The sequence below is a fragment of the Esox lucius genome, chromosome 12 (genome assembly GCF_011004845.1).
Source record: "Esox lucius isolate fEsoLuc1 chromosome 12, fEsoLuc1.pri, whole genome shotgun sequence".
Lineage (NCBI taxonomy): Eukaryota > Metazoa > Chordata > Actinopteri > Esociformes > Esocidae > Esox > Esox lucius.
The window spans coordinates 6,751,500-7,328,215 of record NC_047580.1 but is presented as its reverse complement, the minus strand read 5'-3'; the positions used below and the strand labels follow the sequence as shown (position 1 = coordinate 7,328,215).

At 42.8% G+C, this 576,716-nt stretch overlaps 7 protein-coding genes across 12 annotated transcripts; 2 read left to right on the top strand and 5 right to left on the bottom strand.

Moving 5' to 3' along the window:
- Positions 1–375: 375 nt before the first annotated feature.
- On the bottom strand, positions 376–1,447 carry LOC105025745 (uncharacterized protein SCO4629-like). The gene is made up of 3 exons (XM_034296096.1): positions 1,200–1,447; positions 948–1,071; positions 376–613 (listed from the first exon to the last, which is right to left on the bottom strand). The coding sequence occupies exons 1-3, from the start codon at positions 1,404–1,406 to the stop codon at positions 456–458; spliced, it is 489 nt and encodes a 162-aa protein (XP_034151987.1). The 5' UTR covers positions 1,407–1,447; the 3' UTR covers positions 376–455.
- A 1,221-nt stretch (positions 1,448–2,668) lies between these two features.
- mtg2 (mitochondrial ribosome-associated GTPase 2) lies at positions 2,669–7,061 on the bottom strand. The gene is made up of 6 exons (XM_010896678.3): positions 6,472–7,061; positions 5,512–5,659; positions 5,113–5,228; positions 4,752–4,970; positions 3,316–3,454; positions 2,669–3,227 (listed from the first exon to the last, which is right to left on the bottom strand). The coding sequence occupies exons 1-6, from the start codon at positions 6,700–6,702 to the stop codon at positions 2,827–2,829; spliced, it is 1,254 nt and encodes a 417-aa protein (XP_010894980.1). The 5' UTR covers positions 6,703–7,061; the 3' UTR covers positions 2,669–2,826.
- Positions 7,062–12,805: 5,744 nt separating this feature from the next.
- LOC105025743 (SS18L1 subunit of BAF chromatin remodeling complex) lies at positions 12,806–31,532 on the bottom strand. 6 transcript variants are annotated; one of them, XM_020052030.2, is made up of 12 exons: positions 31,174–31,224; positions 30,603–30,744; positions 28,094–28,170; positions 27,867–27,951; positions 27,593–27,740; positions 26,747–26,971; positions 25,095–25,268; positions 18,894–18,995; positions 17,400–17,492; positions 15,762–15,881; positions 15,338–15,524; positions 12,806–15,167 (listed from the first exon to the last, which is right to left on the bottom strand). In XM_020052030.2, the coding sequence occupies exons 3-12, from the start codon at positions 28,168–28,170 to the stop codon at positions 15,041–15,043; spliced, it is 1,338 nt and encodes a 445-aa protein (XP_019907589.1). In that variant the 5' UTR covers positions 30,603–30,744; positions 31,174–31,224; the 3' UTR covers positions 12,806–15,040. The 6 variants fall into 6 exon arrangements, with proteins under 6 accessions (XP_019907589.1, XP_019907590.1, XP_010894975.1 ...); XM_020052031.2 differs by lacking the exon at positions 31,174–31,224 and adding an exon at positions 30,993–31,145 and having other exon boundaries at positions 30,603–30,721; XM_010896673.3 differs by lacking the exon at positions 30,603–30,744 and having other exon boundaries at positions 31,174–31,532.
- Positions 31,533–31,672: 140 nt separating this feature from the next.
- Positions 31,673–37,333, top strand: LOC105025742 (proteasome 20S subunit alpha 7). The gene is made up of 7 exons (XM_010896671.4): positions 31,673–31,904; positions 32,302–32,428; positions 35,987–36,111; positions 36,184–36,306; positions 36,400–36,519; positions 36,651–36,713; positions 36,826–37,333. Exons 1-7 carry the CDS (start codon positions 31,809–31,811, stop codon positions 36,907–36,909), a joined length of 738 nt encoding a protein of 245 aa, XP_010894973.1. The 5' UTR covers positions 31,673–31,808; the 3' UTR covers positions 36,910–37,333.
- A 74-nt stretch (positions 37,334–37,407) lies between these two features.
- Positions 37,408–41,083, bottom strand: lsm14b (LSM family member 14B). The gene is made up of 9 exons (XM_010896669.4): positions 40,841–41,083; positions 40,274–40,437; positions 40,055–40,187; positions 39,626–39,808; positions 39,275–39,352; positions 38,973–39,134; positions 38,648–38,777; positions 38,304–38,480; positions 37,408–37,858 (listed from the first exon to the last, which is right to left on the bottom strand). Exons 1-8 carry the CDS (start codon positions 40,959–40,961, stop codon positions 38,318–38,320), a joined length of 1,134 nt encoding a protein of 377 aa, XP_010894971.1. The 5' UTR covers positions 40,962–41,083; the 3' UTR covers positions 37,408–37,858; positions 38,304–38,317.
- A 739-nt stretch (positions 41,084–41,822) lies between these two features.
- On the top strand, positions 41,823–71,265 carry LOC105025740 (transcription initiation factor TFIID subunit 4). Its single transcript, XM_010896668.5, has 15 exons — positions 41,823–42,136; positions 42,294–43,088; positions 49,960–50,114; positions 57,857–57,997; positions 58,072–58,194; positions 59,317–59,406; positions 59,504–59,752; positions 60,479–60,614; positions 62,390–62,504; positions 62,647–62,816; positions 62,897–63,027; positions 63,232–63,357; positions 64,125–64,181; positions 64,345–64,464; positions 70,564–71,265. The coding sequence occupies exons 1-15, from the start codon at positions 41,905–41,907 to the stop codon at positions 70,726–70,728; spliced, it is 2,805 nt and encodes a 934-aa protein (XP_010894970.2). The 5' UTR covers positions 41,823–41,904; the 3' UTR covers positions 70,729–71,265.
- Positions 71,266–90,973: 19,708 nt separating this feature from the next.
- On the bottom strand, positions 90,974–391,413 carry LOC105025739 (cadherin-4). Its single transcript, XM_010896667.5, is given in 20 exon segments — positions 90,974–95,217; positions 96,497–96,661; positions 97,875–98,014; positions 98,861–98,888; positions 98,890–99,098; positions 99,433–99,556; positions 99,559–99,651; positions 99,653–99,675; positions 109,120–109,262; positions 122,015–122,268; positions 125,543–125,728; positions 129,469–129,606; positions 133,200–133,372; positions 134,968–135,112; positions 142,448–142,603; positions 166,138–166,335; positions 177,841–178,067; positions 267,548–267,571; positions 389,406–389,511; positions 391,161–391,413. Coding segments are annotated over 20 exon segments (2,796 nt in total). The 5' UTR covers positions 391,218–391,413; the 3' UTR covers positions 90,974–95,010.
- Positions 391,414–576,716: the final 185,303 nt, after the last annotated feature.

The following is a 576,716-nucleotide window of genomic DNA, read 5'->3' as shown; positions in this document are numbered from 1 at the left end:
GAGAACATCATTGGGAAGACCCAGAATCTACTGAGTGTAAATACACCGACAATAACAAACTATTTGTACCTTATTTCAAATAAAATCTTACCCCAATACCATTTATCATATAATTAGCATTTTTCTTTACAAATGAATCCTTTAAGAATACAATTAAGGCTCGACCTAAAAGTGCTCCATTGTTAAATGTGGGCTCTTCTTCCCACTAGCTGTAGAATAATGCAACAGCAATAACCAAAAGTTTTCAACTCCGGTCCTCTAGTACCCCCAACAGCACACAATATTATGGTAGCCCTGGACAAGCACAGCTGATATAATTGTCAACTAATTATCACGCTCTCATTGAGTTGAATTGGGTGTGCTTGTCCAGGGCTACAACAAAATTGTGTGCTGTTTGGAATACTCGAGGACCGGAGATATACCCATAGTTTCTTCATATCTATAACGAGCAGAGTCTAACCTGGGATGTTATTCTCCTTGAGCAGTCTGTAGGAGAAGCGTATGTTCTCTCCGGTGTTGGTGGCCTCAGTCTCCAGCAGTATGTTCTCCCTGGGAACCCCCATCTTTAGAGCCACATCTAAGAACACATCAGCCTCTGGCCTTGTCCACACACCTGGGACAGACAGACACACACACACACACACACTTTAGGTATCTCTATCCTTTTGGAACATAAAATGCTTTCTCTTTCAAAATCCAATCTTCACTTACAACCCAAAATCTAATCCCAATCCTACCCTCTAATCCTAATGTTTATCCTAAACTTAATCCCTAAGACAGAAATAGCCATTAGTACCATAGGTTTTCAATCCCCCATCAAGTTAAACAAAAATATTATATTGTGATATTGTATAGAAACACTGGAAAAAAAGCTATGCATGGAATCATGTATTAGTTTGTTTTTCTGAATGGGCCGGAAAAGTGTAAGAGTAAGACGTCTTTCTGACCAGCAGTCTGGTTGCCTAGGTAGCCTGTGAAAAGCAACCAAGGAGCCCATCCCTCTAGGAAGAGGACAGCTGACCTCTCCGCCACACGCACGTCATGGCAACCAAGTCCAATTATGACATCACTCTGAGAGAACATACATTATGATGTGAACAATGGAGAAAGCCTTGATAATTAAAATGACAGAAATAACTAGAGCACGACATGGAATAAGAAATATTATGTGTACGGACAATTTGGTATAAAAGGCATGCCTTTTCCAGAGGTTGCCGCAAACAAAGGTAGTCCCACAGAACTCTGGCCCACTTCTCACTCTCATTATCCATTCCTCTCACATGCTGGCCTGTGGAAGAAAACAAACACACTTCAAAAGTAGAACCAACTGAAATAACTAACACCACCCACTTACTGAACGAATCTAACAACACGCAACACAGGCATTTCTCACAGGTCAACAACATCCTCTCGTTAAATACATGCGGTGTGGAGAGGAGGCACTAGGGCTCACCTCAGGTTAGCGCAAAGAGCAGTACTGGAGGTCCTCTCCGTTGACACAGAAAATGTGAAAAAGCAGCATCAAAAACAACAACAGCTCCCTGAAGGTGATGACGTAGGCGATCCTTTAAAAGCACACTGCAGTAGTAGTGGCTCAGCACCGCACTGCAGCAGCCAGGCCCAATGTTCAACTCACCAACACCCCTAAGCATCACTCAGAAGCTATCATCACATCCGTTCGATTTTCTCATTTGTCCCAAGGATAAAAGCTTGGCACGGTGTCTTTTTTTCTCTCCTCTCAGTGTTTGATTACTGAATGATACTTTACCCGGGATGCAATGCCAGTTTTCAGGCAGATTCCAGTCTGACGTTACCTAATCTATATTCTATCCAGTTACTCTCTTTGTCTGTCATTGGCTAGTTTATGTCATAATGGTTTTTTTCGATTTGACTGCCTGATTAGGCCTTCTGTCTCAGAATTGGTTTGTAAGTCCCTAGTAAATAACTGTTCTTGTATTAGTGGTCAGCACACCGACCATTTCTATGTAATAGTCAAAGTACATGTTTATGACTGTCTATAGAGAACAATCCGGGGGAACGCATTAGCGTGAGGTATACTGCAGCGTTGAGAACACCAAGCATGTACACCCACTTTGTTTTGTTATTGTGTTGTTCACACAACCAGAACAAACCCTACCCACAACAAATGAGGCATACATTTGGTTCCAAAACATAGCTCCACCTCACCTAGCCGTATTGCTTCTGTCCAGTCCTATTCCACCAGTGAAGGGGTGTAAACAAGGACAAATGGAATGAAAAGAACGCCTGACCTGACCCCGTACGCTCTCACTGCCTTTTGGGAGTCCAGTCAGCTGCAACACATCGTAAACATCTGCCACTGTGACCTCAGGTACAGAGTTCAAAGGTCAGCCCAAAGCCTGATTGTTTTTTTGTTTTTTTTCAACAAAGAAACACTTACAAAAATCCAGATTTTTCTGAAACAAAAAACCCTAACCTAAACCTTACCTTACCTTACCAGTTTTAAGTGTTAAATTCAATAAGGTGATGTTAGTGTGGAAAGCCCAAAGTATACTACGAAGACTATTTAAATGTCTAACATGCACCAATGCCTGGATTTTTTGTTATTGATAATTCAAGGGAAAACACAGAACATTATGACATCTTATGTGCAAATATGACATCACAATAAAAAATACTAAAAACTGAATCATGCTTAATGAAAGTAATTTATAAAATAAATACATTCCATACGTCACACTTGACAATAGCATCTTTAGTTGTTTAATTTGAACAAACTACATTAGGCGGGTATAGAAAAAGTAAGGAAAAGGCATGGAAGTCTGACAGTCCACAATTCCGGCAGGCCTACCACTTGGTAGGTTTGTCCTCGCCACTACTCAGTACCTGGGTCACCAGGTAACCATCATACAGCTCCCTGAGATGGAGGATGAGCTCCTCTGTATTCAGGCCGGTGAGTGCCGACACAGGGATCACCCGCTGCTCCACATGGTCTCTAAGAGCCTTCAAATTAACCCCCGACCCGGGTAGGTCCATTTTGTTGGCCACAATAGCGTGAGGCCGGTGGGAGAGACCGGGTTCATACTGGTCCAGCTCGTAGCGCAGATACTGGAGCTGCATCCAGGGTTCTGGCGAGGACATGTCCAGGACATAGAGCAAGAAGCGACAGCGCTCTATGTGGCGGAGGAAGGAGACCCCCAGACCTCGGTTTAGATGGGCCCCACGGATGATACCGGGGATGTCAGCAACTAGGCACAGCGAAAGAGAAGGAAGGTTAACTACAGGACCGACCTGAGGCCAGAACATAACGTGCAACAACAAAACAAAGCCTTTTACCTGCCACTTGCTCGTGGTCCCTGTACTTAACAATGCCCACGTGGGGGTTGAGGGTAGTGAAGGGGTAGGCAGCCACGGCAGGCCTGGCATTGGAGATGGCCCTCAGGAGAGAAGACTTCCCAGCATTGGGAAATCCAACCTGCAGTGGAAAACACACACACAAACAGGTAAATCACACACACAAACAGGAATACACACACACAAACAGGAATACACACACACACAAACGGCTAAATCACAGAAAAATGTATACACTCTGGAAGGCTGAGAGCACCCCACTAATACAGCACCCTTTGTAAGTACTGTAGAATAGAAGTTTATTTTATAAATTTTTTAGACTCAGTGGTGCAAATGTTTGGGATTAAGATCAAACAATTATTATCAGGTTAAAGTATAGAGTCTGTGGTTTAATGAAAGGGGATTAGTGTACGTATTGGTTTCATTCACCAAGAAGTAATGAAATACATTTGTATTCATAGCCCCCCTGTTTCAGGGTAACAAAAGCATTGGAATAAGTTCTTTGTGGTCGTTCAGGGTATCTTATTTCTGCAGGCACATGGAAGCAGTGATTTTGAACTCTTCAGGGAAGGCTCTGTATTGACATTGGAGCCTGCTAGTTTAGCTCAGACCATTTGCTTTTGAAGGAGTACGGACTGATGACACTGTCAAGTATGAAACTGCAGTAAGTCCCAGTCATTGGCAGTAAATAAGTGAAAAGAGAAGCAAGCTGAGGTAAAAAGGGGATTTGCAAATTCATTGATGTTGTTACTGCTAACGATCAAATATTTATTTTATAGTATCAAAGAAAAGTCCTGTCTGCTAATGTACACACAAATGCCTTCAAACTCACTGGATGGAAGGACAACAACCCAAAAAAGACTGCGATAGCAACTAAGAGTTTCTCAGGGCCAAAAAGTGGACTGGTCAAGTCAATCTCTCAATAGAAATCCAAATTAACATGTCTTTCATAAAAATGAGGCAAAAGGCAAACAGGTTTTATAGCTAAAAATAAAACTGAAGATACAGGCCTGGCAGAGCATCACCAGAGAAGACACCCAGCATACGTTGGTATCAATGTTTTGCGACTAGTTAATTAATGCAAAGAACAATGTCACCAAATATTAAACATAAGCACCCAACTTAGACATTCCATTAATCTAAAATGGCAGAACAAAAAAGTAGTCTCATTTATAAACGGTAAAACAAGTATGTACACATACAAAAACCCTAACCCTAAAAGAAAATCTAAGAATCTATACTTCAACCTTACGGTATTGGTTTGATTCCAAATCTTGTTTAGGATTACGGAGCCAACCGGAAGAAGAAATGCTACTCTTCATTCTTCCAAAGGGCGGAGCATTCTTACAAAGTTCTAAGGCCAGGGCACATTATGCTAACCTAATCACTGGACACTGAGTCACGCTCCCATGTCTCACCAGTCCAGCGTGGGCCATAGTGCGCAGCTCCAGCTGGAGGACTCTCTCCTGGCCTCTCTCTCCTGGGGTGGCAGTAGTAGGGGCGCGGTTCTCGTTAGACAGGAAAAAGCGGTTGCCCTTTCCCCCAGCTCCTCCAAACACGGCCACGTACTCCTGGCCGTTCTGGGAGAGGTCCGCCACCGTCTCCCCCTGCTCCTTCACCACTGTCCCCATTGGCACCTGCATGGCCCCACCACACCCCCAACGTCAGTTACACTTCATTTTACCCTCTGGGATGTACTGAGTAGTCTCACGGTAAAATGACAGTCATAAAGGCACAAGTCAACAGTTCTATAAGAGCCCATAATTCAATGCGACTTACAGGGATGTAGGTTGTGCCAGCGTTGCGTCCGTAGCAGTTTTTACTGCCTCCTGATTCACCATCTTCTCCTTTGTAGACGGGGGCGACCTGCGCTAAAGATTTCACCTGCCGGTTGACTGGAGGCACGCAAATGAAATAGGACTTCAGCGTCTCAAGTGCGCATATGAAACCTGTCTTAAAAGTCATGGTTAAAATGTCCCTCGTTTGAAAATGTCAGCCTGCTTACATCCAATCTTAGCTACGCCTATTATGGATCTGAACACTAGCACAGCTTTGACCCGGAAAGCCAAATGAAAACCAGTCAGAAGTCCGATCGAGGCTTTGAAATCAGAGGGTAATGTAATCAGTATGCTGGGGAAGAGTGCAACACTGTTGACAGGAGCAGACTTTCTAAGCCACCTTTGATGATGATGTTTCCCCCGTCTCCACCGTTCCCCCCGTCCGGTCCTCCCCACTCTTTCCGGGGCTCACTGTGGAAAGTGGAAGCCCCTTTCCCGCCTGCTCCAGCCAGTAGCTTCACCTTGCGGTGGTCCACAAAGTGCCGAGTCTGAACGACAGAGCCAGAGAGTGTAGAAGAAACACAGTTTACAGCGTGACATCATAGCCCACTGGCATGAAATCCAAATTCAAACGTAACATTAGTCATCTTGTTCTTGCATACTAGCTTCAGTCTATTTTACAATTGATTGGTTGAAAAGCATTCTGAGCCACAGTATAAAAACATGGGCAATCCTATGAAGCATGATGGGATGTTTATTTTACTTTTGTGAGATGTAATTGATGATCCATTGTCCAAATCGGCCTGGTCAGTAAAAAGCATCTAGGAATTTTATGACACTGACTGCAAAATCATCAGTGTTGTGCAGCCAACAGAGCATGAGGGGATGTGGTATAAGACAATATACTAGGCTAAGAGTTGTTCTTAGTCATGATGCATCCCTGCAAAGCTTTACTATATTATCCATATACCCCATAGCCCCTTGTGCCCTGTGGCTTACTTATAAACTGGTTGGGTTCAATCCTGAATGCTGATTGCCATGGCATGTAACCGTATACGAGGGGTATGACATAACATCACTTTTTCCTGCTCCAATGGCATCACAAACTAGTTCATAAGTGCAATAAACCACAGCTAGGCTCTGTGCCCATGCACTCGGCAATGTATTGAGCCTAAGAACAGCTCTTAGCCTTGGTATATTAGCCATATATCCTACCCCCTTGAGCCTTATTGTTTACATCTCAGGGTTTGTGCTAAATGGCTAATATGATGCAACTAGAGCAGCAAAGCGATGTCATACTCGTCTTAACCAGCTAAACTGCTAGGATGTTGCTTTACAATTGTAAACAAACAATACGTACCAGTTTTTTTTCAGAAAGCTCTTTTTTCTTAGTAATTCCTCTAGGTTGGGCGCACACTGGACAGGACGTGGCGAAATTTCTGATTACATTTGTTACCCTCTGTGCTGCCAACCAGCTAGCTTTCAGCTCGTTCTTAACGCAAACTTGTGCAAATATTCGGCTCATCTCTTGGACCAACCATCTCTGCTTTTGAACCTTGGCAAACGTGTTTAACATTGCAAAAGAATGCATGTAATGTCAGAAGGACACAGCTAGAAATGTTGCTATGACCTCAGTTAATTAACATTATATTGAGCCGCAAACATGGGTACTACAAGAATTTTGTACTACAACTAATTTAACCAGCTAAATCAGCAGCAGTGTCATGACAGCCAGCTATAGCATTTACAGCACATTATTGGTTTGTAAGAGTAGAGTCCCTTTCAACAAGCCGACTAATTAAATCAGCAATAATCCTTACTAATAAAAAAATTATAATCTAGATGTCCTTCATAAAACTTCGCCATTTGCAACTAACGTAACAAAGCTAACTGTTAATAATGTGACTTCAATCCAGGAGCTTGCTAAATCAGCATCAGCGTCCTCTGATCTGCGTCTTGTGAGCAACATTAAAGAAACACTTCCGGGTCACGAAAATCTGGAATTTTCAAAATAAAAGAGACTAACGAATGACTTAACTGAGATAAATTGAGTTTATTAATTGTTTGAGAACATGTACCTCTCAAAACATTGACAGCAATTCAAATATGATCATATTTGAGTAATTTCGATAAAAAGTGGGTGTTAGTGGGTGTTAAAACACGTTCCAAGGGTAAAATTCAGACAATGCCAATGACAGAATATGGAATACATATTGCCTCATAAATAATAAACTATTGAATATTCCACAGAGAAAGCAGTGTAGGAAATGTCCTTTTTACAGAAAAGCATCCCCAAAGAATGATGTTTCCACCTCCAAGCTTCACGGTTGGAATGGTGTTCTTGGGGTTGTACTCATCCTTCTTCTTCCTCCAAACACGGCTAGTGGAGTTTAGACCAAAAAGCTCTATTTTTGTCTCATCAGACCACATGACCTTCTCCCATTCCTCCTCTGGATCATCCAGATGGTCATTGACAAACTTCAGACAGGCCTGGACATGCGCTGGCTTCAGCAGGGAGACCTTGCGTGCGCTGCAGGATTTATGACGGCGTAGTGTGTTACTAATGGTTTTCTTTGAGACTGTGGTCCCAGCTCCCTTCAGGTCATTGACCAGGTCCTGCCGTGTAGTTCTGGGCTGATCCCTCACCTTCCTCATGATCATTGATGCCTCACGAGGTGAGATCTTGCATGGAGCCCCAGACCGAGGGATATTGACCGTCATCTTGAACTTCTTCCATTTTCTAATAATTGCGCCAACAGTTGTTGCCTTCTCACCAAGCTGCTTGCCTATTGTTCTGTAGCCCATCCCAGCCTTGTGCAGGTCTACAATTTTATCCCTGATGTCTTTACACAGCTCCTTGGTCTTCACCATTGTGGAAAGGTTGGAGCCTATTTGAGTGTGTGGAAAGGTGTCTTTTATACAGGTAACGAGTTCAAACAGGTGCAGTTAATACAGGTAATGAGTGGAGAACAGGAAGGCTTCTTAAAGAAAAACGAACAGGTCTGTGAGAGCCAGAATTCTTACTGGTAGGTAGGTGATCAAATACCTGTTTCATGCAATAAAATGCTAATTAATTATTTAAAAATCATACAATGTGATTTTCTAGATTTTTGTTTAAGATTCCGTCTCTTACAGTTGAAGTGTACCTATGATAAAAATTATAGACCTCTACATGCTTTGTAAGTAGGAAAACCTGCAAAATCGGCAGTGTATCAAATAATTGTTCTCCCCATTGTATGTATATATATATATATATATATATATATATATATATATATATTGTTTTGAAAATATGTGCACATCCTAAAACCTTCATAGTAAATTCTGGATATGGGCTGTTACGTTTAATCTAAATACATCTAATATGAGTCATTATTACTCAGAACTTACCTTAAACAACATGCAATATAAAATATGTACTAAATGATAGTACATAAAGTTAATCAAACCAGTTACTCACCTTTCTACCCAAGTTGATCTTCCGTCTTGGCAGTCTTAGAGTTTATGATCCTTTGGATGGGCACTGTATTTCGAATGTGGCCAATTTTTTGTTGCATAGCCGGAGCCAAACTGGTACAACATTCCTGTCATAACTGAAAAGTAAACATTATTTCCGGCTGTCTAGAAGGAGAACATTTGCTTGGAGACAAATATATTACAGGACTGCACAATGTTGGTCCTGGAGGGGCAAAACACTTCTGTGTTTTGTTTCTTAGAGGAAGTTAGCACTCAGACTGACTCAACTGTACTTATTTTGATGGTATCCCCCATCAAAATAAGTCAGAAAAGTGAGAATGAAGAGCTGGGATTTGGCCCTACGCGACCAACATACAGGGCAGCCATATGCTATAAATTTGTTAACATAGAGATGTCCATTTTGCTTTAAAAACCTCTCTGGTAATTTTGCTATGAATACTTAAAAAAAAAAAAATTGTAAATAATCTAAATAAGCCAATAAGAAGAAGCTGTGTGTATTGATTTTCAGCCTCTACATTTATACAAATCATTCAATCAATCAGAATGTGCTCAGGCAAACGAAATTAACAACATAATCATACCAACATGAATCAAACAGCAACACCAACAAATTGAGAAGAAATTGACAACCTGATACAAAAATGAAGCCTCTTCAAAGTCGCTGAGGGATTTTTTTAACAGTGATTCAGTACAAATGTAAGCGGATCCAAGCAGAGTCCAAACAAGGATTGTCTGCAAATGGGGTTGGTCCTATTAACCTGGTTGATGGGACAAACCCTCTCATATTACAGGCCTATCAAATGAGAGATTTGTGAATAAGATGCTACCTGGCAACTGAAAGGATGATTGGGATAACTATAGCACAAGTAAATTTAATAGTCAAATGTATAAAAGTATAAAACTGATAAAAAGTACAAAAGTAATCAGAATGTTTTGTATGCATAGAACTGCAAACAGTTCTATAGATGAGCAAAGAAACCCAGTCATGAAGCTAAAGTTATAACATTTACATTTTTCTAAGGAATACAGACAAATGCTGAGCAGTGAGCTAGATTTTGCATAATTTAGTTCAATTTGTATTTACACTACATATTGCAGAATAGCTTGTTACTTTGGTAGTTGGAATATAATTACATGTTGGTGTTTTCAGTAGTTAAGAAATGTTGGTACTGTTCTGATGTAGCTAAAAACTGGAACAACAACAACATTTCTTAAAAAGAAAGTAGGCAAACATTCCCTTTCTTTTCAGTATCACAATAAACATACATTTTATATTTTGACAGATAAAATTATACATCAACATCTCTAAAGGTAATACAGCAGAATAATGGCCAGTTAATATAAGTCACTGACTACTACATTAGATCATTGGCTGAATTGTTAATCACCTCCATTGACAAAAGGAATAATGGATCTAAATTGGCAGCTATTCAGCAATTTGGAATGTGGCCAATGGTATGAGCAGAGTAAAATGCCAGCAACAATTGCAAATAAACAGTGGCCATTGATTTTTTTTGGACATAATCACTCTATAGAGTCTCCTGAACATTTCCTACAATACATTCACTGCGGCGTATAGAATATTGTTTTCTGTATGAGTCAATATGTATTTCATATCCATCGAGTTCCATTATGGCCAATGGTATGGGCGGAGTAAAACACCAGCAAAAATTGCAAATACAGAGTGCCCCTTGATTTTTTTGCATATATTTACTCTATAGAGTCTCCTTGACATTTCCTATAATACATTCACTGTGGCGTATAGTATAGTTTTTTCTGAACAAGGCAATATTTATTTAATATCCTTTGAGTTACATTGTGGCCAATATGATATAATATGGGTGGAGTGAAATGCCAGCAAAAATTGCAAATACACAGTGCATTATATGCAAATACCTTGATTTCTTTGCATATAATTATTCTAATCACTCTCCTGAATATTTCCTACAATCCATTTTTACAATAGACAATAAGCAAAGTGTCATAATCGATACATTTAATATCATTAAAATCGCGTTTTACCGCGGACTTCTATTTTGAAGGCAAAATCCGAAAACCGGAAGTGTTATTGTTGCTACGGAATCTCTAATTTTGTCAGCATGACGCTTACTGATCAGCGTCTTGCGAGCAAAATTCAAACACATCCGGGTCACGAAAATAAGGACGTTTTCAAAATAAAAGAGACCAATGTATTACTTGATATCTGACATAAATTGAGTTTATTAATTGTTTAAGAAAATGTACCTCTCAAAACATTGACAACAATTCATATTTTATCATATATTAGAGTAATTTATATAGAAATTGGGTATTAAAACACGTTCCAAGTAATTATATGCAAAGAAATCAAGGGGCACTGTGTATTTGCAATTGTTGCTGCCATTTTACTCCGCCCACACCATTGGCCATCAATATAAATCAATGGATATGAAATACATATTGACTCATACAGAAAAAAATATTCTATATGCCGCAGTGAATGTATTGTAGGAAATGTTCAGGAGACTCTATAGAGTGATTATGTGCAAAAAAATTAAGGGGCACTGTGTATTTGCAATTGTTGCTGGCATTTTACTCCGCCCACACCATTGGCCACATTCCAAATTACTGAATAGCCATCAATTTAGTTGCATTATTCATGTTATTAATGGAGGTGATAATCACCATTTGGTGATTACTTAACAAATTAAGCCAACAATCTAAAGTAGTTGTCAAGTACTTACAATAACTGGCTATTAGCCTGCTGTACAACCTTTAGAGATGTAGGTTATTTTATCTGTAAAAATATAAAATTAATGTTTAATTTATGAATACGATACTGAAAAGAAAGGGAATGTTTGCATACCTTCTTTGTAAGAAAAGTTGTTTTTAGCTACATCAGAATAGTACCATAATTACTAAAGTACTGAAAACACCAACATGTAAATATATACCAACTACCAAAGTACCAAGCTATACTGTAAAATGTAATTACCAGTTGAACTAAATTATGCAAAATCTAGCTCACTGCTCAGCATCTGTCCAAATTGCAATTTTAAGTGTTATGACTTCAGCTTCATGACTGGATTTCTTTGATCATCTATAGAACTGTTTGCAGTTCTATGCATACAAAACATGCAGATGGCTTTTGTGATTTTTATCAGTTTTGTTCTTTATTTGACCATAAAGTTAACTTGTGCTATAGTTATCCCAATTGTCCTTTCAATTGCCAGGTAGAATCTCTTTCACAAATCTCTCATTTGATAGGCCTGTAAAATGGGAGGGTGTGTCCCATCAACCGGGTAATTAGGACCAACCACATTTGCAGACAATCCTTGTTTGGACACTTTGCTTGGATCCGCTTACATTTGTACTGAATCACTGTTCAAAAATCTACTCAGCGACTTTTGAAGAGGCTTTGTTTCTTTATCAGGTTGGCAATTTCTTCTCAATTTGTATTGCCAAAATGGAGAGGCTGAAAATCAATATACACAGGTTCTCCTTATTGGCTTAGTTAGATTATTTACATTAAAACTATTAAAACGTAGTCATAGCAACATTCTGTATAGGGCAATATGTATTTCACATCCATTGAGTTACATTGTGGCCAATGGTATGGGTGGAGTAAAATTCCAGCAACAATTGCAAATATAATCACTCTATAGAGTCTCCTAAACATTTCCTACAGTACATTCACAGCGGCATATAGAATAGTTTTTTCTGTATAGGACAATATGTATTTCATATCCATTGAGTTACATTGTGGCCAATGGCATGGCGGAGTAAAATGGCAGCAACAATTGCAAAGACCCTTGATTTTTTGTGTGCATATAATCACTCTATAGAGACTCCTTAACATTTTCTTACAAAACATTTTTACAATATACACTAAGCAAATTGGCAAAATTGATTCATTTTATATTATTAATACCGCGTTTTACCGCAGACCTTTATTTGGAAGGCAAAATATGAAAACCAGAAGTCTTATTGTTGCTACGGAATCTCAAATGTTGCCAGCATGACGCCACTTGCACCGTCTTCTTCCTTCAGATTTATATTGGTGTATTATGCTTTACCGAAAGGTGCGTACACCGCCACCTACTCCATTGGAGTGTGAGGGGCCATAAAAATGGAAGCATCATCTGAGTTTTTTTTCATGCAATGATTTTGTTAATGTGTTGCCATACTATACAGTTAATCAGACCTATGTGAAGCCAACCATAGTTACCACATCAAAGCAAGTGGTGAAAGTCAATTTATTTTACATATTAAACAGTAACAAAAGACAGCAGAGATGAACAAACAACTTAACATTCATATTAGGTTATGCACAAACAAACCATTAATGCTGTGCAACACACTCACACGCTTTTTACTATCCTTGTGGGAAACCGAAATATTACAGTGGCTTAGGGTGGTCCAGTGCTCAAAGCTGCTGCCTTTGTAAAAAAATACTTCCAAATTATCATTTTCCTCTAACCCTAAATCCTATCCTTTAGCCTAAACTTAACTCAAAGTCCTAACCCTATCCCCAATTGTCTAAACCTCACCCAAAAGCCAAAATAAGATTTTTCCTTATCAGCAATTTTTTCCATTTGTAATGTTCTTGTAGGGATTTCTGGTCTCCGCTAGTTTAGTAAAACATGAACACACACACAGACACACACCTTATGATTGTCACTGTAGAGTTGAGTTAACACACAGTCTTTGAGCTGTTTGACAGCCAGATACCTCAGGTAGATTCCAACTGCAACATACTGTAGAAGTGTAATGAGTTGTGCTGTCCCCTTTTGAGATGAATATAACTTCAGCACCATATAGTGAAGTTCCATTGTAACACTGCCAGGGTAATTATAGGGGTTATATTACTGATACCTTGCCTTATACAACAAACCAAAACTGGATTTTCAGAAAATAATCCAATATTGAGGTAAATAAAAACAACAAAGATTATTTCGATCTTTACACATTGATATTGAAATAATAAGGCAAGTCTGTTTGAGGGAATAATCTATGTGACACTTGTCTTCAACAACACTGCTAGAGACTGCCCCCACTGCAAAAAAACAACAAAAAACAAACAATATAAACTGTAATATAGAACATAACAAAAAAAAGTTGATTTAACATACAATTGTAACGCAACCATCTGCATTCTAATTGTGAGTTCAGAGGAAAAGGTTTGTAAACATTTTTGAACATCCCATTGTAGCTGGTTGCCTACAAGACGTTGAATCAACACACAGTATACAGTACATGATCACTTCAATTTAGTAAATTAAGCAAGCGATGACAAACTGTTGTTGCAGCAAACATACACCAAACATGTATTGTATTCAGTTTGCACTCACGCATAGGCTACCATCACATCACATTAGTTAGAACGAAACACTATTCAAAACGTCCCTCTACATGGGTTAAGACGGTTTGGCCAAACACATTTGGCAAAAATAATACTTTGGATAACGTACTCAACTAAACACAAAGCTAATACTTTTCTTTTCTGTACCCTAATAAGCTAAAGACTCAATAGTTTATGGTAGCAAAAGCTAGCAATGGACATTAAGTAATTCAAGTCCATTATTAAGCCTACAGATAATCTCATCCTCTGCTCCAGTGACTGACTGTATTGCACATATTGAAAAAGTGTTGTGCCGATTGCCAAAACACATTCTAAAATCCACTTCCTAAGTGTTACTGTACTTTGGCTGTTTAGAAATAATCTCTTAGAAACAACTTGAATCACACTACATGAATGAAAAGTGCATGACAGAGAATGAGACATCGTGAATTAAATAAAACAAACTGTGCATGGATAAATAATTAAATCTAGGGTGGAAGATTTTTAAAGTCACTTTAAAGATTCTAATCTTCTTACACAGACAAAGTGGTAATACAGAACAGTAACACCACACACCGACCTACACAACTTCACACATCTTGAGACGAACACAACCTGAACACATCGGGTTAAACAATACTGACAAACCCAACGTTAACCTTATCAAAGTATGATATATCTCACCTAGAGTTAATGCTAAGTTATTCTTCACGCGCTGGATAAAAGACGCAGAATGTATTTCATTAGCCCAGTCTCATGTGACCAACTTTCATTTGTGTGACCTAATTGGCACATTTACAATCTTAAAGACAGGGGACAGCAATTGTATGGTGCACCCTGCGAAAGACAAGCACAGAAATGGAAGATAAGTGGAAACCAGATGGACGGTGACAGAAAGGACAGAGACCAGGAAAGGAACCTTTCATTCAACATTTAGAGGCAGGGTGGGATTCAATAGTGGATACCCCCCTAAGTTCAAATCCTTAGAGAGAAAGCAGAAATACTTTATTCTTAATCTTCCCAACCGGCTCACCTCTACTCAGATAGATAAATAGTGAACAGGTGGAATAAATCTGACTAGCCTTCTAACCTGCGTGTTAGCAAGATAAAACAATTCAGAGCTAAATCTAACTCATTTACTCATAGACTGGTTTACACACGACTGTTGAGGGTTATTCACAGAACTGTTCCCTTGCCTAACCGGTCCGCCACTTTGCCCAGGAGGTTGTACCTTATTGCTGGTAGTTTCCGTATTGACCCTAAGAGAGAGAGAGGGAGGGAGGTAGAAGAATAAAACACAAATCTTTAGTCATTGCTGGTCGGAGCAAGAATGGGGACGACTTGTGTTCATGAATACGTTTTCATGATTCAAAGCAACCCGTGGGGCATCGCCACTGTTGTAAACTGCGGTGTGAGTTGCCCGATTTACCCAATGTTTGGTTGGACAGCACGGTCCTCCTCAAAACGTGGGGTTGGGGGTAGCTGTACCTGTTCGTAGGTGTAGGACCTCGGCGTCTGTGCCCCAGGGGCAGCCTGGGAGGAGCGGTAGGAGCTGTACTGCTGGCCCTGACCCTGCTGGTATTGGGAGTACTGGGAAGACCCACCCTGACCCGGACCTAGACACCAAATCAGTCGATTACGTTTTGAATCGCACTCACAGGCGTGATGATGAAAACAATTGTAGTCTCAAAAGACACATTTGAACTTTTTCAATAAGCCACCAATAGAAATGTGAGTTTAATTAGCAACACTGACACATCCACACAAAAAAACAGGCATTTCTGTGATGGTGTGTGTCTGTGCATTCACACAAGCACACGCGTGTAGAATGAGAGTGTGTGTGTGAGCCTTACCGTAGCCCTGTGGCTGTCCGCTGTAACCCTGCTGTGACACATACTGCTGCTGGCTGAAGGACTGCTGTTGACCTGAGCCTTGCTGGTACTGGCTCTGCTGTTGACTGTACTGGCCGTTACCTGTGGAACCGGGAGGAGCGATTTAACTAATTTAAGACTCACTGGAGACATGTCTGTTGCTTACCGTAATCCCTTGTGGAGAACAAACTTTCGTTAAACAATCATTTGATGTAATTGTGCGTCACTGTACTAGAGTACTGCAGTGCCCTATCTGAGATGAATATACACTCACCTAAAGGATTATTAGGAACGCCATACTAATACTGTGTTTGACCCCCTTTCGCCTTCAGAACTGCCTTAATTCTACGTGGCATTGATTCAACAAGGTGCTGAAAGCATTCTTTAGAAATGTTGGCCCATATTGATAGGATAGCATCTTACAGTTGATAGAGATTTGTGGGATGCACATCCAGGGCATGAAGCTCCTGTTCCACCACATCCCAAAGATGCTCTATTGGGTTGAGATCTTTGTGACATGGTGCATTATTCTGCTGGAAGTAGCCATCAGAGGATGGGTACATGGTGGTCATAAAGGGATGGACATGGTCAGAAACAATGCTCAGGTAGGCTGTGGCATTTAAACAATGCCCAATTGGCACTAAGGGGCCTAAAGTGTGCCAAGAAATCATCCCCCACACCATTACACCACCATCAACCAGCCTGCACAGTGGTAACAAGGCATGATGGATCCATGTTCTCATTCTGTTTAAACCAAATTCTGACTCTACCATCTGAATGTCGCAACAGAAATCAAGACTCATCAGACCAGGCAACATTCTTCCAGTCTTCAACTGTCCAATTTTGGTGAGCTTGTGCACATTGTAGCCTCTTTTTCCTATTTGTAGTGGAGATGATTGGTACCCGGTGGGGTCTTCTGCTGTTGTAGCCCATCCACCTCAAGGTTGTGCGTGTTGTGGCTTCACAAATGCTTTGCTGCATACCTCGGTTGTAACAAGTGGTTATTTCAGTCAAAGTTGCTCTTCTATCAGCTTGAATCAGTCGGCCCATTCTCCTCTGACCTCTAGCATCAAAAAGGCATTTTCGCCCACAGGACTGCCGCATACTGGATGTTTTTTCCCTTTTCACACCATTCTTTGTAAACCCTAGAAATGGTTGTGCGTGAAAATCCCAGTAACTGAGCAGATTGTGAAATACTCAGACCGGCCCGTCTGGCACCAACAACCATGCCACGCTCAAAATTGCTTAAATCACCTTTCTTTCCCATTCTGACATTCAGTTTGGAGTTCAGGAGATTGTCTTGACCAGGACCACACCCCTAAATGCATTGAAGCAACTGCCATGTGATTGGTTGATTAGATAATTGCATTAATGAGAAATTGAACAGGTGTTCCTAATAATACTTTAGGTGAGTGTAGATCAGCACCATATAGTAATGTTTTATTGCAACAAAACTAGGGTTATTTCAGCATAGAAAAAGGACAGAAACAATGAGGCAAGTCTGTTTCAGGAACTAACCAACTGGAGTTCAGGCCAACTGTGGAACAGACCTAACTGCTGCAAGACTATCCTAAGGTTTGTGCTTTTTAGGCCCTTCCTCTGAGAACAGTGTGAACATACCTCCTTCGTAATAGTGCTGGGAAGACTCGTCAAAGGACCGATCGTAGCCCTGTTCACCGTAGGACGACTGTTGATAGGAGTACTCGCTGTGGCCTGGAGAGGGCAGGAATGAGAACATGCTAAAACCGGTCCATCAAAAACAACGCCTGGACTCCAGTCGCAAATTAGACAGACCCCTAGGCACTCGCGAACCTCCCTCTGGGGAATCCCTATCGAAACCTCATGCTGTCTTGATTGCCATCTTAAGTGCATGTTCAATTGACCAAAGCTGACCCCATCTGCCCTTGATTTAGCTTCAGGGGAAGAGTGGAGAAATGTGCTCACTTGCAGTGTTGACATCACTTACAACTGAATGCAAACAGTAGTCACTTGTCTAATGCCAGGGGCTGTCGGTGACAAACTGAATCAACACCACTACATTACAGTGTCAGACTGGAACATGAACGGTCAGAATCATTGCACGGCTAGTGAACTAAACAGCAAGGTAGCTCCGGTCACCACTCTACGTTGCATGGCTAGTGAACTAAACAGCAAGGTAGCTCCGGTCACCACTCTCCATTGCATGGCTAGTGAACTGAACAGTGAGGTAGCTCCGGTCACCACTCTCCATTGCATGGCTAGTGAACTAAACAGTGAGGTAGCTCCAGTCACCACTCTCCATTGCATGGCTAGTGAACTGAACAGCGAGGTAGCTCCGGTCACCGCTCTCCATTGCATGGCTAGTGAACTGAACAGCGAGGTAGCTCCGGTCACCACTCTCCATTGCATGACTAGTGAACTAAACAGCGAGGTAGCTCCAGTCACCACTCTCCATTGCATGGCTAGTGAACTAAACAGTGAGGTAGCTCCGGTCACCACTCTCCATTGCAAGAGCAAGTGCGCTCCAATGTGACAGGGTAGAGCGTGGTCGAAGGGGTTAGGGTAAGGGGGCTGTCTACTTTAAGAGTCCAGCCAGTGAGGTTCAATACACAACCTGTAGTGACCTTGGTCCTCTTACAATTGTAGAAAAACCATGAGCATAAACAGGTGTGCAGCCACAACACTACAACAGGAGTAATAGCCATTTGCGGTGCCCTCTGAAACTCAAACTCAGACACACAAAAACGGCCTATAATCAGTTGGCGCTCTGCCTGGAACAAAATAAATAAATACATGGAAATCATAAAACTTTGGCACACTATATGGGAAGTTTTGAGACTGGATCTGCGCGTCGCCACAACGATAATTTTCATCTACATAATGGCCGTATGAAAGACTCATAATCAATTCCCACATGAAGAGAAACGATAGACAAGAAGCTAGAAGATTGGGGTAAGGAGTTCAGCGCTACAGTATCACTTCAAAACAGGCCAATTGCATGACACCGAGATGGAATGGCATGTGTGAATGTTCAATGTGGTTGACTGACACGTTTGAAAGGTGTGTGTGTGATTTTGAGGATGTGTGTGTGTGTGCGCGCATGTGTGTGTTAGGGTCAAGGCTCTGAACGATTACCATCAGGGTAATACTGCTGATTTTTGGGCTCGCTGGAGCTCTGAGTGTGCCCGTACTGCTCTCCGTAGAAATCGTCTTGTCCAATGTACTGCCGTACAGATCCTGCAAGACAGGCGACACCAGGATTGGTTAATCAGCTGGTCCGACCAATAGGAACTCTGTTGCTGACTAAACCGGTCTGCACCGGGCGCTTTGGCAGTTGGAGAATTGGAAAGGTGAGTGAGTGAATGAGTGTGTGATGAGAAAGAGTAAGGTATTTCCCTTTGAGTCAGTCACATCAGTATGACACATAGGGGGGTATGCGCTTTAAATATATGCACAACCTGACCTAATTATTCAATCAAGCCTTTCAAGGCCTATCAGGTCAAGCAGATTGGAGTCCAGCTAATGAGCCAGCCTTCCAGGTGATATAATCAAAGTTAAGCTCTAACCAGGTCTTGGCTTCATTGCACTCACGATTTCTAATAAGAACAAAAGGGAAAACACATTTTTACCCCCCAGCTGTTTTTCAGTGTCAGGTCTGCAAGGCATTTTCCTTAACTTTAAATAGCTTTTACTTGTTGTAGAAGTAGGAGTTCTGATAATTAGTATTAATGCCTGGCTTGTGTTGAGGAAAAGTATTTTTCATGCAACTTTGACAATCTTCACTGATGAGGGGTATATTGTGCTGAACTTTGTTATTTATGGCTCCATCCTATTTAAGCCTATTTCCCTAAAGATAATCTTTTCAGAGACTAGATTTAAGAGGGAGAAAATGGAAAAAGCTTGTGTGGTGTCCGATAGCCAGCGTTCTTCATTTAATGGGAGTGACATTGTGTCCCATTCTAGTCTTAAAGACAGTCATATCACAGGAACTCAGTCTAAAAGCTACCTGAGTCAATACGTTGTAGCAGTTATTGTAGTGACAGCAGGATGGGGGTGGCGCACCTCATCGGGTGGGGGGGGGGGGACACACACGACTACTCCACAAGAAAGACTTCACGATCTGGGGGGCCGACGTAGATCAATGCATCGATCAGAGCATCCAGGTGAGCCCAGGCTTAGGCACCAGTGGACACGGCCACTCCTGTGCATGTTGTAGTCATGTCCTACAGGATTGTAAAAATGACTTTCGTTTTGTGGCTTCCCCATTTGTACCTGAGAACTAGCTGGAGTTAAAACACTACATGGCTGGAGAGTGTCGGAAGCGCCAGTATGGACCGGATTCGAACGTTTCCAGTTATGCAACAAGCTCTTTGTGTGCTTGCCATGTCAGCTTGGGGGTAGGATGCGTTCCAAGCAGGGACTCTCTCTTTGGGTAGGCTGCCACATTTTGGCACTTCGCCTGTCCAGCTTTGGATGCGGTTGTATAACCCACTACATGTTATACCAAAGTGACCAACTGAAAGGAACTAGAGAAAATGTCTATAACTCCGGTTATGGCACAGCCCGTTCCTGTCAATGCAACATGGACAAATTTGAATCAGTGTGGAAAGGGGTATGCCTTGAAAATATCACCTGAAAGGAGGGGTCTTCCAGTTTGTCTGGAGTCCTAATTAGTCTTGAAATGCAAGCTTGATTATTCATTTCAGGTTGTGCATGCAGAAGGAGTTACACCAAATAAGTGTTGTAAGTAACTTTTTCCCTTCTTCAGGGAACCTGGGAGAGATATAAACGTCAGTGTGTACGGCTGTGTGTGGATCTGTATGAGAGTGTGCCTGAGTGTAAGAGAGACGGAGAGAGAAACGTGGTGTCTTGCGTGCTAATTATGTAATGAAAAGCTTTTTTGTGGATGAATAAATCAAGTTCAAAAGGTCCTAATGGTATATTTAAATGGACTAAAGATCGTGTAGTAGGAAATAAGTACACTAAAGACGCTTAATAAACCCACGTAATCTGGGCTTCAGTTACTTCCATAGCCGTTCAATACAATCTCATCTTAAATGTGAATTGTTAATGTTGGTCATGGGATGAATATGCAGCAGCGACCTGAACAACTTCTATATGAGTCCAATCAATCTCATGTCAATTCAGCATGTTTGGTCCTTTTCAAACCATGATTTGATAAATTATACAATCCTAGGAGAATGAAATGAAATATGACTTTCTGAAGGGACCAATGACAGAGAGGGAAGGTTCTAGAAATATCAGTGGTCCAATCATAAGGGAGATGGTGTGGTGGGGGTGGTGGTGTGCACAAACTCCAAATGCCACTCCATCTCAAACGACCGACTCAGAAAACAGATTTATTTGTAGCCAGATGTTTTGCTGGAAATATCGCTGTATCCAGAAAACAGAAACCCACTGTCACAAAATAAGCTACAGTGGATATAAAAAGTCTACACACCCTTGTTAAAATGCAAGGTTTTTACAATGTAAAAGAATGAGACAAAGATAAATCATGTCAGAAAGTTTTGCACTTTTAATGTGCCCTATAATGTGAACAATTCAATTGAAAAACAAATTGAAATCTTCGAGGGGGAAAAATTAAAAATAAAAACCTTACAATAACCTGGTTGCATAGGTATACACACCCTCTTATAACTGGGGATGTGCATGTGTTCAGAATTAACCAATCAAATTCAACCTCATGTTAAACAGAAGTCATTACACACCTGTCATTATTTAAAGTGACTCTGATTAATCACAAATAAAGTTCAGCTGTTCTAGTAGGATTTTCCTGACATTTTCTTAGTTGCATCTCAGAGCAAAAGCCATGGTCCGCAGAGAGCTACCAAAGCATCATTGTTGAAAGATATCATTTAGATACAGTGGGGAGAACAAGTATTTGATACACTGCCGATTTTGCAGGTTTTCCTACTTACAAAGCATGTAGAGGTCTGTCATTTTTATCATAGGTACACTTCAACCAGTGAGAGACGGAATCTAAAACAAAAATCCAGAAAATCTCATTGTATGATTTTTAAATAATTAATTTGCATTTTATTGCAAATTAATTATTTGCAATAATTAATTTGCAATAATTACAATAATTACTAAAATACTTATGACATAAGTATTTGATCACCTACCAACCAGTAAGAATTCTTGCTCTCACAGACCTGTTAGTTTTTCTTTAAGAAGCCCTCCTGTTCTCCACTCATTACCTGTATTAACTACACCTGTTTGAACTCGTTACCTGTATAAAAGACACCTGTCCACAAACTCAAACCTCTCCACAATTGTCAAGACCAGGGAGCTGTGTAAAGACATCAGGGATAAAATTGTAGACATGCACAAGGCTGGGATGGGCTACAGGACAATAGGCAAGCAGCTTGGTGAGAAGGCAACAACTGTTGGCGCAATTATTAGAAAATGGAAGAAGTTCAAGTCTGGGGCTCCATGCAAGATCTCACCTCGTGAGGCATCAATGATCATGAGGAAGGTGAGGGATCAGCCCAGAACTACACAGCAGGACCTGGTCAATGACCTGAAGAGAGCTGGGACCACAGTCTCAAAGAAAACCATTAGTAACACACTCACCGTCATAAATCCTGCAGCACACGCAAGATCCCCCTGCTGAAGCCAGCGCATGTCCAGGCCCGTCTGAAGTTTGCCAATGACCATCTGGATGATCCAGAGGAGGAATGGGAGAAGGTCATGTGGTCTGATGAGACAAAAATAGAGCTTTTTGGTCTAAACTCCACTCGCCGTGTTTGAAGGAAGAAGAAGGATGAGTACAACCCCAAGAACACCATTCCAACCGTGAAGCTTGGAGGTGGAAACATCATTCTTTGGGGATGCTTTTCTGCAAAGGGGACAGGACGACTGCACTGTATTGAGGGAAGGATGGATGGGGCAATGTATTGCGAGATCTTGGCAAACAACCTCCTTCCCTCAGTAAGAGCATTGAAGATGGGTCGTGGCTGGGTCTTCCAGCATGACAACGACCCGAAACACACAGCCAGGGCAACTAAGGAGTGGCTCCGTAAGAAGCATCTCAAGGTTTTGGAGTGGACTAGCCAGTCTCCAGACCTGAACCCAATAGAAAATCTTTGGAGGGAGCTGAAAGTCTGTATTGCCCAGCGACAGCCCCAAAACCTGAAGGATCTGGAGAAGGTCTGTATGGAGGAGTGGGCCAAAATCCCTGCTGCAGTGTGTGCAAACCTGGTCAAGAACTACAGGAAACGTATGATCTCTGCGATTGCAAACAAAGGTTTCTGAACCAAAAATTTTATTCTGCTTTTCTGATGTATCAAATACTTATGTCATGCAAAAAAATGCAAATTAATTACTTAAAATTCATACAATGTGATTTTCTGGATTTTTGCCTTCTAAGCCTTCTACATGCTTTGTAAGTGGGAAAACCTGCAAAATCGGCAGTGTATCAAATACTTGTTCTCTCCACTGTTCCATGGAACACAGTGAATACAGTCATCATCAAGTGGAGAAAATATGGCGCAACAGAGACATTACCAAGAACTGGACGTCCCTTCAAAAAAAGAAAAAAAGAAAACTGGTCAGGGAGTATTCCAAGAGGCCTACAGCAACATTAAAGGAACTGCAGGAATTTCTGGCAAGTACTGGCTGTGTTACATGTGACAACAATCTCCTATACTCTTCATATGAATGGGCTATGGGGTAGGGTGGCAAGACGGAAGACTTTTCTTCCAAAGAAAAACATCCAAGCCTGGCTGAAGTTTGCAAAAACAAACCCCAAAAGCACGTCGGAAAATGTGTTATGGTCTGATGAAACCAAGGTTGAACTTTATACCAAAAGGTATGTTTGGTGCAAAAACAACACTGCACATCACCCAAAGAACACCATACCCACAGTGAAGCATGGTGGGGGCTGTTTTTCTTCAGCTGGAAACGGGGCCTTAGTCAGGGTGGAGGGAATTATGAACAGTTCCAAATACCAGGCAATTTTGGCACAAAACCTTCAGGCGTCCGTTAGAAAGCTGAAGATGAAGTTCACCTTTCAGCACCACAACGACCCAAAGCACACATCCAAATCCACACATGGCTTCACAAGAAGAAAATTAATGTTTTGGAATGGCCCGGCCAGAGCCCAGACCTGAATCCAATTGAACATCTGTTGGGTGATCTGAAGAGGGTTGTGCACAGGAAATGTCCTCGCAATCAGAGATTTGGAGCGCTTTTGCAAAGAAGAGTGGGCAAATATTGCCACGTCAAGATGCCATGCTAATAGACTCATACCCAAAAAGACTGAGTGCTGTAATAAAATCAAAAGGTACTTCAACAAAGTATTCTTTTACGGGTGTGCACACTTATGCAACCAGATTATTGTGAGTTTTAAATTTTTCTACCTTAAAGATTTCAGTTTGTTTTCCAATTTAATTGTTCACATTATAGGTCACATTAAAGGTGGAAAAATTCTGACATGATTTAACTTTGTCTCATTCTTTTACATCACAAGAACCTGGCATTTTAACAAGGGTGTGTAGACTTTGTATATCCACTGTACAACATAACACAGCAGTCAACACCTTGACTATCCATCATCAGAGATTAAGTATATATTGGCAAAACACTTTCCCAATTAAAACTGGTCTGACTGTCTTACATTCTCCTACTCTGATATCTGATAATACAACACTGATGTCACCAGGAACTGCTTTGGAGAGCATCAGTCAAGAGAACTTATAAAGAAGTACCATAAATCATCCCACAGAATCAGAACAATGTCAGGAGACAGGATCCAGTGGTTGTACTGGGGTAAGCAGGGATAAGCTGTGTCACAAGTGACATCTGTCGCTCTGGAGACAGTCTCAGACATCCAGCTCAGACAAGCTACTGACAAGTTTCCATGAGGCTCCTGCCTAGCCCACGTCCCACACGGAACACAAGGGCATGTCGGGGGGGACTATTTTAGGCACATGCTGACACAGCATGGGTAAAGAGATTTACAGAGGCTGGGGCTGAAAGTGACAACAGTCGTACATCTTCTGGCTGCCTCTTCAGGCTACATTACTGTGAGGCAGACGTGCACCCCTAACAGATCAGATCCACCACACATATTACACGGATCTTTTTGTCTCAACGCTTCAAACAATTTCACCTGACATCCACATCGGCTACATCAGCTGCGGCTACGTCTTCAGGAGTTCCGCTAGTAATCATCTCTACCCGAAATTGGATCACTATCGGATCCACTACGATCCATTAAGCTACTATAGGCCGTGGCAAGACCTTTAGCATGCATTTGCAGCCCAAACCCAGTGATCTGGGGGAAAGGTAGGGAGCACTTTGGTCACCTACCTTGCTGTGTGGGTCGGTAGGTCCCCATCGGCCTCTGGTTCATCATGCTGTTTCCTTGTCCGCTCTGCCCCAACATGCCCATGGCGGCCTGCTGGCTCTGGTAGTGCTGCTGGCCTCCCCCGGTCTGGGATGAGGAGTAATGAGGCGTGGCTGACTGCTGGTGAATCATGGAGACTAGAAGGTGGCGGGGGAAAGGGTGTAATGATGGGGAGACATCAAACACGCCACAGACGTCAACATCATCATTGTCTTCAATATTGTCTTAGACAGCATAGAATAGAAATAGGCAGAATAAAAAGGAAAAGGAAAAGCAAAAGCCAAAGGGAGGGGCCATGGCACTCAAGAGGGGAGCAGGGAGGGGTGTTTCAAAACTCCAACAAGCCGGCAGGGAGAGTGGCTTAAAATGCTCTGGAGAAAATGCAAAAGAAGCCATAGAGGTGGTCAGTGCATACAACAGAGATAAATACGCATGGACAACCGGGCAGACAAGGGCAGGCTGCAGGGCTGCATGTCAAGGGTTTAGAAGTCAGGATAGGAGAGTCTGAAGCAGGGAGGTGACCAGGACTAGGGCCCATACTAAAATCAAGTGGATAGAAGGGCTGCCTACCAGTCTGATGAACTGAATGTGTTTGGCTTTTCTTTAATGTCCATACAGGACAAGGCAGACATTGTGAGGTTTAGGAGTTTGAAGTTGAAGCGTTTATTGACTAGAAAAGGATTCCTATGAGCGAGGGTAAAGGGGAGGTTGTTGAGAAGGATGCTTAATAGGTGTGGAGGTGGAATACCTTTACAGCTTCCTTGGAAACGTCAATCATCCACCGGTGTCCTTTCTCCTGTCTAAATCAATACAATCCTCATTTTTGAGAATCCTCCAGGATAATCTCCCTCTCTCTCCCGGTCCTAGTGATATAGTGATAAACTACACCCTCAGCCAAACCTGACTAGTCTCAGATTCACATTTACCACTTCCCACCAGGGGTGTCAAACAAATGTTGCACCAGGGTCCACATTTAGCCTTTAACAAGGTCTAGGAGGGGCACATTACAAATGTCTTGTAATCTAATTTGGCTAAAATAGTCATCTGTCCATCTTTTTCAAATTGTTGTTACTCCCTGACTCTCTGACTTTTATTTAAGTGGATATAAGCAAGCTGAACCCAAATAGCAAACAGTTTTACTCAAACGACCAAAGGACCTGATTTGACACCCATGCTTGCCGGATCCAGCCCGCGGGCCATATGTTTGACATCCCTGCTCTACACTGCAAAAACTAAATTAGTATGCCAACAGCTTCGATAGGATTGTGAATTTGCTCAAGAAAACACACACAACGTTTCTAAGTAAGATTCACCCTCAAATTTTGAACCTCTTTGCTTCCATTCCCCCCATCTCTACAAGAGCTCTGACCTTAACACAATGTGTGACCTGACCTCTCACCCTCCCTGGTCACTTTCAGCCAATCACAATATGCTACAATATGGACTTGTCCTCCGCTAGACTCGCTTGAACCAAACAAAATAGAACAGCAGAGTTAGCGAACAGGTATTGCCTGAAGAATCGTGATTTTGAAAATGATGTCACAGGTTTTGGTGGAATGCTTCGCTACGCTAATGCCTCTCTGGTTTCTGGTTCCTCTGCACCCAGCTGGCTCACCTTGGTTTGACTGCATGTTGAGGTTGCTGCGGGACGAGGTAGAGGAGGAACCGTAGCCAGGGCCAGGTCCCTGGAGCAAGCTGCCCTGGGAGGAAGGGGGCACCGAGTGGCCATAGCCCGAGGCTGAGCCGTGGTTGTTGGCCGGCAGGCTGTGGGACGTGGAGGGCCCAGCCGACTGTGTCTGACCCGCCTGCTGTTGCTGCTGCGTGGGGGCGTGGCTGGGGCCTGACGACACACAGAGCAGTCAGAGCGGCCGGCCAATAGGCTTGCAGTGCCACCGGCGGCTACGGGCGCAACACATTCAGTTCATTGCGAAGCCGCAGGAGGCTCGCGCAGGACTTAGTAGGACCAGAATGAAGAGCTTTTCGTCAAGGATGCGGATACTATGCTAAAAGACTTCATGAGAGAATGATCAGTGGAAACAGGGAGCGACACACAAACGAGGAGAAACAAGTGGTTGGACACATGAAGGTGCATCTCAATAGTCTAAAATGGCTTCCTTGTTTCCATTCCTAACGGGGCCCAGTGTTGTGAGAGAACTGGGCAGATGAAATGCAATGCCCAGACAGCATCCACTTGAATATATCCGCTAATCCCGTCTCGGGTTTCAGGTCAAAAGAAGACACTTAAAAAATTGAGATGTACCTATGGACTGATGTCTGGATAGAGGAGAGGACTTGAGATCGAAGAAGCTGCCATTGGAGAGGTATATAAACAGTGCAGAGACACAGAGCAGATGGAAAGACATGCAGCAGACAGTCATTTGTGCACAGCTGACGCAAGCAGTTAGATATGCACGTAGAGACAACTAAATGGAATTTGTGTGTTTTGTGGGGAAGTTCTTACCATTACTCATTTGACTCTGCATCATGGAGGTGGGGGGCAAGCCAGGGGTCATGGCGTCGTTGAGGTTACTCTGGGAGTGTAGGGGCCCACTGCCCCCACTCTGTCCCATCCCTGCTGAACCCATGGTGCCCATGTTAGGAGTAGGAGGCTGGCAGAAAACAAAGAGGACAGACAAGTGAATTGAAAGCACAGGGGAAACAGTTACTGTGTAAGCACATCTACTGAGGCTGGATGATAAAAAGGCGGGGGGGAGCATAGCTCCACATGGACTTACCGCTGGTAACAGTGACTGCATGTTCTGATTAGAATCTGCTATCGTGGCCAGATAGACCAGGTTTCTGTGAAGGATCTGCTGATACCTGTTGAAGCACAGGAAAGCAGGTTCATTTCAAGTTAATCATCATCATATGACCATTATTCACTTTTGGTATGTCACAGTCAAGCTTAAAACACATCGTCACATACAGAACATGCATCTGGGCACAACAATATAACACGTACTGTGTGCATTCTGCTGTTTTCCCTTTGCTCTGGTATTCCATTATGCATTGTATCAGATGGTGATTTTCATCCAGCATCTTTGAGGGGTAGAAAAAAAAGAGATGGTAGTAGCTTATTAACACCACAGTGTTATTACAATGTAGTAAAGTGTCCTGAACTGCATTGCATGCTACATAAAATAGCTTATTAACACATTAGGGTTAATAACCACATGGTTCAAACCCTGAATAGTGATTGGCTGAAAGACGTGGTAAATGTACACAATAAAGCATGAGGGGGTGTGGTATATGAATAATATATACCACAGCTAAATGCTGTTCTTAATCCCAGCATTTAGCAGTGGTATATTGGCAATACATCACAAATATTGCTCTTATAAACTGGTTACCCACACAATTAAAGCAGTAAATAGTGATGTCATATCCATGGTATACAGTCTCTTTTAAACTAGGTGGTTTGAATCCTGAATGCTGATTTGCTGATAGCCATGGAATATGAGACGAGTATGACATTTGATACACTTTTTACTCCACTAATTTTGTTGGTAACAGGTTTATAAGAGCAAAAGGGAATCTGGTGGTTTTGTGATACATGGCCAATATAACACGGCTAAGCGCTGTTTCCAGGCAATGCATTGTGCCTTAGAACAGGTCAGTAGTATTATATTGGTAGGGTGACCAGACGTCCCCGGTCGCCGTTTTTGATAGCATGTCCCTAGCTGGAGTTGTTTGCGGAAATGTCCCCGACCGAGAAGTGAAAAAATATAAAAAGACTAGGCAGCAGAGCTGACCGGTTGACGTCTCAATCGCACTGTGCTTGTTTTTGGCCAACAGAGAGGGCTGATCGCTGTAGTAGCTTCATTAACTCGGCCAGAAGCAAGCAAGTCACAACATCACCACAAACGTCTTTTTGAGACAGGTTTCAATGGTTTTTTTTAGTAGTGATGTTATAATGTCACAATTTATTATTATTAAATTGATAGATGATCTGTTCTTTAAGGTTTAAAATAGGTTATTCGAGCTAACGTTTGCTATATAGAGATTCGCTAGCTACTGTGTTGGTTAAAAAAACTTTCACATAAAACACATGCTGTGGACGGGCTATTTTGAAAATATGATCATATTAAATAAATGCACAATTAATTATGATCATATTTGTTGATTACAATTTTAATGATTTGATATAAGTATTGTGAAAATATATTTAGAAATCTTAATGGATAAGATTAGCATAATATTTTCTGTTAGAGTGTGGAGGAAGACTAGATAGGAAGATTGAGAAGGAAAGGTAAATATATGATAACAGATCAGTCCAATTTATTATTTCAAAAAATGTTTTTCAGATTAAATATAAATATTAAGCAAGCAATGGGAACCTGTTAAGCAGAGTATTTTATCTGATAGTGTACTATTATTATAGACTGGAGAGGAAGGAGCAGAGAGTGAGAAGGAAATATTAAGGGAGTAAAAAGAGTGAAGTGAAGAGTGTAGAAGATTAGATGGAAAGGTAAAGAGAAGGAAAGGAAGAAAGATGAGTGAACACAAGAGGAGAAAGATTGTAGTAGAAGAAAACATCTGTTGTCTCTCTCAATTTTGTTTATGTTCTCTTCTGCTGTTATTCTGCCCAGACAACCAGGACCACTGAATGGCTGTTCAGATTGGACAGTTCAGACTTGTCTGTGGTGTTTCTGTAATATAGTCGTTTTCTCTATCACAATATGCGCCAGACTAAATACAAGAAACCGGAATTGCCCACCTTTTTTTATTTCATAGATAATAAGATCAGATACTTTAATGATATGTTGACCACTAAACTGGAAATGTCCCTGGTTTTCGATTCAGACATCTGGTCACCTTAATATTGGTCATATACCACATACCCTCGTGTCTTATTGTTTACATACCACAGCTATCAGCCAATCAGGATTCAGAATTCAAACTATCCTTGTTCTTAAAATACTTTTACTATACTAAAGGTATAATGTATTGTTTTACAGTTCAATTGTGTTGGTAACGGGTTTACAATTGCAATAAGGCATTTGGCGTTATTTTGAAAAGACCTTAGCCTTAGTATAGGCTACTGCCCACAGAAACAAACCCCTTTGCGCAATAATGATCTGGGTCAGATGTTTTTCTTGGTGTAGGTCTATCTTTTTAACGTTGCCATAAAGATCCTCGGGCGGAAAAGACGGTAGAAGTGGGACGGATGGAGCCATGGTTTCTGCAACTAAAATGTACCATTATCTTCGGCCAATCACAACATTCCGACATCAGTTAGTCTACATTTAAAGAGAAAGTCAACAAGAAAGGGGAACGTCCCCCGGGATACCTTGATAAACGTATCCATATTATGCGCTATAGCGGTGTAAAAACATAAATAAAATAAAAACAGGGTTAAAATATACTTATTTTAGGTCCTCAAGAATTTCACAATCACAAGGAGATTTTATCGTTGCATCAAGGATAAAGTAACGTCCAAGGATGTTGTACGTGTCCCGTGATCTACACACCTTCCATAATCACTCCGCCTGACTGTCGCCACTGTCAGACTGTCCATTCATCCCGAGTGCACCTGCCTTGCCGCTGGGCTGACTGGTGAATGATCACTACTCTCACATCTGTGGCACGGCTGTTTTCCCAGGTGACAAAAATCTAATGAATTTTAGGCAACAAAATAAGCAAAATGTCCAAAATAAACTTCCATTCGTTTTCATTAGATTTATAGTATAATACTATTAAGCTAGGGTATATTCGAATACAATGTTTTGTTTCTACGCAGAACATCGTCGTTGTATGTTTACATATAAAGTTAAATAGCGTTGTCAAAAGAGAAAATAAAACCAAAGCAATAAAAAGTTGCCATTGATGAATGCCAATCTGTTTGAGCGTCATATCATCACCTTGCTTTGTTTGGCTCGCTCTACAGTACCAGGCAGCTGTGGTCTCTGCTGACGTTCACTACTTTCCCACCATTGACACTGGCTGACTCTGCATGCTCCCAAGTCGACCAGCCCCAAACATTTCCTATTTAGACGACATGATGGAGGATAAATAAATAAATACAAATAGTATTAGCCATACCTTTTGTATCGTTTGTTGTGTCACCTCCCCTTTGCTTCTTGGACGCGCCGATGAAAATGCCACCGACATTGTGATATTAGAAAATGATCAAAAACGCTCCTTTTTATTCTAATATTAGCCTATTATCTTACGCGCAGCCCCTATCACATAGTTAGGCATTCCATTTTCTGAACATAATAGGGGGATGTGAACCCCTGGATGAATCCAAAAGGAAGAAAAATCATGAATAAATCACAATTCTCTATGATGCAAATTGATACTCTATATTTGGTTCGGCTGTGAAGATAGAAAGTTGATCAGTATTCTGTAATGTCTTTGAAAATATAAATCGTAGTCCAGACGCTCACTAAGCCATATTTGGTATAACCCCGACAGCTATAGGCTACAGTAGAATGTATCACAGTATGGGGTGTACTTTGATTCACGATAGCCAATACGCTGGATCTCCAACGTAAAGCGACGGTTCCATGGCCGCTATAAATCAAGCTTGGCTGTTGCACACATAAGTCAGGATGAGGCGCTGTCTGAAACCTGAATTTGCTGTTTCATTTGGTCAGACTGCTTTCACTTTTGTTATACAGCGTCTTCACCAATTTGAGGACACCACTTTTCAGTTAAACTAAAGTGATTTAAAGATGAGCTACGATCGTGCCATCACAGTGTTCTCACCTGATGGCCACTTATTTCAGGTGGAATACGCACAAGAAGCTGTAAAAAAAGGTTCAACCGCCGTGAGTAGTCTTGTCATTGCCACAGATTTAGTATATTTTGTTAACACCAATGACATATTTTTGCAATCTCTTTTGTATTTTATACAAATGTTTATAGTCTAAACCAGTGGTTCCCAGTCCTTTTCAGTTACTGTACCACCGACAGAATTTAGCTCTGCTCGGAGTACCCCTCATGTTAATTTCACAAGTAGGCCTATGCTGTGTCATGATTATTTTCAAGTACCCCCTGTGAAGAGGCCAAGTACCTCCAGGAGCCCTAGTACTCTGGTTGGGAACCATTGGAAAATATGGGTCTAGCAGTTGGGGATAGACTGTGTATCCCGTCAAAGAAAAGCATACCGTCCATAACTTGCAATCCTACAAGCACATCAGTCATCCCTCTGGCCTAATTTCACAGGTTGGAGTGCGAGGTAAAAAAATTGTGGTGCTTGGAGTGGAAAAGAAAAGTATTGCCAAGCTCCAAGATGACAGGACAGTGCGCAAAATCTGCGCCTTGGACGACAACGTTTTCCTGGCCTTTGCAGGTAACATTGATAAGTTTACTGAATAACGATGACCGGACATTAGCCGAATACTACATTGTGGTTATTCTTTCTTGATAATTTGTCTTTAACTTGTTATAATTTAGTAGTCAGACATTTTGATACGGGAGTTAAATTCACTTGATTTATCAGTGTTGTATAAATGTATTATTACATTTTGAATACATAATTGTGCCTTTAGACTCGGTTGTAAGGACATAGTGGGTAATTCAAATTCTTACAAAACAACGCTTAATGCATTTCTGAAGGGACAAAAAAGTATATTTCTCAAATGTCTACACTAAGACAAAGGATACAGTCAATAAGACAAAGGATACAAAGTTAGGGCTTATCATTTAAGTAGACAGGATCCTACATTTCCATGTTGCCAAGATCTTAGTTAATAACACAAGAGAGTTGTTATAACCTAGAAATCAGGTAATGTCACTATTATTTTAAGTATTATCAGTGAAATACTTTAAATTGAGGTACTCAAAGATTTATGGTAACAGCTTTACACACAGAAATGAGTTGGCTCAACCGATGATGTTTTAGCGTACAATGTCCTGATGGGTATTTTAGGCAGGGGCGTAGGTTTCATTATACATGAGTGGGACATGTCGTCGTCGTCCCCCACTTTTTGAAAATGGCACCCACTCCACACACTTTTCATCAACACAACTCTTATTATAAGCAAAGCTCGACCTCATTGGAACGTTGCGGTGGCAGTACGGTTAGCAATTGCATAATTCGAATCAGACTGGCTTTAGGACCACACGCAGGCACTTTGCTTTAAGATAGTCGCTGGATAGATCTGGTTACCATAGTAGAGAATAGGCTACCTTTGCAACTAGCAACCGTGATCTCTGGCTCATGAAAGTTTGGTAACTTAGCTGACATTACCTCTAGCTAATTACCTCCCATAACGTATGAATGAGGTAGATATTTATCTTATCAGAGTGTTCTACTAAAAGCGGTAAGGTGTAGTTAGGCTAACGCGATAGTCGCAAAATATACAATAACAGCTACCGAGCTAACATTATTTCGCTAGCTAGCAAACAAGCTACATTACACTAGGTTAATCTCACTCACAGCTAGCACCGTATGACACCAGCCAAGAAAATACTGAAGTTAGAAAAACAGGCGTTTTTTTAATGCAAAGTCAAAGTGAGTGGTACAGCTAGCTAGCTAGCTATGAGACATAAGGAGATACAGCTAACTAACTTAAGGGATCCATGTAAGGACAACTCGGCGTCACCACGCTACGCCAGTCTTTGTCCCCCTCACATTTTAAATCAAACCTATGCCCCTGGTTTTAGGTACAGTTGTGCTCATAAGTTTGCATACCCTGGCAGAAATTGTGAAATTTTGGCATTGATTTTGAAAATATGACTGATCATCCAAAATGTCATTTAAGGATATTGATCATATGAAGCCATTCATTATCAAATAGCTGTTTGGCTCCTTTTTAAATCGTAATGATAACATAAATCACCCAAATGGCCCTGATCAAAAGTTTACATACCCTTGAATGTTAGGCCTTGTTACAGATACACAAGGTGACACACACAGGTGAAAATGGACAACTATTACAAAAGACTGCACGCTGTCATTGATGCTAAATGGGTCAATACACAGTATTCAGAACTAAGGGTACGCAGACTTTTGGACAGGGGTCAGTTCATTTTTGTTTTATGATTGTGCCATTCTGTTATGACCTACAGTTGAATGTGAATCCCATAAGAAATAAAAGACGTGTTTTGCCTGCTCATGTTTTCTTTACAAATGGTACATATATTACCAATTCTCCAAGGGGCAAGGGCGGAAATCGCGGGGGGGTCGGGACCCCCCCTTTCTGAGGGTTGCCCCCCCCTAAAATATAATTAAAATAGGTGTATTGTAAATAATATAATGGTATATACTTAAAATAATTGTGTAAGTAGTAAAACAATACAAATGCAAACGGGGCAACAACAAAAAAAGTTTTAAACATTGAGTCCCCCCTGCTTTGCCTCAAAGTGTTTTGGTCCACTGGCTGCTCCCTTTACCTCAGTCACCACCGACACTCACACAGTCGGTGGCGGGAGAAAACAAAGTTTTCAGTAGTTGTGAAACCTCAGTAAGTCCAGGCTATTTTATTCACAATTATACATCGGATGAAGTTCATCTGATATTTTCTCTCTAATATAGATGATGCTGAGTCATTGATAAATCATCTCAAAAAAATATTATTGTGTAAATTAACTTGTGTAACTTAACTAACAGTTACCTACCAATGTAATATTGTCACCAATGTATTCTGCTTTGTTAGCAATTATAACGTTACTCTCTTGTTTTATAGTAGTTTAGGTTGTTTAATAACGTAGCATAGCCTATCACACACACACACACACACAAATACACACAGTACGGGTGGTTCTCAAAGCGTGAGGCGCGCCCCACTGGTGGGGAATAGAGACGTGACAGGTGGAGCGCGGCAAACGAGAGGAAATTTTCCTTTTTATGCCTTTATATCTTTATTCAGACATCCAAACTGTCCCAGAAGTTATGGGAGTCTTCCGCATATTGATAGCTCTCCTTGACGCCCCAAATGAGATCAATCATTGGCATGACCGCGCACTAGACTAGAGAGTGACTGCGCGTGCGCTTGTCCCCCTCCCACCCCCAAAATTAGTGATGGACGTGACGTCGGCATATTAATATTAGCGGTCCATACTTTCGCGCCGGCCTATAGCTGCTATATGTTTTGCGCCAATGGGTAGCAACAGGCTAGTGTATAAATAAATTGTTCAATGCAAAACATGCTCATCATTGCAGCCACTAATGCAGGGATAAATAGACATGTCTCGTCAAATGGATTGCCAATTTCTTTTCTTTCTTTTTCTTTTTTTTTTTTTACAGATTGCAAAGTGGCACTTTTATTTATTTTTATTGTGTCTTTCATTTCTACTGTATACTGATCTCACTTTACAGTTGTGTGAGGGTCTAGAGTGTAGTCATGCCTTAATTTTGCCATAGGCATGCTAAAAGAGTTTATATATGTGTTTTAATTATAAATGTGAAGCAACAACGTTGCTATTAAATATGCTATATAAATAAATTAAAGTTGAAGTTAAGTTCAAATTCCATTGTAGTTCGGTGGCTTGATTGTGTAAACAACTACAAACAACTTCAAAAACAAAATTGGTTTTGAAGAATGTTTTGGTCAATTTAGCCAGCTTTTTCATTGAACCAGAAAGAAACTTTGAGAAGAAGGATAATGGAACTGTCTCCATGCTACACTAATAATAGAAGTAAGGCTTTCCTCTCTGTACACATAGGCTATCCTAATTGTGCCTGTATTATTGGTGTCCCCTTCAAAACTTGCTCTTGAAAATTTTTAAGTTTATTGTCCCCCCCAACAGTTAGATGAAATTTTCGCCCATGCCAAGGGGTATGCAAACATTTGAGCACAATTGTATCAACTAACAATAGCGATCCATCAGTATGAAAATTGGCAGAAGCACACAGCATCTGTGAAAGGGAATGCAGACTTTCACTTTCATCCCATGTGGCCTGCAGGATTGACAGCAGATGCCAGGGTGGTTGTTAACAGGGCTAGGGTGGAGTGTCAGAGTCACAGGCTCACAGTGGAAGACCCAGTGACTGTGGAGTACATCACACGCTTCATCTCCAGCATCAAGCAGGTACCACCATTATTACCACCACCACAACAATAACATGTGCAAAGATTTCATTTCTACATTTTACATCTTTAGCGCTACACCCAAAGCAATGGACGAAGGCCCTTTGGCATCTCCTCCCTCATTGTGGGGTTTGATTTCGATGGAACGCCCCATTTGTACCAAACTGAACCATCAGGTACATACCATGCATGGAAGGTAGGGGTGTACCCACAGGTTGCTAAATCTTAAATTGTTTGATTTACCCACAGTACAGTAGCTCATGCTGGAAACAAATGCGTTTGTGTACAGGCAAACGCCATTGGAAGGTCTGCTAAGACGGTGCGAGAGTTTCTAGAGAAGCACTATAAGGAGGAAGACATGGAGTCTGATACCGAAGTAATTAAACTGGCCATCAGAGCGCTACTTGAGGTTAGGCTTCTGCCAGTCTAGAGCCAACTATTTAATTGTCAGTAATGTTACTGAACCATTGCTGTTAGTGATTGATGTGGAAAGAAGTCTGAGATATGTCAGTCAAAAGACTTGCTGCCTGGTGTTCACAGGTTGTCCAGTCAGGGGGAAAGAACATTGAACTGGCCATCATGAAGCAAGATGAATCGATGAAGGTCTGTCTGAATTTATGGTACCTCTACAGTAAAAAGATTGCAGCTGTGTAATAAAGCCACTTAAAATGCTCCCCTAAACCCCCCCCCCCCCCCCTTTTTTTTTTAAAAATAGATTCTGGACCAAGAGGAAATCAAGAAATATGTAACAGCAATTGAAAATGAAAAGGAGGAAGCAGAGAAAAAAAAGAAAACCTGAACATCATTACCATAATGTTTAGCCAGCCAATCTTTAATGTCGGATTAGGAATCTTATTTACGTATTTCTCATTGCTCATCCATTGCCTTAAGGAGCGGATATTTTTGTTGCAGCCCAGCACTACCACTCCAGATTAGACAAATTACTAGGCTCTTGAAGGTGAATCAGGCTTCTGGTAGAACCCTCCACACTTAAATGTGGAGGGTTTGGGCAAACAGAAGTCAAATTTGGTCAATGACTAGGTGAGCATCATAATTAATTCAGTGATCAGAAGCCCCAGGGTGACACGTTGTATTCATGTAGCTGAGCTCATACACCTTGTAAAAATGTTATGTACTATATTGATAAACTTTGTTGCTCTTATGGACCATAATGATAACTTTATAATTGACCTTGTTCTTGCAAATAAATGTCTGAATCTAAACTTTTGAGTTACAATCATTGAACATAGAAATTAATTCAGCAATTTCCCATATTTATTACAACCATAAGAATTTAACATATTTACAGCAAATGACAAAATAAATGGGAATTCTTACTGACATTTGTATTAAGTTATTTATAATAAATTAAGTAATAACTACAATAGTCCCTGAACACAAATCCCCTTACCAGTTTAATCTTTAAATTAATTGAATAGGTTATAGTCTGCATGGCATTCATTTATCAGGAAATGAAAGAAAAGCTTGAAAAGCACAGAACTAATTTAAATGCAAAATGTATTCAATAGCCAAAAAGCATCATAAGGCAAAACATTAAATAAAAAGGAACGCAAAAGCACTTCGTTGTGGGGCACCAAAAAGTCAAAATAAATCCTTTGTATTCATACATTACAACTTATGGAGGAAGAAAATGAACACTGAATTAAATCTTCATTAACTACAAAAACAAATGTAACATGGCCACTTTGTGGCCATTCCAACAAGTTTACTCAAGCTCCACATTATGCCTGATGGGGGAGAAAGATATATTACTAGCATTATAAGCCGGCAATCTAGATTCAGTCACAAGCAATACAAAAGGTATACCCAGACCAAGTGATCTGGACCTTTTTAAAACCTAATTGTATGTGCGGATCACATTCTGCATATCTGTTTATTAAATGTGCGGATCACATTCTGCATAAATGTTCTATTTGATTTACAGTAACGTTATACAACACCATTATATTCAGTTCTGTAGAATATTGATTCAGGAGACATTCAATATTGCTTAGATTTAACTTTAGTAAACAAGCACCGTTTACAAGAGCAGCCTGAGGAAGATCATACACCTGCACGGAATGTGATGTGCACATCGGTAGTCAGCAAAGCGCTGGATCATTTAGTAGGATGGATTGATGATTTGAGAAAAGTCTGCAGCTATACATTTTGAATAAACACACAAGTCCTTACCTAGTCCTTGACCCTCACAGTCTCCCACTCCCTGCTCTCTGAAAGGGCCGGCGCTGTGCTAACCCCCACCCTCTTCGGTCACGGAAGCCGCCACGGACCCCGCGCCCCCTCAGGAATCGTCCAGGAACCCCAAAGGTTTCAACATTCAGCTTTCGCTCCTCTGCCCAGGTGGTGCGTCTGGGATAGAGAGTTAGGTGGTCAAACAATTGCAGAGATAATGTTCTCAGATGGGAATTGAGGTATTCATGGAATTGAGTGAGACCCTGTGATAGATGGTGCCTGTTAAGACTTTAACAGGATGTTTACACATGAATGTGAAGATAAGTGGAAGTTAAACATTTTACATGGACTTGTGCTTCGATGTGATGTTGTCAAAGAAAGACTTGGCCTTGTCATAGTAGCACTTAGGCCCAAATGGATCTGCCTCATCAACAATCTTCAAATTACTCTTCGTATTATCCGCTTTGTTTGTTTCTAGACAAGGTGAAGACGTAAACACGGATGAGCAGAGGTTAATAACAGCTCTAACAAGTTTAGAAAGCATAATAAAAAGTACTTACAAAACATTATACAATTTTAACAAATGCTTATGAGAGCCTAAAGCATGAACAACAGGCCCATTGAGTCAGTGACAGATACGGTTGTTTTGCCAATTGCAATGCAACCAACCCTTGAGGTGCAACTTGTCTTGAATCTCTCTCGCCAGCTCTTCCTTGTTGAACTGAGCATTTGCGGAATCAAAGTCAAAGTCTGACTCGAACTTGAGGATGCTAGGCTTGGAGGTCTCCACAAGAAGCTGGCCCTGACTGTTATTCTTGGGCCTACGGGCTCCTGTAAAACAAAGTGTTGGGAAAGTATTTCATTTTAAGCTATGAAAAACTCAACATGAAAGGTTTACCATAAATGCATCCCCTAAGCCAAGTACATGAACCCAGGGCACAAGAACCCCGACTGAATGACAGAGGGATCACCTTGTCTTCTCCTTGGTAGGGGCCAGTTGCCATCATTGGCTTCATTCCGGGATTGGGATATGGCTTGTACTGACCTAACTGAGAGTGGCAAATTAAACTTTATATCACACCACAACCAACTACATTCACAGGAACTTTAGTTTTATCAGATGCACACGAGCTTTCACATGGGCTCAACAAAAGCCAGTAGGTTAGGGTTATGAATGAGACATTAGGCGAAAGCCAATTATGTATTTCAATGTGATACTGCATGACAATACAAATCAGATAAAGGAAAACCCAGATCCTGTCTAGCCTCCAGTCAGCTTGAACGGTACCACCAGCCAGTTTCTCCTGATCCAGCCTGCTTACTGCCTTGCCCATGCATCTGGGGCTGCAGGCCACCTCGTGCTGCTCCCCGCTGGTTCCTGCCAGTCAACCTCTGCTGCCCCTGGGACACAGTCAGGCCGCTCTCCTGAACTGTCTTTTCTACAGGTGTGGTCTGGACAGCCTGCTCCACCATTGGACCCCTTCTCAACAGAGGGTCTAGATGGGCTGAGATACAAATAAGTATGAACAGCATAGATAATTTGGCATAAGTTGATTTGATCAATAAGGACTGGTTTCACAAATAAAGAGTAAGCCTAGTCAGGACTTCAAAAGACAAATCCATGGGGCTTTATTTTTAGTCCAGGACTAGGCCTTTCCTGTGATAGTCAAACCGGGCTCGAGTGTTGCAGAAGTAATCTTTCCCTCTGAAGGGACTCAACAAAAGTTCCCTTTGCTGGGTTATTCACTCACCAAGACCAAGAGCTGCCGCATACTGCTGACTGAGCAGATAGTTGGCTGCTAGCTGGTTATAGGATGGGATCCTGTATGGGCTGAATGCTTCTTGAGTTGAATTAAATGAGGGCGGTAAGGAGCTAAGGGATGACTTACCCAAAAAAATAGAAGGAAAGGTACATTCAATTCAATCCTTTGAGTAACTATTACATTTGTTGTGTGGCATGGCCTACATACCTGCAATATTGCAGCATCCTGGGGTAGGCCATGGTGTGATTTTGGAGGCTCACACAATGAAATATCTTTAATATCACTACCCCTGAATATAATGTACTCATAGATGTCATCTTTAGGAGGGGTCGGCCGGTCAGTGGGACGGCCCTCTGATCCAAATGACTTCACTGCACATAGACAGACAAAAGTTACTGTACAATCTGCTCAACCTGGACACAAAGAAAGTAAACGGTCAAATACAACAGTAAGCCAAAGGCTTGAATTGAGAGGGATTGCACCTCATCATTGTGGCCGGTTTTGTTCAACCTATAGGTACACAGAATAGAATTAGGAAATGATCACACCCCAATGTTAAAAGCTGTTAACGCCCCCCCCCCCCCCCCCATTTAAAATTGGAAGCAGGTAAACTGGTCCCCCAATGATAAGAACACTTTGCGAAAAATATTTTATGTCCCCCCCAATATATCAAACTCACTCGTACACCCTAGTCAACTACTCCTGCTACTTTGTCCCAGCGTCTAACAAAATAACAAACGTGCGCTCTTCGAGTGCGCTGCTCGCATTATTTACCTTCTGTCAACACCACCGTAGAATTCACTGTATCAATGGTGTATAAGATTCCTTCATACCGATTTAGAGCTTTGGAAATCAAGCCAATTTTACTCCCAATATAAGGTGTTCCACCGCTCATGGTTGGTTTATAGCTGCTATTAGCCGAAGTCAAGCAACAGTTACCCTCCACGACGTTTTAAAAATGTTGGTCACACACACGACAGCGAAAACGCGCTTCATAAAAGGAAATTTATGGACCATCATAGGCTACTAAAGTGAGCCATGGGCCACGCCTCCTCATTTAGGCTCCTGGTGCACCTGGTTCAAGAGGGAAGAGGGTCAAAGTTCGATTATGTTCTGAATAGATTTGCAATGGTGTACGCTAACAATATATTTGTGTGTGTGGATATATATATATATATATATATATATATATATATATATATATACACACACACACATACACACACACAGAATTAGATACAAAGTAGGCCTATATAAATAATATGATAAGTATGCTTTTTTATTAAACTTCATTTAAGTTTATTAACAGGTGTGAAGATTGAGCGTTTTATTCTGACATTGACCCTGCCAGTGATGGTAAAATACCAAACAGCATATTGCACAGCGTCGAAAGCATATTATACACGCAATATTAGAAAACTATAAATATGTATTTGTTTTAATAATGTAGCCTTGTCCAGCAATGCGCCCTTGCACGTTAACAGCTGTTCGGACAAAACACCTGAAACATTTTTAGTGTACGAATCAAATCTAAAATAAGTAAAGAAAAGCACTTATAACATTCATGATAAGTACACTTGCTGACATCGTGTGGTTTGATTCCATTTGGCAAAGCTAACGGCACATCTGGCCAAAGTAATCCTGTCTGTAAAGTCCTCCCAACTACTCGTCCAAGCAGTGTTGCTTATCAACCAGCTGGTACTTCCAAACGCAACTTGCAACTATTGATCAACACCTCTTATCTTAAAAACAACCAATCACAGCACCCTCAATCCGATGTGAGTGACGGACTATCCAATCGGCGCATGCGTCTCACGATCTAGCGTAGCAGAGTAAAGATGGCGGCTGGCTCCAATTTGCTGGATGATGTTTTCTTCAACGCGGAGGTAGACGAGAAAGTAGTTAGTGATCTAGTTGGATCTTTGGAGTCTGAGCTCACGGGATCGGGTCGCGGAAACTCGGCGGTCAGGGTCCAGGCTGCAGCAAATCATATTGACAACACCGCTGTAGGTGGTAATTCCAATGTCCAGGACAACAAAATTGGACTTTCACAAGAGCTTGCTACACCAGGTAGATTATGTAGCCAACCTAAATGGTTAGCTAGCTAATTTTTGTCATATTGTTTTGTTTCTCATTTTATCTGTTAGCCACCACACATAATTTGACAGGACTGCTGCTTGTTACATTTATATTAATATGAACCCCTCTGGTGTTTCATCTGCTTTAGGGACTTGCGTACAAGGGGGTGTCATTAGTACGAGATCCGAGGGTTCAACCATGGATGCAGCGACCGGGACGACGGCGCCGGGAACGAGCATGACTGCTAGGCACAGTCAAAGCCAGACTGGGACATTCAGTGATGCGGTAACGGCGGTTTCCAATCCCAGGACAACGATCGAAAAGACTGGGCCGGCTGGTGTACAAACTTTAAATGGAAGTAGCGTTCTGATGAATTCTCAAAATTCCGAACATGTAACCACTTTGGTTAGCTCAGCAAGCTGCACAGTGCCTGCCCTCACGGTTGTCAACAACGGACCAGGCTCCGTGGCCAAGGGAAACGCTATTTTACCCTCAACTTCCAGCACTGTCATTCAAACCTCTCTGATGCAAAATGCTGTCACTCCAACTGTTATATCGTCTCTGCCGTCTGTGCTAAACAGTGTTCCCACTGTCACGCTCGTGAGGCCGCCTATGCAAACCCCCGGAATAGTCCCCTCGCAGAGCAGGAGCAGTAATGCCTTTCTGACTACATCTGTCAGTGTCTCCCATCCTGCAATTTCAGGAGCTCACATCAACACGTTGGATTCATCAAAAACTATCATACAAACGACTTCACCGGTCACAACTCCCAGTGTTGTGATGGGGGCACCAGCAGTTTTACAAAATGTGAGGACCACAATCGCATCGAGTATTGCAGCCAGTCCTTGCGGGATAAGGGCGATTGCACCTCAGGTGCTTGCCCCTAGACATCCACTACCACAACAGAATGCTCCAAACATCCATAACATTCAGCTCCCTCCAGGTAACTTTTTATTTTTTACAAGTTACAATTGTATTGCTGATAAGTTAAAGCACGTGCACGTTTGGATATATTGGGGGTGCCAGTTATGTCAGTTAGCAGAAACATCTTACATTTGTCATTACTGCTGCACATAGACGCGTGTTTAATATGCGAGACAAGATGCTGTTCAGTAGCTATTGTGCTATGTTTGAGTGTGTTGGTTGTACTACCGATTCATGCTCCTTGATCGTGGAAACATTCTCCGTGTTGTCAACGTGTTGCCAGTAAAAGCAGATCAAAGTGGGGCGCTGTTGTTTGTTGTAAGGTCCTGGGGGGTTCATGGCATGTGTGCTATCAACTCTAGGCTGACTCCATAGTCCTAGATGTAACCTTGTTGAAAGCATGTGTCAAATGTTGACTTGGAGTGTCTTAAAATTTTTGTCAATAATGATAGCCTGATCAACCATGAATACACAGGGAATTGGCCTATGTGGATAGATCTACATTTAAATGTTTCTTACTAATACATGTTATGACTCAACTGTCTCCCTTTTACTGACTTATACAATAATTAATTTACAGTGAAATGTACAGAGCATTTGAGCTCCTAAATGCCAATGTAATTTAAACTAATTGTCCACAACTAAAATGCAAAGAATTTTGAAAATGTCAAAAAGCACAATACACATTTCCATCAACAACTTGGCCATACTTGTCTTCCGTATGTGCATTGACATCTTCAAATATGGTCAGGATTCTCAACTAGATCACTATTTGATGCATGAGTGGCTGTAATCTCAACATTGGGAGTTCTTTAAATCTCACTCAATATAACAGCACTAAGGTGGCATTTCTGTCCATAATACATTGGGATGGCCATAGCAAAGGATATTGCATATGAAATAAGATGAATGTATAAATGTCTCTCACATTTTTATAACCTGACCTGATGTTTTGTAATACAGTACAACACTAAAACATTATATTGTTTCCTTTCTAAATTGCATATTTCATGTGAAATCCAACATTAAATGGTGTATCGCAATGTCATAATGTTCCCAGAGAGGCCCCACAATTGTCTGTTGAAATAAGTTGTTGCCAAAAGTATTGGCACCCTTGCACAATCTTGACATTACTCCCAATGTCTAAAAATAACCTCTCCAGATTTTTTCTTACTGAGTTTTTTGTAAGGATGTAACAATAAAAATGTACAAACCCGATTCCAAAAAAGTTGGGACACTGTACAATTGTGAATAAAAACAGAATGCAATGATGTAGAAGTTTCAAATTTCAATATTTTATTCAGAATACAACATAGATGACATCAAATGTTTAAACTGAGGAAATGTATCACTTTAAGGGAAAAATAAGTAGATTTTGAATTTCATGGCATCAACACATCTCAAAAAAGTTGGGACAAGGCCATGTTTACCACTGTGTGGCATCCCCTCTTCTTTTTAGAACAGACTGCAAACGTCTGGGGACTGAGGAGACAAGTTGCTCATGTTTATGAATAGGAATGTTGTCCCATTCTTGTCTAATACAGGCTTCTAGTTGCTCAACTGTCTTAGGTCTTCTTTGTCGCACCTTTCTCTTTATGATGCGCCAAATGTTTTCTGTGGGTGAAAGATCTGGACTGCAGGCTGGCCATTTCAGTACCCGGATCCTTCTTCTATGCAGCCATGACATTGTAATTGATGCAGTATGTGGTCTGGTATTGTCATGTTGGAAAATGCAAGGTCTTCCCTGAAAGAGATGATGTCTGGATGGGAGCATATGGTGTTCTAGAACTTGGATATAACTGTCAGCATTGATGGTGCCTTTCCAGATGGGTAGGCTGCCCATGCCACACACTCATGCAACCCCATACCATCAGAGATGCAGGCTTCTGAACTGAGCACTGATAACAACTTGGGTTGTCCTTGTCCTCTTTAGTCCAGATGACATGGCGTCCCAGTTTTCCTAAATTAATTTCAAATTTTGATTAGTCTGACCACAGAACACTTTTCCACTTTGCCACAGTCCATTTTAAATGATCATTGGCCCACAGAAAATGCCTGCGCTTCTGGATCCTGTTTAGATACAGCTTCTTTTTTGACCTATAGAGTTTAGCCGGCAACGGCGAATGGCACAGTGTATTGTGTTCACCGACAATGTTTTCTGGAAGTATTCCTGAGCCCATGTTGTGATTTCCATTACAGTATCATTCCTGTATGTGATGCAGTGCCGTCTGAGGGCCCGAAGATCATGGGCATCCAGTATGGTTTTCCGGCCTTGACCCTTATGCACGGAGATTGTTCCAGATTCTCTGAATCTTTGGATGATATTAGGCACTGTAGATGATAACTTCAAACTCTTTGCAATTTTTCTCTGAGAAACTTCTTTCTGATATTGCTCCACTATTGTTCGCCGCAGCATTGGGGGAATTGGTGATCCTCTGCCCATCTTGACTTCTGAGAGACACTGCCACTCTGAGAGGCTCTATTTATACCCAATCATGTTGCCAATTGACATAATAAGATGCAAATTGGTCCTCCAGCTGTTCCTTATCTGTACATTTAACTTTACCGTCCTCTTATTGCTTCCTGTCCCAACTTTTTTGCAATGTGTAGCTCTCATGAAATCCAAAATATTATATTTAATTCACAATATTCTATTGTGAATTAAATATCAGTTTATGAGATATGTAAATTATTCCATTCCTTTTTTACTCACAATTTATACAGTGTCCCAACTTTTTTTGAATCAGCTTTGTATTTTTGCAGCTGCCATTGACTGGAATTAATTGCAAAAGACAGTTTAGCTCAACATGCACGTCTCAATCGTCTCATTTTACTGCTTCAGGATCCCCCTGTTCCTACCTATATGTGTCACTGTACATTTATTTGATCTTACAATATTTATGTTAATCTTGGTTTAATAAAATAAATCCAAAACGGTATGCCTAACCTACGCTAACGTTACATATTGCGATTTGAGGGTCATAGTTCCATACGTTTTCGGTATGGTGCAAGAAATGTGTTGTCAACTGAGAATGGGCACGTCCGCTTCTATAAACACTCCTATCACTCTTGCAATGTCTTTAGCAGAATTAGACTGCCACTAATGGCTGCTTGAATGCAATGTGGAGACCAAGTTGAGTTGTCTTTTTGCATACTGGGTTGATTTTGGCTTAAATATGTAAGGATGTTTGAGGTGTTAGCAGCTGCATAGGCAATTTCTGTTGAGCAGTGACAACATGCAGTTAATGTTTTATCAACAAATCCCATCCGTTGTAGTGTACTGGAAAGCCAAGATGCTGCAAAACCTGAGATTCCTCCCAGATTATGGTTCACAAAACGACAGTTATACAAACAACAATTAAACCGCAATTCTATTTCTTATGGTGTGCGCACATTCTCTTTGCGGGTGTCATGGAGCAAAATAGGCTAATGTTTTAGGCTAACAGAACAGGCTAATGTTTTTTTTTCTCAATCAGATTTAGGACCTATTAGAAAGGCATTCAAAACAGCATAGCTATTTTGTATTTATTTTTTAAACTTATTAATTAACGTAGTTAATGTACGTACCCCCTTACCATACAACGTGTACCATATCAGCCCAATTAGTGCTGTTGCAATTATGTCACAATTGCATGATTGCGATTATTTGATCCAGATTTCAATTATTTTATAGAAAATTGTCCTTTTCTTTTTGCACTGTATTTTGATTCCAAAATAATGTTTCCAATCTAAATAAGAGTTTTTTTAGGCAAACGTTAGAAACGTCTTAGCAAATACCATTCAAATTATGTCACTTTCCATCAGTTAGGATGTCTAGCGCATGGGAGCAGAGGAGCATTTGACAGCTCTGCGGAAAGTTATAAGCATAGATAATTTACTGAAACTCGTTTTCTTCTTGATTTCAGTATGCTTAAACCTAGTTTAGAATTGTTTTGCTATGCACAATAATGTAATTTCGCAACATTTATTTTTTAATAGACAAACACATTTCAGTCGCTTATCTGTTGCATAAACTGTGATCGACAAAACAAAAAAACACTCAAACGTGTGAAATATTGTGTTGAATTAAGTCAAATTTAGTCATTTCCAACCATATTTCGTAATTAGATAATGCACATTAAATAGATGGATGCATGGATAGAAATGTTTTCCCATTGCATTTTAAACATTGAAACGTGTTTTGCTACGTAAGGAAGGCTGTTTTAAATACCTAGGCTATACTATTTGCAGCAGAGCGAGAGGTGAAATGTCACTATGTGCAACGAAATGTTATTGTCATTGCTTTGCGGATGCGTTTTGTGAACAGCAATCGTTAACAACATTGATTTAGTGGTAGTTCCAAAGCCGAACACAACTGGAACCCTCTGGTCGCATTTTGGTTTTAAGCCAAATTGAAAGAGGTGAGGCCAATAATTTGGAGGAGGCAAATTGCTGGATTTGCTCCAGAACGGTTGCTCTCAAAAGCTCCAACACCCCAAATCTGAAGTATCATCTCTGGATACACCACATATATTTTTACAGTATTATTAGGATTACACTATAATAGAGGCATAACATTTACAATATAGACAATTAAATTGTTAATCACAATTATGTGTGACCATTAATCGTCAACTAAAATGTCATAATCGTGACAGCCCTAAGCTCTGTTTTTCAGAACTGTTTTCAGAACTTTTTTAAATTCAGAACCTATTGTATCCCTTTAAATCAGAAAATAAACAGAAATTGCATTGACAAAATTATTAATACCCTGAACTAAACATTTGTTAGCACACCCTTTAGCCAAAATCACTGCTATCAATCACTTCCTATAGATAAGCTTCCTGCAACATTTGTACTGAAAGTTTGGCCTACACTTCTTTGGGAGTACCGCTCCAGTTCTCCCATATTTGAAGGCCTTCTCCTAACTGCTGTTTTCATATCTCTCCTCAGGTTTTCAATAGGATTTCTGTCCAGAATCATGGCTAGCCATTTCATAACAGTCCAGTATTTTGTCTTGAACCAGTTCAGGATGCTTTTTGAAATGTGTTTGGGGTCTGTTGGAAGACACATGACCTTTTGAGAGAGCCAGCTTTCTGACACTGGATTCAACATTGAGCTCTGTGGTATTCTTCTAGCATTGTATGCAACCCCACTGGCAATCTGTCCAGTTGCAATTGTCCCAGAATGATTGTGGGATGTTCAAGTTTGTTCTGTCAAATTGCTTTCAAGCTTTCTTATGTGGATCTCCTACCATACTCTTTTTCATTGAGTTGTTGACGGATTGTGCAAGTTGAAATTATTGTACCTTTGTTTTTGAAGGTTGGCTTGAATTTGTGGGGCAGGTGCCTCTCCACCATTCTAACAATCTCATGCTGTAATACTCCATCAACTTTTCTTTTACAGCCACATCCAGTGTTGTTGGCTACAGTGGAATGGGCCTTAAACTTCTTGATAACATTATGCACAGTGAAAACAGGAACATCAAGTTCTCGTTAGATTGTCTCGTGTCCTTGAGATTGTCCATGATTGGCTACAGTTTTGTGACTCGCCTCTTTGGACAATTATCTAATTGTCTTTGTTTCTCCATGCTCAAAACAGGAGAATGAGTACTTGTATTTTCTTTTACTGATTTTCAAATTACAGGCACCTGCAACACACCACATACAGTGGGGAGAACAAGTATTTGATACACTGCCGATTTTGCAGGTTTTCCCACTTACAAAGCATTTTGAAGTCTGTAATTTTTATCATAGGTACTCTTCAACTGTGAGTGATGGAATCTAAAACGAAAATCACATTGTATGATTAAGTAATTAATTTAAATTTTATTGCAAATGATTTCCAACTACTTCTAGTAGGCGACAATTATATTGGTCCATTTCTTTGTGGAATGTTAATTATTTAGATTGTTTACAACCTCTGTTTTTCCATGTGAATAGGCTACAACAATTTTGTGGATCTCTCCCGGGGGTTCTAGTGAGGCTAAATTATTTAAATGCCAGTGCACAGGTCCAGTCTCCTTGTTTAAGCACATGCATGGTTTGTCTATACGTGACATGAATAAGGTATTTTTGGAAAACTTCAGTTTCGCCTAGTGAATACGATATTATCATATGTGTATTATTAACCTGATATCAATATTTCATTTTTTAAATATCACTGGTATCGACAATACCGGTATATCTTAATATTTCCAAAGGCATTGTATGTGAATACCTTAACACTTGAGTTTCAAGAGTTTTCTAGAAGTAGGCCTAATGGTGCTGTTTGAATACTTTGAGCCAGAATTGAAATTAATGTGTTAACAATTCTGTCGTAGTATGGCTGTATATGGCCACAAAAATTGGTTTGGCTACTTTTGAATAACACCTGTATAATTTTAGGGCCTTGAGTTGATTTTTCTCTGTACCTACAATATAAAAATCTAGGTTATGTTTCACAACATCTTTATTCTACTCCAATACTCTTTACTGTGTCAATGTTTTACTGCATATGACTGTTTACTGTACTGTTCTCCATTGTGCTTTGCGAATGTGGTTGGTTACTTCGGCTGTCCCATCATGGCCAATTCAGTTGCAATCGTTCTTTTACAGAGTTTTCTCGTTAACCATTTTGGTAAACAAGTGCTGCATTTCATTCACTTTCTCGTTCATTAACAAAATTGCTATCAGTTAGCTCAACATTTATTTGTCTTACCTTTTATAATTCTCTGTCATAAGGGAGCAAAATTGAAACAGATGGCAAATACTTTTCTGCAAAAATAAACTAATAATAATTGGTAATTGATTGCAAAACATTTTGTTGTGGTCATCCAATGTAGAATCTGACTTCACCATCCGTTGATCTATGACTGCTGGTTTACCTGTCACTCCTGACCCCTCCACTTCCATGATCTGGGCTCTTTACAGGGATGGTGTTGGTGCGCCATGAGAATGGCCAGCTTTTGATGATCCACCAGCAGACTCTGGCCCAGATGCAGGCTCAGTCTCAGTCCCAGAGTGCCATGACTCCACGGCCGGCCACCACCAACAGCACTCCCCCTGCCCAGATCTCTTCTGTTCAGGTACACTCTCAGGGATGGTAAAGGATCTGTTAGTTGTGTTGTTGCATCAGTCAAAGCAGGACCTTGCACAGACTATTCATGATCCGATCAAACATAAAAAAAGGTACTCCCTGTTTAAAAATAAATGTTTCTAATTCACAACATACCCATGCTTGAGTTAAATTACTAAATGTAATTTCGTTAATGCCCATATTCAAAATATTAACTATTTTGTAAAATTATGTTAATATTCTAACTCATGACATGGCTGACAAGCTATCTGCTTAAAAAATAAAAACACTTTTTTTTGCCGGACCGCATAAGCGGAGCCGGCTAAGAAGAGTGAATGTCTCTTTCTGAGTGACTGACTGACTACCCATTGTTAAATTGCGTAGTGGTTAGAGAAGCAGACTTTTGAATTATAGGTCCCAAGCTCGTATCTGCCCGCAGACAATGCGTAGTACGCATTATGAATTATTCTGTATAGACGAAAACTTAACTGGCTAAAACCGTTAGTATCTATATTATGAAATAAAACAGTTTACAGTTATCTTGCGACTGTTTCTGGTGGATTTCGAAGTACGCATCCGTGCATGCATTTTGGGTCAGGATAGACAAACACATTTGCTGGCTTAACAACGTAGTTACAATATCTTAAGCCTTAACTGAAATTATACGGTTTTATTGCGACTGTTTCTGGCATGGAATAGTTCATCTTCAGTCTCGCTAGAAATTACTAAATTCTTAGGATTATTCCTAGGAAGTTAGTAGATGCTAGTAAGCTTATTTAACACAATCCTCAATGGAGTCTAGCAATTGCTGATACTTGTAATTCCGTGGCGTAGTGGTTAACGACCGTGTCTCTCATATGGAAGACCTACGTTTGAATCTATTGAGAGCAAGGACATTTATTAATTAATTTCTGGTAGATTCCACGATTTTATCGTCTTTTCACTTGATGACAAAGTTAGTTATCGTCGCCTTTATTGATAGTTATTGTATAAATGTCATTCACGAATGAAAGAAAATAGTACGTTCCTGTGCCATGAAATGAAATAGCTTTGACTGACTCGCTAGCAATTGCTCAGTTTTTATAACCATTCCAGTAAGTTAGTAGATACCGGTAATGCTTATTACTGGCTAATACGCTGTTAAAACGGCCAGTGGCAAATGCAATACATAGCCACTATTTGTGGTGGATGTAAGCTTAGGGAGAAATGTTAGTCAGTTTAACTGTATCAATTTCATTCACAAATGACCAATTAACTATTAAAACGGCCAGTGGCAAAATATGATTTGTTCAGGATAGGGACAAGAGGTTATTGTGGCACATACAGTTTCACGGGTCGACCCAGGTTCGAATCTCGAGAAGGTAACACTTGTGGCCAACTGTAATTTATCACAGTGATTCACTATGATGCAGATTAAGTTATATCTTGAGCACTCGCAGCTGTATGGAAAATCAGACCCAGGCTTACTTCTTAAGACTAGGCCTGCTGGTCCAAAACATTGATAACCAGCTGATTGGTTTATTCGAAGTTCTAAGAAACCGACTTGGGATGGACCTGTTAAGCTATCCAAGAGACGTTCTGTGAAACATACTGGTTGAGGTAACTCCTGCTAAATGATAACATGATAATGATAATTAGATAACATTTAGCAAAGTGAACACTGAACATAATTATGAACGCAATACTTTAGTTTTTGACCCCATTTATCATGAGCTGAACTCAAAGATTTTCTCTATGTACACAAAAGGCCTATTTCTCTCAAATATTGTTCACATTCATTTATTCATTCATCATCTTCCACTTATCCGGGGCCGGGTCGCGGGGGCAGCAGTCTAAGCAGAGATGCCCAGACTTCCCTCTCCCTAGACACTTCCTCTAGCTCTTCCGGGGGGACACCGAGGCGTTCCCAGGCCAGCCGGGAGACATAGTCCCTCCAGCGTATCCTAGGTCTTCCCCGGGGTCTCCTCCCAGTGAGATGGGCCCGGAACACCTTCCCGGGAAGGTGTTCAGGAGGCATTCGGAACAGATGCCCAAGCCACCTCAGCTGACCCCTCTCGATGTGGAGGAGCAGCGGCTCTACTCTGAGCTCCTCCCGGGTGACCGAGCTTCTCACCCTATCTAAGGGATCGCCCAGCTACCCTGCGTAGAAAGCTCATTCGGCCGCCTGTATCCGGGATCTTGTCCTTTCGGTCATGACCCAAAGCTCATGACCATAGGTGAGAGTAGGAACGTAGATTGACCTTCACCATGACAGACCGATACATTGACCGCATTACTGCAGAAGCTGCACGGATCCGTCTGTCAATCTCCCGTTCCATCCTTCCCTCACTCGTGAACAAGACCCCTAGATACTTAAACTCCTCCACTTGAGGCAAGAACTCTCCACCAACCTGAAGTGGGCAAGCCACCCTTTCCGACTGAGGACCATGGCCTCGGATTTAGAGGTACTGATTTTCATCCCGACCGCTTCACACTCGGCTGCAAACCGTCCCAGTGCATGCTGAAGGTCCTGGTTAGAAGGGGCCAACACGACAACATCATCTGCAAAGAGCAGAGACGAAATCGTGTGTCAGCTCCGCCCCTCTCTTTACCCGAGTGCCACGTGCACTGATAGACACCCTTATGCTTGAACATGGACAAACTGTGACGAGCACACCTATCGGGTTCAGATCGGGGGGCTGTTCCTCCCAATCACGGCCCTCCAGGTGTCACTGTCGTTGCCCACGTGGGCGTTGAAGTCCCCCAGTAGAACGATGGAGTCCCCAGTCAGAGCTCTTTCCAGCACCCCTCCCAGAGACTCCAAGAAGGTCGGGTACTCTTCACTGCCGTTTGGCCCGTGGGCACAAAAATCAGTGAGAGACCTATCCCTGACCCGTAGGCGCAGGGAAACGATCCTCTCGGTCACCGGGGTAAACTCCCACACATGGCGGCAGAGCTGGGGGGCTATTAGCAAACTCACACCAGCCCGCCGCCTCTCACCGTGGGCAACTCCAGAGTGGTGAAGAGTCCATCCTCTCTCAAGGAGTGTGGTTTCAGAGCCCAAGCCGTGCGTAGAGGTGATCCCGACTATCTCTAGTCGGAACCTCTCAACCTCATGCACGATCTCAGGCTCTTTCCCCGCCAGCGAGGTGACGTTCCACGTCCCTAGAGCTAGTTTCCATGTCCAGGGATCGGGTTGTCGAGGCCCCCGCCTTAGACTGCCGCCCGATCCTCTACGCACTGACCCCTTATGGTCCCTCCTGCAGGTGGTGAGCCCATGGGAAGGCGGCCCCACGTCGCTCCTTCGGGCTGAGCCCCAACCCCGGACCCCGTGGGGAAAGGCCCGGCCACCAGGCGCTCGCATACGAGCCCCAACCCCGGGCCTGGCTCCAGGGTAGGTCCCCGGCTGCGCCATACCGGGCGACGTCACAGTCCTCAAAATGTTTATCATCATTAAAGGGTTTTTGAACCGCTCTTAGTCTGACCCGTCGCCCAGGACCTGTTTGCATTGGGAGACCCTACCAGGGGCATATAGCCCCAGACAACATAGCTCCTAGGGTCACTCGGGTACTCAAACCCCTCCACCACGTTAAGGTGGTAGTTCATGGAGGGGATATTGTTCACAAATCTGTCTAAATCTTTGTTAGTGAGCACTTCTCCTTTGCCGAGATAATCCATCCACCTCACAGGTGTGGCATATCAAGATGCTGATCAGACAGCATGATATTGCACAGGTGTGCCTTAGGGCTGTCAAAATTCCTCAAAAATAACGTTCGAATATTCCCTCTAAAAAAACACATAATATTCGAACTATTCAAACATCTGGTTGCGCATGCGCATTTTGTCAATAACGCGCATTACGTCAATAACAGAACAAATGAATACAAAGAGACATAAATAGACTACCTATACAAGTAGTTAAGTTCAAACATATTTACCTACGCATTACCTACACAAAAACAAGTAAATCAAATGATGACCAAGACCGCAGACCTCACGCTCACTCGCTCAAGCACTTTCTCTCTTGCCCTCACGCTCTCTGCGCAATAACGGTTTAAAATGAACAACAATAAACACATTTTGAATGCTGATCAAGAGTTTTGTGCAAGCAATATAAGGTTGCGACTATTGTCCTAAATATAGCAGGCTTCATTCAGTGATTGAAAGTTTCACAGTTGTAGAGTATCCAGCAGAAGTAGATGAATATCTTTGAAACTAACCTTTGTTGAGCTGAAATGAAGACAGATTCAGCAACTGCATGGCCTATTTCTCGCTTAAAATGTTTTCAGAAACACGTTTCAGTAAACTATTTTTGTAAAATACGAGATCGTATTCTCAACGAGCCGCCATGACACTGTTGAAATTCTCGAGTAGCCAGACCCACAATCACGCGTTGCAATCAGCTGCTAGTCAGGGGCGTGGAGCATCAACCATGGCTGTATGACGTCGCGACACCACGCTTCAGTTGTGTCGGACATATGGATCTGTACCGTCAGGCGCGCGCTCAGTGGGTGACATGTCCAATGAGTATGCTGGCCACGTAAGTACTGGGAGGTTTTCAGCTTCCAGGAATTGTGTACAGATCCTTGCAAAATGGGGCTGTGCATTAACATGCTGCAACATGAGGTGATGGTCGTGGATGAATGGCACAACAATGGGCCTCAGGATCTCGTCACAGTATCTCTGTACATTCCAAATGCCTTCAATAAAATGCACCTGTGATTGTTGTCCATAACACACGCCTGCCCATACCATAACCCCACCGCCACCCTGGGCCACTCGATCCATAGCGTTGACATCAGCGAACCGCTCACCCACACGACACTACAAGCTGTGTGCCATCTGCCCTGTACAATGAAAACCGGGATCAATCCGTGAAGAGAACACCTCCCCAAAGTGCCAGACGCCATCAAATGTGAGCATTTGCCCAATCGAGTCGGTTACAATGACGAACTGAAGTCAGGTCGAGACCCCAATGAGGACTACGAGCATGCCAATGAGCTTCCCTGAGACGGTTTGTGCAGAAATTCTTTGGTTATGCAAACCAAATGTTGCAGCAGCTGTCCGGGTGGCTGGTCTCAGATGATCTTGGAGGTGAAGATGCTGGATGTGGAGGTCCTGGGCTGGTGTGGTTACACATGGTCTGCGGTTGTGAAGCCGGTTGGATGTACTGCCAAATTCTCTGAAACAGCTTATGGTAGAGAAATGAACATTCAGTTCACAGGCAACAGCTCTGGTGGACATTCCTGCAGTCAGCATGCCAATTGCACGCTCCCTCAAAACTTGTGACATCTGTGACATCTGTGGCACTGCGCTGTGTGATGGAACTGCACATTTTAGAGTGGGCTTTTATTTTTATTGTAGCCAGCCTAAGGCACACCTGTGCAATAATCATGCTTTCTAAACAGCATCTTGATATGCCACACCTGTGAGGTGAATGGATTATCTCGGCAAAGGAGAAGTGCTCACTAACACAGATTTAGACAGATTTGTGAACAATATTTGAGAGAAACAGGCCTTTTGTGTACATAGAGGAAGTCTTAGATCTTTGAGTTCAGCTCATGATAAATGGGGGCAAAAACAAAAGTGTTGCGTTTATATTTTTGTTTAGTGTATATAATATATTTCAGAAATATATTATGCAACTTGAAAGCAAAGAAGTTGGGTCACTGGGGAAGAATACGCTCTGGCTTGTCATAACCAGAGTGGAAACAGGAGCATAACCACAGAGAAACTGTGTGTCCTGATCAGCAAGCAAGGACTTCCAAGCAGTACACTCAGCCCCATACAGCTGGCACGGTACCAGAAAGACAGTAGGCTGGTCTCAGGGGAATTCACTGGAGAAAAAAAAGTCATAGTCCCCATAAAGTCTAGCAGCTAAACGCTATTGCTGCTCTTTGCATTATTTGTATTATTCCACCATTAATTTAATCCATGGGGGATTTTTACATCCACTCCAAATAAGATCTGTAATTCATTTAGGCTTACACCACATGTACAGGGTGACATTTGTCAACATGTATGCTTAACCTTAGCCTAATCTAATTCACAACACCGATGTTAAATGTTACTCTTAACATATCATTCTTTTTATTTTGTAGGATAAAAGTTTTTGCAAATAAGTTCCATTATATGGTTTACATAATGCATTGTACTGTACCCCAATTTGACATCATACAAATTCAGCTGTATCAGATTTGCCCATGCTAAGTCACATACTCCCCTGAGACCAGCGTTGGTCAGAGATGGGAAGTAGTTATGATGGCCTCTATTTACTTGTTTTCCTTAGCAATAGCTGTCTTTAATTCAGTTCCGGCTCTAGCCTTTTGTGTGCCCCAAGCAAAATTTTATATTGAATTGGACATCCCACAAAAATACACTCACCTAAAGGATTATTAGGAATACCTGTTCAATTTCTCATTAATGCAATTATCTAATCAACCAATCACATGGCAGGTGCTTCAATGCATTTAGGGGTGTGGTACTGGTCAAGACAATCTCCTGAACTCCAAACTGAACGTCAGAATGGGAAAGAAAGGTGATTTAAGCAATTTTGAGCGTGGCATGGTTGTTGGTGCCAGACGGGCCGGTCTGAGTATTTCACAATCTGCTCAGTTACTGGGATTTTCACGCACAACCATTTCTAGGGTTTACAAAGAATGGTGTGAAACGGGAAAAACATCCAGTATGCGGCAGTCCTGTGGGCGAAAATGCCTTGTTGATGCTAGTGGTCAGAGGAGAATGGGCCGACTGATTCAAGCTGACAGAAGAGCAACTTTGACTGAAATTACCACTCGTTACAACCGAGGTATGCAGCAAAGCATTTGTGAAGCCACAACATGCACAACCTTGAGGTGGATGGGCTACAACAGCAGAAGACCCCACCGGGTACCAATCATCTCCACTACAAATAGAAAAAAGAAGCTACAATTTGCATGAGCTCACCAAAATTGGTCAGTTGAAGACTGGAAGAATGTTGCCTGGTCTGATGAGTCTCGATTTCTGTTGAGACATTCAGATGGTAGAGTCAGCATTTGGCGTAAACAGAATGAGAACATGGATCCATCATGCCTTGTTACCACTGTGCAGGCTGGTGGTGGTGGTGGTGTAATGGTGTGGGGGATGTTTTCTTGGCACACTTTAGGCCCCTTAGTGCCAATTGGGCATTGTTTAAATGCCACGGCCTACCTGAGCATTGTTTCTGACCATGTCCATCCCTTTATGACCACCATGTACCCATCCTCTGATGGCTACTTCCAGCAGGATAATGCACCATGTCACAAAGCTCGAATAATTTCAAATTGGTTTCTTGGACAATGAGTTCACTGTACTGAAATGGCCCCCACAGTCACCAGATCTCAACCCAATAGAGCATCTTTGGGATGTGGTGGAACGGGAGCTTCATGCCCTGGATGTGCACCCCACAAATCTCCATCAACTGCAAGATGCTATCCTATCAATATGGGCCAAAATTTCTAAAGAATGCTTTCAGCACCTTGTTGAATCAATTTCACGTAGAATTAAGGCGAAAGGGGGTCAAACACAGTATTAGTATGGTGTTCCTAATAATCCTTTATGTGAGCGTATGTCATGAGTTTAGAAAAATATTTGCTGTGAGAGTAGTTCAGGGGGTATGTTTAGGTCATTTTGTCACAAAATACAGGAACAACGCTCTTAATGTGAAATCTACTACAGTGTTGACGCTACATCTCGATCTATCCCTGGTGTTAGTTTTCTCTGACCCCTTGGTTTCCTCTGTCCCCTCTCCGTTAGGGCACCATTATGCTGGGGGGAGCGGCTGCCACGCCCGGCCACACCCCAGTGCAGCCAGGCTTGGCTGCCGCACTCACACAGAGAGCAGGAACCCCTGGAGCTACCGGGACATCAGGGACCCCCACAGCCTCCAACATCACGGTGAGATGGTCCTCCTCTGCTCTCCCTGTCATGTCTACGTGGTGGTGCAGGGGTGCTAACTGCTGTCTGTGCAGGAAACCCTGGACAATGTAAAGAAATGCAAGAACTTCCTGTCCACGCTGATCAAGCTGGCATCGAGTGGGAAGCAGTCTGCTGAGACCACAGCCAACGTCAAGCAGCTGGTCAAGAGCCTGCTGGTACGTCTGTCTGGCATGCTGTTTCACTGTCTTCACTATTTGTCTGGCTCGCAGTCTGTCTCTCTTTCTGTCTGGCTCGCAGTCTGTCTTCACTATTTGTCTGGCTCGCAGTCTGTCTCTCTATTCTGTCTGGCTCGCAGTCTGTCTCTCTTTCTGTCTGGCTCGCAGTCTGTCTCTCTTTCTGTCTGGCTCGCAGTCTGTCTCTCTTTCTGTCTGGCTCGCAGTCTGTCTCTCTTTCTGTCTGGCTCGCAGTCTGTCTCTCTTTCTGTCTGGCTCGCAGTCTGTCTTTCTTTCAGTCTGGCTCGCAGTCTGTCTTTCTTTCAGTCTGGCTCGCAGTCTGTCTCTCTTTGTCTCTTTCTGTCTAGAAGTCTGTTTCTCTTTCTGTCTGTCTCGTAGTCTGTTTCACTTTCTGTCTGTCTCGTAGTCTGTTTCACTTTCTGTCTGTCTCGTAGTCTGTTTCACTTTCTGTCTGTCTCGCAGTCTGTTTCTCTTTCTGTCTCGCAGTCTGTTTCTCTTTCTGTCTCGCAGTCTGTTTCTCTTTCTGTCTCGCAGTCTGTTTCTCTTTCTGTCTGTCTCGTAGTCTGTTTCACTTTCTGTCTCGCAGTCTGGTTCTGTGTCTGGCTGTCTCCCAGTCTGGTTCTGTGTCTGGCGGTCTCCCAGTCTGGTTATGTGTCTGGCGGTCTCCCAGTCTGGTTCTGTGTCTGGCTGTCTAGCAGTCTGGTTCTGTGTCTGGCTGTCTAGCAGTCTGGTTCTGTGTCTGGCTGTCTAGCAGTCTGGTTCTGTGTCTGGCTGTCTCCCAGTCTGGTTCTGTGTCTGGCTGTCTCCCAGTCTGGTTCTGTGTCTGGCTGTCTCCCAGTCTGGTTCTGTGTCTGGCTGTCTCCCAGTCTGGTTCTGTGTCTGGCTGTCTCCCAGTCTGGTTCTCTGTCTGGCTGTCTCCCAGTCTGGTTCTCTGTCTGGCTGTCTCCCAGTCTGGTTCTCTGTCTCGCTGTCTATTTCGCTGTTTGGCCGTTTGTTTCTTTGCCTGACCATCTGTTTCTCTGCCTCGCTACCTGGGATTTTGTTTCTCTGCCTGTCTGCCTCTTCCACTCTGTCTCTTTCTGTCTGCATTTGTTTACACCACAGGAGGGTCACATTGAAGTAGAGGACTTCACCAGTCGGTTATACCAGGAGCTCAACTCTTCTCCCCAGCCATATCTTGTGCCTTTCCTCAAGGTGACACTCTAGTCTTTTTTAAAAATCAATGCAAGCAGCCAGAAATGCAATGTAGATGAGAGAATGACCTGTGCCCTTCACCTGTCCACACCTCCAGAGGAGTCTCCCTGCGCTGCGTCAGATGACCCCGGACTCGGCAGCCTTCATCCAGCAGAGCCAACTACCCCAGGCCAGCGTCAAGCCTGCCTCCTCCTCTGCCCTGACTGCTGTGGTACTAGGGGGGGCGTCCATAGCGCAGAGACAACCTCAGAACAGCAGCACCACTAGCAGCCCCGGAGCCAAGGGGACCCTGCCGCAGTCCCCTGGCATTAGCCTGGCCCAGACACCTCAGAGCAAGCCTGGCCTGGTATACTACATCATCATGATAATTCAAAAAGAGTTTTAACGTATTGTATAATCTGGGGCGTCTTGGTGTCTTCATGGCATAAGGAGTTATGTGATTCCTCTGGTCTGTTTTTGGAATCTTTCTATCTGTCTCTCCTTTGGTCTTTGTCCCTCTGGTCTTTGTCCCTTGGTCTTTATCTGTCCCTCTCGGCTCTCTCTGTCCCTCTGGTCTTTCACTGACCCTCTGGTCTCTCTTTCTGGTTTCTGTGTGTTTCTCAGTTCAATGTTTTTCATTGCCATGCAAACATATTTAGGCAGCAACAATAATACTGTGTCTAAAAAGAAAGGAAAAACAACTAACATGAGAAGTGTACACAACTAAGAAAACAAACAATCAATAAATCAGGGCTATTGTCTTTTAATGACAGGCTAAGACATATTCAGCTCCAAGATCTACGGTCTCTATGATTTCTTCAAAAATACATCTAAATTCTCTCCTCAACGCACAGTTAGAAATCTGTCAATTATTTTATGTCAGGATATAAATAGTTCTAATTAAATAAAATTTAGAACAGTGGAATAGAGTTTATTAATTTTCGACTTTACCTGACCCACAGTCTTCACAAAGTCTTATCCAAGTAGTTTTTTTAAATGACGTCCTGTCTCTTTAGCCAGGCTATCATCACTTCGTCTGTACGTTGTTAATAACTTCCCGTTCCTTTGGTCTGTCTGCGTGGTCTGTCGGTAGATTACGTCCCAGCAGCAGGGGGCGATGGCGAGGCCCCGGGGGACTCTGGCCCAGTCACCTGTGGTTCCGCTCCGAGGCCAGCACAACAGCCGCATCGTCATGGGACAGACACATGTGGTCAAACCGCTACAAACAGGTGGGTGGGTGTTTTCTATTGACTTTATACTCTGAACTTCCTCTGGCCTTTCAACACTTTGGGACTAAAAGGTTCGATCTGCGCAAAGCCTACTCATTGAGCATCTAGGTTTCAATTTTGTAGGAAGTTTATATCACAAATTAAAGCTTATGGTTTTGAAGTTTCTATTTGGGTTTGGCCAAGAGGTTTCTGTCTGGCAGTTAAACCTACTTAATTTTAAATGGTAGTGAAATGTAGTGATCATTTTATGTTATAATTCACTTTTCACTTGCTTTAAATGGTGGTTGTTTGTAAATTGACTTGCACAAATCTGATATCTAACATGCGAAGGACCCCTACAAACAACTTCGGAAGTGTGTTGGTTCTGACTGTGGCTGGCTTCTGCTATCTAGTGGAAACAGCAGGTGTGTGTGTGTGTGTGTGTGTGTGGTGGGGGGTTAGGTCTTACTGAACGAATGGGGACCAAATGTCCCAATGAGTATAGTAAAACCAGAAAAAATTTACCTAATTGGTACCTTTTGCCGGTCCCCGTGAGGCAAAAGTCAATTTCCAGCTCAGGGTTTAGGTTTAGGGTCAAACTTACAATTGGATTTTATAGTTAGAATTTGGGTTTCTTTAAGGTCCAGGCGTTGTTGGTTAAGTTTAGGGTTAAGGTTAGGTATTACATCTAGGTAAAGTTACTTTATTGAGGTTAAGGTTCGATTAGGGTTAGGTTAAGGTTAGGTTTAGGGTTAAGCTTAGGGCAAGGGAGCATGCAATTTCTATTTTATACAAACGTGTGTGTGTGTGTGTGTGTGTGTGTGTGTGTGTGTGTGTGTGTGCGCGTGCATCAATGAGTGTCGGTGTTACAGAGAAGTTGTGTATTAGTATGTGACAAGGCTTTTTGTTTTTAAATTACTCAAGTGCTTTTGGCAGTTTCTATAAGTGTATTTAATCGGACAAATTATAGTGTGTGTGTGTGTGTGTGTGTGTGTGTGTGTGCGCGCACTCTTCTGCTGGGTTTAGCTGAGAATGGTATGGAAACACCACCCCCTTATGACATATGTATGTAACTGTATGCTAAATGGATGAAGCGCATTCGGTTAATCAAATTAAGCCATGAGGCCACTGTGGTTATACGCAACTCCCAGAAAGCCAGAAACCTAGGAGGAAACACAGACAGGAGTCAAGCCTGAGGATTTTCCTGTTCCTTTTCTGGCTGGGATATCTAAGAATACATTGTCCTTGACATAGTTAACTTATTTATGACTTGCAAATGTTTATCTGGCTTTTTTGTTTAGCCTACCATTGTGACTATGAAGCTGTGGAAGTCTGCCCATATACCACGCCCTCTCATGCTTTATTACTTAAATATGAATGGTTGAGGTGACCGTAACAATAGTGTCTGACTGTAACGGTTCTCTCTGTCTGCATCCCCTCTCTCAAATCAATTCAGTTTAAGTTTAAGGGCTTTAATAATAATAAAAACTATTCTAAATTTTTTTAAAGTAAATAAAAAATGAACAAAATCTAAGATCTATAAACTCATCCAGGGAATTTGAATGTTCTATTATGTACAATGATGTAAAAAGGCGCAGGTAGTTGCAAGTGAGAATGACCAGGGAAAATAAGTAAAAACATATGGGTTATATTGACAGTGTTGTGTGTACTCCACTGGTTGCCTCATCCTCATGGGTACCTGCCTTGCTGATGTGGTTGCACATTGAGGGATTTCACCTAACAGATATGAGTTTCTCAATGTTGAATTGGATTTTCTCTGTCTGTGTCTGTCTCAGTTTCTGTAGTGAAGCAGGCTCTAGCCCCAGGCACCAAGGTGACAGTGGGGCCCCTGTCTATGGCCTCTGTAGCCCAGAAGAACAAGCTGAAAGAGGCTGGCGGAGGAACCTTCAAGTATGCTAAAAACACAGACCCAAACATACATATGCACAAATCAGATAGTTTGGGAATTCTTCGTCTGAAAGAGAGGCCTTCAAAACTCTCCATCTTTCGCTCATTACTTGTCTCTCTCTAAAACGGTCTCCCTCCCATCCAGGGATGATGATGACATCAACGACGTGGCCTCCATGGCTGGAGTCAACCTATCAGAGGAGAGTGCCCGTATCCTGGCAACCAACTCTGAGCTGGTTGGTAGTGTGACCCGCTCCTGTAAGGACGAGGCATTCCTCTACACCTCTTCCTTGACCCGACGAGTACAGGAGATAGGTGAGACAGACACACACACACACACATACGACACACACAGGGCCTGACACCCCTCTCCCCCCCCCCCCATGTTTTAACAGGCCGAAGGTTTGGGGTGACTGACCTTGGGCCTGAGGTAATCAACTACGTTTCCCACGCTACACAGCAGCGGCTGCAGGACTTGCTGGAGAAAGCATCTGAGGTGGCGCAACAGAGAAACATCACGTTCAAGGTGAAGGAACATGGCGTCCGTGACTGTTTCTGTTGGTTTACGAGCCGTTGAAGTTGTGTCGTGTCCTCCAAGCCGAGTGGCCGTCCTTGTTATTTCTAAGCCTTCATCTTCAGAAAGCAGTGAAGCGATTTGCCGCACTTCATCGCAGTATCTGACCATTGACCATTTTATCCTGCGATCCATTTTCTCCACACTCTCCTTCAGGAGGAGGATAAGCACGACCAGACGAGCGATGTGAGAGCCCAGCTCAAGTTCTTTGAGCAACTGGATCAGATGGAGAGACAGAGGAAGGAGGAGCAGGAGAGAGAGATCCTGATGAAGGCCGCCAAGGTAACCAGTTTCCTGCCGGGGGCACTCGTACCCTTTACCCAAAGAGAAAGATGGATTAGTCTATGGCAAACCATGTCCACCTAAAATATTAACACGCTCACTATACTTCATTTATTAGTACACGTACCTTTCAGGTATCCTAACCCAGTGCTTCAAAGGCTTCTTCCCCAATTCACCCACATGCCAGACATCCTCTGCCCCCCTCCCCCAGACTGACGGAGGTTTAGTACTCCGAGTTCATGTCTTCACATTGTTAAAACATCATCATCCCCCCCAGTAACTTCAAACGCAGACTAGGGGTCAGGCGGATGACCTCATATATATACTCCATTATGTAGCGGACACTTTCAAACCGAGAAAAAATCTATGTTGGAGTTTTTTGTGTTTTTTTTTATATCACCCTTTTGGGTTTCCAACATGACCTTCACTTTTGAATTTTTTTTTACTTTCTTTCAAGTGCAAAAAGAAAACAGTAGTTGTTAACTGTGTGGGTGTTTGTCTGTGTTCAGAAAGGTTCATGTGATTCCATCCCGATCAAGAGGGATCAGCCAATGAATTAGTGTAATTATGATTCCATAACTGCAGGTGGCAGTAAATCATCAGCATGGCTTTAGGACATCCAACACCGTACAGGTGGCCCACTCATAATAGCAGAAAATGACCGCTTCAAAATGGAGGTGGCCACTAGCAAATGTTTTGCGCCATCTACTGGTCATATGCTGTAAGTGTCAGTAGTGATGGTATTGAATCTGCCCCCCCCCCCCCAGTCTCGATCACGGCAGGAGGACCCGGAACAGCTTCGACTGAAACAGAAGGCCAAAGAGGTGAGGGTGGAGTTATTTCTATTTAGGCAAGGTTTGTGAAATATATTGTTGTGTTTTTCCTAAAGTGTATGTGTGATTGCGTTTGTGTGGCGGATCAGCATGTTTCTGTCAGCTAGGATCTGTGCTCATTCAGTGCCTGTTCCATGTCGTTGTGGTTGTGTAGATGCAACAGCAGGAGCTAAACCAGATCAGGCAGAGGGAGGCCAACATGACGGCCCTGGCAGCCATCGGTCCAAGGAAGAAACGCAAAATGGACTCCCCCTTAAGCGGAGCAACGGCTGAGGTAGAGTTTTAAAAAACAAACGTTGATTCTTGAAAAATAAAAAAAATAAAAATAAAAGCTGGGAAGGTAAACTGTCACTTATTTTGACACATTGAAGGGATTGCATATGGGAGATTAACAAAGCAGATTATCACTGGATTTCTTAATTCTGCATATGTGAGATTAACAAGAGCAGATTAACGCTGGATTTCTTAATTCTGCATATGGGAGATTAACAAGAGCAGGTTACCGCTGGATTTCTTAATTCTGCATATGGGAGATTAACAAGAGCAGGTTACCGCTGGATTTCTTGATTCTGCATACGGGAGATTAACAGAACTTTGAGCTAAAATAACCTTGGTAATTATGAAAAAACACAGTGGCCCTCATTTATCAAAAGTGCGTACACCAAATTTCCAGCGTACACCTGGCATACACCCAAAACCACGGTGACTTTGAGATTTATCAATATGGACGTTGGCGTACGGCACTCTCAAATCCTACGCCAGCTCAGGAGGTGGTGTACGCACGTTTTGAGTTAGTGTGGAAATGCGCATGTTGAGTTATATGTTCTCATCATTTATGTTATATTATGTTGTTTAATTATGATACTGACTGTTGTATACCCAAAATTGTGCAAGAGTTAATTGTGCGCATGTGTGAAGAGACGGGACTTTTATTTTGACCTGTCTCAAGTAAAAAATGTGTAGCCGTATACTCAGCCCCTGCTGCAGTTCCCTCGTGCACTGATGTTATGCCAGTGCAGAGATGTAAACTGAAAATAAAACAGTATTAATAGTCATATTTGGAGTGATCTTTGGTGGATGGATGACAACAAAATATTGCACATGGACATGGCGGAGAGAAATGAAACCTTAACAGCGCAGAAAAGAAAATCCTAACGCACTGACAAACTAAAAGATGTGATATATTATGACCTACTGTAAAAAAAACAACAACATAATTACAAACTTCAGTGTTTATTTTTGTGCAACATGGACTTCAAGGTTTCATTTGTGTGACTTTACCAAAGCATTTGACTTATATGTTTTCCTTCAGATGCGAGTCTGTGCGCTTTACATGACGTTTCAGGGTTAGGCCCGGCAGTTGCGCACGGACTGGGTTCAGTAATAAAAGGCTTTGAATTACCAAAATATAATTCAGACTGACTAAATAATAAAAATGACATTCTTCTTCTTTTAGACAATAATAGAAATAATAATAATAACGACATTCTTCTTCTAAATAACGATAAACGTCATTGATAAATATCATGAAATAATAAGACGAATATTACAAATTGTCATGCAGTTATTAATGTGAATGAATGGTACTCCACATCACATCATCATCTTTTATTCCGCTTTTTAAACTGCCAAATGAAACAATTTTACCTCCCTGGTGATCGTCTCAATCTCCACGTCAGAGAAGTTTCTCTTTTTTGCCGTCTTCCGTGTGTCCATGGCGTAAAATGAGGGCGTGGGGGAAGCGGAGACTTGAATATATAGGGGCGTGTTATTCTAATGACGATCGTTTTCATCCGCGGCATTTATCAAGGGAAGGTATTACGTACACCTGGATTTTAAAGGTACGCACAGTTTCATAAATCAGGCGATGAGGGGAGTGTAAGCAAAATCTTACGCCAACATATACGCCCGTTTCTACGCAAGAATGATAAATGAGGGCCAGTGTGTGTAGACCAATTGATGGCATGCTGTTACTGTGTCAAGCCAGCTAGATACAAGAAAGTAGAGATGACACAGGATATTTTTATAGTATGCTTCAGAAACCTGCTCCAAATAAATGGTATATTATACAAAACAACAAAGTTGAATTATGAAAAAGATAAATTGACTTATTGAAACTCAAGTAAAAATACTAGAAAATTTAGCAATTACAGAGATTTTTCTTAATGTTTTATTACAGACAATTACTAAGCAAAATTATAACTTAATTGATCCAATTCTTCTTGCAAATAAAGTATTACATTTCTTTATTGTAATGATGTGATAAGCATTGCAGCAATGTGTGAAAGACAATTTAAACATGTTCAAATCAAGCCCTTTGAATATGTTTCATCTGATAACGACTTCCAAATTCTAAGACATTACTCTCCTCTAGATTTCTTTCCAATACAATTCCTGCTATCAATTAGGCATTCGATCTGCCACGGTCGACTACATCCATAGTTAATTTGCTGTGGTAGACATGGAATTTAAATGGGTTTAGGTGTAAACAATTTGTTGTTTCCAACTGTACTGCTGCATTATATAGGTTATATATATATATATATATAGGTTTGTTTTGCAATAAATACTAAAACATAACCATAACATTCACTGTAGTGTGATGGAGTTCGTTTCTGGATAACTTCATGCCCAAGGTTTCAAGGTTGGAGTCAGAACACCGGAACACACAATGGCTTCATAGAACCAACTATTTCCCCGGAGTTTATTATTTAAGAGAAGCTTGCAGGCAATAGTTCTTACCAACATTCAGAATATATGCAACTATAGGATTGCAAAGAAAAATAAGAAACACACATCTAATATAAAGTGATACATACAAACTGTTCCTCCCTTTCATGTCTCCAACATATTCTGTGAGGCTATGACGTAACCCCATGACCTTGGGCACTTCATCACTCCTAAGCTATGGCGTAACCCTGTGACCATGGGTGCTTCTTCACCAGGCAGCTGGGCCTCTGTCTCTGAGAAACTGGCAAAAGTGAATCCAACTTAACTTCAACACTGTCTGTATTTCTCCATTCCCACACTCCTGTTCAGTTGCGCCAACCTAGCCTGCTACTCCTTCACGCTCTGTTCTAGTGACCTTCCACCCATGAACAGTTGGTTACTTCACTGATCTCCATCACATAAATGCAGAGTTTGTCCAGTCTGTCAGGTCTTTTCTTGCTTCTCTAACAATTGAATAATTGTCTAACTTCAACTCTGCAAAACATCACGTACACACTTCTCGGTTACTCTTTACTCATAATAGTGCATGTACAGTGGGGAAAAAAAGTATTTGATACACTGCCGGTTTTGCAGGTTATCCCACTTAGAAAGCATGTAAAAGTCTGTAATTGTTATCATAGGTACTCTTCAACTGTGAGTGACGGAATCCAAAACAAAAATGAATTTTAAGTAATTAATTTGCATTTCAATGCATGACATAAGTATTTGATACATCAGAAAAGCAGAACTTAATATTTGGTACAGAAACCTTTGTTTGCAATTACAGAGATCATACGTTTCCTGTAATTCTTGACCAGGTTTGCACATACTGCAGCAGGGATTTTGGCCCACTCCTACATACAGACCTTCTCCAGATCCTTCAGGTTTCGGGGCTGTCGCTGGGCAATACGGACTCTCAGCTCCCTCCAAAGATTTTCTATTGGGTTCAGGTCTGGAGACTGGCTAGGCCACTCCAGGACCTTGAGATGCTTCTTACACTCCTTAGTTGCCCTGGCTGTGTGTTTGGGGTAGTTGTCATGCTGGAAGACCCAGCCACGACCCATCTTCAATGCTCTTACTAACGGAAGGAGGTTGTTGGCCAAGATCTTGCGATACATGGCCCCATCCATCCTCCACTCAATACGGTGCAGTCGTCCTGTCCCTTTTGCAGAAAAGCATCCCCAAAGAATTATGTTTCCCCCACCTTGCTTCACGGTTGGGATGGTGTTGTTTTAGACGGGCCTGGACATGCGCTGGCTTGAGCAGGGGGACCTTGCGTGCGCTGCAGGATTTAAATCCATGACGGCGTAGTGTGTTACTAATGGTTTTCTTTGAGACTGTGGTCCCAGCTTTCTTCAGGTCATTGACCAGGTCCTGCCGTGTAGTTCTGGGCTGATCCCTCACCTTCCTCATGATCATTGATGCCCCACAAGGTGAGATCTTTCTTGGAGCCCCAGACCGAGGGAGATTGACCGTCATCTTGAACTTCTTCCATTTTCTAATAATTGTGCCAACAGTTGTTGCCTTCTCACCAAGCTGCTTGGCTATTGTCCTGCAGCCCATCCCAGCCTTGTGCAGGTCTACAATTTTATCCCTGATGTCCTTACACAGCTCTCTGGTCTTGGCCATTGTGGAGAGGTTGGAGTCTGTTTGATTGAGTGTGTGGACAAGTGTCTTTTATACAGGTAACAAGTTCAAACAGGTGTAGTTAATACAGGTAATGAGTGGAAAACAGGAGGGCTTCTTAAAGAAAAACTAACAGGTCTTTGAGAACCGGAATTCTTACTGGTTGGTAGGTGATCAAATACTTATTTCATGCAATAAAATGCAAATTAATTATTTAAAAATCATACAATGTGATTTTCTGGATTTTTGTTTTAGATTCCGTCTCTCATAGTTGAAGAGTACCTATGATATAAATAACAGACTTCTACATGCTTTGTAAGTAGGAAAACCTGCAAAATCGGCAGTGTATCAAAGTATATAATGCAGTTTTCTATCATTCTACATTTATTCACTAACATTAATACCTTCCTACTACATTAGTCTTCCATAAGCAGCTATGGGTTAGCAATGTTGCTACAGTATTAGCTGAGGAGGAAATGTTGATGGTTTGCAGAGACCAGCTGGGGGTAATCTAATGTCCAATCTTCACTGCAATTGCCCTTTCAGTGCAGAGCAATTGAGGTGCTTTTTGAGGTTAGATTGGTTTAGGTTGGGTTAATAAGCTGTTTTGATTATTATAACTTTCTTATATTAAATGCATTATGAAATAATGACATTTAATGATTTGTGGTGTTGGCTGTGCTTATCACTTAATAATTTATAATTTATTCACATTGCTTTAATAAAATATTTCTGAGTTCAATATTGGCTTTTTATTTAATTAAAGTCAGTCATCATCTCATCTCTGCTCAAATTATCAACCAAACCGCTAAGATAGAAAACCGTGTAACGTTTTATTCATGGTTCCCTCCTCTATTTAGCTAGGCTGACTTTAGTGTTAGGTCTCTAGGTAGTAACTTATTAGCTAGCTGCTTATTCCTTTTTCACTTCCATTGTACCTTCTGACTGTCATTGTCTCGTCAAGGTTTACTCCTTCTGTCTAATTGTGCATTGGCTAGGGGTCGGTGTAGTTCATTGGCTAGGGGTCGGTGTAGTTCATTGGGTAGGGGTCGGTGTAGTTCATTGGCTAGGGGTCGGTGTAGTTCATTGGGTAGGGGTCGGTGTAGTTCATTGGCTAGGGGTCGGTGTAGTTCATTGGGTAGGGGTCGGTGTAGTTCATTGGCTAGGGGTCGGTGTAGTTCATTGGCTAGGGGTCGGTGTAGTTCATTGGCTAGGGGTCGGTGTAGTTCATTGGCTAGGGGTCGGTGTAGTTCATTGGCTAGGGGTCGGTGTAGTTCATTGGCTAGGGGTCGGTGTAGTTCATTGGCTAGGGGTCGGTGTAGTTCATTGGCTAGGGGTCGGTGTAGTTCATTGGCTAGGGGTCGGTGTAGTTCATTGCCAAGTTTATTTTGCTGAACTAAATGTTTTATTTAGACTGGTAAGCCACTTGAAACCACACAAACAAAACTACGATAACTATTGTGCACTTTGAGGAAATGTAAACCAAATATCCCAAATTCCACTTAGAATGCGGTTCTTTTGCACTGTTCAATGTCCATGTTCCTGCTCTGCTTAGAAGTGCATTACAGGGGGGGAAAAACCGCTGCTCCATATTGCTCAATTAATTGTTTCAAAACACTTTAACAAACACCCCCATCAGCTTTTAAGATTATGTGGGTACCATTTGATTTTTGAGTAGTCTATGTAAGAACTCAAGATTTGTAAAAAAAATTGATGAAGGGAATGAAAAATGCAAGCATGACCATAGCTCATGGTTGGGCGGCACTGGAGCGAAATTGGAGTCAGATGGTTACTCTCAAACCTAATTACGCATGACACGCTCCACTCATGCACCACTCTGTTCAATCGTAAGATATTTTTACCTGCTGATAAAACAAGTTTTAGCAACATTTTATGGAGATGAATGATTTGTGTTTCTGAAGGTGGATATTACCTATAGTTATCAAAAAATGACAAATATTTTGGTTCAGCACAAATGAAAAAAATCCCATGTCTTTCTCTGCTCACCCCAACTCCCTTCCCTCCTCCCTCTCTGCAGGGGACGGGTTCTGGTCCCTCTCCTTCAGCTGGAGCCAATAGTGGAGGTTCCAGACCTCAGCGCCAGCGTATCACCAGGGTCAATCTCAGGGACCTGCTCTTCTGTCTGGAGAAAGAGAGAGAGAGTAGCCGTTCACACCTTCTTTACAGAGGCTTCCTTAAATAACCCAAGGAGAGACCAGCCAATCCCAACAAAAGACAGCACCCAACTTGAGAGAAGCCAGTTACACAGATATACCTAATGCTTTTACCAAGTAGACCTTGCCTTATTCAAAAAACCAAGAGACATGGATCACTTCACAGCACCTGTTTGGAGTTGAACAAAAATACCATACATATTTGGCCATTTTGGAAGAGATAAAGGTGAACATGTTGACCTAGTTGGCACAGCCCACTATTCAGGACACCGGTTTCTTCATCAATGGAAGAGAGGAACAGCTGAGATTAATACCATTCGAAAGCTTACAAACAGGATTTTCAAATCTATTTCCTGATTTTTTTCAATAGAACGTGTCATTTAGGAACCTTGAGAGTAAATTATTGATTTATTTTTTGTCTTTATATTGGCATGTTTTGTTCCTTAGTTTCACATCATCTGATGTTTTTGGTTTGTTGTCGATTTTCTTTATTTAGTTTTGTTTTTGACTAAAACAACACCAACCTGTATTCAACAGGATGTTGTGTTCTAACGAAAAAGACAAACTCAAAGGAACTATAGTAGGGTCTAGACTACAAGCACTAGTTTTAAGTCTTTAGATAACAGCCTCTAAATTGGGACAACCATTCAAAGAAGAATGAAACATAATAATTTTCTCTGTGAAACGTAACTTTTTACAAAATTAACTAGAAATTGTATAAATGTTTGACTAACAATTTGTCAGCTTTGAATGATATCAGGTCCAAAACGGCTTATTCTGAGAATGGCATATGTTTGGAAGATTCAGTTTAAATCAAAAGAAGTGCTGTCAAAAGATGATTGATTTCAACTGGAGACAAGAGACCAGCTACACCTGTTCACCCCTCCTTCTCTACTGTACCCTTAAACACGGTTGAGGCTATATGGACATGCCTTGCCCACAAATTGATAGCGTATGTCTTCAGCGAGAGATTTGAGTGTGCGTTCGGTTTATTTAGTTAGTTCAGTAGTCCTAACGAGCCCTTCCCAGCTAGCTAGTTTCTGCTGTCCAGCAGGCAACATTAAGTATGGTGCAAGTGACAGCTTGCTAAAGAAAGTGCTATTCATTTCAATGGGAGAGGGAGAAATAACCTAGTATTCATTAGTATCGTAGTATTGGTCACCATCTGGATGTCACTGCAACATTAGGTTGTGCAAAGACAAGCTGGGGGGAATTACCAGTTCAACTTTGGTGCGTTGAGGTTTTACAGGAGACAAAAGTGTTTTTCCTGCTGCTGTCTTCCTTATTTGTCATTAGGTGATGTTTTGCCAATGCCGCAACTACGTCATAGCCTTACTCCTCACACGCCCCCTTCCTTTGTGCGCCTCTGCCAGTGTTTGCTCGCTGGCTGTGATTTCTGTTGTAGTGACAGCTTCTCCCACTCTCTCTTGTTTGCAAAGTGCAGAACTGAGTTTGAAAGTAGCTAAAAGCTATCAAATGGAGGGGGGCAACACAGTATGCAGTCAGGAGAAGGAATTAGTAAAAGGTGTAGCCAATTTCACCCCAGGGAGAAAGCAAATAACATTAACTGTAGTTACTTTCACTGAAAATGCACAACATTAACTGTTTCGGGGGAAAAATAAAAGTTCCTCAGAAAAATGTTATGGTTTTAATACAGGAGCTAGGCTTATCAGGACAACTTTCTGAACGGATTGAACGTGCCACATGTGTTGCCTGGGCATGTCTGTGTAGCCTTTAGACCTTGATGAAAAAGACATCAGCTGAGGCTACACCTTCTAAGGGAGACTAGTGATACCTGGAATATATTTCACGAGCTGAGCCCATATCTTCAGAGAGAGAGACCAGTGATACCAGGAATATTTCGCCAGATGAGCCCACATCTTCAATAAGAGACTAGTGATACCTGGAATGTTTCACCAGCTGAGCCCACACCTTCAGAGATGCCAGTGATACCTGGAATATATTTCACAAGCTGAGCCCACATCTTTATTGAGAGACCAGTGATACCTGGAATATTAATCACCAGCTGAGCCCACAAGCTCTTCAGAGAGAGATCAGCAATACCTGGAATATATTTCACCAGCTGAGCCCACATCTTCAGAGAGACCAACGATATCTGAAATATTAATGATGCGCTGAGCCCACAAACATCTTCAGAGAGACCAGCGATAGGGCAGCCGTTAAAACTGTGAAACGGTGAGACCTACTTATCAGACTAGCTATTCAGGGCCCTCTTCAAACCTTGTGCCTCTCAGCCCTGTAGCCACCAGCCACTGGCAAACCAGTCCCCTCCTATGCACTGCCCTCTGGTGACCTGGAGGGGAATTGTCATGGAGATGTCATGCTCACAGTAGGGATATAGTTTTTCTTTCATTGTTTAACATCACGCAATAACATGATTCTATGTTTTAACATGTTTAACAAACATAAGTTGATTTGGCTGGTAAAAGTCTGCTGTATTGCCTTGATGTCAAATGAAGCCATAGGAAAGTCATCTAACTCTCCACAACATAACAGGACTCTTGTTCCTCAGTCAATTCTCCATTGAGGTTAAAGGTTTTTGTTTGATTTCTGTTTCACTTTCATGTTTAACTTTGTTTTTGAATCATTTAATGATTATTTATGTCAACATTATCTTTACATAAGATGTGTATAGGTAAAAAAAAAGTTAGGGAGACACACACACACACACACACACACACACACACACACACACACACACACACACACACACACACACACACACACACACACACACACACACACACACACACACACACACACACACACAAAGTCACTTCTCTTGCTCCTGTTAAATCCTATTGAAAGTATTGTTCTTAGGTTTTTATCAGTAGACCATGTCCACTTCGGGTAGCATCAGTAGCCTATTTCTGATTAGGCAGTTAATGGCTGCCATTAGGATGCGATAGAATGTAGAATATGGACACAATACAGACTGCACACCTGTTTTTGAATCCAGCAGTTTCTCAGAGGGTTATTTCCACTTCATATATTGTTCATATTTCATAGTGCACATACAATTGGTTATTTATAAAATATTTATAGAAGGTTTTAGGGAGTATTATATAAAAACACATTGAATCTTTTCTGTTGCCCGTTTTGTTAAGTCTGTTAATAGAATAATATTTTTTTCTCAACACACTTTGGATCTCTTTGCTAATCAATCCGTAATAATGTCTTCATTTTTATACCGTTGGCCGAAACCACTGTTTCTCACTTCTCCCACTACCCATTTCTATCAGAGAACAATTTCAGTGAAACACTGAACAATATAATGTACTAATATCTTGTATATTTTGCACAGCTACTTGTCAATATGTAAATATTTTAATTGAAATAAATGTTTTTAATTGCTATTTTATATAGGATTGAAAGAATGATCTCCTACATTAAAAAAATGGACAAAGAGTGAAGTTGTTGTTCTGTGTTTGCACCCAGACCCAGATAAAACTCACAGGTGAATCCAGACAGACTAACATGATGCATGGGAAGGAGACTGTTTCTAAGCACACACGGACAACTAAAGCATAGTGAATCGTTCTCCCAGTGGAGGGCAGTGTTCTATCACTGTCTGAATGTTTACATCTCTCACACAGCAGTGTAGGCCCATAGCAAGAATCTGGTCAAACTCAGAAAACCAAATCCATTCGCTCTGTGTTTGCTTTAGGGAGGAAACACCATCTCACCTGCACCTATTTGGACATAAACCAAAGTCATTTGAGTCAAGTTACACATAGGAAGAGTTTGCTGGGTGACGAAACCCAATGGGAGGTATTGTATGTCAAAATGCAACAAAAAATGTTTTGGTCAAGACTATATTATTTTTCTCCCTCAATTCCAACACTGCGAAACATCTACCAGCCCAGTAGCTTTTAGAGCATGCCTCTTAAATCAGCAACAACAGCAAGATATCGAAGCTCAGGCTGCCAGGAGACTTAAGCACCTCTAGCAAGCAAAACGGCACCAGGATTCATGTCTGCGGTTCTCTGGCTCCAGTGACTTGAAAATGCAGACTGTTGATCTTTAAGTACACATTGCTGGATTTCTCACATATACAACCGCAGCTTGGGCAGCTCAGCAAGAGCTCACACTAAAGCACACCCGCTAGATCATGTCCCCGTTTCAGATAGTGTGAATATGAGGTTTGTTTCTGTTCACTGCAGTCACTGAATCCCTGTGTCTTAATCTAGTCCATATACCATATGTGGATAGAATCGCAACACTACCTCCATACGAATACTGCTGAAATGTTCATTATTTCTAATCAATTATATATATTCCCATGTCAATATATAACCTCATTGACCAGGACTACTTTTCACTGAATGCTTCGAGAGAGACATACGCCGGAGAGAATCCTGACTGACAGAAATACATAAGCAGTTTGAATCACCAAGAAGCCAAATCCCTTTGAGCAGTGTGGCAGAGAGGGAGAGAGAGAGAGGGAGAGGGAGAGAGGAAGGAGAGCGAGAGACAAGGAGAGAGAGATGGGGAGAGAGGAAGGAGAGCGGGAGAGATGCTAGTTCGTTTGGATGGAACCCTCCCGGTGACTCTCACCCACAGTGCGGTTCTTTATCAGTGGGTGAGGATTAGACAGTGATACTCTTTAGTACATACACACCTCAGCACTAGCACTGTGACGTTGGTGTTTTATCGTAGCCAAGGGAGTGAGGGGGAAGCGGCGGGGTACTAGTGAAAGGGGGCGCCGGCGTTGATGTTTGTCATGGCCCTAAGGGAGGTGGGGGAATAAAGAAAGGAGAAACGCCTGAGGGAACACCTACTCGGTTTGCCTCCCAAGAGTACACAAATACACAAACACACACAATACATGCCATGCTACACAGATAAACCAATAAACACTTGCAGGCAGGACAATCATTAGCAGTTTTACATCTGCACTCAGGGGACTATACCATTGACAAGCTTTCCCGTTCACAAAACAAACAAGCAGTAAATCATTGTTTTTTTTTTATTCACGGTGTGCTTTCATGAACTCGGCTGCACAACCGAAAAAATACATTTATCTTTATGATTACTGCTTAACCTGAGCTACTGTCACAGGAACGACACTATCAATAGTTCTATCAACTGGGCCTTGCTGCTGCATGCTAAGAATGCTAAGCCCCTTGTCGTGTGGGTATAGATTTTCTCTGTTCGTTGACAGGGAATATCCAGGAGGAGCGAAGGTCCCTTAAGGCCCAGAAACAACCTCCGCCTGCATCCTCTGCGAGTAATTGAACAAATTAGCCATGAACAGCTGTTACCTGTTAAAATGACCCTCTTTCATTTTATCGCCGTGGACAAGAGGTCTGATAGCATCTGCACGCTACAGCTGTCAGGCATTCTGATTAGCTCGCCCATTCCTAATTTCAATATATCATGACAAACATAATTACCTCGACATCCCTTTTTATGGATTCAACCAATCGGCAGGCGCGCTGAGCAAGCCAAGTGTCCATCAATTATAGTCCCAGTCTGCCGGCTCTCGGCTCCGCTAGATCAACTTTGTTCAGCCGTTTCCATTAAGAGAAAAGAAGACCTGTAATGTCGGCAATATTAGGACCTCATGTGGCCTCATGTCGCTCATCTCAGAGGATACAGAAGAGAATGGTCCAATCCTCAAAGTTCAACTGGGACACTTCAGTGTGACACCTTGGTTTGAATGTGGTGATCGCTCTCTGTTTGTTATTGACTCACAGTTGTGATTTCAGTTATGTAAATTTCCATTATAACAGCAAAACCATCTGGCGGTCGAAACTGCTGCATCCGATGAACATGTACATGTCCGATGAAACCTAAACAGGAAACAGGTTCGGACAGGTCACCAGTCCTCTTCTGGCTGTGCCGGGTGAACATTTAAAGAATACAAGTTGTAGTAATTAATCAATGCATGTGGGCTGTGGTCAGATTCTATAAAACCTAATCCAGGTCAAAAGCATGACCAGATGGACCGCAACCACCCTGAATGAGGGCCGAGTATTGCCAACAGAGTTCACTCCCGTTGCTCAAGGGCCGCAACAGAAAAACAATAGTAAGCCAGTGACCCCGCCCCTAATAGCATTGGAAAGAGGGCACCCCAGTGGAAATGGGAGCCCGCTTGGCAAGACAGAAAGGGAGGACAGTGTCAAGCTATTCCGGTCACCTTAACACCCCTGGACCAGACTACACTTAATCATTGACCATGCTGACAGGATGTCATAGACTTCTTTCCTGTCCATTTTAGAATGCCTAAAATAATGTTTAATAATCTTAATATAAAAACAGAACATATTTTACAGGTGTAGTCCAACTGTGATAATGTACATGTCTTTAAGCTTGTCTCCAGGCCAATCATTACAGGTATGCCGAGTGAGAAGCTGTTTATTCCAGAATGAAGTGATTTGGTTCAATGAGGCTGTGTCAGCAAAAACACTGCAAGGCTGTTTGATTGGTTTGAGACCCAAGTCCCATCAGTACACATCCTTCCATCAGTTGTTTAGCTATTTTGGTTGCTTGTAGACAGCAACCTTTGCTCGATATTGAAAATGTTCTCTCTCAATGTAATCACATTTCTGTCTCAGGGCCTCCCAAGTCGTGCATCCGGCTTAGGCATTTAGGCACTGTATAGAGCTGAGGCATTACGACCTGGTTTGATTCCAGTGTGTCAAAACCAAATTAATTTTCATATTTAGTTCAATTCTCTGAAATTTAGAGTTGTTTTTTAACTTTATTTAGATTTTTATTGCTCAACACTACATTTAGAGTTACCAACTACATTGCTCCAAAAAATTAAGGGAACATGTAATCATCACAGTATAGCACCAAGTCAATTAAACCTCAGGGATATCAATCTGTCCAGTTAGGAAGCATAAGCGATTGTGAATCAATGTCACCTGTTTTGGTGCAAATGAAAGTGACAACAGGTGCACTGGAGAGGCAACAGGAAGACATCTCCAGTGGTGGGTCAGTGATGGACCCTGGAGGCATGTCCTTGGAGGGTTACACAGTAGCACTTGAGGCTGTCCAGGAGCTCACTTATGCCCTGATCCAGGTCTGGGAGGAGATCCCCCAGGACACCATCCACTGTCTCATCAGGAGCATGCCCAGATTTTGTCGGGAGTGCATACAGGCACATGGGGGCCTTACACACTACTGAGTCACATTATGAGTTGCCATGATGAAATTCATGCAAGTTGGAACAGCCTGTGATTTCAATTGTTTACTTAGATTTTAGGTGTGAGTTTGAATCCAGCCCTCAGTCGGTTGGTGATTTTGGTTTCCATTGACCGCTGTTACCTCATTTTGTTCTCAATGAATTCCACAATGTACAGTAAAGATTTTGATCTATAATATATTTCGTTCATTGAGACCTGATGTGTGATTTAAGTGTTCGCTGAATTTTTTTACCTGCTCTGAAGTGAACAGGCTTCTTGCTGAACCCCTCATGGCTCAGAAAACAGAAAGGACTGTCTGACCTTATGGTTTATTTGACAGCAGGAAATGCAATGGCATTATCTGTAAATAGAAAATACCAAATAAAAAATATCCACCTTATATATCCACCTTGTGGTTGCAATTCCATCCACCGATGTTTGGCTTCAAGTAATCTCTGTCGGCTCAATATGAAATACTTTGTTTTCAAGGAAAATTTCGTCATCCAGAGATACATCCACAAAAGATGTCAGTGTTGATCAGCACTGTAATAATTTCAGTGTTAACCTGCTGGCCATGCTTTATCTTAGTGCAGGTCCACCTCACCCCGTGGAAGATACTACGATTATGACTATTAGTCATTAAATCTTCAGGAGACAAAATTAAAAAAGAGGTCTCTGGTGGCCCCTCAATAGATGGAAGATTAAGAGAGGTCTTTTTAACCTCCTGACCCAAAACATTTAGCAGGTCATAGGTCAGTGTTCAGTAGCCCCGGGTCGTTTAAAATGGACATTTTTAATCAACCCTTTTGAGGATAACACCAATATTCTCTTTCTACCCTTAGAAAGTAGTAAAATAATTTCATATATGAATATATAAGAAACTGTGAAAGTTGGTGACTTTGTAGTAGTCTTTGATTACGGTAATTAAGTAGTATAAACCTGACATAACCTAGCAACATTACAAACTTAACAAAAAAAAAGCATGACAAACAAAAGCCCAGATGTTTTACAGATGCATCATAGAGAGACTATAAACCTAGGTCCAAGCTGATCCGTCAACTCCCAACCAAACAAAACAAAACCAGCAAATAAGAGAAAAGATGAGACAGCAGGGAAACAGAGGAACGGAAGAGATTAAATTAGATTTCAATAAAACAATAAGGATATTATTCACCACTGACCTTTCTGTCCACCTGCCTGGGCATCTCCTTCTCTCTCATTTGTTGCTGATTTAAACCCACAAAAAAAATCAATATCTTCAGATCAGTTTTTCTGCCTCGAGTCATAAATTCACAAAAGCAATACTTCGCCTTTCGGTTTCACCAAAGTCTCATCAATCAAACAAGGCAGCGTGTGCGTACATCATTCAAATACTGGTAAGTTTGTGGCGTTTATTAAAAGGACAATGGAATTTGTTTTTCACACATGAACTTTGGAGGTAAATACAGAATTGGTTAAGCAAATACACATTTCACTAATACATTTCTTCACTTATATATTGAGACTGTACAGACGATTTGCTTTACACACACAAGCATGCACGCAGGCACATTCATGTGCACACAAACACAAAAACACACTAGATGGAAAAACGGTGGCAATGAAGAGTGTGCACTGTTTGTTCGTGTCTAAGCTTAGCTTTTGATGGTAATTAGTCATTTGTTCACTCAAAATGTTTGTGCAAATTGTCGGCTGCTGTCTTTTGTTATTACCATCTTTTTACATTATAATCACTTTTTAAATAACTGTTTTCAGTGGTGTGGAGTAGGGGCTTGCATTTGAACATGCCCTGGCTAGTCAAATCTTGTGTATTCAAATACAACTTGAACCTGGACATACTGTACAGTCACACAGCCTGTCTGCATCAGATTCTCATTATCCATGCATCCAACAGGCAACAGAACATTTGTGAATACTTTGAAGGCTCACTGAACTGATCTACATTCCCATTTCATCTCGCATATCACCACAGCCAGGCAAAATGACCAGTCCACTCACTTCTACCCTGGTGATTCCTGTGGGATGTTATCAGTGAGCACTACAGTAGTGAAGCAGCCAATGAGCATGGGCTGCTGGCTTCAGCAACTGTTTTAGGTTATATGACTGACTGACCGGCTGAGTGATAAATAATACGCCTTTGAATAGCTGTGGAGACTAATTCGATTTGGATTCTGTTGGGAGTGGAATGTAAATCAAATTTTGTCCAGTAGAATGGACCCGGCGCCCCGCTCTCCTCCATCTCCATCCCTCAGCTTTCAAATGTGGTCAGGGCATTGTCCTGACTACATGGGAGAGGACACATTATCCATTTATCCCATCATCCCCCAGCGAGAGGACCATAGGTCTAGTTACTTCTCAAAACAACCTGCATCATATCCATTACCCAAATCTCATCCGTCATGAAAATATCCTGCTGACTGTCATAGTGGGAAGGTGCATATAGATGGAATAAATATCTTTATGTAATAAGGGAGTGATCAAAAGTTGTGTGATTGTCTCTGCACCATTTGAGACCTTTCATCTCCCAACCTCAATGAAAGCGGAAAGCTCGTCATGCAGCCAATAGCCAATTTACATAAATTCTATCACCATGCTAAAGGTTAAACTCATATGTAAAATAAATCAAGCCAATGTGGTCACAGGGCTGGTATTGTTCCTTAAACCCGAAGAGACATCTCTCCCTCTGAGCAAATACATCACTGTGAGACTGCACAGACTGGATTTATTTCACCAGTCTCCACAGATACCATAGACTCATTGGTAACATTACAATATGGCTATAACCCTGTTTCCCTGGAGAGAAAAAGGAGAGAAAATGCCACAATACAAATGGGATATGCACTCTCACTGCATGCACCACTGGAACCCTTCCAGGTTTTGTGATCACCTCTCAACCCTGCCCACACTGAATCAGGTCCTTTCTTCATTGTGCCTTGACACAGCAGGGCCATAGCTTGCCTACCTTGTTCTCTCCTTCAGGGAACCAGAGTAGACATTTTCTAAAGTTCCTTTTTATTGCACATATGGGGATTATACAACCAAACAGTACACACTGCTCCATACTAGCATGTTGTGGGCCCGAGTTAGTAGTGTGAGGGACCATGCTTGTTGACATGAAAAATCAATATGGAGGTCTACACCTGCACAAACATGGAAGCCCTAAAAAACCTCATCAGTGAATAATGTATGTTCATTGCTTTTAGATAAAAATAATGTTTTGATAGGACGCAGATTTTCTTTATGTAGAATGATGAAGTTATTACCTTGTCAGAATAGTCACTTTGTTGACCCGAAATATGTCCCAGTCTGTTGTGTCAAAGGAGTCCTTTAGCTCCGCAAATGTTTGAACAATCATTTCCATATGTTTGACTTAGCAGTTTTAAACATGTGTCGGCATGTAGGGATACGTTCGTGCAGAATTCTAACCTCACACAGCCATCTGATTTTATCAAGCTTACATTTAAAAGATACACGGATTTAAGTCTGGTCCGGCTGAGTAGGCTCATGTTTGGAGCCGGCTACAGTTTAACCAGGCCAATCAGCGCACTTTAAGAAATTACGGGTGTGGTCTATGTGATGCCGAGTATTAATCCAAATGGATTGTTCAGTAACGTTCAGCAATGTTAAACGTAATTATATTCGTATTTCGTCAACATTGTTTTCATTTGCGGTTTTAGTTTTTCGAATATTTTCTTGGTACTTGGTAAAGTGATGTGCAAATGTCCATGACAAGACGGCAATAATCATTTTCAGACATGAGCTAGGCTGAATAATCTGCTTGTTTGATTGCTGTTGCTCAATTGACAGTACGGTTTGTTTTTGTGAATTATGTCGCTTTGGTACAACAGCATGTGCGCTGTTGGATTGATTATTTGAAGTATGATCCAATCGTATTCCAGTTTAACTTTTCTCAACACCCATTGGAAACGGCGCATGCTCAATCGGTTTGAATCCCAGCCTGACCAGGCTTCTTCATAGCCTGAAATTGATTTTATAGTTCTGGGTCACATCAGTATGGTTCAACAGAAAATGTACTAATTCCATGGTGCTGTGGAAACTAAACATTTTGTGTATGCACCCTGATCCACTGAAAAAAAGTGATTAAATCAGAAAATTAATTAAGCCCTGTAACTTACGTTTGAAGGAAAATACCTTGAAGGCCCAGAGCCCCAGGTCGCACCCACCGCTACCTCCACTTTCCAGTACTGTACACTTTGCTTGACATCGGAACCGTAGCTGGTGAAGCGCTCTGTTGTACACTAAGCTATATCAACAGATGGCGTTATAATTTCAGGACAAATGTCTATTATTTAGTAGGTCGTTTTGGGTGAAAAAAAACAGGTGCTTTTCATGCCTTCCAAAAATACACAACGGGCAACACCCGCAGCACAGTGGCTGTGTCACCGGGCACCAAAGGAGACAAAGGAAGAACAACTGTTGTCTAGTTGTATGATTTGCCTCCTCTCCTTCGAGTTCTTAGGCTATCAGGAATCAATGAATAGAGAGCGCTTGTTGAGTTCCCTGTAGGCAACCCATGTACCTTATGCTGCAGAGCCAATTTAGAAGTTTCTCTCTTCTCTCTATACCCTACTTCATTCTATTGTCTGGAATGGGCAGAGTTTGTGTTCAAAGAAGTTATAAAGTTAGTATAAATTCATCAATTGTTACAGGCATACTTATTTTCAGTCCTCTTTGATCCACAAACCATATTTAATACTATTTTGCTTGTCCTGGAACTGGATTTGCCATAAGTATTTAGAGATTATGTTCCTACAAATGGAAAACAAGTACAGTCTCTCGACTTTGTAATCAAAAAAATTTCAGTATGTTCTAGAAGAGACATGCTTGTAGTTATTTTGGTATGTATTTTTTTCTATCAAGTATGTTAAGGACACGGGTTGGGATAAATCCAGACCAGCCATAGGTTGTGTATAGCTGGTAGAGCATGATGCTTGCAATATCAGTGTTGTAGGTTTACCCCTCACAGAAACGTTATTTCCAAATCTTTCCATGCCCACACACTTCTAATTCTGAAAAGTGAAGTAGTGATAGGTTTTAATACATTACTACAGTAATACCAGTCTGAGAGTTCATTTGACAATAAGAAAAAGCTATTTCATTGATACTGCAATCTGGGTATGATTGAATTAAGCATTTGCATATGCAGCAAGCTAATGTAATGTTCAGATTTCGAAGGTATTCGTTTTGGAATTTTTGCTTGGTTGTCATATGCACCATTTTGTTAGTACACATTAATATTCACTATTTTGGGTTATAACATATAAATGGATACTATTGCAGTGTTAAGCTGACATGATGGTCCAGACAGCAGGATTCCTGACTACCTACCTGCATGAATCCAGAATGGGTTACAATGCAACAGCATGTTTTTGCCCTGAAAACCATAGACTACCTGGCTGGGATAATCTAACATGACTCATCCTGTCAAACTTGGTGTTTTGACTGCTGAGATCAGATTTTACCTGTAGGCCCCTATGTTTTTCCTCACTTTCCAGTTCGATGCATCCTTTAATGTCAATTTCCTCAATTGAAATACCAAAAGCCTTGAATGATAACTTGTAATGCTGCATACTCTCATTGTAAATTCCAAAGGTATTTGGACTGTGGCATATTTCTTCCTCTGTATTCCAGCACTTTGGCAGTGAGCTTCAATTTCTGTGTATTTTAAGCCACACGAGATGAACAATATAGAAATAAAAGCAGATTAACATTATCAACAATAAAGTAGCCATGTTTGACACTTGGTTGCATGTCCTTTGCATGAATGTAAAAGCATGAATGTATTTGCAAAATGCTATATTGTTTTCACAACAATAACTGCATTCAATAAAAAACAACACTTTCTTCGAAAAGTCTCTTGCTACATACGCACAGTGGATATAAAAAGTCTACACACCCCTGTTAAAATGCCAGGTTCTTGTGATGTAAAAGAATGAGACAAAGATAAATCATGTCAGAACTCTTTCCACCTTTAATGTGACCTACAATGGATATAAAAATCTACACACAAAGATAAATCATGTCAAAACTGTTTCCACCTTTAATGTGACCTATAACATGAAGAATGCAATTGAAAAACAAACTGAAATCTTTGAGGGGGAAAAATTAAAAACTCACAATAACCTGGTTGCACATCCTTACACTAATACTTTGTTGAAACACCTTTTGATTTTATTACAGCACTCAGACTTTTTGTGTAGGAGTATATTAGCATGGCACATCTTGACGTGGCAATAATTGCCCACTCTTCTTTGCAAAAAGAAAAAAAACGTGCATTTTCACTGGGGTGTGTAGACTTTTTATATCCACTGTACATATACTGTAAAATGAAAGAATCAATGCAAACTATTATAATATACTGTAGCTCCTACTAACTTTGAAAGCAATATCTCATAAGTAAACCACTGTTGCAGATTCAAACCTCAGCACTGACCTCATCACAGGCAGCCTCCATGGCATAAAGGACTGCCTGGTCCTACACTTTCCAACACACACAAAAAAAACAACTACTCTTTTATAGCATTAAGCAATGATAATTATAGTGGAAGGAAGACCTCAAACTTGGAACCATTGTTAAACCTGGGCCGTGTTTGTGGCTGATTGCGTAGTTGGATCGAATCCACTCACCCGCGGCACCTTCTGTGTCTCTCAGGTTTTGGGCCATCCCATGTTGGATGGTATTGGAATCAATCTCCAGGATTCTCTGCGGATGGACGTGGTATCACGCCACGAGGTTTAAAGTACAGCACATATACAAATCATCTCTGCACAATTGTTCAATCAGCAATCAATTCTTATTCATGCATGTAATAGCTCACCTATGCGTCGCCGTTTGCAAGAATGGGCCAAGCAAGGGTCAGGGAAGTGGGGTTCAGATGCATGGGGGTGGAATACAGAGAACCACAGTTTTAGGAAATTCATGCAACAGTTATTGGCCTTGGTTGGGAGGTGGGTCCTGTCCAATTTCAGCAGAACAACTGTGGCATAAATAGTAAGAATATTCAAGAATGACAATTGGTAAGCGACAATGCTTTGTTTTGTAGAGATTTGTTAGCTTGGTGTATTCCATTCTCACACAGCAATTGTACACACAGCCATTGTAAAGAACAAAATCTGTAAAGCCATTGGTTTCTGAATATTCAAGCTCTTCAGTGATATTCTGAATTGATCATATTTAGTTAATAATTGTAGTGAGAAAGAAAAAAGCCCACACTCTGATACTGTAATTTGTTTACTAGCCTTTTATGGTACAAACTGTAATTACAATATCAACAGAAAGCCCATACATATAATAGAGTGTTGACCATGCTAGGGTATTTTGATAGTTAATATTTACAGTGATGACAAGTTGTATCTTCTGATGCAAGTATTTGATTTTGTGACATATGTTTAATGTTTTGAGTGCCTTAGTGTATTTTGCAAAAGAAATGTGTAATTCAGGCCAACTGCATTTTTTGTTTGGACCAGCATATTCATTGTTTTGTTTTGTGGCATGGGCAAAAGTGCTTAAGTATTTAACTGTAAGCCCGGCACCAGATGTCCCCCTCGATGTTCCAGTCATTGGGAACTCGGTACACATTTTATTCTTCTGTCGTGTTTTTTGAAAAACCCTGTCTACAGTCATGCTGACTGGAAATGTACTGGCAAATGTTTGATCGTCTTAAAAAACCTCTTGCTTGAACTCCCAAAGGCAAATGATATTGTTCTTCCAAACCATTTCCTCGAATGTGATTCCATGTTCTCCTGGCAGCCTCCTGCGCGTTACAGCACTAGAACTGATAGTGGTCCAGCAAGACCACATTATCACACTTTATTTACAGTACTGTATAAACTGTCTGCAATTTGCTGAGTACATTGAAACTGACAGAATAGTTTCACAAGTCTCTAAAGCAATGGATAATCAAGTGAATTTAGCTTGTTAAAGAATCAGATGATTGAGCTCACGGTAGACATGGACAGATTTGTCTGGACGCGTCAAACAGCTTTAGCCATGATCAGTACATGGTTTCTGACAAAGTCAACTATTGTTGCTCGAATCACATCAGATATGACTCCTGGTCTTGTTTCTCTCTGCCGGCCTTGTCCCACCCCCCCAGCTTCCATTGTGCCTGCCTTTTTGCCCCACCAATTTAATACCCATTATATAGTGCTGATTGACCAATACTGATTGGCCAATTTAGAATTCTGCACCCTTGCATTTGCTGATTGACTGAGCAGATGAACACAACTGCACCTAATTAGCTTCAATTTGGCACAGGGTTTAACCAAATTGGGGAACAAAACACAGTCGAGTGAATTCTGTATCCACTGATGGAAAGTGTATATACAGTTTCTGAAAGACAATGTAAAGGATGTGGTATCACAGTACAAAGCCAAAAACACGATTAAATGGTTTGTAAATGGATTTAGGCATTTGGACATTGCTTTTATGCTGTAAACACTCATGACAACCTTTTAGAGAAATGCTTGTACACTTTTGAGAAAAACTGTAATCGGCTTGGCGTACCGACCAATCATCTCCCACAACACGTTACCCCGAACGTTTTGTTCACCGAAGCACCAATTGCTACATTGTAATGTTGCTGTGAGACATCTGTGTGATCACACAGCGCAGCTGAGCTGTCTGGTTAGCATTGACTCGTAACATAACAAGACAGTTCTTGCTTCACTAAAACGTATGATTGTTTTGATTAGCACAAATCAAAAGATATCAAACACTTTAGACTCCCCAGGAATGATAATGCCCCTCCCTAAAGGGCAAGATGAGGTTAATAGTAATTTAGGGGATATTATAACCTAAATACTAATCTACATTTTTGTACAAACGTTTGTGCAGAAAACATGTGATATACAAGCCATGGCCACGTGACTCACTGTAGAAGTGATTAATATTTGAGATGGTGTAACTAATAACCTGTCCAGTGAGTGGATAAATATGCAGGTGACAAAGTTATTAAATTGATCTGTCATTCAAAGACAGAGCAAATCGATCTTTCATCTGGATAGGCCAGAACATTTGACCTGTGTTACTCCCTATGCAAATGAGATATCAGATTTTACACTCCATTTATCTGCTCTTTACAGGCAGCAGCAGCAGCTGAACTGTGAGACTCCATCTCTTTCATTGAGTGTATAGCATTGATGATGAAATGTTCATAGAGCGCTCTGTACACAAAGACAGGCAGAACAGGTCCAGAACCATTACAAGTCCCCTAAACTGGAAACTTTACACCAAAAAGGTACAACACCCCCTGTTTAACTGCCTCATGTGTCCATTCAAATGAGCATGAGAATGTCTCTGTCAGAGCAGGTGAAGTGATTGGAATAGATCGGTCTTCCTGGGGTATTGATGGCGGGCATTGAGGGTGTGCGTGTGTGTGTGCGGCCATGACTCCTGGCCACGCTGAGTCAAACAGCGGGGGATATTCTGTCTGCCTTTGCATTGACGTCCAGTGACAGGCCAATCGATTTCGAGGAGCTGCCGCCTGGTCTGCTGCTGTTTCATTGACCTGCCTGGGCCCTGCTGAAGGTAATACTAGAGGTCAACTTTCAGAGCCAGTGTCTCACTTCATGTCTCCGGGAGTGGCTTCTTTTTTTAATTCATCCTATACTGTTCTCTCCATATTTTTCCCAGTCTTACAGTTATAAGTGTTCCACTTGTACCGGCGAAGACAGGTTTTAATATTTATCAGTGGATTGGTAAATAGCTTGTCTAGCAATGATTGCACTTGAGTGGCGAGGAGGTCGTCATGGTAACACCATCTTAAGTGGCAGCGTATAAATCAAGGGCTGAGAAGCACATTAGGAAAATACAATCTGCACCTGCTTTGGCCTTGAATTATCATATTACCTTGCTTCCTATTTGCATGGCATGTGATCAGGCTGGTTCAGCTTGTAAAAGCTCAGGGTGAAAGAATGCCACGGGTCTACACTGTGTTCATCATTTTGGCCTCTGTCCTCATGGCTGTTAATAAAATGAAACACAATCATCTGTCTTGAATGATCACACATACTAACAATCTGATTGAGTCTGTCTTGCAAACGAGTCCCAACACAGAAGGATTTCAATTACGCTCGTGGAAAGTTGATTTGTTCATTGTTCACAGTCAGTGTAAGTGGAAGAAATATCGAAACGTTTAGCATTGATTTTCACTTTAAAGCCAGACTATGTCCAATAAAGTTTTATTTGACCAGCGGACTACAAATGCCCTGAGGGTGCCTGCTGGAGTGTCTGTATATGTGTGCATGGATACTGTATGTGTTTGAATAAATTGTTAAGTGAGTTTTTTTTTTTTTTTTTTTACTGTGAGCCACAAAATCCGTTCTCTGGCTGAAAACATGAAGATTGATAGCATTTTGATCGAGGTCATCCAAGTTACACACATATACACACACACACAAACCTCCTTTCCCAGACAAGACGTCCTCCCGTCTGGGTTTTGGGCTGATGGGTTCTTGTAATCCAGTTATCATGCAGTTTCCACGCTCGCTCTATCAAGGTAAGTGTTACTCTATACGAGACTGGGGGCCTCTCATCAAATTGCATTCTGCCTTTCCCAGGCAATAATCAAATGCAGTTACCAAATCCCATATACTACACTGTACTTGCCCTCAGGTTAGATCCGAACCTTCCCTGCTGCTAAAGGCAGGGAGACGAGAGACACATCTCAGAAAGTTGATAGACTGGCTTAAACATGGCTGACTACTGGAATAGTAAACAGCAGAAAAGTTCTTTAACACTTGGAATATGTTTAGCCAACACAGGGGAGATAAAAGCTTGAGCGTGCATAATGCTTATGATTTATTGTTTGCTCTATATAATGGCTTTGTTGTTGTTCACTTATGGATAATTAATTGCGTTGTGACAAAGGAAGCATTCCCAGAGTTAATTTAAAGCAGAGATTACGATGTTCGCTCAATGTTTTGTTTAATAAAAAGTGAGTTGCTTGTCGAGTGAACTTTAACAGTTATGCTGGGTTGTGCATTCCTTTGCTGAACACATTGGGAAGCAAGATAAAAACTGAAAGATGTTTTAATTGAAAATAGCAATTAACATTTAATTAACTTCAGTTTCATAGAAATCTGACTTTAAAATAGCATTTGACTAATTTACTTCTTAAAAACAACCTTTTCAGTTAAACGCCCTTCAGCCACATGCGTATAAAAAAGGGGAAGATGCATAAGGACGTACCTGCAACTAAACAAATGCCCAATACACATTGGACAGGCTGTAAAACAATGATATCATCCTCATCATTATCAGCAACAATTTGAAATGAAGAGTGAGAAAACAGGAAGCAGTTTTTTGTATAAGGTGGGGAAACTTTATTTATAACACGAGGGGCTGGCGTGGGGTTGCCAGCTCAGCATCTATTGTACAAGGTTTATCTGCAAGGCTGCGTATGTACTGTACTGTATTGGGAAACCAAGATTGCAGTGGCACTAGAAACACACGCTTAAAACAACAGACTCTTTCCCTTTTTGTCAATTTTTTTTTCTCCTTTTATACAAAATGGTACAAACAACAATACAAAATATTTGTGCTGTTGACAGTTTACAAAAAAGTATTTTAACTCGATGTGCAATCTTTCTTTTTTCGAAGCGTTTTCTTTCGTTACTTTTTTATTTTTTACTTGACTTTTTATGCGAGTATGGTACACACCAGAAGTCCTTCTGGACCGCAACCTCTGTCATGCGGGCTGCTACACGTTTTAAAATGTATTTTTTTTTATGATAACTGTTATAGTATTCTTCTGTCCATTATAAAAAAAAGACACATGCAAAAAAGCTCCAATTGTACAGATATATTTTTGCCTAATTTGATCGTTTTAGCTTCAAGCAAATACTACATTATGTACACTCAGACGCGAGCAACCTTGAGGCCACTCCGATATGGCATCGGTTGTGTCTCAGATCACACGCTATCAGCCATATAGGGTGCTCTACATTCTACCCCAATAGTAGAACCACTAAAAGGTGAATAACACGCCATTTCACACTCAGACACTATGATGTTTCCGTGGGGTCCAGGTTAAAGTGAAGGCTGTCTATGCTCTGGTGTACCCCTGTTGAAGTCACCTGCAGTTGGCTAAGGTGCGGTAAACTTTGGGGAGCTCTGTCAGGGTTCGTGGTCCTTGGCGAAGGTTCAAAGGCTAACACCGCTCTGATGGAGGATGACCACCTATGACAGATGGACAGACGGGACAGAGACTGCTTGTGTTTGGGCCTCACGGTAAAGATGTTCTCTGAACAGCACGGACTGGCGTTAACACAGGTACTTAACGGCTGGTCCAAAAAACGTCCAAAGCCAAATATACCACAGTCCTCCTGCTGTGCCGTTCAACCCTATGTTTAACTGCAGGAATAGATTCACACATCTTAGCCTCCTCGCTAACCCCACCTTCAGTAAGCTGAACAGAAACGTGATTCCAGCTCCCCGGTGCGCCGTTCTCACACCGATAACATCAGTTCTTGACCACCTTGGAATATGTACACGCACAACATTCAAACCTCCAAGTCGAGCGTTCATGCCTCCCTCTCATCCCCTTCTGGCATTGGAACGGCACGACCTTATTTGTCTCACTAATAACTCCTCGCCTTTTAATGAGACATTCGCCATGACAGCGTTATGGCCGTTCGAGAAATGATGCTGTATGCAGGCCTAGTGCTTCTGACAGGAGCTTCATGTAAAGTGGAACCATGCAGTGCCGGGTTCTATCTTCTCTCTGCTGCCCCTAGGCAGGTGTCTGTCTGACAGACAGAAGGCACCGGAAGGAAGCCAGTCATAAAACCTGTCTTGCCTTCAGCACTTCTGGACTTTCTCCAGTGGGGGTGAAAGCAAAGCAAGGTTGGATACCCATATGGATGACATGTAGGATGACGCCCAGAGGGGGTTGGTGTAAATCTGTGTTGCAGGATGATGAGAGTTTAATGAAATGTAGGACTAAGTGTAATGGAATAATGAACAGCAACACACACGTCTGTTAGAACCTTATAGGATGTTTTGAAGCCAGCACGGCTAGTAAACTACTAGCTCAACGACACCGAAAAACGAAACGCTTGAAGAATATAAAGAGAACGAATGTACAAAATAAGTAAAAAAAAAAAAAAAGGTTTATGTACAACATTTATATGTCGGCCATAATCATGAATCACAAACAGCAACATCTGTGTAATGTTTACGTGTCTGCACGCGTGTGTGTGTTTGTGGGTGTGTTTGTGCAAGCTATGGTGAGGAGAGAATCAGGAACTTTGTAATGCTGAGAGGTAAAGTGGAAATCCTAAATATTTTCCGGTCAACCCAAAGGCATTGTGAGTGTACAGCAAGACTGGATGGTCAAAGGTCAAATGCGCTAACATCCTGTAGATCTCCATCAGATGGTTTCGGGGTCCAATACCCCAACAACCACAATAGGAACACTAAAAAGGTTTGGTTTCTGAAGGATCCTTTAAGAGTTCTTCATATTGAAAATGTGGGCAAACCACTATGATCTTTCAGGAACCCCTGTGTAAGGACAAAAAAAGAAAGCTATGAGTAGGACTTTCTCTACTGTACCCTTCAGTTTGAGTAGGAGTTTCCCTACAGTCCCCTTAGGTTTGAGTAGGAGTTCCCCTACAGTCCCCTTAGGTTTGAGTAGGAGTTCCCCTACAGTCCCCTTAGGTTTGAGTAGGAGTTTCCCTACAGTCCCCTTAGGTTTGAGTAGGAGTTTCCCTTCAGTCCCCTTAGGTTTGAGTAGGAGTTTCCCTACAGTCCCCTTAGGTTTGAGTAGGAGTTTCCCTTCAGTCCCCTTAGGTTTGAGTAGGAGTTTCCCTACAGTCCCCTTAGGTTTGAAGGTAAAGGGTGACACTGATAATAGTACTCCGGTGTGTCCACCGTAACATCCTGAACAAAGGGAAGTGCACAAACTTCTGACCAATCACAGTATGTGAACATAAGCAAAATGAAATAACAGTAGAAAATAAATCATGTGCACGAACTGCCTAAATCCCCAGTGGAAGCAAAACCTCTCCTAAACAAACCCAAATTACACAGTCACTGCCCAGATGATGTCCATGCACTCCCTTTCAAGTGAAAGTATAAATTAACCTTAAGGCATACATAGATTTTTCTCTCCCAAGGATAAGGCGACCAACCGTCCCAAAGAATTAGCTCCCAGATTTTATCAAGAAATTAAAATATAACCAAAAAAAATGCTTGATTTGTCTCGTAGGTCAGTAAGACTTCTTGATCATTTTATGAGAGTTGACAATCTGACCTGTCTCTTTGGCAGTCACATTGTGCTTATGGCCAGATAGATGTACTGTTGACTTTAAACACTTCTCCAGGCGTTGTGAGATGTGATGTTCTGCTCAGCGCAAGATGAGACACACAGCAATGTCAAGTTATGCCGACTAATCATGTGTCAAATCCTTTTGGGCTGTTTTCTGTTAGACTTGGAGAGAACAATTAACTAGCCCAACAAGTGTGCTTCTAATGAAGTAAATTGCCATATTAGACTGAAACATATAAAGTGATTTCGTATAAAGGTCAAACTTGTGAAGCCTCTCATTAGTCGCTCATTCAACATAATTGCTGCTATTTCACTCGATCCCGTTTTAAAGGTCTCCCTTCCAAACTGTTTTACATTCCCTGAGACCAACCAGAACTATCTCCTTCGCCAAAAGTGCCCCCATTTTCAGAAAGCAGCCAGACGCATGTATGAGTGTAAAGTTTCCTGCGAAATCTTCCCGTTGTATTTGGGTCACCCGACCCAAGGGAGATGTGAGAGGAAGACGCCGGGTGCAGTGTGAAGGGTAAAGACCTGATAGTGAAGGGGAGGCTGGGAGGAAGAGCATGTGGCGCTCAGAGTCCTCCTCTCCCTCCACACGTCTTATCTCGGAGTTTAGAGTCTTTCTCTCCCTCTCTTCGTCAAGGAGATTACCTGGAGGGGAACTGGAGGATGGATTAAATACACAACTGTGCCCAATCCCTATCAAATCCACCATTAGAGAGGAGAGAATCTCGATGTGGAAACCGTTTTCCTCTCCAGTGTGAATCTAAACTGTAATGACATTTTTGAAAGAGCTAAATATTCCGATGGACTCAGTTAACTGCCCAGAGGATAAGTGGACTCTGTGAGAAGTGAATGGGCAGTTCGAGAGATGGTTTGTTCCTTTCTAAAGCATCTCCTCAACATGTGTACACAATGTAAAAGGTCATTCATCAAAAGACTTCTGCCGAGGCAATGTGTGTGTGTGTGTGTGTGTGTGTGTGAAAAATGTGAAGACTACAACATTTCAAAACTAATTACAGTCTACAATTCTCTACATATCTCTCCAATGAGCATACTTTGTAACATCTGGGGAACATGTAGTGCATATCGCAGGAATAACGCATGGATAATGTCTCCACAAAACACAGCAAAATGGCGTTGTTCAATGCCCCCGTCTTCTCTGAAAAAGTGAAACACTTAACACTACTAAACACTGCTTTGGTAAAGTGCAGGTCTCCTATTCATCTCTTTCCTAAAAAGTTTATATGACAAGAAGCATTTCCCACAACATGTCTTCAAAACCTCTCGCATTTCAGAAGAATGAAAGTGTCGCAGGAGAGACAGATTGTGGCGCTTGCTAAATCCCTCGCTCTTGGTGATTGCTGTGACAGGGACCTGCATCTGAGATTGTATATCAAAAGTATATCAGGACACAACAGTGAATCAGCACAAAAAAAAGGATGGTTGAAGCTCAAAACTTTCACGATTTGTTTTGTCCGCCAGCTGCAATGAATGGAGCACAAACAGCTTGAAGTGTACGAATACTTAAATATCAACTTCCACACCCTTTATATTGTTTTCTTCAACACATTGACCAAGACCACAAGATGAACAGAGGGCTTGTTGATAACCTTTGGGAACAGACGACAGAACCACGCAACCATCCTGCGTCCTTTGTCTTTTGATCCGAGACTAGTTCTATGTAAAGACAATCAGAACTTTGATGGATTCTTTCATTTCACTTTTAACATGACTTCCCCCCTGTCTTTAGCTCCGACCCAGCCTCACTATTTTAAAAGTGCAAAGTAATGCAAATTAAAAAAAACTTCCAAACTCGACTGCTGTCAGAGCCGCAGTGGCACACTATTTGAACACAGGAAATACACGCTGTATCGCACCAAACGTTCTCCGGTGAGTCCTACTGTCACCGTGGTTTTTGACAGATTTGGAAAGAAACGAGTTGTCCTTCGCCTACGGAGATGTATGTATGTCTTTGTGACGAGCATTCCCTCTCCTATCTCCACACCAATGAGACCTCCTAAACCCCAAAGGCAAATTCCCTCTGCAACTTCTCCTGCGCGTGTTGCATTGGGGTGGAGGGTGGTGACACGTGATACACAAAAGATAGGACGGTCCCAATTTAAAGGTGAGGGGTTTAAAGGAGGTACATTAGCCCAGACAATGATAGCCAATCCTGAGTTAGCGGGAGTCAGCTAATATATGCACCATGAAGGCACTTCTTAAACAACAGTGCTTCTGTTCTATGGAATTCAAGTTCAGAGATATTCAACCGGGGCCTTCCACGCAGAGGAAGGAGGTTGCCTTCTGGGATTCTTTTTATTTGCATCCCCGACACGCAATATGTAGCTCAGTCTGCACATCTGCAAAAGGGACAGGCTGGGGCTGATGGCGAAATGTGAAGCTAATATCCTCCAAACACCAGGAAATAGCTCACATTTATGGACAGTGAAAACAAGAAAAATAATCAAACCCAAAACTCCAAAATAACTTTGAAAAAAATACAACATAACCAACCCCAAAATCTACCCCGACCGCACAAAAAAAGACACAGAAAATATGAAAAATAGCAATTTCAGTCTCAGACAGTCTTGGTGCAGAAGAGGACTCTGTAAAGTACAGTAAAGATGGACCCAAAGCTGCTTCACTGCACAGTCCACTATGGCGGTTGCTTAAATGATCAGTCAGTTCAGTTGATTGGTGTGTGTGTGTGTGTGTGTGTGTGTGTGTGGGAGGGAGGGAGGGGGATGTATTCAAGTTGAGATTCTGAGGAGCCCCCAAGGTCAGCGAGACAGAGAGCGAAACAGACCAGCTGAGGGGGTTCGTTTGGGGGATGTGATCTCTAACCGGGCCCCCCACCTTAGCCCTAGTCCTCGTCCCCTCCCCCGTACATGTCAGCCAGCTTCTTGAAGCGGGGACCCCAGTCGTTGAGGTAGTCGTAGTCCTGGTCCCCTGAGCTGGAGGAGTTGAGGGAGCTGACGGAGCCGGCCGTGGAGCCGCTGCCCTCGTAGTCGAACACCAGCAAAGAGTCATAGGGCGGGGCTGTGGGGTCATTGTCCGCAGCACGCAAACCCTGGAGGGAGGGAGGGAGGGAGGGAGGGAAGGTGGGAGGGAGGGAAGGTGGAGAGAGTTAATCCTACACAGGCTGAGCGAATACCATAGAGGAGAATATCTCATGAAACATTTGGTCTCATTACAGTTTTCTGTTCCTAAATCTAGACTTGCCGCTCCCTAAAACAAATAGACAATAACATATTGAAAAAAACAAGGCAAGATAGGAGATACGACACAACGACTGGAAGACTAAAGGCTTGGCTGACTAGGGGCGTGGCTTTCAGATAGTTCATTTTGATCACCACTGAGAATAAATGTCATTCAGGTTCCAGTGTTCTGTACTATACGAGCAGGAAAGCATTCAATGTACAAACATAACATGTGAATGTGAATGACAAGACTCTTACGGCTGGCCAACATAAGCTATGCCCTAAATAGGCCACACCCCATGACAATATCTTATGGATAACATTAAAATAGACCCAAGTGCTGGGTCGAACCGACATGCAAGTCAATCTAAATCCAAATGATGGTTGAACCCAGCATGGCAGTTTATTTATTCAAACAACCCATCTTGCTGGGTCAAAATTACCCAGCGTGTGTTCAGCCCAATATTTACCTAGCGGGCTGTGTTGTTTTTAACCCATCCTTCTTTCAAGTGTCTACTCCCCAGGGGGGAGGTTGCTGTGGGCATCCAAGCCACCATGTGTTTATGCTTTACCAGACTGCTGGAGTGGGAATTGTGTGTCTGTGTGTGTGTCTGTGTGTGTGTGTGTGTGTGTGTGTAAAGGTGGAATGGATCAAAGCAGAAACAGATGCCAACACTTCTCAAGTGTGAATGCGTTGTCACGGCGCCTGTCAGTCAAATCCTTCGTGCATGAGTGTGTTGAGATTGGGGTTACGTATGCTTAGACGAGCGCAAGCATGTATATGTGTGTGTGTGTGTGAGTGTGTGTGAGTGTGCGCCAGAACAGCTGTCAGGTAATCTCCATCTCCGCTGTTGTTAGAGCTCAGAGTATTGAAACCTATAAATAAACATTACCCAGGAAAAGCTCAGACTTTTAAGCGTTATTAACCTGAAAACTCTCAAACATTTATCTAGAACTGATATGTCAAAGTATATGAAGGGACACAATACACACAAGGTGTACAAGCCTCTCATTAATATAAATGTTTCTGCTTTTATATAACCATAGTTTGTGTAGCTTCGTCATTGTATCGTAGGGGACTTGCTTGCAGACGGACTAAATGAAAGTGGTCTGAATTGAAAACCATTGACCCTCAGTTGGCCCTCTCACCTCGTTGATGAAGTCCCCGATGTCCCCGGGGTGAGGGACCACAGGCCGGATGGGGTACTGGGACTCAGGGATAATGGGGCGCTCATCCACCCTTCGTACCCCAGGAGGCTTGTTGATGATATGCTCCAGAGAGTCGGGCTGCTGCAGCTGGCTCAGGTCATAGTCCTGCAGAGACCCACAGTTCAGATGGGACAGTCCAACTCAACACACAGTACAGATGGGACAGGCCAACTCAACACACAGTACAGATGGGACAGTCCAACTCAACACACAGTACAGATGGGACAGTCCAACACAACACACAGTTCAGATGGGACAGTCCAACTCAACACACAGCACAGATGGGACAGGCCAACTCAACACACAGTACAGATGGGACAGGCCAACTCAATACACAGTACAGATGGGACACTCCAACTCAACACACAGTACAGATGGGACACTCCAACTCAACACACAATACAGATGGGACAGTCCAACTCCACACACAGTACATATTACACAGGCCAACCCCTCTGAGCCTGGTTCCTCTCTAGGATTCTTCCTAAATGTTAGCCTTCTTAGGGAGTTTTTCCTAGCCACTGAAATTCAACAATACTGTTGTTTGCTCCTTGGGGTTTAAGGCTGGGTGTTTTGTAAAGCACTTTGTGACAACTGCTGATGTAAAAAGGGCTTTATAAATAAATGTGATTGATTGATTGATTGATTGATTGATTGACAGGCCAACTCAACACACAGTACAGATGGGACGTCCAACTCAACACACAGTCCAGATGGGACAAGCCAACTCAACACACAGTCCAGTGGGGCAAGGCCAACTCAACACACAGTACAGATGGGACAGGCCAACTCAACACACAGTACAGATGGGACAGTCCAACTCAACACACAGTCCAGATGGGACAGGCCAACTCAACACACAGTACAGATGGGACAGGCCAACTCAACACACAGTACAGATGGGACAGGCGAACTCAACACACTGTACACATATGGCAGGCCAACTCAACACACAGTACAGATGGATAGCGCAACTCAACACACAGTACGGATAGGACAGCTCAACTCAACACACACTACAGATAGGACAGTCCACCTCAACACGCAGTTCAGATGGGACAGTCCAACTCAACACAGTATAGATAAGACAGTCCAACTCAACACAGTACAGATACAACAGCCCAACTCAACACAGTACATATAGGAAAGTCAACTCAACACAGTAATGATAGGACAGTCCAACTCAACACAGTTCAGATAGGACAGTCCAACTCAACACTCGGTACAGATAGGACAGTCCAACTCAACACAGTATGTGGGTTTAATATTCTGTCTGGGGGTGTTTAGTCTTTATCCCTGTGTGTCTCTGGGTCTATACCTGGTCCTCCTCTCCTCCTCCCTCTTCGTCGTATTTCAGGATGTTGTCTCTGACGTCGTCCTCCGGGTCGATCAGCAACTGTTTGGTCTGTCTCTCCTTCTCCCTGCGCTTCATCCACACTACGAACAGCAACACCATGCCTGCAACACACCACACACAACGCCACTAGAACACAACGCCGCTAGAACACAACGCCGCTAAAACACAACCCCGATAAAACACAATCCTGATAAAACACAACCCCGATAAAACACAACCCCGTTAAAATCTTTGACAGTACACGTACTGTATGTACTGCAATACCCAGAAATACACGTATACTAAAAAAACACAAAACCAACGCACCTTAAACCACACATTACTGGCTTGCCGCAAAAATAGATAACCCCAGAAAAGGCGATAAAAGCTCAGCACATTTGCGGAGGGTACAACTAAAAGAGTGAAAAGCACAATATAAATGTAGTCCCTTTAAATAAGGTATGAGCAGACACCACAGCGGCACCAAAAACAACATCAGCGCCTCAGCCAGACAGGTCCACATTAAAAGCCCTGTCCGGGAGAAGGCCCCAACACTACCCTTGGGGTCAGTCACAGGGAACACATTCTTGATGCCAGCTAAGTATCCATCCATAATACAGTATGTTATTGTGTTTACAACGTGATAAATGTTTAATGACCATGAGGCGAAACGGTGTGGGAGAGAACAGTGGATGCTAAGGCCCTTTGGTATCTGGTCAGGGAGGCGGATTCATAGAAGGGGGTGGTTTGGTGGTGCGTGTGTGTGTGTGGGGGGGTGGGGGGGGGCGGATACACTGCAGGGGTCTGTCTTTTTCCATACTCTAAGAGAGCTCTGAACACGAATGGCTGCTAATTAGGGAAGCGATGTCTCAGAAGCAACCCCCGAGCACAGTGAGTGTGTATGTTCGGGTCTCCCCGTGAGTGAAAGAGAGGCGTGGGCGAATCTGGGCCCGGGTGGGAGTACTCACTCAGCAGGATGATGATGCATATGAGGATTGGCTATGATGGCTCCCGTCCCCAGTCCAGCCGCGGCCACCTCCCGCGACCAGGGTGCAGTCTCCCGTTCTTCATCGCACGGACACACCTTGACCTTTATGACGGACCTGTTGGAGAGGGGGGGGTTCCCCGAGTCGGTCACGATCAGAGGCACCTCGTAGACTCCCGGCTCCAGGTACTGGATACGCAACGTCAACCGGGCGTAGTCGCCTGGGGAGCGGAGGGGACAACGGTAACGAACAGAGAGAACCACCACTGGTATGAACCTCTTAACACTGGACCACTCCTGTCCATGGTGTCAATCCACATTGTTAATAATTTGAATGTTCACACCTGACATTGTTAATATCAAAACATTCATATCCAACGTTGTTCATGGCTGAATACTCACATCCATATTCTTAGTATCACACCACTCACATCCATACCGTCAACACTGAAGCACTCTCACATCCATATTTCTAGGCATGGCCTCAGCCCCCGACCTCTAACGCTAACCCGCAACCTGTACATTTCCGCCTATCCACCACGGTAGCACTCTCACCGTTGAGACGTGACACAGTCCAGTTGCGTCGCACACTGATGGGGAAGGTGGGGAGCTCGAAGACGAAGGGGCCCACGTTGGGAGGTCCGTGTCGGCATCCCGCGGCCGTGATGTTGATTGCCGGTCGTGGCGGTTGATGCGCTCGCAGATCTGGGAACTCGCGGGCAGAAGAGATGGGGCGTTGTCGTTCACGTCGATCAGGTAGATCTGGAGGGTCCCCGGTTCCGCTGGCCATGGGGGAGCCTGGGGGAAGGGCAGGGAGTGTGGGGGGGAGGTGTCTTATGGGGAGTGTTGCTAAGCAAACACAAAAACATGGCCATGCATCTGTCTCCATTAACCCCCCCCCCCAACACACACACACACACAGCGCAGCACAATCACAGACACACACATTCTGATAAAAGAACTGGCTACCATTTTCAATCAATACACCAAAGGAACAATCTCTTCCAGGGGACAGAGAGGGAGAAGGAGAGAGAGCGAGAGATAGAGAACAGAGAAAGAGATTGGCTACGAAGAGAGAACTAGAGAGACAAGGTGTAGATCTATAGGGTCAAACCAAAGAAAAGGAGACAGAGAGATGAGAGGGAAACTTCTGTAACGAGAGAGATGAGATGTTGAGAGCACACCTCCTGCAATGAGATAGATACACTGCAGAGATCAGAAGACATCTCCTGCAATGAGAAGAATATTAGAGCGAGCGCAGACCATCCATACACTCCACACAACCTAACTGACAAACAAATAAAAGCCAAAGTCAAGTCATCTCATACTTTGTTGATTTCAACAGGGTCCGCTGTACAAATACATGGAAGAAGCGTTGTCGGGGTGAAAACAGAACATTTTATAAAGTCAACTACGACAAAGAACAAGTTTGCTGTTTCAAATGACAACAAATACCGACATCTTCCCTGAGGGCCGAAGGGAGAGGAGAATGCAGTTTAAGCCCCATTTCATTCAATATTCATATCAATTCATTTTCAAGGGCACAGGAAAGGGCTCAGTCTCAACCCACTAGATTCAGAAACCAAATGTTTGATTTTATCCCCAAACAGGAAGGGCCTGGAGCAGTAACTATAGACTGCACAAATTCTGTTACTTCCTGTAGGGTCTGACAGTGAATCTCAGTAAGACAAACAGCAGCGTTCCAGAAAAGGTCTAGATGCTAGAACTATATTTCTAGATGCTTTCTAGATGCTAGAACATACATTCACCCAGGTGATGATGTACTAGGGAAAACAAAGAATTGGCCCAAACAATAATACCACTGGTAATTTAAACAGGGCTGTCAATGACCTGAGGTACAAGGCAAGAGGCGCCTTCTAAGCCATCAAATGTATTTGATACACGATTTTGCAGGTTTTCCCACTTACAAAGAATGTAGAAGTCTGTAATTTTTATCATAGGTTCTCTTCAACTGTGAGTGACCGAATCTAAATTGTATGATTTTTAAGTAATTAATTAGCATTTTATTGCAAGACATGAGTATTTGATACATCAGAAAAGCAGAACTTAATATTTGGTACAGAAACCTTTGTTTGCAATTACAGAGATCATACTTTCCCTGTAGTTCTTGACCAGGTTTGCACACACTGCAGCAGGGATTTTGGCCCACTCCTCCATAAAGACCTTCTCCAGATCCTTAAGGTTTCGGGGCTGTTGCTGGGAAATACGGACTCTCAGCTCCCTCCAAAGATTTTCTATTGGGTTCAAATCTGGAGACTGGCTAGGCCACTCCAGGACCTTGAGATGCTTCTTACGGAGCCACGACCCATCTTCAATGCTCTTACTGAGGGAAGGAGGTTGTTGGCCAAGATCTTGCGATACATCACGGTGCAGTCGTCCTGTCCCTTTTGCAGAAAAGCATCCCCAAAGAATGAAGTTTCCCCCTCCATGCTTCACGGTTGGGATGGTGTTCTTGGGGTTGTACTCATCCTTCTTATTCCTCCAAACACGGTGAGTGGAGTTTAGACCAAAAAGCTAAATTTTTGTCTCATCAGACCACATGACCTTCTCCCATTCCTCCTCTGGATCATCCAGATGGTCATTGGCAAACTTCAGATGGGCCTGGACATGCGCTGGCTTCAGCAGGGGGACCTTGCGTGCGCTGCAGGATTTTAATCCATGACGGCGTAGTGTGTTACTAATGGTTTTCTTTGAGACTGTGGTCCCAGCTTTCTTCAGGTCATTGACCAGGTCCTGCCGTGTAGTTCTGGGCTGATCCCTCACCTTCCTCATGATCATTGATGCCTCACGAGGTGAGATCTTGCATGGATCCCCAGACCGAGGGAGATTGAACGTCATCTTGAACTTCTTCCATTTTCTAATAATTGCGCCAACAGTTGTTGCCTTCTCACCAAGCTGCTTGCCTATAGTCCTGTAGCCCATCCCAGCCTTGTGCAGGTCTACAATTTTATCCCTGATGTCCTTACACAGCTCTCTGGTATTGGCCATTGTGGAGAGGTTGGAGTCTGTTTGATTGAGTGTGTGGACAGGTGTCTTTTATACAGGTAACAAGTTCAAACAGGCACAGTTAACACAGGTAATGAGTGGAGAACAGATCTGTGAGAGACAGAATTCTTACTGGTTGTTAGGTGATCAAATACTTATGTCATGCAATAAAATGCTAATTCATTATTTCAAAATCATACAATGTGATTTTCTGGATTATTGTTATAGATTCCGTCTCTCAAAGTTGAAGTGTACCTATGATAAAAATTACAGACCTCTACAGGCTTTGTAAGTAGGAAAACCTGCAAAATCTGCAGTGTATCAAATACTTGTTCTCCCCACTGTATCTAAAAAAAATTAGAAACCAATACCTTATAAATCTCAATAAAGTTGATAATGTCCGGATTTCATTATTGATTAGCTGGGTCTGTGTGAGAAGTTGGGTCTGTGTGAGAAAAAGGGATGTTTTCTGTTCACCTAAGGCAATTTTTAAAGCTTCCTGTAATTAGATTTTCAGCAATGTCTTACGTTTCCTTATTCCTCCTTACTGCATTCTGGTGTAATTTCAACACATAAAAACATGCTATTTAGTTTTTAGTAACAGTATTTAGCATACTATTATTTTACAATGTTTTCTTTATTATACATTCTTTTTCAAAACATTTCAGTGGTAGTAGCTTTCAAACCAAAGAGTAAAATAGCCTTGTAAAACATCTGTTGCTATATATATTGAACACAATCCTTTATTTTTTGCACATTTTCTATTTGTTTTATTACTGCTTCATCTAGTTGGTTTAACAAAGGCATTGTTCTAAATAAGGAAAAATAATTATTTCATATATCAAAAATAAAGAACTTTCCTTCTCATTTTGTTTTTAAATTGCTGATTAATCATCAGTAATTACCAACACATTAATTGACTATCAAAATATTTAGTTATAGCCCAAGTTGTGAGGTCTTGGGTCATAAATGCGACCAACACCAAATTACTATATTTGTGTTACAACATGATTTGTGTTACAAAATTAAATCAAATATAATTAAATGTAGGGGTTCTGCCACTGATCAACAAAAAACACTCCCATGATGTCAAAGTGAAAAATAAAATCTATACATTTTACATTAAATCAAAATCAAAAAAATAGTAATTACATTCCTCAACTACCTTAAGGAAGGTTACTCAAAAACCTACCATAAGAAAGCCCTCTTGAACAGAGACATTAAACTACAGAAAAGCCTCTTCAGCCAACTGATCTTGGGACTCACCCACAAAAACATCAAACATTAATTAACTGCCCTATGTTAGGAGAAATACTTACAGTATACGATGTATGATCCATTTCAGACAAAAGCAACCAGAGGAGCACAAACAACATAACAAATATCAGTTTTTATTTAAAATGTTTACTTTCACTAACCATATAAACGTTAAATATTTGCACAACACTGCACAGCTGATAATACATGTGTGTTGTTTACTTATTTATATTTCACAGTTGATTAGCATGTGACCTTTTCTTATAGTCCATTTACTTTGGTCATGTAAACAAATGTTTCCCATGCCAACAAGTTCAATTGAAATTGAGATCAATTGAAACAGAAAAAGAAGAGAGAAAAGCAGAGACATTTTCTCTGTTTTTGACGACACATCTGCATTACACAAAAACCTTCAGTCCACCAACAACCCAGAAACACAACATTATGTGCTGGCAGTACCTCCACACAATCTCACCCCACTGTCTACAATCCCATAGAATCACACACAATCTCACCCCACTGTCTACAATCCCATAGAATCACACACAATCTCACCCCACTGTCTACAATCACATAGAATCACACACAATCTCACCCCACTGTCTACAATCCCATAGAATCACACACAATCTCACCCCACTGTCTACAATCCCATAGAATCACACACAATCTCACCCCACTGTTTACAATCCCATAGAATCACACACAATCTCACCCCACTGTCTACAATCACATAGAATCACACACAATCTCACCCCACTGTCTACAATCACATAGAATCACACACAATCTCACCCCACTGTCTACAATCCCATAGAATCACACACAATCTCACCCCACTGTCTACAATCCCATAGAATCACACACAATCTCACCCCACTGTCTACAATCACATAGAATCACACACAATCTCACCCCACTGTTTACAATCCCATAGAATCACACACAATCTCACCCCACTGTCTACAATCCCATAGAATCACACACAATCTTACCCCACTGTCTACAATCCCATAGAATCACACACAATCTCACCCCACAGTCTACAATCACATATAATCACATAGAATCTCACAGAATCACACCCCACTGTCTACAATCACATAGAATCACATAGAATCTCACAGAATCACACCCCACTGTCTACAATCACATAGAATCACATAGAATCTCACAGAATCACATCCCACTGTCTACAATCTCACAGAATCACACCCCGCTGTCTAGGATCACATATAAACACACCCCACTGTCTACAATCACATAGAATCATGCAACACATACTTTACTTTACCAATGTACAACTAACCCTTCCTCTCCAAATGTACAGAGCACCCAACCTCATGAAACATGTCCACCCTATTAAAGATGTTTGTTAAAACTCAGAGAGATAAAGGGGGAGATGGAAAGTGAGAGGGAGATGAAAGAGAGGGAGACGAAGAGAGAGAGAGAGAAAGGGGGAGAGATTGGGTGAAAAGGAGAGATAGAAAGACATGCAGAAAGAGAGAGATGGAAAAAGAGAGGGGGAAAGAAAGGGATGAGATGGAGAGGTGTACAGAGAGACAAAAAAAAGAGAACGAGAGAGCGAGATAGAGAACTGCTGAGGAGCCGTGCTGCCAGAGGAGAATTATGACAGAAACACTTTTGACATTTGGCTGTTGAAGCTCCCATTATTCCCCCCAGCCAAATCCCTCTCATCACAACCAATCTCCCCCATACACAGCTCACACACTCACCCCGGGAGAACACAGGCAATAAATATTAAACAACAAAAATGGTCTTTGAGTCTATCTTTGTGTGTGTGTGTTATAGATATCATGTCTCCTACACGTTTGTACATGCTTCTACCCCATCTGCCTCCTATAAAGGCAATTTGTTTCTTGTGACCAGAGATGCTTCAATGTCCCGTGTGTGTGTGTGTGTACATCTTTCGACGGCCTTTTGCATTGATTGAGCAAAATTATTGAACATGGCCATATTACTGATTTAGCAACCCACTCTCTTCCTTTTGCGTACACAGGTTCACACAATGTCGTGCTATGCATACGCCAAAGTCCTTTTTTGCGTGCGGTTGAGACGCGATCTCCTCCCATTAATAATAATGGTGGTCAATAAAATAGTTTAATTGACACGCACCAATTGAAACCTATTTGACGTCACCATCATTGAGGCACGGATTTCCCGAAGAGTGACTAATCATTTAAAAGCTGTAGATTAACATTTTTTCTTGAAAGAACGTAAAAGGGTAAAGGTAAAACTTTAATATCGCATTTATTCACCATTGTTCTTAATTGGAGGAGATCGCGTCTGAACTGCACGCAAAAAAGTACTTTGGCGTATGCATAGCACGAAATTGTGAAGTGTAAACCCGTGTTATATGCACGCAAAGGGAAGAGAGTGGGTTGGATTTAGGCATGAGGGAAGAAATTCTTAGCAGAAAGGCCTTCAGCAATCAGACAGACAATAAGAGAGACAAAACAACCAACTGTAGAATGGAGGACGGGGACAGTCAAAGTCTTTATGGATGAGGAAGAGACTATAGAAATGTGAGTGTGTTTGGGTGTGAGAAAGAAAAATGTGTGTGAACACAGAAAGAAATAAAGAAATATGATCATTTCTGAGTTTAAGAGACAAAGGAAGAGACTAGTAGAGAGACTAGTAGAGAGACTAGGAGAGAGACTAGGAGAGAGACTAGGAGAGAGACTAGGAGAGAGGGGAGATTAGTGTGTTGCAGTCCTACCAGCTTTGTGCTGTTTATTGAGTGCATGTCATGGGGTCGGCGACCCTTGGCTGCCTCCAATTAGGAGTCATTTCCTCACCATGCCCTGTTGGCTCAGCGAATGCTTAGTAGAGAAGTGTCCCAGAACCAAGCTTAGGACGGAGATAAGGACTCTGTCATTTACCAAAGATTTATGGAAAGCTTACCGATCTGGCAATTAAGTGCTGCAATGGTGCAAGAATTGACAAAGAGGGGGAAAGAGAGGGAGCGTGCGAGAGAGAGAGAGGCTAGCAGAGAAGGAAACCTGAACAGGAACATAATAACTTTGACCTGGAGTTGGTCACAGAAACTATTAAGCAGAGGAACCTAACATAAGACAAAAGATATTGCTTGCTGACTGGGATTTTTATTTTTAATTTATTTCATTATTTTATTTTATTATGAATATGAAACAAAAAAATGAAATGTAATATAACATTCTACTCAGAGCTATCTATCATGCAAGGTAAAAGACCTGCATTTCAAAGTGAAAGAGCCAAGTTGGGTCTTAAAGCTCTCCCTTTGTCCTGAGACTGAGCGACAAATAAATACTTTACTTGAGAGTATTATTATATAACCCACTGATTTCGGTTCTTTAGAAAATCTAACCTTAAAGCATTTTGACACACCTACATTTATATAATTGACAAGTGCATAACCTTTGACCTTCAGCAGCGACAGCAGCGACAGCAGGACACTGGCATACAGACACAGGAAGAGGGCACAACCTTTCTAGGGGGCACAATCATCTGAATGCTTGTTCTGGAACACCACTGCTCTCCTACGACAACCATATCCACGATGGTGGATAAGGTGTTTGGATGAATCCTGGTAGCCTTCTCAAAGGTGTTGTCTGTGAAGTGACACTGACAGACGGGCCGTAATGCCCAAAACCTGGATGGCCTCCTCCACTAACTGCCTCCTCCAGTACTTGCCTCCTCCAGTGTTTGCCTCATCCAGTGCTAGCCTCATCCAGTGCTAGCCTCTAGCACTCACTGCCTCTCAGATTATAGTGAGGCTACACCTCCAACCTTCTCATCAGAAGTATGAATATCTACTCCAATCTACTGCACACTCTATAGTTATTTACACAAAGTACAGTTCTTTACCCATCAGCCCCTCCACGAACCCACAATCGCAGAGTTCTAAGCTCAATCAACCTAAATCGTGACGCATGCAAATTTTACCAATCACTTTAGAATTTCTGAATAAAGTGGTCAAATGATTGCATCGTTATGGTTTCATATCATAAACTGACATATCGCCACAGTACAATACAGAGGAATTGCAATTTCAACCAATCACCGCTCATTTACAGCATAATACAGTTCAATCAGGCCACAAGCCAACAAAACAGTTTCCCTCGTCAGCGCATTTTTGTGACAAATTGGGTCAAAATCATCTCATATTGCCGTGCAAAATGTCATAATTGCCTCAGCAAATTTGAGCAATTCAGCCTGCATATTTTACAAAACATTTGAGTGGAATCCAGGAGGGATTATCTTCTTGAATGGAACAAAGCAGCTACTTGTGACGAAGAGTGGTCGGACACACACAACTTAGCCCAACCAAGCACACAGAGAGACAGACAGACAGACAGAGACACAGACAGACAGACAGACAGGATGTCTTCCCTGGTCTCGGGGTTTAGTGAGTTAATCCCAGTCATGTGTAGGGGACATGTGGAACCAGCTTGCAGAGGCTGATAGAAGAATTATGGGAGTTTTAACCAGCTAAATAAATTATTATGTCTGTGTAAAACTTCTCAAAAGGATTTGTATTAAGTTCGTTTCTTGATGTCAGCTAAAAGATTTCAGGCGTGAAGAATGGACTTCCAGCAAGCCTCCCTTCTGTTCTTTAAAGAGAAAATAAACAAATAGCTAGGAGTGTTAGAACAGTATGTAGGTGATTTGGCGCTGATAGCCTTGATAATAAGCTAGTTCTCTTTGACAGTGTTTGGTTGCTAAACACTGTCACCCACCTCTTTCTGTTTCTGCCCTCTTCTCGTATTCTCTCACCACCCCCGGTGCTTCTTACCATAATCCCTCACACATTATTACTGCAGACACTCCCCCTGCCACCAACACACACACACACACACACACACACACACACAAACACATTCACATAAACAGATGCATGCACACACACTCGCACACACATTTTATGGTTTAAAATCTTTGTGGGAACCCAGTGAAGAATTCCCCTTCCAAGTCATATTTACCCAAACCTGACCTCAACCCCTGGAAATTGAGAAAGTCATCTTTTTTACTATCCTTGGGTCCTCACCCACACACCCACAAACACCCACTACAGGAATATCTACCCTGGTGGGGACACAATTTATACCCATTCAAAATAACATTACATCTAACCCAAAACCTAACAATAACCCTCAAAACATAACCTTGACCCTAAACCTAAAATGACAGTTTTTTTTCCTCAGCGGGCCCAGCCAAATGTCGGTCCACACAGGTGTAGTAAAATGTAGCAACAGTTCCACAGGTGGTAGCCTGGGGTGTGGAAACAGAGCAGACAGAAGGGGAGTCTCAGAGCCCAGTTAAGGCAGACTCAGGGCCAGAGACATGCTAAAAAATAACGGTGGCGAGGGGGGCATAGAAATGACAGGAGCAAGTCAGCCCTAATAGGTTCTCTGTCTAATCTGACCCTCTCCCCTCATCAAAACCCCCACCCCTGCCGCACAAAAAAACATTTCCGATGCGCGCACGCCAACACACGCACACACGCCAAGACACACACACACACGCCAACACACGCGCAAGCCATGTCAATCACGCTTCAAAGCTGTCCCAACTTCAGATAAACAACCCAGTGCTCTGTGCGTCACTGATAAGGCACTTTGGGAGAGGAAAAAGCACTCTGTTTGTGTGTTTGCTTCCGAGTGAGAAAAAAAAAAGGAGAGCTGTTTGTTTGCTGTGATTGAGTTTGTGCTCGGTTAAGCTCCAGCTTCGACTGGGTAGCAGAACGGACGGAATGTGCCACGCTCAACGCAGCGGATGGACAGAGTGGAGAGGAGGAGAGGAACAGAGGAGAGGTAGAGCGAGGGAAGAAAGGAGAATGGATCAATACAGCGGCTTTTGTTTAGTCTGGGCTCAAGCCCTCTATCCTTTGCACCTACTTACTTTATCCCTGAAGTCTCATGCACGCGCACGCACGCACACGCACACACACACACACACGCAGCGCATGCTGGGTCTTACCATTGTCCACAGCGAGGAAGGTGGCTTCGTAGATGTTTTCTTTTACGTAAATGGACTCTCTGTCTAGTGTTGCAGTGGTGACGATCTGACCGTTGGTGGTGTTGATGGACAACCAATCGGCCGGGTCAGCCAGCTTGGAATACCTAGACGGACAGACGGAGGGGAGGAGACGGAGTCAGGCTAAAAAGTGCAGAGAGCGCATGTCCTGTACATTTTACGTCTGCCGGGGGGAGGACAGGACTCGGCACATTAGCACGGCGCCAAACAAACAGAGACTCGATCAATGGAATGGACTCTTTTTTCAGGTGCGATGTTCAATTGTGCGCCAGTTGGAGAGCGTGCGCACGCATTCACAGGTAAATCCTTCATCGACTTCTCGTCCACCGCCTGATGCCCACAGTCGATATCACCTTATTTTCCAAGTCGCCGTACCACTGCATCGGAGCCACTGAACATGTGTGTATTCCGGTAATTCTGTTTGGGTGTGTGTGTGTGTGTGTGTGTGTGTGTGTGTGAAAGAGAGTGTATAATTCGAAGATAGGAGGGAAATGAGATAAGGATATAATCTACGGGATTTACCGCTTTGTCCAATCCTCACCTGTTCAATCTCACCTTGTCTCACCTAAAATACATATTGACGCATGCCCTGATCCCATTCTAGCACTCTGCTTCATTTAGCTCTTTGTCTCCCGCCTGTAAACTCAGCCATGACCACGCCTGATATGGTCCGTGGGACTCCGGTGTTGTCTGTACGTGCAGCGATGTAGGGAACTCATTCACAGCTTTAAAGGGGCTTCCTGGGCCCTAATACCTTAACACTGTCCCTCAGGAGGTCCCACCACGATTCCCACACAACCACGCCACAAGGGCTGGAGAAAAGGGGCCTAACTGGAGGGATGGAAAGAGTGAAGGATGGAGGGAGTAATCTGCCCCCTACGGAGAACGAGGGGGGGGGGGGTTCCCATTGTGCTAGCCGGGTCTATACCAGGTTGAGCATGGCCTTGGGAACCGGATGAGGGGGGAGACATTCAGTCAGTGCGGCGGCCAGCTACCCCGGTACAGGAACATGCCAGAGGAGGTTCGTTAGAGGCGGAATAAAAGAAACGGTAAGATGGAGAAGGAGCTGAGAGCTGGAGGGGGATGCTGAGATTGACTGTAGGTGAGGTTGGAAGGCTGGTACCGGTGGAAGACCATGGAATCTGATTAAACATGTTTGGCTTTCGAGAAGAGTTTATTTCTGTTCGGCCTTACAGAGTTGTCTTTTTCCCTTTCTGTTTGTATCTATCCAACTAGTGTTTTTCTTCCCTTTGTAGGTTTCTGTCTTTGTCTGTCAGGGGAAGTTGATCCCCGGGTTTCCAGCGGAGGGCAGTCAAGCCTGAGAAGGAAGAAAGGGAGGGACGGAGAGAGTGAGGACGCAAGAGAGAGAGAGGAACAAAAAGGCTGGGACTGGGATTGCTGAGCTGTACAGGGGGTGATGGAGTAAAAGAAGGAAAGAGTGATTTTAAGAGGGAGACTAAGCGAGATTGAGAGAGGCAGAGAGAGACACCTCTAATATAGTCACAAATAGTCCTCTACCCTCTCAGCCCACGCTTTCTTTCTTTTTCTCTATTTCTAACCGGTAACATTAAAAGCCGATTAGGGGCCGGTGATATTAGACAAAGATCCGTTCCCAAGAGTCAGACACTCCAAATTTAAATCCCCCAAACAGTGCCTAACGCAGTTAGAATAAAACTTATATCAAGTCTATTAAGAGCATAATAGCACTCCAGCGCAAGTCAATTTCCACGGCATTGAAGGGAAGACGGGCTGTGTAATTAGACCTTTTCTTTAAACAATCGGGCGCATTAAGGACACCTCAGTGGGTCCTGAGTGCAGATCTCAATCTCGGGGGCTCGCTTTAAACATCACTTCCTCTTAATTAATTTCCAGTTGGAACACAGAACTTTCAGCCGGGATTCAGTCTGATCGCGTGCCTCTGAAGGATGACGTGTCAGACCTAATGGTTAGACCCGGTCACTGCTCCCTGTTACCCACATTGGCTGCCGCAGTGAAAGGGGCGCCGAGGTAAATGTAGGCCGATTGATGTGTCACCCGCCCCCAACCTCCGTGATCCCGCATGATTTACAAAGACGCTGAGTAAACGCACACAACACAGCGAACACGTGCTAATCTCGTCCACCAGTCGGCACTCTCGCTCTGTCGAACCTGATCATTCACACGGCCCCCCGGAATGGAACCTGGATGATACAGGCACTGGTTGTGATTGGCTGATTTGTCAGCACAACCCCCCGCCTATCTTTATTTTGATAGATTTTCACGTCCAACTCTACTGTCGCAGGTTCACTCTCTCCCCTGCCTCGTATTTGAAACACTGCTCTTTCAAATTCCACTTCGTGGCGTCGTGTTACTAGGCTCTGTATGTCGGTTGAACGAGATTTCACAAACCCCAAGACAACAGCTGACAACTGCCTCTGTCTCATGGTTCGACTGTGGCAACACACAGACTGGTCCATGGGAGACAAACTATTGCCTTTTCCAGCTGACCTAATGACAAAGGGAATGTGCTTTCACAGTTACCACCGCCAGGTCTGTGATTGCATTGCTGATATGAAAACCTAGTGAAACCTAGTGGTTGACAGGAGTCCGTTTTATATACAATATACTTCCATTCAACTGGTTCTTATTGCTACTCTCCAGTCTGGAGCTGACAATTCTTGTTTGCTCTGATGCTTTAAAGGATGCCAAGGAGATGCAGAGGTGATTCATTAACAGAATATAAGTCTTAATATTCTGTTGTATTATCTTCACCTTACCATGGTCAGTCTCTCTTCCACCAGGTTTGTGGTCGTGATTAATGGCTGTGTATGTGTGTGTATGTATGTGTGTGTATGTATGTGTGTGTATGTATGTGTGTGTATGTATGCGTGTATGTTTGTGTGTGTATGTATGCGTGTATGTTTGTGTGTGTATGTATGTGTGAACTGGACATCATGGTGGGGAAGAGGAAGAGGAGGATGAACCATGTAGTTTTCAAAGCCTTTTCCTGAGAATCTGAAATACATGTCCTCCTGGCCTTGACAGAGCGGTCTGGGTAATCATTTATGTGTGCATCTTCAATCCCACGCCACGCCACGCCACGCCACGCATCGCTAGTCTGGCCCTGACAGTTGACGCCAGACTCACCCTTCCCAGCCTCCCACGTGTCCCCCCCCACCCCCCGGCATGTTGGCCCATGTCCATCCTCCGTCACCCCCTGGAACTCGCAAGGCTGCCGGTAGTCTTGAGAAACTGTCAAGTTTGAGCCCTGACCTCCCACCTCTCAACTCTCCAAAGGTCCCCGACGCCTCCCATTTCCCACTCTTGCTTTTCCCCTTATAGCATTTTTATCTTACTGCTTGTCACTTTGTTTAACTCTATTCTTCTACACATTATTCTTTTTTGTCTGATCTCCCTCAGCCACAACAACAGAGACATCAGCTCTCTAAGCCCTCCCCCCACCCCGTGATTGACTGACAGCTGACGGCGGTGAAATCGCATCCAGAGCGCCACCAGAAGGGTTAGGGGAAACCGTCAATCAGCGGCGCCATTCGGGTTGCGGCGGTTTCGGCATGGGCACGCGTTTCATTTGGAGATTAGGTTGATTATGTATGATTGCGTTCCCTCTGAGGAAGGACGGTCCAAGAGATAGGAACGAAATAGGCCTGATTAGTTTCCCCGCATGATCCGAGCCTGATGCCTTTCAGTCCAATCACTGTGGAAAGGACTTCAGTACAAATGAAACCTCATCGGAAGCCGAGTTGGACAAACTGTCCCGCTGGATTGTTAACACGCCAGAGAGGAGCAACGGTGAAACACGCCGGATGTGCAGGAGAATGAACTGCGGTTGAGAGACGTGCGTATCAGCATGTGTTTGCGGGTGAGTGGGACAAAAAGGGAGACGGGGAGGGGAGGGGGCGGGGATAGAAAGGGAGGGAGTGTGTACGTGAATGTGTGAAGCAGACTGTGACAGAACATAGGCTGCCTCAGCTAGCCCAACTTATCTCCAAGATGTACTGCAGGCTAACACTGGCCTGTTGAGGAGGATTGGGAGAGAGTGAGGGAGGGCAAAAAGCAAAGAGATAGGGAGGATTGAGTGTTGCAGTGAGATAGAGAACCCAGATGGTGACTTTGGCGCCTTCCTAAATTATAATGTACACCCAATTTACACTAATTTGAAGGGAAATTAACTGTCAAATTTGTTTAGATCTTCTCCAGAGACTGAGAGAGAGAGAGAGAGAGAGAGAGAGAGAGAGAGAGAGTTTCATGGACAATACGTACAGTATCAACAATTCCAAGTCAGATGTCTACAGGGAGGCCTATCTTCTAGACAATTATGTCAGGATTGGACCCTGACATTGAATTTCAGAAAGACACAACTAATAGTTTTACACAATAGGTGCAGATGTCAGGATCACACCATATTTTCGACCCAGAAACTGTTGAAACCAATTGAATTTCACTTATCTCAGACTAAACATCAACACATCAGGTAACCTCAACAAGGCAGTAAATCATCTGAGAAACATTGCAAGAGGGGCTTTCTATTCCATCCAAAAGAACACTAATATTTAATTGATAATCAGGATCAGTCTAAAATACTCCAATCTGTTAATTCATTGCTGATCATACTTGTAACAGTTCTCACATTGTTAAAACCCTTTACATTGCTATTTAATGTTTGAAAGACAGAGAGATTGAGATAGAGATAGAATGAGTGAGTACGTACAGTATTGGCATCTGTGTCTAATCAAAACCGTCAAGGGTTGGACACGTAATTATTTAACCAGGAGTGGCCTTTGGCAGAGTTGCCACATTGCCACTCTTGATTATTTACATGAATGAATTGGCCACCATTCTAGAAAAACATACAAGCCCTGGTGTTAGCATGAATAGCCACTACAATTCAGAGGTTAAATACCTGCCTGTTGATAACAGAGTATAAAAGAAAACATGCATTGCTTGGAATTGCAATATTGTCAGAGTCCCTTTAAACATGGAACGCAAAGCATGTGAGAGAAACAGAAAACAAATATATGTTCCTTCACACCTATGTCTAAATAGTATTTGCTAATAGCACACACTCTTTGAAAGCTAGAGTCAAATTTGTAGGAGTGATATAGAAATACACCAACTACTAAATAGCTGACTAAAACTAAAATTAAGAGACCACTTTCCTTTCCAAAAAAAATGAAAAGGAATGTTTTGAGTGAGGAACAGAAGCGTTCAATTTGCAGTGGTCACTTAAATTGAACCCTTCTGTTCCTCACTCAAAACATTCCTTTTCGACTTTTTTGGAAAGGAAAGAAAAAGGCGGAATTGTATGCTTACTCACATAAGCTAATTTCTCTGACATAGAGTACTGCACGTAGCACAACTACACTGTAGACATCCTTGGACCTAAATGAGTTGATAGATGAACTGAGTGATAAAGCATGCCCTGTAATCTGTGCCATTGAAAAACAGATACACATTGATTAAAACTTGACTAAAACAAATTCAGTGTGTAATTGAACCAGTTGCTCCGGTGGCAGCGAGGTGTGGGTTCCTTTCAAAGCTAAATTCCACTCAGTGGGACCAGGCACCTCATTGATATCTTGCATGCAGAGATCTCTGATGTACAGAGGAAAACTAATTTGGCCAAAATCCACCAGTAATAACATTTTAAAATCACTTAAAATACAGTGACCCCCTTTCATATCATTGCCAAGTCCTGGGAGCCCCAACAACTGAGTAAAGAGAAGAGTCCCTTGATCCACCTGGTTCACAAACCAGTTCTACAAACACCTGGTCCTGGGGCTGAGTTCACAAACTGGTTCTACTAACACCTTGTCTTGGGGCTGAGTTCACAAAGCAGTTCTACTAACACCTGGTCCTGGGGCTGAGTTCACAAACCAGTTCTACTTACACTTGGTCCTGGGGCTGAGTTCACAAACCAGTTCTACTAACACCTGGTCCTGACTTCACAAACTGGTTCTACTAACACCTGGTCCTGGGGCTGAGTTCACAAATCAGTTCAACTCACACCCTGAAGCCCCAGGACAAGAACATCCAATCAATCAGAATAAACCAAATTACAACAGTCAAAATGTAACTACATTAACTACTAGGAAACAGAAGCAGCAAGCAATACCGATATGGCAGTTCTACATGGCCCTAAATTGATAGCACACCATGGCAAACTATTAAACCATTTAATGATCAAAACCATACAAATACAAAGTACAGGCTCATTTAGAACATCCTTACCACTGACAAGGATAGACACAGGAAAAGCTGGCTCCCTGTAGTGGAAAAGCTGTGCAATCCCTCCAGTATAACCTGAGACACAGTGGAATATTTCCTGGCAAAAAAATAAATAATAATAATAATAGAGTAATTTCCCTAAATTGGAGACCATTATTCAAGGTTTCAAAGACCTCTCTGATGAAAATAGGCGACCCATCCTTTTGGGGGAGGATGCAGAGGGCTGTGATTGGGAATTGGCACGATATTTCTGCCTGCCACAAAATGAGGGAAAAAAGTATAACAGACCAACAAAGAATGGGAGACAGAATAGAGAGGAAAAAGGTACATGATGAGAAGATTCTGGGTTTAGTACTGGTGGAGGTGAAAGGAGGATCATGTAGTTACAGGGCCTGGATCAAACTGAGGCTCATCACAAGACCAGCCTGAGAACCAGCACATAACACAAAACTAGACATGTTGTCTATTCCCTAGCCCTAGACCTAAGTCTAACATAAACCTAAGTCTAACATAAACCTAAGTCTAACATAAACCTAAGTAACTTAAACTTAAATGATTTGTTACGTTTCATTATATATAAACATACACCTGGATCACTTGCAAACACACACATATTCAAGCACACACATACACACACACACACAAACACTTCTCTCAAAGACTGTGTTTAGGGTGTTTATGTTGGGGCGAAAAATTTCATCATAATTAACATAATCATGTCATAGCTCAGCTGACTGCGAGGAAGTGAATCGACTGCAGTACTCCACAGGCAGCCTTTAAAAAGCCAGGTGGTCATTTAAAGGTTGGTTTAGATTCACTGCCAACACTGTGGAGCCCAGGGAACACTGCAGGTGTACAGAGTGCTGTGTCAGGCCTTTGGGCTGAAGCCAGGTGCTGCGTTCCAGTGTGTGTGTTTGGGTGTGTGTGTGTTTGAGTGTGTCTGTGTTTGAGTGTGTGTGTGTTTGAGCGTGTGTGTGTTTGTGTGTGTGTGTGTGCGTGAGTTTGATTGTGTGTTCTGTCTCTACCTTTAGAATACACAAGGCTCTGATTCCCCATGCAGGGGGTACCGCTCCCCATTAACCCAGGTGCCCTTCGCATGCAGTGTCCTGTGTTGGCACCGAGAGCTGGCACACTGGACCAGAGAGACGCGCCAAGAAGCAACCCCACCTTCTTTCTTCTCATTCTTCCTTTCACAACCATCTCACTCTTCCTCTCTCTATCACTTTTTGGAGCCATGCAAGTAAGATGGCACCTGGCCACTGTCGATACAGCTAGTGTCTGACAAATTCACTAGGGGTGATCAAGGTTGGTTTTTGATGTAAATGTCTACAGGTGAAGTGGTGATAAACATTGGATTTTGATGTAAATGTCTACAGGTGAAGTGGTGATAAACATTGGATTTTGATGTAAATGTCTACAGGTGAAGTGGTGATAAACATTGGATTTTGATGTAAATGTCTACAGGTGAAGTGGTTAGAAATGCCTTTTTTTTTTTACTGCCAAGCTGGTACCAGAACAGCAGAGGGATTACAACTCAGTGAACTTCCTGGTTGCCTTTAGGTATTCCTTCCAAGGGGTTCAGTTAAGGGTTAAGGTTAAGCAAAGGCATAAAAACAAACAACAACAAAATACTGATTGACTGGACATCCATCATATCTTACCACATTTTTCTCCCCTCCCAATTTTCATAACGATTACAGCCTTCCTTCCTTGCAACAACTCACTGCCTGTTAGGTACTGTCCGAGACGGACAAGTGCCCTCCGACGCTCATGTTACCAATCCGTTTTGCTTCTTTTCGCAATGTTTGCTCAATGTGGTAGTATTCACCAGTTGCTATAAGCCTGGAGGAGAGCTCATTCTCTGGTCAACAATGTTGATTACAGGATCCAGACCGCCCACAATGAGCGCGATGAGACCAGGCAACCTTGTCTAACATCCTACCCATTCACTCCAGGTGGTGCTGAGACATTTTGCACCTCTTTCTGTCGGACCTCACCAATGTGGCTATAATGTGACCAAGCTTTGAAGTACTGGCCACAATGGTGCAACTGCACTGCAAGACAGTGACATAGATGGCGGCTTCAAATTAGATGTCTAATTTGGACTGGAAACCTGCTCAGTCGGCAATGGGATCTTAAAAGCAGTAAATAGTCTGAGTCACTGCTTAACCAGGTGTTGAAAAAAGTGTGTGTGTGTTTGCGTGTGCTTGCATTCAAACATAGCGCTTTACACTCAGAACCCAAGAAAACACTGTAAACTAATTGGACTTTATGTATTTTGAAAGATCAGACATTGTGGATTATAATTAATACAATGTCGATGTCGTATAGGCAAGGCAAACAAATGACCAATACTTTGTATCAGGGATCAGCAAGTGGGTTTGGCCTCGGGACAAACGTTTTGTTAATATTGTGCAGGCCAGTATATAAATAACACCATAATAAATAGCGTTTGTTGCCTTTTACAAACTGGCGCCTCACTTAAGTAAGGATTGTAGCCCATTATAAATGACAAAATACTGTAGGTCGAGCAGTACGCTAACCAAAACAATAATTGACACAACTCATTTCTTTTTTCAAAAACTGCAGCTCATGAATAGTAACTATATTTCACAACTTCCACTATCAAGCAGCCCATTTTAAATTTGTGATAAAGCTGTCATGACTTGACAAATAGAGCAGTTTTGTTTATCACATCTGTAGGATTCTACATTTTAATAGGCAGTCATTTAATTAGGCCTATTCATAATCTCAAAAGAGACATTCTTTGGGGTGAACACAAAGCTACAGTGAATATTATTATTACATTTCAGAATGGGCTTAGACTACTCTTCAAATAGGAGTCATACTCAACGTCATTGTTTGCAAGGAAATGCTTAGCTCAATCTCTTTTATCCATCAGTGTATAGCAATGACCAGAGTATGGGAGCATAGCTGAGCATCGTAAAATCCCACTCGCCCACTGAACAGTTCTTGCTGCTCCGGGGGCAAATGTTATTTTTCCCGCTCCGCAGTAAAGAAATTGCTCCACTCTCACAGGAAACAACTGCCTCACCACATCGGCCCATTATTTTCTTTAAGAAAATAATTTAACAAACACTAATCAACCTTTGATTATGTAGGCTAGCATTTAGTTTTCAATTATGCTATTCAAAAGCACTCAACATTGAATATTTCAGCAGCATAGTGTATGCCACAATCTATAAAGGGTGATAAAGAAAACACTGTGCAGGGCATGCCCAGAACCCTTAGCTAAGCGCTACCAGAGTTGAAGTGGAGCGGGAAGCATAGCTGCCAGTCCAAACTGCTCTGAACTCAAGCCAAATTACGCATACTCTGCTCCTCACTGCATTCCATCTTCACTCCTCACATACTCACATTGGTCAGTCGGACTGTCATTATTGATGACCTATAGTATATTCATCCTTAAAAGGTCTACTTCTTTTTTTTACTGAAACTGCTGGTCAATCTGGATGGAAACAGCTGCTCGACCTGATGTTGGAGGGCTGGTGCCCACCCAGGTCCATCCATCCAGCTAGCCATGGAAGGGGATTGGTTTGGATGACGTGGAGGGCAAATTGGTACATACATAGTATGCTGTTTTTAGGGATGCTTACTGGCTCAATAGCGTCACTTCTACAACTAAAATGATTTCATTATTATTTTGGGGTTGATTTAAGTGTTTCTCTCTGTGTGTTTTTTGGTTTGGAGTAAATAAGATCAAAAGCAGTAGCTTGCCCGCAAGAGAAAACGTCTCCCTAAGTTTCAAAAGAAACTTGGATCAAGAAAACAAATGTTTTGTGAGGTGAACTCCTTCTTTGGACATTACATGTGGTACTTTTGGGTAAGACATGCTTTTAAAATCATCCTTTAAATACAGTGGATATAAAAATCTACACACCCCTGTTAAAATGCCAGGTTCTTGTGAAGTGAAAGAATGAGACAAAGAGACATCATGTCATTTTCCACTTTTAATGTGACCTATAACGTGAACAATTCAATTGAAAAACAAACTGAAATCTTTGAGGGGGAAAATAAAAAATAAAAAACTCACAATAACCTAGTTGCATAAGTGTACACACCCTTAAACTAATACTTTGTTGAAGCACCTTTTTAGCACCTTTTTAGTCTATTAGCATGGCACATCTTGACTCTTCTTTGCAAAAGCGCTCCAAATCTGTCAGATTGCGAGGACATCTCCTGTGCACAGCCCTCTTCAGATCACCCCAAAGATGTTCAATTGGATTCAGGACTGGGCTCTGGCTGGGCCTTTCCAAAATGTTTATCTTCTTCTGGTGAAGCCATGCTTTTGTGGATTTGGATGTCTGCTTTGGGTCGTTGTCGTGCTGAAAGGTGAACTTCCTCTTCATCTTCAGCTTTCTAACGGATGCCTGAAGGATTTTGTGCCAAAACTGCCTGGTATTTGGAACTGTTCATATTTCCCTCCACCTTGACTAGCCCCGGTTCCAGCTGAAGAAAAATAGCTCCACAGCATGATGCTGCCACCACCATGCTTCACTGTGGGTATGGTGTTCTTCGGGTGATGTGCAGTGTTGTTTTTACACCAAACAAACCTTTTGGAATTATGGCCAAAAAGTTCACCCTTGGTTTCATCAGACCATAACATTTTCCCACGTGCTTTTAAGGGACTTAATGTTTGTTTTTGCAAACTTCAGCCAGGCTTGGATGTTTTTCTTTGTAAGAAAAGGCTGTCTTGCCACTCTAAGCCATAGCTCATTCATAGGAAAAATATGGGCAGTACTTGCCAGAAATTCCTACAGTTCCGTTAATGTTGCTGTACGCCTCTTGGAAGCCTCCCTGACCAGTTTTCTTCTCGTCTTTTCATTAATTTTAGAGGGACGTCCAGTTCTTGGTAATGTCTCTGTTGTGCCATATTTTAAATCTCCCATTTGATGATGTCTGTTTTCACTGTGTTCCATGGTATTTCTAATGCTTTGGAAATTATTTTGTACCCTTCTCCTGACTGAACAATGAGATCCCTCTGATACTTTGGAAGCTGTCTGCAGATCATGGCTTTTGCTCTGAGATGCAACTAAGAAAATGTTAGGAAAATCCTACTAGAACAGCTGAACTTTATTTGTGATTAATCAGAGTCACTTTAAATGATGGCAGGTGTGTAATGACTTCTATTTAACATAAGTTTGAAAGTGATTGGTTAATTCTGAACACAGCCATGTCCCCAGTTATAAGGGTGTGCACACTTATGCAACCAGGTTATTGTAAGGTTTTTATTTAAAAAAAATTCCCCTCGAAGATTTCAGTTTGTTTTTCAATTGAATTGTTCACATTGTAGGTCACATTAAAAGTGTAAACAGTTCTGACATGATTTATCTTTGTCTCATTCTTTTACATCACAAAAACCTGGCATTTTAACAGGGGTGTGTAGACTTTTTTATATCCACTGTACTTGGTCTCTGCTGTACGTTATATGCAGAGCGGTTTCTAAGCACATGGCGCCATATCCTGGCATTGGACCAAACATCCCCAATTTGTACTCCTAGTTATTCGTACACCTCTGAAGATTTTAGCCATGTCCAGGCTAATGAGAAGATCTACTGTCCTTCCCCTCAGAAGCAGACTTCTTAAACAGAGGAACAGGCGTTGTTAATGCTCAGTGGAGAGTAATGAGAGTAACTGCCATTATCAACTTCCTTAGCCATGCCCCCGCGGGAGGTTTAACAACGAAAGAGATTGATCACAGATTGGAAGATCACATGTCACACATCTCCATTGTAACAAATAGTGTACTGCAAGGGAATACATAAAGCAGGACTTCTGTAAGCTGCTTTTTACCAAGCGAGAGAAAAAACTGAAACTTCAGTCCAGTTCATGGCTATACTGAATTTCTTCTGTGATCAGGATAACCAGGATGTTAGGGCTGTACCAATGTTAATGGAAACAATGGACGATGTGTTGAGAGCTATTAACATTTCAAAAGACCTCTTTCAAAAGACTTATTGTGTTACAGAGAGTTGGATAATTTAGTCATAGCTGACTTTTGATACCTTTGAGTGGCCTTTAGTGGTTATGAACAAAGACCTTTTGAAAAACCTGTACATTATTGGAAACTGATCTTTTTTAGCAATGTCAGTGGTACTGAACAGAAGGAGACATTTTTGTCACCACAGAAAACACACCTGGATTTAATCGCAAATCAAGATCGAACTAAATTGCGATCTGTTTCTCTGAATTGCCTTATTAAAGCCTAACACTGTAAGATTGTATTTTATAACTCAGCTAGTCATGTCGACAATAAAATAAGCTTTTAGATGATGCCTATCTGACCTAAATTGCAATTTATAATGAGTGGTTCTGGGTGTCGCGTAAACAACAGCAGTAATTGTCTTATGGCGGGGTTGAAGCATTGTGCTCCAAACAAAACAGCTCTAATGTGCTCTAGGGCTTGCTCAGATTCCTCAACAGCACAGCCAGGGAAGATCATGAAATCACCTCATCATTTACACAAAATGACTGCCGCCGCAGCCTCGGGTGAGTCGTTAGGGTATGAATACAGAATTTTTTTAATTTTTAAATCATAACATCCGCACCTAAAACGTGCGCGCATGTGTGTGTGTGTGTGTGTGTCCTGTACCTGATAGTCTGCTGCATGAAGCGGTCTGGGTCACTGGCAGAAAAGGTGGTGAGCGAAGTGCCGGCGGGCACACCCTCCTCAAACCGGATGTTCTTGGGGTTGGAGGGGAAGAATGGCGGTTCGTTGACGTCCACCACGGAGATGGTGACCCCCGACGTCGACTGGAGGGACGACTGGATCCCGCTGGCCAGTGGGGCCTGGTTGTTGACCACCACCGTCAGCATGAAGGCCCGGTTCTGCTCAAAGTCCACCGGCTTTGATGGGATGAGGGTGGGGAAGAGAAGGGAGGTGTCAGGTTAGAACTGGTCATCGACTCCATTAAACGTCCAGGTCATAGCATGGCATTAACAACTACAGACAATGAGAAGAACAGGAAAAGCTGAAGACAAAATGGAAGACAAAAAAGAACTGAAGAAAACACCTGAGAAGGCAGAGAAATGGACAGACGCAGAAGGTCTGAAGCAGGAAAGAAAGAAATATGCTATCCTGAGACGAACCGGATGAGACCGATATAATGCGGCTGGGACACTGTGCTCAGTTCACGCTGGGTTGACTTCCTGTGTGCATGCGTACTGGCACGTGTCTGGCTATCTCCGGTCATCTACATGGACGGTCTGCCGTGCGAGCCTAAAACAAAGTGACAGCTCTGGGCTGCCTTAATAAAGACACCATCATCCCAGGTTCCAATAAAAACCAGAAATACACCGGACAAACACCGTCGGGTGTCGGGTGCTGTGCCACGCCGGATGGCTCTGGGTACGGCTGATGATTAGCGCCCAGGGGCTGGCGTCTGCTGTGTTTGATGGTGACAGTAATGATTTGGAACACATCTGTGTGTTGCTTTGACTTAGTGTTAGCCGCTAACGGACACGGCGGGCGGCAACATATAAAGAATTTATAATCAAGCAGCCACGGTGACGAGGGGATTGGATCTGACAGATGCCACGGCAGTGTGCGCGTGTGTCCGTGTGGGAAACATGGGTGTGCCGAGGCCCTATTGGAAGGCGGGACATGCTCTGTGGTCTTTGATCCGAAGCCAGTGGTGTTCAGGGCATAGGGAGGCCTGACGCCTGCGGGCTGACTAACACATAACACGCCCTGGGCCAGGAGTGACGAGCCAGAGGTTAGAGGTCCGAGACCTGGGCCTCCACCTTCTATCAGTCAGTACCCCGCCCTCCACCTCCCCCACATCCCCTGCCCTCTTCACCTGCCTGATTCTGATTTTAGCTGCTTTCATCATAAACCTCCCCCAGCTCCTCCTTTCCTTCTTCTCCTCTCTCCCCCCATCGTCTACCCTGCCTCCTCCTCTCTCCTTTCACCTTCCTCCCCTCTCTCATTTCTCCACTTCCCCTTTCTCCTCCTTAATTCTCTTTGGTGTAGCCACCTCTGTCGTTTCAATTTACATGTCCTAATAATTGATTAAAGGCAAAATGGTGCCCGCCTGTGCGTGTTCGCGTTTTATTTATTCACCTGTGATTTATTCACCTTCGATGCCTGTGTTTCAGTCCAGAATGTATACATGTTGATTCTGGGCCTTCAGGAAGTTCTGTGGATATGTGCAGGTTAAGCCCCCGGTTGTTGTTGATGGAGCCGCGCAGGTCCCAGTTGGGTCGTCTCGGTAAACATGTGAGCCGTGTCAGTGTATAATGCCTGCACTCAACCAAAGAGGCCTCCCTGGTAAACACACACCCCGCTTCGATTTTAATGTGTCTGTGATGTTTCCCTGTTACCTATGCGCTGCAGGTTGTCTGATGTGAAACCGATTAGAGACAGTAGCCATTTCGGCTCCTGTCCCCGGAGAGACTTAAAGCATTCTTGTTTACGTCTTCTATTCCTCACAACGCTTCCCCCCATCGCTTCCCCTCGAGGGAGTGGGGCGGGGGTCTTGGATCTTATTCTAAGATTTTCTTGATAATCTCCCTAGGGTTGCCATGGCAGCTTAAGGCTGCCCGCGCACCTGCCTGCTCAAGTCCACGTCGGGGAAATGGGCGGAGAAGAGAAAACGATTCTAAAAAAGCTACGTCTGCAGATAAAGAAAAGTACCGGAATGCCAAATGCTGAGGAAAATAAAGAGCTGGTATTGCCATTTCTAAAAATATAATTGGACGGTGTGAGCTCTGAGTTCGAACGACAGGAAGAGGATCAACAGTGGGACCCCAGGGGCAGATCCAAAATTAACTGGCTACACTATGTCCAATTATCTGTACATTTTACATATTACTCATTTGTCGGATGCTCTTATCCCACCTGGGAATTGAATCAACAACACTGACATTTCAAGCACCATTCAAGCATAGTAAAACAAGCACAGGTCAAGCTGCCCTTGTTTACCTATCCTTGAAGGGATTTCTGGTCCCCATCAGGATAGTAAAACCTGTACAAGCACACACATGCCCGCACACCCGCACGCACACACGTGCACACACACCTGTGGCTAAAGCTATAAATGGATGGGATTATTATACAGCCAATTCTAACTTTACTACTCCCTGAGAGGCCCTTAAAAGACACGGCTGTGTTGTTGCACCTATTTACCACAGTAGCTGGAACATTATGAGAGCACTGAAAACACACCGATCGTAATTGAGAAATCAATATCTAATTTGCTGCAGTGGTCTTAGAAGCCATTCTGTGCGCGTGCGTGTGTTTAAGCATGTGTGAGTCCGCCCAGTGCTTTATACGCGGGCGCACACACAGCGCGTGTTTGTGTGCAGGCGTGCGTGCCCACAGGCTTGTAAAGGACCTGCGGGGCTGCTTTCTTATCCCTCATGCAGACTTTGCTAGTGGGTTTCAAAGTCAAAGCCCTCATTGCGCTGTGTCCTTACACCCCCACCACCCACCCCAAGTGTAAGGCCCCCGGCCGACACGTATTGACTTATAGTTCTGACACGCAACACAGATGAATGGAAGCAAAGCGCGCCTACTGCATCAACCTCACACGGGGACGTGTCATGTGACTGGGAAGACGCTCGGGAATGTGCCCTAGATCACACTGCCATGAGAACCCCCTTCCACCTTGACCTTCGTGCGGACGTGTTGAGGAAGCGTGTTGGCAACACTGTCGTGATTAACAGGTCCGGGTAGAAGGGTGGGGGTGGGGTGGGGGGGGGTTGGGTTCAGTTTCAGTCGTTTTTATTGGATTTAATAGTTGCTGCTTGAACTGCAATACTGCCCATCCGATATCAGGCGTTTTCAGTACAAACCTCAAAATAAATGTGAGCATCAATTTATTTTAAGATGCCTAGTAACTATGTAGCAAACACAGTGGTGACAGAGTTGGTGCTATTTTGATACTTACAAAATATCACTTAATGTTAATAAAGTAGCTTTACATAAGTTGCTTTGTAACTTATTTTAACTTATTATGTCCAAATTAAAATGACAAAATTATTATATTTATCTCTGTTATTCTTACATTAGCCTTGATTCAGTATAACCTTCAAACCTGAAAATGTGTTATTATAGCTGACAACACACTCCACAGCTAGTGTTATGAAATAACGTGGCACTCGGGTCGCAAGGTCTTACCTTCACCACAGTAACCATGCCATCATTGGTGTGTGGGTCGGTGATGATGCTGAAGTGACCTACTGGATCTCCGCTGATGATCTTGTAAACGGCATTCCAGTTAGGCGATCGCGGCTGGTCGCGGTCAATCACAGTCAGGTTGGCGACCGCAACGTTGACCCGGTTCTCTGGAACCTCGCCTGAAAACTGTGGGGGAGAGGGAAGAGGAGTTTCGATGAAGTTAGAAATGTTATTCTTACATTCTCCTTCACCTCCTCAACTTCTGCATTTCCCTATAACTCTCCTCCTCATCTGCATTCCCCATCACCTTTTCTCCTTTGTATGAGGAGACCGTCAAATGGCTTCATTTTGTCATACCTCAACAAACTCTGGAGTTTTAAACAAACTCAACACCATCCTCTCCCTGTTCCAACGTATCGCCTTGTTCTTATTGTTACCCCATGTTGGCAGAGCCATTTACAATTCTGGTCATCTGAGAGACTAGAACGGAGGGAGAGACGAGGGCCTTCTTTTGGGAGGGCTTAAGTGGCATCGGGCATTTGTTTTGTGTCTCCGTCTGAGTGGGTTTCAGATGTCCTCCTGCTGCAGAAACCCATGTGCTAAGTCCCGATAAGCCCGTACACACAAGATGCCTGGGTCTTCTGCGGTCCGGGATCTCTCTCTATGGACACAGATGATCCTGAGTCTGCCCGGACCTTGTCAACCCCTCCCCCCCGAACATCCTCATACCTCTGCTGTTCATCGGCCCTTATCGATGCCTGATCGGCAAGCCATCGCTGGGCCAACAGCCCGGGCTCCTGTAGCAACAGGCAGCAAGCACCGCGTGGAGTCACTGTGTCGTCACGGGTAACAGGCGTGGAGGAGTCACTGAGCCTCTTAGGGGTGCGTGGGGGATATCAAAGAGTAAAGCCCTGGCCTGAACACTGAAGACAGACCATAATACCCTGCCAAGCCCTCACAGACACACACACAGAGGCAGATTAAAAAGCTGCTGCAAGAGGGCTGTCTAGAGAACCAATGACATTCTTCAGAAAACAGAGTGATCTGGGGTGGTCCTTTTCGTCTTCTAGGACTGGATACAGTGTGTGTGTGTGTACATAGTCCACTTTCACGTGTCTGTCTGCTTAGCTGTTTCTGTAACCGGAAGAATTGTGGAGCGCAGGGAGCAATTGTGGCCAGGTGTTGTAGGCCTCAGAGGAATGTGGAGGGGGAGACAGAGGGAGCGTTGAGGGGTGAGGGCCACGTTGGGGTGACTGGAAGCTTCGTCGAGGAGTTCAGGTGATACTGGAGCATGGGGTGCAAAAATACATACACACACACACACTTACAGGTATGAGATACAAACTAAAACACACACACACTTTCTGTCTTTCTCTATCACACACAAACACACACAATAACAGATGAAAAATAAAAAATAAAACACACACACAGTCTCTCTATTGCACACAAACACACACACAGAACAGACAAAGGCAGCCACTTTGAAACACATAAGCGCCCAACCAGCGCCTGCCTGCCTTGAAAAATAGGCCAGCCTCTGATGGGCCTGATGAAATATTAATCTGTAACATTAAAGAGAAATTCCCCAAACTTTCTATTTCTGGGACACTTTGACAGATTTATCGGGTTTACTGCAAACACTAAATATTTGCATAATGGCCTGGGTTGTCGACAAAATGGCTTTTATGTAGCATGCTGGCGAACTGGGTGATTTATAGACGGAGCTTGTAAAAATTGCTCCGCTCATCGCGGCTCCAAGACCTCCACGCTGCAAAATAACAAGGCAGATCATCGTCAATATGAGCCACATCATTTATTTAGCTCCATGCCATCTGTGCCGGGTGACTGAAATGCACTTATACACCCATAAATACGGTGGATGAGACTACTGTCAATGGACCACTGTAAATGTACAACCCCAACGCGGCGAAAAGGTGGTCTGGTTTACAGAAGCCCTGACTGGGTTCGCTTTTTCCTGTGTACACAGAATAGCTTGAGTAGTTTATCATGTTCTTGCCGTCGGATGAAAACCTGTTATCTCCAAAACAGCAGCTACACTTGCATATGCGATTTGGAAACGTCAGGAGCTAACCTCTGCAGCTATTTTGAATATACTACGTTTTCCTGCTCCTATAGGCATGAAAAGAGCTGCTGGTATCAATGGATGTTTAATGTTTATCATCCAAAATATAGCTTCACCAGGCTACAACGATTTCTAATACTGTACATATTTACTGTTCTTGTCTATAACCATATCATAATACTATTGTCGCCGTCTCTCTCTTGTATCCAAATCTACTAACTCTTCACATAGAAACCCACAATCCTCTCCTCTTCTCCCTATCCACCTCTTCTCCTCCTCGCTCCTCTCCTCACTGTGTGCCTGTGGAGCAGCAGATTACTAATGAGCTCCACGTCTGAGACATGGTTAGCGACTCCCGCTAACTCGTCTTCATAAGGATCTTAATGGCCCCCAGGGCGCTAACGCTAGCTCAGAGGATAAAGTCCGCCATGCCTCTGAAAACACACACGCTAAAACTAATGCTGACAAGACATCCCATCATCTTAGAACAGACAGTGCGGCGTGTGTAAATACTGTAGATAATACAAAGACAGCGCCGCATCATCGTCTTAAGCTGCATTGGCTGATGACACTTTCTTTCCTGTCGTCCCTGTCCCCTACATTCCCATGTATCCTGTCTATCTGACTTCAGCTCTCTCTCTCCCTTTCTCTAATTGTCCTTGGTTCCTCCCACCCCTTCTTCCTAACCTCTCAGCGCTCTCCTAATGACTGTGCCATGAGGCGCTCCACCTGGGTAAGCTGTTTCCTTTTGCAGCGGAGCTCTGATAAACAGCTGAATTAATCAGCTCAGATCGCCCCCTGGGCCACCGGAGGGCTCAGCACGCCTTAATGACTGACACAGGGTTAATGAGACACACCCGCATGCGCACACAGACACACACACACACAGACACACACACACTCACACTGCCCGTGCCAAAACTGAACAACAATCCCTGATCAGTGTGAAAAGTATCTCTCTCTCGTCAGTTTTCGATGGATGAGTGTTTTACTGTATCACCAATGGCTCCGGGTCCGGACATAGCCGCCCAGGATCCCAACGCCAAGTCCACTCAGCTTTATGCATCTCTGTTTCAAACCGTAATTACTGCTTTAACTGCTTACAGTCCAGGTGACGTTGTGTACAGCGCAGCAGAAATCGCAGGCCTTTTTCCAGAGGTTCACTCTGTTATGTACAGCTATTTCTCCCATTCCAGACATTGGCATACCACATCACTCTTGTGAGTTTCCTCATTTCTCGGCTATCAGGAATATTGGTTCTATTCCCTGTGTGCCCCTCCCAGACTACTCCTCCCCCAGCCTCCAACTCTCCCCCCACCTCCTTCTATTCCCCTCCTCCTCCTCTTCCACCTCCATCGTCAGTTCTCCTTTCCCTTGACAAATTGACTATGTCAGAGAGCATAGCGCCTCCAGGCTATGTATGTATGTATTATATGTGTGCATGTGTGCGCGCAAACAGAAATGTGTCTGTGTGTTGCAATCTATAAAAATCCACAATCCCTGCGTGACTGGTGGATGTAGGCCTGTATCCGCGGTAATGTTCAACCACTCCATTCCACACCTTTCAGCGGTTCTGTGGCTGAAGGAACAACCGTTTTTTCAATACCCGCTAACGACACCCCTCATCACAATGACCACAGCTGTGATCATCATCCAGTCGGTCGGGTATTGTCGTCTGGGGGATGGAGGTTGCGTTTGTGATCCCTCTGACATGCATTTCCCCCTCCCTGTTTCACTCTTTTCCTGTCAACTATTCCTTTATCGCCTAACCCTCTTCATCACTCCCATCTCCCCCTCTTCATCCCTTCTCTCTCTTCCTGTCTCCATCCTTGGCACTCACGGTTCTAGAGGTCAGTTCCGGTGGATTGTCGTTGATGTCCGTGACAGAGATAATGGCGGTGGCGGTGTTGGACAGGCCGAAGTTCAGGTTTCCCTCCATGTCCGTTGCTTGGACGATGATGCTGTACTGGGACACTTTCTACCGGAGACAGAGAGGAGAGAGACAGTTCAGAACAGCGAACAAACACACAAACACACACACGGACAATCAAAGGTCTAATTCATGACTACCATAACGAACTGGGGATGCTTTTTCTTCAAAGTTTCTACTGCAGAGGAATGTAGAATTCACAAATTCCGACGCTAATCGCTTGATCCATCGGTAAGATTACTGCTGTTTGGCTATAAACAAAGTAGAAGCCTGGTTTGGTTGTACTAACGTGACGTTGATGCGCGACTCAAACGCTCACTCCAGATGAATGTCTCACTTCAAAACACAAGTCATGCCATGAAGCCAAACTAAAATCAACTCTCTTTGAGCGCAGGCAAAGGCACACTTGTTTTAGTTGAATGTATCGTGCTGAGCCCTCTTGAACCTCTGTAGTCATGACTCCTGCGTGTTCCCTTAGATGTTAATGCATCGCTGTCATGCTCCTGTGCCATGGGAGTTCAGCCTTGCACATTTTCCCGCAAACTGTCTTTTTATTAAGCCTTCAATGTAAATGTGTGTGATCTGTCCCTGGTCCTATGCTGTGTATTCCCAGGAACCTGGGGTATAACTGAGACCCTCTGGGGAGCTGTCCCTGGTCCTATTTTGTGTATTCCCAGGAACCTGGGGCATAACTGAGACCCTCTGGGGAGCTGTCCCTGGTCCTATGCTGTGTATTCCCAGGAACCTGGGGCATAACTGAGACCCTCTGGGGAGCTGTCCCTGGTCCTATGCTGTGTATTCCCAGGAACCTGGGGCATAACTGAGACCCTCTGGGGAGCTGTCCCTGGTCCTATGCTGTGTATTCCCAGGAACCTGGGGTATAACTGAGACCCTCTGGGGAGCTGTCCCTGGTCCTATGCTGTGTATTCCCAGGAACCTGGGGCATAACTGAGACCCTCTGGGGAGCTGTCCCTGGTCCTATGCTGTGGATTCCCAGGAACCTGGGGCATAACTGAGACCCTCTGGGGAGCTGTCCCTGGTCCTATTCTGTGTATTCCCAGGAACCTGAGGCATAACTGAGACCCTCTGGGGAGCTGTCCCTGGTCCTATTCTGTGTATTCCCAGGAACCTGGGGCATAACTGAGACCCTCTGGGGAGCTGTCCCTGGTCCTATTCTGTGTATTCCCAGGAACCTGGGACATAACTGAGACCCTCTGGGGAGCTGTCCCTGGTCCTATTCTGTGTATTCCCAGGAACCTGGGGCATGACTGAGACCCTCTGGGGAGCTATCTGTGGTGCTGAAACCAAGCCATTCATCTTAGATTGCATTGCTACGGCTAGAGTTCTTAAAACACAGTGGTTCTACCAACTGGACCGACAGGGAGGATGCTTTTAGGTAGCCTTGTGTGTTTGCATCCCAACCTGTCTCTGTCCATCACTGGTTGCAGGCAGGCATGGCAGGGGGACAGACAGATGGAAAGACACGCAGACAGACAGATATAGAAAGGCAGACAGAAAAACAGAAAGGTAGACAGGCCGGCGAAAAGGTAGAAAGACAGATATGCAGGCAGACAGATACAAAGACATACAGACATGCAGACAGAGAGACAAACAGAAAGACAGAGATATAGAAAAACAGGCATAGGCAGGTAGACAGACAGACAGAGATATAGAAAAACAGGCATAGGCAGGTAGACAGACAGACAGAGATATAGAAAAACAGGCATAGGCAGGTAGACAGACAGACAGAGATATAGAAAAACAGGCATAGGCAGGTAGACAGACAGACAGATTAACAGGCAGACGGACAGAGATATAGAAAAACAGGCATAGGCAGGAAGACAGACAGACAGAGATATAGAAAAACAGGCATAGGCAGGTAGACAGACAGACAGATTACAGGCAGACAGACAGGAACTGTTGGAGTAGTGTGTCTCTTTCCTGGGATTCCCAATTACACCGCCAGCGTCTCAGTCACCTGCTAATTACTGAGTAAATACACCAATTAGACTGCGAGTCACATCCAAAGGATTAGACAGCTCAGCGCTGCTTGCTCTGCAGCAGCCTCTCGACCCCGCATCACCACACACACACACACACATACACACTTGTATATTTTTGTTTAGCAGCCTGTCAATCCCATCAGCGAGTCTCTACAGCGAGTACGCCCCCCCCCCCCCATTTGTCATTCATCATTCAGGCCATTAAAGGACATTTAATTAATTAGACAACTTGCAAACTACGGGGATCACCTCGGAACCTGTCTAAACCACGACGTGCCGCTAACTACTCCCCCCTCTACGTGTTAGCGCAGCGTACCGACCGGCTCTACCTCTCTCTACACAGGGCCGCTGTCACCGAGCCTTGCATTCCAAAACAGGAGGGAGCCAAGGGAAACAGAATGCTGAGGCGGGGTGAGGGAGTGGGGGACGCGTTGAAAGGCAGGCATGTGGCAAGACGGACGTATAGAGGCGACCGAGCGCACCTAGACATCTGGCTTCTTAGAGAAAACTCCTCTTTAAGCTCGGCTCTCTGGAGGAGAGGCAGACACTGAGACCTTCAGGGACCGTAGCCCAACTGAAAACCGGGCTGGAGCAACGGTAAAGCCTCTTTCTGTCTCTCTGTCTGTCAACCTCCTGGTACGTTAAATATTTCTGTTTATGTATTTATGCACTCGGAGTTCTGCAAGGGTAAGGGCTTTCTTATCTGTTCTCCACGGGACCCGTGGAGAAAACTTTCAGAAGCGCGTACAATTGTGTCCGTCAACAGAGAGATTGTGTGTGTGTTTGTGTGCAAAAAGAAAGACAGTATTTTGTGTATCTCTGTGGGAGCTAGTCAATGTGTGAATGTGTGTGTGTGTCCAGATAACAGAGAGGTGGAACAATAAGCTAAAATGTTTCTCTCAGTCTATCATTTTCTATTTTCTTTCTCCATCTCTCTCTCTTCCAAGTCTTCTGCACTGACCTCTCCCTGACCTGTTCATTACTTCTTGGTCTTTTTCTACTTTCTATTATCGTTCTTTTCTGTCTTCTTGGTGGCCAATAATCTTCTTCCTCTCGATCTCTCCACTGCGTACTTCCGTGTGCGTGTCTGTGTGTTTGCGTGTCTTTGACAGGTGTCAAGGTTGTTATCTCACACACACACACAAACACGCGCGCGTGCCTGCAAACGCACACAGCTAAAGGCTCCATCGGCGTGTAGTTAATAGGTCTGTCAGCGGAGACAGGTGGCCTGGCGATGCAGCGCAGAGATTCCCTTCTCAGCGTTGATGGCGTTGTCACGGGAACACCCTGTGTCATGGTAAATAAAGACGGCAGGAAGTTGTCAGAAGGTGACAGCTCCATAAACAGCGTGACCTCGGAGAGAAAGCATGGAATACTGCGTTGCGCACGCATGCGTGAGATCACCCCCCCGCCCCCCCCACCCCGAGACGAACACTCGTGCCACACCTTTAACATCCAAAGACAGACCTCTTCTCTTCCAGTTGACAAATGTAGTGTGAGCAGTCTACAGAGCTACAAAGCTTCATTTCACACGACGGCTCACTTATTCTTTTGTGGGCGGAGTTTTCCCTCCGCTGATATGGAAATAAACACCTTTTGGGGAGGTTCGGTCAGAGTGGCGTCCCCATGGTTACTCACCTCCCGGTCGAGGCCTGCTGCCACGGTGACGATGTCCCCCGTCTCACTGTTGATGGTGAACATGTTGGGGATGGGGCTGTGGGGAGTCTGGGAAAGGATCCGGTAGCGCACCATCCCATTGGCTGTGGTGTTGTCGTCGTTATCAAAGGCCGCCAGGTGCATCACAAACGAACCTGAGGAGGAAGAGCCAACTGTCAGCCAGGGGGCTCACACACACACACACACACACACACAGGTCCCTCATTCATTTTGTCCTTGTTGAAACTCCTCTCTCTCCATTTTAACAGTCCCATCATTCGCACATATCTGCCTATCTTTCACTCTGTCGGTCCGTTAGTCAGTCTGTAAATCTGTCTTTATGTCTCTGTCCGTCCTTCTCTGTCTGTCTGTCTGTCTCACTCTCTAACTCCCTGTCCTCTTCATGATAAGTTTCCATTGCCTCCCAATTACCAGAGGTTGTTATATCACCACAATGACAGACTCCGTCCGGAGATAATTCTAGCCACGGCCCCCATTTCAAACTCCATTACATTTCAAAGCAACATTAGTCAATGGGGCAGAGGAGAGAATTCCAATGGAGAGAGGAAACTAAAGACACAAGGAACACAGTGAGGTATAGATGACAAACAGAGAGGAGCCGACTTTGGATCGGTTCCAACTGAGGAGAATATCAACCTTCCACCCATCTCCCTCTGTCGAGAGAGAGGAGGAAAAAGAGACGCTGTGTCAGGCATCGCCTGGGTAATTTCATTAAACGTCGTTCTCAGGGGGCTTAATGTGGACCCTTTGTACAGGCGTCCTACTCTGTGCCTGACAGGATTAAAGCCCCTAAATGACTCTTTAATTTGAAAATGAATTCAACTCTGTAATTGGCTTCCCATTGAAACCATTGGAGCTCTACATCCCAAAAGTGCTTTTTTTAACGATTATTGTTCGTCTGCACGTCATGATTGCTACCTCCCAGGTTTTGGGAATCGGAGTGTGTATGTGTGCGTCCGTGTGTTGAGGTGTGTGATCTGCTTTAGAGGAGGAAAATGGAGAGATAGAAATAAATAGTTAATGAGGAAAAGAAAGGGCAGCTAGCACCTGGACACCTCTTTGGATTTCCCCTCAATCCTAGCGCAATAAGACCCGGCTCATCAGACTTGGTCTTTCGTTTTAACACATGCACACACACACACACCCACACACACACACCCCCCCCCACACACACACACACACATAAAGACAGTGTTCATCTCCCTGATTCCTCCAATGTTAAGGAACACTTAACACGAGTCAGAGGGACTAGAGATACAGCTGTTACTTTTAATCCCCCATATCCTATCCAACCATTCCATCCGCAGCTTTACGACCATGCAGACCAGCCCCGGAGCCGGCTAAATGAGCCCACTGCAGGACACAAGCCCTCCATCTGAAGAAATGCCTCGGGGCAAAATCAACTGGAATGTGAAACAAAATGAATCTATGAAAAAAATGAACGCAAAATCCCAGAATATAATTCCCTTTAGGCTTCATTTTTTTTCTCCAAAAACTGAACAGTGGAGGAATATGAAAAGGCTGCTGGAAAGCTTGCTGTTCTTTGCAATGTGATTGATCTCCTTTCTACTACTATTTCTCCGTCCACGTCGGTGTGAAAGAAGCAGTAATCCATCCGGCCAACTATATCCCCAATCCCCCTCCCCTTCCCCCTGCCCCGCCCCTTCCCCCTCCCCGTCCCCCTGCCCCGCCCCTTCCCCCTCCCCGTCCCCCTGCCCCGCCCCTTCACCTGGCTTAGAACCCTCGTCCACGGATCCGTTGTAGACTTGGTTCTTGAACTCTGGCCGATTGTCGTTCATATCTATGACATAGATGTACAGGTCTATGGGGCTCTCCACTCGTTCGCCGTTCATGTTGACCGCATGGGCACGCAGCTGAAGAGAGGAGAGAGGAAAAGGGTCAGTTATGTTGGAATAAACATGCTCAACATTGTTCAAATTATAATTTTGATTACTGTGGTAGGCCATCGAGGACCTCTACACCAGGTGCTATCAGAGGAAGGCCCTGAAAAGAACCCACAACTCCAGCTAGCCAAAGTCATAGACTGTTCTCTATAGAAGAACAGCAAGCGGTACCCGGCCATCAAGTCTAGAACCAACAAGGCCTGGTACAGCATATACTAACAAAGCCCAAAAAGCTGATAAACGGACTGCAAAATGATTCTTCATTGGCATTTCAGACTGTTCTAGAGGTTTTCAGAAAATCTGGTATATGTGAATGTTTCATGTGATCACTTGTATATCAATTGGGTGTTAAGGTCACTTGAGCCTAAGGTCTCATATTATAATTTTTCTAAACAGTCTAATTGTCTTTGATTCTTCCACATTTAATTGTTAAGAAAGATGAACATTAAGGTACACAGTTTGGATTTCTCTGTGTGAAGGTCAACAGCTGTGCCCTGTCTTTCTCTTTACTGTACTCTTGTGACTAATGAGAAACAATATATTTAATGTGGATGACAGAAGGACCTGTGGCTTGTCCTTGAATCCCTTGGGAAAATGAGCCCTGAGCGCTGAGATCAAAGAATCATTGACTTCTGAGAATATGCTGTACAACAATGAAAAATGGCTTGGGGGCGGATCCCAGAGGGTTGTGAACAAACGGTGGAAAATTAGCGAAGGACCCCCCAGAAATTAGCATAATGGGAGGGCCTAATATCATTGTATACTGTATAAAAATGTGTGTCTAAGGCTTTGTTCTGCAGACCAACATGGGATGGTTGCTCGGCAGACCAGCACAGCTTTATGACCTCAATAAAGTATACTATTGAATTCACAAACTCCTGAGTTCTAGGGAATTTTTCCACAACACTACCTGCATGGTCTCCTGTCTGCAAAAACCCTTGGATGAATACAACACAAACACTCATAAGCGTAGGTTGTTTTCATTTTGACTTATTTGGAGACATGGAGATGTAAAGTAAAGGACACCGGAGTTAAAGACAAAATGAATTGAACAATGGGCTCTGGACAGATGATTTGAAGGCTGAGTAGGTTGTCACCAACACTGCCCTTAAACAGTAGAACCTCACGCAAACTAGAAAGGGGGAAGGTGGTGACATTATGGTTTGAGGCTGCTTTGCTGCCTGAGGTCCTGGCCAACTCACCATTATTGAGTCAACCATGAAGTCATTGTTATTGTACCAGATCATTCATAAAGGAAAAGGGGAGGAAATCTGTCAGAAAGCTGGAAGTGAACTAAACATGGATCTTGCAACAGGACAGTGATCCAAGGACAGTGATCCAATAGGACAGTGATCCAACAGGACAGTGATTCAACAGGACAGTGATCCAATAGGACAGTGATCCAACAGGACAGTGATCCAACAGGACAGTGATTCAACAGGACAGTGATCCAACAGGACAGTGATCCAACACAAAAAAGCATAGCTACAACATGGGGAGAAAAAAAAGCTGAAGCTAGGGGTGTTATTGTTTTTTATTGTTAGTTTTACTGCACAATGAAATTGGATTTCAGTTGATTTAAATTACATAAATGGTTTTAGTTCAATTTATTTTGCGTGATTTGTTCCAGTGGGTTACCTTTATCAATTAATGTGGTTAGAATGAAGCTCAGTATCCATGGTTCGAAATATGTAGGAAAAAGATAACCTTCTAGGAAGTGTACATACTTTTACATGTGACCAAGTATTCAGATTCTTTATTCAGTATTTTGTAAAAGCTCCTTTGGCACTGATCACAGCTCTGGGTCTTCTTGGGTATGTACACTTAGATTTGGCCAGTTTCTCCCATTCTTTCTTGCAGATTCTTTCAAGCTCTGTCAGATGGACGGGGAGTGCAGGTGGCATGCATACTGATGCTGCACACAAAGACACACACACACACACACATCCTTGTATTTCCATCCTTGTGGGGACCAGAAAACAAATAATCAAAGTTTCTCAACCCTAACCTTAATGTCAACGACATAGCATGTTTGCCTAAAGATAAAAGTAGCCCCAATTCTAACACTAAACCCAATTGTAAGTTTTACCCTAAACAGGGCTCAATGTTAAAACAAGAAACCAGGCAAATCTAGTTCTGCCGGCCCACAATGAAATGTGTTAATCGTGGGTGCCCTCTTGAGAATCAAACCTGGGTCGCCCACATGAAAGGCTGTGTCGTTAACCACTACACCACAGAACTGTAGATTTCCCGGGTGTCAGCCACTTGACATTATATAATTTTGTCAGGCATTACCATCACTGCGAGTTTGAATATTTTGTTAAACACCATTAACCATTGTGTTAAATTGAGTAACATTTCTTATTAAGTTTACCTCCACCACAAATAGTATCTATGAACTGTATGGCTTGAGCCACTGGCTGTTTTAACAGCTTATTAGCCATTCGTGAATGACATTGATACAATAACTACTATATCAATACAGGTGACATTAACTGACTTTTTTCGTCAAGTGAAAAGACAAGAGAATCTTGTAGCCAGCAAAGTTTTTGTCAATCCTGAAGAAATCCTAAAACATAACTTTAAAATCCACCAGAAATAGTCACAATATAACAGTAAACAGTTTTATTTTAGGCTTCCTATAACGTAGCTACTGAAGGTTGTTGCCAGCGAAGTTTTTGTCTATCCTGAAAAAAGTATATTTTGCCACTGGTCATTTTAACAGCTAATTAGCCATTTGTGAATGACATTGATAGAGTATGTATAGGTGATGATAACTGACTTTTTGTCAAGTGAAAAGATGACAGAATCGGGTAGCCAGTGAAGTGTTTGTCTATCCTGAACAAATCCTAATATCCATTTTATTTTAGGCTTCCTATTATGTAGCTACATAGGGTTGTAGCTAGCATAGTTTTTGTCTGTCCTGAACCTCAGGGATAAAGTGTTTTGACTGTTAAAGGAGTCAAACGTGGGACCTGTTGTTCCGGGGCCCGTGTTTCTAACCACTATGCTATTTAACAAGAGTAATCAGTCAGTCAGTCGGTCAGAGACATTCGCTCTTCAGGGCTGGCTCCGCTTACGCGGCCTGGCAAAAATTGCCTCTGGCCCTGAATCTTACTGGCCCCAAAATAATTTTTACTGTCTCTCCTTCCAAAAGTTGTAATATATCAGTGTTACAACATATAACCAAAATCTTTTTTTACTTAACATGTTTAATACTTTATGAAGTGCATTCTGGATATATAAAACATAACAAATATTTGTATATTTCTTTCGTCACATCTCTAATTATAAACATTTATAAAAAGTTAACTGTCAACAAAACACTAACTCATTCATCCACGGGAACAAGGCGACCGGCTGGTCAGTTACTAGGTATGTGGTTGTTATAGGTCGTGCAATCACCCAATGGGCATCTGCACGTAAATTCCTGACCAATACAGTCAAGGGCCCTGAAGACAGATTGTCAGCCACCCGCTTGGTTGTCATGGAGACCAGGTGCTGTTTGATTTTGGAAAGGCAGGTCAGGGACTATTTGTGAAAATTGTCAGTGCCTTTGTAAAAAGATCCACATCTGAACGCTCTACCTGGGAACTTACGGCAGACGACACAGTGCATCTGAGTTACATCGAAGTCGAAAAAGTAAAATCTTAGCTTTCGTTTGAGTTCGTAGTTATACTTCGCTGCCTTCTTCACTTGAGTGACTTGCACACATTTTTTAAATGTTTTATTGAAAATAATAGCAGACAGCCACGCGTCACATCACTGCCCAAGTCTTGACTGGCCAAGAGTGCAGGCAGAGCCGTAAGGTAGATAATTGTGCGTGTGCCGGATTTACGAAGCAACTGGAGGATGTCGAGTTTAAAATGCAATTATTCTTTTTTTCAATGGCGATTTGTTTTGCACTGGCCAGATCGGTGACAGTGGCTTGCTAGTTTTATTAGTTCCGACTTGACTTTTTACTGGCCCAGGGCCATCGTTATTGTCGAGTCCTGCCCCAAACCTAATGCCTAAGCTGAAAATATACATTTACCTCATGGGGACCGGCAAAAAGGTCCCTTTAAAGTCTAATGTTTTATGTTTTACTTTCCATTTGAGGGCTTTTGGTCCCCAATGGGTCTGCAGTAGCATGATGACACACAAACACACACACACACATCACCTAGAAATAAACAAACACCAATTTGACTCTGTACTGGTACTCCCCATATATAATCAAAGTATTTTCATTGGCTATTGTTATTTGTTATTCGTTATGTACATATTCCTTGTCTTATTACTATATTTCTTGGTCTATTCCAATTTCTAGCTTTTTTTAACTCTGCATTGTTGGAAAGGGGGATGTAAGATGCATTTCAATGTTACTGTAGACAACAACAGTTGTTCATCAAACATGCGCCAAATAACATTTGATTTGATAAAAAGGTACAGCTCAACTGGCACCCAGAACCAATATTATATGCTGTACCAACAAAGCAACAAATAGGATTACATTTAAATGTAAAGTTCTGGGAGATACATTTCACACAGTATACAATTTTGGCCTAGCATTTTTATCTCCAACACATAATCCTCGGGAATGGTTTCTTCAAAGTAAAAAAAACAACAAACGCTGCTCTTTTTTAAAGAGCTGGCTTTGCTTAAACATGCTATTTTCCTTTCCTTATTCTCTTGGTGTTCTCGGTTCTTGGTCCAACAGTCTGTGTTGGGTTTATTTCAGGAGGAATCCCAACATCTCTGAACCCCTAGCCAACATTAGTCCATGAGTCCATGGGAACTGCATTTCAGCTGTATCCTATCCTAGATCAACCGCCAAATCTAGGATTTCACATAAAGTATGGACATGGAATTAATAAAGAAATCCATACAGGCTATAAAAGCACTGTCAGATGTCCGTTCCCTCGTCAGAAAATCGAAAAAAGCTGAATGTTTTGATAAAGAACATGGCAGGAGAAAACAGTTGGTGATATTGCTAGGTTTTAAAGGATATGATAAGACTCAATAAACATTTGCTTTATTTCTACTGCCCCCTCGTCCCTCCCCGGGGAAGGAAAAATAAAACAACAGGGAGTTACGTACCTCTATTCAACCTTGCTACAATTTTTTAAATCCGTGACAAGGATTCATTATATAATATCCCTATAGACTGTGGGAAATGGGAAATCTTCAGAAACTATATGATGTTTGAGATGGACCCCAGGAATCTGGATAACATGAATATCCCAGTGCTTCAGGCTAGACATGGAGCGCACATAGTAAGACCCCTCTAGCCTTTCTGATTCTTAGTGTTTAACCTTCAAATACAAAATAGAGGAATGCGGAGGGGAGGAGGAGAGGACTGGAAAGACAGAGAAATTAGAGGAAAAGTGGTGAATATTAAAGAGGAAAGGGGGTGGTGAATAAGGGAACTGTAAACAGGTCAGGCCCCACACAGCACCCCCTTTTAGCCAATTAGTATGACTTTGTAAATGCCTGGTGTCTATGACAAGGACATTCATTCAACCAAGATCCTTAAAAAACAAAGTCCCCCTTTGGTGTTATCATTGTGGACAATGATAATCCTGAGTTGTGTAGCTCTTTGCGTCGAAAAGATCTCAACCCAGACGTTGCCGTGACAGCCAGCTAATAAAAAGCCTTTGGCCGCCAGGGTTGCGGCCTTATGACAGGAAATGGGATCGGCAGGAGGCTTCATCCACTTCCCACCTCTGAGAGAGGTGAAGATCCTCTCCAATCTCGTACCGTCCCCCTCCACTCGCCTCTCGGCACCTTCCTAAAATTGCTTCTCTGGGTCTCCCGAAGGTTCATTTGGCTTTGACTTTTCCTCTGATTTGTCTGATCGGGTCCTAGACCCGAAACCTGTGCATTCCGTGGTGCCGTGTTACACTGCGGGCTTAGAGTCTGAGAGAACTTATCTCTTCCCTGTGCTGCGCCACGCGGGCCAACACCCACATTCAATAACGCCTCAAATCAGAGATTAACATCGCTGTTTAAAACAGCCAACATGTGATACTGGGTCCCAATTCAAGTTAACATCTTTAAAAGGCACTGGGGACGACAGAGGAAACGGGCCTCGACATGTGACACACCAGCGTGCCCGGGGAAGAGCAAGTGGAGATAACAGAAGACCCGCAACACTGGTTTCTTCCTTCTCCAGCACACATCTGCTTCAGTGCCCCGCTCCCCTATGAACGGGAGCGGGCTTACTCTGGAGATAAGAAAGTTTGGGATTGTTCTATTCCTCAGACGACGACCAAGGCTGCAAAGTCATTTGGGAGGAAGTATAACCCCTCTTCAAGGGTATTATTCAGAAGATGAAAGATAACTTTGACCGAACCATATGTTTCCCGGAAACAAAGCTAAGTTGGTTTCATGTCTCGTGGTCTAACATACAAAGGGGGTGGCTACTACAGCCACTGTGCACCTAGTCTCCCACTGTTCAGATTATTAGAGTCTGGACTTCCTGTCCCTCCCCCCATCTTACTAGTGGAACGCTGGAGTCCACTGTTCTCCTCCTACTGGACTGGGACTGGCATCACCAAGACCGGCCGTCCCTAACAAATCACCCCATCCATAATGAATACTCCCGGGATGTAACTTAGACAAAGGTTAGGCTATCAAACAGACAAAGCATGACAAACAGAGGGAAAGCAGAGAGAGAGAGAGAGAGAGAGAAAAAAGAGGTGAAGAGAAAGAGATGGCCACGAGAGACAGAGCGGAACAACAAAGAGAGAGAAGAGAGCGATGGGAGGGAGATGTAGCTGTGTAATGAAACCAACAAACATACTTCCTACAGTAGCTATCTCGGTGCTGGATCAATGGTAATAATTAGTCGGTGTTCATGTACTGAAGATGTATTCGTGGTAAGATGGAAAAATACATTTTAACATAAAGCCAACTGAGGTGGAAACTAACCTGTCAACATTGTTCAGTGTGTGTGTGTGTGTGTGTGTGTGTGTGTGTGTGTGTGTGTGTGTGTGTGTGTGTGTGTGTGTGTGTGTATCTGTCTGAGTGTCGAGTAAGTCTGCCGCTGTGGTAGAGCTGTTCTCACGGTCTGTAGGGTGAGCGTTGATACTTGTTAAATGTCGTGGTTGTGACAAACACACCTCCCTCTTCAGTTTCTCAATCAATACTCCATCTAGAGAACTAGCCAGCCTGTCACCAGCTCATTACACAGGTGTGTGTGTGAGTGTGTAAGAGAGCAAGCGTCCGTGTGTGTGTGTGTGTGAGTGCGTGCGTGTGCGTGTGCGTGTGTGCGTGGGTGTGCGTGCGTCTGTGTACGTGTGTGCGCGTGTGTGTGAGACCTACATGGTAAGAGGATCTCCTCTCTCGGTCCAGGGGTTTGGTGACAAACATTTTCCCGGCGACAGGGTCGATACTGAACACCTCGTTGGGGGGCTGGTCAGCCCCCACCCCCGTGATGCTGTACCGAATGGAAATATTCCGATCCTGGTCTGAACGGATCTGCAATCAAACACAGTGGGGAAGTTAGTTGGAACTCTGTCAAATGGGCCTTTCATGGGATGAGTAAAATGAATGAAGAAATAACACGGCCTCAGAGGGAAATGATGATGAAGCAGAGCACAGCGAATCCACTGGTGTGATTGGTCAGGTGTTTGTGCCAGAACTACATGTAAAGACTAAGAGACCAATGACACTGTGGACCTTAGCCAAGGGACAATCAGCACATATTGTATATTCATCGAACAAAACACAAACACTTACAAAAACAGACAATTACACACATTCGCAAAAACACCCACCCACACACACATGCAGAGGCGCGTGCGCACACACACTCACAACAACACGCACGCACGCACACGCACACATCCATCATAGTTCGGCACTTCCAGCTATAGTGGTGAATTTCATTAGTGCTACAGAGTCGTGCAGAACATTCTCTTTGGCACAACTGGAGTACTTCAAACGGGAAATTCAATACTTCTCTTTCTTTCAGGGGACGGGAAAAAAAAAATCAACATACATTTGCAAGGAGCATTTTTCTTCTACTTGACAGTTGGAGTTTCTAAGTTGTGCATAGAACGTTGCCACAACTCGAGCGAAAATAACGGAAATAAAAAAAAATGACAATGACATTCAAATAAGAAAATGAAAATGTAATTAGGGAAGAGACAGCTAGCAAATTAAGAATAAACACATTTTGAGAAAAACAAAGATGAAACTCGAAGAGATTAGCCGACGGAGCACACTCGTGAAGACCCCGCGCACGTCATCACACAAACATAGGAGCACACACACACACACGCACACAAACACATTCACACACGCTCGCACACAAACACATATTCACACACACGCGCATCCGCAACCTTCAAGAGCAAAAGAGCTATTAAGTGCATTAAGTGTACAGCACAGCATGTGATTTGGACTGAAGTACAGAGTAATTGGGCTTCATTTGAGGGAGCCTTTCAATTTAGCTCTAAAATAAGGTCCTGGCTAGCCCTCCAACCTCTTTCCATTAGAGGAAAGAGAGCTAGTTCGGCTTTCACAGCATGCCACACACACACACACACACACACCTATCCAGCACTTCGCCTCCTATCAATGACTGTTCCGGGAGAAAGCTATGAATGTTCCTAAAGAGTAAGACTCCCCCCAAAGTTGTCTCCATCTTTCAGCACTCACAGCACCAATTTGGCAGTACTTTTGACACACCGCGATCGTGGCCGGTGAGAGAATAGCCTGAGACTAACAAGGGGCCGAGGCGGGACTGGGACATGCTGCAGTGTATCAGACAGGTGTCATCCAGACTGCTCTTAACGATAACAACCTGTCATCATCCTCATTGTCATCCCTCCTCCGCTCACCACTGTCAATAGGCTGTGTGAATGCGGTCGCCCACGACGATGCCCGGTCCCTTTCGGACCAGCTGCAGTACGGATTGGCTATGTCAGACGGGCTCAGCCGCGCAAAATCGGGGGTGGGGGGGTGCTGGGGCAGAGGTCCATATCACCATGCCCCGCCCCATGGCGGGAAAAGCACTGGGAAGCTCGCGGCTAACGTAATTAGCAAGCTGTTTTTCCCCCACGCACGGCCTACTTGCACATCAAAGGCAATCCGCCCTCAAAACAACAAGAACCAAAACAACATCAAGGGTCATAACCAGCCGCGGGGTTGAACTGCCCCTCCCCCTTCGCTGTCCTCCCCGCTCATTTAGCCAGAGCACCCAGACGGGGCGGGAGGATGGAAAACAGCACTAACATCTTTTGCTGTTCCAGTGCAACCCGGCGCATGGAGCGATTACACACTCCACCGCTAAACCATCTCTACCTCCTCTTCATCTCAGAGGGTTACTATGGGGACAGAAACCATGCATGAAAAATGAAATTACTTCATCCAACTGGCCTTGGCAGTGGCGCATAAATCCTTCCCAGTTAGGAAGTGATAGTGCTCCTTAATTTTTTTTCCCCTGCGGTTCTTCCCGCCCCCCTGATTTCCCGCCCGCTTTCCAACAGGGGCTCCTGCTTGGGGAGAATCAGCTGAACGCATGTCTCCATAGCCATTTCAGCCAATTACCTTTCCCTCCCACGCCATTCACGCCAAATCAGTGTAACGCTGAGGGACACTGCCAAAAACCTCACAGTCATTTGATTTAACTGTATTGTGTGTGTGTATGTGTGTGTGTGTGTGTGTGTTAGACATGCTCACACACTCACAGCCCTTCACTGGGTAATATTATAAAGGTTGCAAATAATCAGCAGTTCCTCCTTCAATCTTTACCTTGTCTTGCTTTGTCTCACTTTCTCATTCCCTGCTTAACTTCCAGGCTGTATGTATGTGTGTGTGTGTGTTTGTGTGCGGGCCCACGCACGCGCATGCGACTGTGAGTGTGTGCACGTGAGACAGTGTCTCCTGTCAGAAAGCAGACACTGGTTAAATGACCTATTTGTCGACGGATCAAAGCAGTCCTCCTCATTACTGACAAGCTGTCTGAGTCTTAGGGAGATCTTATCAGTGAGTTACGCTCCCCTCTGCCTGGTGAAACTGAATCAAATGAGAAATGATTGTGCCTCAGGCTCCGTAGGGAAAACAACGGAACAGCAGAAATAATAACAGTTAGGAGGATGGCGATTAACGTCCTTTGTGCCGCTGCCACTAGGTGGCCGAGAGGATAAGAAAAATCAGCATCTGAAATGTTCCTGCACCATTTCCACACGATGTTCAGCCTCTCTTTCATCAATAAATGAACATTTGAAGATAATTTCATTAATATAGCAGCTGTTTCATGTGCTTTGTTTCTCCTGATGTCCGTGTGTGTTAAGTGCTGAGCTAGTGGGAGTTGAGATGACAGCTTAGCTACTGAGGAGAATTAGCACTGGACACAATCAGAGTTCTGGCGACCAGATTTTTGGCCAAAACAGCCTGATACTGGGTTGAGTTCATAATGCCATTGCGCTTAACCAGGGCTCTTGACCAGTGGAAGCCATTAACTCATGTGACATCAAAATATCCACCAGCCACGTTGCCCAGGAGGAATTGTTTCTTTCTACCCGTGCATTTCTATTCCAACGCCAAAACCACTACTGCTCTGCGTTCCCCCCCAAAAAAATGTGTTTTTCGATGTGATCCAGCCAATATGAAACGTGTGGTTTGCTAACCAGCATTCAGACTCAGACTGGCAAGATTCTGAGAGGATTGTGCACTTGGACCACTCACACCAGTGTACTGTTAGCCCTGCCCACCTAATGCTCACTAGGGCTGATGGAGAGAGTACACTGGGATATGTAACTGGGTCTGTCTGTCCTGATAAATATACACACGACCAAGGGGAAACAAATCAGCTGGACGGTGGAAAAGATGAACTACTACATATCAACCCGAAACCTGTTCTGTTTTAGAGGGAGTTTGGGATGTATATTGCCCCTGTCTAAAGCGATGGACATCACAGTGGCACCTAGGGTCACGACCCCTGGCTAAACCTCCTCCCAATGGACAAGATCTGTCAAAACTCATTAACTAAACGTCAGGGCAATAGTTACTCAACAGTCCTCTGGCTAACCCGGGAAATGCCCGGTGCGTTTGATCCAATCCAGATGTCCTCTTGGAGGCAGGCCTTTTTAAACATGCCCTCGATATCGTCCGGGTTGGGTAGTGTCAAACACATACAACAGCAGGGTCGCCTGCAGTGTTTAAAGAGCAGCGTGGTCATTTGCAGCCGGCGTCGGCCAGAGAGCGGTTATAAATTGGCCATGCGTTACCGCGGCGGAGGGGGTTTTGGAGAAACGTGGGTGGAAAATGCATGAGCGCTCTCACTTAAATTTCAGGCACGCGCGCATACAGAAACACACAATGCAATATTATTGCCTTCTTTCACTGGACCCCTATAAGCCAATCCATGGAACAAAAGAGTGGATTTGAAATGAGAAATGAAAAGGGGAAAACTTATTTTGACTTGAATTAGTTTACAGCTTTGTATATAATCCGTGACGACTTCAAACTGTTGGAAGGATTTTCTCTAAAGACCCCTTTGTGATTATGTTTGCTTGCTTGTGCACGCATGCACACACATAAACACACACACACACACATACACGCACGCACATACACGCACACACACACACGCACTGTAAATGCTTTATTTGAAACCAAAAATCAAATTTGCATTCAAATAGGATTCAAACATTACACTCAAGTATACAAATGGCACATTCCTCTAAACACACCAAGGCAGACGATGACCGCTGACAGAGCTAGACCCCACTAGTCACTTTGTCTTTTGTGGGCTTGCAATCTGAAGCCCACGTGCAGTTAGCCTATAGATGGAGCCTAGGTTCCTGTACACCAGAACCTACCCCCACATACACACACACACACACACACACTCAATGGTCTGTCATAACTGGGCCAATTAGGAAGAGTGGTGTGTCTGGTGTTTCAGGGACTGACATTCACTCACTGAGAATCAGGATCAGACTCTGCAGCCCGGCAGAAACACACAAACACACAAACACACACACATGCGCGCACACACACGCAGAGCAAAAACAAACACACAACGACACACTTTGTCATGAGTCAGCAAAGCTTTTGTAGAACAGGCCTCTTTTTAAGGTTTATGTCCTTTGATGTGTATTGTATTCTTTCAAAAGGTAGGACAGGATTGATGTTGAAGCTTTCATTCACAAGTCAGGATGTGCAAATGTGCGCACATCACCTTCAGCTCACAAAAACAACAGACAAACAAAACCGTCCGAGGGTTACTATGTGCTTTCGTTTGTGCGTGCGTGTCTGGGTGTGTGTGTATGCGGCCCCGCGCAGGTGTGTGTCTGTCAGACGAGGTGTGTCTCTGTCACTGTTGGCGAGTGACTGTCAGTATAAGTGCTTGTGCTCATATACAACCACACACACACACAAACATTGACGATGGTGTCTCCTCCAAGCCGTGAACCGATCCCGGGATGAGGAGGGCTTCCCCTCTTGGTGACATTGTCCTGTGTGTGTGTGTGTGTGTTTGTTTATGTGTGTTCTACACTAATAAGGTGTCTGTGACGCTCTGGGGGAGGAGGGTGGGGCCAAGACACCTTTCTCTATTAGCAGAAAGAACATGCATTAATGGAAGTTAAGCAGTGAGTGACTTTTCCAATTACTGCATTAGCGGGACACTGGTAAAAGGAGCCTGCTGCTGAATAGCAGAGGCTTATGGCAAATTAGGAAGGCCTATTCTGCCTGGAGGTGACAATGGAGCGACTCTCCCGCTCTCTCTCTCCTCTGCTCCGGGCGCCATGAATAGGGAGAATGCGGCCATTATGTTGGAGGAGAAAAGAGAGGCTGCCCTGGTGCTTTCGATGGCTGGGTCAGGGTCTACCACAGACCGCTCTCTTTCTCCACCTCTTTTTTTGTCCCCTCTCCCTTTCTCTCGTTCGTTACGTGGGACTTGATTGAATCATGGACTCGGAGGGACGGGAGCACAAATGACTTTTCGAGCTGGTCCCCGGAGGCTTTAAGAAAAGGACAATATAAACGCCGTCCAAACCCCCATCCTCATAATGCCCCCCCCCCCCCCACCACCATACACACACACACCACACACCACACACACCCCCACACACACACACACCCACACCACACACACCCACCACACACACACACACACACCCAGATCACAAGGAAACCCAATCCGGGTAATTAGACAGAAGCCACAGGACTTTTTCAGGACAGAGAGGCAGACGGGTGGATGTGCTGGTGTTGCGCTTTCCTGAACCGCCACCCCCCCATCCCTCCTCTCCGCCCCCGTCCGTCCGTTCCCTCCCTCCCTCACGCTCGGAGTCCGTCGGTCCGCAGCGGGGAGGAGAAATGCAGAGTCGAGAGAAAACGCAGGAAGGAGTGAGTGGGAGGGGGCAGGAGGAGAGTAGGGACTGCGTCAGCAGAATTCCTGGGCCGGGTCATGTGTCCCAACCGGCTGGCCGCACCCAGAACCCCTGACCAACCGAAACGCAGCCAGGGGAGTGGCCCGGGGGAGCATTCCTAGAGGGAAGGCGTGGTTTACGACAGAAGACACAGGCCCGTCCCTGAATCATAACACGTCGCCGTGACTACGGACTACACTCAGGTTATGACTGTATCCATGGAGCACGGAGTACACAGATACAGTCTGTCACGTTATTACATCAACCATTTCCCAGTGTGGTACATCTGGAGTCTAATCCACTACTTGAACCCCCCATCCCCCCCCCCCCACACACACACACACACACACACACACACACTCAAGGCAGAGCTTCACACAGCTGGCCGTCAGGACAGCCCGCAGCTCTTCCAGCCCACAGGAGGAAACACCTTGTGAATGTTACCTGGCCAACAGATGTCTGAGTCTGAGAACCAGCCGGTTGAGGAGGGGGGGGGGGGGGGGGGAGAGCGGGGTGGGGGGGTGGATGGAGGGGAGGACAACGCCAGAGCAGACAAGGGAGGATTGAGGGATTGAGATACGGAGGAAGGAGGCACGACAAAAAAGGACATCTTCATGCCGAGGCGTGACCTCGCCAAGAACACGTAGGCCGGTGAGAGGGTTGACATGTGATGTCGTTTGGTCGGAGGGCACGCATGCGCACACACACACACACACACACACACACAAACACACACACGCACGCACACACACACACACGGCAAAAACAGCACCGCAGCCAGCCTATGCGTGTTGGTCAGGATGTTCTGGCTCAGACTCTCCCACGGAGGGAGTCCTTTTGGCCAAACAGCTCAGCCTGGGAGGCCAGATGTAAAAAACAATAAAACCCTGGAGATTTGAGGGGGAGGTGTGTGTGTGTGTGTGTGTGTATGTGTGTGTGTGGGTTTTGGATTAGACTCAGAGTATGATGAGGGCAGACGTGAGGATTTGAGGCTGTACATAGTTTCCCCGGCATTTCCAGACCCTCCTATTCCTGATTGAAATGGACCCGAAAAACACTGCAGAAATGTGACTGTGGCAATGTGGTTTCCTGTATGTTTGAAAGCCTCTATCCTAGCACTGTTCTGTTAAACTGGTGGGCGAAAGCAGCTGAAAACCTTATGGTCAAACCAAGCAAGCATGACATGCATCTAACAACAGTAGGTAATTGTCTCCTGCTTGTGGATCAAAAGCAGCATGTTCTAACACGTTCTGAAGCGTATGGCCCCATTTGAAGAGTTTAAAACTAGTCCTCTGGGAATCTGTTAAAGCATTAGCAAGAGCTGTAGAGAGAACAGTTAATATCTCTCTCTCTTTGTTTCTCTTTCACTCTATCAGATTGGAGTTTGTGAACAATGTGGGATATTAAAACCCTTTATAGGATGTCTGATGACAAACACTTTTTTTCTCCAAAATAAAAACACAAGCAATAACATCTGTGACGATTTGTGAGGATGCTGTTGAGCCTTTGATGTGACCGCGGTCTAAAACCCAGAACCAGACTTTTATCAGCTCTTAAACTGTTTATCTGAAGAGCTGTTAGGTCTCAAGATGCTGTGAAGTGTTCATAGAGACGTCACAGAACATATAGAAGTAAACATTATGCACTCCAAGCATTCATCAGACAAAGACATTAAAGTGACAAACAGATTCATAACTTGTAAAAACTGTGGCAGAAATTCCCTTAAAATCTAATTTGTGCGTAGTGTATGGGTGTGTGCGCGTGCATGTGCTTATGCCTCCATGTCTGAGCGTGTGTGGTTAGGATATTACCAGCTAAAATAGCAACAAAAAAAAAAACAATCAGCCCCATGACAGTATCCATTATATTTACATGAACAGATTCTGACGGAGGGCTTTCATTCTAAATGACAAACTAAATAGGATCCGATTTTTCTGGTACAGGTCCTGATTTCGATTTGCTTCACATTCCACCTCGAGGAAAGAAAGAGTGAAACAGGGAGAAACGAAAAAATACAAGCACATTAAGTGAGATTAGAATTTACATCCCATAGAACGCAACCAAAAGCACACCAATTCAATTCAACCTCATGCCCAAGGACTTTTTCCATAGCAATTACTCTTTTCTTCCATTCTTTCCTAAATGCTTTTTTTGTTGAATCAAATTTTCTTCTGTTGAGCTCCTGCCTCCTGGAGACATGGCAGCCCTAGTGAGAAGTAAAAGAAATGCTGAACAAATGCTGATATTCATGGTATAAATGTGCGTCTCTAGGGTGTATCTATCAATCCGCCTAAGACGCCCATTGCACCTAAAGCCTCGCAAGAACCAGACTCAGAAACACTGGGTCGTTCCACTAGATCCAATGTGTTTCACTTCTCTGTGTCCTGCCATTAACATCTCTCCAGTTACTCTGTTCCAGAGTGGGGCGTATCTTCTCTGTCTCTACTTCCATCTCGCCACCTTCTGGGTTCTGCAGCTTCAATACAGGGTCTCCTAGTCTGCACTGCAGGGATTCCAGGCGTAGGTTATTTGTTAAGCTGTTATTTATCTCTCCCATAAACTGCCTCTCATACCTTTCCAAAGAACCAGGCCTGTTGCCCTTGACCCGCACATAACTCTTGTGTCTTTTGGGGAGATGATTTACTGTTTAATTTAGCGTTCCCCGTACTCTGGGCATAGCTAGCGTGATTCAGCTTGATGTGAGGAAGTGGGGTCGCTACAAGGGGGTGGTGGGGGGGCATTAAAACCACAGCTTTCTCTTGGACGTGCATGCAGAACCTTTGGCCATGGACAGACACTTTTTTTTACACATAAAGTAAAAATTATACGGAGATGGCATAAATGCGCTGTCTGGACGGTGTTCTTTATACTCCTGTTAAAAGCGGGGGTGGTTTATGTAGCCTCACTTTGTTTCTTAGGGTAAATACTGTCATAAGTAGATGTAAACAGTGAAGATTCACTCCACGAACATGACAGTAAAATGCCGACTGAATTTCTGTTGACAATTACACAGATATAATATAAGAAATAATTAGTTTTCCTGTCAATAAGGCGGTATTGCAGGAGATTCCATTTCCTAGGGCCAATAAAAGTAATTACGTTGATCTGCCTAATTTCATTAGAGCAAAGGAAATGTACTTTATAAGTCATTTATTATCTCAGGGATCTGGGTTACAGGACGTGAATGAAGCATCAGAGGAATATTCAGACTCAAAACACATCATGTTAGTCAGCTAGCCATTGGCCATTGCATCATGGTCTACTCCACGACTTTGAAAGCAGACCCACTCATCACTATTACTCCGCAAACTGTGATTAACTCAACTCATTTCCTATTTCTTCTCTCCAAGACCCTCCCCTCTCCGTGCATGAGGCACCCACCTTCAAACTCTAACCTTCTTCTGAGTCCCCGCCATCCAGTCATGCTATCAAGATAATGGCCACATTTCCGTTGGACTTACACTGACGGTTTGAGCAGATCTGTCAAAGCAAACTGCAGAGGAAACCCGTCAGCCTCCATTCAACTGTCTCCATTAGCCCAGTTCACAATGTAAAGCACTTTCACCTCCTCTTTCCTCGATCTCCCATTCGTGCTCGTCTGACGTCGCCGCGACTTCCGTATATCAAAGACTGGGTCACTCAATCGGAGAATGGAAATTGGCCTCCAAGCCCGTTCGGACGGCAGGTTGGTGAGGGTTATTCACCATTATTCACAGTATGAATATTCAGTCTGTCTGAGTACCGGGACCTGTGACATCCTGGAGATGTCTGCCAGAGACCGCTCCCCACCGCTTAACATTTACGCCGAGAAATAAGGATCGTTGGGAATGTTTAACTGCCACAGGGAGACTGGCAATAAATATCTGAGCGTGTATTTAGTAGGGTGATTTACTCCGTCTGAGACAGTAAGAGCTTGCACCCAAAGAGAGACACAGACGGAGTTCTGCAGGAAAACATTTCACGTGAATTCTTAGGAAGATTTACTCAAACAAAGGGGTTGTGAAATTAGCAAAGATGTGCTATTACATAAAACAAAGTGGATGGAACTCAAAACATCGCTCCTGGCCCCTGCCCCGCGGGAGGTTCTAGACAGAGGTCTCCGCTCCTCTTTTTCACTCGTTCCGCTGTCTTTTAGGAGGCTGCTTCATCTATTTCCCGATCCCTCCATTTCCCTCTGACATGATGGACTCCGCCAATTCCTGGCTGGCTGCAGGGTGTGTGTACGTGTGTGAGTGCTCACGCATTTATGATGGTGCATAGATCAGTGTGTGTGTGTGTGTAGTGAAAAAGAGAGAATGAGAAAAAGAAGGTGGAGGTGGGGGGAGCGAAGGGGGGGTGTGGAGAGAGGTGGAAGAGAGGGAAAAATAGAGGGAGAGAAAAAAGAAGGGAAGACTAAACATAAGTCCTCAGTAAATACACTACGGCACTGTGGATGCCTGACCATGTCTGCTAAAACACTCACAGTTCTCGCTGTTTTCACAGCCTGAATGTGTTTGGCGCGGGACACGAGTTCCGGGCTATTAGAATCCATAAAGCATTCCATATGGGGAACAGGGCGGTTTCCCAGCAACTGGGGATTGGATGGGCCTGCGAATCTTAAATACTCTGCACCTTGGATTCGTCGCCTCCTGCAAGCTCTGCGGTGGACCGGCTCCACAAAACAAGATGGAGTCGTGTACTTGGCTCGCCTTCCGAAGGCTCATTGTTCCCAGAGTAAAACAGATAAGCAACTGAACCAAACCCAAACAGTGTGTGCGTGTGTGTCTGCACCCAGCGTATCTCTTTTGTGTCCGCGCTGTGTAGGACGAGTCGTATGAGTGTGTGTTTGCAATTGTGCGACTCAGTTGAAGTCTGTTAAGGGAGTGAGAAGGCTGAGGAGGGGGGAGAGAGAGAGAGAGAAAGAGAGAGAGAGAGAGAGAGAGAGAGGGATGAAGTGGCAGATTGGAGCGGTACAGTGTAGGAACGGCCAGGGGAGACAGATGCCAGAAGGCTTCATTAGAAATGAGGGAAGAGTCCATGGATGCTAGCACTCTGCGATGAGTAACAGACCCAAACACCGACCCGGCATCACTTTTAATCCTGCCGGAGTCACGCACACACACACACACACATCCGAAATCACAATCCTCTTTTTGTCTGTCTTCATCCTCTTCTTTTGGCTCTTTCTGCTCTGCCGTCTGTGTTTTGTGGCTGCGTGTGACAGAGGAGTAGTGTAGTCTTTAATCACTGGTAAATGTACGCCGAGAAGAAAGCGGACACCTCAGGGGTGTTCCCTAGCGCTGAACACGCCATACTCAACTTGCTCCGGAGAGAAGGATAAACCGGAGTACCGGTGCAACGACAGGTACTGGGAGCACAGAGATGCACACACACTCATTTCCAGAAGTAATCGGCCAAGTGTCCAGCAGCACAAAGAGGATTTTCATGTGCAACCAAATTGTGGTAAAGGTTTTTGTTGATTTAAAAAGAAAACCTGTACCCCAAACAGACCAATAACTGCATTCCTCTGTAATGCCTGAATAAATAATCAGCAAAAGCACCACAAATACATAAATAACCGTTCAAAAGTTTGGGAAATGTCTTTGTTTTCCATGAAAACACACATGAAATTAGTATGAATAGGAAATACAGCAAAATTAATAGGAAATTAAGTAATAGAAAAGGTTAGAAAAAAATATTTTTAACTAAACTTTGCTTTCATCCAAGAATCCTCCATTGTAGCCTTGCAGACCATTAGCATTCCAGTTGTCAATTTGTTGAGATAATCTGAAGAGATTTCACCCCATGCTTCCTGAAGCATCTCTGACAACTTCTCTGACTGTGCTGGCCACTCCATTATAGACAGAACACCAGCTGTCTATTTCTTCCCTAAATCATCTTCTTCCTTGCATAGTTTGGCGCCGTGCTATGGGTCATTGTCCTGTTGTAGGAGGAAATCGGCTACAATCAAATACTGTTCACAGGGTATGGAATGGCACTGCAAAAAGGAGTGATAGCCTCGCTCTTTACCACCACCAAAGCACCCCCAGAACATCACATTGCCTCCACCAAGCTTGACAGATGGCATCAAGCACTCCTGCAGCATCTTAACATTTGTCTGCAAATGTTCTTCTTTATGATCTGAACAGCTCAAACTTTAATTTTTCTGTCCATAACACTTTTTTTCCAATCTTCCATGGTCCAGTGTCTATGTTTTCCCCCCCCATCTAAATCATTCCCTAATCAGTTTCTTGTATGGAATAGGCTTTACTTCTCATAACAAGAATAGACCAATGAATTTCAGAAGAAAGTTCTTTGTTTATAGCCATTTTGAACCAGTAATTGAACACACAATTGCTGATGCACCAGATACTCAACTATTCTAAAAAAGGGACGTGTTATTGCTTCTTTAATCATCACAGCAGTATTCAGCAGTGCTAACAATCACAAAACAGTTAGCCTTAGAACTTGGATTAGCAAACAGAACGTGCCATTTGAACACAGGTCTGATGGTTGCAGATAATGGGCCTCTGTACGCCTATGTACAAGGTGTGAAAAGAGTTTTGTGTTCGAACAAGAACCACACATTTTTCAGCTGAACAACCCTTTGGAAACTCTTTATCTAAGAGTGTTCTGACATTTATGATATTGAAACACCAAAATCAATGTGTAAGTAAGAAGTATGTATTTGTCTAAATCCAAAAAACACACTTCAACCATGGTCTACAATAACTAAGTTGGTATTTTCTGCTTTAACCCATGGAGAGGCAAGTTCCTTAGGATTCAAACCATTTCAAACAGTCTAATCAAATACATGTATATATTAGAGGTGCTCCCATAAGATGATGTGATTTGTATCACATACTAATGAATGTATTCCATTCTTTCTATCCCACCATTTGACAACCATTGTCCCATTCCACAGATATTCACCATCAGTTTTGTTTCACTGAACTCCTTTGCCTTATAATAATGTGCTACCTGTCTACATTTCCTGAAACCTATATTTTGATAATGTATGGAATATATTCATGTATTTACTCTAACTTTCCATAGACTACAATATGTAGTAGTCATTGTTCAACTCATATCATTGTGGGGAATTTGAACGGCAGGCAGCCAAGATGATGAAGGAAATATAGCACTTTCTGGCATTTTTACAACTGCTGACCACAGCTGCCAAGAACACTACCATATGTTTGTGCTCTGATTACAAGGTAGTGTCCAGGTCAGCAGTTAAAACATTGACTTTAGCAATATGAAATACTTTTCATAGCAAAATATACTTATCAAGCTAGCTAATCTTTCACTTCTCATCTGAACCGTTTCTTTAACTAGCTAGCTTTTCCAGTTGCTCAGCATCTGAATTGTTTGCTGGTCTTACAGAACTTTGATACTGTTAAAGTGTGTAGCATTTTCAGATACGTTAGGAAAAGATAACGCATCATACATTTCCTATACGGAGAATACATTATATATTTCATAAAAATGGTTGAACAAATAATGTGTTAAGGCACTGGTTGAACCTTCATGTTATGTATGCTATAGTCTACTTTCAATCTTGCATATAGCTGGAGCTACTGTAGTTTTCAGACAAAACATCATGGAAGAGAAAGAGTACAGAGAACACGCCAGAAGTGCAGAGAGGTCTGAAAAACAGGTGGGCAGCAAATGGTTAAGATTTGGTTTAGAGGATCTCTGACTGAGCTCTGGGTTTCATGTAAATTCACAACAAACACTGCGTTAAAGATTTATACAGAGTATCAAGTAAATTTTTGCCTAATTTAAAATGCCTTCATGGACTCATATATTTTCACAGCGACTCAATTAATCTCCCTGAACAAGCTGCACAAAGCAAGTTCATTCCATACCTATAATTATGTAAGCAGTGCAGACAGTAAATATTCGTCCAGCCCGAAACCACACAGCATCAACAAGAAAGTGTGCGGGAAATATATACAATTACACACCGTGATATCACTTTTAATGACATACCGTAAAACGCTGTTTTGACAATATTGCGACAATAATTCCGCGCTAGTTCGCTGTAATTGCACAGCAACTCTCCAATTTGTCCTTGGCTTTTTAATATCCACGAGCTCTGAAATTTTGTTTTCTCGTGGCCCCCTTTCATCCCTACGCAGAAGACATTTGATGAGCAATATGTTTGGAACATCGAATTGCAGTAAAATCGCAACAAATTGTGTTACATTGAGATTCGCAACACGTACCAGGCACCTACCGTAAGTTTCGCCGAGGTATTGCATTACGTGGGCCCAGGCAATCCACCACCCGTGCTTCTACTGTCAGACACGATACAAACAGGCTGTTGGTACTTACATTTCTATTAGTATGTTCTCTGGTTAAGCATATTGTTTCATGTGGGTTCTTTTTCGCTTTCTGCTGACGCTGGTTGGTTGTGATGGGGGTGGGGTGTGGGGCAACTTGAGTCTTTATTTACCAGAGCGGGAGAAATCGATACCTCTCTGCCACGAGAGAAGTGTGCAGATCAATAGAAGGTTTCAAAAACGCCTCGCGGCAAAATCAATGGCTGTTACATGTCGTTGATGGCTGTTTGGCTGGGGAAGAAAGAAAACAACAAAGAACACCTGTTTATTGTGAGGAACTACTCCCGCCTGCTCCTTCTCTCTTCTCGCCTTCTTTATGTCCCTTTCGTTGCTTTCTTGCTTTTCTTTCTTCTTCTAGGAAGGCTCTTGTGTTTTCATTGCCATGTCAATGCATTACTCCTTCTGGTCTTTCACGCAGCTTTTTTAAGTATTGAAGTGTTAAGGTCCAACTGATCCAGAGATGAGCAGGCCTGGGGAGATACAACACTGGGAGTTCTGAATGTGGGCCGACCCAGTAACCAGCCCGAAAGAAGACTAAGAAAATTCCTACAGTACAACTACAGTTCCCTGGCTCAGTTTATATTTAAAACAAGTAATGTCGACGATTAATTATTAGGTATTTCAGCAATGAAGACTATATGCGTTAATGGAGACATGCTAATACATTTAGAGCTTAACACAGTACAGTAGGACTGATAGCAATACGCCTCGATGAGCGCGAGCTGGAGGCAGTGGACCACGACCCACTTACAGCCAAACTATTAACCGTACTCTCCCTGAGCCCTCACACACCTCCCTGGTCATGGAGTAGAACAAGTCTGGGCACCGCACCGTGTGTCAACCGCCACCTCTCTCAGCCAATCAACACCTCCCCCCGGTCACAACCCCACCGACATGGCCCAAGGCCCGGGGAAGACCGTCGGGTAGCTGTGGCAGCGGCCTCGTCACCCACACCTGTCCCGCGCGGCGCTGGCCTGATCAAAGTGACAGGGACTGGCCCGGCTGAGAGGAAGAGGGGGAACGGGGGGCTGTGCTGTCACCCCGTCTGTTGCGCTGACGGCCCCACGGCCAGGGGATGGGGAGAGGAGAGGAACTGTCTGATGGCGGGACCGGAACTTCTCCCGGGATGTCACTCAGCCGAGTGGAGGATGACAGAACAGGCCATTAAGGCTTGGATTGGCTTCACAGGCCATTAGGCAAGGTAGGCATCACAAAGTCAGCCACGCCACACGCAGCACTGAATGGTGAGGTAGGGGGGGAGGGAAGGGGGAGGGAGGGGCTAGGGAAGGGTGAAAAGGGGAGAGGAAGAGTGAGGAGAAAGAGGAAGTGAAAGGGGTGCAGTGGGAGGTAGGAGTGAAATGTATACAAAGGCTTCAGAGAGCCACACATGGCAGAGTTCTACAGCGTCAATCCGCCTGGGCCCATCTTTCTCCGCTCTGTCAGTTGGTCTCTCTCTCCCTCTCTATGTCACTGTTTGTTTCTCATTCTCTCGCTCTCTGTGCCTCTCTCTTCTGCGCCAAATTCTCAAACAAACACAGCCATGCCCAAATCACCACACAGCCACACGGGGACACACACAAACAAACAAACACACACTAACACACAAACACATAATGACCCTGTAACATACTGATATCATCTTGCAAGGGGTCCTTTTTATGGACAACCCATAACTCAGGCAGAGGGCTTCATATGTATGTACTAAGTATTCCCACAATTTTTTTCAATATATACTATATGCCTTGAAGCATTGAGACCATTATCAAGCCATGAACTCTAAAACTTAATTCTTTGCCGGTCTTAGCAGTGTCACAACAAAAGAGTGAGCGATGAAATGCGCACCAGCATATCGCCTACCCTCACAAACGTTTAAAAAGATCTTCCTCACATTAGCCGTCATCCTTGACCGGCCGTCTTCTAAATGGCTGCCTCAAATCAAAAAGCACAAACACCCAAACCAACAATAACAAGAATCACCACGTCAAAAGCACACAAAAGCTGTCCGGTGCCTTGTTAAAACTCTTTCCTCGGTACGTCGAGCCCGAAGGGCGGCCCTGACAGCCCCGCCTGTCGTTAGGAGAGGCAGAGCTGCAAAGCCCATAGGTTGAGGGTGGACGCATCAGTACGCATCACTTCTCTCTGTCGACTTCTAGCCCTCCACGAGCTCCTATAGGGTCTATTCACAGTGCGGTAGGGCAGCACGCTAAACCTTCCAAATGCTTCTTTTGATTCTCTGTCTCATTCCCCCTTCCTTGGCTCTGTGGTTTTTACTGACCCCTGGACACATGAGAGCTGTCTCGTTCCAGCCTGGGGACTCAGGGCACTGACGTGTAAAGACGACCCTGCCGGGAAGAGATGGGACACGCCAGATCATTAAATATTGCTCCTGTCCTCCATGTTACTGCCTTAGAGAAACTTATCTACCCTTCAATTGTAGATTTTGCCTTATTTTTTACTGTAGATTTGTCATTCTTTTTTACAGTATATTTGTCATTCTTTTTTACTGTAGATTTGTTATTCTTTTTGCCGGGTCCATTCAAGTTGCTCTGCAGGCCTTCCCTAGGGAGGGCATGAAAGCACTGTGGAAAAACAAAGAGAGAAAAAGAAAAGTACAAAGAATTGACTATTCTGCACAATTTAAACCCAAACCGGAAAGTTGCCAGGGTTCTGTAAACATGTAGAACTGATGTCTAGATATTTGAGACGAAGAGAGAGAGACCAGGAGAGAGAGAGGAGATGCAGAAACCAACAGGGTTCTGTTCATTTGGCACTATGTGTTTTGATGAACTGCTGCACACACACCTGGGTTCCAGAGGTTCCGAGCCTGAGCGTTGTGTTGTGACAGAAGTCCTCGGCACTACAATGTATTCAGACAAGCGTTTATTTATTCATGTTCTTTGCTCTTCCGCACAGCTTATACAATCTCCACCCCCGAACCCCCTCAGTGTTTCTGTTTGTTTTCCACACTTTTGAAAACTAGCAGTTTTGCAGAAATGTAATTTGTTGCGATGGTAGTCACTTGTGTTGTACCCCCTTGCCGTATCTTGAATAATAAATGAGTGGAGCTCCAGTGAATAATGATTAAGCACAAGGCAGGAAGCAGCATGTTGGGTTAGAGAGGATTTTCCTCATAGTCCACAGGACAATGACAGAGCAAGTTTATGTGTATGGCTTAACTGATGGGAATGCATCATTGCCTCTGGTGTCTTGTATCTGATTAAGTTTATAGTATGTGTCAATACAGTCTCTATAGTATCCTTCTATATAGCATATAGTGTATGTTTCTGTACAGTATTGTATCTTTCTGTGTAGTAAATGTTTCTGTATAGCATCTATAGTATCCTTCCATGTAGTACATATAAAGTATCTCACAAAAGTGAGTACACCCCTCACATTTCTGCAAATATTTGATTATATCTTTTCATGTAACAAAACTGAAGAAATGACACTTTGCTACAAAGGAAAGTAGTGAGTGTACAGCTTGTATAACAGTGTAAATTTGCTGTCCCCTCAAAATAACACAACACACAGCCATTAATGTCTAAACTGCTGGCAACAAAAGTGAGTACACCCCTTAGGGCGAGTGGTATCGCTCTCACACTCCCTCATACTGGTCACTGGAAGTTCAACACGGCACCACACTTTCCATAGCAAAGTGTAATTTCTTCAGTGTTGTCACATGAAAAGATATAATGAAATATTTGCAAAAATGTGAGGGGTGTACTCACATTTGTGAGATACTGTAGTGTATGTGTCTGTACAGTATCTACATAATCCTTCTGCGTATTATATAGTGTACATTTCTATATAGTATCTATAGTATCCTTCTGTATAGTATATAGTGTATGTTTCAGTATAGTATCTATATTATCTATAGTGTCCTTCTGTATAGTATATAGTGTATGGTTCTGCATAAACCAATCAGCCATAACATTATGACCACCTGCCTAATACTGTGTAGGTCTATCAGTACCAGCATAAACATTTTCAGCAATGTGAGCTACAGTAGCTTGTCTGTTGGATCGGATCGCATGGGCCAGCCTTCACTCCCCACGTGCATTGATGAGCCTTGGCCGCCCATGACCCTGTCGCTGGTTCACTGCTTTTCCTTCCTTGGACCACTTTTGATAGGTACTGACCACTGCAGACTGGGAACACCCAATAAGGGCTGCAGTTTTGGAGATGTCCTGACCCAGTTGTCTAGCCATCACAATTTGGCCTTTGTCAAATTCGCTCAGATCCTTACGCTTGCCCATTGTTCCTGCTACTAACACATCAACTTTGAGGACAGAATATTCTCTTGCTGCCTAATACATCCCACCCACTGACAGGTGCCATGATAACGAGAATATCAGTGTTATTCACTTCCCCTGTCAGTGGTCATATTATTATGGCTGATGGGTGTAGTATCTATAGTATCCTTCTGTGTAGTATATAGTGTACGTTTTAGCACAGTATATATAGTATCCTTCTGTATAGTATCTAATGTATCCTTATGTGTAGTATATAGTAAATGTTCCTGTATAGTATCTAATGTATCTTTCTGTATAGCATATAGTGTATGTTTCAATATAGTATCTATAGTATCGATAGTATCCTTCTGTGTAGTATAGGGTATGTTACTGCATACAGTTAGGTCAGAAAATATTTGGACACCGACATCATTTTTATAATATTGGCTCAATACACCACCACAATGGATTTAAAATGAAACAACTGAAATGCAATTGAAGTGCAGAATTTCAGCTTTAATTCAAGGGGATGAACAAAAATATCATATGAAATGTTTAGGAATTGCAAGCATTTTCATTCAGTCGCCTTTTTAGGGGGTCAAATGCAATTGGACAAAATTACATACTCATAAATAAAATGTTTATTTTTATACTTGAATGCTTGAAGTCTGGAACGCATGGACATCACCAAACGCTGGGTTTCCTCCATTGTGATGCTTTGCCTGGCCTACTCCAGCTGTCTTCACTTGTTGTTTGTTCGTGGATCTTTCTGCCTTAAGTTTTATCAACAGCCAAGTCAAATGCATGCTCGATCGGTTTGAGATTAGGTGATTGACTTGGCCATTGCAGAATATTCCACTTCTTTGCCTTAAAAAACTCCTGGGTTGCACATTACATCTTGGCTCATTGTCCATCTGTAAAGTGAAGCGCCGTCCAATTAACTTTGCTGATTTTGGCTGAATCTAAGCAGACAATATATCCCTACACACTTCAGAGGTCATCCAGCTGCCTCTGTCTTCTGTCTCATCATCAATAAACACTAGTGACCCAGTGCCATTGGAAGCCATGCATGGCCATGCCATCACCCTGTCTCCACTGTGTTTTACAGATGATGAGGTATGCTTCAGATTATGAGCCGTTCCAAGCCTTCTGCATACTTTTCTATTTCCATCATTCTGGTACGGGTTGATCTTAGTTTCATCTGTTCAAAAAATGCTGTTCTAGAACTGGGCTGACTTTTATAGATGTTTTTGGCCAAGTCTAATCTGGCTTTTCGATTTGTGAGTCTTATCAATGATTTGCACCTTGTGAAGTCTTGTCTTTAGACTTGGATAATGATATGCCTACCTCCTGGAGAGGGTTCTTCACTTGGCTGGATGTTGTGAAGGGGTTTTTCTTTACCATGGAAAGGATCCTACAATCATCAACCACAGTTGTCTTCCATGGACGTCCAGGCCATTTTGTGTTACAGAGCTCACCAGTGTGTTATTTTTTTCTCAGGAATGTAACAAACTGTTGATTTGGCCACTCCTAATGTTCCTGTTATCTCCCTGATGGATTTATTTACAGCCTGAGGATGGCCTGTTTCAATAGCATGGAGAGCTCATTTGCCTGCATGTCTTGGGTTCACAGCAACAGCTTCCAAACGTGAACACCACACCTGGAATCATCTACAGAACTTTTACCTGCTTCATTGATGAAGAAATAATGAAGGAACAGCCCACAGCAGTCCATGAAACAGCTTTTGGGTCAATTGTCCAATTTCTTTGGGTCCCTTGAAAAAGAGGGGGCCAAGGTTTTGAGTGAGGAAGGTTCTGAGTGAGGAACCGAAGCGTTCAACTTGCAGTGGTTTCTTAATCTTAACCCTTCTGTTCCTCACTCCAAACCTTTCATTTCAACTTTTTTGGAAAGGAAATACTTTTTCTTCTGGAGCTGTATGTTTAAAGTGTCTATAGTAATTGACTGTCCTTACTGACCTTCTATTATATAACATATAGTATCTTTCTAAATAGTTTATCTAAAATACCTAGAGTATATTTATTTCTGTATACTATGATTAGTATCTTTCTGTTTTGTGTCTATATTATCCTTTTATATAGTATCTATAGTATGCTATATAGTATCTATATAATGATTTTGTATAGCGTCCTTTGGTATAGTAACTATAGTATGTTTATTTATAGTATCCATAGTGTTTTACTATATAGTCATTTTCTGTATAGTATATTTACTGTATGTCTGCATAGTATTCATAGTATGTTTCTGTTTAGTAATTATAACATCTTTATAAAAACTATATATACAGCACAGAGAGAGGTCTTGCCCTAAATTAGGTAGTTTTTCTGGTTTTGTTGTTGGATATTTAAAATGTTCTTAATTGGCCCAGTGACAATGCAATCAGCAGAACATGTGGATGTCAGCAGTCAGGTTTTTAAGATCTGAACACTAAATACAGAGAAATGTGGAGGAAAAAAAAGTACAGTAGTATGTTCATGCATTTTCCATGAAGCAAAGTACATCATTGACTTATTTTACTGTCCTGAAAATAACAAATTATTCTGTGGCAATTAAATTGTAACAGGAACCGTTGTAAATATGAAACAACATTGTTCCCAACATTGTTCCCAACAAACCAAACCCTGATGGTTGATGCATCCTGCCCCCACCCCCTCTCTTCCTCTCAAATATCAAGACCTCAGTCCTCCTTGTTTACAGAAACCTCAACATTTTATGTTTGGGTTTAAACTGTGAACTCAACTGAACTGCTGAATGGTTTGAACAAAGGGAAAATGTCCAATTCTTTCACAGTGAAAGGCCAGCAGACAGAAAAACTGTGTGTGTCGAATTTGAGTGATGGAGTGTGTCTGGCGACAGAAGTCCGAAGGGAAAAGCTCTTAGCCCAATCACTGTGGAGCAAGGATACCTGAGCACATTTTCTATTATAATCATATCACAGTTATACAGCATAATCAGCACTAGGACAGGAAGGCTTCTTTCCTGTATACCATTCTACAATACAGCATCACCAACCAAACTAATGTTTGCCATTGCCTTTTAAATGGTTTTCACCAGACATGACTTGCTATACAGACAGAGTCATTTAATGTTTCTCCTCAATCCATAAAAAAACTAAAACTGGTTCTAAATCGGCACAATTTACACAAAAACATTATGTTCAGTTCCAGAAGGAAGACCATGTCCATCAACCTAAAGCACTATTCACCTGTTTTTCATAAAAATCTCTGTTCTTTTTAGTGCTGTCCCTAATGAATAGTTTGGTAATCACTGAAGTTGTTTGGGAAAAAAGCACTTTTTTAAAAAAAATTGCAAGGTAGTCAATACCCTTAAAACTAATGACATACGATGACAACCAAATAAAAATAAAAATAAATGTAAAACACCCTATAGTAATCTTTTGAAACCACTCATCCTCCACCATTGAAACTGGGCACTTGTCTGTGATATCATGTCATGTTTATAACACTATCTGCTCAATATTTGCTTGTGGAGATAAACATGGCACAGCTCTATGCATGAACTTTTCCATGACCCTGCGTGGTTTAATGAAAAAGTAAACCACACTAATATAACAATCAAACATTGCTCTGTTATGAAGGAAAGCTTGACTCATCATTACATAAATACACATCCAGTTCACATTGTGTTTGCTTGGAATCAGTTCCCTTTCTGTAAAGATTTTGATTTTGTTTAGGCTACACACTTAGCTATCAGAAAAAACAAAAATGCTTCTTAAGCTAAATAAAACAACTGACTTTTGTATATCTCAGTTTATTTTCAAATTAAAAGCAATTTCTTATTTAAAACTAAATCTTTAGCTAAGAATATTGACCAGAACTATTTGGCTCATAATCCTTATAAAACCTAGCGGCACAACTGGAAAAGGGTCTTTTTTTACAGTCAGTTTTTACTCTCATTAATTTCAGTATTTTTCCACTTCCGTATTTTGTAAATGCTTACACCACTTCGCAATTTTTTTAGCTGTAAATCTCTCTCTCTCTCTCTCTCATATATATATCTTATCACTTGGTCAAAAATATTAAGATATTCTTTGTAGAGCTAATTGAAGCAAATACATTTACAAACATCACCCCATCCTGAAGAGATTGACATGGTTATCAGAACGGCAAGGCGTTTTTTATTATCTTGATTTGAGTTACTTGATGAATCACGCGCAAAAAGCACAATTGTATCTGTGTCGTCGTGTAGAAAACATAGCCAATCAGTAACAAAACTCAAATCATTGCAATTCTAACACTCTCAACAATCACTTGTGTAAACACTGACACAAGTAATTAATCAACAAGCAACCAGGATGTTGGCATGAATAAAAAGGGCAACAGGTAGGCTCATTTGTGTTTTTCAAACAATGGATGACAACATCAAAGAGAAAAGAATAAGTACAATGAGAGGAGGTAGACGAGCGAAAGGAATATGAAGAACAAGAATAATCTCTAAAAAGATAGTTACCGCATGTAACCATATTCTTGTATATAGTGTGACAATGTGAGAAGCTGGGATGTGTTATTTTCTCCTCAGAGAATCTCTAGATATTACGCTCAGTTTATAATATAATGCAAAATTTAAAAAATCATAGGGGGAGTTATTGAACATATTATTGATACTGATGCATTAATACTATTTTATGAATGCTCTCAATTCTGGTCATTATATTTAATGCTTTTCTTTTGAGTTTTTAAGGCAAAGTTTCATTTATATGCCAGATAATATGGTTTTGAGTGTGATGTTTTGTTTCTGGGATTTCCTCAATAAGGTGTGTGTTTCAAAATGTTTATTCTTCGGGAAAGATGTAGCACACATTCAGGAAATGTGTGCTAGCAATTGTGAATAACTGTAAAATATACTGGTAAGCATTAGCATCTCATCTAAACATTGGGATTGATTTCATGCCTAAAAGGAGCAACATTTGTTTTCATGACTGAAAGGACCAAAGGCCATTGTGTATCAACAGTTTATTGATAGATTCATTGTTCAAGTTCAGAGTTCTTCCTCTCTACCTTTAAAAGATAACAATCAGAAAGGTCACTTACACTGACGAGCATCTGTGGGAAGGGCCCTCTGGAGTTTTCAGGCACGTTGATCGGTGGAATGACCCAATCTCTCTTCTGTCTCCGTAGCCCTTTGGAGTTCATCTCCCTTTGCCGGGGAAACATGATGACAGTGGGCGGAGCCTGGAACTCTGGTAACTGGACATCTTGCTTCTTCCTTTCCTCTTCATCCATCGGGATCTGAAAGATGTGACACAGAGTCAAACTTGCTATGTGATATAAATGTGACGTGGGTCTGCCAAAAGAGTCGATAACACCTGGTCCCATAAACAGTCATCTCTGTTCCCACTGCTCAGTCGGTCAATGGAGCCACTCTTCACCCACATACTAGCGTTTGCATCAGGAATAATCTGCAATGAAACTACCCAAACCCTTTTGTGATAAATATCCACTCATTAAAGCCTGGTTGTAAATAAAGTCTTCACTGTAATCCTTGAGGTGGGTTTAAACGGATAGCAACAAAGTAAGATTCATTATCAACAGTTTAAAATGAACCGACAGAGAACAAGCTACTAACTTGGGTTACAAAACAACAATTTCTGAAATTTTTTTATCGATTAATAACTCCTCCATTTGCATATTGTCCTGGTTCGTTATGACATAAATTCTCCGCCAGGCCGGTGACTAGCCGACACACAATATGTCACTTCAACAGTAGTGTGTGTGAGTCTGGATTCCCGCTGGAAGTTGTGTAGCTTCTCGCGGTCATCCCGTGTATGGTTTGGGATTCATATGAACAAAACAATGTTCGGATCAGTTTGGCATCTTAACCCTCCGTCAGAAGCACATATCCATATCTGGTGCAACAGGAAACTGCTACTGACAGCGTGGAGAAATCCTGTTTGAAATGACGGACAGAACCTCTGGCCCTCGGTGGAAACTGGCACACCTTCGGGTTCTAGCACCGAAGTACATAGTTCAGTGAGTTTCATCTATATCAATGTCGAAGGCTTTGCCTAAGCTCTCTAGCCCCCACCCCGAAATCGGGCTTTCTATAACTCCCCCGTTTGCCCTCTATCTCCATCTCTCAGTCTTATTGTTTTTCTCCCCATCGGCTGGTCCTGACAGCTTGACTCAATAATAGCTATTCATCAGGAGCTGGGGAGAGCAGGGCCGCCGGGCGGATGGAGTGTGAGACAGGTTAAGTGCGCCAGCAGGCTAGGATAATGTCGTGCTAGCGTGGTCTACCCCCAGACGTCCCTCAGGCCTCCCCCTAGGTCTTGCCAAATCTTCGGCTCTTATGTTGCTCATTGTTCCAGGGCAAGGGGCGAGTACCCACATTTCCTGCTAAACGGCTGAGAGCAGTGGGACAATATAAGGTGCTGTGTACCACTCGAAGTGTATTGTGCGTGAGAGTGACGGCGTTGGTGCGCGCCCGTGCGTATGTGTGCCTGTGCACTACTGTGAAGACAAACTCTTCCACTTGGATGAGAGAGACAGGTTCAATCACCATACATTTACATATAAAGAGCCTTGTGTTTTAATACCTATTCCAAAATTTCATTTAACCTTGCCTCCGCGTCTACCTGCCTCCCTCCCTCCCTCCCTCTCTTTTGCCATCTCTTCCTTATGTATGGCCTTGTGGTGAAAATGCAAGGGGAAACTGCAGGAACAGTGCAGCCACAGAGCATAACAGTTGAAGAATTAAAGAAGGGGCTCTTGGCACACACTGGAAGTTGAGGGATCTGGTACGCGGCAAGCTGTTTATGCTAATTACAGCCCCTCAGAGCGTTCGGCACAGTCTATAAAACACTTCTCCTATTCTCTCTTCCACTTTGTGTGTGCCTGGATGCCTCCGAAGGTGGGCTGCACCTGCCAGTGAAAAACAATGCTTCCAGGTTAAGTTCATTAGATGGAACTCCAGGAGAGAGGATTTAAAGTGGCAGTGAAGGAAGCCTGGACTGTCAGAGGGCTTGGAATGAGCTGTGTGCCAGAGGAAAAGCAGAAGACAGTGGGAAAAAGAGGCAGAAAGGAACAGGCAGAAAGGAAGTTGGGCGTCACGATATAGGGAGAGAGATTTGTTTCACTTCTGTCATTTGCTTGTCAAGTATCATTTGGCCACTCAGAGTTTAGAAACGTTTGATGTTTCAAATATTGCCTCCTTAGAGAGTTGAGAATGTGGGAGTTGATCTATAAAATCCATTCCTTTGGTGACTCATCTATTTAAATTACAGCATCGAATTAACATCCATTCCTCCAGCCGTCATCATGGGAATGAAGGAGTTCAGTGCAGCAATAGGCAACCAGTTTCAGCTACTGAAGGATTTTTGTCTGGACACATGGTCAGTTGCTGGAAAGGAATTATAATAACTTGAATGCAGCAAATTTACTACAATAGTACCCAATAGTAATTTTATCAAGGCATAAACTCATACCTTGATAACTTTGAGATGATATTTATGGGAATACTTTAACTCAACTAATTTCTTGATTTTACAGTTTTTTTGTATTGCTTAAGCACGATTTTCAAAACAGGGCCCGTGTTTTCAAAACACTACACACAATTAGCACAACCACACACCCAGTTAGCAAAACACTACAGATCCTTTGCATAATTAAACACTCTTGTAAAAACTATACACTTCTGTTTAAAAACCACACTTTGTTACCATATGAAACACACACGTTTCACATTACTATACTCTGTTTGCACGAGTTACACTCTGCTGTGATTAACCTAAAACACTTTTAGCACTTCTACTTCCCTATGATTAGAGTAGGCTACCATCAACAAAGTACAAATATAATGTAAATTCACCAAACACTACACAAGACCAATGTTGCAGACTGAAGAAACTAATTTATTTCTCAACACGCCCAAAATGTTGACATGGAGATTCATAATACTGTAACAAAATGTCACTTTACATATTGTACTGTAAGTTTACTGTAAAAAATAAACTAAAACAAAAAAAACTAGACATTGTCTCTTCGCCTAGCTGGATCTGGCCAGAGAATTTCATCAACATCGCAGGCAATGTTGTCATTAGCAAGACACCTTGGAAAGAAACGTCTTGAATGACGAATCCATCCTTGCATTGCTGCTACCTCCATCTGGTCACAGGCCTCCTCCATGGCTTGGATGAGGGGTACCTCAGCCTGGAGACGGAGATCATATACCTTCCACCGCCATGCCGAGATACAATACCTATTTTCCAGTCGAAATGTTCTTATCACACTTGCCACTGTGTATGGGCTTAGATTTGGCTGTACTCGCAGTCCAGCCTCCCTCAGCGTCGGGCCGTGGTGGACAACGTGGTCAACCAGTGTTGCACGGATCTCATTTGTCAGATTCGATCCTCTTTGAGCACCTTCTTGTCTTCCTCTTCCTCTACCTCCAGCATGGCCTCCATCTCTTCCTCTTCCTCTGTTGATTCCTCTTCCTCCCCTTCCTCCTCCTCCTTGTCCTCCTCGTCCTCCTTGTTCTCCTCGTCCTCCTCCTCGTCATACTCTTTCTCTGAATCTTTCCATTGTGCTTGAAGACCGATGAACTCACCTGCTGCTTTTTATAGTGCTTATACACCTGATTGGTGTGTTTACAATTAAGCAAACAAGTGTTTGCACACCTGATGACTGTGTTGAACCAATTGGTTGGACGGTGTGGTAATTTGACAGTCAGTGCTTTGGTATTGCAAGGAAGTGACTTCATGATAGATGTTTGTGTGTAATGTATGTTAAGTGTGTTTAGTGTTTTGCAAATCACTGTGTGTAGAGATTTGCAACAAGTGTGAAGTTGACAATGTGCTTATAGTTGTGCAAATATGGGCTGATGTTTTGCTTCTTGAGTGTAAGATTGTTCTAATAGTATACTACTTTAAATTTTAGTGTGTAAGCAATCCAAAAAAACTGTAACTAATTCCCAGTGATTTCAGTAATTTTTCTACCCTGGTGTACTGATGACTATCCTGGTGTACTGGTAACTATCTTGGTGTACTGATGACTACCCTGGTGTACTGATGACTATCCTGGTGTACTGATGACTACCCTGGTGTACTTATGACTATCCTGGTGTACTGATGACTGTCCTGGTGTACTGATGACTATCCTTGAGTATTGATGACAACCCTGGTGTATTGATGACTATCCTGGTGTACTGGTGACTATCCTGGCATAATGATGACTATCCTCGTGTACTGATGACTACCCTGGTGTACTGATGACTATTCTGGTGTACTGATGACTACCCTGGTGTACTGATGACTACCCTGGTGTACTGATGACTACGCTGGTGTTCTGATGACTACCCTGGTGTACTGATGACTACCCTGGTGTACTTATGACTACCTTGGTGTACTGATGACTATCCTGGTGTATTGATGACTGTCCTGGTGTACTGATGACTACCCGGGTGTATTGATGACTACTCTGGTGTATTGATGACTGTCCTGGTGTATTGATGACTATCCTGGTGTATTGATGACTACCCTGGTGTATTGATGACTACCCTGGTGTATTGATGACTACGCTGGTGTATTGATGACTACCCTGGTGTATTGATGACTACGCTGGTGTATTGATGACTACGCTGGTGTATTGATGACTACCCTGGTGTACTGATGACTACCTTGGTGTACTGATGACTACGCTGGTGTATTGATGACTACGCTGGTGTATTGATGACTACCCTGGTGTACTGATGACTACCCTGGTGTACTGATGACTACCCTGGTGTATTGATGACTATCCTGGTGTATTGATGACTACCCTGGTGTATTGATGACTACCCTGGTGTACTGATGACTACCCTGGTGTATTGATGACTACCCTGGTGTATTGATGACTATCCTGGTGTATTGATGACTACCCTGGTGTACTGATGACTACCCTGGTGTATTGATGACTACCCTGGTGTATTGATGACTACCCTGGTGTACTGATGACTACCCTGGTGTATTGATGACTATCCTGGTGTATTGATGACTACCCTGGTGTATTGATGACTACCCTGGTGTATTGATGACTATCCTGGTGTATTGATGACTATCCTGGTGTACTGATGACTGTCCTGGTGTACTGATGACTATCCTTGAGTATTGATGACTACCCTGGTATATTGATGACTACCCTGGTGTATTGATGACTACCCTGGTGTATTGATGACTACCCTGGTGTATTGATGACTACTCTGGTCTACTTCATCTTTGCCCATGAGGTAGTTGCTACCCCTCTGCATCCATACCTTCTCCGTCCTTACAAACCAGATAGTAATTATATTCTCCTGTGCCAAGTACAGGCTACCTTTCCCAACAAGCACTGCGTGCCATCGCATCCTATTATGTGCTATTTTGTCTAAACCACATCCAGGGGGAAACTTCTCTCTCTCTCACTCGGACTGGATGGATTGCCAAGTGAAACACAAATACGTTTGCCAGCTACGGCTCATTGATCTAAACCGGGTTTGTCAGACGGAAAGGGAGACAGATGTGTGCTGGGTTCTGGACAAATGTATTCCATTTTATCAGCAGGAAGAGGTTGAGGGGTGTTGTTTAGATAGGGGCAGGAGAAGATAGAGATACGCGGTTGTTATACTGAGAAGCAGATGTGAACCCCTCCACCCTCTCCAAGTAAATAAGCCACGCTCTAAATCCCTTCATTTTCAGCTGCTAACAGGTACCTGTGGAGCCCTAGGGCGAGTGAATGGGTGAGCAGAGGGCACAATGGGGGGGGGGGGGGGGGCGTGGGTGGTGGGAGATTTACTTATTTTGCCTTACAATTTCTAGCTTTTTTGCTGGTAGCACCTGTCAAACAACATCTCTCTCAAAACACAAGAATGTAATTTCAGACGGGTTGTACATTAATAGATTATTGGTACCAACCCTGTAAAATAAATTATATGCAGAATTATTTTTTTATATTCCTGTGCTAAACCCTCCTTTTTCCAGATACTTTTTAATGGCTAAGTTTGATCCGTGACATAAGCTCATGGCCAGTGTGGCGTGAACTCCTCCATCTGCTACCTAAGAGTCAAACCAACAGGCGCAAAGGAAGAAGGCTGGAAGGTTCTAGAAACTTCCAGGTGCCGGCCCTGCCCCAGCCCAGCTGTAAACCGTCGGGACCTCGTCAAGGGACACATAAAACAGGCTCTCGGAGAGGAGGCAGGGGGAATAGCTGAAACAGAAGCCTCATAAGAAGGCTTTTACTGGGAGATGATAAAGGAGGTGGAGAAGAATATGAGGAGGCAACGGAAGGAGAGCAACTCAAAGCCTCACTGACCTTACCGTGCCTCATGCCCCAGCTATAAGAGTCGAAGAGGGAGAAAGGCACAAGGGCGGTGTGCCCACGGAGGAGTCGACCACCAGAGACCAGGCCTCCCAAACCTCCACCAAGGGGCCACCGTAGAGACAACAACACCTCCCCGTCCCGGCAGTTTGTTTTCTGTTGGTGATTTCTCCTTCACCTTCTTCCCACACCCATCTGTTTATGTTAATAAAAGGCCCATCATGGCCCTAAAGACTGGTGTGATGTCCGTTCCCAGTGTCTCTCTGTGTCACACCACATAACGTTGCATTGTATGAAGTTACACAACAACACCAAGACTTAAATTCCTCTTCAATTAGGTTCGACATAATATATTACCTATTTCCCCCAGTCAGTTTTTACTTTATACATCTGAAATATTGCTTAGTTATAAGCTATTATTCAACAGCAAGCGTGCACAGTCCTGTCATCTAAGCATTTGGTGAGGTAATTAATTGGAAGAAAATGTGAGCAAAAAACAACATGACTGTGTTTTTGAATACCTTTGTCATAAGATATCATAGTATGAAAAGGCCTTGAGAGAGAAAGTGATAGGTGGGAGTAAGCAAAAGCGAGAGAAACAGATACAGAGAGACATATGTCACCGACAGAAAACATCCTGTATTCATTGGAACAGTATTGTAAAGAGTGGGCCTTATCCATTAATAAGGAAAAGTCCAAATGTCAGAAGAATAAATAGCATTTTACCATGAATGAAACAACCCTGAAACACTTCACCTTGGTCTGACTATTCTTCTGTATGTTCATACAGTGTCTTTCTAACTGCTAAATATGCTCAGATTTTAGAGACTTTATGGCCATGTCAATACACCCTGATGAATAGTCAGATGAAGGTGGATCAAATGGTGTCTGCCCTGAATCAGTTGTTGGCTTATATTATTTGGCTCAGTCATATCAATTCTCCAAGATGGCAGTGGAATTTGGGGCTTGTTAATCTAAATGACACATCTGAACACAAAAGCCCTACTGAAATATTCAATTCTGCGTATACACCTGGAATTTATACAGATATTATTAGTGTTCACATAGATTCTCTAGCCTGCAGGGGAAAGCTTGGGAGATTCTACTTAGCACTCCATGTTAAAAAAAGGCACTACATTTTGGACTCACAAATCACGCTGTGATGCAGAATTTCATCATCACAAGGCATTCTTATATAAACACAGTAACCCAGAATTACCCATTAGACCAGTGACCCTAATTACTGGTAACATGTAATTAGAAAATGTCAATGTTACCATATTCTGAGTAGTGATATATCAAATTAGCACCTTGTAGACCTGGTAAACATCAATACATGAAAAAAAGGAAGATACTAACAGAAGATACTAACAGCTGTCATCATGGGTAACTGTGTGACCATAGCATGGCAAAAGGCAGCTTAAACAATCATGGATGGTCAGAGAGGAAAGGCTTTGTGAACACTATGTGATGTTGGAAATGAACACTTCCTACTCCACTGGCCAAACATGATTATAGGAGGTATTTATTTCCTGAAAGTTAAGGTGAGGAGAAAATATGCTATATCTTAGATAAAAACAGAGACTGTAGACCTCCAAGCTGAATATATCCTGGCCAGTCAATATGAAAGAAAGTCAATTTACATGTATACATTTGTCCATGTGGGTTGTTTTATCTATCACTATTGCTGCCTAAATATGTGGCTTTGGAAATAGTGGCAGGCATCCAGGATTAAAGAGACATAGAGACAGAAAGAGACAGCGAAAGCTAGTGAAGGAAATTGTTTAATTGTCAGGTCATTTCTGAGTTACAACATACCGACTACGCTCTGGAATTCCGCAAAGGGTTTTCAAATTTACTGAGCACCGAATGGGTAGTTGGGAGTGTTATCTGGGGAGGGTCGCCTGGCCATGACACTCCCTACTAACTTTATGCCAGTCGGGGGAGGGTTGGTTGTCAATCGTGAAACCAAAGGCTAAGTCAGGATTTCCCCATTCTTCCCAGCTGTGAGGCGGACATCACCGGGTCTATCACAGGAAGCCGCCAAGAGGTGTGCCAATGTTGGACCAAACCACCCGACGTTAAATGAACCTTGTACCAGGCCAGACATCGACTCCATTCAAACCACATTGTTTAGCTCACTGTTGATTAAGTGCTAACAAGGAAATGCCTGCTCTCTCCTGGAGCAAATCAAACCCATTCCTGCCATCCGCCGTTGGAACGAAGCAAGGGGCAAAGGAGGAAGAGGGAGGGAGACGGGCGATCCAGATATCAACTCCCAGGTTTTGAAACAACAGTTAAAAAGAGACGAGAGCCTTCCAACAAGTTTTCATCTTCTGTAGCACCCAGACGCAGAGACACACACAGCCCAGACACAGGAAGTGACCCAAACACCCACCATGTACATTAAAACATATTTAACATACATATTATTCCACGTTTTCCCTCTTGTAGACACACGCTTGCGGAAACAGACCCACATTCTCTCACACGCAACCCCGCTGTGTGAACAGGAGTCAGTGAGTGTGAAATGGTAGAGGCCCCAAGCTCCGGCGCCACCAGAACCCAGCCAGCTGGCTCTTGTCCCAGCATTCCCTGCCTACCATTCCCCAGCCTTGCCTGGTCCCCGCATGGACGCTTTGATATCAGTCAGCCACTGGCGACACACACACACACACATCTGCAAGTTATCATTCCGCAGAGCAGAGCGCAAAACGCCATGTCAATAATTAAATTGCGGATTGTGTCCAGCGCCGTCGCCGCTTTCTCAGCCAGTTTAGCCGTTTGCATGACCACAGCCAGCTCTAACTTTTTCCCTCTTCCTTATCTACTTGGAATGGTATGGATTTTTATTAGACACACAACAAATGTTGAACTTAAAGGTGCATTCTGGCATTTCACCTAAAACAGGTTGCTTGCATACGTGGAATTCTACTTAAAATGAATGCACACATACATCAAACACTATATCAGAAAGTACAGTATCAAACAATGCACACATACATCAGAAAGTACAGTATAGAACAAAAGCAGTTTGTTATTCACCAACATTTCTGGAATACATGAATAAGGTCTAAGACCCTTTTAGTTCAAACGAATATCTATGCTTTTCGCAATGTCTGTGAACCCAGTGGGATACGGAAAGGTTAAAGTTCCCATGAAGCTGCCTGAGGTCCATGAGAACTTACAAGCACACACACTTGGTTTCACAAGGTAGCGCTTGGCTTCACACAATCCCTTGGTCTCAACACACCTTTGACCCTATCTTGGCTTCTCTTTAGTGGACCGGCATGATTGCAGAGAACCCAGAGACACACGGCCCCCTCTGGCTGAGCCGCTGGTTTCTCTCTAAGCGATGTGGAGTTGCCAGGCTGACTTAACCTCTCTTGGTTTCAGTGATGCATTAAATAGAAGGAGGCGTTAATCTGATACTGATTAGAACCTAGAATGGACAACATTCAGGGAGACAGACGGAAAGGACCGGTGATTTGTATCTGACTCTTTGCTCAAAGCTATGGTCACTCAAACTGTTAATGCTGTTGGATACGTTCCTAAACTTCTTCCAATCCTATTGATAAAGGCCTCGACAAGTTGATGAATGCAGCATCCTGGTCCCAGTCCAGACTGACTAACTAGACAGGGCAGTCTTTTTGTAAGCAGCAGAGTGAAATCTGTTGGGAGGGGGGAGGTTAGCTCCCAAACTGGACAGTAGGCCACCTTCAGTAAATGTATCACAACACTACTACTATAGCAACACTCGGTGCCTTCTCGGGCCCCAGGTTGGTAAGTCATCCCTCCCTCTTCATTATTTTAATTTGGGTGGCTGGACGCCTTCTGTGGGTGGAGGCCACGTGAATATTAGTATTGTCCTTCTGGGCCGTTACTGAATATCAGATAAACAGACAGACAGACGGAGAACAACACAGACAGGCAGACAGACAGAGAAACAAACACACAGGCAGGCAGACAGACAGGGAACTACACAGACCGGCAGGCAGACAGACAGGGAACTACACAGACCGGCAGGCAGACAGACGGAACTACACAGACCGACAGGCAGACAGACATGGAACTACACAGACCGGCAGGCAGACAGACAGGGAACTACACAGACCGGCAGGCAGACAGATGGAACTACACAGACCGGCAGGCAGACAGACAGGGAACTACACAGACCGGCAGGCAGACAGACGGAACTACACAGACCGGCAGGCAGACAGACAGGGAACTACACAGACCGGCAGGCAGACAGACGGAACAACACAGACCGGCAGGCAGACAGACGGAACTACACAGACCGGCAGGCAGACAGACAGGGAACTACACAGACCGGCAGGCAGACAGACGGAACTACACAGACCGGCAGGCAGACAGACAGGGAACTACACAGACCGGCAGGCAGACAGACAGGGAACTACACAGACAGGGAACTACACAGACCGGCAGGCAGACAGATGGAACTACACAGACCGGCAGGCAGACAGACAGGGAACTACACAGACCGGCAGGCAGACAGACAGGGAACTACACAGACAGGGAACTACACAGACCGGCAGGCAGACAGATGGAACTACACAGACCGGCAGGCAGACAGACGGAACTACACAGACCGGCAGGCAGACAGACAGGGAACTACACAGACCGGCAGGCAGACAGACAGGGAACTACACAGACCGGCAGGCAGACAGACGGAACTACACAGACCGGCGGGCAGACAGACAGGGAACTACACAGACCGGCAGGCAGACAGACAGGGAACTACACAGACCGGCAGGCAGACAGACAGGGAACTACACAGACAGGGAACTACACAGAACGGCAGGCAGACAGATGGAACTACACAGACCGGCAGGCAGACAGACAGGGAACTACACAGACCGGCAGGCAGACAGACAGGGAACTACACAGACAGGGAACTACACAGACCGGCAGGCAGACAGATGGAACTACACAGACCGGCAGGCAGACAGATGGAACTACACAGACCGGCAGGCAGACAGACAGGGAACTACACAGACCGGCAGGCAGACAGACAGGGAACTACAAAGACCGGCAGGCAGACAGACGGAACTACACAGACCGGCGGGCAGACAGACAGGGAACTACACAGACCGGCAGGCAGACAGACATATTCTGGATTAGTACAGTATTCCAGCCCTGCAGGAGAGGGATAATTTCTCACTCCTTCACTTTTCTCTGAACCAAATGTCTTCTCTCTCTCTGCCACCTCTGAGGTAGCAGCTGAACCCAGCTGTTCTGTCTGCAGTAACCAGCAGAAAGTACTGAAGGAAGTGAGATCACACCGATAGCGGGCTGACATTTGAGGAATGAAGCTGGCGGTTTTCTAGCTAGGATTCCGGAGTACTTTAACAAGCTAAGTTTCAAAGGTGTGTGTGTTAGTGTGGTTGTGTGAGTGTGTGTGTATATATCTGTGTCCACATCAATGAACAGAATGGAAAGTCTTACCTGATTGCCTGGCGCCGAGGGTGTGGGTTGACCCATCAAGGACAGCCTGACCGTGGTCTCCCACACGTGTGTGTGTGGACCGCTGGCAGTAACCGTAAACTGGACCGGAGCGTTCAGGTTGGCCACCTCTCCCTGGGCATAGACGGAGCCATCGATCCCAACACTGAACCTGGGGTCATCACTCTGAAAGACCACCCCCTGATTCTCCATACAGTCATCAAACGTCACTATGTAAAGAGAGAAAGACACAGAGAGAGGGAGTAGTTATAAATAAATGCTAAAGATCAAAATACAGAAAAGCAATGTTACATTTCGTGACCACCTAAAGGAAGATCATTCTCACACATTCCATTACAGAGCTCTCATCTACAGACAGATTAACCTGGAAAAATGTGTCCCATGGCAGCCGGCCTTGAGGCTCTGTTCATAAACACAAACAGACCCGACAGAGGCCAGGAAAACAATGCATTTAGACCAAATCACAAGAAAGCAACACATTTTGACAAACTGAAAACAATTTGAATAAAAGAAATGGGGCAAATTGGAATGCTTACTTGGCCTTGGTCTTAACAGCGAGCACACAGTGCTTCTGTTCAATACATAATTTCTTGCTTTCGTTTCATTACTTTATTCATGTACTTTAGTTGGTACATACATCAAAGAAATAGTATAACCCTATTTCTATTTAATCGCACAAATTCGCTTCTTTATTGTCAACAAACAACCTATTGAAACACCATTGCAATCAAGACGTCCTATAATCAAGAAACCATGAGCAAAGGTTACGGATAAAAGCGTTTCAAAAATGTTCACATAACTGCCATCTATATGGCTTATGTGGAGTTCCACAGAGAAAGCCATCACGGCAGCCTGGTATTTTTCACTAAGCTGATATTCTTTCTTTCTGTCTCTGTTTGTCTTTCTGAGGACTTTGCCCAGAAAATGTCTGGAGAAATTGCCCTGATAATGTCACAACCTTTCAGAAGGATCATAGAGGAAATAGGAGGGAGATGTTCTCAACGTTGACATCTCAACCTGTCGTCGGAGAGAGGAGACTGGCTATTATACCATACAACACTTTCAGAATATAGAGCATCTGGTCAAGACCCAAAAGCTCAAATTCATATATGACAAGTAAATGGAACGTATAAGACCTTGAGAGCTTGCCCACAGATACAGAGCAAATAACGTACAAACATACACGTACACATTGGAGAAATATGAATAAGAAGTTCGAGGCTATACACCTGAACAATATTTGTAGAAATTTGAACCATTATAGGTTATAACCCTGCCTGTAAGGCTTTGTCCATTGGCTGTGGATATAAGGCAAATATACATATAAACACACACACACACACACACATACACACCAACTGTATTAAAAAAAAGTGAAAAGACCTGCGCCAATAAGTTAATGCTAATATTACGGCATATCCGTTTGATTAACAATGTTTACGAGCCACTAAGAGAGAGGGAGAGAGAGATTGTAGGGAAAGAAAAGGGGCAGAGAGAGGCAGTGAAGTAGAGGGATACAGAGGTATCCATCCAGTTTCACTAATCACACGCCATCATTAAGCAGAGGATCAGCCTATATGACAGAAGACTGAATGAGATTCAAAGCCTGACTCGGGACCTGCTAACTCACCAGCAGATCGAAGACACTATTGACTCCAATCACGGGCGAATACGCAGCAAATTAGCATGCAACTGCGAAAGTGACCTCATCCCTGACCTCCCTAAAGAACTAACGACCTGAAGGAGGGGAGATGTAGCCTCTGGAGCCAGACGGCTCACCTGGGGAGGTGTTGAGGTGTAGCTACTCCCCGAACACAACAGAGACATCAGAACAAGAGCGTAGACCCCTGGATTAAATAGGCTCTGGTCCTCACACCCATGGCCCACCACATCTATGCCTCTGGCCCAGTCAGTCAACTGACTGGCTTTGTGTCACTACCAGTCCCTCTGTGGTCCTTCTTCCTGGGGATTAGTCGTTCTAGACCGTACTTTGAGGGGAACTTCAGGGTTGGAATTCACCAGTGTTGGTTCCCATTGCCACCCCATCTAAAGGGGTTCAGTGGGCCAGCCTCTAGCTACTACTACAACAGCTGAATAAGGGTTCCCTGCACAGAACTGTGTGTACATTACGCTGCTCTCTCCCTCCAATGGGTAGAATGCTGGTGATCTATATGGTAGGACATCATTAACCTTCTCTCTGAAACTGAGAGCACACAGATTGACAACGACACTCAGTCATTCCAACGGTAACAGGTGTTGTCTGTGGGCAGGAGTCCCAGACTGGATGGAGGTTTGGGGGGGAACTCAAGAGGTAAATTACTCAGTGAGTTTAATGTTTTGTGATACAACAAATGAGCCCCCTGTCTACACCCACATTAAACGATGATACTGTCCAGCTCAACACGTTGATACTGTACACCTCAACACGTTGATACTGTACAGCTCAACACATTGATACCGCATACCTCAACACGTTGATACTGTACAGCTCAACACATTGATAATGTACAGCTCAACACATTGATGCTGTACACCTGAACACTCTGATACTGTACAGCTCAACACATTGATATTGTACACCTGAACACACTGATACTGTACACCTCAACACATTGATACTGTATAAATCAACATATTGAAACTGTCCAGCTCAACACATTGATACTGCACACTGGAACACATTGATACTGTACACATGAACACACTGATACTGTACACCTCAACACATTGATACTGTATACCTGAACACACTGATACTGTATACCTCAACACATTGATACTGTATACATCAACATAATGATACAGTCCAGCTCAACACATTGATATTGTACAGCTCAACGCATTGATAATGTACAGCTCAACACATTGATACTGTACACCTGAACACACTGATACTGTACACCTCAACACATTGATACTGTATACATCAACATAATGATACAGTCCAGATCAACACATTGAAACTAAACACTGGAACACATTGATTATGTACAGCTCAGCACATTGATACTGTCCAGCTTAACACGATATTACTATACATCTCAACACATTGATATTGTACAGCTCAACACATTGATACTGTACAGCTCAACACATTGATACTGCATACCTCAACACAATGATACGATCCAGCTCAACACATTGATACTGCATACCTCAACACAATGATACAGTCCAGCTCAACACATTGATACTGTTAGCTCAAAATGCATTAACACTCACTCTTGTCTTTTGGTTCTACCTGCCCTCTCACTCCCCTCTCTTACAGTTCTCTATTCAATATCTCCCCTACCTGAAAGTGAGAGGCTTTTTGGAAAAACAAAAGCTACAGTTGGAAAACATGCATTGATACTGTTTTGGAAGGCAGTCTGATTGTGTTAGCAAAGAGGAAGTCATTCCAATTCAAAACTGCTTTATTGTAATGACAAGTGCTCATGTATCGCTGCAGCATTCAAATATGTGCATATAATGAGCAGCAGGTGGTCTCACTTTCTAGCTCTGTCATCTCTTCCTCTCTCTCTCTCTCTCTCTCTCTCTCTCTGTGTTTCTCTTTCTCTCTCTCTCTCTCTCTCTCTCTCTGTCTCTCACCCCCTCCATCTCTCTGGGCACAGCGCCAGTGATGCAGTAGAATTGAAGCTGTGGTTGGCAGCCTCGTACAGAGGAACCAGGGATAAAGGAGGGAGAGGAAGGGATATCTTCAAGCTTATCAGACTGATAGCCGAGCATGTGTGTGTGTGTGTGTGTGTGTGTCTGGACAGGTGCCCGCGCCTGTGGTGTTGTTGTGGTGTTGTTGGTGAGTTGAAAGAGGTCCAGAGACATGTTCATGTAAAGGTGTACTGAACCCCCACCAGGTGTGCTTATACGTGTGTTTGTGTGTGCGTGTGTGTGTGTGGAGCGGGGTCATTCCCCCATTTGATACAGTACCTACTAACCTTCGCATCCCATTAAGGCCATCACATCTCAAACATTCCCTGTCTTACAGTACTAGCTGCCTAAACATCATAAAGATAGACCAAGCAAACCACCCCCCCAAGCGTCCCTACACTCTCCTCTCTGTTATTCTGGTCAATCGGGTGGACACAGCGCCTCTGAAGGGAAGGTTAGGGTTGCGTTGTACCTCTGTCATTGCCTTTGTTTGAGTTGACAGTTGTTTTTCAGTGAGGTTTACACAGTGCATCTCTGTGTGTTCAGACAGACCCAACAGAGCCAAGTGAGAGTTGAATGAGGACCTGTGTGCTGGATGTGTCAAAGCTACCACTGCTGCCTGCCAATAACTCTCTCTCTCTGTCTCTCTTTTTGTCTTTCTGTGCAACACTCCGCTCTTCTCTCTCTCCATCCCCAATGGGGGCAACCTCATTTATTTGTCTCTCTCTCTCCCCCTCACTCCTTATGTACAGTATTTGTGCTCTGTATACGTGTTTGCCATTCTGTCTGTCTGTTTTGGTGGTGACAAAACAGATCTCGGGAAAATCGAAACGAGAGACAAGTATCCAGTTGAACACGAACGCACGTGCGCTCGCGCTAAAACAAAACTCTGAAGGAGTGCCAGTTCTTAATGGCCCGGGTGGGTCGACAGCAGAGTGGGAGAGATTATTAAAAAACATGCCAACAACAGCGGCCCTGGTGCCTGAATGTGCACTTCACCGCTGCACATAAACAAGCCCTGTAAAGCACAAAATGAGACCGATCCTCATCTGCGCCGAAGCAGCTAGCCCTCAATAGTGGCCACCTCAACTAATATTCCAAGGGGGGTGAAGCCCTTTTATATTTACCCTCCTTTAGAGAGGATAAAAAGGTAAGAACGTCGCTTCAGTCCACATTCTCACGTCCGAACCCTTGTTCCCCCTTTGTTCAAGCAGGGTTTGAGGGGAGGGCTTAATTGGAGGAAGTCAGGTGATGCGACCGGCCGCTCTGACAGCGATGTGGACGTCGCCGGGGAACAGAGGGAAAGAATCGGAGAGAACCAGAGACTGACGAGAGCAGGACTGACGAGAGGGGTACTGTCAGGAAAGATAGAGGGACGGGGATCAGGCAGATGTGGGAGAGACGTACGCTCTGGTGAACACAAGCCGCAAACAAGAGGAGAGTGTTGAAGAGCCAGAAATAAACTACGCTGCAGTGGATTGAGGAATACTGGTAGAGGAGAGACAAGAGGAAGGAAGAGAGAGATGGATGCTCTGGTGGACGGTGGGCTACTGTGGGCCTAACCTATCATTTAGGAGGAGGAGGGCGGATCCAGTCTGGGGCTGGAAATCTGGCTTATTTTAGACTGCTGGCTCTCCCTCTCACACAGAACCTACTGGGATGGATGGCTTCTTCAGATGGCTGTTTAAACAGGTTAATTGGCCTGGCCTCCCCAGAGATGGGCAGATAGAGAGAGACAGTTGGAGGGACGGAAAGAGAGAGAAAGACAAAGAGAGAGAGAGAGAGAGAGAGAAAGAGGGAGAAAAAAAGAGAAAAGAGAGGGACGGAGAGAGACAGGAAGTTGTCAGGCCAAATAGAAGATGAGATGGATTGAACAAGAGATGGAAGGCAAGGACAGAAAGAGTGAGAGATGGATGGAGAGAGGGAGGGCGCGAGAGAGAAAGAGAGGGAGGGATATGGCTGTTGATCAAAGTGTCTGTAGTAGTGTGTAAGTGTGTAGGGTGTCATGACATATGGCTGTTGATCAAAGTGTCTGTAGTAGTGTGTAAGTGTGTAGGGTGTCATGACATATGGCTGTTGATCAAAGTGTCTGTAGTAGTGTGTAAGTGTGTAGGGTGTCATGACATATGGCTGTTGATCAAAGTGTCTGTAGTAGTGTGTAAGTGTGTAGGGTGTCATGACATATGGCTGTTGATCAAAGTGTCTGTAGTAGTGTGTAAGTGTGTAGGGTGTCATGACATATGGCTGTTGATCAAAGTGTCTGTAGTAGTGTGTAAGTGTGTAGGGTGTCATGACATATGGCTGGCTGAGGACAGACTGAATGACAACGCTAAAACTACTAGCACCCAACTGACAGGCAACCTTCTCTCCCACTGTGTGTGTGTGCAATCTGTGTGGTTTTGTGTGTGTGTGTGTGTGTGTGTGTGTGTGTGTAGTACTCTAGGTATCCTACAAGTCTTAAGCCAATATGGTGTACAGGCAAAGCATATATGTTAACCCCTAACCCATCACTGTCTCATAAGTCCATTGGTCACCATCATGGGCGGTAAGAGAGACAAGCTAACAGCAGGACAAAAGAGAACAGTTAAACTGCTCTGAGGTGGAGGTGCTGTGGTGGAGCTGAGGTCGGAATAAGGCTCTGAGGTGGAGGTGCTGTGGTGGAGCTGTGGTCGGAATAAGGCTCTGAGGTGGAGGTGCTGTGGTGGAGCTGAGGTCGGAATAAGGCTCTGAGGTGGAGGTGCTGGGGTGGAGCTGAGGTCGGAATAAGGCTCTGAGGTGGAGGTGCTGTGGTGGAGCTGAGGTCGGAATAAGGCTCTGAGGTGGAGGTGCTGTGGTGGAGCTGAGGTCGGAATAAGGCTCTGAGATGGAGGTGCTGTGGTGGAGCTGAGGTCGGAATAAGGCTCTGAGGTGGAGGTGCTGTGGTGGAGCTGAGGTCGGAATAAGGCTCTGAGGTGGAGGTGCTGTGGTGGAGCTGAGGTCGGAATAAGGCTCTGAGTGTCTAGAAAATAAAGAAGCTTAACTCTTCTTTGAGTAAAAAGGGAAAACGTCAGCAGAACACCACCTTAGATCCTTCTGAGGACTTAAAAACATTTGAATAGAAATACAGAAAAAAACACAAGCCTCCAGTCTTTCCCTATTTACTAGAATCTTATATTTCTCCTCCGTTGATCTGTATCATATTATTCTGTATTGTTGAGCATAGAGGAAAAACTCTGCCATAGGCACACACACACAGACACACACACACAGACACACACAATCATTGTTTTGACTAATCGGTGGCTCTTTAACGATGGATTAGTATTGGTCTAAACAAGTTGGGGAACGCTTGGTTTCTTCCACATCATTCCTCTCCCCGCAGACAAGATTGGGGAGTTATAGGCATCCACGTTCCTAAACGTGTGTGAAAGCAAGAACCACGCCAAAAGATGTATAAGCTAACATAGAAACACATTAATTTGTTTAATGTACAACCCTGTTTCCAAAAAAGTTGTGACGCTGCATAAAACGCTCATATATACAGAATGCAATGATGTGCAAATCATTTATCCCTGTATTTAATTAAAAATAGTACAAAGACAACATGACAAATGTTGAAACTGAGAAAAGTTATTGTTTTGGGAAAAGTACATGCCCATTTTGAATTTGATGCCAACAACTCATTTCAAAAAAGGTGGGACAGGGGCATGTTTACCACTGTGTTGCATCACCTCTTCATTTAACAATACTCTGTAAGTGTTTGGGAACTGAGGAGACTTCCTCAGTTCCCATTCAGTTTTGAAAGTGAAATATTTTCCAATTCTTGCTTGTTATAGGATTTCAGCTGTTCACCAGTTCGGTGTCTCCTTTGTCATTTTTTTTCTTTTCATATTGTGGCAAATGTTTTCAATGGGTGACAGGTCAGGACTGCAGGCAGGCTAGTTATGGACCCAGTCTCTTTTACTACGGAGCCATGCTGTTGTAATACGCGCAGAATGTGGTTTGGCATTGTCTTGCTGAAATAACCAAGGCCTTCCCTGAAAAATACATTATCTGGAAGATAGCATATGTTGCTCCAAAACCTGCATATTTTGTTCAGCATTAATGGTGCCTTCACAGATGTGCAAGTCACCCATGCCATGTACATAAATGCAACCCCATATCATCACGGATGCTGGCTTTTGAACTGTACGCTGATAACAAGCTGGATGTTCTTTCCTCTTTGGTCTGGAGGATGGGGCGTCCATGATTCCCAAAAATCAGACCACAGAACAGTTTTCCATTTCACCTCAGTCCATCTTAAATGAGCTTGGGCCCAAAGAAGGCGGCAGCGTTTCTGGATCTTGTTTATACATGGTTTCTTCTTTGCATGGTAGAGTTTTAACATGCATTTTTGTACGGAGCAACATACTGGGTTCACAGACAATGGTTTTTCGGAAGTGTTCCTGAGCCCATGCAGTGATGTCCACTACAGAATCGTGTCTGTTTTTAATGCAGTGCTGCCTGATGGTCCAAAGATCACAGACATCTAATATTGGTTTTTGACCTTGTCCCTTTCATACAGAGATTTCTCGGATTCTATGAGTCTTTTAATAATATTATGTACCGTAGATGATGAGATCCCCAAACTCTTTGCAATTATACTTTGAGAGACTTTGCACAATTAAATGATTGCACTATTTGCCGTGTCTATTACAGAGTGGTGAACCCCTCCCCATCTTCACTTCTGAAAGAGTCATCCTCTCTGGGATGATTTTAGTATACCCAATCAGGTTACTGATTTGTTAGTAATTAATCTAATTAGTTGTGAGATGTTCCTCCAGGTAAATTTTTTAGCATTGCACAGCTTTTCTAGTCTTTTGTTGCTTCTGTCACAACTTTTTTGAAAAGTGTTACTGGCATCAAATTCAAAGGGGGCATATATTTTTCAAGAAACAATAAACTGTCTCAGTTTCCACATTTGATATGTTGTTGTACCATGTTCTATTGAATACAGGGTTTAAATGATTTGCACATCATCACATTCTCTTTTCTTTACATTTTACAAGTTGCTCAAGTTTGTAAGTTGCTCTGGGTAGAGAGTCCACTAAGTAACTAAAATGCAAATGCACAAACCCCTGACTGAAATGTCAAATTTAGACCGTGATTCTACGGCGCGATTCGTTTTTTTAAAGGGTTGACATGGTTATCAGTTCAGGCGTGAACTGTGACTGGTGAAGGCAGATCAACACTGTGGGCCAGTTTCTTTTGCTTTGGTCTGGATAAAATAGGTCTCTATTCAGTGTTTGAAGGACCTGGATAAACGGCCAATATTGCGGTGCAAATTATGAGATCCCCCGGCATACACACTCACACACACACACAGGCACGCACACACACGCATGCACGCACACACACGCACCATCTTCTCAAGAGGCCAATTCTATTAACTATCCATGCTCAGTAAATTACATTCAAATGATGAAAAACAAGGATTCATAAATTCACTTCATTTTGTACTTGATTAATTATTCATACTTTCTTATTTTCCCTTGCCCTGGGTGTTTGAGGAGGTAAAAGAGAACGAGACAACGAGGGAGGGATGAAGAGAGAATAACCTGAGAGAAAAAGAGAGAAGGTAAATAGAGAGAGAGAGAGCGAGAGAGAGAGAGAGCAGAGAGAAACCGTGAGAGAGAAAACGATAGGCTGAGTGAGTGCAGTTACGGGAGAGGAAGAGAGAATGGGGCCTGTTGTTCAGCAATTAGAGAAGGCTTTAGTGGTGATTAGAAAAGAATGTGGGGGAGAGAGGGGGAGAAAGGGGGATCAAACAAATGAAAGCCTCTCCTAGGCACGGGAAAGCCTCCACCGCAAAAGAAGAGCAACTTCTCCAACTTTTCATCGCAGCCGCCTAGTCTGTTGTGGGGCTGTTGTTGTGTTGTAGCTAAAGCCCCAGTCGAAACACTGAGCTCGAGGCAGTGTCGGTGAATTTTCCCAGCAGCCATACAGCAGCCATGGAGACTTATATAGACATGGTGCTACACACAGACACACACACACACACCGCCAACCAAAGCCCACATCCCACATGTGCATCTCTCATTTCTACCCAGCAATCATGTCTCCGCTTCATTCAATTTGGCCTTTTATCCTGGCTTTCTGTGGTTATGCAGGAGAGACGTGAAGCACTCTGGTGGTTTCTGTTCAGTGGGTTGTGTGGATCGATAGCGTCCAAATTCAATGATGAATTTAATAGCGGGGCAGTCCCTTGACACATCCCTGTTCCTGCATCACACACTGCTACAGTGATGCTAAGTCAATGATTATAGAGATATTCACTGAAGTCTGGCACTTTTATGATGTTAACTATCTCAGACAGAAGTTAAGGCGCTACAGCGAAGATCAAAGAAATGGGCCAAAGTGTGCTTCTACCGCAGCCAAGATCAATCTCCCGTTGAAGCTGTGGGCTTGTGTTTAGCATCCCCTGTTTGACGGAGATACACAGATGGAATCGGAGAGATATGGGGGCAGAACGTGACAGAAGAAAAGAGGGAAAGAAGCAGAAAGAGTGAAAAAGATAAAAGCAGAGAGAGATAAAGCACCAGAGAGATAGAGCAGGAAGGCAATGAAACAGGGAGATATAGAAACTCAATGAGAGAAAGAGAGAAAACCTGGGTGGTAGAAGCTAAGACAAAGTTTGACAAGGGCCTGGTCTATGTGGGTCAACACTGTGTCATCTGGGGTGAAGATGTGTCGCTGGGAGGTTTGACATAAGGGCACATTGTATTTCACAGAATATCACACACTTTAATGCAGACTGCTGCTCTCAGCACATTCCGCTCTGTCAGCGGACTCAGTCTGGCCCAGCAGGGTTTGGGTTTGTTTTCACACATTCTAATGCCCTCCCCCGTCCCCTTTATTTTCACCACCAACCCGGGCCTCAGGTGGCATGCGTGGCATCGGGCACTCAAGGTCAGTGTGTGTGTGTGTGTGTGTGTGTGCGCTTCCGCATATGTGTGTGTTTGATGAGGGACCGGAGTCCCAGCCTATCTGGCGGGATACTATCCCTGTCACTTCATCCATCACTGCTGAATCCAACCCCCCCTCCCCCCAACCCCCCGACATCTTATCACAGATACACAGTCCCTCTCCTCCTCTCATTGTGCTCACGCAGCCATTTGCATAAAAAGGAGGACACAGGCTCACTGCTCGCGGAGGGCTACTCGGGCCTGGGTCATTTCGTCTTCCCCGCTCTGGGAGGGCTCTGCATACCGGAGGCACTCGCCCCCCGTCAAAACCTTTAGGAGGAAACGTGACCGTTTCTTTTATATAATCAACACCACTTCAATCAAATACTTTTCTAAAGCGTTTCTAAAGCGTCTCAGATGTTCTGTTTCTCAGACGGGACAGACAGGCAATATACAACAAAGCTCCTACAGGCTTCGCGCAGAGAGAGAACAAATCTGGTTTAAGTCCCTCAAACCCTAGAAAAACATACAGATGTAATGACATGTTCAGTAAGTTGGAGGTTGATGTGTGGTTTTTCAATAAGATGGTTATTTCCCCCCCCTTTTTCAGGAGAGATACACATCAAGCTACAGTCCTATTCTCAGTGGAACAGGCTGGTTGAACTGTGTAATTAGCGGTTGCAAAGTTTCCCAGAGACAGGAGCCATGAGGGAAAAGTTCAGAACACGGTCAAGTCAGAGTCTAGGGCTAAAGGTAGAGAAGGCCAAAAACACAGCAACAAGGCACAACGTAAAGCCAAATGGACTCCAGGACACAGCCAGCCAAAAATTGCTATATGTAGCCTGCAGTTTTGGGTCACGTCAGCCACAGGTTCATAGACAGCGATAGTGTGTTGTGTGTCTGTCATTGGGTGGTGTTCAATTCTTCCAGTGACTAGTTGTGTTCCTTCCTAGCAGACACTGGTACCATCAGCCACTGGTTTAGGGTACACTGTCTCATGACCAAGCTGAACTAGAGTCATTTGTCAGTAATGATTGCTATCACAACCTCCCAGGGGATGTGTGTGTGTGTGAGTGTGTGTGTTGATGCGAGCCTGCATCATTAAGCCCCTGTTGCAGTCAGAATGACGAGACTTTGCAGAGGGGTGATCGATGGGTCTTAAAACTGTCAGCTAAATGTTTCTAAGGGCTTGGAGGTATTAGGAGGGTAAATCCCATGTGTGTGTGTTTGTGTGTGGGTGGGGTTGTTTCTCATCCCCTATGAAGGATTGGATATCTAGGATTGCGTATCTGTTCGTCAATCAGTCTCCTTGAGGTGAAAGTGAGTGTGGATAGACAGCTGAATTTAAGAGACACTTGACAGCAAGACACATTTACACTGTGGTGAGAAATTATTTGTTCCCTTTCTGATTTTCTCTTATGTTCTTTCCTTTTCACAGATTGTCTTGCAATCTTCAACACAAAACATAATATTTAATAAACGTAATAAACCTGGGGGAACAAATAACACAATAATTTGTATTCCAACTTCATTTATTTTCATATGAAAATAGCTTTTCTTCCAGGTCATTACCCAGTAGCCTGCCACCGCCATGCTTGACCTGTAAAATCGGGTCCTTGATGTGGAATGCAGTCTTTGGTTTCGGACAGATGAAGCTGGGCCTCAGTAATTTTGGGTCATCCACCTGAATTTTACAGTACTGCCAAAAGTCCAGTGGTGGTAGCTTGATGTTTTGATGATGTGTTTATCCATGAGGACCAGGAAGTCGTCACTGAAAGAAGTGGCCGTTCTGGTCTGTATCAGAGCGTGTTATTCTCCAACAGAGAATGTTAGGCAATCCGCCAGTGAGCTGAAGCTTTGAAAAGAAACATCACCAATGGTTTAGGAGATAGATCACACACTGATATACAGATGACCTTTCATCCAGGCGAGACAAATTCTCCAGATATTTACAGGAAGCTTTTGAGCTTAGTATATCTTCGAATCTTAGCTTTGTCCCGTAACATACCCTGGCACAATAAAGACAGACACACTGCACAGACAAAGTAAAAGACCTGGAGCGTTTCGATAGGATGAGGAAGCCTGGGTGACACACAGACACACATACGCACACTCTTGTGCACACGCTGTCGGAGATGCCACTTGGCTTCAATGCAGCTAATTGTTGTGCGGTTGGGAAAGAGAGGGCACTGGAGCTTCCATGGAGAAATCACAAGCACCCGCCAGGAGGAGAGGGGAGGGGGTGATGGTGGACAGGGGGGGAATAAATTAGCACAGCTAGCAGGTTGCTATGACAAGTACTTTTAATGAGAACATCCTCAAGAGTTTTTTCTTTTTCTGGAAGAGGCAGGGACCGCCATCGTCTGTTCACTGAGAAAAAGAGGGATTGAGTATAAGGAAGATCAGCGGAGGCTTCGCAATTAGTCCTCGGCATCTGCAGGACGGGATCTAATGAGTTGCAAAAAGTCAGAGAGCGCGAGGAGAGGGACGTTGGAACTGGAACCACAGCTAAAGAGGGGAGAAAGCGAGCGCCCCTTACACCAACGAGACGCGCGGAGACGGCGGTGATCGGATGGGGAATAGCACAAACGGTTTAGCGCTCGCGCTTGAGAGCGGAAATGTGCCGGCACTCCCCTACGCCACTGCCGAACGGCACACTCCTATAGGAGTTAAACTACCCTTAAGGCAAACATGTTCGAGTCATGTTTCGAATTGTAGCAAAGTCAGACAGCCCCAGGGGCACCCCTTCACCCCATGGGTTTGTTCAAGACTGAGACACATCAGAGTGAGAATAACAAAACACAGCTATCATGTCACATTTAATGCCTAGAGAGGCAGAGGAGGATACAGTATGCATCCAGATTAGATTGCTCACATCCGTAAAATATGTCTAGCATACAGTCTGGTTCTCTGCCTAAGTAGACGCCAGCCACAATTTGTCCTGGAAACCGTACAGGTGAGGTAGATGCGCGCGTGTGTGTGTGTGTACGACCCACGTGTGTTTTTAAAAAGTGCCAAGTCGGTTGGAGTTGAATGACCTCCACCTGTGTTGGTGTGCGGAAGCCAACTCGGCCGGCCGTGTGATCTGAGAGAATCACAGAGGAGTGCGTTGGAGGGCTAACACATGCACAAGGTCCTCCATGGTGTCGCATTACCGCGATTCATCGGCAAAAACAACAAAATCTCTTTAGCTAACTCTCACCCAGGGTTTGGCAAAACTGGCGCAAAGAGAGTGCCAGGGATGTTGGCACAAACTCGGGAGACGCGATGGGGGGCTAGTTGGTAGTGTGTGGTTGGGGGGCGGTTGATGGGGAGCCTCAGCGTAGATAACACCCCCCCAACACCCCCCCACCCACTCGTCGCCCACCACCTACCCCACCCCGTCCCCCCCACCCCGGCCCCCCCACCCCGGCCCCCCCCCCCCCCGTCCCCCCCACCCCCCCCTCCCATCAGTCACACCTTGTCATGTCTGGGAACCCTCACAAGTTTATCCATGTCAAAAGCAAAGCAAGGAAAAATCCCCGGAGGAGGAAGCACAGAAAGATGAAGGAAGATGAAATAAATTGAATGATAGGCTTATTAAATGGTGAGAGAGAAAATTACAGTTTTCTGGGTTAGGGACACAGGAGATTTCTGGTGGGTGTATGAGTGGGGGAGTTCACAAGGGTTCAGGCTAAGGACATTGGTTTTAACAGGGTGAGGGTTGCAGAAAAACTTTTTTTTAAAGATATTTTACAGACTTAACAGAGATGTCTCTTAACAGAGATGTCTCTCAAAAATAAAATCTCACACAAGGTGTGATGATAACCAGTAAGATAATAATATAAATATACACATAAATAATAATAATATTTTATAGTAACAATGTAGTGGAAGGGGCTTAAGTCCTGCACCATGCCCACCATAAGTTATACAGTATTTCCATCTCATTCATTGTTGAAATTAGTGATATCACAAGTCTGATCATTCTCTCTCAGGACTCCCTCCCCCATCTACTCATTGACACCATACCACGCTCCGTGCCAAGACAAGCTGGATTTCACCATGGTCAAGTCACTCAGACTTCTGGCCGCCGAATTAGTGGAAAACCGACTGGAGTCTCCAGAACCACGCCGCCACCACCCTAACAGCTGTTCCAAACTAAACAGCGCGCCTAAGAACTTCGCATCGGCCCCTAAGTAAACAAGGGACGACTCAGGCAGAGGGGAAGTGAATGTTGAACACGGCATTTGCAGAACTTGGAGCCCCGTGGCGGCGCATTAAACACATCCAGCCGGCGGAGGCCTGAACCATTTTACAGCGCCCCACTATTAATGCAAAAGGCATTGCAAAATCCCACTGAGTTATGATTGCCATTAAAGAGCAAATGAATCAGGCATCGCAGCTGGACTTGGGGAGCAGCTTCATCGCCGGCACTCTGGAAAGTCTTTTCCTAGCCCGGCCCACGCTCTCGCCCTCCCCCTGACACGCCAGCGCCACAGGATGCCGCTCGTCGGGGGGCAAAATCGCATGGTTGTAGCTCGACCTTCTGCATACATGTGTTTTGATGTCGGGGTCTGTGAACACGTATGAGTGTATCGATGACTCATTCCGGGGAAACGTGCGTGTGGAAAAATGGTACAAAGGCACATTCAGACTAGCACAGTAGTTCATGTCTTTCATGCCAACTTACTCAGACTTTTCTACTTCTGCTAGCTTTATTACAATATAACATCTTGGCCTGCAATCACTGGGGTTTTTATATAGCCTCCCTTTCTACAGTTAATGGCTTTGCTGCCACTATTCACATACTGGCTTCAACTACTAAGCTTCTCTCTGTCCCCCCATCTAGTCCTTTTACCTCTTTCCATCTATATACAATTATATATATTTTCTCTGTATGCGTGTCTCCATCTCTTTCTCAGCCTTTGTATGTCTTGGCCTCTGTATGTCTTGGTCTATGTATGTCTCATTCTGCATATGTCTTGGTCTCTGTATGTCTCTGTATGTCTGGTGTCTGTACGTTCCTGTCTCTGTATGTTTCCGTCTCAGTTTATGTATGGCTGTGTCTCTGTATGTCTCTGCATGTCTTGGTCTGTGTGTACTTCTGTATGTCTCCAACTCCATATGTCTCTTTATGTCTCCGTCTCTATATGTCTCTGTCTGTGTATTTGCCTAATCTCTGTATGTGTCAGTCTGTGTATTTGCCTCATCTCTGTATGTCTCAGTCTGTGTATTTGCCTCATCTCTATATGTCTCAATTTGCCTCATCTCTATATGTCTCTCTCTGTGTATTTGCCTCATCTCTATATGTCTCTGTCTGTGTATGCCTCGTCTCTGTATGTCTCTTACTGGCTCATCTCAGTATGTCTCTGTATGTCTCTATCTCTCTCTCGTCCCGCCTGGAGCAACTCTGATGAGGGAGCCATGTGTTCTGACAGGGTTTTCAGGGAGGGGGGGGGGGGGAGGGGAGGGGAGGGTGGAGTATGAACACAGAAGAGGAGGCCTTCTCTCTCGCCCACACGCTCCCCTCTGGGGCCAGTGGGCTAGCTGTGAAATGAATGAGAGGCACGGCGTGGGCGGCCCGCTAACGCTAAGATAATGACAACGTTTTGTCAGCGCTCGCCTTCAGCACCCGTCTCTTGGCACATGAAAAAGGAGGCGGACGGCGTGAGGCACAGAGAGAAAAGGATAGAAGCTGCACGGAGCCAACAACGCCGAACGTATGCCACGCGGAGACGGCGGCGCCATTTTGGGTGCAGTGGCCTATCTGCGACCATGGCGAACTGGCTGACACAGTGATTGAGTCAATGTCAAACACATCTCAAGAAAGTCAGCGATCAGAATCGATACATTGCCACTAACCAAAAAAAGATTGCAGGTGTTTATCCATAAGGCTCAGAGGAAGGTAGCAACGTTTCGCTGGAAAAGGCCGTAATTAGCAAAGCACCTGAGAGGCAGGAGGCAGAAGGGTTACTGTATGATTCCAGAGCCCCAGTGAGCTGCCCTCCACCGCCAGTAGATAAATAGCCTCTAAGCTCCCAGAGCAAAGCAGAACTGTACTAGTGCCTTAATGAGAGTTAGGCCTCTGTGTTCTCCTGGCTGTCAGACAGGAGACAGATAAAACCATCATGGCCACCTGGGTGGGGCCTAATTACAGTGGCTGGTTAACATCCGACAGACAAGCAGACCACGAGCGAGCGAACAAACCAACAGACAGGCGCTAAAACATGTCTCTTTATACAGCCCAAGTAGCGTTTGTGTGGATTCTGTTCTTGTGACTGTGATGCCCTCCGCTGTGCATGAGATACTCAACAGATGCTCGGTGACGACAACGATGAAACCTCAAAGCACAGCGCTTAACGCCGCCCGGAGACAGAGATACACATTTTATTTTTTTAAATAAATAAAGAAGAATCCTAAAGCGTCTCGCTTGAAGAACAGATAATTAGATCTGCGACAACATAACACAATAAGGCTGTCAGCGGGGATGGAGATGCTTTGCATTGTGGGAAACAAGGGCACAAAGAGCCTGTCGGACCAAATATAACACACATCAAAACCTCGGGACTAAGTCATCTTCTAGAAACCCACAGACTGACGTCCTCATTAATGACACCGAGATGAAATAGACTTTCCCTTTTCCCACAATCCAACAGAATGTGATAGCTTGGCCTTTTATTGATCTTCGATATTAACGGGTGAATAATACAGCACTGTGGGCCTATCAGAAGCTCATTAAAACATCCCCCTTCTCCACTCCCTCCATCGACTGTTGCTCTCTTTATTTCTTAGGTGAGTCACCCCTTTACCCATCAGCCCCAGGGGCAACATCACGTGTAATTACTTGTGTGCTACACACTTTCGCTGCCTCACACTGACCTCAGGGGTCAGACTGACAGCCAGCCCTGCTGCTGCAACATCCACCCCTGACGTCTGGATACTGATCACTTCAGGCGCGTGTAACCGGGATTCATACAGGGTCTCATCTCAACTTTTACTTCCTGACACTTCCTCGTGAACCTGACCTTCCAACCCAATGCAATTATTCTTGTTTTCTCCCCGGCTAATGGCAGCGGTGACCCTTGAACTATTAAATCCGTAGGTATAAAGGCAAACTGAACTGAATTAAAAGAAAAAGAAAAAAAAACAGGATCTCACCGCCAAAAATGAGACACATATCCAAATGACGCGCGATGCCGACTGACTTCAGAGTCACGGCCATGACATGAGGGCTTGGCACCGAGCGTGTGACACGGGACGAGACTACGCCCTCTTCAATACCCGGGGTGTCGTCCCTCCAGCCGCCACGGAAAGGCACGGTTAGGAGTGGCACCGCCACCTGCCCAATCTCTGACCGCCTTTCTGTATCTAACTGCCTGCCCAATCTCTGACCGCCTGTCTGTCTCTGACTGCCTGTCTGTCCGGTCTGACATTTGGCACCTGGCAGTGAGCCACCCCCCCCCCCCCCCCCCCCCCCCCCACTCTTCTGCTTCAATTAACACCAACCACCCCCATCTCCTCCGTGTTCTCGCCTAAACAAATGTCAAGGCGACGACTGAGGGGAACACTGTTAGAAGATAAGGAGCGGGAAACATGGGAATCTGCACTGTTTCTTTGTTGGTTTCTCTGTGTGTGTGTGGGTGTGTGTGTGTGTGTGTGTGTGTGTACAGACAAAACCCAGGGGAGGAGGCTGAGCTTTTCCTGTCAACACTGAAGCTTGAATATCAATGTGCCACAAACTACAGGTAACTCATCCCAGAGAGGTGGAGATAGAGAGCGAGCGAGAGCGAGATGTCAGTGCTATTTGGCTCTAAACAGACAGTACAAGGAGACAGACTATCTGACGACCGTGACTGATGGAAAGCTGAGGAGAGCACTGACTACGTACAGACTCAGTGAGCACAGCATGTCTACAGAGTCACATGAACACGCGGCTCCCGCTGCCCTCAGAGGTAAACAAGGAGAACTACGCAGACCTAAAGGACATTTTCTTCCTCCAAATTCAAAACAAATAGGATGATTTTCAATGGAAAACAGAAACTGCTATATAAAAAACAACTTATTTGCCATATTAGCTAGAAAATGCCGCACTCAGTCAAACAAAAAATAACATTACAACCTGTGTCTTCCTCAATATTTAATTACTGTCCTCACTCAGTTTTCACTGTAATGTCCTGTTTATGGTTATAACTCACCCGAGTTTCACGGTTTATCCTATTATTATCCATCCTGTTTATGGTTATAACTCACCTGAGTTTTACGGTTTATCTTATTATTATCCATCCTGTTTATGGTTATAACTCACCTGAGTTTTACGGTTTATCTTATTATTATCCATCCTGTTTATGGTTATAACTCACCTGAGTTTTACGGTTTATCCTATTATTATCCATCCTGTTTATGGTTATAACTCGACCTGAGTTTCACGGTTTATCCTATTATTGTCCATCCTGTTTATGGTTATAACTCACCTGAGTTTCACAGTTTATCCTATTATTGTCCATCTGCATCACTATTTACTTGACGTATACATACATACATACATACTCTGTGGTAACTTTTAAAGCTCATTAAATTGAGAGAGGGAGAGAGACAGATAGAGAAAGAGAGAGAAGGATAGAAATAAGGGAAACTCCGCACGATAGGATCTCCTTGAAAGAACACTGTTGATGTGGGCCAACAGCAAAAAAGGGAAGATAGTGACAAGAGGCTGAGGAGAGGAGCAGAAGACAGCACAGTGAGAGGAGAGGAAGCAATTAAAAGCTGAGGTCAGAGGTCAGGGGAGAAGGAGTGAGAGTGATTAATGCCCATCTCCTATAACAGCACCCGTCCCCCAAGCACTGCAGGGAAACCTAGTTGGGAAGCACCACAGTGGAAAAATATCTCTCTTCCTCTTCTCTCCCTCTTCCTCTCCCTGTCTCAATCTCTCTCTTTTTCTTTCTCTGCATGCTGGAAGTGTGGCTGTGAGCTGAGTGGGTGCTGGTGGGTGGGTGTCGCCACATACTACATTTTCTGTATAGTCTGTATTTTTTTTTATGTTACTGTCTATGGTTGTTGATCATTTCACGTAACCGAGAATGCATAGGTTAGGTTTGGGCAGAGGGTGAAGTGTGTGGTTGGGAAGTGCCGTCTCTGTAGTGGGGAAGTCTGGCCTCTCCTCACCCACAGTACCATGTGTTTGCACGACGCCAGCTTGTCAGTAGAGGATGTCTTGCTTCCTTTGGGTGAGCGTCTGAGCCATGATAAGATTGTCTCTGCATCATGGATGAACAAAGATGGTTGAGACAGGGGTGTGGGTGAAGGAGGTTTTTGTTCCAAATACGCTGCAATGTTGAAAGTCACCATATCGAATGTTCCCCCATTTATTCCGAATGCTGACACTGAACACGAGTTGGTGAATTTTGGATAGTTTGCTAGCGCTATATATATATATATATATATATATATATATATATATATATATATATATATATATATATATATATATAAAACTAGCTTGTAAACATAATTCCCTTAAGCATGTGCTGTCCTTTCATAGAATTACCCAGTTCATATGTTTTTAAGTCAATTAAACTGAATCTGGATGTTTTGCTTCAACGTAACTGGGGAAGTCGTACATGGTCAGTGCAAGTATTGGTGTTTTGAGGTGAGTGTGGTGGTATCCGGCACATGAGGCGAGTGTGTCTAAAAGCGGAAGGAGGTGAGCGGTATGCTGTAGTGTTACGAGAGGGAAGGATGGATGGATCGGTAGGCAGATGCACTGAGACAACCAGAAGTTGCTACTCCCAGTTCTCTGTGCGGTTGATCCGCTAAAGCTATGCGCTGGTTGGGTTGTTTTGGGGTTTGGGCAGGATGTATGTGAACAGAATTGGTAGTGTGTCTGTCGGATATGAGAATTGCACACATTGTGGGGGATGTTTTGCGCTGGGTCTGTCAGTAGTGGATGCTTCGGAGGTGGGGGCTCTGGTTCCATGCGCTGGGCAGTTAGCACTTGGTTCTTGACGTGGTTCTGAGAAAGCTGAACATTTCTTGGGAATAATGTGCTTTTAACAGTGATGCCATCACACAATCACAGAGGAGGGTGACTTGATGTGGAATGTATATTGTTTTGTAATGCATTTTCAATGTGATGCAGACCTCTTTTCAATGGTAGGACATGAAGAATGGGACCAGGCTCGTGATCCTGACCAGTCCAGTTGGTTCTTGCTGACAGTGCTGTGTGTTGGGAGTTATGACTGGTTCTTGCTGACAGTGCTGTGTGTTGGGGGTTATGGGTGGTTCTTGCTGACAGTGTTGTGTGTTGGGGGTTATGGGTGGTTCTTGCTGACAGTGCTGTGTGTTGGGGGTTATGGGTGGTTCTTGCTGACAGTGCTGTGTGTTGGGGGTTATGGGTGGTTCTTGCTGACAGTGCTGTGTGTTGGGGGTTATGGGTGGTTCTTGCTGACAGTGCTGTGTGTTGGGGGTTATGGGTGGTTCTTGCTGACAGTGCTGTGTGTTGGGGGTAATGGGTGGTTCTTGCTGACAGTGCTGTGTGTTGGGGGTTATGGGTGGTTCTTACTGACAGTGCTGTGTGTTGGGGGTAACGGGTGGTTCTTACTGACAGTGCTGTGTGTTGGGGGTAATGGGTGGTTCTTGCTGACAGTGCTGTGTGTTGGGGGTTATGGGTGGTCCTTGCTGACAGTGCTGTGTGTTGGGGGTTATGGGTGGTTCTTGCTGACAGTGCTGTGTGTTGGGGGTTATGGGTGGTTCTTGCTGACAGTGCTGTGTGTTGGGGGTTATGGGTGGTTCTTGCTGACAGTGCTGTGTGTTGGGGGTTATGGGTGGTTCTTGCTGACAGTGCTGTGTGTTGGGGGTTATGGGTGGTTCTTGCTGACAGTGCTGTGTGTTGGGGGTTATGGGTGGTTCTTGCTGACAGTGTTGTGTGTTGGGGGTTATGGGTGGTTCTTGCTGACAGTGCTGTGTGTTGGGGGTTATGGGTGGTTCTTGCTGACAGTGCTGTGTGTTGGGGGTTATGGGTGGTTCTTGCTGACAGTGCTGTGTGTTGGGGGTTATGGGTGGTCCTTGCTGACAGTGCTGTGTGTTGGGGGTTATGGGTGGTCCTTGCTGACAGAGTTGTGTGTTGGAGGTTATGGGTACATATTTGGTATGTGGAAAAAAGGAGGATTGTACAGCATGTTGAAGAATCAAATGATAATGAAAAAAAAATCATTTTTGGTTGAGCGTTTGTGTATTGTATGGTTTTCATTGTTTTTGATGTACTACCATATACAAGGTACAAAGTGGTGCCAAGAGTGGAATTTCAAAAAAATAAGTCTCTCTTTTCCTTTCCCATTTTCAGAATCTCCCTGTTTCCTCTGTATCTCTTTTGCTTAGTCCACACTAAAGTGTCTGAACATTGTTAGCTCTCAGCATAATCAGAAATAGAGTTATTGTATCCTGTACTTTGAAACCCTCAAACACTGTGCAGAAGCCCACCTTTTGAGCAGAGGCTAGTTTCAATCCTTTCTGGCTGCTGTGCAATGATAGTTTTTGTGAAGCGCACTATTCAACACAAACTGATTTCCAATTAAATCAAATTGAAGAAACAAATCCCATCACTTTTTTCCCCAGGCTAATTTAAATGTGGTTCAATTGAATAATAAAAGAAAGTGAAACCCTAATTAGTCCGTTCCATTGCACTTGTTTTGTTCTAACTTCGTCTGCCGTCTTATCACAGTGGGCTGAGAGATGGAACATGCTTGCACACACACACACACACACACACACACACACACACACATACGGCTGGCTCTTTGTGCCGTAATTAGTGTGTGCGAAAGGGGCTGTCGATACACATGAAAGAGAGAGCCTCAATGCACCCACCCCATAGACACCAAAACACACACATGCACACACACACACGAACTAAGCTTTGCAGATGGCCATTGATCTGCCCATTCAACCACTGTCGCACAAAAGAGGAATAAAGCACTTTTGTTTACACAGAGAGTTTGTGCCCAAAGGGCGAAGAGGATTTCGATAGCGGCCAACTGGCTATTGCTATTACATTATTGTATATGATATGGCGTATGGGAGGAGACAATAGTGATGGCTATCGCCTGAAAGATTGCAGAATACAGGAAGAGACAGACAGAGATAAAAACAGACAGAAATTAAATCAACACCGGGAGAGAAATTAAATCCACAGCGATGTTAACTGAATTAGTCCTTCCCTTTACTGATGTTGTTGGTGAAGCATACATTTAAATATTTGAACCTTTTAAGAAATACATGTTTATAAATAATATATTTCCATATAAATGTAGCCTACTTGTTCCGTATATATTTTTTTTGTATTTTTTTTTTTTTTTACAAATGTTAGAAATTAAATCAGCTTTCAAAATGAATTAAAACAATCTGGTCCATTTTAAATGGATCCTAAAATGCATCCAAGAAATATATTTTGAACTATATTGTATTTTAAATTGGAATTCATAAAGTGGAACTTACGACACAGACACAGAAGAAGAGGAAAGAATGCTGTTGGAGCCCTGCGCCCCAACAAGACAGGAAAAAACACTAGGCCTTTTTAAAACACTAGGCATCTTTTTCTAAGGTCACTTAGAAAACCCCTTCAAGAAATGATATAAGACATATTTTGGTAACTAACTTCACAACATACTTTGGTCCAATGTTTGTTGGTTAAGAAAAAGCAATAGATTTTCAAACTGGCCCCCATTTCTATCAAGGGCAGAGTGTGAGAGAGTTAGACAGAAATACAGTATACTCCGTCTATTTGGGTAACCATGGCCGCCCTGATTAGTTTATAACGTAGCACCTGCATATCCCCAGTCTTACCTTAATGAAACCCCATCTTACAACGTCCAGCAGATTAAGTTGTTTTCAAGCCAACACACATGTTGACAAAAACAAGACAAACCTACTGTAAGTCAACATGCCAACAAACCCAGTTACAACACAAAGTGACACTATGCCCTGCCATGGCTAACCTATTCCTGTTCGCTTTTCTAAGCTCCAATTTGAAGCTGTGGTTCCCCCTGAGGAAATCTCTTTCTTGAGTGCAAATATACCCACCAGTATACTGTAAACACACACACCATACAGAATATACACACAGGCTTTAACGGTCACAGAATCACAAAGGCATAATAGCTGCGTCGGATACAGTCGGGCTCAGCATATAGGGGAGCACTCTTCGCTCTTCCTGATAGGATCGGGCCGTGAATAATTTAACTGTTCTGAATCACCTGGTTGGGGCCCAGATGAAGTTGGCTCATTTAGAAGTACAGATTCTGGCTGAAACATGGTGGTCTTAGATCCCCCAGAACTGGAAAACAACTCCAAAAGCAATAGCATCCTGCCCAATGCAAATGGGAAATCATGAATTAAGTATGAGGCCAAGACAAGGCCTGAAAATGTCCTCCCTTCAAAACAATGGGTCACACAGGGGTAGAAAGTGGGGAGGAGTGGAGGAGGGGGAGGAGGAGAACACGAAGCAATCTCCAGCTGTATCCTTGGAGACGGTACAAAACATGCTTTTTAGTAATGAGAGCGAACAAATTATTCTGCATTTTCCAATTTGGGCCTCATGATTATGATCCCATTTAAAAGTCCTTGTAAAGTGTTTCATTATGTGTGACTGAACAGGCTGTACTGTGCCGAGAGAGAGACAGAGAGAGACAGAGAGAGAGAGACAGAGAGAGAGACAGAGAGAGAGAGAGAGACAGAGAGAGACAGAGAGAGAGAGAGAGAGAGAGAGAGACAGAGAGAGAGAGAGAGAGACAGGGAGAGGGGTGGACGGAGTGTGAGTGAGAACAAGAAAAAGTGTGAGGGACATAAAAGGAAAGATGAAACAGAAGGACAGAGAAAGAAAGAAGGAAAGGCAGAGAGCAACTGTTGCTCTCTATCTACCTTTGTTGCTCTCTACCACGTTTGAGAGAAATAAAACCAAAGATAAAACAGAAATATATGAAGGGGAAACGGATCAAAAAACTGCGAGAAGGGAAAAACAAAGGAAAAACAAAAGAGCGAGGGAAAGATCTGCTTCATTTTTCAGCAGAACAAGGAGTCAAGGTGCTGCTGAACAGTAAAGCAGAGGAGAGGATTGGTGGTTCCCCAGCTCACCTCGCTCTGTCCCCTAGTTACACTGCAATTTTCGACCTAGAGCTTGGAGAGGAGCGGGCCTTCCCTGCAGGTGATCCGCTACCTATCACTATCACAATGGGGGACAAGGAACTACATTTATTTTTAAATCTGAACCCGGCAGGGGGTAAAAAGAGAGCCTATGTTTTGCTGTGTTTGGGCGTGTACCAGCTTTAGCCAGCGCGGCGCTTGCGCGCAACGCACTACTGAAAAGGCGACAGGCCCTCTTCGAGGTAAAGTTGCTACATCTGTTTTCGAAACACGACTGAAACCGGCAGGATGGAATTTGCTGGCATTATGAATCCCGGCTTTAGCCCCCGCAGTCACATTATGCACAACTGTTCCGTAATCATCCACACACAGCCGTAAGTACAACAGACAGGCTCTCTAACTGGGGTCTGCACGACAGTTCAACCCCCCCCTCCCCAACCCCATCTGCCCCCTACTCTTATTTGCACATTCAATAGAAAATGAATAAGTGAAGTCAAGGGGCAGATATCAGGGAACATGTTTCTCGAATGAGGCACAGCCGATATCTTCCCTCCTCAGCCCACGGACAGTGCAAATCCAAATAAACACATTCCCGATTTATCCCATGTTTTTTTTCTCTCCATTTCCAGAGAAGAACATTGCGTTTGAAAATAACAGTTGTCTGGAATTTGGAATTCATGTTTTACAAAATGCCCCGCGCCCCTTCATGTCTCGAGAAACTTGGATGAGCTTCCCGCAGTGTGTGCACGTTTGAAGGAAAGTGTGTCTGTGTGTGTAGTCCATCTTAATGGAAATGTAACGGGGGCCAGGTCGACATGAAACATGACACACAGACATACAGACAGGGGGAGACTGGTGAGTTGCTAGCCCAGAGGGGTCCATCCATCCTTTCTAGTAGACGCCCTGCTGTGCGCTCAGCTCTGCCCAACAGATCAGCTGTCCGGCACCACCACAAGTCTATGTCACTGTCAAACACCAAGTCTCATCAGACTTTTAAAGTATTTTTGGCCAAACAAAAAAAAAATAAGAAAACGAGAACAAAGGCTACCGGACCCAAATTCGTACAGAGGACGGTTTCAGGAGGCTATGACACGCTCAATGTGACGCAGCCAATGTCACTACTACATCTGGCAAAAGAGCTGGCACAAACAGGCACGCTGCTATTGGTTGGTAGGAATATGGCTGCACCTTCCGAAGGTGCTTTCCGCTGGCAGATACAGCACCATGGTACAGGTTTACATGGTCTGTATGCATATTCATCACCGGAACCAGAGTCTTTGACTTCTGCTCTGTTTCTTTGATTCCCTACGTTTTCAGATTTCTTTTCATGGAATAGTGTAATCTCATTCTTTGAGGGGAGAAAATTGAATTTCCATTCCAGCACCATGGAGCAGGATGGGGTTGATGACGAGAATACAATGCAGCTTGAACTCCCACTCTTTCTCTATCTCGCTATTTCTCTCTCTTTCTGCTTGCCTTTTAGTTCCTCAATCTCTCTGTTTCTCGGTCATTGTTTCAGTGCGGTCAATGAAAACCACAGTCCGTAAATAGTGTAAATAGATATATAGTGTAACAAGAGGTAACGCCACCTAGTGTCATTGCTTTTTTTAAACATTTCCTCTGGCAAACTGAAAAATGAAACATATGCTATAAGGAAGAGCAAGACAGAAATATAGAGAGAGAGGGGGAATATGCATAGTAAAGACATGTCTTCAAACCACTTACATTAAACTACACTCACACAGTCAATTTATAACATTGCTTTATGGAAATAATATCTAGGAGGAAACAAAAAAGGGCAATAAAACGCAATCCCCAAAAACAGATTTATTAACAAATCCTTGAAAATACGATGACTCAAGTCATAAATTATACAAAATCATCCTATGAAAATATATTAAAACCAAACAAACAGAAATAGTCGCAGAGGAGCTTAAATGAACCAGGGTCTGGAATGCCCTGCAGTGTTCTGTGATAATAGCAGCAGAATAACACAACGCTGTTAGTGAACCTATGAACCGTGTCAGCCTTTATTGAAGATGACACCGCCTGTTAGCGCACATCGCTCTCAAGATATCTCACTCGCCTACTCTCTCTGGAGAAACAAACACATACAAACGGACAAGCACAGGAACTAGCGGTGCACAGGTTGACTTTCAACCCGGTTATATCCTCGGGGTGCGGGTTTAGGGTCATGGAATATTTAGTGGATGAAGGGCAGGTGGGTGGTAACCCCCCATACAAATTACATGAGTAGCACACGTTCAGACACTCGCGGCCTTTTCACAACCTCATTTGACCGAAATATGGGCTGCGATCCACCAGTTGAGAACCACAGTTCTAATGGCTATGGTTTGCTCTCTGCAAAGAAATGGGCCAGGTATTGGTTGATTGGTTTTGAGTGGTTCTCCCTCTCCTTTCAATTCCCCAGACAGACACATACATTTGTCTCCAGTCCGTATCACTCATTCATCTTAGTGTGCAACTCTGCTCTTCTTTCTGTAGCACAAACATCATTTAATATTTTGTAGTTGGACCTTGTTTTTCTAGCTATCCATCTAGTATGTTGACTTTCTGAGGTCAGATTTGCTGACTCAGCGTTGTCCAGTAGGGTAATTCCTGTCCGTAATCTCAATATTATACAGACCAAAGAAACTGGATTTCTACAGTCGAGCAGTTGCAGACAGTTATCAGCAATTGTGGGAGGGAGCCGGTGAACAAACTACACACCTCTAACAGGAAGACAAGAGCGCTCCCTGAAGCGCAGGGATGACGTACATCTTTCTCATGTCTCCTGTGTCTCTGACCTCCTGTGGTATAATGATGGCAGTGCTACCAGGGATGTATGCGTGTTGTAATGAAGGCCATAACAGTTCCAGGCTGGGCGCTCGGCAACCACACTGTCTGCTGAGGCCACTACCTAACTACAGCTTTTATAGCTTTAAAACAGATCATTATCACCTCAACATCACTATTATACTGACAAATAATACTGCCTCAACATCATTATTATATTGACAAATAATACTGCCTCAACATCACTATTATATTGACAAATAATACTGCCTCAACATCACTATTATACTGACAAATAATACTGCCTCAACATCGGGGAGCGGGGGGTGAATGAAAGTTTAGAAATTACTTTTTCGGCACCACTATGAACCTTATTCCTCTCACTACACCAAAGAAAATGTTGCAAATATTACTGCAAATACTCAACCAATACAGCGAATACTCGACCCACAGTAAATTAATTAACATCTTGCGTCCATCTCGACGCACACCAAGGATAAAACCACGAAAGCGGCACACAGACAGCTTTTCAAGAATCGCTGAGCCTCGCTCCTGCTGTCCACCAGCATCACATCTTCCTCACATATAGGGAGGGCAAACGGCCTCTTGACACCAAGGACGTCAATTCTCTAGAAGAACTCAGCATCGTATTTTGGGACGAAAACGACATATGTCCCAGATCGCCCGGTTCTGGTGTCACCCCACATTCTGGATGTAATCCTTTGAGCGTGGGGTGGTATCACAGTTACCACAAGTCTATGTGTGGAGGGTCCAGTCTTCTTGGGGCCACATCAATTGCTAACAGCATGTCTATCCACTGGGCCTTATCAAACATGGCAGTGAAAGACCACAAAAGGTTTTCCAGCCACCTTGTTCTGAATATATGCCTGACGACAGTCTCTAAATCAGCAGGAAATGAATATTTAATGCTGCCGCAGTTTTTCTATGTTTGAGTATTTGGAATTGACTACATATTTAAACAAAAAGGCCACCTTGTGAGACTCAATTAGACAAGAAAAACAGAAAAGAAAAAGCACACAATGTGTAGAGAATGAAACACCCCACGTGACCTTGTCATTATTCACTTTGTTCTGTAGAGGTTTCTTGTTTTTACATGACATCACATTCGCCCAAACTTTTTTCCAGTTATATCCTTTCCGATTTTCTGCCGTTGAACTGCTGTACTGCTGTCACAGATTGTTTTAATCTCCAACTTTTTGTTTCACTTAGATCAAAATGATTGTGACATCTCAGGATCATCTGCACTGATGTTAGAAACATCCCTGCCTGGTGAATTGTCGGCGACGGCAGTATTACCAGACAGGGCGGTTTGCCACCCAATTGGGCTATTTTTATTGACAGTATGCAGACAAAAACTGTCTTGGTTGGGTCGATTTACAGATAGGCATCTATAGAAAAAACTGTTTCCTGGGCAGTTTACGGTCAATGAAATCTAACAACCCTGTACGACGGACGCACTCTTCCCAAAGGTTCCGTCCGGAAACTCATTAATGTCCCACAATGGGTGCAACTCCTTCGCTCATCCGACATCCTTACTGGCTTTCCGACAGAACTGGCTTTCACCAAACAGCCGGTTATGCCCGATTACCTCCACCCACCGATACATCAGCCTTTCCTACATCAACACCAGCTTTGTTCATCTGTGAAGCCAAAACAATCTCACTATGGTTTACCTGCTCACCCACAGTTAGCAAGGCATCCTCCACTACCCTCAGGCACACACCTGAAACCGTGGCATAAGGGGAGGCCAGGCCACCCCACTCCCAAGGGAGACGCCATTCTCTAACACTAGGACACTAGGAACACTAGGATCCCCTCCACTTTAAACCTTCCAGTAAACTCACAGTTACGTAAACTAATCAACAACCATGAACGTGTGAAAGACTGTGGCAAATGTGAGGAAATAAACTGTATTGACCAACTGATAGAGAACATAGTAGTAGTCCACAACCACCAGGATCCTCTGAACACCAAATTTACATACACACACATACACACACAGCATGCACAGAGGGAGAGAAAACTAAAATCAAGACGAATGTCTAGACATTACTTGTGTCATTGTATTCTTCAACCAGCAGTGCATTGACTGTAGTGGTAGTATGGTTAGTAGCAGGATCAATACAGCCTTTTACATTCCTGTCTGGTCCATCTGTCTGTGTAGCCTCACAGAATGTAATACTACACCGTACTCTGTAACACTACACCATGCTCTATAACACTACACTGTGTTCTATAACACAACACTTTGTAATCTATAACACTACACTGTGTTCTATAACAAAACAATGTGCTCTATAACACTACAGTGCGCTCTATAACACTGCTCTGTTCTCTATAACACTGCTCTGTGCTCTATAACAAAACACTGATCTATAACAAAACAATGTGCTCTATAACACTACAGTGCGCTCTATAACACTGCTCTGTTCTCTATAACACTGCTCTGTGCTCTATAATAAAACACTGATCTATAACAAAACAATGTGCACTACACTATATCCTATAACACTACACTGTGTCCAATAACAATACACTGTCCTCTATAACACTACACTTTATTCTATAATAATACACTGTCCTCTATAGCACTACACTTTGTTCTATAACAATACACTGTCATCTATAACACTACACTTTATTATATAACAATACACTGTCCTCTATAACACTACACTTTATTCTATAACAATACACTGTCCTCTATAGCACTACACTTTGTTCTATAACACTACACTGTCACCTATAACAATACACTTTATTCTATAACAATACACTGTCCTCTATAGCACTACACTTTATTCTATAACAATACACTGTCATCTATAACACTACACTTTATTCTATAACAATACACGGTCATCTATAACACTACACTTTATTCTATAACAATACACTGTCATCTATAACACTACACTTTATTCTATAACAACACACGGTCATCCATAACACTACATTTTATTCTATAACAATACACGGTCATCCATAACACTACATGTTATTCTATAACAATACACTGTCATCTATAACACTACACTTTATTCTATAACAACACACGGTCATCCATAACACTACATTTTATTCTATAACAATACACTGTCATCTATAACACTACACTTTATTCTATAACAATACACTGTCATCTATAACACTACACTTTATTCTATAACAATACACTGTCCTCTATAACACTACACTTTATTCTATAACAACACACGGTCATCTATAACACTACACTTTATTCTATAACAATACACTGTTATCTATAACACTACACTTTATTCTATAACAACACATGGTCATCTATAACACTACACTTTATTCTATAACAATACATTGTCATCTATAACACTACACGTTATTCTATAACAATACACTGTCCTCTATAGCACTACACTTTATTCTATAACAACACATGGTGCTCTATAACTTTACATTGTGCTCGGTTACAGTTGTTTTCTGATTGCTAACAAGCATTGATCAATAAACTACATTAACAAAACTGCAAAACGGAAGTGTATGTGAACCAAACTGTGAATCATTTCTTATTGCCTTCTCACAAAATGCATTCAATGAACACATTCCCCAAAATCCATGAACTCTTTTCTCATTCATACTCCACCACCTGCAAAACAATATATTCGCAGCACAAGTTTTTTTCAAATGCTTACACAGTTTTTGTCCCAAAACTGTTAATAAAAACACATTCAAAACAGAATGATGGCAATTGTTGTGCATTTCTGAAGTAACCAGATGGAAATATAAAGGAAGTGTTAACTTTTTTTCTCGATTGCTAACAAGCATCGGTCAATATTGAAACCACAATAACAAAACTCTTCACACAGTCTGCATTTCTAAAACGCATCTTTGCCAAACCGTTAATCCCACCTCCAAAACTCACTAAAACCACCAAAACACTTCATATATGTCTCAAAACAAGCTTGTTCCACCAAAACACTGGCAACAATTCTCACTCAGAAACACACACATTCACTCATAACACACTGACCTAAAATACACTAACAACAGGGAGCATTACATAAATGACAGAGTTTTTTCTTGTAGGTTTTTTTAATTATTTTTCACGTAAATCAGTATTTGATCATAGAATAAGAAAAACACCTCACTTTATTGACAGTACTAAAGTATACGGAACAATAATTAATTAGAAATGCAACAATTTGAAGGACTATCCTTTATTTTTTCTTCATCTTTGCATACAGTAAATTATACTTTTGAAGTTCAAACAAAAAGTGTATTTACCCAATTTCCAGGGCTGCAACAATAACAAAAAAACATCAACAAGTATAGTATAATCACTAGCCTCTCTGTATTGTAGGGGCCGATGAGTGGTTTGTGTAACAGCAAACTATCACTGGACAGTTCTGCATACATTGTTATGTTAGCTCCTCTCTGGAGCTAACAAAAGTATAATTTACTATATGCAAAACTTACAAGATAAACGTTTGTCATTTATGTAATGCTCTCTGCTGTTTGTTTTTTAGGTCAGTGTGTTATGAGTGACAATGTGTGTTTCTGGGTGAGAATTTTTGCCAGTGTTATGGTTGAACAAGCTAATTATGAGACTGCTTTGGTGGATTTATTGAGTTTTGAAGGTGAGATTAACTGTTTGGCCAAGATGCATGTTAGAAATGCAGACTGTGTGAAGAATTTTGTTATTGTGGTTTCAGTATTAACCAATGCTTGTTATCAATCGAGAAAAACTGTAATATATTGTGTGTTTGTGTGTGTGTGTGTGTGTGTGTGTGAGAGAGAGAGGGGGTGACACATAGAGAGGGAGGGAGATAGAGAAAGAAATAAGATCATATCAGTTGGGGGATATGGAAGGATTGTTCTGATTGTCTGGTATAACAGCCAGTAGCACTAATGTAATCAAGCATAGGTGTCTGGAATAGAATGCCCTCAATCCCTTCATTACAGTTGTTTACTTTGGCAAAGACTGCACACTCACACACACACACACACACACTTTGTGTGACAGAGAGCTGATACACACTCTCTGTATGAGAGGGAGAGTGTGTGTCTGTGTGTGTGTGTGTGTGTCCATTAAATTACTGAGCCATTTACAGTTTTTCCCAATCGATTTGACACATTTCTCCAAACTCACGTAACAGCTCTCAAAACAGTTAACACAGCAAACTAAACACACTCTTATGTTGGTGAAAACAGGTCAACATTCACTGCATAATGAAGCACTGCATTTTATTCTAACAATACATGTATTTAAAATAAATACTAATATCAAAACTGCAAGTGTGTTGTCTGTTGAGTTGATGACAAATTCAGCTGTGAAGTTCTTCAGTGAGGAGTTCAGTTGTCTGACAATGAGTTTATACGGAATAGTATATGGACACATAAATAATATATAGGAAAAAATACCTTACATTGCAGTAAGATTACAGTAGAAGTGCAGTAATTGGCTTGCATTTACTTGGAATTGCAACTTACTTTTTTCTAATGGAGTTTTTCTCACAGGGCACTTTGTATACCTGCTTCATTCGGATGGCCTTTCTCCTTAGAACAAGATCAATTGGAGACTGCATTGGTGAATATTGTGGAATAGCTGATCGTCCTGTATTATTCTGTTCTGGACTACCATGTTAACAATGGCATACTCTTGTTCAATTGAAAATAGTCTTGTTCGTCCACCTGAATGTTCTCGAACCGTTCTCTGCCCAGCTTCTCTCAATGAGAGACCATGATTTATGACATGGTCAATAAGAGTGGCTCTGGCTCTGACGGCTGTACCTGATCCTTCTACCTCTCCTCCCTCCTCTCACACCTTGTCCTCCCCTTCCTCTCTGTCCATGTCTTCTTATATTTCCGTCTCTTGCTCTTTCCATTATACCAATGCCCTCCAATCTACCCATCTCTTCTGCCTCTACTCCTCCCCCTTCTCATCCTACATCCTCAGTTCTTCTTGCTTCTTCACCTACATCCTCAGTTCTTCTTGCTTCTTCTCCTCTTCCTATACCCTCTACTCCTTTCCTGTCATCTCATTCTACCTCCTCAACTGTTCCTCTCTGTCCTGGCCACCACCTCTCACTCTTAAACCTCTTCCTTTTCAGCATCTCATTCTTCTTCGCTCTTTTTTCTTTTCCCCTTTTCTAATTGTTGTAATTAATTAGGACATTTGCACTTCTTGTCTTGAGTGTATTTGGGGCTGATTGGACACAAACCATTTGCAACTGAGAATATAACAATTAACAGAGTTTTGTTTGTTGTGTTTGGAAAATGGTACACAAATGTTTGTGATTTTTGTAAGGTCAATAAAAAGAGCTGCAATAGTTTTTTCCTGATATATTAAAGTTTTGGTTGGCTGTATGAACTACTTTGACAACATTTGAGAATTTGGTGCACAGTGTTTTGAAGCATGTGATTTGTAACTTATATTAAATGAAGGAACATTTGCAATCTGTTTAGAACAATTACAAAGTGTTCAGATCACAGTGTTAACTGTTTTGAGAGCAGTAACCTGAGTTTGGAGAAATGTGTTAAATCGATTGAGAAAAACTGTAAAATGGTGATGTTTTGAACACGGTCACCTAGGCCTGAGCTCTGACCAAGACACATTCAGCCTGAATATCAAAAAGGAGACAGGTATTGGTGTGTGTCTATGTCCAGATATTTGTGTGTCACTTTCATAGCCTCACTGCCCACTTGGCAAGTCAGAATGGCGTGTCAATAGGTTCCTGTAAACGTGTTTTATTGGACAACTGCTGGAAGGTGTTACAGTACAATGTCATGAATAATAATGAACATCATTTGTTTTTATTCTCCTTCATTCATTCTATCTTTCTTTCATAGATACATGCAATACGATTCATGAGTTGATTCAAAAACTATGTTTAAACCCTTTGTTGTGCTTGAAATTTGAGTCCCTGTCAGAGTCCACATCCCAATCAATGTGGTACAGATGTGAAGCAAATCATTGGTGGAGGGAGGTGCAGAGCTCTGTTTCAAAGGACTGGACTTGGTTGGTCGTCACTCTCAGTCCTCTCAACTAATGATTGGTTTCCCAGGTTGTGCAATTCAGATGTGCAGCTGCAGATAGAGGATCATGAGACATATTCATGTAAAGGATGAGGCAACAATACTATTTGAATAAATAGAAGATTAATTTTCACACTTCTTGGGTTGATACATTTTCACTTGACAGAGAATTTTTATTCTAACTTCTGTCGCAATAAATAAAAAAAACTAAAACAGTGTTTTTCTGGCAACATATAATAATTTCCTTAAACTCCCACCCACAGTGATTGATTTACAGGTCTCTGAATCCCTACCAACTCAGTGAGTCACAAACATTCTGCTCACTCCCCATGACAATCACACCCCCAGAGATTGATTGACAAGAAAAAACTAAACTATTACAAGCAGTACTTAACTTGGACTGAAATATGTGCTAGAACTCATTTTCAGTCAGGCTTCTTGTTTCTTTTATAAAGAAAACATCACAGAAACCACCATCTTCCATGTAGCTAAGGCGGTTTTGTGGACCAATTCGGGCTACATGTCAAGTTTGACAGTCATGAAAACAATCATGGATTATTTGCCATACATCATTACCAAGCTAACGTAGCTGAGTCAAACGTGATGTGAAACATTTGGGGATCAGGTTAGCGAGGCTCCACAGGCCTGTTGACCATGACATGACAAGCAGTGTCCAGTATATGTAGAAATACAACTACTTGTTCTCTTGTAACTAGGTGGAGTTATGGCCTTTGTATTACTGGGTTGAGTGGTTGTCCCATCTAGCTATCTTAAGATGAATGAATGAAAACTAAGCCGCTCTGGTTTGTGAAACTTAATTATTAAAATATCTATGTAAAAGTAAACAGGTTCGATTAAATACTTTTTTTTTTACTGACACAGGTGAAGTTGCAATAATATCATATCTATATGAATATCAAACTTTTTGACATGTCGACATAAATACCACACATTGGACTCTGTCGACTCCACCCCTTCATCATTCCATCCTTCATCCTTCTATTGTCCCTCAAAATCTCTCTTACCGTCACACAGTTTCCTGCTGCTCACCACGTTTCCTCAGCCTGAACCCTCATTGGTTCATTTTGAGAATATACTTGGTTCATTTACAGTATAGATTCTCAGTAAAGAGCCACTTAGACCAGGACTAGGGGATATGAATGCAGTCTCCTGTCTAAAATCCTGTTCTGTCTGCTGTAGACCACAGATAAAAAAAAGACAGTAATTGGACAATGTTTAACGAGCAGCTCTGAATCATGAATAATTCTTTGCTTAACGCACACTTGTGTCAAAAGCATCAAGTCTCACAGACATTCATTCATGATATTCCTTTGGGGAAAAGTTTTGAAACAACTTTAACAGGCCTTTCACTTCCCCTTCCATGTCATATAACAGAACTACCCTAATTCCCTGCCATATACTCTTATTCAGAATGTAAGGCTGGACAAGTCCGTTGTGTCCTCTCCTCTCTAGTTTAACACAGTTTACTGAATGGATTTGCATAACAACTTGAGAGGTCTAACAGTGTGTAAATCCCCAAACACGCAGATTCATTTCTCTATCTCTGTGAGGTCTTGAGTTCCCAAGTGGGGACATGCCAAAAGAGCTGGTGTTTCCATCTCAGTGATTTATGATCCATTCTAAGAATTGGGGTGACTCAGGTTCAGGCATTATAGTTTAGGACTACGTTCAGTTTAGGCATAAAGGTTAGGGCATAGGGAACATGGAATCTCAGGTTTTGTGTCCTCCAAAATAATACAAAAACAAACACACACACACACCCACACAATACCTCCCGCTCTCTCTTTTACCAAATAACAAATTCACTGACCAATCAAGCTCTTTTCTTTGCTCTATCACAACACCTCCCCTTACCACCTCACCACTAACAAAGACTTTGAAGTCTAATTTACTCCAAAAGCAAAGAGAAGAAAAGAGCGAATGGAAGATGCTAGTCAATAATGAGAGAAGAATTATGTAAGTGATTGAATCTAGGGATCAAATGGAGGCTAAAAGGCTTTTTATTCTGCCTTTTAAAATATGAGTGTGTAATGGTCTGGATTATATCCAACCAAAAACATCTTCAGATCAGTGGCCCAGGTTCTGGTCCTGTGGCAGATAGGAGCAGGTCTGTAATGACCAGGACCCAGCTCTCCAATTAGGTTGTTTACGCTGAGATGACTCAAAGTTAAAAAAAAATCTCCAACTGAAAATGCAGATCAGAGCCAATTACATTTACTCTCACATGATAGAAAGTTACATTGTAGCTTTGCACACATTAGTTCTAGGATTTTATGAGTATGATTAGTAACCAAATTACTTTTGGTAATCAATCGTTTTCACCACAACGTGAAAACTATTGGTTGACAGACATTTGGGCAGAGCCTAAATTGCTCCACTCCGCGACTCCTCATTTCCTGAAATATCACTGGCTAATCTCACATGGTGAAAGTGATTACATCCTGGAACAAATTAAATGTCAGACCACTAATATCCCTGGGTTCTTTATGTTGTTGCACCATCAGCTTTCAAATCAGAAGGGTTAGGTAAAAAGCACAAGCTACATTTCGCTTCGACATTGTATGCGACTGACAACTAAAACAATGTTATCTTAATCAATGGCATTATGTCGCACAGGTCAACTTTGGCCCACAAACTCAGTTCATTAGCTGTGAGGAGTACTGCGTTATACACTGGAGTCTACCTGTTCCTTTGATTAGCAGAACTGTTGGATGTACGCATTTAGAGAGAGGACACATTTATCTCCAAGTGCTGGATCTTGCGAGTTATGTGGACATACTGTAGTTTGTTTCTATTTTAAATAGGTAACCTTTTATCAAATGTACACCACCAATTGAAAATGTTAATTGGCTGAGATGCATTTTGAGCCAGAGGAGCTGTTTAACTAAACACCGTTTGAGAGCAGTGGAGACACTCATCTAAGTGGGAGAGCAACCAGAAAGGAGAATTCAACCCACCCAAAATAGGCCTAATGGGAAATCTGTGAGGTAAACTAAAGTGGATTGCAACAAATAACTTCCAAAAACAACCCACCAGATTACGTGCTCTCCTCATTATCGTGTTAAGTGATTATGATACCACACAGCTGGCCTATAGACTATACTCCCACTTCCAAAATGATGTTGCCTTATCAGTTGCACTGAAAATCGTAAGGTTGCACACATATAAAATGCTTAGAGGAGCATATTTTAGGCCTGTCTTTAAATTCAACAATTTACTAGTGACTAATACATGCCATTCCAAGTAACTTAGCTTTTCTATTTGAGAAAAATAGAACATAGTCATAGTTCAATCATGATTTCATTGAAATAGTTCCACATTAAACATAAAGACTCTCCAGCAATATTTTAACAAGTAATCACCTGGATATAATCTAGAAACCAATCTTTGTGGCAATAGGCCCATAAATTATACCCACACATACACAAACAGACACTTCCAATACAGCATAGTCCATTATCCCTCTGACAGGTAGGAATTACACTGTATGAAAAGGTTTGAATCCCAAGGAACCAGCTCACACATTTTTCAAGGATAATAGACCAACATAGTTACTGTATGAGTCAAAGCGTTTTTTCCTGAAAAACCCTGGTAGATCATGGGAGAAGAAGGTATCATGGTACTTACAGTATGTACATTTTCTTTCTTTATCCTGACAAAGACATGTTTCTCACAAAAGTTTTTACACTTAGACATGAATGTAGGCATTATTAACAACATCATATTATAGCACTAAGATGTCCTGTGTGTGTATCCGTACACACTCTACATAGTTATGCTCTGTGGAAGACACCGCATAGACTGAAAGCCAATTTAATGCTTAATGTGCAATAAATATGTTAGGGGCTGAATGGTCAAATGTGTCTCACTTCCCTCTCCTCAAAGACCAGCAGAAACAGCTAAGATGCAAATATTCAAGAAACTCTTCACTGTTTTCTGTGGGCGACAGCTGGTGGTAATCCAGTGGCCAATCCACATTGCCACAGTACCACAAGAGCTACACACATATACAAACATACATATTGTACATGTAAACAACAGACTCAAAGAAACAAACAAACATGCATGGATACACACAGTCACCCATTCATTGATGCCAGCAAATAGAAATATACAAACGTGTGCATCGTTACATTTTCTGCCAGACCAAAGATAATATATTCGTGATGTCAAAGTTTTGTGTTCTGCCTGAGGTGGTGTTATCAGTTCTTTGTGCTGAGGAACCTCTCTAATTTGCCAAATAAGAGAGCTTAAATGTGCTGTGATGGACAGTGCATTCGCCACCAGTTTTCTTTTTTTTACATAGAAAAACAGACTGTGATTGTGCTTCACCTTCTGATATGAAATGTAATTGGCATTTATGTCTGTTTGGACTGAACCTACTGTACCTAAGGAAGGCATCATGGTATCAGTCAATGAGCGTTTTAATCAAAAGGTGTCCTCGTCAGAAATGCACACAAGCAGAAATGCATACAGGTTGACAAACACAGAAAGGAAGACCTCAATAGCCAATAACGTTCACACTATGTTGCTGCTAGAAATAGGCTGCATTAGCATCGGAGACATTTCTCTCGGTTTCTAATTCTCACTAGCTGTACAGTAACTACTGTATTTTGTCTCCATCCAACCACTTAAATTACTTATTCACACCATTCTCTTCATGAGTCTCATTTCCACTCCATCATTCTCACTTCATTTTCTCTCCTACTATCTCTGTTAAGAGATTTCTTTTCTTTCCCCACACTGGCTATTCTGTCACTCATTTGAGACTATTTTCCTATTTTAATACTCTTTCTTCAATTACCTTACCCTCCCATTTTTTGTTATTTTTGTTCTCTGCTCTTCACCCTCTTCCCTTTCTAATATCCTTTGTCTCCCCCTTTCAATTCCCCCTTTCTCTGTGTGTGAAGTGCGACATTTCGGTTTCTGCTCAGTCAGCACTTCTGGGCTGCAGTGGAGGCAGATCCTGGCAGAGCTCACCGTGGAAACCAGGACCTGAGTGACAGCTTGTCCGCTCCAAAACAATCGACTCATTAATCTAGCTGCAGCAGCGCTCACCATCTCTGCTACTTAACTCCTGCTACCGGCTACACACACACACTCATAGATGGTTAAGAAGAAATGCACAGATGGACACAAACATCAACTCTCTATGATCTACATTTTCAAAGAAAGAATTGGTTCTTCTCATTATTCATATGTAAGTGATAAAGGGATGGAAGCAAAGCCATTGGATGTTTTATGGATCCATTACAGAGTCAGCATAGCAGGTCACTGCTGAAAGCGCTTGTTCTCAATCATGGACAGGAGCACACAAAGGGACACACATTTATTTTATTATACTGATATGTTTAAATTTGGGGTCCCTCAAGTTTGAGAAAGACTGAGATAGATTGGTAGATGAATTGGCTAAACCGATATATACTTATCCAGATGATGGATTGATAGACAGATAGATATATACTTATCTAGATCTTATTGCGAGCTATACGTGTTAAGCTACTGAGCCTGAAGGAGAGGGAGGGAGTTATGAAACATTCATGGAACAATTATTTATTATTTATTATTGTTATTCCTCCACGTAGGCGCCGGACATTAACACAGTATAAAGGGGAGGAATCCTCCCAGGGAGCCAGAGAGAGGGAGACTCATTACATCTCTACATCCTGTAGGTGAGGGAGAGGAGTTATACATCGCAGAACAATGGTGAGGGGAAGAGGCAGCATAGCAATGACTGGAATGTAATGGAACATGAAGAAACCATGTGGTCAGTATCATCTCATCTCCATGAGGCCGATGTCCGCAATGAAGGGGCCAACAGCCACCTGGGATTCCCACCATCTCACAAACTCATCCCAGATGCACGCGTGAAAGAAGGAAAGAGAGAGAGACATCCTTATGACGATCTCAACAGTTATTGTTGCTTCAACAACATTCAGTTGTGAATAAAAGTATTCATGTTGATTCATAGGTATGTTTTGGCAGTAGATGCATTGCTGCGTCACGCAGACAGTAACAGAGATTCATCCCAACAAACAGGAACTTCAATGGACTTTGTAATGGACGTCCAGGGTTACATCCCATCTGTCTGATGATGCAGGATGTCCTAAAGACAAAGGTCTCTTTGCAGGATGACATTTCCTCTCCTTTATGAAATGCGAACAAATGTGGGACAAGTCGAACACAGGAGCAATGTATACTCTTTTGAAATTCAGGGTGAAGCACAGTTGATGTAAACTGTCAAGAGTTGAGATGCGGGGGCGAAACAAAGCTAGCACAACTCTTGTTCTCTTCCCATTTTTCCTTCAACATCTTTATGGAGCTCACGGTTCCTCTGTGTTATTGTATGATTAGCAGTCAGGCATCTTGTTTGACAGCACTTCCAAAAGATGCAGAACACGCAATACACATCATCGCACTCTCGTTTCACTGTTTCAATAGATAGTTTTTCCCTCGCCTATACAACAGACACAGAGTGCAGCTGTCTTCTTCAACATGGCGCATCCTGAAGTCAGGGATAGCCAGTTAGCTGGACACAGGGATAGCCTATTAGCTGGACACAGGGATAGCCTATTAGCTGGACACAGGGATAGCCTATTAGCTGGACACAGGGATAGCCTATTAGCTGGACACAGGGATAGCCAATTAGCTGGACACAGGGATAGCCAATTAGCTGGACACAGGGATAGCCTATTAGCTAGACACAGGGATAGCCTATTAGCTAGACACAGGGATAGCCTATTAGCTAGACACAGGGATAGCTTATTGGCTGGACACAAGTTCGCTTCCCTGTTAACTGACTGCAAAGAGAAAGTTGGGGGAAGAAAGGAAAAAGAGGGAAGAGAAAAACAAATCTGCTCTAAACCGGCTAACATTTTATGTCAGAAACAGCAGAAATGGGTATCTCTGAGTTGAGAGGGAGCTACGTCGACTCGCGATGTTTGGGAGACAATGCCCTTCTCTCTAACATCACATTTTGCGTACTCAGCGATAACAAAGAACAAAACTCCATTAAGAAACAAACGCTGCGCTTGCAAGACTGTGATTCGGGCCACTGCAGTGGGGAGGGCTGTTTGCTACTAGATAGGCCAGCCATGGTGTCAGATTTAATATGCAGCAGACACAGAGGGCCTTGTCGTGATCATCGTCACCGTCATCATGCTTTAACTCTGTGGTGGGAATGAGGGAGCAGAGTTGCATCTGGGTGTTAATGCTGCTTCACTAGGGTAGACAGTGCAGCAAGGTGTTTCTGTGTGTTGTGTGTGTGTGTGTGTGTGTGGCTGTTTGTGTCAAACACATAATTCCTTAGCGCAATTACTGATTATTGCAGGCTCCTGATTGACCCAGCAAAAAGTGTGAAAATGACTTAGGAGGACACATGTTCAGATCTTCAACTCTCCCGATTGAGGAGAAAAACTGTTTTAACATAAAAATAATTGCTCAATATTGTAGGAGGATTTAGCTAAACTATCATCCCACCAAAACAAAGAGAGAGAGAAAGAGTGAGAGATAGAAAGAGAGAGAGACAGCGGGAGAGATGGCTAATTTAATGAGATGGGAAAAAACAGAGAGATCGATGGCGACGTGTCCACCATTTCATTCCCACAAACTACGTCCAGTCAATCTGTCTGTTTAAATAATGGATATTTAAAATGACAAGACATGTTTGATAAATGTCAGAGCAGCAAAGCATGTCCACATGACATTTTCACCTCTCTTTTCAAAGCTATTCTTCTACTGCGTCTCTTAAACTAGAAGCCTTCAATTATTTCTTCCTCTCGTTCAAATAGGCAGGGTGAGGGAAAGTACAAGTGGGTATTCATTGAATCAACTCTTCAAAACTACTGTAATGCCAGGTTGTGAGATTAGTTTTATTAGAAAAGGGTCCATTGCAAGGCTGGAATGGCACACATACACTCACCTAAAAGATTATTAGGAACACCATACTAATACTGTATTCGACCCCCTTTCGCCTTCAGAACTGCCTTAATTCTATGTGGCATTGATTCAACAAGTGCTGAAAGCATTCTTTAGAAATGTTGGCCCATATTGATAGGATAGCATCTTGCAGTTGATGGAGATTTGTGGGATGCACATCCAGGGTACGAAGCTCCCGTTCCACCACATCCCAAAGATGCTCTATTGGGTTGAGATCTGGTGACTGTGGGGGCCATTTCAGTACAGTGAACTCATTGTCATGTTCAAGAAACCAATTTGAAATGATTTGAGCTTTGTGACATGGTGCATTATACTGCTGGAAGTAGCCATCAGAGGATGGGTACATGGTGGTCATAAAGGGATGGACATGGTCAGAAACAATGCTCAGGTAGGCCGTGGCATTTACACGATGCCCAATTGGCACTAAGGGGCCTAAAGTGTGCCAAGAAAACATCCCCCACACCATTACACCACCACCACCAGCCTGCACAGTGGTAACAAGGCATGATGGATCCATGTTCTCATTTTGTTTAAGCCAAATTCTGACTCTACCATCTGAATGTCTCAACAGAAATCGAGACTCATCAGACCAGGCAATATTCTTCCAGTCTTCAACTGTCCAATTTTGGTGAGCTTGTGCAAATTGTAGCCTCTTTTTCCTATTTGTAGTGGAGATGAGTGGTACCCGGTGTGGTCTTCTGCTGTTGTAGTCCATCCGCCTCAAGGTTGTGCGTGTTGTGGCTTCACAAATGCTTTGCTGCATACCTCGGTTGTAACAAGTGGTTATTTCAGTCAAAGTTGCTCTTCTATCAGCTTGAATCAGTCGGCCCATTCTCCTCTGACCTCTAGCATCAACAAGGCATTTTCGCCCACAGGACTGCCACATACTGGATGTTTTTCCCTTTTCACACCATTCTTTGTAAACCCTAGAAATGGTTGTGCGTGAAAATCCCAGAAACTGAGCAGATTGTGAAATACTCAGACCGGCCCGTCTGGCACCAACAACCATGCCATGCTCAAAATTGTTTAAATCACCTTTCTTTCCAATTCTGACATTCAGTTTGGAGTTCAGGAGATTGTCTTGACCAGGACCACACCCCTAAATGCATTGAAGCAACTGCCATGTGATTGGTTGATTAGATAATTGCATTAATGAGAAATTGAACAGGTGTTCCTAATAATCCTTTAGGTGAGTGTATTTGCACCAGTACAGAACTTTATGGGGGGCTCTTTACAGTATGCATGTGAAGCTGTTCATTTTTCAAATGCCTCTTCAATAAATCTGATTAAGCTCATTAAATAGGGAACCTTTGCACACGTCGCAGTCAAAGTTATAATAATTATAGGCAACTGATTTTTGTAGCCGTACACAAGGAAGGAAGCTAGTTCTACAATGTAGAGAATGTGATTGAATAAATAACATTGTGGAATCCTCCAAATAGCAAGCAAGTTTATTTACATACCACAATTCATACATAAAAGCAATTCAACGTGCTTTGCAAAGAAAAAGAAACATTATAAAAATACAATAGCATAAAAACAAATACTCAACTAAAAACATCAAAACATCATAATAATAAAACAATTAAGGGTAACACTTTATTTGAAGGGGTTTGCATAAGAGTGACATGACACTGTCATGATACTGTCATAACCATGACATGACACATGAAGGAATCATTTAGAACGTTTATGAATGTTATCATTAGGTGTCATTTGGTTGATTATGTCATTTTCTATGCAAGGTTGACATTGTTTGAGATGTCTTTATTATGACAACTTGACATTAACGGAAACAAAATATCCTGTCAATGTCTTTGTTATGAAAAATTGACATTAACTGAGAATACATAACCTGTCAGTGTCTTTTTTTGTGACAACAAGACAGTAACCAAGACAACATAAAAGGTAATGAGTGGAGAACAGGAGGGCTTCTTAAAGATAAATTAACAGGTCTGTGAGAGTCGGAATTCTTACTGGTTGGTAGGTGATCAAATACTTATGTCATGCAATAAAATGCAAATTAATTACTTAAAAATCATACAATGAGATTTTCAGGATTTTTGTTTTAGATTCCGTCAATCACAGTTGAAGAGTACCTATGATAAAAATGACAGACTTCTACATGCTTTGTAAGTGGGAAAACCTGCATAATCGGCAGTGTATCAAATACTTGTTCTCCCCACTGTATATGCTGACATCACCCCTGAGCAACACATCAACCATTATACTAGGTTACATCTTGTAGAGTACTACAACGCTGTTTCCAAAAAAGTTGGAAAGAAAAAATTATGTAAAGAAAAACAGAATGCAATGATGTGCAAATCACTAAAACCCTATATATATATATATATATATATATATATATATATATATATATATATATATATATATATATATATATATATATATATATATATATATAGTACAAAGGCAACCTATCAAATGTTGAAACTGAAAAACTATATAAAATATATACCCACTTTGAATTTCATGCCAGCAACACATTTCAAACAAGCTGGGACAGGGGCAACAGAAGAATGAAAAAGTTGTATAATGCTAAAAACAAAACCTGGTGGAAAATCTCACAACTAATTAGGTTAATTGGCAACAGGTCAGTAACATGACTGGGTATAAAAATCCCAGAACATCTCAGAGAGGATATAAATATGTAAAGATGTGGAGGGGTTCACCACTCTGGGAAAGACTGTGTAGGCAAATAGTGCATACATTTAAGAATAACGTTTCTCAATGTATAATTGCAAAGAGTTTGGGGATCACATAATCTATGGTACATAATATCATTAAAAGATTCAGAGAATCCGGAGAAATCACTGTACGCAAGGGGCAAGGCCGAAAACCAATATAGGATGTCCATGACCTTCGGGCCCTCAGGCAACACTGCGAACTATCCTGCGGTCTGACTAATAAAAACATTAAATTATTTTGGGGAATCATGGATGCCGCATCCTAAAGAGGACAGGGACCATACGGCTTGTTAGCAGCGTACAGTTCAAAAGCCAGCATCCTCAAAACTACAGCAATTGTTCCCCTCAGTTCCAAAATGCTTACAGAGTATTGTTCAAAGAAGAGGTGATGCAACACAGTGGTAAACATGCCCTTGTCCCAACTTTTTTTGAAATGAGTTGTTGGCATCAAATTCAAAATGGGCATGTATTTTCCCAAAAATAATTACATTTCTCAGTTTCATCATTTTATATGCTGTCTTAGTACAATTTTCAATTAAATATATGAATAAATGATTTGCTCATCATTGCATTCGGTTTTTATTTCTATTTTACACAGTGTCCCACCTTTTTGAAACAGGGCTGTATCAAAAGTATATTCAACTCTAACCACAACACAAACCGAACCGTGGTTTGGTCCATCAGAGGTCCGTAAAGTCGCAATTACCTAATGATGACACTTGCAAACACACACACACCTAATGATGACACAGGCAAACACACACAGTTATGCATGTATGCGAATACACACTTTCTTTTGTTTGAGTGTCAGACTTACACAGGTTTTGAATATGTGTGCCTACTGCCGCCAGACAACGGGTGAAAGCTGATGTTCAAAAGACAGCCAGATCTTAAAATGCTGTGCATTGCTTATTTTCTCAGTGGACTGACAGGGCATGGCCCAAGACTCAAACAAGGGCAAGATATCAAACCACACCACGTCTTGACAACCTGTGCCCTTGTCAGCAGAAAACAATTGCAAAAAGCAGCAAAGCCCTTTGTGTAAACCGACCCCCAAAAAAGCAGCCTCCATTGGTGCTTCTATTCGCACAACCTCTTACAGAGAAACTCACATACACATGGACGCACACCCAAAAACACACAACAACCCCCTTCCACATACACACACAGACACACATCCCAATAGAAAAGATAAGCGTAGAAGAGCTCCAGCAGTAAGTAATTACACTTCACACACTTAATCTGAGCAGAAAGAGAGAGACATTCCCCACATCCCCGAAAGAACACCTTTCCACCAAAAAACACTGCGTCGATCCGAAGGCGTCTGCGCGCCAGCTAATCCTAAATAGATCTGCTGTCATGTGGAAGGGGCAATAGGGTATTGACGACCATGTGTGTCCAGGTGGAAGGCCCAACGCTTGTCCTCCCTCTCGCTCCACATTAAACAGAGGAATGGCTTCCGCGTCCCGAGTCTCAGTGTGCTTTCCTGTTCCCGTCACGCTCACTAAGTCCCACGACTATCGCATACGCAGACACGGACACGACGGCCAGTCACAGGGGAAAGCACTTGGTTTGACGATGTTTGGGAGATTTTGTGGGGTAGCGTGCCCACCACACCACCAGCCCGACTCCCCATTCCTCACACAACTGTCTTTCTCCAAAGCGACTGACGGGAAGAAAGGGAGCCACGAAGTGCATGGCGACCCTGCGAAGGCACCAATCTGCCGGCAGCAGGGACTTGATGACAGCAGGGAAAACCGAAGAGGGAGAGACGGAAGGAAAGACAGAAAAGAAACGGAGGGAAAATGGAGGACGAGGAACAGATAGTGTTGTTTAATTAAAGATGGGGATGAGGACAGAGGGAGAACATGAGGAGAGAGTGGGATAGAGTGGGGACTAAAAAAGATTACACATACAGGCAGACAGGCAGGAAGACAGACAGGCCGACAGACAGGCAGACAGGGTGAGGCCTCTAAAAGACGCTGTGCGTCTGTTTCGGTTCCGACTCCTTTTTCCAACGGCTTATTAAATTTTCATACTTTAATGAGTCAATATTGGATATGACATTTTGGGGGTGGAGGTTGCCATGGCTGCCAACCAGTCCGGCCTGGCCTGTCAGTCTGTCTGAAGGCAGAGGACAGGAGTCAGACAGGAAGGTACACTCCGCCAGACAGTTGTCATACCAGGAAATCCAACTCCCCCTTTGGACCCCCTCCTTAGCCCAATCAAACCGTCTCCAATTTATTCCGGTCAGGGAAGTCAAAGGCAGCTCTTCTACAGGGCAAAAACTGCCTGGGAAAGAAAATGTGTGTTCATGAAGAAAATGATGAGGATGCAAAGACAGATTCAATCCCATATTGAACCATGTGCACCACATACTGTAAGGTAAAGTAGTAATAAAAGACAGGGTTTTTTCCCCCCGCTGCTGTCAGCACTTTTCAGGGAGTGACTGTATACAGGATGCATTGGTGTCGTTTCTCCGGTGCTTAGCTGGTCTCTGTGCCCATACAGAGTGAAATGAATAGTACTGGGAGGTTAGAATACATCAGCCTCTCGTGGATGTGAGGTCGTAATCTACTTTCTAACTATAGTAGGGCCCAACACAGTCATAATAACAACTCTGTAATCTCTCTCTACTGGCCTGGAACGGCTCTCATCTCTCTTTCATCTTAAAACAGCAGTTCAGGCCGTTTGGTCAGTTTAATAATAGGCTAATTCAGATGAGAAACAAAACGCGGTGCTCTTCTCTCGTTCATTCACTCTCTCCGTCTCTCTTATTTCCCTTTCTCTCCCATATCTTGAAACAGCAGTTCAGGCCATTTGGTGTGTTGAATAATAGGCTAATTTAGATGAGAAATAAAAAGCAGTACTCTTCTGACATGCATATATTCTGACATGCATATACTCAAATACAAAGTTTGTGCATACACAGTAACACGCACACACACACACACACACACACACACACACACACACACACCCACACACACACACACCAGGACCTGAGCCCCAATGCCACCTTTATAGAACTCTCTCTGATTATCCTGTTTCTCTTTATCTCCTAAGTCTTTCTTTCTCCTTCTGTATTCCGTTTCTCTCCTCTCATTTTCTCTTATATGAAAAATACGCCTTGATCATAACATAAGAAGAGACTGTGACTCAAATGAGGCCTCTCTTAAAGAAGCCCACTCATCCTCCTCTCATCCTTCCCATCTCTTCCTCTATCGCTCTTCCCTCTAGTTATCTTCCTTTTGTCTGATATATAATGTGCTTATAAATTCTCCATCAAAGAAAGATAGAATAAAAATCAAAACAAAAGATCCAGATTCTCGTCACGTGTGGTAAGAAAGAAACAGGCTCGTTTTAAACCATAGTTTAACAGTGATGTTTTGGAAGCCAGTCCTACATCATTTGGAAAGTCGCTGCAAAATCTCAACTAAAAATGAAAAGCAGAAATTGCAGGTGAATATAAGTAATATAAAGGTACATGTCATGATCGTAATTTGACTAATTTCTTACAGTAGAAGAAAACTGATAATTGTGGAAGTCATGGAAATAACATTGCAAACATTTGTGAAGTTGCAATACACTAAACATTTTCAATTCCCCGAGTGCAGCAAATTTCCTGGAACAACAGGGTGATAAAATTCAAATCCACCACCTAGATGTAGTTAACAGTAAATGACAAATGACACAGGGATCTCTTTGGCCTGTGTCTCTGTGGATAACCTTTAAATACGTCCTTAGGCAGGCCACAGAAGTGCCAGTCTACCGGCTATCCGCCTTCTAACCTTTCTCTCCCTCACTTCAAAAATGAAATCAAAGACGTTAAAAAAACAGGAAGGAAAAAATGGAAGGTATGTTAAAAGTGAGATGACAGGTGACATATTTAAAAGTAGAGCTGACACAGAGAAGGATGATTGAAACTTAAAAGGCAGCGGTAATGAGTTACAGGTCTTCATCAACTTAAAGGTGGAATACTTAATGGTGCAAATGTGAGAGTCGTTTGGGATATACCAACATTAAATATTTTATCAGCCAACATTTTTGTTCAGGCACCACTGAATGTGTAATTTCAAGACACTCACCACCATCTCATCTAAGAAACAAAAACCAAAACAAAATTCTGAGGCAGATTTTTTTTTTTTTACTGTTCCCCTTCATGCAGATTGTTATGGAAATTTTGAACTAAGGTACATTTGAGGAATGTCTGTCTTTCTTTTGGCTGGTATGAAAATCTTTACTTTGATTGTGACACACATGTCTGTATAATATCAGAGGATTATTAGGTATTTGGGCCATGTCCTCCTGCCTAGACAAAGAAGGGTGTCAGTCCTTTCTGTTCCTTTGGAATGTAGGAGAGGGGGATTGGGTGTTTGTCCTAGGGGGGCATCCTCTGACCGGCACCAGTAGGTTGTAGGGTTAATCATCTGCCAACCTGTAGGTTGTCTAGATGCTTTAAGTTTCCCTCAAGGGTTGAGAAAGTTAACCAGATGGGGGAAGACAACATGTCCCTTGTGTCAAGCCCAGGACATGTGATAGAACAAAGGGCATGTGTTTGATTGACAGGAGACCGATGGGCAACAACTTACCACACCCCTTTTTCTATGTAATAAATACGGATTGTTCATGTATGGAGTTAGAGACTCCTCGGATGATTATGTCTGTAAGCGTTTGACGCGTCTCTCATATTTGCATAATAGTTAATAAAACTGTTAAATTGTGCCAAGAGAACTATGTCTCTGTTTCTTACCCCTCCAGTTTTCTTTTAATAAAAGTTCCACAACAAAATGAGGAATTAGGCGGAAAAACAAGACCTCTGTCTTCTTCCAAACACAGATATTTATTGTTATGTTAGTAGGTAAATTTGCTAGCATTATGACAACGAGTTGTGGGTAAGTCAGTCGCATGGTGGCCTCAGATTTCAGTTCTGCTAAATGATTCCATTTCCTAGAAACCATCTTCCACTATCTCAGGTGGGAGGACATTGCAAAGTGATCACCAAGGCGCCCAGTCAATTCTGATCCGACTATGGATCAGTCGAGTCCTTCCTCACTACCGAAATCACCTTCTGGTTTGGGTCTGTGTCTGCGATGCTTCAGAGGTAACTGTGAACTGTAAGATATTGTACAGTCTACTGAAATGGTCCTTGGCTGGCATCTGCCCTTCTTCAAGGTTGTTCAATGCTCCAGGGCAAAGAAGCATTCATTCAAAATAATTTCTGACCAAATGTTCCAATACAGGCAAATGCAAGAACAAAACGTCCTGCCACTTAAAACATTTCTTTCCCCATGCTGTGTCCATCAGCAACTGGCCATCTAGAACTATACTGCAGCCAAAACTCTATAAACTCCCTGTGTCTAGATAATGCACACAAAAAAAAATATGTAAATGTGTACAAAAAATGTAAATTAATGGATAGAATATACTAACCGTTCATATCCCTCATCTTATAAGCTAAATGCCTGTCACCTTTGTGTAGATTTTGTGTAAATATTCTCTCTGTACATTTTTCACTACTAGCAGCACCAAATAAAATTGTGTATGTGCATAAGTACTTAGCGAATGAAATTCACTGGCAGCGCCAGTTCAGTTTTGGGTTGACCCTATTGGGGGTTTGGGATGAGTTTGCTGTAAGTCACTCTTGATAAGAGTGTCTGCTGAACTGCTCGAATGTAAATGAACTTGTAAGTACAGTTGAGTAAGTTGATAACAGCCTTTTCTATGGACATGTTTGAGTATGTGTATCAGCAGGCCTCCTAAATGCTCCTCTACCTCCCCCCATCCCTCCAACCCCCCAGTACACAGCCTCCTCTTGCAGACAGGGACAGGGAGCAGTAGACTGACAGACTGTGTCAAGCCCTCTGGCTCCACAGCTGCCCGCTTCCTTCCACTGCCTTGGGGCATGTTCATTACACCAAACAAAAAGGTTTAGAAACAAAAAGTCGTACAACAAATATTTTCAAGCAGGTCTTCTAATGTTATAATGCCATGTTTCTTGCACTCTTCTCGTCTGCTCCACCCCCCCCCTCTCTTTGGACCTCTTCTTTTTTCTCTCTCTTCCTCTCCCTCTGTCTGATTTCCAGCATTGCAGAGTTTAACTTCACAATTTTAATTAGAGCAAGCACTTGGTTGCACAGAATTTGGCCAAGATCGCTGCCAAACTGTATGCCTTCTGCACCTTTCTACTATCAATTTGGCCCACTCAGCAGTAAACATTTTCAATTCTTCAATGTTAGAGGGTTGACCTCCACCAACTGCTGCTTGGAGCTCTCACATAGTGAATGGATGTGATTCAGATCTGTACACTTTTCTGGGCAATTTCCTTTTCTCCTTGAGCCATAAAAAGAGTCTTGTTTGAAGGCTGTGGATTTACCAGCAGGGCAAGAACAACAAACAAAGAAAAAGCTGGACTGTTCTATAGTGTATAGGGAAGACTTCAGATCTCAATAACATTCATGACATATGGCAATCTGAAGACTGCAGTTAGTATAAGCCAGCACTCAAACACTTATGAATTGAATCAGTTTACTGGTGATGACTGGGACAAATGTCCAGCAGAAAGGTGCAGCAAACTTACAAAATATGTATATATTGTTTTTAGCTGCAATCGTAAATATTACAATATATTAATCATATTCATGCCTGGAAGAGTTTTGTAATACGATTTCAGACACCCCTAAAGTGAACCATACCATTTCTTAACCTTGGCGATTGTTGAACATCTCATATGCTTGCTTCACTCCCAATGGCAGAGAAGATTACACACAGTAGCCTATTATACTGCCATAGAGTCAACATTTTTGTGTATCGCCAATCTTACATTGAAAGAATGAATATGTCTTCATAGTTTCGGCATACCTGTTGTATTAAGGGGGGAGGGGCTTTAATTAATGACACACAAAAGATGCATGAGTGATGTACCGCAAACTCCTGGCAAAAGTTGGACAGCTTGGACAGAAGCTCTCTCTCCCTTCAAGCTAGCACGTTTAGAAATAATTTATTCTGGCTTAAACTGCATGGACATTGTACGATTGAAAATTCCTACCATGTTCCTGAGTATTGCCATTGATTATGATCGGCAAAAACGGACGTTACTTTTGTCAAATCTGTTTGAGATATCCCCTCATTTGCATATTTTTTGACTTGCTGTGTTCCTACTAGATTTTAATGAATCTTTTTCATTAGGCTACTTTGAAGACTGAAACATTAGCCAAGCTACTACAGTCATAGACCACCAAAACATTAGCCAAATTTGTCAGATGTTTTCTTACCTCGAAAATAGTCTAATAGTCTAAGCAGGGAAACAGCTGACAAATTTAGATTATTGGGTGGTCTATGTAATTAATGTTAGTCAGGCACAGGCCCTGATGCTTTAACACATCTGCCTACCTCTTTGGCATGTTGATAGTGTCTTTGGTTCTGGTATTGTGTGGGTCTGTGTTTGAGAATACATGATGGACTGTTGTAGTGTGTGTGTGGGTCTGACACTGATACTTTGTTGGTGACCCCTGACTACAAAGGTTGTTGTGTGGTTCATGCCCCATGAGTTAGTGTTGGATTCATCATAATCTACAGACTGCAGACATTACGTTAAATAAGCAAGTTACTGTAAGGAGTGTAAGATTTCAGTTCACTGAAGCACGCACCTGCGCTGAACTGGGTTCCCTTTACGCCCTGGAGAAAAAGTTGACCCCTCGATTGTCATTGTATAATTCCCACTCTGAGTACATGTGATCGTTAAGTGACCATAATATGTAAGTAGTTCTTTGTAAAGGTACTTAATCATTTCATCACGAGCCTAACATTCAAATGGCATGTGTTCCTGAGCCTACCCACACTGTTTAGAAACCCAGGACTCAGGGATGACAAGTCTGGTAGCTTAGACATACTTTTATGCGTGTAATTATCAGTAGCCCTACGAACTTGGGTATGAAGATGAAAGAGGAATGCCTTCGTAATCTGTGTTACGTGGCATAACGTGTTCTGAGGTCTCTTTAACGAAAACAAACTAATATCACAGTTTGAGATACGGCTATTTATCCTAACAGCCGTCAAACCTAAAACTCTCCCCCAAATAGTCAATTTCATTACTTCACCTTGGCAAACACAATGAACACAAAGGACAGGAACTGTCCCACTTGCAAAAATATAGAGTGGACTGGGCATTACCACCTGTTGGTGTCAGCTGTGAAACACAGACAAGCATTCTACAATGTTCATGTAAGGTTTGATCCATAACCCGTACAGTACAATAGAGCATATCAGACTATTCTGCCCTATATGGGGAACAGGGGAAATCCAAACAGTCCAAATAAATGTCCCCAAGGTCATGCATTTAGTTACATTCCAGTTTGCTGAGACTTTCACACCTCTCCAGGTGAGCTCAAGAGGGTGGGGGCTGATGGCCCACACCTGGTGTTCCAGATCTTTAGAGAAGCAAATGATTAACATCACCAAGGGTGTGCTGGAGACGTCCCCCTCTTCCACAAATACACTTCCACTGTCATTACACAGCATGTCTTGCTGACAGATTGACGAACTGCGCACATGCGCCAGTAGTATTCTAAAAGTAAATTCCGCGCTCACCCCAGGAGGTGATGAGGCTATGATGGGGAGGTCTCACAGTTCTGGAGGGATCATGGACCACTCTTCCATTTCAAGATCCTTGATGTCAGTTTGTGCTTGTGGACTGCTCTTTTCAATTCAGACCAAAGGTTTTCAAATAATCATCATTGGGATCATTGTCTTTTTAAAATGTCCATCCATGGCCAAGTCTCAATATCTTGGCAGAGGCAACCAGGCTTAGGGCAAAAATATCCTGGCACATAGTTGAATTCGTTAAGCTGTCGATGGTGTGCATGGCCAAAAAGTTATTTCTCATCTCACCACAATGCAAGATTCCAATTATTGTTCCAATAACGCAAAGTTCAGGTGCTGCAATTTGTGGGTTCAGTAAGGGCTTCTTTTGTGCAACCCTTACAAAGAGCAGGTTGACATGGAAGTGATGTGTGACAGCTGATTTTTTCTGACTTGACAAACCCACAATTCTACTAGTGCACAGGTGTCAAACCAATTTCATGAAGATGTTTGTGTATCCTGTAATTATTTTATTGTTCAATCGATGCCCAGTGGTGACCCATACCACCAGGTGAGGGGAGATACTAACTTATTAATGACTTAAGTAATCAAGTCAGAGAAAACCCTTACTAAATTTCATGAAGGGTGACAATATTTCTTGAGTTGTACGTACACATCCAATTTCACAACATATTGTCTTTGACTGTAATCTTCACAATTACAAATGTTCAGTCGTTAATTTGCATTCGCAGATGCCAATGACTGGAATCATTTGAAACAGGCCCTTAAGCTTGACACTTAGTCCCACCTCACTTACAGACTGATATTTGATAACTGTCCCAGCTGAATCCCTGCCAAACTGTACATAGGTTTTGCTGTATTGAGTGTAATTTCATGTTTATGTCTTTTCCCATGTGTATATGTTTACTTGTTCCCATGTTTATTTGTTTACTTGTATTTAATTTAATTGTTATTGATACATTTACTTAACTGTTTAATAGCTTGATTAGATATTATTATATTTTTTTCTCTTATCAGCAAAACAAAACTAATTCTATTGGACATCTGCAGCAGGAGTAGCAAAAATAACCACAGAAGGAGTAAAACAGCACAATAAAAGTATTCTTTCCAAGCATAAATATGAAACAATACGTTTATGATCTAAAAAGCAATGCCCAGCCATTAAATAATTTGGGAATTTCCCTGGAGTGCAATTTAGGCGTAAGTTTTATTGAGTTGGAGGAAGACTGCTCAGTAGAGGAAACGTAGTCTGGAAACATACAGAATTGTTAATAATCAGGTGAGCGTAGGTGAGAAAGCATCAATCTCCGCATGAACCGAATCTATCCCTTCAGAAGCATGCACCAGCAGACATCGATGTTTGAAACTGCCCAAAACCTGAATTTAAACGTCCGTTTCTGAAAGGAATTAGTGATAACCTGTTGGAGAGTGACTGGATAAAAAATCAAGTTGCAGCCAATTGCTAGACTAAAGGGCTATGGCAGTAATGATGATAATTTTGTTTATGACCATCACGATGAATGGTGGATGAATGAATCATTCATGACAATGTTTTCCCTTTCACGGTTTTTTATTTGAATCTCTGCATGGCTGTTACACAGCGAGTGCATCCTCTACTCTTCGTTCCGCGAAGTTGTATCCTCACTAGGTGGATCTGTGCTGTAAGGATATTGTTGAGACATTCAGACACACACAACGCCCATCGATGTGGCCGTGCGCGCACACGACGGCTACCGGGACATAGTCTAACTGAAGTGGCTAGCGATAAGATGAGGCTGATCTCACTGAGCCGCCATAATTAGAAGGATGAGCGTATTTACATGCGCCTTTTATCTGGCATTAAGGCAATGCTAATTAAACACGCAGGAATGAAAATAACATGTAAATGCATGTCCAGGGGTGTAATCCAACTGGTGCTGTCAGGAGCATATGTGGGACGGGCTGCTGCACGAGCCATTTCGCTTATTAAACGGGGTTGCAGTGCCAATACCACTCAGCGTGAAGGACGGTTCCTTCGCTCAGACATATGCACTCAATGACTCTCTTTATGGAATACATTTCTCTCTTCATTTATCTAACTGTTTATGGAGCTTGCACACTCGACCTGTCACGTCACAGAGGCAACATGCACGTGGAGTCAATCCTAAGGTTTTACTTTTTACAATCTGCTGGAATCCTTTGAGAAGTTTCTGAGTAAATAATTTACTGGAGATCTGCCTGGTGAAATATTTTCACCAAATAATATTTCTTTAATGTTTTTATAGTAGCTAAAGAGAACAACAAAAGAGAGTGTGCTGAAATAACAGTAGACACCATGCAAGGCCACTTAGGCCAATGGACCACCTTGAGCCTTCTAGATGTAGTACCATTTAGACAGCGCTAACATTATTGTAATAAAATAGCACGCAACAACTCGCTCTGTGTCCCTTCACTATGTGGGTGTACGCGGGCACGTGCATAGGTGTGCGTGCTCGTGTGCGTGTACAGGGAACTTCTAGGGGAAAGTTGTGTCTTGCCATCTCTCCTCTTTAATGAGGATCTCTGGAGATGGCAGGTGCATGTTCAGGCGTTCCTTTACAAGCTCAGCAACAACCAGGCCAGCGCTCCCTCGCCCTCCCTCTCTCCCACTGCAATTACTAGCATCATTAGTGGAATCACATTACCAACATCACGAAACAAGCCATATCCCTAATAAACCCCATCAAAACACTCCACAAACTGTCGACATCAGCATAACCGTAGCTCAATCTGTCATGTGCGTAATGATACAAATAAGACATGAAGGAGTTGCCTGGAGGAAGGAGGTAGAAATAGAAGAGAGAGAGAAGTTGGGATATAAATGAAGTTCTTGCTATGAGCAGCAGCGAATGGTTTCACAGGATGACACAGTGACCCTAAAAGTATTTTTTTTATTTTGCAAATAACAAAGGATTTATAAACCCCCTCACTCTGGGCTGGATGTGTAACATGTTGTTTATATGAACATAATCCATAAGTCGAATCACTATCATACCTCAGTTAGCCATTCAGTTCCAATTTGGGAAGCGGGTGGTTTCTCATGAAATGGTGGCACATTTCGGCACATGTATTAGGCTACATAACGAATCAAGCGGGACCTGTTTTGGCTCAACAGCCCCACTTCGACCAAAGTCAAAAAATTGAATTAGTCTTTAGGTTATCGTTGCAAGACCAATAGATTCAGCATCACCTCAGGCATCCTGGAAGGTGAGGTGAAAGAGATGGGTCTACTTAAAAACAAGGCAGTTTGTACAGCTTGCATCTTAGTGGGCGTGGCTTATACTGGGTGCTTTATAAGCCACGCCCACTAAGATTAACTCACTGCTTGATGCATGTTCATGTAAAGGTTTTATTAGGGATGCACCAATAAGAAAACTTTCGGCCCATACAGATATATCTAATATTCATATAACAAAATCGGTTGATGTCGATACCGATATTTCATAATTTCTGTTCCCCTATGTGCCCTGACATAAAAAAAATAAAAATCTCAAATCAAACAATTCAAATTCAAACATACACAAGTCATCTATCTATATATTTTAATGACAAAAGACTCAAAAAACTAAGTCTGATACTGAATGCAAAATGTATTAATTATATGATAATATCATTAATAACAATTGTTTGGAAATAATCTGTCAAATTTAAAGCAGTTGATTGCTGGCTGATACACCACTTAGCCATAACATTATGATCATCTGCCTAATATTGTGTAGGTCCCCGTTTTGCCACCAAAACAGCCCTGACCCGTCGAGGCATGGACTCCACTAGACCTCTGAAGGTGTGCTGTGGTATCTGGCACCAAGATGTTAGTAGCAGATCCTTTAAGTCCTGTAAGTTGCGAGGTGGGGCCTCCATTGATCGGACCTGTTTGTCCAGCACATCCCACAGATGCTCGATTGGATTGAGATCATTGTTGTGTTCCTCAAAACATTCCTGAACCCTTTTGGCTTTGTGGCAGGGCATATTACCCTTCTGAAAGAGGCCAAAGCCATCAGGGAACATCGTTGCCATGAAAGGGTGCATATGGTCTGCAGCAATGCATAGGTAGGTGGTACGTGTCAAAGTAACATCCACATGAATGGCAGGACCCAAGGATCCCCAGCAGGACATTGCCCAAAACATCACACTGCCTCTGCCGGCTTGCCTTCTTCCCATAGTGCATCCTGGTGCCGTGTGTTCTCCAGGTCAGCGATGCACACGCCCCCGGCCATCCACGTGATGTAAAAGAAAACGTGATTCATCAGACCAGGCCACCTTCTTCCATTGCTCTGTGGTCCATGTCTGATGCTTACATGCCCTTTGTCAGCTCTTTTGGTAGTGAATGGGTCAGCATGGGCACCCTGACTGGTCTGCGGCTACGCAGACCCATATGCAACAAACTGCGATGCACTGTGTGTTCTGACAGCTTTCTATCAGTACAAGCATTAACCTTTTCAGCAATTTGAGCTACACTAGCTTGTCAGTTGGATCGGACCTCACAGGCCAGCTTTGCTCCCCATGTGCATCAATGAGCCTTGGCCGCCCATGACCCTGTCGCCAGTTCACCGCTTTTCCTTCCTTTCGCTTCCTCCTTCCAGACCAGGAACACCCCACAAGGGCTGCAGTTTTGGAGATGCTCTGACCCAGTCGTCTATCCATCACAATTTGGTCTTTGTCAAAGTCGTTCAGATCCTTACACTTACACAATTTTTCCTGCTACTAACATATCAACCTTGAGGACAGAATATTCTCTTGCTGCCTAATATATCCCACCCACTGACAGGTGCCATTATAACAAAAATTTCAGTGTTATTTACTTCACCTGTCAGTGGTCATAATGTTATGGCTGATCGGCAGGGTTGGGTTACTTTTTAAATGGAATCTATTACAGTTACAAGTACCCTGTCCACGTTTGTAATCAGTAACGTAACTTTTGATTACTCAAACTCAGTAACATAATGTGATTACTTTGAATTACTTTTAGATTACTTTTATATTAAGAGGCATTGAAGGACAATTAGGAATAGCCCATAACAAATTGAACACCTTTTGCGGGATGAGTAAATGTAACATTTTACATAGCTGGCCAAAAGCGGAATTTGCATTTTACCTTATGGGTTGCGTACAGTGCCTTTGGAAAGTGTTTCTAAACCATTGCCTTCTACTTTAACAATTAATCCAACAACCTTTGATCTACCAGAATCTGACTGTTTATCTGAAAAAAGAACAGAATCTAAGGATGTGCTAACCATTTCTGTTATTTTAATTTTATTAATGTTTTTTATTGCTTCAGAACATCATTAAATAAATGTAAATTCCCCAAAAAGGGTAATTGAATGTAACCTGCGATTATTAGGGTCACCAGCAAGGGATTTTCAAAATGCAAATGAAAGAAGTAAACTGTGATTATACACCTGCACTCATAACAAAGTTAATGTCGTCAGCAGCCAGCACACAATTTTCTGAGATGCAAAGCAAGCAGAATCACATGGCCTAACTGTATGGACAGAGTTGAGGTGGCTGCATCAAATGCAAATCATCCTTGGGCAGTGCTTCCCAACACACCTTTTCTCCTCAAATATCGTGATGAATTCCAAATAATGTTTAATCTTGAAGGCAGCGCCATGTTACAGCTATCTAAGAAATAGATGACTAATCTCCTTAACAATTCCTTTCTGTAAAAGTTATCATTGTTCTGAGAAAGATGTGTCAATAGTAGATAACTAAATCATATTTTATATGGGTCAGCTAATATTATCATAGATAAAATCTGTTTTTAACCGACATCCAACCAGCCAAAACTGGAGGAAATTAAAGTAGCACTTAATCAGTCAATATTCTGGTTATGCTCGCCCACCTTTGCACGAATGAGATCACACGCAACTGAGACACTCAATTGTTATTTGGGTTCAAATAACAAGGTTTTTTAAAAATTTAATAAAAAAAATCTAATTGAAGTAATCCAAGAGGTAACCACAATTTTTTTTCAAAAGTATCTGTAATCCGATTACAACATTTTAGGTTACATTTTGTAATCAATTACAAGTAACAGATTACTTATAATCCGTAACATCCCACTCTGCTGATCGGTGTATTTCTGTGTATCCTTAGTTATTACCAGAGACCAATTACATGGATATGGAGCGATGGTGAGTAACTTCGATATCTACAAATATATAAACTTTTTGTCAACGCTGATAGAATATCTACATACAATTAATGCTAAATTATCTAGCTAACTGAAACCAAATGTCATAACTTGAAAAACTGGGCAGCACCATCATGATCTACCCAACTGCTATATTTGCTGGTACGTAGCTAGCTAGCCTTACCTTGTCTGTTCAGCACTGAAAACACAGAGAAATTAGACAACACTGTTATCAGGTTTTGAAAGCTAGCCAACCATAGTTACCACTACACTGACAACAGTGCAAAACAGTACAAATGTACAATAATAATGAATACGGTCTTTTTCAATGCAAGTGAAAGTTGGAAGTCATATTTGTATTTGTAATTAGGCAATGTATCATTCATTAATGAATGTCTGAAGTGTTCAGTTTACTTAATACTAGATTTAGATCCATTTTAGTCAAATGTCCATTTTACATTTACAGAAACTGAACCAACTACATACATCTTAATCCATCAAATTGATATTGTTCTAAACCATGTATTTAAAAAATGTTTTCGGATAATTTAAAAATGAAATCTATGTCTTTCATATCATCTGCCATTAAGCTATAAAATTCATCAGTGCAGCTAGCTGAAAAAAGGCATGGAATATTGATCTGCTGTGCACTGAGTCTGTTGTGAAATACGACGTAAGGCTCTCCACCCTCGGGTGAAATGCTGTGTTTTAGGGAGACCCGCAAATAGATGGCAAACCAGGGTTTGATAATATATACGTTCTTGTCACTAAATACAGCATACATTTTCTTCAATTGAAGTGCTAAAATTACCAGAAAAAAAGTATACAATACGGTATATTAGCAGAATTGATACACTGAAGTGTTTTGTATATCTTGATAAAATAGATGTGGAAAGAAAGGGCAGAGGAAAAGAAGCATACAAGAGGTCTGTGCAAATCAATGACAGACAGCAGAACTGTAAACAGCCAATAGCAGCCTACAGTCTATCCTAGTAGAGACTTCAGCTGAAGATCTGTCAAATTACAGATGAGGTAGGAAACGCTGTAGTGAAACAAGACGCCATTCATTCAGCAGTGTTTACCTTGTTGCATTATAATATGGCACATTAAACAGCATTGCGCCAGAATTACTTTCACAGTCGCTGCTTTGATACCACATTTATATTAAAGCAGGACGATACAGTAACATGTAACCTAGAATTTCAAAATCAAAGTCTGCATTCTCTCTTTTCAGGTTTAGTCGTGAACGTCTCCACCGTAGCTTTTCCTTCCCAGAATTGTATGTATTTTTCGGGAGTAGCAGTAGTCATAACGATAAGCATAATCATCATGATGACCACGATGAAATGCTGCGAGCCACAGGTTGGGAACGCCCCCGTTGTAGCTGTGGGTGAGTGCTGGCAGAGGAGTGCTGTCATTCTGTATGTTACCGCAGCGTTGCCCCGTCCTACTGATGAGGAGGACCTCTGAGGGCTGGGCCACAGCTGCAGTAGCCTGTAATCTTGGCTCTGAATGGGCCGGCCAGGCCCCAGGACACCGCCAGGTGAGCCCCATCATTATGCTTACTGGATAAAGCCACATCCTCGACAGGGGAAATCATTCTCTAACTCCCCTTTCCTCCCTCAGGTTGATAATAATGCGGCCTGCGAGGAATGCATTTCAAACCCAAATAATGAACACGGCCACAATGGAAGCTTAAGCTTTTATTCAGTCTTTTTTTTTTTGCTGTTGAGGGGACAACAGGGATAAAAAGTTAGATGGGGGAGGAAGTTTCTTTGTTGTAAGGAGGTGGATGGTTTCAAGGTTGAGCTGCTCGTGGCTGTGTGTCCCAGATAAACCAAGAGCGCGGAGTGTGTTGACGGCGTGAATGTGCAAACTGGGTTGGGATGGGAGCTCGCGTGCATGGGCGTGTGTGTGGGTGGATGGATGCGTGTGTGGGTGCGTGTGGTCGGGTGGGTATGTCGATCTCCAAGGCGTCTGTCTGGACAGATAAAAGACAATCAGCTTGGGGTAGCGGTAGTGGATGGAAGGTAGAGACCGGAGGTGTGATGGGGCCATTGATTTCTGATTGGTGGCAAGCCCTGTAGATGTTAGCGGTCACCCGTGGCGACTGGATGGAGTGGAGTCAGGTGGTCTCAAGGACACGGAAAGTGATGGAGTCAACTTTAGAGATACTGGAAGCGGGAAATGTTTTTGTTGTTGACTGTTTCAAACCCTATCAGTGACAACGTGTCACTTACAGAAACCACGTTCTCCAAGCGTGAGGGGAAAATACCGCGTGAAAATGTCCTCTGGTGGACTAAACAAGTTTGCCGTGCAGGGAAGTTGTTAAGAAGCTCTCTTAGCGGCCGAGCACGCATTTCCACCTGGTCAGAGGGGCCATTAGCCCTGGCTGGGTGGTCAGTCACTTCCGCATGGACGCCCACACGCTCCCCAATGTCCATCATCACAGGAACGGTCAGATCCCGCCCCCCAGCCCCCCACCACACACTCCTCGCAACCCGTCCGCCTCCACCCTGTCGGATTTGTCCGTCTGGCGCCCGTGGGGGTCTGCATAGCGTGGTTGGGGCGTGTGGTCTGCTCAGCTATGAAAGCTCAGTTCTGCTCTGGGGTTAGAGAGTGGGTTGGCCAGTGGTGGGAAGGCAAGCCCAGTGCTGCAGGGAGCTGACACATCAGGGTCGACCCACGGCCCTAATTGCTTTACAGGAGCTTATTGGGCTGCATGATGAGTCCAGTACAACACAGCAGCGCCAAAGCCTTCCAGAAGAGACAGGCTTTGTCTCCAGTTCTGTCATGCAATGCAACTGCACCCATGTCTGGGGAAACCAACAGCGGAACGAGATCGCTGACACACACGTGGGCACACGTCCACTCTTGTCTCTGTTCCACACTGGGTGAGTATGGGTGTGTGTGCGTGCGTGTCTGAACTCCCCGTTGCGTAGTATTTAATAAACCCAGTTAGTCTGAGCAGAAAGCCAGAGAGCGAGCTAGAGCAGGTCACGCTACAGGAGCAGCACACAACCGCATCAACACGAACAATCTGACACAGTCGACTAACATAGGACATTCAACCTTAGCCCTCTTCTTTCTGTCTTTCACCCTCTCTGTCTGTCTCTCTCCAGCCGTCTTTCTGCCTGTCTGTTACTGAACGATGTTCTGAGAGATGATGGGGGAGATCCTACTTTAGGTGTAATAACTGGGGGAGATCCTACTTTAGGTGTAATAACTGGGGGAGGTCCTACTTTAGGTGTAATAACTGGGGGAGGTCCTACTTCAGGTGTAATAACTGGGGGAGGTCCTACTTCAGGTGTAATAACTGGGGGAGGTCCTACTTCAGGTGTAATAACTGGGGGAGGTCCTACTTCAGGTGTAATAACTGGGGGAGCTCCTACTTCAGGTGTAATAACTGGGGGAGCTCCTACTTCAGGTGTAATAACTGGTGGAGTTCCTACTTTCAATGTAATAAAAATATATATTACCTCGGTTAAAACACACACATGTATCTAAAATATCTACAGTGAGGGAAAAATTATTTGATCCTCCGCTGATTTTGTACATTTGCCCCATGACAAAGAAATGATTAGTCTATCATTTTAATGGTAGGTTTATTTAAACAGTAAGGAACAGATTAACAACAAGAAAAACACATGTCAAAAATGTTATAAATTGATTTGCATTTCAATGAGTGAAATAAGCATTTGACCCCTCTGCAATCAGAAAGATTTCTGGCTCTGTGGAGTCTTTTATACAGGTAACGAGCTGAGATTAGGAGCACACTCTTAAAGGGAGTGATCCTAATCTCAGATTGTTACCTGTATAAAACACACCTGTCCACAGAAGCAAATCAATCAATCAGATTCCAAACTCTCTACCATGGCCAAAACCGAAGAGCTGTCCAAGGATGTCAGGGACAAGATTGTAGACCTACACAAGGCTGGAATGGGCTACAGGACCATCGCCAAGCAGCTTGGAGAGAAGGTGACAACAGTTGGTGCGATCATTCGCCAATGGAAGAAACACAAAAGAACTGTCAATCTCCCTCGGGATCTGGGGCTCCATGCAAGATCTCACCTTTTGGAGTTGCAATGATCATGCGAAGCAGAGGAATCGGCCCAGAACTACACGGGAGGATCTTGTCAATGATCTCATGGCAGCTGGGACCATGGTCAACAAGAAAAAAATTGCTAGCACACCAAATCCTGCACTTGCGGGCAAGGTCCCCCTGCTCAAAAAAGCACATGTAAAGGCCCGTCTGAAGTTTGCCAATGATCATCTGAATGATTCAGAGGAGAACTGGGTGAAAGTATTGTGGTCAGATGAGACCAAAATCGAGCTCTTTGGCATCAACTCAACTCGCCGTGTTTGGAGGAGGAGGAATGGTGGCTATGACCCCAAGAAAACCATCCCCACCGTCAAACATGGAGGTGGAAACATTATGCTTTGGGGGTGTTTTTCTGCTAAGGGGACAGGACAACTTCACTGCATCAAAGGGACGATGGACGGGGCCTCCTGAGGGAAGCTCCTTCCCTCAGCCAGGGCATTGAAAATGGGTCGTGGATGGGTATTCCAGCATGACAATGACCCAAAACACATGGCCAAGGAAACAAAGGAGTGGCTCAAGAAGGAGCACATTAAGGTCCTGGAGTGGCCTAGCCAGTCTCCAGACCTTAATCCCATAGAAAATCTGTGGAAGGAGCTGAAGTTTCGAATTGCCAAACTTCAGCCTCGAAACCTTAATGACTTGGAGAAGATCTGCAAAGAGGAGTGGGACAAAATCCCTCCTGAGATGTGTGCAAACCTGGTGGCCAACTACAAGAAACATCTGACCCCTGTGATTGCCAACAAGGGTTTTGCCACCAAGTACTAAGTCATGTTTTGCAGAGGGCTTGAATACTTATTTCACTCATTAAAATGCAAATCAATGTATAACATTTTTGACATGCATTTTTCTGGATTTTTTTTGGTTATTCTGTCTCTCACTGTTCAAATAAAATTAAAATTATAGACTGATCATTTCTTTGTTAGTGGGCAAACATACAAAATCAGCAGGGGATCAAATACTTTTTTCCCTCACTGTATATTGGCATGTTTTGGAAGTGTGACACAGAAGGGTTGTGTTTGTGTGTGTGTGTGTGTGTGTGTGTGTGTGTGTGTGTGTGTGCGTGTGTAAATGTGTGTAAACGTGGACTCCCCTGGGCACAGTTACTGTATGTACAATTCCTAAAGTTGGGTCTGTCAGGGCTGAAATATTGATGTGGTTGAAAGTAAGTCCTTTAGATGCATCATAAGCATTAATAATACAGAGAAGACAGATGTGTGATGTACAGTGTTAGCCCTAATTGATTCACTTACAATAACCAGAGACCTCTGTTTAAGCTGCTGTACAAACACCACCAGGATTCGGCACACCACACACACAGAAATACACACACACATACACTTGCATGCAAACGCCCACATCCTTTCAAATGCATACATACAAAACACACAGCTCATAACAAACCCACAGCACTCAAATACAGGAAGACGTTTTCATATAGTGTTCCAAACCTTCGGAAGCCCACCACATCTACTAACATCTCCAACTCTCCAGGTGTGATACCTATTTAAAGGTCGTTGACCTAGCTCCCACATGGCAGCGAGGCACAGCTTAACAGTGGCTCTATGCCCGTGGAGATGCCAGAGCAGGTTAGCTGGTACATGAATAATGGGCCGCCACACATTAAAGACAGAGAAGTAGGCCACACGATACAGGAGAATGTCTCTGCCCACATCAACCCGCCATCAATATTTCATCTAACAAGACCATCCTCAACACTGTCCTGTCCTGAAACAGAGGGGAAGAAACAAAGGAAGAGGGAGACAGAGAGGTATGAATACAAAGGCAGAAGTACGGAGGACAAGATAGAAACAGAGGGCGGCAGGTGGGAATGTAGCCGTGAACTGAAAGACAGAAAGAAAATGGAGACAGAGACACAGGTACGTTCAAGCAGAGGGCTCCTGCCAAGAAAGTGTCAGCACCAGAGGGGTTAAATCATGCCCTCTTTCCTGTTCCTGTCTCAAAACAGGCTTCTGTGTCACAAATCACACCATTGATCTCGGATCTCCATATTCCTGCACCAAGAAAAGAGCCATTAAAGCAGGCACTTGTGTTTGTCTACAACCAGATCGATGGGATTTTAAAACTAAAATCATGGACCGTCATTTGCTTATCTAGGCTCAAATAAGTGCATGCATTTTAAGTTATTGTGATAGCTAAACGCCCCCCCCCCCAAAAAAAAAAAGAAAATTAATAAATAATCATACTCGCATGGAGATTACTGTATGCAAGTGAAGAGAGAAAGTTTATAATCTTTGCCTAGTAATTAATTCTAATAACAGGGGATTTGAGCTTTCCTTAAATCTGCCTTTTTTAGGGACTCTCCTCCTTTCAGCCGATAAGCAGTGAGGCTTTGTATGGGCTGTTTATCTGGCAGCCCATGGTACTTTAATGATCTAAACAAACTGAATTAGCTATGTGCTTGGTGCATATTTACATTGAAAGTGTCTATAAGCATAGCTGTCTTCTCTATTCAGTATGCTTACAGTTTATAAATTGCAATTTGGATGTTTGAGACTCCCCAAAAAACTATTTTCACCACAGCACATTCCATACTTGTGAATAACATTGACCTGTGAATGGGTTCTACCATGGAGCTCATACTTCGTCTTAAGCTCATTTTAAGATTGCAAAACTTAATATCTCTGCAAGCACAGATTGATATTTTTACATTCATCTAATGGCTTCTAATGTTGTGTGTTTTTTTTTTAAGTTGGTTTTCCAATGGAGAGTGCTGAGTAATGAACTCAGCGGAGCAACCGCTGTTGCTCCCTTTCTGTTGAGAGAGTTGGAGAGGTTTGAACTAGCGACCTAACAGAACGATGGCTATGCTGTGCGAGGTAAGCATAAGCTGGGGCTAAGAGGGTGGTGGTGTATGTGTGGAGGAGTGATAGATAATATCATTACTAAAAGGAACAAAGGTACTTACAGTATTTAATGTAAAAAATGTAACATAATATTGGACCTGTGGGCTATTTCCCTTAAAAGATTATTTAGGAATGAGATCTCTGCAGATTAAATGAAGTGGTATAAATTATTCACACATCTTTTTATAGAACACGGCCTTTGAGATTCATAATTCCATTCACATTAGACTAGGCAAAAAAAGTTACAGTATTAATAAATACGAATAAAACTTTAACCAATATTAATAGCTCCAATTAAGGGGCCAAAGTTATGCATCACTCTGTAATACTGCTGAGAGGTGAAAAACCATACTGGGTCCTCACACTTTCTTCATTCCCCTCTCTCTCTCCATCCCAATCTTCACCACTCTCTTCTCAGCCCATCAATATTTCTCTCCACCATCAATCTTGCCATTTGTTCATCCATCAATCTCTCTCTCCTGTCCATCCATCCATCACTCACTCCCTCAATCTCCTTGTCTACGTAACAATGATGAATAGTCTTAATAACATGCTGAACTGGAGGTAGTGGGAAACCGAACACCTGTGAGAAAAAAACAAAAACAAGAAAATGCCTGCATTACAACGATTCATAAAAGGCCAAGAGGCAGCACTTTACACACTCACGCTAACTCCGTTATCAATAAGCTGATCACCACTTAAAGATCTAGTAAATGTGGCCCATTGGGGAACTGATCGACGAGTGCACTTCTGCCTTCCGTCTCCATCATATATTTTAGTATGCTCAGATGTAATGGAGCGTTACTCAGCCAAAATGTACGGAGTGGAACTGTCGCAGGACTGTCACACCATTAACAAATTTACGCCCGGTGCGTTTCCGCTACTCGTCGTCGCTGGCACCCCGATGCTTCCCGACGCGTACAAAGCAATTTAATCTGCAGCGCTATTTCACAGGTGAACAGGCGGGGCGTCGTGTGTCAGTGAAGCCCGCCGTCAGGGGTAGACCTCATCGAAAGTTTCTGGCCCGTTTCACGCCCTTTCTGTGGGCTGCGTCAGGTGTGGCCACTCCTTGTGTTTGGCGGGGGGGGGTCGCTCTGGTCCACTTCACCAGAGAAAGATAGGAAGAGTGGCTTTTGTCCTGAACGGAGTACAGTCTTTTTCTTGCAAGAGAAATAACGTTGACAGAAATAATGGTTTCTGTGTAGTAATTTGTGGAGGGATTTATCCCCGGGTTGGCGGCCGCAGTGCTGGGTGCCTTCCGGACTGATCACCAGTAGAAGGCAGAATAAAGAAGCACAAAGAGTTTGGTGGATGGGTGGGGGGGTGTTCTGCTTCCTTGCTCCCCCTGATTCTCTGTGAAATTGATTCTTTTAGCTCCAGAGATGTCCCATAGTAAGTACACCTACTCTCTCCCCTGTCCTCCAGCCTCTTCTCCGCACACCTGTCCAAAGCATGAATGATCCACACATTCCCCAGAACTACCTGACCGCTACACACTTCCTCAAAGCCAGCCACCAGGGAGAACGGGGGAGGGAGCGGGAGGCGAGGCGCAGCGATCAAGGGAGAGAGAGGCAAAGGGAGGCAGACAAAGCGAGGGATACTGATAGCGAGAAAGACAGAACAGGCTCTTGTTACTCGGCTCTCCCAATGAAAGACGGAGGTAGAGAAGATGAGGAGGGAGCCGGAGGAGGGAGCCTACCTGGAAAAGGGCCTGGGGAAATGGCAGCACGGCAATCAGGTCTGGTGTAGAATGCCTGTGGGTCTGCAGGCTGTTGGCTGGTGGCTGTCCCCCGTCCCCCCTTGCGTCTCGGGGGACACTGTCAGTCGTGAAGAGGAGGCAACAGGTGACTTTAATGAACTGGCCCTCTTTATCCGAGCTCTAGCACTAGTTCATTACCTGCAGAGTAGTCTCCGGCGACCAGGGCTACTCTGGTTCCAGTGTTTGGTTCCCCAGGGCAGACTGGGACAGGGAGTAGATGGGGGAAGAGAAGAGGAAGGGACCACTTCATGTTTTCTGTGTATTTTGTAATAACGACTGACACCTCCGGTCGATGTGTCCTGGGTTTAGCCCTGAGAAGTGCATCAGTGACTGGCTGAAGCATTCATGGAGGAGGCTAATGATGACACACATAACAGAGCCACCAATCTGCCTACTGCAGCGCTACTCAAACTTTTCTGGATTATAATTTTTTTGCTCACATTTCTTTGGACCCAACTTTACACCCACACCCCACTTCTTCTACTCACACCCACCCTGAATTAAATAAAGCAACCTTAACATTGACACATACTCTTATTTAATTTTTTTATTGATTAATAAGGTTCAATTTAATAGTCTTTTTTTATCCCTCATGATAATTAACCAATAAATAGTACTCAAAATGAATTTACAATAAGTTACGTACAATAATTCTGCACTCATAATTATTGCGTTCCAAGGAAAAAATGTGCATAGTATTTTTAAATTGACTTTTGTCAACCCCAGTGCAGCTATCACATGACATCACTAGAACCTGTAGTGTGCACTTTGATATTTTGAAGGAAATAATACGACATCATGAACTTTGATATTCTGAATAATGAGATGAGATTATGAACTTTTATGACACGAATAATATAACGATGATATTATGAACTTTGGTATTATGAATAATGATATCAAGTGTTGCATAACATTCCAGAATCCTTATACTGAAGGATGTAGTGTGAAATGCTCAGGCATTATGTACAGACGTAGGTGGAAATGTACCTGCATGAGGTAACAGTGTAATGTGTACAATACATCTAATCACGTAAGGGATTTTCTATTCCAAATCCGGGATATAACACATGGAAACCCTCTGATCTCTGAATGACTCGGATGTAGGGGATATAGGAGGATTTGGAGCTTATCCTCTGTTATTTACCATGTGTATGGAAACGCCGGTCCACGTTCTTCCTGTCCTAAACCCAAACTCTCTCCTCCCTCAATCAAAGTAGTTAGCTTGTGTTCCAAACCCTGGTTCTCTTTACCTAGACGTAGGCTGGCTAGTATTAGCATAGGACATCTAAAACGGTGAATACAGGCTGGGAAGCTGTACTTACACTAAGTACTGTACACAGTGAAAACACTGAGAGTCCATTAACACACACACACATAGAAACAACTAGAGAAAGAGAGGGAAAGAAAGGGAAAGAGAGAACTAAATAGAGAGAGTAAACTTTAAATCTGTCTGGGAAAGCCTCCAACCAAACCAGTATCGTCTGAAACTCCCTCTGTCTCTCCCTCATGCCTTCTCTGAACCGAAACACTGAGACAATAAACCATACAGGAGAAAACATTTTATCCTGACTGAATCCGTTCTCACCTTGCGGAGAGGAGTATAGAACCAGGTTTATTCCCTGCAGGAAATGACTGTTTGATTTCTACCTGTCAGGATGATAGAATTCAGGCTCTGCCAAACAGTTCCCCCTGTTCCTATCCTACTGGGGGCGGGGGGCATGTGTGTGGGGGGGGCCTGGGCGTGTGAAATATCTATTATTTAAAGGGATAGTTTGGCCCAGATTCACATTTGGGTACACTTACCCTGAGCTGTTCCTGTAAGTCCACTTACCCTGAGCTGTTCCTGAAGACACAGAATTTTTCAAAACAATGCATTATTCAACTCTGTCCCAGTCAGTAATTAGCATTATTAGCATCGTCCAAATTCATAAATAGAAACGGTGCGTCCTGTTATACCAAAACTGCATTGCAAGCAGAAAACTATTCCAAAACACTTCAAACTAGATTCCGTAATCTGTCGCACTAGCATAGGATTTTAAAACTGTGTGCCGACAAAAAAGCCAGCGGAATTTGGTGATTTCAAACTGGCACTAGCAAACTATTTCCTATAGCCACCACACACAGCCTCTATTCTTCGGCAATGATGTCATTGAGGTGGGTGTGAACTTTTACCTCAACAAACTACGTAAAGAAAGGTAGCTTCCCTAGCTGGCCCATTTTCATCTGTGGACTTTGTATTTATCATTGAGGAAAATGCCACAGTCATGTTTTGTTTGCAAAGGTACTGTGGGAGGCATTTGAGGTTTCACTAGTTTTCATAACGTAATCAGATAAATGCCTGCCTGATTGGCTATGTCCAGCAAAATAGCTTCCTGCTTGAATCAAAGCAGAAAGATACTGTTTTTGACTGCAAACATATCTTCTCATCGCAAGACACTGAGTATGGACTTGACAACATAAAAAACCTACAGTCAACATGAGATGTTCAAAAACTTCCTCTGATCAAAGTATTTTGAACTGGGTTAGCTAATAACATGGTGTTTGTCTTGCTAACTTGGACATACACTTTATGTAAAATGTTGTGTTTAGTATGCCTGATTGTTTTTAGGCCTAAAAAAAAGTACTTTGAATTTCCCTTGTGTATGAAATGTGCTATACACATAAACTTGCCTTGCCTTACACACTTGTTTGCAAATGTTGGGCAGCTGCTTACTCTTTTGAGAGTCTCTTTTGGGCCTATAAAAATTTTTCCAGTTAATTTTTGGAATGCAAAAATAAAGTCTCCAGCCCCCCAGCAGTAATAAGGGAGGGAACATCTGGATGATCAACCACACATCTTGGACTGGGCTTCAGGGACTGGGTCACTCATGGTCTCCACCATCGGCATCAATAGTTTCCACTTGTTGCGAAAAAAGCATTTTGTTTCGGTTGGCATTAGATTGCATGATCCACAACTACACCACCATCCTCCGGATATTCTGGGCAAGGGTTGGGGATTAACTGGTTCACCATCACCCCCCTCCTCAGCTGCTGTCTGAGCCTCTAGCTTAGTCAATGAATCTTCTGTGTATTCTGGTTCAAACAGGTAAAGCTCTAGGTCCAGTTATCGTTCGTTCCTTCATTTGTTCGTTTACTTTGGACGACGAAATAATGATCAAATGACTCCTTTTTTCGTTTCTTTGTTTCTTCAGAAAAACCAAAAACAAATTTCATTTTTGGTTTCCTCGTTCCTGCACGAAAGTCAGAAAAACCACCTGATATTTAGATTTTCTCCTGTGGGTGGTGCTAAATCTGGAATGCCTTTCATTGGCTAAATACACAGGATGATAAGTCATATTTTCAAAATCAATGCCAAAATTTCACAATCTCTGCCAGGGTATGCAAACTTATGAGCAGAACTGTATGTATTTTGTAAGCAAATAAAGTTTCACTGTCCGAAGTGAATAATTACACCGAAACAGGTAACTTTCTAACTAAGCAATGGTAAATTTTGTTAATTGTGACCAACTGTGATATTGATTGATACAATTGTGAACAAAATTGATCGGTAAACACAAAGTACCGATTTCTTTGAAAATGTGATTTATGTTGTGAAAATTAAACAACACCACTAGTCTCTGTTTCCATTCATGAATTAGGACAATGCTAATAAGGCTAATTACAGACAGGGACAGAGCTGAATAATGTATTGTTTTGAAAAACGACTTTTAAAAAATTGACTTTCATCCAAATATGAATCTGGGCCAAACCATCCCTTTAAGTCTGAAAGGTTCTGTTTGTTCTGGAGCAGACGTGGCTTCAGATTTTCAGACTTACTGCAAGGGGTTGGAGCGGTAATGTAAGAGTTTCACATGCACTCATAACCACATTCCACATGGTAATAATGTGAAGACAGTCTCACGTGTGTACGCGTACACACACCTGAACCTTTGCATAAATCGTGCATCAGTAACTTCTTGTTCTTCCCTCCCAAAAAGTCCTCATATTAATAGGAGCTTCAAAGTCACATAAAATGCCTACGTTCCCATAGTTACTCCCCTGGGGGAGATTAAGACATAATGTCTCTCTAAGACAGATGCTGCTTGAACTGGCCGTCTCTGGAGAATAGTCCCGCGCAGGCAGCGAAGGAGTGAATAGGAGGATGAGAGGGAGGAGAGGAAGGATAGGGCCCCGGTCCCCTTCTCTCAGGTGGGAATATGAGATGAGGAAGAACATAATAAAACTAAAGCTACAAAAACATAACATGGATCTCAACTCCCCCAGTTGGCTTCTTCGTGACTATCACAAACAAGCCTCGAATTGACACATGTTAAAAAATAAAATAAAAACTGACAGGAAGAAGGGAGAATGAAAGTTTGTGAGATGGCAGAGAGAAAGAAAGATAGTGAGGACATTGTGATCCTCTTTAGCATGTTTAAGCTTTAAGCTCTCCCTGACTGGGTGAGATACTCTCAAACAGGTCTACCAGGGAACAAAGCTGATGCTCACAAATCAGAACACATCAATCTGCACGCACACACACACACATACACACACACACACACACACACACAGCTGTCATTCTAATAGCCTAAACTCTGTCATCATTCCCATCAATGCTATGCTAATGCGACACCCGGCTACGCTGCTTATGGGCCAACATGCATGTCAACTGCTAGCTGCTAATGAGCATTCTGCTTCCATTTAGAGGGCCAGCGTTTTTCTCAGCGCCTACAGAAGCTGTGCGTCTATGTACTGCATTCCGCTGCGTGTAGCTGTGACCCCGCCTTTCTGCCGGCCTGCCTTTCTGCCGGCCTGTTTCCAGCGTTAATGGGCTAAGTTGTGTTTACTTCTCAAGGGTCTGTATGAATTATATATTGTCAAGAGCTGGAACTGTACTTGGAATAACTAATGCGCCCGATGGCGAAGCCACCTTCTCACCCAGGTGATGAGTGTCAGGTTTAATGAGCGGGTTAAATGTGTTTCCTGGCTATTTTCTGCTGAGAGTGGAAATGCCCAATCAAGTGCTGGAAGATTGTCTAGATGAGGGCGACTGCTATTCAGATATTTCCTGTGACGGACTTGAGAGGGAAAAAAAACAGTCACGACTGAGAGGGAATTCTTTGGAGGTCTCCTTCCTACACTCACTGTCGCCCTTGGCATTTCATAAATGAAACACATCTCCCCTATGAGAACAGAATTGCCCCCACCAGAGTCTTTGAGGGGGTGCTCATAGGTCAAACTGCAGTGAAGGAGAATTCCAAATTGGATCAGATAGACTGAGACTGATAGTTATTATCCTTACTCCCAATTCTCTTCTTCCTCCCCACTGGAGTTCCCCAAAAAGTATTTGGTTTCCCCTTCCAACGATTCACAATCCCAGTTCCACCTCCCCAGTGCATCTGTTCATCAACAAATGACTTGTCCTTACCCCCGCTCCCGGGACACCACCAATCATGTACCTTGGCGTCGACTTCTCTCTCCTTTCTCTACTGCAAACATGATCTCTCACTTTGGACGAATCCATTCAGCTGAACCCCCGGTGAAATCCACGAGAACATTGGGAAACACTGATCCTGAAGAAGTTTCTGGCTGTCTATCCCCCAGATCCCCCTCTCAGGGTTTGCCCCCTCTTACCACCAGGGAAAGAAGATATATCCTCACAATATTAGGATGTCAGATGGGAAACGCAGAGGGGCCTGGGGTGGATAGTGTTTTGGGATTCAGTGGATACACTGTGGAATGCGATAGTTAATCACCTGATCTCTTTGGGCGTGTCCTCGGAGGCGCCCTGTTCCCTGTGGAGTGCACTACTTTTGGACCAGGGTACAATGGGCCTCCATTTAAAGACCTTCACTTCAGGGAGTTATTTGGGATACTAGGTGTCTAACTGGTTTGGGGTTGCAATGCCATTACCATGGGTGGATGGCACCAAATGCTTTGCCTGTACTGGCAACATGGCTTACTGAACATAAAACGGGGTTTTAAAACAGGAGCCGCTAACGACATGAGAAAGAATGGAATATGGGAGTAGGTCGGTAAAGGTAGGATGCTTTTAACAGCAAGTCTTTCTTCCACGCTAAGGTCTCGCGTTCTGCTACCTGCCCCCTTTTGCTGTGTTCTCTGGGTTTGGGAAACAAGCGAGATTTGCACTGGTAGTTTGGTAATAAAAAAACTCTCCTGGACTGAATTTAAATCTGCTCATTGGCCGAAAAATAAAAGAAAGTGCTTGAGGAGGAGCAGGTTTTCCACTTTGCTCAGCAGCAGGCTGTCAGAAGAAAGTCCATCCATCTCTCTATCTTTCTTGTTTGTTTGCTGCATAGTGTTTTTGCTTTGTTTTTTGCCACGTTCTTTCTTCTTCGTTGGGTTCTCTCTTGAAGACACTCCGGAGCTATCCATCTGCCTGCGTTACCGTGGTGACACCCCTTTGAGCGTCTGACGAGGCAGCGTTGGAGAACGCCACAAACTGGAAAAGCAAAATGCCAGCCTAATTAGCGTGACTGCAGAGCTGGCGGAGGGTGAAGCTCGTTATGGGCACAGCTCGTTACGATGCATTTCCGCATGAATATGCACATTTGCCATGATCCGATAACTTATCAAAAAGCAAGCACCTCTGGTAGTTAAAAGGAACTGCTGAGCTGGTAGGACGGTGTGGACGGAGCGAGACTTCAGGTGTAAATCAGGTTTCTGGCCATTGCTTTGTGTCTTCAGCAGTGTAATGTACATTACTCTAAATATGGGGGGTTGCTTTTATTTGTGGGAATTTGACGCTGTGTGAACAACTCCATTTCTGTTTCCTAGGCATCGCAGAGACACTCTCAAAGGAAACAGGCTGCACACACCCCGAATAAGAAAGTGATTTATCAACCATCTTGTGCTCCCCCTGACTCTTTTACCTCCCCACCTCGTCCCGCCTAACCGAGCTAGCCCGGGCCGGCTGCAGAGCCAGGCACACCCCGGACCCTCCCCACTGAGCCCAATATGCCACCCGCCTCCTCTTCGCCCGCGAACATGCTGGGGCTTCCCCTCTTACTGTGCGGTCCCCCGGCCCTAATCTGACAGAGATGCACTGCCGCTCTAACGCACCCGAAGGGGGGGGGGGGGGGTGTAGTGAGCAGCGGAGGCCAACGGGAGGCATCGGGACAAAAACATGTTGTTCAAACTTGACAGAGAGTCGTTAGCCTTCAGAGAACGCCTCCGTTCCCGCCGATGACGTCATTGGCGGGTAAATAGACAATCAGCAACGAGCGGCGCTCCGGCCACTCCGCGGTTATGCAGTAAGTGTTGAGGTCTCCCAAGCAGAAGACAATGGCCCAATCCAAGGTAGATCGGACGCCCTCAGATGGCCCGTGCGTGTCTGAGGCAGATGTTGACACAATGGGCTTGATGAGTTGCAGTCTTTTTCAAGTCAATTACAGGGAACCTGCCCGTTCCTCCCGTTTCCCCCAAACACCATCATCACCCTCCACCCGCTGCAATCACTGCGCTCTACCCCATGGTGGGAAGAACACAGAACAAATTAAGTTGGTCGGCCACAAAAACCTCCTAATGTTCCCTGCATTTAATTGGCAAGTTGAAACTTGGGGAGAGTTGGATTCAGTGTGAGGGCCCTGTGATGTGTCTCTATTCCTCAATTTCTTACGACTTTTCCTTTATTTGCCGTTTCTTTTTTCTGTCAGAGGCAGGCAGACAGAAATGTTTCTGTGCTGAGGCGGGCTTAATGAGGACGAGATACTAGACGAGATATTCTGTGTATGTATTTGTGCACCTGTGTGTGGGTTTGCTCGGCGTCTGAATCTTTTTTCCGAGTCTCAAACACTGAAAGTGTTAGGTGGCCCAGCCAGAAAAAAACACCCCACAGGCCTCAACCCGAATCAGTAAAAATCACAGAGTCGTCCTCACCGTCGCACCAAAGTGGCATCATCACCACAACAATCACCTTCAACTCCTCATGAGCGGGGGTATTTAAACGAGAGAGAACAAGGGGTCTGTCATGAACCAGCAGAGGGTGGCATTTAAATCCCGCCAGCTTTTGACCCTTGTATGGGGTCTTTATGCTTTCAGCATGAACAAAACTCATCTGACCTCTCCCGCTCTCTCACTCGCTCGCTCTCCTGGGGGCCCCGACACAGGCTTGAGACGAGCAGGGCAAAAATAATCAACGCCGCTAGTGCTCGTCCCAGGGCCGCCGAGGAGGACGAGGAGCCGTGCAGCACAGCGAACACACAGAGGAGAGATGTGCGGTGGTAAACAAATGGAGGACGTGTCCAAGCATCCTATCTCCACCGCTACAGCCCCGCCCGCAGGAGGATCACACAGGAGGAGGAGCAGAGGTTTTTCTGTTTTTATACGTCCCACTTTCAGCAGCTATAGGCAGCCTCCTCTTGGCAGAGGACTAGGTGAGAGACTTGGAGAGGAGCCCGCACGCTGGCAGAGATGCGTGTGCATTTCAATTAAACGCTGTTTCAGTGGCTGCGCCAGAAGGGGGATCATCTGAGAGGAAGAACGAACCGAAAAACAGGTAGTGAACGGCAAAGGAGAAAGTGGAAAGGTGCAAGGAAAAATGAACGTGACACTGTGATGTAGGAACGGATAATGTGACGTAGGGACAGATATGTCACGTGAGATAAGTGATGTAGGAATGGATAATGTGACGTAGGGACAGATACATAACGTGAGATAAGTGATGTAGGAACGGATAATGTGACGTAGGGACAGATACATAACGTGAGATAAGTGATGTAGGAACGGATAATGTGACGTAGGGACAGATACGTAACGTGAGATAAGTGATGTAGGAACGGATAATGTGACGTAGGGACAGATACGTAACGTGAGATAAGTGATGTAGGAACGGATAATGTGACGTAGGGACATATACGTAACGTGAGATAAGTGATATAGGAACGGATAATGTGACGTAGGGACAGATACATAACGTGAGATAAGTGATGTAGGAACGGATAATGTGACATAGGGACAGATACGTAACGTGAGATAAGTGATATAGGAACGGATAATGTGACGTAGGGACAGATACATAACGTGAGATAAGTGATATAGGAACGGATAATGTGACGTAGGGACATATACGTAACGTGATATAAGTGATATAGGAACGGATAATGTGATGTAGGGACATATACGTAACGTGAAATAAGTGATGTAGGAACAGATAATGTGACGTAGGGACAGATACGTAACGTGAAATAAGTGATGTAGGAACAGATAATGTGACGTAGGGACAGATACGTAACGTGAGATAAGTGATGTAGGAACAGATAATGTGACGTAGGGACAGATACGTAACGTGAGATAAGTGATATAGGAACAAATAAAAGGTGGTGGATGTGAAACCTTTTGTAGGAGAGGGCAGAGCCAAGAGAGAGAAAGAGCAAAAGAGAAAAAGAGAAAAAGAGTGAGACACACAGGCGGAAAGGGGGAGAGACAGAGGTTGTGTGTTGGTGGTGGGGTGAAGTCTTGAGGATCACTCTGCTCCCTGTGTAAGTTGACAGGTAAATTAGCATCTTTGGCTAACAGGGCAAGCCCTCCTTTCCCCCTTCCTCTCTGACAGAGGCAGCCTGTTGACCCCACCATCGCCTCTGTCATTCCCCGCGTCCGCATTAGCATTAAACACACGCACGAACGCACTGTCACACCCTTCTATAGACACAGGCATAAACAAACACCCAACACGCACACATCGTCTCTACACTCTGCTGAACAAACAAGCAAATACATGGTATGTGCTGTTACACTCTATGTGTTGAATTCTGATAAGACACGACTAAGAATTCCCTTTCGGTTATAATGATCATAGCAACTCTCAGATATTCCAGGAATGTTTCAAGGTGTTGGACTCGTCTGAGCAAGACACTATCAACATGTTATACAGTAATACAATTATTCTTAGAAATAATAATAATAACAACAATCTTTCCAACCTCTACATAAAGCTAATTACATTTATAGTTATCATATCTGGAGCTGTTGACATGGTAAGTTATCATCTGTGGAGCAGTTTACACATATAGTTATCATATGTGGAGCTATTTACAAAGGGCTGTTTACATGTACAGTAGTCACAGGTGGAGCATGTGGAATATGTACAGCTTCTGAAAAAATTAAGAAACCAACTTTTTCTTTCCTTTCCAAAAAAGTGATGAACAGGGTTAAAATTAAGAGACCACTGGAAATGTAACACTTCTGTCCCTCACTCAAAACTTTCCTTTTCAACTTTTTTGGAAAGGAAAGAAAAAGGTGCAGTGGTCTCTTAATATTTTTCCAGAGCTGTATATCGTAAGTGGAGCTGTTTAAATGTACAGTTATTACATCTATAGTTAGTAAACATAAGGATGTTTTCATGTACAGTTAGTAAACATAAAGCGTTAGTGTAGTTATCATATTTGACATGGAGCTGTGTACATATGCAGAGACTTTTGCATGTACAGTTTTCATATGTAGAGCTGTTAACATGCATAGTTATCTTATGTGGAGTTGTTTACATTTAGAGTTAAATCATACCTGGAGCTGTTTACGTGTATAGGTATTCCTAATACAGCTTATCATATGTAGAGATGTTTCCATGCACAGTTATATGTGGAACTGTTGACAGAGATCTGCATTATATGTGAAGCTGTAGACATGAACACAGCATGGTTATAGTTGAGGGTAAAAGCGCGTAAATGCTGTATACGCACCTTTTGATTTGTGAAAGAGCATTTACTCACATTACATTACATTACTACACACTAATTAATTCTCGTTTACCTACTTATTACTGCATTCCCAGCAATGCTCAGGCACATGACATGTGCTCATTATGTTCCCCTGCGCATGCTCAATTTGCCTTCATCTATCCAACAGAAAGCTCATCTCATGCGCATGCACGCTATACACTGGAGATGCAGAACCAACCTTGGCACTCAGACAGACAGATGTACAAAACTTTTGAAAACGTCCATTAACTCCGGCGACATCCTTGTCTTCAAGAAAAAAACAGGCTCTTGAATAAGGAGGTAATCAAATGGTAAACAAAATAATGTAGTTTCTGATATTTCAGTTAGTTGGTTATCCACCTACTGTACTAGTTAGCTAAATGCAGTAGCTCTGTTTCACTAGCTTCTGTAGTAGCTAGCTAGTGAACTGGCTAGCTACATGTGAGAGACTGAAAATGAGCCATTTTTGTTTGTCCCCAATATTAACTAATATACTTGTCTATTTATTCAGTAAATATAATTATCATGCCAAAAAAAATATTATTTTAAACATTGCTTCACAGAGAGTAAAGAAATAGTTGGGGAAAAGAAAGAGCTCAGTGGAGCAGAAAGGAGAGAGTTTAGTGGTTTACTAGTGTTAATTAATTCATATGTTTTGTTGATAACAAATGCCAAAATATTTTTATCAAATCCATTGAAGTAGGAAAATGAATATGTTTGGTGGAATGTGTGTTCAATCCAGATATATATTTTTTTAGATTAGTAACCTGATTAATTACCTATACTAGGTCTTGCATCAAATGCAATTAATTGATACTGTTTAAAAATGTAATACGTTTTCGATTATAGTGATGAATGATTTGTCGTGTATAGGTATTCCTAATACAGTTTATCATACAGTATGTGGAGCTGTTTACATGTAAAGTTATTATACAGTTAGGTCCAGAAAAAATTGGACAATGATAGAAGTTTTGTGATATTGTCTGTTTACCAAAATATATTCAAGTTACAGTTAAATAATGAATATGGGCTCAAAGTGAAGTCTCTCAGCTTTAATTTGAGGGTTTTCATATTCAAATTGGAGGAAGGGTTATGGAAATAAAGCTATTTCATATGTAGCCCCTCTTTTTCAAGGGACCCAAAGTAATTGGACAATTGAATCAAAATCTGTTTCATGGACAGGTGTAGGCTATTCCTTCATTACTTCTTCATCAGTTAAACAGGTAAAAGGTCTGGAATTCTAGGTGTGGCATTCGCATTTGGAAGCTGTTGCTGTGAACCCACAACATGCAGTCAAAGGAGGTCTCAATACAAGTGAAACAGAGAGATAGCAGGAACATTAGGAGTGGCCAAATCAACAGTTTGATACATTCTGAGAAAAAAAAGAAACCACTGGTGAACTCTGCAACACAAAGGCAAAGGCCTGGGTGACCACGGAAGACAACAGTAGTGGATGATCGTAGGATCCTTTCCATGGTAAAGAAATCCCATTCACAACATCCAGCCAAGTGAAGAACGTTCTCCAGGAGGTAGGCATATCATTATCTAAGTCTACCATAATGAGAAGACTTCACGAGACCAAATGCAGAGGGTTCACCACAAGGTGCAAACCATTCATAAGCCTCAAGAATGGAAAGGCCAGATTAGACTTTGCCAAAAAACTTCTAAGAAAGCCAATACTGGAACAGTATACCTTGGACAGATGAAACTAAGATCAACCAAAATGATGGGAGGAAAAGTATGGAGAAGGCTTGGAAAGGCTTATGATCCAAAGCATACCACATCATCTGTATAACACAGTGGAGGCAGTGTGATGGCATGGGCATGGATGGCTTTCAATGGCACTAGATCGCTAGTGTTTATTGATGATGTGACAGAAGACGGAAGCAGCCGGATATGAATTCTGAAATGTATAGGAAAATATTGTCTGCTCAGATTCAGCCAAATTCAGCGAAGTTGATCGGATGGCGCTTCACTTTACAAATCGACAATGACCCAAAACATACTGTAAAAGTAACCCAGGAGTTTTTTAACACTAGAACCGCAAAATGCCTATGCCAATTGGCGTTTGAATTTGTAATTAAAATAAAACTGCCATTTTGAAAGCTACACCCTCCTCCTTCCATGACTTTTCCAAAATATGTGTATATTACATTGTTACGTTGTCAGAATTCAAAACTGACAAACAGAAAACTATTTAGAGACGATTTACCTGTTTTTTTTTACCCTGTTGTCCGACTTTATCCGCCAACAGACCATGCCACTTAGCGTTGGTACCCAAACGGTACCCAAATGATACCCAGGCACTAATCATCCCTCACTGAATGCCTGACGTCAATGGATGAATATGCGATACTCCAAGAAGAACGATCAGACCTTGGTTGAATTTGAATAACTTACAAATGGCTTTTATTGAAACATAATACAAACAATAATACAAACAATATAGGCTACTAATCACATGTTACCGTTTTTCAATTGGAGATTCATCTTATTATGTAGACTAATTCATCAAATGTAAATCTACAAATGGATTATCCGAAAAAAAATATTCACTAAACAAAATACCAAGGATATTGTTTAGCAGTCACAACTCACTAATTCAGGAAAGATATTACAAGTTACTGTTTTTATTTTAGGAGAAAAAGATAAACTAAATCACACACACATCCGATCGTCTCTCTCTGAATTTTCTCCGATTATTTTACTGAAGATTAAGAAATTGCATACATGTTGTTTACATTCTTTTTCAGTTGTTACAATTACATGTCTACCTCAGGAACCTAATCAAATATAATGAATAGCAAGGGAATAGCAATGACATCAATGGATGAATGGGCGATAGCCCCCTCATCACCCAGACACACTTATGCATGTGACTGAAATGTGATGATGATTGTAGAAAGTCTATATAATAACTCGGTGAGCAAGTCAGACAACTCAGACACAATGTTCAGCGTTTAGTTCACAATGGCAAACCAAACCTGACGATTTGACGCCCTGACAGCATTGCAGATGCTGCAAAATTTAGATGAGATGGAGTCAGATGGAGAATCAGAAAGATTTAGATGAGATGGAGTCAGATGGAGAATCAGAAAGATTTAGATGAGATGGAGTCAGATGGAGGATCAGAAAGATTTAGATGAGATGGAGTCAGATGGAGAATCAGAAAGATTTAGATGAGATGGAGTCAGATGGAGGATCAGAAAGATTTAGATGAGATGGAGTCAGATGGAGGATCAGAAAGATTTAGATGAGATGGAGTCAGATGGAGGATCAGAAATAGATCCCAAAATCGACAAGTCGGATGCCGGGTCTTCATCTGTTTCAGATACTGAACCGCTACCGCCAAAGCCTGAGCCTCCTCGCAAAACAGAAAGAAACTAACAAACGGTGACCCCAAATGCCATTGCGATAGGAGTCTGGAAGAGAGATTTTGGTAAAATAAATGTTATCAACTTTATCAGTTTTTTTTCTATGAATAGGCTGTGGCCTGTGTTACTAATTCTTTGAAATGTATTGTGTTTAAGCAACCGTGCTAAGGCCTATGTAGACTATTCATGAGCATATCCTTTGACTGTCGCCAACTAGTCGATCGTGTCTCTTATTTTACCTTGTACATCATCAAAATGAAAACTAAATGCTAAAGGATTTACCTTTGAATAATTGAAGTGTTGAGTCATTTTCGTTTTTTACATTTGTAAGGGCCTAATAAACAAATTAAAATAATATAGCCTGTGTTCTTAAAAATAATCGTTCTGTTTATTCTTTTTTTTTTTTGTATGTTAACACCTTAAATACAAACACTGCTCTGGCAGTTATAAAAAGGCCTGGCGGTTCTAGTGTTAAGGGGTTAGAAGTGGAATATTCTGCAATGGCCAAGTCAATCACCTGATCTCAACCCGATTGAGCATGCATTTCTCTTGCTGAAGACAAAACTTAAGACAGAAAGACCCACGAACAAACAACAATAAAGACAGCTGCTGTAAAGGCCTTGCAAAGCATCACAAAGGAGTAAACCCAGACTTCAAGCAGTCATTTCCTGCAAAGGACTCGAAAATGTTAAAAGTATTAAAAATTAACATTTTATTTTTGATTGTGTTAATTTGTCCAATTGCATCTGAGCCCCTGACATAAGGGGACTGTGTATAAAAATGGTTGCAATTCCTAAACATTTAATACAATAATTTTGTTCAACGCCTTGCATTAAAGCAGAAGGTCTGCACTTCAATTGCATCTCAGTTCAATTGCATCTCATTTCAAATCCATTGTGGTGGGGTACAGAGCCAAAATTATGAAAACTGTGTCAGTGTCCAAATATTTCCGGACTTAACTGTATGTGGAACTGTTGAAATGTACAGTGGGGAGAAGTATTTGATACAATTCCGATTTTTCAGGTTTTCCTACTTACATGTAGAGGTCTGTAATTTTTATCATAGGTACACTTCAACTATGAGAGATGGAATCTAAAACAAAAATCCAGAAAATCACATTTTATTATTTTTAAATAATTAATTTGCATTTTATTGCATGACATAAGTATTTGATCAGAATTCCGTCTCTCACAGACCTGTTAGTTTTTCTTTAAGAAGCCCTCCTGTTCACCACTCATTACCTGTATTAACGGCACCTGTTTGAACTTGTTACCTGTATAAAAGACACCTGTCCACACACTCAATCAAACAGACTCCAACCTCTCCACAATGGCCAAGACCAGAGAGCTGTGTAAGGACATCAGGGATAAAATTGTAGACCTGCACAAGGCTGGGATGTGCTACAGGAAAATAGCCAAGCAGTTTGGTGAGAAGACAACAACTGTTGGCGCAATTATTAGAAAATGGAAGAAGGTCAATCTCCCTTGGTCTGGGGCTCCATGCAAGATCTCACCTCGTGGGGCATCAATGATCATGAGGAAGGTGAGGGATCAGCCCAGAACTACACGGCAGGACCTGGTCAATGACCTGAAGAGAGCTGGGACCACAGTCTCAAAGAAAACCATTAGTAACACATTACGCCGTCATGGATAAAAATCCTGCAGCGCAAGCAAGGTCCCCCTGCTCAAGCCAGCCCATGTCCAGGCCCATCGGAAGTTTGCCAATGACCATCTGGATGATCCAGAGGATGAATGGGAGAAGGTCATGTGGTCTGATGAGACAAAAATTGAGCTTTTTGGTCTAAACTCCACTCGCCGTGTTTGGAGAAAGAAGAAGGATGAGTAAAACCCCAAGAACACCATCCCAACAATGAAGCATGGAGGTGGAAACATCATTCTTTAGGGATGCTTTTCTGCAAAGGGAACAGGACGACTGCACCATATTGAGGGGAGGATGGATGGAGCCATGTATCGCGAGATCTTGGCCAACAACCTCCTTCCCTCAATAAAAGCATTGAAGATGGGTGGTGGCTGGGTCTTCCAGCATGACAACAACCCAAAACACACAGCCAGGGCATCTAAAGAGTGGCTCCGTAAGAAGCATCTCAAGGTCCTCCAGACCTGAACCCAATAGAAAATCTTTGGAGGGAGCTGAAAGTCTGTATTGCCCAGCGACAGCCCCGAACCTGAAGGATCTGGAGAAGGTCTGTATGGAGGAGTGGGCCAAAATCCCTGCTGCAGTGTGTGCAAACCTGGTCAATAACTACAGGAAACGTATGATCTCTGTAATTGCAAACAAAGGTTTTCTGTACCCAATATTAAGTTCTGCTTTTCTGATGTATCAAATACTTATGTCATGCTGATAAAATGCAAATGAATTACTTAAAAATCTTACAATGTGATTTTCTGGATTTTGGTTTTAGATTCTGTCACTCACAAACTACAGACTTTTACATCCTTTGTAAGTGGGAAAACCTGCAAAATCGGCAGTGTATCAAATACTTTTTCCCCCACTGTATATTTACCATGTGGAGCGTTTTACATGTAGAGTTATCTTATATGGAGATGTTTACATGTATAGATATTGCTAATACAACACATCATATGTGGAGCTGTTTACATGTATAGGTATTCCTAATACAACACATCATATGTGGAGCTGTTTACATGTATAGGTATTCCTAATACAACACATCATATGTGGAGCTGTTTACATGTATATGTATTCCTAATACAACACATCATATGTGGAGCTGTTTACATGTATAGGTATTCCTTATACAGCTTGACAACATGCTAGCTGGCCTGCTGCAGTTTCTCGTCTCCCTGAGTGGAGCTGGAATCAATAGCCATCTCTCTCTTCCCCCCCCCCCCTCCCCCGTGTCCCCTTCTCTATTTCTGAAAATCTCTCTGTCATTAGTTTTTGCCTCCAATCTCTTTATACCCTTCATGTAAGAAACATCCATCACAACAGATCCGAGCGGCTGGGTGCTCTGCTGAGAATGTGTTGTGTGTGTCTGTACTGTACATGTGTGTGCCGGCTTGTGTCAACACCTTCACATGACGTTTCTCGTGGCATTCGTGGTACCACAGTGGTTGTCTGCTAGTTCGGGGGCCATCCAACTTTCATCCGATCATTAAACGCTGACAGGCTCCACAGAGCCAGCTGAGTAGCAGCATTGATCTCCTTTACAGGGACCTGGGGCCCTGACTTCATTATGCCTGCAAGTGCTAAGCTGCTTTTCCATGCTCAGTCGTAACTTAGCCCGCACGCACACACACACCCACGCAAAAACACACACAGATACACAGAGAGATACACAGATGGGAGAGAAAGAGAAAGGAAATAGAAGAGGAGTGAAGGGACAAAAGGAGTTAAGGAGTCACTGAGTCTAATGGGAGCTGAAGGAGAAGATAAGACAGAGACATTAGGGGGCGAAGGAGGAGATCGAGACCTAGAGAAAGAGGGAATTTGAGTGAGAGTTGGGTGGTGTCCGGGAGAAAGCGATGACAGATGATTATAAAGGCAGCTTGGGCGTGTGAACCTATGGCTCTCAGAGGGCAGAGAGGCCAGGGAAGTCAGGGAGGGAAAACTATTCCAAAAGGAGGCTTTTCCGCAGTGGAGTGATGAGCAGCTGAATCAATTAACTCGTGTTGTGAGTAATCAATTATCACACCGCTGCATCGGCTGCCTGAGTACTTAGTCAGATTCACCACGCAAGGCTTTGCTGGGTTGGGGAATACGATTTGACCTCCACCACACGCCAGTGCAGAAATACTGAAATACACATGTCAAATAATGAAATACAAACGTGAAATACTGAAATACACATGTGAAATATTGAAATACACATGTGAAATACTGAAATACAAATGTGAAATACTGAAATATGCACATGAAATACTGAAATGCACATGTGAAATACTGAAATGGAACGGTGAAATACTGACATGCACACATGAAATACTGACGTGAAATACACATGTGAAATACTGAAATACACACATGATATACTGAAATACATATGTGCGCAAGGCCTTATGCTCGTTAAGGAGCATAAGGCTTTCCTTAAAAAAGGAAATTAGGATGAAAAAGGAATCATTCTGTCGATGGCGATCTGATGAAGACTAATTCCTCTTTATTTTTCTCAGCAGCATCTTTCTCTCTTCTTCCTAATTCACCCTCTCTCCCCCTCCCTCCCTCCCTCCCTCCCTCCATCTCCTTCTCCTTTCTTCTGCCAGTGTAGGGTTTTGGCTGGTTTAACTACACCCACAGCTCCCTGAGGACGGGCCATGACAGATGAGCCTACGTGAGACTCCGATTCGATTCGGCCCATCTGATAAATTTATCGCTGGCATTTTGAAAATGAAATCAGAGGAACGTCTCCCAGAGACTGTGTTTCCAGCAGGTGCCATAAATATACTTAATATGGCTTTGAGAAAGGGGGAGCAGAGGTGGAAGAGAGAAAGGCAAATGGACTGATGAGGGGGAGATAGAAAAGTGAAAGACAGAAAGAGAGAGTGAGTGAAAGAGAGAAGTTGCGGTGAGAGAGCGATAGAGAGAGAGAGAGAAAGAGAAGGAAACAGAAAGAGTGAGATGGGAAGAGACCCAGTGAGAAAGGTTAGAGGGAGGATGTTGAGATGCTGAGTGGAGGTTGAACTATAATGAGGAGCTTGTCCAACATGGTGCTAATGAAGGAACCGTGGAGGTCACTCAGCTACTGAAATAGTACGCTTCCGGACTCTTCTGGCTGAGGCGGGGGAAAAAAGAGCCAACTAAAACACACGTGCGCTTTGGTAACATACGATGTGAACACATCAGTCGCCATTGACAGATAGCCTGAGTGTTTGCCATCTGAGGGGGCGCGGTTGACTGTGCCAGCAGTAACTCAAAAACAGACGTGCTCACACAGGACGAGAGAAGCAGAGGAGAGAGAGAAATAATACCCTGCGTTTTATCTCAGCTCCAGCCCTGGAGGCGGCTTGGTGCCGATGGTGTTGTAATATCTGTAAATCCCCTCCTAACTCACTGTGGCTGAATGAATAGAGCAACACATCCCTCTGCAAAAGCCTGTGTGTTTTAGTGTGTCAATGTTTGAAGGAAAGAGGGACTGTGCTAAAGGTGTGTGAGTGTGTGTGTGTGTGTGTGTGTGTGGCTGCCAGTGCCATGGCACTTGCTGTAAAACGCTTAGACTAGTGTACACACACATGCACACACACACACACACACACAAAGAATGACAGAAACATGGACAATCAAACAGAGACAGAGTAGAATTACACATAAGGGGGCAGACAGGCAGACAGGTAGAGACAGACAGACAGGTAGAGACAGGCAGACAGACAGAGTGATGTGGCCGATCTAAAATCTGTGCCTCTTCTTCAGCAGAATGAAGGATGGGAGGTGTTCAGCTATGAAGTACACAATGTAGCCTCCACTTCGCCTCACATCCAGGAGACTACACAGTGCTGTCGTAACACACCTCACATCTACCAGACTACACAGTACATTCGTAACACACTTCACATCCACCAGACTACACAGTGCTGTCGTAACACACTTCACATCCACCAGACTACACAGTGCTGTCGTAACACAATTCACATCCACCAGACTACACAGTACAGTCGTAACACACTTCACATCCACCAGACTACACAGTACAGTCGTAACACACTTCACATCCAGGAGACTACACAGTACAGTCGTAACACACTTCACATCCACCAGACTACACAGTACAGTCGTAACACACTTCACATCCACCAGACTACACAGTACAGTCGTAACACACTTCACATCCACCAGACTACACAGTACAGTCGTAACACACTTCACATCCACCTGACTACACAGTACATTCGTAACACACTTCTCATCCAACAGACTACACAGTACAGTCGTAACACACTTCACATCCACCAGACTACACAGTACATTCGTAACACACTTCACATCCACCAGACTACACAGTACACACTGTAACACACTTCACATCCACCAGACTACACAGTACATTCGTAACACACTTCACATCCACCAGACTACACAGTACACACTGTAACACACTTCACATCCACCAGACTACACAGTACAGCCGTAACTCAATTAACATCCATCAGACTACACAGTACACACTATAACACTTGTACCCCGTATCACATCCACTCAAGCAGCACAGCCTTAACATTCCCCCAGTTTGTTGATGTAAATTACATTTGGTACATAATCGATGACCAGCACAACCTACACACACACCGGTATGTGTGTGTGCCATCACATGTTTGAATCGTGACGTTAGCGAGTGTGTGTGGTATGATCGCTACTGCTACAGATGAACTGTGCTGGGACTGTAACAGCATGTAACCAACAAATCGTTCAGAGAAAACAAAGACTCTCTGTCCTCCCACGCCATAGCATGGCGACACCCAGCCACATTGCCGTTCCAAACAAAAGGTTGCCAAACAAAGTTTGAGAAAGTTGAGTGTGTGTGAACCACAATGCAGTGAGCCTGACTGTCTCCTACTGTGGAATCACAGGCTATGAGATAGGCCACACCCGCCGCCATTGTCTTGTTTACGGATTGGCAACCAGACCCAACCCCAGTCACACGGAGAAGGACACCCACGCGCTAACGAGCACACCATTTCCATTGCGCCGACCAACTAAGGGATTTCGGAGAGGGTGCGGTGTGGGAGAACCACTGTTGCCACCGGTGACGCACAGCGCGGTGTTTTAGCGTGGCTGACATGTCGGGCACAGGTCTCGATGAAAGGTGCAAAACGGACACAAAGCTTCCGACGCACCAAGAGGACCTTTGCTGTAAATACATGTATCTTTAAACCAACCTGACTGGTAAATAGAAGGTCGAATACAGGAAATGTATTATAAACACACACACACAAACCACACCTCACACAGCGGAGGGACGGGGTGACAGGGAGCATGCAGCCTTACCTGGTTGGGATGACAAGGCGGTACCTGCAGATGAAAGAGACAGAGGAAACAGAGGAGTGTGTTAGGGGCTGACAGGCTGTTGTCTCAGAGACACATCAAATGGCCGAGATGACAGCGGCAGCCTGTGATTCGCCGGGAGAGGAACAATGGTGTGACCCGCGAGGGTAAACAAAACGGCGGGCATTCATCTCAGCCCTCCAACAGTACAACCACTCGCTAAAAACAGACGCACGCGGCCACAACGTCCGATGGCTTTTAACCATCCTTTAGAGGGGGACTGGAGGAAGAGAGAGCAGCATGAAAATAGCCTTGATAGTAAAGAGCCAAGAACACTGGAAAAACCACAGACAACATTATAAAAGATACTGGCAGTGCAAGATGGGTGATGAGTAAACCAATAGCATAGGCCTCCTTGAGAGACAGCACCGTGTAAAACATTAAAGGCATTTCAGGACACTTGGCAGCAAAAAGGTGTGGATAAAAATAAACATTTTAAGAAGAGGGTTGTAGAGGCCCTCTCGTTTTAATGTTCCCTTCAAGTGCCAGGACAACAGAGAAGAGAGAGGGGAGTTAAAGTACAGTACATTTTGCTTATTGTTCTCATAAAATATTTACTGCAACCCTGTAAGCTTCCAATGTTTCATTTTTATTTAATAGGCTTGTCAAGACAGGAGGATTGCAAAAATAAAGTATTAAAAATACAGAAGATTTTTTTTTTTGCACTCTCAGCAGTCCAAATACTTGAACACTTTTGTGCACTGGCCGGACGCCCAAGAACCGACACCGCCAGGGGAGGCCGGTAATAATTGAATCCGGGTGGATTTGCGTCCGGTTAGGCTGAAGGGGAGGTAATCTGCTGCTTTGCCTAATTGCCAGAGACAAAGATGGGCTCCATTGGGGCATCGGTCGAAAATCAAAGTGGTGCGGCACGTCATTTCGGTGGATGTTTACCACATTAGCTGCCTTTTGTTTGCTGACATGTTCTGGAGAATCTGGGCCAAAGTGTTCCAAAGTGTGAATGTCTGTTAGCACAGCAGTGAGATGGTGCTAGCCCAACTCTGTTGATGGGTACGGTCGGTGTTCTGGTGCCATTAAATACCCCACTGTGTCTTTGTTGGGAAAACAGTGCAGCCATGCAAGCTGTTGATGTAACATTCTGAACATCAAGGTTAAAACAGTAAGACTTAAATCCCCCATTGATAGAGATTAGGGAACATTGGATATATTCCATACCATTCAACCCTGCCGATGAAAACACATTGTCTCAAGCCAAGTAACGTAACAGGAGACTAAGAAAGACCAACAGAGTGGACTCAACCTCGCTGGTCCATATCTTTACATCAGCAGTACAGAAAGAATGAGTGAGAGCGAGTTAGAAAAATACAAAAAAAAAAATCTCTCTCTCTCTCTCTCTAGGGAGAGAGAGAGAAGTGACAGCTAAAGAGGTTCTGACAAGCACTGTATCAGCGTCTGTCTGTCTCCTAACATCAGATTTCTCCTCAGGAGAAGACCAACCTTGCCAGGCCTTATCTTCCAATCCCACAGAGAGAGATGGGAGAGGAGGAAGATGAGGGATGGATGTATGTAGAGGAAGGGAGGGGAGAGAGAGGGGGAGGGATGGAGAGATAGAGGGACAGAGACAGTGGGGTTGAATGAAGTGAGACCCAAAGGAAAGAGAGAAGTCAGCTTATCCAAGGAGCAAATATCTTATAAAATATGAATGTGGCGTTGTCATATTAATGAAAATAGAAACAGTGTGGACTCTGTAGGTGTCTCAGACTGATCGTCTATATATAATGCAAAGGCACTATTTGACGCTCCACTTCTGGTAAGTGACCACGCAATCACGTGGAAGAAGCGAAACGCAGTTTAAAGCCCGGAAACAGCGAGACGGTATATCACAAGGCCTCCTATTCTCCACACACGCAATATGGAGACTGAAAGCCCAGGCCCATATGGCCAACGAGAAAAATGATGTCTTTTAATCATTGCCAATGGCTACTCTGACAACAAGGATAACCATGATGGAGAAGAAGAAAGCAGTAAAGTTAAGTTTTCCCCAAGCAGCTGACGACGACACTATGACAAAGCATAAACGCTTTCCATTCTTCACACGTCAATACGCGACATAAAAGAGCCCCGTGTCGGACCGTTTGGAAGCTAAAGCTCCCTTTTCACCACCAGATCATCGATCGGCTGGATTTCTGCCTGGTTGACGATGGCTTAGATGGATTCTGAGTAATATCCTGTGAATATGTGAGTGACGTTTTAATGCGGACACACGCCCAATACCAGCGTCCTGTCGGCTGGGTATTATGTAAAGGAGGCTATTCGTCAATACAGGGATCCCAGTCATCCCACTCAGCAGCAGGTTTATGCAAGCACAGCTAATGCCGGCCCTGAGACAGCCAAAACCTGCCTGCGGAAAGGAAGGGACCCGGAGTCGGGCTGCTTTCACAGGGGAAACAAGCTAGTGAGACAAACTTGGAAAATGGCCGGTATGTGCAGCTAATGCTGAAATTCTTTTTTGTGCTGCCTTTTTCAGAGAGAGAGAGAGTGGGAGAGAACCTGAAACATGATTAACTTTTTATGAAGATTCAATAGTACTGTTCTTGTTTTCTGGGGGTAATGGTACAAGCAAAGATAAGATGGAGGATGATGTTCTGACAGTGTGACTGACCCGAAAAGTTAAACGAGGATTTTCTGGAACCTTTGTGCTGTAATCAAGAACACTGGTCAGCTATTCCGATCAAGGGATTTCCATGCATTTGTTTTTCTCAACATCTTTGAATTGAATGAGCATATTGGCATGAAAACTGACACAGATAAAAATAATAATAATACATATACATTGATTGACAATTACTAATTATTTAAAAATATTTACTAATTATTTGCTTGCCTTTCTGTTCTAGAAGGCTGTTCCAGGCAAATAGCTTTTGTTCATCAAATGTAAGATCAGTGTAGTAAAAGAGGCCTCAGTTTAGAGGGAAAATTCTAGAAACATATTTTCTGAGTGCTTTCAAAACAATGAATTCTGAATGGTGGGGGAAAAAAGTTCAGGAATAAGTATACGCTCTCCAAACCTCTGTCGCCATACGGAATGCAATAGAGCTGTTGTTGGAAAATTTGTGAAATTGCAGTGGGATGAGAGGAATAATAAGACAGTTCACACCCTTGAGAACTCATATCTCCCAGGTCTCATACTAGTCAGCATTTTTTTGTTTCTTGAGGTGGCTGGAGGCATGCTGCAGTCAGTCAGTCTGACCAGAAGTGAGAAGGTCTTTCTATCTTTGATAATGATAGTGATGACAGCACCCTGTGGACAACCATTTTGACGAAATGCACCACCAAAGGGGACAGAAACCTTCAAATAGCTGTTCCAGCTCAGGGGGTTGAATCTCCTCGTCTCTCTTCTGCTCTCTCTCTTCTCCTGTCAATCACATTTCCCTACTTTAAATCACCTATTTACAGTACCCCTCTTTCTCCGCCGCTTCCTATTCTCTGCTCTCCATTCTCCTGTTGCTGACCCCCCTACGCCCGCTTCCTCTTTCTCCTCTGCCCTCCCTCCCGTCCTGCCCTCCTTCTCTCCTGTCTCCGTCTCCCAGAAGCACTTTGTGAGAAGGCAGCTGGGTCTTCACACGAAGCACGCAGAGGCTGACTTGAAGGCATACACAGCTGGGTGGCAGCGGCTGGAAGTGTGTGGGTGGGTGGGGGGGGGGGTGTGTTTATGTGGGTGTGTGTGTGTATCTCTTCGTGTGTCCAGAGGACAGTATGTGGTCAGTGCAGCTGGTTTCATGTGAAGCAGCCTGGCCCCGTGCTGTTAATATGGAGGGGTGGTAAATTTGAACTGCAGCTGGTGCATCCAAACCTTTTCTACCAGCCATTCCCAGCGTTGATTATGATGTGATTCTACCAGCTGCTACCATCAGGAACTGTGGATTGGTTCCTCAAATGCTCTGACTAGAGGACCACGCCTCAAGACTATCTGTCCTGACTTTGTCTCAACCTTTAAACGCTCTCCAATAAGAAGTCTATAGCCATTTACAATTTCAAAATCTTTGAAGCTGATTCCTTTCACAAAAAAAATTTAAAATAAGAAACTAGAACATAGAATTTTTTTAACACCATCTTAATGAACTTGCTGTCCTCCAAAACCTATGTTTTTTTAAAGGTATTGTATGTCTGTGGTGTTTCTTTTGAGGGGGTATTCCTGGACTCCCTGGAAGTCCCGACAAGTTGTGATTGAAGTCGAGTGCATTGGAAAGCTGTCTCCCACTGACCTCTAAGTTGTGGTCTTATAAGCTTCTGCCCTGGGAATAGCTTTAATTAAATACAGAAATTGGGTTCGATTTTATAACCGTCATGAACTGAAGAATCCTCACAGCTAATCACCACTTTATCAAGACAAATGAAAAGCATATCGGTCAAGACAAACCTGCGAGTATGTGTCGTGCGTGTGTTTGTGTGTGTTTGTGTGTTTGTGTGTGTTTGCGCACACATTTGTTTGTGTGTTTGAGGCATGCACAGTACTGAGGAAATGAACAGCAGCTGTCTTCAGATAATTAAGCAGTATTGACATATTGAATCTCCCATTTAATCAGGATAAATTCCTACACTGTGAACCTGGCCATGCTGACGCCACATCACTGGCAGTTAGAAAACCCCAGGAAGCCACACATCGACCAACGTTGACCCACGGTCACACTTGACCTCTGAATCGGAGGTTAATGATCCTAACAGAGCTCTGTCATTATAGAATGGGTCGGGACTGGGGCCATGATAAACTCCCGTCTGTGAAGGCCCCAGGGACGACGTTGGGAGGCCCTCCAGGGGACGAGTCATCTCAGGGGTCCTGGGTCAGTATCGCCCTATTGGCCTTACGGATCGAGGTTTTACCATGTCACATGCATGCTAGTCAAAGTCAGAAATATGCCTGTCGTGTTGTCTAGTCACAGTGTCAAGGCACAAAAGGCAGGAGGGGTCCGTTCGACTGGCGTGATAGGCTGTAACTGTCCCGGGTTCAATGCATTTTCAGTTGGCATCAAGAAAGGATATATTTACCTTCGCTGCGCTCCGCATATAATCGCTAGCTCACCATTCTTCTTGGAGCAATACGTCTGTACTCCATGTCAACATACAGGTAATGTCAGGCTGGTATACATGCCCTACTCTCCGTTCGGCGTAAAAAAAAATGTTTTAACAAAAGGCAGCGTGCGTCCCCTATTACACCTGTGTCTCTGGGTCGAGCTAGCAGCAGTAGCTACCGTGCCAGTGAGCACCAGCAGGAGAGGCTGCTGCAGTTGGGTCCCGATCCGCATGATGCATGTTGCTCTTTGTCTCTCGTCTGCTGAGCGAAAGGTCAGAGCCGCTGTTATTCTGTACTGACGGAGAACAGGCTGCGAGCGGCCCACGCAAACAGGAAGATGTCACCTTTTACAGGGGACTGTAAATTACCCTCAGTCTATGTTGAAGGAGTGTGTCAGGAGAAGTGGGTGCTATCTGCAACGTATTTGCAGTGGTCTCTGAGAGACTAGAGTTTGTCCAGTTTGGTGATGTTGAGTGTAAGGTGTTCAATAGGTGGCAGGCACTTCTGGAAAAGAAGTGAACATGAGACGGTAAATATTATCCTTTAAAGGTTGCAATTTGTATTATTTTGTATAATACTCATTTACACAGCTCCTCTATCCTCTTTCAAAGCTCCAGCATGTGCGTGCACATGTTTTTAAAAATACAAGAATCACTAACACTGTCTTGTTAAAGGAACAATCCAATATAACACTAGCATAACATTTAAAATTAGCCAAGTGGCTGCACTTGATGTATTTGTTTTGAATCACATTAGCTTTTTTAGCTGCTCTGAAAACATATATACAATGAGCTATTATTCATAATACTAAATCTTATGAAAGCCACTGCTTACCCTTTTTCTAGAAGAGGAAAGAATAATAGAAAGCCTAGCAATACTAATTTACAGCAAGTTGGGGGTTGGATCCTACGCTTCACTTTTTACCTACACTGCAGCCAAGTAAAGGAGTGCAGCATTTTCTCTCATTATGTTCAAATGACTTGCCTATTAATGAAAATGGAAAACATTTATTTTGCTAGCGCTACAGTTTCAGCTGGACTAATTACCATTGCAATATCGTAATGAAAACACAAAGTGCCGCAGCGCTAACTAGCTTGAGGAGTGTTGCTCACTAGGCAACTGTTCTATTTTCACAAGTGGCAACGGGTCCTCTTGAGAGAGCAAATACTACATTTGGCAACCAAAGGAGTTAGTACTCACACAATGGGAGGCCCAAATTGGTGAGTACAAACAGATCAACACAACCACCCACACATGGAAGGAATGTTCTGTTCTTCTGTTGTGCATATGGAATATAGAACCTTACAAAGCTGACCAAATATGCTTTATATTTAGTATCAGTTTTGTGTTGTTAAATGTTTTACTCAAATTTGTTTACCACATTAATCTTCACAAGTTCTGTTCAATTCGCAGTAATGGACTTACCTTACCATAACAATTCAACATTTGGTTCACTGTATCAAAGATTTAGACCTGTCCTCTGATGCATCTTGCAAAGCTGTTCTGCTCTTTATCACACTTGTTACTCAGAAAGTAATCACCAGCATACATCCTCCGGAGAAGTGCCTTTGCCAGCCAACAACCCAGAAGAAGCTTGCAGGAGCCCCAAAATATCACAAGGAGCCGCCAGAACACAAGACAAGGCAACCCTAACTGACATCCACAGATCCACTCCAGATGGCACCGAGTCAATTCGCACCGCTCTCTGAGCGACCTATCGGATTGCGTCACCAATGAACCTTTTAAAGGTATATAAAGGTATATTTTATTCGGGCAATTTACCACTCGCCTATACCACTGGGGCACACATAAACCATTCATAAAGGCATTTATGAGTCACTACTCCCACACGTTAAAACCATTTACTAGTCCTCAGAAAAGTATTTTGGCAGCCGCTCACAATACCGCTTAAAGTAAGGGATATTCATGCTTTATAAATCTTCTAAGTGACCAGTGACCACAGGACTGCCACGGCTAGACACCCCAACAGCACCTGGGAATGGAAACAACACGGGATGTTTAAGGAAATGTGTACTGTATATTGTGAATAACTACCATAATAACATTTACGGAAGTATTACTGTAATGATGTTGAGCAAACCGTAAATGCAATATGAATATACTCTCTCACACCAGTACAAAAACACACAGAACACACACACACGATGTACTCCAGTAATAATTGTGGGGTTTAGACGAGAGGCCAGGGTTTTAGCTTGCACCCGCTACATTGCAATAAAATCCAATTCCAAACTAATTACATCGCACTGCGCCCTGGCACCAAACATCACTTGTTTCTCACCCACAGCCCAGCCTTGTCAATATCAATAGCAATCTGTCACTAGCCATGGCCGATAGTAATAAAAATAATAGAGCAGACTTGGACAAATATAATATTTATATAATAAAAAAACAATAGCTTCAACCAGATTAAGCCCTGTGCTTTTAGGAGGTGAACATTTAAAAGTGGAAAGATGCCACCATACATGTTGGCCATTGTAAGCTGACGAAGAGGGAAAGGTAGAAAAAGAGAGAGAGAGAGAGGGAAGTAAAGAGAAGAAAGAATAGGGGGTTGAAGAAGTCGGCAGCATGTTTACAGCATCTTCCCAAATAAATAGCCCATATAAATAAGCAAACAGCAGCATTGTTGGAATAATCAAATTTCCTTCTGCAACCTTCCCCTTCAAATGATGACCAGAGCCATTCTAATGGTGTCCTGATAGCCTGATTTCCCAGGGGGCCCTGCTTGGAGAGGTCAGAGAGAAACAGGGGCGGGAAGGAGTATGTCTCTTGCTCCCAGCAGATGGTCCTTGATCAGATATTAGAGGCTGGGCAGCAGTATGGCTGGGTAGGGCCACAGGCACTCTGGCCTGCCTGGCGGGAGAATGACCCCCCCCCCCACACACACACACACGCTGCTGCGGGGGCAGGAATACACACTCCCACACAAGGGCGCCAAACTGGAGGGACTTGGAAAATAGGCAGAGACAGTGTAATATCTTTCAACCTGTTTTCAGTGCTGAATCTAGTATAACAGTACGAGAGACTAGTTCATTTTTAATACTTTAAGTTGTCATTAAGAATCTGATGGAATCAGATGAAACATGAATGTCATTTTTTCCCCTTTGCTTTTCTACGAATAGCAAATGCCAGGAGACTAACCAAATGAGTCTGAATAATCGAATGGCCGATCTCCCATCCCCTTCTTTGATCACTCTGTGTCTCCCCACATGACAGGAGAGAGCTGAAAGAATGAACAGAGTGCACTTAACTTTATTCATCCCCTCCCCTGTGACAACAAAGCTGAAAATGCCAGGGTGTCCGTTGTGACCTTCAGGCCATCAGTCACTCACTGATCAGATGGCACGGCACATTCCCTCCTCCTTCCCCTCCCTCCCACCGACTCATCGCTCTCCAACCACATCTGATGCCGCCCTCCTGTTTCTGTCCGTTTCATCCACCACTTCCCAACTCGTCACCCACTTTCCTCTTTATGTTTATCCGGATCGTCCAACTCCCCTGCCACTCTCTGCCCCCTCTTGTCCATCCACAATCCCTTCCTCTGCTCTCTTCTATTCTGTGCGCCCAATCTGTATTTGCTCATGGCTATTTATCAATTCATCTCTACTCTCTACTATCTATATATATATAATACATCTCTACTCTCTACTATCTATATATCTATAATACATCTCTACTCTTTCCTATCTATCTATCTGTCCCTGCTCACTCCACTCCTTCTACAACTCTTTCACAGGAGTCATATTGAAAAGTTGTCTGTCTGCCAATATCTGCCTATCTGTCTGTCTTTGTTTGCCTGCCTACATGCCTGCTTCCCTGTCTGCATGACTGTACATCTGCATGAATGTCTGCCTTCTGCCTGTCTGTCTGCACGTCTACCTTTTTGCTCTACGTTTATGTCTGTCGCCTGCTGGGTTAAATGTAGTCCATTGGCTGGACTGGACTAAGCACTATGATTACATGATTATTGTAGGTAGAGCCCTGAGGTGGTTTTTACATGATTATTATTTGTTTCTTTACCTCTTTATCCCCCTGAATCAGTGATGATGAGCGGCTAAGCTATAAACAATGGCTAAGAGTGTCTACTTCCATTAATGGACGTATTATTATGAATCTGTTCAAAATGCTCTTGAATCATCTCATCAGCCCAAAGCCCCTTCTCTCATCTCCACGCGTTTCAGAAATACAAAAGCCTCAGCTTTGCTCCATCAGAAGATATTGTGTGACGTGAAAACAACAGTTAAGTGTCCACTTTGCTTAATAAAGGGAATTATTCTTAAGCTCAATAAGCTCTTCACACACCCCCAAGCAATTTTAATATTTCTAATAAATAAAAAGCTTTGGTGATTCTCAATCACAGATAGTGTCGGATGTAAACAAGACTGTATCCTTGCTGCAGTACTTCAAATGTCGTCCCACCATTTTTACACTGACAATTATGCGAACAGAAAATAAACCATTACTGTGGCCACAATGACTGGGAGAAGGGGAAAACGTACCCTGTATCCATTCTAGTCTAAGCTCGCTCACTATCTGACCATGTGAGCAGGGCCATCATCAGGGGATATGAGGAATGCACTTCTAACTTTTCTCAGTTTCCTCCAGTTTTAAATTTTAGGAGGAGATGAGGTCCTGGTCCACCTTGTTTGGGGGGCCCGTTGCTCTCCCTGTCCTTGTCCACCTGGTCATACTTCTGACCTAGTCTAAAATCAAATAGCCTCCGGATTTAGCCCAGAGAACTGTATTAATTATTCCAATTGGACTCTTAATATCTCACCCGGCACAGCCAGAAGAGGACTGGTCACCCATCTGAGCCTGGGACCTCTCTAGGTTTCTTCCCAAAATATGGCCTTCTTAGGGAGTTTTTCCTAGCCACTGAAATTCAACACTACTGTTGTTTTCTCCTTGGGGTTTAAGGCCAGGTGTCTCTGTAAAGCACTTTGTGACAACTGCTGTGGTAAAAAGGGCTTTATAAATAAATTTGATTGATTGATCAGTAATCCCGGGCCCCCTGAAAAAATATAAGTCTGGGCCCCCTCACTAATGCACGACATTGATATTATTCCACTCAGTGGGCCACCCCAAGTCATGGGCCCCGTGAAGCATATTCACATTTCCCCATGTTAGTGATTGCCCTGCATGTGAGTACGGCATGTTCAATATAAGACTGTTCATCTATCCAGTTAATATTAGTATTCAATTTCAGTTGCAGTTCAACATTCTGTGAAAACAAACATACACACACACAGAAAATTGGTAAAGAGGGCAAATCCAGTTTGACGGCAATGTACACTGAGTTGACTTAAACGTGTTTGTATGTCAGTATTCATCAATGAACAGTTTAGAGAGTGTGTGTGTGTGTGTGTGTGCCTGACAGAGACCGTTTGATCATGAATCATTCTATTAATGTGGCGTGGACATTCTGTCCTATATTGCTGTGTTTCATTGCTGTGAATGTGTGCCACTTTTCTCTAACCCTTTTGGACCCCTACTCTTACAGGACACTCACGCAATGCAGGCAGTGACACTGACGGAATGGCGGATGAGACACAGGGTAATTATCAGCTAGCGGAGCAGGGCGGCGAGTTACAACGACACACAAGCTGCCGCCGCCGCTGAGTAAATTAGCGGCGATGCCACTGTGTGTCATTGGGTTTCATTACGGCCTCTTCCCTGAAGGCCAACTCGCAGGTCAGCGCTGAGGTAAGAACTACAGAACCAGCACTGTGACTCGTTACTGGTAGGAGACTGAGGGTGGAAGAGTGAGCGAAACGGAGGAAGGCGGAGACTGACGCATAGACATACGGACAAATGAGAATTAGACAGTCATATCTACCTACGGCTGCCTAAGATATAGACATGCAGTAGACTGATACAGACGGAGGGCAATGGTGCTGTTTCTAGACCGACTCAGTGATCAGGGAAATATGCAGGAAAGGAAGAGAAGCCCTCGGGCCCTCGGAGAGAGACTGACAGTAAGACAGAGAAGCGGACTCAGAGGGAAGATGAATGGAGGGTTGAGGAAAGATGGCAGGAGCCGGCGAGAGAGACAGCGTGGACGGAAAGACGGGAGGCTAAGGAGACGCACGGCGACGCAGGGGCAGCGGGAGGACCAGGAGCCTGTCACGTTGTCACGCCCCGCAGGCACCCCTGTCAGTCACACCAGCCTCTGCGCCCTGACGGGTGACACGGCGACCAACACACACTCCCAAAAACAGCTCGGTGTGTGCGTGCGCGCGTGCCTGTGTGAGACTATGTGTAGGCCTGTGGTTTCATCACTCCCATGAGAGTAAATATGGTGGTAAACAAGGGCCCTTTGTGATGTTCCTGGACAGCTCCTGCAGGATGGAACGTCACCCGTGTATCTGGAGAGACACCATCAAATGGTGTTAAACTCCAGCCTTCTTCCTGGACACTTTGTGAAGGTTTTCACTGTAGGATTAGAGAGAGCCCTCGTGTACAAATATGGCAATGCACTCTCTCCCATACAGCCTCCACAATGACATATTGGCAATGTTGACATGACATACAGTAAGGCAAGCTCTGTCTGAAGACAATGCATACAGTCCTTGATAAAGGATGCCAATATCTAGCCACACAGTAAATGAGCTAAAGAGGAGTTTGCAACATGTGGAATATGTTGTCCTTCATTGAAAAGGGACTCCACCAAAGTTAAACATTAAAATATATTTTCCAGAGTAGTAAGTGTCAGAATGATTGGCAGAGAAATACAAACACAAAGGCAATGGCAGAGAGGATTTCCCCACCACGTTTTCCTGCACGTACATGCTTCTTTCACGCCAAACGTACTGCTGTAAGACATGGCCAAAGGGCTCTATTTTCATTTAATCTGATGATACAAACCGGTTCCAATCCAAGTGCCAAAACCGTTTGGTAAACTCGCCAGGAGACCCCAAATTTCGGTTTAACCAAGTATTAAGTATTAGAGAAACTATGCTAAGCAATGTACACACCATGTCTTGGCGTTAGGCACTGTCCCTTTGGGGTTACTCACGCCATTCTCATGTATGCAATACTACTAACAAAAACATTAACACTGTAAAAGTAATACCTATGGCAATGAGCAAGGTAAGCAGCACCAATCCCCCCACAGAAAAGGATCCGAACGGGTAGAGGCAGGGGTGGTGGGTGCAGCAGACAGAGTGAGTACCCTGACTGATTTAAAAAGGCCGCCATATTAGATTAGGAAATCTTGAGACTATGGTATGAGATCCCGACATCAGCTGATGTGTCGCTGAACCAACGCCCACTTGGGATCCCTGGCTGAACTAGCTGCGCTCGTAACTCCCCGAGTTTGACCCCGGATTGTTCCGTGAGTCACAAAACATCTTTTTCACTGTTTAGGGGGCCAAGATGCAGTTGTAACATGCTGCTGAAGTGAGTAGTGATAGTTGGCGTAGGTTTTTAGCTGTTTTGTACCCATTTCCTAAGGAAGGTTAACAACCATTTTGTCTTTTGTTTGTTAGTTGATTGCTTTTCGTTGTGTTGATAGACAAGAAAGGGCTTTGAAAACCATGTTCACACCTCAATTGTATATCCCAGTGACACAGCGGTCACCATAAAGTTCCTTAAGACTGAGGGAATATATTGGTTTTATTTCATTCTTATAATCCTTTAGGGGTGCCTTAGGGGGTGCTTTTGTGTGTGTGTGTGTGAATCCCCTTTGTACAATGACAAAGTCAAACGCTTATCTGAAGATAAATGAAAGGCAGGAGATCAATCTCTCCGCCAGCCCTGCTATCTTTCAGTCACGATGTACAGTACACATCTGCCCATGTGTCTTCAGAACCACCTCTATCAGCGTCATCAGCCCGCTTCAAAGAGGCGAGGACGTTCTGAAGATGTCTGAGGACGCGTCTGCCCGTCTGTCTCTCACTCCCTCAGCTTCCTTCAGACTATTACAGGCGAAGAGTACGTACTAGAACTTTTCTGCTGCACATGGACCCAGAGCTTTGCTATCTGTTACCTGGCTTTTTAATCCCTTTCTCCTGTTGTCCCAAACCAGCCACCGTGCACTTAAATCCTCCATGGAGTCTCTGGAGCCTATAGAACAGTGTTTAGGCTATAAGAATCTCAAGTCCCTCCGTTCTTTAATCTCCCCTTCACTCCCCGTCTCTCTGCCCCCACCCCCCCCCCCATCTCTTTGCTCCATTAACTCCTGTTCCAGTCTTTAGTTGTGTTTGGATTGGTGTCATGGCCCTAATCCCCAGGTTGCCTGTAAATGGACTCTCTTTCCTCTTCTCTCAGTCCCCCTCTCCACTCTCCAACTGTCTTCCTCTCCCCTGGCCCTCTCTTTGGTCCCCTTCCTCCAACCCGATCTTCACACTCTCCTTCCATTCCTCTCTCTTCCTCTCTCCTTCCCTTCCTCTCTCCTTTCCTTCTTCTCTCTTCCTCTCTCTTCCTCTCTCTTCCTCTCTCCTTCCATTCCTCTCTCTTCCTCTCTCATTCCCTTCCCTCTCTCTCCCCCGTGCATCATTTTGAGAGAGCACATCCCTATTGCAAGTGTTTCTGCTCCGCTAACCTCTTCAGTCACATCCCCGTGCTTTGCATTTGTTCGAGGGGTCCACTGATGAGGTTAAATGTTTAAGACAGCGATGGCCTTACCTCTACCTCCCTCCCCCTGATCCCTCTTCCCTTTCTCCTCTTTAAGAGTCCATTCCCCGCACACTTGGCAGTCCAGGGGAGATGACTGGAGAAATCCCTAACTATAAACAGGGATATATTCAGAGACGGCTAGCAGTCTGCCAGACATAACAACGCGTGACGTTATGTCAAGCACACCGTGCACATATTCTGAGTGTTTGTTTGCGTGTGTGTGTGTGTGTTTATGTGTCTGTGTCAGTGTGTGTGTGTGTTTATCCGTCAGTGTGTGTGTGTGTGTGTGTGTTTATGTGTCTGTGTGTGTGTGTGTGTTTATGTGGGTGCCTGCCTGTTTGCATTTCTCTTTTGACTATGTCTACAATAGTTCTTTATTTTGGCACTCTGGCTGTGTTCACTGTCAGGACAGACAGATTCCAAGGTCATCTTTATGTAGAGCAGTCCTCCGGGGTGAGACCACCTTCTTCGGTGTGTGTCCCACGTCTGTGTTAGATTGTTATCGGTGTGTTGGGACTATGTACAAGGCACCACACACTCTCTGTCACTTCAAACCAACGTCCGGGTGTCAGTGACACCCGCTAATGGTGCATGAATAACAGGAGAGGATAACCTGCCATCCTCTGTAGCTTTGTTCGTAGAGCACGGCCATCAGTGTAGCCCAGACAAGCCTCCAACCAAATCAAAGAAACATCCTGGGTTGTGGTTCTGATTCCCATTGGGGCCAGTATGAAAATGCGAGCTGCGTGGTTAAGAGCGTCCGCTAAACGACATGTCGAGGTTGCGGCCTGTTTTCAGAAGTCATTAGCAGAGGTATAACCAATTGTTAACTATTTCCTCATGTCCAACATGCAGCTCTCTACCATTATGTGTTCTGACAACCAGTATATACCCCAGTGATCTGCCATGGAACAGCTTTGTCCTGACTGGGCCTGGCGGGCGTCCTACAGACACAATAAATGTATCAACCGCTTCAATTGACATGGACCCCTGGAATAAAGATCGACACGTAGCCAGGGAGAGTCCCCAACAGGTAACCCAGTATTCAGAGAGACAGACAGAGACAGACCGATGGGATCTTTGTCATGGGGAACGTTTCATGTTAGCTGTTGCTGGAGCTTTGGCCACAGATGTAAGATAGTAGATGAACACACACAAACAGACGTGCAATTACATTGAATTAATTTGTTTAGCATTTTGGAGATTTTGGAGTACATCTGATTAACAATTTGTCTAAATCTAGATTGTTCAGGGATTCAAACCAACAACAGTTTAGTTATGGGATCAACACTCTAATCACGAGGCTGTCTGATACTCCAGAAGAGAGATTTAGGTCCTCTTTCTCCAACCACATTTCTTCTAAGAGGACACTGGGAGTAGTTGTTTCTCCCTCTTTAATCCATCACTCTATCACTCCTTGTACTTCATCTTCCTGCTCAATCGCCACCTCTTCTTTCTTACTCTCACTTCTTTATTTATTTTTTTCTCTCTTTATATGTCTCTCTGGCTCTCTGTCTCTGTCTCTCTCTCTAGCTGCCCCTCTCACTTCTTAGGCTTGGATGAATTATTAAGGGAGGATTCTCCAGTCCTGCCGTCGCACACTGCTGGTAGAAGGAGCTGATGGATGAAGGTGAACTCTGTGTTCAGCGCAGGCTGTTGCCTAGTTAGAGGACACCCCCACTGCAATCTCTTCAAACTGTAACCTTCCCAAACCATTTCACTGACAATACAGCAACAGTATACTGTAAAACCCTTTTTGTGAATATAAAGTACTTTAAAATGATATTTGGCACGCAAAAAAAGATTTGCCTGTGAAGTATTTATCCAAATGTATGGTTTATTTAGGCAATATGGCACAAGAGGCAAGATACTCCGAGAAGTGCCTAAGAACAGCTCTTAGCCAGGGTACAGTGACCGTATACCACAGTCCCTTTGCTTTAATGCTCACACAGGCCACAGCTTTAAGCCAATCAGCATTAAGGATTCGAAAAAGACCAGTTTATTATCCTGAACATTTGTTCAGCTAAACTCAAAGGGTCTTCCGTATCCATAGCTTAACCGCCTTCTAACACGACAACGTCGAACGAAAAGCACACTGTAGCTCAATTCTTAACTGCACTCGTATCAAACTCAATAACTGTCCAAGTCAACAGTCAAACCCTCGCTGAGGCTTCACTGATAGAGGCCCGGCAGTAGCAGACTGTGGTGCTGGCATCATCCGTGTCCCAATTCAGTACCCCCCCTGGTCCTTTATCAGCTGGCTGATAGGAGCGCCATGCCTTGTAAAGTCCCACTTCCTTATCAGGTGTGGCCAGGTGTATCCCTGCACCCCTGCACCTGGAAATTACTTGCACCTAAAGCCCATTAGCACATCAAAAGAAACAGGCCAGGGAAACGGGATGCGGTGCGTTCCCTTCCATAGCCTGCAGCGTCCCGGTGATAGCTAGGACTTCCTGGCGCCCGATCACGAGGTGCAGCAGACTGTCAATGATGGAATATTCATTTGGTTGGTCACTAATGAATGGGGGAGCGATCGACAAGCGAACGGGTCTTCCGACGGTCTGGGAGAGCACTTAGCATTAGCGCCTCCGGGTCTTACAATGCTGTCTTTGTCGGGCACTAGATCCATCACGGCTCAGCGGTCTAAAATGCATGAAAGAAATCCCTCTTTTATAATTCGATGCTTACCTTGCACTGGCTATGGATTAGTTTGGATTATGAGCGGCTGTGCACGTTGAAGTTTTCCACGGGTGCTGCAGGGTGCATTTAGCTTTCATCACAGAGGAGATAGTTACCACACAGCCTGTCTGCAAACTGCGAGAAAGGATACCTCTGCCCTGACAGACTCACTGCCAGGGAGAGAGAGGAAAGCGATAAGGCTCCGCTAGCCAAGGATTATTCTACTTGGGGTGACATATTGAAGCAGTTGAGTAAATAAGGGAGAGATACAAACCTGCCTGTCTGTCAGAAAACACCCCTGGGAATCTAGACTGCGCCCTCCACCAGAAATGTTTACATAGAAAAGAAATGGGGGGGTTGGGTGTGAGTGTCACCAATGCTGTTGGTGTGTTTGATCGGCATGTCGTCATGATCTCAACGTTAGTTTAGGTTCCATCAATGCAGAAGAAATGTTCCAGAGCGCAGTCTCTATGGAAACTAATAAGGAAGTGCAGCAGTATCGCATCGGCCTAGTCTGGTTGAGCATTCTGATAAAAATGTCATTCCACCAAAAAATAAAAAAACAGACAGGTTATGAAGTATGCTTTGCTGGGCAATGTTATGGTTTACCACTTGTAAACTGGTAATTGTTACCGGTGGCTAAAGCTGTCTGTACGGTTCATGTGCACGTGAATGATAGTATTCACGTCTCTGGGTGCGCGCACAAAAAGTTCTGTGCATGCGGAACTGTGCGTGAATATCTGCGAGCATGAGTGTGTCTGAAAGGAATGAGAGGAGCCTTGGGGTGATCTAAAACATTCATGATCAGTACATATCTGGTTCCCATCTCCAGTGCTGTCCTAACAAACCAGCTCCACCGAGACCCATAATGCAACACATGCTCGGGTCCATGCACTGTTGGAAAAACTAAATGGTGGTCTGGTGCTGGCATGTCATCCCCCATGACCCAAGTGAAATAGTTGGCTTGTCATCATTAGACAGTTAAACAGGAATTATGTACCCCTAACATCAAGGAGGATATCGAAACCAGACCAGACCCAAGGATGTGCTTCCAGTTATAACAGTAAAACATCCTCTTCCCAAACCTCTAGGCTCCCCCCCAGACCCAGGAACTGATCCAGACACACAAATCTATGGAATGTAAGAACGCATAACTTACAGGAAGTCACACCTCAAATCTGCAGGGTCAAAGTGCCACTCGGATGACCCAAACTCCTCACTCCCGGCCAGCTGAAGTGTTCACCTGCTTGTTTAATGACCATGAAGGAGAGAAGGAGTCGTATGAGTCTTTCTGCTGCAGGCTGTCTCTTTCTGCATTTTTCTCGTTTTTTCTTTCTCTTTCTTTGAGCTGTCTGACTGTACTACTCTGCACAATAATTGCAGTATTTTTCATGTATGAGGGTAATGGCAGGAAAATGCTTCCCCACAAGCTCCAGACACACTCACTGTCGATGGGTCTGTGCCTTCCCCAATTTGAAACAAGGTTAATGGCTGTGAAGAGAATAACTGAATGAAGTTGTGAATATAGTTCTGCACGACGGAAATGAGTGGAGGCGTTTACGCGCATAGGGAATTGCATGAACCTTCACAGCATTGCACTTTGAAGCCAGACCAGAGACTTTTGCCATTGACATTGGTCAAAATGTATTCTCTCTCAAACACGCTGATTAAAAGCCCAAGTGAAAAGGTTTTCCCAATAGCATGCAGTCTGCTGCTCACTAAAGCATTATGCTCACATAGGTCGTCATAATGGGAGCATCCCTTCCCTCCAGCCAGGATATTACACCATCCTCCACACCTGAACTTGACATGGTAGAATGCAGACAGCCAGTTTCCATTCTTCAAGCTCTCTTTGTCTCCCTACCAGGCAATTCTGTGTCCAGGCCTCTCCATGCTAATAGCATTGCCGCTCTTCCCCTCGCCTCCTTGCTCTTCTCCTCCTCTCTCCTCTCCTTTTCCGCCACAAAGAGACCCATCAGCATCTATCAGACGGACTGCTGAGCTCATTTAAAGAGCCTCCGGCCGGAGCACGCCTCATTTCTCCCCGGGCTGCAGACCCTATATGGCCTTGCCTCGACTCTGTTCTCTTCCATTATTCTCCTGCAGGCGGTTCATAACGCTGGATGGCAACCTAACACCCCCTTCTCAACAGACAGCAGGCCACGTCGACCCATACTGTACACTACAGTGGGCTCCTGTTTAGGGGGAAGCCCATGTACGGGCGTGGCAGAGAAAGGATTAAGGGGGTGGGAGTGAATGGAACTGGAGTGGCCAAGTCTGATGGAAATTTGAATATTTGAGTTTTATCATAGCAATCCTCTACCACCCTCACTGTATCTGGAGTAATGGTTCCGTGTGAAAGAAACGCAAAGATGGAGGGAGAGAGAAAGTGCTACGTTCTTACAAACATGTCCCTCAGTGCTCTGGCAGCTGAACAGTGTGATGGATTAGGTCTGATGAGTGTGTCTGCTGGTTCTAAAGCCCCAGGGCTGCCATCTCTATTCCAATATTAAATCATTTCTGGGTAAGAAGTGCCTTGCTGTGATTGTTTTCAGTTAAAATGGCAAACAAAAATAGCTTCTTCACAGAAAGCAGTGTCACTTACATTTTATTTTTGCTAAGACTGTGAGTTTAAGTACGTGGGGTATAAATGAAAACTAGCTGTTATTGGCTGAGACGTTTGGAACTGCCTTCCATATTGGTCTATTAACCAGTTTGCACCTGATGAAAAGTTCCATCCCATCAGAACAGGCTGAAATTCTAGAGAACATTTTCAAACAGCTCTTTTCAAACAAAAAAGAGATTTTACCATGTCTCATGTCTCACCACGTCAGTGTTAATTTAACCTCATAGTGTGGAAATGTCAGGAAAAAAACGAGGATGTTATGTTATTGACTGTATTGGCCCTTTAATGGCAGGTCTATGCCAGAAGCCTGAGGAGATGGTTTTAATCACATTTGCCTCCTCATTACCCTCGCGTCTGCTGCCTGAGTGCTGTGCTGGGATACGGCTGTCCCTCACGCCCCGTTCACAAAGACAACACGCTGGGATTGCTAGCATTAAAGTTGATGTCACAAAAGCTTGTTGCCATAGGAGAGCTAACATATCACAAAGGTCTGCATGCAAAGGTTTGCCGACAGTGTTGTTGACAAGGCCTGTAGCTGGGTAAGAGTTATGTTCTCACAAGGAAGTTGTAATGTCAAGTTTTCTTAGCCAATGGAGAGAAATGATGTCACAAAGCCCTGTGGCCATGTGGGAGTTGTGATGTCACAAAGACCAGTAGCGATAGTTATGACAGCAGGGCTGTCTGGTTGTGTTGAGAATACATTGACCTTGAAAAGAGTGATTGGGTGTACCACAGAGAAAGCTGTCTTTTATCTCAGTGGAGGCTTGATGTTAGTCGGTTGTGTGTGACTGAGATGTCAATCATTTATTTAGCCCTGACGAAAGAGCACAACATCTGTGCAAATCTGTGTATTTTTAACAAGCACATAAACTGCCAAGAAAAAGCACTTTTTTGCAATTTTCTGAAATGGTTCATGTATATAGATTTACTGAATTGAATGTACAGTTGTGCTCAAAAGTTTAGCATACCCTTGGAGAATTGGTAACACTCACCTAAAGGATTATTAGGAACACCTGTTCAATTTCTCATTAATGCAATTATCTAATCAACCAATCACATGGCAGTTGCTTCAATGCATTTAGGGGTGTGGTCCTGGTCAAGACAATCTCCTGAACTCCAAACTCTTTCAGAATGGGAAAGAAAAACTTGGAAAAACTGTACTGAAATGGCCCCCACAGTCACCAGATCTCAACCCAATAGAGCATCTTTGGGATGTGGTGGAACGGGAGCTTCGTGCCCTGGATGTGCATCCCACAAATCTCCATCAATTGCAAGATGCTATCCTATCAATATGGGCCAACATTTCTAAAGAATGCTTTCAGCACCTTGTTGAATCAATGCAATGTAGATTTAAGGCAGTTCTGAAGGCAAAGGGGGTCAAACACAGTATTAGTATGGTGTTCCTAATAATCCTTTAGGTGAGTGTATATGTACAATTTGTAAAGAAAACATGAGTGAGCAGGCAAAACACATCTTTCATTTCTTATGGGAATCACATTCAACTGTAGGTCATAACAGAATGGCACAATCATAAAACAAAACATGGCAACAAAGAAAAAAATGAACTGACCCCTGTTCAATAGTCTGCATACCCTTAGTTTAAATATTGTGTATTGACCCCTTTAACATCAATGACAGTGTGCAGTCTTTTGTAACTTTTGTCTATGAGGCCCTGAATTCTTGCAGGTGGTATAGCTGCCCATTTGTCTTGGCAAAATGCCTCCAAAGTCTTTGGTCACCTTGCATGAATCGCACGTTTGAATCTCCCCAAAGTGGCTCGATGATATTAAGGTCAGGAGACTGTGATGGCCACTCCAGAGCCTTCACCTTTTTCTGCGGTAACCACTGGAGGGTCAACTTGGCCTGGTACTTTGGGTCATTGTTGTGCTGGAAAGTCAAAGAGTGTCCCATGTGCAGCTATTGTGCAGAAGAATGCAAATTGTCTGCCAGTATTTTCTGATAACATACATTTTCACAAGATTCCCTGTGCCATTAGAGCTCACACAACCCCCCAAACATCAGTGAGCCACCACCATGCATAACACTGGGGATAGTATTCTGATGCCATGGTATTTCTGATGCCATGTTGACCCCTCTCCAAACAAAGTGTTTATGGTTGTGACCATAAAGCTACATTTTGGTTTCGTCAATCCAAATAACAATGTACCAGAAGCTGTGAGGCGTGTCAAGGTGTTTTTGGGCATATTTTAACCAGGCTTTTTTGTGGCATTGGTGCAGTAAAGGCTTTTCTCGCAACTCGACCATGCAGCTCATTTTTGTTCAAGTATCGTCGCATTGTGCTCCTTGAAACAGCAGCCTGCATTTCTCCTGAGGTTACCTGTGGGTTTTTCTATGTATCCCGAACAATTCACCTGGCAGTTTTGGCTGAAATCTTTCTTGGTCAACTTGGCTGGGTATCAAGAGATTCACAAATGTTCAACTTCTTAATAAATGATTGAACAATACTGACTGGCATTTGCAAGGTTTTGGATACCTTTTTGTATCCTTTTCCATCTTTATAAAGTTCCATTACCTTGTTACGCAGGTCTTTTGACTGTTATTTTCTGCTCCCCATGGCTCAGTATCTAGCCTGCTCAGTGCATCCACATGAGAGCTAACAAACTCATTGACTATTTATAAACAGACACTAACTGCAATTTAAAAAGCCACAGGTGTGGGAAATTCACCTTTAATTGCCATTTACACCTGTGTGTGTCACCTTGTGTGTCTGTAACAAGGCCAAACATTCAAGGGTATGTAAATATTTGATCAGGGCCATTTGGGCGATTTCTGTTATCATTATGATTTAAAAAGGAGCCAAACAGCTATGTGATAATAAATGGCTTAATATGATCACAATGCTTAAATAAAATACAGGTTTTTATTGCATGATCAGTCATATTTTCAAAATCATTGCCAAAATTTCACAATTTCTGCCAGGGTATGCAAATTTATGAGCACAACTGTACACTTACAAACATAGTGTCTGGTAAAGGTATTCAAACCAATGACAAATTCTGTATTTCTTCCTGAATGACAAATGGTACATTAAAATTTCTGCTGCAAAGACACCACTACTGAAGGACACCAAGAAGAAGAGACTCATTAGGGACAAGAAAAATGAGAAATTGACTTTAGTCCAGTTGATATGTGATGATTTGAGATTTCTGGTTCCATCCGCCAGACGGATGACCTCTGCATGTGTGGTTCCCACCATAAAGCATGGAGGATGGGGTGTGGATGTGCTTTGCTGGTGATACTGTCTGTGCTTTATTTAGAATTCAAGGCAAACTCAACCAGCATGGCCACAACAGCAATCTGGAGCGAAACACAATCTCATTGTGACCCAAAACACTCCCCCAGGCAGTTTTAGGGCTATTTGCCAAGAAGGAGAGTATTGGAGTGCTGCAACAGATGACCTGGCCTCCACAATCATCTGACCTCAACCCAAATGAGATGGTTTGGAATGAGTTGGACTGCAGAGTGAAGGAATAGCAGCCCTACCTGACTACCCCTTGTTAAATAGCGTCGTGGTTAAAAACACGGGCTACGGAACAACAAGACCCGCTTTCGAGTCCCGTAACAGTGAAAACACATAATGCCTGAAATTCAAGAGAGACTAAAAATTTGATGGCTAAAACCTTATTTAGCTACGTAATAGGAAGCCTAAAATAAAACAGTTCAGGTGGATATAAGGGTTTGTTCAGGATAGCTGCTAAAACGGCCTGTGGTAAAAGAGGATTTGTTAAGAATTGACAAAAACCTAGCTGGCTACAACCTTATGTAGCTGCGGGAAGCCTAAAATAAAACCGTTTACAGTAGTGATGGCCAAACAAGGCTTCATTAAAGTTATTTTAGTAGCAGGATATTATGCTGGTAGCAGTCAGATTAAAATAAAAGCCATAATTAAAATGTATGAGGCCATATAGTTAACAATCATTGCAAAGAATAAACAGACAAGAACCACATTATAACGGACATCAAACATAAAATGACAGACTAGATTGACAGACTAAATTGTTAACTATATCGGCTTATATAGTTCAATGATGGCTTTTATTTATACAATCTGAGTTAGCGCTGCTAGCATGATACCCTGCTGCGAGAATTTTTTTTCACTAGTTTACTGTTATATTGTGACTATTTCAGGTGGATTTTCAAATTATGACTTCAGGATAGTCAAACACTTCTCTAGCTACATGATTCTCTCGCTTTTTCACTTGACGTAAAAGTCTGTTATCATCACCTATATTGATACATTAGTTCTTGTATCAATGTCATTCACAAATGGCTAATAAGCTGTTAAAACAAAGATTAACACAATGTGTAATGGTGTCTAGCGACATATTACTGGCTAATAAGCTTTTAGAAAATCCAGTGGCTTAAATACTATTTGTGGTGGAGGTATACTTAATAAGAAACGTTAATCAGTTTAACACAATGGTTAATGGTGTCTTACGATATATTCAAACCTGACATGATGTTAAAGCATGACAACATAATATAATGTCAAGAGGCTGTATCCACACTTGGCATGTATAGCCTGGTGACGTAGTGGTTAACGACACAGCCTTTGATGTGGGCGACCTGGGTTTGAATCTTGAGAGGGCAGCCGTGATCAACCCTTTCTATTGAGCTGAGCTAGCCTGGTTTCTTGTTATATCTTCAGAATTATTGTTCAATGTGTAAAATAATAAAGAAAAACCTTTGAATGAGTAAGTTTTCCAAAGTTCTGACCAGTACAGTATGTGTGTGTACAGTGGATATAAAAGTCTACACACCCTTGTTAAAATGCCAGGTTCTTGTGATGTAAAAGAATGAGACAAAGATAAATCATGTCAGAACTTTTTCCACTTTTAATGTGACCTATAATGTGAACAATTCAATAAAAAAAATATTTAAGGGGGACAAATTTTTGATAAAAAACTCCTGGTTTCCTAAGTGTGCACACCCTTAAACTAATACTTTGTTGAAGCACCTTTTGATTTTATTACAGCACTCAGTCTTTTTGGGTAGGAGTCTATTAGCATGGCACATCTTGACGTGGCAATATTTCCCCACTCTTATGTGCTCCAAATCAGAATGTGAGGAAATCTCCTGTGTACAGCCCTCTTCAGATCACCCCACAGATGTTCAATTGGATTCAGGTATGAGCTCTGACTGGGCCATTCCAAAACGTTAATCTTCTTCTGGTGAAGCCAAGCTTTTGAGGATTTGGATGTGTGCTTTGGGTCGTTGTCGTGCTGAATGGTGAACTTCATCTTCAGCTTTCTAAGGGACACCTGAAGGTTTTGTGCCAAAAATTGCCTGGTATTTAGAACTGTTCATAATTCCCTCCACCCTGACTAAGGCATTGGTTCCGGCTGAAGAAAAACAGCCCCAAAGCATGATGCTGCCACCACCATACTTCACGGTGGGTATGGTGTCCTCTGGGTGAAGCTCAGTGTTGTTTTTGTGCCAAACATAGCTTTTGGAATTATGGTCAAAAAGTTCAACCTTGGTTTCATCAGACCATAACTCATTTTCCCACGTGCCTTTGGGGGACTTGATGTTTGTTTTTGCAAACTTCAGCCGGGCTTGGATGTTTTTCTTTGTAAGAAAAGGCTTCTGTCTTGCCACTCTACCCCATAGCTCATTCATATGAAGATTGTTGTCACATGTAGCAAACAGCCAGTAATTCCTGTAGTTCCTTTAATGTTGCTATATGCCTCTTGGTAGCCTCCCTGACCAGTATTCTTCTCATCTTTTGATACATTTTGGAGGGAAATCCAGTTCTTGGTTTTGTCTCTGGTGTGCCTTCACTGTGTTCCATGGTATATCTAATGCTTTGGAAATTATTTTGTACCCTACTCCTGACTGATATCTTTCAACAATGAGATCCCTCTGATGCTTTGGAAGCTCTCTGCGGACCATGGCTTTTGCTCTGAGCAACTAAGAAATTGTCAGAAAAAACAGCTGAACTTTATTTGTGATTAATCAGAGTCACTTTAAATGATGGCAGGTGTGTAATAACATGAGTTTGAATGTGATTGGTTAATTCTGAACACTTGCCAGGTGGACATTTTCTGATGGTGTTTTTTGCAGTCACAAACATTACAAATTATTGGATTGAACAGTTTGAAGTGACTGGTTTATTTCCCAGCTAGTTTCATTATTGACTAGAATGTCATTTTCTTTTCATTTCTTTCTAGCTACTTTACCTGTTTCTACCCGTCTGTTCATCACACCCTCAATTCAACACTCTGTCCCTCTTTCCCCGTGTCTTCTGCTCTCTATCATCTGATGTTGGTTCTCTTTGTGCCTCTGCGTCTTTAGACTAGCCTTTTGTTCACTTGGGCGTCGTTTTCTGTATTAGGCGGCTTGTTGCCGAGACGAACGCAAGAGGGACTAATTGCGTTGGCGGCAACCTTGTTAATGACAATGTTTTAATGGCTTTTAGCCATGATTGCATTGACTTTCAACATTACCATTTTAGTTTACACAACTGCCATTTGCTTAAAAGCTAATTTACTCTAATTTTGGACAAGCTGCTGCAGTTTAGCAGCGCGTTGGTGAGAACAGATTTAGTGCTGTCAATACAATTAGTTCCCAGTGGACTAGGGAGGGGGTGGATGGATTTGTCCAGTGTCTGGCTAAATGTGTGTGTGTGTGTGTGTGTGTGTGTGGGCATACTCGGGTAAGTGCGTTGAGTTGTGTCTACAAGTAGCTCATTGTCGTGTCTGATCCCATTGTAAGAATGAGTGCACCCATTTTAAATGGGCTCTAAAGCTGGGATTAATGTTCGTGAAATGACAACAGCTGTGTCACGCCTCAGCCACAGGACACTCCCACCTGCAATACAGGCTGTCCAGAACAGGCAGTACACTCATGTTCAGTACAGCCTGATAAGGTTGTCCAGAACAGGCAGTACACTCATGTTCAGTACAGCCTGATAAGGTTGTCCAGAACAGGCAGTACACTCTCATGTTCAGTACAGCCTGATAAGGTTGTCCAGAACAGGCAGTACACTCTCATGTTCAGTACAGCCTGATAAGGTTGTCCAGTACAGGCAGTACACTCTCATGTTCCGTACAGCCTGATGTATTTGTCCAGAAGAAGCAGAACACACCCAGCTGTCATACAGACTGATGTAGGTCTCCAGAAGATGCTGAAAATGCTCTCCTGCAGTATAGACTGATATAGGTCTAAGAAGAAGCAGGACACTCCCATCTGCAGTACAGCCTTTTGTAGGTCTACAGAAGACGCAGGACACTCCCACATGCAGTAAGTCTGTTGTAGGTCTCCAGAAAAGCCTGTGTGAATGGGTGTATGTGCATTTGAGACATGGTTGACACTTGATGTCAACACTGTCACGGAGTGTGAGCAGGGCATCGCGACAACTTCACTTTGTTTTTCCCCATCAATAGTTTTTTTTTCATCTTTCCAACTCCTCATTTTTTGCCCTCCCTCTCCTTCTCCTCTTTTTTGCCCTCCCTCGCCTCCTCCTCCCTCGCCTCCTCCTCCCTCGCAGTGTTTTCTGTGTCTCTTTTATTCCAGCTGTGTAATATATCTCCCTATCTGTGTATTACCATCCTCCGCCAGTCCTTTTTCAAACCTGCAGGGAGGAACAGGGAGAGGCAAAGAATGCATATCTGTGGGGCACATACAGTCTGCACCAAAATGATCGACACCCGCGATAAAGGGGGAAAAGTATTATTAAACATCTAATGAGATATACTGCATTCTAAAATAACTATTATTTAATACTCACACAATAATTCATGGAATACATAAAAAGATAGGTGTCAAATTGAGATCTGTCCGAAGATAAAAAAGCTAACAATGTCAAACAAAGGTTTGTACGATGTTCAAATATGACCAACAAACACAGCATATAACCCTTTCGGCATTCTCATACAAATGTATTCAGCAGATTAGGTCATCTGCATTTTTTTCTTTTATGTGAATGTCAGTTCAGTTGCAGATCAACTCGGGAAAAACAAGTTTATTTTACCACCCAAAACAACATTGAACTTAATATAGGTCTTTTCTCTCCAACGACACCTATAAAAGCAGTTGTATCTCGCCTGCGGTTGCATTTACTGCCACGAAATACGTCCCCATCCACCAGGCAAGGTCCTAACAGCACAATCTAAAAGAGCGCAGGCAGCTTCCATCCTCGCTGCACAGACACTATTGGGAACGGTGTTCTTTTTGTTATTCTATTCCGATTTCCATTAAAGGTGACATTTCATCTAAACCCAACCCTCAGGGAGAAGGCTCCTACAAAGAGCTCGGAAGGAGATGAAGCAATGACCAAATGTATTAAAAGAAAAAAGAGAGAAAATGATTCACAGAAAAAGAAAGGATATAGAGAGGGTGAGGGAGTGAGAGAGATATTATATTCATGTTTGTGGAAGGGGTTTGGTGCACGTGAGAGTGTGTATATGTTTGCGCATGTGACCATGTGTGCAATATGTGTGCTCCCGCACACGACAAACAAATATGAGTGCATGTCCTCATTCTCACACATCCCGCTCGACCGTGAACACCCGGATCAAGGGAAACGTCATTACTTGCAGCCTTCAGTGAGAAATCTCTGTAATTACGTTCGTGAAATCCACTCTTCTCTGGCCCGTAATGCATAACTTAGTCATAAGGTACGTTCACGGTGAACTCACTTTCCTCCGCCTGTCCTTCGCTAGTTGGCCTCTTTGATAGCACAAGTGTTACGCTGTGTTTCGCAGGGCTCAGAGCTGCCCCTGTCTGCGGTAGATGAAGTAAAACCCAAGCAACTTAGGTTGGGTTAGGTAAGGTTACGATAGTTGAAGGAGTTGGGTGTACCTTTCCCTAAACAGGGAATGTTTCTCAGTCACAGTGGAAGAGTAAAGTCTGATAAAGGAGTGGGGTTAAGGGACAAAGGGACACAAACAAACTTTTGTTAGCCATCTCCAGGGCTAAGCCTCATATACAAACATCTGGTCTGGAGAGAGCAAGAGGGATGGCATCCCAATACACTGGTGAAGCGAGCTAATCAAACACCCGTTTGCCCTTAACTCGCCAACACCCTGAGGTGAAAGCATGGCTGCAGGTACCCCTTTTCAGTACAAACTTTTAGAAGATGGGAGATCATTATCTTAGACCACGTGTCCATATGCTTGCTGAGGAATTAGGAAGAGAGCGTCAGGAAGGGGGAGAAATGAATGAGGTCTGCATAGCAGATGTCCGACTGACAACACAGTACCTCTTACCTGGTTTGCATGACAGGATGGATGAAGCGTGGTCCACATGAAAGAGAGAAGAGAAGCAAGGAATTAGTCATGCTGCTTAGCCCAACACAATGGAGGGTTGCCTTCGGAGATGCTATACATCGGAGCGGAAAAATATCAACAACATAAAGAATGCATTGCTATAGAAACAGTGCACTGGGCTAAATTGAATGTCCCCGAGTCTTGGTTAAACGTAACGTCCTCGACTCTCCACCTCCGCCTCCCACACGGTGGTTAGATGATGACTGTGCGTACATGCCGAAGGGAGATGCCGGGAGAAGAGCAGGCCACTATTACTCATATGGTTCGCCACTCACACACACACACACACAAATGTATTTAATGGACTCAAATCGGTTGTGGCTGTATTGGACTGTAATCAACAATGACTGTAAATTTGTTCTGAGGGCAGAATTCCCAGTCACTCAACAGACTGCGTGGATGGACATGGGACCACAGAATTTGGGTTAGGACATCTGACTTGTCACTCTCACTCTCTTCTAACCCATCGCCTCCCTCTTGATTGCAACCTTGTTCATCCACTCTCAAGAGTCTGGGGCAAGTACCACACCCCTCCACTGGACCCACTGTTACACGTTTCGGGGGACTCTGGCAAATATCTCATTTTGAAACGGACCATCAGGGGAGCCCGTTCTTGACTGTGGCTCGGTAAGTAATGAGAGAGCTGTTTTGTCTTTTATTCATCAAACGTCCTGTTGTTTTCAGTGCAGTATCCCATGATCAATATCTGCATCCCTGATGCCAACACACTGGGTTGTTCTGCTTTTCCTGACTGGTACTCTATTCCCTCCAAATGTCAGCTAAATAAATAGGACACCTCACATTCTACGTTTCATCCTCCCCCTCCCTCCCTCCCTCCCTCCCTCCATGTATCTTCTCTCAGCTCAGGAACGTCAGTTTGTCTGCAGGCACCACCTCTCCCTATCAAGCCCCCTGGATTCCAAAACTGCCCCATAGCATCAACACACAATCCTTAAGTAACCAAGCAAGTTTTCCAACAAGTCATTTGTTTCTTGGAGAAAATTGCCTCATCTTGAATAAAAATACAATCTTCAAAATGAATAAAAATTGTTGCCCCCTTTCTCTTTGGTTTTCTGACATTCTGCTCCGTTGTTAAAAGGCAGTACTCACTCTCCACATCACACAGCCTCTCCTACATAGCCAAAACTACGCCCACATTCTGCTCCGAATGCATACATTATATCTATTATAGTAATTACTCATGAGTAAAATATTTCCCCCCAAACAAAATCAAGATGCAAGACCTTAGACAATTTTACTGCCAGACGGGTCCAGGTTCATCCACTTCTAAATTCCTACTGTAGGATATTTAGCAATAATAAGAAGACACAATGGTTGAGAAATAGAGAGGCCTCCGAAGGGATGGACTGAGAACCAAGGAAGAGAGGTTGGATGGACGAAGGAAGGAAAAAGTATTTAAATTGATCTGAACGTTGAGTGTCACTGGGGTCAAAGAGCAAGTCGTCGGGGTCATCCTTGACAGCGTTTAAATGGACTCTAATTAAGTGTGGAGCAGTCCCGAGTTATTTTTACTGTTAATAATTTAGCCACAGCTTCAATTATTCAGTATAAAAGCTTGCATGCAGCCACCCACTATGGACAGGGGACAGAGTGGGGAATACACAAAGTTAACTGGGAAAACAAAACATTCAGGCACAGTCGGTCTGGATTACAAGTCTGCACATTTAAGAGGATAATCATGAATATGAAATGATTAAAACCAATAATTAGTTAGTATCAATGTGAATCAGAATTACAGTGGTAATTCTGTTAAAAGTAAAAAGGATTTAAGTGTATCTAAACATGTAAGTGCACAGTGGCTGCTTAACCTACTAGCATTTCTATGACTGGGGAAATCTACCATTTAGGATATCTTCAGCTTTATTTGACTGTGTTAGCCTAACCTTCCTCCAATTTTCTCTCCTCTGTCTCACTTCGCTACTCTCTCTGTTCATATTCCTCTCCTCTTTCTTTCTCTATCTCTCCCCTGTTTCCTTTTTTTCCATCCCCACTATCTCTTCTCTCTCTCTCTCTCTCTTCTCTCTCTCATCTCTTGGTATTTAACCCTCTCTCTCCCCCTCTGCCTATCTCTCCCCTACCTTTCTCTCCCTCTGCCTCTCTCTTCCCACTACCTCTCTTCCACTAACTCTCTATCTCTCCCTCTCTGTCTGTCTTCTGCTTCTCCATTGCTCCCTCTGCTTCTCTCTGCCTCTATCTCTCCCTTTCTCTGCCTCTCTCTCTCCGTCTCTCTCTCCCTCTGCCTCTCTTCCTCTGCCTCTCTTCCCTTGCCACTCTCTCTTCCTCTGCCTCTCTTCCCTTGCCACTCTCTCTCCGTCTCTCTCTCCCTCTGCATCTCTTCCTCTGCCTCTCTTCCCTTGCCACTCTCTCTTCCTCTGCCTCTCTTCCCTTGCCACTCTCTCTCCCTCTGCCTCTCTTCCCTTGCCACTCTCTCTCCCTCTGCCTCTCTATCTCATCCCCTGCCTCTCTCCCCCACTCCCCTCTCTCCTTAGTCTTCATCACTATCCACACCCTCTCAGGCTCTCTCTCTTCTTTCCATTTGTCTTCCTCTCTCATGCCACCATGTTACATTGGATAAATAATGTAATCTAGGAAAGGTTACTGTTCTAAACCAGGGCAATCATATTAAGACATAATGGATATTTAAAATCAAGAGCTCATAGGCGATGATTAATCAACTGCTGAAATGCAGTGAGGTAAAATCAGTTTAGACTGAATTAATCCCCTACCGACGACTGCTCTTCTCCTCTGGGCAATTTACTGAGAAAATACAATTATAACCTATGAGTTACAACTCACTGCTTCACCTCGCCCCTGTGTTCGTCTGCTCTGCTGCGACGAGGTGTGTACGTGTGTGTGCGTGTACTTCACAAAGCAGCTCAGTGGTGACATGATTAAAAAGTGCCAAAGAAAGGAAACTGTAATATGTCAGTCAAGGTGATCCGATGCAGTAGATTGAACCTAATCAAGTCCTGGTCAATTTTTTTGATTTTTATTGGAACTCCCTGGCTTTGGCCGTCTCCCTCATATCCGTTGCCCCACACGGGCCAGGGGGAGGCAGGAGTGAAAGAGCACAACGTGTTTGGAAAGAGAGGTTGAGAAAATGTGGAAGTGACATGCTGTGAGAGGTTGCGATTCACCTTTCATGTGGCACCAGTGTTTCTTCAACCACTGGACTGTTCACGGTGTAGAGGACTCACCACCCCCATGTCTTCAACACACGCTAACAGCGCCATCCAAATCACCTGGGGAAGGGCTCAGCCTGGCGGAGACTGGCACGGGGTGCGGCCCTTTGATCCTAGCACTTGTGTGTGTGTGTCTGTGTGTGTGTTTATAGACTTGTGAGTCACAGTGATGGAGGTCTAGCTAGGTAATGGCTGGTTAGGTTTCCTCTGAGCCCAGAGGAGACAATCCATTCCCACTGAGGTTCCAGTGAGACACAGCCTTTAAAAACAGCCCTTAAAACAGTTAGTTAAACGTAGCTCTAAAACAAGACTATACCAATGCTCTGAAATTGAACTTGAAACCCTTGCTGTAGAAACTAGCCTTTAAATCATTGCTTTAAAACCAGACTTTAAACCATCAGTCTAGAACCAGACTTTAAACCATCAGTCTAGAACCAGACTTTAAACCAGTGCTGTAGAACCAAGAAACCATATCTACCAGCAAAACGGTGAAACAACGGCCATATTAGATCAAGCAATAGAAACACAAACATCACAATAATCGCCACAAAAAATGACTCCATTAATGTTTAGAACAGTTAGAAGGTTCAAACAACCAATGGTGTCATTGGTCAAACTTTCCCGGCACAAAAATACTGCTGTCAAAAGTACTGCTGCGATGCAAAATTGTGTCTGAAACATTTCCAATCACTTATAATCCTGTAGGGAGACTGAAAAAAACACTCCAATTAATGTTTTACAGTGGATATTCCCTTTAAGCCATCACTTTACAACCAGACCTGAACCATCGTTCCAGAGCCAGACATGAAACAGTCGCTCCAGAACTAGGCCTTTGTATTGCCTCATACGTAATAAAAGTAGGCAATAGAAGTAAATCACAAGCCAACGGCGCTCTGATGTTTTCATCAAACGGATGATGTCTCATGGTATCCACACGGGGCTAATTACAGGGATGAGAGACGGAGAGACAGAACGACACACGGACAAAATGACAGACACACAAGGTTAAGGTTACATACAGGGTTACGATTAGCAGTTAGGGATAAGGTTAAGTTTTGGGGTTAAAGGTTACGATCAGTATGCATTTGACCTTTAAGGAAAATATGGCCAATGACGCACTATCCCTCTACAGAAGACATATCTGCAGTATCCAGATCTTCCTCTCCTTTCTATCTCAATGTGGGAGAAGCGTTCATGCATTAATTGCAGATAATTGCTTAATACAATCTTCAAGAGTTCACCATTCCACCAAAGCTTTGCTCTAAATCTGTAGCTTTAAGAACTTCAATTAACCTTGTGAAGTATTGGCTCCCTCCCCCTCCCCTGTTTAATTCTCTCTCTCACTCTTTCCCCATTCTCTTTTTCACTCTCCCCGCTTTCTCTCTCCTCCATCTCTTCCTCGCTCTCATTTTCCCTCTTCCTGTATCTCCCTCAGATGCTTTTGACCTTTTCCTCGCCCCCTGACTCTTTCTCTCTCCCTTTCTCACTCTCTCCCCAATCTCCCTCTTCCTCTCTCTTTTCACCCTCTTCATATGTCTCTTTCTCTCCCTCCAATCCAGCCTGTTTGCAATAGAGGGGGAACTCAGAGGTTGTCTCTGTCCAGTATCTGAGAGTTATTGCTCTGGCTTAGTGTCTAGTGCTGCTGCTGTTGTTGCTGTGGTCGATGCCATTCTCCTCTGATCCATATTCAAATGCCAGGGATTTATGGCTATTGATGTTTTTAACCTCTTTCTGCTGACATCTGAGAATTCAAAACAACTTTCCGGTGCGCAAGCACAGAGCAGACACAATGGAATATTGCATTGAGGATGTTTGAAAAATCATGAACAAAAAAGCTACTAACAAAGGGATAGTGACAGCTTGGATACAAAGGGTAAGGAGAGAGAAAAAGAGGGGGTACGAGAGAGAGAGAGGGGGGAGAGAAGCAATAGATGTCAGCAAATTGTAGCTAAGGTACAAAATGAACTGTACATGCATCTATATGAAGCTGATTCATGCAAATCGATTAGGTTGTCATCAGCTTACAGGGCGCCTACAGTGGATCTTTTATCCAGTCAAGAGCTCAATGCCGTCTCTAAACACTACTGGGCGATAATTATTGAAAATGTTTACCCAGTGGTTCTTAACCCAGTGGTTCTTTACCCAGTGGTTCTTTACCCAGTGGTTCTTTACCCAGTGACTCCAGTACGTTTACTGCTAACGGTGTCAACCAATATATCGGAATAGAAGCTAAATCATCAAAATATTGTCGTGGGGTCCAAGTCGTGTGGATATCTTTACTCGTTGACTCCCATTTTCAATACCACTCAGTCAGCTCTGTGCATGGCTAAACACAGGAAAATGAATCCGGGAGGTAGCCATGTGTGCAGAGTACTGCATGTAATAACGCATATTAAAATTCCATAATTGCAATCTAATTAGAGAGGTAATAAAGTCTGTTCACAGCTCTGATGCACTATTCTCCGGGCTAAGCCAGCAGCACAGACAGGGACATTTGAATACCATTAGCTCTACTCACTTTTCAACCAGGAGGCACCTGGGGTGGTGGCATGGAAAGGGGCATGGTTTCATTCTACAATAGAGACAGCACCACAACTGACTGAGAGCAGTAGACTGTAGCCTGTTTTAGTAGCAAGTACTGGTAACCTGTGTTGATAGACTGTATAGCCAGCCTGTGTTGTTAGCCTGTTCTGGTAGCCTGTGCTGATAGCCTGTGTTGTTTTCCTATGCTGGTAGCCTATTTTGCTAGCCTATGTTGCTAACCTGTAACCTGGGTAACTTGTTCTAATGGCCAATATAGGTACTGGCTGGCTAAAAGTGGAAAACAAAATTGACCCCCTGAAGAAACACAGATTTCAAAGGGTTGGTTTGACCATCATCATATAGGAACCTGTTTTCCAATAATGTATTTCTACTGAATTAGAAAAGTTTGGAATGGTTTATTTTGGGTGGAAAAAATGCCTATACACCATTTCCTTCTTTCTCATAAAATGCATAAAATGCCAAAATATATCAATACACTTTTATAGAAAGGCATTACCCTCTACCGCTGAAAGCAATATCATGAAAGTAATCTCAAAAAGTATAGATTTTCTTCACTGCCATGAGTCATTCACCAAACGCAGTGCATCAATAGGCCCGTTCATGGAACACCAATCCTTATAGAAACATATTAAGCAACATCCTCATCGGGACACACTTTTATGGACTAAATGTCAGCTCTTTAGGAAAAGATGCACTTTCAGTTCTCAAACAAACGTTCAAATAATGGACTAGTGCTGGCAATGTGTGTGATTAGGATGACGATGAAGGATCCAGCTCATCTAAGAGAATGCTGAATTTCTTCCTGTCAGCACTATAACGCTAACACCTCCTGCACAATGTCCCAGATTAAACCAATTTGCATAAAGTGCCATCTTTAATTATTCACAGCTGCTTTCTTAGCTTTTCGGACTAATTGTAGTTTGAGTTACCGAGTTTCTGTTTTACCTCGGGAAGATTGAGAAAATGGGGCCACAAACACACACTGGCACAAGTTACAGCATGTACACGCAAATGCAACTAAACATATTGTATCGAGATCTATGAACATTTATATCATATTGGGCATTGTGAGTTTAATCTTGAACACATCCACATTTAAACTAATAACAAATGTAATCCTGAACACATATATACACTTGTGTGCTAAGCAATTAACCAGCTGTTATTTGGGGATTATTTAAGTAAAAATGTAATGCTGAATTGCAAATGTATCCCTCCTTCCTCAACTGGGTCCTTTATGGTCACTTGTGCCTCTGCCATTTGCAGGTGTCCCAATGCCTCCATTTTTCCACAAGCCTCTTTTTTGGGGCTTTTGGGCTCACATAAAGGAATGAATAGGAATGTTCATTTTTACATTTGTTTTATTTATTCCAAACCGATTGGCAGGATTTGTGAATTTTTATTTATTGTTTGTTTTAAAAGTGGAACACGAAATGCTTGGGATAGTACCCAAACTTTTCAATTTGTGAGTGTTTCCCGAAAATGACACGTTTATTAAACCCCTAGTCACTCTGTGGAATTATGAGCTCATATGCCCAGACGTGATCTGGAGATGTAGTTTCAAGAAGCATTTAGTATGGTTCAGTGCAAAACATGGATATTAACTAGAATGACCATAATCCATTGTGCTTTGGGACACAGGGAGGAGGAGTGGACTACATAACCGTGACACAAAAGAGTGAGACTCCTGAGGCAGCTCTCCAATGCATTTCATAGTACCATACTATTGCTTGGGTTCCATTGTCAGAAAACATCTGAAACCCTACTTTTTTCAAAGTGTACCTAACATATACTATATGGCCAAAAGTATGTGGACACCCCTACACATTATTTAGTTCAGGTGTTTCAGCCACACCCATTGCTCACAGATAATTATAAAAATGCATTATATTAATATAGCACTTTTAAGGCCCAAAGATGCTTTAGAGATTTACATAGCCATGAAATCTCCTTAGACAAACACTGGCAGTACAATGGATTGTGCAAAAGAGCCCAGTGACTTTAAAAGTGGCACTGTCACAGGATGCTACCTTTGCCACAAGTCAGTTTGTGAAATGTCTGCCCTTCAACTCCATATTAATGTCCGTGGCTTTGGAATGGGATCTCCAACAAGCTCATATAGGTGTGATGGTCAGTTGTCCACATACGTTTGGCCATCTCCCCAGCCACCCCCAGGGCTGCCTTTGTGAACCAACGCTTCCCATGTTGTCTTTATTACTTATACTCTCTTCTTTCCTGCCCCTGGATGAAGGACGCCGCTAAATGTAAAATGTTAATCATGTCTAAGGTAGCTTTTCTTCCCCAGTGTGTTTAGTAGCGCCCCAGTGAGCACTTCCAGACCTCCACCAAACATTTATCTTTCCTCTGACTAAAACAGATACTGAGAGGTTGGAAATAAACTGCTGGGGGATTGATGAACGCAGCCTGGGTTTTTAATCTATTAATTAATAGTTCTAACCGACCAGCAGTCATTCCTTCTAATGCTGCTTATTTCATTATCAACTAATCTGAGTCCAATAGTTGAACTTGACAATTCCTTAATTACTATTAGGGCGCTGCCTCTCAGAGCAAACAGAGCCTGAAGCTTTTATTTAGATTTCATTAAACAGCAACTCTTCCCTGCTATCCCACTTCATCAAGGGTGTGTGTGTGTGTGTGTGTGTGTGTGTGTGTGTGTGTGTCTCATTGACGGCCAGATACAGCTGCAGGACATGAATCATCATCTTCTGGAAAACACAGATAAACAGGGCTCATAAGATAATCACTGCTCAGAGATACACATGGGGAGAATAGAACAAACTAATGTGCAAACGCACACATTCGTACGCACAAACAGTGAAGAATGACAGGATAAGAAACATCAATCTAATCCCCTTCACGGTCTCACAGTAAATTACTCTGAGGTTGGCTTGTTTGATTCTTTACAGTTTTAGACAGTCTCAGTACATATCTCCACTTTCACTAATACCACAGCACAACACAGCACAACGTCACAAAAAGCCGCAAAGGTGTTCACCGTGAAAAGAGACTGTCACTGCATGTTCATTAACACCTTGAGCAATAGAAGATGACATTTGGAAAACGTCTGAAATCTCCCCACAGGACCAAGCACGGGCTGGGAGGAGACACTTAGTACACGACAGATGAGTCTAGCAAGTTCACAACGAGTCAAAGTCAGCGAAGAATATCCGAGAGCCAACTTTTTATTGCTCTTCGTTCTCAACTCCAGGCCGAGGTAGATTCCTCTCAGTGTTTTTTTTTTTTGTTCTTAGTGGAACCCAGGGAGCTATTTTACTGAATAAGTGTTTACACATTAACATATTCTATTGCCCACTCAACTACTTTCTTATGCAGGAGACCAACATTAGTATTAAATATTAAACCTACGTGCTGAACAGAGATAGAGTTATCATCACCACTAGCAGAGCTCTGGGGAGAGAGCGAATTTCCATATTGACAACCTAACATTACATTTACATTTTAGTCATTAAGCTAACGCTCTTATACACAGCGACTTACATAAATTATTGATTGCATATATTCTGTACCTATAGTACTTAAAAATATATATATTTACAGGGGGGGATTATTGTATTTGAGGGACCGAATGTAAATGTTGACATAGCCTTACACTTACAATAAGTGTCATGGGCTTCTTAGTCCGGTTAAACTCCCTATCTGAAGGGCATTGCCCTGGGACATTTGGATTTGATCTGTAAACCAATGCCACCTACTGGCCCTCAGACACCACTACAACCTGATACATTAAATAGATCAAAGGGCGAACCGTGACTACAGGAGCTAGGTCCTCAGTAGCAGAAAAAGATCGGACGTCATACATATAGATAGAGAACTCGGATGCCTGTGTATACAGAGCATGACCTGAGACCTTTCTTTTGCAGACCTTTGTAGGAGAAGCAATCATTTGATGACATAGCCAAATGGTCCAAAGCCACGCATCGGCTGTGACTCCCAGATCCTGCAAATGTCGGCTACACAACAGTTACAAATATCGATAGCAGGAACCACATTAGAAGAAAATACTGTTGTTTTGTTTCAAAAAAAAATATCCTAACATTTCAAACATTTACCTAAACAGTCACCCAAATAGTGCCAGAATAAATTCAACCACACAACTACTCAAATTGTTTCAAGACCACGGACAGTGCTGTCAGAGAGAAAAGAGTGGAGCTGTATTCGATGTCCAGCATGCAACAATAAAAAATACACCACAACAAGGAATGTCACTTACCCAGTACTTCCAATTACAACGCCATTACTTTAGTTTTTATAAAACTGTTGAAATAATATTTTACACATTACATTCAAAATGATATGAAAGAGAGTGCAACAAAAAGCAAGCTGTAGATGAAAACAAAATGCACTCAACATTATGATTATCATTTAAAAACTAAGTCCATTCTCCTGCCCTTCTTTATGAAATGTATAATGGCAAGTTCATGTAGCTTGTCTTTTGATTTTAAATCCGAAAGAAGTTCTTTATCGATTGAGATAAAAGCCAGGGCTGACAGCCGGGCCACCAACACCTTAGCACACTCACTGCAAAAAGCTAATCAGCTAGCTAGGCTCAAGCGTGAGAAAACAAGATAAGGCTCGCTATTGGCCCTGAATTAGTGACGTATACTTAGGCCCTCTAGAGGGCCTTGAGGCATCAAAAATATTTCCCACCTATTACAAGACAATTTGTGATTGGTTGATTCTAATGTCATTCCAAAATGCTGCTCTAATGACGTCAATGACATTGGCTGCTGCCTTCTGTTCAAAGCCGTAGGCCCTAGCCAATGAGTATTGAGCATAGCTAGATCATTTCTGAGTGGATATTTTTTCTCTTCTATATGAACCCTTCTTTTTCAACAGAAACTGACAAAATTAAATAGGTATATTCAGGGGGGTTGCGGTTGGTGGGTGTCCCTTTGGTTGATGCCTGGCAATGTGGGTGGATTGATTTCCTGCCTGTTGGGCCCTGTCCGGGGCCTCCCCCGGGTAGGGCCACAGTGTCACCGGACCCCCCGTCTCAGTTTCCAAGGTGTTACGCTGCTATATTATTGTGCTGGGGGACATGAGGGATGTACTACTAACTTTTCTCAGTTTCCTCCAATTTTAAATTTTAGAAGGAGATGAGGTCCTGGTCCACACCTGCGGATTACCTGGTTTGGGGGGACCGTTGCTGTTCCTGTCCTTGTCCACCTGGTCATACTTCTGACCTAGTTTAAAATCAAATATACTCTGGATTTAGCCAAGAGAAATGTATTTATTATTCCAATTGGACTCTTAATATCTCACCCGGCACAGCCAGAAGAGGACTGGTCACCCCTCTGAGCCTGGGTCCTCTCTAGGTTTCTTCCTAAAATTCGACCTTCTTAGGGAGTTTTTCCTAGCCACTGAAATTCAACACTACTGTTGTTTGCTCCTTGGGGTTTAAGGCCGGGTGTCTCTGTAAAGCACTTTGTGACAACTGCTGTTGTAAAAAGCGCTTTATAAATAAATTGATTGATTGAGTATATCATTACAATTAAGACAAAAAAGATTAAATCAATGAAAACAAAATTGCAAAAAACCAGAGGTCTCGGTTACACCAACTCTGTTCTGTCCCAGTTAAAACTCCTCTTCATCCTGGTTCACCAATGGTGGAACTGCAATAGGGTCTCAGGCTTTTTTCTGACAATAGGCCGTCCAAGCTTTAAGACAAAGTCGGTTCCTAGGCCCTAGCCAACAGAGAACTGATGCTTTTACCTCACTTGCCGTTCCCTTATGGCCATTGCCTTACTGGTAGCTACTTCATGGTGTCAGTTGGACACATGGCAGTGGAGTCATGTGGTTTTCCCACCAGCTATCTTTATACAAATTGCATTAACTGTAATTCAGTCCAGATAAGAACAGCTGCTAAATGACTAAAATGTAAATGCAAAAAATATTTGCCACCATTAATCGAGCTGTTTACCTTCGCTTATGTGCTGAATTATTTAATTCTGAACCAATCAATGACTGTAATGTTTGACTTACAACACTAACTGAGTGGCTTCGGTTCACCATGTGTGGGTGTATGTGTGTCTTTTTTTGTTGCTGAAATCAAAAGCAAATGCTAGCGGCTGATCCTTGACTGTGTGTCTGTCTGTGTGAAGACTCACTGAGTCCCCGGTTGAGCTCCGGTCAGTATTGACGTCGGTCTGGCTGCTGCATACTTACAGGGAGAGAAGAGGGGGTGTGAATGAAATGGAGCCCAAATAAGCCATTAGTCAGAGTCTGTTTAATGGCATTCCAGCTACCACACTGCTGGGTTTTTCCAGACACTGTTTGAGGCCATATAAGGTTGGATTGAGTTTGGGAGCAGCAGTGAGATTTCATTGGTTCCTCTGGACAGGGGAAGAAGTTGATCCAGGTCAGTGGTAGGAGCAATGCCCAGGAAGCCTGTGTTTCCTGCGTGGCCACTGATCCCGGAAAGTTCTGTCACAGAGTCCACTGTTTAACACCAAATATCCTGTCCCTCGATGAGTGAGGATGTCATGTCTCGCTTATCTGTCTTTATGTGTCAAACACACACACACACACACACGCTCTGATAGAGTGTAGCAATGTAATGTCCCTGTCGGACTGGTGGAGACAAATGTGACTAGTTCCTCAGCAAGTCAGGATGAGGACCAGTCTGTGTTCACTGGGTTCCACGCCAGAGGGATGATGAGCCATGGGACCCAATTTAGGGACCCAACCTCACCTCACGTCCCATTAAATATGACGGGAGAGACACGTCCCCCAGATTTAGGCAATAGACGTCACCCAGCTTCACTCAGCCTGTCTGTCTGCCTGTGTCTGTCTGTCGATATGCCTGCCTGCCAGCCAGCCAGCAAGTATTTTCCTTTAATAGACAAGTAGCAGAGGCTCCCTATAAAACATTACATCAGGAGATCACAATTCACAGGACAGACAAGATGGAGAAAACGCAGAGACAGAGACAGTGCGTCATGAAAGAGAGAAGAGGGGGTGTATGAAAGAGAGAGACAAGAACGATGTCGTTTGAAAAAAGAGGGAATGAAAATGCATAGCCAGGAGAGAGAGAGGAGAGGAAGAGGGGAAATGAGTAAGAGAAAACAGACTGAGCACAGGAACACAGTGAAAAAGCTCCAGTCTATTACCCCCTACATGTTCCTGGCACGTCCCACCTCCACAGTGATGTACTGTATTGTGATGAACATTGGCGCATGTCTGACCACATCATCCCAGGCGTCAATACATGGTCAGTGTAAACCGAAATAAAACCACAGAAACGTAAGCTTCCAGGCAAGTGTGTTACACTACGAAGGTGAATATTCGTTCACTTTATGGCCACAGAACGTCAACGTCAGAGCAAAAAATGTATGACGTCACAATATTTTAAATCTGCAGCTTTACAAAAACACCACGCTGCTTACTAGTTATCTATTTTTTACTTCAATTATATTAGCAAACCTCTACCGCTAGTAACTGTTAAAAATGTATATTGAATAATTATTGAACAATCTTAAAAATGCCATCCCTTTTCTAAAGATCGCAGCGCAAAAGATACTGACACGCTTCACTTGTTGTATCAATAAAACATGTGCTAATTATCAGGCAATAGGTGGTGTGTAAATAATTTATTTATGTAATTATTCAGAAGCTCTCAAAAGTTTGACAAATTATGAATTCCAATTCTTGCATTTAGAAATTGACAAATATGATCAGTGAACATTTTTATTTTTTAAGATTACATTGAGCTTTTTTCTCAACAAAAGTAGTGCTGTAATACTGTTTTAGTTTGCGCCATCGGTGAACCCTACCAACATAAAAACAAACTGACTGGATTAACCCCACTTTAGCTACTAGTGCCGTTCAGACGGTTGACATGAACAGTCACCTTGCCAGGAACACTACATACATTGCATTGCAAGCTTCTCTCATTGACTCAAATTCAAAGAGCTGCAAAAGCAGGTTGATGTGTAACTGTAGCTAGCTAGCAAACCCCCGCTAGCTAAAGTGTGACCTGTAATTCAGTGCAGCGAAAATGAAGATTGGTGATGGTTCTAAATGTGTCTTATTGTATTGAGCTGTAAAATGTTTTTTTGTTTGAACTAGTTACTGAAAGTCAGCCACCAACAACAGACTCCCTCAGATTCCCACACATGAACTGTAGTTATAGCTTCATGATGTGTTACTGCTCAGCACAGGATCAAACTATTGTGAGGCAAAGGGCGGTGGGTCACAATCATTTTAAACTTAAAAATGCGCTATTAAGTGTCTATATCCAGCACAAGTGCTTTCAATGCGTGTTTTTTTATATTATTGAAAGTATAGGTATATTTACAGTGATATATTGGGACAAATCATAGTTATCCCATGATGACAAATCTGTCCGAAAGACTGGCAAATGTAAATGACCATCAGGTCTCAGAGTTACTCACCTTTCTATATCTTTGGTTGATAAAAAAGCTTAGCGGCGCCCACAAACGGGTAATGTAACTTCTAGAAGGTTTTTACAATGGTTTTGTCAGCTCTTCCAGGAAATGGTAAGATGCTCTATAGTAGTCGCTAATATCATTCGTTTTTGTGTATTATTGTTGGCTGCCTGTTGGTAGGAAACCCTTGTTGTCCCGATTTGAATGCTTGCTACCTGGTATTAATATCATAGTGTGGTCTTGAAACAATTACAATCAGGAAATAAAGTTATAAACACTGTTTGAGCTAAATGTGAGTAAATAAAAGTGCGCTCTGACCAGCCATTGTTACGTTACTTGTACCTTGGCGTTCTAATGGTAAGTTTTAAATAAGACGTTCTAATCACACTGGTGTGATCGTATGCTTCAGGGACCACTCTAGCTTGATCACACTGGTGTGATTGTACGCGTCAAAGGGTTAAATGACAACATCCAAATGTTATGCCATGAAACTATGCCAATATCAGACTTCTGTAATGTGAAGCAGAAATCGTGACGGAGTAATATCCATTTATAGATCCCACCGACGGATTTCCATTTGTCTCTTTCCCGCATCGACAGAATCTTAAAATATAGTATGCTCAATAAGTAGTTGGAGAGTGGGACCTGTGTAGAGTGATTTTACACAGCACATTGATTCAGACGGACCATCTAAAATTCAGGACTACAGTGCTGCCGATTCTACAGGGGTCCAATTACCTAGGTGAAAAAACCTGCACACTGTCTGTGTGTGTGTGTGCTTGTGATTGTGTGTGCATCAGAGTCTGGTGTGAGGGAGTGATAGCGTTTTGTCCCTGTGTCTCAGGCTAATTACTGAGCTGAATATGCACACTCCCTGCTCATCTTTAAACCTCCCTAAATAATAGCTTTGACAGCTAGCCACTGAAGCCTCCCATGTCTTTGTAACAGAAAAGGGAACAGCAGTGTTTGAGTGTGTGTGTTTGTGTGTGTGTGTGTGTGTGTGTGTGTATTGAAGTGTATGGTATGTGTAATTGACCAATCTAATACTCTGCAGAAAGCGATAGCCGATGTACAAATAGATGAATGCGCTGATGATGGTTTCTTGTCATACACCACATTTATAGCCCAATCAATAATAAGACCATCAAATTGATACATCACGCTAACAGCCCTGAATGAAAGCAAAAATGGACGATGGCAAGGCAAATGAAGTGGGAGCCTTCTAGTAGACTGGCAGCAAGGTCAGGGTGGGCCGAAGATGAAGGCCAACTGTTTCATATATGAGCCTTCAGCAATGACCCCAACCCCCACCAAAAAGGGAGTGAAATTATATAAACGATACAACCCCATTTCCAATTGGGACACTGTGCAAAATGTAAAGAAAAACAGAATGCAATGATGTGCAATTCATTTAAACCCTATATTCAATAGAAAAAAGTACAAAACATATCACATGTTGAAACTGACACATGCTCCTGTTTCTTGAAAAATATATACCCTCTTCAAATTTGATGCCAGCAAGACATGGACTGGAAAAGTATTGTGTAATGTTAAAAAAAACCTGGTGGAACATCACAACTAATTAAGTTAATTGGCAACAGGTCAGTAACATGATTGGGTATACAAATGAGCATCTCAGAGGGGAGGAGTGTGTCAGAAGTAAAGATGGGGAGGGGTTCACCACTCTGTGAAAAACAAATACTGCAACAATTTAAGAATAACGTTTCTCAACGACAAAGAGGTTGTCGATCTCATCATTTACAGTACATTATATCATTAAAAGTTTCAGAGAATCCAGAGAAATCTTTGGGACAAGGCTGCAAGGGACAAGGCAGAAAACTATATTGGATGGCTGTGATCTTTGGGCCCTCAGACGGCATTGCATAAAAAACAGACATGATTCTTTAGTGGACATTACTGCATGGCCTCGGGAACTCTTCCGAAAACCATTGTCTGTGAACACAACACATCGCTGCATCCACAGATGCAAGTTAAAAGATGCAAAGAAGAAATAAACAAGATCATATATAAACAAGATCTAGAAACACTGCAGCCTTCTCTGGGCCCCAGCGCATTTAAGATGGATTGAGGTGAAGTGGAAAACTGTCCTGTGGTCTGACGAATCAACATTTTAATTCATTTTTGGGAATCATGGAGGCCACGTCCTCCAGGCAACAGATGGACGATCCAGCTTGATATCAGTACACAGTTCAAAAGTCAGCATCCATGATGATATGGGGCAGCATTAGTGCACATAGTATGGGTGACTTGCACATCTGGGAAGGCACCATTAATCCTGAACAATATATAGTATCTCACAAAAGTGAGTACACCCCTTACATTTTTGTAAATATTTGATTATATATTTTCATGTGATAACACTGTACAAATGACACTTTGCTACAAAGTAGTGAGTGTACAGCTTGTACAACAATGTACATTTGCTGTCCCCTCAAAATCACACATCACACAATTCATGTCTAAACCACTGGCAACAAAAGTGAGTACACCCCTAAGTGAAAATGTCCAAATTGGGCCCAAAGTGTCAGTATTTTGTGTGGCCACCATTATTTTCCAGCACTGTCTTAACCCTCTTGGGCATGGAGTTCACCAGAGCTTCACAGGTTGCCACTAGAGTCCTCTTTCACTCCTCCACGACTACATCACAGAGCTGGTGGATGTTAGAGAACTTGCACTCCTCCACCTTCCGTTTGAGGATGCCCCACAGATGCTCAATAGGGTTTTGGTCTGGAGACATGCTTGGCCAGTCCATCAACTTTACCCTTAGCTGCTTTAGCAAGGCAGTGGTCGTCTTGGAGGTGTGTTTGGGGTCATTATCATGTTGGAATACTGCCCTGCGGCCCAGTCTCCGAAGGGAGGGGATTGTGCTCTGCTTCAGTATGTCACAGTACATGTTGGCATTCATGGTTCCCTCAATGCACTGTATCTCCCCAGTGCCGGCAGCACTCATGCAGCCCCAGACCATGATACTCCCACCAACATGCTTGACTGTAGGCAAGACACACTTGTCTTTGTACTCCTCACCTGGTTGCCGCCACACACGCTTGACACCATCTGAACCAAATAAGAACAGGACATGGTTCCAGTAATCCATGTCCTTAGTCTGCTTGTCTTCAGCAAACTGTTTTCAGGCTTTCTTGTGCATCATCTTTAGAAGAGGCTTCCTTCTGGGACGACAGCCATGCAGACCAATTTGATGCAGTGTGCGGCGTATGGTCTGAGCACTGACAGGCTGACCCCCCACCCCTTCAACCTCTACAGCAATGCTGGCAGCACTCATACGTATATTTCCCAAAGACAACCTCTGGATATGACGCTGAGCACGTGCACTCAACCTCTTTGGTCGACCATGGCGAGGCCTGTCCTGTTAAACCGCTATATGGTCTTGGCCACCGTGCTGCAGCTCAGTTTCAGGGTCTTGGCAATCTTCTTAAAACCTAGGTCATCTTTATGTAGAGCAAAAAAAAATCTGATCCTCAGAGAGTTCTTTACCATGAGGTGCCATGTTGAACTTCCAATGACCAGTATGAGGGAGTGTGAGAGTGATAACACCAAATGTAACATACCTGCTCCCCATTTACACCTGAGACCTTGTAACACTTACGAGTCACATGACAGCGGGGAGGGAAAATGGCTAATTGGGCCCAATTTTGTCATTTTCACTTAGGGGTGTACTCACTTTTGTTGCCAGCAGTTTAGAAATGAATCGCTGTGTGTTGATATATTTTGAGGGGCCAGCAAATGTACACTGTTATATAAGCTGTAAACTCGTTACTTTACATTATAACAAAGTGTCTTTTCTTCAGTGTTATCACATGAAATGACATTTGCAAAAATATGAGGGGTGTATTCACTTTTGTGAGATACTGTATACTGGTTTTGGAGCAACATATGCTGCCATCCAGACAACGTCTTTTTCAGGAAGGCCTTGCTTATTTCAGCAAGACAATGCCAAACCACATTCTGCACGTATTACAACAGCATGGCTCCGTAGTAAAAGAGCCTGGGTGATAAACTGGTATGCCTGCAGTCCAGACCTATCACCCATTGAATGCATTTGGCACATCATGAAATGAAAATATGACAAAGAAGACCCCAAACTGTTGAGCAGCTGAAATCCTATATCAAGCATGAATGGGAAGACATTTCACTTTCAAAACTCCAGCAATAGGTCAAAGCATTGTTAAATGAAGAGGTGATGCAACAAAGTGGTAAACATGCCCCTGTCCCACGTTTTTTTGAAATGTGTTGCTGGCATCAAATTCAAAATGGGCATGTATTTTTCCAAAAACAATAACATTTCTTGCATGTTTTCTATGCACTATTTTCAATTAAGTAAAAGGATAAATGATTTGCCCATCATTGCATTCTGTTTTTATTAGCATTTTACACAGCGTCACAACTTTTTTTTTTTCAGAAACAGGGTTGTATGATGTGCATAGTGAACCAACCTTAATTGTAATCTTTTTTGGATTACTTATTTGGAAAACTACTGGATTTTCAATGATAATTCAAAAATTCTCAAATCATTTGCTCTCTAAGTTGTGGAAAAGGCAATCGAAAGCTTGTCAAAAACCAGAAAGAAACAGTTGACAAAAATCAGTTGACAAAGCGCCTGATTGTTAATGAGCAGAAGCATCGATCTTGGATCCAGGCTTTACAGTGACACAACGCAACAAAGAAGGCTGCCAGTACCAGTACTACAGATGCCAATGATATGGCCACAACACAGGATTTCCCACACAGTAACCCTCCACCAACAGCAAAGACATGTTGATTAGACAGATGGTTTCACAGAACAACCAGCACAGCTGTATTGATAAAGAAATTAAAGTATTTCTTCCATAAACTACAGATCTGATATTCTGGAATACACACAGCCAAACATGCCACACTCTAATACACACAGCCAAACATGCCACACTCTAATACACACAGCCAAACATTCCACACTCTAATACACACAGCCAAACATGCCACACTCTAATACACACAGCCAAACATACCACACTAATACACACAGCCAACATACCACACTAATACACACAGCCAACATACCACACTAATACACACAGCCAGCATACCACACTAATACACACAGCCAACATACCACACTAATACACAAAGCTAAACATGCCACACTCTAATACACACAGCCAAACATACCACACTCTAATGTCCCAGCATGCCCTGCATCTGTAGATTGGTGTATGGTGTATCTTCAGACCAGATTGCTGGATTTTGTTCCATTCTCAAATACACACCAAATAATTCAGTACCTATTTAAAAACATCTGTACATCAAGTCATACCAAGATATTTATTTGATGTCATTGTAATAACCTTCCAAACATACTAACTCAAGTTCACTGTCATAAGAGTTTGCTAAATGACTAAAATGTGAAGTGTATAATATAGTATGTTCAAAAGCTGCAAGGAAAAGTGCCTCCAGACAGATGTCTATTATGAAAATGAACATATTCACACCAGCCTGCAACTGTATAGATGCAATACCCCTTCACTCTCATTATTCCCAGGTCATTCTCTAACACAATATGGCAGGAGATGCAAATTCTGCAGGTATCTGATTAAGTTGGGACCTGGAGAATAATGGAAGCAATCTCCTACTGTCCTCTAGAGGCATCGGTGAGCCACACCACAGTGAAGTAGGCTGGAGACCTGCGAGGACATTAGGTTGCTCGGCTGTTAGGTTGCCAGGGCATTGGGAATGAGGGAATGAGGAATTGAGAGTGGCGCACTCTGGCACTACAAGCTATGTATTAAATTCCCGTTTTTGTTGTTGTTTCGTTGCAAGTGTTCGCACAGCCTAACCCCTAACTTAACCACTCTGAACAAATGCCTGCACTGTCAGGCTTTCTCTTTAAGCAACAATTAAAAATGGCCAGCCATGTCATATTCCTGTTACTGAAGTTACAATGAGGGGTAGAGCGTTATTCAGAGATCGGTTTGATAATTCCTCTACAGTGCAGATAATACAGTGTCAAGCCATTAAACAGGAAACTAGCAGAGTGCACCACAATGTTCAGCCTGCCAGGGCGTCTCACCAGACTCTCCTCACATATCTCTCTTTCAGGCATCAACAGCTTTTACTGTCGTGACTCATTCCACTGGGCACATCATATCAATGTCCACACACACTAACTCTTTAAGTATCTTCCTCCTACGACCTGACCGAAATTTGGAAAGGCGGGACAAAGAAAGTGTAAGGGAGGGAGGGAGGGAGGGGGAGGAGAGAGAGCTATACCGGGCACCTTCACAACTAATGGATGAATCAACTCTTACCTGATTTGGAACAGTCCAGAAAAGTGGGAAAACACATGGAAAAAAAAGAGAAAGACAGACTGTTAGAAATCCTTCATAACAAGATGAACACATGACATGAAGACATTCATACATAATCCACTCTGTGTTCCCCGCCACGCACTGACTTGTGGGATATCCCAGAATCCTCAGTGCGATAAAGTATAGCGAAGATGCTATTCTGATTCAGTTTTCAAATTATATCAGACAGGTCCAGAGTAGGGACACAGTCTCCCTCGCAAACACACACACACCTCAATCTTCATCAGAATTCTTCTCCTCCCAACCTATTACATTCTTCCCTCCAGCCCCTTTCCAACAATGCTTTGAACGTTGACAGATATTTAGGCTAGCCGCGTTAATCTCAAGGACGTGTTTGTTTGGCGCTACATAGGAGGCAGTGTTGCGTCCATGCTAGCAATGGAGGTGGTGGAGCCCAGAGTGAGTTATGTCAGAACACCAACCAGTTCATAACCCCGCCACGCATTCCCTGATGGAGCTTCACTGTGATGCAGCGTTCTCTCGGTTTGGCAGTTTTTTTTCCTGCCAGTGTCCCCGATAATAACGGGGCAGGATGTGGACAGATTGTGATCTACACCGCGCAGCCATGCGGCACTGCCCCACATCCACCCCCCCACCCCACCCCCCTCCACTGCGGACAGCAGCCTAATGGAGCCCCGTAGCCAGCTTTTATTAGCTGTGAAAATCCAATGGCATCAAAATTTAAACACTTCATTACGGAGAGCCGCTTGTCTCGTTCCAAAGAACAGCCACTTAAACCTACAAATCAGGAAAAAGAAGCAATGGAATAGCGCACGACAGCTGTAATTACCGGAAACCTATTCTATAAAACAGTGTTTGGGTGACAGCATACAGTGTATGTGTGTGTGTGTGTGTGTGTGTGTGTATGTGTGTGTGTGTGTGTGTCAATAACAAAAAAGGAGATAGATGGGAAGAGATAGAAATTAAATGATGACAAGACGTCTTACAAGACGTCCGTTTAAGCATGAGACAAGAAAGGAAAAGACAGAGACCGGAAAAGACAAAGGAGAGAAAGACAGGAAAAGACAAAGGAGAGAAAGACAGGAAAAGACAAAGGAAAGAGAGACAGAGAGGTGTCAGAAAATGAACAGAAATGCACATAATATGTGGTTTGCATATGTGCATTTTCGCACAGATCCGATGTCATCGCATTAAAATGCTAAAAAAAAAACCTGAATGCTCCTCTTGGTAGATTTCTGTGTGAATTCATTGTGAGACAGTGTTGAGAAAGAAAGCGAGAGGCAGAGAGACCAGTTAAACGACAGGCGGGCCGCAATGTGAGTGACAGCTTCCCCAATGACGTCTGAATGATTTATCCCAGTACACGCTCATGTCCATCAAAGCATCACAGGACATTACCATCTTCCTGTTGGTCCGTCCGTCTGTGTGTGTCCGTGAGTGAATGTGTGTGCACGCGTGTGTGTGTGTAATAGAGTTAGCCTAAAGTGAACGACTATGGAAAAAAAGCTACTGGAGCCCCAGTCCTCTCTCATGTCATTACTTAGAGGTTGACCCGCGGGCCAGAATGAACAGGCCCTGTTCTCAACCTTCCTCTGAGGACCTGTTAGTCATGTTAGAGGTTCTAAGCATCGCTATAGAATCACCAAACAAAAACTTGGTGTGCACACAGGCACATGCACACAAAACACACGCATGCGTGCATTACCAACTCAATGTGATCTGTGCCAGCAAATTAATCATGGGGCAGCTACAATGGTGGTATTCCACTTTCAAACAAGGCTTGGACACAAGACCAAACTCCAAGTGCAATTGGTATTCACAGAGTTCCCTTCCCAGCCAGCTTTATTTGTCTGCCTTGAGCGAAGGCCACCACTGGAAACATGCCTTTAACTCTCAGAGTCCTGCGTGTTGCGATACTAGCAGCTGACATGCAATTACAGAATTTGACTTATTCCTGAGTTTTCTTTACTGTGGCTTGGTGACCCTGTGGCTTGGTGTGGTCTGCGACCGTTCAGTCACGATAAGCCGTCACGGAGTAATGCTAGCTCTAAACACAGATAGTTAAATAAACATCATGATGTACATTGTGTAAATCTTTCACTTGATTAATAAAGAACCTGACAAGAATAGAATAAAGAATAAAACATAATTGATGCTGTCAACATGCTACTGTTACTGCTCTTCCTCCCACACAAAAGGGTTCTTCTAATCTAGTGCAGGCCTAGGAACATTCCGACCGGACTTTCCGAACGACACAAGGAATTTTGTGTAAGTGGAGAAACAGAGGGATTACTTAAAATGAAAAAGGGGATGTAGAAATAGAGAATCGTGATTAAGGAGAATACAGTCAAGGATTCAATTAGCCTGCGTCTCCTTGTTACGACAGGGTGGATCTGACAGCTGGGAAAAGGCAGGAACATACAAACATTCTCTCATCTCTCTCTCTACCTCTATGTGTTGCTCTGTCTCCAGCTCTCTTTATGTCAACATTTTTCTCTCTGTCTCCAGCTCTTTTTATGTCTCAATTTTTCTCTATGTCTCCAGCTCTCTTTATGTCTTTTTCTCAGTCTCCAGAACTCTGTCTCCACCTCTCTATTTGTCTCTATCTTTCTACTGGATGTCTCTAGCTCTCTACTGTATGTCTCTAGCTCTCTACTGTATGTCTCTAGCTCTCTACTGTATGTCTCTTTCACTCTACTGGATGTCTCTAACTCTCTACTGGATGTCTCTATCGCTCTACTATATGTCTCTAGCTCTCTACTGTATGTCTCTAGCTCTCTACTGGATGTCTCTAACTCTCTACTGGATGTCTCTATCGCTCTACTATGTGTCTCTAGCTCTCTACTGTATGTCTCTAGCTCTCTACTGTATGTCTCTAGCTCTCTACTGGATGTCACTAGCTCTCAACTGGATGTCTCTAGCTCTCTACTGGATGTATCTAACTCTCTACTGGATGTCTCTATCTCTCTACTGGATGTCTCTAGCTCTCTAATGGATGTCTCTAGCTCTCTAATGGATGTCTCTAGTTCTCTACTGTATGTCTCTAGCTTTCTATTATATGTCTCTATCTCTCTCTGTTTCTATCTCTCTCTGCCCACGTTTTTGATGCCTCAACCGCTGCTCTCCTTCCAAATGCATGTTCATGTGTTTGCATGTGCTTGCACTATCTATTGCAACGGCTAATTGCAATGCCACGTCTTCATCTGCGTCAATAAACACAGCATACAATGCATCCACATGCTCGTCACTAACAACATCAGCCAATATAAAGGCACATTCCAGTCTAGCTTCATACGAGTAAGTGATGCTATTAATCATGTCCATGCATGTGAAACATATACAGCCAATTGGGAGGACATGAAAAATTCTTATTGCACAGTTATCTGATCTGGTCATTTCCTTTAGCAATACACCTCCGGTTCTTCTGATGGCATGCCATTAAATTAGCCAGGCGCAATTGAGAACACCCTGTTAAATATAGCATGAAACACTACTTTCTTACAGAAATAAGCCAGCCATCTCATGTGCCAAATCGATTGCTCTCCTCGTCCCCTTTCGAAAACTCTTCCAACCTCCCACTCAAAAACCTCCCCACAGAAGTCAGACCCAACTTAGAAAAACCCAGAACCTACTTAAACCCCCAGCTGCCGGAACAGCGCACCGTCGCTACTACTTCAACGATAACCCCCGTTCTCCTTCGGCATGAGTCAAAAGGCTACAGGGACATGACATGAACACTAACCCACTGTAGCCAATACTGAGAATCAACCGCATCAGAAGGTGTTCTCCAGAGAGCGGCAGAGTGAATAATGAAGGTGGGCTCGTTAATAATTCAGATGGGACCATGATTAAGTCATAAACAGACCAGCCTACTGCTGGAGGGAGCGGACAGACGAGAGCAGCGTTGGGAGTCATTGATTTTTCTGGCCTGGCCCTGGATTGTTGGCGGCTGGGTGGGTCATGCCTGCAGACTGCCAACTACAGCTTGTCAATACCAGCGTGACCGGCTTAGCCAATGAAATCCTACAAAGAGAGCTTTGCAGAAGAAAGTAACTGTTTTGCGGCCGGAGCTGAAAGGGGTCACGTCCGAAGGAGATTTTTGCCCCCCGTCGATGGAAAACTCCATATACCGATAAGGCGTGTGTAGAACCAGCGCGGGTAGAACCAGCGCGGGTAGAACCAGCGCGGGTAGAACCAGCGTGTGTATGTCTGTGCGTGTTTGTGGTTTGTTTGAGACACGGTGAGGGAATGTGGATGGAGATAACGCCGGTTCAAAAGTGACCGTAGCATCAGAGAGAGAGAGAGAGAAAAGAGAGAGTTGGAGGGAAATAGAAGAGAGAAAGAGACCGAGAGCAGTCGACATTACTGAACTTGTAAACACAAGGTCAGGTTCAGGTTGTCTTTTTTAGTAATTTACATTTAAACCAAAAAACATGAAGGAAACAAGGTGTATAAGTGTCTGGGTGTGGCAGGCAGTTTCGTAGACCAAGTACTCAGCACCGTTTTGTATTTTTTTCTTCCCTGTGTTCATTTTACTATCAAGATTGACTTGTTCATCAGCAAATTTGAAACCCAATGTTAAACCCAGTCTGGTTCAACAGCCTTTCACAGGAACAAAACACTGGTGCCAAGGTATTGATGCATTCCAGCGCGCCCCTCCATCCAACTTATCTTTCAATTACATTTCGACAAGCCTCTATGTCCGACAAATTAAGCTGAAGTCTAATCCACTGTAGTAAACGACTGAATGAACCTGGGGATAAAACTGTGTGGCAATCACCCCCCCCCCACCCATTCTCCATGCATTAGCATCATTGAATGGAGGAGCCTGAGAGGATTCGGTGCACGTCTCTGACACTCTCCCATTAGACCTCTAATAGGAACACACCTGCCTAGTCAAGCCTGTCACTACACATGTCACTAACGCTGTTGGTGTTTTCAATTTAAGTCCTCACCGTGTTTGCGAACGCGCGTGTTTATTAGTCCGCCCTGCCACTTGGCCAATCAGCTTGTGCTCAGGGGTAATCACGACGCTGTCAGTAAAGCAGTCCGTCTGATGCCCCTTCACCATTAATATGTATCGCGCTCCACATCAACCCCCCGCCGAGCGCTGTCACAGCCGTCACGCCAGCTTTTCATATACCCGTCCAGATCCATTCGGATTAGCATTAGGAGCCACGCTGCGCGCCGCTAACTCAGTTAGCGGATCCACCTCTGTTATTGCCGCGTCACAATGTGTCTCGCTGTGAGCCTATCTGTTCATTAAGCTTAGGCAGGGGAGGAAAACAACGAGGACACACAGCGACAGCCAGAAAGAAAGGTTTGTAGTTCAAAGGACAATCTGGGATCACTACATCCTTTTTGGACTATAATAAATTAAATTTGCACTGTTTATTTTTTCATTTGACTTTAAAATTAATTAACTGAATGATCAGAGCCCAAAATATCACATGAGTAAATATGATAGTTCGAGGCTCAGCCTATAACTTTAAAATCATGGATGTTCACTCCTTGCATCCACTGTTTATTCCTTTCTAATGAATAATTGGTTACATTTCTCCAGCCTCATCTTTTTTTGAAAGAAACAGAGGTGGGGAGTACACTTTGTTATTGTTTCAGCTGTCATGATAAAGTGACATGATGTTTATAGTTAGTTAATGAGGGAATAAGGAACGCATCAGGATTGAGAATATGGCAAAAGGCAAATCGTCCTAAACCACCAAGAATAAACAAAACAAATAAGACCTGTAGATAAAGCCAGTTATAGAACCCCATGACAATGGCCTAAACCCCGGGAGTCGAGACATTAATGGTGTCCTGCACCAATCTGCATCCCTTTGTAGAAGGTAAGGGAAGTGGCATTTTCAGGCATTCAAGGAAGACTACTGGGGCTCCACAATGTGTGGCTTCCTCCTCCCACAGCTCTGATGCCATTTCCGTCACCTTTGTGTGGGTTTTGTCTCTTTTGTCTCGTCCAAAGACAAACCAATCTGCTTATCTCTAAGTCCATAGGGAACCAATACATTTGTAAAAATAGTGCGCAGGCCAGTGGATCCTTATGAGAAACTGTGTGTGTGTGTGTGTGTGTGTTGCTGACTTAACTGATATTATAAAGTGGGACAAACATTTCCTTAAACTCGGGTTAAAGAAATAAAGCATTATAAAAAGTGCATTATATACTGTACCCTCCACAAGTAAATTCATTATCTTTAGCATGATACACATTCCATGAAATATTGTCTGCATGATAGACAGTACATACATTATCTAGGCTACAGTGTACATACATGATCAACGGTATGCTAGACAGTACATACATATGTACTGTACGTTAGACAATACATACATATCTACTGTTCTCTACACAGTAGTAAACACATTTTGTATGTACAATAGACAGCACACACATACACTACACAGTACATACACTACCATCTGTGCATTACATGGGGCACACATTATCTTGTCTATGTTACACAGTACATACATTCAGAAATATGTTACACAGTAAAAACAGTATCTACTGTACACTACAAAGTAAATACATTATCTAATGTATGCTAACTAATACTCTCCTATACTGCAATATGTAGCTGACGGGCTGAAAAAAAAATGATCTAAAGGACAACAATGAGAGGAGAAGGAGAGAAGAGGGGAATGCAGGAGAAGGGAGAAGTGGAAAGAGGAGAGGACTGAAAAGGGTAGAGGAGAAGAGAGGAGCAGAGAGAGGAGTCCTTCGGGACCAGAATGCACTTTGTGGCTTAAGTGAAAATAATGACTCACCAAACGGAGCACTTTAAGGAAATTCACATAGAACTCTCTTGGCTCTCTTTTTCTCCATTTCTCTCTCTCTCTCTCTTTCTCCCGCTCCCTCTCTTCTCTCCCACAGTCTGACTGTGCAGTCGCATTGTCTTTCTGTGCTGCCTCCCCTGGGTGCCATCCCAAGGCTCAGAGAGAACAAGAGGCCTACACACATTCATGCATGCACGCACACACATACACACACACACACACAGCTGTGTGGTTGTGAATCCCCAGCGATATTCCTGACCTTTTCACAACAGTCATGTTTTCCATTAATATATTTTTTGTGTGTGTCTGTGTGAGCACGCAATTGTGTGTGTCGGTGTGTGCGCGTGCGTGCGCGTGCCTGTGTGCACACCTATCTGTCTTTGTTAGTCTGCATTAGCAGCTGACCTTCCCATCCCTGCCCTGGCCCAGATTATAACTGACACCCTCTCATACAGCCCAAAGCAACAGCTATTGTGATACTGTGAACACAGACGCTCCCACTCTCAACCACCGAGGCCAGATCAAGATCTGTGTGTAGTTGAAAAAGAAGGGTCTGTAACCTGGAACGGGGCCGGAGAAATGCTTTGCCAGCTGAACGTTGGACAAATTAGGTGGAGTAATTAGATGGAGTTGGTAGGTCGTTTGGTCGAGTATTTACAGGAAGCTGGAGGATTTCAGGGAGGTGGAGGTGTTACTTGGAGTAGCTACTTAAAAGTGGAGCAGTCTTGGAGTAGTTAGGCAAAGACAAAGTAGTAAGGGTAAACAGGAAGTAAGTAAGGATGTTCACATGGAGTTAGGAGAAAGTGAAGCAGTGTTGGGGAAGTAGTTAGATAAAGATTAAGTACTTAGGATATACAGGAAGCAGATTAGGATGTTCACAGGTAACTACAAGAACAATCCAAAATGTCTCTTTGATACAGTTGCAAACTTAATGAAAAACCAACGCTCAACAAGTGAAGTGGGTCTTCACTTTAGCAGTAATGAATACATGAAGTTCTTTGATGAAAAGATCATTACCATTAGAAAACAAATAACAGACTGCTCTTTAAATAGGTATTACAGTAGACCTCAAAGACCCAGTTGTCCTGAGAATACATAGAAGTTCCCTGACCTGGTATCAATGGGGACACTTGAATGTTTTGATCCCGTATTGCTCGACACGTTTGCTTAATTAGTAATGAGTTCTAAACCCACACATTTTCAGCTAGACCCGATTCCAACAAAACTACTTAAAGAGCTACTTCCTATGCAAGGTCAGCCAGTGTTGAAATTAATAAATTGTTCCCTATCCTCTGGGTGTACCAAACTCACAAAAAATAGTGGAAATACAGGTTATTCTGAAAATATCGACAATTATAAACAATTATAGGCCACTATCAAACTGAAAAATCAGTTTGAAAAAAACAATGAATTGCATTCCTGAAGACAAATAATATTTATAAAATGCTCCAGTCCGGTTTCAGACCCCATCAAAGCACTGAGACTGCACTCGTGAAGGTGATAAATGACCTTCAAAAGGCATTAGACAAGGGGTCTGCATCTGTCCTGCTGCTTCTTGATCTTAGTCCTGCCTTTGACACTATTGATCCCTCCCTTCTCTTGGAGAGATTTGAAACTCATATTGGGCTACGTGGACACATTCTAGCCTTTTTAAAATCGTATTTATCTGAAAGAAATCAGTTTGTATGTGTGGATGGCATGTACTCTGACAAATTAAAGGTATATTTTGGTGTTCCCCAAGGCTTGAATTTTGGACCATTATTGTTTTCACTATATATCCTGCCTCTGGGTGATGTCATCCAGAATCAAAATATCAATATTCACTGTTATGCTGATGACACACAGTGGTATACATGGAGGAATGACGGTAAACTTTTTGCTTTTTAAACTCAGGAATAAAAGAAATGCTTGTTTTAGCATACAATAAATAAAGAGTTTTGTTGGCAGATCTCAAAGTGAACCTCGGTTGTGTGGTCATATCCCAAAAAACGGTGAGAAACCTCTGCATTATCCTTGACACTGACCTCTCCTTTGATGAGCATACACAAAATATTTCAAGAGGTGCTTTTTTCCCCATCTTCAGAACATTGCAGAAATCAGAAACGTTTTTATCAAAAAGTGATGAAGAAACAGTAATCCATGCTTTTGTTACTTCTAGAGTAGATTACTGCAATGCTCTTCTCTCCGGACAGATCAATAAATAAACTTAGATTAGTGCTGAACATGGCTGCTAGAATCTTAACTAGAATGAAAAGATTTGGACACATTGTTGCAGTATTAGCCTCTCTGCACTGGCTGCCTGTTAAGCCTAGGCCTGATTTTAAGGTTTTATTGTTAACCTATAGAGCAATACATGGACTTGTTCCTACTAATCTGAAATGATCCAGCCATACATACCCACACGTAACCTAAGATGCAGGCCTTCTAAATCTACATAGAATTTCTAAACAAACAGCTGGAGGCAGGGCTATCTCTCATAAAGCTCCACTAGTCTGGAATGATCTGTCAATTAATGCAAACTCAACGTCCAAGAGTCCACTAAAGACTCATCTTTTCAACATGGTCTACGATTAAGTGCAGTCTGGGCCAGGGATGTGAAGTTGAATGGAAAGGCTTGATATTGTCCACCCTTGCTATCTTGATAGGGCCCCCCAGCTAGGGCCACAGTGTCACTGGACCCCCCGTCTCAACCCCAAGGTTTTACGCTGCTATATTACTGTGCCGGGGGAGTAGCGTCAGTTCTCTTTCTCCATTATAAATCCTTGTAAATCTAAGCAACGCACTCTCAAATGTTTCCTTGTCTCCTGCTCTGTCCAAACTTAGAAGGACATGAGGTCTTGTCCCACACCTCCGGAGTACCAGGCTCCTGGTTGTGTTGTCCATCTGGTCGTGCTTCTGATCTGGATTAGGTTTTATAGACTCTGGACACAGCCCACATGCATTAATTAATTATTACAATTTGTACTCAGCACAGCCAGAAGAGGACTGGTCACCCCTACGAGCTTGGTTCCTCTCTAGGTTTCTTCCTAAATTTCGGCTCCTTTAAGGGAGTTTTTACTAGCCACTGGTCTTCAAAACAATTCTTTCTTGGTCCTTGGGGTTTCAGGCCGGGTGTTTTGTGAAAGCACTTTGTGACAACTGCTGATGTAAAAAGGGCTTTATAAATACATTTGATTGACTGATCTGTTAGGTGAAGGTGAAGCAGTTTTGGTGGAGTAGTAAGATGAAGGTGGAGTATTTAGGTGAAATGTGCAATAGGTGAGGACGTTGAATACCGCATCTGTCTTGGTGGAATTTGGAGCAGAGGAGGCATAGATTGAACTGCACTCCATTTCACTGTCCACTGAGCCATCCCTCAGCCAGCTCCACTACGGGATAAACCTACTCACCTGGCCAAAAACCTGCATGAGTGTGTAAGTGGGTGTGTGTGTGTGTTTTTGCGCTAATGTTTGTGTGTGGATGTACACATGCACATGTGTGACTAAGTGTGAGTGTATGTAAGTTTGTGTGTGTGCGTCTGTTTGTGTGTGAAGTAGTAATTGTGTTTTTTCTCTGCAACACCAGTTAAGGGTGATTGGTTCCTCAAGCCAAGGTTTCTGCACATGACCACTTAACCCGGGCACTGACCCAAAACACTAATCGCGTCGAAGACAGGATGGGGAGATTTAGAATGTCCAGGTCATTCAGGGATCAGAGACTAGCCTACGCTTGCTGGTAGCCTGATGAGAAAAGAGAGAGAGACAGAGAGCGAGAGAAAGATTGTCCCCAACAACAACAAACATTCACCATATAACCTTGAACCTTGAATGTATTTACTCTTAATTTTCAACAGCCAGAAATTGAAGAAGTCCACTAATGGCAAATACCTTACATGAATCCATCAACAGATGTTTTAATAAGGATTTAATGGAACACAACCAAATTAGTAGAAATGCCATAAAAACAACTTTGATCACCACTAATTCCTTTAGGCTAGCCATGCTAGCAGCTTATTTGAACGGGAGTCAGCTTTTAGATGTCAATTATTTTAAAACTTAAAAGATCTAGTGTTTTTCAGTAAAAACAGACAAATATATAAAAATAGGACTTGAATAACCACATACTTGACAAAATATTGTTGTGAGATCAGATATACCACATAGCTGGTGAGTAGAGAAGACATTAACAGAGGTGAAATGGAACAGATCACTATGATGCTACATTGGCAAGCGAGTGAAGAAAGTAATGTTCTGTGCATTCCTCTCTGCATGGCACTGGGGTGTATTTACAAATCACTCATTGCATGATGTAGTTGACAGAAAAAAATGAAAAAACCATGATAACACGTATGTGTTTACCTTTTCATAGATGATGCATGAAGATATCATACTGAATTACAAAGGATGTAATTTTTTTGTGTTTAGCTAAAGCGGGCAGCTAATCAACAAACCTGGTTGCTTTGGTTTGCAGAGATATAAAACCTCATGAATTGCAGTGATTACAATTTCATAACTAGCTATCATCATTTCAGATTCAGAATAATTGTTTTGATTTACCAAGCCAGTGTGTCAATTTGCTTTGCAACTGCATGCATTCATTCACATGTGCTGGTAAAATAACCAGTGCTTTATGCAGTGGTAATAATAATAATAATAATAATAATAATAATAATGATTATCTAGCTACCATCTACCACCCAGTGGGAGTCGGCATCTCATTATCATGTGAAAGAAGGTGTAAAATAACAAAAGGACTACTGCAATGTAGGTTGCAGTAAGTAGACAGTTAGGTAGTTGGGAAATACAAATGGGCAGACATATTAGTTAACTACTGAAAATGTTAATGTTGTGAGATGATACTGTCTCCTCATACTATACATGATCTACATGATGGTGGGAAATTATTGGATAATTTGAAATATTTTGGATAACTAATGTTAGCAACAATTTTCTACATGAAGGAGGTAAATTATTTAGCTACAGCCAATCTAGAAAAATACAAGAGAGAAGTATTGGTAATAATTCAGAAACATTACAAATTATAGTCATTATTCATTAGATTACTGGCTAGCACTGCAGTGGTCTTATTCATTATTCATTAGATAACCTGGCTATTCCTGCAGTTGTATGATTCATTATTCATAAGCGATAGAGGTAGTACGGCAGTGATATGATTCATTATTCATAAAACAATCGAGGTAGTACGGCAGTGATCTGATTCATTATTCATAAAACAATCGAGGTAGTACGGCAGTGATCTGATTCATTATTCATAAGACAATCGAGGTAGTACGGCAGTGATCTGCTTCATTATTCATAAGGAAATAGAGGTAGTACGGCAGTGATCTGATTCATTATTCATAAGGAAATAGAGGTAGTACGTATTCATAAGGAAATAGAGGTAGTACGGCAGTGATCTGATTCATTATTCATTAGATAATCTAAGTAGTAAGGCAGTGATCTGATTCATTTTTCATTAAATAATCTAAGTAGTACAGCAGTGATCTGATACCTTATTTATTAATGTAGCTAGTAAAACAGTGATCTGATTAATTATTCACTAGATAATCTAGGTAGAGTGGCAGTAATCTGATTCCTTATTCATTAGATAACTAGATAGTTTGGCTGTGGTCTGATTCATTACTCATTAGCCAATCTAGCAAGTCCAGCAGTGGTCTGATTTGATTATTCATTCTATAATCTAGCTACTCTGGCAGTGATCGGATTTTTTTATTCCTTAGATAACTAGATAGTTTGGCTGTGGTCTGACCCATTACTCATTAGCCAACATAGATAGTCTGGCAGTGGTCTGATCATTCATTAGATAATCTCGCAAGTCAGGAATGGGCAAGCTCGGTTTCCTTTGTGTTCCGGATTCCAGTTTTTTGATGCTCACAACCCTTTACTACCAGAGTGGCATTCTTTCTAAAAATGTTCATTCAGTCTTTTGTGTCAGTGTGGGTTGTTGGAAACATGTGCCCCTCTGAACAGGGATAACAATTATACAGGTAACATTGCATTCAGCAGAGTGGGAGGTCTTGGCCACATCTAATACTAAGTCTCCCACCACATTTAATATACCAAGACAAGACACAAGGGCTTTTACCTTGTAGTCGCTATGGAGATGCACACACACACCATAATGGCACATACAGAGGGGAGACAAGAGGTCTATATTGGATGAAAGAATGGTGTTTGAGTCCTGAGCTTGACTTGAGTATGTGTGTGTGTGTGTGTGTGTGTGTGTGTGTGTCTGTGTGTGTGTGTGCCCTAGCATGTGTGAGTAATTTGGAGCATGCAAAGGAGGGTGTCTACATTCACATGTGCTTCCTCACTCATGCATATGTGTCTATTTCCTTGTGTATATCTGTTACTCTCGTCTATGGATAAGTGCATTCGGTTTTAGTGGTCTTATTTTCCCCCAGCTATCTACCTGTTAAGATTTGTTTGGAGTGCACCATTGGGTAAATCATAAAGCCGCTCCCTGCTGAGAGTGGGACTGGATGGCAGAAGCAGATAGGAATGAGAGTGGACACTGAATATGTAATATTTATGAAAATGAGGCGAAAAGATTGTGGTGGAGATAGGGGACAGTAGATGGGAAAAGCGTGAGACCGGGACAGAGGAAGACAGAGAGGGAACAATACTTATTTAGCTTTAGAGAGAGAAAAATCAGAGATAGAGAGGAAAACAGAGAAAACAGAAAGATATAGAGACAGAAGGCAGAAGCTTGAACTCACTGAGTGTGTTGGGGGAGTTAACTTCATGAACTCTTATTGTCACCATGTGAGCAGGTGCTAAGAATAAAATGGAGCTGATCTGAATATTTTCAGGAACATCCAGATGGCAGGCGGAGGTATTAAAACAGCTGCCTCTAATGCAGGGTAGAGATGGCTGAAGGATAACACTGAGAAGGAGTTCACAGATGCCTTTAGCAAAGGCAGATACACATCTATGTAGCAAACAGACGCATTCATACCGGCGTGTATCTCTGTAAATACCATCAACATTCATAAAAACATAGAGATTGGCAATATAGAAAATAATATGTGTTGCAATACAATGGAAGAATTGATGCAAAAACTATGAATAGCACTATTGTGATATGAGAACTTCTATATGTCTACTGTCTCACTAACATCGTCACGTACTACTATAAAAAGCTCTGTGTGTGTTCGTAGTAGAAAGGGAATAAAAAGCAATAATGTATTGTACTGCATTGAATGCTTACAGTCTTTTATCAAAGAAAAAGACAGAAGTCAAGAAAACATCTAATATCCTGAGCTAAAATCTAGTAAGTTAAATGTTCCTGTCATGAGTCGGTTTTCGGCTTTGAGTTCTTACAAGCGGAGCTACCTAGAAATGTGTTAGAGTGGCAGGCACTTGTTTTTTAAAGGGGTCTGTCACAGAATTTTTTGCTACAACCTAAAGGTTGGATCTAAAAACTATGGTGGACTAAATGTGCCATTATATTAAATAATAAATAAATATATAAAACACTGAATTTATATTTATAATTAAATATATAAATAAAAATTGCATTTGCATTGTGTACACTTATGCATTGTCCAAATGAAATAGACATTTGGGACCTAACCCATTTGTTAGAGCTGTCCTCATTGAACTGCATGTTTTATGCTTGGAACACTGTGATTGAAAACTTGAGAGCAAACTATCAGATATGAGCTGTCAATCAAGTAGCACACGAATGAGATTCAGTGTTGCCTTGTCCATTATTGATAATGCGCTTGCCGCAATGAAAGTAACTGCAAACAGGCCACATGCTGCAAACAGGCCACATTCCAGCTGTGTAAAGGCTGATCATCCTGAAGGTTGAATGTGATAGGCTGAGTGGGAAAACAGAGTAACCTTTCAGATATACAGGTAGATGGATGCAGTCAGTCCTAATGTCACCAAGCAGGGTGACCACGTGATATTACCCAGATTTAATCATCAATCTGACCGCTTCAAAGACTACTTTACTAGCACTTTGATGTCACTTCCTTCGGGGAGACAGGGCAGATGTCTTGGAGCATTCTGTTGATCCAGTCAACGTCTGTCAGATACGCACACTTGCAAACCTTCATGCCCTCCCCATAACACTGAAGTAAAACAGCGTAACTTGGTCACAGAGATCTGAACATATACTCCCTGAGAGGATGGAGAGTGGTGGGCCACGGAAAGGAGCATGAGAGAGAAATTAGGTGTATTGAGCCATTTCCCACTAACACCACACATAACCTCCTTATGCTCAGTCTTTGCTCTTTGCATCACGCAGTCCTTAGAGTGAAGTCCTGGGGATGTTAGCACAGTAATATCTTGCCTTCACACAGAGAGTCACTACCTATTAATATTGGGTGGGCAAGGCAGTTCAGAAGAGTATTTTCAGATGTTTCCACTAGTAACAGTATGCCTATACCACACACACACACACACACACACACACACGCACACACACATGTACACGCACGCGCAACCGTTTGTGTAAAATGAAGCCATGGATTCAGCGTGGTGATCTTGTCTTGTGTTTTTTTAATTAGAGCAGTGTAATCAAATAGTGGCTGGCGCTGGGATGTTTAAAGTTAATACACTTTGCATATTACTTTTATGTTTCATGCATTTTTCAATAATCCCCAAAGCCCCGCATCAAAGGAACCGCGGTCCTCCCAATATGAGTGCTGGATTTTATGAAGGCATCAATATTAATCCCACCCTAAAAAAACAGCATTGATTAACACGGGTTTATTGCCTGCTGATACATGTGGGTTTGTGGCATGATCTAATTAATGAAGAGGACAGCCATTTATATTTCATGTTAACTCTCTCTCCGGGAGGACTGGTAGAGTGCAAACACTGGTTAACTGGTTCACTTTACTAAGGTTTGTGTAAAGTCAGATACGATTCATAACATTTCCTGGGTAGTCACTGTTTCATTTTACACTGTTTTGTTCAACACGTTTGAGTCATGTACATACACTAGTTCACTTCATACTGGTTAATTTCACAAGACTCATGGAAAGACACTGTAAATGAGTCTTATGAAATGAACCATTGTCTTTCCATGAGTCTTATGGAATTAACCAGTATGAAGTGAACTACTGTCTGTACATGAGTCTTATGAAATGAACCAGTATGTGAACCAGACACTAGTTTAATTCATACGGGTTCCTTTCATTAGACTCATGTACAGACACTGATTCTCTTCATACTGGTTCATCTCATTAGACTCATGAACAGACCCTGGTTCACTTCATATTGGTTCATCTCATTAGACTCCTGTACAGACCCTGGTTCACTTCATAACGGTTCATTTCATAAGACTCATGTACAAACACCACTTCACTTCATAAGACTCATGTACAGACACCACTTCACTTCATAAGACTGATGTACAGACCTTGGTTAATAGGAGGGAAATGGTGTGTAGCTAGTAAACGATGAGAATGATGCACTGTGTACTTAGTAATCACAATCCGCTGAACTGCTTATTTCATGGTGAACGGAAACATTTCAGTTCATTTCTGTATCCGCCATGCCTCAAATTGCAACAAACACGCACGAGACGTAGCTGATTGCCTGGCGTTTCAATTAAAGTGCAGACACCTGTAAATGAATTGTAATGGAATTAGCTATCCATCCGAAATAACGGAAATATCTATCTGAAATAAGTCCATCTCCCATGGCTGTGCTTCAGCCCCTGAGTCCGCTCACAGCCCCCCCAACCCCCCCCCCCCCCACACACACACCCCCACCCCGGCTTCCTTGGGCTCCGGGGCCCACCTCGTCTGGAATTGAGAGGAAACGTGGCGTGAAATGCACATGCCAGCGTCACGCATTGTCATTCGTAGCCCCCCCTTCCCCCGCGAAACATCCCGACATCCACCCCACCACAAATGGAAATGTAGTTACCAGCATGAATACAGACCTCATTCATTACATTTTATTCATGTGTCATTGGGCCTAACAGGCGGTGCCTGCGACGGTCTAGCCTCTGGTGTAGTCCATAAATTCGCCCTGCGAGACCGGACGGTAGCGGGATGCAGGCTGGGTCTCTGCAGTGTGCGGTGGGGGAGGGGGGTGGGGGATGTTGAGAATTGATTGGAGTTGATTGGTCGTTGAAGGCCTTTCTACTCATTAGTTTTCCACACCTCCACAACTCCCCAGGAACCTTTCTTTCAGGACGTGTGAAATGTCGCCACGGGGGGTGTGCAGTGGACTCGGGGAAGATTGTTCTGGGCACCTGGGGAAGCGGAGGAATGATCGTGCACACACTGATACATACAGCATAGTCAATAACCTTCCAGAACACAAGACGTCCGCACCCGAAGAATAAACACGTCCACTGTCTGAAGTTTTCATTTCAATTAGCCGTGAGAACGGAAATGTACCACAGCTGAACCTAAAATCTAAAATGAAGACAAAATATCATGAATAGTTGACTGAACAAAATGCTTAAATGTTGTGCGGTAGATTTAAAGAGGAAACTTCCCACACCCGATAATATAAACAAATGTGTCCATCATTTCATCTGAAGGTCAACCAGGACATTCTCAGCCGTATCACATGGGATTCAGGAGGGAGCAAGGCCAGTGGTGTTCCACTGCGAAGTGAAATCTCCTTGTCACAGACATAAACAAACAGATTCAATTAGGCCATTTCATAGTTGCAGATTTTTCCTGAGATTAAGATGATCATGTCGATACTATCTTTACATCTTAGCGTATATTATGAGTTTTTCCAGCCAGTAGACCTCCTGTAGACCTCCAGTCATTGCGCAAACGCTAGTTATAAATTGCTAGTGCTGAATAGCAACTTATTCCCAACTACAGACGCAATAATAGAATCTACCCAATTGACTCTGGAGATGCAGAGAAATGGCCTTGCTGACAAAATCCTAAACTATCCCTTTACAGCAAAAAAATATATTAAGGAAAACTAGAGAAAACTGCTAAAAACCTCAGAATAAATGAAAGTTCCAATGACTCTATGGCCTGCTGTGTTCCATGAGATGGGAGAACATTAGTGATACGCTGGATAGACGTTTGGTTTGAACCCATCAAGGGCTTCTTAATGATCAACTATTTGGCAGCAGGAGACCCATCAGCTCTGGGCAACCTAAAGAGCGCATATATATAGATAGATAGATATATATACACATAGAAATACATACACACACAGGCACACTGAAGAGGGCCGAGGGTAATTAATAATTCCATCGCAGCGCCAGCGAGCTCCTTAAAAACCTGATAGGCCCAGATGAGGTCACAACACTAAACTTTATGTCACTTCCCATTTCCCCCGTAACAGGTTTGTGGGCGATGTTATCATAAGCACTCCAGAACTCAAATGAAGCTGTATAATCAGTTGGCTAAAATGATTCAGTAAATTGACTTTTTTATTAGCAACACTCCGTTACGTCCTGATATAAATACATTAAATCTATGAAAGGTGCTAATGTTCTCTCCTACAGCCTTACTCTGTACCCAGCCCCCCCCCACCAACCCACCCACTCACAGGGCAGAGATCCTCCAATTAGCCAACGAGTGAGATTTATTGGATGTTTTGACACCGGGTGGCCCTGGCTTGGGTGATGGCTAAATGAAAAGGTATGAAATGAAAGGGAATGGAGTAGACGGCTGAATTAGATGAATGGACGGATGGACAGAGACAAGTCCCACGGTGGAGGCAGACTGAGCACGATAGAGCAGGGCAGGGAGAGAGGGAATGGGGGGGGGGGGTGACGGAGGTCAAGAGACAGGGAGCCGCGATGACAGGAGACGCGAGGAAGAGTAGGTTGGGACGGGGCTTTCAGAGCGTTCCGGTTGAAATTCATTGCAAATAACTGCTCCTGATGCTCCGCCGTTTCAATTTCACACAACACAATTCCACAACTCAGGAGCAAATGAGTCCCTGTCAGCATCAGTTAGACTCCCCCTCTCTCTGCCTGTGTCATCGTGGCTTCTCTCTCCCATTGGTTTTTAATGCACTTTTTCTACGGTTGGGGGACAAGGCAAGAGGGACACGATGATGGGAGGGCCTGCCGAGGAGGAGTGAGAGTAGGAGACAAAAAACACGAGGCTCTGAGAGGACGCCAGGAATAAAACAAAAAGGCAAAAGAGAAAGAGACAGAGTAACTTAATACAGGCATTAAACGGAATGAGCAGGCTGTCCCAAATTCTTGTTATTGACGATCAGATGAACGTTTCTTCTCCGCGTGGTTCAACCAGGAGGATTTAAGACGAAGCATCGCCTTGTTAATGTCTACCATCGAGGGTGGAGAAAAAGCCAGGAATATCACAATGTGCACAGCATATGAGCACAGCAGCAAGGTGTGTGACCCTTTGCCCAGGGAAAAGGGCAACCAGTGGAGCACAAACAACATTTGAAACAATCAATATCCATCTGTTTATTTTTCAGTGTCATTGGTACATAGCTGATAATGTAACATTTAATATGCCTTCCTATCTTTACCCTCCATGTGTCATTTACGGATGTCAAATGGTTGTTTTCTTTATTATTCAGATTTTCCAATTGCTCTGTAATGTGACCAAGTGTTAGCTATGCCAACAAGCCTTTCAAATTGAAATGGAAACCTCTTTTCTCAGACTGGACACCAGTATAGTGGGTAATAAAGGCGAGGAGAGTCATTAATGAGCTCACACCAAGTTGCCCTTTAATTTAAAGCCCCACAAGACTCACTCCTAGACCCTGACCAGCCCTCTTAGAGTGACAAAGAGAGATACAGTGATAGAGACAGAGAGAGTTGAGAAGGAAAGACAGAGATTATATATAGAGACAGAAAAACAGAGATTGATGGTGTAGTGATGAAATCTAATTTGTGCCTGTTTTAAATAATGCATCCCCAGATAAAGGGAGAAGCTTGTTGTCTCTTCTCTACCGGCCAATAATGAGACGCAGGCCACCATTGGTAGGCCACTGTCCTTTCATCTCCCCCCAACTAAAAGCTACCAGCACCCTGCCCTCACACCACTACATGCACAAAGCAGCAAGACAGGGCTCCGTGCAGTAGAGGGCCTAATAAGCAAGAAAACACATGGAGAAAAAACACACTGTTTAAAAATGTATATTTTCTTGCTTTGTTTTGGTTGACTTTCTTTTCTCTTTTATCCAGCACATTTCACACAGATGTTGATATTCAAAAGTCAAACAGCTACACTAAAGCCAGCAGTGGCAACCAATGAAGACACATTCTGAGCATTGGACCTAGAATCTAAATCAACCTGAGTAGACATCTAGAGCACAGATGGATCAGCTAGCCTTGTGGAGGCTGAGCTGAAAAACCTTGAATCAGATATAGAAAATATGAATATGTGACCATAGGGCAGAAAGAGAGAAAGAGAAGGACGGAAGAAAGGAGGGGGAGGGAAGGTGGCAGAGGGAGAAGAAGAGGGAGGGATCATGAAAGACACAGGAAGTGTGTGAGAGGCAGAGACAGAGAGGGAAGAGGGAGAGCAAATGCAGGAATCAGAGGGAGAAAGGGAAGAGGGAGAGCAAATGCAGGAATCAGAGGGAGAGAAGGAAGAGGGAGAGAAAATGCAGGAATCAGAGGGAGAGAGGGAAGAGGGAGAGCAAATTCAGGAATCAGAGGGAGAGAGGGAAGAGGGAGAGCAAATGCAGGAATCAGAGGGAGAGAGGGAAGAGGGAGAGCAAATGCAGGAATCAGAGGGAGAGAGGGAAGAGGGAGAGCAAATGCAGGAATCAGAGGGAGAGAGGGAAGAGGGAGAGCAAATGCAGGAATCAGAGGGAGAGAGGGAAGAGGGAGAGCAAATGCAGGAATCAGAGGGAGAGAGGGAAGAGGGAGAGCAAATGCAGGAATCAGAGGGAGAGAGGGAAGAGGGAGAGCAAATGCAGGAATCAGAGGGAGAGAGGGAAGAGGGAGAGCAAATGCAGGAATCAGAGGGAGAGAGGGAAGAGGGAGAGCAAATGCAGGAATCAGAGGGAAGAGGGAAGAGCTCCTCTCAGTCTGCAGTGGTTTGATAAGCTTCATTATTTTATTATATCTCTCAGGGCCTAGTCCTGCACTGGCACACACAAACAGGCACACACACCCACACACACAAACAGGCACACACACAAACACAGAAACATACCCTCGCACAGACACATGCTTGCGCCTAAGATTATGGAAATGGTACTCTTAACGAGAGAGGAAAGCCAGGCCAGTAGAGCACTTATCGAGGAGGTTATAGCTTAAGAAGCTGGAAAAAAAGAAACAGTATTATTTTGGACAAATTACCCAATGATTTGAATGGCGCTGAATGTCTTTAAACCTGTTCCAGTATTTCTGTGGCTTGTGACCTCTAGCTGGCAGACCAGGCAGCCTCTCGTGACCTTTCACTCCCCACTGTCACAGCTGGCCAGGGGAAGAACTGGTGGCCCGGCCCTCTGGCCACCAACGAAATGGCATAAAAGGTGGCATTTTCTGCTTGACTGCTCCTGCTTTCGGTAACCAATTCAGGACCTTTCACTGGCCAGCTCATGAGCCTGACAGTGAAACACGACGACAACTGAAGAGTTCCTGTCTGATCTCCAGGTGTGTTCTGGGAGTGTGATGTCCAGTGTGAATAGTCTGGAGCAGTATTGTGTGAAGGACTGAGGTCCAGCATAGCACGAGGCGCCTCTACACCAGTTACATGACAGGGAGATGCTAGGCCAGAAACACATGCCACTGACACACAAAGAAAATGTCAGAGACCATCTAGATAGCACAAATATTGGTTTATGACTTGTTTATTTCTACTTTTAATAATACAAGGTTAGGACAAGAGGGTTTCAACTCTTCGCACTCGAATGTAACAAAAGACCTGCTTTTGAATTTGGTATGACTGGACTTCAATGGCAGCAGCAAAAAAAAACATCATAGTGAATAATAAACAAACTTATCATTTATTCCAGCACACTACTCCATCAAAACATAGCAACGACTGCTTTTCTTTCACTTTATTAAGTCTGACATTTTTTTAAGTCTACAAATAGTTATGACACAATATCCTGCCAACTGTTCAACTTCCAATGTTAATTTGGTGAATCCAGCAACGCCCTGGTGCATGAATTTGTTGATCATGCAATTGGGGAAAAACCTGTGTTTTCCAGAGACATGAACAGTGTTTGTTTACCAGAAAGCAACAAATGCAGAAGTTCTACAATTCACTGATCACTGTTTTATTTAGTTACATTCTAACTTGACAAGCGTAACCTTATTTTTCTTTAATTGGCTCACCATTAGCAACGTTTTCAATAATTATGAGTTTATTTCTGTAAATATTCATAAAAGTTGTCAGCTGTGCATTAATCAAACTGACAAACAAAGTAGTGTGAATCACAACAGAAAGATGCTTTTAGTTTTCTAGCATGCTAGATTGACATTAACACAAATATTGATACAGGAATGGATTTTTTGATGTTAAAATAGTATGCCGTCTAGAGCAACGGACTGCTAATGTCATGACGTTTCTGCATTTCTACTTTCTTTTGACAGTGACAACACATCTGATGTCTGAGGAACATAGAACATTTGTGTTCTGTACCACAACTGCCTACTGACAAACTGCACTGTAGTCCAACATAATAACAGAGGACACATGTTCTGTGATTAGACCCCGACTGCCTTTTAATTGGTGGACGAGGCTTGTCACTTTCTGACAAGCAGGATGTAAACACGAGTGAAGCCTTGTCAACCAAATGCTTTCCCTTCCTGCTTAATTCTGACCAATGGGCAGCGGGTGGATGGAAATGGGGGGCTTTCGGTAAAAGTTAAAAAAATCTCATTTGAGTCAGTAACTGAATATTCACGTGTGCTGGAGGGTGCGTGTGCGCGTGTGTGCGTGCGTCTGCAGGGTTTTACAGTCAGCCGTGTTTTAAATGTCTCGGTGGAACTATTGTTAAAGCAATGCGGGACAAATGGTATTGTAACAGCTTTGACATTTTGATGTAGCAGCGGAGAGTGTTTAAGGGGGTGAGGCGGGTGGGGGAGGGACGGATTACATCTTAACTCTTGCGTAAGCGTTCCTATTAATGCATGCGGTAGGTGCCCCCCGCGCAGGGGTAAAAACAGGGGACTAATATCAGAATAAACTGTCCACACCTGAACCCCCCTGCGCCCCTCGGTCTGGCTGACCACGGCTCCCCTCAGCCCCCCCGGGGCAGGTGGAGAAAGGGGGATGGGTCCCGAGGTGCCTGACAGAAACCATGCGGAGATGTTTCAGCCTTTCGGAGCTCATCAGTGTCTCTCTCCCAATCCCCCTTCATCCCTCCCAGCCTATCGCCACGGGCAACTATAGAACCATGGCAGAGGTCGGTTCTACAGCCTCCCACCGCGACGCCCCCCTGCTGTGACTCATCGAGGGCGGGTGTAGGCCCGTGTGTGTGTGTGCGTGTGTGTGTTTGTGTGCAGTCCAGCCTCATTGGTAGGTGTTACAACACACGTCCTCTCAGCCAGGATGAGCGTACAACACATCCAAGGTCTCTCCTTTTATCTTCTTGGTCTGTATCTCGTGCATCTCCACTATCCACATGTCAGATGACATGCCACAGCGCTCGAGTCAGAGGAGGTGCCGATAGAGAGATTCATCACGTCGGTGCCGACCAATCACACGGCGCTCTCGCACGCATGCCCCTCCGGCGCAGAGGTGTGCAGCCGCGTGTGTGACACAAACAGAACCGGAACTTTACCACAGACATTTGCATGAACACAAACAGACGTTTACGCAAACGTACGTACGCATGAACACACATTCTCACACATTCTCACACACATACATTTAGGCGTACACAATCGTAAAGAATCGTGCACACCCCAGCACACACAGGCCATTCTACCTGCATAGCATTCCATGCACCGGCACGTTCAACGCTACAATTAGACTGGCACATGAACCTATTTATAAACTAGCAGAATAATGACTGACTGGGCTGGCTATGAGGTCCGGGGATGATGACCCTGTTAACAGGTACCTGCCCTTCCATCCCTCCTTCCCCAAATCCTCCCCTCCACTCCATTTCCTCCCTCCTTCTGTTCCTCCTCTTTCCAGAAAGAGCCCTTGACTGTTAATGACACTGACAAGCAGAGAGAAGGGAGCGTGCATTAACCACCAAACTGTATTAGGTTTGGCAGGCAACCAATGGAGAGAGAGAGAGAGTTGGGGAAGAGGGGCGGGGGGAGAATATCACCAGGAATATTCTATCTAGGTCAAATTAGATTTCTTTCCACCTCGCTATGACACAAACTTGATATACATTTAAACGGTTGGATCCAGGCTGACGCAACAGGACTTTAATCAAAATGACAAACTTGAAGCAGGAGGAGGCCGCATCCACTCTGAAATCATTATTTTATGTCTCAAACTGACATTATGCAGTAAATTTAGCCCCTCGTGTCTTGGAACAATGACATATCTGACACTTGCCTGATGAAGGGCCTAGAGCTGCCCGACTGGGAAATACATCGCGCTGTACTATTCCTGACCTATAGATGTGCTCTGATCTGAGTCAGGTCTCCAAAAAATGCATCTAACAATATGATGAAAAGAAACAAGGATAATTAAAAAAAGAGCCCAATGTAAAGGATAATTAAAAAAAGAGCCCAATGTAGCACTCCAATAGATTAGAGAGTTGCTCAATGATATATAGTTTGAACTGAAAAAAAATTCTCAATCAAAGAGACCTGGCCGTTCTCACACAACACGTCTGTAGATCCATGTTAAGGCTTAGAGACAGCAGGGCGGCGCAAGACGAATACTATTTGAATACAGGTCCTCAGGTTTTCAAAGTCCCTTTCCCATCGCTGAGGTGACCACAGCTAAAGATGGAATTCTAGATGAAAAACAAAAACAGCTCATTCAGAGAAAAAAAATAAACAAAAGAGAACATTTCGAATGAAGCGAGAACAACAGCGATAGCAAGAAAAAGCCAAAGACCAAAATGAAAGTGTGTGGGCACGAGTGTTTCAGTGTGTTTAGCTCTCCTTTGAAGAACCTGAGAAACATGTTGTTTTCTGACCTAGCAGCCTTGGCGGTTTTGCTGCCAGCCTGTGATTGGTTAGACGCCAGGGCTATATCTGACAGCACCCAGCCGGATATCATGCTGCAGAAGAGTTTCTGTCAAATATAGGGAACAGGAAACCAAACAATCCTCACAGGTCTCCACATTCCCAAAGGAAGTGGTCATGTCCAGAACAGTAAGTCTGTTTCCCATTTCAAACATCCTGACATTACTATTTCCCATAGTTCATTTCTGTGAGAACAGACACACCCACATTTGTATTCTCTATAATTACTATTGGCTGGTAGAATACACGGTCCAGCGGGCGTTTTGCTCTCAGCCGCCAGGACAGACAGAAGAACTGACGCTTAGGAGGCACGGAACAGGTGGTGAAGCCGTCCCTCGTGTGCTACGACGAGTTACGCATGAACATTCTCGGGTAGAAGTTAGAAAAAGAAAAGAGACGGAAAGCGACAGTGATTAAGGTATGGAGAATGAAGGATGAAGCCACCGAGCATATGCCTGGGTGACTTTTTAGACGAGCAGACTGGAACGGATGACGGGAGTACAGAGCCATACTCTAGAAGTGAGACTGAAAAGTAGCAACCCCCAGAGAGAACGCTAAGAACGGAAGAGATAGAAAGAAAGAGAGAGAGAGTGTGTTGGTGAACAGACTGAGGTCGGAAACAGATGGAGATTTAACGATGCCCACTCCACCTTCCATTCCCGTTGTTCTGCCTTGACTCCTTCAGGGTCGACGGGGGCAAATACATCCCCCACCAGCCGAGCCTGTCAGTTTCACACTTTCCTGTGGTGGCAGACAACGTCCCTCATCGTTAGGCGCTATCACTGGACTTCGGGCCTCAACATTCCATGGAATCGGCCCTTCAGAGAAACACGGGTGTGCTCTCCCTCTCTCCCTCCCTCCCTCCCTCCCTCTCTCCCTCTCTCCCTCTCTCTCTGCAGTCTCCATCCTCAAGGAGAGCGGTGAGTTCATCCGTGGAGCACCAGGCCCACTAATGAGGGATAAAACTAATATTTAGAGTGCATTAATATTGTTGATCTGTGGTGGCGCTGAGGCCTAGCTCAGCCTGCGCTCGTTTTTGAAATATGTCCGCATTTGGGTACTGGAGTACTGCAGAGGCATGCGGGCAGAGAGAACATCACTCAGGACTACGCAGGTCTCGCACAGGGAACGAACCAACAAACACTGACAGAGAGGGGCAATTCATCCTGGCCTCGGGCATTAGCTTAATGCGCACACACTCAGAAGAGGACGCGGCGGGTTTCCATAAATCAGGCGCACGCCCCGCACATTTGCATACCAACAGCAGATCCCTGGAATGCACGCACATGCACATGCGGACGTGCACACGCCGGCAGAAACAAATATGACGCCGGCCCGCACGCCCCTCCCTCCGACACTCACATCAATTCTCATTCAGAGGCTTTAAGCCGTATGACAAAGCAGTCAAATATACAGCAGCCAAAAGCATTCTGGACTAGCCTGATAACTGAGCTATACCTCAGAGAGAGAGAGAAAGAGAGAGAGAGAGAGAGAGAGAGAGAGAGAGAGAGAGGCTGTATAACATCGAACTGGCATTGTTTCTAATGACAGAGATATCCTCCTGAAGAGGCACCATATGACCCTGGGGTCAACCTAACGTTGATACGTCTCCTTGCCTCAATCACGAGTGTGTCACGGGGGCCAGTGTTGTGTCACAGATGCGCACGAAGATGTAGTCATACATGAAAACACGCATGCACTCGCGCACACACACACACACACACACACACACACGTGAACACACAAACCAACCCACGCGCGGACACGCTGTCCAGCGGCAGTTTGATTCTGTGGCTGAGGCAGAATGGAGGTGACAGGGAGGAGGGTGACTCACGCTATCAGAGATGGAATAATAGCCGGCTAACATTAACGTTAGCTAGCAGGGATGATGGGTTCTCGGGCTGTTTGGAACACGTACAGATCCGATGATCAGCTCTGTTTTGGGGATGCGTCTGAGGGATTCACGGTACACCACTGGTTTAGTCTCTCAGTAATCAGCCACTCTACTTGCACATTACTCACAGCAATTTTTATATTTCTCTTAAGAGTCCTCTCATTTGCTCTCACTCCACATCGCTCTCTCCTTCCCTTTCTTTTCCCTTTCTCTCCATTCCTCCCTTGCTCTCCTCCCTCCCTCTCCTTCTCTCCTCCTCCCTCCCTCCCTCCCCCCCTCCACCTGGGTATCCATCTTATTGTAGTGGCCAGACAGAGGATGGAGGTCTCTATTAATATCTGGCTGTTATTTGAGCTCTCGCTGGACCGCGTGATTAAAATAGAATGGAAAAACCTAATGAAGCTGGCATCACTTTGGCCGCCTGCATTTCCCCAGCGAGCCAGAGGGGCAGTTGTCTGCCCACCCCCCCCACCACCGCCAGGGGCCCAAATAGCTCACCGCATGCGGCAGCGGTGTCCAAGAACAGAGCTGCCCCCCTCGACGCAGGCGTCAGCGCGTGGCTAACCGAGAAGACTGCAGAGTGAATTAGGCCTCTGTCTCTCACGGGCGGGAATGAGCAGAACCACATGTGTGGCTGTCTGCTGACCTAATGAGCACATCAGGTGCATCCGCAGATTCCCCGCAGATCTCCATGTCATCGCTGGATAGGGACGGGATGATGGGTAAGACGGACAGATCGTCCCTCGCGATTGCCTCGCGGACGCAGCGGTTACGGTCAAGAAGACACACCAGAGGATGTGAGCTAACTCTTAGCGCCGCCTCGGCCTGGCTGTGGAAGACCAGACGGACTGCTGAAAAGGCTGAGGTAAGCGTTTCCCTCGGTCCAGCGCCTACGCTAGGGTCACGGCCTCTAGTTCAGGAGACTGAAGGCACTTGTTAAAAATGTAAGTGAGTGTCAGGACCCTTCTCTCCCTCTACCTCTTTCTTTTTGTTCTTTCTCTCTTCCTATCTTTTGCCCAGGGATTAAACCGCACATTAACGTGCCTGTAGTCAACAAGAACACATTAACCAAACACTCCCATTCTAACATTGACAGACACGGCCTATCAGTTAGTAGTGCTACCTCGCTAGCTAGCTTGCTTCACTTGGCCCAAATCAATAGTTATTTACCCTCTCTGACTGGCAGAAGAGAGAGAGATAAAGACACAGACAGAGAGAGAGAGAAAGCTTGACTGAAAGAGTGCTTGAGTGAAAGAGAGACGCTGAGTAACAAGGCAATCAATTTCAGGGGGAAAAAGCTACTGCAACACTACGAGGAAATGGGAAAGTATGTGAACTCAGAAGAAACGAATAAATGTCCCAGCATCTGTTCCTTTATAATCACTCCATCCATCTTGCTGCACAGGCTGTGTGTGGCACTAGCCTCACTGGAAACCAATCAGGTGAGGCCTGGGCTAGCTGTGGACACAGGTGAGGGTCTGTCTGGCGGGGATAGTGTGTGTGTGTGTGTGTCTGCGTGTGTGTGTGTGTCTGTCTGTGTGTCTGTGTGTGTGTGTGTGTGTGTGTGTGTGTCTGTCTGTGTGTCTGTGTGTGTGTGTGTGTGTGTCTGTCTGTGTGTCTGTGTCTGCGTGTGTGTGTGTGTCTGTCTGTGTGTCTGTGTGTGTGTGTGTCTGTCTGTGTGTGTGGATGCAGGGAAGTGGCGGAGAGGGAAATCACACGGTGTAAGTGTGTGTACTCCACACGACTGAGAAGCAGGGACCAGAAGATAAGGGGAGTTAGGCCAAGCGTCAGGTATGGGAAAGAGGAGAGGTGGAGAAGAAGAGAAAAAGAGAGGGAGCGAGAGGGAGACAGAGAGAGGGAAGGAGGGAGGGATGGCAGTCAGTCTGTCCAGCAGCTGGAGGCCACCAGACGTGGGGGTTTTCCCTTCATTCACAGATCTAGGATCAGATTCCCCAGCCCCAAAACCTTTCTCGTCATTCATAAGAGACAGTAGCGTCATGCCAGTTAAAGCTCTTGGCTTATCTTCCCTGGGCCAGTCTGCAGACCTCTATGGAGACACCCAAAACAGGCATTAGAGGTCACATTTTATATTAAGACACAAGGCTGGTAATTAAAATGAAATCAAAGACATACTGAAATAATCCATCCCAGGAACATTATAGAACATGTAACAACCCAGGGCAGAGCACATGGCTGTATATTACACATCTTTATTACAAGGAATAACTCTCCTAACGAGATATGAAGAACTATGCCACATTGGACTCTGCCAGTCTCTGCAAAAAAGCAAAGAAATGGAGGGGCAGAGATATACAGAGGGAAAACATAGTGACAGAGAGAGAAACGGAAATGAGACAGACAGAGAGAGAAAGAGATGCTCACACCATTCTCTACGGAGGCCGATAAATAAAACAGCAACTGTACATTCAGCACTCTCCCACTTAGTCTCTAGTTAATATTCACGGCGACATATTTGTAGGCCATTGTTAATTACTTGTTGCAACAACAAAGGTCTCAATATGAAATTACATACGCCAACCCCGATTAGCATGTGTATGAAGCTTACAGATAGTGCAGGCTATCAGATCAGACACACACCCACTCCTCAACCCTCCCACTGCGTGGAAGAGATGAACAGGACAAACAAAAGACCCTGATGGAGATTTCTGATGTATTCACTATTGGGATTAGGGAAATTATATTTAATGGACAAGATAACGATGGATACGAAAATGCCATCTGAAAGAAGCTTTCCTAAATGTTGCAGTATTTTTTGGCGTGGAGTCAGGAATTTGTTGCTAGAGTTGGGAAGGAACAGAAATATGTATTTGGGGAAGTGGTCTCAAGTTTACTTGGCCGAAGAAAGTGAAGACAGCACCAACAATCTGCTGGTCGATGGTCATGCTTTGTTCTCCGTATGCTTACAGATGCCCTTTTCTTCCAAAAGATTGAATTGCACTCCTATAATTGACAGCACAGGGCATACAATCAGCACCATCGACTTTAGTCCCTAAACTCCTGACAACGAGTTGCAGACAACAGCTTGGTATACAAAACATATCAATCCTGTCAATAAACCAGCCAACACCTTTTGCAGGGTTAAAAGTTTCAAGCATAGTCACTGAAGATCCATAAATGCATGGACCTCAGTGCATCAAGCACGCAGTCGATAGGCCTATACACCTAAATAAAACATTCAATAGTGCTATTTTCAATATTTTAACATTGATTTTCAATATTTTAAAGTTTAGTCGATAACACTTTATATAAAGGCCATATGTGTAACACATTATACAGCATCATACATGTACACATAATGCAATATAATAGCATGGTTATTACTGTATTATTATACAGTAATAATGCAGTATAAGCATGGTTATAGGCACTCATAAAGGCTTGTGAAGACTTGTGATGTTGTATACAAATACTCATAATGCATTATATGTTTAATTATAATGTCCTATAATGTACAGAAGCATTGTGCTTCACAATCACTGGGAAATCTTTCCTCAAGGACCATACAGCACTGTCATTCATCTGAAACATGGGGTCAATGAGCAGCAAATGACTATTTCTGCATCATAATCTTTTTCATGGTGTGTTATAGCATACCTATAAGCAACGAATAAGTAATCTTTTATTGCTTTAAGTAAAGTGATGACATGTCTAATCACACAAATATAACACACCATAAGACATCACTTTAACATTATAAAGTGGTCATTGTCCCTCCAACAATGTGATGGGCAGAGAACAGGCACTTGTTAACAACCTCAGAAATGCAGTATTCAAAGCAGAACTCTTATTAAATAAAAATTGTGCCATTTGCTATGCCCTCAAAAAGGCAAACCCTTCTCTGTCATGGTTTTCATTCTCTCTAAAATAGTCACTAGCAGTCTATAACAAAATATGCTTATTCTACATTAATTATAAAAAATATAAATAAACTATAAAAAAACTATTCAACTGAATTAATAATTTCTTATTTTCTTTGGTATTTTTTATATACAGATATGCAATGATGATTATTGGGTAATATTTTGTATGCTTTTGTCCATTGTCAAGTCCAGAGTGGTTCAGAGGCAAGCCGTCAGGGCCAGCAAGCCCTTCTCTGCTGGCCTACTGATGTCAGAATCAGAACATTATAATTTTATAATATATTTTCATTAATGCTATGTATTTTACAAAGTTAGTTCCCATCAGTCTATTAACATAATGTCATTGTTATTGTCTCCCTCCGTTGAGCTGCTTCCAGTGCAGCTCATATTAATTAGAGCTTTTATCCAATCAGATTTTTCATCTGGGCAGTCTCTAGGCGAAAAATTGACCCTGATATGGAGGAATTTTATGGACTTTATGAAATAAATATATACACCATGAAATAATTAACTAAAAAGGCAAATATATCATTTAAATTATGAATAAAATAATTAATACAAATATGTAACATATTTCATGGTGGATTTCTACATTTATTTCACAATTTCATATTTCACAAATTATTTATTTAATGGTTGCAGTAATTTTGAAATCTGTCATTACTGAATCAGTCATTGAATCGGTCACTTTCACCCATCAAAGTTGGAAGGGCGGGCTCTACCAAATTTTCTTTCTTTTTTGGGCAATGTATGTGAATGTATTTTGAGTGCCAAATAGCCAGCTGTTGGATTGTGTGGCAATTACTGTTATGTTATTCAAATTGTTGAATAAAGCAGAGCATGGAAAATGTTATGTTGTGTCAATATGAAATGTGCACAACGTTTGAATGCAGACAATGACCAATTTATAATGGTATAGAAATGTCATATGGTGTATTATGTTTGCATGATGAGACATTTCATCACTTTACCTAAAGCAATCAAAGATTACTTTACAGTGGCTTATAAATGTGCTATAACACACCATGAAAAAAAATATGATGCACTAATAGTGATTCGCTGCTCATCGACCCCTTCTTTTAGATGAATGACAGTGTTGATAATTATAATACTGCATGATCCTTGAGGAAAGATTTCCCAGTAACTGTGAAGCACTATGCTTCTGTACATAGTTCATTACAATTTAACATATAATGCATTGTGTATTTGTATACAACATCACATATTTTCATGAGTCTACGAGTGTCTATAACTATGCTACAGTATAACTTTATTATATAGCATTGTGAGCACATGTATAATGTTGTATAATGCTGTATAATGCGTTATGCATATGGCTTTTAAATAAAGTGTTACCGTTAACTCTGTGTCACAGTTCCACATTCGACTGCTACTTCAGTGTGTTTGACTACAGACGAGGATTGAGAGAAGAGCACAATTATTTGGGAAGGTGTGTGGTTGCCCGTGAGCGAGGTGCGTAGGTTTCCAAAAGCACAGAGCGTAGGCTTGTTGTTGCCGCTTGTAGCTTCCAGACTTGTAGCTAATCTTTTGAAAATAGATGACTTCAAACTATTGTAGTCAGAGTGGGTGGGCTAACTACCGCACTGACTCACTCACTGGATGGTGCCACTGAGCTAATAAGTCCGCCCTGCAACCTTTTTGGCTAACGATGGGCGGTCCTGGGTCAGCCTTCTTCTTTTACTGTTCAACTTGTCATCATAGATGTCACAGCAATGGCAAAGGCCTGAACGTGTTGTACTCAAAATGGATGCACATATTTTCCAGACAAACAAACCCAAAGATAAACTTTTAAAAAAAGTGTGTGGCCGCGGTCGTTCCCGGAATGTCTCTTTAATATTGTGACATGTGGTCGGTTTGGTTTAAGAGTGCTGCGAAACGAATGTTTTCTCATCAACGTAGTTCGTCGGAGAACACTAAACGTTGTTGCTGTCACGCCCAGTGTGGCATCAGGTGCCACGGCGTCTAGCAGCTGCAAGATCAGGGTACACAATGCCAAGCACAGCTGTACACTGGCACGAGCACACACCACGAAGGAGTCCTGGCATCCGTTCGGCGGCGTCATCGCTCCTGACACGTTACAGGTTCTGCCTGACGGCACTCAAACCTCACACCTCAAGCCGGTCTGCTCATCGCTCGTTGAAGCGCATTCTCGCCTTGCAACCACATCAAACGGGAAACTGTTGAGAACTCCGTCGTCGTGGAGACAACCTGCGTTTGAACGGCGCGCTGAAAGGAGAGAACAAAGTGGGACGCAGCGGGAATTTTGCCATGAGAAGCTTTCATTTACGCAGTTTAATCCAGGGAGGAGTGGGAACCCTAGGCTGTGTGTCTTCGTTTCTATCAACTGGGTCTGTTCAACGGGGGGACGGGATTGAGAGACACACTTTGTGTGTTTGCACTCGTGTCTGTGTGTGTGTTTGCACTCGTGTCTGTGTGTGTGTTTGTGTGTGTGTGTGTAAGGATATGAATACAAAGTATTATGCCTAATGTTTTCACTAGGTGGCTGTGTGTATAAGAGGTAACAGGCTCTACGTTGTGTACTGCGCATGGGGGAACTGATCCAACCTGTGTGTGTGCACGTGTGTGTGTGTGTGTGCACGTGTGTGTGTGTGTGTGCACGTGCATGTTTGTAAACACGGTAGCCTACACGGATTGGGCTAATATCTGGTTTGTTCCTTCTGTTCTGAGCCTCCACAGCAGCCGCAACACAATTTCTTCCAATTGACCTCCCTGTCACTGGCACAATTACTCTCAACCAGAGACATGACTGCCCCACAATGCCGAGCAGCACGCCGAGCCGCAAAGCTCCACCCGGGAAGAGGGAAAACCAGCGGGCCGAAATGAGATGATTTAGAGAGCACAAGGAAGCACGGGCTGGTGAAGGAGTGAATTTATTCGCCAGCTGCAGTGGCAATGACAAAGCGTAACTATTTAGAGATCAACTCGGGGGGAAATTGGAATCGTTAAGTACGACGGCCATTTGTTTTCATTTGCCTGGGCTTGTGGTTTTGGTCAGGGTGAAATGACTGTTATGGTAGCATACAAACCCAGAGTCAGAGTGTGCACATGTTTAAAACGTGTAATGATCTTTCAGTCCATAGTGAATACGAGATGCCCTGATACAAATATGAGAGAATCACCGGAGGCCGGTGAGTAGATTTACAGAGGCAATAGCCTTAGCCAAAGGCTAAAAAGCTTTACAACGCCAAAGGATTTCCAATAAAATAGAGGTTGGAAGCCCTTTCAAAGAGTATGGCAGAGCAGAGCACTTTGAGAGCCTCTTCGGTAATAGGATTAGCAGGAGTCAGGAGCACGTCCATCGTCGCTATCAGCTCGTTATGGAGCAGGAGGTGCTGAGACTGAGGAGCGTCTCAGCTCTACTCCTCCGAGGGCCTATACAGCTCTGCTGATGGAGGGGAAAAACAAACACAGTGAGCAAGGCCTGTTGAGCCCCCGCGCACACACACACGAACACGCACATACCCCCCCCCCCCCCCCCCCCAGACACACACACAAACATACCACTCCATACACACAGACACACACACACTTGCATTTTGTTTTTGTTTTATGAAGTTGAATGTTGCAGAGACAAAGTCATCATGTCAAAACCCCTTCATCAGAAGGGTGTCTGGGACTGGAGCAGAAAGAGACACAAATGGAATATAAGATGGAAAAATCTGACAGATAAGGTAGATTGAAGCAGAGAGAGAGCGGACAACCGAGCGGGGGAGAGAAAGAGAGAGGGGTGAAAATGAGAAATATGTAGAGAGTAATGAATTGATGGCCCTCGGCTTATCTCTCATTCTCTCTCCATTCAACACAAACTGCTGACTCAAACATGTTCCAATATACCCATCAGCCCCCTCTCCTCTGTTCCCCCCCCCTCCCCACCCTGCCCAAAGCTAGGCTCTGGGACCTGTGCTTTTCATTTCTTTAAATGTTAAATGAAATTGTCGCAATGCATCAGTGAGTTCGTTTTTCCTGTTGGAAATCACTCTTCGATCTGCTCAGCGCACGAAAATAACTAGGCCAGGGCACCTGAAGGTCATTTGTGAAAAACCACTGAGCTTTTTGGCCAAACACAATCTTTTTTTCAAACATGGAGGAGTGAGTTATAGATTTATTTCTTAGTTGCCCACCGTCTTCCTGTCCCCTTGCTCAGCTGTTTCTGAGAGGCTCTGTCTAACGCCATTAAGCTGTGTAATGTAACTGTGTGTGTGTGTGTATGTGAGTGGTTAGATACATAAATGCTGGTGAATATATCTATGTCTACATGTACATATGTATCACTTTGCTATAACCAACTAGCCTGGAAAACAGGACACATAGCTACTTCTAAAACACACGTTTGTTCCTCATATAAAGATTCCGCTACACCCACATTATATTTTAGCCTCAAACATTAGGAAAGTGAATTACCCCGCACAGCCCCCTACCATCAATCCTTGTTCCGGAGCTGACTCGGGAAGGTTTGGGAAAGAATTGAAGTTTCCCGGCTCACCGGGACTGAGTTGGGCAGAGGAAGCGGTAACAACCTCTGGGAATAGAGCCCAAGGAAGAGAGATGAAGAGAGGACGAGAACCGGTGAACAGAGCCGAGGAGTGAGTGATGGAAGTGAACAGAGATTTAATTCAACTCTGCGGCGATGGCGGCCCTAATGTATATAAATGCAGCTTGAGGACCAGGCAGGGAGAGGCGGCCGGGAATCATCACATCTCTCTCGAGGTGGAGAAAAGACATAAAGCAACCTAATTCATTACATTCTAGATGGAGCTCGGCAGATGGAGAAAAGAGCAGCTCGCTGTTTGTACTGTAACGCCATGGTGTCGGAAGTAGCCAAACGTTCACGACAGGGGCGGATAAACAAACAAACATAAAACCCGCTCCTTGCCACTGTCCAGAGTCTTCTCCTGACAGTCAAAACCAATATCTGCGGAGAGCTAAACCCACACATTATGACCCTGTTTATCAATGGCTGAACCTCGCAGGAGCGAAGGATAAAGAAACGGATTACCAAGGGGAGCTGTATGTCTTTAATGTCACACAGCATTGAACATTTTCCATTTCAGCAAGTGAGGGGCATTAGGAGCTTTTTCCTTTTAGTTCAGCCAAAACAGGGCTGAAGTCCAAAAAGCAGCATTGAAGTAAAAGCGTTGAACTAATAGTTGAACACTTTGACCAAGTAATTTCTTGAGCTAGCACATAAGCATGTGTGTGTCTGTCGGTGTGTGCAGGCTTTTTCTGTATCAAAAGGGGGCTTAGGTGTTCAGTGTGGTCAGAGGCTAGGCCAAGGGAGTGGTGATAGGCGACGTCTATTATTATGGATTTTAGAGCCCCCTCCTTTTGTAAATCGTGTTTAAAACAATTTCTTGAAATTCTACACAAAGCTGATTATTATTGAAGCCATTACTGTTGAGAATGAGATAAATTGGGAACACCAGATGTGATTATTTGGCATCTGGCTAGTATTCTGATATACACTGAACAAAAAATGCAACACTTTTGTTTTTGCCCCCATTAATCATGAGCTGAACTCAAAGATGTAAGATTTCTTCTATGTACACAAAAGGCCTATTTCTCTCAAATATTGTTCACAAATCTGTCTTAATCTGTGTTAGTGAGCACTTCTCCTTTGCCGAGATAATCCATCCACCTCACAGGTGTGGCATATCAAGATGGTGATTAGGCAGCATGATTATTGCACAGGTGTGCCACAATAAAAGGCCACTCTAAAATGTGCAGTTCCATCACACAGCACAATCCCACAGATGTCGCAGGTTTTGAGGGAGCGTGCAGTTGGCATGCTGACTGCAGGAATGTCCACCAGAGCTGTTGCCCGTTAATCGAATGTTCATTTCTCTACCATAAGCTGTATCCAAAGGCGTTTCAGAGAACTTGGCATTATATCCAACCGGCCTCACAACCACACACCACGTGTAACCACACTAGCCCAGGACCTGCTCATCCAGCATCTTTACCTCCAAGATCGTCTGAGACCAGCCACCCGGACAGCTGCTGCAACAATCGGTTTGCATAACCAAAGAATTTCTGCACAATCTGTCAGAAACCGTCTCAGGGAAGCTCATCTGCATGCTTCTCGTCCTCCTCGGGGTCTCGTAACCGACTTGAGTGGGGAAATACTCATATTCGATGGCGTCTGGCTCTTTGGGGAGGTGTTCTCTTCACGGATGAATCCCGGTTTTCACTGTACAGGGCAGATGGCAGACAGCATGTATGGCGTCGTGTGGGTGAGCGGTTTGCTGATGTCAACTGAGTGGCCCATGGTGGCGGTGGGGTTATGGTATGGGCAGGCGTGTGTTATGGACAACGAACACAGGTGCATTTTATTGATGGCATTTTGAATGCACAGAGATACCATGACGAGATCCTAAGGCCCATTGTTGTGCCATTCATCCACGACCATCACCTCATGTTGCAGCATGATAATGCACTGTCCCATGTTGCAAAGATCTGTACACAATTCCTGGAAGCTGAAAACATCCCAGTTCTTGCATGGCCAGCATACTCACCAGAAATGTCACCCAGCAACTTCGCACAGCCATTGAAGAGGAGTGGACATTCCACAGGCCACAATCAACAACCTGATCAACTCTATGCGAAGGAGATGTGTTGCACTGCGTGAGGCAAATGGTGGTCACACTGACTGGTTTTCAGACCCCTCCAATACAGTGAAACTGCACATTTTAGAGTGGCATTTTATTGTGGCCAGCCTAAGGCACAACTGTGCAATAATCATGCTGTCTAATCAGCATCGTGATATACCACACCTGTGAGGTGGATGGATTATCTCGGCAAAGGAGAAGTGCTCACTAACACAGATTTAGACAGATTTGTGAGCAATATTTGAGAGAAATAGGCCTTTTGTGTACATAGAGAAAGTCTTAGATCTTTGAGTTCAGCTCATGATAAATGGGGGCAAAAACAAAAGTGTTGCATTTTTTGTTCAGTGTATTTGCAGGTAGTTTAGTGAAACAACGTAGGCTCATAAAGTAACAAAGCACTCACACACTTCTTGCCATTATGTGAGTGTCACAAAAATAAGTCTGAGAGTGAGTTAGAGAGCTGATGACAACCCATGGAAGCTCTCACAATGTAGGCTATTGTTATCAAAGCAATAGTTTGTTATGCTAGATTGCAACTGGTTCATATGAAATTATGTGAAACATGTCAATCAACTAATAGATTGTTGAGCTCTCGTCAATACATCTTAGCACTACAGCCAACTTCACTGTAGCTATGGCTAGCCTGCTGTCGCTATACTGTAGCGTACAGTGGTCGCAATATTGACAACAAGGCCATTTCAATAAATCCATAACTAAAGAAACACTTTGAAAATCTAGCTGCCACTTACTACTTACTAGCGATTTAATCATATGGAATGAGTTGGTGCTTTAGTCGAACAGGAGGGAAGCCTTGATGAAAACAATGCCCATCACTACTTGCTAGTAGCAGTTCCCGTTGAGAGCCCTTTAGCTAACTTTGTTCTAAACAGAGGACGCATGTTCCAGCCTCTGCTTTTTGTTCAGGAGATTACCATATTCTACCATTTTATTTGTAAAGCTGGATTTAAATGCAATTTGACACTTTTCTTATTAAGTGTGTAATGTATATCCAGGCAAAACAGGTCTGTTTATGGTAGAGATGAAACCATACAGTGGGCCCACATTTTGGAACGTATTGCGGTTTGTGGGTCACGGTAATGGTACGGTTTCGGTATGTGTGACGTCATCATGCTAGAAGTGTTTCCACTCGAGTAGCCGACAGTGGCAAAGCGATGCTTGCAGACTGTATTTGTTTACGGTCATCTTACCCTGGTCAACGTATTGAACACTGAATCCAGAATGTTGCTACACAGCGGATTTGAAAGAAACCGGTGCCTCTTCAAATGTGCTTCTCTCTGTCTCGCTAGCACTCGCCATTGGCACAAAGTAGCTGAGAGAATATTAGTTTTTTCCCCTCCTTCATGGGGTGGGCAATGACATCCTACTGAGATGTCATTGCAAACCGTCCATTGATTGTTTAAGGGGCAGGGGGTTGCAGTCACTGCGATTGACACCTTTTGAGACTTTGCTGTGGAGTAAAGTTTGTCAGCCCTCAGAAGGCCCCAAGCAGTTGCCTGCCTTACCTGTTCACAGGCTACGCGTCTGGTTCAGTGGATCTGAATCTACAATGTGTGTGTAGTCGAAATAAGCATGTTTTGGAAATTATAGGAAAATGACTGGCAAATCGTAACTCACGTGTGCATATTGAACCAATAGAGGGCTTACCAAATGGTTTGATAACATACCGTGCACTGTTGCATCCCAAGTTTACTCGGAGTGACAGCCTGTATGCCTGACCACGTGTGCCAAATCTGGGACATGCCATGACATATAGGGCTGGCCCTCCCACTTGTTCCCAGTGGTTCTCCAGGGTGGCTTCCATCGGCCTTCCTCTATCCACAGTCCCAGTCAGTCACACTGGCACTTTTTGTTCGCAGTCACCCGCCACCACGACGTGCCGGGAAAACAAAACCAGACCCACCCAATCACAGCTTACACGAGCTCTCTCTTTCTTAGTCATTCACACACACACACACACACACACACACACACACACACACAACTACCAGTCAGCTACTGCTCAGACATTAAGGGAGGGGGTGAGCATCAGAGAGGGAGGGGGAGAGAGAGAGACAGGAGGAGAAATTGATAAAATAAGGTTAGAGAAAGAACATGGAGGAAAGAATTCATGAGAGAGGAGCGGGAATGATGAAAGGTGGGCCTTGGCATGAAGAGTGAGCGAACAAGAAGAGGAAGGTTAAAGAACAGGAAATAGACATTTTGAGAAAGAGAGACATTTTGAAAGAACTATGATTGCTGGGCTGTCTCTAGTCAGATTTGTATTGTTCTGGCTGTCTTGTATCAGTGTCTGGTCCGGCTAGCCGACTGTGCAGTTCTGCTTTTCAAAGGCCTTTCACAAAGCTTAAGGGACACAGGAAGGGAATGCTCTCTCCCACTCTCTCTCTCCCTCAATCTCCCTCTCAATCTCCCTCTCTGTGACCATGTGACAAACTTTGGACAAGGAGGAGAGCATCGAGTCCTTTTACCCCTCTGCTGTCAGCTATGTGGAGAGGGTTCCCAACAGAACTGGAGTCTGTCACGAACGTGTTGTTTCTCTGTCTAGATGTCTAGGCAATAGGGACCAACTGAAACGCTCTTTATGCAGTTCAACTTGAAACAATCATATACTATGCAGACCATTTTCGTGATGTGCTATGAACCCTATGTTTTTCCCATTTATGAACCCACATTAGCCACAGGATCTTCCCCAGCAGTAAGTGCAGTGTGCTTGACCCAACATAAATCCACCTACACTATCTTCCTGGTTGCCCTTCTTGTATCTGTATCCTTTTCCCTTGGGGCTAACTCTAGACCTGATACCCGGGCTAACTAGGCCCAATCCCTTAGAGCCCAGAATAAATAGAGCTCCAGATCAGAGTTATTAAAGACATGGTGAGTTTAATTAAACAATGCTAATGAACTGCTAATGAAAGGCTTTCCAATCAAAACAACCTGCTAATTATGTGTAGCGGCTGAGGGTAACAAACAGAGCACAATCACTGGCTTGGAGGGGATAACCTACAGAGAGTCTTCTAGACCCACAGCAATTCCCTCAGCATTAATAACCATAGTCCTCCTCCTTCATCGTTTTTTCTGAATCCCTGACGGAGTAGGCCAGGTGACTGACGTGAAGGTGAAGGTTTAGACTAGAGAAAAAATACTCCTGGATTTTGAGGGACAAATCAAACACACAGAATATCATTGTCTTTTTGTATCTGTGTCTGTCTGTCTGTCTCTCTCTCTGTCTGTCTGCCTGTCTCTCTGTTTGACTGTCTCTCTGTCTGCGGGTCTCTCTGTCTGTCTATCTGTCTCTGTTTCTCGGTCCATGTCTTTTCCTTTGTCTCACTCTAACAGTCTCTTGGTTGTGTGATTTGGGTGGGAGGATCCTGGTGGTTGAGTGCTAATACTATGTTCCCTATCAGTTGGTCCATTAAGTTTATTTCTTTCCTCACACTTTTTTGTTCATAACTGTGAGTTTACTGGAAGGTTTAAAGTGGAGGGGATCCTAGTGTTCCTAGTGTCCTAGTGTTAGAGAATGGCGTCTCCCTTGGGAGTGGGGTGGCCTGGCCTCCCCTTACGCCACGGTTTCAGGTGTGTGCCTGAGGGTAGTGGAGGATGCCTTGCTAACTGTGGGTGAGCAGGTAAACCATAGTGAGATTGTTTTGGCTTCACAGATGAACAAAACTCTTTTGGTGTTTCTAGAAAAAGAAAATGTAGTTAATCAGATGGTTAAGAATGGGGTGTGGGTTCATGGCACCAATTATTTTACTCAAAGTCATAATCACCATTTCAAATGGCCCCCTTGTAACCCAAATGCTTACAGTTGGTGTGCGTTTGGAAAGTTGGCACGCTCAACCCAAAACATGTAGTGTGTGAACATAACTCACTTAAGCACATGCTGTCTTTTCAACAACAATGCAATGTCATATGTGGTTTATCCGAGTACTGATGCTTTGAGGTGTTTCCACTCAGGTAATATCGGACACAAGGCTTTAGCCGAGGAGCGTTCTGAATCAAGTGTTGACGGAGGAAAAGTGGACAGATCGTTGGGAGGACATAGTCAGGCACAACCGGAGGATTGTTCAGTAAACAATTGATGTGTGAAGGGTCCTTCCCTGGATAGATGGTGTTATAACACAAACACCACCGATACAGACGTCCCAGAATGGGCCGTTCTGGGATAACAATAACCTTTGTCTCTCTGGTGAAGATAAAAATGGAAGAATGGTACTGCTTGGTTTAACCAATCCAATTATCCAATGAATTTGTAATTGACTGAGTATTTGACTGTCTGTCATTCTGTCTGTCTCGCTGTCTTTCTCGCTCTTTCTGTCTGTCTGTCTCTTTGTTTTCTCAGTTTCACTCCGTGTGCCTCTATTTTCCTCTCATCTCTTCACTCTCTCTTTCACACCAGGAATAGCAATAAAGGCTCTGCGGATGGAAACGTCTCTCTGGGTGGGGGCCGTGACTCAGTAGGTGTAGCACCCCCCCACCACCACCACCACCACCCTGACAGACGTTGAGCCGCCCAGGAGCGCCCTTGACTTGGCCAAAAGGAGCTGGCGGACACGGAGACACCGCCACGTGTCACCAGGATCTGAGCTCCACAGCCATGAAGGGATACACCAGACCGTGCTTTGACGGGGAGGATGGGAATTACATGAGTGTGAAATCTCTACTGATAGAACAGAGGCCCGGAATTCTGCTAGATAAGAATGATAGATAGGAGATAAAGGCAAGACAGAGAGAGTGTGTGTGAGAGAAAGAGCAGGGGGGAGAGGGAAGGAGAGACGGAGAAGTGGTGGGCTGGATGAGAGAGACAGAAAGAGAGAGGGAGGGATAGATGGAGAGAGAAAGGGAGGGATGGACAGAGAATTGAAACAGAGGGAGGCAGAGAAGGAGGGAGGGAGGGGGAGAGAGAAGGAGAGTGGGGAGACAGAGTGAGTGAGAGGGAGGGGGAGGGAGAGAGAGAGGGGAGTGAGAGAAAGGTATAAATGGAGGGGAGAGGTGGGAAGACAAAAGTAGGCGGAGACGCATCGGAATACAAACGCCGTTGGTCGGACGCAGAGATGTTGATGGATGGCCAGACAGAGCTAGGCATGAGGTGTGGAATACGCACGGCTAGAGCCTGTGACAGGGGAGAGAGAGAGAGAGAGATGGATAGATAGTGACACGCTGGCAGCGTTTTTCTGCCTTCTGATCCTCTCCTCGTGACTAAAGAGATTATCAGTTTCACAGCGACGCCTTAGTCAACGGTGGAAAGGCAGACATTGTTGCTTTACCTCTTGTCTTCTGAGAACTCCCTTTAACGTACCGTCGAAGTTCTATACAGCTAATCTGAAGCGACAATGCCATGCGGATGATCCCAGTTTGTGGCGCTTCAAGTCACAATGTTACAGTACGCAGGCAGTACAGCTAACATCTTTCATTCACTAACACACCGGCAAGCTAACTAGTGTGAAACCCGACTGAAACAGACATGTAGTACACATCTATTTACAAATGTGTCCGTCTTCTCTCGGCAGATCAAATAAAGCTGATAACTTTGAAGTGCTGTAGCTAGCAGGGACTTCGAATGATTGAGTTATTCCATGGTGGAGAATACTAATGGAGGTTTTGTTTTGCTGTCAGGACAAGCGGAGTGAGGGACCTGGAAGTATGGATTTCCCAGAGACTGAGGAAAAGAAAGGTTTCTACCTCTATTCACAACCTCAGCGACAAGATAAGGGAAAAGCATTGTCATCCATACACCCACTGGAACGTCACGCACACACACACATACACACACACAAAAGCACACGCAGAGTAATTGACAATTAACAGGGCACATAAGACACCATTAACTATTCCTTGCAGAAGAAAGATCCCCTTTAAAAGAACAATTTTCAGTTCTGGATGAAGCCCCCGGAGGTCTGTTGTCATGACGTCCCCCAGGGAGCCAGGTCTTACAACCTCCACATCTCGGCTGCAATGCACTCTGGAAGTGAAACGCTTAACCGGGTGGGTGGATCAATAGACCCCATGCTCAAGGACGGAGGCCTGCCGCTCCACCAGAACACCCGGTACCACGAGCAGAATACACAACAGACAGACACACACTTCCTACCCAGTGAAGAGGTGTGGAAGCACAGATACTGGTCTGAGACTGTAGTGAAACGGATAGATGCAACGCAATGAGATGCAAATTGGACCGGTGTACATCGGCGCATTGAAAATAGAGAGGTTCACCCCGAAATAAATCTGCGCGGGGCATACACACAAATAAATAAATAAAGCGCACCCATTCAGATTGAATTTTAAAGTGTGAAATCTAGAATTTTCTCTGTTGTTTGAACTAGAAAGCAGCCAGGCGTGAGCTGCATACAAACTGCCAGGCTAATTCTGAAGCCTTCTGTCTGCGGCCTCAACACATAACCCCAATGATGGAATCGTATGGCCAGGCATACAAAGCTGATGCCCCACTAAATGCTATGCTAATTGGCCGGCCAAGACTTCCATCTAAATGAGATAAGAGAAAAAGATCATATCCCCTTTTTTCCCCTTCTCTTAGTCTGTCTGTCTCTGTCTGCCTCTTTCTCACTCGCTCGTTCATCTCTCACTGGGATTTAGTTTTTATGGTTTGGGTGCTTGGAGAGACAGGGTGAGTTTGTGATTTTCTGCAGAGAGGGGGTTTGTGTCAGAATGCTGTTCCAGCGGAGTGAGTCCACGTACCGAGCTACTGCTTCTTCAGCCCGTGGGGGTATATTCATGTAAATGTCACACTGGCACAATGGGCAACAATGGCGATCAGCGAAGAAGCACGCCAAACTCTAACGCGGTCCCACGCGCCTAATTGATCAGAGGAGTTAGCGACAAACACTGTGGGTGATGTCACAGAGGAGGCGCACGTGTATGTGTGCGTGCCCCTCGCCGTGCGTTGTAATGACAGACGCTCTCAGGTAGTGGTGGTCTATCCTCGTGACGGAACGAGGGTAGGTTGAGCATGATGCAGTCTAACAACGCCCCCGAATCCCCACAGAACAACGCGGCGAGAGGTAGGATCAGCAGAAATATAGTTCCTTGTGCGCTTGTCTGTTTGAGTGCTGTCTCACATGGACACTACAATTGTTCTACAGTCCATTTGGTGGGGGGGGGGGGGGGGGGGGGGGGGGTTCAGTTAGCCACCACGCCCAACATTTTTGTGCACTATTCTGGGCCTGGACAGCAGCCTGAACTGGCTCCCTGAGAAGAGGGAGAAGCAGAAGGAGACAGGGATAGAGGGATTAGAAGGAGATCGAGTCAGGCTTTGACAGCTCTTCATCTGGGATATGTTCTGTGCGTCGGGGCTGGGGATCCTGAACGCTCTCCTCAAGCTTGTCTTTATTAAATACATTTTGGATCAGGACAGATCACTCGCAGCAACACAATGCCCCGCTCGAATCCATGTAACGCATTAGAAGGAAACATGTACACACACCCAGGCGCACACACAACGCATTAGAAGGAAACACAGACACACACCCAGGCGCGCACACACACACACACCGACACGACCAAACAGACACACACATCCATTTAGCAGATGGAATGGCATGTGGATATTAAAGAACTACTGCGGTGCCAATCATTTCCTGAAATGAAGAACAGAAACACTGGAATCCTTTTCTCCCGAGCCCCTCTCCCCCTCTCCCCCTCTCCCCCTCTCCCTTACCCCCTTTCAAAAGAGAGGCAGGGAAAAAAAAGAATGGATCATTATTTCTAATGGGGCCTAATGGAGATTCAGTGTGCTTCTGTGTGTTTGATGTATATCTGTGACCTGGATTTGCGCTCGGGGCTATTAAAGCCTTCCGCTGCTGGCCTCCAGGCTGAAGCACAAAGAAATGTTAGCCAGCTTCTGCTTCAGTCCACCTCCCCTTTCATAAAAGAAAGCATGGATAGACCATGAGGAAGCCTGTGGGTCAAAAGCTGCGGTGTCCCGACGTTCAAGACAGTTTCACCCTTGCCAGGAAAGTGTGTACCTGTGAATGGGATTTACCACCGAGTAGTTCCACTGCTGGCCTGCCGGACGCTGGCTTCGGAACCGCAGCTGGTCTCAGTGGCCTTCGTCGATATCACTAAAAAGAAAATGTAAGTGCTGCCAACTGTAAAGCACATCATGAAGCACAGGATTAATTGTCCTTAATGTTTATTTATTGCACCCCGGTAGGAGACTTTGCTTATTTATTAGGCACCGCGAGGAGCAGTGAAGGAGGATCGTGTCTGTCTAGTCATCTGAAGCCACTTTAATCACAGACTAGGAGGAGCTCCATACAGCACCTAAAGCCCATCCACACCTGATGAATACAGGAGGCTGAATGTTTCCATCTCCCCAGAATCCCCCGGGCATCCCAGAAGGGGGACTGAAGTGGGGAACGGGCGGGACGTGGAAGTGGATTTATGGTATTCTGGTTTATGCTGTTCCCACTCTGTGAAGGTGATGCATCCCTCTGGGCTAAATGAATGTGATGTCGAGTACAGACGGGCTTGTTGTGGACACGTTGTCCTGACTGCTACTCTGACGGACCGGGTGTCTCTGGGGACTGAAATGTCACGCCTGAAGTACTAACCTGTTTAATAACGGTTGAAAACAAGAATGGTACTGATGGTGCTAGTGGTCAGTGTCGCAATTCCCCCCTGTGCTCCCAGGGATAGATAACCGTCATTCAACTCCATATTAGCTAAAAACTACAAATTGACCGCACGGTGTTGATATCAGCTAGGGAAGGCCTCCTTTGAAATAAATCCAAGCCTTGCGAAACACCAGGCTTTGATTCTCCAACGACATCCCAACGTCAAAAAGAATGACTGGTGCGGCTCCAGGTCTGTCAGCGTGCCATTGTGCAACATAGCCTGTTCGCTGTTTACGCCTGCACGCTACGTCAACACATCTGTGGAGGTCGGACTGCTAACGCAAAAGAACGTTGAAGACAGGACGGAAGGGGAACTGCAGAGGACTAGCGTCTGTTGGTTGCGATCCTATTTGGGATGCTGTGACGCTTACCAGCATAACTCATCACAGCTCAGCCTAATAGGATCATGGATGCCGGGCTGGGGAATGACAGTTCTGGATCTCACAAAGCCACTACGGTGTCGCAAACAGGCCCAGAACAAAACCTGAAACGGGACGAAACGCCAAAGGTGACATCGCATGCTTACGCTCCCAGAAATGCAGACATGATTTTTTTCCTCTAATGTGACATGTTTCTTTGGATGCAGACGCATGTTTTGTAATGTGGATTGTTTGCGAGTCTGTTCCCATCACTTTCACGTCACACACACTGACGCAACAATAGAAAGGCACAGGGGCATATTCAGATGCAGACATGCAAACAGTCACACACACACACACACAGGTAAACACTCATCCAGACTCTCAGACTCTAACCAAACCTTTATGCCTAAACATAACTTGTTCAAACACCTAAACCTAACCTGTGATCTCCTAAATTAAAAATTCAGCCCAATTCTAACAATATGCCCAATCGTATGTTTTACCCTAAATGTAACCCCTAAGCTGCTCATTCCCCCTAGAGGGGACCTGCCGTAAAACCTTGCAGGGACCAATTTGTCATGTTCAACAAGTCTAACGCTATTGTTTTGCACCAGTCTCCTATGTAGGGACTACTGCTGTCATAAATACGTGATAAGGATCCAAGGTGAGACCAACCATCTCGGGGTGCTGTCCTTCACCACATAACTCGCTAAGCTGGGTGGGTGCACTGGCTAAGACAGTTTCCATCCCCATTGGAACCCTATTCAGTGTGCACTGCAATATTTTCAACCACTCAAGGCTCATTCAGGCTACCCAGCAGAGAGTCTGCTGCTGAAACACTGATTGTGACACCTGGTAAAAGTTAGACAATCTAGTTCTTCCCCCGATCATGAAGAATTCATTCCCATCATGCATCTGTAATATGTAATGTTATCCCTAGTGCGACTCTTAAATGTCAACCCTGATTTGTAAATGATATGCTGCTCTTAATTACGTTGATATTTCCATGAGCCAAACAAACCCACACTCTCTTTGCTCATTTCTCTCTCTCTCTCTCTCTCTCTCTCTCTCTCCCCTTCATTAACAACACAGAAGCCTGTGACAGAGGCTCGAGTTTACAGAGGAATGATCTGTTGTGTTAGTATGAAGCACCCACTGAAGAAGACTCTCCATCTCGCGCACCCAATCTCCCAAAGCACAACACACAATACTATGAAAGAGATAGCTCAGAGAAGAACAGCGGATGAAATAATGTGTTTAAAAAGAAATGTAGAGAAAAAAATGCATAACCAAGACGCCATGTGCAATGCAAAAGAATACCGGGCTCTTCGTCGTCAATAACCTGCAGCTCTGATTCGGATTTCTGTGCCGCTCCTCCACTGTCATATGGTCAAAAAACACCTGAGAATAATCAAACCTTCAAAAATGCTGGATAGGAACCCGACAAAAACACGCAGGGAAGGCCCTGATATTCTTCAGGCTGCAATGTTGAATCAGTCTTGAGGTTTCAATAGGCAGCACCCTGGCCAGGAGCCAGAAAAGAGGTCGGGTTAAAGCATCCCAGAGGAGAACGGAGAATCATTCAACGGCTTAACCCCAAGGGCCATATTAATATGAGCAGCACGGATATTATTCACAACACAGCCTGAAGGCATGGACAATACGACCGGTCTAAAAAAGCCTTTCGCTTTACATTAAGGGCCAACTAGCTCCCGGTTATGAGGGAACATATATGATTGTCTTTTGTTTGCTCCCTATAGGCTTCTGGCATGAGTTGAGTTGAGTCGAAAGAAACCTGGCCATCAGGGACCCAGAAGCAGCGGACACAGAGCTGGCTAACAGCATCCAGACATAAAGGGCAAAGACGACCAGAATTAGCCCACAGCCTTTGAAGGCGTTTCCATCTCGAGAGACCACATCGTCAGGCCTCGGACAAGACGCCCGGAGAGCCAGACGGCCATGGCGAGCGTGGGCTGGCGCCCAGGCTGATCGGATCGGCCGAACAAAGCGGTTAACGCAGGCCGACGCGGGCATCCCATTAGCCTTTGAGTGTAAATGTCAGCGTCTTGCCGCCCCAGTTCAGCGGGCTATTCCCTCTCTCCCCGGAGACACGCAATGTAGAAACACCAACGGAGACGGTGGGGGAAATGAGTCAAATACCAGCTGTGATTGTTAAAAAGGAAGACAAAGAAATAAAGGCATTTGTTCCTTTTTTCCCTCAAAGCCGTCACTCCGGCTGATACTAGGCACCCACTCCAGAAAAGATAACAAAAGGTGTTGCTGTGGGGAAAAGGCCAACGCTGGCCATTAACATGCTTTCCTCGAAAAGGTGCGTTATAGGGTTAGGAAACGTTTCATTAAACCGGAGATCGTAAACAGGCTAGTTAGGCCAGGAGTGTCCAGACGGACGCATTATGGCCACGAGGGACAGCGACTGCAGAGAATTAGAAATACAGCGCAGCAACAGACATCAAGGATTTGTCTCGAAAGGAAGCTTTTAAACATCCGACACATTTCATTTCCAGCTCTTTGAGGTGGAGAGAGGTTTTGTTGGATCCTAAAAGGTTTGACATCAGGTTGAACTCCACAGTATATAAACCTCTGCCCTTTGCTACCTTAACGGAACAGTTTGGCCCCCTGGGCATTGCATCCTATACATACTGTTCACAATATGTCGTTATTTAGACGGGGCGTTTGGAAAAACACAGGAAGTTTTTTGCCACGTGTTTGGCGCATTGTCGCCAAACAGTGTTTTGAGATTCAGCCCTGGTGTGTGTTTGTATGTGTGTAGGTTTCATTGTAACCTGTTTTAGGTCAATTGCATTTATTCACATGGCGGCCCGAGGCTCTGCCTGAGTGCCATTTCTTGGTAAAGGCCAGAGTAAATAACAAGATTCCATCAAGGAGACCACAGTGTACCCCCCGCTGCTCCCATAACCCCCCTGCCCCCGCCCCCTTGCTCCATCCCTCTTTCATCGCAGCTCACGGGCCTGTCCGTCGCTCCTGTCTCCACACATCTACAGATCACAACATCGGTCAAAATACTCACTAAATCCAGTCAGCACAGATGCCACGGTGCGTCAATTAGAGGGAAATAAGAGGCTCTGCGGTAGGAGAATGTGAGCCGGCAGACGAATCGACTACGACGTGTCAACGCAGAAACCCAATAGAACCGGTGCCAGAAGCCTGCCGGAGCACGTGACTGGCACGCCAAACCCTTCTCTCTGTCTGCCCGCTAATCAAATGCCTGCTGTTTTAGTGGGGATAGCAATGCTCAAGCCAATTTACCCAACAAAAGGATCCTGTTAATGACCTCAATATTATACATGCTATCCCCTCTCTCCCTTTATAGCCCCTGATCTGTTTCTCTTCCTTTATTAGTCCATAAATGGGCCCCCAAATATAATATTTAGGCAGACAGACCCAGACAGGCAGACAGACAGGCAAGCTGAGAGTGACACATAACAGCTGAACAAGTCTGGGACAGGCTTGGAAGAATGTTACCACAGCATTAGCAAAGAGGATGTGGTCGCCACGGCGACTTAAGCCTCTGTCCTATCTACAGCCCCAGTAGAACGAGGGAAGGGAATGGTTTGGACTCAACCTACAGTACATCTGCCCAAACCTAACTCGTCCCATCTCGAACCGTTCCGGATCCCAAACAGCAATTATCTAACCCAAGCCTCCGCTGGCCAAACCAAACCAGGAATCTACCCGTAGTCCTCGTCCACATAGCTACCCCCTCCTCACCCAGCACCCGACCACTGAGGTCTGAGGTTAACCTGAGAAACTGTTCATGTCACATGGGTTTCTGCAAACCTTGTGAGTCAAACGCATTACCCAGAGTTCTTAGTGGTTGGGGTTTAGCTGGCGTCATCCCACGAACCGCCAGAGCAGGTCAGATTGTTTTGAGCCTAACCATCCTTAATGATAACATTTCTCCACAGAAAACGAAAGAAAGACTTTGCACCATCACGAGACGGCTAGCAATATGTTGCCCAGGGGACAGACTCTTGACTTTTTTTTGTGTCTTAAAAGAGCCGGCACAGTTTCAATAGATTTTTTTCCCACTCCTTCTAAACAGACATTATTCCATCTTGGAAATATGTAAGCCGTTTAATCCATTATCCAAGGCAGAACTCAGAGCTATTATCGGTTTGAAATGAGAGATCATGTCATGCTGTAACTAACTATAAGTATATGTTCCAAATTAAATGCATAAAAGATGAGTTGCGAATAAACAACAACATTCCAATGCTCAATTAGCTGTGGTGGAACTCAATAGCCCGCGGAAAACACACAACTCACATACACATGCACTGAGAAGGTCCACACGTGCGCTGGGGACATCCACACGTGCACTGATAAAGAATGCGAGGGCTCGTTCGGCAGTGGTTATAGCGTCACTGGGGAATTGACACAATAGTTGCCTTCCATGTTGTGTGAGAGAGAGAGAGAGACAATGAGTTCAGGTTCATTGACTTCTACAGAGGCACTGGAGCACTGTAATTACCCTGGCTTAGACAGGAGAGACGCTGGGAGAATGCGCACACACACAAATACAGGACTGACACGCGCACGCAGGCTGTAAATCGTTCCGGAGAGGTCTATTCTTGGCTACCACATAAAGAAGCAGAGGGAGAGAAAGAGGAAAAGCACAAGAAAGAGACAAAAAGAAAGAAAGACGAAAGGGAGAATGGTTTCGCGGGGCGTTGAAACGGTAGGAGTGGTAGCAGTTGTGCGACTGATTCAGATGTAGGCCTGGTTTAGAGAGATAGACAAAGAGAGACGAAGAGAGAAAGACGCCAACTGCAGAGTACAACAGAGCGAAAGAAAGAGAGAAAAAGAAAATAAAAATAACCCAAAACAATCTAATCTGTCCTTCATTGCCCTCCTTCTGCAGTATTGTTCTGTCAAAGCCAGATAAGTTAAGAAGCACTGCAGCGGGTGAAGAGAGGAAATCAATGATAAGAGTCTCCACTTGCAGCGGTAAAGGAGTGAGGCGAGGCGATACGAAGCGAGCGCGTGGGGGGAGGTGAAGGAGCGCGGGGGTGGGGTGGGGGGGCGACAGTGGCAGGGTTGTACCAGAGAGAGATGCATCGATCTGGGGGTCCTAGCGTGCATTGCCCTGGTAGCAAAAACAACCTCTACCAGGGGTCTGAGAAGAGGCCTATAACCATCTACACCAGGAAGAAGAGCAGTATTTCACTGTAAATGGAAGGCTGGATGGTAGCCTGGTGGTGAAAAGCACTGGACCAGTAAACAAAAGGTTGGTCGTTCTACTCCCCAAGCCAGCGAGTTTAAACAAATCAGTACTGCCCTTGAGCAAGGCACTAAACCCAAATTGCTCCTGTACATAGCCCTCGAGCAAGGCACTTAACCCGAATGATCCTGTAGGTTCCTCTGAAAAAAAAGTTAAGCTAAATTACCAACAACTTAAAATGCCAAGGATGCAGGTGGCTGAATGAGTGGAAATGTATAAAGGAGTTCCCAAAAATACACTATTTCCTTTTGATGTGATGTGATAATTTATCGTTGTGCTCATAATGGAACTGTTTAATGAGATAGCTGGAATATATACAACCTTTTTGTCTTCTGCAGGTCATGCACCTAGGGCTGCTTAATTCAAGACACGCAATCTAAGTATATGACTGGTAGACTAATATTATTCACAAAGTTTCTAGTCGGGTTGTACGAATGCAATTATCTTCCAAGCACTGGGATCAAAATTAAAGTTAAATATTTAGCAAATGTTTCCAGAGTGGCCTGAGATTAGGCTGCGGTAATATATGATCATTTTAAGTCCAATCTAACGGTGAGATTTCGCAGCAAACAGTTGCAGAGGAACATCATTAGTCCATGGTTTGGAAGTGATTTCTTCTTCCCCCTTTTCAAACATCTCTCTATAACTCCACATCAGAGATGAACGGTGCCGCCTGGAGCTTTCACTGCTCTGTACACAACCAAACCACCTACCAGTCTCCTGCAGAAGGAAGTTCCTATGCATGCACAGACACACACAGACACACACAAACACACACAGACAGACAGACACAGACAGACAGACACAGACAGAAAGACACAGACAGAAAGACACAGACAGACACAAACAGACAGACACAGACATACAGACACAAACAGACAGACACAGACATACAGACACAGACATACAGACACAAACAGACAGACACAAACAGACAGACACAGACAGAAAGACAGGCACAAACAGAAAGACAGACACAGACAGACAGAGACAGACAGACACAGACAGACAGACACAGGCAGACAGACACTGACAGATACAGACAGACACAGACAGACAAGTAAACAAAAGCGCACTTGCTTTTCGACATACTGCACAAGAATAATGTGCCTAAAATCTGAAGACGAATAGCAGAGAGAAGAAGTAGACAGTCCTTCAGGGGTCTATCATCCATCATTATTTGTCCTGTCCACAGGGTGCCCTCGTTGACTCAGCACTTCTACTGTCTACCCTACCAGCATGCACGCATGCACACACACAAGCACCCTTATCCCCTATAGGACATGGACCCCTGCAAAGAAAAAGCTCCAAATGAAGGGGTCATCCCAGTGTATATTTGAGGACATTCTCGGCCTCAAGTCAGGGGCATGTCTGGTAAACCCATGGCTTGGCTAGTGACAGGGGATGCTCTAAGGAATTGTGAAGTCATTTACAGCGCTCCTGCACCAAAAACTATAATGTATCATTTGAAGAACTGCAAAAACTAGCAAAATTATCCCCTTAGCTGCTACCGTTTCATTCTAATAAGCCGTACAGCAATTAGCAGCTACAGCTTGCTCAGCACCAGGTTTAAAAACTGTCATGTAGTTTCATGCCAAGTGAAACGGCTGTACCCTACCTAGCCCCCAGCCATCTACAGGCCTCTCTTACCTCAGCCTTGACAGAACGGTTTGACTTGGATACATCTGTATTGTCTAAAATATGCTTCCTACTACCCATTACAGCTCCCTGTCTGCCCTCAGTCGTCCACACACTCCTAAAGCCAGCTACGTTGCTTTTGCCCTTTCATAGCGTCTGGAATGATTTCAGTAGTTTTAAATCGCTGGTGTTGAGCTGAAATTCCCATTTGACACCCCTTTCTAAAGCCTCATAGATTCAAGCAGAGGTGAGGCATTAATAAGGCTGAGATTGTCATAAAATGTACTCCACACAGCGGACTCAACATATTATATATACCACGAACCATTACTTATTCCACTTTTGAACATTTTGCAACATAAACAGGCCGTCGAACGGTAAGTCAACATACATAATTCCAATACCTACAAATTGGATATTATGCATGTATTGTGGAGTATTACATGTCTATAGGACTGTTAAGAACATGCTGACAAACACAAGAAAAAGGACAAGGAGAAAAATAGATCTGAAAAGCCTGTCTTACTGACACCGACCACAGACTCATACCTGTTCTTTGTCATCTGGAGGGAGACGTTTTCATTGTGTTGCCTGAATCCTTTTCATCATGCTTGCTGTTGTAGGGGATCAACAGAAGACGCTCCTCTTACCATCATCCAGTATCATAGCCAGAACAGTGTTACAAAATGTGGGCGGGCCGAAGGTGAAGCACTCAAATCCTCATTAAAACCGTATACTGCTACGATCCAGAAGGCCTACTTAACTGGGCTCAACAAACCTCTTAACACCTGACTTGCCTGTACATACCAAAAGGGCTTGACATCCCATCTGCCCCAGCACTTCAAAACCGTGACAAAAACATGAAAACAATATTTTTATAATGCTGTTCTGTAGGCTAGGATTCATTAAATATTCTAATACACTTCAATCTTGTAGGCTAGACTGGGATTTATTTAAACCCGCCAAAGCAATATTCACACAGTGTCTTTATTACAATATTCACTTTATGCACACAAACAAATTCTGGTAGGTGAAAACATACCTGTGAACGGTTTTGCTCTTGTAATTCTTGTAGGTTTTCATACATAACCAGAGACCAACTTTGAATTTGTTTGACCATAGTACATACTGCTATTGCTTACAGTCTGCAATAACGGTTTGATTAAATTGAACCTCTAGTCCCCTCAAACTCAAACCTTGACCGCAAGGCCAGTTCCACTTAGTTTTTTCATTGCGACCCTCTAATAAGGGACTTATTTAGATACCAGAGGGCACAATTAATGATGAGGTAGAACAGAAAACCAGCAGGCCCTAGACCTTGTAGGGTGAGATCAGAATACTGCTTCTCTAGTCTACATAATTGATATACTGTTAACCCAGTAACACAGCCTGCAGAAAATGTATATATATATTTTATATCCGACTCAAAGCAGGGAACAGCTGCTGGAATGGTCATTGAAATGTTTTAGGGTTCAATGCACTCAAAAAAAGGCATTTATCTCCTTGAACTGCCTCGCAACCAGAACAGTGTGTGACATCATCACATTATAGTAAATATCGATGTGTAGTTTTTTTTTTTAGCTTGTCCGTCGACTGTAAGCAAATATATACAACCCAGCAGGGGGGCTGTGAAATGCTGTGCTTTTGAAGACATAAGAGTATCCGGAGAAAACGAACATCACAACACCGTCTGTGGAACCCAACGGTTTGAGCTAGTATGTTGTACACATTGTGAAAGTAGACAGTCTAGGGAACAAGACGCTGCCTTTGGTTTCGGCTGGGACTTTTAGGAGTTCTGTTACTTTTAGGAGTTTTCCTCAGTCCTTTTTTGTGCGATTTTGTCACGGCACCTTGTAACAAGCCTTGCGCTACTTGTGACTGGCGTAGAGGGAATAAGAAGACACATATATGTCTGTGAGAGGGGATTTTCTTCCGTTTGGGTCACAGTTTATTATAGCCCAAATCGCACCAGAGCGGTTTTTCCAAATCGTACCAGAGTGGTGTTGGTTTTCTTTCATCGGAAAGAAAACCAACACCTGTGTGGTCCGACAGCACACTGTTGCAACTTCACCCCCCCCCACCTCGCCACCCCCACACCGCCCCCCCCCCCCACACCGCCACTAAAACAAGGAATTTGCCTAATCTGATTGGAGGAGCCTGGTTCCCACGTGGCAGGGAACGGGTCCGCCCAGGCCAACCTGTGCTTATGCAGCTGCTCCCTTCTTCAATTAGAAATGTTCCCTCAGAATGTCTTATCCCTGTAGTTATCGTAATTATCTTCCCGTGATAAATCCAGGAGATGACAATTAAATCGGTTTTAACAACCTTACCCCCAATTCGCAACCTGTTTCTCACCAGCAAGATACACAGCAAAAAACCTGTCAGCGCGAGCCATCACCCAAACTTGTGATTCACCCAAACTATGAATATTTTGTGCAATAATTAAAGTGGGGGATAATGAGAAACGCCACGCTTCTGTGAAGTCAGGAAATGGAACACAGCAGTGGCCAATGAACTACGCAGATTGAAAATAAAGTCTAACTATCTAACGAAATGACAAAAAAAACATGGATCAAGAAAGACGGAGACAACAAGTCTCCTGATGTGCTTTCATAGTCTTTATCTGATCTCAATCAGGCCAAAATAAAAAGATAGAGCAATCGAAAGAGAGAGAGAGAAAGAGAGGAGGAGGAGGACACAGACAGAGAGAGATTAGCTGGAAGAGAGACAGAAAAGGATGAATAGGTAGTGGTAGTGACACAAAGGTGGATTTGAGGTATGACAGAGAGATAGTATTAGAGAGAGAAAGAGTAGACCTGAAGAAAAGGAAGCAGAAGACAATCCCTGGTATAACATTCTGGCTGGGGGGGGGTTCGGTCTCTCTGTTCTCCTCACGGCTTTAAAGCTCAAACACGTCGCGTCTATCTCAGCCGTGGCACGGAGTCCACCGCGTGGGCCCACCGTGTCCGTCTGTGGGGGGGGGGCGTGACAGCGTCGCAGCATCACAGCACTACAGATACTAAACACGCCAAAGAGGAAGTGGAGGCTAGGCTGTCTGCAGGGAAAGGCAAGATCACACTGACGCGAATTAGCTCCTGGAATGCCTTTGGTGGCGCCGTCCTATCTCACGGCTGTCTTGGCCCGCGGCGTCTCAGATGTTCTCCTCTCTGTCATAACCATAGAAAGCTATTTGTGAGAAGCAGAAAATGGTAGAATTGCGCTGTCCTCCTGAAATGCGTAAATGCTGACGTGTTTTACGCTCTTTCATCCCCTTGCTGTTTCATACGTGCAGGGAAAACCCACGACAGTAGATGCTGAGGTGAACACAGCTCTGAACTAGGTGGTTGATGCTCTGTGGTGAAACTACACAGGCTTTGGAGCGGTTACAGGAACAGCAGGGATGCATAACGCCACCATAACGCCGCCACGGAAGTACTTTTGGACGCGGCCCTCGTGCTGTCTTCCCGCCAACTGCCTCTCTCCCACCGCACCCGCTCTCTCTCTCTTTTCTCGCACTCTCTTCTTTCGCTTTCTTTCCTCGCCCTTTCTTTATTGTCTGTGAAATTCTAATCAAATTCAGATTGCTTTAGTGGCATGGATAGTAATTTGTAGATATTGCCAAAGCAGGATAGTTCCGCAGTATTTCAGTAAACATGCAGTACAATGCAGGGAGGATAATGAAATGCAGCTTATTTCCGTAGCAAATATAATAACAATGCAAGCCCAATAATCATGTCTACAAGTACGCCACTATATTGCTGATGTATTTTGTACTCTTCAGCCAATAAATTGAATTCATAAAGAAATGCATGGATAATTGTTACGCATACTTCATGCAATCATAGTCTTTTCCGACAGCCATATTTGATGTCTCTCCCTTACCAAGAATAATTCCTGTTTTGGGGGGGGGGGCATCAGTGAATGAATGCACAGTTGGGAATTGATTGGGTTATATTAAAAAAGGTTATCTTGTTTGGAAGTATATAGTGGGGAACGGAAGTCTCTCCACCCCCACCCAGAGGTGTCTGCCCGGGAAGCCGTCAGCGTGCATATCATCTCCCAGTGGGGAGGCTCTGTCACGGGAGGCTCTGTCACGGGAGGCTCTGTCATGGCAAATCAATTGTTAATAAACCATCAGAACGCTTTTTTCAATTCCCCTCAGCTGCAGTAAGAATTAGTCTGCTGTCGCCCGAAAGCAGAAAACTAAGGTAAAAGGGGAGGGGTGAGAAAGGACCCACTACCTATTCAATTAAATGAACAAACCACTGGTCTTGATTAATCTGAGATTCACAAGTGGAGCTGCAGTGGGTTTGATACGTGACTGGCGTGGGCTCTCAGTCCCTCTGTCTGCTCTGCGTTCGTGGCTGAGACACAGGGACAGGCAACTCTACACAGACCGAACACCAGGGGACTACCTCTCTCCCCCTCAATCTCCCATTCCGTTCACTTGAACCTCCTTCTGTCTCTTCCACTCCTAGTCCTTTGTTTACTAATTAGGTGTGGGACAGACAGCTGGATTACACAGTCACTTTGTAATCCTTTCATTTCTGTCTTTAGGATAATCACCCAACAGACCAGGCACCTGAGTCCTGGTCCTGCCTCTGCAGTACGCTGTGTGTGTGTGTGTGTGTGTGTGTGTGTGTGTGTGTGCATGTGTGTGCGTGTGTGTGCGTGTGTGTGTGGGCATGGGGTAAAATAAAATGCGGGAACAGCCAAAGTAACCATTGCCTCCGCACATGGTAATATCCTCATTCAGCGGCCCGTTTAAGCCTCCATGCAACCCTAAAACTCGACTGCATGGCCTCATAAAGGAGATGGACTGTGTCTGCTCATCTGTCTATCCCCCTACTCTCTCTCTCTCCCTCCCTCTCTTCCCCTCTCCCTCTCTCTCTCCCCCTCTCTCCCTCTCTCTCTCTCTCCCTCTCTCTCTCCCTCCCTCTCTCCCTCCCTCTCTCTCTCCCTCCCTCCCTCCCTCTCTCTCCCTCCATCTCTCTCTACCTCCCTCCCTCTCTCTCTCCCTCTCTCTCTTCCCCTCTCCCTCTCTCTCTTCCCCTCTCCCTCTCTCTCTTCCCCTCTCCCTCCCTCTCTCTCTCTCTCTACCTCTCTCTCTCTCTCTCTCCCTCTCTCTCTCTCTACCAGAAGAGCAAATTCGTTGTCTTTCTGTTTATGCCCCTCCATCTTATTTTGCTTAACCTCACAGAAGAGCAAATACATTGTCTGTGCTAAGAGGACAGCCCTCCACCCTCCCTCACCAGGGGCCTGTTCCCCTAGTGGCCTCAGGATCCACTCTGGTTTTGATCATTCTCCCTCCCTGCCTGCCTCCCTCTGCTCCCAAGCCCAGAGGAGGAAAAGCTAGGCCTTTTAATCTCCCCCTCTCTCCCTCTCTGATGTCTGAGAAAAGAAACGACTAAGCAAGGGAGAGGAAGAAGAAAGGGACTGGGAGCGGGGTGCTGTTAAAAGCTTGTTGGATCCAGGGCATTAAAGGGTGGTTCCCAAGCCTACATTTAGACACATACCAATTGATCTGATCCAACCTTCTGATACATAGCTGAAGGATACTGTCATAACGTACCATACTGAACACTGCACTGGCACACATTAACATACTAAACACTGTCATAACATACCATGCTGAACACTGCACTGGCACACATTAACATACTAAACACTGTCATAACGTACCATACTGAACACTGCACTGGCACACATTAACATACTAAACACTGTCATAACGTACCATACTGAACACTGCACTGGCACACATTAACATACTAAACACTGTCATAACATACCATACTGAACACTGCACTGGCTCACATTAACATACTAAACACTGTCATAACATACCATACTGAACACTGCACTGGCACACATTAACATACTAAACACTGTCATAACGTACCATACTGAACACTGCACTGGCACACATTAACATACTAAACACTGTCATAACATACCATACTGAACACTGCACTGGCACACATTAACATACTAAACACTGTCATAACGTACCATACTGAACACTGCACTGGCACACATTAACATACTAAACACTGTCATAACATACCATACTGAACACTGCACTGGCACACATTAACATACTAAACACTGTCATAACGTACCATACTGAACACTGCACTGGCACACATTAACATACTAAACACTGTCATAACGTACCATACTGAACACTGCACTGGCAAACATTAACATACAAAACACTGTCATGTAGTAAAATACTGAACAGGTAACTCTCATATAGTAGTTTGTTGTAAACACTGAACTGTCACACATTAACACATTAAACACCGCACTTTTATACAATACCATACTGAACACTGCAACACGTTCATCACTGCATTTTAACACGGCCACATAATAAACTGTCATCCAGTAACAAAACTGTACACTGTAACACAGTAATATATGGATCAAAGCATTGTCATACAGTAACATACTGAACATTGCACTTTTATATAGTAATATACTCAATTTTGTCATACAGTAATATACTGTACTGTACTGAACCGCTAAATCATATTTCATTCATTCACAATATACCTCAGCATACCTGAGTTTGTATGGCTTTAACATTAATAGGATGTGGATACTGTCAATGTAAACAGTGTATTTCAGATGGAATTGTAGGGTGTTATCAAGATTGAGTCAAATATGATATATCTGACTTGTGGCTGTCACAGACTGTGAGTGTGAAGAGTAGACTAAGGCCAAACACAAATACACACAAAGACATACACTGAGTTCCCTTCTGTGTTTTGTGTGTGTGTGTGTTTTACGGCAAATTAAGTCAGAAACAGTCAACACAGCAGCTAGCAAACCTAGAAGTCAACACAGCAGTTAGTTAAGCAAGCCAGCTAGCCCAGAACAATCGTCACAGCAGTTAGATAGCCCAGAAAAGTAAACACTGCAGTTAACTAAGCAACACAGAGCTAGGTAATCCAAAAGAGTCAAAACAGTGTTAGCTAATCCAAAACACTCCACACAGCTATTAACAACAGTCAGAGATGGCAGACCTTTCAATTCAAGGAACTTCCTGGAACCTTTTCTATCTAGAGAAACATACTGTACACTCAACTCAAATATATTCACAATATATTCACAATGTTATTATATAACATTAATAATACTCTATCCACAGAAATTATTTCAAAATCTAGTTCATTATTTGAATTTCTTTAAGCTAATTCACCAATCCAGTCATTGCATTTAGGTTAAAGTCACCATGTAGTTTTTTAAATTAGATTTTTAAATAATCGCTTTGGGGCTGTTTCTGTTCACAGATTATGCCTAGTACCGTACTAAAATATAATTCCTGTTTGTTTATATAAAAAAATTGACTTGTGATTGACCAAGACACCAATTTCATAAGCCTTCATCTACTGTTGTTTTTTTTTAGACTTTCTTTTTTATACTTATTTTACCAAGTTTGTTGACTGATAATGCATTGTAATTTGCAGCAAAAACTTTTAGCAATTAGCGTAAACTTCCTTGGGGACAGAACAACATATCATTCCCTATGCTGTCTCCGGGATTTAATCTAGCAATTTATCAGTTACAGGTTAGATGCTATCTGCTGGGCTACTTGTCCTCTCTAAATATTTATTTGCACAGGCCAATACACGTTGATTTAATTAGACAGAATCCCTCTAAATAGGCAAGGACAAGCTCAAGATCAGTGGAATCTTTCCCCCACGCGTTCTTCCTCCCTTTTCCTCTATCTTTTTACTTTCCTCTCTCTGTCTCTCACCACTTTAACAAACAGGCCTTCTCTGTCCAAGAACTGTGAAAATTATTATTGTCAATAAATAATCATTTTTACCGGTTCAACCATTGATCAAATGTCCAATCTGATAGAATATCTGGGAACTATGTCTTCTGTTCGTGAGAACCGTCTTAGCCCTGATCTCTACACAACGGATGCTTCTGTCCATTCAATACTCTCCCCAGTTGATATATTCCATATCTATTCCTCTAACGTAACACATCAACTACTGAACTTACTAATCAACATCTACAACACTGCAGAACTCCCGATCTACACGCGCTGCAGAACTCTCCCCATCAACCACAAACGCTGGCTAACGGGGCAGACCAATCAATCGCAGAGTCAATAGGTCAAGCTGTATCTTGTACAATAGTCATCAGAGAGCATTTGAGGGTTTGGAAGAGCAGTGCTCTCCAGTGGGGAACCCCCTTTTGTTAATCCTTAATTAACTTGTAGACTGTTGAATGAACCACACCACAGAGGGATCATTGTCTTTTGATTAATGAACATTGCCCGGGTTCCATTTGACGGCTCCCCTCATCTCTCTTTTCTCTGTTCTCTTTCTCCCCTGTATTCCCTACACGGTCGGTTCCCCTCTTTAAGAGAATGCGATACGCTCCGTGGCTCTGAACTTCAGAACCTTATGGGAAGAACATTCACATAAGGACACAATCAGTGATTAGGAGAAGTCGGTGTTCAGAGGGTTCCCCCCTTTTGTTTCATCCTCTCTTAACAAAGATGAAGGGTCTATCTGCAAAGGGAATAGTATATGAAGCTCTAATGCTCTCCAATTTGTCCAGACCACTTTCTCAAAGAGATCACTCACTTCTGCAAGATCATTAGCAAGAACATTTTTTTTTAGCTTTTTGTGAAAAGTCTTTAATTACCAATAATGATATTTTCTCCGGGCTTTGGGAATTATGGATGAATATGGGCAGGGTGAAGTCAGAGGAGGGAACTGGACTAGAGGTGAGCAAAGCCTTTTCTTCTCAACCCATCATTATACTGACTACTACTAAGCCCATAACACAAACTCTGGGAGGATGTCCTAATGAAATAGGAATGGGCAAATATGAAAGTGGAATAACGGCAAACTGACAATGTGTCAGGGTTAATAAATCCCTTGAACTCTTTGTCAGAGTGTCTGTCAAAGTGTGTCGCTTTCTCACTCAGGGAGAACAAGGTACCGCCACCCGCCTCCCCCGCTGAAACGCTTGACAGAACTTCGTGGAATAATGAAAAGTTAGTTCGGTCACAGTGAAAACAGTGAATTATTGAGACCCAAATGATTGTGTAGAAATTTGTGATACACGGCATATACATTTTATGTGATGAATTCAAGTTGCCAGTTCAAAATCTTGCTTTTTCTGACATTTCTGCCAAAACGTGTGCACAAAGCACTACTCCTAACAAGGAAACTTCTCATTCATCATTCAAATGGCCATTGTGACGTAGGCCTGGCTGGGTAAGGAAAGCTTACTTGACAGTTAGTGGGATTTACGAACCTAAATAAATGTTCTAATTTTGCCGTTATTCCCCTTTAAGCCTCTCAGGTTCCTTTTTCCTGTCAATACTTTTTTTTTGCTCAATTTCTCACTTCGCACTTGGAAATGAAAAATCTAAGATTTCATGGAAGACAGTAGAATACTGTAAATGGAACTCATGAATTTTTTATTTGCCTAGTGATTAGAAGGGTAATATGAATCGAAAGGTAAAAAGTTATGGATAAAGAATTTTATTAGACTGCAACCACATGATTCCATCTCGCCGCATTCCCCTCCCTCTATATTCCTTCATCTCTCCCTCTCTCTATCTCTCACTGTCTCTCACTCCATCTGTCTCTCCCTACAATGTCTATACTTCATCTACCCCTCTCTCTCTCTCAGAGCACGTCTCAGAGTGTTGATGGAGCTAGCTGCAAAGGCTGAATCATCACTTCCATGGCCTGTTTCACAGTGTTATTTATTCTAACTCAATCAGTTAGTACATCATTAAAATGCTGCTGAGGCCAAACAGTCAGGGATGGGCTGGGCCAGGGAGGGGAGGTGCTGGGCCAGGGAGGGGAGGTGCTGGGCCAGGGAGCAGAGGCGCTGGGCCAGAGAGGGGAGGCGCTGGGCCAGTGAGAGGAGGTGCTGTGGCCAGGGAGGAGAAGAGCTAGGCCAAGGGGGGGAGGGACTCAGCCAGGGAGGGGAGGGGTTGTTCCAAGGAGGGGAGGAGCATGGCCAGGTAGGGGTGGGCCTGGATCATGGAGGGGTGGGGCTGTATTGAATACATGGTGTGTGTGTGTGTGCGTGCACATACACTATGTGAAGAGAATATTGAATGAGGAACAGTATGTTTGCTCTAGGATATAAAGCTTTATCCCTGGCCTCTTCTGCTCTATCTCTCGTGTTGAGAGGAACACATTTTTTCTCTTTCTATAAGAGCAGCCTTGCTGAAGGATCTGGTCAGGAGGAAATAGAAAACAGCCTTGGAGCTTATCGTTATCCTGCTGGCGTAATCCCTGTCCGTCTTGACTATTCCAGACAGAATAACAGGCCAGGTCCAGTGAGGGAGGCTCACTAGCTCCTCAGGACAACTAAACTATTACAGCCTAGACAGCAGGGACAGCTTAACGCCGCCACTGTACACAGCTAATCTGCCATGGCCACATTCCCATCGCCCACACACAGACACACAAATATAAGACACCACCCCACACATATACAAGACCCCCCCACACACGTACAAGACACCTCCACCACAGATACAAGACACACACCCCATGCATACAAGGCACACCCTCTACAAACACAAGACACACCCACACAAACACAACACACTGGACAAGGTATGTACGTGTGCGTACGCGAATGTACAGTGTGTGTGTGTGTGTGTGTGTGTGTGTGTGTCTCTAACGTATGTCACCAGATCCCTCGTCATAATGACATTTACGAGAAGTACGGTAAAACAGTCTATGCACTTCAGAGACATTGGAGCGCCTTTAAGACGTTCAGGACCGCCATAACCCCAGTCCTGCAGGACTCCATTAGACACATGGCCACATCCAGGAGGTCTTGTAATGCATCGAGCAGAGGATATGGACGCATGTTTCCCAAACACCATGCAGTCGCTCCACCTGCATGAGGAAAACCCAGTTTAGTCCTCCGTCCTTCATTCCCCATCTCTCCCGCTCTCCTTCCCGCCTTCTCTTGGGACCGGGGCAGGAGATGTTGAAAATCTCATTAAAAAATAATGCTTTCCACCTGCTTGCTCTCTTCTCTGGAACCTGCGGGATGCCTTTCTAATGACCGGGTACAGAGAAGCCTCCCAGGCACTGGTGGATTGCTCACCTCCACGGAGGCAAGGGACCCCTGCCCTGCCCACCAGCTTACACACACACACACACACACACACACACACTTTAACACACACCAACAGACACTTAGTCACATAGACAACAGCACTCCCTCTACTCTACTCCACCAAATAAATTCCCTGCTGGTGTCATCATACCTTCCCAGCTCATAACCCTCCCGCGTCTGGACCTTAAGAGACCCAACAACCTTGTTCCATATGCTTAACTCATCTCAGCATCTCTACAAGCCTCTATGGGAAACCTACAGCCCTCCCCTGGAACTCCCCGCACATACATCACGGCTGAAGTTACATGTTTAGCAATTTGTGTCGACTGGCGATTCCAATCGTCTCCCCGAGGGAACACTAAGTTCTGACCCAGCCGGGTATAAACCAGGACCCAAGTATGTCGGCGGTGTCATCACCGTTCAACCCCAACAAACGTCACTCCTACAGCCCATCATTCTCATTAACGACCGTGGAGAATGGATCAGTCTGCATAGCAGAATCTTCTGCGAATAGCTAAAACAGATGGGGGCGAGAGACTGGAATTTACACCACATCTCACACCACATTTCACACTGTGAAGAATAACAATTTAAAAAAGGAGGGTTGCTCCAAAACAGCATATGGAACAGACTGAAGGTACCTGGAAAGTGTGGCGGGTACATGGAGGGATAGATGGAGGGATAGATGGAGGGATAGATGGAGGGATAGATGGAGGGATAGATGGAGGGATATATGGAGGGATAGATGGAGGGATAGATGGTGGGATAGATGGAGGGATAGATGGTGGGATAGATGGAGGGATAGATGGAGGGATAGATGGTGGGATAGATGGAGGGATAGATGGAGGGATAGATGGAGGGATAGATGGGACATGATAGGAGCTGGATACAGGAGGAAGGAGGTTTGTAAAATGTGGCAGAATGTTTAACATCACCAGCACGACGAGTCTGAGAAGGACTTCTTCGTGAATGTGAAAAGACAGAGAATGTGAAAGACAGAGAACCAGACGAAAGGGAAAAAGAATTAGAGAACGAATGAGAGAGGGAGGGAGACAAAAGGACGCTAAAGCAGAATGACCCCCACCCAGAGGGTGCAGTGAGGCGGTATCTGATGGGCGATAGAACCAGCAAGGCATGTATTATGGTGGTTGTCCTGCGTTTGGATTCAGTTCAAGGAAAATCAAAAACAGGTTAATTCTGTTTGAGATGGAGGGAAGAAAAGAGAACCACCTGATACCTCGGGGAAGAAGGGGAATGAAAACATGTTTAATTAAGGCTCCTGTTTTTCAAACAGACTTGTACCTCCACATCCAAAACCGTGAATCGCCAAATGATTGGTCTAAGGTTATGCACAGCAGCGCTAAAGTCACCTTTGTCCTGAATGTATTTTAGATATATAAAACCAGGTAACCGTAAAACATTATTTATAGTAGTGGATATTATTTTGTGGTGTATTTACTTGGCTCTGGCTTTACCACCTGCTTTACAGCAACAAATACAGATGCCTCTACAAACTTTATGTATGGTATATCAGCCAACAACTGGTTGCTATAGAGCGAATTCTGGAAAACAGGTTTCAAAATGAATTTGAATATTCACAGCAAAACCTAAACTATTAATTAGGCATACACCAGGTTTACATTAGCGTCCTAAAAGTACCTATTGGATTTCCCTTAAGCGTGTGATGCTCTTCACGCATGTTAGATATTGCACAGCTCAGCCAGTCATACATGGAAGCCCTTCCTCTGCAAGCCTTCCAGACCGCGCCGAAAAAAGACCTGTCACAGAGGGGTTTTCGGAATGCAACCTGACAGCAAAGTTAGGAGCTATTATCCTGGAGAAAATGCAGCTCAAATCAATTTGTTTTATTCTGAATGCTAAAGTCCTAACCGCCAGGTCTCGCTGGCTCGGACTGAGTGGGGGATTTAACCCTGGGAAGGGCAACTCGGCACCGGAATATTCCACTTATATGACACAGCAGGCAGCGTTAAGAGCTGTGTAGGAGGAGGAGTGGGGCAGGGGAAGGGAAGACAGTCTGAGCCCCAACCTAAACCAGATCAGGCTCACTCTTCGCCAACACTCGACGCAGCCTTACGGTCGTGGATTGATCATAGAATGAACGAGCAAGATTGCAGGACCATGGCCATGCGGGTCTGTCGGTTTATACGTGCTTGTGTGCGCGTGTGTGTGTGTGTGGTTGTGTGAAGCATGACGTCCCTTGTTCCTAAAGGTGGTGAACCAATTATAACTTTTACCTGACAGGATAAAGGACAGGGTGCTTTAGGGTGATAAACAAAACAAACAAAACAACTTTTCCAGGGAGATAGGCTGGTACTGACCTCAATTTTGGGACCCACCCCCCCACCGACACCCCAGTCCAGGAACCCATGTGGCCCCTGTCTCCCGAGGGAGCGTATTGGCCAGCAGCGGCCCCAATCCGTCCAGACCTGGTGGAAAGGCGGGCCAAGGAGGGGCAGGGTCAGACCCATTTGTTAGGCCTCTCCAAGTGTTAGGCTACAGGCCCAATTCACCAAACAGACACATTCAGTGAGCGTGTGGATAACAAAGAGATGGTTGTGAAAAAAAGAGCGGAGGGCATTCGAGGTCAGAGATGTGAAGTACACACACATACAACTAACAGCTGCCGAAAGCCATCACCAACCCAAACAAAGCTCAAGGTCAATCTCGTTGGGCCCACTGGGCTGAAACCACATGGCATGTCTCTCATTACCAGCAGTAAGACCAGAGCAGGAACATATAGGATGAAGTTACACCAGCCAGCTCTGTTTGTCTGGTCCAATCCGGCCTCCAGCCAATACACCCCACCATACAGACACTGGATAAGCAGCTTGAATATGAAGGACTTGAAACAAAAGGAGATCACCCTTCTGTTAGCAATAAATATAAAATCGACTGAACTTCCATTAGAGTAGAAAAACTTTAACCCTGCATTTCCCAATCCTAGCCCTGGGGACCCCAAGGGGCGCACATTTCTGTTTTTGGCCAAGCACACCCAACTGATCCAAATGTCGCCCTGCCACTTACACACTGGATTGACGTAATCAACCTATCATCAAGTATTTCATTTGAATCAGGTGTGTGCGTGTTGGGGCAAAAAAAAGGCACCTCCCTCTGGGTCCCCAGGACCAGGATTGGGAAACACTGCTCTAACCAAATAAGAGGACATCCCAGATTCAGATTGGATGTGAGTACATTTCCCAGGGACTAGGTTGATGAGATTGTGGCACGACAGTGCGGGTCTGTGGCAACCAGGCGTGTCGAAAAAGCCCTCTGATGTAAACCAGGTGGAGCGGTGTTCTGACTAATGGTCTGTGTGACACCACGCCTGTCTGAGCAGTAATGAAGGCCAGATACGGCAGGGTCTCTGGACCCCCTCAAATTCCTGACTACTCCCCTTGAACCCATCTCTGTTCTCATTTCCTCCGAGCGCCAACGTCACTCTGTCTGTTCGACCTCTTGAGCCCGAGCTTAAAGAAGTGGTCCATGCTGCTGCATTATACAGAGTCCAGTACTCAAACCGCTCAAAGTGATTACTCTGTTCCTAATCGCTAATACAGAAACCGTGTCCAATCTTTAGGACCCCCTCTGTCCCTCTCCCCCCTAACCTCCTGTGACCCCTCTCTGTCCCTCTCCCCCTAACCTCCCCTGTGACCCCTCTCTGTCCCTCTCCCCCTAACCTCCCCTGTGACCCCCTCTCTGTCCCTCTCCCCCCTAACCTCCCCTTTGACCCTGTCTCTGTCCCTCTCCCCCTAACCTCCTGTGACCCCTCTCTGTCCCTCCCCCTAACCTCCCACGTGACCCCTCTCTGTCCCTCTCCCCCCTAACCTCCTGTGACCCCCTCTCTGTCCCTCTCCCCCTAACCTCCCATGTGACCCCTCTCTGTCCCTCTCCCCCTAACCTCCTGTGACCCCGTCTCTGTCCCTCTCCCCCTAACCTCCTGTGACCCCTCTCTGTCCCTCCCCCTAACCTCCCATGTGACCTGTCTCTGTCCCTCTCCCCCTAACCTCCTGTGACCCCCTCTCTGTCCCTCTCCCCCCTAACCTCCCCTTTGACCCTGTCTCTGTCCCTCTCCCCCTAACCTCCTGTGACCCCGTCTCTGTCCCTCTCCCCCTAACCTCCTGTGACCCCTCTCTGTCCCTCCCCCTAACCTCCCATGTGACCCGTCTCTGTCCCTCTCCCCCTAACCTCCTGTGACCCCTCTCTGTCCCTCTCCCCCTAACCTCCCCTGTGACCCCCTCTCTGTCCCTCCCCCTAACCTCCCCTGTGACCCCCTCTCTGTCCCCCCCCCCCCTCCCCCAGCATCTCCAGGCTCAGACACCACCATCTCAGCCCTAGTTCTGTCTCTCACATTACTGCTGCCCTTGCCTAACGACCGCGTCCGTGTCGGTCTGTGTGTGTGTCTGTGTCATTACTCCTTGCCCTGCCTGACGGTTCTGGGTTAAACAACGTTATTATTGAAGTATTTCCAGAGGAGCTTCCAGCCTCTGCTCAGTGACACCCTTACTAATAATAAATCAACCTCTCAAGCCCTGTAAATCATACTGTGTTGTGGATGTGTGTGCGTGCGTGCGTGTGCGTGCATTCCTGCGTGCGTGTGCGTGCATTCCTGCGTGCGTGCGGTTTACACCACAGCTGCATGGCCACTCTCCTCTGGCTGTGACCGGAAGGAGGTGGAGGTGTGACTTCTACAGGGTCCTTAAAAATAACAGAAGAACAGACAAGCCGCCACCGTCCGATGAGTACAACCATAACTGCCTCTGCACTCTCCTGTGATGGATTGCAGAGTTCATATGGATTAAATGTCTTTTACAGTTGGAGGGAAATTAGTCTGGGGTTATTTTAACTGCCAATTTCAAAGCACTTCTGTCAAACAAGGAAACATTCAGACAGGAAATATCTTTCTAGCATTTACCACACATACTTTCATATATTTTCCTCACTGCAATTTGCAGAGTACAACAGTGTAAGAGACAGACTTAAAAACTAGTGAAAACAAGTGTAGCCAGCTAGCACTGAAAGTTTTTGTTACTTTTTGTAGGGCTGCAAACTGATTGATTGATGATGGATTGATTGATTGATTGATTGACGATTTAACCAATGTTGTGACATCATTGGTTAATTCTCAAAAAGCATATTACCATTCAGTGAGCATGCACATTAGAGCATGGAAACGTCTGACTATGAGTCCAAATGAAAAACTGTGGGAAACAGAGCATCAACTGAAATACTTACAGTGCTGATGACATAATGTGACATAACTACATACAAAACCAAAAAAGTGAACTGGAACTTGGAAATGAAAAGTTGCCCATCACGTCGCCTACGCGAGAAATGTACTGCTGCAATGTGGGTTCAAATTCGACCTACTGCTCTTTCAGCAAAAAAAATTGTTTTTAAGTTCCACCACTTTCCTGTCTTATAAAGCATAAAATGCCAGAAAAACTACCTATATAAAAAGGCCTATTATCTCATGTTGCCTTAAATCTTATCTCAAATCATTAACACATATTTATGGCATTCATTTTGGCTAGTTTATTTGCAGTGCAGTTCCAACAGCTTTCCCACAGGGTTTTACATTTGAGAAATAATCATATTCATGTTATGTTTGCAATGGAAGGTTTTTATGACAGGGGCTGTTAAATGAATAGCATTAAAATAAATACATTTGTGTAATCGTATCCTGACTGACACAGGATGGGGGGGGGGTGACCCCCCACTTTACGCTGGTGTAGGATGCGGCCACAGCCTGGGGCAGGGGGCATGGGGAACAGCCAGGCTGTTTGACAACTGAGACGCGTGGGTGGTAAGGGCCACAGCTCAGCCAACCGACAGGCCATCCAGAGCCTTGACGAACATTCCGGAGGCAGCAAGCCAGGCCAGCCCTCCCCCTGCTCAGCCTCCAATCAGGACCTTGTCAGGGCAGGTGTATTAAAGGTGCAGAGGTCCCCATGAGTGCCGTCGCCACTTGGGTTGTATCCATTCCCAATGTCTCTCCCGGTACAATATATATGACATACTTGGGTCATGAAAGGGTGTAGAATGCATTGTGCTTATTGACAAAACACCCCGTTAAGCTCGCACATTATCAGAGCAAATCAGTTAAAATGCATGACGCCAAGAGAAAGCCAAAGCACATGGTTTGCTAGGAACCGGCCCAACAGGTCTGCATCGTCACACTTTCAAAAATACAGACACAGGAAAACAGTCACAGCTGAGTATACAGACGGTGCCTAATCATTCACCACACGTCACTACATTTCCTGGTCCAATCATCATTAAAGACACATGAAGCAATCTACTGCCACAGACAAGAACCTCCTGTTCTCTATCTTTAGTTCTCTCTCTTCCAAACTAATACACGAAAGCCACTAATCAGTTCATACCACAGGAGACTAGCCACTTACAAAGTATATCAACTTTACATGTATAACATTATTACAGTCCTAGTAATACATAGTATTATCAGATAGATTTCAGATTTTCATTGAATGTACCTTAGCATTTACATTTCAAGTTTGAAATGAGCATACAGTCCATTTGTGATGTTATAGAAAGATTCTAACTTGAGAAGTTCAATATGTTTCAAACAACCTGTTGTCCCAAAGTTGTTATTCTGGGAAATCCAAAATGCAACCTTGACCAAAGTTGGAATTACAGTTTAAAAACGTTTTCAAAGCACATTCAAACTACTAGAAAATTGTTACAACATTATACAGGTTTGTGTTAGTGTACTAAGCGGCACACCAATTTACAGCATCCTTCTACGAAATGTACTTAAAGCAGACCTACTAGCAAGCATTCACAATTAAATCTCCAACCACATTCAGTTTCAGGAGCTTATGGACCAGAGAGGGTGATGTCAAATAACCCTGCAAATTGTTTTCATCCAATACATTTTACAGACACATTTACACTTTTTAGCAATTCAATATCAATGCAACTTCTAATATTGTAAAATAACTTTTGAAATAAATTCAATGTGCATTACACAGAAAGGAACAGATTATAACCTTTGCACATTTTTACAAACTTGCACAGCATTTTCACAACATTGTAAATCATTGTAATCAATATATTTTTTTTTTATTCAGCGGTGTATGAGGCCTCTGTACATTTAATGGCAGGTATCAGTTTTACAGCCTGTAGTGGAGATGGCTGACTCAGTAATTGTTTATGACTGCGTTGACACCCCCTGCTGGCCAGATGGCTTCACTGCTGCCCGCTGAACGAGTTCACGACAAGTAGCTCTTCTCTATCACTCTCTTTCTAAGTAGCCAATACTGGACTATAAGCCAGAGAGCTCTTAGCTACCCAACTTGCACTATGATCACCAGCTACAACAGCATACCAACACCAAAATAGAGGGACAAACACGTTTGCACACTCACACAACACATTCACAACAACATAGAGTTCATTTTCCAATAAAAAGGTATCTGACTACTACCATTTCATCTATAATACCCACAGAACAGAACAAACATGCTTAACAATTTCATCATTGGTTCATCACAGAACGAAGAATTATGAGGGGGAAAAACACATCTATACAATTTCAACAGACATGAAAAATTATATCTATTTAATTATGTCTAAAGTATGAACAAGTTTATTTCCGAGATAGGACCTGGCTCATCCAGCAGACCTAGACCAAGAGACAGATATATACAGTGCAGCTGTCTGAGCTACAGCAGGCCGACCCACAAAAGAGCTATTGTGCAGCCCCAGGACAACAATGCAGCTTAGCGGCGCTATGAGGGAAAACCATTGGAATCAATAGAGGATGCTAATTAGCCTACATTGGCAGGAGTGCTGCACGATCAGACACAGGATGTCGATTGTATTTCCTGCACTATCGGCTGTTCAAACTAAGTTGGTTCACAGAGTAATTGCAGCAGTGGCTAAAAGTCACCACTAACAAAGGGTGAGAGTGATGAAGAAGAGAGGAGAGTTGTGGTGCTGAGGATGAACGAAGATGATGATGATGGACATTTATGAGAAAGCTCACCACCACTAGAACGATTTGCATTAAACAACATTGTACAGCCCAGCAAACCCTGGACGTCTAGGGAGCATGACAACCCCTTGACCTCCTGAGGACGCGTTTTCACGTGAAGTGTGGGGCTATTGCGTTCCAACAAGAAAATCACAACATCCGGCAGGGCAAAGGGTGATGTCGGTCTCAGAATTCACGGACAGAAGAAATGGTCGTCCGTTCCTTAATCTGGAGCCTAGTGAGGTCACCGCTGTGCTACAACGACATACACGCACTCTGCAGATCCACACACAGTAAAATGACTGTCCACAAAGAATCCTGTGTGTTGTATGTGTGTGTGTGTGTGTGCGCGCGCTCGCACAAGCATAAATTAATGCATGATATTTAATGTAACAAATTTTGAAATAATGTTATCACCCTCATAAAAAGAAAACATCTAATCTCACAGACGCGCACACATCTCCACCAACCACCAACCACCACCGCCCACCGCCCACCGCCCACCGCCCACCACCAGAAGCCTTGAAGCACAGATACATTTTCCCTCTCTAAAAGGTATGACAACCTCATAAGGCACGCTGAAAAGAAGCAAACCCCATTATCTAGCTTTCCTTCAACCTAAACACAAGGAGCAGCTTCTATGCGTGCATCTCTTTCTCCACCCGGGAAAAAACATGAGTGAAAGCCTCATTAGAGACCTTACCTTCAAGTATGCTCTGGCCTTGCAGTACATCCCTTGGAATTAGCCAAGAGTAAGACGTTTGCGAGAAACCGGGTCTGCAGGGTCCTTTGGACTCCCCAGAACACGCCTGCGAGAGGAGGGAGAATACATTGTGAGACATTTATAAACATGGATTCCATTGAGTCGGCTGCTTCTCTTCGCTCCTGAAAGTAGAAGGAAACTACTTATGCACTCTGCAGCAGATATAAAGCAGTGGCTTCCCTTCCACCACTGGGCTTGTGAACGCCATGCTCCAGGGCATTTAGGTGTAACACAATTGGTGTGGCAGCCAATATCAAGACAACTTCATACTCCTAAAGTATTCACCAAGAACCTCGGGCTCACTGTTCCTTCAGGTTTCGTGAGGGTGAAGGGAAAATACAGCAAATGTGAACAGCGTTCTTAGACGTGGGAACGTTGACAGGATCTGGAGTATGTGTGAACACGCACGCTCACTAGGTCACTCACACAAACATACACACACAACAAAAACATGTTTAGTAGGTGGCTACAAAGATGCTCCACCCTGATTCAGATCTCTTCACACAATCAAGATTTCTCTATACTGGGACCCTGTTAAATCCAAATGAGTGATTATCTCTAAACAACCACATCGTACCATCTCGTAGGTAAAACACAAACGACAAAATGGGTTTTATTGAATGTCCTGCTGAACATGTAGTAACACATCTGAAATGTAGTAACATGTTTTATTGTATATGTTGCTAATAATCACTAACAGGTTACATTTGGTGGACTTATGTGGAAGAGTCTACGGAACAGGCTGTCAATCCCAAGAAGAGACTGGAAAACTGGGAAGCTGCATTATCTACTCTAGCTTAATTTTCTCACTCCTAACTGAGAAAATGACACTAAAACTGCCAGGGGCACAGGGAATTTTATAAGTGCTCTTTGTGTTGGATAAATGATGCAGCTTCAACATCCACACAGACCACACTCTCACACACACACACACACACACACACTCATACACACAGAAACACACACAGGGTGCGGTGTGCGGTTGTTGTGTTACTGTGTTTGTCTTTTACACTTAAGATACTTTAGGCTGTAGACAGTAATAGCTTTTTGGCTAGCTCCATTACTATAACTTCAGAGCTGTTCCCTATATGGTGACTCGTGTTCAGCGTCCACTCATTTGTCATTCCTGCGCTAACAACCAGTGATAACCGTTATTAATCAAGTGTATCATGCCAAAGAATCTATTCATCGTTTTCTTAGTGCGGATTGCGGAATCCGGGAAACCGTTGATTACCCCGCCAGACGCAAGCAGACTTCTTGCGGGGAGAGCTACTGCGCCCTGCCGGCAACGTAAAGAGAGTTTGGGACATAAACGCTGCGCCTCTCTGCTGAGATTGCAGATACTGAGTAATGACAAATATAACATAGGCTTACAGTATGTTATACTTTTTGGGGTGGAAATTAAGGTGTTAAAGATATGCAACGCATTTTTGCCGAGTAGCCCATGATCTACAAGTTAACCATTTGCGTTGCAGTGTGGCATTATGGTAGTATCGATGGTATAATACAATCAGACTGCATTTGCGCTTCGAAAATAAATCACTTGTGTTGGAGAGTAAGGAGCATAAGTCGAAATATAAGAACCATTAAGTTTAGGATCAAATTCAAAATCCTGTGACTGTTAACTCCGCAATATTGTCTGCAGCAGCGGAGCGCAACACTTCTATAATGTAACAGTAAAATTGGAAATCTCACCCAAAACGTGGCCAGTTGTACGGCTGCTGCCAGCAAGAGCGCAAAGCCCATTTTCATCGTTGCAAGCGAGCGGAGGCTGCTTGAGCTGGAAAAAGCGAAACGGGTCGTGTATCTTCTCTGATAATTGTATAATTTCCCCGCGGTTTGATAGCTGGTATTTCCCCCCTGTGCTCCGCACTTGCAGTGGTAAGCTCTTCAGAAGTAGAAAGCCCGTCCTGACTTTCCTCGCTCTCTCATCTGCAGGTGAAGAGCGTTTCTCAGCTCAGCACCAAAGCGCATGGCAGCAAAACCAGCGTCACTCCAACCCCTCCTATATCGCCCTGTGCAAAAGAATCCCACTTAAAGACACACAGTTGAGTGGTGGTTAAAGCAAACTAGCTGAGTGCCTCGTCTATTGCCCTGAGTGTTGTATGAGGCCCCCGTTAACTAAATATTTTCTTCCGTGGTCCAATAGTGTTGATTCTATCTCCAATAACATGTTTCAGGTGTGTATATGTTGGGTGCGTATTTGTGCGTGTGGGTTGGTCACCTGGCAATGCATATTGGTGTTATGAACTCCATAAAACGCCTTACCTACAGCACTGACAACTGGTAAATCAATTCAAATGCAATCATTATTTGTCCATACCTATTAGTTCATTGTAAAAGTAATCAGAAAGTGACTTTCTGGATTTGAAAACCAAAAGACAAATGAGACAAAGGTGATCAAATCTGACCTACTTGATAAATCCCAACAAAAATTCAGAAATTATACATTCATGCCTTCATCAGTAGAATACATGAAGTTAAAGATAACCATAAACATTTTGCTAACAAGTCAAACTCCAGTATCATTTCCTTATTTTTTCTTCATATTTTACGTTTTTTCAACAGATTTTCCATCTTTTTTTGCATGTATTGTAGCTGAGTGTACTTTATTCTGAAGTCTTCTTCCAGTGGCAAACATGCAGACACATTTGTTTTTAAATCACAATACAAGTGCTGTCCAAAAAGTTATTCAGTTTCAGTGAATGTTCCCCGACCATGACTTTGAGCTGTCACTGACTGACAGCTTACCTTCCATATCTAAACGGTGCAGGGCTGTGGGCTAGAAGGGGTTAATCCCATTAAAAGGAGAATGAGTGTACCGTTAGAGGACGCCTGCTTAGCCAATTTCCCTCCCTTCAGACACGCTGGCGTTTTTCTACCTTTCCCTCTCAAAATCCTCTGGTGTTGGGGATGAGCTATGACATACACACATCACTGGGCCCTTTCACCATCTTCTGCTGTTGTGACGTGGATAGGATTGGATCCTGTCCTGTTAAATGCCTTGATTGACAGGCTCGTTGTGGAGGTCCTTGTGTGACCGACACACGGTGGAACTAAAGTTGTCTGCGGTAGGGCCTTTAATAGCCCGCTAAGCCAAAGTATGGGTATACACTGGGGATGCTAACAACATTTGAGAGCTCTCCGGCATTTTCCCAAAGACTGAGATGCCGCACTTACAGAGTTCGGTCAGGAAAAGCCAGCCAGTGACATCCAGCAGAAGTTATTTTTTCCTCACAAACAACCCCTATCCTGTCTTACTCCCTACAGTACTGCTCAAGGGGCAGTTCATTATGTTGTTTTATATTATTCAAAACACTTCAGTAATCTCCTGGTAAACATGGAGACAGCCTGGGCTTAATGGCCGAATGGAGACAGAAAGCATCGCTCCCAATGCTCAGAAAGCACTTCGCGAGGGGCAGAGTCACCCCGGCTTTACTCACTGTAATGATGCTTTCATTACCCCGTTTGTCATCTGGATGCCAGACATGTCCCATGCTCGCACACACGCGCACGTATGAACACGCACACACACAAAATCACACACATACCTGCTGGAACTGACTGATTAGGCAGCAATTCAGTTCCCCCCCAGCGTCTCTTTCCACTCAACTTGGAGCCCATTAATGCAAATTACAGCCAAAAAAAGAGAAGAAATTAGGGAATCAGAAAAAAGTAGGCCTGTAACAATGGTAACTGTAGTAACACCGCTAAACGTAATAACTTTTTCCAAATGCCAAAAAAAATTTCAAATGTGTTATATAATGAACCTTACACAATAAGAGCCTGCCAGTAAACGTGAGAAAATGTAATTGTAATATGTTTTATTGGCATAATAGTGGTCCTGTACCGTATTACTTCCCTTATTCTGTTACACTAACCAACACCCACTGTATTACAATATAATGAAACTCATGCACATTTTAGAAAAGCACAGATTAAAAATATATATATATATATATATAAATGTATAGTCTGTCTCTCTCTCTCTCTCACACAAACACACACATCAGCTCTATGTCATCTTAATGTTGCTGGCAGGTATGCTGGCCTTTTTGTCCCCAATCTTTCTCTCTCCAGTATCTGTGTTCTTTTGACCAGAAGGCCAGCATTCCAAAGTTGCCTCTTCACTGTTGACGTTGAGACTAGTGTTTTGCGGGTATTATTTAATGATGCTGCCAGTTGAGGACCTTGGGGGGTCTTTTTCTCAAAATAGACAAACTAATGTATTTGTCCACTTGCTCAGTTGTGCAGCGGGGCCTCCCACTCCTCTTGCTATTCTGGTCAGAGCCAGTTTGCATGGTTCTGTGAAAGGAGTAATACTCATCATTGTTTAAGATCTTCAGTTTCTTGGCAATTTCTCACATTGAATGGCCTTCATTTCTCAGCACAAGAATAGACTGATGTGTTTCAGAAGAAAGATCTTTGTTTATGGATGTTTTGGCCCTGTAATCGAACCCACAATTGCTGATGCTTCAGATACTCAACTAGTCTAAAGAAGGACAGTTTTATTCCTTCTTTAATCAACAGTTTTCATCTGCGCTTACATAATTACACAAGGTTTTCAAATGATCAATTAGCCTTTGAAAATGATAAACCTGGAACAGCAAACACAACGTGCCGTTGGAACACAGGAGTGATGGTTGCTGATAACAGGCCTCTGTACACCTATGAAGATATTCCATTGAAAATCACCCGTTTCCAGGAACAATAGTCATTTACAACATTAACCATGTCTACACTGTATTTTTGATCAATATTATGTTATTTTAATGGACACAAAATGTGCTTTTCATTCGAAAACAAGTACATTTGTAAGTGACCCCAAACATTTGAGAAGTAGTATACATAAACACATACACACACACATACATACATACATACATACACATTTCACAACAAAACAAACCATAGAAAGACAGTAATCTACAAAGCCCAAGACAAACATAGTGATATACACATTGTCCAGGTAATGAAGAGCAGGTGTGATGTTGATTAGTTGAGTGGGGTCCGGTGAGAGCAGAAGGGGCACGCTTGCAGGACTGTGACGTGGCAGACCAGTGGTTAGTACACTGGCCATGCTGAACGTAGGAGAGAGGGCCTGACAGTTGGTACTGCTGGAGACTTTACAGCCCAGCCCACTCAGGCTTAGGTCCTGGACTTCACTATCCTGTTGCAGTCGCTTGAACACTTGAAAATGATGATTGTTTTACAAAAACCAATGAATCCGCAATTGAATCCTCTCAAACAAATGATAATGTAAAAACAAACTGCACAACTGCTGCTTTACCCGCGTGTGTCTTTAGTCTGGCCCAGCACATCTGTATTCTGGAACCAATTAGACAGAACCCATTGTTTTTGTTGGCTTATCAAACAGTTCCACCATTCTTTTTTGAGATGTCTTCCGTGTGGGTCAGATGCAGTAGTTGCTGACGAAAAAAACAAACGCTTGTGGCTTTGGCATAGCGTTTGGCCAGAGCAAGGAGTTTTGGGTAGCCATCTTCCTTTCTCTCTTCGTTTCCGCAAAGGCATGCTACCCCATGCTTAGCTGCTACTGTGGCTGTCTTGTAGGAGAAAAAGAAATCAGGATATGAACCCATCCATTCCTCTTCTGTTCTCTGGCCTTCTTTGGTCCCAGTATCCGCTGTTACCACTTGGGTTTGACCCGGCAGCTGAGTTGCTCAGAACCGATGATGGATTTAGAGACTAGTGGACAGCTATGGAACAAACACAGGAGAGAGCCTGGAAATTCCAGGCATGGAGGAACAGGGTAGGCCATTGTTTGATTTCCCAGCTTAGATGGATACGATGGAGAAACAGATGCAGCTGGATATCCTTAGATTCAGGGTGAAGACATGGCACCGTTTCAACCAATGGTTACAATAACATTCAATAGTGTGGGGTCACTTAGAAATGTCCTTGTTTTCAAAAGACACACACATTTTTTGTCATTAAAATAACAAGATCTATCAGACATTGTTAATGTTGTTAATGACTATAGTAGGTGAAAACAGGTAATTTTTTATGGAATATCTACATAGGCATACAGAAGCCCATTATCAGCAACCATCGGTCCTGTGCAAAAATGGCATGGTTTGCTAATCCAAGTTTAGAATTTTAAAAGGCTAAATGGTCATCACAGAAAACCCTTTTGCAATTATGTTAGCACAGATGAAAACTGTTGTGCTGATTAAAGAAGCAATAAAACTGGCCTTCTTTAGACTAGAGGAGTATCTGGAGCATCAGCAATTTTGGGTTTAATTAAAGGCTCCAAATGTCCAGAAACAAATAACTTTCTTCTGAAACTCATCAGTCTATTCTTGTTCTGAGAAATGAAGACTATTCCATGTGAGAAATTGCCAAGAAACTGAAGATCACAGTTTCTTGGCAAAGAAAGGTTAAGACACTGTACGCTTGGCAAAGAAACCCTTCACAGAACACCACAACCTGGTTATAACCAGAACGGAAAGTGAAGTGGGAGTCCAAGAGAAGAAATACATCAGTGTCTATTTTGAGAAATGCCACAGGTCCTCAACTGGCAGCTTCATTAAAAAGTACCCAAAGCACACAGACACTGGACAGCCAATTTTTTTTTCTGTCCATCTGTTTATGTATGTGTGTAGAAAAATCTAAGTTTGGGGTGTTTGGATCACAAAGAACATTCATGAGGTGCGGACCAAATGAAAAAATGCTAGAGGAGGGCTTGACTCCATCTGTCAAGAATGTTGGAGGCAATGTGATGGTCTGGGGGTGCTTTGGTGGTGGTAAAATGGGAGATTTATACAGGGTAAAAGGGATCTTGTAGAAGGAAGGCTATTACCCCATTTTGCAATGCCATGCCATACCATGTGGATGATTTTTGATTGGAGCCAGTTCCCTCCTACAACAGGATAATGACCTAAAGCACAGCTCCAAATTATGCAAGAATTATTTAGGAAAGAAGGAGACACCTGGTATTCTGTTTATAATGGAGTGGCCAGCAGAGTCACTGGATCTCAACCCTATTAAGCTGTTGTGGGAGCAGCTTGACCATATGGTTTGTAAGAATTGCCCATCAAGCCAATCCAACTTGTGGGAGGTGCTTCAGGAAGCATGGGGTGAAATCATTTCAGATTACCTCAACAAATTGACAACTAAAATGTCAAAGGTCTGCAAGGCTGTAATTGCGGCAAATGGAATATTATTTGAAAAAAACAAAGTTTGAAGGACACAAATATCATTTTAATTTGTAATGATTATTTCTAACCTTGTCAATTAATATATTTCTTATTCATTTTGCTATATTTCATATTAAAATTAATTTTGTGTATGCTTTCATGAAAAACAAGGATATTTCTAAGTGACCCCAAACTTTTGAACAGTAGTGTATATGCCATTTGGTTAAAAAAATATTGGGGAGACCAGAAAGAATAGAAAATTCCTAGGGTTAACCCTAACCACTAACCCACAATCCTCCACAATGTACAACCACACCTAAACATACAAATGTCTAACTGCGTATAAATACACATCTGACCTCTTGTAAAGACACAAATAAAATAAAAACACCCCAACGTATAACCAGGTCCACCAAAAAAACTTAACATATAAGGAGACAGACATGCAATTGTTACAATGTTAGCCTTCCTGTATTCTCCTCAGCAGTGTCAGTCACACGGCTAGCTCCTCTCCCTCGTCAGCCGAGTCTGTCCGTCCGACTAGCCCATCCAATATCCCATTCTCTTTATTGTCTCAAGTCTCTATCATGAGGACGATGCGTGACAGTTACCACAGATCAGGATGGACCTGGACGCTTTCTGGTGCGGCAGGTATGTGTGGCAACTCATGGCCATAGATGTGTTGTGATGGGGTTGATGAGGAGGTGTTGGATGGGGTGGTAAGTTCTGCAACCATGGGAGGTGTTCAGAGGAGATACTGTCTGGCCCCTTTGATCAGGTCCACCTGCCCAGAGGCATGCACACACAGGCGCAAAAAACACATACACCATGCGCACACACATAGACACACACTTGAGAAACAGGGACATAATGGAGCGTACCACGTTCCATCTGTGTTTGTATGTGTGTGTTCTATTTAAGGAGAGGGTGTTTGTGGATTGAGGTAGGTGAGGACAGAATGGAGTTAAACAATTGGTGATATAGTTGGACGGAGAAGGTGCTTCTGTCCTCCTTGTTTTCCTGAACTTAAAGCATCCCTAAAGGAGGATTTGTCTGATTACTACTCTCCTAACCATAGTATGTCAAGATTTTTTAGTCTGGGAACTGCAACCCCCAAAAAGAACTCAATTTGCAGGATGTCCCATGTAGCTCAGATGGTATGAGCATGGTGCTTGTAACGCCAGGGTTCTGGGTTTGATTCCCATGGGCGGGTGATAAAACAAAAACAGTAAACTGTTTACAAATGCTAAATGCACTGAATTGTAAAATACTGTTTCAACCAATCCATTTAGAGGAGAATTTAAGCTGGAGTGGCACCTTTTTAAATCCAGTCCCAAAGGACTGGAACCTCATCATGTTGGGGACTCTGTAAAAGGTGATGGGACATGTCCTCATTGATATAGAGCATCAATAATTCTCTCATCATGGGAGAAGTGTTTCTCCCTTACATTACCATCTAACGCTTACACACAGGCACACTCAAAAGGCTATTTGATAGATTGCTCTCGCAATTTCATTTCACGTAAATCTTTCTGTGAAATCCTTTTCCCAGACATTCCGAATTCTAAGGCCTGACTATCAGTTTTCCAGGTTTGATGCAGAATCCTCTGCCATTCAGAGGCAGACGGAGAGTAAATTCTTCCATTCAATTATTGGAGCCTTTGCCCAATAAAAATACCATCTGGGTGCTTGAAATAGATTAGTTTAAGGCCATACTAAATTATTAAACCATTCCCGGTAAATGAGTCCCTGTCCCCCTTTAAAGCAGGCAGGCTTATGCGGTTTGTTACAAAGCCATGAACACGGACGTGCGCAGTTCCAGAGTTTACGTTTGCCTGGAAGAATCTGGGAGGATGCCCCCCCCCCCCCCCCCCCCCCCCCCCGTACCCTCACTCTCTGCCCAAATGGTTCAGTCATATGCCAGGCTTACGGCATGAGAACAGACTGAGGGCGATTAGTCATCTTTCACAGGGCTACTGGCGAACAGTGGCTGCACGACCTATTGGTGGTGTGGTCGGCGGACAGTGGTCGAGACTGCTTGAAAACAAATCCACCTACCTGAAGGTGGACCTACAGATAAGCTATATATCTCCCACACTGTCTCACTTCCTCCGAAAACCCAAAGCACGAATCACATGTCCTCATCTCATTCCGCTGCCACCGCTCACCTCCAAACCACCTCAGCGAATTGCTTTAGGGGCTACCGCCCACACACAAACAACAACTGATAGACAGATGGATTCCTAGACAGACCGTTTGATAGAGGATAGATCGATCAATAAATCGATCGGTACACGATGGCTTGATTAATCAATGACTTTCTTGAAGACGCCCTGGGCTGACAAAGAGCTCTATGTCTGGGGATTATCCCCGGAGTCAGAAACTACAGTGCCCACGTCATTCAGCCCTGGGGGCCCGCAGGCTCCATGTCTGCAGGCTCAGGTGTCCCCGAACGAGGCCTCTCAACTAGAGCATCCTTCATTCATCATCGTCCGCGGAGCGTAGAAATGAAACCGAAAAAACAAAGCCCTTTTACCAGCATCTCAGATTCAGGAGGCCGAGACACTTCATCAAACAACAGATCACCAAAACACACTTTGAGGAGAAAAATAACTTTCTATATCTTTCCGCAGATGATAAGAACCATTTTTCAAAGACCAAGTATAATGGAATTTATGAAAAGGCAATTTCACCCTTGGGTAGAAATGGGGCAGCCCGGGGCGGGGTTTATTTCGTTTTGTAATGTTGATTTCCTGATTGTAAACACACTGCTAGGGCCCACAGTGCATTGACACTCCAGTGTGTCTCCAATGTGTCGCCCTCAGGGGGATCGAAAGAAACCAGAAACCATCCGTCTCTTCAAGGGTACAGTGTCTTTAACCTAGCCTCCGTTGCCCCCGAAGACAGTGATGCAGGGACGTCGCTTACAGAAGGCTTTTCCTGTGCATGCACCTTTGGGTTACTAGCATCCGTAAGGCTGTGATGGCTGGAAACAACTTTTCTAAAGTGAACTAATACTACTACAGCTACTGAGAGTGTATGTACAAGTTTGTGTATGCGTTTTTATGTCTGTGCTACCATTATAGCTTTAGAATGACAGCACAGAGAAGTGTTAGGCAAATCTGTGCTGGATCCATACATTTACATGTGTTTAGACAAAGGACCTTGGAACCAAAAGACAGGAGAAAGCTTCACCTTGTCCTACCTGGCAGAACAGCCCTCAATTTACAATAGTCAGTGTTGGTGGGCACAGAGGTTGGGGAAAATCAATACTTGATCATTGCGTCTGTGCCCTACAATGGCCCTTGAAAAGATTGTTTATCCGAAAGACCTGACCTTTGTGTCGGAGAGACGGGATCCCAAATTGAACATTAATTGAATTATCTGAGTGTTTCATCCGGCCATTTATGAGCGAGCGCAACTCCAAGGATGGAGATGAAAAGCCTTGTAGCCAAAGACAATATTGACAATATCCATTTCCTCCCCTGTTACATTTCATTACGTCGTAGCGTTCTGACATGGCCGTGCTTAATGCAACCCGAGATTAATTTAATGTCTTCTGTTCTCAGATGGCAAATTACTCTGTTCAATCAGTGTCCCTCTACATGAAGACATGCTGTGTGAGAGTCTATCGTGTAACAGTTGACCTTTATGTAATCGAACCTGGGTTCCAGACCCATTTCAGCCACTTTCCTGTTCATGACCTCTTTATCTGCTACTACATCTTCTCCACTTTCCTGTGGTTATTTCATTAAAAATAAATATTAAATCTGACATCTAATATGCTTAAAAGCAAAATATCTGAAGGATATACTTTTTGTTATTTATGTATGAAGACGGGGTCGTGGCCACTCAGAGACACAGTGGGATATAGAGTATAACGTCAAACATATCCACACGTTGCGTAGGCCTACAGTGTTACAAGGGTTGTTTGCAAAATGAGACTTTGATGTTGCACTCCAACTTAACCTACCCCAAACCTTCAAACATCATCATCTGAACTCTGTAAACTCTTTTGCAAGTCAGTTTTCCATCAGTGATACACACTCTTGCAAATGGGTTTCGTTGTTCGTTGTTTGGCTATATTCTCACAGGGAGAAGTGGGTTGAATGGAAAGTAGAACAGCTCTTTGGCAGGGTTCCATTGTACTACATAGCTTCAAATACTATTGATCAGTGACCAGCTTTCATCAGTTAATTTATAACCCACTGATCATAAAAAAACATCAGTTACGTAACTCTAAAACGTGTGAGACAGCCACGTTAAACCAAACCAGTCAAGCCACGCCAGAGGTAATTTCTCCTGTTGATCACAGTGCCATTGTCAGTCACTGTATATTCAAGCATTCAAAAAGGAATAGGTTCCTTTATATAACAGTTCACAAGGCAGGACACAAGCACAGGGAGAACAGAGGACATTCAATAAAAAACGTTGACTATAACCAAAGGAAACATTACAAACGAGACGAGACAGAACAACTGAAACATAAGGCATACGCCAAATATATACAGACAAGATACACTGGGAAAGGAGGAACTTAAGTAGGAAGAGTGATTAGGGAAACAGGTGAGGGTGATAAAGAAACAGAAAGAGTGTCTGTGATCCAAACGAGGGAGAGAGGGCAAGCCTGCCGTGCCACGATGTGACAGTAACCACCACCAAAGTAACCCTCTCCGCAAGACACCAAAGAAGAGTGGGAGGGCAAGCCAAAAGGCGGTAGCCGGCTAGCCCAGTACATCACCGAAGCCCACAGAGCCATAGGGAAAGGGCTCTGTGGGCAACCAGAACAGCTGACCCCACAATGAATGCCAGAAGGGACCAGCCGAGATGTTGCACAGGGGCCGTCGACTGGACAGTGGAACAGTGCAGGAACTTACGGGGTGCTCTCCTCTTCAGCACCTGCGGGGGCCGATGGTTCTCTTCGTACTCCAGAATACGCCTCTGTGGGGGTCCCGAGCTGAACCTGGTCGCTGGTACTCCTCTAGCAGCTGCTGAGGCCAAGCGCCCTTCTCCTCTTGCTCCTGGGTCAGCCTCTTGGGGGTACCATGGTGGAGCCAGCACACCGTTGTGTCTTAAATCATGGACGCCCCTTACGACCGGCCAACCCGGTCACTGCACCCAGTGTCATAGCTTCCACTAGTTATGTACCTTCTGTCCTGGGTCGTCCATTCACCCACTGTGTCCTTGGTGTGGTCGGTCATTCTAACATTTGATGAGGCAGGACACAAGCGCAGAGAGAACGGTGGACATTTAATAAAAGAACTTGAACTATAACCAAAGGAAACACTACAAAACGAGACATGACAGAACAACTGAAACATAAAGCAAACGCCAAATGCAGACAAGATACACTGGGAAAGGAGGAACAGTTATTAGGGAAACAGGTGAGGGCGATAGACATCAAAAGGAGTGTCCATGATCCAAACGAGGGAGAGAGGGCAAGCCTGGCGTGCCAGGATGTGACACTTTCAGGAGGGAATCCTGTCTTACACATACCCATGTTGATGGTGACAGTTGAACTAGAGTGGATTATTACAGTATTACGGTCACTTCATTCTGCAGGGGATAATGTCTCTGTCTCCGGTCCAACTTGAAAGCCCATTGTTTAACCATAAACTTTGCCTTGAACTGGATTTAAGACATCCCACATAACCTCACACTGGCTAGAACTAAGTGTGCATGTATGGGTGTGTGTGAATATACAACATTTAAACATTCTGCAGCTAGCTCTGCATGAATTATGCATGGCGTTGTGTAGTTACAGGGCACCACGCGTGGTTCGCTGCAATTTATTGCTCCGGTAATAGGAGGCGGATGTCGGCAGACGACAAGGCTGTCAGAATTTCCCACAAGAAACATCCTACATTTCCAATTCCTTTACGACAATATGCACCATGTATACAGACAGATGAACACACATCCAATTGATACACTCGTTGCAGTTATTTTCCAAGACAAGAAAAGGTTCTGGTTTATTTAATTCAGTGAGTATTTAAGCATGACGTTCCAGACAGGGGAGTTGAAATGACATTGGTCTGACGTGGCTGTGGATGGTTGAAATCTAAACCTAGGTGAGTTTAGTGGACATCATACACGTACCCACGGCTTGGAGCATTTTGAATGTGATACCGGTGACCCCTCCTCGCGGCTGAACTGAGGTCAGTTATTGTTAGAACGTGAGCTGCCTCTGCCCTGGCTTATCTGAATCACCTCACAGCTCCTCAGATCTCCTCCGTCCAGGGAGAAGAGATACAGTAGAGCTTCGCAGGGCCAATAATCAATTGAGACTAGAGTGCAGGAGCAACCATTCACACACATGCACGTACGCACACATTCGTATCCGTGCCCCCACCCACAGAGACACACTGAGACAATGAAGAGAATAAGAGAAAACAGAAGAAAATAGACCGGGTAATGATGTCAGAAGAATCTTAAAAAAGAGAGAGATACGGCTTTGGAGAATGAATTAAATTTGAAGACGGGTCAAGATGAGGTGAGAGGCGAATAGAGAGTAGTTGTGGTGAGATGAGGGCAGAGGTGAGTGAAGAGATGAGGGGAGAGGAGGAGGGGAGGGATGAGGGCAGAGATGAGTGAAGAGATGAGGGGAGAGGAGGAGGGGAGGGATGAGGGTAAAGGTTAGTGAAGAAATGAGGGGAGAGGATGAGGTGAGGATGAGGGTAGAGGTGAGTGAAGAGATGAGGGGATAGGATGAGTGGAGGATGAGGGTAGAGGTGAGTGAAGCGATGAGGGGAGAGGATGAGGGGAGGATAAGAGGAGGATGAGAGTAGAGGTGAGTAAAGCGATAAGGGGAGAGGATGAGCAGAGGATGAGGGTAGAGGTGAGTGAAGAGATGAGGGGAGAGCATGAGAGGAGGAGGAGGGTAGAGGTGAGTGAAGAGATGAGGGGAGAGGATGAGGGGAGGATGAGGGTAGAGGTGAGTGAAGCGATGAGGGGAGAGGATGAGGGGAGGATGAGGATAGGGGTGGGCAGTGAGGAAAGCGAGAAGAGGTGATGTGAGGAGAGTAATGATGGGAGGATGAGGGGAGAGTAGGGGATGAAGGGGGAAGGGGGAGAGGTAAGGGGAGGATGATGCAAGAGAAGAGGTGAGGGAAACGATGAGGGAAGAGAAGAGGAAGAGTGAGGGAAAAGGAGATGTGAGGGAGAATTAAGATGAGAGCAGTGAGGGGGAAAAGTGGGTGGAGAGAAGAGAGGAGAGGGATGAGATGAGGGATGGGATTGAGGGATGAGGGGTAGAAAAGAAGACATGCATTGCTTTGAATAGACATTTGCCAGAGTCTATTTGAATGTGTCCTACACAGCTTGTGAGCATCATCGAGGGAAAAAGACAACACATGTCCCTGAGAGTCATACCTTGAATTTAAGGACATAAGCTCAAACCATTAAAAAGCTTGAGACAAATTTGTAGGAGTGAAATACAAAACACTAAATAGTAAACTCCTGTTCTATGTAGAAAACATCAGAGCCATCAGTGAGACTTCTGACAAACACTAATACATAGAATATTATGTATTTGTGTTTTTCTTTCTAGCAAATCATATTCTGGTAGCTACATCATTGAGTAATATACACTTAGTATTACTGTGTTGTGTGGGTCACTCTGGATAAGTTACAAAAACAGGTATGTAAAATGTGCATACGTGCTGTCAAATATAAACATGCTATGACTGTTCTTGAGTCATTGTAACAATCAGTTACAGTTCAAGACCAAACAATGAAAGACATATGTTTCAAAACTCTTAGAAGTGCTAATGTCAGGTGCGAGGGCAGTGTAAAAGTGAGGACAAAATCAAAACAATAATTTTTGCAAAATATTTTTTCTGCAATATATAAACATTTTATTTTGGTCTAATCCGTTGTAACAAATGCTATCAGAAAGAAATGTCAATATTTAGCACACACTACACACATTTATGTCAATTCTGTCTTTATGTCAAAATGAATATCTTTATTTCATGCACTACGGGAAAAATATTTTTGCATGGCAAATCCAAACATGACATTTTTACCAGTGATGTCATGACATGGCTTATCCATGAGATGTAGGAGAGTGACAAGTTCATGGGAATGGTGTTCATAGACCTTCCACCTCTATAATGAAAAGAAAATTATGGGACCAGGTCTAGGGCAAGGAATCAGGGATTGGTCAAAAACCTTTCCTGAACCACCTCTGAATGGTGGATCCTAAGATTTTCACAGTTTCATCTGGGAACTCAATGAGGTGTGCAGCCACAGCATTGTGAGATCCAAGAGGTGGCTTATGTCCTACCACATCGCCTTCGGATATGGCTACACACATGAATATGTTCCCCCTGGACAGTTGCTCCTTGGCCATTGATATTGTGCCCACACAGTCGAAATTTGGCTCGATAGAAGCCTGCTTTATCAACTAAGATGTACTTGTGATGGTTCACAGCAGTTCAGTTTGTAGTTTTGACCCTGTCCAGGGACTGTATGATTTATTCCTCTACTTTGCTGTCTATCCTGCTCCACTGTTTTTCAACACTGGCAATGTTGAAAGACATTGCCAGTGTTAATATGGTTTATATGGTTATATGCTTACCAGTTGTGGTACGATTCTGGATGGCAATCATGTCCTGTTCATGACAGTACATAAGCAATGCAGTGTTTTTTTGTGGCTCACACCACCAACACCAAGGTTGTAGATTTGAATCCCACTGAGAACAAATACAAATATATGGCCTTAGGGTGGTGATTCTATCCTTTTCAATAAAAGCATAGAAGACAAAACAATGTAAAATACATACAGTATATAAACCAAATGGTTGAGTGATGATCAACTGGGAACAATGAGCATAGTCATAGTAAATGGTATTTTAATAATAGAGAAGAAATTCTTAAAGTTATGCATGTGCTTCGTATGACCATAACATATTTCAATGTGAAACGTCTATAGATGTTTTTTTGTAATTAGGCAATGTCAGTTGTGCTTTTTTGATGATCTGTTGTGTTTTTGTACTAAGAGGGGATGAAATATCACCACATATTTGTAGGAATTGTACCAAAGCCTCTGAAAAAAACTTGCTGCAAGAGATAACTGCTGAAAAAAAAGGTTGCTGCTAGAGCAAACTGCTGAAATTCTTCAAATATTTTGTGTGTACTCCAATAAATGGCCGACTCTTGGCCTATCCAGAACCGTCCAGTGTTTAATCCTAAACACACACACCTGTCTAATTAGTTTAATGGGGACATCAATGTTGATTAAATCCTACTTTTACTAATCCTGTCCCTAAACCTTACCATATTCTTAAATGTAACCCAATCCTAAACATAACCACAATAATCTAAAATGTATGTCTTAACTTAACCTAGTCCAATGCCCAACCCTAATCCTAACCGGTAATGCCTGAACCTATTGCTAACTCTAATTCAAACCCTAATTTGTATTGTGAATTTGCCCTAAACCTAAAACCACAAAATATATTTTTTTAAATGTTAACAGGAAAAATGTCCCCATTTGTCAACTTATTCTGATTTGGGTCACATCATATAGTTAAGTCAAACAAACACACACACATATGATGAAAACAAGCGTTTGTGTTTCCACCTTTCCCATTGACACACCAAAACACAGAACAAGCAGTCAGGGATAGCACCTAATAAAGTGAAGTAGGTGTAATTACAACTGAAATAAAGATGTACGCAATCTCCTGCATTAACTCCTGCATTAATACTTAAGCTCAGCAGGGTAACACAGTCATGCGGCATGTAGTTAAACATCAGCTTGGGATTTCTGGGTGTTGCATCGTTGGAGTTACAGTGATGTCTCAGTAGAGTATATCTACCAGCAGGGAGCTCAGTTTGTGTGCAGTATAGTACAGCTATTTAGTTTCCAGTGTATGATATGTCTTGATGTAGTGATCCAGAGGCAGAGCTTTAATAGGTGCGATGGGTGTGCAGCACCCATGCAGCCAATCACAGGGGCCCCCAAGATGTTTATCTTATGGGTGAAAAAATAATAGCAATCAGAATAAAATTATATTGTGATTAATTTGCTACATACTTATTTAGTTGACATTGAAGTGATAAACATATTTTTTATGATTCCATAGCCTAATGCATTTGTATGATCGACAGATCTGTGACTGTGGGAGTGTAGCCAGCGTTGCCAGATGGGGTAGTATTCCCCGTAACTGGGCTATTTTTAATGACAGTGTACAGTTTTTATGTGGAGTCCGTGGGTGATTGGGCCTATATTGCCAGTGAATCTGGCAACCCTGGGTGTAATGTTGGATTTTGTCGGCTTATGGATCTGAACAGTGGAAAATTAAGTAACAAAACATAAAAATGAAACGATATATGTCTGTCACTCAAGGAAAACAATACATTATAAAAGTGAATATAATGATATCTGCCCTTGAGAATCGTCTTTAGTAAAGTTGAGCAGCAGAAACAACAGAAAATGCATAGATCTGACGTTACAATGACAGCTTATAGCGAAAGGGGATTACAGTTATGATCCAGGTCCAAAAGTGGCTAGCAGCGAAGTTTTGTAAGTACAGTTACGTTTTGTTGTGGCCTAATAACAAATTCGGTTCATCATGTTACGTGAAAAGTACTTACATTTTTGGGAGAATAGTATTAAATATAAATATTTTCTGCCTATCTTTTAATTGGGAAATCAAGTAGCAAGACTTTTGCGATGGGGCAGTGGTGGTGGGGGAGGCCTCCGCGGCTAAGGTTTGCACCCATGGGAGAGTAAGCTCTGCCACTGTAGTGATCATAATCTTATTGATGGCTGTTTGCTGGGGGCCACAGCACAATGAATGAAACAGATGTTTTGGCCCTTTTTGACCTACTGCCCATCAGCCCTGGTTTTTCGCACAGTGGGTGACTGGTAATAGAAGCGGTCAGCGCTGATCTCTAATGAATGCTTCCCAGCCCTGAAGTCAACGTGCCATAGGTTGAAAGGATATTCTTAATAAAAAAGTGTATACTCACTAGTTAAGTAATAGAACCACTGGTTTTTATAAAAACCTGTACCTTTTAGCAGAAAAAGTGATTAACATTCAACATTCTTTTTATATTAATTATGGGCAGGTTATGATGTGTTATAATAACATAAAAAAATCTAGATTTTATTAAATATACATGTCCCCACAAGGCTGGGAAAACAAATGTTTCTGTGTTTGTGTCTGTCTGTGTATATTTGTGTGTGTGTGTGTGTGTGTGTGTCTGTTTATGTTTATTTGTGTCTGTGTCTGTCTGTTTGCATGCAACCGATCCAGCATGTCTTTATGTACACAGTAGGTTTTTTGTTGTTGTTAATAATAATGTCTGAGTGTATTACAAGTATCTTTCTTCTACATTTTCTTGTAATGTACACACCCACACACACACACACACAACACAAACTCCATGTGTCAATGTCCCTATGTAGAGTGCCGCTGTACTCTCATACCTCTGAGGCTGGGCTAGGCTAAGCTGATAAGAGATTAAGAAATGTACTGTCATTTGTTGAAAGGAAACTCAGGCATTGGCTATATGCATTGCTTATTGCTTTTTAATATGGCAGAGACAGAATACATAAAACATGAGTCTGCGTCTCTTTAAAAGAAACAGTCTGTTTCATAATTGCAGCTGTATGCATTCACACATACAAACTACAAAAAAGCAATAATATACCAAACTGCTGGGTTAATAATTCATTGACAGCATACATAAATAGGGAATCAGGAGTGATTTAATTAACAGGCTCAGAAAGCTACGCTCAGTATTAGATAAACAAATGCATGGGCTCCAGTGGATTGACTTGGAGGAAGTTTTGGAGAGAAGCTAGAAGAGATGGGGAGAGTAAGAGAGAGAGACAGAGAGAGAAAGAAGGAGAGAGAGAGAGGGAGACAGACAGACTGACAGTGAAGACAGAGAGAGAAAGAAGGAGAGCGAGAGAGGGAGACAGACAGACTGACAGTGAGACAGAGAGAGAAAAAGTGAGGGTGGGGGTAGTGTGTGTGTGTTACCTGACAAGAAAGATATTAGATTTTGTTTATTCATAGATGTATGTGACTCGAGGGAAAGTTTAGCAATACACACAAGGCTAGAAATATCTGCCCACACATTTAGACCCACACATTTCATAATAGTCCCTATTGTCCTGTTGTCTCTCAACGCTGAGGTATTGCTTTTCCATGTGGATGTCATCATGCTTTTGTTGTCTGAAATGAACAATGCCAATGTTTTGGTGTTCAAATGTACAGCTATTCACTCTTGTCAAGTCTACTTACTGGAAACAAAGCATCACCAAATACAAAAAAAAACATCTGATTTATATATTGGATGTGAGTAGGACAGGCTCTTTTTCTTTACCTTCTTAACTAAGCAGAAAAGAACATGGTTTACTATTTGAATTTGTTTAAGAGTTACTGTCACTTTTTTGTGATTGTTTATTGATATCACCTCCATTCATAAGGTGTTTTAAAAATTGCAGTGTTTGAGATAATGAAAATGAATTGGCTGGCTAACCAAAGCTAACCATGACTCCACGAACAGACAAAACAAGAGACGTAGAGAAAACAGGACTTCCTCTTTGCAAAGCTTTATTAATGTGGGCCCAGGTGTTGTACGTCCAGAGACTCTGATGCATGTGTTTCCAATGGATGTCTAGCTCATTGTGGGGGAAAAGGCCTGAAATTGAGAGAATATCAAATTGTGTAGGCCTAATGCATGTGACTATCCATCAGTGGAATAGAATGTAGTGAACGATGTCTCTCATCAGACCGGGGGCTAAAGAGGGAACAAAAAGCAGAATGATTAGACTTCAGTTCAAAATGGCTGTCCATTTTTCTCAGTCTGAAGCCATGGAATTATACCAGTGCTGATGCTTAACGCATTGGAAATACATAGTATAGTACAGTAGATTCCCTGCATGAGAAAAATAACAAGACCACTGTTCAATTGGGTCCCCCAAGGTTGAATTTAATTCATCACATGCTTCAAAAGACAGATGTCGACTAACTGTAAGCTGCTTGATTAGGGACCCATTTTAAATTGAGATAGGAATAAACTATATAAAAAATACTAACAACAAAAATATTTTAAAAATGTTTTCTTTTGGTACCATTAATAGAAGTATGCAACAATATTCCACCACTCTTCATACAAAAAAACAATAATTTTTCAAATCTCAAAGCACAACTGACATTGCCTGAGTGAAACAAACAAGATCAAACGTCAGGGTGTCATCTAGAAATAAGTTTCATATTGAAATACATTATGTTCATGCAAAGTCCATGCATATCTTACAATTTTCTTCTGTTGTTAAAATACCATTTACAATAACTATGCTCATTGTTCCTAATTAATCATCACTCAAACTTTTGGTGAAGATACTGTGTGTATTTTACATTGTTTGTCCTACTAGGTACAGATAGAAAAGAACAGAGTCACCACACTAAGGCCCTAGATTTGTATGTGACTTCAGTGAGATTCAATCACACAACTCTTTGCCTGCAATACAGTACTGTCAATCCATAGTAGTAACCCCAACCGTTAACCAAATAACCAGATAAACCATGTGAACACTGGAAATGTCTTTCAACATGGAGTAGGATAGATGGCAAGGCAGAGGAATAAATCAGACAGCCCCTGGACAGGATCAAAACTACAAACTGAACTGCTGTGAATCATCACAAGTACATCTTAGATGACAAAGCAGGCTTCCACTGGGCCAAGACTCAGCAGTGTCAGTGCACTGACCATGGAGCAACTATCCAGGTGCCTGGACAACGCAGGGTAAACAAATTCCTGTGTACAGTTTTATCTGTTGATGTGCTGGTAGGACATAAGTCACTTCTTGGGTCTTACAATGTTGTGGCTGCACACCTCATTGAGTTACTCTGAAAGGTGATGCATGTACTTTGTAGGAACATGAAGTATTTCAGTGTGAAACATCTGTCTAGATGATTGTTGTACTCAGCCAATGTCAGATGTGCTTATAGTTTTGAGAAAAGTGCTATTTTGAGTGGTGAATAATTATCACATACTCGGGTGAATAGTACCAAAGTGTACAAAAAAAACCTGGATTCTCAATCTATTGTGATGGGTAGTGCACATTAAGAGTTTTGCCAAATGTGAAAACAATTAAATAAACTTTAACAGACTACCGTTGGCACTTCAAAGACTCATTTTGAAACATGTTTTCTACATTGTTTAGTCTTGGAATAATCTATTGTTACAATGACTAATTTGAATGCATTGGTCATCAAAAATGTTTTAATGACCAATGTACTCATTATATTTTATAAACCTAGTGGCTGAATCTGATCTTGTGGTGAAACCCAATGAAAGCAAAATCAGTTGTTCTGAATGCAAGATATAATGGGTTACAATTGTGAACAGTTTGGAGCTTTGTACTAAGAGTTTTGTACTAAATAGTAATAGTACGAAAGTAAAAAGGTCTGAAAGTGCCTAAAGAAAATAATAAAAAGTAAAATACAATGGCTATAAACACAGAGTACCAATACTGAGTCGATGGGTACAAGGTAATTGAGGTTAATGTACAACAGCATGCAGTATTACCTCTGTAGGGGCAGGGTAACTAAGCAGCATTATAGATTATACGGTGCAGCAGCGTACATGATTCAAGTGAAGGTGTTTGAGTGTGTATGTCTATGTGCTTGAAGTTTTGTAACAATACCAGATTACTGGTCCTGAGTAGAAGAAAAGTTTGCCTTAGAAAGGCGGTTTTTGGCTTTGGGGTTAAGGTTAAGTGTCCTGTTGGATCCATACATAAGGCAGCATTACCTCTTGCCTTGTTGGTGGTTATATAGACAACAGCGGCTACCTGGAGTTGTTTAATATTTTTTAGGGCCTTCCTCTGATACAGCTTGGTGTAGAGATCCTGGATGGCAGGGATCTTGGTCCGCCCTCTAAAGCACCTTGCCATCTAAGGTGGTGCATTCACCATCCCAAGCAGTGATACGGTTGATGCATTCACCATACCAAGCAATGATACAGCTAAAGCATTAACCATACCAAGCAGTGATACAGCTGATGCATTCATCATACCAAGCAGTGATACAGCTGATGCATTCACCATACCAAGCAGTGATACAGCTAAAGCATTCACTGTACCAAGCAGGGATACGGGTAAAGCATTCACCAAACCAAGCAGTGATACGGCTGATGCATTCACCATACCAAGCAGTGATACGGCTCATTCACCATACCAAGCAGTGATACGGCTGATGCATTCACCATACCAAGCAGTGATACAGCTAAAACATTCACCGTACCAAGCAGGGATACGGGTAAAGCATTCACCAAACCAAGCAGTGATACGGCTGGTGCATTCACCATACCAAGCAGTGATACGGCTGATGCATTCACCATACCAAGCAGTGATCCCAGCTAAAGCATTCACCGTACCAAGCAGGGATACGGGTAAAGCATTCACCATACCAAGCAGTGATACGGCTGATCCATTCACCATACCAAGCAGTGATACGGCTGATCCATTCACCATACCAAGCAGTGATACGGCTGATGCATTCACCATACCAAGCAGTGATACGGCTGATGCATTCACCATACCAAGCAGTGATACGGCTGATGCATTCACCATACCAAGCAGTGATACGGCTGATGCATTCGCCATACCAAGCAGTGATACGGCTGATGCATTCACCATACCAAGCAGTGATACGGCTGATGCATTAACCATAGCAAGCAGTGATACGGCTGATGCATTCACCATACCAAGCAGTGATACGGCTGATGCATTCACCATACCAAGCAGTGATACGGCTGATGCATTAACCATACCAAGCCGTGATACGGCTGATGCATTCACCATACCAAGCCGTGATATGGCTGATGCTCTTGATTTTGCAGCTGTAGAACCTTTTGAGGATCTGAGTGCCCTTGGCAAATCTGTCCAACCTCTTGAGGGAGAAGAGCCACTGCAAAGCTCTCTTCAGACCTGTGTGTGTGTGTGTGTGTGCATGTGTCTAAAACATGTTTATTTCTCATTGATGGGTACACAGAGGAACTCTAAGCTCTCGACCCACTTCACTTCAGCCCTGTCAATGTAGACGGGGTTTGCTTGTGCCTCTGTTTTCAATAGTTCATAATTAGCTAATTTGTCTTGCTGATGGTGAGAGGAGAAATGTTGTCCATTTAGTCTCCAACCTCCTCCCTGTGGGTCTGTGTTGTCATTACCAGTGATGTGTTGTCAACAACCTTGATAATGACCCATGATAATGTCATATGTGGCCAACAGGGACTACAAGGTTGTGTACACACAGAGGGACCCTTGTGTTTAGGGACAGTGTGGCGGCCACCCCTTTTCAGTCAAAAGCTCCCCCATCACAGGTCCAGGATCTGGTTGCAGACTGAGCTCTTTTGTCACATGGTCCTGATATTAGCACTGAGCTGCGGTCGATGAACAGCACCGTCATGTAGGCATTCCCAGTGTCAGGCTGAGCTATGGCAGTATGAATTGTAGTAGCGATTGCGTCATCTGTGGATTTGCCGGGGCGTTAGGCAAATTGGAGACAGGAATGACAGTTTTGCTCCGAACCATGACCAGCTCCCGTCTGCAGATGATTAGTGGACTCTTGTCATTTAGGCAGGCCATCTCTGTGTTCTTAGGCACAGAGATCAAGGTGTTCTCCCTGACGACTGCTTGTGTTATGGGCCAGCTGGTCTGTTTACAACCTGCTATTGCAGTCGGCCCTGAAGTCTTTCTAATGTTAAGCCATTTGAAAGACCTACATCTGCTGTGGAACGCCAGAGCATGTGGCCGTCCAGAACAGAAGGTGCTCTCATGAATGGTTCAGGTTTACTTGCCTCCAAGCGAGCATAGAAGTCATCTAGCAGATCTGGTAGGCTTAAGTCGCTGGGCAGCTCGCGGCTCACTGTTGGGTTTCCCTTTGTAGTGTGTGAAAGTTTGCAAACCCCGCCGCAACCGATGAGGCTTAGAGTTGCGTTTGAATGCTCAATGGAGGTCGTAGCTGGATATCTTCAAGTTGAAATTCTGAACTTGTGTATCACTCATTAAAACGGCAGCACAGTTGTTGAATGAATCCCGGAGCACAGTCCAGTCATGTAGCCTAGCTTTTGCTATTCTGATTTATTCTTCCACAATCCTCTATACAAACAATAACGATTCGGAGACTTGTTCCCACGATCAAATTAGTAAAGCTTTATGAAGAACACCTCCCTATTTATTCCCAGTCCTCTATATTTATCTTGTACATTACCATCTGAGATTTTGACAGTCCTATAGATGTTGCTGCATATCTTCTTCTGGAATTTGATGAAAGAATGCAACTACTCTCTGTCATTATGTACAGTACATTCTCAAACACAGACAATGTTGTTAGGAGAGAAAGACAGAAAAGAAAGACACAAGTGATGGAGGAAAAAAAGGATGGTTACAGAATAAAAGGTGATATTCTAAGACGAATAAAACAGAATTTGAGATAAATATATCTTGATACACACAGTGAGAAATTACTAAATGTAAGAAAAAGGGATTGATAAAAGCAGCAATTCAGAGAGGAAGGATGAGCTGAGGAGAGGGAGAGACTTGATGGTTAAAGCTTTGAAGGCCGGGATGGTCTAATTGAGCGCTGTGATGAGTCAGAAGAGTTACTCCTCAGCTCCATAAACACTGTCTACTGTGGTTTCCCTGATGAGAGGCTAAGTACAGCCTCTGCAACACAGAAGGGTTTCTGTAAGTAAGAATTTCATTGTGTACGTTGAAAAACATGAGAGAAGAGAGAGAAAAAGAAAGGGATACGCAAAAAACACACAAAGATAAAAAAAGACCTATTCAGCCCACATATCATTAGTCTTCCTACTCCACCACAGCATAACATATAATTAGAAACTCCATTCAAGACACTTGTGCCACCTTCACAGTGATGTAGGTACATAATGCCCAAACATAAGCAGAGAAGTGGGATGGCCTAGAAACAGGGTTGTACAGTACAACATACTGTATGTATTCAACTTTAGTTACAGTTTTTCTCAATTGCTTGAGCACATTTGTCCAACCCGAAAATGGCAGGTTCTTGTGATGTAAACGAATATGATAAAGACAAATCATGTCAGAACTTTTTTCACTTTTAATTTGACCTATAATGTGAACAATTCAATTGAAAAACAAACTGAACTCTTCGAGGGGAAATTCAAAATTAAACCTTACTATAACCTGGTTGCATAAGTGTGCACACCCTCTTATAACTGGGGATGGGCATGTGTTCAGAATTAACCAATCACATTCAAACTCACGTTAAATAGAAGTCATTACACACCTGCCATCATTTAAAGTGACTCTGATTAATCACAAATAAAGTTCAGCTGTTCTAGTAGGATTTTCCTGACATTTTCTTAGTTGCATCTCATAGTAAAAGTCATGGTCCACAGAGAGCTTCCAAAGCATCAGAGGGATGAAAGATATCAGTTAAGAGAAGGTTACAAAATAATTTCCAAAGCTTTGGATATACCTTGGAACACAGTGAAGACAGTCATCATCAAGTAGATAAAATATGGCACAACAAAGACTTTACCAAGAACTGGACGTCCCTCTAAAATCTATGAAAAAATGAGAAGAAAACTGGTCAGGAAGAGGCCTACAGTAACATTAAAGGAATTGCAGGAATTTCTGGCAAGTATTGGCTGTGTTTTACATGTGACAACAATCTCCCGTATTCTTCATATGAATGGGCTATGGGGTAGGGTGGCAATACGGAAGCCTTTTCTTACAAAGAAAAACATCCAAGCCTGGCTGAAGTTTGCAAAAAGAAACATCATGTCCCCCAAAAGAACGTGGGAAAATGTGTTACGGTCTGATGAAACCAAGGTTGAACTTTTTGGCCATAATTCCAAAAGGTATGTTTGGCGCAAAAACAACACTGCACTTCACCCAGAGGACACCATACCCACTGTGAAGTATGGTGGTGGCAGCATCATGCTTTGGGGCTGTTTTTCTTCAACTGGAACCTGGGCCTTAGTCAGGGTGGAGGGAATTATGAACAGTTCCAAATAGCAGGTAATTTTGGCACAAAACCTTCAGGCGTCCGTTAGAAAGCTGAAGATGAAGTTCACCTTTCAGCACAACAATGACCCAAAGCACACATCCAAATCCACAAAAGCATGGCTTCACCAGAGGAAGATTAACATTTTGGAATAGCCCAGTCAGAGCCCAGACCTGAATCAAATTGAACATCTGTGGGTTGATCTGAAGAGGGCTGTGCACAGGAGATGTCTTCGCAATCTGAAAGATTTGGAGCACTTTTGCAAAGAAGAGTGGGCAAATATTGCCACATCAAGAAGTGCCATGCTAATAGAATCCTACCCAAAAACACTGAGTGCTGTAATAAAATCAAAAGGTGCTTCAACAAATTATTAGTTTAAGGGTGTGCACACTTATGCAACCAGGTTATTGTGAGTTTTTTATATTTTATTATCTTGTTAGATTCTGTCCAAGTTTGATCCATGAACAAAATAAATGCAACCAGAAGTCAGGGGAGAGCCATCTTTATTCAGCATGAGTCTATGATTGTCCTCCCATTTAGGAGATATGGACAGAATGTATGGACAGGATGTGTGGGGCCCATCAATAACAGGCAACACGTCCTATCGATGGTCCTTCTTTCAGAGTTAGTCAGCACATCTGTGTTGTGTTAAGTTTCTCATGCCCATTTCCTCTCACCCTCAAAGAGTTCAGTTTGTTTTTCAATTGAATTGTTCACGTTATAGGTCACATTAAAAGGTGGAAAACGTTCTGACATGATTTATTCTTGTCTCATTCTTTTACATCACAAGAACCTGGAATTTTAACTGGTGTGTGTAGAGCTTTTATATCCACTGTATCTTATATATGCAGAGAAAACTGCATATATAAGTGCCATTTGTTGATACATAATTTATATTATGTGCAATAAAAGGCAAATAAATGTAATATCACAGAATGGGCTGTATTATTTTTCCTAAAAATTATTTTAGCAAAGATGACTAATTAACAATTCATTTCACTCAAGAGCATGAATATACAGAAACAAAACCAAACATCAAAAATATATGTTACACTTACAGTAGTGTACAAAAGTCTTAGGCACCTGAAATCAAACTAAAGCCATTTATTTGTTAGAAAAATAATATAAATAGCATATTCTATTGATTTTAAATATATTTTTATACCTATTCTAGGGATGCAACAGTACATGGTATGTTATCGAACAGTTCTCTACCCCCCCCCCCCCCCCCCCCCCCCATAGTTCAATACATACACGTGAACCGCAGTGTTACGATATGCCGGTCATTTTCTTGTTATTTCCAAAACATGCTTATTGTGCTACAGACTACACATACGTTGTAGATTCAGATCCACTGAACCAGATGCGTAGCTTGTGAGCAGGTAAGACAGGCAACTGCTTGGGGCCCCATGACTGACAAATTTTACTCCACAGCAAAGTCTCTAAATGTGACTGCAACCCCCTCACCCTTACACAATCAATGGACGGTTTGCAATGACATCTCAGTAGGAAACCTCCCTAAAGGCACCCCATGAAGAGAGGGGATGAACAAATATTCTCTCAGCTCCAACATGCCAATGGCGTGCGCTAGCAAGACAGAGGGAAACAAATTTGAAGAGACACCACCGTCTTTCAAATCCTCTGTGTGGGAACAATTTAAATTCACTGTTCAACACAATGATGAGGATAAGAAGACCATAAAGAAACTATAGTCTGCAAGCATTGCTTTGCCACTGTCAGCTACTCAAGTGGAAACACTTCGAACATTCATACCGAAACTTTACCGTTACTGTGAACCACAAACCGCGATACGTACCGAACTGTGTGCCCACTGTACCGTTGCATCCCTAATCAATACATATGTACATAACAAATAAACACTTAGGCCCACTTCCCAAATCAATGGCTAGAGTTCAACTTTCGGGTGCCTAAGACCTTTGCACAGTACGGTACCTATATTGTACTGTATAAAGAAAAGTAATACTGAAATATAGCTTTGTATAGCATTGTAACTTAGCTATTGTCCTTTTTAATGCTAATATAGTTATTCTCAATTGCTTGAGTACTTTTGTCTATGCAGAATTTTCATTGTCGAAACAGGTAACACACAGGTTCGAAAAACTCTTTTGGCCATAATGACACATGTAAATGCAAAAGACAATCAAAACATGAAATACATGACGACACAAAATCAAATATTTGCATCAAAAGGTACAACTTGTCATCTCATTAAAGGTTATTCCAATCAATCATTACACAATGGCCTAATGAATACTAACTACAACTCAAAATGCCCACCATGGCTAACCCTCTTCTATATGAATGGGACAAATGCTTTAACTTTGTTTGATATGATTTACTCAACTGAGTTTTCAGTTTTCAGCAGGGTTCAGCAGGGTTTACTGTTTCCCAAAAATGTGCCATGCTTTGACACAACAAAGAGAAATGACTGACTGACTGTTTTGCAAAAAAAGGACATTGCTGTACTCATTAGGGTAAAATGGAGATCAACTGGGCCCAGTTTCATGTACTGTTTCCTAGCAATCAAGAAAATAGGCCAGTGCCAGGCAAGGAAAAGGACAGGTAGGGGGTCCATTGAGGAAGACAGTTTCAGAGTGATAGTGATGGAATAGCTCAAAGGGAACTAAAAGGGGCTAATTTTTTGATGAAATGAGCACCACAATTACTGACCATGTTGTCTGTCATTGACTTTCCATGAAAGATGCTGGGCAGCGAGTTCAGCCCAATGTCAGAATATCAACTGTGGCATCAATAGCAAATATATTTAAGAACGATAATAAGTTACATTGCCTCATCACTCTGCATATCACTCTAAGGCATTGCTTTGTTTTGCAATGACTTGTTGTAGCTTGGTGGATTTTATTGCCGTTCTCTGTAAAACAGCATTGTTTTATTTGCAAAGGACTGCAATTGAGGAAAAAGAAGAGTAAGGTTTTTACAACCCTTAAAAAACATATCATTAGGGTCAGACTACCTTGTTCTCATAGAATTATTGGCAAATGTCAACCTACAGTTGTGAGAAAAAAAAAATTGTGAACCCTTTTCAATTACCCATGTACCTGAAATAAATACACTGAACAAAATTATAAACACAACACTATTGTTTTTGCCCCCATTTATCATGAGCTGAACTCAAAGATCTAAGACTTTCTCTATGTACACAAAAGGCCTATTTCTCTCAAATATTGTTCACAATAATCTGTGTAAGTAAGCACTTCTCCTTTGCCGAGATAATCCATCCACCTCACAGGTGTTGCATATCAATTGCACAGATGTGCCTTAGGCTGACCACAATAAAAGGCCTCTCTAAAATGTGCAGTTCCATCACACAGCACAATGCCACAGATGTCGCAAGTTTGAGAGAGCGTGTAATTGGCATGCTGGCTGCAGGAATGTCCACCAGAGCTGTTAGCCTTGAACTGTACCATAAGTCGTCTCCAAAGGCGTTTCTGAGAATTTGGTAGTCCATCCAACCAGCCTCACAACCGCAGACCACGTGTAACCACACCAGCCCAGGACCTCCACATTCAGCATCTTGAATGCTTTGCCACACATTTTTCATGTAGGTCCCTACTGCGCTGGCTGAAGTGTTGAAATTATTTTGTTGTGATGCCGCGTGTTGTTCTAACCACCATCTTACAGTTTTTTTTTTATATTGGGCGTACATTAGATTGTGCCATCTCTCTGGAACACGAAATATTCCCAAACAACAGAATATTCATTATTTTCCGGCACCAAATCATCCCTAGTTTCCATCACATTGTCCTCTGGGTTCATTTTCTTAATCGATCCGCTTCCTCACCTTTACACCAAGCCCTACTCCACAATACTCTTAGGCAGAACACTCTACACCGCATCTTTGATGTTTCTGTAACCGTTCATTGTTTTAAAACAGCAAAAGCCAGGGGAAGATGTGTTGCATGAGCGCTTGTATTTGTGTTGACTGACACGATCGTGTTGTTCTCCAACCTTTATACTAAGAATCTGAATTATTATTTAAAAGTAGGCAAACGGATTATAGAATCAACACCTAATAGGCCTAAATTGTATACAAATCCGAATATGATTATAGCGAATATGACACACCAGTAAATGTTATTATATTGATTGAGCGTAAAAGTAAAATGCCAAAATTGCTGCTTTCTGCGGTTTAAAAAATGCACAGGTTCAAATTGCGATTTCAATGTGATTTTGATTAATACATGATCGAAATTACAGATGAATAGATCAGGGGCTATAATTTTATTCATATATATATATATATATATATATATATATATAAATATAAATCATTTGCGATCCAGGGCTATTCATAAAAGGTCTAGGGCTATATATCCATGGATGCCCAGGCCGAAAAGGACCTGGGGAAACAAGTGGTCCTGGAAATCAGTGCAGGTCTCCAGGGGCACAACATAACATGACAATTTCTTCATCTCATAGAAGCTGCACCAAAACCGTAGTCAAGGCAGTCAGAAGGACCACGCCTGAGTTGCCTCCTGCCTCCATGTACGCAACCATCACGTCCAACGTGTGCATGAGAACACACAATATAATAACTGCCATTCATTGACAGATTGTGAATATTTTTATGTCTTTGTTATGGATACAGTAGTAATACTGTTATTGTTGCTGTTGTTCTTTAATGTGTTCCGACATAAATTTTGCAACATGGTAAAGTTTTCATGTGAAGTTTTGGGCCTACGTCCTTTCTTTATTAATAAAATCATACTGGTCAGTTTTGACTGGGAACAGATGTTAATTTGTGCCACCATTAAAAAAACATGTATGGTTTCAAAACAAATGTCCTTGTAAACTTTTGACACAAAGTAGTATATGATAAGTAACACAATATATTTTATCTGAGTATTTATTTTTATACTCAAAAACGAGTTGTATGATCCCAGGTCAATGAGGTCTACAGGCCATGAATAGGAAATAGACGTTCAAAACATGTTCACAAGATCTAACACTTTGGTGTTGAATCATCAACATTTGGTGATAATATATGTATTATTATGGATTTATTATCAGTTATAATGGGGCGTCATTTTGGACCGGGAACACTGAATTAATTAACATGAAACAAACACAACAGGAGGGTTAAGATCATTCTCATGCTGCATAACCAAACATCTTTTCAGCTTTAGATTCCAGACTGTTAACCTAATATTCTCCTGTAGAATTTCCTGGCACAGGTTTAAATTACAGTAATTGTTCCCTCAAAAGTTATAAGATGTCTCAGGCCCTGAGACAGCAAACCAGCCTCAAATCATGTTGCTTCCTCCAACATGCTTCACTACTGGAATGGGGTTTTAGTATGAAGTATTTTTTATAGCGTTTATAGCATTTTGCACTTTTGACAAAGGTTTTTGTCTGGTCTGTCCATAGAACATTGTTCCAGTAGTGCTGTGGAACATCCAGTTCGTTTTTGGCAATCCTGAGATAGGCAGCAATGTTTTTAGGGGGAGAGCAGTGGTTTCTCGATATATATTAACGATGTGACAGTCATACTACAGTACCATTACCCTGACATGGAATCATTTATATCAACGATGTGACAGTCGTACTATATTACTGTTCCCCTGACCTGGAATCATTTATATCAAAGATTTGACAGCCATACTACATTACTGAACTCCTGACCTGGAATCATTTATATCAACGATGTGACAGTCATACTACATTACTGTTCTCCTGACCTGGAATCATTTATATCAATGATGTGACAGTCATACTACAGTACTGTTCTCCTGACCTGGAATCATTTATATCAATGATGTGACAGTCATACTACAGTACTGTTCTCCTGACATGGAATCATTTACATCAACGATGTGACAGTCATAATACAGAACCATTACCCTGACATGGAATAATTAATATCAACAATGTGACTGTCATAATACAGTACTGTAAATATTTTTTTATCAACTGCAGACCTTTCTACAGGCCAAGGGAATTCTCTTCATTTATCCTAGTTGGTGTTCACATTCCACAGTCAGCCAATGGGCACAAGACACAACGGCAGCAGGGCGAACCGATTCTCCTGGAAAGCAGTCACACCCGGACTGTTTAGTGATTGTTCTTGGCCACTTCAACAAAGGTAACCTAAGCCATGAAGTCCAGAAATATAAACAGTTTATTCAAATCCCAACCAGAGAGGTAAACACTTTGGATCACTGCTACACTACAATCAGCAACGCCTATCGCGCTGTGCCCGCACTGTTCTAGGCCTCTCGGATCACGTCATGGTCCATCTAATATCCTCTAATATCCACATTGAGGCAAAAACTAAAACCTTCTAAGCCTGTTGTGTGAAAGTCAAAGATGTGGAGCAGTGAAGCAACAGGGGATTTGTGTGTGTGTTTGGAATGCACTGATTGGGACGTTTTTAAGTCTGCCACTAATGGTCTAGATGAGTACACTGATGCTGTGACATCATACATCAGCTTCTATGAAAACAGCTGCGTATCAACACGGACCGGGGTGAGTGACAACAATGATAAACTTTGGTTCACAGCCAAACTCAGATGGCTACATTTGGATAAGTAGGAGGTGTTCAGGAGTGGGGACAGAGACAGGTACAGAGAGGCTAAATACAGCTTTGGTAAGGCAGTGAAGGAAGTCAAGCGCCTGTAGGGAGAGAAATTAAAACAACAGTTCTCAACAAACGACTCTGCTTTGGAGAGGCCTCCAACATAACCAACTACAAGCATAAATCCCTCCTCTCCATTTATGACCTGCAACTTGCCATCGACTAAATAATTTAATCTGCAGATTTTAAAGACCACAGACAGACACAACCCGCAACTGCGCAAATCTATAACCCTTTCCCACATTCACACAACCCTCAACAGGACAAATCTATAACCCTTTCCCACATTCACACAACCTTCAACTGGACAAATCTGTAAACCTTTCCAACATTCACACAACCCTCAACTGTACAAATCTATAACCCTTTCATTTACACAACCCTCAACTGTACAAATATATTACCCTTTTCCACATTCACACAACCTTCAACTGGACAAATGTATTACCCCTCCCCAAATACACAACCATCAACTGGACAAAATCTGGCACGTTACAACTATTTTTTTTTTATTTATTAAAGGTCAGTCCTGACAACATACCTTCTCCCTGTGTGTACATCAACACCAACTCCAACCATTGGGGCCCATTCACATTAACCCATCTCAATCATCCATACCCCTGCCACTACAATGGAACTTTCGATCCTGGAAGGGGACGTTAACAGACTTTTCAAAAGACAAAACCGCCGAAAAGCAGCTGGATCTGACAGTGTCTCCCCATCTACCCTTAAGCACTGTGCAGATCAGCTTTCTGCTGTGTTTACTGACATCTTCAACAGCTCACTGGAGACATGCTGCATCCCAGTCTGTTTCAAATCCTCCATCATCCCAGTTCTCAAGAAGCCAAAGATCACAGGACTTAACGACTACAGACCCGTCGCCCTGACCTCTGTGGTTATGAAGTCATTTGAACGCCCTGTGCTGTCCCACCTCAAGACCATCACTGACCCTTCACTAGACCCACTGCAGTTTGCCTACAGAGCCAACAGGTCTTTGTACAATGCGGTCAACATGGCTCTTTACTTCATGCTCCAGCATCTGGACTCCCCTGGAACCTTTGCCAGAATCCTGTTTGTGGACTTCAGTTCCACATTCAACACCATAATTTCCACTTTGCTCCAAGACAAGCTATCCCAACTGGGAGTGCCAGAGTCCACAAGCAAGTGGATCACAGCCTTCCTGTGCAACAGGAGGCAACATGTGAGGATGGGGAAGCACCTGTCTGACCCCTTGACCATCAGCACTGGCTCCCCTCAAGGCTAGGTCCTGTGCCCCCTACTCTTCTCCCTGTACACCAACAGATGCACCTTCAGTCACCCCTCTGTCAAGCTCCTGAAGTTTGTGAATGACACTACCCTCATAAGATTTATTTCTGATAGAGACAAGTCCACCTACAGGTGGGAGATTGACCATCTGGTGTGCTGGTGCAGTCAGAACAACTTGGGGCTCAACACCCTAAATACATTGGAGATGATAGTGGACTTCTGGAGATGCCCAGCTGCCTTTCCTCCCATCACCCTGGGTGGCTCCTGAGTCAACTCTGTGGAGTCCTTTCTGGGCACCACCATTACCCAGGATTTCAAGTGGAAGCTAAACATAACCTCACTTACAAAGAAAGCACAGCAGAGGATGTAAATCCTGTGGCAGCTGAAAAAGTTCAACCTGCCAATGACTATGATTGTGCATTTCTACACTGCCATCATAGAGTCCATCCTGACCTCCTCCATCACCATCTGGTATGCTGCAGCCACAGCCGAAGACAGTTCAATCTGCAGAGAGTGTGATTGGCTGCAATCTGCCGTCTCTACATGACCTACACACCTCCAGGACGCAGAGGCGAGCTGCAATGATTGGGGCTTATCCCTCTCACCCTGGAAATGGACTATTCAGAACTCTCCCCTCTGGCAGAAGGCGGAGGTCTATCAGACCAAAACCTTTTGCCACAATAACAGTTTCTTTCCTACAGCAGTAGTCCTCTTGAACATGCCCCCGCAACCACATTGACTATAGCCCACTCCCCACATACACACACAACCCTCAACTGGACAAATCTATAACCCTTTCCCACATTCACAACCCTCAACTGGACTAGTCTACTACCTCTCCCCACATACCCACAACCCTCAACTTGTCAAAATCTTGCATGTTACATATACTTTTTAGTTTTTATTTAGTAATTCATAAATGCACAGTCTAAAATATGCTCTACTATTTTTATGCTCAGTCAACTGCTCTTATTTGTTTTTACTTTCTTTATTCCTTTTGTATAAATTGTTGCACCAATGGCCAGAACAAATTCCGTGTTTGCTGGAACTTACTTGGAGGGGTAAAACTCTTTCTGAATCTGATTCAAAACATTGGCAATGTCCATCAACATGGAGCAAGATAGACAGCAAGCCAGAGTAATACATTGGAGAACCCCTGGACAGGGTCAAACCTATAAACTGAACTGCTGTGAACCATCACTAGAACATCGTTGTTGATTAAGCAGTCTTCTACCTGTCCTAAACTTGACAGTGTCAGCGCAATATCATTGGCCAATGAGCAACTGTCCATGTCTGGACAATGTGGGGTGAACATATTCATGTGTGTTGCCCTATCCGAAGATGGCGTGGTAGGACATAAGCCCCATCTAGGGACTTACAATGTTGTGGCTGCACACCTCATTGAGTTCCTCAATGAAATTGTTTGATAACCTTAGGATCCACCATTCAGAGGTGGTTCAGGAATGGTTTTGGGCCAATCCCTGATTCCTTGCCCTAGACCTGGTCCCATAATGTCCTTTTCATTATGGAGATGGAAGGTCTATGACTGTCATCCCCATGCCACACTCCTACAGGTCATGGATAAGCCATGTCATGACATCGTTGGGATTTGCCATGTCAAAATATTTTTACCACAATGCATGAAAAATGAAAATATTCATTGTGACATGGACATAATATAATGGCAAAATACCGAAGACAGAATTGATGCAAATTAATGTAGTGTGTGGTAAACACTCGTTTCATGTGTGGGCAGGACACAAGGCACAGAGTTGTAGGAAAACATCCTTTTTTTTATTACGCACAAAAACAACAAAATGAGCAGCACTCCACAAACTGTAGTACAACACAACTGGCACAAATAATGATCCACACCAAAAGCAAAAGAAGAGCAACATAAATAGGGCCCCCAATTAGAGGCAATGTAGGGCAGCTGCCTCTAATTGGGGACAATCAAAAACAGCAGTGCAGAGATGCCTTGAGGCCCCCAGCCAGGACCTGAAACAAACACTGACATTTTATTTATTTCTGATAGTATTTGTCTAACAATTGATTAGGCAAAAAAATCATGTTGTCAATGATTGTAGAATAAATTATGGAATGTATATTCTGTCTATTGTGATGGGTAATGTACAGTTAGAGTTTTGCATAATGTGAAAAAAGTGAAATAAACGGCAGCAGATTTAATTTAATACTTCACAGTCATTTTGAAACATATGTCTTAGATTGTTTGGTCTTGGGTTAATTGTTATAAACACTTAACTGAAAGTACTGCACATGTTATGTTTTGATGACATAACGAATGTACTCATTGCATTTCATCAAAAACTTAATGGTTGAAAGATGTTTACAAACCAAATGAACGCAAAAACCAGTTGTTTGCAAGCAAGATTATCTGATTTACAAGAATGATACATTTGTGATCTTGTACTAAGAGGTTTGAAAAACTGCACCATACTAATAATAATAGTTCCAAAGAGAATGAAAAAAACTGTAATGAAACACATGACTTAAATTACCTACTTTAATGCAATCATTTTCAGTCTATGTTGTTTGTTTGATCAATGTGTTCAGTGAAGACATGTAAAAGTAGACATTTTTGTGTGTTCATTGTGAAATCAAAGTTTATCTATTGCTATGAGATGGATAAAGATCAGATTATGTTTTAGGGGCCATTTATGCAGCTATAAATCACAAACTTTTTCTAGCAACTGTAATTTAAATGCCATCCATCCAAGTTTTATGAACCGATACAGATGGACAAGACTACATAGACTGGCTACAATACACCCAGTCTGAAATGTACAAAGACCCAGGAGACAGACACATCTACCCAGGATCCCTTCAGTGCCACATAGTTATGACCTGGAGGCAGGTGTACACAGGCTCTCTGACTCTTCTGCTTGCTGAGGTGCTTTACTCATATACGGTTCGGCCAAATGCTGCCGACCAACAACCCCAAGATTAAACTTTGTTGGATTCAGTGTGTCTGAGTGGAGAGACTGAGTTGAAAAGTATATGTATTGCACCTGAACAGATCATATACACATCATTCCATAACTTTTTGCATAAATCAGAGAATGTGTTGGCTGTAGAAACAAATCATTTTATTTGATTTTGTTTGGTCAAGAAAGGTTGTTTTGTGTGTTAACATTTTGGAAAAACTACAATGACTTGCCCCAAGTATAGTTCAAGGCTGCGATCTTAACTTGTGTTAGTAGTGAGAGAGTGTGACAGAGAGAGATACAAAGACACACTCTCTCCCACACATACAAAGACAAAAAGACAGAGCAGAATAGGGACAACGAGAAAGACAGTGAGACAAAAACAAAGACAGTGAGCTAGTGTGGGACAAATAGAATAACAAAGAGATAGAGAGAAAATGAGAGATTAGGAGCTATAGGGAGAGACAGAGGTTCAGGTGAAGGTGAGAGGTGACAGGAGGGCTTTGATACAACCAAAGCCTGTTACCTTTGTTACCTGTTACCTTTGTTACCTGTTACCTTCAAAACGTTTCTTTACCTGGACACAGTTTAACGGCTGGAGCTCCCTTTATCCTCCACCATGTCACATAACACCACTGCAGGACATCCTCTCTCACCACAACAACCACATGAATATCTGCTGAGTTTGTACACGTTTGCGCAATTGCAATGTATTGCGGCAGATACGTGCAATAGCAACCAAAATAATGTTCAATGTTATTTGTTATTGCAAGCAAATCGATTTACATCTTTAATGTGTAGCTGAGAACGACTAAGCCCTTTCCCTCCCTCCATCCCTCCCTCCCTCTTGATATACATTATCTCACATGTTCACCCCTAATCAACTTCCTTTTAACTCATCTCTCCTTCCAGCTCTCTATTTATTCACGGCCAAACCTGTAGGGCAGAAGAGGGCTATCTGACACCTTTAGCACCGAACAGAAGCAGTACACGCTACTCAGAGCTTCCTGCTGCGCCTGCAGCGCTGGAGCCCTGCGCATGGCCTCTCGGTCACCCCTCAGACCTAACACAACATCACACCTGAGACACAGGGGCCATTAAGACGCCTTAACTCTAGTCAGACGGGGTGCTCTGTACAAAGTGTCCCGCCATGACAGCCCGTTCCCATTGTAATTACAGCTTCTTGGCTGGGACTATTAAATATTCATGTGCTATCGGCTAAGGGCTGCTGTAGCTCTCTCTCTGTATCACTGCTCCTGGCTGCCACATCTCTCCAATCCTCATAGGGACCAGCCACAGTAAAAGGGTGGGAACTCATTTCTGTGTCCTTTATATCCCCCTTTTTGTAAAAACCTTTCAAACGTTTTTCGTTATCCAGGTGATTTTTGTGCTCGCTACATGTTTCCTTTCTCTCTGCTCTTTTGTGAAATTGTTTCACACAACACAATCTACCAACTTTGGATGGATCTTTGTGTGTTGGTTAGTTAATAAGTCATTCAGTCAGATGTACTATACAGTAAATGATTGCAATCAATAATCGATTAAGTCTGACTGGAGAACACCATCAGAGAAGTGACAACAATGTATATTTTCTCCCGAAGCCTTATGCCACAGAGATTTTTGCACTTATAAAATGACACTGGCCAAAGGCGGTCTTTATACTAATCAGCTGGAACACACTAGTCATATGTCACATCCAAGATAACCAAAGGAGATCGCTGCTGCATACGCGGGAAACCACATATTCACTGATGCCTTGTTTGACATGTGACTTTATTCAACTTCATATATACCCCTTTTGAAACAAACCTCTATGCACTTAAATCGTTTTAACGTTATCTGATTGCATTTTCCTTACGACATTTAGCTTCCCAATCCTCTCCTAATAGCCGTCCACCTTTCACAAGAAACAAGTCAGGCCAGAAAAAACAAGGCCAGATAAGAAAACTGACAATGTGGATTGTTGACCTCTATTAGCTCTGTTGGGTTCTGGGCAGTACTGCAGGATGTTAACCAGGCAGACGAATGTGATGTACACCTCCCTGGGCCTCTGATCCCCCTGCAGGTACTGAGATACACAGCTCCCATTTTAATAGACAGCACTCTGAGCTCTGAGCTGTGCCTCTAGTCCGATAATAGCAATTTTCCTTTGAATGTAAGACCAGTTTATATTAGTTATTCGGGCAACATGTTGAGTAAATGTGCAAATTAATCCCAATCAGAGTATATGTGTGTCAGCTGGCCTTCCAAAACAAATCAGGGCAGGTGTATGACAGCTGGCCTTCCATCTCTATACATACCATGCCTGTGAATTTTTAATCAAATCCTAAACTGCTGCTCTTCTATGTGTTATACCGAGGTGTTAAACTTAATAACATTTTCAAAATCCTATTCCCATGTGTGATACAGAAACAGATGCTGATGTGTTTAACAGGGATGGGAGAGGAGAGAAGAGAGGACAGGAAAGAAGAGGACAAGAGGAGAGGACAGAAGAGGAGAGAAGAGAGGACAGAAAAGAAGAGGACAAGAGGAGAGGACAGAAGAGGAGAGAAGAGGACAAGAGGAGAGGACAGAAGAGGAGAGAAGAGGACAAGAGGAGAGGACAGAAGAGGAGAGAAGAGGACAAGAGGAGAGGACAGAAGAGGAGAGAAGAGGACAAGAGGAGAGGACAGAAGAGGAGAGAAGAGGACAAGAGGAGAGGACAGAAGAGGAGAGAAGAGGACAAGAGGAGAGGAGAGAAGAGGACAAGAGGAGAGGACAAGAGGAGACGACAGAAGAGGAGAGAAGGGAACAAGAGGAGAGGATGCAGACACTTATTAAGAGTAAAGCAGAGACCCCAGAGATTAACAGCAAACCCAATGTGACAGAGTGCTGAGAGAGAAGCACCAACATGGCACTGGATTATGTCTGTCTGAAAGATGACTGGAGCTGGACACCCAGGGGGGGTAGCTAAGTCTCTGGGACTGTCGTGCAGTTAATATGAGTGATGGATCAATTCAATTACTTTTTCCCTTTAAAAATTATGATGTAGAGCCCCTAAACCAAACCAGCAGAGCGTGGGCTGTATTGGTACCCAGTACACCCTCAAAATTGACTCTTGGCCCATGCAAAACATGGCATGTTTTTTGTAATATATATTCATTTTTTACACTGAATGTTTTTTTTTATTATTATTATTACATGGAACATCAAAAAAATAACCACTTGAGTACCCATAAATACCTGGTAATTAACTGAACAAAATCATTAGTGAAGAAGATGATGACATTTGAAATGATTTGGCCTTTCTGGAACAGAGTTGAACACCCCTGCAGTGACCTTAGAACATATACACAGACAGGACGTGGCAGGTGTACGCTCAATGTAATTCACTGTTAATGAATTTATGTTTCCCATTATTGTATAAAGATTCACAGTGCATACCAACCTACAGTACTGCATTATACAGAGGAAATACTGTGACCTTGAACATGTTCCTTCCTCTAATACCTCCTTATTATCCCCAAACTCCAATTAAGGGCCTGATCTATTCTATGCAGTTCCTCTCTGCTCGCTGTGAGGGGGACAAGGATGTTTCAGCAGCACTCTGTTTCCTCACTCAAGTAAAGCTGCCATTGTTGTCTTTCACAGCAAGAGGCCTCAGCGGGCCTGGTCGAATCCAGTCCGGATCTGACAGCCTAATGCAGTTCACCCATCTCTCTCTCTCGCCGGACAAAAGAGCGGGGAAGGAAAAGACGAGCGAGAGCCGCAAAATGCAGGTCCCATTGTGTTTGTGTTATATTATTGTTTGAACGTGGAATATTGCTGATATTCGGGACTATGACTAATTCAGACGGCTCGCTTCGGCTCATCTGGAAGTGAGAATTCATTTAAAGCATTGTTACATTGTGGTGGGTGTTTGTAACAGCCAAATCCTGGACTGTATGGAAACATCAGGTCTCCTCAAAGGGATTTATTCATTCAAACCTTTTTTATATAGAGGTTCATGGTTGAATATTATATTCATATCAACAATTCCTTACAGAGTTGCCAAGTTGTTCAGTAAGAAAAACTGTTTGCAAACACCTTATGCTGTTACAAAGTAGGTTAACAATTTCTGATTTAATGTATTGAAATAACCGTGTGTATGTGTGAAAGTAAATGAACAGGTTTTACTTTATATAAGGAGATATATGTTTTGGTTAATACTGTCCCCATACTGTGGTTAAATCCGGAGAATGCAATTAATTTGGACATATGTCCTGTCCACATTTAGAAAAAGACTGTGTTTGGGCTCGAAGGGACATTTTATCGCTGCTCTTTTTAAGCAATTAGGCATGAGAGAGTATGTTATATGGCCAATATACTACAGCTAAGAGCTGTTCCTAGTCACAAGGCATCACGGAGTGCCAGGAAACCGCTCTTAACCCCAATGTTTTATTGCAATTATGAACCGGTTACCAAGACAATTAGAGCAGTAAAAAGAGATGTGACTTCATATCCTTGGTATACATCCTTATATACCACAACTATCAGCATTCAGAACTCAAATAACTGGTTTATAATTACTTCTAGATAGTATGTCCGTTAATCTGGTATTAACATAATTCATGTGAATTTCCATGCTCAATGCAAACATAAGCTTTGCTGCATCTCACTGGTATGTTCTGATCCGAAAAAAATGATTGGCGGGGATTGACCACAATGGGCACCTTGATTTCCTGGTTATAAGCAAACTACAATATCCAGAATTCTTGAAATGAGGGATCATTTGAAGCAGACAACATTTAGAAATCTATGAAGAGTAGCTAGGTAGCGAGCTCTTTAGAATATGTAAAATCTAGTACCACCTCATTTGGAAAAGCTTACCATTGTGGGTTGGAACGAGGAGTCCAATGGCTTTATTAAACAAGCACAACCATGAAACATAGAAGGTGTATACTTGCTATGATACATGACTAGCTCAGACTATATAAGTTGGCTCAATCACCCAATCATACCATTGGTTGAACTTTCCGAAAATTTTAAAAAACTGTAGTGTGTAATTATACTTGAAACACATCTAATCACTCATAATTATATAGGGAGATAGAAAAAGTACAAATAGTGTTTTGCACTGGATTTTACCTTTAAGTGTTTATTTTATTTTGTATGTGTTACAATAGGAGTTTGAATCAGGCTCAGGTTTAGTTTTGTAGGCATGGTTGGGGTTTGGGTAAAGGTTATGATTAGGGTTTGGGGTTAGTAAATTAATGTATTTTTAAGGGGAATCAATTTTGATGTCCGCATTTAGATTGCTAAGACAGACATTTGTCTGTGTAAATCCTGCCGCTAGGATCTCCCCATGCTGATTACCTTACGGTGGCTGGCGGAAACTCAGTGTCTCTTTGCAGCAATCTGTGAGAGCCCCACTCTGAGGATATAGTTCACTGCTGTGCCGTTGCAGCTGGTAATAAATTGGCTGTTTATTACGTTACAGGAAATTAAACAGTGGCCCAGGAAAAGCTGCACTTCCAATTTAAGCACCTGAAGTGAGGAAGAAGATTAAAGGAGTAATAAAGTCTTTCCTCTACTTTAGCGGTCTAAAGGACGGGGTGATTCCTCAGAAGAATCCCTGCATTGATGATCGCTTTTCCTCTCGCCTTTTTTCTTTATTTTCATATTGTCTCTCTTATCTTAATCCTCATTAACAGGAGTGATTTCTTGCTGTGGTCTGATCTGCTGTAATGACTTAAAGCATTTGGCAAAAACGGACCATCGTTCAGAAGCACTTTACACACCTCCTCCTGAAGAACAAATACTGAACAAGTCACACAGTAAACATGGCGTCCCACACGAATGATGTAGCAACCTCCTTGGGAGGATGTTGGGTTTGAGCTCCCCTTTGGGGGATGCTGGGTTCGAGCCCCCATTGGGGAAATGTTGGGTTTGAGCCCCCCTTTGGGGGACGCTGGGTTCGAGCCCCTTTTGGGTAAATCAGTGTTATTTGTAAAATTCTGGATTGCCATTTCAAATATTATTGAACACAAAATACAAGGTTTTCCAAGCATTTTTACCAAACATAAAATGGTTTGTATGAGATAGTATGTGGTAGTGATGCCCATATGAGGCTTCATTACTATTCTATGAGGGGCCGTATAAGACATTATTCATTCTGATACTCTCACATACATACATTCTCCTTTCACATACATATATTTTCACTCTCACATACATACATTCTCCTTTCACATACATATATTTTCACTCTCATATACATACATTCTCCTTTCACATACATATATTTTCACTCTCACATACATACATTCTCCTTTCACATACATATATTTTCACTCTCACATACATACATTCTCCTTTCACATACATATATTTTCACTCTCACACATACATACATTCTCCTTTCACATACATATATTTTCACTCTCATATACATACATTTTCCTTTCACATACATATATTTTCACTCTCACATACATATATTCTCCTTTCACATACATATATTTTCACTCTCACATACATACATTCTCCTTTCACATACATATATTTTCACTCTCACATACATACATTCTCCTTTCACATACATATATTTTCACTCTCACATACATACATTTTCCTTTCACATACATATATGTTCACTCTCACACATACATACATTCTCAAAGGAGAATGTATGTATGTGAGAGTATGAATAATGAATAATGTCTTATACGGCCCCTCATACTATTCTTCTAGCAGCAGGATATTATGCTGGCAGTGCTAACTGAGAATTTATTTTTCAAAATAAAAGCCATAATTGAAATACATAAGGCAATATACTAAGCAATCTGTACATTTTATGTTTAATGTCCGTTCCAATATTGTTCATGTCTGTTCTTTTTTTACAGACTAGATTGTTAACTATTATTGTTTTATACATTTAAATGATGGCTTTTATTGTGATTAAGAAAATGAGTGCTGCCAGCATAATATCCTGTGGCTAAAATAACGCAAATGAAGCCTTGTTGGGACATCACTAGTATGTGGAGTTGATTAAACAGGTATGAATGCAAAGTATTCCAAGCTATGTCTTCCCAAGTCGCAATAAAGATTTAGTGACTATCTCATTCCTTCATCTCCAAATCTGTTGGACCTGGATTGACATTAAAGATATATGTTTGGTTGAGGTGGGGCACCCATCTAACAGAGAAGGTCTAGTATTTTCAAATGCTGAAAGATGTTTTCTAACATCTCTAATCTAAAGGCATCTGAAAAAGTTATTTCTTGGAAGGCCATTACCCTCAGCAAAAGGAGACAAAGCGACCTTCAACGAATAAATCCCAGTAGTAAATGTAGGGTATAATGTGTCAGAATGGTGATTTATGGCCCTTCCAGATTGATGTGACAGGTGGGCGGGACATCCGGTTTGTAGGGTGGGACTTCCGTAGTGACGTGTGTTAGGGTGGTATTCCTGTATGACGTGTGTTTGGGCGGGACTTCAGGAGTGACGTATGCATGTCTGGTGACTTTGTAATTTATGATTACATTGATGTGTCCATGTTTGATGTTTTACAACGCGTGATGAGCAAACCAGACTAGTGTTATAACAGGTGGGTTATGTTTGATGATTAACAAATGGGCCTTAGTGTTCCAGAATGTTAAATTCCCAGGCAATAAATAAGTGTTGTGTCAGCGGTAAGATGTTTGGTGTTCAACAAAAGGGTGCCAGGGGTTCAGCAACTCTATTCTGACAAGTGGTACAACAGATGTAAACCTCCATGTTTTACAATGTGCGTGTAACATGGTGTTTTTCCACAAGCACAGAGTTACACATGGGAGACATGCTTTTTGTGTAAGATATAAAGAAGGGGTTAGGGACTGACGATTTGGAGAGTTTCAGCCCATTTTTCATTTTAACATGAGATGGGCCTTAAGATCAGATCTGCCCTGTAGTAATGGTCCCTTAATAACCACTATTACAAACCGTAGCATATGCAGGTTGAAAATCTTCCCATGTTTCACGGTTTGTAGTCCAACATAGTACTACAGAAAACAAACATTGCATGAGCAATGCTATTATTTTGAAGGAACAGTCATGGCCTGGGCCAACCACACATTACGCATTGGTGGATTGTGTCGCGGTTTGGGTTAAAAAATATTGTTATAAATAAAAACAAGGATGTGTATGTATGAGCAATGGTGAGTTTTGTAATAAAAACAGTTGTTTTAAGTCAGCATTACCTTTTAAGTTGCATTATATGGCAAAACGTTACAGGTAGCGTATAAAGTTACCCGCCAGGTAGCGTATAAATTTGCATGAACAACGGCGAATCGTTGACAGGTCAGGATATGTTATTTCAGGTAATTAAAATATTCGTAAAGGCGTCTTTTGAAATTGTACAACGGGGATCAACGCAAGATTGTTTTCCACACATTGGTAGAAATGTTTAATAATAGGCAACGTTGGTTAAAAATGTAGTATTTGCATCTACCGGTTTGTGTTAATATGGGCGTATGCTGTCACTTCCGGGTAAGATGTGCTGCATTCTCATAATGTCCAACTCATGAAATCTGATTTTTGTTTGCTGTATTATGGTCTTGTGTTTTTTAAATGTTGAACAGATTAATGGCGATATGGTGACAATAGCCAGTGTTTCTATGTAAGCAGATGAGTTTATCATTAATATATACAATTATATGACGTGATTTCACGGCTGAGCCGCGATAACTAACGAGAATGGCGTTTTTACCAGACAGGAAGTATCAATATATTTGATTGTCAAACGTCAACAATCATCAGAACTAAATAGTTTAGTTTTATCCAGAATTTTTATCACTGCAGCCTGTATAGTTCTAACACAATTTTATTCTAACGTGAAGAACAATGACATGTAACCAATGACAAAGTTAAGAGGCGTGACTTGCTGGAGGCACTCCGGCTGCATCCACAGAAGTCAGCTGTTGTTTCAAGCACAGAGTATATCGTTTCTGTTGTAAGTACAAGTCATTTTATTTGAAGTAATTTAGTTGAATTGTGTTACAATTACAAACGCTAACAAACGAGACATTTTAACTTTTTAAGAATGTGTAAATACATTTTACGATTGCGCAATCCATGCATTTTTAGCCGTCTTTCATATTGCCTGTTTAAATCTCCGGTTTAGGTTGAGCGGAATTAAACACCAGCCGTGTTTGGTAAACACATTTTTGGGCCTTCAAATCTTGGTAAGTAGACATTTGACATTATTGTTAATCAGTTTTAATTACCTGAATATGCTTGTTAATCCTCTTTGTATTTAGACCAAGTGACCAGCATCTGTGTCAGTTGGACTGGGCGGTTGTGATCTTGCACAACCTGAGCCTGAGCCAAACCTGTAAGTTTAATTATTTACAGACATTTTCATTCTTGTACTAAAGTGTTATTAACAATTATGACAATATGCATACAGCTGAACCTTGGTACTCCATTTTTTTATTCCAACAGATTGAGGACAGCCCGGTGATGATACAGAGTACATTACCATAATGGATTCAGTTACGGACACCCTACCTTATGGCTGCACAGCGTGAGGGGATTTTTGTTTCATTGTTTTCTTTCATGCTTGAAAGCTGAAGGTAATACCATCAACTCATCAAAACTCTGCTGTATGTAAATGTATGTTTGAGTTAGAATAGTTTAACCTGAAAAGTGGATCATTATTTACACGTTAAGCTAGAGAAATGGCGAAAGATAATGCTAACAACAGACCTGACACGGAACAGCCAACAACCTCTACACATAATCAATCGACCACACCCCAAAATACAAATGAACCAACCATTACTTTGTTACACAGCGATGCACACAATAATCCTCAAATACAAGGCTTGTGAACCGAGCTTAGTAGCCCGCATTTTTCACATAATATAGTTGACTCTCCTTCGAGCTCTCTGATGTAAACTCAGTGCAGTGATGGCCATGTTAGAGTTATACAATGTAATGCGTTTGAAAATGGTGAATTACGACAGTTGACATCATACAAAATGCTGGTGAAGTTGGTGATTTTGTATTATGTCGGGCTTGGGTACTTTGATTGTTAGAGCTTCAGACTTTGTACACAGGCCTGGTGATTGTCTGTAGATTGAGCTGATTGGTGAATCTCTGATAACCCCCGTACATGTGACCATGAGAGTGGATGAATATAATGAATGCACGTTTGGTGATTTACTTGAAAGTGTTATGCAGAGTAATGCTGAGATTATGATTGATGAATCACTAGAGCTGGTGGTACAAATTGTCAAAAAACGCGAGGGGGTGCCCCGCGACGTAAAGCTCAAACACTGTTGATAGAGCAGATTATCAATTAAAAAAGAAGGCATTTATATGTGGCTGTGAATGATTCTACGTGTTTTTCTGTTTGTTTGATGGGTATGTTGAACTCGCAGTACACATATCCTGAGGCCCTGGTTAGTGGTTGTGAGTTACATACGGGCGCTGGTTAAGCGTTAGATGATTGTGTGGCATTCACAGATATTGTTTGGTTTGAAGAAATGACAGGGTGTAAAATTGTTGTCTTTCACCGAACATGGGATGGTCACTTTACCAAGTTTATGTACTTACACGATAACCATTTCTATGGCATCATGAATATGAAGGGTTTTCTGGGTGTGTCTTATGTCTGTGACTGGTGCTATACCGGTTTCAACACCCGTGGTGATCATGGTTGTAAACATAGCTGTAGTGTCTGTCTTCATGAAGATTGTCATACCCATCCCCGTAACACAAAGCAGTGCCTTGACTGTAAACAGATATGTTATTCAGATTTTGGTTATAGCCAGCATAAACGCTTGAAGCACCACAAAAGTGTAGATCGTTGGGTTAGCAGGTGTGACCAGAAGAAATACTGTGTCGATTGTGGCTGTTATTACAACGTTAGTATTACCAACTATAAAGCGCACAGGTGCACGGCTAACATGTGTCCCACGTGGATCTGGTGATTGAAATGAATCATCAGTTTTTTATAAAATCCTCCAAGCCCGAGGACCCCAGTAAGCGCTACATATTTTATGATTTTGAGACAATTGCCAATCCGGTGAATGGTGTACACACTGCAAATGTTGTGTGCGCAATAAGATTTGATAACGAGTCATGGTGTTCAGCCGGAGATGGTTGTGTCGCTGCTTTTCAGGCAACCGAAATATAATGACTACACATTTATAGCACACAACTCTAAAGGTTTTGATGGTTACATCTTGATGCAGTACCTTGCTAACAATGGTATTGGCACGACACTTATTGCTAATGGTAGCAAGCTCATGATTTTTACAGACAGCACATTCAATCAGAGATACATTGACAGTCATTGCTTTCTACCGATGAAGCTGTTGGCCTTGCCACGTGCTATGGGTTTTAAGGATTTGAAAAAAGGCTACTTTCCTTACAAGTTTAAAATCAAGGAGAATGAGAACTATGTTGGACCCAATCCAGAACCACATTACTACGGTGTGAATACCATGATGGCTAAAAAAAAAGACGAGTTTTTGCAATGGTATGCATACATGTATGTATGTGAGATACTGTTTCCGCAGACCCCTTTGTCATGCAGGATGAAATAAAGGCTTACTGTGTGAATGATGTGGTCATCTTGAGAGAGGGTTGTATGCGCTTCAAACTGGAGTTCCTGGAGTGTGGTGGTGTTGACCCATTCCAGTCAATTACGATTGCTTCGGCTTGCATGAAAGTCTATTGCAACAGATTCCTCACCAAGGACACTATTGCATCGGTCCCCTCAGAAAACTACAACCGTTGTCATAAGACATTCTCAAACAATTCAATCCAATGGCTTGAATATGTGGCCTCCGATGTGAATTTATCGATAAAGCATGCCCTGAACAGGGGTGAAGTGAAAATCGGTGCCTATTATGTTGATGGATATGCTGAACACGGTGGTTTGAGCACAGTCTATGAATTTCTAGGTTGTTTCTGGCACGGTCACCCAAAGTGTCATTGTTCAGCAAGCATTAATCCAGTGACAAAGATTCAGTACGGGTTGATGCACCAGCAATGGCTGACAAAGCTAGAGGCTTTAAAAGAACAACCCAACATACATGTTCAATACAAATGGGAGTGTGAGTGGAATCAGCTTAAAAACACATCCGCAGATGTCAAAGCATTCTTGAAGACCTTTGATGCTCCAGAGTGCCTTGATCCTCGGGATGCTCTTTTTGGCGGTCGTACCAACGCAATACAGTTGAAGTTTACGGCTCGAGAAGGGAAGACTATTCAGTATAACGATGTCTGTAGTCTTTACCCATTCTGCAACAAGACAAAGACTTATCCGATTGGGCATCCAGACATAATCTTTAGAGATTTCAAACCACTAGACACCTACTTTGGTATTGTTAAGGCTACGGTGTATCCACCGAAAGGCCTTTATCACCCCGTTTTATTCCACAGGGTCGGCGGCAAACTGTTCTTTCCCTTGTGTAGATTATGTGTAGAGTCTGAAAACCAGGTAACTGGTTGTTCACATACTGATTCAGAAAGATCTTTAACCGGTACCTGGGTTTCTATTGATCTGGTTAAGGCTGTTGAGAAAGGTTATTGCATTGTGAAAATATTTGAAGTCTGTGATTTCACCAGGACATCAGATGCTCTTTTTGCAGATTATATGAGAACATTCCTGAAATCTGGGGTTGACGCCATCTGGGATTGACGATGAGGCTAAAGACCAGTATATCCGTAAATATCATGAAAAGGAGGGTGTGCAGCTTGACAAGGAAAACATTGTTGTAAACAGTGCAAGTACAGGACAATGAATAGTGGCAATGAATAGTCTTTGGGGTAAGATGGGTGAGCGGACTAACCTTATGAACACAATGTTAATTACAGACCTGGAGGAGTTTAGCCACTACCTTTTTTCCAGTGAAATAGAAGTTGGTTATTTCTCTTTCATCTCAGACACAGTTGAGATGGTGCAGTGGCGTTGCACAAAACAGACACCAATCAAACCGCGTAACGGCAACATTTTTATTGCCGCGTTCACAACAGCTTATGCTAGACTCGAGTTGTATTCACTCTTGGAGAAGTTGGATAGACGTGTACTCTACACTGACACTGATTCAGTGATATTTGTCAATACGCCATGGGGATTGGGTGCCCCCACTGGGCCCATTGTTGGGTGACTTGACCGATGAGTTACCGGATGTTGACAGCATCGCTCAATTTGTTAGTGGCGGGCCAAAGACATACAGTTACAAAACCGTTTAAGGTCTGACCTGTCTCAAAGCCAAAGGCATTACGCTCAACAGCTACAACACAACCATTGTTAACTTAGAGACGCTAACACGACTGGTTGATAACTTTGTACAGGGCGAGGGTGGTGATGATGATGATGTCCTTGCTAATGCAGACAATTGCGAGAGATAAAAGTAGTAAACATTGAAAAGTAGAATGTTTTGTAAGTGTCAAAGCGTTTCAGAGTTGTGTACAACAAGCGTGTACTGCTCCCTGATTACAGCACAAGGCCTTACGGGTACTAAACCACAGTCTAGGATGGATAGCGGTTTTGACCTGCGACTTCAACACCCGTTCAGCTGTGTCATTAGTGGCCCCAGTAACTCCGGTAAAACATATTTTGTGAAGATGTTGGATAATGCTAACGTTGTTTTGTCCAAAGAAATTCTAAATATTGTCTGGGTTTATTCATGTTGGCAACCGCTGTATGATGAAATGTTGAAGGTTAGGGATATTACTTTCATAGAAGGTCTACCAACATTGCTGTGTGATGACAATCTGCTACCGATTCAGAAAAAACAACCTTTTAATTATTGACGATTCAATGAAAAGTGCATCAGAGAGTTTGGAGATGGAGAGAGTTTTCACACAATATTCACACCACCGTAACCTGAGTGCAATTTACCTTGTCCAAAACATGTTTGTTAAAGGCAAATCTAGTAGAACTACTAACTTGAACACAAACTACCTCATCTTGTTTAAAAACCACCGTGACAATCAGCAGATTATTTTAGGCAGACAGATATACCCCGGTCTTTCTCGATTCTTCATGGAGAGTTTTAAAGATGCAAAACATCCGCCTTTTGGTTATTTACTTATTGACTTTAAAGCTACAACACCAGAAGACTACCATCTGAGAACAGGGTTATTTTCAGAGAATTGGTCTGTCATGTACGTTCCTAAGAAATTTTGATCATGTCTAAACGCATTCGTAGAAACGTACCCCTTTTGAAGATGATATTTAAGACACCGGCAAGTAAACGAAAAGTTATTTTAGTGTCAGCTTCCACCGACCTGTCAGCTTCCACCGACCTCATTGTATCACTCTGTGAAATGGTACTTAATCTAAGGCGCGGAAATTTACCCTTAACAGAATCGCAGCTCCGAAAAGTAAAGAGACAAAAAGCCTAAATTATATACGTCTAGAAAGAACACTTCAGTCGTAAGGAAAAGAAAAACCATCAACCAATCTGGAGGTTTTCTACTGCCGTTACTAAGCGTTGCAGATCCATTCCTAACCAGTCTAATTGCACCGAGACAGGATTAAACAACATGGATCATGCTCAGAAAATCTTTCTGGTGCCACAACATCTGTTAGAAAAACTGCAAGAATCCAAAACGACTAGCAACGATGTAAGACAATCTGTTGAAAATGATTTGGACTAATCGATTCGTAATATACTGTTGAAGCATGATATGGATTTACATGAGAAAGCTAAATGATACTCTGCCATTTTACAAAGATTTTTGACTGTTGTGAGACAGGGGGAGCAATAAAATTGCTGACGATAGAAGGCAGCTGGGGTGGGAGGTGTTTTTAGAGGCCATAGCATGTCTCAACATGCCTTTTACAACTATTCCAAATATGCTTGTAAGACGTAAAATCTATTTGCATAAACAAACGTCTGGCAACACAATGGATGATTTAGCCACATCCCCAGCAACTGGTTTTTAAAAAACCAAAGCTTTCTTTGAAACCCCTACCACGGACCCCACAAAATGGCTTCCATTTTGATGTGTTTTTATTTTATGCATTTGTTTTAATCATTTGTGATTCATTGTCAGTGTATGTTTTACCTTGAATAAATGTTGTATGAAAAATACTATGTAAACATTGATGTGGTTTGACAAATGGTTTTATTTTTGAATAATAAAGTTGACATACACATGATTTGCTTTTATATTTCTTCAACAACCATGGCACAAATGAAACGATTCACAAGATTGAGAAACGTTTGCTTATCACGCTTACTCTGGTACATCTTAACTACAAAATTTGAGACTAGGTCATAATTTTCTCGTAAATCATCAACATAAAAAGACATCTTTATAACTCAGACCTTTTGTCATTTGATAGAGAAAGAACACACAATTTTGTTTTGAACTGTATTCCACATTCTCACAGATTTGCAAAAAGGCATTGATTGACTTGGGAAAATATGTAAAATCCGGGGAGTTTCCAAAATTGACCCTGCAATACACTCACCTAAAGGATTATTAGGTTCAATTTCTCATTAATGCAATTATCTAATCAACCAATCACATGGCAGTTGCTTCAATGCATTTAGGGGTGTGGTCCTGGTCAAAATAATCTCCTGAACTCCAAACTGAATGTCAGAATGGGAAAGAAAGGTGATTTAAGCAATTTTGAGCGTGGCATGGTTGTTGTTGCCAGACGGGCCGGTCTGAGTATTTCACAATCTGATAGAAGCTGATAGAAGAGCAACTTTGACTGAAATAACCACTCGTTACAACCGAGGTATGCAGCAAAGCATTTGTGAAGCCACAACACGCACAACCTTGAGGCGGATGGACTACAACAGCAGAAGACCACACCGGGTACCACTCATCTCCACTACAAATAGGAAAAAGAGGCTACAATTTGCACAAGCTCACCAAAATTGGACAGTTGAAGACTGGAAGAATGTTGCCTGGTCTGATGAGTCTCGATTTCTGTTGAGACATTCAGATGGTAGAGTCAGAATTTGGCTTAAACAAAATGAGAACATGGATCCATCATGCCTTGTTACCACTGTGCAGGCTGGTGGTGGTGGTGTAATGGTGTGGGGGATGTTTTCTTGGCACACTTTTTAGACCCCTTAGTGCCAATTGGGCATTGTTTAAATGCCACGGCCTACCTGAGCATTGTTTCTGACCATGTCCATCTCTTTATGACCACCATGTACCCATCCTCTGATGGCTACTTCCAGCAGGATAATGCACCATGTCACAAAGCTCGAATCATTTCAAATTGGTTTCTTGAACATGACAATGAGTTCACTGTACTGAAATGGCCCCCACATTCACCAGATCTCAACCCAATAGAGCATCTTTGGGATGTTGTGGAACGGGAGCTTTGTGCCCTGGATGTGCATCCCACAAATCTCCATCAAATGCAAGATGCTATCCTATCAATATGGGCCAACATTTCTAAAGAATGCTTTCAGCACCTTGTTGAATCAATGCCACATAGAATTAAGGTAGTTCTGAAGGCGAAAGGGGGTCAAACACAGCATTAGTATGGTGTTCCTAATAATCCTTTAGGTGAGTGTATGTACAGTGCGCAACAGCGGGACATGACTTTCACCAACACGTTGAAAATCAATTATATCTGTGTAGATGTATAGGGTGTTAAACCCAGCCAGAATATCTGTGGGGAATGTACCATGGGGCGTACCACCGCTCGCCTGGTTTTAAGCCCAATATCTGTCCAGTTTTGTACTAAATTTCTAACTAAAATGGGGCTCACATTTTAGAAACATTCTATTTTTAAATTCATCATACCACGCCCATACACCATGTGGTTTTATATAACTGTTGAGCTCTGTCACTAGTTTTACTATGCCACTGTAATAACCGGTGTTGAGTTCATATTTCCAAGTTTTGTCGTTATTCGAGTCATGTAGTTCAAATGCGTTTTCACCCCATGTAAAAGTCTTCCACGTATGTGGGTATTGGAACTCTATCAAAGATACTTCCCAATCACCTTTCAAATCTATACCTTTGGCAAATTTTGTGGTATAGATCAAACTTGTATTGCTTGGATAGACATGTCTCGATGAGTTACTGGGCAGCGTTATGTAGAAGCCACCGTCACCCATGCTGATCGCAGTCCATGTAAATGACGTGATCCTGAAAATCCTGGAGTTTTATCCAGTTTCTAGGTCAAGCACTTGTTCCGATGGTATCCAGCTGTTTCTCAGGCCAACCAAGCCATTTCACAAGTAAATCCTGTTCATAAAAGGTCCCAACTATCACATCACCAACGTAATCTTTTATTCTATATACAGGAGGTACCCGAGGAATGCATTCTGTTATTGTAAAATATTAATCTGTGTACACTTTTTCATAGCCTTTTGTAAACGCACCTCTCAGCTTTGAAAGTCTCACAGTATCCCAAACCTGGAACTTGTAGCTTTGATTACCATTTCTCATTATTGTTGTACCATACAGGTTCTTGAGAACTAATCTAACATTTTCTTCACAAACGTCAGCAGGCTTCATCTTAATAGACCGATAGTAGCTATGGTTGTATCCATTAACTAAATCTTGAATAACCTCAACATAGCGATGAGTGTTGGCAGCTGTGAGATACCTGCACTCGTGATTTAATTGTTTTATTAAATCTCTCAGCGATATTCACTTTGACATAATTTCCTGTAGCAAAATGTTTTATGTTGTACTTCTTTTATTAACATTTCAAAATGTGAATTAAAAAACTCCTTCCCCTTGTCCGTTTGGACTTTTTGTGGCTTTTTAATATGTCTTCAAATGCTTGCTTTACCTCGATAGCGCTTTTATTTCTCAGCACGCGAATCCATGCGTATTTGCTTAATACATCTATGTATGTTAACATAAATTTCATGTTATTGTTTTCCACACTGTAAGCACACAAATCCAGCTGATATTGTGAATTTATATCATGAACAATAACTCTATTTCTTTGAAAATATATAGGTACAGGCCTGTGTAGCGTGTTTGTATCCTGGGCGAGCTGCCAGTCATCGGCCACGCCATTTTTGAGGATCTCCCCGGTTTTCTCCAAGTTTTCTCTGTGTAGTTTATATACATGTTAACATGTGAACTGATGTTACCCGGCCTTACAACAGACTCTTTGCTTTCATCGCACCATGGCCCCACTGCGTCGCATACAGCACCCTTATTACATTTGTCCATGTATTCATCCCTATTCTCACTCAGTCTCTGTGTGATGTTCGGCTCCAACTTGAGCTCATGCAGAAAGTTCTCACCAGCCGCGTGAACATCAGTCATTGGAGCGTGAAAGCCTGATGCGTTCAAAGCCTTGACCAACACATGTTTCAGTTGCGGTGTCTCCACAATGTCATCATAATGGGTCTCAAAATTTTTTTCAGGCGGATCGAGACAAGAATGTCTTGTCTGGCTCGAGTGCTCCATAATCTGGCATTAAAAACAATTTGTTCAGTCACACCAGCCTTAAACTCTTGGCCCTCGGGTAATTCATAAAATGCCACCTCCGGTAGCTCTGGTTTGAAGATGTATCCACCAATCCGACCATCGTCCAATTTCCATTCCCGTACCAACATATCCTGATGTAGTTGATGGATTCGGGTAAAACTCTGCATTGGTGTCTTATGGTCTGGCATGTTGATTGCATCTCTGCTGTCCATTTGTAATTTCTTACCAAATCGCTGAGCTGCGTTTAAGTTGTTAGCTTTCAACAGTGTTTCAACCAAAACATTGATCGCCGCACAATCCTACATGTTTTGTATTGTGTAGGTAAGTTCACTCAGGCAAGACTGAATGACCATCACCGATGTCTGCATTGTTTAAATACACAGACCACGCCAATCACCCCATAAAACATGAAATGTTAACAACCACCATCTGTTGTAGCAGAAGATAAAATCCCAGGGTTATAGATTTGTTAAACACCAAACACCTTACCGCTGACACAACACTTATTTATTGCCTGGGAATTTAACATTCCGGAACACTAAGGCCCATTTGTTAATCATCAAACATAACCCACCTGTTGTAACACTAGTCTGGTTTGCTCATCACGCGTTGTAAAACATCAAACACGGACACATCAATGTAAGTCACCGGACATGCATACGTCACACCTGAAGTCCAGCCCAAACACACGTCATACAGGAATTCCCACCCTAACACACGTCACAATGGAATTCCCACCCTACAAACTGGATGTCCCGCCCACCTGTCACATCAATCTGGAAGTCCGACCCTCCAGGGCCATAAATCACCATTCTGACACATTATACCATACATTTACTACTAATCCCTTTTGGTTTGAATTCCTAGGTCTGTCTACTGATCAAAGGTATAATCAAGATTAGTTGGGGAGAAGGAAGTGTTTCTCAGGGATAAGAATAAAATTGTTTAAAACATACAAATGGCATTACATTTGCTTTGAGAAATGGAAAGGAAATGTATAATGAGATTAAGATTTTAAACTAATTTCAACAAAGGGGATATGATTAAGACATCAATAGAAACGTGTTGGCAATTCATATGGGCTGTCTTAAGCCAGTTGAAAGGACCGGAAGTATCATCTAGTCAAAACATGAACGTTGTCAACGTTGCCTTCATGATAATAAGATCCGATGTGGGAGGGTCAGTCCTCCTGCCATCTTGCTTTTTGCCTATTGTTTATAATCCCCGATGAATTTGTTGTTTATTGAGTCCAGTTGCTCATTATTCAATATTCTGAATAAAAGAAATGTTAGGGAAGGAAAACCCATCTAAAGGCATTTACTCTATCCGGGAGGGATTTCAGGAGGGTTCCTTAAAATGTATTCTTCATTTGTTTGTCCATCATTTGGGGGGACATTTGCCTCTTAGTAGGGCACTATATGGTTTTGTAGTTTTTAGTAGATTGTTTTGACCAAGGGGGCTTTTACACAGAGCATAAAATGCTATGAAAAGTATCTTCCCATTGAAATACAGTGTATATTTTCATACTGTATATTGAAGACGGTCAGAGAACAGACAAAGGAAACAAGAATTATTTTTTGTTGATCTTCATTCTCTTCATTCTTTGCTTAGCAAATATGGTCTGCCACCTTCAACAGCAACAACAGAATTTCATTGGGATTCAAGTCTTGAAACAGAGGATCATTTCTTTGTGGATTTCAATGTGTTTTGAGGACGCTGACTTTCAGCAAGATTGATGAACAGATGTTTTGACAAAATTGAAAGTTAATGACGCTGTTGACCTAAACAAACACGTTAGGAACAGTGGAAACCAAACAGCCCCATGATATTAAAGATCCTTCACCTTAGTAACTATGGTGAAGAAAACGTATAATACTTTTCTGTTAATGCATTCTACTTTCAACATGGAAACAAATGCTGGGGTGCATGGAAAAGGGAATCATGGGGGCGGGGTTCTTTCTGATTTCATTCTGTATTCTGTATTCTTCTAGAATGTCTTACATCTGGAACCGAATACAATGTGAAAGGGGGACTACTAGTGCTAACAAGAAACACTGCATGTGGATTTATCTTAACAGTGCTTCCACGTTTGTCTATTAACAGAACTCCAAACTGGCAGTCACTGAGAACGACCAATCTCACAGTTCACACAAGTATACATCAGGTTAAAGTGATATTCAGTATTGAGTTTGCAAGAGCAATTCCAAGGTTGATACCAGAGGGTTTGAATATTTGTTTGTCCACATGTTATGAACCAGATATTACTGTGATCGATTATAATAACTATATCTGCAGTGTCCCATCACATAAGTATGTGGTGCAGAAGAACGAGGCACTGATGTGTATCTGCTGAGGTGAGCTGGGCCGATATCAGTGAAACGATAACCATCACCTCCTCTCCCAGGGTTCCACAGCAGAAAACATAGATGAAGGAACACACACACATACACGCACAGACGTACCCTATATCTCAAGAATTACCTTCCCTGGGAACTATTGTAAAAACCGTGATTAGGTTTTATGCCAACATATCTACTTGCCTTTACATCGGTCAAGGACGTTATATATTTAGAAAAATAAATCATTGTGTATGGTAATAATCCAATATTTTTGTAGGATGTCACCTATCCAAATAAGGCAATTTATGTACACCACCCTCACTCAACAACCCCACTCAACATCCCCACTCAATATCCCCACTCAAGCCAAATCAGTTGTTTTTAAAAGAATAATACAAGACGAAAACCTGTATGGAGAGTGCCGCGTGTGGCCATTCAAAATGTGGATTGATATATAACGTTCTTGACTGACGTAATGGCACTACATGTGTTGGCATAGAACGTATTTGCGGTTTTTACAATAGTTCCCAGGGAACGTAATTCTTGAGATATACGGTAGGCACAGACACAAGCTGCCCTCTGCTTTCAGATGTTTCTACACTTCTTTATTGCCTCACATTTAGTTGGTCCACGCATACACACACACACACACACATATGTAAAAATCCACAAATCCACAGACACAGAGAGAGACAGAAAGACCTGAAAGAGTGAAAGGGAAATGTGTGATGTTTCATTTTATAATTTGTGCAACAACTCCAACAGCCTAATTAGATATATTGTAATTAGTTATTAATATATGTTATTTGGTTTTGCTGTTCCATGTCATCAGAGAAATGCTGTACAGAATTATCTGAAAGTACGAAGCAAACATGCCATAATTAGAGAAATGAAGCTCTCAATAACATCTGGACTGCTTATGGGTTATTGGTTAATGTCATTATGCTACACGTACTGTAGTTTAACACACAAACTGTGTGCATGCTCACATACACACACGCAAACATAATCTGCCACGACTGTAAACATAATTCGTGTGAACACCTAGGGAGAAACAGATTGTGTTTTGCCAACCTGAAGCACAATTTGATAAGCTCTAACATTTGTCCTACAAAAAAGCCAGTGTCTCCATTCCGCTCAGCACCTAGCCTTTTGGGGCCCCGAAGTGAGATCTGGTTGAGTTGATTAGGCCTTCTTCAAGGTTCAGGTGGCTGCCTAGAGAACTATAATTAGCAGTGTTTGCTGATATGAGGTCTTTGAGTGACTGACATTAAATGTGGAAAACTATTGTTGCCAAACCAATAGAAACATTACATCTTGCATTTTCTCATAATATTATTTTAACTCAACTTTAAGCTCTCTGATTAAGTTCCTAAAAAAAAGCATTTAGCGTGTCCATTTATCCTGTATTGATATGTAAAGGATCATAAATGCTGGATCATAAAGTAATAAGTAATATTTACTTATTACTTATACCAATGCATTCGGGGGCTCCTGATTGGCTGTGTAGTAGCGGTGGTGCCAAGATTTTGTATCAACCAAGTTTTGCACTAGATTTGATACAGATTTTTTTTTTTTTTTACTTACATTTGTGTTATATTGTCCATTTTTATTACAAGCCCATTTCCAAAGAACTTTTGGATACTGCATAAAATGCAAATAAAATGTAAAATGTGCAAATCATTTATCTCTATATGTTACTGAAAATAGGACAAAGACAACATATCAAATGTTGAAACTGAGCAATTTTTATTGTTTTTGGAAAAAAAACATGACCATTTTGAATTTGATGCCAGCAACACGTTTCAAAAAAGTTGGGACAGGGGCATGTTTACCATTGTGTTGCATCACCTCTTCTTTTAACAACAGACTGTAAGCTTCTAGGAACTGAGGAGACCAATTGCTGTAGTGAAATGTATTCCTATTCTTGCTAGATATAGTATTTCAGCGGCTCAACAGTTCAGGGTCTCCTTGGTCATATTTTTCATTTCATAATGCGCCAAATGTTTTCAATGGGTGACAGGTCTGGACTGTAGGCATGTCAGTTTAGCACACTGGACTATTTTACTACGGAGCCATGCTGTTGTAATACATGCAGAATGTGGTTTGGAATTGTCTTGCTGAAAAAAGCAAGGCCTTCCCAGAAAACTATTTTGTCTGGTTGGCAGCATATGTTGCCAGTCATCAATGCCATGTGCACAAATGCACCCCAATACCATAATTGATGCTGGCTTTTGAACTGTGCGCTGATAAGAAGGTGGTTGGTCCCTCTCCTCTCGTCCAGAGGACACAGCGTCTAAGATTCCCAAACATAATTAACATTTTAGATTTGTCAGACCACAAGACAGATTTCCGCTTTGCCTAAGTCCATCTTAAAGCTAATCACAAGCTGTATGACATATTGCCATGGCTGCAGTATATTCATCTATCAGAGCTATCTGAAAAAGCCATCAACATTTGAAGAGCCACTTGTAGATCTTGCCTAAACACACAAGGGTGGTGAAGCAAACTGCTTAAACCACTGTGTTCTCTAACCAAGTTGGTAGAGAACACACTACTCGAGCTCCACTGTGCTCATACTCAGGCTCAATACCTTTCCTCCACTAGGGTCAAAAAGGTAGGCCTAGATCAAATAAACATTACTAGTACTTTGTGGCTACAGTAGCTATATACATTTTAGTGACTCTTTTATTCCTGTCATTACAAAACAGGGGTAGTTTAAATTGTCTGTCGATGTCGTAGGTGTGAAAGAGAGGGCCAATCTGCTGGGGAAAAAGCCTGATGGGAGATAAAATCTATTTCTTTGGATAGTCGCCATACTCTGGTCTGAAATAGCCACCATCACTTCTCTGTCACATCCTTTTTATCCTTTGCTTTCCAGTTGCCTTACGCATCCAGTTGGCTAGTCATTTCTTCCCCCGACTAATAGTTTAAAAGTACCTTTTGGCATGTTCCTCACAGTTTAAAAGCACCTGTGTTGTGAAGGAGTATTATCAGGAGACTGTAAATAAAGTTGTTTCATTCTAGTTAGTGAAACGATAAGTTTTAGAAAAAAAGGAAACGAGAACTATTGAGGGACATGCCAAAAGGATTATTACTATACAAAACACATGTTAAATATTCATAGGACCAACTTCGTGGACACAGACTAGGTTAAATCCTGGACAAAAAAACAAGCTCAATGGAAATCTCCACTGAGTCTGATTTTTTAATCCAGGGCTAGGCTGAATCTCTACCAGTGAAACTGGCCCATAGAATTATTGGTGCTTTTCCAACTTGGTCCTGTTTATGTAGGCCAAAAGTGTAATAGTGGTATTTGAAAATATCTGGTTATGACTTCCTTGTAATGCAATCTAAGGGGTGGAGTTTTGCACTGTTGTCCATTAATCTAATGTACAAACCATAAAAACATGAGTGGGAATACTGAAGTTTTGCCAAATACCGTTCGGTTTTTCAGTAAGGCTGAGCTATACTGTTTACATTCTGTACCCAAGTGAAAAATTGTACTCTGTCAGTAAACCCTGAATAAACATAATTAATCCTAAATGCATCCTGGGTGATCATCATGGCAGCTCCCATCACCTTCAAATGGGTTTGGTCAAATGCAAGAACTTGGATTTTGTGTCCAAAATGACAAATATCATCTTTCATTTTCCAAGACATTCATCTTACCATAAATGTAGATTGAAGTATATTATGCAAACTTTCCTATTCTTATGGTTTAAAAAATAAGAATTTAGTTGTCTAGCAACCAAAGGCATTAACTTAAATTATCAACACATGATAGCTGTTCTATCCTCTTCAGTTCTTATATTCCAAATTGATACAGTGGATATAAAAAGTTTACACACACCTGTTAAAATGCAAGATTTTTGTGATGTAAAAGAATGAGACAGTAGCCAGGCAATTTTGGCACAAAACCTTCAGGCGTGCGTTAGAAAGCTGAAGATGAGGAGGAAGTTCACCTTTCAGCACGACAACGACCCAAAGCACACATCCAAATCCACAAAAGCATGGCTTCACCAGAAGTTAATGTTTTGGAATGGCCCAGCCAGAGCCCAGACCTGAATCCAATTGATCTGAAGAGGGCTGTGCACAGGAGATGTCCTTGCAATCTGACAGATTTGGATCACTTTTGCAAAGAAGAGTGGGCAAATACTGCCACATCAAGATGTGCCATGCTAATAGACTCCTACCCAAAAAGACTGAGTGCTGTAATAAATTCAAAAGGTGCTTCAACAAAGTATTAGTTTAAGGGTGTGCGCACTTATGCAACCAGGTTATTGTGAGTTTTTAATTTTTAATTGTTCCCCCTCAAAGATTTCAGTTTGTTTTTCAATTGAATTGTTCACGTTATAGGTCACATTAAAGGTAGAAAAAGTTCTGACCTGATTCATCTTTGTCTCATTCTTTTACATTACAAAAACCTGGCATTTTAACAGGGGTGTGTAGCATTTTTATATCTACTGTATTTGTTTGCTTGTCCACAAAAGAGCAGGTAGGGAAGCCATTCGAATAATGCAGTGTGTATTTTCTGTTAATGAATAACACTTTGGAAAATTTGAATGTTCCACATCACTGTGCATACAGCTGCGCCTAAAAGGTGAATAAATAACAGTCTATCAACATTGCAATTTGACATTCCATCACCCCTATTAATTCATGTCATATAGCTCCATTAATTATACTTTCATATGTAGGATCAGCAGAGATTAAAAGGTAAAATCTCCACTGAAAACAAGTGTGGATACGGTGCATAGCACCATTACAGGCGGGAGATGTAATGATACAACTTTCTATTTTTCTCCGTGAACCACACCCCCATGCAGCGCAGCGTGCCACTATTAGGACAACATTTAAATGTCACATTCCCCGTTTGCAATAGTCTATGTCTTCAAAACAAATGTATTAGTAAGACTTCCTAATAAAATTGAAAAATGTAAAAAGAACGGATAGCTCCAAGAAGCACAAAATGTCAGATCCCATTACATGATTTTCTCTTTCTTTCATGATCAACTGTTGCTGGAAAAATAAGCCAGACTCTTGATATGTAAGAAATTCTAACTTCTGGTGGCCCAAACTCTTTCTTCAAGCTATAGCTACAGGGAGAACACTCCCCAATGAGCGCAGTGGGATGAAGTCTCACAATCAGATGGCACAGACTTTATACTTTTATAGAGGAAGGAAACATCATCTGGGGTGGGAACATGAACTGAATGTTGCCAAATGGGCTGTAGCCAGGGCCGGTTCTAGGCATACATAAGCTGTTGGACCGTCATCGGCTTTACACTTAGTATCCTCACAGAGAGGGGGCAGCACTGAGCTAGACTGTAACATCCTGGAGTATCTGGACTACACATCCATAAGATGCTATCTTACCTCAATTTCATTCAAATGTGCCGTTAAGACTCCACATAGAACTGTATGGTTTCCAGTGATCGGGGGGGTAGCTGTAGTCTTTACTCTACCTCTCTCTTCTCTTCTTCCATTATCTTCTCCCTCATCACCTCTCCCCTTCCTCCTCCCTATCTTGGCTCTCCTATTTTTCCCATCTCTCTGTCTACTCTGGCTCAACAGATTTTCCCTACTCCCTCTTTTTCTCCATTCCTCCATCCCATCTCGCTCCTCTCTTCTCTGCAGTGTAAAGAAAATTGTCTCTCAGTGGAGTGGCTCCTCACATAGTTTGTCCGACAAGTGAAAACAGAGACTGGCTATTCATCACTGCTCTCAGCCAGATCCCAGAGACCAATGTGGAAAAAAAAGAAATTATAACGATGATGATATTGTTATTTCTGAGAATAACAGGGAACCCATTCAATATCAGTCTGTTTTTAGCATTGCAGACAAGCAGAGGCTGGCGGTGGGTACATGCAGAGACATATGAGTTGAAGATGTGAAGAATGTGTGGAATTGAAAGGCTGGTCATGAATAAATATGACAGTACATTTTTCCTGCTTCTTATCAAAGTGGCCCAGAGAGAGGTAGAAAGGAATCAGTGATTATGGAGAGCATCGCAAACCGGCTGACAGCAGATGTCTTGTTGATGATAGAGTACACAGCCACATGAAGCCAACATACAAATTACAGCGTGGAGAGCTAAAGCACATAGCATTACAGGGCACTAACCATAAAGCAGCCATTTGCGCTCATAATGTATGCTCATAATCATCCACAAGCACTCATTGCAACCAATATGTTCCTCAAGATTGCTGTGGATTGCTCAATGACATTGTCAGAAGGCTATCCAAATAACTTTATGTATTTTTGGTTTGAAGATACTCTTACAGTATATCTTTACGGTAACTTAAGATGTTATTGGAGCTGTAAATTCTGCTGTGGGTAGGATGATTCATGGAAAATAGCAGTCTTTTCACAGTACAATAGATCGTGATTGTTCCCAAAGGGAAATCAATTTGTAACACAGTCACATACCCCCTCCCCCCCCCCCCCAAAGAAAAATACATCTACCTTACAAACCATACATAATGGATTCTCAGAAAATACAACATATAGATAGATATATGTGTACAGGCACTGAATTGTTGATGTTGCTAATTTGACAGTTATCGCTGTGGTGATCAATCTGAATTTCTAAGAAAATCAACAGGAGCCAGTTTTGTGAAAGAGAATGATGTCTAATCTAGAGGGAGAGGCAGATACACTCCAAAATGTATGTGATATTAAGTATATTAATCTTATTTTCAGGTAAAAAATCTAACCATCCTTAAAATAAGGTACATTTCTCTTAACAAGCTAAAGTGTAGATAATACAGCTATATTGCCTTGAATATCAAGTAATTTTACTTGATACGTGATATGGCAGAATCCTTCACTTATTTCAAGCAAATATCTACCTCAAATATAGTAAAATGTTCTGGTTTTTTAAAGGACATTTATTGCAGTGTAGTTGGATGGATGGATGGATGGAGGGAGAGAAAGAGCCAGAGAGAGTTTACCATTGTTGGTTGAATTGTTTAAGATAATGATGGTGTTTGATGCTCAGACAGGGCCTCTTAGGAGCAGAGTAATGGCCCCCCTGATGGGCCTTGTGGCATGCTCTCCTTCCCAACGCTGCACACCTCTTACCTAATCAGCTCCCTATGTCCCTCCCTCCCTCTTGCTCTCTTTTATTCTCCCGCTTGCTTTGTTTTTGTTGTTGTTGCCTTTTTCCCTTCCTGTTCTCTCCCAGGTGATTAAACAAAAGCTTACAAATCACTGTCTTTAGCCAGGAGCAGCACAGGGAGTGCTACACAGCAGTCAGTAGCGGGCAGGAGGGAGGTGTCGAGACAGAAAGAAGGGGAGGGAGGGGGTGGAGGTTGATGTGTTGTATGTAGAGATTCCCATCCAAGAGTGGGAATGAATAGGGAATAGGCAGCAAGGATGGGGGGAGGACAGCATTCAGACACTAAAGTGCGGGCAATCCTGTGAGGATGATTTGTCAGAATGTGGGGCCAGATTTAGCTGCATGTTTTGACTGTGGTCCCCAATGCAGTGGGCTAGGTAATGTGTGAGTTGGGGGGTTGTGTCAACTTCAGCATTTCAATTTCACCGAAAACCAAGAATTTGAGGACTTTAGTTGATGGCGGAATGACACATTGGGTATACATTTGTTAATGCATTTTGATTAAATCAGCAGTCATGTACACAGCCTTAAAGAACATGGGGCAGGGGGATGTGTCAGGACTGCACGAGTGGCCTCTTTCCCTCCCCCTTAACCCTTCATTTCTCACTTTCTCCCTCGTGAAGAACACTCCAGGACCAAGACTATGATAACCTGAGTCCTCTCTGCTAGGCACTCGATCGTTTCTTCCTCACAGAATGATGCCCTTTTTAGACCTAGGCAGTGAGCACGATGGGGGGCTGTAACCATGGAGCAGGGAAAACCGTCTGGCAGGGTCCGGCTAAGGTCACAGCATAGAGGTGAAAGACAGGTCAGAAGGGTAGTGTGAGGCTAGTCTATCATCCAATCATTTATGATAAGGCTACACAAACTAGCATATACAGATACTGTAGGTTACATGAACAAATGATGAACAAAGACATTAAAAATACATTAATGATACATTATTACTTTTTCAAATAGGCACCCTAACTACTTTCTGTAATCTTTCTGTAATGAAAAACTATACATTTTGAAGATATTATTAATATAAAAAATCATAATAATTTGTGTCAAACAATTAAAATAATGAATTGCGATTAATTGCATAATCTTCTATTGTTAATTGCGATTAATCTCAATTTCAGAATGTGTTCAAATGTTGCCCTTAATACTTTTCAGTTTTAAATTAAACATGTACACGTAACATGCGGTTCGAGTTTTTCCCAATGGTCTGAACAATAACACATCACTTACTATATTCCTGAGTGGAAAGTGAAAAATATAGGGACAAGGTTCCCATTTGGGAGCTGGACCCAGGCTGGAGACCAGTCAGAAACACAACAGAACTCAGGAGGATTGTTTTCAGCAGATGGAACTCAGGAAAACTCATTTGGGAGCTGGACCCAGGCTGGAGACCAGTCAGAAACACACCAGAACTCAGGAGGATTGTTACAGCAGGTGGAACTAAGGTAAACTCATTTGGGAGCTGGACCCAGGCTGGAGACCAGTCAGAAACACACCAGAACTCAGGAGGATTGTTACAGCAGGTGGAACTAAGGTAAACTCATTTGGGAGCTGGACCCAGGCTGGAGACCAGTCAGAAACACACCAGAACTCAGGAGGATTGTAAAAGCAGGTGGAATTTAGGAAAACTCATTTGGGAGCTGGACCCAGGCTGGAGACCAGTCAGAAACACACCAGAACTCAGGAGGATTGTTACAGCAGGTGGAACTCAGGAAACTCATTTGGGAGCTGGACCCAGGCTGGAGACCAGTCAGAAACACACCAGAACTCAGGAGGATTGTAAAAGCAGGTGGAATTTAGGAAAACTCATTTGGGAGCTGGACCCAGGCTGGAGACCAGTCAGAAACACAACAGAACTCAGGAGGATTGTTACAGCAGGTGGAACTCAGGACTTATGAAGCAGCTGGTTCATCCGTTAATGTAGCTAGTAGTTTGATTAACAATTTATTCCAGCTCACTGGTTACTCAGTCACTTTGGAGTTGTGAATTAATGCTGTATTACTAACAAGAATACTAGTGGTAGCACATAATCCTCAGTTTAAGTATGACAGGATTACAACTAAAAGGGTACAAAGACCGTTTGAAAGACAACCCCTCTGGATACATGGACATCTCATGTTGGAGGACAGAGGAGATGAGTAATGTGTTTTCAATAGAAGTGGAAACAGGCAAGTCATATGCAAGAAATGAACAGTCACATCAATTATAGTTTGTCAAGCCCTTTTTGCATCAGAATTGCTTATACAGAAATTATGGGTTTGGCCTATGTTACAGGTTGCGATTTTGGGATTGGCGTAGCAGGTAATAGTTTCTGAAAAACAGGAGAAATTATGAGATTTCTCACAATTATTTTTATTACTCAACCTGCACATAAAAAAAAAATCTTTGGATGGCAAAGTTTTCTGTTATTATCTTTATTATTTATTTCCTTAACATATCAAAAATACAAAATACAAATAATTGTCCTCACATTTATATATATATAAATGTTTTTATTCTGAATTCACTTACTGCGTAAATGGCCCAAGAACTATAGCCCCATCGAGGACATAAACCCTGTTCATCATGTAAACCTTTAAAGACTGGATTAATCTACTGCTGTGCAGAATTTTTTTTTCATGCCGGTAATATGTGAGAAATAAGGTTTGCAGTTGAAATTACATGAATGCAGTACTAAGCACAATCGTATAGATGGCAGGAAGCAGGGAAGCCACTAATGCTGCATTTCCACTGGTGCATTACCCCGGTACCAGGGCTACAACAGTGATTTATGCTAATGTTGGCTCCAGACCTTTCTGTTTCAACCAAGCGTGCCGCACAAGCCCTGAAAAGTGAAGCCAAAACGACTCGATCGCCCCTTGGTGAGTGGTCCCAGTATAGGTCATAAACCCCGCCCTCCCCATGTTATTCAGTGGGACGCGAGACCGACTAAACAATTAAATTACCCTTCAAGTATCTTTTTTCCGAAGCTGGTTTCTGTCATTTACTGTAGTTTGTATCACGCTAATGTAAATTCAAGAGTTTGTTTTTAAAATAAGTTGGTTTTTAGTTAGTTATTTAATGCTCTAAATACGGTGGTGTGACGTCGTGATTCACAGCTGTGATTGACAGCTATCTGAGCCGAGGAGCCACTGAAGCGCCATCAGGCTTTTTTCGCGATCTTCGGAGGACTGAGGAGATTGGAGCTTTACATTTAATCTCAAAATTTCTATAATTGATATAATTTCACACGGACATAATGGGTTGTTCTGCAGTACATTGTGCTAACCGATCTGGCATTTCCAATCGATCTTTGAATTTTTTTCGGTAAGTTACATTTATAAGCTATTTAATTAGTAAATAAATGTAATGGGCTAGCTAACGTTAGCTAAAAGACAACAAGCCTCGTTAATAGCCATGTTAATAGCTAGCAGGTGATCGTTAGCTAGAAGTTACCAATTATTTTTGTATTAGGCCTATTCTAAATTAAGGTTAAACATGATGTAAGTTAGGCTATAACATATCGTCTAGGTTTAACAAGCAAAGGTTGTACTGTACTTGGACTTGCGATTGATTACGGTATGCGCATTCTGCGGGGGAGAGTGAGGGCGGGGCACAGGGGTGGGGCCGTTGATTTCACGGCTTTACGGCTTTACTTCCTGCTCGCTACTTCGCAGAACTGGTCCCAAGATCACTATCTGTGCAGACGCAAGTGCAAGATGTCAGCGCCGTATCAAGACACTGGCGGCTTCAGTTTTCACCAATGGAAAAGAGCGAAAGGGCGTCGTCCATTTTTTTTTACAGTCTATGGTTTAAACTAAACATTTGGTACCATGAAGGACTTAAGGAGGGGCTCAGGTGGGGAGGGAGGAGTAAACTACCAATGCAATTTGGTTTTCCGGTTCCAAAAAAAAAAAGGCGATATTGTTCTGGTAGTAAAATAAATAATGACGCCATGCAGTTTGTTTACAATAAGTAATAAAACTAATTTCTTCCTCAAACTCCTGCGACTGGCTCCTTCACCTACACTCGTGACACTGCAACTAAACCAGTGTATTCATTGTTTAGTTTAATAAGTATTTTGTCAAAACTTTCTACCTTTAATAGAAGGATTTGAGAGAATTCTTGTAACAACTCGTCGCGGTGTAGTGTTGGAGGAACCAGGCGCAGGCACTACTCTCGTTCGTGGGTTTTTATTAAAACAACAAACAAACCAAAAACGAACGGAAAACGAAACTAACTACTGATGAAAATAAAGTGCGCGACAACGCGTCTTAACAATCAACATTCAACAGTAATTTAACAACACTCACCGGTATACTAACAGACAGCAACAATGATCCACAATGTGGGGAGCAGAGGGGAAACATATATACACATACAAACGAGCTAGATTGGGACCTGGTGTGGAAGATGGGAAACATGTGACAGTCCGGGATGTGTTCGTGAGAATATGGGAACTTGTGGAAATATGGCACGGTGGCGCTGCTGCTCACCGCACCATGACAATTCTGAGGTAATGTTGTGTTGTTATAGGTTCTGAAGGCTACGTGTCAGCGCTCCGTTTTTCTATTGTGTCTCGGCTGTTCCTGCTCTTTCCGTTCTAAGTCTTTGATTCCCTGTACTTTTGTTTTATTTTCTTTATTTTATCAGGGATCTGTTTATTAGATCGGATGAAAACCATTACGAGAAGCCTAAAGAAAACGATACACATCGCCATTCGAATAGAACGCGTTTTCACAGCACGTAACGCGTCAATCCACAAACCCCGCCCTAAGTCCTAAATTCCGGGGCTTGGCACCAAGTGAGAGCTGGGCTACTCTGCCAAGGCCTAGTGGCCGATTAGCACTTGGCTGTGTCCATGGAAACAAAAACATTTCTTGACTTAAAACACCAGTGTTTGGCACCATTGGAAACGAGGCATTGGAGTTCTGGTCTCCATGACATCCCTCATCCCTTACCCAGGAAAACAAATTTTTAGAAATAGCCAAGGTTACAAACATCATTATGGCAGAGATAATTTGACCAGCACCCGCCACATTTAAATCAAATGTATAGGTGCATTTTGGGTTCATAAAAAAATAATATAAGACAGCCATGAATTGGACACTGGCCATGCCATTTGCAAATTGTGTCACATCAGTATCAGATATTCTTGAAACACGACCAATCTGTGTGCACATTTATCAAGACACCATCCTGAGGTACGGTAAACAGAGGCAACGAAATGTGTTGACCCTATGCAACAAAGATTAAGATTAGACACAATGCACACAGCAAAATGACCTCTGGGATCAGAGCGTGCTAAGAAAATGACTACGTCTGTGGTACAGTATTTCATTTGCAAAGAATTCCATATAGCGTTGTGGAAACCTGTGGTTTCAAACATTTGCTGAACATATTAGAGCTTCGGTAAAAAATTCCGGTAAAAAAATCCTAGAAAATTCGGTTAAAAATTCCATCGCTATGTCAGTGACACAGCTGTATCTAAACTTTATGAAGAAGTTAAACAGGAGATTATGGCATCACTGAGCAAAGCAGACAGAGTTGCCCTAACCTGTGACGCCTGGATATCCAGAGTAACTGAATCATATGTAATGATTACATGCCATTATATCTCAGAAGAGTGGAAATGTGTTGCAGATGAGAGGCATGTTCAGTATATAGTTTACTTGTTGTTTACATATCTTAAAATAATTATAATACAGTGCAATGTATTGTATAGTTTGAGAGATTTGACACATACAGCTGGATATTTGAATTGTAACCGTTCATTGTTTTAAAACAGCAAAAGGTAGGGGAAGATGTGTTGCATGAGCAGATTTGTGTTGACTGACAAGATCGTGCCGTTCGCTTGTCAGACTCCATAACTTTGGGGAAATCTGCATTTTCTGACTCAAAAAAGCATTGTTTGGTCAGATTTTTATATGAACATATTGACTAAATTCAGACAAATACATTTAGTAAAAGGAATATTGGGCTGAGTGATTCTATTTTGTTGCAACTTTATCAAATGGCAAAATATGTAAATGCCCCTCCCTGTCAGGTAAAATGCCTGTTTGTTTGTTTTTAGCCCCAGTTAAGATTTATTCCATATTTAGGTGTCAAAGTCATTATATCAATGTAATCTACACCACTGAAAATAATTCCATCTTGATGGCAGTATTTAAGTGAATTAACAAAACCAATTTTAAAGGTGATATTGCACATTCCAATATCCTAAGGTAAAAAGCTAATGTTTATTACTATTTCAAATAACCTTTCATGACTATTTTTAAATCTTTTGTTAACCGTGCAAAAGTATTAAGTCTAAAACATTAAATCAGTAATATTGAGCAATTCATTCAATATCAGTGCCATTTGATATTCCTATTATCTTAGATGTTAATATATGCTCAGTAAACTAGCTATTAAACTAAAAACTACTTATATTATTTTTTCTTATTTCTGTAACAGTACCTCTGTCAAATGGATATTTAAATTGTTTTTATGTAAAGCACTTTGAATGACCATTGTGTATGAAATGTGCTATATAAATAAAATTGCCTTGCCTTGCCTTGCCTTGCCTTGCCTTGCCTTGCCTTGCCTTGCCTAGGTTATATCTTGAACTATATTTTACCAATACATTCAAAGGGGTATTTTGCCCCAGAGGAGAGGGGTCATTTAGCCTCAAACATGATCACCATAAAAAACAGGAATGCAATAAAAAAGTATTCAATTTTTTTTCTCTAAACGGGTGGATTACTTAGCCGAAGGCCTTCATATCTAAAACCAATTTATAGGTCAAACTTCATCACATCACATGACAATGTTTTCTAAATGACAAAAAATAAGATCATACATACATACATACATACATACATCTTCTTCCGCTTCATCCGGGGCCGGGTCGCGGGGGCAGCAGTCTAAGCAGAGATGCCCAGACTTCCCTCTCCCCAGACACTTCCTCCAGCTCTTCCGGGGGGACACCGAGGCGTTCCCAGGCCAGCTGGGAGACATAGTCCCTCCAGCGTGTCCTAGGTCTTCCCCGGGGTCTCCTCCCGGTGGGACGGGACCGGAACACCTTCCCAGGAAGGCGTCCGGAGGCATCCGAAACAGATGCCCAAGCCACCTCAGCTGACCCCTCTCGATGTGGAGGAGCAGCGGCTCTACTCTGAGCTCCTCCCGGGTGACCGAGCTTCTCACCCTGGGATGGGAGAAGCTCAGCCACCCTGCGGAGAAAGCTCATTTCGGCCGCCTGTATCTGGGATCTTGTCCTTTTGGTCATGACACAAAGCTCATGACCATAGGTGAGAGTAGGAACGTAGATTGACCGGTAAATCAAGAGCTTCGCCTTGCAGCTCAGCTCTTTCTTCACCACGACAGACTGATACATCGACCGCATTACTGCAGAAGCTGCACCGATCCGTCTGTCAATCTCCCGTTCCATCCTTCCCTCACTCGTGAACAAGACCCCTACACCAACCTGAAGAGGGCAAGCCACCCTTTTCCGACTGAGGACCATGGCCTCGGATTTGGAGGTACTGATTTTCATCCCCACCGCTTCACACTCGGCTGCAAACCCCAGTGCATGCTAAAGGTGCTGGTTTGAAGGAGCCAACACGACAACATCATCTGCAAAGAGCAGAGACAAAATTGTGTGGTCCCCAAACCTGACACCCTCCGGCCCCTGGCTGCGCCTAGAAATTCTGTCCATAAAAATTACGAACAGAACCGGCGACAAAGGGCAGCCCTGCCGGAGTCCAACATGCATTGGGAACAAGTCTGACTTACTGCCGGCAATGCGGACCAAGCTCCTGCTTCGGTCGTACAGGGACCTGACAGCCCTTAGCAAAGGACCCAGGACCCCATATTCCCGAAGCACTCTCCACAGGATGCCGTGAGGGACACAGTCGAATGCCTTCTCCAAATCCACAAAACACATGTGGACTGGTTGGGCAAACTCCCATAAACCCTCCATCACCCCGTAGGGTATAGAGCTGGTCCAGTGTTTCACGGCCTGGACGAAAACCACACTGTTCCTTCTGAATCCGAGGTTCTACTATCGGCCATATTCTCCTCTCCAGAACCCTGGCATAGACTTTCCCGGGGAGGCTGAGACGTGTGATCCCCCTGTAGTTGGAACACACCCACCCTGTGGTCCCCCTTTTTAAAAAGAGGGACCACCACCCCGGTCTGCCATCCCAGAGGCACTGTCCCCGACCGCCACGCGATGTTGCACAGGCGTGTCAACCAACCCACAGGAAGGCGGCCCCACGTCGCTCCTTCGGGCTGAGCCCGGCCGGGCCCCATGGGGAAAGGCCCGGCCACCAGGCGCTCGCATACGAGCCCCAACCCCGGGCCTGGCTCCAGGGTGGGGCCCCGGCTGCGCCATACCGGGCGACGTCACGGTGCTCGAAATGTAACTCATCATTAAAGGATTTTTGAACCGCTCTTAGTCTGACCCGTCGCCTAGGACCTGTTTGCCTTGGGAGACCCTACCAGGGGCATATAGCCCCAGACAACATAGCTCCTAGGGTCACTCGGGTACTCAAACCCCTCCACCACGTTAAGGTGGCAGTTCATGGAAGGGAAAATAAGATAAATTCATGTCAAAATGTTTTTTTGTGGAATTACTTGCCCATGTGAGATCAACAAAATGTTGTAGATGAACAAGAATAGTGGCAACCAAGGAATGTGTGCTGTCATTTGGTGGTTTGGTGGAGAATTATGAGGGGGGGCGTTTAACCCAGGGAGGAGTTTAACACCAAGCCACCCTATACTAATAATCTGAATTATTTCTAATTAGGGAAACAGATTATAAAATCAACACCTAATAGGCCTACATTGTATACATATACAAATATGATTATAGTGAAGATTGCATACCTGTAAAAATAATTATTTTGATTGAGTGCAAAAATAAAATAAATGTCAAAATCGCAGCATTCTGCAGTTTAAAAATCACACAGGTTCAAATTGCAATTTCAATATGCTTTTGATTAATCATGCAGCCCTACTCTTCAGATGCACTTCTTATATTGCTCTTAGAATAATGAATTTAAAAAAAGACCATAGCCGCCAGAATCAGAAGCCAAGAATGACAAGCCCTGTAACCGGAGCACTCTCACTCTCTCGGTGGGCTCACACAAAATGCACAGGTCCGACATAGTGTAGATCTGCTGCTTGAATGACACACAGAGGACCCAAAACATGAGCATTTTTTTAGGGCTATAATGCATGATCGGAATTACAGATGAATAGACCGGGGGTATTTTTTTATTATTACTTTTTTGGGAAAAGAAATGCATAATTTGAGATCCGGGACTATTCATAAAAGACCCAAGGCTATAGCCCCTGACACTCAGGCCTAATGAAGCCAATGCTCCTAGGTTAAACCATTACCCACTATTTCGTATTCATATTCAGTGTAGTAAAATCTGGTAAAAAATCTAAAGGATGAGACAATTGCAAATGACCATCATGCTAACATGAATAGAACACAGCTACAAAATTCATGTGTCGTTTTCAAAAATTACATTGTTACAGAAATAAAAAAAACATTCAAAGGAATGCACCACCATCATGGCATTTTTCATTCAAAATGTTTCTATCTAGTTCAAAGCTATACAATTACTTAGCTTTTTCAACACTTTACATACACTCTAATAGACAAGTATTCAATCTGTATCTAAATTTCCAGTGAACATCTTTACTATACTGACCTGGACAACTGGATAAATGATGATAAAGAAAACATGGCTTTTAGAAAGAGTTATGAGAACGCATGTGTTGCATCTTATAGTCCCAACACAATGCAATCACGTCTCTCCGCCCCCTACTGGCCAACAGTAGTAAGTGTATTTTAATTATACCACTTTTGAGAACAGATTTTTCAATGAAAAGGCATTCTTCCCAATTACAAAGAAACAAAACATAACCACAAATGCAACCATACATATTGCATGTGTTGCACACACTTAGTGATACAAGTAGCCACTGCTAATATCTGACCTTGTAAATGAATTATTCTAACTTTCATTGTCTACATTATTATAAATGGTTACCCTACTGAAATCAAATTAACTAATTGGAATATCTTATGAATAGTTGATATTATTTAGCCTGTTGTTCATGCAAACAACAAATTTGCATGTCCTGAATCAACATAAACAAATTGCAGTACAAAATGTGTGTTTCAAAAATTACATGCGTTTATGTCTTGTGTCAACATGACAACAAATGACAGTACACACTCTAAGTTAATGCATTTGTAAATCCTTAATAAAGGCTTATCATAATTAATCACTTGTGTCTTTGTTCATTGTTTGTTCATGTTAACTACTGTATTAGTTAATTCTAGTTCTTATACCCTTATTGGAAAGTGTTACCTCTTCTATTTAGATTTACATGGGCTACATATAGATGCTGCCATTTATTGTGGTAAGTTAGGGACCAACATTTAAGATCTGTGACAACTTGCACTTCTTTAAATCCAAGTCAAGCACTGTCCATTGTTTACAATACAACACAGTATATCTTCAACATAATGCACATGGTTTTAAACAGAAAAGTGTGCATTAAGTAAAAACTTTTAACACATTCTAAAACTGCAATTAATCATGATTAATCGAGATTCATTATTTTAATCGTACCGCAGCAAAGAATATTATTAATAATTATATTATAATATTTTATTCAAACGTCATAGTTTTTCATTACAGAAAGATTCTCAAAGTGGTTAGGGTAACTAGTAACAGGGAGAATACAAAAGAATATTCAGTTTCCAATCAAACATACATGCCGATATGAAGGCTGAAAAGGTAATAATTTTGTTTCTAAAGCTTATTTTGCTGTGATCTACACATCAATGTCTGTGTTGGACTGTTTTTTTACTCTGTTCCTAAATTTGGAGGAAAGGAATCTACATCCTCCTTCTCTTTCAGATGTAGCACTGATTAACTAATCTCTTCCTCACTTTGCCAAGACTTCTCGTAATGCTGGCTGCTGTTTGGCTGTTGAACATTGGTGTCTGGCTCATGGCTGCCTACCTACGGCTGTCTGGCTGGATGGCCAACATTTGGCTACATTCTGCTGGGAGAATGGCCAACATTTGGCAACATTCTGCTGGGAGAATGACCAACAAGTAGCAGCATTAGATGGGCGGAGCCAAACTGTTTGTTCTTGCTAGTAAATGTTGATTGATTTTTGTCCACCACATCATTATATATAGGCTGCTTATCCTGATGACAGGGGACTTTATTCTGCCATAGGCGATGTTGCTATTATCCTTCTGGGGCCCCTCTGTCCAGTACATGAAATCATCCTGATCTCCTGCACAGCATGAGTTTCACTGCATGGTGGCAGGAACTGTGTTGTGCTGGTACTGACATGCAGAGGGAAGCATATTCAAAAATAAATGTTGCCATTGTCCCTTCAAATAAATAAATGATAATCTCCTTTTACATCAACATTTGTCCCTTTGTGCACTCAACAGCATAACACTCACCTGCCACTTCATTAAGTACACCTTTTCAAACTCTGGTTAACGCAAATTTCTAATCAGCCAATCATCTGGCAGCAACCCAAAGCATTTAGGCATGATAATCTGATAATCTGCTGAAACCAAGCATCAGAATGGGGAAGAAAGGTAATTTGAGTAACTTTAAACGTGGCACGGTTGTTGGTGCCAGATGATGATCAATCAATCAATCAAATGTATTTATAAAGCCCTTTTTACAACAGCAGTTGTCACAAAGTGCTTTACAGAGACACCCGGCCTTAAACCCCAAGGAGTAAACAACAGTAGTGTTGGATTTCAGTGGCTAGGAAAAACTCCCTAAGAAGGCAGAATTTTAGGAAGAAAACTAGAGAGGACCCAGGCTCAGAGGGGTGACCAGTCCTCTTCTAGCTGTGCCGGGTGAGATATTATGAGTCCAATTAGAATTATTAATTAACTAATTATTTAAGCTATAAACCATTTATAACTGATACACCATTAGTTAATATAAACAAATGATGTCAAACTATCATTATCTACCTTATTGATAATGGTTACCCCAGTGTAATCATATTTACAAATAAGATTATCTTATGAATTGTTTATATTACTTGAGAGAGCGTGTAGAGAGCTTTTGCCACTCTGGTGATTGATTGGGAGTAACATTCTTTATTGACTCTCCTGGCTTGTCTGTGTAAAAAATGGGAATGTCCAGAAGTAGAATTAGGGTGAACTCAAAAGTTTGATGTTTTAGTTTAAGCTTGGAGATACAGCAAAAAATATATATTCAAATAAATGAAAACATCTGAAATGGTTTGTAGAAAACAAGGCAGTAACACAGCAAGCAGACAGACACAGATGTAAGAAGCTGCAGCCTCCACTCAACCACACCTGGCTCTCTCCTGGCCAGGTACTTTATCCTCCCCCTGGGCACATTACTCTCCAGGCCTGCAGAGGGGGGCGGAACCCCAACACTTAAGCAAGAAAGGGTAGGTTTTGGCTCATATGCTTAGCATAGTGATCATGGAAACAACTAGCTACATAAATGGATGTCCTGTATCTATGTCAGTGTATATCTTATATTTATATTTAATGTGATTACATTCCTGTTGCAGACTTTGATTATGATGCAGTTGTAATGTCATCAAAAGGCCCTGGTCAAAAGTAGTGTACTCTAAACGAAAGCAGAATTTTATAGCACAAATCATTTATAGACACTTTAAAGCTTTACCTGTCACACTACTTTTAATTACTTCTCTTCATTAACTTCAGCAGATTTCATAAAATAATGGAATATCTTCAGTATCTGACCCAGTTTGAGACCCTCCACCTCCTTCCTCTAAACCAGTTCGCCTAGAATGTGTTGAGCAGATTTCCTAAGGATGTTCTGGGTTTATGGCTGATCACACAGATGACTGGAGAACCTTGCATGTCTGGAGGGGATCCCTCCCAGCACCAGGTTTCTTTAGCCAAATTGTTTATGAATCGTCTAAAATGGCAAACGATCATTTGCGGTTGGTGGGTGTCCCTTTGGTTGATGCCTTGCAATGTGGGTGGATTGATTTCCTGCCTGTTGGGCCCTGTCTGGGGCCTACTCGGGTAGGGCCACAGTGTCGCCGGACCCCCCCGTCTCAGTTCCAAGGTGCTACGCTGCTATATTATTGTGCTGGGGGATATGAGGAATGCACTTTCTTACTTTTCTCAGTCTCCCCTAGTTTTAAATTTTAGAAGGAGATGAGGTCCTGGTCCACACCTGCGGAGTACCTGGTTTGGGGGGCCCGTTGCTGTCCCTGTCCTTGTCCACCTGGTCATACTTCTAATTCAATTAGAAGCCCTTTTTACAGCAGCAGTTGTCACAAAGTGCTTTTACGAAACACCCGGCCTTAAACCCCAAAGAGCAAACAACTGTAGTGTTGAATTTCAGGGGCTAAGAAAAACTCCCTAAGAAGGCCGAAATTTAGGAAGAAACCTAGAAAGGACCCAGGCTCAGAGGGGTGATCAGTCCTCTTCTGGCTGTGCCGGGTGAACATATTAAGAGTACAAATTTTAATAATTAATAAATGCATGTGAGCTGAGTCTAGAGTCTATTTGAACTTAGTCCAGGTCGGAAGCATGACCAGATGGACAGTGACAACACAGGGGAGAGAGGAGGTGTCAGCACAGTGGCAGCTGAAATCGTCAGGCATCATCTTGATCTGCAACACAACCAAGAGGACTTTGGACAGGGACAGCAACGGGTCTTTCAAGCCAGCCCTTTCAAGGCACTCCTCAGGTGTGGGCCAGGACCTCATGTCCTCTTAAGTTTAAAATGGCAGGAAACAGGCAAAATTTTGAAAATTATTCTCATAGATCTACAAGGATTTATAGTGGAGTAGAACTGACCCTACTCCCCCAGCACAATAATTTAACAGCGAATAAAAAAAAGCATATCATTGATGGCCTAAGTTTTAACCCCCTTTCAGGTGTGCTATTACACATCTGAATAGGATAAGGTGCAAGGAATTGTATTAAGAAGTGATTTAAGTGGTAGAATGGAGTCCACCTGTGTACAATCAAGGTGTTTCAATAAACCTGTCTCTGGGAGGTCCTGCAGTTGGTTGGTAGAATTCCATAAAGACAAAGGAACGTGCAAAGCAAACAGAGAATAAGATTCTTGAATACCACTCAATCAGGGTAGGAATATAAAAACTTTTCCAAGGCATTGAATGTCCACTGGAGCATAGAAAAGTCAATTATAAAGAAATGAAGAGAATTTGGCTCAATTGTGATTCTGTTGAGAAATGGCCATCCTCAAACATTGAGTTTAAGGTCTAGAAGGGGCACTGTGTGGATACTAAGAGGCTTATGGCAACTTTAAAGGAGTTACAGTCTACCACGGCTGAACAGAGAGACACTGTGCATACTGCAACAAAACATACTGCCTGGGTGCTTCATAAAAGTGGCCTTCATGGGAGATTAGCAAAAAGAAAATAACTCTCATCAAATGTCGTTTGCCAGAGACTCTGGGACCAACTGGAAAATGTTTATAGCTTCTAATGATGGAGAGCAAAATGGATGCAAAGTACAGACCGCGAACATAGAGCCAAAGCTACAATGGAGTGGCTTAAAAACAAAAAGGTCAAAGTCCTATAGTGTCCCATTCAAAGCCTGGACCTCAATCCAATTGAGATCTGTGGAAATTGTTGAACGTGACGGTTCACTAAAGGTCCCCATCAGACTTGACTGAGCTTGAGCAATATTCCAAAAACGATTGGGAGAAAAATTGCTGTGTTCAGATATGCAATGCTGGGTTAACCCTACATATTTAAACACAGCAGCCCTATGTTTTGCATATCTAACCCTAACCCTAACCCCCAAATAATAAAGGGGGTTAATTTTAGATTAGAATCAACTGTATTTTCATTGTACAAGTATAAGTACAATACAGCGAAACATAGTTAGAATCTAACCAGAAGTGCAAATAGAAGAGGACAGCATTTTTTGAAGTATAAAGCATATGTATTACAAGTGGAATGTATAGATGTACAGTGAAGGCAAATGCAGTTCAAATGGCAATACAAAATGTGCAATTAAGGCAAATAGAGGAGGGCAGAAAATGTACAAGTATTAAGTACAGTGTATGTTACAAGTGGGATATATAGTTCTAAATGGCATTCTAAATTGCATAATACTGTACTTCTGTTTTGTATGTGTAATTTATTTTGAATAATATGTTGATTACATCTTTGATGACTATTTTTGCCTTGATCAGTGGCAAACATTATAAATCAATTTAGATTTAATGCTGCAACACAATTAAATGTGGAGAAGTCCAAAGAGAGTGAATACTTTTGAGAGGCACTGTAGGAGTGGGGAGAGGAACAAGGGAGAGGGACTCTGTTAACATCTAAAATTGTAAAGGGGGAGACATTTCTGAGTTCTGTGTCTTATTGATGGTTCAGCCTTGAGTAATTGATGGAGATCATAAAGCCTGCCTTGGATGAGTAAGGTTAATGACCATTGATGAAGAAGACATCTGCTGGCCTGAAACCAAACATTGTTCCCTCCCAGATGTATTAATCTTCTATGAATATAAGAATACGAGATGCTCTCTTTTTAAGTTGACAGTTTACTCTGTTAGATGGGTAACTTCCTTACAATTGTTTGTAAACGGAACCATCAGAAACTGTCCGACAGGGGCAGTCATGAACATATTAATAGGAAAATTGGTGGTTGTTTGCTAGGGCATTGTGTTCAGACAAGGTGGTCGGGCTTTTCTGCAACTGTCTTTGAGCCTGCTGGCTGCGAGTCTGATTCTGAGAGACAAAAGAATGTTTTGCTTGTGAATTGTGTTGTTTAGAAAGGCTTTTATGTTTTTTAAACCAACCCTTAACCTACATCCTAACTCTGACCTCAGTAGCCTTATGTGTTGCCTAACCTTAACCTTAACCATAACCTAACCCTAACCTTAGGCCTAATCCTAATACCAGTACCGTCATGCCTAAACTTAACCCCATGCTAACCTTTAACCCCTAACCCTAAATGTTATTCGTAACCAGGTTTTTTTCACTTTCAATCGATTATGTTAAGGACCAACATAACAAAACGTTGAGGAGCAATGTAATAAAACTTCAAAAAGCTACATAATTGCGAGTCACTAAGGATGGATGGGACTGGAGATATGTTGATCGCGGTTTACAAGTTAGCTGAATATGAATGTAATTCCAGAGAGGTACGAATCAACCGAATACATTCAAGTTCTTGGTGTCTGGATTTCTATCACCATGGTTATTTCCATGACACCACCAACAACTAGGGATGTCCAGATCCGATCACGTGATCAGAAATCGGGCCGGCTCACGTGGTTTCAGACTCGATCGGAATCGGACGTTACCTCCCAATCAGGACTCGGATATATATGTATATATATTCTCATAATTTTTTAACACATCTATAGCGGTGGCACAGAGTTAGACCCTTTTGACTCCACACAGAAACAGCAACGCATGCGGCATGACATCACTTATTGGTTAAATGCCGGCAAAGTAGGACACGGAAGCAGCTTGAAGCGGAAAGCGCGAGTACAGGTGCTGGTCATAAAATTTGAATATCATCAAAAAGTGGATTTATTTCAGTAATTCCATTCAAAAAGTGAAACTTGTATATTATATTCATTCATTCCACACAGACTGATATATTTCAAATGTTTATTTCTTTTAATTGTGATAATTATAACTGACAACTAATGAAAATCCCAAATTCAGTATCTCCGAAAATTAGAATATTACTTAAGACCAATACAAAAAAAATATTTTTAGAAATGTTGGCCAACTGAAGAGTATGAACATGAAAAGTATGAGCATGTACAGCACTTAATACTTAGTTGGGACTCCTTTTGCCTGAATTACTGCAGCAATGCGGCGTGGCATGGAGTCGATCAGTCTATGGCACTGCTCAGGTGTTATGAGAGCACAGGTTGCTCTGATAGTGGCCTTCAGCTCTTCTGCATTGTTGGGTCTGGCGTATCGCATCTTCCTCTTCACAATACCCCATAGCTGTTCTATAGGGTTAAGGTCAGGCAAGTTGCTGGCCAATTAAGAACAGGGATACCATGGTCCTTTTAACCAGGTAAAGGACCAAATCAACATTTTCTGTACAGGTGCCAAGTCCGGTTGGAAAATGAAATCTGCAACTCCATAAAGTTGGTCAGCAGCAGAAAGCATGAAGTGCTCTAAAACTTCCTGGTAGACGGCTGTGTTGACCTTGGACCTCAGAAAACACAGTGGACCAACACCAGCAGATGACATGGCACCCCAAACCATCACTGATTATGGAAACTTACACTGGACTTCAAGCAACATGGATTCTGTGCCTCTCCTCTCTTCCTCCAGACTCTGGGAAATTTACTTTCATCAGAGAACATAACTCAGCAGCAGTCCAGTCCTTTTTGTCTTTAGCCCAGGTGAGACGCTTCTGACGCTGTGTCTTGTTCAAGAGCGGCTTGACACAAGGAATGCGACAGCTGAAACCCATGTCTTGCAAACGTCTGTGCATTGTGGTTCTTGAAGCACTGACTCCAGCTGCAGTCCACTCTTTGTGAATCTCCCCCACATTTTTGAATCGGTTTTGTTTCACAATCCTCTCCAGGGTGTGGTTATCCGTATTGCTTGTACACTTTTTTCTACCAGATGTTTTCCTTCCCTTTGCCTCTCTATTAATGTGCTTGGACACAGAGCTCTGTGAACAGCCAGCCTCTTTAGTTATGACCTTTTGTGTCTTGCCCTCCTTGTGCAAGGTGTCAATGGTAATCTTTTGGACAGCTGTTAAGTCAGCAGTCTTCCCCATGATTGTTGCCTACAGAACTGGCCTGAGAGACCATTTAAAGGCCTTTGCAGGTGTTTTGGGTTAATTAGCTGATTAGAGTGTGGCACCAGGTGTCTTCAATATTGAACCTATTCACAATATTCAAATTTTCTGAGATACTGAATTTTGGGTTTTCATTAGTTGTCAGTTATAATCATAAAAATTAAAAGAAATAAACACTTGAAATATATCAGTCTGTGTGGAATGAAAGTATACATTATACAAGTTTCACTTTTTGAATGGAATTACTGAAATAAATCAACTTTTTGATGATATTCTAATTTTATGACCAGCACCTGTATGTCTGCGGTCTGGAGGTATTATAAAGTTGATGACAACAACATTGCCATAGCAAATTGTGAGATATGTAAATGTGGGATTGCAAGAGGTGGAAAGGAAAAGTCTACATTTAGCACAACAAACCTGATATGGCACCTCAAAAACAAACACCCGACACAATATAGCGAGTTTACCCAGGCAACCCAGCCGAAGACGAGTCAGCTCACGCTGCAGGAGAGTTTGAAGAGGAGAGAAAAAATACCCTGTGACAGCGCGAAGGCGCATGACATCACAGCCAAGATAGCACAAATGATGGCAATGAGTGACCTGCCATTCGCCTTTGTAGAGAACCCTGGATTTCTTTGGCTTATGGAGCACGTAGAACCTCGATTTTAAATGCCGTTTCGCCACTATTTCACAGAGAAAGCTCTGCCAGCCCTTTATAAGAAGATTTCTGACAAACTACTTGTCCTGTTATCAGATGTACCTCATGTTTCGTTCACCACAGACATCTGGAGTTCGTCCGTAGCTCCCATGTCTCTACTAAGCCTTGCCAACGTCCTTGATGAAAACAGAAACAGGCTCAAACCTGACAAGGTAGAGATGTTAGTTTTCATTAAGAAAAACATAAATTTCCTTCTGTGAAACTTACTACTGTGATGACAGTAAGAGTTAGGAGTTCAGTTCCTAAAAGCACATTACTGGCTTTGCAAACACGGTGGCACTTTTACTTGTTTATTTGTTTACATATTTTTTTATATTAGACTTTTTTTATATTTACTGTTGCACTAAAGTCCAAAAGTGAAGAATTTATTACTTGATTGTTCAAGCTACCTCACAGAAGTGCTCTGTTTGTTAACAGAGTTGTTGAATGTTAAAATAAGGTGAATTAAATAAAAAATAAGGAAAATTATAGAAGTATCGGATCGGGACTCGGTATCTGTTGATACTCAAAATGAAATTACTCGGACTCGAGGGCAAAAAAACCTGATCGGGACATCCCTAGTTACAACATTCAAATTAGGATTTGTTTTCCCTCTCTGACGTCAGCCCAGAAAGACTGGCATTACACATTAGCTTATTTGATGTTTTACGTTTTAGCCATTTAGCAGACGCTTTTATCCTAAGGAGCAATTAGGGTTAACTGTCTTGTGCATGGAGAAAACGATAGAGTTGTCACCTTGCCTTCTCAGGGATTCTTTTAGAAACCTTTAGGTTACTGGTCATGTGCCTATAAATACTAAGCTATCTGCCGCCTTCAGATGTAGTATATTACCGCAGCAACATGTAAATTGGCAGTAAGAGGGTGCTTAAGTACTGAAACATTTGACTAAGGGCACTCGTTTTATTGGTTTTATCCATTTGATCTATGCTTCCATATGACAAAATATATAGAATAATTTCATATCTGGAACTTACAAGTGCGGGAGGAGATCAGAGGGTGAGGATGAGAGGAGAGAAAAGCCAGCAAGGAAAGAGAAATGAAAAGAGGAAAGGAGGTGGAATAGGAGAGCACATGAGAGAGGAGAAGAAAGGTGGAGAGTCACAGAAAAGAAGAGGAACAGAGGGGAGGGTATGCTATTTGATCAAGAAGGAGAGGGATGGTGTTGCACCAGATGACCTGGCCTCCACAATCACCCAACCTCAACCCAACTGAGATGGTTTGGGATGAGTCACACTACAGAGGGAAAGAGAAGCAGCCAAGTGCACAGCATACAGTACTTGGGAAATCCTTCAAGGAAAAGCATTCCAGGTGACTATCTCATGAAGCTTGTTAAAACAATGCAAAGAGTGTGCAAAGGTGTACTCAAGGCGAATGGTGACTTTTTCAAATAACCTACAGTATGAAGTGGATAAAAGGTCTGGTGTTGATTCCAGGTGTGATATTCACATTTTGAACCTGTTGCTGTGAACCCACGACATGCTGTCAAAGGAGCTCTCAATGCAAGTGAAACAGGCCACCCTCAGGCTGCAAAAAAAATTCCATCAGACAGTGGAGGCAGTGTGATGGCATGGGCATGCATGGCTTTCAATGGCACTGGGTAGTGCCATTGGAAGCCAATGAGGGGAATGAGGGAACAGTGCATGACAATGGTTGCAATTCAGAAACATTACATTTCATAAAATGTTTTGTTCAACCCCTTTAATTAAAGCTGAAAGTCTGCACTTCAATTGCATTTTGGTTGGTTCATTTCAAATACATTGTGGTGGCGTAGAGAGCCAAAATTATGAAAATTGTATCAGTGTCCAAATATTTCCAGAACTAACTGTATGTCACACCATATCTTTGTAGGAAATTGCCCACAATCATGAAGATTATTTAACATATAACACTCCTCTGCCATACTTTCTGCCATTCTTATTCTTATTAGATTTTCAGGATTTTAATATATTCTAAAAAGGAGAGATATTCCACGTTGTCTCTATGAGGTGAATATTCAAGGTGAAATTCTTTGGGTATGCATCCATCTCTGCCTTCTTAAAGGGAATAATGTCCTGTACCGAAAATGTGTCTCAGTTAATAAATCCCTCTAATGCATTTTTGGACTGTCCATCAAAGTGGGCAGGTAGAGCTACAGAGGTATACTTTAGAGATCTAGTGCCTCATATTACTTTGGGTCAGCCCTGAATTATTGCAATGAAAATGTTTGGTAACACTTTATTTTAAGGTCATATGCATAACGCATTACTCAGCATTATATTTTTACTCGCAGTGCAGTATAATGCAGTAATAATGCTGTATAAGCATAGTTATAGATACTCGTAAAGACATTGTGCTTCACAATTTCTGCTAAATCTTTCTTCAAGGATTATGCAGTATTATAATTATCCACACATGGTGTATTATATTTGTGTGATGTCATCACTTTACTTAAAGCAATAAAAGATTACTTATTAGTTGCTTATAGGTATGCTATAACACACCATGAAAAAGATTATGATGCAGTAATAGTGATTTGCTACTCATTTACCCCATGTTTCAGATGAATGACAGTGTTGTATGGTCCTTGAGGAAAGATTTCCCAGTGATTGTGAAGCACAATGCTTCTGTACATTATAGGACATTATAATTAAACATATAATGCATTATGAGTATTTGTATACAACATCACAAGTCTTCACAAGCCTTTATGAGTGCATATAACTATGCTTATATTGCATTATTACTGTATAATATTGCATTATGAGCACATGCATAATGCTGTATAATGTGTTACGCATATGGCCTTTAAATAAAGTTTTACCAAAATATGAAATCGTCTGAATGCTCTGCATTCAGTTCATAGAGCCATGGTTAGGGCAACCTAATGCCATCCAACTGTTAAAAAGCATGTACAGCAATTGCCATGTGTGGTCATGTACTGTAGATGTCAATTACAGCATAGTAGTCATTGGGACAATGCATCGTGCAGCTTCGAGACAAGCATGGGAACTCATCTTGATAAATCAATCAGTGTCCGATTTTTGTCATTAGTGTAGGTTGCTCATTAGCAAGATTGATTATTCAGTTTTGTTATAGCATGTTGTTAAATATAGGGATGTAAGCAGTCATAAAGGACAAAGATTTAGGTAATATAAATGGCTGATACATTTGTTTACAAAACAGTGGATGTAGAAATACATGTATGCTTAAGTACAATTTCAAAGTTTGTTTGACTTCAAACTGTGTGTATATTCTGAATTTAGTCTTCAAAAGAAAATTTAGTCTTCTCATTTGGCAAAACTAAACATGGTTCGTAATCATACCAGACACAGGTGGGGTGTAGGAGGTTCAGAGACAGCATCCGCATTTAGCAACTAAAATCAAAGTAAAAATCAAGCTGGAAATACACAAACAGGAACTGATATAGGCTACAACAAGCCACATACTGCATAACGAAAGACATGTAATTAAAATTACATAAACAAATTAAATAAACCAACTTTATCAGGTTCTGTGTTTGTGAGTTCTATTAAAATACATCCACTCTTGGGAATCAGAATGGTATCAATTATTCAATTTAATTAGTGAGTTTATTAGGCAACAGAAATAACCATACAACAAAACAATCTACTGTAAAGCAACAGATAAAATGTAGGGTGTAATTTTTACCTAACTCCACTGATTAATTTATTTTTCGTTCAGTACAAATGAACATTTAACGAGTGTACACAATTTATTTCTCTCAAACAAAAGTACCCAATGAACTCAATGGATGAATCCTGTCCCTTCTGACCTTCTCCTTCAATGGGGTGTCACAAGTGGTTGTTACGGTACCAAGGAGGCGAGGAAAGATTTTACTTGGCACACTACAAGGTAAACCACTAGGCTTTCAGGGACACTGACAATACAACAAAGCTCTTAGCTAACACAAAGGTACAGGATGGCGTCCCACCAAACACACACATGTATATTATACACAAAACATGGAACAATCCTTGACAGAGATAAGGGCAAACCGGGGGGTTACAGAGACATGGGGAAACTGGGGGGTTACAGAGACATGGAGAAACCGGGGGGTTACAGAGACATGGGGAAACCGGGGGGTTACAGAGACATGGGGAAACCGGGGGGTTACAGAGACATGAGGAAACTGGGGGATTACAGAGACACAGGGAAACTGGGGGGTTACAGAGACACAGGGAAACTGGGGGGTTACAGAGACATGAGGAAACTGGGGGATTACAGAGACACAGGGAAACTGGGGGGTTACAGAGACACAGGGAAACTGGGGGGTTACAGAGACACAGGGAAACTGGGGGGTTACAGAGACATGGGGATAAAAAGGTGAATTGAGTCCAGGCATGCGTAATGGTAATTGCAGAGATTGAGTCCAGGTGTGTGGAATGAGAATGGAACAGGGCCAAACGGAAGATGGAACATGGCCAGTGGTAGTTAGTAGACCCGTAATGCCAAGCGCTGGTGCGTGAGAGGAGGCAGGTGTTACAGCGTTTTCGGACAATAACCTGTAATGGATGTTATTAAATACTAGCTATAGCAAGTTATAGCAAGCCTCACAGTTACCGACTATGTCACCCAGCTAACAAAATTACGTTCCAGGACATGACCTCAGCATTATTTTAGTCTCCACAAGGTCACGGTTACATACTTGTGAAACGTCGCCTGCACGTACCTGTGGTGTCAGCTGACGAAAGTTACATCCCAAGTCTATTCAGGACGTAGAAATGTGGGGGCCTCTGAAAGGCCTAATAACATTATTTAGTAACGTTATAAAAGTTGCCTGAACATTCACATGATTACGCTCCCTATTGGTACTGTAATTAACGTTATGAGGATTACTTAAAAAGACGTTGTCAATTACATTCCTCAACGTGACCTCAACATCCCAGCTAATAAAATTACTTTCCATGACGTGACCTCAACGTATTTCAATGTTTCAGAATGGAAAAAAATGGAAAATGGAAAAACTGTTGGAATGAGTATGTACCACTGAGGCTCAGTGGTCAATGATACAACTGTTTAAGATGCCTCGTGAAGTGTTAGAGATTTTCTTTTTTTTAAAACCTCAGCCATTACTCAAAACACATCTATCAGAGGAAAACGGGCAGTTAAGGCTTTTTCCTGACTTCTGAAAAGGTACAGTTGTGAACCCATGACTCGAATGTACACTATCACATCACATACCATGTACTGTACCATATCAAAATCAAATGGGCTTTAATCATTTAACATTTTTATTGACACAGAACAGTGCTTTATATGCTGATTTTGTTCTCCCACAAACTTCTAGTTAAAGTTAAAAACCAAAATATTAAGTGGGAACTTTATGGCCCATTGGAGTAAACATCACTCTAGCTGTACTTTGTTCTCCCTGAGTGAGAGAGCAACCAATTTTGACAGATAGTCCAAAAATGAGTTAGAGGGATTTATGAACCTAGACACATTTTCGATATCTGCCATTATTACTATTTAATGGCCTCGCTCCCAATTAGAGAACAGACAAGTTGGATCAGACTGGACAGACAGATATGGGTTTCTGTCTCTCTTTATATATTGTAACAGGGAGACACACAGGGAATGGACACAGTGCCAGGGGACCTGGGCCCTGCAGGGCATTTATTAACAGAAAACGAAATTAAACCAAACCTGAACATCAACAAAAACCCAGGGGTAGGGACGAGAATCCAGCCTTTCTTAAGTATTCCTCCCTGCTTCCCAGAGCTGCTCTCCTCGAGGCCCTTTTAGCCTCTTCCTGACAAGGCCTGATTGGAAGCAGGTGTTCCTCGTCAAGAGGTGGCAGCCGAGCTGTGTTTAGGGATAGCAGCTGGGCTGCGTTCAAGGGCCCCATCTTGCAGCCCCTGTTGGCCCGACACTGCATTCGCAGCCCCACGAAAGCACTTTCGTGGGGCTGCGTTACGGCATCACTACGGCTTTAAAGATACGTTTTGATACGCCATTGAACCGACATTGCCTTACTCTTAAAGAAATTATGTGTCTGAAAGGGTCTAACTTCCATCACCAACTGACCAGAACTGTCAATTAAATCATCTTGAGCATAATTTTGAGCTGAAGCCTATCTCCTATCCGGATGTACACCACTCCTACAAATATACACTAAATTAATTCCATGCCTTACCATGATATTTAGTATTTATAAAATGTGTTGCTACTCTATGATCAACAAACAAAATAAAAAGAAGACAAATCACATCGATTGGCAATGTTTACAGTGGTCAAGGAAATAAAACAAAAAAATTGAACATTCCAAGGCCTCTGGCCTGAAAGCGTACGAGCACTTCTGATGCGCACATTTTTTAAATTGTTTTAAGGGTTATCAACATGTATCGACAAGTACAGTAGTGGTTATAATATTCCTCTTTATTGAGGCCTCTGAATTTATTTATTCTGCTGTCTTTTTCTCACTGTTAGAAACTCAAGAAAGTGTCTTAATTATCCTGCAGAAGGTGTGCTGTAAATGTATTGTAGTAGGGGTGTAAAGCTCTAATATACTGGTTTTAACCTTACCTTGTAACAACAAAACAACCATCTCTCTGCAATTTGAAAGTAGAAAATACCATTGTTAATACTACTTTGATTTAGTTCATTTTAGCAACACTGGGTTATTGTTATCAAGTACAGATACTGTATCTTAATTTGATCAATCTGTTAATAGAAGCATGTTCCTGCAGAGCAAGAAAATTAAACTTGTAGTACAAGATATAAACATGTCATTTCCTAAATGAGATTTCAGACTTGCTTCAACAAAAAATGGATTGATGCTTTCAATATACGTAATCTACCTCATAAAACTGAAAGTTAAAAGTATTTGTTGCAGTATTATTTGATACTGCAACAAATACCCATGTGAAAACTATTATTTGCCGGTTGTGTATTAAATTAAGACAGCCTCTGTATGTGATGCAAAGAGTGAGAACTAACAATGAGGTTCTATCTTGAAACTGGACTACAAGAACTGTCTTTCTAGTCACTGAGAGAATTGGGTCTCACAGAGTACCACATGCACTCAAAACCACTCTTTCTCCCCGATTATCTTAACTGAAGCTCCCTAGACTCTTAGTCAGTTGGCTGATAAATGTCCACCATTTCGTTGATCCACTTACGAGTTCTACAGTGTTTGGAAGCCACTCCATACGGTTGCACATGTCACTGTTGAAAATTGAAAGGTCTGAGAAAACAAATGGAGGCAAAGTCGCTTTGAACTATCACAGGTTCATCTCACTTTTGTGAAAAGCCAATAGACAAAATGGAGAGATAGGCAGACACAGAAGGACAGACAGAGACATACTGACACAGACAGACACTTTCCAAAACTTCAGATAGTCTTAATGATTTAGACACTATTTTCTCTCTTGTCTTGTTTTACCCGGTCCTTCCCTTCAGTCTTGTCTCAGTGGAGCAGACCTGGAGAGCAGGAACAAGATGGAAAGAGATGGAATGAGATACGCGTTGTCTCTGCGAGGACAAGACGGACTTCATTTGAACATAACAGAAAAGCTTGGCATAGTCAGGGGAGGTGGATCAGATTACACCGAGCCATGTGACTTAAACAATTCTCGTCCAAAGGCTTTTTCCGACGGCTTTGTGGCGCTGCACAGGCCAACAGGGAGATAAGGCAGGGAGATATGACTTTCCCATTGTCTTGCTGTACGAAGTTCACTGTGTTTCTGCCCACTGTGATGCTGCTCATGGCAGTATAAAGAATACCGACAAAACTATGGATAGAAGCTTGAGTACAGAAAATAACCTTTGTGAGAAAAATATGAATAGAATTGAACACTGAAGGGCTTCTCATAGTACCAGATGCAACATTTCTGCCCGCAATGTTTTGACACTTAATCCCGAGTCATGGATGGTTGGAGTGTTGCAGTGATTACTATTAAATCCAGGTCAGAAAAACAGATGTACACGTTTTTAAAGTAGGTACAAGGTGCTTAAATAAAGGTGAAGTAGAGCATGTATAAAAGTTTAAATGTAAAATACCATTCAAAGGCTTTTTATCCACGGCTTTCACAGCAACAACAATTGTCTAATGAGGACAGAAGCATAGTGACTGCATTTTCTTTTCATTGAATTCCACTTTTAGCTCTGGTCTGGGATCACCTAGATGTGATACAGTAGAATGTCTTTCTCCAACCTAATGATAACCCATAGCCTCCCACTATAGAAGAGAGTTACAGGTCAGTCTCTTTACAGAGCACACAGGCTCTCTCTGGTTCAAGTTTCATCTGTACATTTCTGTATGCACAGGATACATTACAGACTGGAATTATTACTGGCATGTTCATGCAAAATAATTACAGTTAATGTAGAGGGAGATATGTGTGAGAGTAAACAGTGAATGCATTTATTAGCACGTCTCAAACTTTGCTGATGGACCCGGAAAGACAGAGATTGCAAATGTCCCAATAGAAACACAGAGCATTTGAAGGAACCTGCAGAGAGATCAGAGAAAGACAGACAGACAAAAAACAGAAATGCTTCCTGTGTACTTAAAGCTAACCACAAACACTTAATCAAATAGTTCTATGAAGGCATTTATCAAACACATTCCAGAGGAACATGTGAAGCTAGTTCATTTCCATCAGCAGCCAAAGAGGAGTCTTATCGTGACCCCATTCAGTGAGCTTATCAATATCCTGACTTCAAAAGCGAGAGGGAACACAACGAGCCAAAGAAATATCCTCTAATCACTGCAAGCATGCAGAGAAACCACTGTCTTATTGAGACTGCTTATCACAGGAGAGAGACATAATTAAGACCTAGAATGGAACTCGCTTAACATCAAATTAGCTTCGAATGGATTTTTCAACCAAAATGATTATTTTGGTTGAAAAATGATTATTATCTCACTTTCTTTGTTACAGAGGACCCAAATTGAAGAAAATACAGAAGGTTTCTCCGCTTACCTTGAAACTGCCAAGCAGTAGCATAACTATCATCAGTTTTTAAACCCACCATAACATGAACAGAAGTTATTATCAGTGCTTTAGCCCAGCATCACAGAAATATAAGTCATTATCAGTGTTTTAGCCCACCATCACATGAACCGAAGTTATCACCAGTGTTTTAGCCCAGCATCACAAAAACAGAAGTTATTATCAGTGATTTAGCCCACCATCACATGAACAGAAGTTCTCACCAGTGTTTTAGCCCAGCATCACAGAAATATAAGTTATTATCAGTACTTTAGCCCACCATCACAGAAATATAAATTATTATATGCACCTGTACAGTTTCTGATTAGCAGGAAGAGATCTGAGGACAGCTTGATTAAGGGAACCATGCAACAAAAATCAACCACAAATGCATTCACCTCATTCTTCTGTCGGTTCCAATTGCTAATGAGTCTTTCTCATTGTCCCCCACAATCAGAGGGCTAAATTTGTATTTATCTGTGATGAAGCTTTGATTTACATTCATTTGTAACTACATACTGTAAGTCAATTCACTTTGAAGCCGGGTTCTATACTGTAGTAATCCTTTTTCGTTCTCATTTGGATATAGCTCCTGAGATGAAAGGAGGTTATCTGCTCATTAGAAGGAATTTCAAGCAGTAGTCAAACTGATTAAATGGAGACCATGCTATATAGCTCTTCGAAAATGTACCTCATTACGGATAAGTGTTTCTGCTGTATGGAATTCCTAACAGGAATTTAAATGTGCTGTATTAAGGGCTTATTTACATTATCCTACATCCTACATTTTCCAACATATAAAAATGACTCCAGACACTAGACGTAAACCTGCATATATCGATGGCTTGAGACCCCACCTTTTGAGGTAACGTTCCCTACATTTTCGATAGAGCCCCTGGGTGTTATGCAAGTGGGAAGACAATTCTGTCTAAACTGTATTATGTTCATATGCAGTGCGCACACATATTGCTAATTTTCCCCACAATTGACAGCCACACTCCTGAGTGGTACGTGGCGAACTTGCCGGTGTACATTCAAACACTATGGAAATGATGATGATTATCAGTAAGGAAACAACTGTTCACTGGAAACAACATTGGATCCAAACATTAAAGTGTTGACTTTTTGCATCTAATATAGTTTTTGTGTTTCTTTGTCAATAAAATAGTCTGGGTACATTCTATATCATAGAAATGTTTAGGTATGTACAACATTAACAAGAAAAAACAACAAGAAAACTTTCAGTGAGAGGTCTAACTCTCAAAAACTGTGAATAGTGAGTGGTGAGAAGTATCATGACAAATATGCATTTATGAAAATCTGTACCATTTCAACCTGTATTATTTAGGAGATTGCAGGGGTTTTAAGTATAAAGAGTGATGAACGACAAATTACACACAAAGACAAGATCACTTGACAAACCACCTTCTCAATTAACATATGAAGATGGGTGAAAACTGTAAGGAAAGACCAACGTAAAGTGCCACAGTAAGGAGTTGAACCACCACAAACAGCCAGAAAAGCTTCAGTGCTCCTTGGCATAGATTCAATGATTCTCTAGAACTCTACTGGAAGGATGCTTCAGTGCACCATTCTTCCAAAATATATCAAATTCAGTGACCGTGGATGGAGGCATTGTCATCCTGGAAGAGACCACTCCCATTAGGATTTCACGATAGGATAATGGTGATCACTCATAACCTTCTAATGATTTGCAGTGACCCTTCTCTCAAAGAGGACAAGTGAACACAAACCATGCCAGGAAAATGCCCCCCACAGAATCTGCCATCTAATTTCGGGTTTTTCCATTAATTTGTCAACCATCTGTATGTGTACAAGTAATGTACCCTAACCTCAACTTCACTACTATCTCACTCTACATGCCCATTTCTAGTGGCATATTGCCACAAAAGCTAAAAAAGATTTAAGTATCCATTACCACTGAGGTATGTTCTGAGCAGTGAAAACAGTAATTTAGCCAAACAGTACATATCTTAATAGAAGAATAGAAAACAGATATAATTTATGGGTATTTAACTTACATTACAGTTTTATTGAGACTACCAGGAATTGTGATAACAGTCTGGTTCATTCTGAAACTGTGGCAGAAGCTTTAAGAAAACTAATATCAGGCAACTGGGTTTATTATTATGATTAGAAATGTCTTGCATGGCTGTGCTGAGCCACCAGAGGCCAGGAAGCTAATGATATGAAAGCAAGCAACAAGGAATTATCAGTGACCTCAGTCACAATGTGCTTTTGCTTCATATAACCCAGGGCTGCAGTCGAGAGTAAGCAATTTTAAGTTCCTTGCCATTCACAAAGCTGAGGATCAAGAAATATACCGGTAAAGTTAAACGCTCGGCCATCTCTTCATTCGTCTACCATCAGACATGAACCATATCAAAGCATAGGGTCTAACACTAAGAGGCTCTGATGGCTCTCAGTTTCTGTCTGCAAGCCATCAGACTTCTGCACTTCACCTGTCTGACCACCTACAAGTGTTTTCAATCATGCACCTACAACACCAATATAAACACAGAGACACTGTGTAAATATTTGTATAAATATTCTATGTTATTAGTTTTGGTACAACGTTCCGCTCTTTTTATTGTTATTATTACTATGGCCTGTAAAGCAAATGTCTCCAGATTTAATCTTGATATATTTCTTATTATTACTGGGACTTGTGAAGCAAGAGGCCCCAGCTTCAATCTATATATATATATATATATATATATAGTCATTTCCAAAATGATTGGCACCCATCATAAAGAAGAGCAAAGAATGTATTATGAAAGAATCATGACAGGTAATTATGTTGTGGATTATGAATCGTAGTTTGAATTCTGAATGCTGATTCTCTGAAAGCTGTGGTATATGAGACCGTAATTGCATTGGTAACCAGTTTATAATAGCTCAGGGCTATCTCAGGGGTTTGTGGTATATAGCCAGTATACATATTATGTATCCAGCACCTCTTAGGCGTGATATATTGGCCATATACAACTCTTCTTATTTTCAATATACAGTACATCAATACAGATTGAAAGAAATTAACCAAACATCTCTCAACTTTAAAATTGAGTGTCTAACTTACCAATAATTATTTTGAGTACTTTGTATGGGTACTGATGCATAAGATTGTGCTTTTTAAATAAAAATGTATTTTTTGCGGTAAGTGTTTATCTGTGAACTTTCATGTTCCTTAGTAACAAATGTTTGCATAGTCTGTATAAAAATTTACAAATAAATGTTTAAATTACCTGCCTGTTTAGCACAAAAATACAGAACGTTTGTGAAACCTCCCCGCTAACACAGGTCTTTGATATTCCAAAAAATATGTTTTAATTGATCTGCCATGAAGCAGGGCTTTGCTTCCTTGGTCACTGTATGTAGACATACCACCACGGATGTTTATTAAAATATCTTTGGAAAATGGCATGGTGTTCTGCAATCATCAACATCGCTGCCTTGGATTTAACTGCCCCTGTGAGGGATCACTGTACTTACTGGAGGATAATTGTGCCAGGCTTACTTGGTTAATAACATTGCACCGTCTTCTGGTAACAGTTATATCGAAGAAATAACCGCTGAAATAGTTGAAAGACCACGTTTTAGATTCCGTCGGGAATGCTGGATGGAACAGAAACATCAAGTTTTCTAGTAATGACCTCATTTCAAAATACAGTAGATGTTTAGCCCATATACAGAGTTTCATATCCAGAACCGTGTTCCAACAAACATTCAGTTAAAAAAAAAGGCCATCATTAAAAGTATAACGCAGAGAGTTACATGTGTCATCTGAAGCTCTCCTCCAAAAGTTGTAAACGACAATAAGGCTCTCCTTGAAAACTTTTGCTCCCTTTGAGAACTCAGACCAGGGAAATGTAAGGTCACAGATGTACACAGAGGAGCAGCTGTCTGATTGGCTACTTATCACCGCAACATCAGGGCATTCCGCTAAACAACGGCACTGTCAAGTTGATTCCATCCATTGCGACATCTCTACGGAACAACGACCCTCTGATGGAAACTCCAGAAACAATACATAAGAGGGAGGACCACAAAGCAATAATGTATTTGAGGATGTTTTTCATGCTAAAATCATGGGCCACATTTCCTCTGATAGTCCCTTAATTCGTTCACTGAGATGTTTATTTATTGATGGCTTATGGCAAACCAACCAACAGAGACCTCCCATCAGCCTGCCCCATGGGTCCGCCTGTCACATCTACATATTTTTAATAGCTTATAACTCACACAGTCCTTGCTTGTCACCTCCCATCAAAAAGATGCAATGCTGCCTCTGACATCCATCAACTTCCCCTTCAAACTCCCTGGATTTGTGTCCCCGTAACCCTGTTCCTCTTTCTCTTTAACTCTCCATGCTTTTTAACAGGATGGATAATGTACCAAATATCCTGATATGATCTTTGGGTCCTATACTATTTAAAGTCCTTCATAACCTCTGAGAAAGACGTTCCCACTGAGTTAAAGATCATTCCTTGCAATAAATCAGACTTCACACAGAGACAAGCCACGGCAGAGTCAGAGAGATAAGGTGGATGAGGAAACGGCTTGGTAATAATGTCTGTGAATGTCAGCTTTGTCAATGTGTGTGTGATTTTGCCCTTCCCATTGCAACAGTCAAAGCTGCTTATCAACCATGACTTGTAATGGCAGACGAATTATACAAACAACAAAGACAACAAGGAAAACAACAACAAAGCTCTATACCATGAAACAGGTTTGAAGAGTTGGCATGGTAACTTTGGTCAAGAACTACTGGTAAATCCGGCACCACTGAAATTATAGCCCGAACATTTTTACAGCCCCATATCTTCCAGAACGAACCTGCATAATCAAATGCTTTTGTGTTAAAATACCTATAACAGTAATTTAGTCATGGCATGATGCATAGAAAAATTGAAACACAGCCCGAATCAGTGCAGTACTGAAACAGCTCAGCTGTGTTGTATGCTCAGCTGTCCCACATCAACATTGCATCAACTATGAAATAACACAAATGGAATCGTGTTACCAAAAAGTGTTAAACAGATCAAAATACATTTCATATTGTAGATTATTCAAAGTAGTTAATGGGGTAATGGTTTATCATTTAGAACATTACATACATTTGTGCAAATATATAAGTTATCATAACATGCAATAACATGGCATAACCATAACATGCAGACTGTGTCAAGTAAAGGTTGCAAGCCTTTACCTAATAAACCATACATTTTAATGATCATATGTCCCTGGGCCTACAACAACTAGTCAAAAGGGGCAGTAATCAGTCAAGTACCAAAGTCATTTGATTGCGTAGCAATCCAGGACTCAGGAATGTCTCTTCGACTTACCTGTGTGTAATTATGTGTCGATCTTAGAACAAGAGTATGGACATTGGTTCCCAATTATCCCTCCAGAGTACCTCAAGATGAACAAAGAATACTGCAGTAATCTTTATTTCAAAGTATTACAATTGATTCCAATCAAGCTAAGCTCAATTAGAGTTAGCTGTCAGTAAAGACAGAGGTGATGGTGCTCATTGAGCCAGCTGCTATTGGATTCCCAACAGAAGCTCTCCCACACACGACAAATGTAATGGCATTCACTAGAATGTGTGTTGTGATAGAAATCTTAAGTCAGAACCCTTTAAGGCAGGTAAGGTAGAGATCAAAATGCTCTTTAACACGAATACAGTTTATTAATATTTGCAAATAGAGACAAAAAGACACAAACGCAAGATCAGTGACAGTCTGTCTGCCGTACAGTTCAGAAACACCTCCTTTTGTATGGGCAAGAAAGTGGGACAACATCTCACAAAATAACTGACCTTTGAGCAACACGACTATGGTCTCAATCAGACTAGTCTTGTTTCTTCGATTAGTTTAGCTCTGTATTAACACATTTTGCATTTTCCTACTGTGTGAATATATGGACTCAGTACTTTACTGTCAACACAAAGGTAACTAGTGATTTTTCACTCCTATACAAAGGTATAATTAATTAATACATCAGCTCAGTAAATTACCCCAAACATTTGACTGGAACTGTACACTCACCTAAAGGATTATTAGGAACACCATACTAATACTGTGTTTGACCCCCTTTCGCCTTCAGAACTGCCTTAATTCTACGTGGCATTGATTCAACAAGGTGCTGAAAGCATTCTTTAGAAATGTCATTCTGTTTACGCCAAATTCTGACTCTACCATCTGAATGTCTCAACAGAAATCGAGATTCATCAGATCAGGCAACATTCGGTGAGGTCTTCTGCTGTTGTAGCCCATCCACCTCAAGGTTGTGCATTTTGTGGCTTCACAAATGCTTTGCTGCATACCTTGGTTGTAACAAGTGGTTATTTCAGTCAAAGTTGCTCTTCTATCAGTCGGCCCATTCTCCTCTGACCTCTAGCATCAACAAGGCATTTTGGCCCACAGGACTGCCGCATACTGGATGTTTTTCCCTTTTCACACCATTCTTTGTAAACCCTAGAAATGGTTGTGCGTGAAAATCCCAGTAACTGAGCAGATTGTGAAATACTCAGACCGGCCCGTCTGGCACCAACAACCATGCCACGCTCAACATTGCTTAAATCATCTTTCTTTCCCATTCTGACATTCAGTTTGGAGTTCAGGAGATTGTCTTGACCAGGACCACACCCCTAAATGCATTGAAGCAACTGCCATGTGATGGGTTGATTAGATAATTGCATTAATGAGAAATTGTACAGGTGTTCCTAATAATCCTTTAGGTGAGTGTATATTTAGCTATATATGTTTGTGGTAGGGGTGTGCTGGTCATGTCACACTCGTATTCATAACCGTATTAGTTTGTCACTGTGATAATCCTAATCAGATATACTCATGATAGGAAAAGTGTGTTTTAGATGACGGTTAAATTATGGCATAACCTATCTACCTACTTCATCTGCACCTTTACTTCATCTCATTACAATGAGTGTGTCCAGAAAATTGACTGGTACTGTATATTATGCTCCTCAACTTTCCAGTAAAGCAGACAATTGCAGCTGAATAAAACGAAGGTAAACTTTCCCACTGTGAATTTATGAAACAAACAAAAATTCAGTGCTGTTGCAAGCAACAATGTTGCCAACAAACTGGTTTGCTGTTACTCCCATAACTACCATAACAATACTGCTTTTCAAATTGAACACACACTTCAGCCACTTTTGCCATTTTAGCCAGATTTTGCAGCCCCTCCCATCACTGCAATGTGAATACTATGTGTTTCCCACGTGTATTGTAACCATTGTGAGCCAGTATGTCAAAGGACGCTTCCTGTATATCAGTCTGTCAGCATGTTTTCTCAGAAATTGCTCCTTTTGATCAGCTGTGTACTTGACTATGTCCGTAAACCTAAAAAATGCAACTTGGAAAATATTTCCCAATGATTTTCAACCCAGTCTGTCTTCAATAAGATGCTCCAAGCTGTTTGGAACCATGCTCTGTCTGCCTGAAATTCTGCTCTATATATATATAGATATACACAGATCAGCCATAACATCATGAACACCCACCTAATATTGTGTGGGTCCCCCTTTTGCCGCCAAAACAGCCCTGACCTGTCGAGTCATGGACCCCGCTAGACCTCTGAAGGCGTGCTGTGGTATCTGGCACCAAGACATTAGCATCAGTTATTTTAAGTCCTGTAAGTTGGTGGGGCCTCCATGGATCGGACTTGTTTGTCCAGCACATCCCACAGATGCTCGATTGGATTGAGATCTGGGGAATTTGGAGGCTAAGTCAACACCTTGAACCTTTTGTTGTATTTCTCAAACCATTCCTGAACCATTTTTGCATTGTGGAAGGGCGCATTAACATGCTGAAAGAGGCCAATTCCATCATACCTATGCCATGAAAGGGTGCACATGGTTTGCAACAATGCTCAGTTAGGTGGTACGTGTCAAAGTAACAACCACATGAATGGCAGGACCCAAGGTTTCCCAGCAGAACATTGCCCAAAGCATCACACTGCCTCCACAGGCTTGTCTTCTTGCCATAGTGCATCCTGGTGCCATGTGTTCTCCAGGGAAGTGATGCACACACACCTAGAAATTGACATGATGTAAAGGAAAACGTAATTCATCAGACCAGCCCACCTTCTTCTATTGCTCCGTGGTCCAGTTCTGATGCTAACGTGCCCATTGTAGGTCCTTTCGGCAGTACAGGGGTCAGCATGGGCACCCTAACTGGTCTGCGGCTACACAGCCCCATATGCAACAAATTGCGATGCAATGTGTTCTGACACTTCATCAATGTGTTCTGACACTGACATCAGTACCAGCATTAACTTTACCAGCAATTTGAGCTACAGAAGCTCGTCTGTTGGATCCGACCACACAGGCCAGTCTTCACTCCCCGCGTGCATCAATGACCCTGTTGCCGGTTCACCGCTTTTCCTTCCTTGGACCAGTTTTGATAGGTACTGACCACTGCAGACCAGGAACACCCCACAAGCGCTGCAGTTGTGGAGATGCTTTGACCCAGTCGTCTAGCCATCACAATTTGGCCCTTGTCGAAGTCGCTCAGATCCTTACGCTTGCCCATTTTTCCTACTTCTAACACATTAACTTTGAGGGCAGAATGTTCACTTGCTGCCTAATATATCCCACCCACTGACAGGTGTCATGATAACGAGATTATCAGTGTTATTCACTTCACCTGTCAGAGGTCATAATGTTATGGCTGATCGGTGTGTGTGTGCATCTTCTGATTAATGATCAACCTCACAAATGGCTTCATGATGTATTGGTTTTAAATACATTAGCTTCATAATGAGGATGATTACTATATCGTTTCAAATTGTATGGTCTACCAACTTAGATGACCGTGTAGCAGGGGCAGCCTTACTTTATCGCTGCTGAGAAAAGCAAATTGTGTGCAAGTAAAACCAGAGAAAATCACTGACATTTATAGCTGTTCAGAGAGGCTGTTCTAATATTTCTATTGTAGATGGTGGTGGAGGGCGGCGTAAGGCTGTCAGGGCCATAAGGGGCAGTAATTATTACAGAGGAGCCAACATCTGCTAGAAGTGGTCAAGTAGGAAATTTTTGTAGAGGGATACAGCTCTGTAAAATCACTGTTTGCAAGCTATGATTGAAGAAAATGACCAAATATGAATAACCCTTTTGATTCTTTTTAAATGACAACAAAAAGTAAATAAAAAAAAGTAAATAAAAAGATAAACAAATGTATTACTTGACCCCAGAATGTTTAATTATAACATATTTCTACGCATTTGTAAATGGCATTGTTGAAGAAAATAGGGTCCCCATAAGTAAAGGAAATTGGACTCAAGAGTTTTGCTGCACTCGATATGAAGATGCTCTCATCTGTGTGACCCTCTCAAACTCAGCTCTTTCAAATGGTGTAAGACTTGTGTGGGCTGACCCTGTGTCACTGAGATTGTGTTAGCCTTTTCATGTGTTACGTTGTGTTGTGTATGATCCATGTCTTCGTGTATACATGTGGACCTTAAAGGGGAATATCAGAGATTGAAGTTAGTTTTTGTTAGTAATTGTTGGACTGTCTATCTATGCACACAACTCCCTCACTAAGGGAGAGCAGAGCTTTACATTGTCAAATCATACATCAGTTTGCACGTTATTTCCAATTTCAAAAGAGAACATTGCTAAACAATACGTAATGTACCCCACTGTCCAGAGCTTCCCCAAGGACGAATGAGTTAAATATGTTGCAGTGACACCAGACAGCCACTCAAGGGGCCAATCAGATTTCAGGTGGAGCTAGTGCCTTGGGGGCCCGCCCTTCAGATCTGCCTGATCTTGTCTTCACATTTCCGGTGCTGGTCCATGACCGTACACTCTAACAATGTCTCTGGTCTAATTTCTGTATAAAGGATCATTCTAGCTGCCGAAAACAAAGCTTACAAAATTGATGACTGACTTGGCCTTTGTTGTGTTCACCTGTATTAATCCATGCGAGAGGCAGGCTGGGTCCTGTCCATGCTAAATGTCCGTGTGATGGATGACCTCATATCACTGTCCCCTTGTGTAGGCGTTCTTTTATAAAGTACACACACACCCACCGTTTCACATTAAAAAAAAAACATGCATGTCACACATATAACACACACACCCTATTGTTTACCACCCACTATGTATAAGGAGGCGCCGGCCGATGAAAGCCCTAATGCGTAAGGCGTATGCAGGCCTGCCTACCACTCTCTCCCACCTTGGCGGTCCTATTGCCACATGTACCCCACCGCTTCCAGCCCAGAGGCTCAAATACGCTTTCAACATCACATGAATCAGGGAGGGAATGGCTTCCTGCCAGCTTTGATGTCAGTCAATATTTAGCCACCGATTGAGGCAAAAAATATAAAATATATAAAAATGTCTACAGCAGCATCAGCATTAAAGACTCACCATAGGCTGTTTCCGAAACGCTAGGGAAACAAAGAGCAGCTGAATATGCAGAAGGTCAACCTTTAAGTGTGGATTAATTAATCATGTGAGTCACCCAGTGAGTGTTAATTAATTACAAATGTTATGAGTTAAACAGAGAAGTCCTTCAGGTCCTTTTCTCTCCAGTTTATCACAAGCCACACGTGTGTGTGTGTACGTGTATGAGTGTGTGTCCGCGCACGCACTTAGGCCTTTCTGTCTATGTGCAAAGCATGTGTGCCTGTGTAATCTCTTCCACCCGCAGGCTTTCCTGTGTCGAACCAGTTTCACAGCGGCTCAGAATGGAATTTGGATGGAAGCCAATGGCAGGAGTGCCAAAAACAGACAGCAGTTTGAATTGGCTGATCTCTCAGTCAATCAACATCTAGCCTAACCCTTACAACCTCACCCCCACATGGTGGACTTCAAAGCACAAGTGATTTAAACAAGCAAGTAAGTTTTGGGAAAAACTGAAAGCATGCTGCTAAAAAATGTTTTTAGATATAGAAATACATTTATACCAAGTTCCCTCTCCCACCTTGATTTAAAGCCACGCATGATAGTTTTATGATTTCCTGAGAATATTTCACAGAGTAGGTCCACACCCCCCAGGCACATACACAGGTCAGGCTTAACCTGTGCAGAGCACATGCCCCTATATTGCTATCTAGTGCCCTTTCCAGTTGTCATTTGACTATCTGCCTTGGTGACGTGTGGGTCGGGGCCGTGTGTATTTTATACACGCGTCACTCACTCCAACACATCATCCATCCAACAACAATGAGCCGAAAACAATGCCCACTTTTTCAGATTCAGGGCATGCCCCTCGGAAAGGCCTGTGCACTGTGCTGCACACCACTTATGTTCCAAACAGTTCCACAGTGTTCCCAAACTCTGAAGAGGACATTGTTTAAGATTGAATTATAGTGTTCAGGGTACTCCTGCAGACATACTTTCATAGGCAGCACACAGCCTGCTCTTCACACGGCTTAAAACACCCACTGTAACAGTTGTATTATGTTTCAAAACTCAGCTGCCCACATCACTGCAGCTCAGTTTGCAATAAAATGCAAATTAATTACTTAAAAATCATACAATATGATTTTCTGGATTTTTGTTTTAGATTCCGTCACTCACAGTTGAAAAGTACCTATGATAAAAATCTACATGCTTTTTAAATGGGAAAACCTGCAAAATCGGCAGTGTATCAAATACTTGTTCTCCCCACTGTATGCTGTACATGCGTTGGAAATTGCTCAATTCCTAATTCAGAAGCTGTCTCGAGCACCGACTATCTCTGTATTGTCAGGCAAGCCTAATAAAACAAATTCTGGTAGAAAGTTTTATGAAGCGAAATTGATAAAGTATTTATTTCAATGCCATGTCATGTATATCTACACTCACCTAAAGGATTATTAGGAACACCTGTTCAATTTCTCATTAATGCAATTATCTAATCAACCGATCACATGGCAGTTGCTTCAATGCATTTAGGGGTGTGGTCCTGGTCAAGACAATCTCCTGAACTCCAAACTGAATGTCAGAATGAGAAAGAAAGGTGATTTAAGCAATGTTGAGCGTGGCATGTTTGTTGGTGCCAGACTGAGTATTTCACAATCTGCTCAGTTACTGGGATTTTCACGCACAACCATTTCTAGGGTTTACAAAGAATGGTGTCATCATCATCATCATCTTCTTCCACTTATCCAGGGCCGGGACGCGGGGGCAGCAGTCTAAGCAGAGATGCCCAGACTTCCCTCTCCCTAGACACTTCCTCCAGCTCTTCCAGGGGGACACAGAGGCGTTCCCAGGCCAGCTGGGAGACATAGTCCCTCCAGCATGTCCTAGGTCTTCCCCGGGACCTCCTCCCGGTGGGACGGGCCCGGAAAACCTTCCCAGGAAGGCGTTCCGGACGCATCCGAAACAGATGCCCAAGCCACCTCAGCTGACCCCTCTCGATGTGGAGGAGCAGCGGCTCTACTCTGAGCTCCTCCCGGGTGACCAAGCTTTTCACCCTATCTCTAAGGGATCGCCCAGCCACCTTGCGGAGAAAGCTCATTTTGGCCGCCTGTATCCGGGATCTTGTCCTTTCGGTCATGACCCATAGCTCATGACCATAGGTGAGAGTAGGAACGTAGATTGACTGGTAAATCGAGAGCTTTGCCTTGCGGCTCAGCTCTTTCTTCACCACGGCAGACCGATACATTGACCGCATTACTGCAGAAGCTGCACCGATCCGTCTGTCAATCTCCCGTTCCATCCTTCCCTCACTTGTGAACAAGACCCCTAGATACTTAAACTCCTCCACTTGAGGCAGGCACTTGGAGGTACTGATTCTCATCCCCACAGCTTCACACTCGGCTGAAAACCGTCCCAGTGCATGCTGAAGTTCCTGGTTTGAAGGGGCCAACACAACAACATCATCTGCAAAGAGCAGAGACGAAATTGTGTGGTCCCCAAACCAGACACCCTCCGGCCCCTGGCTGAGCCTAGAAATTCTTTCCATAAAAATTACGAACAAAACCAGCGACAAAGAGCAGCCCTGCCGGAGTCCAACATGCACTGGGAACAAGTCTGACTTACTGCCGGCAATGCGAACCAAGCTCCTGCTTTGGTCGTACAGGGGACCTGACAGTCCTTAGCAAAGGACCCAGGACCCCATACTCCCGAAGCACCCTCCACAGGATGCCGCGAGGGACACAGTCGAATGCCTTCTCCAAATCCACAAAACACATGTGGATTGGTTGGGCAACCTCCCATAAACCCTCCATCACCCTGTAGAGGGTATAGAGCTGGTCCAGTGTTCCACGGCCCGGACGAAAAGCACACTGTTCCTCCTGAATCCGAGGTTCTACTATAGGCCGTATTCTCCTCTCCAGAACCCCTGGCATAGACTTTCCCCCTATAGTTGGAACACATCCTCCGGTTCCCCTTCTTAAAAAGAGGGACCACCACCCCGGTCTGCCATCCCAGGGGCACTGTCCCCAACCGCCACGCGATGTTGCTCAGGTGTGTCAACCAAGACAGCCCCACAACATCCAGAGACTTGAGGTACTCAGGGCGGATCTCATCCACCCCCGGTGCCTTGCCACCGAGGAGTTTCTTGACTACCTCTGCAACTTCAGCCTGGGTGATGGACGAGTCCACCTCTGAGCCCTCATCCTCTGCTTCCTCAATGGAAGACGTGACGGCGGGATTGAGGAGATCCTCGAAGTACTCCTTCCACCGCCAGACGACATCCTCAGTTGAGGTCAACAGCTGCCCACCTCTACTATAAACAGCGTTGGTAGGGCACTATTTCCCTCTCCTGAGGTGCCGGACGGTTTGCCAGAATCTCTTCGAGGCCAGCCGATAGTCCTTCTCCATGGCCTCACCGAACTCCTCCCAGGCCCAAGTTTTTGCCTCCTCAACCACCCGGGCTGCAGTCCGCTTGGCCTGCCGGTACTCATCTGCTGCCTCAGGAGTCCCACAAGCCAACCAGGCCTGATAGGACTCCTTCTTCAGCTTGACGGCATCCCTTACTTCCGGTGTCCACCACCAGGTTCAGGGATTGCTGCCTCGACAGGCACTGGAGACCTTACGGCCACAGCTCCGAGCGGCCGCTTCGACAATGGAGGTGGAGAACATGGTCCACTCGGACTCAATATCTCCAGCCTCCCTCGAGATCCAGTCGAAGCTCTGAGGTGGGAATTAAAGATCTCTCTGACAGGAGACTCGGCCAGACATTCCTAGCAGACCCTTACAGTATGCTTGGGCCTGCTGAGTCTGTCCAGCTTCCTCCCCCGCCATCGGATCCAACTCACCACCAGGTGGTGATCAGTTGACAGCTCCACCCCTCTCTTCACCCGAGTGTCCAAGACATACGGCCGCAGGTCAGATGAAAGGACAACAAAGTCGATCACCGACCTTCGGCCTAGGGTGTCATGGTGTCATGTGCCCCAACCCGTAGGCGCAGGGAAACGACCCTCTCGTTCACCGGGGTAAACTCCAACACATGACAGCAGAGCTGGGGAGCTATAAGCAAACCCACACCAGCCCGCCGCCTCTCACCATGGGCAATTCCAGAGTGGTTAAGAGTCCATCCTCTCTCAAGGAGTGTGGTTCCAGAGCCCAAGCCATGCGTAGAGGTGATCCCGACTACCTCCAGTCAGAACCTCTCAACCTCACGCACAATCTCAGACCTTCCCCGCCAGCGAGGTGTTGTTTGACATCCCTAGAGCTAGTTTCCGTGTCCAGGGATCGGGTTGTCTAGGCCCCCGCCTTCGACTGCCGCCCGATCCTCTCCGCACCGGCCCCTTATGGTCCCTCCTGCAGGTGGTGAGCCCACGGGAAGGCGGCCCCACGTCGCTCCTTCGGGCTGAGCCCGTAGGGCCCCGTGGGGAAAGGCCCGGCCACCAGGCGCTCGCGTATGAGGCCCAACCCCGGACCTGGCACCAGGGTGGGCCCTTGCTGCGCCATACCGGGCGACGTCACGGACCTCAAAACTTTTCTCATCATTAAAGGGTTTTGAACCATTCTTAGTCTGACCCATCTAGGACCTGTTTGCCTTGGGAGACCCTACCAGGGGCATATAGCCCCAGACAACATAGCTCCTAGGGTCACTCAGGTACTCAAAAGAATGGTGTGAAAAGGGAAAAACATCCAGTATGCGGCAGTACTGTGGGCGAAAATGCCTTGTTGATGCTAGAGGTCAGAGGAGAATGGGCCGACTGATTCAAGCTGATAGAAGAGCAACTTTGACTGAAATAACCACTTGTTACAACCAAGGTATGCAGCAAAGCATTTGTGAAGCCACAACACGCACAACCTTGAGGCGGATGGGCTACAACAGCAGAAGACCCCACCGGGTACCACACATCTCCACTACAAATAGGAAAAAGAGGCTACAGAATTTGGTGTAAACAGAATAAGAACATGGATCCATCATGCCTTGTTACCACTGTGCAGGCTGGTTGTGGTGGTGTAATGGTGTGGGGGTGTTTTCTTGGCACACTTTAGGCCCCTTAGTGCCAAATGGGCATTGTTTAAATGCCACGGCCTACCTGAGCATTGTTTATGACCATGTCCATCCCTTTATGACCACCATGTACCCATCCTCTGATGGCTACTTCCAGCAGGATAATGCACCATGTCACAAAGCTCGAATCATTTCAAATTGGTTTCTTGAACATGACAATGAGTTCACTGTACTGAAATTGCCCCGACAGTCACCAGATCACAACCCAATAGAGCATCTTTGGGATGTGGTGGAACGGGAGCTTTGTGCCCTGGATGTGCATCCCACAAATCTCCATCAAATGCAAGATGCTATCCAATCAATATGGGCCAACATTTCTAAAGAATGCTTTCAGCACCTTGTTGAATCAATGCCACATAGAATTAAGGCATTTCTGAAGGCGCAAGGGGGTCAAACACAGGATTAGTATGGTGTTCCTAATAATCCTTTAGGTGAGTGTATATCTAAACTGAACAAAATTATAAATGCAACACTTTTTTGTTTTTGCCCCCATTAATCAAGATCAAAGACTTTCTCTATGTACACAAAAGGCGTATTTCTCTCAAAGCCGTCTCCAAAGGCCGTCTACCACAAGCCGTCTCCAAAGGCGTTTCAGAGAATTTGGCAGTACATCCAACTGGCCTCACAACCACAGACTTCGTGTAACCACACCAGCCTAGGACCTCCACATCCAGCATCTTCACCTCCAAAATCGTCTGAGACCAGCCACCCGGACATCTGCTGCAACAATCGGTTTGCATAACCAAAGAATTTCTGCACAAACTGTTGGAAACCGTCTCAGGGAGCTCATCTGTCGTCCTCATCGGGGTCTCAATCTGACGGCAGTTCGTCAGACTTGAGTGGGCAAAAGCTAAAATTTCGATGGTGTCTGGCACTTTGGAGAGGTGTTTTCTTCACGGATGAATCCCAGTTTTCACTGTACAGGGCAGATTGCAGACTGCATGTATGGTGTCGTGTGGGTGAGCTTGCTGATGTCAACATTGTGGATCGAGTGGCCCATAGTGGCAGTGGGGTTATGGTATGGGCAGGTGTGTGTTATGGACAATGAACACAGGTGCATTTTATTGATGGTATTTTGAATGCACAGAGATACCGTGATGAGATCCTGAGGCCCATTGTTGTGCCATTCATCCACGACCATCACCTCATGTTGCAGAATGATAATGCACAGCGCCATCCTGCAAGGATCTGTACACAATTCCTGGAAGCATCCCAGTTCTGGCATGGCCAGCATATTCACCGGACATGTTACCCATTGAGCATGTTTGGGATGCTCTGGATCGTCGTATAGGACAGCTTGTTTCGGGTTCTGCCAATATCCAGCAACTTCGCACAGCCATTGAAGAGGAGCGGACCAACATTCCACAGGCCACAATCAACAACCTGATTAACTCTATGCAAAGGAGATGTGTTGCACTGCGTGAGGTAAATGGTGGTCACACCAGATACTGATTGGTTTTCGGACCCCCCCGGACCCCCCCAATACAGTGAAACTGCAAATTTTAGAGTGGCCTTTTATTGTGGCCAGCCATAAGACACACCTGTGCAATAAGCATGTTGTCTAATCAGCATCGTGATATGCTACACCTGTGAGGTGGATGGATTATCTCGGCAAAGGAGAAGTGCTCACTAACACAGATTTAGACAGATTTGTGAACAATATTTGAGAGAAACAGGCCAATTGTGTACATAGAGAAAGTCTTAGATCTTTGAGTTCAGCTCATGATAAATGGGGGCAAAAACAAAAGTGTCGGTCGAATACTTATTCCACTCATTAAAAAGCAAATCAATTTATTACATTTTTGACAAGCGTTTTTTATGGATATTTTTGTTGTTATGCTGTTCAAATTAACCTACCATTACAATTATAGATTGATAATTTCTTTGTCAGTGGGCAAACGTACAAAATCTTGGTTTCAGTAGATTTCTCTAATTGAATGTAAAGAAATATTTATATATCCTGGTATACATCACATAGAATACATCACATTTCAACACCTTTGTTAACAAATCAATATTCACTGTATAACTGAAGCAGTAACAACTTTGTAGTACAAATAGTTTGGTTGTGACAGTCGGATTGGGGATTTGCGAACAATTTAATGAAGATTGTCTTCTGGAATATCTCACTGTGATAAAACACCTCAACTCACATTCCCACATCAATGTAATACGCAGATGCTTCATACTGGCAGATTCTTTAGTGTCAAAGACCCTGAGAAAGAATCAGGAAGTCTCTATCATCAACACAGTGAGAGTTATGTACAACAGAAGTGACAAAATCTATGAACCCCAGCAGGGTTATACAAACATCTGAAATCCGGCAGGATTGGAAAGCTTCTGCTGTCATTCCACTTTTCAAAGTATGTGACAAGTTAAACCCAAACTATCTTCCCCTATCTGTCTAAGGTTTTTGAAGGTCAACCAACAGTTATCCTGCCATTTTGAGCCCCAACATGTTTTCTCTGCAGTGCAGTCCAGCTTTAACATTGTTCACCTCCAGAATACTGGACATGCTAAAAGAAATCAGAGGTGCTTCAGACAACAAAGAATTGTCTGTCTCTTTTCAATGATTTGTCTAAAGGTGTTCGTCAAAGTGTAATTTCTGGTCGGACCATAGTCCATATTATGTCTATATTAAAACTACACTAACTAATCAACTTTTATGGTGACAAACCTATATTGAAAACTGTGTTGCCCAACCTCAAACATAGATCAAAACTGGTAAGCCAACCAAAACCACATATTCCCATGGCATACAGTATGTTATTATTAAAATACACAGGGAAGTCCCAAGGTATTTGGACAGTGACAGTTTTTTAGCTCTATATTCCAGCTGGATTTGAACGATACAATGACTATAAGTTGACGTGCAGATTCTCAGCTTAAATTCCAGAGTATTTTCACCATTTTAAAATTACAGTATTTACTCTAATTACTAGCCAGGACACATGCGCTGGGAGAACAGAGGACGCTTAACCCTAACCCTAAGTAATCACAAAACAGAAACGTAATCACAAGACAGCACTGAATAACGTTACTGTGGCCATAACCAAAGACCGATAGGAAACACTTAGCCTTAGATTAGGTGTTTTACAATGTATTTTCTATTAAAAGCTATTCTTGTGACGTAGAAACCATACTGTCGCCATTCAGCTAGGCAAAGACTCTAAACAGCCAAAACCGCTGTGTGATTATTCAACCATGTCTTCATCTATATTTCTATTTTACATTGACTGCCTTCCTTGTATTTTGATTACAACAAAAGATGGAACAAATGCAAGGTTATATTATTTTTAGTCACCCCTCTGTCCATTACTTGTATATATCACACCCCATTCAAACAAGATTCACCCTTTTTTCAATGTACAACATACTTTTCATTTTACAGACATTCAACAATAACTTTTCACTTGTCAGTAATATAGTACAGAAGCAAAATGACACCATATATATTGTATATTATCTAGCTTGTTTTTGAACAAATGAGCACAGACAATTAGTCAGCTGCTGCTTTCCGCTAACATTACTGTAGCTAATATAGGTTACGTGTGAGGTCGTCTCTCCGACTCCCCACTCCTGCCTCCTGGAAATATTGCACATCCATCTCACCCTGAACACAGCACACTCCCCAGGTCCCAATCACCCTCATTCTGATCACCTGTGTCCCCACCTGGGTGTGGTTTGTGTCCCTATTTAGTTCTGTTCAGTTCTCCCTAGCCTTTGTGAGGTATTGTTTGTTTCGTGCGACTTACTGAGCCTGTTTTCTTACCGTTCTTGTATCTCTCGTGTTCCGACCAGTTTTGCCTATTCCTTTGACTCTGTCCGTAGCCTGTTAGTTTTTGTACCTTTGCCCATCTGACCTCCGTGCTCTGACTCCTGCCTGCCCCTGGTTTCTGCCTTCTGGTTTTTGGATTTGTACTGCTCCAATCTCCCGTGATCTGAACCTTGCATGCTGTACTACAAGTTTTGTATGTCCCTGATCAAGCGTGCCGCACAAGCCCTGAAAAGTGAAGCCAAAACATCTCGATCGCCCCCTGGTGAGTGGTCCCAGTATAGGTCATAAACCCCGCCCTCCCCATGTTATTCAATGGGACGCGAGACCAACTAAACAATTTAATTACCCTTCAAATATATTTTTTCCGAAGCTGGTTTCTGTTATCTACTGTAGTTTGTATCACACTAATGTAAATTCAAGAGTTTGTTTTTAAAATAAGTTGGTTTTTAGTTAGTTATTTAATGCTCTAAAAACGCTGGTGTGACGTCGTGATTCACTGCTGTGATTGACAGCTATCTGAGCCGAGGAGCCACTGAAGCGCCATCAGGCTTTTTTCGAGATCTTCGGAGGACTGAGGAGATTGGAGCTTTACATTTAATCTCTAAATTTCTATGATTGATATAATTTCACACGGACATAATGGGTTGTTCTGCAGTACATTGTGCTAACCGATCTGGCATTTCCAATCGATCTTTGAATTTTTTTCGGTAAGTTAAATTTATAAGCTATTTAATTAGTAAATAAATGTAATGGGCTAGCTAACGTTAGCTAAAAGACAACAAGCCTCGTTAATAGCCATGTTAATAGCTAGCAGGTGATCGTTAGCTAGAAGTTACCAATTATTTTTGTATTAGGCCTATTCTAAATTAAGGTTAAACATGATGTAAGTTAGGCTATAACATATCGTCTAGGTTTAACAAGCAAAGGTTGTACTGTACTTGGACTTGCGATTGATTACGGTATGCGCATTCTGCGAGGGAGAGTGAGGGCGGGGCACAGGGGTGGGGCCGTTGATTTCGCGGTTTTACGGCTTTACTTCCTGCTCGCTACTGTGCATAACTACTGCGCAGAACTGGTCCCAAGATCGCTATCTGCGCAGACGCAAGTCCAAGATGTCAGCGCCGTATCGGGACACTGGCGGCTTCAGTTTTCACCAATGGAAAAGAGCGAAAGGGTGTTGTCCATTTTTTTTTATAGTCTATGTCCCTGATCCTGAGAATGAACCACACTCACCTGTCTGTGTCGTATTCGTTACATTACGGAGGAATGTTGCACATAATGTGATCAAAATTGGTTTTGCCACCTACGTAAATATTTTGAAGAAAATCATTAGGTGTTTCTATCAGATAGCGTTTCAATATAGTTAGAAGTTAGTACAGCACTTTCTCCTCTTCGTTAGATGGAAATGTAATGGCTCTGCTGGGTTAGCTAACATTAGCTTACCTAAAATGGGTTACTCTGACATTCAGCACTGTCTGCCCACACTCATGAACATAAATCTACACATCTATCACCATCCGTTACAAATAATATCTTTCATTTTCCAAAAGAAAGAGCAAGTTGAGCTAATGCAGGCAACATTTCCTTGCATAAAGTTACAGTTTACTTATGCTCCGGATGGGTATAGCTGAACAACCTGGGTGTCAAATATGGACATTGTTGGCTTTTGGCACAAAAAAAGCTACAAAACACACCTGAACTAAACAACTAAATGTACAACTGGAATAACAGGGAAATGAACCTCCATGTCTAAAACCTAGCAAGTTACCTACCACGGCTTCAAAAACAGCACCCATGGCACAAGTACAATCCAGAAATAGGTAAAGGTCAAGAAATTAACTCATTATGACTTTTTTGTTATGTGAGCCAGTGATGTTATATCTGTGGTCGCTGTGATAGACGGTTGTTTTCAAAAAGCATAACAGACTAGGTTTACTGTCCTCTTATATTTTGACAGCAAGTTAAACGTCTTCATATCAATGATCCATAAACATGATGTCCATGTCCATTGGGTTTATTAATATGAAACAGCGTGAATCTGAAAATACAAGACAACAATGTGTACATAAAAAAGAATGAAATCTGTAATATAAAAAGGTTACATATAATGATATCTATATTGACAACAAACTACATATCTTTAGGATAGACTCAATTAACTAACGAGCTCTTAATGTAGCTGTGTCAATATGAGCTATTACTAAAACAACTAGTACAAAGTTAAGCCAACATCATATCCACCTACTTATTAAAGTTTACCAATAATGCTCTACAATTAAAGATGTATGCAAATAAGGGGATACATACTGACAAAGCATCCAAAGGCATCCAAACATAGAAGATGAATAGGGATAATGAATAGAATAAACAAATGACCACACTGAGCCATACATGAGAAAACAACAACTTCTTTCCCGAATACAAGTCACATGACAGGTCAATCGCTCTAGCAAAAGGTACTATACACCAGATCACCACCAGAGAGAGACAAAATCAAAGGAAAGCAACTGAAGGTAAGTAGTATTACAACACTCCCCATCTGGCATTATTGAATGTCACACTTATAATTGTTACATAATTGTAACACTTTGTTTATCTAAGTCTCTGGTGAAAGAAGAAGGACAGTTTCAGTTCTGGGCTGAAGCAAAAGCTTTGTTCCCTCTTGCTTGGAGACTTTAATCTTGACCTCACAGACTTTACTGTCCTTGCTTGAGAAGACCTGACTGATCAGTCCCCATGGGCGATTGGTTCCTCTTGACTTGGCAGTCTTTGGGAAACACAATGCTTCCTGGCTTGATGTCGCGCTGGGATTGACTGCCATTTTGTTCTTATCTGAAGTGAGGAGAGTTACTATTTCCTCCACCTGTCCCAGAATGTGTTTGCACGGTGTTGAACCTGAAGCCAGCAATGTTTAAATAGGTCCTTGACTCCAAAGTTCTGGAACAGAACCATTCGGTGTAAAATGGTGGCAGGAGTGAGAATGAAGAGTTCATTTGGGTCAATAGAAACTGGAACCAAGGGTCTGGCAATGATGATGGCAACCACTGCTGCCATGAGAGTGTTGAGAGCTTCTTGTGTTAGCTTAGAATCTGTCAACTGTAGTAACATTGAATCCAGGAGTAACCTTGCTACACCAATCATCCTCTCCCAGGCGCGACCCACTTGAGAGGCAAGAGGTAGATTGAATGTCCAGAACTACTGTTCAGTTGATGGGTAATATTTGATGGGATCTTTAGTTCCTTACAGGCACCAATGAAATTGGTCCAATGGTCTGAGCGGATTTGCTTTGCTGGGCCCGGATGAAAAAGAAACGCCTGAGGGCAATGAAACACAACATATGCAGGGACTTGATGACTTCAATATGAATGGCACTCATGCTCACACCTGTGAATATGACAGCTCAAAGTTTGCCGTGTGCTAGACCTCCCCTTGTCCGTTGTGAAGCAATAGTGTACAGGGCCGAATACATCCAGACCGACATGTGTGAATGGAGAACATCTTTTGACCCTGTGGAGTGCCACAGTGATGGATAATACTGTTCACGTGCCTTTTACAGCCAAGCAGGCCAGCTGTACGAATCGTTCCCTCAGTGAACAGGCATCTTTGATATTGAATCTGTTCATGATAATGTCTTATTAGTAAAGTCGCCACATGATGCTTCCCTGGGATAATAAGAGGGTTCAGTTTGCCGTATCCAAGCTTTGCTTCTGTGAATAGACCTCCGACTCTCAGAAGACTGTATTCGTCAATGAATGGATCCAATACCCTAAGTGAACTTTCTTTGGGAATTTGTTCCTTATTCCTGATACACTTGAACTCACTAGCATTGATTTAATCTTGGACTGCACAAATAATGATATGCCTTGTAACAGTCCATCTGCTGTGCATGATGATTGGCAGTAATGCCAGCCCTTATTAGTACAGGTTACAGCTGTAAGTTTTGTTGAAAGTATGAACAATGTGGACAAGGTGAGTTATTGCTTGATGTGGAGAACCGTGAGAACCTTAAAGATCCAAGCTGTTTATATGATATTGTGGTCTTCAGTTGGATACTTGAGGCAAAACTTCTGCATCTGAAGAGGGTTCAATGCACTCAAAGTCATTCCTTGGGAGGTAGAGAAGGCTGTGTCAGGAATGCTGGACCTGAGAGTAGACCTCCTTATCCAATTGACTTGATTGCTGACATAGATCTAGAAACACCAGGTCTTATTGTAGCCGAATACCACCTTGTTGTCTTTTTGGAATGTTGAGATATCGAATGTTGAATATTCAATGTCGATTTCTGAGCTGAGGTGCTCAGCTAACTCCACAGCCAAGACCGCTGCACAGAGCTCTAACCTTGCTATGGGGTGTTCTGGGAGTGGAATCAGTTTTGCTTTGCCCATGACGAAGCCTACTATGGCTACACTACTAAGGGTTTTGCATATTTCTAGAATGGGACCTTGGAAAGTACACTGAACAAAATTATAAATGCAACACTTTTGTTTTTGCCCTCATTCATCATGAGCTGAACTCAAAGATCTAAGAATTCCTCTATGTACACAAAAGGCCTATTTCTCTCAAATATTGTTCACAAATCTGTCTAAATTAGTAATCACTTCTCCTTTGCCGAGATAATCCATCCATCTCACAGGTGTGACATATCAAGATGTGTCTGTGCCACCAGGAAGAAACAGTAGTCTTGTTAGCCCCCAAGTACAGCTCCTGCAGCCGGGCAAGAACTTTCTCTTGGTCACTGGGAAGAAACGTCATCGACCAGTTAAACCTGAGTCGTTGCTAAATCCAACTGAGACTTTCAACAGGTTTTCCCCACTGGAGTCGGAGTCAAGGCCCGAGGCGTCTTCAGAGTGGAATGATCGGCAGGCATGTTCTACCGGTGTCCTTGAAAAACTAAAAACTTTAGTCATCGGCGATTCCATTACCCGCAGTATTAGACTAAAAAATCAGCCGGCGATCGTACACTGATTACCGGGAGGCAGAGCCACCGACGGAGCCACAAATCTGGGGCTGGTGCTAGCAAAGTCTAAAACTGGTATAGAGAGTATAGAGAGTACAGAGATATTGTTATTCACGTTGGCACCAACGAAGTTTGGATGAAACAGTCAGAGGTTACGAAGCAGAACATAGCATCAGTGTGTAAACTAGCTAGAAAGATGTGTCGGCATCGAGTAATTGTCTCTGGCCCCCTCCCAGCTAGGGGTGGTGATGAGCTCTACAGCAGACTTGTGCAACTCAATCGCTGGCTAAAAACTGAGTTCTGCCCGTCGCAGGAGGTAGAGTTTGTAGATAACTGGCTCTCTTTTTGGGACTCTCCCAGAAATAGGGCCAGGCCTGATCTGCTGAGGAGCGACGGACTCCATCCTAGCTGGAGTGGTGCTCTTCTTTTATCTAGCAACATTGACAGGAGTCTCACTCCTATAGCCTCACCATGAGATACGGTGTAGGTCAGGCCACAGGCTGTTAGCCAGCCTGCTAGCATAGTGGAGTCAATAGCATAGCCAGAGTAGTTAGTACAGCTTTACCTATTGCCACTGTAACTCATTCCAGGCTGAGAAAAGTTCAACAAGGTTATTAAGACAACCTTATTAAGATAAAGCCTTCCTCCACCTCGGTCACAAATAAAAAATAAAAATGACTGTATCACCTCGCATCTCAAAATGGGACTCCTAAATGTTTTATCCCTTGCTCCAAAGGCAGTTGCAGTAAATTAATTAATCTCTGATCATAAACTAGATGTTATTGGTTTATGTGAAACGTGGCTAAAGCCTGATGAATTCATTGCCTTAAATGAGGCGTCTCCTCCTGGCTATACTAGTGATCATATCCCTCGTGCATCCTGAAAAGGAGGGTGTGTTGCTAATATTTATGACACATCACAGATTTTCATTTGTTTGAAGTTTTACTCAGGAACGTAAACCAGGCTGATAAATCGTTTTACATAGCTACTATTTATAGGCCCCCCGGGCCATACATAATGTTCCTCAATGAGTTTCCAGAATTCTTGTCTAACCTTGTAGTTATGGCAGATAGTATTCACATGTTCAATATTTCAATATTCATATGGAAAAGTCCAATGATCCTCTTCAAAAAGCCTTTGAAGCCATAATTGACTCAATGGGTTTTATCCAACATGTCTCAGGTCCAACACATTGCCACAATCACACCTTAGATTTAGTCCTGTCACGAGAAATAGATATTGTAGATCTAATAATTTCCCCCCAAAATCCTGTATTATCGGATAACTGTCTTATTACATTTACCGTTAAAACAAGAAATCCACTTGCTCCGCAAACAATGAGTTTCAAAAGCAATAAATTCTGGATCCCGACATATTAAACAATTATAGGCCAATATCGAACCTCCCGTTCCGCTCAAAAATCTTCGATAAATGTGTTTCCCAACAACTGAATGCCTTCCTGAAGACAAATAACATTTATTAAATGCTCAAGTCCTGTTTCAGATCCCATCATAGTACTGAGACTTCACTTGTGAAGGTAACAAATTACATTCTAATGGCCTCAGACAAAGGTTCTGCATCCGTTCTGTTGCTTCTTGATCTTAGTGCTGCTTTTGACACTATTGATCACTCCCTTCTCTTAGAGAGACTGGAAACCCATATTGGGCTACGTCGACATGTTCTAGCCTGGTTTAAATCTTATTTATCTGAAAGTTATCAGTTTGTGTGGATGGCATATCCTCTGACAAGTCAAAGGTATGCTTTTGTATTCCTCAAGGCTCGGTTCTGGGCCCATTATTGTTCTCACTATATATGCTGCCTCTGGGCGATGTAATCCGAAATCACAATGTAAATTTTCACTGTTATGCTGATGAAACACAGTTATATATTTCAATGAAGCATGGAGATGCCCCAAAATTTGCTACTTTGGAAGTATGCATTTCAGATATTAGGAAGAGGATGACAGAGAATTTCCTGCTCTTAAATTCAAGAAAAACAGAAATGCTCCTTTTAGGACCCAAGAAACAAAGAGCTTTGTTAGCAGATCTCACTGTGAACCTCGACAGCTGCATGGTCGTATCCCAAAAAACTGTAAGAAACCTCAGCGTTACCCTTGACTCTGACCTCTCCTTTGATGAACATATAAAATTTGTCTCAAGAGTTGCTTATTTTCATCTTCGAAACATTGCAAAATTAGAAACTTTCTATCAAAAACTGATGCAGAAAAACTAATCCATGCTTTCGTTACTTCTATACTAGATTACTGTAATGCTCTTCTTTCTGGTTACCCTGACAAATCAATAAATAAACTTCAATTAGTGCTGCACACGGCTGCTAGAATCCTAACTAGAACAAAAATATTTGAACACATTACTCCTGTACTAGCGTCCATACACTGGCTGCCTGTCAGGGTTAGGGCTGATTTTAAGGTTTTACTGTTACCTATAAATCAATACATGGACTTTTTCCTACTTACCTTGCTGAAATGATCCAGCCATACATACCTAAACGTAACCTATGATCGCAAGATGCAGGTCTTTTAATTGTACCTAGAATTTCTAAACAAACAGCCGGAGGCAGGGCCTTTTCTCATTGAGCTCCAGTACTGTGGAATGATCTGCCAATTAAGGTTAGAAATGCAAACTCAGTGCAAACTTTCAAGTGTCTACTAAAAACTCATCTCTACAGCACAGTTTATGATAAGGTGTAGCCTGGCCCGGGGGCGTGAAGGTGACCAGTAGGCTTGATACTGTCCACCCTTGCTGTCTCGCCACTGGGATGACCTCCCTCCAATGCCTTTCGGGGGAAAAGTCACTGACTTGTTGTTGTCTCTCTGTTGGCAACTCTGTTGGCAATACTCAGCCCTCATTCAGGGTGGTTGCGGTTGGTGGGTGTCCCTTTGGTTGATGCCTGGCAATGTGGGTGGATTGATTTCCTGCCTGTTGGGCCCTGCCCGGGGCCTCCCTGGAACCCCCGGTCTCAGTCCCAAGGTCTTACGCTGCTATACTATTGTGCTGGGGGATTGGGTCAGTTCTCCTTCCCCACTAAGTTCTCCTTCTCCACTATAAATTGTTGTTGATATGAGGAATGCATTTTCTCAATATTCCCAGTCTCCTCCTGTTTTAAACTTTAGGACGGCATGAGGTCCTGGTCCACACCTGCAGTGTACCTGGTTTGGGGGACCCGTTGTTGTCCCTGTACTTGTCCATCTGGTCATACTTCTGACCTAGTCTAAATTTAAATATTTAAAGATTTAAAGATTTTGGATTTTGCCCACATGCATTTATTAATTATTCCTATTAGACTCTTAATATCTCACCCGGCACAGCCAGAAGAGGACTGGTCACCCCTCTGCGCTTGGGTCCTCTCTAGGTTTCTTCCTAAATTTCGTTCTACTTAGGGAGTTTTTCCTAGCCACTGAAATTCAACACCACTGTTGTTTGCTCCTTGAGGTTTAAGGCTGGGTGTTTCTGTAAAAGCACCTTGTGACAACTGCTGTTGTAAAAAGGGCTTTATTAATAAATTTGATTGATTGATAGAAGTTGCTGGATATTGGCAGGACCTGGAACATGCTGTCGTGTACGCCGATCCAGAGCATCCCAAACATGCTCAATGGGTGACATGTCCGGTTAGTGTACTGGACATGCAAGAACTGGGATGTTTTCAGCTTCCAGGAATTGTGTACAGATCCTTGCAAATGAACACAAAGACAGGAACTGTCCCACTTAATCAGTGCAAAATTGTTGAATTGAAAAATGATCAAAAATGACTATAACTCCTGAGTGGACTCAAGAAATTTGGCATGTCTGTAAAAACTCTCACCAACTTCTACAGGTGCACCTTTGAAACCTTCCTCCCAGGTTGCATTACTGCAGCACCGCTGCAGACCGCATGTCCCTCCGGAGGGTGGAAAAGTATGCAGAGTGCATCATTGGCTGCCATGTTCCCTCCATGCAAGGCATTTACCATCCAGCAACTCTTATACATGATCATACTGATCACACAAGTACATCTAGATGCTCTTTTAGGCACTTTTAATGGGCATTAGAATATTCCTTTGCATGTACCATTCATAAGGATATTACACTCATATGTATCTATAATATGCAATACTTGTACCATACTGTTCATACAACCCATCCTACTCTTCCAGAAATTGATGCCAGTTTACATTTTTATGCTTATTACTGCCATACATGCCATAACTATAATATTCAATACCACTGGCGTAGTTATGGGGGGTGAAGGGGGTGCGGTTGCACCAGGGCCCGCGGTGGGTGGAGGGTCTATGTTTGGTAACGAGTGGGCCAGTGCCTCCGTCTGCCTCTATCATTAGCTATTGTTCGTATTTTTACTTTTATAATGTGTTTCAGTGGGACGATCGCAATGGGATGTCATCTGTGCTGGTAATGTATGGCTGGATCGCCATCATGTTGTACAAAGCGTATATACCGCGGCAAAAAAAATCTCCTCTTGGGGGGGTGCCAGCTGCCAGTTGAATGTTGCCGCCAGTTGTTGTCAGACATACAACGAGGACAAACATTTCTACAATGTTCTTTTAAAGTTAGATTTAGAACCAGTACAGTACAATAAAGCATATCAGATTATTCAGTCCTTTATGGGGAAGAGGGGAAATCCAAACACTACAGATACATGTCTGCAATATGATGAATTTAATTGCATTTCAGTTTGCTTTTTGGGTGAGCTCAGGATGATGGTGCTGGTGGCCCCCACCTGGTGTTCCTGATCTTAAGAGAAGCAAATGCTTTGTAGGACCCCTGATTAACATCACCAAGGATCTGTTGGAGACTTGGTGGGCCCAGATGCCCCTCGTTGAATACACTTCCATACTTCCTCAACAAATATGTCTTATTACACTACAGTCGCTAATCACCCCTCACTGAATACAGGACATCAATAGACAAATGTGCAATACTCCCAGATGAATGAACTTGTGGTGGTTGAATTTGAATGAACTTACATATGAAATACAAGATTTCCATGATCATTCAACAAATTAATTAGACTATTATTGAAATAATAATAGTCATAATACAAATGATATAGGCTACTCGACAATTCGACATCAACTCGATAGCCCCACTAGAACCCCCAGGAGAGTTCTGCAAAGACGCCCTGTTTTTGTAGCCTATTCCTTTGGAGAAATAGCCTTTGTCTTTTTCTAGAAATTCCTCTCGGTTTTCCGAAAACGTATTCATGTCACATATTTACAAACCTTATATGACAGTAAAAGGAGACTAGAACTATGCGTTGGCATCAAAATCAATTCGATAGCCCCATGAGAAGCACTGCAAAGATGCGCCATTTGCATAGCCTATTCATTTGGAGAAATGGATTCCTCTCAGTTTTTCAATAACTTTTATTCATGTCACCTATAGACATTTCATGTCACCTATTGATTGGCTGTGTAATTTTCATTTTGTATATTTGTAGGGTCTAATAAACGAATGAAAATACTATAGCCTGTGTTCTTAAAAATAATCGTTCTTTGTATTCTTTTTTGAATCTTTTTTTCGTATGAAGAGACCTGACATGGTGATGCTGCAGAGGAAAATGTGTATGATAATCGGGACGATTCGTATGCTAATGATGCCAAACGTCGTTCGGCTCTGGCGGATACTGGGGGTGCAACTCGTTCTGGCTGTGGTATTTGGTGCATTTGACAAATAAACCTTGAAACTTGAAAAAGATAAAACACCAGGTAGGCCTATCGCCTATCATTGTTCTGAGAAAGATGCGTGGAGTAGATAGCTAAATAAAAAGTTATATGGCTCGGCTCATATAATCATAGATATACTCTGTATTTACCAGCCATCCAACCAGCTACAACCGGAGAAAATTAAACTAGTTCTTCATCCCTCACTAATCTGGTTATGGGAGCCCACCTTTGCGCACATGATCACACACAACTCAGGTGCGCAATTTTGGTTCAAATAACAATGTTTTTTAAACATTAAATAATAAACTCAAACAGGTGTCTAATCATAATTTTTTTCAAAAGTATCTGTAATCTGATTACCATTTTTTTTTGGTAACGTAACATATTACAGTTACTGTTTTTTTTATTACATGTAACAGATTACTTGTAATTACTCCCCCACTCTGATTATATCTATATTGACAATAGATAAACAACATATCTTTAGGATGGTCTCAATTAAGCAAACTCTTAATGTACTTGTGTCAATATGAGCTATTCCTAAAACAACTAGTACAAAGCAAGAGGTAACAGTTTAGCCAACATCATGTCCACCTACTTATTAAAGTTTACAAATAGGCCCAAACCACACCAATAATGCTCTACAATTAAAGATGTATGCAAAGAAAGGGGATACATACTGACAAAGCATCCAAAGGCATCCAAACGTAGATGAATAGGGATAATGAATAGAATTAACAAATGACCACACTGAGCCATACATGAGAAAACAACAACTTACTTCCCCAATACAAGTCATGACAGGTCAATTGCTCTAGCAAAAGGTACTACACACCAGATCACCACCAGAGAGAGACAAAATCAAAGGAAAGCAACTGAAGGTAAGTAGTATTACAACTGTAACAGAACTATAGATTTTGGCACTGCTCAGACCTGTTGCATATTTTTTTAAATATTAAGGGAATAGGTTTAAGTGCTTGTTGATTTTAATACAGGTAAAGTGCCTGCTCTCAGCTCTCAAGTATTTCAGTGGGAAGTCAGACTGAATAAAAATAATACAATTTACAACATTCCTGTATAAAGTATATTGTGACTCAATTTCTACAACCGAATGAAATATTTTTTTTTATGTATGCATGCATTTTAATGAAGATCACCAATTTTATTCATTTAGGTATGAATGGCAGTGGCTATCTATATCCTATTAAATAAATAGGACAATTATTAAGATGTTTTTTGCTACTGCCATGTGTTTCTTTTCTTGTTAGTTTAGTCCCAGGTAAGATGGCTGATGTATAGGATCTGCCTATCAATGGTTCTCTATGGTTATAACAACTTCTAACAGGTGTTGTTTGCAGTCGGCAATTAAATCAATCTAACACAACTGCCTAATGAGAAACAACTGCTCCAAACCCCCTTGGTACCTTTAAATAATGAAATAATGTGCGAAATATGCTGTATTTTCAAAACTGTTCATCAGATATGGATTAGTCAAATTGTGTTCATCTGATAGGCACTCAAATTTTTGTTTGCACTGTAGTCCTTTATCATTGTATCATTTTAAATACAAAGTTTGGGAAAGCAAAGCCAAATAAATAAAGCAAATTGTTACTGTCCAAATAGTTTTAGAGTTGACTGTATATCATGAGGCCTAAATATAACACGCCTGTGACTTGTATCTCCTAGTTTCTGAAGAGATAACAGCCAGACATGACCTGTCTGTTCGCGCATACGTTGCATATTTCACACATTATGTCTTGTGATAGCGATGAGAATGATAAGAACCTTCTGACAGATGGAAAGGCAAACTTCCTCAGTTAAATGTTTACAAAACCAACTTCATTTCAGTTCATTTCAGTTAATTTGTTTAGCAGAAATTGCTATCTGTCAGTGCAAGGTATACACTCATATTATAGGGTTACTAAATAGAAAATACATTCATTAAAATGTTTCCAAGAAGTCAGTGTTATTCTGATGAGGTAGATAAGTGGAACACACATTGTTGGAACACACGTTTTTGTTGATTTTACATTTGGTGAAACAAGATGTATCAATAAACCTTGATTTAACCCCATTTAAAAGTTCATTTATGTTGGTCCTCCCTTAGTGTTGTTTTCAAAGAAGCCTACAGGATTGCTTTAAGTGAATTTATGCACCGATTGTGTTAACAAACTGCAGCATATGTGGTATTATATTCCAATTTCCACATGTAGAGCATGCGATATAACAGGGATGGATTCCGCTTTGACCCAACGGCATTGCCACCATTGCCTGTCCTCTACAAGTAGTGTGTAAAGTAAAGAGTAAACACGTGGGTGCCGAAGCATCGGGATCTTTAGGCGTAGTTAGGAGGAGTGGGTCAGGGAAAGGTCGGATTCGCAGCCACCCCTTTTAAATAAACAACCATTTATTTTTCCTATGTAAGCTCTCTCTCGCCCTTCATCCTTCCCTTCATGGCACCTCACATTGTGCTTTGAAGGGAAATAGTGTAATTGCTCTATCTCTGCGCTGCAGTGCGCAAGCTCTGCTAGCTAAACCACCCTATTTGAGGCTTGACAGGAGTGAGTTATGAGATGCTTATCGTGGATTTAATCTATCACAACCACACAAATATTGCTTGACCTTAATATCTGAGTTTACAAAGCGTGATGCAGGGAATTTGTCAGATGAGCTTCCTCATTCTCTCTCCTCCTCTCTCTTCATCCCTCTGTCTCTCTCTTCATCCCTCTGTCTCTTCCTGACATTCTTTGGGTGACAAGCTGAGGTTGCCACGGGTGCATGGATGGTTGCCACAGTAACTGCCTACTTGCTGTGGGCCATGATCCGTGGTCGGTCTAGTAAAGTGCAATCCTTTATGGGTTAGATGGATACATAGCTGGAGACTGAGAAACAGGGCAGCAATTTGTTTTTGTGTGTGCGTATGTGTGTCAGACTGCCTATAGTATGTTAAAATTACTGCCTAGTGCCTGGAGAGCAAAAGAATATTAGATTTACATCATTTACTCAATGATATCAGTGGCCTCTGATGAGCAGGTTTTTGAACAAAAGGCAATAGACATGATTAATCTAAAGAAGTACATTAACCCCCCCACCACCACCCACCCAGAAACACACACAGACATGAACAATGGTATGTGACACATAAAACGTACTGTTTACCACATTCAGCTGTTAGTTTCTGGTGCCTCTAATGTATTGAAACACCCCTGTAAGAATACTGCATAGACTGGATCGCAAAACAACAGACAGTCTGGGGAAAACTGTGGTCTGTTTCATTCTTTCCACCACACAGAATGAGAGCACACACAACAGCGAGGAAATTGACAGCAATCGACAGAAATAACAGTGATTTGAAACGAAAGCCTATTTGAGGGTGAAATTGCCGTAGGGGAAATTGCAGTTACTCAAAAAAAGCTGTACCTGTCACACCTGTACATTTACAGTGCATGTAAGCCGCACAATGAGGTGCGCTCACATCAAATCCTTAAAAATCAGCTTAGGAGCCATGTTGTTCACCAAATGTTAAAAGTAAAAGGTTAATGATTTTGATAATTGAGGAATACAGTGGAAGGAAATTGGGTACTGGTATCTGCCCCCTAGAATAAACAGAGAGCGAGACCTTGCTACAAAACAAAAGTAATTAAAAATGTCACACAGTCAAACTAGCAGGCATGACCTGATGCTGATAAGGAAGGGAGACTAAAGCTTATGCAGGAAATAATTTAGGGTGCTTTGGAGATCGTTCATAATATATCTACTTGACTTTCACAATACATTATTCATTTCTGAACCTCTGTTTATTTTGTGGTAGAAGAAGTAAAGCTCCATTCTTGGCCGCTGATTACATCCCCTCCTTCCTCACTCCTTCCACCTCCAGCTCTACACCACTCTACCTTAATGCTAATAATTAGCGTAGCCAGGACAGGCTTCAGCGCGGAGATATTAGTAGTGTATGAAACAGCATCTGTAAAGAGCTGGTTTTACCCAGCAACTCTCAATGCTCCCACTGGGGAAAACGAGGTGTCTTGACGTTATCAAGCAAGGACATAAGTGAACTAGAATCAACTTCATCCATTTTTCATGTCACCAGGACGTGGGCATTATTAGATTAGTCTCGGTTAAGCATCTTTTCTGCAGAGTTCTCACAATTCGCTGCCCAGGTCTGACTAATACTGAGCCACTGTTTGCCTCTTTACGCTGTAGCGGGGGAAACTTATTTACATGTACAATGCTATCTACATAAACCACCCCTGCCAAGTACAGGTTGCATTGTTCTCCAGTTCTTTCTTGAATGTGTTGCCTTTTGCTATGGTCCCTTTTGCTTTTCGCTAGTTCATGAACTCGATTTACTTTCTCACTCGCTCACTCACTGGCAGTACAAATGAGGCTGCCAGTATGTATACTGCTGTCAGGTACACTAAGTGGCCAGTTTATTAGGTACATGATACTGTTCACACATATGGATCGATCCTACAGACAGATGTTTATGGCTTGATATATATATATAGACAGCCATGCAGGCAACAAGGCATGTAGTCACCGTTCAATTTAACATAAGTCTGGGCATAATAAGTGGCCTAAGAAACTCTGAGTGTGATATGATTGTCGGTGCGAAGCGCGCCGGTTCCTGCATTTAAAAATGGTTGCTCTCTTGGGCTTTTCTTGAACAACAGGGTGACAAACCAAAAGATGACATCAGGCGTGTGGGTGACAACAGCTTGTTGATGAGGGAGGTCAAGAGTGAATGGCAAGAATTGAGCAAGCTGACAGGTGCAATCTGACAGGCGGGCCAGTATCTGTACATACATACAGATAATGGAGATGTCCAACAGTGATGTGCAGAATGGCGTCCTTGGAACGCACAACTAGTCGGTCTTTGTCAGATGGGATATTGCAGCAAATGACCAAACAAGGTTTCACTCCTATAGCCTGAAAACTAATAGTGGCTCTAGTGGGGATGCAATCACCAACACAAGACAATTAAGAAGAGGAAAAACTTGTCTCCTTGACTCCCAGGTCACATAAGTGGCCTGCATGGTCCCCAAACATCGACCCAATAGATTATCTTTGGGAAGTGTGAGCATCTGTGCAGCGTGGCGACTTTGGGATAGAGCCGAACAACCCCAGTCTGGCTGGTGAGTACAATTAAATTCAATGTTACCTCTGCACATAAAACCTGGCTAGACTGGGCACTTCTTGAACAGACTTCCGTACTACAAGTGAGCAGTTTATGTAGAAGAGGTAGCTCCTAGACCATGGTTTTCTAGTTACGAGACCTCGCTACATGCACTGTTTTAGCGTCTGATTCATGTTGTTAAGACTAATGTGCCTATGGAATCCATCTGTCTGCCGGGCTTTAGTGGGAAGTCTGGATGATGCTTCTCCATTGGTTTTTTTATCAGTTTGGCTACAGTCAATACGGATAAGCCTTTGTTTCCAATGCAAAGGGAGTCTTGGAAACCTCCCTATAAACATGTACCTACGAGCATTTCGGGAAAGCATCACTGAGGTTTCTGATGTCCAAATTCTACATAGCTTGTAGTTTAGCTGTTATGTTATGTTCATTACGTTCTACTATTTTACATACATTCCATAAAAGACAATAAGATTAAATGTGTATATATATATACAGTATATATATATATATATGTACACTCACCTAAAGGATTATTAGGAACACCTGTTCAATTTCCCATTAATGCAATTATCTAATCAACCAATCACATGGCAGTTGCTTCAATGCATTTAGGGGTGTGGTCCTGGTCAAGACAATCTCCTGAACTCCAAACTGAATGTCAGAATGGGAAAGAAAGGTGATTTAAGCAATTTTGAGCGTGGCATGGTTGTTGGTGCCAGACGGGCCGGTCTGAGTATTTCACAATCTGCTCAGTTACTGGGATTTTCACGCACAACCATTTCTAGGGTTTACAAAGAATGGTGTGAAAAGGGAAAAACATCCAGTATGCAGCAGTCCTGTGGGCGAAAATGCCTTGTTGATGCTAGAGGTCAGAGGAGAATGGGCCGACTGATTGAAGCTGATAGAAGAGCAACTTTGACTGAAATAAACACTCGTTACAACCGAGGTATGCAGCAAAGCATTTGTGAAGTCACAACACGCACAACCTTGAGGCGGATGGGCTACAACAGCAGAAGACCCCACCGGGTACCACTCATCTCCACTACAAATAGGAAAAAGAGGCTACAATTTGCACGAGCTCACCAAAATTGGACAGTTGAAGACTGGAAGAATGTTGCCTGGTCTGATGAGTCTCGATTTCTGTTGAGACATTCAGATGGTAGAGCCAGCATTTGGCGTAAACAGAATGAGAACATGGATCCATCATGTCTTGTTACCACTGTGCAGGCTGGTGGTGGTGGTGTAATGGTGTGGGGGATGTTTTCTTGGCACACTTTAGGCCCCTTTAAATGCAACGGGCCATCCTGAGCATTGTTTCTGACCATGTCCATCCCTTTATGACCACCATGTATCCATCCTCTGATGGCTACTTCCAGCAGGATAATGCACCATGTCACAAAGCTCGAATCATTTCAAATTGGTTTCTTGAACATGACATTGAGTTCACTGTACTGAAATGGCTCCCATAGTCACCAGATCTCAACCCAATATAGCATCTTTGGGATGTGGTGGAACAGGAGCTTCATGCCCTGGATGTGCATCCCACAAATCTCCATCAACTGCAAGATGCTATCCTATCAATATAGGCCAACGTTTCTAAAGAATGCTTTCAGCACCTTGTTGAATCAATGCCATGTAGAATTAAGGCAGTTCTGAAGGTGAAAGGGGGTCAAACCCAGTATTAGTATGGTGTTCCTAATAATCCTTTAGGTGAGTGTATATATGCCAGATTAATATGCCAGAAGATTAGTATGTCCCAAACCATATTACACTGAAAATAGCATGCCAAATGTACCCAGATAGTCTACTATTTCTGGTGGATTTTGGAAGTATGCATCCGTGCATGCTTTTTGGTATAGCCTAATATAGAAAACAACTCTTGCGCAGTAAAAGAGGGGTTTCCATGATTCTCTCATTTTATCACTTAATGAAAAGGTCAATTATCTTCACCTATATTGAAAGTTTCAAAAGCAAAAAAATTGCTGCAAGCAAAGGGGGCAGTCTAGCCGAAATAGTGTGTGATTAGTAGTTAGAGTTTGCTCGTTTTTGCTTTTAGAACAATTACATTTGATTGAAAAGAAAAAAAGTTTCGCTCTCGACAAAAAGACACACATGTACCTCCATAACTTATGTACTCTGTTCAATTTTGGGGAATCTCTATCTATCTGTCATACGAACTCTGTTGACTTCCTTTTGTTACCCAAGATGTTATATAACAAGAAACCAGGCAAGGCGGCCCGCAATAGAAAGTGTTGCCATCTCGTTATCCGAACACAGGTCGCCCACGTGAAAGGCTGTGTCGTTAACCACTACACCACAGAGCTGTACATTTGCTGGCTGTCAGTATAGCCTCTTGTCTACACTGACACCCGGCATCTGTATATCCTGAACAAATTCTCTTTTGCCACTGACCATTTTAATAGTTAATTAGCCATTCATGAATATTACAAACATTACATAGTTCAACTGATTAACGTTTCTTACTAAATTTACTTATACCACAAATAGCGTTTATGTATGGCATTTGCCACTGGCCATTTTAACAGCATATTAGCCAGTAATAATCTTTATCAGTATCTACTAACTTACTGGAATACTCATAAGAATTGAGCAATTGCTAGCTAGTCTGACAAATCTATTTCATTCCATGGCATAAAAACATATTTTTTTCTTTCATGGCAAAACAACATAATTTTTTCTACTATTGTAGATTGTATATAATAACTATCAATAAAGGCAACAATAACTAACTTTTTCATCAAGTGAAAAGACGAGAGAATCGTGGAATCTACCAGAAATAATGAATAATAGATTCGAACTTAGGTCTTCCACATGAGAGGCACTCTCATTAATAACACGCAATGAAAGCCTTGTGCTGGATATAGACACTTAATAGCACATTTTGAAGTTTAAAATTATTGCAAACCCTTTGCCTCATAATAGTTTGATCCAGTGCTCAGCAGTGACACATCATGCAGATATAACTACAGTTCCTTTGTGGGAATCTGAGGGAGTCTGTTGTTGGTGGCTGACTTTCAGTAACTAGTTCAAATAAAGGATTTTTTTTTTTTGCTTGTACAGCTCAACACAATAGGCTCTGTGCACAAGCATATGGACAAACTTCCTTTTTAACCAAATGTCGGCATATCATTTTCCGGGTTTACTTAAGGCGATCACCTGCGTCACCCAAAATTTTTTTAGTAGATGTCTCCAAGACCTGCCTAAAATAAGCATTAGTGATGTCCATCGAATTGTTGATGCCTGGTCCCCTGCTCCAACAAGAAAGTGGAACAAGGGATTCAAACTACGTATCGAGTTATCTGCACAACTACGAGGGTAAGTAGTTTACTGTGGTGTGCCGGCCGGCTATCGGCTAAGCTAGTTAGCGACGTGGTCCTTTTTAGTGTAGTATTAGGCAGGACAATATAACGCATAAAAATTCACCCTAGCCTCAAAAACGGCAAAAGAACGCTGGCTGAGCTGGAATGCTGGCTGAGCTGGAATGCTAGCGCGTCCCCATAGCAAGTGAATTGTTCAGCCTCTTCTAACCTGAATGAAGCTTAAAATTGCATAGCCTCAAAAAAGCACCAAAACAGGTCTCCTCTTTTATTTTACTACTGTAACCTCATTTCACAACGAAACTGAAAAATAACAACTGGCATAGGAAGTAAACATCTGGTCCTATATGGTATTAATTGCGCTTAAACCTGCGTTACGTGAAAGTATATAAAAATCGCATATTCTGACTCTTTCTAGTCTAGTGTTTGAAGTCATTGAATGGCGCAAGCCATATTTTATTAAAAAGAGGACTTTCTCCTAATTAAAATGATGCCCCACTTGTACCTTGAAAATTAAATGAGTCACATACATTATATATTTTTTTTTTCGTACAACAGCATCACTCATCTTGTTGTGAGTTTAGGTGTTTACTAATGCGGATGAGTATTAGTAAGTAAACCGGAAACTGCAATGCAGACTTCTAGACAAAAGCGGAAGTTCATCACTACGCTGGTGCACAGACACATTTAGAACCATCACCAATCTTCATTTTGGCTGCACTGAATTACAGGTCACACTTTGTTAGCTAGCGGTTAGCTGACGTTTGCTAGCTAGCTACAGTTACACATCAACCAGCTTTTGCAGCTCTTTGAATTCAAGTCAATGAGAGAAGCTTGCAATGCAATGTATGTAGTCTTCCTTACTTGGAAAGGTGACCATTCATGTCAACCGTCTGAACGGGCATTCAGTGCACGTGGGATTGATCCAGTCAGTTTGTTTTTAGGTTGGTAGGGTTCACACACGCTTAATTGGCAGATCTAGTAGCGAACCGATGGCATTATTACAGCACTAATTTTGTTGAGAAAAAAGCTCAACGTAATCTAAAAAAAAAACATAATTAATGTTCCAGCAGGTTTTTTTTGTTGCTTTATGCAACTTTTCCAGTCTTTTGTTGCTCCTGCCCCAGCATTTATGAAATATGTTGTTGGCATCAAATTCAAATTGGGCATATATTTTTTAAGAAACAATAACATTCCTTTGTACTACTTTCTATGGAATGTAGGGTTTAAATGGTTTGCTCATCATTGTATTCTGTTTTTATTTACATTTTACACAGCGTCCCAACCTTTTTGGAAAAGAGTTTCAATAATTCACAGGGAGTGCAACTTCAAATTTGTAGGAAGGACAAACTGAAGAGTATTTGGAGGGATTTTATTCTGATTATTTTGGAAGCGAGACTGAGAATATGTAATGTTGGATTGAAATAGTATCAAGCTTTGATATTAATCATATCACACATAATTATATTTTAATTACTTTATTACTTTATCAGACTAATCCAATGATGAAATATGTGTAAACGTGGTGGTGCTTGAAGTAAGACCAAAACAAAAATTGTCACTTTGACAAACATTTATTCTTAATTAATCTGTTGTTGACATGAACTGTATAAGTGTATATCATCTTTTTAATTAGGCTAGTACTGGTTCTTGAATTAACATTTCCAGTTAAATCTTTCTCTGTAGGCCCATTCAGCAGCTAACATTAGGTATGAAAGATCCTCACACAAAGATGCAAAGAATTAATCCCGATAAGACGGCTGTGACAATCAGTAGCTCCTATATAACTAGTATACCAAAATAAAAGATAATAGACAACAATATATATTTAAAACCTGCAAATGCCCCAAATATTTCCCCAGATTCCCCGCTCACTGTTAGATATTTCTTTATGACCAATGGCTGTTAACTGTTAACATTTGGTTGCCTTAATGACACACAGCATCCTATCAGGCCGGTTATTGTTGCTATTCATCTTGCGTTCAGCTACAGGTAGATGATCTGCTGCATGGCCAGCCACAGAGGGATGAAGAAACACTTACACACAGTAATGTGCATCAGGCCAATGAGCCATGACCAAGTCTGGTGCCATCTCATTAGTCTGCCAACGACACCTAGGAATCTCACCTCACATCCCATTGTCTGGAATAACCGAAGGAGCGAAAAACAGCACAGTGGTATACGTCATACAAAAGCAGCATTTGTTCCAAGACAGATGCGTATCGATGATAAGCACATATGCAGACGTGCAGAAAAACTCAGTACAAGTGAGATATACACACGTAGTACAGGGCGATGCTGACCATTTCACACCTCAGAGAAATAACAGAGTGAGATAAAGAGAAACGGAAACAAAAGGCAAAGAGAACTATTGAGTGAGAGAGAAATAAAAGAGAAAAATGAAAAAAGAGAGAAAAAAGAAAGGAAAGGAGGAAATGGTGGGGAAAATGAAGCAAGAGAGAGGAGGAAGCGAAAAAGAGATATGCAGGTAAGACAGTGAGAGAGAGCAATAAAATGAGACTAAATAATTGAGTTACCAGTAAAACACAAGCCCTGCCCTGAATGGTCAGTGTTTCCTTAGTGTGTGTGGTTCTCACCACTTCAAAATAATAAATAGCAAGAATACCTAATCTGTGGTCAGGACCCATCAATCACATGCAGGCCCAGATTTTTTGATTTTCTACATCTCCCTGTTCTCAGGGTATTCTAGCAATTAGAGTTTGGGGCCAATAACCAAAAGGTTTCTTGACCTAATCCTCAAGTTGTTAAGGTGATCAGTCGATCTGCCCCTGAGCAGGGCACTTAATCCTAATTGCTTGAGGGTCGCTGTCAATAGTGTTTGATCCCTGGCTCTGAACCCACTTTCAAAGTTGTCTGAGGGGGATGGAATATGTAATGCTACACTCATGTACAACACTTGTGTGTAGAACAGGCCAAATATTAGTGCCCCATATTTGACCTTTAGTATAGGTTGGAATCTGTTGTCCATGTATGTGTTAGGGGGAATTCATGATTGCTCCAAAAATAACAACATGCATTAGTGTCCTCTTTAAAGGTCTTATTTTTTATGTCATTCATATGAAAGAACAAGGACCACACTGTGGTTCTGGTTGCTCTGAAAATATATAGAGGGAACACATTTTGCCATGGAGACAAAAAGGTTAGAATGTCAGCAGTACAGGGAAGGATAAGGTCATAATGTCGTTTATTCAGGACTCAGGGGTTGCCAAATATTGAGCAACATTATTGGTGGGTTCAGTGACAGGGCACACCGGGGCTGATTGATAGGTTAGACTCTGATTGTCTGTATGGTATATTAATGTACCTGCCTAATGAAAGATACCCAGTCTCAGATACAAGGTGAGTAGGAAGGGATGGTAAATCAACATATTAACTCTGCCACGCCTAATGTTCCATGATCTGCCGCTTCTACTAAGGTATGGAGAATTTTGTAATAAGTTGCTATAAGATGCAAATCTTATACAGTTGTGCTCAAAAGTTTGCATACCCTTGGAGAATTGGTAATATATGTACCATTTGTAAAGAAAACATGAGTGAGCAGGCAAAACACGTGTCTTTTATTTCTTATGGGATTCACATTCAACTGTAGGTCATAACAGAATGGCACAATCATAAAACAAAACATGGCAACAAAGCAAACACTGAACTGACCCCTGCTCAAAAGTCTGCATACCCTTAGTTCTTAATACTGTATATTGCCCCCTTTAACATCGATGACCACATGCAGTCTTTTGTTATAGTTGTCTATGAGGCCCCAAATTCTTGCAGCTGCCCATTCGTCTTAGCAAAATGCCAAGTCTTTGGATGTCTTGCATGAACTGTACGTTTGAGATCTCCCCAGAGTGGCTTGATGATATTAAGGTCAGGAGACTGTGATGGCCACTAGAGAAACTTTACCTTTTTCTGCTGTAACCACTGGAGGGTCAACTTGGCCTTGTGCTTAGGGTCATTGTCGTGCTAGAAAGTCCAAGAGCGTCCCATGCGCAGCTTTCGTGCAGAAGAATGCAAATTGTCTGCCAGTATTTTCTGATAACATGCTGCATTCATCTTGCCATCAATTTTCACAAGATTCCCTGTGTCTTTAAAGCTCACACACCCCCACAAAACATCAGTGAGCCACCACCATGCTTCACAGTGGGGATGGTATTCTGTTCACTATAGACCTTGTTGAACACTCTCCAAACATAGCGCTTATGTTTGTGACCATAAACTCTATTTTGGTCTCATCACTCCAAATTACAGTGTGCCAGAAGCTGTGAGGCATATCAAAGTGTTGTCAGGCATATTGTAACCAGGTTTTTTTGTGGCATTTGCACAGTAAAGGCTTCTTTCTGGCAACTTGACCATGCAGCAAATTTTTGTTTAAGTATCGTTGTATTGTGCTCCTTGAAACAACCACACCGTCTTTTTCCAGAGCAGCCTGTATTTCTTTGTATCCTGAACAGTATCCTGAACACTTTTGGCTGAAATCTTTCTTGGTCTACCTTACCTTGACTTAGTGATTGAACAGTACTTACTGGCATTTGCAAGGCTTTGGATATCTTTTTATATCCTTTTCCATTTTATAAAGTTCCATTACGCAGTTCTTTTCTGCTCCCGATGGCTCAGTATATAGCCTGCCCAATGCATCCATGTGAGAGCTAACAAAGTGATTGACTATTTATTCACAGACACTAATTGCAATTTTAAAAGCCACAGGTGTGGGAAATTCCCCTTTATTGCCATTTTCACCTTGTGTGTCTGTAACAAGGCCAAACATTCAAGGGTATGTAAACTTGTGATCAGGGCCATTTTGGTGATTTTTGTTATAATTATGATATAAAAAGGAGCCAAAAAACTATGTGATAATAAATGGCTTCATATGGTCACTATCCTTAAATAACATTTAAAAGAATTGCATGATCAGTCATATTTTCTAAATAATGCACAATTTCTGCCAGGATATGCAAACTAATGAGCACAACTTTATTTAACATGAATGAACAACTGAAAGTTAATTTAATTATATTTTGCAGTACTTTTTCCTTATTTTTGATTGATTAATTAGACTATTTTGTGAGGATCTCCCCTCACCTGGATCTATAGATCACAGTTGGCGAACAATTGAAATGAAAAAAACTAAATCAAGCATACACTTGGAATCGGCCCTCCATGGAATCGGTTGGACACCTCTGGTTTAAATAAATCGCCAGCTCGCAATACCAAGAATACATATACATCATTGTTGATAACCACTTTAAATATTGCAATGTCCAATTTGCAATCACACTCTTCAGCAAATTTGGAAAAGTCATAGATCAAGACTTGTCCTCCTCTTGCCATTATCTGCAACCACTATTGAGCATGCAGGTGACCAATCCACAACAAGGAGTCACTTGTGGGCAAGCCAACCCTGTCCACCATCCTACCCATCCACCCTAGGCAGAGCAGAGTGCTGATTGAAAGGGATGATTTACATGTTAGTCATTTAGCAGAAGCTCACATTCTCAGTGGGGCTACATGAAGTCTGTCAAAGAAAAGTATTTTTGATTAGTTTGAGAGGCGTCCCTGAGCGGGTTACCACCCTTATTTAGCATTTTTTTCTACCACAGACAAATTTCCACAAGGCTTACTAATATATAATGCTGTTAATGGCTGTGGAGTGGAGATAGGTGTGGGAGGAGCAAGCATGTAGGTCATGAAAATGGTCTTTTATTAAAGTAGAAATGAGTGTGCCGCTACTGGTTGCTGCCGGATCTGCAAGGTTAAACCACAGGGTTTTGTTGCCATTAGATAACCAACCTGATAAATGGCCAACTGCGGCCTGTGTGGGTGAACGCTAGCAAAAGCAAATGCCATTTGACCGTTAAACTTAACATTCAATTCTGGTTCTGACTAAGAGGTCCATGCCGGTGCTCCATTTGATTAATTCTATCTGAAGTGATTTCCCTGAAATTAGAATGCAAGGAACAACAGTCAACATCACCTGTTTATCTCCTCTGTACTCTGGTGTTCCACTTTCAAATTGCCTACAGTCAAACAAAAGTAAAAGCTTCAAAGTTAGGGGTGTTCTACATTTCAATGTTTCCATGAAAAACAAGGCCTGGGATGAAAGACAAACGGAACCATCTGGATGCAAAGTTGCTTCCAAGGAATCCCCTGTACCATTTCTGTTTTTGGAGCCCAAAGGAGATAGATAGAGGCATCAATTAATATTTCATTGGTTTCTTTTGTAGTGAGTTTTATTACTTTCAGGCCCTGTACCGACCTGGGGTCATTTCAATGTTCAAAGTGTTGGACTGTGTGAGTATTACTATTAAAGCAACAGTATCTTGGCTGCGTAAAATTTTACAAGAAAGAACTTATGTTTGGTTGACACAAGTACCTGCCATGCCGGTCCTCTACAAACTTATCTCAGATCTTACTCTATGATTAACTTCATTGGAAAGGCTGGTAGTAATAAATCACCTGATGGTCCTCCACCCTTTTCAAATGGAATAAGAATTAAAAACCATAAAAGGAGCACTAAAATCCAGAACCCTATGTCACATATGCATTGTGGGGCTACTGGTTTTCTTACAGTGAAGGTCTTTATTATTTTCTCATGGGCTGGGATGTGAGATACCCGGCCTATGCAGGAAATAAAGCCAATCTGATCGATTGCAAAGATCCAGCCTGTCACTGTGCCCCGTCCGACCGCTGGGGGAGATAGGTGGCACATTTTAGGTGTGCTTAGGAAGAATAGCTGTATTTTCGGTAACTATTCCGTTGCTTGAGACATGTATTGTGATGAACGCTTTTAAACGGTACCATCTTAAGGGCTAAAAATCAAGAAACCAAAAATTGCCTGTTTATCAGTTTAGAATTGCACATATATTCTGAAAACGATCCACTTCAATCTTATGTTTAGATCCAAAATGAGACCTGGTTATGTATTCAACAGTCTCCTCTAGTCCTGTCCATTAAGGGCTGTCAATCAATATCCCCTAACGTACAAGCCAATCAGACCAGCTTAGATGGATGAGGTCTGCCTGCCCTCCTCTCAGTTTTTTCACGGTTCCTCGTGTCCTTTGCGCAACACTTAGCAGGATGAAAAAACAACAGCAATTGATGCAGTTATGGCTAACAAACTTTGGGATCAACATCTAGCCTTCAACATAACATGTGTGCTGATAAACATCTGCTGAGCGTTATTCTCTACTTTGCATGGATAAAGGGAGGCAGAGAGTAGACTATAGCTTTGCAGGCCTTAATGCTGAAATATATTGTTATCTATTGTATTGTATTGTTTTTTTTTTAAATACAATTTGGGAATATTAACTTTTCAAACAGTGAATATGTGTTAAAACAGTAAGGTCTGAGCAAACAGTCACTTTAGAGGTTTTAATGGAACTCATCCAAAATAATGGAAATGTCATGGCAACGCATGCGGCAAAGCCTATATTACTGTTTATTATTTGTATGCGTATTTCACACTTTAATTAAGTAAAAATGTGCATATGATGCTTGTGTTAATGTCTACCCCAATATATGTCCAGGTCATCACCAACAATCTACTGCATGACAGCTAAAGCAACTTTTACAACACACACTCATTTCTTCATGTTTAGCAATGCTACCATCTGATAAACCTAATGTGTAACATTGAGGCGTCAACTATGAACCTGAGAATTCTACACTGTTAACCTGGGAAAACTACAAAACCTCAACATTTCAAAAATGTATAAAATTACATTGTGGGCCTGTTACAATAAAAAAATCAGGAAGTATTTGACAAATATTCACTGGTGGTTTTTTGGCTTTGCCAATAACAGCATCATTTTCCACATTCTGCACTCAATGGTAGTTGTCATAGTTATGAGACTCCACAAACTGTCTCATATGATGACCGATATTGATATCGAGCAACAGATTTTCACCTTTTTGACACAAGTCACATAGACAGAAATCCGATTCATATTTGATAAAGTAACAAAATGTGTATAGCTAAAATAATTAACCTGTGCAACCTGAATGGGCTGCAGGTACCACCTCATGCTACCAGTAGTGACAATGACAGTGGCAAAATGCAGAACTAGAGATCAGTCAGGTAAGATAAGGGGGGTTGTCTTGCAGTTGCCTCTCCAGTGCACCTGTTGTCACTTTCATTTGCACCAAAAGAGGTGACACTGATTCACAATCACTTATGCTTCCTAACTGGGCAGATTGAAATGCCTGACGTTTAATTAACTTGGTGTTATACTGTGATGATTACATGTTCCCTTAATTTTTGGGAGAAGTGTTTTTTTAAAATAGAACAGAAAGATATTTTGGTCAACTGACATACGTTTGCCAAGCATAAAAGTGTTTGTCTGTTTTAAGAGTCCCAATAGGAGGAGGCATAATGTGTTGCTACAATCTGTTATCATCACCAGCTGCTCCAAAATTAATTCACTGTATGTTGTTAAAAAAACATTGTAATCTATTCAATTCTGTTATGAAGAATACTGTAGTGATTATGTAAGTTTGCCAACATTGATTTAGCTTTGATCCAACTTCAGTACAAGCACAATTGTTTTAGTAGCTTGTTCTAATCTCTAAAAGTAGGGTGCAAGGCGCTGCCTGGAAAATTGACGTATTTGCAAAACATCATCCGAACATGCGCAGAATACTGTGTGTACTCTGGATCCCTTGGTCTGGTGTAGGAAATATACTGGGAACTCTTATCTATAAAAATATCGTCAGCCAAGGCCAAATTTGAAACACTTTACTGAGAATAATGCTGGATATCACAGAATCTTTAAAGGTCCATAAACTCCTCCATGTCTCTCCTCTCCTCAGAGTATCCCGCTGACTGCAGACCTGTCCCCTGAGGAAATCAATATAGTTACATCATGATAAAGACCACTGTAGGCCCACTGCCAGGAGGTAATTGTGTCTTTATTTAATAAAGTGCGATCAGAAGAGATTGATATCGGAGAGACGTCGCTGGACAATGAATATTCAGGCTGCGGAGTGGATCTCCTTTATTCCTCCCGCCTCCTGGCTTCTGGACTTCTCAGTGTAATGGACGGCTCTGATGATTAACACTATGTTCTTTTCGCTCTACAGAATGAGTTGTTGGCCCTTAATCTGAGCAAGAGTAGAAACACGGGAATTATAGTAGATCACGCAAACTTCCCCGTCACCATTACTGTTGCCTGATTGATGCCAATAAGCTGGCAGGCAACTGAATTTTAAACAAAAGAAGTGCAGGGTTGGGTTTTTTCATGATTTACCCTCTAGAGGAGGGTGAGTGGCTTGGCTGAGCCCACATATTTTAGAGTTAGCCTGCGAAATGGCCTGTCTCAGTTGATGTATAGTAAATTGTAGCACATTGTCCAGCAATATGTCTCACGCTGGTATGAGAACAGATGAAGACAAAATGTCATAAACACGTCTTTATTATGAACAAAGGTCTTTTAGTTATGGCTTATATATTGTAACGAGGTGAGACACAAGGAATGGACACAGGACAATGTAGGGTGTTTTATTAAAGTGGCGAAAACTAAAAACAAAGAACAAACCACCTTCCTGTGGTGATGGTTTGAGGGAAATGGGTCCTGGCGGTTGAAGCTCGGGCGGTTGAAGCTATTCCCCTTCCTTTGTGTCCCATATAACTGGGGGAGTGCGGTGTTAAGGGAGCCAGGAGCTTCATTGCCGATGTGTCCCTTGTGGCTGCTCCATCTTCTTATTTGGATTTGGCTCCGGCCCCAAGCTGCTCTGAAAGGGCATTTATATACCTCCCTTGACGAGGTCCCGATGGGAGGCAGCTGTGCAGGGGCGGAGCTGGCTCTGTTGGCTTCCTCCAGGAGGTTCTGGAGCTAGTTAGCTTTCTCCCTTGGGGGCATTGGTGCAACAGTAGGTTTATACACTCAGCAGCCAGTTTGTTAAAAAGCACCTATTTAGTGCCGGATGGCACCCCCTTGGCCTCTTAACAGTCTGCATTCTTCAGGGTGGGGATTCTACAAGGTGCCACATGGATGTTGGTTCATGCTGACGTGATAATTTCACACAGTTGCTGTTGATTGGATGGTACATTCATACTGTGTGATTATGGGCTTGAAAGTAATTTAATTAAGCTTGACATGGCACATAGTACTAACTGACAACTGAAGAAAGGACAATAGGTAGGACATGTGACTGATGGGCCCCACACATCCTGTCCATACTTCCTGTCCATCCCACCTGCTAGGAACTGTTCATGTGACTGCCATGGGACCCTTGGACAATATACATGACCATAGGGGAGGTTGGAACCTACCATACAAGGGTATTATGTAGGATAAACCTTTGTTACTGTAGGATGAAAGACTGTGTAATGGTTGGCTATGATCACTGACTACCTTCTACAACAAGACACAGCGTCAGAAGCGTCTCGCCTGAGCTAAAGACAAAAAGGACTGGACTGCTGCTGAGTTATGTTCTCTGATGAAAGTAAATTTTGCATTTCCTTAGGAAATCAAGGTCCCAGAGTCTGGAGGAAGAGAGGAGAGGCACAGAATCCAAGTTGCTTGAATTCCAGTGTAAAATTTCCACACTCAGTGATGGTTTGGGGTGCCATGTCATCTGCTGGTGTTGGTCCACTGTGTTTTCTGAGGTCCAAGGTCAACACAGCCGTCTACCAGGAAGTTTTAGAGCACTTCATGCTTCCTGCTGCTGACCAACTTTATGGAGTTGCAGATTTCATTTTCCAACCGGACTTGGCACCTGCACAGAAAATGTTGATTTGGTCCTTTATTTGGTTAAAAGGACCATGGTATCCCTGTTCTTAATTGGCCAGCAAACTCGCCTGACCTTAACCCTATAGAACATCTATGGGGTATTGTGAAGAGGAAGATGCGATATGCCGGACCCAACAATGCAGGAGAGCTGAAGGCCACTATCAGAGCAACCTGGCCTCTAATAACACCTGAGCAGTGCCACAAACTGATCGACTCCATGCCACGCCGCATTGCTGCAGTAATTCAGGAAAAAGGAGCCCCAACTAAGTATTGAGTGCTGTACATGCTAATACTTTTCATGTTCATACTTGGCCAACATTTCTAAAAATCCCTTTTTTGTATTGATCTTAAGTAATATTCAAATTTTCTGAGATACTGAATTTGGGATTTTCAATAGTTGTCAGTTATAATCATCACAATTAAAATAAATAAACATTTGAAATATATCAGTCTGTGTGTAATGAATGAATATAATATACAAGTTTTACTTTTTGAATGGAATTACTGAAATAAATCAACTTTTTAATGATATTCTATTTTATGACCAGTGCCTGTATGTGTTCTAGCATGAAATTACTTTTCATTTTGTGATTATTGGAGAACATGTAAGAGCTAAGGATGCTAATATAAAGTTTCCCCTGAATTCCAGTTTTATGATTTTAATGGATCAAAAAGTGGACAGAATCTAACAAGTACTACAAAAACCTGTTGCATCACATCCAATAATGGTTGGGGGAGCCACTGAACAACAACCAAGTGGGACAGGTATATAAATTACACTAAAGAAATATCGAAAGCAAGTCATTAAAATGTTCTGGCATTTTTGCCAGACCGCGTAAGCGGAGCCGGCTAAGAAGAGCGAATGTCACTGACTGACTGAGTGACTGACTGAATGACTACCCCTTGTTAAATAGCATAGTGGACAGAGACGTGGACTTGTGAATTATAGGTCCCAAGTTTGTATCTGCTCGCAGGCGAAGCGATGTAAACATTATGAATTATTCTGCATAGAGAAAAACGTTGCTGGTTAAAACTGTTAGTATTTACATTATAGTAAGCCTGAAATAAAATAGTTTACGGTTATATTGCGACTGTTTCTGGTGGATGTTTGAAGTACGCATCTGTGCATGCGTTTTGGGTCAGGATAGACAAACACATTTGTTGGCTTAACATAGTAGTTACGTTTTAGTAAGCCTAAACTGAAAATGTATACAGTTAATTTGCAATGGTTTCTGGCATGGAAAAGTTCATGCTCGCCAACCGAAACACATAATGTAGGCTACATTTCTATGCATATCTTGAAAAATAAATAATTGAACCAAACGGCTGACTGAAGCATCATTACACAAGAAACAGAAATTATTGGGGTGCCTATATTTTTTACTTTCTATTATTAATTTGTTTCATAAGTTTCAACCCAATACAGTGTAATTTGACAGTAAAGGCATGAAAATATGAGGGAATACCATTGACACAAAACTTCATAATGCTTTCAAAACAAAAATATATGCTGAATGGCAGAAATGTTTTCCGAAAAATATTTATTTGCCTTTCCAACAGATGAGTTATCTAAATGGTGACCCAGAAGTCTGTTTTTTATGTGATTTTATTGTAGCCAAGGGGGTTGTGATTACCAGGATACATCATAATAGATTGTATCTGTTACAGAAATGAATCTAGGGCCCATAATGTCCAAGTAGTGAAATCCGGCTGAAATCCCCTTGGACCATGAATCCATCCATCTTCTTCCGCTTATCCGGGGCCGGGTCGCGGGGGCAACAGTCTAAGCAGGGATGCCCAGACTTCCCGCTCCCCAGACACTTCCTCTAGCTCTTCCGGGGGGACACCGAGGCGTTCCCAGGCCAGCCAGGAGACATAGTCCCTCCAGCGTGTCCTAGGTCTTCCCCGGGGTCTCCTCCCGGTGGGACGGGACCGGAAAACCTTCCCAGGAAGGCGTTCCGGAGGCATCTGAAAAAGATGCCCAAGCCACCTCAGCTGACCCCTCTCGATGTGGAGGAGCAGCGGCTCTACTCTGAGCTCCTCCCGGGTGACCGAGCTTCTCACCCTATCTCTAAGGGATCGCCCAGCCACCCTGCGGAGAAAGCTCATTTTGGCCGCCTGTATCCGGGATCTTGTCCTTTCGGTCATGACCCAAAGCTCATGACCATAGGTGAGAGTAGGAACGTAGATTGACTGGTAAATTGAGAGCTTCGCCTTGCGGCTCAGCTCTTTCTTCACCACGACAGACCGATACATCGACTGCATTACTGCAGAAGCTGCACCGATCCGTCTGTCAATCTCCCGTTCCATCCTTCCCTCACCTGTGAACAAGACCCCTAGATACTTAAACTCCTCCACTTGAGGCAGGACCATGAATCGTTAATATTATTGAAATTATAGGTATTTTTACAGTGATATATTGGGACAAATCATAGTTTTCCCAGGATGGCAAACCTGTCCAAAAGACTGGCAAATGTAAATGAACATGAGGTTTCAGAGTTACTTACCTTTCTTTATCTTTGGTTGTTAAAAAAGCATAGCGGCGCCCACAAATGGGTAACGTAACTTCTAGAAAGTGTTCACACAATGATTTTGATCGATTGTCAGATCTTCCAGGAAATGGTAGGATGCTATATAGTACTCACTAATATCATTCATTGTTGTGTATTATGTTTATTGTAGAAAAATATAACTGCTAGTGTTGGCTGCCTGTTGGTTCGTAAGTAACCCTTCTTGTCCCAATTTGAATGCTTATTACCTGGTTAATATCATAGTGTGGTCTTGAAACAATTACAATGAGCAAAATATAGCTGCAAGCAGCAATTAGGGGTCCAAGCAAACAAAGCGCAAGTCAAGGATTGGCCACGCAAGCCCGAGAGTAGGCCCAGCAATTTGTATTTGTGTTAGGCGGTAATGCGTTTAAACAAATGTTCCACAATAGCCACACACCACGGGCCTCTTTCGCATCTCGTTCTGAACACAGACACCAAGTTTGGTGACTATAGAAAAAACGGTTGCTAAAAAAACGCCCTCATTTCCTGTAAAATTTTCAGACGCAGGAAGTTGTTGGCGAATGACATATGCAGTACTCCCATGCACTCTATTCTGACCAAGGATACCAAGTTTGGTGACAATCGGACAAACGGTTGCTGTGAAACTCACTCACTTCCGGATAGGCTGCATCGCTGGCATTTATGATCGGCTGCAATGGGCAAATTATATTGCAAAAAAAATTATCCACCAAATAACTTTTGTTAGGCTTGGCCTGTAGATCATCTCTGCCAAGTTTCGGGAAGATTGGACAAACTTTGCGACCTGTTAAGCATTTTAAAGCTTTAACAGGAAGTTGAATATGGCGGAAATACAAGATGTTGGAGCTCGATGTTTCAAGAGGATTTCTTTTTTATCATACTGCCAGTCACATTTGGAGATTTTGGTGATTTGGTGATTTCAGCTCCAATGAGCACAAAGATATTGCTATTTGAAAAGCTCAAGTTTGACGACACACTGTAGCTCCCCCCAATGGCCGATCTCACCCAACGGTTGTTGGGGGCCTATACGACTTTATACTGATCAAGTTTCATGGTGGTCAAGCATTTCCAAACGCTTTAATTGATCACATGGTTTGGAATACCGACTCCCTATTTGTTGGAGTACAAGAGCCTATTGCACTCACGCAACTCACCAAGTTTGGTTGTGGAGTAAGGAGTAATGAGCCTAACAAGTGGCTTTTTGGTATAGCGCCCCCATATGTCCGATTAGTGCCAAACACGGCAGGCCTCTGCTTCTCCTTCCGAAAATGTGTAGCAAGTTTGGTGCGAATTGGACAAACGTCTGAGATACAACCTCACGTTTTGAATGGTGGCTTTGCAACGGGCAAATGATTTTGCTAATAAAAAATCCACCAAGTACCTTTTGTTACGCATCACCTGTAGATCATCTGTGCCAAGTTTCGGGAAGATTGGACAAAATTTGCGACCTGTGAAAAATGTTAGAGGTTTTTCACAAAATCCAAAATGGCGGAAAATCAAGTTAGGCGCAAATCAAAACTGCCTGTAGGAAGGTTGTTCAGCACGTGGTTATGCATCATATGACACTGGTTTCATGTCTCTAGGCCAATCAAAGCTCTGCTTTGTTTTATGGCTTGTGACCATCAATCTTCCTCTTGATCAAATTCCAGATGCTTTCAATGGGTTCAGGTCTGGAGATTGGGCTGGCCTTGACAGGGTCTTGATCTGGTGGTCCTCCATCTACACCTTGATTGACCTGGCTGTGTGGCATGGAGGATTGTCCTGCTGGAAAAAACTATTCTCAGAGTTCGGAACATTGTTAGAGCAGAAGGAAGCATATGTTCTAGGGTAATCCTGTACTTGGCTTGATTCATGCGTCCTTCACAAAGACAAATCTGCTCGATTCCAGCCTTTCTGAAGCATCCCCAGATCATCACGATCCTCACACCAAATTTCACAGTAGGTGCGAGACACTTTGGCTTATAGGCCTCTCCAGGTCTCTGTCTAACCATTAGACGAGCAGATGTTAGGCAAAGCTGATGATCTTACTCAACTCCCTCACGGTCCAATCCTTATGGTATTTTGCAAACTTCAGCCTGGCTCTTCTTTGCTTCTCATTGATGAAGGGCTTTTTTCTAGCTTTGCATGAATTCAGCCCTGACTCTAGGAGTGTTTTTTTAACCTGTCCTCGCTGTGCATTATATTGCACCCCAGCTGCTGTTTGCCATTCTTTTGTAGGTCACTTGATTTCTTCCTACGGTTGTTTAGTGACATTCGAATTAGTTGACGGTCATCTCGGTCAGTGGACAGTTGTTTTCACCATCTGCCAGTCTGTAGCTTTGTTGTCCTCAATGTCTGTTGCTTGATCTTATGAACTGCCTTCTTTGAAATTATCAGGATGGAAGCAACCTAACGCTCTCTGTATCCCTCTGCCAGTAAAGCCAGAATTGAACCCTTCTTTTCCTCACTCGAAGCTTTTCTTTTAAACTCTTTTGTCATGCTGAATAGTTTTTTTTTCCATTAACATTATCTTTGAGGTACTACTTGCACTGTTTTTGCCATCCAGCTGGTCCTATTGCAAGAGGATAGTGATGACCACAGCAGTCATTTTTATACTTTTCCTTGTTAAATTAGATTTGGTTTAGGTAATCACCTAATCAGTACCTCATTAAATAAAATAAAGTGTGACTGTGTTGGAATTTAACACTGGAATGGAATGTCTGCCATACCTGTAGAGATGCTGATTTAAAGGTCCCCTGACATGAAATTTTCATTTTGTGAGGTTTTTTAACATTAATATGAGTTCACCTAGCCTATATATGGTCCCAAATTTTCTAAAAATTCCATTCGGTGTAAATTGAGCATTTTCTATCTTTCTCTGACTTGGAGAAAACGGAGAATCAAACAGGCTGATCTGGACCCGTCTCTTTGTGACGTCGCAAGGAGAAATTGTTAACTCCCATGGTAACTCCCCTTTTTCTGCTTTGCCCGCCCAGAGAAAGAATTTAAATAGAGCCAGGTGTGAGGCACACGTGTGTGAGCGCGACTTCAATTTGTCTACGCGACGAGGAGGGGCATCATGGCTTTTGAGCGAAGGAAACACAATAATTGCTCAGTAATAGGATGTAGAGATGAGCAACGAAGCCTTTTTTTACTTCCTTCGTACATGCCACAGAAGAACCAGTGGAATGATTTCATTTTCTCCGGAAAAGCGCAGGCACAGCTTCCCAAAGTTTTGCATGTCTGTGGCAAACATTTCACCGACGACTATGTACATAATGTTACACAACAAAATTATTTACTCCTGCGCGCACATAAATATATAGGCTTTATATATCTTGTGTAACGTGACTTCATGATATGAAGGGAGAATTTTTACATTTAAAAAAACCCTCTTCTCTAAACTAGAATATTTACTGATATAGATGCTAACACAGCTTTAAAATCATCACAAATCAGAGAAACATGAAAAGGCAAAAGCAGATTAGCTTTAGCTTTAACTTACATGATAATCAGACATCCTAACAAAGTATCATATAGACATAATATTTTTAACTAACCATTCGGAAACATCCTTCTGGAGGCGCTGAGTTGCAACTTCTTCATCCGTTGCTTCTCCATCTGGATCGGATTCTGGGTCAAACTGAAATGCTTCAATGTGTCTTCGTGCCATTGCAATATGATCCAGACATACCGGTAAACATGCACGTTACCCCTCCAAGAACTGCCACCTTAACGTGGTGGAGGGGTTTGAGTACCCGAGTGACCCTAGGAGCTATGTTGTCTGGGGCTATATGCCCCTGGTAGGGTCTCCCAAGGCAAACAGGTCTTAGGCGACGGGTCAGACTAAGAGCGGTTCAAAAACCCCTTAATGATGATTAAAATTATGTGTACCGTGACGTCGCCCGGTATGGCGCAGCCGGGGCCCCACCCTGGAGCCAGGCCCGGGGTTGGGGCTCGTATGCGAGCGCCTGGTGGCCGGGCCTTCCCCCATGGGGCCCGGCCGTGGGCTCACCACCCACAGGAGGGACCATAAGGGGCCGGTGCGAAGAGGATCGGGCGGCAGTCGAAGGCAGGGGCCTAGACAACCCGATCTCTGGACACGGAAACTAGCTCTAGGGACGTGGAATGTCACCTCGCTAGCGGGGAAGGAGCCTGAGTTAGTGCGTGAGGTTGAGAGGTTCCGATTAGAGGTAGTCGGGATCACCTCTACGCACGGCTTGGGCTCTGGAACCACACTCCTTGAGAGAGGATGGACTCTTCACCACTCTGGAGTTGCCCATGGTGAGAGGCGGCGGGCTGGTGTGGGTTTGCTTATAGCTCCCCAGCTCTGCCGCCATGTGTTGGAGTTTACCCCGGTGAACGAGAGGGTCGTTTCCCTGCGCCTACGGGTCGGGGATAGGTCTCTCACTGTTGTTTGTGCCTACGGGCCGAACAGCAGTGCAGAGTACCCGACCTTCTTGGAGTCTCTGGGAGGGGTGCTGGAAAGTGCTCCGACTGGGGACTCTATTGTTCTACTGGGGGACTTCAACGCCCACGTGGGCAACGACAGTGACACCTGGAGGGGCGTGATTGGGAGGAACGGACCCCCTGATCTGAACCAGAGTGGTGTTCAGTTATTGGACTTCTGTGGTAGTCACAGTTTGTCCATAACGAACACCATGTTCAAGCATAAGGGTGTCCATCAGTGCACGTGGCACCAGGACACCCTAGGCCGCAGGTCGATGATCGACTTTGTTGTCGTCTCATCTGACCTGCGGCCACATGTCTTGGACACTCGGGTGAAGAGAGGGGCGGAGCTGTCAACTGATCACCACCTGGTGGTGAGTTGGATCCGATGGCGGGGGAAGAAGCTGGACAGACTCGGCAGGCCCAAGCGTACTGTAAAGGTCTGCTGGGAACGTCTGGCCGAGTCTCCTGTCAGAGAGATCTTCAACTCCCACCTCCGGCAGAGCTTCGACTGGATCCCGAGGGAGGCTGGAGATATTGAGTCCGAGTGGACCATGTTCTCCACCGCCATTGTCGAAGCGGCCGCTCGGAGCTGTGGCCGTAAGGTCTCCGGTGCCTGTCGAGGCGGCAATCCCCGAACCCGGTGGTGGACACCGGAAGTAAGGGATGCCGTCAAGCTGAAGAAGGAATCCTATCAGGCCTGGTTGGCTTGTGGGACTCCTGACGCAGCTGACGGGTACCGACAGGCCAAGCGGGCTGCAGCCCGGGTGGTTGTGGAGGCAAAAACTCGGGCCTGGGAGGAGTTCGGTGAGGCCATGGAGAAGGACTATCGGCTGGCCTCGAAGAGATTCTGGCAAACCATCCGGCGCCTCAGGAGAGGGAAACAGTTTCCTACCAACGCTGTTTACAGTAGAGGTGGGCAGCTGTTGACCTCAACTGAGGATGTCGTCGGGCGGTGGAAGGAGTACTTCGAGGATCTCCTCAATCCCGCTGTCACTTCTTCCATTGAGGAAGCAGAGGATGAGGTATCAGAGGTGGACTCGTCCATCACCCGGGCTGAAGTCACTGAGGTGGTCAAGAAACTCCTCGGTGGCAAGGCACCGGGGGTGGATGAGATCCGCCCTGAGTACCTCAAGTCTCTGGATGTTGTGGGGCTGTCTTGGTTGACACGCCTGTGCAACATCGCGTGGCGGTCGGGGACAGTGCCTCTGGGATGGCAGACCGGGGTGGTGGTCCCTCTTTTTAAGAAGGGGGACCGGAGGGTGTGTTCCAACTATAGGGGGATCACACTTCTCAGCCTCCCCAGGAAAGTCTATGCCAGGGTTCTGGAGAGGAGAATACGGCCGATAGTAGAACCTCGGATTCAGGAGGAACAGTGTGGTTTTCGTCCGGGCCGTGGAACACTGGACCAGCTCTATACCCTCTACAGGGTGTTGGAGGGTTCATGGGAGTTTGCCCAACCAATCCACATGTGTTTTGTGGATTTGGAGAAGGCATTCGACTGTGTCCCTCGCGGCATCTTGTGGAGGGTGCTTGGGGAATATGGGGTCCTGGGTCCTTTGCTAAGGGCTGTCAGGTCCCTGTACAACCAAAGCAGGAGCTTGGTCCGCATTGCCGGCAGTAAGTCAGACTTGTTCCCAGTGCATGTTGGACTCCGGCAGGGCTGCCCTTTGTCACCGGTTCTGTTCGTAATTTTTATGGACAGAATTTCTAGGCGCAGCCAGGGGCCGGAGGGTGTCAGGTTTGGGGACCACACAATTTCGTCTCTGCTCTTTGCAGATGATGTTGTCGTGTTGGCCCCTTCTAACCAGCACCTTCAGCATGCGCTGGGACGGTTTGCAGCCGAGTGTGAAGCGGTGGGGATGAAAATCAGTACCTCCAAATCCGAGGCCATGGTCCTCAGTCAGAAAAGGGTGGCTTGCCCACTTCAGGTTGGTGGAGAGTGCCTGCCTCAAGTGGAGGAGTTTAAGTATCTAGGGGTCTTGTTCACGAGTGAGGGAAGGATGGAACGGGAGATTGACAGACGGATCGGTGCAGCTTCTGCAGTAATGCAGTCGATGTATCGGTCTGTCGTGGTGAAGAAAGAGCTGAGCCGCAAGGCGAAGCTCTCGATTTACCAGTCAATCTACGTTCCTACTCTCACCTATGGTCATGAGCTTTGGGTCATGACCGAAAGGACAAGATCCCGGATACAGGCGGCCGAAATGAGCTTTCTCCGCAGGGTGACCGGGCGATCCCTTAGAGATAGGGTGAGAAGCTCGGTCACCCGGGAGGAGCTCAGAGTAGAGCCGCTGCTCCTCCACATCGAGAGGGGTCAGCTGAGGTGGCTTGGGCATCTTTTTCGGATGCCTCCGGAACGCCTTCCTGGGAAGGTGTTCCGGTCCCGTCCCACCGGGAGGAGACCCCGGGGAAGACCTAGGACACGCTGGAGGGACTATGTCTCCCGGCTGGCCTGGGAACGCCTCGGTGTCCCCCCGGAAGAGCTGGAGGAAGTGTCTGGGGAGAGGGAAGTCTGGGCATCCCTGCTTAGACTGCTGCCCCCGCGACCCGGCCCCGGATAAGCGGAAGAAGATGGTATGGTATGCACGTTACCTTTGCCGCAAGATAGTAAAGGCCACGCCCACCCACCACCATGCCCCGCTCACCCACCACCTTGCCCCGCCTTTTTCATCCTCATTAAAATTTAAAGTCACAGACACCAATACGGGCCGTTTGAAGGAAGCTCATTCTGTGACTGTATTGTAGTGGCTATAATTCTGCAGCAAGGCTGAATTTTTGAAAAAAGATTTCAGATACAGTACTAGGGACCACTATGGCCTATATTAAAGCCTACAAAAAGTAGCATGTCATGGGACAAGAAAAAAGCATGCATGACATAAAAACATCCATTATTATTTTATAGATTCTGGAATTTTCCATTGTGTTTCATTTCAGAAGTTTTAGTTGAGAGCGTTCACATGACGACAACAACAGGCAACAGTGTAGAGTTATACAGTTAAGTAATTTTAAGGCTAGCTAATCAGAAGGCTAACATTAACCCAGTAACACAAAGATAAACCGCAAAGTATTCTTTAACATCAAAATCACCTGTGCCTAAATAAACAAATGTAGTGACTTGTTTGTGTGTAAAGAAAGTAATTTTAGTTAAAAAATGTTCACCACAAACGCTGCCATGTCTAGTGATGTCAAACCTAACTTTACTTCTCGGAGCCCTCAAAAAGCGTTCAGGTCTATTATCCGGTATTCTCCCACTTGGAGGTCAAACTTTCCCACTACCCACTACTCAGGAACCTCGATGCTGCTATCCCTGCATTTCAGTTGCATATGCTACCTTACATCTCCAATTTGCCCCGATTGCACAGTCAGAATTGCATCGGTCTCATCACACAAGTATATATTTCCCACATATATTATACTCAATACTTCTGCCCTCTCCTATTTGCCTACAGTACATTGCACATTTAGAATTGGCATTTTTAAAATATGCAAAACTACATTTTCTCCCTCTTCTATTTGCACTTTCGGGTTAGATGCTAACTGCATTTCATTGGACTGTATGCGTACTGGTCAATGACAGTAAAGTTGAATCTAATCTAATTATGAAACAAAAAATATGACAAAGGAGACCCCGAATTGTTGAGCACCTGAAATCCTATATCAACCAAGAATGGGAATACATTTCACTTTCAGAACTACAGCAATTGGTCTCCTCAGTTCCCAAACGCTTATGGAGTGTTGTTCAAATAAAAGAGGTGATACAAAACAGTGGTAAACATGCCCCTGTCCCAACTATTTAGAAATGTTTAGCTGGCATCAAATTCAAAATGGCCATGTGTTTTTCCAAAAAGAATAACATTTCTCAGTTTCAACATTTGATATGTTGTTTTTGTACTATTTTCAATTAAATATAGGGATAAATCATTTGCACATCAATGCATTCTGTTTTTATTAGCATTTTATGCAGCGTCCCAACTTTTCTGGAAACAGGGTTGTAGAACAGGAACTTGATGCTGGATCATTGGCCCAACCAGCAGGAAAAGAAGGGCAGTGGGGGAGCAGTGTGAGCTAAAACTGGAACAGAGGAGCGGGTGGTGGTTCAGTGCAGGACGCCTAGTGAGGCTTCAGGGAGGTAATTAATTAACAACAACAATAAAAAGGTCCTGACAAGGACCTCCAGGGGCCCCATGCCTCTGATCTCAAGCCAGAGGATGGAGGGATGTGGTGAGTTTAAGTGGGATGAGGGGAGCCCCTCTGACTGCTGCATTACTGGAATCAAACATTTGATTAAGACCAATTGAGATACTGTAGACATCCCAAGTGAATTTTGTTTTAAAGATACTTTAAATAATCACAGTTGGTAAAGTAAAAATTATTTGTATGAAATAGTTTTTACAAAAAAGATAAAAATTGACTTAATATACTTAAAAGCTAATAAAACACTAATAAACTTGACATTTAATATTTCAAAGCTGTATAAAATATATAATAATAATTAATTAAATTCCCAGAGCTAGTACAATCTTACATAATAAAGGGAGCTCCTTGCAGTACTTCACACATCTGTAAGACACCATCTAATTTCACCTCTGAGAACAGATTTTCCTATACGGTTTGGACAGAGATTGCATATCATTTGAGGTATTTAACAGTTATTCACTGAGGCGTTATTGTATCATGTTTCAAAACAATAAATTGTCAAGGTAACCTATTCCATTGCATAATGACTGCATTGCGGCTTGCCAATATTCAACAAAGACTTTTAACTTTGTAAATATTTTGGTTTGCATAACCATGCTTTCCTCTGCAATTTCTGGTATACAGATCATAATTAGAAACATTTTCCGTAAGGCTTTCCTATCCCTTCAATATTCGGTGAGCTGCTCTATTTTAACAACCTGCTGTTTATGAGCTGGTGGCTTTCTCTGCTCATCTGAAATCTGGTTAGTTATTTTCATGAACTACTGTTCAAATAATTAAAAAAATCAGTAAATGAGAATATCAAAAATAACTGCAGTTTCTTGTCATTGTTTTCAGGCTGTAAAGCACTTTGTGACAACTGCTGTTGTAAAAAGGGCTTTATAAATACATTTGATTGATTGATTGATTGATGGTACAGCTAAAGCTAACACAAGCTGAAGCTTACACAATGTGAGGTGCGAGGGTAGCGAGTGCAAAATTGAGAGGCAAAAACGAAAGTAACAAATCAACACTGACACGAGGAATCACGTTTCTTGGCTTTATCAAAACCAGCACCACACGGTCTCAACAAACAGTGACACAATAACTTGAGGTGCGGATGAAAATAAGCAAAAACCTAAGTAGACATCATAATGACTAACTGAAAACAGGTGTGAGGGTGTGTTGGGTGCTCTGCTGCCATCTGCGCCAGCCGGCGGTTAGTACACCGGCGAGGTGGAGCACCGGAGAGGGAGGGAGCAGCCGTCACGCACAAGCTGAAGCTAACACAAGCAATCCTGTATTAAACATACACAACATCTTTCATATTTTATTTAATATTTTATTCTTTTTCAGATGAACAGTTTATTTGATGTGTTAAATAGTGTTATTGGATGATTTTACTCACCAACACCCAAACCAGTTTCATAGCTATGGTGTTTTATGGACCAACAATTAGTTTCATTTCTTCTTACAGAAATAAATAAGTGCAGGCTAGTTAACGAAGCAGCTGAGCCAGCCAGTCAAACGTTATATTACATAAAAGGGAATTGGGTATAGGGATACTGCTAACCTGTGCGACCCACATTACTTTGAATGTTTCACCAAATATAATCCAGTAAACCTGCTATTGGTAGGTTAGTAATTACTTAAATAACTAAATAAATAATTACACTAAAATAACATCAAATTGATCAGAAATACAATGTAGACATGTTTAATGCTGTAAATTACTATTGTTTCTGGAAACAAATGATTTTAATGGAATATCTACACAGGCATACAGAGGACCATTATCAGCAACCATCAGTCCTGTGTTCCAATGGCACGTTGTGTTGCTAATCTGAGTTTATCATTTTAAAATGCAAATTCTAAAGGCAAAACCCTTTTGCAATATTGTTAGCACAGCTACAAAACTGTTGTGCTGATTAAAGAAGAAATACAACTGCCCTTCTTTAAGCTAGTTGAGTATCTGGAGCATCAGCATTTGTGGGTTCAATTACAGGCTCAAAATGGTAAGCAGCAATTTTTCTTTTTTTGGGGGGGGACATCTTAATAGAATGGGCCTATATAAGTGAGTTGACCAACAGTGCAAGTAAAAAAAAGTCTAAAACCAGGGGACAAATCAAACAAACCCCAGGACAAACATAGTAAAGGCTAAAGGTTGTAGGCAGTATGGAATAGATGTGTTTTGAGGTGTGTTGTAAATTAGGTGACTGTGTCGACCTGTCATATGTGAGGGGGGAGTGCATTCCAGTGTCTGGGTGCAGAGCAGCTAAAGCATGGCCTTCCATAGTGGAGAGGTGGAGTGGGGGGGAGTGGGAGGGGGGGTTGACAAGGAGCCTAGCAGAGGAGGAGCATAGGGAACAGAAGGAGGCATACAGTAGGAGGAGATAGAGAGGTAGGTGGGTGCCAGGTTGTGGAGAGTCTTAAATGTGATTCGATATTGCACAGGGAGTCAGTGATGTTGCATTGGAGTTGGTGTGATATGTTTGGATGATCTGGTATGAGTAAGGATTCTTGCTGCAGAGTTCTGGACCAGTTGGAGTCGGTTGATGGGTTTGGTGGGGATACTGGTAAGAGGAGTGTTGCAGTAATTTAGGTGGGAAGTGACAAAGGCATGAATGAGAGTTTTGGTGCTGGAATGTGAGAGTGAGGGTCAGAGATTTGACATATTGTGGAGGTGGAAAAAAGCTGTCAGGGTGATGGTTTTTATGTGGGATTCGAAGGAGAGGGTATTGTCCAGATTCGCACTGAGGCTTTTTACTTTAGAAGTCAGGGGGACCGAAGAGCTGTCAATGGTGATGTTGTGGTTTTGCTGTTTGGAGAGTGGGGATGTGGAGCATATAAGAATGACCTCAGTCTTGTTGCTGTTGAGTTCAGAGTGGTTCGTGTTCATCCACCTCCACGGATATCTTGAAGGCAGTTGATAAAGGAGATGGGAGGGAGGAGGCAGCTTTAGTGTGAAGGTAGAGCTGGGTGTCATCAGCATAGCAGTGAAAGATAATGTTGTGGTGTCGCATGATCATCCCGAGATAGGAGGGATATAATGAAGAGTGGTCCAAGCACTGGCTCCTGGGGGACACCTTTAGTGACAGCGCTAACCAGAATTGAAAGGAGTGGGAGGCCCCAGTGAGCGGACTGAGCAAGAAGACAAATACATTTGAGTGTCTACTTTGAGAAACAGATGCTTTACAGGTTCTCAACTGGCAGTTTCATTAAATAGTACCCCAAAATACCAGTTTTCTACACCATCAGTGAAGAAGTGACTCCAGGATGCTGGACTTCTAGGCAGAGTTGCAAAGAAAAATGGAGTTGCTTCAAATGGAGGATTCTTTGATGAAAGCAAAGTTTGAAGGACACAATTATTATTGTATTTAACAATCATTATTTCTAACATATTTAATGACAATATTTCCAAATCATTTAGTTATATTTCCTGGAAAACAAGGACATTTCTAAGTGACCCCAACTTTTGAACCAAACTTTTGAACGATTTTAGGCATAATATAAAAGGTGTATGAGTGAGAGAAAAGAAAATCATTAGAGGGGGAGAGGAAATAGATGGCCACCTTGCAAACAGGAAAAGGTTGACCAGCCCTGTGAGTTTGATTGGCCCTTGTGGCTCATTTTAGGGCCTGGGCCTTCTGTCGCGTGTTGATCAAGCAAGTCAATAATAAACATAATATCCCAACCATGTATGTTGTTTTTTTTAAAACCTGTATAGAACTGTATGATACAGTGGAAGATATAAAGACTAGGACAGCCTGAGTGGAATCTCTTTCCTTCTCTGTCACATGTTGTCAAAATTGACATGTATGTGACTGGGAATAGATCATCATTATCACCACAGTGAGAAAAGGAGTGAGAAAAGGAGTAAGAGAGAGAGAGAGGCGATGTCGATCTGACAGAAACATGACACAGAATACTTGAAGGCAACCTGAAGGCAGGATGATATGTGAGAGAGCTAGTACAGAACTTCCATCCACTCCAGCAGGCAACCTTGTCCTGTGTTGCTGTCACTGGGTTGTCTGTCAATTCCTCAAATTGAGACAGAACCCTTCCATTTCACTGCAACGCTTTTTTGAGTTAGAGCATATCCCATTTAGGGTTGCAAATGGAGAAATTGCTGGTAACTTATCTAAATTTTGTTAACTTTCAAAATGTTGCAAACAGAATCACATGACATCTAGCTTTTTTGCATAGGCTAGATTTTCACCAATTTCGAGTTTAGATCTGTGAATAGAATATACTATTGGGTTACTACCATTTCTCTCTAATTCTCTATTGTATTTACTTCAATTTGTATTTTGGGAAAACATTTAAGCATTTTACTGTTTTATGACATCTATTGTTAACAAACCATGGATCCAAGCGGTTAGAACATCTAAGCATTAAATGAAAGGTTGCTAGATCAAGTCTGTCATGGTGAAGCAGGACAGGCAGGACATGAGGCGCTGAGCGAGTAAATGGAATAATTCCTCTCAGTGTTCTTTTCCAACAACAAAAAGAGGTACACCACAAACTGTAGCAAACAACACAAACAATGATCCACACCAGGTGTGGAAACTACTGAACTTAAATAAGGACCCAAATTATAGAAAACAAGGTGCAGCTGCCTCTGACCTGAGAAAACAGAAAACAGTAGGATGCCCCCAGCCAGGACCTGACAATGTCTTAAAGCCAACAATGTTAAAAAATATATATATATTTTGTCTACAAGCATATTATATTATTTTATTAAGCATATTATCTCATCTATGTATAATTTACATCATGGTCAAATTGGTTATGTGTCACGATATGTGTGGAGGTGGCAGACCTGTTTTTGGGACAGAGAGATTTAGGGAGTGATGACAAGTATGGGGAGTAAGGAAAAGAAGTAAAGGCTTTGAGGAGAAGGTAGAAGATGAGAGACGGGAGTGAAAGACAAAGAAGTAGAGAAGAGGAAGAGAGAGAAGGGGAAGAGGAGGATCGTTCTTTTCAATGTCTTCCCCAGAAGTTGAGTATCTCACCTGCAAAGTGGGATCCCTTTTCCTTTTTTTTTCTGTCCATTCGATTATTGCTAATCCACCAGTTTAAGGCATTCAGACATTGTTGTCAAGAAGCTTGGCAACAATATGGTTTGATCAGTGTAAAAGGTAAAAAAAATTAGAAATAACACAAAACATCTGCAATTCTTATACCATTAGAGCAACAAATGAGTATGTTATATTTCATGAAAGGAAAGTTTGACTTATACACAAACCAGACTAACAAGGAGAACAGAAGTGGTGGCACTAGGATACACTGTAAGAAGACGACAAGCCGGTGGAGGGAATTTAATGATCTGGGCAGTGTTTTGCTGGGAAACCCTAGGTCCGGGCTTTCATGGGGACATCAATTTTACATGTGCCTACCTAAACTTCATGTGCTATGTACCTACCTAAACTTCATTGCAGACCAGGTACACCCTTCATGGCAATGGTGTTCCCTGATGGCAGTTCCATCAGGGATGGCAGTTCCCTGATGGCAGCAGGATAATGCCCCGTGCAACACTGCCCACATTGTTCGTGAATGGTTTGAGGTCGAGGTGTTTCCCTGGCCTCCAAATTACCCAGATCTCAATCCAGCTGAGCAACTGAGTGATTTGCTGGATTGCAGGCCTGTTCATGGCTCTGATGAATTGTGGCTTGCAAAGAAAGAAATACTGCTGCATCACATTGCATAATGTCTCACTCAGTCCTAAACACATGCACAAGATAAAACAGAAGAACTCAAAGCTTTCCAGGGTCGTTATGAGTGCTACAGTATCTGCGGCAGAGGAATCTTCTTTCCCACATACCTAGAGGACCTTGGGCTTTCCCGGTCACCTAGAGGACCTTGGGTTTTCCCGGTCACCTAGAGGACCTTGGGCTTTCCCGGTCACCTAGAGGACCTTGGGTTTTCCCGGTCACCTAGAGGACCTTGGGCTTTCCCGGTCACCTAGAGCACTATCTGATTGTAGAATCTTTTTTTCAGGTTTTAATTACAGTCTAAATCACTCAATCTGACAATTGTCAGTAAACGTATTTTACAGAGATGGGGACAAGTCACACATGGTCAAGTCCAAGCAAGTCTCAAGTCTTAACCATCAAGTCTCGAGTCAAGTCTCAAGTCACAGTTCAGATAAATCAAGCAAGTCAAGTCAAGTCAAGGGTTCACCCTAAGCAAGTCAAGTCGAGTCCTTATAAGTTTCAAGTCAAGTCAAGTCACAGTACTAAAGAGATGAACACACACACACACACACTGTCCTCTGTTTCTGACGTGCGCTTGGTGCGAAGCTCGATTTCAAAATCAAATATTTTTCTCCTCCGCGGTACAATTCTTTTGGGGGGACGAAGCGGAGGGATCTTGAATCAGCCTGAAGGGGTTGTATTCGCTATAACAACCACCTCGCTATACCTTATCCCGCTTCTTACATGGCTACCTACCAAATAAATCAATAATTTGACACTAAATATTGATTTCAAAAGGAATTTATTGATTTAAAAACGATTGTATTGCTTCCTCTAAAGAAAATAGTCAGTTCCGTCTCTGGTTAGAATCCTGCTGCGTCCATAGCAACGCGCTGTTTTTAATGGCAACGGTCTGTTATCAAGAAATAACACGCATTCTGCACTGGAATTCAGCCAATACATGTAATAAGGGCTAATAATAACAACCGTATGAATTGTGACTGAAAAACTAATATGTAATTATTCTGGTCTGTATGAGTAAAAAAAAAAAAAACTCTTCGAAATGTTTAGGTGCTAGTAATCACATCGGCGCCTACATGTTAGCCTTTCATGCAGTAAAGTTAACTGTTATGGTGTAAGCACAATGCTTTTTAGTTTCCACACGCAGTCCACAAACACTTGAAAATGCGCACATTTAATACAGACATTATGGCCTACGTGTAATAATATACATGCCCGCTCATTTTAAGATGCCCATCAACATTAAAATTCAGGCTATGCCACTGTTATAGTCAAATTCCCTTACATCTATTTACCAGATGTATTCTGTAATGATAACAAGAAAAAATTAAATGAAATATGCAACCAAGGCCAAATTATGACAAACAAAAGATTAATTAATTACTTAATCGTTATAGATCTTAGTGAAACTGAGACTACTTTCTTACCTTTCCTTGTGGTTCTTAAAATGACGAATGAAATTTGACGTTGTTGCATATTTTGCATCTGGTAAATCTTTTTTTATTCACACGGTCCAGTTCAAAGTCCTTATATCCAAACGATACTATTTGTGGAGCTCGACTAACGTTACTGTCTGCCATGTTTTGGCGCGGTTTGAATTGGGCAGCGTTAAAGGCACATACGCTGATTAGTGGTGCTGATGTCACAACATATAAAATCATTTTATTGCTGTTTGTTTATTATAAGTTCAAGTCATTGTCGAGTCTTCCACTTCAAGTCAAGTCAAGTCTCAAGTAACTTGTTCTAAAGTCAAAGTCAAGTCAAGTCATTTTCATACTTTAATCAAGCAAGTCACAAGTCCTGAAAATTGGGACTCGAGTCAGACTCGAGTCAAGTCATGTGACTCGAGTCCCCCACCTCTGGTATTTTAAGAGCTTCCAGACAAATGTTAACTACCTGATGCTTTAAACAAATAATCTGAGGATCTATGCAATTTAGGGAACTGGCAACATAGAAGCCCGCCCATGTAATATATATTTTCTGAGTTTGTCTAAATGATACATTTGCACCATAAACTCATGGATCATGGACAATTTAGTTGTTTATTGCCCTCACCTGTTTCCCTAATCACTGTTCCTACTTAAGTTCCTCCTTTCCCAGTGTATCTTGTCGGTCTTTGTTTGACGAATGCCTGATGTTTCAGTTCTGTCTTGTCTTGTGTGGTGTTTCCTTTGGTTATAGTTCAAGTTCTTTTATTAAATGTCCTCTGTTCTCCCTGCGCATGTGTCCTGTCTCATCAACGGTTACAGAAAGACCAACCACATTAAGGACACAGCGGGTGAACGGAGGACCCGGGAGAGAAGGTACATAACTGGTGGATAGCTCCCCTTAACATTTACTGCTGGGGCTATGGCAGTCGGTGCAGCGATCAGGTTCATGGATCCGGCGAACGACCGGGTTCGTTTGTCACGGGGGTGCCTGCATCGCTGGAGATGAGGAGTGTGCCAGCGCGTGACCCCTGTGGAGGCGGATCTGGGAGAAGACCATCAGCCCAAGCAGCTGCCGAAGGTGCAGTGCATCTTGGATGTCCTGCCCTAGTGTCCGGTTGTCGGTTCTAGTGCAAGGCCTCAGCCAACCCCTTCTGGTACGTGTTTTGGGTTCGGCTATTCAGGATGCTCATGGAGCCCTTTCTTTACGGCTCTGTGGGCTTCAGCAGAGCACTGGGATCGGCCGGCTTTGGACTCACCCGCCCCCACCCCCATGTCATGCAGCTGAAACTTACTACACAGTCGTGTCACCTGTTGGTCATGAATAAATGTCCAATGCTGAATGATCATATACATGTGTTTTCCATATTATCCAACATGACTTTGTAGCGCTGTGGTTAGTCATGCACTTGAAATTGTAACACCCGGTTCGTATCCAGTGTTCTTCTTGCCTTTCCAGCTAGCATTTTTCAACTCTGCATCCGTTCTAATGTTTTGTATTAATAAGGCAAGTGTGTCATAAGATTCACAAAATAAAACAAATTATTCAAAGAACAATAAATAGTGTCATTTACACTCAAAAAGTCAAACATGATCTGGATTCGATCTTGCACCATAAGTTAACAAGGGGGCACAAGCGACACTACCAACTGTACCATTGCTGGACTGGTAAGGTTAAACCTTTTTTAATTAAATGACTAAATAAGGTGACTAGTAGAGGTTGCTGTTCAAAAGTATCAGGCACCGAACCGCCCCGAACAACCGTAGAAGCCTGCATTTAACAAAGAGGCTTTGGAAAAAGCATGTGATCAAACAAGACTTCAGACATCATCAATCACGTGATATTACATAGACGCAAGCCTCGGGCCTTTCGCGTGGATTCCAATGAGTTGAGTTTTCAAAGCATGCCTCAATCTGAGATTTTGGTTCAATCTCCTGACCAACAATTATTTAAAAACATTTTCATCCTTGGTATTATTGAGGCTGTGGAAGTGAAAATATGAACATAACAAAAATAAATGTAATAATTTCATTAAATGTGCTGGCACATAAAACCTAAACTAAAACTGGATTCTTCACTGTGACAGTGATGTAAGATTATTATCTAATCACCAATATCCCCTGGACTACTTAGGTATATCCAATATAAATGAAGCACTTGAATAAATAGTAAATAACTGGGCATGGAGGAAAGCCCCGGTGCCTGTCAGTAGAGATCAAACAAAGCTTCGGACGTCATTTATCACCTGATGATACATACACTGAACAAAATTATAAATGCAACACATTTTTTTTGCCCCCATTTATCATGAGCTGAACTCAAAGATCTAAGACTATGTACACAAAAGGCCTATTTCTCTCAAATACTGTTCACAAATCTGTCTAAATCTGTGTTAGTGAGCATTTCTCCTTTGCCGAGATAATCCATCCACCTCACAAGTGTTGCATATCAAGATGCTGATTAGACAGCATGATTATTGCACAGGTGTGCCTTAAGCTGGCCACAATAAAAGTCCACTCTAAAATGTGCAGTTTCACTGTATTAGGGGGTTCCAGGGGATCCGAAAACCAGTCAGCATCTGGTGTGATCTCACAGGGATTACAAATTGATTTCAACACCAGTGCGTAGGTCCAAACCGAGAGGAGTTTGGGGAAAATGTGATCGCTTAAATTACGAGTCTGGTCCTTTGCACTGGCACTGAAATTAACCCATTTGGAACCTCGACGAAGCAGGTACTAAAAAAGGTATGTGGTACCAGGTACTATCCCAACTTTAGGCCAGCGGAAAAGCAAAAAAGGAGAACAGTGGAAAAGTGCCATTAGTTTTATATGTTTTAAAGCATGGTTGGAAAGCGCCATGTCTTTAAAAAAAAAACATTAGATGGGTGTGTGACACCCGAAGCTTTAAACATTAATTACGTGATATTGTTGCTTGGATACAAGCCTCGGCTCTTTTGTTTGAGCAGGCTGGGTTGAAATTTTGGTGCCAGCCTGCGAGCATAGTATTCAGGCGTCCGGTCGTTGCTGTGGCTGCGGGCGTCCGGTCGTTGCTGTGGCTGAGTGGGTTGAGCAACTGTTAGATGCTTTGTGTAAATGGGTTTGTATCTTGCCAAGTGAGGATGTTTTTTTTCCACATGCACATCTGTACATGTATTTCCATGCAAATGTTTCCCAATCTGACATGCTACAGTATAATATTAAAGTTTAATATATTAGCCGTCTTTTAAGTGAGCACAGCCGAAAGAGATCTAATTGAAAAGACGCAGACACTATTCTAGTAGCCGTTCGTTGTGTTCATCCTGACGTGTGAAATTAAAGACCATAAAAAATACAGTTTTGAAAATTGGTTAAGCATTGGTTCTCCCATTTTCAATATTAATATGCAATATAATTGTATGTGTATGATGCCATGGAAGAATTTTAGAGAAAAGGTTATTTGGCTATATAGTTGCTAGATGTGTTAGCAAAGTTTTTATGACATTTCTTACGGCTGTGTGATTTCTGTTACTTTGTTTCTTTCAATAAATAACATAGCCTACTCAACTTTCCACATTGTAACTGAATCACCTTGTTCTTGATAAATTACAATCCTTGTAATTTTAAGATTAATTATATTATTCCACGCAACGCCCGCAATCTCCCCAATATTGCATGACGCGAGGCAAATGTTCGTTCTTCCTTTTCAGGAAGTGGGTTAGTTTGGCTCTGTTCACTTACAACGACCATGCTTGACAAAAAGGCTTGGAACGCCCTATATCCTACTAGTTGGGAAGTGCCTTGTCTTTTAAAACAAGCATGTCTGTGACATCTGCAATGACATGGTATTTTTTTTTTCGCTTCGAGCAAACTGGGTTGAAATTTCGAAGCAAGCCTCAGAGCCTTGGCTTCATGCGTCCCATCACTAGTTCTCCCTGAACTTGTGTCCTGCCTCATCAACTGTTACAAAGACAAAGAAAGGAAAACATGTCAGATCATGTCCTTGATGCATATTTCTCTATACTTGCATCAATATTGTGAGACTAATTCTCTGTCCTGTATGTGTTGTGTTGCATCAATATTGTTAGGATAAATGTCCCTCCCATTGTGTATTAGAGCCAGTTTCAAATTGCTTTAGTTGTGTTCTATAGGTCAATAGACCTACCCAGCTGTATTCTATTTTAGTGTAAGGCCTAAGAGTGACAAACATGTGAGAGACTGTAAGGGCAAACCTACATATTTTATTTGTTTTTCAGTCACACATAATCCTTTGGAAAATTATAAATCTTTTGGGACTCCACTAATTAAATGGTTTCAGATATTTATCAAGATTTTCGTTGCCACTAGTTTTCCCAAGGCTTTTCAAAAAGTTGCTACGTTTAAGTTAAACAAATAGCCATAGCTTTAATGGAGATTTTTTATGGATTAATCAACCCACTTGGAGTGAAAAATCTGTGGTATACTGGTATGATGTGCAAGAAAACCCTCTTTCATCCAGCCCGTTATGGAAACATTAGGTTGAGTTATTCATCAATTGTGAATACGTTTGTATGCTTTTTAACAACGAGATGTGGCATATTATCAGTTGTCAGCTCTGTGTAAAATCCCCTGAACTCTGTTGTTAGGCAAATGTTTATCACCATGCAGATTCTTCAGGATCATTCTAATCAATTGGGGATGGAATAGAGATTGGACAGCAGTGACAAAGATCACTGGTTTTAGAGCATCAGTTGAAAGCATTTGATGTAGAACAATGTGTTATGCTTAAAGATGTTTGCGAGCTAATGAACACTCAATCACATCAGTTTTGGAATGCAAGCAAAGTGGATATTGTAGTGAGGGGTGAGTTAGAGTGGTTTGAAAGGTTTACCACATAGAAGGTTAGTGGGGGACAGCTAGGGAAATTAATGCAAGGGAACGTAAGCTTAGTGATAAATAAATATATATCAATATATGACTCCATATTGTTAGTAAATAAATGTTATCGTAAAGGACCATATGTTGGAAGTCCTTAGTAAAGGTTAGCTACTCCTTTCGTCACAAGCCTAACATTAAAATGAAAAGTGTTTCTGGGTCCACCCAGACTGGTCAGAAACCCAGAACTCAGGGATGCCTACAATGGCATGTGTCCCTGGGACCAACCTTGTCCCAGAACTCACAGACCCCCACAATGGCATGCGTATGGAGATAGAATTGCTTCTAAATTATTGCAAATGTGCAGATCACAATTTACAAATGTATATTACAACATGTAAACAGAAAATACGGTTTACAAATGAATGTAACATCCACAAACAAATGTCTCATAATCGTGTATTCCACAAACAAATGTCTCATGATCGTGATACAAAATACGATCCATAAATATATTTCACTACCCATAAATAAACTCATTTTTACTTGTACCTTAAAGCAATGATTTTAGGATATGAAAAATGATTTGCGATTATCTTTTGAACAGCAAATTCACTAATTGCGGATCACATTATATTTGTGGATAGGTTCATTTGTTTGTAACGTTTTGACTCAAGTTTTGCGATGTTATATACTACATAAAAATCTACAATTGCACAAATTCTACAAACAAATACATCATGATCTGTAAATAAGAAACGCGGTCCACAAATGTAATTTAAAAAAAACATTTAAAATTCACAAGCAAATACTTTACGATCTGTAAAAATGAAATGTGATCCGCAATCAGGTGAAGAGGTATTTGTGAGTGACATTCGAGTTTGTGGAACGTATCGTATATGTGGCTAGCAAAATGTGTTTGTGGATTGGTTCCTGTTTGTTTACAGAAGTTTGACACAAACATTTAGATTTGAAAAAAGTATTTGTACTTCCAATCCAATGAGGCTAATAGGGTTCTCACTTCGCTAGCTTTCTTTACACCATCTTGGCCTGTACTCCAGCCAACTATATACTCCAAATTAATTATTAAAAAAATCATACAATGTGATTTTCTGGATTTTAGATTCCGTCTCTCACAGTTGAAGTGTACAGACCTCTACATGCTTTGTAAGTAGGAAAACCTGCAAAATCGGCAGTGTATCAAATACTTGTTCTCCCCACTGTAGGATTTGTGTGTTAAGTTTCTCTTTCCCTTTTCATTTTTGATTTAAATTTGATGAATTGGCCTACACAATAAGCAGAATCTCCTATTGAAAAACGGTGACCCATGTGTTAAGTAGCCTATATCATTAGTATTATGTTTCAATAATAGCTTAATTAAGTTTCCATTCATCTGGGAGTATGGTGCATTTATCCATTGACGTCATGCATTCTGCGAGGGGTGATTAGCGCCTGGGTACCATTTGGTTACCAACACTGAGTGGGGTGGGCTGGATTAAGTCAGAAAACAGCGTTAAAAAAACAACAGGTAAATAGTCTCTCAATAGTTTTCTGTTGCTCAGTTTAGAAACAATGTAATGAAAAAGCCTATTTAGGAGAAGTCCTGGAAGGAGGAGAGTGTAGCTTTCGAAATGGCAGTTCTGTTTAAATGACAAACTCAAACGGCAATTGGCATAGGCATTTGGCGGTTCTAGTGTTAAAGAGTTCTCAAAGGGACACAATTATGTAACCATAAGAGACATGGAAACAATGGAACTCGTTCCTGTGCTACTTGACTTGATTGACATGCAGCGCTCATTGGATAGTTTGCACTCAAGTGTCCAATCATTGTTTCAAGCATAAAACACTGCAGTCCAATGAGGACAGCTCTATCAAATGGGTTAGGTCCCGCCCCATTGCATTTGGACAATGTACTACTTCACACCATCCAAATGAAATGTCTATTGCATTTGGACAATGCTCAAGTTCACACCATCCAAATGAAATGTCTATTGCATTTGAACGACACAACATTTTACACCATCCAAATGAAACGTCTATTGCATTTGGACGACGCACACGTTTACACCATCCAAATGAAAAGTCTATTGCATTTCGACGACGCTTAAGTGCACACAATGCAAATGCAATGTGTATATATTTATTTATATTTTTGATAATGTAATTATTTTATTATTGTTTGCTTCTCTGCACAATCCAAATGAAATATATGAGTGGGACATCCAGTGTTATTGAGGTGTTCCCATTCCATTATGTCCATGCACATTGAATTATTTTTTACTGGAAACTTGACACTACACTCCTTGAACAACCTGTATTAACCCAGAAGAATCTGGCAAGTATTGGCTGGTTAACAGATACGGGTCTTGTAGACGTTTTAGGTACAATTTGTAGGCACCATAAACTTGTATGAAAACATATTAAATACTGTTCAATTACATCATATTCGATATTATGCCATAATACATTTGATTGATATTAAATTCTCAGTAAAAAGTGCAAAGAAGTTTTCCACATTCACAATCACATACTCTTTTTCTAAACAAATGTATGTTCTAAATTTGCCTAGTTTTGGTATTTGAAAAAATAAAAATATTTGCAGTATTAAGTCCATTCAAATGGATAGTTTCTAGGTTACACAATTAGAGAAATATAATGAGACAACACTTACCACTGACCAACAGTAGCAACCAGGCAATAGATGTTAACAATCTTTTAGTTGCACACCGCACTTATTTTGGCAGCCCTGCATGCTTGTGTTCCCTGCATAAATGGTGAAACAAACACAACCTACCATTAGCCCAACTCACTTTGAATAGAAAGGAAAAAGCGATTTCAGTATCTCATCAGGACCGCTCTGGATAAGGTATGTCAGATTGTTTATGTCTATGCGTAGTATGCCTGATACATTCAGGCCTATTCAGTTTTTGAATGGGTGTTGGGAGTAAGGTTTTGTTATGATTGTTAAATCCATTTATAACATTACTTGAGTTGTCTGTTTTGTCCAGTCTGCCCGGACCTGGCCCAGCTCCCTCTGTTTAACACCTTGCGTCTATTTATTCTAACGGCAACTATAAAACATTGCTACGGTGAAATCTGTATTTTTCATACCTTGTAAAGGCTTACGCCTAGTATTGAGCTATAGATCAGTGCTGGCAGCCTGGCACAAACAAGACACACACACTTTACCAGTCCTCCACTTGATTACACACTTGCCACAATGAAAGTAGCCTAACTGAAAACAGGCCACATGCTAACGATATAAATTCTCTGGTTAAATAGTTCTCAAAGTGACTCAATTATGTATCCCTAATGGACAAGGGAGCACTGAAACTCGTTTGTGTGCTACATGATTGACAGCAGTGTTCCAAGCATAAAACACAGTCCAATGTGTACAGCTCTATCAAATGGGTGAGGTCCCGCCCCATTGCATTTGGATGACGCACAACTTCACACCATCCAAATTAAATGTCTATTTCATTTGGACGATGCATAAGTGTACAAAATGCAAATGCAATGTGTATTTTTATATATTTAAGTATTTATTTATATATGTATTTATTTATTTCATATTATGGCACATTTAGTCCTCCATAGAATACACTATATACACTCACCTAAAGGATTAATAGGAACACCATACTAATACTGTGTTTGACCCCCTTTCGCCTTCAGAACTGCCTTAATTCTACGTGGCATTGATTCAACAAGGTGCTGAAAGCATTCTTTAGAAATGTTGGCCCATATTGATAGGATAGCATCTTGCAGTTGATGGAGATTTGTGGGATGCACATCCAGGGCACAAAGCTCCTGTTCCACCACATCGCAAAGATGCTCTATTGGGTTGAGATCTGGTGACTGTGGGGGCAATTTCAGTACAGAGAACTCATTGTCATGTTCAAGAAACCAATTTGAAATGATTTGAGCTGTGTGACATGGGGCATTATCCTGCTGGAAGTAGCCACCAGAGGATGGGTTCATGGTGTTCATAAAGGGATGGACATGGTCAGAAACAATGCTCAGGTAGGCCGTGGCATTTAAACAATGCCCATTTGGCACTAAGGGGCCTAAAGTGTGCCAAGAAAACATCCCCCACACCATTACACCACCACCACCAGCCTGCACAGTGGTAACAAAGCATGATGGATCCATGTTCTCATTCTGTTTACGCCAAATTCTGAATGTCTCAACCATCTGAATGTCTCAACAGAAATCGAGACTCATCAGACCAGGCAACAATATTCCAGTCTTCAACTGTCCAATTTTGGTGAGCTTGTGCAAATTGTAGTGGAGATGAGTGGTACCCGGTGGGGTCTTCTGCTGCTGTAGCCCATCCGCCTCAAGGTTGTGCGTGTTGTGGCTTCACAAATGCTTTGCTGCATACCTCGGTTGTAACGAGTGGTTATTTCAGTCAAAGTTGCTCTTCTATCAGCTTGAATCAGTCGGCCCATTCTCCTCTGACCTCTAGCATCAACAAGGCATTTTGGCCCACAGGACTGCCGCATACTGGATGTTTTTCCCTTTTCACACCATTCTTTGTAAACCCTAGAAATGGTTGTTCGTGAAAATCCCAGTAACTGAGCAGATTGTGAAATACTCAGTCCGGCCTATCTGGCACCAACAACCATGCCACGCTCAAAATTGCTTAAATCACCTTTCTTTCCCATTCTGACATTCAGTTTGGAGTTCAGGAGATTGTCTTGACCAGGACCACACCCCTAAATGCATTGAAGCAACTGCCATGTGATGGGTTGATTAGATGATTGCATTAATGAGAAATTGTACAGGGGTTCCTAATAATCCTTTAGGTGAGTGTATACATTGGATATAAAAAGTCTACACACCCCTGATAAATTGCCAGGTTTTGTGAATGAGACAAAGATAAATCATGTCAGAACTTTTTCCACTTTTAATGTGACCTATAATGTGAACAATTCAATTGAAAAACAAACTGAAATCTTCGAGGGGGAAACATTTTAAAATAACAACCTTACAATAACCTGGTTGCATAAGTGTGCACACCCTCTTATAACTGGGGATGTAGCTGTGTTTAGAATGTGTAATCTGTGAGTTGTGGAAATGAACCTGTTACCTTAGTCCATAGTGAAATAGGCTATGTTTGCTCCCCTAACGTTAGTTACTTAATATCTTCACAGAACATTCAGTGTTTACATTTCGTTCGTCTTTTAGCCGACATTTAATCAATGCAGGTAAACCTTTAGCAAATTATTGACACTTAATCAGTTGTTCCTGCCCCTGCCTGTTGCCAGGCCCAACAGCTTCAGGCTCATCAGCCCTGTTTGCCCATCCCCGAGAAACAGCCCTACTCCCACCTGAAAGAGGTGAGCAGCATTGTCCTGAATGTCATGTCAGTTGGCATAATTGCAGTGAGCCTGTGGGATTTTTTAAAATAATATTTTGAAAAAAATACAAATAATTAAATGCTTTTCAATAAGAATTAAAACCTATATAATTCTGTGGATAATGTTAATTTATTTAATTGAAGACGCTAATGTACAGTGGGGAGAATAAGTATTTGATACACTGCTGATTTTGCTGGTTTTCCTACTTAAAAAGCATGTAGAAATCACAGGAAATCACATTGTATGATTTTTAAATAATTAGCATTTTATTGCATGACATAAGTATTTGATCACCTACCAACCAGTAAGAATTCCAGCTCTCACAGACGTTAGTTTTTTCTTTAAGAAGCCCTCCTGTTCTCCACTCATTACCTGTATTAACTGCACCTGTTTGAACTTGTTACCTGTATAAAAGACACCTGTCCACAAATTTTTTTGTGTGTGGAACAAAAATTTGAAACTTTTAGTTTCCCCCGGAACGGACCTTGGAGCCATAACTATAGCAACGGAATTATCTTAGCACACTTGATGAAGTCTCCTAAATATGGCCAATGCAAACAAAAAGCCAAACCTATGTGCCTTCCTTCGTTCACGGAATTATGGCCAATTCGTTTTGTTACTATCTTTATAATTCTTTGTTAACTCTTTGTACTCTGACACCAGAGGTGTCGCCAGGATCACAATATATTCGGGGCTTATCCCACACCCCTGCACCTCCCGGGACAGAAAGTACAGCATTTGGAATGTACCCGCAGCAAATTTGGATGTATACCCTAGCGGCCTACAAGTCTACATTGTCATTATGCGTGATCAGATTTATAGTGATCAGATTTATAGATGACTAGATCAGGAGATATTTTTGTACTATTCTTTTTTTTTGGTCAATTTGAGATCCGGGTCTATTCATAAAAGACCCGGGGCTATAGCCCCGGACGCCAGCGCTAACAACGCTGCTATGGTCGCCAAGGTAGGAGGAAAGCTGCCGCGGAGCATTCACTGAAAGTAATGGAGGTGGCAGCGGTTGGCGGTTCTGGTCTTTAAGCAGCTTTAGACAAAGTAAAGTATTTTCTACATATAACTTATGCAACTATGGATAGAAAACTGTTTTTCTCTGCTGTCCAAATCCCTGGACACCCACAACGTCCAATCACCACCTGTTTTAAAGTGACAGTAACCAAATAAGAAAGATATACAATTACAATGCATCCCATGCCTATACAATTTACATCAATCATAGAGTCTCCAACCATTGTAGTAAAATGTCCGAAATTACGATAACAATTATTTATTTAACAATTTATGCCCAGTATTTTGTATATACGGTTGTGATACTATTCCATGTGCACTCACAGCCTATATTAAACAACCACACCACTGTATGCATCGTGCCTCCCCGGTGCATCTGGGTGAGGCCCGGTACAATATATTTTCAGGGGGGCCTAAAATCTCTAGCTGCACTCCTGCTAACTATGCGCACAGTGATTGACTGATAGGGGAGGGGTCTCTGTCAGGGAATTCATCATAGCAATACTGTAGAAGGATGTGTCATGTTGCCATATTGAAATATTGATATTCAAATAAAAATGTAGGCTCATTATACATGATGTTCAAATAAAGATATTCAAATAAAAAGTGTCACTGATTAAACCAAGAATCATATACTGACTAGTCAAAATATGTCAAAAATTGTCAGACTCTTACATATCTGGCAGCTCGTAAACAAATGTGCGTTCATCTTTTGATGGTGCAATAATTCAGGCAATAAGGTGTCGCTTTGTATAGTACCAACTACACTGGGTGGTCCAGCTATGGACGAACATCAAGAGCAAACTGACGATATGGGGTTTGGAGAGGGCATTTATTGTTTGATGTGATATTCTACTGACAGATTACTGAGATATACGTAGTTTGTCTGCGCCGCATAGCTACAGTACATTTTCCCCTTGGCCAAGTAGCATAGAGTTGTAACAAACTTGACCTCCGATGTTATTGGGTTGTTACTGTTTCTTGGTGAAGCGACAGCATCCCTGACTAGCTCTACTATGACCATAAGGCGATACCTTGTTAAAAGCTCAGTATCATTAAAATGTTTCTAAAACGTCGACCTGATTACGAGGCGGATTGCCGGTAGCAGTCCTTTTAGGATTGTTTGTGAGTTGGTCTTAGTGACTTAGGAGTCCTCTTGACTACTTTTAATTGTTCACAGATTTGGGAGCTGGTTTTAGCACTAAATGGCTTTTTGAAGTACTCTTAGACCAAACATGTAGGAGTCCTAATATTAGGAGTGATATGCCCATTGTTTTTAAGAGTTTCTCCTAAATGAGCAAGTCAGGAGCTACTTTTAGCCTTAAGATATTTTGTGAATACGGCCCCAGGACTATACAAAATTTAAACGAATGCGCCCCACTCTGTGAACTGAAAACTAAATGAATTAACAAACAACTACATATGTTAAACAAAATCCCAGTTGGGCTGACCGTAGGCTGAACTAGCCATAGTTTCTGGTTGCTATTGCCCCTTAATGTATGCATTGTATGGAAAGAAGGACATGGCCCTGCACAAGGGGGCTGTAGCTGTTTTATTAGCTCCCTCAAACTCAATTTCCATTTAATTTGTGAGCTGGCTTCGTGCGTGTGCATCTGGCAGCCAAAGGTGTAAATCTGGCCTTATCTGGCCCCGGCATGCACAGTTCATCTCCACACACACCATGCCAACAACAGATCTATAATTCATGGCCAAGCAGTCACCACGTTATTGGCTCTCCGTGTATTAGAAAATACAACGCAAGGCAAGAGAATGTCAAATCTGTGTCATCCGGGTTTCGAGAGGGAAAGGGGGCGAGGCGGTGTTCTCTCCATGGAATGACCCTTGACACAAAGTCAAAAGAAGACAGAGAAGACTGGAATTTGATGTTTCCTGAAATATATCTGTTGGGAATGACATGGATTCCCATACTCTACACTCAATGAGGGTCAGCTCTGAGGTGGGACCCTATGGAGGTGGTTTTGATGCTCTGATCTGGAACCATTCCTGAATTTAGACCAGCTGATTCTACCTCAGTGTTCTGTCAAGGCCTGTTCTTTTGAAACATTATCTTCTCCTACGCTCCATGACACACCTGTCAGCTGGACCTGTTCATGCCACTTAGTCATTAACATAAAATTCTGCCTTACAGCAACCCTAAACCAACGTTTTTCCCCAAAACACATTTAAAAGAGAAATCTTACGGCAGAGAAATGTTCTTTTCCAATTTCCTTAGACCAACATTTTGCATTACTGGCAGAAAGGAACTGCACAATTACTGGATTAACGCCGTGGAAATGTGCTTGTCAAAATGAAAACAGACCCACCGCTGCCAAAAACTGAAACACAGAGACATGTAGGGGTGGGTGAATGCATACCTGGGCAAAGGGCTTTATGGGCTGTCTTCATTGCCCTGTCATGCATGTGAAAGGGAGAGGGGAAATGTAGGCCAGAGGATGAGGATTGAGGGCTACTCCCTCCTGTGTCCTTAATGAGGCTTGATGTGCCAAGAGAGAGGAACACTTTGGAGCTAGCCCTCCCCGCTCTGATAAACCCTCTTCAGTCCATCGGGGGAGGTTGGGGAGATGAGAGAGACATCAGGCAAGTCAGGTAATTAGGGCTACTCTCCAGAAGAGAGGACAGCACAGCTAAACACTTCCTTTCCCTTTTTTCCCCTCTGTCCTACCAACCTTCTTGTCTTCCTACCTTCTTTCCTTTGGTTCCTTTCCAGGGGGGGTCGTGCTTGTTAACGACTGAGCTCTGTGTCTATTGCCCGGGGGCGATGGCTGCTTGTGGACGCGGGGAGCGCTGGCGTTGAGGATGACACAGCGTTTTGTTTGTGTTTTTCCCTGGCAGCTGGAGGCAATGAGGGGGAACACGGTAACAATGCTCACGCTCCGTGTGGATACATAAGCACTCACTCATCATCAAATCACAGATCATATAAAAAGATCAAGCTTGGGCTTTAACACACACCTGCTCTGACGCGAAGCGTATAAAACACCATATCATTACTGGGAATGAGGAGTCGCTCTTTTACTGGCTGTACAAAGAGCTAGCTAATGTTTTTACAACAACGTGCTGTTTTTTTTTTTTAATTGGCAGCAGTAAATATAAAACATAATGGGCCAATTATAAACATTCAAAACATATTTATGTTGAAATATCACAGCCTGCCTACAATCGCTCTTTCTCTCCTGATCACTAATTGGTTTGACACTGGCACCCCATACGTCTACCCTCCCCCATTTCCCAACACCTCCTCACCCAACTCCACTCTCCTTAGTTTGTACTCCCCAAACCAGCCTTCCCCCTCTACCCCTCCTCCTCGCAATCTAAGCCTCCCCCTTCCACCTCATCACCATTCTTCCTGAGTCCAGATGCTCTATATATTAATATACCCGCTGAAATATTAACACCTTTTGTGCCTCTCTCTCTCGCAGCCTCTCGGTCCCCTCCACAGATGCGGCCTGTCAATCCACATAAAGAGGAACATGGCCAGCTAATTGACGCTGCACTACGCATCCTTGCTTCAGGCCTTTTATTTGTTGTTTGGGTCACTGACGCTGTATGCTTTTTAAATGCCAGCGTTGTCAATGCCTGTCCCCCTAGATCCCCAGCCAGGCTCATTCAACAAGGCACGCTAGCTGTGTACATTATAGCGCTGTAAAGCCTTTATGTTTGAGGTGATCATTGGAAATGTGAACGCTGTTAACCAGATTGTGTCATAAATACAATCTAGCAAAGGGGAGGGGGGGCTTGGGGGCTCAACATATAGGAATTTGTTTAGACCTGACCAAGCGCTCTAAATAACATGACGCTTAGTCTGGCACATCAGTTTCTAGGAGTCCACTCATGCAACACCTTATCGCTTACCATTCAAGCTTCTATAAAATCCTATATCATTGTTCCAGGTCCAAAAAAAACTTCAGCAAATAAAGGTGATTCTGATTTATTGGCGCACCCAGGAGATTAAGGAGGTGCCATTGGAATTCTATGCGCTGAGAAAACAAATGTTAAAAACCCTGCTTAAAGGGACAAAGGTTTGATTCATGCACCTCATCTACCCTACACCGGCTGGGCTTTGCTGAATGGAGAGAGGGACAGTGGATATATCTAAAGTCAGATAAAGAAAAAGGTGAGACCTTTAAAGGTGAGTTCCCCCCATTCTTCTTTTTCCCCCAAGCCCTCAGACAGACTGTTAGGAGCCATCCTAGGGCCCAACCTTCCCTCAACCTGATGAGAAATGGCACGGAAAGCAGCGACAATCATTCACACCTGAAGACACTCCATAGTATCACATTGACACCCACAATAGCTCAGTCTGGGAAAGGAAAGGCCTACAAGCTAAAAGCTAAAGCTCTCCAGTGAGGGAACGGAACAATGACCATATGTTGAGCTTGCCACAGCCGAAGGGAAATCGATTGTTGAATATTTCATTAGAGGCTGAGCTAAATTCTTTCTAAATCAACATATACATGGATCATTCTTGAATTGCAGTTGTAAATGCTGTCTCTTTGGCAGCATATAAAACACTTTAAATTAAATAAATATTACATAAAAACGTTCAAAAGATGTGACATTAAGTAAGTCCTTAAAGGGATACTTTGACCTAGATTCATATTTGGGTGAAATTCCACCCATGTTTTGGAGAAGGTGTCTGCTTGCAATGTACAGTGGATATAAAAAGTCTACACACCCCTGTTAAAATGCCAGGTTTTTGTGATGTAAAAGAATGGGACAGAGATAAATCATGTCAGAAATGTTTCCACTTGTAATGTGACTTTTAATGTGAAAAATTCAATTGAAAACAAACTGAAATCTTTGAGGGGGATTCTTTTTTTATTAAAGCCTTACAATAATCTGGTTGCATAAGTGTGCACACCCTCTAATAACTGTGTTCAGAATTAACCAATCAAATTCAAACTCATGTTAAATAGAAGTGATTACACACCTGCCATCATTTAAAGTGATTCTGATTAATCACAAATAAAGTTCAGCTGTAGGATTTTCTTAGTTGCATCTCAGAGCATAAGCCATGGTTCGCAGAGAGCTTCCACAGCGATCTCACAGTCAGGAAAAGGATACAAAATAATTTCCAAAGCATTATATATGGCATGTAACACAGTGAAGACAGTCATCATCAAGTGGAGAAAATATGGCACAGTCATCATCAAGTCGAGAAAATATGGCACAACAGAAACATTTCCAAGAACTGGACATCCCTCCAAAATTAATGAAAAGACGAGTTGAAAACTGGCCAGGGAGGCTTCCAAGAGGCCTACAGCAACAGTAAATGAACTGCAGGAATCTCTCGTATTCTTCATATGAATGGGCTATGGGGTAGGGTGGCAGGACGAAAGCCTTTTCTTACAAAGAAAAACATCCAAGCCTAACTGAAGTTTGCAAAAACAAACATCAAGTCCCCCAAAAGCATGTGGGAAATGTGGAATGTGTTATGGTCTGATGAAACCAAGATTGAACGTTTTGGCCATAATTCCAAAAGGTATGTTTGGCTTAAAAACAACACTGCACATCACCCAAAGAACACCATACCCACAGTGAAGCATGTTGGGGGCATGTTTTGGGGCTGTTTTTCTTCAGCTGGAATCAGGGCTTTAGTCAGGGTGGAGGGAATTATGAACAGTTCCAAATACCAGACAATTTTGCAGCAAAACCTTCAGGCGTCCGTTAGAAAGATGAAGATGAAGTTCACCTTCTTTTTCAATTGAATTGTTCAATTGAATGATACTAATGCTAATAATGCTAATTCCATGCTGAGACAGAGGTTGTTATACAAAATTAATCCATGGGCCTTCAAGAACAACTCTGGGTAAGCAGAATTACACCAACATTTGTAGAATAAGTCTAATTATCCCTTTAGTATTCCAAAACATTTATTTGTAAGCATTCTAGAAATGACTGGGAACTAGCAAATTGGCTTGTCTTCTGGCAGATGTGTAGAGGTGTAGTGACGTTTATTTTTTATTCAGATATATATTATTTTTAAAGCTAGACAGTGAACAAAATTCACTAAAATATATTTTTTGTACCACAATATTAAATTATTGAAAAGGAATTAAACCGCTTTGCAATATATCTTCCATGACAAAAACATTGTTTACAGATACTTAAAACTAGCAGATGAATCTGAAAGAACAAAGTCAAGTGTGAGACTTTTTGATTAGGATATATTTGTTTTGAAAGATTTTCAATGTTCTTGTAATTCATCTTAAAGAAATTCCAGGTGTATGTAACACATTACACATTTATTACATTTAGAATATGTATATTATATTCTAAAGTACATAAAGAAAAAAAAATTGTTAAAAAAAGATCATGCCCAAATGCCACTGTAATTCAAGAACGACCCACATCTCTCCCTGAAGGTATTCTGCAGCCATATGTGCATGTTTATTCATGCAGGCGGCCATGTTGTCTGAGAGAGTGATGGATATAGGTAATTACATTCCTCTGATCCCGTTTAGCCTGCGTGCCGGCAAGCCACATAATTGCAGGCGAACACAGAGAGCAAATCTACTTAATCTGGAGTAAATTGATAAAACTAGAAACAATGCGACCTGCATATGAATTGTGCTGGTGCTGAGGTTCACAGTGGCATATGCTGGAGCCCTTGACAACACTGTATTTCAGGGAGGTCGGTTATACACAGTGAGTGGCGAAGTAGAATTCATTCTTTTTCATTTTCATCTTCTACAGCAACAATAACAGAATGAAGAGTAGGAAAGACCAATGCGATTCACTCAGTTTCTAACCGAGTTCATCTCTGTCTCATCTCTCTGCCTGTCTCTATGGGCTCTATGTCTTCCTCAACTTTTATCAGGATCTGTCTGTCTTTCAGCTTTATCTTCCCTGTTCTTTCACAATGATCTTCCCCAGATTTCTCCACCCTGACACATAATGTATCTCTTCCAGTATTCATTGTTCTCCGCTTCCATTCCATTGAGCAGCTCTCCTCTACAGTCCAATTGCCCTCTGTTGAGGATTACTGTCTGGATCCAGGTACGCAGTGGTTTTCTTTGGAGGGGGGGGTGTTCTAAATTCCCTTTAAGCAAATACAGGTTCAAATATTAAAAAGTAAGAAATTAAGGTGCATTGCTGTATGACAGTTCCTCCAAAAGATGACATCATTAGACAGAGATGATCCTGGCTCTGCTTCCAGAACAAAGAGGAACGCCCATCCCACCTTACCTTGCCTTCATTTAATCCTTTCCTTTCTTCCATCCATCGTAAACTGTATTCGCATTAGAATTCTCATCATTCCAATGCCTTGTTTAAATTTAACAACCATACATTTCCACTCAGGGTAATCAGCTGTCATATGGATGATTATTGCCTGTGTTGTAAGGACTCTTCTTTGTACAGTGCATTTCATTATAATTCACACAGAGACACCACTACTTACACACTATCCGCTCCTGTTCTTTGACTTGGTCTCGTGTCCTCTATTGGCTGTATGTAGTATGTTCAGGTCAATGAACGTCTATAGTCGACTTTCAGCACAATATGACAGGAAATAAGTGACACTAGTACAGGCCTTAAGGATGGTGAAGCAGGAATACTGATGTACGTTTAGTTGATTATAGTGGGTAGTGAGTTTTAAACACATCCTGGACCGCATTGACCTCTCCCTGCTGTAACCTCCATTGAATAGGAAAGAGGAAATTGTGAGTTTGACATTCACACTCTCTTAGAATGAATAATACATTGCTGCATACATGGACTGCAGCCCTTAAAATATGCCTAGCTAATAATGTAGTATAATTTCCTTCTACTATCTACTATTTGTTTGGAAGACTGTGACTTCCATGGGAGACAGTTTGTATGTGCTTTTTTCCACCCGCTCTCTCCCAACTCAATTCTTTTTTCAATTTTCCTCAATCTCTTGCATCTCCCTTTCTGTCGCTATCTCTTTCACCCTCGTTCCCTCATTTTCTACTTCCCTCATTCTTTTCCTTTCGTTCTCTCTCACTTATCACTCTCTCTCCCATGCTTTTTACAGTTTACTATTCATAAAGTTGGCTGCTGGGGCCTGCGTCATGTTGCATAGAGTCTGGAATTCCACCCCAAGGCAAAGGTTTACTGGCATAAGTACTCTGCAACTCATATTAACACTTCACAATAAGACAACATTTTCAAAGGACTTTAAAAAGTGTTATGATTACCTTATTAGGTGTTCTAAGGATAGAGCAAAAGCTCTATCCTCTTCCACATTTTTACCCAGCACAGTAAATGTCCAAAAATAATCTAAAATAAACAAATAAACAATAACTAGTGCTTGCAATGGGTCTTACACCGGGTCTTACACCGGGTCATACACCGGGTCTTACACCGGGTCTTACACCGGGTCATACACCGGGTCATACACCGGGTCTTACACCGGGTCTTACACCGGGTCTTACACCGGGTCATACACCGGGTCATACACAGGGTCTTACACCGGGTCATACACCGGGTTATACACCGGGTCTTACACCGGGTCATACACCGGGTCATACACCGGGTCTTACACCGGGTCATACACCGGGTCTTACACCGGGTCATACACCGGGTCTTACACCGGGTCATACACCGGGTCATACACCGGGTCTTACACCGGGTCATACACCGGGTCTTACACCGGGTCTTACACCGGGTCATACACAGGGTCTTACACCGGGTCATACACCGGGTCTTACACCGGGTCTTACACCGGGTCATACACCGGGTCTTACACCGGGTCATACACCGGGTCTTACACCGGGTCATACACCGGGTCTTACACCGGGTCTTACACCGGGTCATACACCGGGTCATACACAGGGTCTTACACCGGGTCATACACCGGGTCTTACACCGGGTCATACACCGGGTCTTACACCGGGTCATATACCGGGTCTTACACCGGGTCATACACAGGGTCTTACACCGGGTCATACACCGGGTCTTACACCGGGTCATACACCGGGTCATACACAGGGTCTTACACCGGGTCATACACCGGGTCTTACACCGGGTCTTACACCGGGTCATACACCGGGTCTTACACCGGGTCATACACCGGGTCTTACACCGGGTCATACACCGGGTCTTACACCGGGTCATACACAGGGTCATACACCGGGTCATACACCGGGTCATACACCGGGTCATACACCGGGTCATACACCGGGTCTTACACCGGGTCATACACCGGGTCATACACCGGGTCTTACACCGGGTCATACACCGGGTCTTACACCGGGTCATACACCGGGTCATACACAGGGTCTTACACCGGGTCATACACCGGGTCTTACACCGGGTCTTACACCGGGTCATACACCGGGTCTTACACCGGGTCATACACCGGGTCAAACACCGGGTCTTACACCGGGTCATACACCGGGTCTTACACCGGGTCATACACAGGGTCATACACCAGGTCTTACACCGGGTCTTACACCGGGTCTTACACCGGGTCATACAACGGGTCATACACCGGGTCATACACCGGGTCACCTTGCAACAGTTCTGACCATCATTTATTTTTGCTGTTTGACTTAGGAACAGTCCTGCACAAAGTCCTACCCAATTGTCAATTCAGCTCTGTCTTGATTCAGTTCAGATTTCTTGGCCTATCAGGGAGAATTAATCGATTTGCTCTGGCTCATCTAAACAAAGTAGAAGAGCATGGCATCAGTGGTGTTGTGATGTTCCTAGGTGGCGAACATACTAAATACTTTAATAGAATTTGATGAACAACAATGTCCCTTGGTCACAGAGGAATGGAATCATTGTAACTTAAATATGAATATCTCTGTAATGAACCGCTTGTGGTGAATGTTCTTATGTTAAACATTAACCATCATTGCCCTTCGCTCTGGCCAACATGCCCCGAAAATCATTATATGCCCTACGGCCACCATGGCCTTTGTGCCCCTGTCACTTTGAAAAACTCAGTCAGCAGTTTGTTTGATTGTTTGTAGTTCTCCATTGAGAACAACCACAAGAACGGACTACATGCAGGTAAAACAAGCTAGCTAGTTATCGACATATAGCTGACTCATTTAGTGATTACCAGAATCAAACCTCTCTGTTTTGGAAGGTGCGTTCATGAGCAACTGAGAAAGTTCCAACCTCCGAGTGGGAGAATATGCCTGGACGCTGTCTGAAACCTCAGAGAAGAACAATTAGGTTTGACATCACTCGACATGGCAGCGTTTGTGGTGAAAGATTAGAAAACAAGAATGACTTGCTCCGTCCACAAAAAATAATATATTTTTTATTTAGGTCGTACTCATTAGCGCAGGTGATTGTGATGTTAAATGATACTTCACGGTTTACTTTTGGGTAACTGAGGTAATGTTATGCCTCTGGCTATCTAGCCTTAACGTTACTTAACTGTCAATACCGTAGCCTGTATGTTGTCGTCATGTGAACGTGCCCAACTAAAACGATTCCAGAATCTATAAAAATGCTGAGGGGGAGTGGATGTAATTTCAAGGATAAAAAAATTACAATTTAACTTTTTATGTGGAAAAAACATCAGTTATAATAATGTTTTATCCAAAATATGATATAAAAAAGTGAATAATGTAAGTTTTTATGCCAAGCAAAGTAATTTTTTCCTATCAGCAAGTAAAGTTGTTTATTTGTAAGATCCAAATCCTCTTATTTCACTCAATGGCCTTTGTGCCCTGGCATGTGGCCTTTGTGCCCTACATTTCTTTGTGAAATCAAAGGCCAAATGGCCTTGCCCCAAAAATTATGAAATTCCAACCGTGCTGCACACCTAACCTGCTCTGGAGCAGGTTATATTTGAGATTACAGATCGACATGTACAGTTGGGTCCGGAAATAATTTCATAATTACAAGTTTGGTTATTTTGGCTGCTTATCAAAATATATTCAATTTGCAGTTAAATAATGAATATGGGCTTAATGTGCAGTCTCTCAGCTTTGATTTGAGGGTATTCACATCCAAATTGGAGGTAGGGTTTAGGAATTACAGTTCTTGATTATGTAGCCCCAAACCTGTACCAGAATGATAGGAAGAAAAAAGTATAGGGAAAGCTTGGAATGGCTCATGATCCGACGCATACCACATCATCTGTAAAACACAGTGGAGGCAGTGTGATGGCATGGGCATGCACGGCTTCCAATGGCACTAGTGTTTATTGATGATGTGACAGACGACAGAAGCAGCCGGATGAATTCTGAAGTGTATAGGGCAGTTCCCAATCCTGGTCTTCGAGACCCAAAGGGGTGCATGTTTTTCTTTTTGACCAAGCACACCTGATTCAAATAAAAAACTTCATGATAGGTTGATTACGTCACTCTAGTGTGTAAGTGGTAGGGCAACATTTAAAACAGGTGTGTGAGGGCTGGGGCAAAAACAAAATTGTGAACTACAATGGGGAGAAAAAGTATTTGATATCCTGCAAGATCGCCAGTGTTTCCCATTTACAAAGCATGTAGAATTCTGTCATTTTTATCATAGGTGCTTTTCAACTGTGAGTGATGGAATCTAAAACATAAATCCAGAAAATCACATTGTATGATTTTTAAGTAATTAATTAGCATTTTATTGCATGACATAAGTATTTAATACATCAGAAAAGCAGAACTTATTATTTGGTACAGAAACCTTTGTTTGCAATTACAGAGATCATACGTTTCCTGTAGTTCTTGACCAGGTTTGCACACAGTGCAGCAGGGATTTTGTCCCACTCCTCCATACAGACCTTCTCCAGATCCTTCAGGTTTCGGGGCTGTCGCTGGGCAATACGGACTTTCAGCTCCCTCCAAAGATTTTCTATTGGGTTCAGGTCTGGAGATTGGCTAGGCCACTCCAGGACCTTGAGATGCTTCTTACGGAGCCCCTCCTTAGTTGCCCTGGCTGTGTGTTTGGGGTCGTTGTCATACTGGAAGACCCAGCCACCACCCATCTTCAATGCTATTACTGAGGGAAGGAGGTTGTTGGCCAAGATCTCGCGATACGTGGCCCCATCCATCCTCCCCTCAATACGGTGCAGTTATCCTGTCCCCTTTGAAGAAAAGCTTCCCCAAAGAATGATGTTTCCACCTCCACGCTTCACAGTTGGGATTGTACTCATCCTTCTTTTTCCTCCAAACACGGCGAGTGGAGTTTAGACCAAAAAGCTCTAATTTTGTCTCATCAGACCACATGACCTTCTCCCATTCCTCCTCTGGATCATCCAGATGGTCATTGGCAAACTTCAGACGGCACTGGACATGCGCTGGCTTGAGCAGGGGGACCTTGCGTGCGCTGCAGGATTTTAATCCATGACGGCGTAGTGTGTTACTAATGGTTTTCTTTGAGACTGTGGTCCCAGCTCTCTTCAGGTCATTGACCAGGTCATGCCGTGTAGTTCTGGGCTGATCCCTCACCTTCCTCATGATCATTGATGCCCCACGAGGTGAGATCTTGCATGGAGCCCCAGACCGAGGGAGATTGACCAACATATTGAACTTCCATTTTCTAAGAATTGCACCAACAGTTGTTGCCTTCTCACCAAGCTGCTTGCCTATTGTCCTGTAGCCCATCCCAGCCTTGTGCATGTCTATTATTTTATCCCTGATATCCTAACACAGCTCTCTGGTCTTGGCCATTGAGAAAAGGTTGGAGTCTGTTTGATTGAGTGTGTGGAAAGGTGTCTTTTATACAGGTAACGAGTTCAAACAGGTGCAGTTAATACAGGTAATGAGTGGAGAACAGGGCTTCCTAAAGAAAAACGAACAGGTCTGTGAGAGACAGAATTCTTACTGGTTGGTAGGTGATCAAATACTTATGTCATGCAATAAAATGCAAATTAATTACTTACAAATCATACAATGTGATTTTCTGGATTTTTGTTTTAGATTCCGTCTTTCACAGTTCAAGTGTATCTATGATAAAATGCTTTGTAAGTAGGAAAATCGGCAGTGTATCAAATACTTATTCTCCCCACTGTATCTCTTTAACACAAACTAAACTGTGGGTGGGGGCATCCTTTGGGAATTTCCCCCCACCCCTCCTCCTTTAGATTGAGGTCTCCACTGTCAGTTCTGCTGAAACTCTTATGGAATATCCTCTCCCACAATATCAGATTGGAGGACAGGATCCCAGCGATCACCAAGGTGTACCAACAGATCACTTGCAGCAGCTGAAAAATCTCCCTGCAAATCCTGACCCAGTAAGGAATCATACTGGCAAGATAATTGCGGAGCCTTTCACCCATGATCACCAATTGTTCCTTCGCCATATGGGCAATGCAGGCCAATCATAACCAACATATACTGCCATCTGAATAGTTTCTTTCCCAGTGCTGTAGCCCTCAGAATCTGGATATCTGTCCCACAGAGACTAACAATACTATGCTCACCACATCAAGCCACCTCCAAACTGACCACTAAGCAAAGGACATTAAAAAGACGTCTTCCTGGTTGAACATATTTTGAACAGACATTGAAAATACGTATATTTCAAAATTATTTAGGTCAGTGGATGTTAACTAGTAACTAAACAGCTGCACTCAAAACTCTGCTCCTCTCCTTGTGTCTAGATAGATTTATAATTTCAATGTATGCAACTTATAATGACCATATGTAAGTTAATGTATAGGGATATATTAATTGTTCAAATCCCATACATTTTTATTGTGTATCCTGTCTGTATATATGGTCTACCACCAGCAGCACTGTTACACCAAATACAACTCTGGGTATGCGTAAATGTACTATAATCAACCAATAAAGGTGATGCTGATTCCATAATTATACATGAGACTTTTCAACATGTTACTACTGTACACATTATGTAACTGCTAAAAGGATACCTTATTTTAAAAAGGAAGACTTATATGAATATTTATAGAGGATCAATTAACTTTTATAACTGCTAAAATGATTCCTTATTTTAATGTGGTAGGCTTGTGTATACTTATGAATGAGACACTAAGATTTAAAACCGGAAAACGAACCAAATCTATAAACTTTAATGACCCATTACATTATGTCTGACTCCCAGGAAAAAACTTGAAGTACAAATAGATGTGTGTACCATTAATTGCTTATTAATGGTTTACACATTGTAATAATGTAAGTAGAACTTCTTTATAAACCCTTTCGAAATATTAACTTATTTGAAAATGTATCAGAATATAAAAATATGACCCAGTCACATTTAAGTAATGATGCAAATAGTGAATTGAAAAAATACTTCTGTATCCACTGAAAAGTGCCAAGCCTGCAGTTTTCCTGGGAAACGATTCCTTTTCCAGTGCCTAATCATGTTTGAATTGGTCGACTTAAATTACTGTCTGCTCTCCTATTGAAATATTTGCACACGCGTACTTTGCTCAAATAAAAAGTTGCTCTATTTTATTTATCCTGGTGACTGCAGTCATTTGCCAGGTTAAGCACAGAGACAGACACTGAGAAATGCAAGGGTGTTCAAAAAGTTCACTCTATCGAGTGAAAATAAATAGTTTGCATATCATTGGAGTTTAGGATTATTTGGAAAGCGGGTTGCAGAGATATCGTTGTGACTGTGTGCATGCAACGTGATCTCACCGCTCAAAGCAGTATTCACCATTTAAACAGGGGGAGATAAGATTTAAAGTGACCTGGTACCATGACGCCACTTTGTTTCCTTACCCCCCGCAGTCTGACATCGTAGCTGGTTATCAGAAGATAAGCATTCTTCCATGCGTGTGTTGCTGGTGTATGAATAGCTTTGGAAACTGCATCATCGAATGATATGTTGTGGCGGTAGGCAAATAAGAGTGGGTCTGGTGATTTTGGCCATCTTTGATGTGGACCACGAGAAGTCTCTCAAACATATTCTTGATGACAAGGGGAAAGGTGACGGCAATAGTAATTCAGAGATGTTACCTTGGTTTTCTTGGGCCACTTGGCTTCCTTGATGCAAGTGGGGATTATGCAGCTTGAGACAGGGATAGGTTGAAGACATCCATGAATTAACCCAGGCAGCTGGTTTGCATGTACTCTGAGGACATTAACATGGACACCATCTGGGCGGGTAGCTTTGTGAGAATCCAATCCATTGAGAGACAACCTCGCAACAACATTGGGGAGTGAGAGCACTTGATTACCCAGAGAAGCAAGAGCCTTCCATGTTGGCTCATTACTGTATGCCTCAAAGCCAGTGTTGAATGTGTTGAGCTCGTCTGGGAGGGAGGCATCAGTTGGCATCATGCACCTTAATTTGCCCTTGTGATCCGTGGAAGCGTATTTCCTTTTAGCTTTATCTCTGGATTTTTGGATATCATCCCAGATGTATTTAAAAACATTAACCCATACATCCTCCTTACAGTGAATGCTACAGCAAAAGAGCATTCACTGCAGCTTTTAGATATAAATAGGGTTTGGATTTCTCAATTAATTCATGTCACTGGGTAAGGATACGTCTGAATTGTCATAGTGGGAACAATCTCATCAAGTTAAAGTGAAAAACAATAGTTAAAACTAAGGATGCACCGATACCATTATCTCGGCGATAGATATGCCGATACCACAAGCCGATAGCAGGTCATGGAAATATTTAGTGAAACTCGATTGTGTCGCCCCTGGACGTATAAGTAGGCTATAGAATATAAAACTCAGATAGGTAGAGCGGGACTACGGAGACGTCACAAATGACACAAGTAGAGGGCAAGCTCTGCTAAATTGTCAAGAGGAGGAAAGGAAAAAATATTAATTTAAAACAAGCACCCTGATCAAACATTGTTAGATACAACGCAGCGCAGAGTTCAATGAGTATGCTAATGCTAGCAGTGCAGAACCACAACAACAACTAACTCCAACACTGGAGAAGCAAAATAAAATGCCCAGAGTCTGACCGCGGGCATAAAAAAATGAAAGTGCAGAAGAAAAAGATTCAATGAATTGCGCACAGTTGGAGGGCAGGCACCAATCACTCATCTCTGATCACCTGCGAGCAGAATATGAGAGGAGAGATGGAAAACGAGGGGACAGGAGCACTAAGGGCAGCGTAAAATACATTAGTAACATATGTATCTAGTATTAGTAGATATATATATGAGAGAGAGAAAGAGATAGATATAGATATAGAAAGATTGTTATGCTTGTTTTTTTGTTATACACTGTAATAATACATTCTGCTTTGCAGTATCTGCACAGAGCTTTACTGTCATCACGGACCACTTGGTGTACACAGTCTTTTTTGCTCTTTTTGCCATACTTGTACCACTTTGTTGGCGGCATTGTTTGTGGAAACGTATGTAGTGCCACGCCATCTAAATGTATATTATTGCCATATTTGCCATAGGCCTATGTATAATTTCAATACCACCAATATTGCTGCTAGTTTACAGTTCTTTTTTAAAAA

Excerpts from the sequence above, each read along its gene's own strand:
- LOC105025745 (XM_034296096.1), bottom strand. The coding sequence starts at position 1,406 with ATGTTGTTGACCTGTGAGAAATGCCTGTGTTGCGTGTTGTTAGATTCG. Across the intron at positions 1,072-1,199 it reads TGCGGCAACCTCTGGAAAAG|AGTGATGTCATAATTGGACT; the intron begins GCATGCCTTTTA and ends ATGTTCTCTCAG. Across the intron at positions 614-947 it reads CCTAGGCAACCAGACTGCTG|GTGTGTGGACAAGGCCAGAG; the intron begins GTCAGAAAGACG and ends TGTCTGTCCCAG.
- mtg2 (XM_010896678.3), bottom strand. The coding sequence starts at position 6,702 with ATGCATTCTTTTGCAATGTTAAACACGTTTGCCAAGGTTCAAAAGCAG. Across the intron at positions 5,660-6,471 it reads AGCTTTCTGAAAAAAAACTG|ACTCGGCACTTTGTGGACCA; the intron begins GTACGTATTGTT and ends TCTGTCGTTCAG. Across the intron at positions 5,229-5,511 it reads GGGAAACATCATCATCAAAG|TCAACCGGCAGGTGAAATCT; the intron begins GTGGCTTAGAAA and ends GCGTGCCTCCAG.
- LOC105025743 (XM_010896673.3), bottom strand. The coding sequence starts at position 31,242 with ATGTCGGTGGCATTTTCATCGGCGCGTCCAAGAAGCAAAGGGGAGGTG. Across the intron at positions 26,972-27,592 it reads GCAGAGTCAAATGAGTAATG|GCCCCAGCCACGCCCCCACG; the intron begins GTAAGAACTTCC and ends GTGTGTCGTCAG. Across the intron at positions 18,996-25,094 it reads CTACCGACCCACACAGCAAG|GATCTGTACGGCAGTACATT; the intron begins GTAGGTGACCAA and ends CCTGTCTTGCAG.
- LOC105025742 (XM_010896671.4), top strand. The coding sequence starts at position 31,809 with ATGAGCTACGATCGTGCCATCACAGTGTTCTCACCTGATGGCCACTTA. Across the intron at positions 36,307-36,399 it reads GTACATACCATGCATGGAAG|GCAAACGCCATTGGAAGGTC; the intron begins GTAGGGGTGTAC and ends GTTTGTGTACAG. Across the intron at positions 36,714-36,825 it reads AGCAAGATGAATCGATGAAG|ATTCTGGACCAAGAGGAAAT; the intron begins GTCTGTCTGAAT and ends TTTTAAAAATAG.
- lsm14b (XM_010896669.4), bottom strand. The coding sequence starts at position 40,961 with ATGAGCGGTGGAACACCTTATATTGGGAGTAAAATTGGCTTGATTTCC. Across the intron at positions 40,188-40,273 it reads AGGATGCTGCAATATTGCAG|TCATCCCTTAGCTCCTTACC; the intron begins GTATGTAGGCCA and ends TTTTTGGGTAAG. Across the intron at positions 39,135-39,274 it reads CCTACCAAGGAGAAGACAAG|GAGCCCGTAGGCCCAAGAAT; the intron begins GTGATCCCTCTG and ends TTTGTTTTACAG.
- LOC105025740 (XM_010896668.5), top strand. The coding sequence starts at position 41,905 with ATGGCGGCTGGCTCCAATTTGCTGGATGATGTTTTCTTCAACGCGGAG. Across the intron at positions 50,115-57,856 it reads CCCAGATCTCTTCTGTTCAG|GGCACCATTATGCTGGGGGG; the intron begins GTACACTCTCAG and ends CCTCTCCGTTAG. Across the intron at positions 64,182-64,344 it reads TGAAACAGAAGGCCAAAGAG|ATGCAACAGCAGGAGCTAAA; the intron begins GTGAGGGTGGAG and ends GTGGTTGTGTAG.